The sequence below is a fragment of the Ovis aries genome, chromosome 3, assembly GCF_016772045.2.
Source record: "Ovis aries strain OAR_USU_Benz2616 breed Rambouillet chromosome 3, ARS-UI_Ramb_v3.0, whole genome shotgun sequence".
Lineage (NCBI taxonomy): Eukaryota > Metazoa > Chordata > Mammalia > Artiodactyla > Bovidae > Ovis > Ovis aries.
The window spans coordinates 140,975,598-141,552,313 of NC_056056.1; the positions used below are offsets into that span (position 1 = coordinate 140,975,598).

The 576,716-nt window shown below is 39.8% G+C and overlaps 1 protein-coding gene, 1 long non-coding RNA gene, 4 other non-coding genes and 1 pseudogene across 7 annotated transcripts; 3 read left to right on the forward strand and 4 right to left on the reverse strand.

Moving 5' to 3' along the window:
* The first annotated feature begins 97,905 nt into the window (after positions 1-97,905).
* On the forward strand, positions 97,906-98,012 carry LOC114112705 (U6 spliceosomal RNA). The gene has a single exon (XR_003587983.2). It is a non-coding gene; the product is annotated as a U6 spliceosomal RNA (small nuclear RNA).
* Positions 98,013-178,434: 80,422 nt separating this feature from the next.
* Positions 178,435-409,904, reverse strand: ANO6 (anoctamin 6). Of its 2 annotated transcripts, XM_015094718.4 has the most exons (21): positions 409,665-409,904; positions 353,551-353,610; positions 310,153-310,232; positions 271,144-271,272; positions 255,066-255,131; positions 253,998-254,285; positions 253,664-253,777; positions 250,535-250,650; positions 242,753-242,887; positions 231,196-231,301; positions 227,252-227,312; positions 218,853-218,995; positions 215,781-215,858; positions 209,262-209,487; positions 208,057-208,226; positions 207,748-207,845; positions 201,193-201,323; positions 193,781-193,986; positions 189,313-189,512; positions 187,488-187,593; positions 178,435-181,551 (listed from the first exon to the last, which is right to left on the reverse strand). In XM_015094718.4, the coding sequence occupies exons 1-21, from the start codon at positions 409,735-409,737 to the stop codon at positions 181,342-181,344; spliced, it is 2,796 nt and encodes a 931-aa protein (XP_014950204.3). In that variant the 5' UTR covers positions 409,738-409,904; the 3' UTR covers positions 178,435-181,341. The 2 variants fall into 2 exon arrangements, with proteins under 2 accessions (XP_014950204.3, XP_042102764.1); XM_042246830.2 differs by lacking the exon at positions 353,551-353,610.
* TRNAS-GGA (transfer RNA serine (anticodon GGA)) lies at positions 250,056-250,127 on the reverse strand. Its single transcript has one exon. It is a non-coding gene; the product is annotated as a tRNA-Ser (tRNA).
* On the forward strand, positions 259,716-259,789 carry TRNAH-AUG (transfer RNA histidin (anticodon AUG)). Its single transcript has one exon. It is a non-coding gene; the product is annotated as a tRNA-His (tRNA).
* LOC114113996 (mitochondrial fission factor-like) lies at positions 271,751-289,938 on the reverse strand (annotated as a pseudogene).
* Positions 409,905-410,018: 114 nt separating the features above from the next.
* Positions 410,019-457,173, forward strand: LOC132659442 (uncharacterized). The gene is made up of 2 exons (XR_009599919.1): positions 410,019-410,907; positions 447,539-457,173. It is a non-coding gene; the product is annotated as an uncharacterized LOC132659442 (long non-coding RNA).
* Positions 451,343-451,449, reverse strand: LOC114114297 (U6 spliceosomal RNA). Its single transcript, XR_003589119.1, has one exon. It is a non-coding gene; the product is annotated as a U6 spliceosomal RNA (small nuclear RNA).
* Positions 457,174-576,716: the final 119,543 nt, after the last annotated feature.

The window sequence follows — 576,716 nt, forward strand, 5'->3', positions numbered from 1 at the left end:
TTGGTACCTGTGTCCTTCTCCTGTCTGTTTTGTGTCAAGCGTGGAGGTGAGCTAGAAATAATTTCTGGAAGGTTCCAGGAACATCATACAGATTTAGAAAAAACTATCTCAGAGGAGAATTGGGCCACAGTCTGTCTCTTCCTGGCACACTTCTGGAGAACTAAGAATCTGTCATTCCTGGAAACAGGATTTCAAAGGCTGCTATGAGGAGTGAGGTGGCCGTGAGGGTGGAGGGCAAGGACCAACAAGTACTGACCAGCTACGCTTGCTGGGAGCTTTATATGTTTTGATTTGAACATTTTTCAGGGTACCCAGACAAGGCAATGGATATCATTTTATTTTACAGATGGTGAACGTGAAACTCAGAAAGATTGAGTAAACCAGCATGCTATGGGATCAGGATTCAGACCTGCATATTCTCTCTTCTGCACTTGTCCTTCAATTATGTATTTCTTGAAGTGCAGGCTCTTACTTTTCTGGCCATAGGAAATGATATATTGAATATCTTTCTCGGGAAGTGGTAGAAAAGTGTTTTTCCTGACGTTTTGAGTTAGGGAAAAAAGAAAAGAGCTCTGATCACACTCTGGAAAAGTACCTTTTTAGATGTACCAGGAGATTTTAGTAGTACAAAGAGCTAGCATTTGAGTTTGACACAAAGGAGAGGAGAGGAGAAGGCATTTTGTCTCAGAATCATTATGAAGTATGAGAAAACAACTGTACCATCTCTACTTTCTTACCTGGGAGGAGGGAGTGCCTAGTGTAAACTGTCTATGGCCCTGTCTTGTGAAACAACTCAGCGCATGATCTTCAATCACAAAGGCAGCTTTGTTGCTTTCGCATGTGCCCTGCTGCCCCCTATCGAGCCTGCCATGATGTGTGCAGTGTGTTCTCATAGGTGCCTGTGCAGGGGCTTGCTGCCAGCAGTGGCAGGTGTGACCCACACCGAGGCCTCCCAGGGCCGGCCGTATGTCATCGCAGGTTGTCTGCTCTGAATTGATGAACCTTCAGTGAAGGCAGATGTGTGGCTTTTTCCAGGCCTTTCCAGAAGAGAAAAAAAAAACAAAACAAAAACAAAGCCTTCTATTGATTACCGTAAAGTCAAAATGTGTTTCACCTGGAGACAGTGGTTTGTACTGAGCTTGTAATGAACATGATCTTCTAATCCAGTGTTTTTTTTTAAACCTTTCTCAGATTCCATATATTTTTGAAAAGCTGATAAAAGTGATTGAGCTTTTACTCTAGGAAAAAAATAAACATGTGTCCCTCCAAACAAAATTTTATGTACTTTCAAAGCATATATGAAGTCCCAGGGGTATGAGGACCCAGATTACCCCCTCCCTCTAGTATATATCTGGAGAAGGCAATGGCACCCCACTCCAGTACTCCTGCCTGGAAAATCCCATGGACGGAGGAGCCTGGAAGGCTGCAGTCCATGGGGTCACTGAGGGTTGGACACGACTGAGCGACTTCATTATCACTTTTCACTTTCATGCATTGGAGAAGGAAATGGCAACCCACTCCAGTGTTCTTGCCTGGAGAATCCCAGGGATGGGGGAGCCTGGTGGGCTGCCGTCTATGGGGTCACACAGAGTTGGACACGACTGAAGTGACTTAGCAGCAGCAGCAGCTAATATATATCTATTCTAGTTTTCTTTCATTTGTGAGAACATGATGCCTTCCTGAGTTTGTGGTCATATACAGCTTTATATTTATTTTGGCATTCATAAAGATGAAGCCAATCTGGGATACCTCTTACAGTTTCAGACTCTACTGCATAAAATTCACTAATTAGGTTGAACAACTGATCATGTTTTCAACAATTGAGGCTTAGTTATTATAGGTTCCTCCCAGATGCATTTTGCTGTTGTCACCACCAACTCTTGGTCCAGTGGTTCGGGAGTGGTAGGAGAGGGAGAGAGGAGTCTGTATCTGAATCAGTTGGAGAGATTTTCAAACGATGACCTTGTTCATCCTCCCAACACAGGACTCAGAGTTGCAGGCCAATCAGCCATCTTTGTGATGCCTTGTGGAAAGATGAAGATTTTCTAGCAGGAGGTACTAGCTCTATTATAAGTTGTGCTCCTTATTACAATTTTGTGCCCTAAGATAGGGCAAATGGTTCAGAAGAATCACAAAATCAGAGAACATTACACTTGGGGAGAACAAGATAAAAGCTGTGATTGGGACTGGTAGCAAAAGACACATTGTCCATCGTCTTTTTTTTTTTTAAGGGGGTGATGTTTTTATTCAACAAAAACATTTTTATTCACTACAAAAATGACCAGGATACATTTGGCAGCAGAATCTGGAAAGACCTCCACCTAGCTTCTGTGTGAGCCAGCAGTCCCTCCCACACAACCCTTGTGACTTAGGGTAAGGTAGCAGGCACAGCTCTGCATAAGATGTCTGACCTAAGGGTGGGAGTGTGGACTTGGCTAGCCCTGACCACACTGAACCTCCCCTCCTCCCTTTAAACAGCATGCTCAGGTCAGGTTTTCCAACATCCAGCATCTCCACCCCTGCCCCACCATTGAGGTCCTCAGCAGGACCAAATGTTCTGGTGACTTCTAGGGGAAAGTTGGCCTGGAAAACAGTGAAAACACATACACACACTATGTAAATATGAGTTGTGCAAACTAATTTAATGGATTGCTTTCTATTTTTTCTATTCTCTCCTCTATTTTAGTACCATTAAGTAAATGAGTTATGACCATAATTCAGAAAACAATTATGCAGGCTAAAGATTTTTGGAATACATTCTTGCAGTTCCCTGATGAAATGTCTCAAGGCTGCCTGTGGTGGGGGTGAGGGTGAGGAGGTGAAGGAAAATAAGAGATGATAGTGCGTTAAACTCCTAGTACCTCATCCACTCCCAATCAGAGGAACTCCATTAAGCTTTTTAAAAGTTGTACTGGGATTCTGTATAATATTTTATTCTAAAAATGTTGAAAAGCACTGACTTAGCCCATTTTACAAATGAGAAATTTAAATCCAAGATGAGGTCACGTGTTCAAGTCACGCCAGTACAAAGTGACAGAGCCATACTGTGATTATTTTTCAATTTTTTGTCCCATAATTCTTTTAATATGTGTATGTATTTGGTAAAATATCAGATGGTTTAGCATAACTTATGAAGAAAATTAAGAATCTCCCACCCCTCGGTCTGCTTCCATTTTTAGACTTTCCTCTCTATTTCCGTAACTCACGTATCATGTTTGTCTCTCTCTTCCTTTCTTTATCACTTTTGGATGACCCTATTGACTCCCCACTATGAAAGGATGGTGGTTTAGCTCAATTTTCCTATCACCCATCTCCTCTTTTCTTCTCCCTTCACTTATGTTTTCAAGTTATGTTATTATTTTTAGTTCTATAGTTGATTACCTCTGTTGTTTTAAGTAAAAACCATAGCCCTCAAATTTTATTAAAAAATTTATTTTAATTGGAGGATAATTACTTTGCAATATTATAAAGTAAGGTATATGTGGTTTTTGCCATATATCACCATGAATCGGCCATAGGCATATATGTGTCCCCTCCCTCCTGAACCCCTCAACCCTCTATTTCTTATCACACCCTGATCTTCTCACCTCCGTTCTATTGCTTTTTCTAATGCACCACTTGCAGTACCACTAAAAATAACACCAATACTGAGACATTTTCGTTGACGGTAAGATGAATTAAAGTGCGATGTGCCTTCCTCCAGAAGCTGGAGAAAATTTACACTGTACTATTAGAGATAAAAAGTCAATGAGCATAAAGTTTGAAATAGGTGAATCCAGGAGAATTTCTATAACTCTCTCACACACAATTAGTATCTGGCCCCTAGGAATGAAGAACAGATATTCTGCCTCTTTCTACCCTCTATCACGTCTGGCTTTGTACCTTCTGTTCAGCCACAAGGGTAAAACTCAAACTAGTGAATGAAAATTTGGACATGCCAGGTCTAGGTTCAAATTAAGTAAAAGCTTTCTAATAAACAGCCCTTCAAATATGGTTGGTGCTGCCATGTGAGCCAGTGAGCTCCCTGTGGTGCTCCCTTATGGTGATAATAGTAGAAGCACAAGAGAGAGGATCACTTGTCAACGCTTTTGCAGAAAGGGAAATGACCTTAGGTTATTTTCATCCCTGAGATTTTGTGATTCTGTGAAATTAATGATACATCTCACAAGGTGAGTGAAGTTACCCTGGATCATACGTTCTCAGGCAGGCAATATCGTCACCAATAGGACAAACGTTGGTTTGGGGGATGTGTGAAAATAGCTTCAATATTACAGTGATTTGTGGCCACATAAACAGGTATACACTGTATCTGTGGTAGTAAAAGTTTATGAAAGGTGGGAATCAGCAATAAGAAGTCTACAAAATCTTGTGGACAGGGACAGAGAGTGGCTGAGCTGAAAATACTGAAAAATAGGTTAAGGAACACTGCTAGGCTCCACATTCCATTGGCAAGACAATGTTGGTTATGTCCCCTCCCTTGGGATGTCTTCTCTGAACCTCACGCCCTTTTGTCACGGTGTATAACAAGTAGCCCTCCTGGTCCCATAGCCTGTCCTGCAAGTTGTCTTAAGAGAGGCAGTTTGGGGAGGATTGGTTAAGAAACTAGGCATTGCCTAATTCATATGACCACTGATGAATTTATGTAATCTCACCAAGTCTGAGTGTCCTTCTCTTTAATGAAAGTAATGATAGTTCTTCGCATATGGGGTTGCTGGAATGTATAAATTCTTAAAACTCAGAAGTGCGGTTCTAGAACCATTGGTTTAGCATCACCTGGAAGCTTGTTTGAAAGGCAGACTCTCAGGCTCCACCCCAGGTTTACTGAATCAGGATCTGTATTTTAACAAAATTCCCAGATGATGGCAGGTACATTAACATTTGAGAAGGAATTAGTTTAAATAAAGTAATGCTTGTAAAAGAGTTCATCCAAATACCTGGTGTTGAATGTTATTACCACGAATCTCTCCCTCCCGCACTACACTATCAGCTCCATGTCAGGACTTTGTCCTATTCATCTTTATGTCCCCAGCACTCAAAGCAACACATAGCAAGTTTATATATTGATTCAAAGTCTGTTAGATGAATAGATGAATGAGAAGCAGAGTGGGAGAAAAGACAATGCTTTCTTCCTGAATATGGCTGGAGATGGTTTTCCTGCCCATGCGTCCTGTTATCTGACTCACAGCTACTTCCCCCTTCCGTCTGTAAAGAAAGACCTCCGCTGGAGACTTTCTTCTTTTTGGTTTCCAGGGCATGCACATTTAATTAAGAAACTTTTACTGAGTGCCTTCTTTGTGTAAGTCTTGTGCTGTGTTGAAGAAAACAAAGATGAATAAGACACATGCCCGCCCTCTGCCACTGTGTGTATATTTGTGTATTCTATCACAAATCTCTTGCAATATACTCATTTCAACCTTATCTTGGCTTGAAAGATAAGGAGAGAACCGAAACATATGGGGTTTGTTGGCACACTGGGGCTGAATTATGAATACTGTCACAGACACAGGAACCAAAAGATTCAGACAAGAAAAACAAGCTTTAATAAAAGGTTCTGGAATTGAGACACCTTTTTCTGCACCCTACCCCCACCCTTGATGAACCCCTCTGCCTCCAAAATAAGCTTTCCTGCTGCAAATAGCCTTCAAGTTGTGGGAAACATCCTCCAAGTCACATTTCTTTTTTGTCGGTTTGGATGATTCAACACATTTGCTTCTTTTGTATTTGCTGTTTGCAGATAATTCTTTCTTAGAATAGGTAAGCCATCTGTTAACGAGCTATCCTTAGCCCTCTGTGCAAACCACACACCTCCTTCGTAACAGTATCCACTGCAGTGGGAGAAAACAGGCTTTCCTGCTCTCCTTTTCACTCCCTGTTGGAAGGTTTGCATCACTGGAAACCATCCAAGTTTTGTTTTTTTTCCGTATAAAAGAACTTTCTGTTGACTAATTTATTTGAAGTGATGTTTTCTTCTCAGGTACAGAATTATACCCAAATTTTACTGCTAATTGTGTATGATTGATTCCCTTTCTGAGGGCATTTTAGATCTCACTTTAGGGAGGGGCTGGGTCAACTAGTGAAGAGGAACATGGAAAGAGACACCCAGATGCCCTGGTGAGAGCCACAGGAGTTCAGGGCACTGGTGATTCGGGGTGCCAGCCTTCCCTCCGAGTCAGTGAGATTCACTTTGTGGTTCTGTACCACCTTTCATCTAGGAAGCTGAGGGCTTGCCACATATGAGATCAACTGCTAAGACATTAGTCTTATGATAATAGTGCACACTATTCTTTGCACTTGGAGACAGGTTAGAGGACACAGGTTAGAGGATCAGGTTACTGCCCAGGTGTGCACAGTGGCTTAGAGCTCCCAGGAAGCCCTGCAGCTTTGCCTCTGAGTGTGGCTCCTGCATGGTGGAGAGACGTGGATTTTGGAATCACTTCCAGCTTACGATCTGGATCTAAGTTTGTATGTCCCATTAGTCTCCAGTTCAACGAGTGTCATGAGTTCTCCTGTTCCTTCTCCGGATTTCCTGTCTCAGTCGCTAGCATCACCGTACACCCAGTTGCTAAAGCCACCTGGATTTTTAACTCCTAGTACAGTACCTGGCATGTTGTTGTTTAGTAACTAAGTCGTATCTGACTATTTGTGACCATCAGGCTCCTCTGTCCATGAAATTTCTCAGGCAAGAATATTGGAGTGAGTTGCCATTTCCTTTTCCAGGGGATATTCCTGATGCAGGGATCAAACCTGTGTCTCCTGCATGGGCAGGAGTATTCTTTACCATTGAGCCACCAGGGAAGCCCCACAGTACCTGGCATATTTGGGGCCTACTCACATTATCTTGGGACTCCCTGGTAGCTCAGACAGTAAAGAGCCTGCCTGCAGTGCGGGAGACCTGGATTTGATCCCTGGGTGGGGAAGATCCCCTGGAGAAGGAAATGGCAACCCACTCCAATATTCTTGCCTGGAAAATCCCATGGACGGAGGAGCCTGGCAGGTTACAGTCTATGGGGTCCCAAAGAGTGGGACATGACTGAACGACTTCACTTTCACTTTTTTCACAATATCTTTCCTCTTCTCCCATTTGTACCTTCCTATAAAAATTTCTTGATGCTCATGTTTAACAAGATTCTATAAATACAATACCTTAGATAACCCAACTTCATTGATAAATGCACAATTATGCCTTATCAACATAATGATAAGCACCACACATGAGCAACATAATTTTGAAATCTATACAAATATGGACATAATATGGAATATTAAACATTTATTGTATAAAGTAAAACAAATGTCCAAATGAAATGTAATATGCTACCCCTGAGACAGATATTATAATTTTTGTGACCTTTCTATACTGTTGCTCAAATCTGAAGAGTTTATGAGATCAAATCAGCATTCAAGACTGGCATTGCCCAATAGTTCTATTGCCCAAAAGAGCTTTCTGCAATTAAGAAGATGTCCTACAAATCCATGTGGTCCAAGTTATTTGTGACTATTGAGTACCTGAGCCTGGGCTAGTACTCTTATTTATTTCAATCAATTTAAATTTAAATGACTACATGTGACTGGTGGCTGTGGTAATTGGCAGTGCAGCTCTAGAAAGCCATGTAACTCTAGATAACCAAGGTGAATTCTGACGACCAACTTTGAGAAAGTAAAGGAAAAATTTCCCTTCACTTTGCCTATAAGAATCCCCAGAACGCCAGTCTATGTCTGACGCAGGATACAGCATGCTTGGGGCTGGTGCATGGGATGACCCACAGAGATGTTATGGGGAGGGAGGTGGGAGGGGGGTTCATGTTTGGGAACGCATGTAAGAATTAAATATATTAAAATTAAAACTAAAAAACTAAAAAAGAAAAAAGAATCCCCAGAATATGCCCCTAAACTCTCACATTTTGTAGATTGTAATGCACCATTAATTCCAAAATGCATTATTATTTTATGTACTATTAAGGAAAAAATGCTGTCAGTTATCATTGTAAAATACCTTTGACTGTCAGATATATCCTAATTTCAGAGAGTTTAAAGTCCTGGGAAAACTTAATCTTAGAATCAATGAAAAATGGTGCCTTAGTTATTTTGATGATTTCTGGGAAATTTCTTGGATGATTTTCAAATGTCAAAAATTTTTCCTATTAACTTTGAGTGTAATTTAGATCAATATTATAGAGAGATGAGATTGGGCAGTATTATTTCTATCTCAGTTTAATTTTTAAGGTCAAAATATCTTATAGTAGGAGATGAAATAATAACCCCAAACATTAACAAATTGTTCCTAAAATGTTCATTCATTTCAAGAAACGATATATGTATGTTAATACTATGGGGGGATTTGATATGTTGGCACTTATTATTTTTTCACTTATTTCTCCCTGACATTTTTTAACTTACTTTCACTGTTTCCTTTGTTGAATATATTATACACCTTGCTAAGTGCTAGAGTGTGTGGTATGGTTAATATAGAATTCAGGTGACCTCAGATCTAAGTTATTATATATTGTTTTACTTGTGACATTGCGGTATCATCTTAAAAGAATCCTAAGTCTTTATCTTTTAGCTCAAGACGGTTTGAGGGGAATTTGTATATTCATCTCACCTTTTTCTCTAACCTTTGTTAGATTCTCTGTGGTTCCACCTTCCATCTTGGTTGTTGTTCAGTCACTCAGCTGAGTTCAACTCTTTGCGACCGCATGGACTTCAGCATGCCAGGCTTCCCTGTCCTTCATTATCTCCTAGAGTTTGCTCAAACTCATGCCCATTGAATCGGTGATGCCATCCAATCATCTCATCCTCTGTCAGCCCCTTCTCCTCCTGCCCTCAGTCTTTCCCAACATCAGGGTCTTTTCCAGTGAGTTGTCTCTGTGAATCAGATGGCCAGGATATTGGAGCTTCAGCTTCAGCATCAGTCCTTCCAGTGAATATTGAGGATTAATTTCCTTTAGGATTCACCTTCCATTTTGAAGACATCTTGAAAACCAAGGCAAAAATCTGGCTTCCATCATTAGAACCATCTTTGACTTTGAAGTGATTTAAACCCAAATGGCACGTCTTTTAATATTTAGAGCATTAAATCCTAATCCATTCTGTTTAATGCTTTCACTGTATTTCTTAAGATGCAAAGAAAATGCCCTATCCTTCACCCAGCTGCAACAAATTAATATGTAATTTCAACCAAATAAAATCATTTTTCTCCTGAAACTCACTCCAAATTCTCCAGTGCCTTGGATTTTTTTTAAAAAAATTGTTAAAATGTGTGTGAGGTTTAAATAATATCTGAGGTTTTGCATTAAAGATGACCCATGACATCTCTTGGTGGCATTTTAAAACTTCTGGTCAACAAAAGTATTCTTTCATCCAAGAGAAAATTAAACTTTAGAACAAACAGCGCAATGTTTGGGAATGATTACTCAAATCCCAGAATAAGGTGCGAGTGCTAGAAAGAGGCCGCCGATGCGGCAAAATTGGAAACGTTTTGAATATGAGTCATAGCGCTTTTGAAAACAGAATTTGAAGAAGGGAAACAAGATGAAACAAAACAACCCAGAGAGCCTGGAATGCTTTATTATGAAGGCAGAGAGCCAGTTCTTCACCCACTCCGACAGGACTGATGACAGTGAAAACAATACCTCCATACAGACACACACACCCCACACTAGTTAAGCGCTGCTAATAGTGTCAGTTGTCTTCATTACCGCACACCTGACGAGGCGTCTTGAAACCCTCAGTGGTGCTGGTCCCTGCAAACGACCTCAGCAATCCATAGGCAGCCTATTTTAGTCCCTCAGAGAGAGTGGATGCCTGGCATATGCTAAGTAACCCTGTTTCATCCTATAATTAACAGAACCACAGTAAATATCACTTCCAAGTACCTCAGGAAGAAAGACAATTTTGAAGCAATTTCTCTCCCCCCATACCTTACCATTTTCTTTTAGGAAAGGACTACTGTATTATACCTTGCCTTTTCTTTCTAATGTAGCAAGTGCTAATTACACCCCTTGGGTCCACCTTGGCTGCTGTGTTAAACACATCTAGAGTTGTTTTCTTATTACCATGAAAAAAATATTTGACATGAAAGATGACTTGGGAAGGCTCTGAGGGGCATCGGGATAAACCTCCATAATTTACAGGCTAAGAAATTCAAGGAGGTTGAAAGATGGGATTGTGCTCAGAAAGAGATGCAGTAAAGTCCCTATTGTGTGAATTTGTTTAAATGAGGAGATGAAATCAATATGATGTAAAGAAAAATGCCTCTGAAAGTAAGAGCATGTGAGTCTGTGTGTTGTGTGTAGGGGAGGTGGAGACCAGGGCCTTCCCAATCCAGACTTCTCCAGCTCCTTTGACAATTAACCCACATTCCACTGTGTTACTACTTAAGTGGGCTAGATTTTCAGTCCACTCACTCAGGTGTATAAAAATAACCTCTCATCATTTTTCTATAACCCAGTCATTGAAGTTTAATCTTAACAACTCAGCCCCTTTCCCTGGGCAGACTTTGGGGTGTTGCTGTATTGGCAGCTAAGGGCCATTTGGCCTTTGCCAGCTGTAGCCCCAGGCATGCAGGCTGGTGTCCTTGTTCCTTTAGAGCTGAGCTCGTATGGGTCCATTCGGGTCACTGCTGCCGCTCCACCGGCCATGAATGCACTGCTCTTGGGCACCTGAGAGGCATTCTCGGACTGTCCTGGTGCTCCCGCTTAGCTTCCCCTTCAGGACTTTCCTCTGCCCCCATCAGGCTGGCTTACAACAATTCTGGGTTCTACCTTGGAAAGAAGTGCATGGGGTCTCAGAACCTGTCTGGAGCTGGTAGCATTGCCACGTGCCTCAGCTCTACCCCCACATCCCGATATATGGGTTCAGGAAAGTGGCAGAAGATGGACCATGCATGGGCCCAGGGTTCAAGGCCTCTTTCTAGGAACAGAATTATTTTAACTTCCCTACAGCCCCCATCTCTGTTGCTCCTCCAAACCCCCCACCCACCTCAGCTTTACTTGAAGATCATTACATATTTTTCTGATCTTTCGTCTTGTGCCCTGAGTTTACTTGGGGCTTAGGTATATAAATTTAAAAAACAAATCATCTAAAATGCAAAAGCTTCAGCTTTTGGCTGAATCTTCTTGTCCCTGAGGGAATAATGCTGCTCATCCAATGCGTGAAAAAAAGTGAGGGGTACTAGGAGATGACGGAGAAGGAAATGGCAACCCACTCCAATATTCTTGCCTAGGAGAGCCCATGGACAGAGGAGCCCAGAGGGCTACAATCCATGGGGTCGCAAAAGAGTTGGACATGACTTAGCAACTAAACACCACAATGGAGTGACACTAATTGAAAGACTTGTGTGTGTGTGTGTGTGTGTGTGTGTGCACGCATGTGCTCAGTCATGTCTGATTCTTTGTGGCCCTTGGACTGTAGCCTGCCAGGCTCTTCTGGCCATGGAATTTTCCAGGCAAGATTATTGGAGTGGGTTGCCATTTCCTTCTTCAAGAAATCTTCCTGACCCAGGGATGGAACCTATATCTCCAGTACTGGCAGGCAGATTCTTTACCACTGACACCACCTGGGAGGCTGTGATGGAGGAACTTGTTTCAGAGATATGTTTCAAACCCTAATTTCTCTTGTGTGATCTTGGGCCACTTGATATATAATTTTCTGGGAATTATGGAAGTTGAGAACGTTTACTGGTAAAAGAGGAAATTGGGTGCTAAGCTTAGTGTGAGGATATTTTTGGTACATAAGGGAAAAAATGGTCTTCCCTGGTGGCTCAGTGGTAAAGAACCTGCCTGCCAATGCAGGAGGTGCAGGAGATGCGAGTTTCATCCCTGGGTTGGGAAAATCCCCTGGAGCAGGAAATGACAACCCACTCGAGTATTCCTGCCTGGGAAATCCCATGGACAGAGAGCCTGGTGAGCTACAGTCCAAGGGGTCACAAGAGTCGTGTATGACTGAGTGACTAAACCAGCACCACTAGGAAATGAAGCAGATTGGTAATAAGAATCAGAAAAATCTCCAAACGTCATCCCATCATATTTTCCTTCTAAAACCATATCCTTTCCTCTCTACACAGAGTGAAATTCACGGAAGGCGTAATGCAGCACATGCGGTTGGAACATATGCTCTCTTGTGGAGAGGAAATATTTTGACTCTGTAGTTCTGGGCAGGCTCAACCACTTGCCTCACCACTCACAGACAGCAACTTCCCCTTTCTAAGAACATAATTACCAAGCCCTCTTTGTTCAAATCTCTGCTTGTGTTTTATTCTTCATGGAGTCTTTCTGGACTGAAGTCACCCAGTTTCACCCCAGAAAGCTCACTACTCCCTCCTGCTGTTCGCCTTCCCTTCCTGGGGACAAGTTTAGTGCTGTGTCTGTGTCCCTTTGTTCTCTTCTGAGCGCCAGTTTCTCTTTGGAGAACTGGGCTACTAACAAGGACATGTGCATCACACTTTACAGTTTATAAGCCTCTTGTGCCTGGATAACGATCTCACAGGACAATGGTCCTGTGAAGCAAGGATCATTATTTTAAGTGTGATTCAGTGGAAGCTTTGGGGGTTATTAACTGGGTCTTTGTACTTAAGGAGGCAGGGGCTGGGCCCAGGCCTTAGCACTCAGGCCTCTTGACATGGGGTCCTCCTGTTTTCACTTGTATCAACCAAGGCTGATGTGAACTTAAATGAGATCATTCATTCATCCAACAAACATCCACGGAGTGTTTCTGTCAGACCTGTATGAAGCATGGGGTTATAAATGGTGATCAAAATAATTTCAGACTTTGCCCTCATGGAGCTTATAATTAGAAAGAGACATTAAAAATAACCACACATATGTATGTGCATGCTAAATCACTTCAGTCATCTCCAACTCTTTGTAACCATAGGGACTGCAGCCTGCCAGGCTCCTCTGTCCATGAGGTTCTCCAGGCAAGAATACTGGAGTGGGTAGCCATTCCCTTCTCCAGGGAATCTTTCTGACTCAGAGATGTAACCTGCATCTCCTACATCTCCTGCATTGACAGGCGGGTTCTTTACCACTAGCACCACCTGGGAAGCCCAATCACATATATTGTTTTAAAATGTATAAGGGCCTGGAAGGAAAATCATAGAGTTATGATTTTCACAAAGAGTCACACATAACTGAGCAACTGAGCACATAACAAGTGGGCCTGATCTAGTTAGGGATAAGAACTAGATCCCTACACAGGGGAAGATGGGAGATGTTGAGAAGGGTGAGAATTTTCTGAGGAAGGGATGTTTAAGATGAGGTCAGTAGGCACTAGCTAGGCAAAAAGAGTTTGCAGCTAGGATTCCAGCATTTGAAAAAAGATCCTGAGGTGGGAGAGAACCTGTTCCTTGAAGGATGTGATCAGGCTGGCAAAGAAGGGTCAGTCTCTGAGACTTTGAAGAATATCTGGATTTTATTCTGAGTGCTATGGGAAGCCAAAGATGGGTTTTTAAACAGAAGGGAGTGTCTTGTGGGTGGAGAATGGGTTGAGAGGGGGAACCGGTGGGTGTGAACTGTCACTTGGGAGGCCACTGCAGGAGTCCAGGCGAGCTTGAATTCAAAAGGTTAAAAAAAGATTTGGAAGCTACAAAGAGCTGCTGCTATCATTATGAGTGTATTTATCTGTCAGAGTCTTGGGCAGGAAAGAGAGTGCGCAATCAAGTGGTGTAATGTGTTTGGTAAAGGGACTAGTTCTGAAGCTATGGTTGGAGCTAGGGAAATGCACTGGGACTCAGTGCCCGGGCTTTTGGTTGCACCACTAGGACTGCAGGGGCTGGTGAGGGGACGGTTCCAGAAGGTCAGAGGCACCGCAGGACACAAGTTGTGGCCTTCAGCAGAGGGATGCCGCCAAGCCACGGCACCCTGCAGGAATAAACACCTTCCTGTGCACCCGTCCTCCAGCACCTGGCAGTGTTCTTCACCGGCTTTACCCAACTGGGGAGGAGGCTGTTGATGCAGCCCATGAGGGCTGGCTCCAGGGGGCATAGGGTGAGGGGCAGGAGGGTAGAGAGTAGGAGCTAGGGGCAAATAAGTCTTGCAACCACCATGCAGATCATGCATTTTTTCCTTTCCTCTCACACTTCCTCCTCTGCAAACACCAACAAAATGATAGATTCTTTGTAGACGGAGATTATTTTCTCTTTCTTTCTTAATGCATGAGTGTGTCTATTGATAGTACTCACCTTTGAAACAATAGGAAATATTTCCTTTGATTTTTTTCTTCTTTTTAAGTATAATCATATTTAGTTTAATAGAATCCTGTGAAAACCTATTTTTCACAAAGCCACAAGCCCCTGGCAAGGGTTTAAAGAAAGTTCTTACAAGGTGGGAGTTGGGTTCCTCTGCCATTCGGATTTCCACTGGAGGCCGTTCCACTAGAGCAGCCCTCTGTGTCCCCTTGCTCACCTCTCCTTGCATAGAATGGGTGCCTCATCTGATACTGGACCACAGTCTCAGATCCATGACTCACAGTGGGAAAAACTAATGTATTAAAAGGCTGAGAGAGAGAGAGATTTGATTCTTCCTCCTCTTTGCCCTGGACCAGCCCAAGGCTGCCACCCCAAGTAAGTACACCTGCCCTGTAGTCCCAAGCCTTGCTTTGGCCTTGGGTCCTAACATCTAGGGGTGAGAGGGGGACACTGGGTGCAGAGAGCTTGAGTGAGCCTGTTTGGTTATGTTCCTTAGTTTTGTCCTCTCGTGAGGTCCTTGTGGTAGTAGAGCTGACTTTCCTATCTTCACCAATTCCTGAGTCGGTCTTGTTAATTAGTTCTAAATCTGAGTGGGGAAGGGGGGTATTTTTAATTAGACCCTCTAAAACCTCAGTGCTGGGCCCTGTCAGCCAGGAAGAAGAAGGAACACTGTGGCGGGTCCAGATCTTTCGCAGATAGCATAGAGAGAGCTCAGAGGCTGGCTGAGACCTCAGGCTCTTGGAAACTGCAGGCATCACTTGGAGATAAGTAATATCTGGGTTGTAAAACATCAATCCCTATGGCTTGGAGACGTGCTGGGATTTGGGGCTTTTAAGTCAGACAGACTAGTGCTTGAGTTTTGGCTCTAACCTGCCGTGGCTGTGGGTCTTTGGCAAATTCCTTAAGCTTTTTGGACCTTAATTATCTCACCTGTAAAATTGGAATAATTACTAATATCTCTGTGGGAGAGTTGTTGTTAGGATTAACAATGACAATGTCTATGAAGTTCCTGGAACATAATAATAGCTCAATACATTTTTGGTCTTAATTTTTTATTATTGTCACAATTTAAGTAGTTTTCCTAAAACAAGCATAAGGTCCCTCTCAAAAAGGCTAAAACGGCCCAGTATTCTCTCTCATGTTGCTAAAAGTTCAGGGTAGGAAGTTCTCTGACACAAGGAAAGAATATTCTGGAAGACATACCTAAGATTTCTAGGACTTTTACCTCTGGTAATGAGATTTCTGACCACAAGTTCAAATAATTGAAATACATCTCCTTTGTTATTAGGGGAGTTACTGGAATCGATACACTCTCTATTGTGCTGCACAACTTTTGATATATGTTATGCAATTAATAGCTTCTATGATTTCCACATGTATGTGTCTCAGATGGAACTTTGAACAAACCTTTTATGCATTGCCTAATTTAGCTGCTGTCTCAATTATGTGTCTTGTTATGCCTAGATGTGCACCCAGGTATAAATAAATGAGAGGACTCTACTGCAGGGTTTGATCTATTTATTTGGAAACTTAACCTTTTGTAACTGTTTACTTTTACAACAGTTACTTTACTACATTTGGTAAAAGTTACTAAACTGTGAAATAATTAGAAAGCAGCTCTCTAGAACTAAGAGAATAAAAAGCACTGGCAAAATCATTTATTCAGTTGTTTAATCAGTTATAAGCAAGATTTTATTCTATTCAGCAATTGATTGCAATTTATGATTTATATGCTGATGAAGGAAAAGTTAATGGAGATTTTAATTAAAACAAATTGGCAAATAACAGAATGGGGTGTCTAAGGAGTTACTTTCTGAGTTTCTGGGATTTCCAAACCAGAGGATAGTTAGAAAAAATCTGTAAAATGAAAAAAAGCTTATAGAACATAAAATCAGAAATAAGACATATAGGAGAAGTAAATGAATGAATTGTGTTGGGGAGGAGACATAATTGGCAACTGAACCATCCCTTTTATTGGTCCTATAAAGGCCATGTGGAAGGCCTGTCCTTACCCCCTAGAATATGGGTACTTTTGTCATTTGAAAATTTTCTTTTATCAAGCTCACGGAGCCTAGATAATTTACACAGACTAGCCATCAAGTAAATACTTGTTAATTTGGTAGATCCAAGTGTGTTCTTGGGGAGGCTGATCTTTTGCTACTACAGAAATAAGAATGGTGTTTGAAAGTAGGTCAGACCTGACCTGCTCATGTTCTCTTAGCTATAGTTTCACTTTTTATATATTTAGTCAGTTAACACAGTGATCCAATATATGTATTTGGATATCTTGCTTGGTCCCAATTCTTTTGGAACCACACAAAATTTCAGAGAAACTTCATAGTGGTACTGGAGAATTTGCATCACTGGCTACCTGTAGGGTCAATCAGTACCTAAAGAGGATGATTACAAAGTCATTAAAAGTGCTACCTGAAATTACGCTTGGTGAAATCTTACCAATTATCTGTGGAAGGGTTTGCTTTTGGTGGACTGACTGCTAGTTAGTCTTCAAGATTCAGTAAAAATATCTCCTTTCTGAAGGTCTACCAAACTCTCCCCAAGGTTTTTGTTTGTTTGTTTTGTTTTTAATATTGTGCCATTATTATCTGCTTAGACATTGTCATATTCTTTTGAACTTATTTATCATCTGACTCAAGCTCCTTGATTTTAGCAATCACTGGTCCTCAGCTTCATGGCTGGTAACCAACCAGGAATCCATCAGTCCTGGCAGGTGCTCTGTAGGGACTAGACAAATAAGTGAATAACAACAGACACAAACTCAATTCTTCTTAAAGATTCACTGTAGTTATACAATACTCCACTGTGTGCAACTGAGAAACAGTTCACTGGAATGAATGACTACCGCCTGAGTTCTGTTTGGAAAACCATATCCAAGTGACTATTCTGGTTTTACAGGCTCAGGTATGTTAATAAGCACTAATTTCCTTAAACTGTGGGTGGACCTGAGCTGTAAGGAGGTGTGGAGTTTAGTAAACTCCCCCTGCCCTCAGATTGGGCATTTGAATTTTGGAAGTGAAAAATAGAACCATACCGTTTATGCACCAGTCCTGCAACTCCATCCTCCTTTTTTTGGGTAGTTTAAGATTTTAATTAGAAAATATATTTGCTCCCTTCTTGCTCTCTATACACATCTCTGTTTAAAGCAATCACCCTGCATACAGTTAATTATTTGCCTCTGTGTCTTTAGGCCAGATGAGACTGTGAAATACTTGAGTGTGAGGCCTCTGTCTCATTTATTTTGATTTTTCTATAGTCGATGCAAGGCTTGATATACAGTATATAACCAAGAAACAGTTTTTGATGGAAATGAATAAGAGCAAAGAGATTGAGAATAACTCTCTTTCTTTGTCACTGATCTCAATTGTGTTTTCCATATTCACCTAGAATTTGAAGTTCTGGATCTCAGTCTTTCATCCAGAGTCAGGCTTTTACAGACAAACATTTAAAATTCCACACAAAAAAACCATTCAGCCTTTTGATAAATATTTATTGAGTGCTTAGTAGATGCCAGGTGCTTTGAATACAAATATGGATGAGGCATGGCCCTGACCTTGATGAGTTCACCATGTCATTAAAGAGCATATAATAGCAGTTATTAGTTAATGGTCATCCAGGCTAATGGCTTACTCAGAATTCAGCTATCACTAAGCTCTTGGGCACTCTGAGAAATTACTGGGATGGAGCATATACTTGTGTAAATCATGGCTTAAGGGGAATAAAGTGCCATAACCTTTTCCCATAATGGAATTGTTTTCCAGAAAAGTATCAAATCTCAGAGTTATGAATATTGGAAGTTTTACCAATACAAACACTTTGGGAAACAAAAAGAAAAAGGAAACGTATAGTTCTTAGTGTTATTCAGGCTTAAAAAGAGGTTTTTTTTTTTTTTTTTTTTTCAGTTTTTTAAGGAATCTCCTCACTGTTCTCCACAGTGGCTTTACTAGTTTGCATTCCCACCAACAGTGTAAGAGGGTTCCCTTTCTCCACACCCTCTCCAGCATTTATTGCTTGTAGACTTTTGGATTGCGGCCATTCTGACTGGTGTGAAATGGTACCTCATTGTGGTTTTGATTTGCATTTCTCTGATAATGAGTGATGTTGAGCATCTTTTCATGTGTTTGTTAGCCATCTGTATGTCTTCTTTGGAGAAATGACTATTTAGTTCTTTGGCCCATTTCTTGATTGGGTCGTTTATTTTTGTGGAATTGAGCTGCAGGAGTTGCTTGTATATTTTCGAGATTAGTTGTTTGTCAGTTGCTTCATTTGCTATTATTTTCTCCCATTCTGAAGGCTGTCTTTTCACCTTGCTTATAGTTTCCTTTGTTGTGCAGAAGCTTTTAATTTTAATTATATCCTATTTGTTTATTTTTGCTTTTATTTCCAGTATTCTGGGAGGTGGGTCATAGAGGATCCTGCTGTGACTTATGTCGGAGAGTGTTTTGCCTATGTTCTCCTCTAGGAGTTTAATAGTTTCTGGTCTTACGTTTAGATCTTTAATCCACTTTGAGTTTATTTTTGTGTATGGTGTTAGAAAGTGTTCTAGTTTCATTCTTTTACAAGTGGTTGACCAGTTTTCCCAGCACCACTTGTTGAAGAGATTGTCTTTAATCCATTGTATATTCTTGCCTCCTTTGTTGAAGATAAGGTGTCCATAGGTGTGTGGATTTATCTCTGGGCTTTCTATTTTGTTCCATTGATCTATATTTCTGTCTTTGTGCCAGTACTGTACTGTCTTGATGACCATCGCTTTGTAGTAGAGCCTGAAGTCAGGCAGGTTGATTCCTCCAGTTCCATTCTTCTTTCTCAAGATTGCTTTGGCTATTTGAGGTTTTTTGTATTTCCATACAAATTGTGAAATTATTTGTTGTAGCTCTGTGAAAAATACCGCTGGTGGCTTGATAGGGATTGCACTGAATCTGTAGATTACTTTGGGTAGTATACTCATTTTCACTATATTGATTCTTCCAATCCATGAACATGGTATATTTCTCCATCTATTAGTGTCCTCTTTGATTTCTTTCACCAGTGTTTTATAATTTTCTATATATAGGTCTTTAGTTTCTTTAGGTAGAAATATTCTCAAGTATTTTATTCTTTTTGTTGCAATGGTGAAAGGAATTGTTTCCTTAATTTATTTTTCTACTTTCTCATTATTAGTGTATAGGAATGCAAGGGATTTCTGTGTGTTGATTTTATATCCTGCAACTTTACTATATTCATTGATTAGCTCTAGTAATTTTCTGGTGGAGTCTTTAGGGTTTTCTATGTAGAGGATCATGTCATCTGCAAACAGTGAGAGTTTTACTTCTTCTTTTCCAATTTGGATTCCTTTTATTTCTTTTTCTGCTCTGATTGCTGTGGCCAAAACTTCCAGAACTATGTTGAATAGTAGTGGTGAAAGTGGGCACCCTTGTCTTGTTCCTGACTTAAGGGGAAATGCTTTCAATTCTTCACCATTGAGGATAATGTTTGCTGTGGGTTTGTCACGTATAGCTTTTATTATGTTGAGGTATGTTCCTTCTATTCCTGCTTTCTGGAGAGTTTTTTTTTTTAATCATAAAAGGATGTTGAATTTTGTCAAAGGACCCAGCAATCCCACTTCTGGGCATACACACTGAGGAAACCAGAATTGAAAGAGACACGTGTACCCCAGTGTTCATTGCAGCACTGTTTATAATAGCCAGGACATGGAAGCAACCTAGATGTCCATCAGCAGATGAATGGATAAGAAAGCTGTGGTACATATACACAATGGAGTATTACTCAGCCATTAAAAAGAATACATTTGAATCAGTTCTAATGAGGTGGATGAAACTGGAGCCAATTATATAGAGTGAAGTAAGCCAGAAAGAAAAACACCAATACAGTATACTAACACATATATATGGAATTTAGAAAGATGGTAACAATAACGCTGTATGTGAGACAGCAAAAGAGACACAGATGTATAGAATAGTCTTTTGGACTCTGTGGGAGAGGGAGAGGATGGGATGATTTGGGAGAATGGCACTGAAACATGTATAATATCATATAAGAAACAAATCGCCAGTCTATGTTCAATGCAGGATACAGGATGCTTAGGGCTGGTGCACTGGGATGACCCAGAGAGATGGTATGGAAAGGGAGGTGGGAGGGGGTTCAGGATTGGGAACACGTGTACACCCATGGTGGATTCATGTTGATGTATGGCAAAAGCAATACAGTCTTGCAAAGTAAAATAAAAAAAATTAATTTTAAAAAAGTGTTTTTTTGTGTAACAAATGTCAGGTTGATAGATCAATGGCAACAAATAAGAGCTTTTCAAGTTATGTTTTAAAAAGCACAACACATATGGAAAAAAGTTTATATTTAAAAATAACTTTTCAAACACTGAGGCTCTCTGGGAAGAATGATGACAACATCATATTGTAGACTCAATTGTATTCTCAGTAGGGAGACCATAATTGCCTTAATGATAGAAGAGAGGGAAAGCATGTCCCAGCCATAATGTTGTAGCCTAAGTGCACAGCAGATTTCCCACTGATAACATTAGTGCGCATCACTCTGATTAGTGGAGTTATGTCTTAACAAGGGGTATGTCTAAAGACGGCAGGCAAGGTAAGCATTTCATCAGCATCATCCTTGGAAATTCCTTAGAAGCTTAGTGTTGGAGACATGTATCAGTTCTGCTAAACTGAAACTACTTTTCCTAGAATTCCTGTCCATGTCTGCTTCTGGATTAGGGTTGGCCATTGTGGTTGCCTTGCATGTGATTTGAAAGGCAGATGGGAAGTGGCAGCCATGATGCTTGCGAGGGTGAGTTGAGGCCCTGCCATAGCAGATTATGCTTGCTGTTGCTATCTACATCTAATCTTGTTGGCAGTGGGGCTGCAGCTGGGCCTGTGGCCCCTTTGATTTCATTCAGATCTCCGTTAGCTTCCCTCGGTCCTGGACCAAGTGATCCACAGTGAAGGGCACCATCTGCTTCTATGGATCACCAGCCTCATCAAGTCTAGAGATGGTAAGAGATAGATAACAGGTTCCATCTTGTTCTTTGGGTTCCTGTTTACCCTTGTAAGTTCCAGATTATCCTTGCCCTCCCTCACTTCACATCCAGTTTTCCTTCTCACTGCCAGTCTTCCTGACCTACAGCAACTTCAGGCCCATTTCCCAATGCCTGGACAACAGCTTTCCATAAACCTTTTACCAACTTCCATAATTGTATAAGGTCTAATGCTTATGTCCCTTATTTTGTCCCACAGATGGTGGTTCTGCTTATATGCCTGCATCCTATCCAATACAGAGACTAACATACATCTTTTAATTAATCCACTAATAGGATTTCCCTTTTTCCTTCATGTCCTTGAGCTCCATCACATTGGGCATCTGGTGAAGTAGTTGGCTTGAATATGATAAACTATGTTGTTTTAAAAAATACATATCTTTAAACCCTAGATTCATATTCTGTGCAGTCAGATGCATACTGACTTCATTTCATTTCATTTTGAATCTGCCTGTAATGAAGGAGACCTGGGTTTGATACCTGGGTTGGGAAGATCCCCTGGAGAAAGGAATGGAAACCCATTCCAGTATACCTGCTTGAAGAATTCCATGGACAGAGGAGCCTAGCAGGCTATGGTCCATGAGATCACAAAGAGTCAGACACAGCTGAAGGACTGACACAGATGCACCCACACTGAGAGACACTTACAAACTCAGGGAAAACCAGACTCCTGTTGCCTGTCTTGGTCTCACTGCAGAGCATGGTTCATTGAGCTGGAAGAGTGTGCAAAATCAGCTATACCTACATAAGTTGTTTCTCCCTCTTTCCCTTTATCTATGTGGTTTCCTTTATTGCATGTGGTTGAACTTCAATAAGTTAAACGCGGATATAAGGCAATTCCACTGTAAGCACACTGACTTCTGCATCAGACATTTGCTTCACTCCATTTCTCGTTTGAGTATGGGTGACTTTTGTCTTTTTGCCCTCAGTTATTTCACCCTTGGGCGCCCTTGCTCCACAGAAAACTGCATTCCACTCCTCTTTTCTTCAGTCTCCTCAGTCCCCCTCTCACCTTTTTTGGTTTAACATCTACAATTTGAGATTTGTGCTATTGCTGCGTCAATGTTGAAAACTGAGCAAATTATAGCTGTGAATTTTGTTCCTGAAGAGACATGAGCATGTCCAGGCCATTTGCAGACTTCGTGGGAAACACTGGCAATCCTAAAGGTATTATAGGAGGATCATGGTTTATCCTATTGTTTAGTAAGAAGAGCAGAGTTTCTTGGGAAGAGGATGTATTTCCATAGTGTCACTTAAGAATTGTGTAAATCTTATACTGGGCTGTGAGTTTTAATTAACCTACTGCTTTCATTCAGGTTGGAATTCCTGATTTATTGAGGTTCTGTTTCACCTGCATTCCACTTAACTAAACCTATAAGCTTCAAGCTTGATTTACTGTCTCGTTTCCACTGAAAACACACTTCTCTTACAATATTTATAACTTTCTTAATAGGATAGTTATTGAAAAACAACCCTTTGTTCACTCTGATGATACTCAAAAATTGTAAAAATTCAAAATCTTCTTTTCATCTCTTCACTTCCCTGCATGAAAGCCCACAGAGGTTCCCCGTTGCCTAGAAGAGAATGTCTCAAATGTTTTTCACCTGATACATGTGCCAGCAATTTCCACTTGGCAGACAAACTCCCACAGAGCCTCTGGTCCTGAGGAGGTATATTCTCTGGATTGTTTGTAACCCATATCCCTCTGGCTTCACCAGTGCAAATGAGGTCATGGTTTAACCTACTGCCTCCTGATTGATAGTCTCCACCTGCGTGAGGGCAGGTTGCCCTTCTCAGGTTCCTTCTAATTTCTTCCAGGGAGTCTTCAGGAGTGCTTTACATGGGCTCCCAGCCCTCTGCTTGTCCTCGGCTGTCCTTCAGTTGCAACCCGTTGATCCCTGTCCTGGACACAGATTGATACCACCTCTGCCATGCTGACTTCAAGGTGAGTTACTCCTTTATTACCGCATGAAGCACAGACACAGACCTTTTCCTTAATTCCTCCTAGTCACACTGAAACCAGATTTCTGCTTGTTTTCTGTTTTTTCTTTTGATTGGAGGATAATTGTTTCACAGTGTTGTGTTGGTTCCCACTGTACAGCAATGTGAATCAGCCACAAGTGGACATATACCCCTCCCTCTTGAACTTTCCTCCCTCTCCACCCAACCTACCCCTCTAGGTTGTCACAGAGCACTGGGTTGAGCTCCTTGTGTTATCAACTTCCCACTAGTTATCCATTTGACATATGGTTAATGTAAATGTTTCAATGCTCTTCTCTCAGTTCATCCCACCCTCTTCTTTCCCTGTTGTGTCCATAAGTCTGTTCTCCATGTCTGTGTCTCCATTCTTTCCCTGAAAGTAGGTTCACCAATACCATTTTCCTAGATTCCATATATAGCTGTTAATAGATGATATTGTTTTCTCTTTCTCACTTTACTCTATATAACAGGCTCTAGTTTCATCTACCTTAGTTCAACTGACTCAAATCTGTTCCTTTTCAATGTTGAGCAATATTCTATTGTGTATATGTACCACAACTTCTTTATTCATTCACCTATCGATGGATATTTAGGTTGCTTCCATATCCTGGCTATTGTAAGTAGGACTGCAATGAACACTGGGGTACATGTGTCTTTTGAATTATGGTTTTCTCAGGGTATATGCCCAGTAGTGGGATTTCTGGGAAACCAGGTTTTGATGTTAACCACAACTTTTACTAGAAGGCCAGGAAATAGGAAATGAAAGCAAAGAAATGTTATTAAATACAGAGGCTCTTGGAGCCATCTATTGCAGCCTACCATCATTTGGGGATGTCTTACTTAATGATTCCTTGGCTGTAGGGTTTCTTTTCCAACTAGCTGCCAGCCAGCTACCCTGCCAAGGGTGCTAGCTGCTCTCACTCCCATGCAGTCTGGATATACAGGTCTCCACGCCTGAGAGTAAAGCCCTAAGAAGGAGATTCCCCTTCATCTCCAACTTAGGGTCTGCCTTCCCTGTTGTCACTTTCAGTTCCTGGATCTCCCTTTTCCCAGGATGACTGAGTGGTTACATCCTCTGCTAACAGGAGAGACCTCATTGCCTACCACAGCTGGAGCTTTGCCTTCAAGGAAACCATAGCAGAACCCAGCTGTCCCGCTTTGTGCAACAGACACAAAGAGGGTCACTTCCTTATGTTTCTATCTTCTGAACCATAGAGAAAAGAACAGTTTCCTCTTTTCTAATTTCTCAAAGTTTGTGTTGAGTAGTTTTAAACATGAGGTAAGTTGAATTGTGCCAAACCTCGTCAATCTTCTCTTCATGCTTTTCCCATTATGAAGTAAAAATCGGGCCTACAAGTTTTTCCTGTGGTCTCAGATTCTAATGTTCTAGTAGCAACTCCTCAGTCACAAGCCTACGTGTCACTATAAGACAAACAGCTTCTTGATTTTATTTAAAAACTTTTTTTAAACTGAAATATAGTTTATTTACAATGCTGTGTTAGTTTCAGGTCTATAGCAAAGCGATTCAGCCATATATATATATATATATATATATATATATATATATATATATATGTATACATACATATCGGAGAAGGCAATGGCACCCCACTCCAGTACTCTTGCCTGGAAAATCCCATGGACAGAGGAGCCTGATGGGTTGCAGTCCATGGGGTCGCTAAGAGTCAGACATGACTGAGTGACTTCACTTTCAATTTTCACTTTCATGCATTAGAGAAGGAAATGGCAACCCACGCCAGTGTTCTTGCCTTGAGAATCCCAGAGATGGGGGAGCCTGGTGGGCTGCCATCTATGGGGTCGCACAGAGTTGGACATGACTGAAGAGACTTAGCAGCAGTAGCAGCATACATACATATATATAAATATATTATTTTCAAGATTCTTTTCCATTATTGGTTCTTACAAGGTATTGAATATAGTTCCTTGTGCTATATAATAAGTCCTTGTTTATCCACTGTATACATAGTAATGTGTATATATTAATTCTTGTTGTTTATCCATTGTATATATAGTAATGTGTACATATTAATCCCAAACTCCTAATTTATCCCTACTCCACTTTCCCCTTTGGTAACCATAAGTTTGTTTTCTAAATCTGTGAGTCTGTTTCTGTTTTGTAAATAAGTTCATTTATAACATTTTTTAAGATTCCACATATAAGCGATATCATATATTTGTCTATCTGACTTCACTTAGAGTAATAATCTCTATGTCCATTTAAAATGTTGCTGCAAATGGCATTATTACATTCCTTTTCATGGCTGAATAATATTCTATTGTATATATATCACATCTTTACTCATTCATCTGTTAATGGACACTTATTTTGCTTCTACATCTTGGCTATTTTAAATAGTGCAAGCAGCTTTTTCTTTAGATTGCAAAGCATAGTCTAGATCCATACATAGAAGGAAACCCATCTCCAGAGGAAGTAATGTGCAGAATATAAATCTGCTTTAAACATACAAAATCTTTTACTTAGACTCACAGCTTCTCAATATTTGCATGTCATTTTCATAATAAAATAGCTCATTGATGTGTCAGTCAGTACAGACTAGGTTATGCTGTAATAACAGACAGTCCTGAAACACTGACTTAAAGATTTATTTCTCACTTATGCTACATATCTGCATGGAGGCTTTTTTGTTGTAATTATTCAGGGACCTTGGAGGGAGTCATTTTCTTCTCAAACATTATCAGCCCCTCTATGCCCCAGGGCAAGAGATTCTTGCACTGCCTATTTATTAATAAGTACTCCAACTTAGTTACATGTCCCCCCTCAAACACAAGGAAGCTCTATCCTACAATGACCCTACTCTTTTCCTGACATTTGAAGCAATACATTCAGCTGTTTAACATCTCAAAGTCACATAATAGTTCCAAATAAAGCCCAGGTGTTGTACTAAAACAGCTCCACATGTGCAACTAATTTTAATCTTAATAATAATTGTATGAAGGAGGTACTATCATTATCACCATTTTATCGATGAAGAAACTGAGATCCAGAGAGGATGAATAACTTATTGTGGTCATACAGCTGTAATGGTAGTGCTGGGATAGATAGTTTGACTTCATGGGCCATACTCTTAACCACTACACATCCCATTCAACTCTCCCCAACTGAGCTTATCATCTGCCTACCACCTTCCCATAATCCTACATTTATTCTTTTTGAATTTTCCTAATTTAGGTAAAGGGCACACTACCAGCTGTCTTGTTGTAGACGTCACCAATCTGGAACTTGTGCTTGGTTCCTTTCTTTCTGTCAAGTTCCACGTCCACTTCAAACTAGCTCTTAAGGAAGGCTGACCTTTGCCACCCTCTTCTCTCTTCTAGTACTGCAGTCCTTCTCTCAATGATCTCTGGCATGCTGCCCCGAAGGTCTATTCTTCACCAAGCAATCAGAATGAATTTTTAAGACTCTATATCTGAAGAATTTGATGTGTTATTCCTTTGCTAAAAATGCTACAAGAATTTCCCAAGACATAAGGTATGATGTTTTATCATTGTTCCTTCTGCTGCTGGAACAGCGCCTCACCCAACACACATGCGCGCGTACACACACACATTTAGCTAATTACTGCAAATTTCAGCTTAACGGTAACTTCTTTACAAAGGCCTCCAGATAGGGTTATGTCCCTCTGCCCTCCCTTTTTAAATTAAAGTATAATTAGTTTATAATGTTGCCTTAGTTTCTGGTGTACAGTAAAGTGATTCAGTCATATATGTGCTGTGTGTGTGCTTAGTTACTAGTTGTGTCCAACTCGTTGTGACCCCATGGAAGACTGTAGCCCGACAGGTTCCTCTGTCTGTGGGATTCTCCAGGCAAGAATACTGGGGTGGGCCATGCCCTTTTCTAGGTGATCTTCCCAAGCCAGGGATAGAACCCTGGTATCCCACATTTCAGGCAGATTCTTTACTGTCTGAGCCACCAGGGAAACTCAAAAATACTGGAGTGGGTATTCTACTGGAAAGGATAGAAGCCTATCCCTTCTCCACGGGATCTTCCCAACCCAGGAATCAAAGCAGGGTCTCCTACACTGCAGGCAGATTCTTTACCAGCTGAGCTGCCATATATACATATGTATATATATTCTTTCTCCAATTATTTTCCATTATAGTTTATTAAAGGACATTGAATATAGTTCCCTGTGCTACACAATAGGTCCTTTTAAAAATATATTTTATATACAATAGTGCATATATGTTAATCCCAAACTCCTAATTTATCCCCTCCTTGCCCCTTTGGTAATCATAAATTTGTTTTCTATGTCTGTGAGTCTATTTCCATTTTGTAGATAAGGTCATTTGTATCCTTTTTTTAGATTCCACATAAAAGTGATATTATATGACATTTGTGTTTATCTGACTTACTTCTTGTAAGGAAAGAGCAAATTAGCCAAGATGATGTTGTCAAGCTCTCTCGCCCCATGCCCTCTTGCTCTCACTATGTTTTGTTTAGTTCAGTTCAGTTGCTCAGTCGTGTCTGACTCTTTGCAGCCCCATGGAATGCAGTACACCAGGCTTCACTGTTCATCACAAACACCCGGAATTACTCAAACTGATGTCCATTGAGTGGGTGATGCCATCCAACTATCATTCTCATCCTCTGTCATCCCCTTCTCCTCCTGCCTTCAATCTTTCCCAGCATCAGGGTCTTTTCAAATGAGTCAGTTCTTGGTATCAGATGGTCAAAGTATTGGAGTTTTGCTTCAGCATCAGTCCCTCCAATGAATCTTTAGGACTGATTTCCTTTAGGATGGACTAGTTGGATTTTCTTGCTGTCTAAGGGACTCTCAAGAGTCTTTTCCAATACCACAGTTCAAAAGCATCAATTCTTTGGCTGTCAGCTTTCTTTATAGTCCACTTCTCACATCCATACATGACTACTGAAAAAACCATAGCTTTGACTAGATGGACCTTTGTCGGCAAAATAATGTCTCTGCTTTTTAATATGCTGTCTAGATTGATCATAGCTTTTCTTCCAAGGAGTGTCTTTTAATTCCATGGCTGCGTTCACCACCTGCAGTGATTTTGGAGCCCCCCAAAATAAAATCTGTCACTGTTTCCATTGTTTTCCCATCTATTTGCCATGAAGTGATGGGACCAGATGCCATGATCTTAGTTGTCTGAATGTTGAGTTTTAAGCTAAATTTTTCACTCTCCTCTTTCACTTTCAGCACGAGGCTCTTTAGTTCCTCTTCGCTTTCTGCCATAAAGGTGGTGTCATCTGTATATCTGAGTTTATTGTTATTTCTCTTGGCAATCAAAGCACAAGATTCCAGCTTGTGCTTCATCCAGCCTGGAATTTCTCATGATGTACTCTGGATATAGGTTAAATAAGCAGGGTGACAATATACAGCCTTGACATACTCCTTTCCCAATTTGGAACCAGTCTGTTGTTCCATGTCCAGTTCTAACTGTTGCTTCTTGACCTGCATACAGATTTCTCAGGAGGCAGGTCAGGTAGTATGGTATTCCCATCTGTAAAAATTAAGAATTTTCCACAGTTTGTTGTGATTCACACAGTCAAAGGCTTTGGCATAGTCAATAAAGGAGAAGTAGATGTTTCTCTGGAACTCTTGCTTTTTCGATTATCCAGCGGATGTTGGCAATTTGATCTCTGGTTCCTCTGCCTTTTCTAAAATCAACTTGAACACCTGGAAGTTCACAGTGCACATACTGTTGAAGCCTGGCTTGGAGAATTTTGAGCATTACTTTGCTAGCGTGTGAGATGAGTGCAATTGTGTGGTAGTTTGAGCATTCTTTGGCATCGTCTTTCTTTGGGACTGGAATGAAAACTAATCTTTTCCAGTCCTGTGGCCACTGCTGAGTTTTCCAAATTTGCTGGCATATTGATTGAAGCACTTTCACGATATCATCTTTTAGGATTTGAAATAGCTTAGCCGGAATTCCATTACCTCTAGCTTTGTTCTCAGTGATGGTTTCTAAGGTCCACTTGACTTCACATTCCAGGATGTCTGGCTCTAGTTGAGTGATCACACCATGATGGTTATCTGGGTCATGAAGGTCTTGTATAGTTCTTCTGTGTGTTCTTGCCACTTCTTCTGAATATCTTCTGCTTCTGTTAGGTCCATACCATTTCTGTCCTTTATTGTGCCCATCTTTGCATGAAATGTTCCCTTGACATCTCTAATTTTCTTGAAGAGATCTCTAGCCTTTTCCTCTCTATTGTTTTCCTCCATTTCTTTGCACTGATCCCTGAGGAAGGCTTTCTCACCTCCCCTTGCTGTTCTTTAAAACTCTGCATTCAGATGCTTATCTTTCATTTTCTCCTTTGCCTTACTTCTCTTCTTGTCTCGGCTATTTGTAAGGCCTCCTCAGACAACCATTTTGCCTTTTTGCATTTCTTTTTCTTGGGGATGGTCTTGATCACTGCCTCCTGTACAATGTCACAAACCTCCATCCATAGTTCTTCAGGCACTCTGTCTATCAGATGTAATCCCTTGAATCTATGTGTCACTTCCACTGTATAATCCTAAGGGATTTTATTTAGGTCATACCTCAATGGTCTAGAGGTTTTCGCTACTTTCCTCAATGTAAGTCCAAATTTGTCAATAAGGAGTTCATGATCTGAGCCACAGACATCTCCCTGTCTTGTTTTTGCTGACTGTATAGAGCTTCTCCATCATGGCTGCAAAGAATATAATCAATCTGATTTCAGCATTGGTCATCTGGTGATGTCCATGTGTAGAGTCTTCTCTTGTGTTGTTGGAAGAGGGTGTTTGCTATGACCAGTGTGTTCTTTTAGCAAAACTCTATTAGCCTTTGCCCTGCTTCATTCTGTACTCAAAGGCCAAATTTGCCTGTTACTCCAGGTGTTTCTTGACTTCCTACTTTTGCATTTCAGTCCCCTATAATGAAGAAGATGTCTTTTTTGGGTGTTAGTTCTAGAAGGTCTTCTATATTCAACTTCAACTTCTTCAGCATTACTGTTCAGGGCATAGACTTGGATTACTGTGATAATGAATAGCTTGCCTTGGAAACGAACACAGATCATTCTGTCATTTTTGAGATTGCATCCAAATACTCCATTTCAGACTCTTTTGTTGACTATGATGGCTACTCTATTTCTTTTAAGGGACTCTTGCCCACATTAGTAGATATAATGGTCACCTGAGTTAAATTCATCCATTTTAGTTCCCCGATTCCTAAAATGTTGACGTTCACTCTTGCCATCTCCTGTTTGACCACTTCTAGTTTACCTTGATTCATGGACCTAACATTCCAGGGTCCTATGCACTATTGCTCTTTATGGCATCAAACCCTATTCCATCACCAGTCACATCCACAGCTGGATATTGTTGCTTTGGCTGCATCTCTTCATTCTTTCTGGAGTAATTTCCCACTCTTCTCCAGTAGCATATCGGGCACCAACCAACCTGGTGAGTTCATCTTTCAGTCTCCTATCCTTTATGATTTGTGAATAATGACTGTGTAACAGCTGAAGTCTCTTACAGCACTGTGCATGTGTGTCACGAGGTACTTGCTTGGTTACGGTCTACTTTTATTCTGTAAGCACCTACAAGCTCCACCTGAAAAAGCCTCTGGGGCTCTGTTATGGCTGCATGATTGTTGAATTTTGGTGGTGTGGTGGTATAGGCGTGCTACAGCTGTGTCTGCTGGGTTGAGAACAAGAGGAGAGAATGCTTCGTGTCTGCTGCTATGGCTGTCATGCTGATAAGAGAATAAAAGTGTTTGCAGTTCCTAGGACTCCTTGAGTTTTCCTCCAGTTCTCTGCTTGTGCCTTGCCTACCCTGGGTTCAGTGAACAGTGAGAAACAGCAAGACTATTGGCATAGTTGGCAGAATTGGCACTTCTCTTAATATGATGATCTCTAGGTCCATTCATGTTGCTGCAAATGGCATTGTTTCATTCTTTTTTTATGGTTGGGTAATATTTCATTGTATTATATATACATACCACATTTTTTCCCATTTACTTACTGATGGACATTTAGGTTTCTTCAATGTCTTGGCTATTGTGTATAGTGCTGCTATGAACATGGGGTGCATGTATCTTTTTGATTTAGAGTTTTGCCTGGTTATATGCCCAGGAATGGGATTGCTGGATCATACGGCATCTCTATTTTTAGTTTCTTGAGGAATCTCTATACTGTTTTCCACAGTGACTGTGCCAATTTATATTCCTACCAACAGTGTAGGAGGGTTCCCTTTTCTCTACACTGTCTCCAAAATTTGTTATTTGTAGACTTTTTAATCATGGCCATCCTGACTGGTGTGAGATGATACATCATTGTAATCTTGATTTGCATTTCTTTAACAATTAGAGATGCTGAGTATTTTTTCAAGTGCCTATTGTTATCTTTTTTGTCTTCTTTGGAAAAATGTCTTTTTAGGTCTTCTGCCCTTTTATTGATTGTATTAATTTGGTTTTATGTTATTGAATTGTATAAACTCTTTGTATATTTTGGAAAGTAATCTCTTATTGGTTGCATCGATTGTAAATATTTTCCCCAGTTCATACGTTGTATTTTATTTTTGTTTGTTGTTTCCTTTTCTATGCAAAAGCTTTTCAGTTTGATTGGGTCCCACTTGTTTATTTTTGCTTTTATTTCTCTTGCTTTGAGAGACTGACTTTGGTAAGCATTGCTACAATTTATGTCAGAGAATTGTTTTGCCTATGTTCTCATCTAGGAGTTTTATGGTATCATGTCTTATATGTAAGTCTTTAAGCAATTTTGAGTTTATTTTTGTGCACAATGTAAGGGAGTATTCTGACTTCACTGATTTACATATGGATGTCCAGCTTTCCTAACACCACTTGCTGAAGAGACGTTCTTTTCTGCATTGTATATTCTTGTCAGATATATACCCTTTTTAATGCTTCCACACGGTGATGTTCTTCTTTCTAAACAGGTCTCAAGTACACATATATTGACTTTTTCAGTGCTTATTTTCATCACTAGAAAATAAGCTTCATGATGATAGGATGAATGTTTGCTGCTGAATCTGTGGCAACTTAACACAGTGCTGGCAAAAAGCAAAGCATTCAATGCATATTTATTGAATGAGTGGATGAATGCATATTACTAGCAACCAATTGCTTGCAGTTCACTTCACAGTAGATGCTAACACTGCAGTGGAGAACCTCTGGTTGGGCATTGCTGAACTTCTTTAGCTTGCAAAAAAGAGAAGTCTGATTCTGATCTTAGATCTGAGTTCAGATGGCAAGTTACCATTGACATGGGTGACTGTGGGAAAGTTGTTTAAATGCTCTGTTAATACTTTCATCGGGAAACTGAGAAGAAGAATGACCTCAAAGAATTGGCCTGGGAATTTAGCCATGTGAGTTGGTTCTCTTCCTTAGACTATTGCCCTAGAACTCTCTGCAGCAATTCACTCCTTGTACTTTTCCAACGTCATCTTTTGCTGAAGACCTGAAAATGCTGGTTCAATCTGTGTCCCTCTGCCTACCAGAAACATCATCTCTATTATTTCTTGCCAATATTTGTCCATTTTTTGAAAATCCAGTTCAAAACTCACCTTTTAAAATAAAATTTCCAGTATGCTCCTTTCTGCTTCTTCAGCATTTCAAGAGAAACTTCACTCTATATTGATTTGTACTTGATCATACCTGGTTTTACGGATATATCCAGTAGATTACCTGGATAGATTGCAACTCCCTGGTGGTGGCTTCTTTGCTTTGTATGCTGCAAAGTGCTTTGTATGAAGCAGAAAAGCAAAGTGTTAATCCGTTATTGTTGAATTAATTCACCTAGGAAGTAAAAGTTGTTCTAATCATATTTGTTTCAGGCCAGATAAGTTGTAAGTTTCAGCCAGAACCATCTTAAACAGAAAAAAGGGGCTCATGTTGACAGGTTATGATGCAGTGACTTTTAGTCTTTATCTTCTTTGACATATATATTAACCCTGGGGTGTTTTTTTTTTTTTTAAAGCTCAGATTTCTCAAAGAAGTTTTTCCAGTGAGACAGAATAATCAATCTTCTTTAGTCCGTGTGTTAAAGCTGAACATACTTAAAAAACAAACCAAAAAAACTTTGAAAAATACAAACTAATAGCAGGAAAAAAAGGAAAAAAAAAGTCAACAAAAAAATAAGGGAATGGAATAGTCCTATAAACTGACTCTACATTTAGAGTCTCCCTAAAAAATCCTCCAAGTCAGATTACTTTACTGGTGAATACTACTTAACATATTCTGCTCAAAAGTCTTTCGGAAAGTTGGAGAGGAGCTAATACTTCCTAACACATTTGTGAAACCAACATTATCTTGATAGTGCTCCAATATGCCTCATAAACACATATCTGAAAGACTTTAACAAAGTATTCACAAATTGAGTCCAGCAATATAGAAAAAGTCTAATAAAACCTGATCAACTGAGGTTTATCCCAAAAAGGTAAGGCTGGTTCAACATTTGAAAAATCAATGTAATTCGTTACATGGACAGTCGAAAAGAGAGAAAACTTATTATCATTTCAATAGATGTAAATAAGATTGATAAAATTCAAGATCTATTCATCAAATAAATAAGTAAGTGAACTCTTAGCAAACTAGGAATAGAAGGGAATTCTCCAGCCTGATAGAGTGCATCTACCAAAGAAATCTACAAAAACAAACAATGGTGATTAACTTTTAGATCTTCCCACTAAGATCAGAAACAAAGAATTTGTATTGCACTGGAGTTCTAAAAAGGTATAATAAGGCGAGAAAGGCAAATAAAAGATGTGTGTTTTGGAAAGAAAAAGTTAACACTGTTTATACTCTCAGATGACATGATTGTATACATAAAAGATCCCAGAGAATCTAATAAAAGGCTGTTAGACCTTATGAGCAAATTTAGTGAATTCTCAGAATACAAGAGCAATACATTTAAAAACTCAGCTGTATTTCTATACACTAGGAAGGAACAATTGGAAACAGAAATTTTTTGAAAGTACATTCAATTTACATGTAAAATAGGTATGTTTAAAATAACATCCAGTACAGAGAATACTTGGAGAAGGAAATGGCAACCCACTCCAGTATTCTTGCCTGGAGAATCCCATGGATGGAGGAGCTTGGTGGGCCACAGTCCATGGATCCAGAGAATACTTAAAGATAAACCTAACAGCAGACGTAGAGAATAGACGTGAATACAGTGGGGGGAAGGAGAAAGTGGGATGGGTTGAGAGAGTAGCGTTGGCATATATACACTACATGTGTGAAATAGATAGCTAGTGGGAAGCTTTTGTATAGTACAGGGAGTCCAGCTCAGTGCACTGTGATGACCTAGAAGGGTGGGAGGCAGGCTCAAGAAGAAGGGGATATATGTAGACATATAGCTGATTCTCATTGTTATACAGCAGAAACTAACACAACATTGTAGAGAAATTACACTCCAATTGCAGCACTGTTTATAATAGCCAGGACATGGAAACAACCTAGATGTCCATCAGCAGATGAGTGGATAAGAAAGCTGTGGTACATATACACAATGGAGTATTACTCAGCCATTAAAAAGAATACATTTGAATCAGTTCTAATGAGGTGGATGAAACTGGAGCCTATTATACAGAGTGAAGTAAGCCAGAAAGAAAAACACCAATACAGTATACTAACACATATATATGGAATTAAGAAAGATGGCAATGATGACCCTGTATGCAAGACAGCAAAAGAGACACAGATGTGTAGAGTGGACTTTTGGACTCTGAGGGAGAGGGAGAGGGTGGGATGATTTGGGAGAATGGCATTGAAACATGTATACTATCATGTAAGAAACAAATCACCAGTCTATGTCCGATGCAGGATACAGGGTGCTTGGGGCTGGTGCATGGGGATGATCCAGAGAGATGATATGGGGTGGGAGGTGGGAGGGGAGTTCAGGATTGGGAACACGTGTACACCTGTGGTGGATTCATGTTGATGTATGGCAAAACAATACAGTATTGTAAAGCAAAATAAAGTAAAAAAAATTAAAAATTAAAGGAATAAAAAAAATTTAAAAAGACAAACCTAACAAAACAGATGCAAAATTTGTATGCTAAAGACTAAAAATCATTGATGACAATAATAGTACAAATCTAAATAAAGTGCTGTCCTATGGACCAGAAAACTCAGTTTTGTGAAAATGTCAGTTTCTCCCAAATTGTTACATAAACTAGGTATAATTCCAATCAAAATCCCAGGAGAATTTTTGTAGAAAGTAATCAACTGATCTTAAAAATTATATGGAAGGGCAAAGGATCTACAATAGCCAAAACAATTTTGAAAAAGAAAAAAAGCTGGGGACTAACTGTACCTGATTTTAAGACTTACTCTAAAGCTACAGCAACCAGGACAGCATGATATTGGCAAAAGGATAGGCATGTAAAGCAATTGAATAGAGTAGACAGCACAGAAACAGACACAAATATTAGCTGATTTTCAGCAAATATGCCAAGGCAATACAATAGAAAGGATGGCATTTTCAGTGAATGGTGCTGGGATATTTGAACATCCATTTGTAGAAAATGTCATCCATATTGATAGTGCCTCATATTGTATTCAAATGTTACCTAGAAATGGATCAAAAACCTAAGTTTAAGCTTAAAACTCGGAGAAGGCAATGGCACCCCACTCCAATACTCTGGCCTGGAAAATCCCATGGATGGAGGAGCCTGGAAGGCTGCAGTCCATGGGGTTGCTGAGGGTCGGGCATGACTGAGCGACTTCACTTTCACTTTTCACTTTCATGCATTGGAGAAGGAAATGGCAACCCACTCCAGTGTTCTTGCCTGGAGAATCCCAGGGACGGGGGAGCTGGTGGGCTGCCATCTATGGGGTCGCACAGAGTTGGACACGACTGAAGTGACTTAGCAGCAAGCTTAAAACTATAAAATCTCTAGAATAAAACATAGGGAAAAATTTTTCCTGACACTCACTTAGGCAAAGATTTCTTAGAAAGGACACCAAAAAAATCCATTTAAAAAGTTGACAAACTAGATTTTATCAAAATTTAAAACTTCTGTTCTTAAAATGACATCACGAAGAGAGAAAAAGGGCAAACCACAGGACAGGTAGGGGACTGGTAACCAGAATACACAGGACCCTCAAAACTCAAGGAAACCAACAAACCATTAATGTGGGTAAAAGGTTTGAGGAGATACATCATCAAAGAAGAGGTACACATAGCAAATAAGCACATGAAAAGATGTCAGTGTCATTAGGGGCAGTAGCATTAGTGGCTGGAGAAATGTAGTTTAGAAGCACAGTGTGGTACCACTACACATGTGCTGTAACGGCTCAAATAACAACAACTGAAAATGCAAAATGCTGGTGAAGGTACTGAGTAACTGGAACTCTGGTACATATACTGGTGGAAATGCAAAATAGTGCAGCCTCTTAGGGGAAGAGTTTGACAGTTTCTTATAGATCCACAGAGAAACCTTTTCTCTCTCTTTTTTTAAACAGTTCTATTCGTAATAACCCCAACTAAAAACAACCAAGCAGCCAATTACTGTATGGATAAATGAATTTTGGTACATTCTTATAATTATAATGGAATATTATTCAGCAACAATAAGGAATGAACTCATAATACACACACAACATCACTGAATTACTTATTTATGTTTTATTATTTTTGACTGTGCTGGGTCTTCATTGCTGCACACGTTTTCTCTAGTGGCAGTGTGCAGGCTTCTCATTGTGGAGCACAGACCCTAAGTGCACATGGGCTCTAGCAGTTGTGGCTGGTGGGCTCTGTAGTGGCTGTTCCCAGGCTCCAAGATGAGGGCTCAATAGTTGTGACACACGGGCTTAGTTGCTCCCGTGGCATGTAGGATCTTCCCTGACCAGGGATGTGATCAGTGTCCCTTGCATTGCAAGGCAGATTCTTAACCACTGGACCACCAGGGAAGCCTGAAAGTGAAAGTGAAGTCCCTCAGTCGTGTCCGACTCTTTGCAACCCGTGGACTGTAGCCCACCGAGCTCCTCCGTCCATGGGATTCTCCAGGCAAGAATACTGGAGTGGATTGCCATTCCCTTCTCCAGGGGATCTTCCCAATCCAGGGATTGAACCCAGGTCTCCCACATTGCAGGCAGATGCTTTAACCTCTGCGCCACCAGGGAAGCCTAACATTATTGAATTTAAAAGCAATTTGATAAGTAAAAGAAGTCAGATTCAAAAGGTTTCAAACTGTATGATTCCATTTATCAACCTATGACATTCTGGAAAAGGCAGAAATAGAAATTAGATCTTTGGTTGCCAGGGGCTAGGGTAGGACTGGGGATTGATTGCAAAGGAGCATGAAGGATCTTTTTAAGATGATGAAAGCATTCTCTACCTTGATTGCAGGATTGGTTACATGATTGCATAAACTGTCAAAATACAGAGTACAATCTGAAAGATGAATTGTATTGTCTGTTAATGGCACTTCAATTAAAAAAAATCAGCATTTTACAGGCTTCCTAAAGAAAGCCAATGTGAACGAAATGATAAGAGAATTAAAACCAGCTCAGTGTGACCATTCCAATGTCTCTTCTGCTTCAGTTGCTGCTCTAAACACCTTCCCGCCTGGAGCTGGGCTTATGGTCATGAGCAGGTGGATTCAGGGGGGAAGGAGGAAACTCTGCTTTCCGAGCATTAGCTTAACATTGTTTGGCTGGAAATGCCTTGCTTCATCCAGGGAAGACAGCACCAAAATGTTAAAAAGTCCCAAATAAACAAAAAACCCACCCCAAACCCAGCCAAACACAGAACAACTACTCTGCTTAAAAAGAGTAATTAAATAAAGAAGTTTTCATCACATTTAGAGGGATCTGTCTGACTTTAATACTTCTTAATTAACCCAGTTTGCTAATGAGTTAAAGCCATCTTCAGAAGGGATGTATCTCTTTTCCAATTTTCACATTTCATTAAACCCATAAATTCTGCATCTTGGATGTTTTCTTCCCCACCTCTCAATGTGTGCATTTCAAAAGAAATAGTCTCATCCTTGAGGTACGAGGAAAACTTCCAGCATGTTTTGCCAAAAAACCCATTTGTTGGGGTAGAGAGCAATTGCACAACAATGAAAAATTGTGAGGTAGTACTCAAGAGATTCTTGCAGCTCGCTAAACTAGTGCAACAGCTGCAAAGGCGTTCTAAGTAAAAGAGTGCAGGTCAAATAGTATCTTGAATTTTACATTTTGGAAGACTTAGTTTTTTTCCCCTCTAACATTTTCAGTACAAGATCTCATCAAGCGTACTGCATATACATATTGCCAAACACATCTGAAAATTCAAAGAACAGCACCAAGGTGTTTTATTTCAAATGTTGGGCCCCACCATTTCCCATCACAGTTGATTATTCTCCCTTCTGTGCTTGAGGAACTGAGTGGAAATTTGGGTGATACCCAAAATATATACCCATATATATATACCCATATATAAAAATATATGACAGCCATATTTCTGAGATTTAAAAAAAAATTATTTTCACAATTAATAACTCTTTCCCTGTTGTCAAGTCTTTTTTTCCCATACTTTGACAGAGAAATACAATTGTTCTATTTAGAAGGGTACAGAAAATTGGTATAATCAGATCTCCCCAAGTCCTTGCTCGTTTTCAACAAATTATACCTTCCCTGTACCAGATCCATTATTTTCTTATTTTTGTGAGATTAGTATGATGGTATTTAGTGGCATGAAAATTCTGGGAGAAATGTGATTGTATGAAAAATAAGTCTTGAAAATAGCTACTGGACAGAATTAGTTCCAGACACCCCCAGAGACTGAGCTAGACCTGTGTTTGAGTGTCTCCTGTGGAGGTATGGGTCAGAAGTGGGCTGCCACAGGTGCAGGGGCTCTAGGTGCAGCAGACCGGGGTGTGACATAAGCCCTCTTGGAGGAGGTCGCCATTAACCCCACCACAGAACTGAAAGAACTTATATTGGACTGGGGAAACATATTCTTGGGGGACACAAACAAAACCTTGTGTGCACCAGGAGAAAGGAGCAGTGACCCCAAATGTGACTGAGCCAGATATGCCTGTGAGTGTTCAGGAGTGTTCAGCAGAGACATGGGTCGGGAGTGGCCTGCTCCAGGGTTGGGGGCACTCAGTGTAGTAGTGCATGCTTGGGACCTTTGGAAGGAGGTCACCATTATTTTCATTACCTCCACCATAGTTTGGCCTCAGGTCAAACAACAGGGAGGGAACACAGCACAAACCATCAACAGATAATTGGATTAAAGATTTACTGAGCATGAAGCAAGGCAAAGACTAATAGAGTTTTGCCAAGAAAATGCACTGGTCATAGCAAACACCCTCTTTCAACAACACAAGAGAAGACTCTACACATGGACATCACCAGATGGTCAACACTGAAATCAGATTGATTATATTCTTTGCAGCCAAAGATGGAGAAGCTCTATACAGTCATCAAAAACAAGACCAGGAGCTGACTGTGGCTCAGATCATGAACTCCTTATTACCAAATTCAGACTGAAATTGAAGAAAGTAGGGAAAACCGCTAGACCATTCAGGTATGACCTAAATAAAATCCCTTATGATTATACAGTGGAAGTGAGAAATAGATTTAAGGGCCTAGATCTGATAGATAGAGTGCCTGATGAACTATGGAATGAGGTTCGTGACATTGTACAGGAGACAGGGATCAAGACCATCCCCATGGAAAAGAAATTCAATAAAGCAAAATGGCTGTCTGGGGAGGGCTTACAAATAGCTGTGAAAAGAAGAGAGGTGAAAAGCAAAGGAGAAAAGGAAAGATATAAGCATCTGAATGCAGAGTTCCAAAAGAATAGCAAGGAGAGATGAGTAAGCATTCTTCAGTGATCAGGGCAAAAAATAGAGGAAAACAATAGAAAGGGAAAGGCTAGAGATCTCTTCAAGAAAATTAGAGATTTTCTTGGGAAATATTTCATGCAAGGATGGGCACATAAAGGACAGAAATGGTATGGACCTAACAGAAGCTATTAAGAAGAGGTGGCAAGAATACACAGAAGAACTATACAAAAAAGATCTTCATGACCTAGATAACCACGATGGTGTGATCACTCATCTAGAGCCAGACATACTGGCGTGCAAAGTCAAGTGGGTCTTAGAAAGCATCACTACTAACAAAGCTAGTGGAGGTAATGGACTTCCAGTGAAACTATTTCAAATCCTGGAAGATGATGCTGTGAAAGTGCTGCATTCAATATGCCAGCAAATTTGGAAAACTCAGCAGTGACAACAGGACTGGAAAAGCTTAGTTTTCATTCTAATCCCAAAGAAAGGCAATGCCAAAGAATGCTCAAACTACCATACAGTTATACTCATCTCACACGCTAGCAAAGTAATGCTCAAAAATCTCCAAGCCAGTCTTCAACAGTACGCCAACCTTGAACTTCCAGATGTTCAGGCTGGATTTAGAAAAGGTGGTGGAACCAGAGATCAAATTGCCAACATCCATTGGATCTTCGAAAAAGCAAGAGAGTTCCAGAAAAACATCTACTTCTGATTTACTGACCATGTCAAAGCCTTTGACTGTGTAGATCACAACAAACTGTGGAAAATTCTTAATTTTTATACATGGGAATACCATACTACCTGACCTGCCTCCTGAGAAATCTGTATGCAGGTCAGGAAGCAACAGTTAGAACTGGACATGGAACAACAGACTGGTTCCAAATAGGAAAAGGAGTACGTCAAGGCTGTATATTGTCACCCTGCTTATTTAACCTATGGGACTCTCAAGAGTCTTCTCCAACACCACAGTTCAAAAGCATCAATTCTTCGGCACTCAGCCTTCTTCACAGTCCAACTCTCACATCCATACATGACCAGAGGGAAAACCATAGCCTTGACTAGACGGACCTTAGTTGGCAAAGTAATGTCTCTGCTTTTGAATATACTATCTAGGTTGCTCATTACTTTTCTTCCAAGGAGTAAGCGTCTTTTAATTTCATGGCTGCAGTCACCATCTGCAGTGATTTTGGAGCCCCCAAAAATAAACTGACACTGTTTCTACTGTTTCCCCATCTATTTCCCATGAAGTGATGGACTGGATGCCATGATCTTCGTTTTCTGAATGTTGAGCTTTAAGCCAACTTTTGCTCTCCTCTTTCACTTTCATCAAGAGGCTTTTTTAGTTCCTCTTCACTTTCTGCCATAAGAGTGGTGTCATCTGCATATCTGAGGTTATTGATATTTCTCCCGGCAATCTTGATTCCAGCTTGTGTTTCTTTCAGCCCAGCGTTTCTCATGATGTACTCTGCATATAAGTTAAATAAGCAGGGTGACAATATACAGCCTTGACCTACTCCTTTTCCTATTTGGAACCAGTCTGTTGTTCCATGTCCTGTTCTAACGGTTGCTTCCTGACCTGCATACAGATTTCTCAAGAGGCAGGTTAGGTGGTCTGGTATTCCCATCTCTTTCAGAATTTTCCACAGTTTATTGTGATCCACACAGTCAAAGGCTTTGGCATAGTCAAGAAAGCAGAAATAGATGTTTTTCTGGAACTCTCTTGCTTTTTCCATGATCCAGCGGATGTTGGCAATTTGATCTCTGGTTCCTCTGCCTTTTCTAAAACCAGCTTGAACATCAGGGAGTTCATGGTTCATGTATTGCTGAAGCCTGGCTTGGAGAATTTTGAGCATTACTTTACTAGCATGTGAGATGAGTGCAATTGTGCAGTAGTTTGAGCATTCTTTGGCATTGCCTTTCTTTGGAATTGGAATGAAAACTGACATGCGAAGAGTTGACTCATTGGAAAAGACTCTGATGCTGCGAAGGATTGCGGGCAGGAGGAGAAGGGGACGACAGAGGATGAGATGGCTGGATGGCATCACGGACTCGATAGATGTGAGTCTGAGTGAACTCCGGGAGATGGTGATGGACAGGGAGGCCTGGCATGCTGCGATTCATGGGGTCGCAAAGAGTCGGACATGACTGAGCGACTGAACTGAACTGAACTGAGAGTACATCATGAGAAATGCCAAGGTGGATGAAGCACAAGCTATAATCAAGATTTCTGGGAGAAATATCAATAACCTCAGATATGCAGATGACACCACCCTTATGGCAGAAAGCAAAGAGGAACTAAAGGGCCTTGCGATGAAAGTGAAAGAGGAGAGTGAAGAAGTTGGCTTAAAACTCAGCATTCAGAAAACTAAGATCATGGCATATGGTCCCATCAGTTTATGGCAAAGAGATGGGGAAATAATGGAAACAGTGACACACTTTATTTCTGGGGGCTCCAAAATCACTGCAGATGGTGATTGCAGCCATGAAATTAAAAGATGCTGTTCCTTTGAAGAAAAGCTATGACCAACCTTTACCAACAATGGCCCGTCTAGTCAAAACTATGGTTTTTCCAGTAGTCATGTATGGATGTGAGAGTTGGACTGTGAAGAAAGCTGAGCGCCTAAGGACTGATTCTTTTGAACTGTCGTTTGGAGAAGACTCTTGAGAGTCCCTCCAAAGGAAATCAGTCCTGAATATTCATTGGAAGGACTGATGCTGAAGCTGAAGCTCCAAAACTTTGGCCACCTGATATGAAGAACTGACTTGTTGGAAAAGACTCTGATGCTTGGATATATTGAAGACAGGAGGAGAAGAGAACAGAGGAAGAGATGGCTGGATGGCATCACTTACTCAATAGACATGAGTTTGAGTAAACTCCGGGAGTTGGTAATGGACAGGAAAGCCTGGTGTGCTGCAGTTCATGGGGTCACAGATTTGGACATGACTGAGAAACTGAACTAAACTGAACTGATTACTGGACACGAGTTTGAGTAAATTCTGGGAGATGGTAATGGACAAGGAGCCCTGGCGTGCTGCGATTCATGGGGTCGCAAAGTGTCAGACATGACTGAGCGACTGAACTGAACTAAAGGAAGACTTCAAAACTGATTCAAAGTTGAAAAAATTTTACCATAGAAAAAGAATGTGAATAACAGTGGTACCTGGACCTATATAAATGTTTTTATTTTTAACAAATTTCACACTTGTGCTTAATTTTCTAGGTCTTTATTTGCTGTAACAGTTTTCAAAGTTCAGGAAAAAGGCATTTAGAGGGGCAAAATCCAAACTTCTAACAATTGTTTGATGTTTTTGGCTTTTGCTTCTGCAGAGATTTTCAAACAACACTATGCTGGAATGGCTTTACTAATAGATGCATTTTCAGCCAGCATTATTTTCTTTGGAAACACCTTATTATGAAATTATAATATATAAATATTTTAGCAGTAATAACATGGGTAATAGTCCTTAATGGCCTGATCTGCCTATGAGCTTCTAGTTCAAGGTATGGTGTTATTTTCAGGCAACACTATAAAATTCTGATTTTATGTTGTCCCGCTGTGAACATCTTCAAGTCAAATAGCAGAAGTGATGCTCTTCCCTTATTTAATTTTTTAATAGCTCCCTAACCTACATTCAAGAGAATCTTTATATAAAATGTTACCAAAAGATAGCAAATCTTCTGCTGTCTGTTTTCCTTTTAGTGCAAGCTTTTTTTTTTTTTTTTTTTCGGTTCTGGTTCAGTTTAGAAAAGTGAAAATTAGATTTTCCTGAGGTATTAAAGAACAGGAGCAAATGTGGTTTTAAGAGCAAGGTATAGTATTAAGAATTTTACAGTGCTTAATAGCACTTGAGAATTTGTTATCTGGAAAACTGAAATCTTTTCACAAATATCAGTCTCTTGGTCAGTGTCCTGGAGCCATTGACCTGCTCAGCTCCCTGACCCCTTTTCCTGGTGAGTGCTCCCTGACTCTCTTTTGGGGAACCACCTCTCCCATTGTGTGCAGATGTGGCAGGGTTGGTAGGACTCAAGCTAGCCCTTGGGGCCCTGTTGTAAGATTCTGCATCACATCTTCTGTGGTTGGGGTTCATTTTTCAAACCACTGTCACCAAACGAGACCACTCAGAGGCTGCCCTGCTTCCTGTCTTTCGATGACATGACTCTCCAATGTCCCTTCGATTCTGTGAGCTGGTCCACATCCTTCCAACAAATTCCTTTTCTGTTGACTCCAGTGGTTGCAACTGCAAAGCCCTATTAATACAATCCACTAAACTGGAATATAAACTCCATGACCAGGGGCTGTGGTGGAGACTGCTAGAGAATTATCCAGTGCCCTTTCTTCTTTACCAGCAGATTTCCAGTTTTATTTGGTGTGGAAATATGTCCAGCAAAAATGTTCACCCTGACATTGGTTTCTGGTCAATGACATGAGCAGAAGTCTGTTCGAGATTTCTGGGAAGCCTTCACTTTTCTAACACAGGCATTGCTACATCCTTCTCCCTTCCTCCTGCTTGATTGGAATGTAGATATAAATCCTGGCAGCATGATCATGATCATGAGACAGCAAGCAGGCGTATAAAGCAGCCTGATGAGGAGCTGAGCAGAAAGGTGGAAAGAACCTGGGTCCCTGAGGGCCTCACAGCACATCCTACAGTTCTGGCTGCCGCGCTCGTGATTTCTTAAGTGAAAATCATGGAACACTCTTTGGAAGTCACTGGAGTGGACTTTCCATTCCTTAGAGTTTTTCTGGTTCCGAACTGTTAGGGGTGCTTTGTGTACTTCATCCAGTGTTTTAACCTCTGCCCCTGAAACAATATCTGGCATAGGGTAGTTGTTAAAATACATTTGTTGGATGAATGAATGATAATCACTAATGAGAACCCTCATTTCTGTGGATTAATCATCCCAGTTCACAGATGGGGAAAATGGTACATACATTTAATAGACTTGCAGTTAGTGGCTGTATCACTAATTTGTCCATCCTTATGCATGTAAATTGCAGAAAATAAAGCTGTCTGAAGAGAAAGAAGATATTTAAAGAAGAGAATAAATCACTACTTATTAATAACTTCTGAGCCAGGAAATATGGAAAAGTGAGATATTTCAGAATTTGAGGCTCTATGTTGGTCCTTCATCCCATGGCCCTGGTATGTTTCTGTCAATAGCTGTGCTTACTAACTTAAGCTTCATGTTCAGTTGAATGTACAATACCTTGTTCTTCAGAGATAAGATAGAACACCTGGTCTGCAATCTGTGAGACATAAACTCTGAATTATTTTCCCAACAGCCATAAGACTTCAGGGCAGAGCCACCTTTGGTACCTTGTCCAATCCTTCTTGTCATCATATTTGTTATGAACCTGTGTTTCTCAGCTCTACCCTTTGACTCTTGGCTCTATGATGCTGGGGTTGGGACTCTGTGCACCACCTTTTTTCTCCACCAGCTGGCTCCTGTTGAGTCCCACCAACAGGAGACAGGAGAGGAGACTGGCAGGCAGGAGGAGGAAGGGGGGACTTGGTCCTTCTTTTTTTGTTGTTGTTGCTACCACCAGGGTCACCCCACCTTCATCCTCTCAATGGCAATTTGTTCCAGTCCCTAACTTTGTCATTGGCTCCCCCAGAACTTGCCTCATCATCCCACATCAGAGGTACTAGGATCGTCAGAGCAGAGTCCCCTTCCCTGAGATCTGAGTACCAGCTTGGTGGGGTGCTTCTTCCAACATCAGAGGATTTAAACACTCCCACGTTCTCCCTTTGTTTCCTGAGCCCTAAGGGAGAGAAGTTAACCTCTCTTGTGTTACCTTGGATTCCCTTTTGCCTTTGAGTGCTCCAACACCATCAAACCAGGTCCTTATATCTTATTTTCTCAGCTAAAATAATGAAGTACTTTCTCTTTTCCTAGCTTGACATAAAGTGATATGTGTATCTTGTCTAACATAGCAGAATGGTGGCTGGTAGGCCTTGCCTTGTGTGAACAACTCCCTTTACACGGGTCTTTAATCACCTGTATCCAACCTTCTTCTACCAAAATAGCTCCTCTTTATATGGTATTTGGCTTCCACATAAGATTCTTGGGCCACAGGCTCAAAAAGGTTGGAAATCATGGAACTGAGCTAATTGATCCTTGATAACTGAAAAGTGATTTAAGTAAAGAACTTAAGATAAGTGTGGTTCATAAAACCTTTAAGTGGAAGTTGCTCAGTTGTGTCCGACTCTTTGCGACCTCATGGGCTGTAGTCTGCCAGGCTCCTCTGTCCATGGAATTCTTCAGGCCAGAGTAATAGAGTGGATAGTCGTTCCCTTCTCCAGGGGATCTTCCCAACCCAGGTCTCCCACATTGCAGGTGGAGCCTTAACTGTCTGAGCCACCAGGGAAGGAGTGAGTAGCCTATCCCTTTTCCGGGGGAACTTCCTGACCCAGGAATTGAAGCGGGGTCTTCTGCCTGGCAGGTGGATTCTTAACCAGCTGAGCTACCCACTGTAGTAAATAAAACTGAAAGCACATTAAAGAATATTAAATAGTTAATAAAAAACCTGTTAGGTTTTTGAAATCCAAAGCTGTTATCTCCTCAACGTCCTCTTAATTGGTTGTAGTGATTTTGCCCATGAAAATACTCACCATCCTTCAAGACTCAGCTTCACTCCTATTCCTGTCTAGAGAGCCTCCCCTAACCTCCCTAAGCCGGCATTCATCACTCTCTCTGTAAGCTTTGTGACACAGAGGCAATTCACTCCATTAAGTATGGCACTTGATTTTGCTCCACAATGAGATTATGAGTCCTTAAGGCAGAGAACAAGGACTTTTCACTGGCATTTCCTGTTAGAGGCGGTTCTTGGTCCTGTCTAACTAGATAGCAGGAAGTAGGGGAAAGAGCAGAGAATTGAGAATTAGAATATTTGATCTGATGTCAGGTATGTTGTTTATTCACCAGTGTTCATGGAGCACCTTCCTAATGTTAAATACTTTTTTGGATTTCAGTTGCATCATCTGTGAAGTAGAAAATATATGCTCATCCTGTAGGTTATGTTGGGATGTTTATGAGATAATTCATGTAAAACTTCTCTGTAACTGTTAACTGTTATATCATAGTAAATGTTCTAAATGTACCTGTTGGATAAAATGTTATATGGTCAATACTCTCAAGGCAATTACTCAAACAGATCTGAGTATTTTTCTTGGTCACTTGATCTCTTTAGGGCTTTATGATATTTTAATTTTTTTGTGTCATTCACAATTGTTAAGGGACTTAAATGTTCTCAAGAATGCTGGCTATTACCACCATATGATTGGACATGCAGTCAAATACCTGTGATATGGCCAGTACAAACAGTCCATCAGCTTCTGGAACTTTGCCAGGACCCTATTCAGCCAAAAAGCTCAGGCTTGAATTGATCAGACATCCAAGAAGTTACATAGAAAATTCCCTTAAAGGTCTGCAACAGAAAGAATTGAACAGGGATCAGTGATGACCTGACTCATCAATGCTGAATATGGGAATAATGATCCAGGTTGCTGAAAGCCTTGGCTTTTCTCTCTCTTTTGTCTCTTCTCTCCTAATTTTAAGCATAGTTATTTCCTACATGTTTTTTAGGGGTTCCCAGAATATAATATAATGAACATTATTCTTTTATAAAATGTCCTATCTGAAAATGTTCTCTCCTTCCATTTAAAATATTTTTTAAAGTAGAATAAGGATAATCTGATTTTGTTTTGCATCAGAGACCACCCATCTAAAGCAGTTCCAGTTTATATATCTGGTTATTACCTAGAGCTAGAGAGTGGAATGCCTTGATTTGGGTTGCCTTACAGCAGAGCCTGAGATAAGGACTTGGATGCAGGTGGTTTGTTTAGGGGGTGATCCTAGGAAGCAGGAGTGAGGGAGTTGGGCCTGAGTCAGGAGAGGAGGAGTAGTTTGCTGGGAACATCGTGAGGAGGGCAATTCTACTGAGGTCACCTGAACAGCTAACAGAATGCCACCCAGAATTGTCCTCCTGAAAGAGAGTGGTTCTTTCTCCCTATCAGTTGAGGGTTTCCCCATAAGCTCTGCATGTTCAGGCTGTATTCCTCATGCCCAGACAAATAAGCTCCAAAGTATAGTGCAGAATGCTGAATGCAGAGTCCCATTTGAGATGGAATACTTGTAGCATGAGGTGGGAGAGCAGGCATGTAACCCTCCATAGCTGACATCAGAGGTGGATGGAGAACACGGTGCAAGGACACAGAAGGACCCAGAAGTTACTTTTATGGCTACAGATTATCCTGATTATGAAACATCCACATGTAATTGGTAGTTGTTACTTTCAAAAACAACAATAATAATATCATCTAAAATGTATTGAGTATTCTGAGTGCTAGGCTCCTCAACAAACATTTAAAAATATTTCCTCCAGGTAAATGGCAACCCACTCCAGTCTTCTTGCCTGGAGAATCCCAGGGACGTGGAAGCCTGCTGGGCTGCCGTCTATGGGGTCGCATAGAGTCGGACACGACTGAAGCAACTTAGCAGTAGCAGCAGCAGCAAATATCATTTTTATGGTTATTATTAAAATAACTACAGTTGTATGAAATTAAATGTAACTATAATAATTTTGGCTATTTTTGTCATTATTTCTAGTAACAAAATAGGTCCATGTCAAATACAGTCAAAGCCTGATTGCTGAGTCAGGTTTTACTTTTAAATATCTAGATATTATCCCAATTATGATTTTAGTAGTGGTAGAAGAGAAGGAAGGGTGGAGTTATATCCAGAAACCACATTCTGTGCAGAAACTTGTAACCCATTGTAACATTACACATGGGACATGTGTTGGAAAAAAATTAGGAATTTTTACTTTAGCCTACACCTGCTTTTCTTCTTCCTAATTGTTTTAAACCTTATACTTAAAAACAGCCTCAATAAATGTTCTTTTTAATATCATGTATTTTTAATTTGCTAGTAGGAAGCATATAATTTCTGGTCATTTTGAATATTTTCACTCGACTCTATGGACTAAACCTATGGACTAAGCTTACGGACTGGCAGTCTACACAACTGAAAGGCAAATGGCATGCGCAGAGATGTTCTGTCTTTCTAATTATTCAGCAAATGTTTCCTCCATCTTCAAAGCTGGTAGCATAACATCTTCAAATCTCTCTCTGACTCTGATTCTCCTGTCTTCATCTTTCAGTTTTAAAGACTTGTGATTACACTGGATCCACCAGTATATAATCCAGGTTAATCCCCCATCCCACGATTCTTAGTTTTATCACATTTGCGAATTCCTTTCTGCCATGTAGGAAAGTGTATTTACCTGATCTGGTGATTAGGATGTTGACATCTTGTGGGATGGAGGTATTGTTCATTCACACCATGTAACCTATAGGACACAGAGAGTCCTTGTACAGGTGTACAGGTGGCAGCCCAATTGCTAAAAATTTCCCTGTTGGTGACCTGGTGAATAGGAACACCCTTGATGTGTCAGCTGTTTAAAATGCAAATAAGGGCATTGGCTTTGGTTGATGTTTAGAGGTTGTGTTAATGCTCTGCAGAGATATGAGAGACTGAGGGTTGTTGAAACTCTAAAAGCTAAATGCGAGAGCTTGAGGGCCTCTCTGTAGAAGCTTTTTGGGGGTGTTGAGAGGCCAGTGTAAGTGGAGATGAGAAGCAAGTGCAGAACTTGCTAGTTAAAATCAAGGAGCTTGGGAAACCTTTCGACACTCAACAAGCCAGGTGTGTAGCGCTAAGGGCAGGGTTGGGAATGTTTAGGACTCTGATATGTGTGACAAGGACATCTAGGTGGAGGTTCACAAGGATTCTGGCTCTGTAGACTCCTTTGAACCCACGAAAGTTTCTGCCCGCCCCTCTCTATGAAGGGGGCAAGCCCTTCCCCATGTGGGAAGACGCTGCAGAGACTCGCCTCAATAAGGCAGCACGTGCCTCTCCTAGGAGCAGCCCTGCTGCTCTCCTGAATGCCAGTGTGATAATGAGGTGAATTCCCAGCAGAAACTCCCTGGGGTTGTGCTAGGCCTGATAAGGAAGGAAACATTACTCCTCCAAGGAACTGGCTAGCACACGCTGGCAGGAGCCAGGGCAGTCTGCCTGGGAATAAATTTTGATGGGAGGTAATCAAGGAGGCAGAACATAAAACTGAATAAACAAGAATTCACTGGCCTTAGGAAACTCTCTCAGTACATGGCATTTAACCCTGGCAAGGACCTCAGGGGATGGCACAAATTTGCTGCTTAGAGTGGTTGTTAGAAATCTGGGCTGTGGCCGGTGGCCTAAATGGCTGGTCAGGGGCCTGGAAAGAAAAGAATGAACATAGTTCCTCAAGAAGACTACCAGCGCCTTGGTGGCAATTCAACTACACTGGGTTCCTTTCCTCCTGGAAGAGCCAGTGATTTGTCCTCATAGATACAGATGCCATGTTCTCAGTATGGGTTTGCCTTTCCTATCTGCAAAGCTGCAGCCAAAACTTATCTAGGAACTTACAAAATGCCTGATCCCCAGGCACGAAACCAAGGACAGCGTAGCATCTGACCATAGGACCCACTTTAGAGAAGTGTATATATATGATCCCATCTGTTTTTGAAAAACAGATGACAACTGCATGTCGTATATGTATTTGTTTGTTCATGTTTCTAGCAGCACGTAAGTGTCATGAAATGATACAAAGCAGTTCATTAACACTGGTTACATGGGAGTTGAGATGAAGCAGACGGATGTCTAATAGAGAGGGAGGGACTGAAGGAGGGGGAAGTTTAAAAAAAAGATGTTTGTTGTTCAGTTGCTCAGTGGTGTCCGACTGTTTACAACCACATGGACTGTAGCAAGCCAGGTTTCCCTGTCCTTCACCATCTCCTGGAGTTTGCTCCAACTCATCACCATTGAGTTGGTGATGCCATCCAACCATCTCATCCTCTATTGTCCCCTTCTCTTCCTACCTTCAACATTTCCCAGCATCAGGTTCTTTTCTGATGGGTTGGCCCTTCACATCAGATGGCCAAAGTATTGGAGCTTCAGCTTCAGCATCAGTCCTTCCAATCTATATTCTAGGTTGTTTTCTTTAGGATGACTGGTTTGATATATTTGCAGTCCAAGGGACTCTCAGGAGTCTTCTCCAATACCACAGTTCAAAGCATCAGTTCTTCAATGCTCAGCCTTCTTTATGGTCCAACTCTCATATCTGTACATGACTAGTTTATGAAAAGACTGCAACTTTATAAATATTACATATTATCCTATTTGTGTAAATTGCATGAAAGATGGCCACTTATGAACAGTGGTTATCTTAAAGTGAAGGAATTCCAACATATACCAGCTTCTGTTGGCATCTGTTGCTTTTTGTTGATCACTCAGTCCTACATGGAAACTTGTGTCCCTTAGGCCACACTGGTTTTCAGGTTTTCATCTGTGAAATAAGAGAACTGAACCAAACCTTTTGTAATATGCCAAGGCAGTAATAGGGTTCCTATCTATCTATCTATCACAGTTTAATTCAGCAAAAAAGTATCGAATGTATACTATATGCCAGCTAAGTTGAGAGGGTATGGAGATGAGTAAGACACAGTTTGATGGTACAGAAGGTGTCTTGGTCCAATTCGGGCTATTCTAACAAAAAATATCATAAACTGGGTCACTCATAGACAATATACATTTATTTGTCACAGTTATTGTTGCTCAGTCACCCAGTCGGGTCCGACTCTTTGTGACTCCATGGACTACAGCACACCAGGCCTCTCTGTCCCTCACCATCTCCCAAAGTTTGCTCAAGTTCACATTCATTGCATTGGTGATGCCATACCACCATCTCATCCTCTGATGCCCTTTTCTCCTTCTGCTCTCATTCTTTCCCAGCATCAGGGACTTTTCCAGTGAGTCAGCTGTACACATCAGACGACCAAAATACCGGAATTTCAGCGTCACCATCAGTCATTCCAGTGAGTTTTCAGCATTGATTTCCCTTAAGATTGACTGGCTTGATCTTGTTGTCCAAGGGACTCTCAGGAGTCTTCTCCAGCACCACAGTTATAAAGTCTGATAAATCCAAGATAGAGGTGCTGGCAGATTCCATGTCTGGTGAGGGCCCACTTCTTGATTCAGAGATGCTACCTTTTTGCTGTAACCTAACTTGATGATGGGGCAAAGGATTTTTCTGAGGTTTCTCTTATAAGAAGAGCTCTAATCCCATTTGTGAGGACCCCACTGTCATGATCTGTTCACCTCCCAAAGAGTCCATATCCAAATTCCATCACTTTGGGGGTTAGGTTTCAACATATGAATATTGGGTAGACACATTCAGACCATAGCAGAGGGAAAATTACATCTAGTAATAGATTAACTTAGTACATTGTTGGAGGTGCTATGATAAGGGTATTGCAGGGTGGTACAGAGTGTCAGAGTGTGCTGAGGGGACAGTTTGGGAAGGGCAAATGGTACCCAATTGCTCTTCACCTGTACCTAGAGAAATGTCCATTTTATTTGCCTTAGGAATATACAATATGATCTCAATTACTTTAAGAAAAACAATGCCTAAAATAAAGATCGAAAGGAAATGTGTCAAAATCTTACAGTGGTGATTGAATTAAGGGTGGCATTCCCATTCCTTTACTCTTTTCTCTATTTTCCTATTTTTCTCCAATAAGTGTGTTATGGTAAATTTTTATTTTGTTTTGTTGCATTATACAGCTCAGGATGGTAACACTTGCATCTAACATTCATGAAATGCTCTCCAATGAGTCACAATAGAGAATTTATTTTTATTTAATATATTCAACATGGTAGCTTTAAAAACATGGAGTTCTTGATGGATAAGTAGGAAAAGGTGTTCTTAGTAGTGAGAGCTTTGGAAGCCACCAGACAAGAACCCCATTTCCTGGATCTGGGACACTATAGCGAACACTCCTGGTGTTGCTCTGTGTGTTCTGCTTTGACAAATTCACTTCTTAGAAAAGGTGTTTGGTGATCTGACAGTTATCCACTGATCTCACTGCCAGGTTTCATGCCTCTGCAAGATTCTTCACAAAAAATGGAATCTTGCATAGCAATTTTAATTCTTTCCTAGAGCAACCTTAAGGAGAGTGGCATTTTTATTTTTTTTTTTTTGTATCAAGAAATGGAATCCCAAAGGTCAATTGATTTGGCCAGAGAATTTCAGAGTTAGCATTAGCTATTACTATTCTTAGAGTCGTCTCCATCCATAAAGCTTGAAAATACCTTCAGAGATATTGACGAGAATCCCTTTCTGGAGATGCTGATGTTTGCTGATGTCCAGTCTGGGCTCTGGCATTACCCATCACTTACCTGGTACTAACCTCTCTCCTCTGTGAGCTGCATGGCATCCACTTACAAGGATTACATAATCTCTTTCCTAACAAAATATAAGATCTTTGACATAGCTTTCCCCCAGTGCCTAAGACTGTGCTGACACAGGCGGTGATTAAGTAATTGATGCATGTGTGTGCATGCGTGCATGCTCAGCCACTTCAGTCATGTCCAACTCTTTGCGACCCTATGGACTGTACCTTGCCAGACTTCTCTGTCCATGGGATCCTCCAAGGCAAGAATACTGGAGTGGGTAGCTATGGCCCCTCCAGGGGATCTTCCTGATCCAGAGGTCAAACCCACCTCTCTTTACTTCAGTTCAGTTGCTCAGCCATGTCTGACTCTTTGTGACCCCATGGACTGCAGCACACCAGGCTTCCCTGTCCATCACCAATTCCCAGAGCTTGCTCAAACTCAAGTCCATCAAGTTGCTGATGCCACCCAACCATCTCATCCTCTGTTGTCCCCTTCTCCTTCTGCCTTCAATCTTTCCCAGCATCAGAGTCTTTTCCAATGAGTAAGCTCTTTGCATCAGGTGGCCAAAGTATTGGAGCTTCAGCTTCAGCCTCAATCCTACCAATGTATATTCAGGACTGACCTCCTTTACGATCGACTGATTTGATCTCCTTGCAGTTCAAGGGACTCTCAAGAGTCTTCTCCAACACCACAGTTCAAAAGCATCAATTCTTCAGTGTTCAGCTTTCTTTATAGTCCAAATCTCACATCCATACATGACCACAGGAAAAACCATAGCTTTGACTAGACGGACCTTTGTTGGCAAAGTAGTGTCTCTGCTTTTTAATATGCTGTCTAGGTTGGTCACAGCTTTTCTTCCAAGGAGCAAGCATCTTTTAATTTCATGTTTGCAGTCACCATCTGCAGTGATTTTGGAGCCCAAGAAAATAGAGCCTGTTACAGTTTCCATTGTTTCATTTGCTATAAACTGATGGGACTGGATGCCATGATTTTAATTTTTTGAATGTTGAGTTTTAAGCCAGCTTTTTCACTCTCCTCTTTCACTGTCATCAAGAGACTCTTTAGTTCCTCTTCACTTTCTGTCATAAGGGTGGTGTCATCTGTGTATCTGAGGTTGTTGATATTTCTCCTGGCAATCTTGATTCCAGCTAATACTTCATCCAGCCTGGCATTTCACATGATATATATGCATATAAGTACTCTGCATATAAGTTAAATTAGCAGGGTGACAATATATAGCCTTGACAAACTCCTTTCCCATTTGGGAACCAGTCTTTTGTTTCATGTCCAGTTCTTACTGTTGCTTCTTGACCTGCACACAGATTTCTCAGGAGGCAGGTCAAGTAGTATGGTATTCCCATCTCTTGAAGAATTTCCCATAGTTTGTTGTGATCCACACAGTCAAAGGCTTTGACATAGTCAGTAAATCAGAAGTAGATGTTTTTCTGGAACTCTCTTGCTTTTCGATGATCCAGTAGATGTTGGCAATTGGATCTCTGGTTCCTCTGCCTTTTCTAAAACCAGCTTGGGGACTTCCTTGGTGGTCCAGTGGCTAAGATTCCATACTTCCAATGCAGGGGGCTCAGGTTCGATCCCTGGTCAGGGAACTAGATCCCACATGCCACAACCAAGACCCATAGCAGGCAAATAAATAAATAAATAAAATAAAATTTAAAAAAAAAAAACCAGCTTCAGTATCTGGAAGTTCACAGCTCACATACTATTGAAGTCTAGCTTGGAGAATTTTGAGCAGTACTTTGCTAGTGTGTGAGATGAGTGCAATTGTGCAGTAGTTTGAGCATTCTTGGTATTGCCTTTCTTTGGGATTGGAATGAAAACTGACCTTTTCCAGTCCTGTGGCCACTCTTGAGTTTTCCAAATTTGCTGGCATATTGAATGCAGCACTTTAGCAGCAGCATCTTTTAGGATTTGAAATAGCTCAACTGGAATTTCATCACATCCACTAGCTTTGTTCGTAGTGATGCTTCCTAAGGCCCACTTGACTTCACATTCCAGGATGTCTGGCTCTAGGTGAGTGATCACACCATCGTGATTATCTGGGTCGTGAAGATCGTTTTTGTACAGTTCTTCTGTGTATTCTTGCCACCTCTTATGAATATCATCTGCTTCTGTTAGGTCCATACCATTTCTGTCCTTTATTGAGCCCATCTTTGCATGAAATGTTCCCTTGGTATCTCTAATTTTCTTGAAGAGATCTCTAGTCTTTCTCATTCTATTGTTTTCCTCTATTTCTTTACATTGATCACTGAGGAATGCTTTCTTATCTCTCCTTGCTGTTCTTTGGAACTCTGCATTCAAATGGATATATCTTTCCTTTTCTCCTTTGCCTTTCTTTTCTTTTCTCAGCTATTTGTAAAGCCTCCTCAGACAGCCATTTTACCTTTTTGCATTTCTTTTTCTTGGGGATGGTCTTGATCGTTGCCTCCTGTACAATGTCACAAACCTCCACCCATAGCTCTTCAGACACTCTGTCTATCAGAGGTAATCCCTTGAATCTCTTTGTATTATATTGTATTGTACTGCCCATATTGGCTGGCAGGTGCTTTCCTACTAGCACCACCTGAGAAGCCAACTGAGGTATAAATCAATAAAAATAAGCATGTGATGTTGGGTCATGTAGTGGCTAACACACTTATGACGTGCTTACAGTGTGCAAAACAGAATGCCTGTTTTGCATTCTTCCAACAATCCAGGGAGGTAGGTATTATTATTAATCTTCATTTACACATGAGGAAAATAAAGAACAGAGGGTTGCTTAACTTTCTAAGGCCACAAAACTAGCGAGTGGTAGAGTTGAGACTTGAACCTAGTTAGATTCTGCAATCTGTGCTCTTAACCACTATTCTGGACTACTTTTAAAGTCATTTAACCCTCTAGATTTTAATTTTTAACAGAAATTTATTAAATATTAATATACCAACCAATGAATGGTTGGAAGAATTAACAAACAGAAGTATGCATAAAGTTTGTATACATTAGGTATTATTACTTTCATTGTTATCATTAATATCACTGAAACTGTCAACCATTAAATATCACTTGGATACCAAGAAAAATAAAATATTGTAGTTACAAAAACACATTGCTGGGTAATTGATAATGTTAGCTGTGACTTTTAAATCATTACTTTTTTTAGACTTTATGAATGACTTTGGGAAAATGATTTCTTGTCACGTTTTTGAACTTCATTCTCTCATCCTACAAGTGGTGTTTGTTGCCTGTCCAACTCTATTCACCAATTATAGAACTTGGTATTATTCAAGAGATGTTCAGAGGGCTCTGGGGTGGTGATGGTGCAAGCAGATTTACAAGCCTTTTTCAGCTGAGGAGGGACAGAGTCTCCCCCTGGTGTTGGTCTTTGTGCAAAAGTATCCAAATCCCACTTCAGATTCTTCGTGTTCACTTGTGTCCAACTCTTTGTGAACCCGTGGGCTGCAGCCCACCAGGCTCCTCCATCCATGTAATTTTCCAGGCAAGAATACTGGAGTGGGTTGCCATTTCCTACTCCATCAGACTTTTCACCAGGCTTTTCATTTTCATCTGATTCTCACAACTGACGTGTGACTTTTGGGAGTAAGTTCAGAGTCCCAATTCTATAGCATCATAGGCAGGGATTTATCTAGCATATTAAGTGTTTTATATGAGCTATGGATGAATGTGGCCACACATTGTCAAATAGCTATATATTCACACACATGTTCTGCCCACTTTTCTTTTAACCATTTCATTTGAAGATGTTTGATCTTTCATCAGTTCAAGATTAATAGTAATTACAATCCAGGAAAGGATTGACTTGAACAACACTGGATAAGAAAGGAAATTAGTTTTCAATGGGTACCTACTAAGTGACAAGTTCCTTAGCAATCATCATCTTTTCAGTCCACATAATGAGTTTTAGGGCATGTACATGTAGGTATGAGGACTAAGGTTCATAGAGCTTTAGGGGCTTACCCAGTTATGACACAACAAATACATGATAGCCGTAGCCTTCAAGCTCAACTCCAAGGCTGTATCCTGTCCTTTACATCTGCTGCCCTCTATCTCTCAGGAGGCCCAATATGGCATCTCAGCTGTTCAAGCCTTCACCAAGTAGAGGCTGATACCTTATGTTTCTCTGAACTTTTTCTTTCCTTCAGTTAACTACCAGTTCTAGCTTTGGGGGCTCAGTTCTTTTATATTTAACTGATAAATTGCCAGTGTTACTATTTATAGATAGTATTTTGGTTTATGAATAATATATTTTTTGATTCACATGCATTTTAAAGACATAATTATTATTGTGCTGAATGGTGATTGGTCATATATGGTAAACAGTTGACATATATGACTAATAGATATGAATTTCCAGAGCCTAATAAGGTTTCTGATTTTGCTTTCTACATATTTGGCCACTTACAATAAACATCTATAGAATTTCCAGGTTCCAATTCCTATCATTTTTTAAATTTACATTTTTATTTTTTTGACAATCTCTGCTATACAGTAAAGTGACTCAGTTATACACATGTAGACATTCTTTTTTTATATTCTTTTCCATTATGGTTTATCATAAGACATTGAATATAGTTCCCTGTGCTATACAGTACCTTGTTGTTTATCCATCCTATATTTAATAGTTTACATCTGCTAACCCCACACTCCCACTCCTTCCCTCCCCCAGCACCCTCCCACTTGGCAATCACAAGTCTATTATCTATGTCTGTGTGTCTGTTTCATAGATACGTTCCTTTGTGCCATATTTAAGATTCCACATATAAGTGATATCACATGGTATTTGTCTTTCTTACTTTACTTAATATGACAATTGCTAGTTGCATACATGTTGCTGCAAATGGTATTATTTCATTATTTTTTATGGCTGAGTAGTATTCTATTGTATACATGTATGGTATGTAAATAATATTCTTAGTATCTTCATCTAAAAGGGTGATGCCATAGATAGAACTGTAGGGAATTAGAGCTGGATGGGGCATTATTTGAAACATTCTTGTTTTAAATAACCTTAGTATGTGGAGATCAAATCTTTTGAAACCTGGGTTTGTGATGGCAAGATAATGAAAGCGATGCTTACTGGTAAAAAAAGAAGTAGTCTTGCTATGTCATAAATCACGGCTTTTCCATTGTATACGTAGAGCCTGCTCAGCCAAGATTTATGATGTGTCTATGTATTATCTTGTATTTTCCTATAATTTAGTATTTAACTGGCAGTAGGGGAGTGAGGGGAAAGGGAAGAGGGGAGATGTTTGGCAATTGGCCAATTCTGTGAGCAGGTTTTGGTTTTTGTGGTTCTGTATTTCAGTGAATAAAATATCCCATTCATGTAGCCTGGACTGTTATAAGCTGGCATTGAGTGATGGCCAATTACAAGTTATTCACATTTGGATCGATATCCCAGACATGAGCTCATTAACCCCCAATCCCATTATCTCACACATGTGGAGCAGATTGTTTTTAATGTGATGACATTTTCACTGTCTACAAACCTGACTTCTGATGTAGTAAAAAGCCCCAGCAGATAGGAGCAGAAATAAGCAGCTGTGTTGATATCTACACAATGAGTGAAATAACATGTACAAATTAATAGGTGCCTGCTTGTACTACCTAGGGGTTCAACTTGAAAGTTAGTGACCTTGGCCTCATCTTTTTCCCCAGCACCTTAAGATTCCAGCTCATCCTGGCATCTAGAAACCTCTCTTCTTTTAATATCTGCAGATTATGAGTCCCAGTCTCCGGGAAGTTTCTTTATTTTCCAAGACATTGGTTTTAGGCCCGCTGATACTGTGGCTTTTAGCTATTTTAATCTTCTTTGTACATCTCCATAACAATTTTAATTAATGGACAGACTTTCTTTAGAGATAGAATGCTCATACCTCCTAAAGATAAATCATCCCAGCTATTAGAATCATTTATTCACATGCTATCCCATTTTCCATCTCTGCAGGAACAGGCAAATTTTTCTTCAAACCATTATCTTTACAGCTAATGAATTGAATCCAAAATTAACTCTAAATTACATGGCTGCATCTCATACTTGTCCTTTGTTTAGGGGGTCCTCTTTAAGGTTGGCTGCCTGATCATCCCTTTTGTAGTTCTCAAGAAAGGGGGGAAGCTTAGTATTTTTACTAAAAATACTTAATTAAAATAATCAGACTGTTGTCTTCCAGTCTCTCCCATGATACCATCTCCAGTGGTTCAAAATTTAAATTTGAATGTCACAACATTTAGTAATACAGGATTATGTTTCCCCTGTCTATAAAATGGAGGAGAATATATATCCAGCCTACTCACATAACTATTGTGAATATTAAATGCATTTGCAAAGTGTAAAATGCTAAGCAAAACATATATGCATTTATCAGTGGTTCTCACCTTAGGGTGCTTTGCCCCCAGTAGAACCTTTAGCAATGTCTGGAGACATTTTAGGATGTCAAAACTTGGTAGAGGGAGATGCTGCTGGTATCTAGTGGGTAGAGGACAGGGATGCTGCTAAACATCATATAATACACAGAACAGCTCCCACAACAAAGAATTACCTGGTCCCAAATGGCAGTAGTACCAAGGTTGAAAAACCCTGAATTAAAAGACTCTGATATAAAAAGCACAAATTGAAGCTTGCTCAGTAGTCATCCTCTCTCTCCCACGTGCAGTGGTGCTTGTCAATACTTTCCTAAATAGTTTTCTCTCTTGTGGGCAAGCTGAATGAGGGGACAAAATGCTAATTGAAAGCACGACTGCTTCACAAGGTTAGTAGGCAGAGGGAGCAAATTTGACAAACATACTTTTAATATTATTAATTAACAAGTATCAGGTAGATAATTTTTGGTTGCTGGAAGGGTCAGGATGAGCAGTTATTCTATGTTTTGACTTCCATGTTCTGGTTTATCTTTGTTAGAATACCAAGATCTTAAAGAAAACATCCTCAAATCCAGGGTGGTGGTCAGAGGAATCTGTTTCACCTTCTATAGGTCAGTGACTAACTCATCAAGACAAACAGTGTCTAATCTCTTTCCCTGTTAGTTGCTATTTTAATAGCAATGATAGCATCTATTGAGCAATCATATGGTTCAGGCACTTCGCATACATTATTTTGTCTTCACAATAACCTGAAAAAGAGTTATATCATATTAGTCAAAATTTTAGATAAATTTAGAAATAAAACTTTCTGCAGTTGAAGCTCACTTCTGCTGCTTGTTCAGTTCTCCTGAAATGGTCAATCAGTCAATCAATATTTGCTTAGAAGTTTCTATCTGCAGAGCATTTTTAAAATTCAGAGAGACTTCTTTCAAGAAACATGAGCTTTGGCTTGAACACTACAGCCCAGATTTTTTAACTGTGTAGTGAGACCTCCCTGGTGGTCCGGGGCTAAGATTCTGCGCTCCCAATGCAGGGGACTTGTGTTCGATCCCTGGTCAGGGAACATGATCCCACATGCCACAACATGCTTCAGTTAAAGATCCTGTATTATGCAATTAAGATCAAAGATCCTGCATGCTGCAACTAAGATACAGCCCAGCCAAATAAATACATAAATATTTTTTAGAAACTGCCTAGCTAATACATTCTCTCTCTGCATATTTTATAATGATCCTGTAACATTTCAAAGAGCAATAAAATTATTTCTGTTTAAAATACACAATAGAAATTAATAATAGCTCAAGAAAGCCATGTAAAATACAACTTATTACAAAGTGGCAATAATAAACCAAATAATAGCTCATATTAATTGAATACCTCTGTGTATCTGGTATGGTTCTAAGCCTTTTACAAAAATGAGCTTATTTAATGATCACAACAGCTCTATGAGATTAATCCAATCTTTAGTCCTGTTTTGCAAATGAGGAAACTGAGGCACAGAAAAACCAAGTAGTCTAATGTCACAGAGCTAGTATTTGGTTTAGTCAGGACTTGACTTTCAAATATTCTAAGATCAATAATTTTTCTGGGTATGATTAGAATCCATTTCCATTGCATTTTGTAGACAAACTCTTCATGTGGAAAAAAGGTTTTTCTCTTTTGTGTATGATCAGAGAAGAGAGGGTGTAAGAGGTTAGAATAGATGAGCATTTCATTGGTCATTCAGCGTGCATTCTCAAACACCTGCCACATTCAGGCAGTGTTCTGGGGACACAAGACACACAACATCTTGGCTTCCATAGAGTTTACATCTCAGTGGTGGAAGTCATCAGAAGCAAATAAAGTGGGACAATGTGGGGAACACAGCATTTGACCCTTAGGGATATAACAAACTGGGGGTTTAGAGAGTTGTATGAAATGTATATTTTGTAATCAAGTAAAGTGTTACTTTGATAGATAACAGGAAGAAAAGTGTTCTAATGTCAAACCCATCCCTGATGCTGTATTATTAAAAGAAGGAAATTAAACTTAATGGCACCAAAGGGAAAATGGTAAAAACGATTTTCTGGTCACGTGTTATTAGCCATAATAAAATAAATAGAGGGATGGTAAGTGGGGGAAAGGACTGGGTTATTCATATCCTCAAGGCATAGCAGTTTGCAGGAGATGAAAGCTGCTTCTTCTTACCAGCTTAACTCTTTCCTGGGCTTTACGTAACACCCAAAAATGTATTTGTGGGTTTGGTATTCCTGGGGGCATAAAGTCCACCTTAAATGATTCTCATACAAGCCTCAGAGTTATTTTCTGTTGTCCTTGGAGACAGAAAATAAGCTTTTACCTCTCTTCTGGATGCATTTTCAAAAATGATTCTTGGAAATGAGTTTTCCTTAGGCACATTTATATATAATGACAGGCTAATATCTTATACACCATTACTGTATGTAATAACAGTGTGACAAAACCGACAAGAATTAGACTATAGATGTAAGGCACTTAGCTGTGGAGGGAGAGTTATCCAGCAGAAAGGATGAGCATCCTCATGCTGTGTGGTGTCTTAATGGTTACCAAGTGATGAATGTGGACATCTCCTGAGGCAAAACTTCAAATAATTGAAATTTGTCCTTATGGCCCTACTTTTCTTCTCTGACACATGCTTTCTCACTGCCGTGCCCTCCCTGACATGGAGAAAAGTCCTAGTGCAGAGACTCGTTCCCTGTAGGGGATAAGGAGCTTTCATATCACCTGTTTAAGTTTGGGACAGTGCTTATGGCAGGAGTGAAGTGTTAATAATGGGATTTTAGGGATTAGGAAGTGGATGATTTCAAATGGAAAGGACTTCTTCCCAGTACCCTTCAGCTCCTTGTGCAGCGTAGCTCTGGGGAGGAGAGGTCGAGTGAGCAGACTGAAGCTGGGCTGTCTTGGATTGCATCCCAGGCTCACTTCCTAGCTATGCTGTCTGGTGCATTTTCCTCGGTTGTGATATGGGGCTCATCAACCTATCTACCTCATAGGGTTGTCTTGCGGATCAAATGAGTTAATTCCTATAGAGCCTGCCGTATAGTTAGAGCTTGGCTCATATTGCCTCCTCAGTTGCATTGTATGTCAAGAGGATTCATGGATGATGAAGGTTCCAAAGAGAGTGAGCAGTGAAGAGGGCGCTCTTCCTACCTGCAACTAGCACAGGACTTGTGCTGTACCCTCTCTCCCTCCCCTTCTTGTAAGAGCCCAATTACACAGCAAGTCCTTTTCTCCCCACTGGAAAGAATAAGGACCATCTCCTCTTACTTGTCCCTTGCTCATGCTGCTCCACTCACACTGCTTCCTTCTTTTCCTCAAACACACCATACACGAGCCCCAGCTCTGCCACACCCCAAAGCTGGGCCTCATACTAGCTATTTCCTCTGCCAGGAATGCGTTTCCCAAGACATCCCTGGGGCTGATTCCCTCACACCTTCAGGTTTGTGCTCCAACATCACCTTCTGCTTGAGTCTTACTCTGACCCCCCTGTAACAGCTGTACCCCCTCTTACCCTCACTGTTCCTAATACCATTTACCCTGCTTTTTAAATAATTTTATTTTTTATAGTTGATTTAAAATGTTGTGTTGTGTTAATTTCTGCTGTACATCAAAGTGATTCAGTTATACATATATATTATATATATATACATACATTCTTTTTCATATTTGTTTCCATTATAGTTTATTACAGGATATTGAATATAGTTCCTTGTGCTATACAGTAGTACCTATATTATTTATTATGCTTATTGCGTATGTATTAGGAAGTAGGAAGTAAGCTCCTACAGGGCAGGGGTTTTTGCATTTTGGGTACATGATGTATCCCAGGTGCTGTGACAACAATCAGCCATATAATAGGCACTGGACAAATGTTTGGTGAATAAATGAATGAATGAATTACAAAACAGTTGCAAGTCAATAAAAATATAAAGTAAAAGGAGAGCCCTTGCAATCACCTAAGCTAGGAAATCTGGGGTTCATCTTTGAATCCTTCCTTTTATTTCCATATCCAGCTAATCATGAAGCTCTGAGATGTCTGCCTCTGAAACATCCTTCAATTCACATGCTTCGCTCCATTTCACAACCTGCTGCTTCATTCATTCTTACCAGCTTCTCTAATCCCAATATTCTATCTTCTCTTTTAGTTCTTTGCTACATTCTGACTCAAGGATTTTTTACGTAAAATGCAGATTTGTTTATGTCACTGTGGTGCTTAAAAACTTTCAATGCCTCCCTTCCAACACAGGATAAAACCCAAATGGACTCTAACCTAACAACTCTGCCACTAACCGGCCCTGTGAGGAAGGCAGAATAATCACCCTCCATGTACCACACACAGAAAGATGTCCATGCTGTAATCTCTAGAACCTGAAAATATGTTAGGCTGCATGGCAAAGGGGAATTAAGATTATAGATTGAACTAAGATTGCTAATTAATTGACGTTAAAATAAGGAGATTATCCTTATCTGGGTGGGCCTAATATAATCACAAGAGTCTTTAAAAAGTGGAAGCGTGAGAGGGAAATATGACTACAGATAAAGGTCGAGTGATGTAATAGGGACTTTACTGGTGGTCTAGTGGTTAGGAGTCTGCCTGCCAGTGCAGGAGACACAGGTGCAATCCCTGGTCTGGGAGGATCCCAGATGCTGCAGAGCAACTAAGCCCATGCACCACAAGTACTGAGCCCGGGTGCCACAACTACTGAAGTCAGCTCGCCTGAAGCCTGCGCTCCAGAAACCAATGAGAAGCCAGCACACCACAGTGAAGACTAGCCCCCGCTGACCACAACTAGAGAAAAACCCACACACAGCAATAAAGACCCAGCACATCCAAAATAAAGAGTGATGCAATATGAGAAGTTGACCGTCTAGCTTTAATGATGGAGGCCACCACCCAGAAGCTGAAAGGCAAGGAAATAGATTCACCCATGGAGCCTCCAGTAAGGTATGCTGCCCTACTGACACCTTGATTTTAATGGAGTGAGATCTGTATCAGAATTCTGACCTCTAGAACTGTAAGATAGTAAGTTGTATTGTTTTAAGCAACCAAATTTTGGGCAATTTGTTATAGCATGAATGGAACATACTGTAACTTTTTTTTTTCTTGGCTCTTTGGGCTTAGCTCTTTGAGGCTATACTGTAAACCTTTTAAGGCTATTGTGAGCGTTAAAGATGATGCCATTAACCCCAGAACAGTGTGGGAGTTGAGGCAACAATCCTCTAAGAAACTGAAAATCTATGTGTAATTTTATAGTCAGCCCTCTGTATCTGAGTTTCCACACCCACAGATTCAACCAACCACGGATCATGTAATGCTATGATACATATCATTGGAAAAACTTCTGTATAAGTGGATCCTCACCATTCAAACACATGTTATTCAAGGGTCAACTGTATTTGCAAAATACCTAACCATGCCCTACACATAGCAAGTGCTGAGTAAATGATAGCTTTTAACTCTCATCATCATTTCCTTCCAAGCCACATTGCCATTTTCCAACCCATCATTCACTCCATGATATACCTACAGGAAATGCTTTCCTAGTGAACTTCTCATCCTTTAGGACTCAGCTTAATAATTCCCTCGTTGGACAAGTCTTTTCACATCCCACTTCCATACCAGGCAAATATGATCTGCTCTCTGCTTCCTCAACTCCATGATGGTACACCAACCATGTGCGGTATGTTTTACTATTCCTAGAGGCTTGGATGAAGGTGAGGCAAGCAAAGTGCCTAGGGTGCAAAATTTAAGGAGACACTCATTCTCCAGTTTCTGCCAGTGTCTGTGTACCTCACCCTAGTCCTCCTGGTTAGTTTCATTTTATTGAGGAGGAAACCCAGGTGCAGGAGACGAAGTGTCTTGCTGTCACGTGGTAAAGGAGACAAGGTCTATGTTCTGTCTTTACTACACACAAGCTCTTAGAATAGATCCTGGAACACAGATGACGCTCAAGAATGAACTAAGGTGGTATTAATAAGATGGGTAGCAAGTTGACCTGATATTTGATGTTGTAAAAATGATGATGATGATGATGATGATATTAGTAAATATCCAACCTCTACTGCATGTACTCTAAGTGCCCTGCATACAACTCTCCTTACAGCAACTGAATGAGTTAGTCACTATTGAATATTTGTCTCACTCAGGATAAGAAAAGGCTAGTCATCCACCTAACACTTAGCTGTAAAGTTTCAAGGGTCTAAGTGTGTTTCAAAAATCTCTCTAAGGAGGACAGGACTGTCTGATGTCAGCAGGGCTGAAGCAGGAATGAAATATTTGAGGAGGCATTGAAGCTGAAGGAGACAAACTCAGCATAGCAGACCTGTCAGCCGCGTTCTCGTGAAGTGTGTTTACTCATCTGTTAGGAGTTCACTCTAATGCAACTTTACTTTTGGTGTAATAAACTGTATTAACTTTATGCTTGAGTGAGTTATCTCTCAAAATAGAAAAATGTGTATTTCCAGGAGTCTACTTTCATTTACACATAGAAGTCTATGTGAGTTTAAAAAATGGATTTTAAGAGCCTCAGTGATGGCTAAGAAATTGCTATTTCAGTCTTGAAAATTGCCTTTTCTACCAGAAACACCAAGCAAGAAATCATACCATCTGATTTTGCTAGGTTGGAAAAACTCACTCAGACACTGAGATAGCCTCTGAAGTTTGATCCTCTTTCCTCTTGATGGTATGATAAAAATTAAATCTCAAGTTTCGTCATCAGAATACCTAATACAGAGAGTAACACTAGAACCCAAATTGTATCATTACTTTAAAAGAAAGAAGGCACCCAAGGTTCTTATTTCCTTTGTTGTGGTGAGATTCAGATAATTCTATTGAAGAGTGTGGTGGAAACGAGGCCTAAATAAGCTCATGAGTTTAATATTAGCTTCCTGTATGCAAAGAGGTTAATCTCCTATCTTTAGACCACAGATATGTTACTTAGGTTTGATGACAAACAGCTACAATGATTTGTCTATATCCCTGTAATTTGATTAGCCCAAGTTCTCCAACAATGCCCAATTATTCTTCCTCTTAAACAGCGCAACTGTGGAAAGTCAAAGATACTTCCCATCAGATTCTCTCCAGTTTGGGAAGAAGTATATTTTTCCAATGATTGTCTTTCACCCGTGATTGCATATACTTGCTGTCAACATAATTTTTGATCACCTTGTGGTCATCTGCCCCCTACTGGCCCTGCTTCTACTGCTTCATCCAAAGCATGTTTCTTTTTCCTTCTTTTTAAAAGCCCCTCTGACAATGCTATAGGATATAATGGACTTTTACTGAAAGGCAGGGACTCAGTGAGAAATTAAAGCATGGGACAGAATGTAATCCAAATATGAATATTAGAATTTATGATTTCCAAATAGGATGTGGAAAGCTGGAAAGGATATTGCTTCCATTCTACAAGAAGAGCTTTAATAATTGACAAAACCAAAACTTTTCTTGAATCTGTCAGAAAAATTGAGTTCACAGAAGTCAAAGGAAAGCCAGGGTTCTCCAAGGAAAAGCAGGGTGCAGTCCTGGCACATATCAGGACCCACTGTGCCAGCAGGTAAGAAGAATTAAGTTAAATGTTGTAATGATCTGCTAGCAGCTAAGGATGGGTTAGTGTGACAATACAGAGCGCCCAGGCGCCACATGAGCAAGGAAAATCTATGTCTACTCATAAGCCCTTCTTTACCAATGCTCACAAGAAAGATTAAGTGTAGGTGGAAACCTAGAGAAAGGCAACATCTGTGATGCAGGATTAGAGGAGGAAAACAGTTCCTTCTATGGAAAAGCCAGGAAGCTCTGCCTGGATCCTTTTTTATTTGGAAGGATGAAGTCATTAAGGCCCTGGAGGGAGAGCCTGAAACGCTTTAAGACATTGTGAACACCTCTGTGGTTGAGGGGTTAGTAGGAGGGGAAAAAGCCCTCCATTTCAAGGGAAGGGACAAGAAACCAACTGACCTAGGCCTTTAGAGGTCTCTTATGCCTCATACCTGGGTAAGAAGTAGGATTATTAAAAAAAGTCTCACCTCTGAGATGTGGGGACATAGAGTTTGCTTAAGAGTGAGGCTGGATGAGGAGAAGGCGATGGCACCCCACTCCAGTAACTCTTGCCTGGAAAATCCTACGATGGAGGAGCTTGGTAGGCTGCAGTCCATGTGGTCTCTAAGAGTCGGACACAACTGAGGGACTTCACTTTCACTTTTCACTTTCACGCATTGGAGAAGGAAATGGCAACCCACTCCGCTGTTCTTGCCTGGAGAATTCCAGGGACGGAGGAGCCTGGTGGGCTGCCATCTATGGGGTCGCACAGAGTCAGACACGACTGAAGCGACTTAGCAGTAGCAATAGCAGAGGCTGGATGAAGACAACAGTCTCCTTCCTCTTTCCCCCACCACCCACTCCCAAAAAGGTGAAAAGCACCAAGAAATAAGCAACAGCAGTCTTCTTGGGGATGGGCAGGCCCTTTCTAAGGTACAGGTCCAGAGGTAAGACGTAAAGCTGAACATGAAGTTTTAGGAATGCTGAGAAAACCCCTCTGCCAAGCCAGTCTCCACATAAGTACAGGTGATGCTAGAGGAGTTTGAAAAGAGTGGCACATTGAAGATAATCAAAACAGAGATAACATCTAAACCTGGCTCAACCCCTGACTAGATTGACTATCTCCCTCTTAGCACCATGTCCACCTCCCCTACCATGCACGTGTGCGCGCACACACACACACACACACACACACACACCCCGAAGGCTGAGAAGGAGTAAAACTGTACTCATGTTCAAATTCCAGGCACAAATACTATTTACCTCAGTCTCTACTTTGTTATATATGATGTCCAGCATTCAGTGAAAAATTATAAACATGCAAGAAAGAGAACTCATTCTAAAGAGATAAAATTATCAACACAGTCAAACTCATAAATGACTCAGATGTTGGAACTATTGAACAGAGAATTTAAAGCAATTGTGACTAATATGGTAAAGGTTCTTTTGGAAATAATGCACAATATACACAACCAGATAGGGAGATCAGCAAACACATGGAAACTATAAGAAATAGCCAAATGGAAAAAGAACTTGAAGGTAGATCTATAGAATTTACCTAAACTGAATATAAAGAAAGAGAAGTGGGGAAAAAAGAAAACTGTAAGAACTATCTAAGATCTCTGGAACAATATTAAACAATCTAAGATATGTAGGGTTTTTGGAGTCCAAGGAGAAGAGAGTGAGGATGAGATGGAAGAAATCTTTGAAGAGATAATGGCTGAGAATTTTCCAAAAACAGTGAAACAATTAAACAAAGAAACCCAGAGAATGACCAAAGGGATAAATTCATATCTAGACCATCATATTCAAGCAACTAAAAATCAAAGATGAGAAGAAATCTCAAAGGCACCCAGAGAAATAAAATGCATTGCATAGAGAAGAAAAAAATAAAAATTCACACGTTTTAGCTTTTTAGGGATGCCATAACAAAATATCACAGACTAGGTGGCTTAAAAATCAGAAGTTAATGGTCTCAATTCTGGAGGCTGTAAGACCAAGATCAAAGGGCTGGTACAATTTCTTGCCTCCAAGATCTCTTGCCTTGGCTTTTACATAGTCACCTTCTTGCTGTGTCTCACATGGTCTCTCCTCTAAGCATTTGCATCTCTGGGGTTTCTATGTCCACATTTCCTGTCATTTTAAGGGTGCCAGTAGAATTGGATTACAGTCCACACCAATGGCCTGATTTTAACTTTATTTTCAAATACAGTCACATTCTGAGATAATGGAGATTAGAGCTGCAACATATGAATTTTGGAGGGACATAATTCAGCCCACAACAATTGACTTCTCATCAGAAACTAGAAGACAATTGAGCCTTTAAAGTGCTGAAAGAAAAATAGTCAATCCAGAATTCAATGAAAGTAGCAAAAAAACAGAGAAGAAATAATGAAGCAAAGTGTTTTGGTGAACAAAAAAAAGCTGAGAGATTTCTTTGCTGGAAACCCTGCATTACAGTAAATGTTAAAGGGAGCTCTTGAAGTTGAAGGAAGATGATATCAGATAGAAACCCGGATCTACATGGAGAGGTGAAGATCTTAGGAAATGGTTAAAATGAAAGTAAATATGAAATATATTTTTCTCATTTTTAATTGCTCTAACAGGCAAATAGTGTCTGTAAAAATGTAGCAATATAGTTTGGTTTAAAAGTAAGATATAGGAAAACTTCTTTAAAAAGATGGGAGGAAAATTATGGGGGTATCCTGTTTCAAGGTTAGGTTCTGATACTAAACATGAAGCAATCTTATTTAGAGTTGTATACATTATAAGCCCTAGGGTAACCACTAAAAATTTTCCAAAAATGCCAACTGTGGAGATATAAAGCAAGAAGAAAAATGCAGGAAAAAAGGAACCCAGAATAGACAAAGCGAATAGAAAGCAGCTAGCAAAATGGTTGACTATGGTCCAATCATATCATTAATTACATTAAATGTAAATGATCTGAATACACCAATGAAAAAAACAAAGATTGGCAGAATGGATTTAAACAATGACCCAACTGTCTATAAGAAACTCACTTCAATAATAATGACATGGGTAGATTGAAAATGAAAGGGTAGAAAAAGACAAACCATGCAAACACTGATCAAAAGAAAGCTGCAGTGGTTATATTAATCTCATACAAAGTGAAATTCAGAACAAGGACTGTTTCTAGGGATAAAGAAGATTACATGATGATAAGGGGGTCAGTGCATCAAGAAGGTAAAAAAATGAAAGTGTTAGTTGCCCTGTCATGTCTGATTCTTTACAATCCCATGAACTGTAGCCTGCCAGGCTCCTCTGTCCATGGAATTCTCCAGGCAAGAATACTGGAGTTACCAGGGATAAAGAAGAACATTACGTGATGATAAGGGATCAGTGCATCAAGAAGATGTAACAATCCTAAATGTGTATACACGTAACAATAGAGCCTTGAAAATTGTTACAGCTAGAAGGAAAAATAGGGAAATTTACAATTATAGTTGGAGGTTTTAGTACTCCTCTCTCATCTATAATTGGTAGACCAAGGCAGCATAAAATTATTAAGGATATAGAATACTGAAAGAACTCTATCAACTATGACCTAATTGGCATTTATCATACAGTAAACCCAATAACCTTCCCTGGTGGCTCAAGACAGTAAAGAATCTGCGTGCATTGTGGGAGACCTGGGTTCCATCCCTGGGTTGGGAAGATCCCCTGGAAGAGGGCATGGCAACCCACTCCAGTATTCTTGCCTGGAGAATTCCATGGACAGAGGAGCTTGGCAGGCTGCAGTCCATGGGGTCGTGAAGAGTAGGACATGACTGAGTGAGGAAGCACAGCACAAACCCAACAGCAGCAGAATACATGCTTTTCAATTGCATAGTCTGGGCCATAAAGCAAACAGTTAAAACTTTAAAATAATTGAAATCGTACAAAGTAAATTTTCTGATCATAATGGAATTAAATGAGAAATCAACAATAGAAAAATATCTGGAAAATCCCCAAATATTTGCAATAAATCAACACACCTCTAAGGAATCCATGTATGGATCAAGGGGAAGGTCATGAGGAAAATTAGAAAATATTTTTATTTGAATAAAAGTGAAAATAAAGTGTATAGCAGTTTGTGCAATGCACCCACAGCAGTATGTAAAGGGAAATATATATCATGTAATTATCAATAAACACATTTTCCCTGTTTTTCTTTCCCTATCATTTTGGCCATGACCTCCGATACTGTATCCAGTAGCAGGTAACACTGGTGTCTTTACCTTGTTCCTAATCGTAAAAAGTATGACTCTAAAACTCCTTCATTAAGTATGACATTGTGGGTTTTGGTGTAAAATTTTTACCAAGATGTTTTTTACTATTCATAGCTTGTTATCATTATTATTTTTTTATCTTAGTGGGCATTAACTTCATCAAATATTTTTCTGTATCAATTGAAAGTGAAAGTCACTGTCATGTCCAACTCTTTGTGACCCCATGGACTGTAGCCTTCCAGGCTCCTCTGCAAGGAATTCTCCAGGCAAGAATACTGGAGTGAATAGCCATTCCCTTCCCCAGGGCATCTTCCCAATCCCAGCGATCAAACCCAGGTCTCCCACATTGCAGGCAGATTCTTTACTTCCAAGTCACCAGGGAAGCCCAAATTGAGATAATCCCATTATTTCCCCTTTATTAATGTCACAAATTACAATAATATATTTTTTATATTGATTTTCTGATGGTGTTCCTTACATTCTTGGCTATGATATATTGTTTTGATGTATTTTATTGTTTATTCTATAATTTTATTACACAATGAATTAATCCATTTTATGTATTAGATACATTTAACATTGTAGAATTTGTGACTAATATTTTATTTAGGGTTTTTGTACCTACATGCAGAGGTAAAGTGGAACCATAAACTTATTTTTGTATTTTCCTTTCTGTCTTCCTCTTTAGCTGTCACCATCTTGTCATACTCATTTTCTCCAACAAACTTGCTTCTCTGTCTTCTTTCTTCCTCAAATCTAAAAATCTTTCTTCTGGGAATTTTGGTACAAGCAGAATATTTTTCTTAGTTATTATGCTGAGAAATTTAGTTTCCTTAACCTCAAGTCTCATTCCAAGACAAACCCAATGTGTTGTCATTCACAGTCAAAATCCCATTAATGTGTTTCCCTAGGTTTCTTTTTTAAGCTCTCCAAAGAACCAGTGGAAGCTTTGAAATGACAGCTTGTCTTTAAATACTTCAAAATTCAAGATCATATTTAAGAACAGGCTCAGGTTGGAGAACTTTTGCTTTTCTTTCCATTTACAGTCACTGTAAGTGGAAGGGACACCAGATTTTATCCATTTCCAGAGCAAATACTTGGAGGTGTGCCCCGACCATTACATCACAAACAAGTTGGTCATTTAAGTGAAAAAAGGATATAATGAGGAAAGCAGTCAAATGGCTGAGTTGAAACACTAGTGTTTCCATTTCTTTAAAAGAAAAAAAAATTTTTGTCTTTCATTTCTTGAATGGAGTGCATTTATTCATTCTTCCATTCAACAAGTATTTTAGGGCCTACTATGTGTCAGACATTTTTCTAAGGCTGATGCTAAAAAGCAGAGAACAAAACAATAAAGGAACTGGCTTCATGGAGTTTACCATGGAGTGAAAGAGACAGACTCCAACATATACATACATAGTTTAAAACAAGGTAGTCGTAAATGCTAGTGAGGAAAAAATGGTAAAGAAACAAAAAAAGTGGCATCAAATGTGTTTATGAATTATGGTTTAGAAAGGGCTCTCTGAGGCCTTCTTTTTTAGTCCTATTCTACTCCTTATTACATATCTTTCCTTCATCTCTAAGGAATTGACATTTGAGCCAATACCTGAATGAAGTAGGTAGCTCGCCATACAGATGTCTGATTGAAGAGTTGTCTAGGTAGAAGAAAAGGAGATGTACCCTGATGCGAATGTATACTTGACTCTTGTGAGGAACAGGAACATAGGAAGTGTGGCAGGAGCAACGTGGGAGAGGAGAGATGCAGGGTAATTGGGTCTGACACACAGGCTGGGGCCAGATGGTGTAGGACCTTGTAGGCTCTAACAAGAGGTTTTGACGGTGCCCGTTTTCTCTGAAATGTCTTGGGGGACTATTCCTGGACATTTACAAACAGGAACATGCTTAAATGTAGTCTCCAGTGGAGTCTTTGGGTTTGGGGGATGTTGTTTTTTGTGTGTTTTATTGTTATAAGAACGCTTTTGTGCAGGTACAAGGGGCAATTATATGACCCTCTGGATAAATGCTCAGATTCATTGCTGGCCCTGCAAGTACCCCAGGAAGGCAGAGGCCTGGGATCAATGTAGGTAAGGGCTGCTTCAGGGGGATTTGGATGAATATTATGTGCTTTAGTTCTAGGTGCTGTAAACGGGGTCACTCTGGAATTAAAAAAACACGTAATTTTTTTCATCCACATTACTACTGGTTTCCCTCTTTTAGCAAAAGAGACATCTGTTTCTATGTGTAGAAAAAGGCTTAAGGCTCTGAATTATAGTGTGGTAATTCATACTTAACTGTTTGAATGGCTGCATAGCCCTCAGCCCTGAATCTACGAATGCATAAGATAGTAATTACTAGACTATAGTTCACACTGTGTGAGTTCTTATTGCTTATACTTCTTGTAGGATACAGATAGCTGGGAACATATAGTGCCTTTGAATGACCAGCGTACTCACTCAAATAACATTAGGTAAGCAGTTCTGCACTGAAGAAGAGAGAGTAAAGAGAAATAACAAAATGGCCTTTGAGACACAGGGATTCTTTCCCACAAAGTGCGTTAACTAATTGACAGGGGTGGCAAAGGTACACGGCCCACTCGTATGAGAATTCTCTATAGAAACTTTAGTTCCTCTAGTAAGGAAAAGGCCTTGTAAACAGAACATATAATCTTTAAAAGAGGTTATAAAAAGCATTGACATTTGCCTGTGAATTCACCTATAGATCTGTCAGGCCTTTTGTGATGGATTTGGGAAACCTATTATTTTGTCTTAGCTTAAGGAAAAAACTGTGGTATCTTTTGATGGTTCAAAAACTAGAACTTGTGAAACCATGGGAATAATACGAATTGGTAGAAAACAATAACATTCTCACAGCTGGACCATCTGGTAGATTATTCAGACACAACCATGTACATCACTGAATGGCTCTCATAAAACACCAGATGAAGATAAGAGCTGGCATCTACTTCTAATTGTCCAAGGCTTAAATTGTCTTTAGTTCCTAAGTTCTGGAAATAAGGCCTTCATTTGCACTGGTCTCAGCATCTTCCAAAACGTAATCTTTTAAAACAAATTATGAGGCTAGTAAACTTTAGGATGAGAACTTTACATCATTGTCAGTAAAATGTGTTCTTCATATAAATGTCATGTACTCTCTTATACACTGTATTAAGAACACCTTCTGCTTTTATTTATCTTGTTTTTTAAAGCTCTTCTTTCTTTAGCAACTCCTTTGTTGTGCTACTATTATATAGAAGTTACTGTTCTGGATGTTTCGTATAGTCAACAAACAGGTATTTATGAAGGGTCTCCTGGATGACGAAGGGCTTGGGGATGCAGCTGTGCACCAAACAGACTAGATCCCTGCCCTATGAAGTAGTTATTTTTAGCATTATTTTGTAGGTGAAGAAGCAGAAGCCCCATGCATTTAAGTAATTTGCTTTCAGTGGGAGAGTCCTGAGGAGCTAAGCTGTCTGCTTTGAAAACCCATGTTCTATCCATTATGTTTTGTTCTCTTGCTTGGTTTAATGCCTACAGTCTTTGAGATTCAATAGTATAATTCACCTTTGGGACAGTCTGAACACCATAAAGCATACTGTTTGTGAAAGTGTCAGTCGTTCAGTCATGTCTGATTCTTATTGACCCCACAGAACTGCAGCCCACTGGGCTTCTCTGTCCATGAAATTCCCAAGGCAAGAATACTGGAGTTGGGAGTCATTCCCTTCTCCTAGAGGGAAAACATAGGCAGAAAGCTGTCATTAAATGCAGCAATATTTGGGGGGATTTGTCTCCTAGAGGAATGGAAATAAAAACAAAAATAAATTGGACCTAATTAGATGTAAAAGCTTTTTGCACAGCAAAGGAAACCATGAACAAAATTAAAAGACAACCTGCAGACTGGAAGAATATATTTGCAAATGTACTGCAGACGAGATTTATTTCTAAAATACACAGACAGCTCATACAGCTTAATAACAAAAAAACAAACATCCAATCAAAAAATGAGCAGAAGACTTAAACAGGCATTTCTCCAAAGAAAATATACAGATGGCCAACAGGCAGATGAAAAGGTGCTCAATAATGTTAATTACTAGGGAAATACAAGTCAAAGCTAAATTGAGGTATCACCTTGCACCAGTCTGAATGGCCATCATTAGAAAGTCTACAAATACTAAGTGCTGAAGAAAGTGTGAGTAAAGAACTCTTCTACACTGTTGGTGGGAATGTAAATTGGTACAGCCACTGTGGAGAGAACAGTATGGAGATTCCTTAGAAAACTAAAAATAAAGCTACCATATGATCCTGCAGTCCCACTCTTGGGCATATATCCAGAGAAAACTCTTAATTCAAAAAGACCCATGTACCCCAATGTTCATAGCAGCACTGTTTACAATAGCCAAGACAGAGAAGCAACCTAAATGTCCACTGACAGATAAAGAAGGATAAATGGATAAAGAAGATGTGAGATATATGTATATACTCCATTCCATTGTATATATATTCATAATGGAATATTATTAGGCCATATATATATATACATACATGTTTATAATGGAATATTATTTGGCCATTAAAAGGGTGAAATAATGCCATTTGCAGGAACATGGATGGACCTACAGATTATCATGCTAAGTGAAGTATGCCAGACAAGGAAAGGCAAATATTATGTGATATCACTTATATGTGAAATCTTTAAAAAATGATACAAGTGAAGTTATTTATAAAACAGACTCACAGACATGGAAAACAAATTTATGGTTACCAGAGAGAATAGCAGGAACAGAGTTAAATTAGGAGTTTGGGGATTAATATACGCACACTATTGTATCTAAAATAAGCAACAAGGACCTACTGTATGGTACAGGGAACTATATTCAATATCTTACTCTATATATATATATACACACACACATATATTTACATATATATGACATATATATACATATATGTCAAGTGGGAGAATATAATAATATTGGATTATATTTCTTTAATGTGGGATTATGAAGGAGACTATTTTATTCTTAAGATAAACTTGCTGAAGTATCTAGGGTTATGTGCCATGACTTCTGCAATTTAATTTTAAATTGATTTTGATTAAGCTCAAAATGTGTGTCTGTGTTTGGAGAGAGAGCGGATTAAGCAAGCAAATATGACAAAACATCAATAATCTAGGTAAAGGGTGTAAAGATTTTTGTATATTATTCTTTCCAATTTTCTGTGTGTTTGAAAATTTTCAAGAGTAGAAGTTGAGAGGAAAATAAAAACACTGGAGTTTTAAACAGATGGAGTAAAGCAGCAATGTAATGCTTCTGGTAGCAAATCTAAGCAAAGATTGGATTCCTTCCTTTTGTTCAAGAAGGTGCCTACTCCAAAGTCCCTAAATAGGCATGTCTTCACTTCTACTGATGAACAAAGTTTAATTAATGTCTCTGACTCCAAATCTCTAGGAAGTAGAACCTAGTTAATCTAATTTTGGTTCCAATTTCAGTTTAGTTCTGGATGAATCACTGGTAATCAAGGTGTTTGGATCTTTTTTTAGTTAGCAGAATCACGTGGTGGGGCGTGTCCCTGAACATGAGAGGGAGATTGAAGGTACTTGCTGGTCAGTCTCCATGGAAGGGGCCCTGTGTGACAGAAGGGGGACTCCTGAATTTCACTGGCATAAAAGATGAGTACAAGTTTGCCGGTTCAGTTCAGTTTAGTTCGGTCGCTCAGTCGTGTCCGACTCCTTGCGACCCCATGAATCACATCATGCCAGGCCTCTCTGTCCATCACCAACTCACGGAGTTCACTCAAACTCCTGTCCATCAAGTTGGTGATGCCATCCAGCCATCTCATCCTCTGTCGTCCCCTTCTCCTCTTGCCCCCAATCCCTCCCAGCGTCAGAGTCTTTTCCAATGAGTCAACTCTTCACATGAGGTGGCCAAAATACTGGAGTTTCAGCATTAGCATCATTCCTTCCAATGAACACCCAGGGCTGATCTCCTTTAGAATGGACTGGTTGGATCTCCTTGCAGTCCAAGGGACTCTCAAGAGTCTTCTCCAACACCACAGCTCAAAAGCATCAATTCTTCAGCGCTCAGCATTCTTCACAGTCCAACTCTCACATCCATGTATGACCACTGCAAAAACCATAGCCTTGATTAGACAGACCTTTGTTGGCAAAGTAATGTCTCTACTTTTGAATATGCTATTTAGGTTGGTCATAACTTTCATTCCAAGGATTAAGCGTCTTTTAATTTCATGGATGCAATCAACATCTGCAGTGATTTTGGAGCCTCCAAAAATAAAGTCTGACACTGTTTCCACTGCTTTCCCATCTATTTCCCATGAAGTGATGGGACCAGATGCCATGATCTTTGTTTTCTGAATGTTGAGCTTTAGGCCAACTCTTTCACTCTCCTCTTTCACTTTCATCGAGAGCCTTTTTAGTTCCTCTTCACTTTCTGCCATAAGGGTGGTGTCATCTGCATATCTGAGGTTATTGATATTTCTCCTGGCAATCTTGATTACAACTTGTGCTTCTTCCAGCCCAGCATTTCTCATGATGTACTCTGCATATAAGTTAAATAAGCAAGGTGACAATATACAGCCTTGACATACTCCTTTTCCTATTTGGAATCAGTCTGTTGTTCTATGTCCAGTTCTAACTGTTGCTTCCTGACTTTCATACAGGTTTCTCAAGAGGCAGGTCAGGTGGTCTGGTATTCCCATCTCTCTCAGAATTTTCCACAGTTTGTTGTGATCCACACAGTCAAAGGCTTTGGCATAGTCAATAAAGCAGAAATAGATGTTTTTCTGGAACTCCCTTGCTTTTCTGATGATCCAGCAGGTGTTGGCAATTTGATCTCTGGCTCCTCTGCCTTTTCTAAAACCAGCTTGAATATCAGGGAGTTCACTGTTCACGTATTGCTAAAGCCTGGCTTGGAGAATTTTGAGCATTACTTTACTAGCATGTCAGATGAGTGCAATAGTTGGTAGTTTGAGCATTCTTTGGCATTGCCCTTCTTTGGGATTGGAATGAAAACTGACCTTTTCCAGTCCTGTGGCCACTGCTGAGTTTTCCAAATTTGCTGGCATATTGAGTGCAGCACTTTCACAGCATCACCTTTCAGGATTTGAAATAGCTCAACTGGAATTCTGTTGCCTCTACTAGCTTTGTTTGTAGTGATGCTTCTTAAGGCCCACTTGACTTCACATTCTAGGATGTCTAGCTCTAGGTGAGTGGTCACACCATCGTGATTATCTGGGTCGTGAAGATCTTTTTTGTATAGTTCTTCTGTGTATTCTTGCCACCTCTTCTTAATATCTTCTTCTTCTGTTAGGTCCATACCATTCCTGTCCTTTATTGAGCCCGTCTTTGCATGAAATGTTCCTTGGTATCTCTAATTTTCTTGAAGAGATCTCTAGTCTTTTCCATTCTGTTGTTTTCCTGTATTTCTTTGCATTGATCACTGAGGAAGGCTTTCTTATCTCTTCTTGCTATTCTTTGGAACTCTCCATTCTCCAGATGCTTCTATCTTTTCTTTTCTCCTTTGCTTTTCGCTTCTCTTCTTTTCACAGCTATTTGTAAGGCCTCCCCAGACAGCCATTTTGCTTTTTCGCATTTCTTTTCCATGGGGATGGTCTTGATCCCTGTCTCCTGTACAATGTCATGAACCTCATTCCATAGTTCATCAGGCACTCTGTCTATCAGATCTAGTCCCTTAAATCTATTTCTCACTTCCACTGTATAATCATAAGGGATTTGATTTAGGTCATACCTGAATGGTCTAGTGGTTTTCCCTACTTTCTTCAATTTAAGTCTGAATTTGGCAATAAGGAGTTCATGATCTGAGCCACAGTCAGCTCCCAGTCTTGTTTTTGCTGACTGTATAGAGCTTCTCCATCTTTGGCTGCAAAGAATATAATCAATCTGATTTTGGTGTTGACCATCTGGTGATGTCCATGTGTAGAGTCTTCTCTTGCGTTGTTGAAAGAGGGTGTTTGCTATGACCAGTGCGTTCTCTTGGCAAAACTCTATTAGTCTTTGCCCTATTTCATTTCGTATTCCAAGGCCAAATTTTCCTGTTACCCCAGGTGTTTACTGACTTCCTACTTTTGCATTCCAGTCCCCTATATTGAAAAGGACATCTCTTTTGGGTGTTAGTTCTAAAGGGTCTTGTAGGTCTTCATAGAACCGTTCAACTTCCCCTTCTTCAGTGTTACTGTTTGGGACATAGGCTGGATTACTTGATATTGAATGGTTTGCCTTGGAAACGAGTTTGCCAAGAAAAGAAAATTTATTGAATAGCATACTCGGATACAAATAGACTGTACTTAGGCATCATTCTCTATATATTTTAGAGGATACTGATCATAATTCATTTAATTTCTAGGTTATTGAAACTTCCCATTGACCAGTCATTGCTAAAAGAGTGGTACAATTACATATTAATAAGATGTAACTCTCATAAAAGAAAACAAAGAATACCCATCCAAAATATGTGCATGTTTGTTTATTAATGTTTCCCATTTATTGTTTTCTACTGATATTTTGTGATATGAAACACTCACAAAGATAGAAATTAACATGCATGAGATAAAATTAATTATAAATTAAATCATATTTCCTTCTCTCACTCAATTGTTTTATTATGTACGCGACTTTGCAACCACGTTCAGCGCTTGATGCTTAACAGTGAGACTCATGTATGGGTATATAGATATATATTTCTTTAGCAACACCTGAAAAAGCTTTGTTTGTGTGTATATTTAGATAATACATTTTTATTTTATTTATTCATGTTTGTATTCTTAAGTGAAAAATACTGCAAAAGTCTCAGTTTTGAAGACAACTCTGTGCTTTTGATAACTCTGTCAAACTGTGGTGCTGGAGAAGACTCTTGAGAGTCCCTTGGGCAGCAAGGAGACCAAATCAGTCAATCCTAAAGGAAATCAACCCTGAATATTCATTGGAAGGACTGATGCTGAAGTTGCAGCTCTAGTTACTTTGGCTGCCTGATGCAAAGAGCTGACTCATTGGAAAAGACCCTGATGCTGGGAAAGATTGAGGGCAGGAGGATAAGGGGGCGACAGAGAATGAAATGTTTGGATGCCTTCGCTGGCTCAGTGGGCATGAGTTTGAGCCAACTCCAAGACACAGTGAAGGACAAGGAAGCCTGACATGCTGCAGTCCATGGGATTGGTCACAGCTCAGTGACAGAACAACTTTATCCTGACTAGGATTATATTACAGAAATTCTGAGATGATTTGGGGTGAGCATTCTCAGCTCAGACTTCAGGAACATCTGTACGCTCAGCAGCTGCACAGTTATGTGTCTTCACTCGTGTTATTCATGTCTACAATTTTCTCACCATTTTCTTTTTGTATACAAAAGTCCCACCCAAGCCAAAGGGCCTATCTCTATAGTTCATCTCCTCATAGAGTTCTTTTCCTGTCTGCAAAATATCTGTTAACTTTCTCCTCCACTAAAATTTTGCCAGTAAGCCCTCAATTTTGCAAGATGTTATGTTGTTCTCTTAAGGTGTTTAATTCATATGAATCTTCAAAAAGTTCTTTCTTTTTACTTTAAATATATTATAATCTGAAGAAGCTTTTAGTTTTGTTTTATAAAGCAGAAATGGAAACTTTTAAATTCATGAATTAATACTTCAGAATAAATTATGTGTATTATTTTCCCCTATCAATATCTTAAGATCATCAGTATCTGTGAAAGTGTTAGTTGGTAAGTTGTGTCCAACTCTGTGACCCCATGGACTGCAGCCCACCAGACTCCTCTATCCATGAAATTCTCCAGGCAAGAATATTGGAATGGGTAACCATTCCCTTTGGAGAAGGCGATAATACCCCACTCCAGTACTCTTGCCTGGAAAATCCCATGGACAGAGGAGCCTGGTGGGCTGCAGTCCATGGGGTCTCTAAGAGTCGTACACGACTGAGCGACTTCATGTTCACTTTTCACTTTCATGCATTGGAGAAGGAAATGGCAATCCCACTCCAGTGTTCTTGCCTGGAGAATCCCAGGGATGGCGGAGCCTGGTGGGCTGCCATCTATGGGGTCGCACAGAGTCGGACATGACTGAAGCAACTTAGCAGCAGTAGCAACCATTCCCTTCTCTGGTGGAATCTTCCCGACCTCTTTCCTCAAAATACAATAGGTACTTTAGCTTGCTTTCCTTTCCATTGTTTTCTGCTTCTCTCTCCTACCTCCCCTCCATTTTGGTATACGCTATAGTATAGTTTTCATTGAGTTTTCCTCATAGCTCAGTCAGTTAAAAAAATCTGCCTGCAATGCAGGAGACCCAGGTTCAATTCCTAGGTCTGGAAAATCCCCTGGAGAAGGAAATGGCAATGCAGTCCAGTATTCTTGCCTGGAGAATTCTATGGATGGAGAAGCCTGGCAGGCTACAGTCCATTGTGTTGTAAGAGTTGGACATGACATAGCAACTAATTCACCATAGTTTTCATTATGTACTTTCAAGGGTATATTACTTAGTTATTTAGTTAGTGAAGTGCAGATTTTTTGTACTGGATCTTAGTCAAAAGACCAAGAAGCGATTGTCAACTTTTTGATCATGTGCCTATATTAGTAAACAAACAAACAAAAAATTCCAACTGTGACCATTTGCATGTACACACAATTTTAAATTGTTACCCTATATTAATAGATTGTGCACATTATAATAGCTTCACTAAGATGGGATTTTTTAGAAAGGATATTAAAAATAAATGTAAGTAAATGTTTTAATATCTTCTTATAGCACATCACCTGTATCCATCAAGGTATTGGCATACACTATTGTGGAGACTGGTTGGTCCAGAAGCTATAAGGAAGCGGTCAAGCTAAAGACTCAGGGAACAACTGATGTTATAGTTCAAGTTCAAAGGCAATCTTCTGGCAGAATTTCTTTTTCCTCAAAAATGTCAGTCTTTTTTCTTAAAACCTTCAACTGATTGCATGCGGTCTACCCACATCACGGAGGGTAATCTGCTTTATTTGGTATCTACTGATACCATTGTTAAATTGAAAAATATCTTCAAACCAACATTCAGACATGTTTGACTGAGGATCTGTATACTGTGGCCTAGCCAGGCTGACACATAAAATTAACCACCATACCGTCCTAACCTCTTGAGTTTCATTTGTCACTTTGAAGTTCATTGATTTGACAAACAATAGTGTTTACTTATTTATGCTATTTCTTTCCCTCTCCAGTTTTACTTTCTCATTGGATTGCTTTCCCTAAGTGTACTTTCTAAGTGATTCACATAGTAAACTTACTGACTATGCTGGGTGATATTTTTATTATGCCCTCACATTCAAAAAGTACATTATCTGGACGTAGAATTGTAGCTTCAGTGAATGCTGCTTTCTACACAACTTTGAGAACATTACTCCATTATCATCCTGTATTGAGTGTTGTTGTTTTGGAGAAATCTAACAGCAATCTGATTCTTGTCTGTATGCATGGATTGCTTTTCTCACTAGCAGTCCTTTAGAATGTTCTCTTTGTCCCTGATGTTCTTAAATTTCACTGTGATGAATCTAGTTGTAAGCTTTTTTTTTTTTCTGGTGTTTTCTATGAGTTCTAGAATCTGTGAGTTCTTTAAAGTTGGGGTCTTACATTTCTCTTTCATCCTTGATCATTATTTCTTCTCATAGTTCCTGCCCTGCCTTCCTACTCCAATCTACTTTTATCTCCTACTATGGCTTCTATTACATAGATCTTGACATTTTTATTACTTTCCTCCATATCTTTAAATTGTTTTTTATGCTTTCTCTCTTTTAGTCCTTTATGATGTTTTTCAACCTAGAGTTTCGGCTAACCGATTGTCTTTGGTTCTATTTATTCTGCCACTCAGTTTATTGAGTTGTTTCTTATATCAAGTGTCTTCAGTTGGTTTTTCCTTCAAATTGCTTCTCCTGCTTCATGTTTTATCTGTTCTCTGAGGATTTTTATTTTACATATTTTAAAATTCTTGTTCTATCTTGATATTTATCGAGATAATTCTTGTTCTAACCAATAAAAAGCAATTCTGCTTTCTCTTACACAAGTTGTATGATTTGTCATTTTTCTTTTACAGGACTTGTGCTCCTTAGGTGTCTTATTTAATCCTCTTTGGAGTTCATGTTCACTGTGGTCTACCATTTACCTTGGCTGATGCTGTGTATGTGGGGACCGACGAGCAGAAAGCACAGGGTTGAGCTTGAACCCCCCTAAATGCAAGGGGGAAGAGCAGGAATTAGGAGGTAGGATCTCTGATATTGCAATCATTCTTTTTTCTTAATTGCTCAGCCATGTCTGACTCTTTGCGACCCCATGGACTGTAGCCTGCCAGGCTCCTCTGTCCAAGGAATTCTCCAGGCAAAAATACTATAGTGTATAGCCATGCCCTTCTCCGGGGCATCTTCCCAATTCAGGGATCAAACCCGGGTCTCCTGTTTTCCCAGGCAGATTCTTTACCTTCTTAGCCACCAGGGTTCATTCTCTTTTATTTCCCCCTAAACACACACACACACACACACACACACACACACACACACACACACATACAGGCACACGTGCATGAGCACACATACATATACACCAAGTGTTCTGTTCCTCAGGGAACCTCCCAGTAAAATCTTGCCACCGCTCTTTTGCCAAGGCTATCTCCTCATATTTTAATTGTCTGACCCATAGTGGGGATCAGAGAAGATGCACAGGGGCCAGCTAGGCTGCCTGTACCTGTTGCCATCACATCCCAACCAGGATCTACTGCTCCCCTGATTTTACTCCATCCTCTGGCTAGAGTTGGGCTGATGTTGCCATTTTCAACTTCCGCAGTGGCCATAGGACAAGCCTAGAAGAATGTGGGGCCTACAAAAGAATTATGGGGCCTATCAATCTCTGTAGCCACTGCTGCTCAAAATCTAGTCTCTAACTGAGAGCATTCAATTGTTTTCACTTTTTCTGGTTCAAGGGTTTTTGTCCTGATCTTTGTATAGGCTGTGAATATTCTAAAGTTATACATAAAATTTGAGACTATGTGGATGAGGTTTGTAACCTTCATCTTATATTGAAAGGAACCTTCATACTTTGAAAAGATAAGCTTTAATACCCCAGTTATTTCCACTCCTATTTGCTGCTTCACAAATGGATTTGCCGGAACCCCTGGGGGTGTGACTCTTCTCTACAAAATATGGGGCCAGATTACCTGTAGGAGGAGAAGGAGGAGAGAAATGCAGTCAACACAGACCAGTAGTCTAGCGGTAAAGAGCATGGATTTGGTGACTAGATTCCCTGGGTTTCCCTGGCAGCTCAGATGGTAAAGCGTCTGCCTACAATTCAGGAGACCTGGGTTTGATCCCTGGGTCAGGAAGATCCCCTGGAGAAGGAAAGGGCAACCCACTCCGGTATTCATGCCTGGAAAATCCCATGGACCAAGGAGCCTGGTGGGCTACAGTCCATGGGGTTACAAAGAGTCGGACACAACTGAGCGACTTCACTTCACTTCTTCCCTGGATTTTGAATCCTGCTTTGGCCATTTACTCTGTACCTATTCACAAATTACTTAGCCTCAGTTGTTGTAAAATGGGCATGGAAATGATGATCTTTAATATATCATAAGGTTGCCTTGAAATAAAAGAAAATTAGAAAATAAAAACATAGCCCAATGCTGGCATCAAGTATGTAATTGCAATCAGTTTTATTACTACTAAAGCTCTGAAGTTTCTAATTTAGGGGAATGAGAGGACTACGGTGCCATAAGTATTCATCTTTGTATTTTGTATAGGCCCACTCCAGTGCCTTCCACATCGGAGGAATTCCTAGAATCTTTGTTGAGTGGGACACAATTAAACCTCTGGGTTGAATTCTGAAAGCCTATGCCCATCCTCTGATTCAGTTGACAAATCTTTTTCCAACTCCCTCCACTTTAGGATACTCCATTAGACTACTACAAACCAGAAAGTCTGGGAACCAAGCTGGGGGCATGATAGGACAGGAAGAGAAAAACTAGGGAGGTCTATGTTTATGCATTAGTCAAACTACTCTTTTAAAAACACCTAAAGGGTGAGAGGGAGTGAAAATGTGTTAGTCGCTCAGACATGTCTGACTCTTTGTGATCCCATGGACTGTAGCCTGCCAATCTTCTGTGTCCATGGGATTCTCCAGGCAAGATACTGGAGTGGGTAGCCATTCCCTTCTCCAGGGGATCTTCCTGACCCAGGGTTTGAACCCAGGTCTCCTGTATTGCAGGCAGATTCTTTACTATCTGAGCCACAGGGAAGCATCAGCAAAAGGCAAATCATGAATGTTTTAAGTAGCCTAAGATAAAATGTATTTTAAAAAATATTTTCTAAATGTAAGTCTATGAACAAGCATTTTGAATACTTCTTGTATTCAGAGATTGCTATGGGAAAAAAGGGTTAAAGCAGCTAATACCAAAGACATTGAGAATTTGGTTTCTGTCTGTATGAATCAGGATGTGTTGGTGAGAAACAAGACCAGTGGGATGTGTGTATATTTAGAAAGAGATTTATTTTAAGGAATTGACTCAAGTGATTGTGGAGACTGGCAAGTCTAAAACCTGCAGAGTGAACTGGCAGGCTGGAGGAGCAGGGAAGGGTTCATGCTGTGGTGAAAGTCTGAAGGCCATTGGACTAAAGACCCAGGAAAGAGTCAATATTCAAGGTCAGTTTCCTTTTCCTCAGAAAAAGTCGATCTTTTGTTTTATTCATGCCTTTAACTGATTCGATGAGGCCCACCCACACTATAGAGGACAATCTGCTTCACTCAAAGTCCACTGATTTAAATACTAATCTTATTATCCAGAATATTATCCCTCAACACCCAGAAAAATGTTGGCCCACATATCTGGGCACCATGGCCCAGCCACGTTACACAGGAAATTAACTGTCACACTGTCTTAAAGTAGTTAAAGAGAAAAGCTTGTGTTCACACACAGAGCAATAAAGAAGAGTGAATAAGGGCAGGTTTTGGATTCTAAAGACTTGAGTTCAAATCCTGCTTCCACCCTTCATTAACACGGTGGGGACCTTGGGGGAAATACAGACACTCAAATCAGGAAAATTTGAAATTATGGTGAATTTTCACTTTTCCAATGAGAGGGCCTCAAAAATATGTTTTTGGTCAACTTAAATATATAAACATAAGGAAAAAAAGATTCAATTTGAAGATGTAACTTATAATATTTATATCTTTAGTTATACATGTTTAAATTCTGTTACATATGAAATAATGTTAATTTAGAGATATTGCTTTTTTTTCAGTCTCATATTTCATGAAATACTTAGACTCAGACTCTTCCCAAGTATCTTAGTCATTCCTTTGGCCACTGTCTGAGTTGCTGTACACCATCTTTTGGAGTATATCTTCCCATCAATCCAAGTGTGAAAAAATGAAAGCTTCCTGAATCTGGTTGATACTGTCACTAGAAAATGTATCCCACTCTGTAAGTATAAATTTGCATAACATTGGGAGAGTGGATTTTAAATTCGTTAAGTGAACCATAATTATGTTTCAATATAACCTCCTAGAATGATTAAAAATACTTGAGTCATGAATTTTATTAGTGGTCCCACAGGAGTGATGAATAAATCTGGGTTAAATATCTTTGACCCTTAAAAAAACAATCCTATTAGATTACTTCTGCAAGCATCTAAAACCAGCACCAGTTATGATCATTTCAGGAAAATATGTCTTTCTCATACTGTTCTGATGTTCAAAATTCAGTAACTAAAACAGTGCCCTATAATATGGGAGAACTTTCTATGGAATTGAATATGAAGGGACTTTTTTGGATTGACAGTTTGGGGAGAATATATTATTTGACATATATAGTATTTATTTTTATTTTATGGGGATAATGGCAATAATTACCTCATTGAGTTGTAATGAAATTCAAATTAGATACTTTAAGTAAATTCATGATAAAATGCCTAGTGCATTGTAACTGCTCTAAAAGATTATTATTATTTAGAATAGCAAGTAGAAAGGGAAAAAGTGGAAGCAGTGACAGATTTTATTTTCTTGAGCTCCAAAATCACTGCGGATGGTGACTGCAGCCATGAATTTAAGACGTGCTTGCTCCTTGGAAGGAAAGCTGTGACAAACCTAAATAGTGTATTAAAAAGCAGAGACATCACTTTGCCAACAAAGATCCATATAGTCAAAGCTATGGTTTTTCCAGTAGTCGTGTACAGATGTGAGAGTTGGACCATAAAGAAGGCTGAGCACCAAAGAGAAGAACTGATACCTTCAAATCGTGGTCCTGGAGAAGACTCTTGAGAGGCCCTTGGACCAACTCAATGGACATGAATTTGAGCAAACTCTGGGAAATAGTGAAGGCCAGGGAAGCCTGGGGTCCATGGAGTTGCAGAGTCGAGCATGACTTAGAGACTCAGCAACAACAATAAAGTGACAGTATATTATAGATGTTCCCTGCTTATTCCATAGTGAGTGAGAAACAAGATAAAATAGACTTGGAATTCTTTTCTTCTTTCTCCGGTATAGATTAGTTTCCAGGCTTGGCTTGACTCTGCAGTCTTCCTCAGATCTGTCAGATTTCACCAATGTCTGTATGGCATCATGGATGTGATCACCAGTGCCACCCTCCTGCTTGTATCTCACTAAGAAACTATAAGAACTGGTTACACCCTTACTTATCTTGCTGTATTCAGACAATTTCCTAAGTAACAGCTGGCTACTTGTAGGCAGTTTAGACTTATACAATCCAAGATCAGAATTCTGGGAGTAAGACTATTTTGTGTGCTCAGTTGCGTCCGACCCTTTGTGATTCCATGGACTGTAACCTGCCAGGCTCCTCCGTCCATGGGATTTTCTAGGCAAGTATACTGAAGCAGGTTGCCATTTCCTACCTTAGAGGATCTTCCTGACCCAGGGATTGAACTCTTGTATCTTGTATCTCCCGCGTGGGTAGGTGGATTCTTTACCACTGTGCCACCAGGGAGTATGACTAGTTACCATGAAAATAGTTCTCCTCCCCTGAAAGGGTGTAGATTTCTTTCTTTTCCTCAACTCCAGAGGCAAAATTAAGCTAGATAACAACAACTTTAGAAATCCTTTTGTTAAAAAACTCTCAAAATACAGATAAAGAGAGGAAAAAAATCCCTGAAACAACACTGGTAAAAGGAATAGTGGCAAAGTCATTATTTTAGCACCTCTTCTGTTCCAGTTTCAAAGGGAGGGGGAATCACTCCTATCACCCTGTTGGTCTATTTTTATCCTGAAACTATGAAAAGACCAGCCAATTACAAGAATGACAGCCAACTTGGAATTTTTCCCGTAACTGTTATCTTCTTCATCCCATAAATTTAAAGATCAATCTGAGAACAACTTGTGTTGCAGTGTGATTCAAGTAAGTGCAATTATTAGGGTGAATCAGGAGAATCTGACAATGTGATTTCTTGTCACATTAAAGGAAGAACTATCCTTATGGTTCATAGAATGAAAGGTACTTTCAGGCAATTTGGCTCAAGTTGGAGAATATTTCACTATGAGAATGGATTTTAGTTTCACGTGGATAGCAGGCAGACAGATGTGTATCAAATAGCATCTACGACATGTCAAAATTAATTTTTCACCACCAGTAAGATATAAATATAGTAATATTTCCAATTTAAAATGTCATTTACATCAACCAGAAATGTGATATATTAGGGGAAAAATTCAGTCTGTAAATAGTATTGCCTTGAGTCCTCATCTGTGGGTAGACGACAAGAGTGGTTGGGATTCCTTTCTCTGAATATAAGGTTAAGTTGACTGTCCCTGCAACATTTACATTTGGTTGTCTTGGAAGCACACTTTTTAATTGAAGAATGGTTGATTTACAGTATTATGTTAATTTCTGCTATATAGCAAAGTAACTCAGTTATACACACAGATGCATTCTTTTTTACATTCTTTTCCATGTTGGTTTATCCCAGGAGACGGGATGTAGCTCCCTGTGCTATATGGCAGGATCTTGCTTATCCATTCTAAATGTAATAGTTTACATCTGCTATCCCCAAACTCCCGGTCCATCCCTCCCTCTCCCTCTTCTTGGCCACCACACGTCTGTTCTCTGTGTCTGTGAGTCTGTTTCTGTCTTATAGTTAGGTTCATTTGTGCCCTGTTTTGGATTTCATGTATAAGTGACATCATAAGGTATCAGAATTTTTGTTTCTGACTTACTTCACTTAGTATGATAATCTTTGTTACATGCATGTTGCTGCAAATGGCGTCAGCTCATTCTTTTTATGGCTAAGCAGTATTCCATTGTATGTGTATTGCACACACATACACAGGCACACCACATCTTTATCCATTCATCCATCAACGTACATTGAGGTGGTTTCTCTGTTTTGGCTACTGTGATTAGTGCTGCTATGAACATAGAGGTGCATGTATCTTTCTGAATTATAGTTTCGTCTGGATATATGCCTAGAAGTGGGATTGCTGGATCAAATGGTTACTCTATTTTTAGTTTTTGGAGGAAACTTCATACTGTTTTCCATAGTGACTATACCAACATACATTCCCAACAATGTAGGAGGGCTCCCTTTTCTTCACACATTTTCCAGCATTTATAATTTGTAAACTTTTGAATGATGTCCATTCTGACTGGTGTGAGATGGTCTCTCATTATAGTTTCAACTTGAATTTCTCTAATAATTAGTGATGTTGAGCATCTTTTCATGTGGTTTTTGGCCATCTGTATCTCTTCTTTGGAGAAATGTCTATTTAAGCCTTCTGCCCATTTTGAAAGCATATTTTATTCATCATCCTCTCTCCCAAACTCAGTCCTTTTCCTTCATGTTTCCCTTTGTACATGGTACCTTTATCCATTTAGTTGAACATCGAATAAACTCAGGAGTCAACTTAGATACCTCACTCTTTCTCACCTCCTAATCCAATCCATCTTAACTTTTCTGTAACTGTGCTTTTTTCTCCATCTCCACTGTGACCAACTTTAGTTGAAACACTATCAGAAGTCACTTGTCTTACTGCCCCGGCCTTGTGTTTTAAAATGTACCCAGCATTTGTTTTAATTGGGTGTGGTAAGACCTGCTGATAGAGATGACTGTCGTGAAGAGTCTATAGGCACAGGTCTCTAGAAACAGGAAGCATGACATGCCATGCAGGGGGCCCACATGGGGAAGCACCAGGACTGGTCGGGAGCAGAGGTTGTGAGGGGAAATTGTGGGCAAGAGCCTTTCCTGTGGTTTCCATGGGAAGAAATGGGTGAGGCAGGGTAAACAGGCATGGGAAGTGCTGCTTTGAATAATTCCAGTGGGCTTTGAGGCATAGCAGATGTCCCTGGTTGTCTGTCACCTGTCCCTCGGGTGACTGGGGCAGGTGGACAGTGGCCAGGAGTGTAAGAGCTGGTAAAGGTGGTTGGGGATTGGGCTTTGGACTGGTTGGTTTGCATGTGAGAGGAACACTGGCAAGGGAGTCCTTTACTGTCTTTAGAAATTATCTTGAATTTCTAGATAATTCTAGAAATTATCTCTTCCTGGGAAGAGCAGTATTTCCAGGGTCAGCAAAGTGGACATTTGACTCAAATGTCAAAACCTCATAGACACCTGGTTAATACACCTTGTAACTAGTCTCCTAGTATCTCCTCTCCCTATCCAGAATGAGAGATCCTTTAATAATACAAGTATGAAAACATTTGCTTCTTAGTCCCAAATCCATCAACACTCCCCATTGTTCTTCCTAAGAATTGATAATGATATGGTCCCTACTTACTTATTAAGCTTCATTTTGTACTCTCTTCCTTTTATGAACCTTAGTCATGCTAGCTTGCTTTCAGCTCTTTAAATGTGCCATATTCCCTCCCCAGCCCTTGATATGTACAGTTCTGTCTGAGTGGAACATCCTATCTCACTTCTTCCCTATGTTGCCACCTAACCTTTCTGGAGCTATCAGCTTCAGCATCACTTCCTCCATGAAGACTTCCCCCCATCCCCGGATTAGGTAATGACACATTCCCTGTTTTAGACTCTCACTGCATTTCTTGATCCTCCTTCAGTGTACTTGTACTTACCAAGCTTGTGATTATATGATGATTTGTCTGATTAATATCTGATTCCTTGGATCCATGAAGGCAGGATTGTGCCCATCTGATTCACATTTTGTTCCTGATTCTTAGCAGAGTGCCTTCATAAATGTAGAAGCCTTTAATAAATACATGTTGAATGACTGAATAAATGTCAATTTTAGTTTAGGATATAGACAATATATTCAACTTAAAGACCGAGTTGGAAAAACAGAAAAGGTCTTCCTGAGACTGCTTTGTAAAAAGCACGTGGAGCCGATATATAATTGCTCTGAGTGATGTGTTATCGGAAGTGATGTGAGCCACATCGAACTGTCTCTACCGGGCATCATGTGTTGTGGCAATAAGACGTCTGACATGATTTTGAACATGAAGGAAATAGATTGTGAAAAGTCATAAATATATGGAAGGCTTTCCCCTTCTCATGAGGATCATCTGAAAATTGCTCTTAGTGGTCAGTGACACGTTTTATGGCTCACTCTTCAGGGAAGATAAGAAAACATGGTCTATGGGAAGATCTTTTTAGATCATATAGAGAAGAGAAACTTTCACTTGCCTTTCTTTTCATTGTGCTTTATAAAAATTTATGAGAATGCTACACAATGTTAACCACTTCCCAGATGTTTATTATGAGGAAAGAATCCTAAAAAAATAAGACAAAAAACAACAAAAGCAAGCAAGCATCTATACACTGGATTAGTTAAAATTAGACTTGAGCTCTGGATACTCTAGAAAGAGTGATAGGATTTCAAATTTTAAAAAATATAGAGATTGTCAAACGTGTAACCTAGAATAACTAAAGTGCCACAGAACAGAGCAGACAATTCCCTGTCAAGAAGGCTCTACTATTCTAGCAGGAGATGTCAAAGCTTTTTCTTTTTTTTTAAAAAATATCATTTCAGAAGGCACAGTGGAATTTTAAAATCTTTTTTTATAGAACGACTTTCCACTTCCTCACATATCCACTTCTTCCTCTCCAGGGCTTATCTTCTCTTTGCATAGGGGAAGTAATACAACATTTTGATCAGATGAAGTAGAGAATTGAAGTAATAAACCAGGTTGGATGTTGCAACTGGATGATCATGATGGCTGTGGTGTATATTTGACCTGCAGAATTCTTCTGTGTGTCCTGCAAAGGGTGTGAAGTTTTGTGAATCATTTGCAACACTTGAAATTAAAAGACTACACATTACCATTTATACTTTAATTGAAAATTGGGACACCCTAGGAGTCCTGAGCTTGTGTTTCTACAGCAGCCCTGCTGCTGTTGCTGAGTGGAGCCTTTAAACAGTGCGCATGCTTGCCAGCGTGCCAGTATCCTTGCACAGCCCTTGTCACATGTTTGTATTAACTGTCTGGCCTTGCAGGCACTGTACTTTGTGATTCTTAAAATATACGATACAAGCAGTTACGTTAATTCTCCATTTGCTCTGACTGTAGTGAAAGTGAAAATGTCAGTCGCTCAGTCGTGTCTGACTTTTTGTGACCCTATGGACTGTAGCCCACCAGGCTTCTCTGTCCATGGGATTCTCCAGGCAAGAATACTGGAGTGGGTTGCCATTCCCTTCTCCAGGGGATCTTCCCAACCCAGGAATCGAACCCAGGTCTCTCGCATTGCAGGCAGATTCTTTATCATCTGAGCCACCAGGGAAGATCTGACGGTAGAAAGGATCTTTTTTTTTTTTTTTTTTTAAGATCTTTTTTGAAGTGGACCATTTTTAAACTGTGTACTTAATTTGTCACAATATTGTTTGTTTTATGTTTTGGTTTTTTTTGGCTGCCAAGCATATGAGATCTTAGCTCCCTGACCAGGGACTGAACCTGCACCCCATGCATTGGAAGGCGAAGTCTTAAGCCACTAGACCATCAGGGAGTCCCTAGAGAGGGTCTTTTTATAGCTGAATTCACATGAAGAGCTCCCTCCTGAAATCCAGGAGACTAGCACAATTTGCAGTGAGCAGAGTACAGCGACTTATCTTGTGGATCACTTCTCTGTGAAACTTTAAATACCTAATTCCCTAAGATCTTATTTTCTTAAAGATTTTTAAAAACTTAACTTCTTACAAAATTGTCAGATGTTTGTCTTCCTATTTGTGGCAAAAGAAGAAAAATTACTGGATTACTTAATTCCTAAGACATAAAAGATGACACGGTGGTTTAGTCACTAAGCCATGTCTGACTCTTGCAACCCCATGGACTGTTGCCCGCCAGGCTCCTCGGTCTATGGTTTTCCTAGGAGAGAATACTGAAGTGCACTGCCATTTCCTTCTCCAGGGGATCTTCCCAGGAATCAAACCTGGGTCTCCTGCATTGCAGGCGCATTCTTTACCTACTGAGTCCCTAGGGAAGCCAAAAGATGGCATGCAGTGGCTATTTATAATGTCAGAGGACCACTGCCCTATTTTTTGAATACCCTAAGTAACTTAGCTTGTGACTACTCTAAGAATATAAGAAAAATCACAAATGGGCAAAATGATTACCTCAAAGCTAGTTCATGACTGTTTGTTTTACCTTTCATTTCTACATTCACTTTCAAACAACTGGCATTAAAGTTAGAATAATTAGGCAACCTAGAACAACAAGGAAGTAGAACCAAACTATGTACCAGGAGAAAATATATATAAATAAATCAAGAAATACACCATATTTGTTGCTTGTATTCCATGCGATGAAACCTTTCAAATGCTATTGCTTCCCTACTGTTTTTACTTATTTACATAGGGATGAGAAGTTGAATTCATGAAAGCAGAAATTAGATTATTTTTCCATTGTATCTTTAGCACAGAGAAACTAGAACTTGATAAACATTCAGTATAAACATATACACACACTCAAGTGAGTTATAGTCATTCTTGTGATGGAAAGATCAAGGTTATTGAAATAAACTTAGAGACAAACTTAGAGGTAACTTAGAATATTTTAAAAACCCTGAATTTAATAATTGGATAAATTGACTTGGTTTATGTCCCCAAACCCTTAAGGTCCAAAAAGGGACATCTATCCACCCTCATCCATGGACCTTTGATTCTATGAAAAAAGCATCTCTTCTTCTTGTGCCATTCTTTACATTTAAAGTTAGAACATTCCTCTGTATTCAGTAGTATCTTTTATCTCAATAATTGCTTACTGGCAAATTATTCTCAGCCTCATCCAATAATACTGTCAGCAAAAAACTTGTGTGCGGGGCTACTGATTTGGTTTGGTGTTGCACAAGGCCGTCTGGCCAAAAGAACTTGAAATATAGCGTCTTGGTGGTTGTAGAAAACCTTACTATCTGATCTGTCTTTCTAATTGATCACCTTCCTACTCCTCTTGTTACTTATCTTGTGCTTTGGCCAGTGTGGCTGCCTCAGCCTATTTCTAGAAATTCTTTGCTTAGGTGTCTACACAGACTTGAGCTTTCTTCTGTTTCTTTGTTCAAAAACATAACAAAGACTTTCAGTTTCTAATTCTACATGGAAGGAGGTTAGACGTCATTGCTTCATTCTAACACTAAGTAAAAAACTTAACCGATTGGAAAATCAGCAACTCTTCTAGGATCTGTTAGAAAACAGAAGATACAAGGCAAAACTGCTACCTCCAAGTTTGGAGAGACAAACAGACTAATTTAAGCAGACACGGCTTACTGAAGCAGAACCTCACAAGCAGAAACTGCTATAGGAACCAGTGCCAGCTCTAGAAATCCTGAACTGTAATAGGTAGATATTAATCAAACTATATTAATAATTACTTTGAACAGCAATGTACTAAATGCATTAATTGAAAGTGAGTGATTGCCAGAATCATCTGGCAACGTCTAGATATATATTGTCTACAAGAAACTACCTTTAAACATAAAGACTCATGTAGATTAAAATAAATGGATGGAGGGACTTCTCTGGTGGTCTAGTGGTTGAGGATCCGCCTTGGAATGCAGGGGACACAGGTTCTATCCCTGGTGGGGGACCTACGATCCCACATGCCACAGAGCAACCAAACCCATGCATGCTCCACACCTACTGAGCCTATGTGCTCTGGAGCCCACAAGTCACAACTGAGAGCCCAGGTGCTACAACTACTGAGCCGCACACCGCAACTAGAGTGCCCACACCCCACAGTGAAAGATCCCACACAATGCAGCAAAGATCCTGCATGCTGCAACTAGGATCTGAGGCAGCCGAATAAATAAAGGAACGTTGTGAAAAGTAAAGGGATGGAGAAGAATATGCCATGCTAATACTAGTCAAAGGGAAGCAAGCATAGGCATATTAATTTCAAGCAAGAAAAATTATGAATAAAGGGTTAATGCTCTAAGAAGATATAACAATTATCAACATGCATGCACATAAACTATATGAGTAAAAACTGATAAAACTGAAAGAAGAAATAGATGACTCCACTGTTATAGTCAAAGACTTCACTACTCCCTTACCAGAAATACACCAGCAGAAAACCAGTAAGAAGACAGCTGAACTCAACTGTATCTTCAGGCAACACCATATAATTGAGAACTATAGTCTACTCGTTCCAACAACAGCAGAATGCACGTTATTCTCAAGCTCACATGGAACATCAGCAAGGTAGACCACATTCTGGAAGACAAAATACACCTTAGCAAGTAAAAATTATAACATCTGGTTTCAAATCACAAAAGAATCAACCCAGAAATCAATAATGGAAATATACCTGGAAAATCCCCCAAATAAGTAGAGATTAAATAAAATAATTCTAAATAACACAGGGATCAAAGAAGAAACTTCAAGATAAAACTTGAAATATATTGGACTAAATGAAAATGAAAACACAACTTATAAGAATTTGGAGTATGCAGCGAAAGCAGTGGTTAGAGCAGACTTCGTAGAAGTCAATGTGTGTACTAGGAAAGAAGATCTAAAATTGGTCATCTAACTTTCCACCTTAGGAAACTGAAAATAAGAAGACCAAATTGAATCCAAAGTAAGCAGAAGAAAGTAAATAATAAGAATCATAGGAGAAAACAATAAACTTGAAAACAGGAAATCAGTAGAGAAAAATCAATGAAACCAAAAGCTGGTTCTTAAAAAGATCAGTAAAACTGATATGCCTCAGACCAGGGTGGCTAAAGAGAGAGAGAGAAGACATAAATCAATAACATCAGAAGTGGAAGAGGGACCATCACTACAGATCCCATGAACATTAAAAGAATAACAAAACAAATACTATGAACTATGCCCATAAATATTATATTTTAGATGAAATGGGCCAGTTTTTAAAGGGCAATCTGTTAAAGCTTACTAAAGAAGAAATAGACAATCTGACTAGGCCAACATCTATTAAATTTAATGAATAAACAGCAACAAGCCCAGGTGTGTTCAGTGGTGAATTCTACCAAATATGAAAGGAAGAAATTATCACATATATGCACCAGGCTTCACTGGTGGCTCAGATGGTGAAGAATTCGCCTGCAACACGTGAGATCTGGGTTTGATCTTTGGTTTAGGAAGATCCCCTGGAGGAGGGCACGGCAACCCACACCAGTATTGTTGCCTGGAGAATCCCATGGACAGAGGAGCCTGGTGGGCTACAGAGTCAGACACGACTGAGTGACTAAGCACAGCATATACACCACTATGTATGCAATTAATAACTGAGAATCTACTCTATAGCACGGAGAACTCTGCTCAGTGTCCTGTGGTGACCAAAATGGGAAGGAAATCCCCAAAACAGGGGATATGTATACGGCTGATTCACTTTGCTGTGCAGCAGAAACAGACACAGCAGTGCAGAGCAACTGTATTCCATTAAAGAAAAAAAAAAAAACTGAGCAGGAGGATGGGCTTCCCTGGTGGCTCAGCTGATAAACAATCCACTTGCAATGAGGGAGACCAGGGTTCGATCCCTGGGTTGGGAAGATCCCCTGAAGAAGGGAACGCTACCGACTCCAGTATTCTGGCTTGGAGAATTCCATGGACTGTACAGTCCATGGGGTCGCAAAGAGTCGAACATGACTGAGGGAGTTTCACTTCAGGCTTATGTGTGGCTGTATATATTTACATTAAATATAAATATACTGATACTTTAATGAAAACAATGAGACTGTCAGGCTGAATAAAATATTTGTGCTTTATAAGAAAAAATATTTTAAATGTAAAGAAACAGGTTGAAAATAAAAAGGTGAAAAAGTTATGCAAACACAAAACACACACACCAAAGAAATTATATAGGTTCAGGGCCTAATTCTTTTAAAAAAATTGAAGGAACAAACAGAAAACAGCAAGTCCAGATGTGTTCAATGGTGAATTGCACCAAATAGGTAAGGAGGAAATTATACCAGTTCTCTAAAATCTCTTTCAGAGAATAGAAACAGAGGGAATACTTCTGACTCATCAAATGAGGGCAGCATTATGCTAATACTAAATGGAAAGACATTACAAGAGATGAAAACTATAGACCAGTGCTCGCTTCGGCAGCACATATACTAAAATTGGAACGATACAGAGAAGATTAGCATGGCCCCTGCGCTAGGATGACACGCAAATTCGTGAAGCGTTCCATATTTTTAACCATATGATTATCTCAATAGATGCAGAGAAGGCCTTTGACAAAATTCAACATCCATTTATGATAAAAACTCTCCAGAAAGCAGGAATAGAAGGAACATACCTCAACATAATAAAAGCTATCTATGACAAACCCACAGCAAACATTATCCTCAATGGTGAAAAATTGAAAGCATTTCCCTAAAGTCAGGAACAAGACAAGGGTGTCCACTTTCACCGCTACTATTCAACATAGTTCTGGAAGTTTTGGCCACAGCAATCAGAGCAGAAAAAGAAATAAAAGTAATCCAAATTGGAAAAGAAGAAGTAAAACTCTCACTGTTTGCAGATGACATGATCCTCTACATGGAAAACCCTAAAGACTCCACCAAAAAATTACTAGAGCTCATCAATGAATATAGTAAAGTTGCAGGATATAAAATCAACACACAGAAATCACTTGCATTCCTATACACTAATAATGAGAAAGTAGAAAAAGAAATTAAGGAAACAATTCCATTCACCATTGCAACGAAAAGAATAAAATACTTAGGAATATATCTTCCTAAAGAAACTAAAGACCTATATATGGAAAACTATAAAACACTGATGAAAGAAATCAAAGAGGACACTAATAGATGGAGAAATATACCATGTTCATGGATTGGAAGAATCAATATAGTGAAAATGAGTATACTACCCAAAGCAATTTACAAATTCAATGCAATCCCTATCAAGCTACCAGCCACATTTTCACAGAACTAGAACAAATAATTTCAAGATTTGTATGGAAATACAAAAACCTCGAATAGCCAAAGCAATCTTGAGAAAGAAGAATGGAACTGGAGGAATCAACTTGCCTGACTTCAGGCTCTACTACAAAGCCACAGTCATCAAGACAGTATGGTACTGGCACAAAGACAGACATATAGATCAATGGAACAAAATAGAAAGCCCAGAGATAAATCCACACACATATGGACACCTTATCTTTGACAAAGGAGGCAAGAATATACAATGGAGTAAAGACAATCTCTTTAACAAGTGGTGCTGGGAAAACTGGTCAACCACTTGTAAAAGAATGAAACTAGATCACTTTCTAACACCGCACACAAAAATAAACTCAAAATGGATTAAAGATCTAAATGTAAGATCAGAAACTATAAAACTCCTAGAGGAGAACATAGGCAAAACACTCTCAGACATAAATCACAGCAGGATCCTCTATGATCCACCTCCCAGAATTCTGGAAATAAAAGCAAAAATAAACAAATGGGATCTAATTAAAATTAAAAACTTCTGCACAACAAAGGAAAATATAAGCAAGGTGAAAAGACAGCCTTCTGAATGGGAGAAAATAATAGCAAATGAAGCAACTGACAAACAACTAATCTCAAAAATATACAAGCAACTTCTGCAGCTCAACTCCAGAAAAATAAACGACCCAATCAAAAAATGGGCCAAAGAACTAAATAGACATTTCTCCAAAGAAGACATACGGATGGCTAACAAACACATGAAAAGATGCTCAACATCACTCATTATTAGAGAAATGCAAATCAAAACCACAATGAGGTACCACTTCACACCAGTCAGAATGGCTGCGATCCAAAAATCTGCAAGCAATAAATGCTGGAGGGGTGTGGAGAAAAGGAACCCTCCTACACTGTTGGTGGGAATGCAAACTAGTACAGCCACTATGGAGAACAGTGTGGAGATTCCTTAAAAATTGCAAATAGAACTACCTTATGACCCAGCAATCCCACTGCTGGGCATACACACCGAGGAAACCAGAATTGAAAGAGACACATGTACCCCAATGTTCATCGCAGCACTGTTTATAATAGCCAGGACATGGAAACAACCTAGATGTCCATCAGCAGATGAATGGATAAGAAAGCTGTGGTACATATACACAATGGAGTATTACTCAGCCGTTAAAAAGAATTCATTTGAATCAGTTCTGTTGAGATGGATGAAACTGGAGCCGATTATACAGAGTGAAGTAAGCCAGAAAGAAAAACACCAATACAGTATACTAACACATATATATGGAATTTAGGAAGATGGCAATGACGACCCTGTATGCAAGACAGGGAAAGAGACACAGATGTGTATAACGGACTTTTGGACTCAGAGGGAGAGGGAGAGGGTGGGATGATTTGGGAGAATGACATTCTAACATGTATACTATCATGTGAATTGAATTGCCAGTCTATGTCTGACGCAGGATGCAGCATGCTTGGGGCTGGTGCATGGGGATGACCCAGAAAGATGTTATGGGGAGGGAGGTGGGAGGGGGGTTCATGTTTGAGAATGCATGTAAGAATTAAAGATTTTAAAATTTTAAAAATAAAAAAAAAAGGGAAAAAATAAAATAAAATAGAGACTGTTACAATAGACAATGATAAATTTTACAACATGAGGAATATAGCCAATACTTTATAATAAGTAGAAATGGACTATAACTTTTAAAATTGTGAATCACAACGTTGTACACCTAAAATTTCTGTAATAATGTACATCAAATATATCTCAAGAAAAAATATACAAAGGACTGTGAAAAAAAAAAAGAAAACTATAGACCAATATCTCTCACAGACAGATATAAAAATTCCTCAACAAAATATTAGCAAATTAAATCAAAAATGTATAAAAAGAATTATATACTATGACTGGTGGATTTATCACAGGTATGCAAGGCTGATTCAACATTTGAAAATCAGTAAATATAATCTATTACATTAACAGGTTAAAAAGAAAAAAAAACAAAAACAAAACCATGTGATCATATCAATAGATGCAGCAAAAGCATTCGACAAAATGCAACACCCATCCACAATAAAAACTTTCAGTAATGTAAGAATAGAGGGGAACTTTCTCGAGTTGATAAAGACTATTTACAGAAAGCCTACAGGTAACATCATACAATGGTGAAAGTCTCAAAGCTCTCCCCCTCAAATCAGGTACAAGGCAAGGATTGGCTCACATTGGTTTTTTTTTGAATCCTCTTTTTTGGGGGTCAGATACTCACTTCTTACCCATTCAGTTGTAAAGATAAGATGTGTAGAGTGCACTCGTCAGCAGGAGTTATGGGTAAGGCAGGATATAATGGTGTCATAGTCTATCTGGACTGAGACTAGGCAGCTTCCAAACAACAGAAATTTAATTCTGACATTTCTGGAGGCTAGAACTCTGAGATCAGGGTACCAGCACAGTTAGATGAGAGTCCTCTTCTGGGCTGCAAACTTCTCATTGTATCTTCAAATGGCAGAACGGGGTAGAGTATTCTGTAGGGTCTCTTTTATAAGAACATTAATCCCATTTATGAAAGCTCTGCCTCATGACCTAGTCACCCAAAGGACCCACCCCAAAGGACCCACCTCCTAATGCCATCACTTTGGGGGTTAAGTTTCAACGACGAATTTTGGGGAGACAAAACATTCATACCATAGCAGATAATGTAGGTGAAAGTTTGAGCTAGGTGACTGCTCTGAATCTAGCTGGAACTAAAAGACGACAGCTACTTCTCCCTCCAAGAATATAATTGATGGAGAACACTACTAATCTAACCCTGTATGGGACTTGAGGAGCAATGCAATTCAAGAATGCAACAATCAAATTTGAACAAAGTTTCCATTCACTACTGGCAGACAGAACTATAATATTCAAACTGAGGTGATGAATAATGGCAGCATCATGACAAGTCAGACCATTAGCACTCAAAGAAGTGAGAATCATTGTGGATAGCGGAAAGTCTCCTCTGCTGTAGCAAAATCAATAGTGACTGACGAGATGGAAATTTGAAACTGGGCAATTCAGATGCTCTTAATGTGACTTAAAGCAGTGCCACTCAAGTGTGATTTGTGAACTGGTTTGAAGTGCACATTCTCAGTCATAAAGTTTGACCTAGTGAGTCAAAATCTCTGGTGATGAGCGATGGATTCTCCAGGTGATTTGGGTGCACACTCAAGTTTGAGAATTACTGGTTTAGAGGATAGAGGCTTCCCTACCTGATGGAAGAATTCTTAGAAGATAGGGCTGGGAGGAACCTGGGAGGGAGGTGAGGGGGCTTGAAGAGACAGAGATCTTCAGAGCAAATAGCAATTTAAAAGTGGCACTCAGGATTTGTAAGTGGAAGCCCATTTACTCTTAAGAGGATGTTGGTATAAAGAAAGAGCTGAGCTTCTGGGAAAAGAAAAACTTCTGGAAAAACACCTCTTTCTTTCTACCCCAGGAGACTCTGAACTGACTCACAAGGTCAGAAATAATGATGTCCTCCAGTCACGCCCACCTGTGTGGGATCAAGGACATGACTCGGGGGTTCATGGACTTCTAGACACAGATAGTGGACTTACCGGTTAATGTTCTGTGGGGGCCCCCAGCAGGATCTGCCAGCTGTAGCAAATGCTCAAGAATTTCCTCTGTAACATGAATTTTTATGAAAGGTGTAGAATGTAAGGCTGTATTTCTCTTTATAGGGGATGATTATTATAAAAATCTTTCTAATTTTCTCTGAGGGTCTGGGAATATTTAGATAAATAATTGTTTAATACTCAGAGTAGATGTTGTTTTACATCTGCACAAGGTTTTTGTGTAGAATGAGATGATGTCTATGAACCAGGCTGGGCACTCTCCTTTGAAGCCAGGCTACTTCACAGAATTTTTAAAAGCTACAGGTCACTGCCATTCTTTACTTGTATTTCCTGATCTACCTAACTCCCAAAATAAATTCAGAGGACATCAGATAATATCCAGTTGCCCTTAATACCATGAAAATAAACAAGATGACCCAAAGGCTTCCTACTTTGTATGATTCCATAAACATCAAACTGAATCAGAGCTTTGCTGTTTCTACCAGTTACAATTATTCTATCTTCATCAGTTCTTCAATAACATTCTATCCTGGCTTGGCTAATAAAATTGATGGACTTTGACATGTAATATTCACAAATGCTAATAAAGCTATGATGATAGCTATGGTTATGATAAATTATTTTTGAAGATGCATATTTGGGAAGATGCTCTATTGTAAAAATGCTACTCTTTAAGGCCATGTCTACAACTGCCTGCAGCTCAGTCTCAGAAAATATTGATTTTAAATTAAGTGTGACATTTAATCTTTTCTATCAAAACAGAAGACCATATGGAGACAAAAAGGGAGACAGAGGTTGGACTTTTGAAAAGAAATGAAAAGGATGTGACAGTAGCTCTATATAAAACTGGGTGGTATTTTAAAAGTAACCCATTCAAGACATAGTGGATTTAGATGACTTATCTTTTTAAAAATTAGCTTATAAATCTAACTTTTAAATTTTGTGAACAATTTTAGTTGATGAGAGAGAATATGAAGAGAATCAAATTGCATTTATAATTTATCATTTGAGTTTCACTATCTTTAGACAGTGCTGTATATGAGAAGACATAGAAGCTTTTAAACAACTAATCTCAAAAATATACAAGCAACTTTTGCAGCTCAACTCCAGAAAAATAAACGACCCAATCAAAAAATGGGCCAAAGAACTAAATAGACATTTCTCCAAAGAAGACATATGGATGGCTAACAAACACATGAAAAGATGCTCAACATCACTCATTATTAGAGAAATGCAAATCAAAACCACAATGAGGTACCACTTCACACCAGTCAGAATGGCTGCGATCCAAAAATCTGCAAGCAATAAATGCTGGCGAGGGTGTGGAGAAAAGGGAACCCTCCTACACTGTTGGTGGGAATGCAAACTAGTACAGCCACTATGGAAAACAGTGTGGAGATTCCTTAAAAAATTGCAAATAGAACTACCTTATGACCCAGCAATCCCACTTCTGGGCATACACACCGAGGAAACCAGAATTGAAAGAGACACATGTACCCCAATGTTCATCGCAGCACTGTTTATAATAGCCAGGACATGGAAACAACTTAGATGTCCATCAGCAGATGAATGGATAAGAAAGCTGTGGTACATATACACAATGGAGTATTACTCAGCCGTTAAAAAGAATTCATTTGAATCAGTTCTGATGAGATGGATGAAACTGGAGCCGATTATACTGAGTGAAGTAGGCCAGAAAGAAAAACACCAATACAGTATACTAACACATATATATGGAATTTAGGAAGATGGCAATGACGACCCTGTATGCAAGACAGGGAAGGTGACACAGATGTGTATAACGGACTTTTGGACTCAGAGGGAGAGGGAGAGGGTGGGATGGTTTGGGAGAATGACATTCTAACATGTATACTATCATGTGAATTGAATCACCAGTCTATGTCTGACGCAGGATGCAGCATGCTTGGGGCTGGTGCATGGGGATGACCCAGAAGGATGTTATGGGGAGGGAGGTGGGAGGGGGGTTCATGTTTGGGAATGCATGTAAGAATTAAAGATTTTAAAATTTAAAAAATAAAAAACTAAAAAAAAAAAAAAAAAAAGAGAAGACATAGAATTCTACTATCGTTTCTCTAACATCCAAGTAATGGGATCTCAGGCCACAGACATGGCCAGTGGGTAGATTCAGTAGGTCAATTACCTCCCCAAATCTACTTGATGGAAACCCAAACAAATACATTATTTTACGTAAATAAAACCTTTAAGAACCATATGAAAAATTTTATTCTTCCAGTCAGGCCCACCCAAAAACTTTGCTTTGGACAAAATGATCACTCTTTAAAGCCCTAATGCTGGACTATGAGTGACCATCATTAATAATTTGATGGTTCAATGAAGTTACCTGCAACATATTTGAGGGTGCAAGACCCAGATATATCGTGCTTTAGGCCAGAATCCTTTGTATCAGACTGAGGGAAGCTGGAGCTGGCCATTTTCTCTTCCTGATAAAGGACATCTGAATATGAATTAGAGAACCATGGTACCAATATCTAATGATCAATCCATCTGTACTTGCCAAACAGCTCTATCTGGTGTATGGCCACATTGGTTATACTTTCTGAAATTTGATCAAAAAAGTTATTGAATCTATACTAAGTGCCGTGTGCTATGCAGGAATCAAATACAATAAAATACGCAATAAGGTTTGATATAATCATGACAAGTTGCTGTTAGGTCCTCATTGTTTTCAAAGTACTGGCACATTCGTTATCTCATTTGATCTTCTCAACAATCTTACCCCTCACAGTTGAGGATACTGAGGCCTGTGAGGGGTGGAATGGCTTGCAGTGCTCATTGGTGACCAGTCTTCGATGACCGAACACAGACTAGAACTAACTCACATACGTTCTTGCCATCATTCTTATTTCTGCCCAACTTGCCATTGATTTGTTGCCATCCACTCTTTACTGATGATCACCAAGTGGTGGAAAACATCACCGACACAGGATATCCTGGTGGCTGAGCCACTCTTCACCGTGGACATGAAAGATGCTGCCTGCCAAGTGGAACTGCCCTGGAAGGCGAGAGGTTTGCAGTATTAACAGGAGCTTGTCATATCGTCGTCAATCATGGTCACGGCACTGCTCTCGCGCTTTTAACCTTGCTCCAAAGCGTGATGCCTTTGTTAAGACTTGATATTGAATGGAAGAGAAAGAATGCCTCTCCTGAAGAGAAGCTCGCTTTATCAAATGCATTTTAGGACAGGACAAAATCTACTTCCTGACTTTGTGTGAAGTCTTCTCCCTAGAGCAGACTGGACATTCTTACCAAAGTCCATCAAACATTAAAAATTGTCTTCTTATTAACATTTAACCCCAAACCTAGGAAAACTCTATGATACTCTCTCTTTTATTTTGTTCCTTTTGCTTTTACTTCCTTTTTTTTTCTTTGGCTGCACTTTGTGGCATGTGAAATCTTAGACCCTGATCGGGGATGGAACCCATGTCCCCTACATTGGGAGTGAGGAGTCTTGACCACTGAACCGCCAAGGAAGTCCGTCTTTACTTCCCTATCTAAGCCATTAATCAGAGAAGGCAATGGCACCCCATTCCAGTACTCTTGCCTGGGAAATCCCATGGATGGAGGAGCCTGGTAGGCTACAGTCCATGGGGTCGCGAAGAGTTGGACACAACTGAGCGACTTCACTTTCACTTTTCACTTTCATGCACTGGAGAAGGAAACAGTAACCCACTCCAGTATTCTTGCCTGGTGAATCCCAGGGATAGGAGCCTGGTGGACTGCCATCTATGGGGTCGCACAGAGTCGGACACGACTGATGTGACTTAGCAGCAGCAGCTAAGCCATTAATAAGTCCTTATGGCTCATTCTCCAAAATCTACCCCCTCTGTTTGACCTTGTCCCCTCCTCTCTCATGACCCTGTAAATTCAAGCTACCAATGCCTCAGCCTGCTGTTCTCTGTCAGGGTCCATGGCTCTCACAGTCCTTCTCCCTTCATCTGAGGCCCTTCTAATGTCTAGCTTCCAAAAAAGGGACCACAGAAATGCTTTTAATAATGTAAACCTTGTCACTCCCTATTTCCTGTTTAAACTCTTTCACTGACTACCCATTGACAATGAACTTAAAACCTGAATCCCTTATCTTGACTCACCCCAGGCCCTGACTACCCATCAGCCCTAATGGTCCCCACACCTTTCTCTGTGCTGACACCACAGCTATTAGAAGGCTGAAAACACTCCCTGCCAAACGGCATGTCCTAATCACTGAAACGTGTGAATGTTACCTTCAGTTCAGTTCAGTCACTCAGTCGTGTCCAACTCTTTGCAACCCTACGGAATGCAGTACGCCAGGCTTCCCTGTTCATCACTAACTCCCAGAGATTACTTAAACTCATGTCCGTTGAGTAGGTGATGCCATCCAACCATCTCATCCTGTTGTCCCCTTCTCTTCCCGCCTTCAATCTTTCCCAGCATTAGGGTCTTTTCAAATGAGTAAGTTCATCACATCAGGTGGCCAAAGTCTGGAGTTTCAGCTTCAGCTTCAGTCCTTCCAATGATTCAGGACTGATCTCCTTTAGGATGGACCGATTGGACCTCCTTGCCGTCCAAGGGACTCTCAAGAGTCTTCTCCAACACCACAGTTCAAAAGTATCAATGCTTCAGCACTCAGCTTTCTTTATAGTCCAACTTTCAAATCCATACATGACTTCTGGAAAAACCATAGCCTTGACTAGACAGACCTTTGTTGGCAAAGTAATGTCTCTGCTTTTGAATATGCTGTCTAAGTTGGTCACAGTTTTTCTTTCAAGGAGCAAACATTTTTTAATTTCATGGCTGCAGTCACCATCTGCAGGGATTTTGGAGCCCCTCAAAATAAAGTCTGTAACTGTTTACATTGTTTCCCTGTCTATTTGCCATGAAGTGATTGGGGCTGGATGCCATGATCTTAGTTTTCTGAATGTTGAGTTTTAAGCCAACTTTTTAACTCTCCTCTTTCACTTTAATCAAGAGGCTCTTTAATTCTCCTTCACTTTCTGCCATAAGGGTGGTGTCATCTGCATATCTGAGATTATTGATATTTCTCCTGACAATCTTGATTCCAACTTGTGCTTCATCCAGCCTGGCATTTCACATGATGTATGTACTCTGCCTATAAGTTAAATAAGCAGGGTGACAATATATAGCCTTGACATACTCCTTTCCCAATTTGGAACCAGTCTGTTGTTCCATGTCTAGTTCTAACTGTTGCTTCCTGACCTGCATACAGATTTCTCAGGAGGCAGGTCAGGTGGTCTGATATTCCCATCTCTATAAAGTAATGTTACCTTATATGGAAAAAAAGATGTAATTTTTTTGCAGATATGATTGTGTCTTCAGATGGAGAGGTTGATTATCCTGGATTATCTAGTGGGCTCTAAGTCCCATCATGATGTCCTTCTAAGACGGAGATTCATCAGACAGACACCGAGGAGAATATTTGAAGATGCTGGTCTTGAAGATTAGAGTAATTCAGACACAAACCAAGAAAATCTGGCACAACCAGAAGCTGGGAGAGGCAAGGAATAGACTGTCCCCAGTGCCTCCAGAGAAAGCATGGCTCTGCACACATGTTGTTTTCAGATTTGTAGCCTCTGGAACTGGGAGAGAATGAATTTCTGTTTTTTCAAATCATCAAGTGTGTGATAGTTTTTTACAACAGCTGGTAAAGAACCCACTTGCCAATGCAGGACACTTGGGTTTGATCCCTGGGTCGGGAAGTTTCTCTGGAGGAGGGCATGGCAACCCACTCCAGTATTCTTGCTTGGAGAATCCCACGGACAGAGAAGCCTGGCAGGCTATGGTCCACAGGACTACAGAGTTGGACACGACTGAGCAACTTTGCACGTAGGAAACTGATACACCATCTTAAGGCTTTTATGGTTCCTTCTGCCTGCAACTTATCCTATGAAACCTTCTGCCTCTCTCTTGTTCCTGAGGACTCAGCTGAAATACTAGCTCTTCAGAGAGGACTTCAACCCAGATATTCTTTATCATATCACCTGTTTTATTTTCTTCATCATTATTTGGAAATTATGTTTATTTATTCTTTGACTTGCTTATTATGTTACTCTAGCACATAAAACAGTATCTGACATGTAATAGATGCTTACTAAATATTTGTTAAAGGAAAGAAAAAAGGAAGGAAAGAATACTACTAACTGATAATAAAGAAAATGCTATTTAATATATCTAGGCTTTCAAAAAATTTTAGGCTACTATGGTGAATGTTAGGTGGTCTGATATTCCCATCTTTTTCAGAATTTTCCAAAGTTTATTGTGATCCACACAGTCAAAGGCTTTGGCATAGTCAATAAAACAGAAATAGATGTTTTTCTGGAACTCCCTTGCTTTTTCCATAATTCAACGATGTTGGCAATTTGATCTCTGGTTCCTCTGCCTTTTCTAAAACCAGCTTGTATATCTGGAAGTTCACGGTTCACGTATTGCTGAACCCTGGCTTGGAGAATTTTGAACCTTACTTTACTAACGACATGAGTTTGAGTGAACTCTGGGAGTTGGTGATGGACAGGGAGGCCTGAAGTGCTGCAATTAGTGGGATCATGAAGAGTCAGACACGACTGAGCAACTGAACTGAACTGAACTGATGGTGAATGTCTTCTACTAGATAAGGTTGCCCATATACAGTCTTACAAATAAAATACAGGGCACTCCATTAAGTAGGAATTTCAGATATGCACAAATAATTTTTGTTTTAAGTATGTCCACCTAAATATTGCATGGGGCATACTTACATTGAAAATTATTTAAATTTAAAATTAAAATTTACCTAGGCATTTGTTTTGTTTGTCTTATTTTTGCTACATCTGGCACTCTAACTATAAGCTACTAGAGCTCTCTGTTACAGACAGAGATTGTTATCCTGTCTAAGAGCTGAAAGGATAAAACTAAAAAGAAACAGAAACCCTCCCTTTAAAATCTTGTCTCATGCAATTATTCTTCAACATCTTAAAAGTACACAGATATCAATGTTTATTCTTCTCTTTTTGAAGGAAAACTAAACAAGTTGTGCTTGTTTACTCCCACCATCCAGAGAAAGACAAACACTCGTTCTGCTAGTGGAAAGCCCTTACGGTTTCACGTATGAATCTGCATGTGTAACCCAGAACTGGGCACAGACCAATTCTACAGAGTGGATCTGTTTCCATATGTGAAGGCAATGTGAGTAGCTAGAATGTTTTCATTTCCCGTATAAAGGGCTTCGGGGGAAGTTTGTGATGAGATTTTGTGCATTCATCTGTTACTCGCCATCCACTCCAATTTCATTCCGCAGGATCCTGGCTGATAAATGATAAAAGATGGGTTGCTAGAGGGGGTGATATATTTCTAGGACTTTCTGATCATGTCCACCTTAGAGACTAGGGCTCCCTGACCACCCATCCCAATGCAAGACAGCAGAACTGTAGAGCATACTCCCACTTGTCCAGGCTGAAAGGGAGAGTGGACACCTGGCGGCCCTGCCAAGGGCAGCTCCCGTGGCCTGTACTGACCCAGAGAGACTAGAGGAGCAACCCTGTGCCACGAGAGTGGAGAACACACATCACATGTGCAGCGGTCTGGGCACACCAGGTCCACTCAGTGGAGAGTGTGACCTGATAACCGCAATCAGATAAGCCAAACTCTTCCCATGGAGAGAAGAGGTCAGAGGAAGATGGGGTGGATGCTCCCTCTCTAGCACCTCCTTGTCACAGAGAAGTGTTTGTGGACACTCCCTTCCAGGAATATGAGAAGAGGAACACGAATACTTCTCCCTAAAGAGAGGGGAAACTGCTTCAGGGGAAGGAGGTATTTATAGGACTAGCTTGTCAGTATTACTGATGAATGTGACCAGCCTTTCAGCCTGCTAACATAAGAGATTCACTGTGAGAACCAAAAGGTTTACACTGGGAAACAGACCTATCTGAACATCCCCCAAAACATACTCCAGTAGCTGTGTTCACCTTGAATTTCCTTGCAAATCTAAAAATAAGAAGTTCAGTGGTGAAAAGTTGTCCATCAATACAAAAACAGGGGATGTCAGCCATTCAAATGAAGAGCTCCAAACTACCTGCCTCAGTTTACCTACTGTTATACAGCAGAGGCTCACTTCTGCTCAGCTTATCTCAATGAATTCAACCATCACAATTTAGAAAACCATTCTAGAAGAAGAGGTTCTAACAATGACTAAAAATATAAATCCGTCACTAGGGGCAATCTTGTTTTCTTTTTAATTCACAAACAACATTCTTCTGAACCATTTCAGGAGAAAGGAAAATGAAAGTGTCTTAATAAGGACCCACCCCCATCTTTCACAGATTTCCTTGGACTCTTGTTTTAAAGAAGACCAGAGACCATCACTGAGACAGTCTCTTTTCAGCTCAGCACCAACTCAGAATAGGTTTTGTGATCTTTCTGTTTTCTAAAACACATTAACTTCACATTTTAAAGAAGATACTGAGCCCTAGTGGTTAGAAATAGAATTAGGCATATCATCAAATATTCAGACTTCAAGAACTGAGCCTGAGGTAAATTCATTCTTTTGGATCATTGCTTAATATTTCCAGTGGATAATTTGTCTAACTCTATTCATATTCCTCAAAGTAGTAAATGTAAATCTGCTGGATGAACCAGTGCAATTGGATTATTTTATTTAATTTTAAAAGCCATAATATCTGGATCGAGGTATGGACAGGAAGTTCCTCAAGGTTAGCTTCAAAATACATTTTATATTATTTTTCTTCTAGAAATTTTAGGCAATATTTGAGATTCCTTAAAGTTTTACACATTGGAAAACTTTCTATAATGTTGCTGATCAGTCTCTCAGTCATGTTGGACTCTTTGTGACCCCATGGACTACAGCACTCCAGGCTTCCCTGTTCTTTACAATTTCCCAGAGTTTGCTCATGTCCATCGAGTCGATAATGCCGTATAACCATCTCATCCTCTGTCGTCCCCTTCTCCTCCTGTTCTCAGTCTTTCCCAGCATCATGGTCTTTTCTAATGAGCTGGCTCTTCACATCAGGTGGCCAAAATATCGGAGCTTCAGCTTCAGCATCAGTTCTTCCAAAGGACATTCAGAATTGATTTCCTTTAGGATTGACTGATTTGATCTCCTTCCAGTCCAAGGGACTCTCAAGAGTTTTCTCCAACAACACAGTTCAAAAGCATCAATTTTCATCATTTATCCTTCTTTCTGGTCCAACTCTCACATCCATATGAAAAAACCACAGCTTTGACTGTATGGAACTTTGCTGGCAAAGTAATGTCTGCTTTTTAATATGCTGTCTAGTTTTGTCATAGCTTTTCTTCCAAGGCGCAAGTGTCTTTTAATTTCATGGCTACAGTCATCATCTGCAGTGATTTTGGAGCCCAGGAAAATAAAATCTGTCACTGTTTCCATTGTTTCCCCATCTATTTGCCATGAAGTGATGGGACTGGATGCAATGATCTTTGTTTTTTGAATGTTGAGTTTTAAGCCAACTTTTTCACTCTCCTCTTACACCTTCATCAAAAGGGTCTTTAGCTCTTCTTCACTTTCTGCCTTAAGGGTGGGGTAACAGGCAAGTTTGGTTTTGGAGTACAAAATGAAGCTGGGCAAAGGCTAACAGAATTTGCTAAGAGAATACACTGATCATAGCAAACACTCTCTTCCAACAACACAAGAGGTGGCTCTACACATGGACATCACCAGATGGTCAACACCGAAATCAGATTGATTATGTTCTTTGCTGCCGAAGATAGAGAAGCTCTATACAGTCAGCAAAAACAAGACCAGAAGCTGACTGTGGTTCAGATCATGAACTTGTTATTGCAAAATTCATACTTAAATTGAAGAAAGTAGGAAAACCACTAGACCATTCAGCTATGACCTAAATAAAATTCCTTATGATTTTACAGTGGAGATGACAACTAGATTCAAGGGATTAGATCTGATAGACAGAGTGCCTGAAGAACTATGGACGAAGGTTTGTAACATTGTACAGGAGGTGGTGATCAAAACCATCCCCAAGAAAAAGAAATTCAAAAAGGCAAAATGGTTGTCTAAGGAGGCCTTACAAATAGCTGAGAAAAGAAGAGAAGTGAAAAGAAAAGGAGAAAAAGAAAGATACATCCATCTGAATGCAGAGTTCCAAAGAATAGCAAGGAGAGATAAGAAAGCCTTCCTCAGTGATCAGTGCAAAGAAATAGAGGAAAACAATAGAATGGGAAAGACTAGAGATCTCTTCAAAAAGATTAGAGATACCAAGGGAACATTTCATGCAAAGATGGGCACAATGAAGGACAGAAACGGTATGGACCTAAAGAAGCAGAAGATATTAAGAAGAGGTGGCAAGAATACACAGAAGAATTGTATACAAAAGATCTTCGTGATCCAGATAATCACAGTGGTGTGATCACTCATGTAGAGCCAGACATCCTGGAGTGTGAAGTCAAGTGGGCCTTAGGAAGCATCACTACAAACAAAGCTATTGGAGGTGATGGAATTCCAGCTGAGCTATTTAAAATCCTAAAAGATGATGCTGTGAAAGTGCTGCCTTAAATATGACAACAAATTTGGAAATCTCAGAAGTGGCCCCAGGACTGGAAAAGGTCAGTTTTCATTCCAATCCCAAAGAAAGGCAATGTCAAAGAATGTTCAAACTACTGCGCAATTGCACTCATTTCTATAAATTATAATCAACTAATTGAAAGGATTAATTATAGGGGGTTTCCTTGTGGTCCAGTGGCTAAGACTCTGCTTCCATTCCAGGGGACCTAGGTTGGATCCTTAGCTAGGGAACTAGATCCCACATGCTGCAACCTAAGATCCCATGTGATGCAACTAAAATCCTGTGCAGAAAAGTAAATTGATAATAAAAAGGTTAATTATAAAAATAAATTATAAATTTTAAATTTTCTTTGTTTCTTTCTAATTAAAAATAATATGTATGTTCATTGTAAAAATCTCAAAGTTTTTAAAGTAAAAAATATAAATTTACCTTCCTTCTACTCCAACTCTACACTCCAGAGATACCATGGTTAATAGTTTGACATGTATCTTTTCAGATTTTGTTTTCCTATTCCCATAGAAATGCATATGCAAATATATTTTAGTTTACTTTAATATGTATTATGAAAAAATTTAAAGTTGAAGAAAGTGGTAGCTCAGACGGTAAAGCATCTGCCTGCAATGCGGGAGACCTGGGTTCAATCCCTGGGTCAGGAAGATCCCCTGGAGAAGGAAATGGCAACCCACTCCAGTACTCTTGCCTAAAAAATCCCATGGACGGAGGAGCCTGGTAGGCTACAGTCCATGGGGTCGCAAAGGGTCAGACATGACTGAGCGACTTCACTTTCACTTTAATAAGCCAACGTATACCTATCACCCAACTTCAATCATTTTCAATTTTTCGTCAATCTTGTTTTATCCATTTTCCCACTTACTTTTTCCCATCCCTCACTGGATTATTTGTAAGCAAATCTAAGACATAATATTTTATTAACAAAAACCTCAGTATTTATGTCTAAAAGACAGGGACTTTTATTATTTTTATTTTATTTTTTATTATTTTTTAAATTTAAATTTATTTATTTTAATTGGAGGCTAATTACTTTACAATATTGTATTGGTTTTGCCACACATCAACATGAATCTGCCACGGGTGCACACGTGTTCCCAATCCTGAACCCTCCTCCCACCTTCCTGCCCGTACCATCCCTCTGGGTCATCTCAGTGCACCAACCTCAAGCATCCTGTATCCTGCATCGAACCTGGACTGGCGATTTGTTTCATATATGATATTATACATGTTTCAGTGCCATTCTCTCAAATCATCCCACCCTCTCCCTCTCCCACAGAGTCCAAAAGACTGTTCTATACATCTGTGTCTCTTATGCTGTCTCGCATACAGGGTTATCGTTACCATCTTTCTAAATTCCATATATATGCGTTAGTATACTGTATTGGTGTTTTTTTTTTGCTGGCTTACTTTACTCTGTATAATCGGCTCCAGTTTCATCCACCTCATTAGAACTGATTCAAATGTATTCTTTTTAATGGCTGAGTAATACTCCATTGTGTATATGTACCACAGCTTTCTTATCCATTCATCTGCTGATGGACATCTAGGTTGCTTCCATGTCCTGGCTATTATAAACAGTGCTGCAATGAACATTGGGGTACATGTTAAGACAGGGACTTTTAAAAAAACATTACCACACCTAAAATTTACTAAATAAATAATTCTTAAATAACATGGACTACTTTGTGTTCAAATATCCTAAATATTTGAAAAATATAATGATATGTATAACCATATGTATATAACTATATGTATGTCTAGTATATTTAGCACACATGAGACATAGTGCTATATTTCTGCAGAAAAAGTTAAACTTGAGGAATAAATAATATATCAGTGTTGTTGAGATCCGCTGGAAATTTTGAGCTTATATCTTATACTCTTACCTATAAATATCTAGAATTCTATGATCTGAATCAGGCTTAAGACTCACTTCCTCCATAAATCACAAGTAACATCAAATATCTTTTCATATACATATTTTCCATTCATATATCCTTAGTGAAATGTCTCTTAATGTCTTTGGCCTATTTTTGAATTGAATTATCTTTTTTTTTTTTTTTTACTGTAGATTTTTGAGTGTTCTTTATATCTTAAGATATGAATCCTTTGTCAGATGTATGGCTTGCAAATATTTTATTCCATGCTCTAGCTAGTATTTTTGTCCTAACAGGCCCTTTCACATAGCAAAAGTTTTCCATTTTGATGTTGTCTAATAGGGATCATGCTTTTGGTATCAAGTTTAAGCCTTGGATCATCACAGTTACTCCTATGTTGTCATCTAAAAGTTGTATAGTCTATGTTTTGCATTAAGGTCTACGATTAATTTCAAGTTAATTTTTGCGTATGTATGAGGCGTAGGTCAAAATTCACTTTTTCTATGTATATTCAATTGCCACAGTATCACTGGTTGAGAAGACTACCTTTTCAAAAATCGTTTCTTGCATCTTTATCAAAAATCAGTTGACTGTTCTTGTGTGAGGTTATTTCTGGGTTTTCTATTTCATTCCGTTGATCTCTATGCCTTTGATTAATATAAATTTTGTATAATGTTTCTAAATATTTCCCACTATATGACCTAGTCACCTGCCCACTATAGTTCATTGCTCAGCCACAGCCTCTTAATCATTGTGTTCCTGCGGTAAGTTTATTTCATTTGTGAAGAAGATACAGAGAATCCTGAATATTATTCTGTTCTAATGGTACTGTGTGAATTTCCTTGTGAGAATATCTAATCTGTTTATTAAAAATTTTTTGAAGCTATTAAAAACAAGAAAATTTTGAGTTTATCTTCATGTCACTTCTTATCTGATGTTTACAAAATCCAAATATCTCACATTTCATTTCCCTTTAATGCCCAACTTTCAACAGTCTGAAGCTCCATTCCACTTGCCTATAGACATTCAATTCTTTCTCTCATCTCTGAGAACACTCTCTCCTGCTTACCTGTCCCACCAGTGTACCCCTGCTATGTCACTTTAGCTGGTCATCCGGTCCTGACCTCTGTTTAGCTTTTCTATAGGCCCTTCTCACTGCCTTGAGATGGGTCTTCTGCCATAGTTCTCTCTATACTGCTTTGCTTCAGGTATAGGAACAGATGTGCAGGCCAGTCCGTATATTTCCAACATGGTAGCTGGGACCAGGCTGCCTATTTAACAAGACTTTATTAAAACCTGAGGTGTCATGCAGAGGATTGTGGCATAGACCATTGAAACACATGAAAATGCCCTTCCACAGGCCCCTACCAGACACGCTCACCAGTCCCTGGCCTGCCCTGAAGCTGTGAAGGCTCCCTGCTCTCACCCCAAGAAGGGTGCCCTTGGGCATCTCCCCTTCTATAATTCAAGTTTCCAAACTCCTTGCAGCTCCAGAAAAGAAACTTTATTTTAGAGCACAGTTTAAGGCCCATCTTGAAGTAATTTTTTTCCTGGGCAAGGTTAACATCTTGAAACACCCTACCTTTCTAAATTTTTTTTCTTTTTTCAAAAATAATTGGAGGATAATTGCTTTACACTGTGGTGTTAATTTCTACCATACATCAACATGAATCAGCCATGGATATGTATATACATATATATATGTCCCCTCCGTCTTGAACTTCTTTCCCATCTCCTGCTCCATCCCATTGCTCTAAGTTGTCACAAAGCACCGAGTTTGAGCTCCATGCATCATACCGCAAATTTCCACTGGCCATCTATTTTACATATGAGAAAATATGTGTTTCATTTGTTACTCTTTCAATTTGTCTCTCTCTCTCTCCTTTCCCCTCTGTATCCACTAGTCTGTCTTCCCAAATATTTTAAGAAATTAATTACTTTGTTTGGTTGCGCCGGTCTTAGCTGCAGCATGTGGGGTCTTTAGTTGTAACATGTGAACTCTTTGTTGCATGCAGCATGTGGGATCTGGTTCTCTGACTAGGGATCCAACCCAGGCCCCCTGCATTGGGAGTGCAGAGTCTTGGCCACTGGACCATCAAGGAAGTCCCAAAACAACATATTTTTATAAGGAGAACTTATTTTTATTCAAAGGAGTTGGCCCTAAAGGTCCCACAAAAGCTACCTATAGTTCAGAATGTATAATAAGTAGCCTGATTCTACTGATATTTGCGGTACATAGTCTTAAGCCTCATTCTTCCTTCTTCTCACATCCCACATCTGGGAAAAAGATGGAGCAAGTCCAGTTGCTCCTTCCTTCAGGATGGTAGGTGGTTCAGAAGATGAGAGCCTTTGCCTGTGCAGGGACAGCCTCACCCCAGATCCATCCCCTAACCACAGTAACTGCTCAAAGTCAGTCCCATTTTCTTGCTCTTTTGAGCCATTTTGGGCATGCCTGGGACACCTGCCCTGCTTGCCCCAGGAAGCCTGCAGTTACGTAATAATAAATCTCTTCATACCCTTTTGGTGTTCTTGTGACAACATCAGTCTTCACAGACAAACTACATTTTGGATGGGGGTCCATCCTGCTGTGGCTGATTTGGATATCATGACAACATCAGAATATGTCTTAAAAACACACCAGAGAATAGCTTGGGTTAAGTTTTTGGCAGTTCTTGCTCTTTTGGCAGTCCGGTGCTTTAGGGTTCCTTCATAATCAAGAGGTAAAGATAAGATTTCACACCTTGTGTTGGTTATGCAAGACACACAAACATTTCTAAGAACAAAAATTAAATTTCAGAGCTTGTAGAGTCTACATTTCTATTTAGCATGCACCAATCTTCCTAAGGGCTTCCCGGGTGACTTAGATGGCAAAGAATCTGTCTTCAGTGTGGGAGTTTGATCCCTGGGTTGGGAAGTCCCCTGGAGGAGGGCATGGCAAACCACTCCAGTATTCTTGCCTGGAGAATCCCATGGACAGAGGAGCATGACGGGCTGCCATCCATGGGGCTGCAAAGAGTCGAACATGTCTCTCTGTGAGAGACTAAACACAGTCTTCCTAAAGGACACAGTAGATGGGAATCAACTCTACTCACAAAGAAATGACCTTTTGTGTTTTTATACAGATCAGAAACCCTGCCTCCTCTGGAATGTCAACTTTACCTTTTCATAATCTACAGTCTTATTAAAAGTTCCCCCTGCCATCCAATCCCTAAAAAATAAAAAAGAAAACAAAAACAGAAGTACAAAGTTAAATCAAATCTTTGCCTGCAAAGAAAAAGAAAAACACTTTGAAATTTTAAAATAGCAGGTCTGGACTTCTCTGGTGGTCCACTGGTTAAGAATCCACCTGCCAATGCAGGGGACCTGGATGGGGAAGATCCCTCACGCCACAGAGTAACTGAACCCGAGTTCTAGGGCCCAGGTGCTGCAGCTACTGAAGCCTGCGTGCCTACGGCCTGTGCGCCGCCACAGGAGGAACCACCACAATGAGAAGCTCAAGCACCGCAGCAAAGAGTAGCCTCTGCTCTCCGCAGCTAGAGAAAGCCTGCGTGCAGCAATGAAGACCAAGTACAGCCAAAAATAAATAAATTTGTAAACTTAAAAAAAAATTGTAAAATGAAATAGAATAGCAGGTCTTACTCTGCTTGTGGGTTTCCTCACCATCAGAGTAACAAGTAGGATAAAACCACCTCCTTCAAAACCTAACCCAAATTCCTTTATCCCTTGACCTTTCATGAAGAAGTACAGAACTAGCACATTTAACAAAAAACGTTATCCTCTTCAGCGAATGCATTCTTAATTTCTCACCTTGTGAGTTTCCTTAAATGATTAATCAAGGCTTATTTAAAGCTGATCTGGATAAGATTGAATTTTTTCAAAAGCAAGAGGCATATAATTTAGGCATTAATATATACAGAAATTCCAGAAGCATGAATATTCTCCAACAAAGTTGGCCTCTAATAGGTACTGTACCTTGAAGTCTGTCTGTAGAACTTGACTTACAATGTCATTTTGCTAGGAAAGCTAATGCCCAAACTAGGTAAGACATGAGAACATGGAGTTTAAGAGCTTTGCCCTTAACTGCCATAATCAAGATGCAATTAATAGAAGTAGTAGCCACAAAGAGGATAGTAGGGAGTCTCAGTCACAAAGATGAATACACACAACTAAAAATCATTAACCACATAAGGAAAGTAACACCTTGAAAGAGATTTAGCAAATAAACTTAAAAGTCAATACCTGAGAGTTAATAGAGTACACAAATATATTTTAAAATGCCAAGATTAATACCTTCAGAGAAGATATTATACCCACAAAACAAGAAGACCCTACAATTAAAAAGAGCCAATTGGGGATACTATAAATATAAAAATTGTCATGAAGATAAATAAACGTATAAATTGTCAGCAGAAGAACGAGATGATTAAAGAACCAATTAGAAAGTGGGAATATTGAAAATTATTAAGGAATTCTTCCAGATTATCAAGCAAGAGAGTAAAGAGATAATATATGAGAGAAAAATAGAGACATGGAAAATAAGTCCATAAATTCCAGTATCAGTATGATGCATGTTACAGAATAGCAAGTGTTACAGAAGAGGAGAAGAAGAATTGAGGAGAGGAAATAATCAAAAGAATAATAGAATATTCCCACCTAGACAGAAATCTTCAGTTTGAGAGTGTCCACCGGAGGCTGGGCAGATGACACATCACAGTAAAATTTTCCATGTCAAACACAACCTCATAAAAGTTTTCAGTGAATAGTGAAAACAAAACAAACAAATGAAATGAACAAAATATCAGGCTCTCTAGAAAGGAATAAGAATCAGGATGTTATGCCATAAAAAACATACCTCTTTCAGAGAACTAATTTTTTCTCCCCTTTCATCAAAAGAGTTATGAAACCCATCATGTTATTTGCTTTTTTGCCCTGGATGACAGGAAACTATACATAATGATTAAACACTGGAGCCATGTTAACCTAATGTGCTAGAATATTTTAATTTTCTTTTTTGTTTGTTTCTGGTTGTCAGTAGCTTTGTCTATTTTACTAAGCTTTTTTTTATGTCTTAAATTTTTAACAAATTGTAATGAAATATATGAATACATAAAATTTACCACCTTAGCCATTTTAAGCATACAGTTCAGTTTTGTTAAGGATATTCACATCATTGTGCAACAAATCTAAAGAATTTGTTTCATTTTAAAAAACTAAAACTGTGTACCCATAAAAAATGCATTCTCTCCTCAGTCTCTAGTAACCACTGTTCTACTTTCTGTCCCTATGATTTTGACTACTCTAGGTACCTCATTCACTGCTTCCACTTTTCCCGCTCCTGTTTACCATGAAGTGACTGGATGCCAAGATCTTCGTTTTTTGTTGTTGTTCTTTAATGTTGAAACCCATTAGATCTATGACAAACCTAGACAGAGTATTAGAAAAGGCAGAGACATCATTTTGGCAACAAAGGCCTGTATAGTCAAAGCTATCTATGTTTTTTCCAGAAGTCATGTATGAATGTGAAAGTTGGACCGTGAAGAAGGCTGATGGCCGAATAATTGATGCTTTTAAATTTTGGTGCTGAAGGAGACTCTTGAGAGTCCCTTGGACAGCAAGGAGACCAACGAGTCAAACCTAAAAGAAATCAATCCTGAATAATTCATCAGAAGGACTGTTGCTGAAGCTGAAGCTTCAGTATTTTGGCCACCTGAGGCAAAGAGCTGACTCAATGGAAAAGACCCCAATGTTGGGAAAGATTGAAGGCAAAAGGAGAAGGGGGCAGCAGAGAATGAGATGGTTGGGCAGTAGAGATGAGATGGTTAGACAGCATCACCGAATCTAGACAGCATCACCGACCCAATGGACATGAATTTGAGCAATCTCCTGGAGATGGTAGAATACAGAGGAGCCTGGTGTACTGCTGTTTATGGGGTCACAAACAGTTAGACACAACTTAGCGAATAAACAGCAATCAGGTACCTCACATAAATTCACACAGTATTTGTACTTTTTTTCATGACTACCTTATTTCACTTATCATAATGTCTTCAAAGTTCATGCATATTTCACTGTGTGTCAGAGTTTCCTTGCTCATAGAGGAAGAATTGTGGATACAGCAGGGGAAGGAGAGGGTGAGATGAATTAAGAAAGTACCATTGACATATATACACTGCTGCTGCTGCTGCTGCTGCTAAGTCGCTTCAGTCGTGTCCAACTCTTAGCGACGCCATGGACTGCAGCCTACCAGGCTCCTCCGCCCATGGGATTTTCCAGCCAAGAGTACTAGAGTGGGGTGTCATTGCCTTCTCCGACTTATATACACTACTATGTGTCAAATAGATAACTAGTGGGAAGATAATGTGTAAAATAGATAGAAATAGATACAGGGAGCCCAGCCTGGTGCTCTGTGATGACCTAGATGGGTGGGATGCGGAGTGGGTAGGAGGGAGGCTAAAGAGGGAGTGTATATATATAGACAGTTATGACTGATTCTTGTTGTTATACAGAAGAAATCAACCCAACATTGTAAAGCAATTATCCTCCAATTTAAAAAAGATTTTTTTGCTTTTTAAGGCTGAATAATATTCTATTATATGCATATACTACATCTTGTGTATCCATTCAGCTGTCGAAAACTTGAGTTGTTTCAACCTTTTGGCTATTTTGAATAAAGCTACTATGAACTTGAGTATACAACTCTCCAAGACCCTACTCTCAATTCTTTGAGATATACCAGGAGTTTGGATTGTTGGATCATATGGAAATTTTGTTTTCTAATTTCAAGGAGCTCCCATACTGTTTTCCATAGTGCCTAACCATTTTAGATTCCTACCAACAGTGTGCAAGAGTTCCAGTTTCTCTATATTCTCACCAAAATTGTATGTTTCTTTACTAGTAACCATCCTATTGGGTACGAGGTTTTATCTCATTGTGAGTGTGATTTATATTTCTCTAACAATTAGCGATATAGAGCATATTTTTTATTTTTATTTTTTGGTCAATTGTATATCATCTCTGGAGAACAGTCACGTTTGTATATCTCCTTTGGAGAAATGTCAAATGTCTTTTGCCATTTTAAAAAATTGAAGTATAGTTGATATACAATGTTGTTCCAATCTCTGCTGTATAGCAAAGTGACTCAGTTACATAGACATAGACATTCTTTTTTAAAAATGCTCTTTCAGTATGGTTTACTACAGGATATATAGTTCCCTGTAATATACAGTAGTACCTTGTTATTTATCCATCCTATATATAATAGTTTGCAGCTGCTAATTCCAAACTCTCAGTCCTTCCCTCTCCCTCCTCCTTCCCCCTTGGCAATTACAAGTCTGCTCTTTATGTTTGTGAGCCTGTTTTGTAGATAATTGCACTTGTGCCATATTTTAGATTCCACATGTGTTATTATGTGATATTTGTCTCTTTGTGACTTCACTTAATATGATAATCTTTAGTTACATCCATGTTGCTGCAAATGGCATTATTTCATTCTTTTCTATGGTTGAGTAATATTCCATTATGTGTATCTCTATGTATACAGAGACACACACACACCACAGTTTCCTCATCCACTCGTCTCCTGATGGACATTTAGGTTGTTTCCATGTTGCTATTGTGAACAGTGCTGCTATGAACATAGGGGTACATGTGTCCTTTTGAATTATAGTTTTGTCTGTGTATATGCCCAGGATGGGATTGCTCGATCTTATGCTAATTCTATTTTTAGTTTTCTGAGGGATCTCCACACTGTTTTCCATAGTGGCTGCATCAACTTACATTTCTACCCACAGTGTAGGAGGGTTGCCTTTTCTCCACACCCTCTGCCTTGATGCCTTTTCTTTCTCTTTCTTACCTAATTGCTCTGGCTAGGACTGCCAGTACTGCTGCTGCTGCTGCTAAGGCGACCCCACAGACAGCACAGCCCACCAGGCTCCTCCGTCCCTCCAGGCAAGAATACTGGAGTAGGTTGCCATTTCTTTCTCCAGAGCATGAAAGTGAAAAGTGAAAGTGAAGTCGCTCAGTCGTGTCCGACTCCTTGTTACCCCATGGACAGTAGCCCACCAGGCTCCTCCATCCATGGGATTTCCCAGGCAAGAGTACTGGAATGGGTTGCCATTGCCTTCTCCAACTGCCAGTACTATGTTGAATCAGAGTCATGAAAGTAAACACTCCTATCCTATTCCTGATCTTAGAGGTAAAGCTCTCAGCTTTTCACCATTAAGTATGTTATTAGCTCTGGGCTTTTCATATATGTCATTTATTATGTTACTTTAATTCCTAGTTTGTTACATCTTTCTATCATGAAAAGGTGTCAAATTTTGTCAAATGCTTTTTCTGCATTAATTGAAATGATCATGGGTTCCTCCCTTCTTTATTCTGTTAATGTGGTATATTCAACTGATGAATATTTGTATGATGAACCCTTCTTGCATTCAAGGAGTAAATCCACCTGGTCATAGTGTGTAAGGCTTTAAAATGTACTGTTAAATTCTGTCTGTTGATATTTTCTTGAGGATTTTAGCAGCAGTATTCATCAAAGATATTGGTCTGTAATTTTTCCTCCTAGTGTTTTTGTCAGGATTAGGTGTCAGTGTAATGCTGACATCATAAAATGAGTGTGGTATTGATCCCTCCTCTTCAGTTTTTAGGAAGAGTTTGTGTTTAGAGAATTAGTATTAATTCTTCTTTAACTGTTTGGAGGACTTCACAAGTGAAGTTTTCTGGGCCTGGACATTTCTTTTTTGGAAGTGTTTTGATTACTGATTCAATCTCCTAACTAGTTTTGGGTATTCAGACTTTTTATTTCTTCATAATTCAGTCTTGGTAGGTTTTATGATTCTAAGAACTTGTCCATTTCACTTGGAGTGTTCAGTTTGTTGGTATGCAATTGTTTATACTATTCTCTTATAATAATTTTTATTTCTGTAAAATTTATTTTAGTATCCCTTCATTCATTTACAATTCCAACTGAGTCTACAGTTCTGCAGTCTTCTTGCAGCTCTCAGGCCCCACCACTGCTTCCAGAGACATCCAACATAATACCGAAACTAAGCCAGCATTCCCATCTGTGCTCCAAGTAATATGAGAAAGAAACCAGAACTCTGGGCATCTCCTACACAATCCAGAACATTGCAAGCAAGCTCCACTCTTTCCTTGCTGTCCCAAGGGAGCAGCCAGGAATTGGTCACCTTCCTCCCAACACACCACATTGCCATGAGCAGGAGGTGGGGCAAGAGTGAGCAGAAGTGCCATAAAATTTCCTGCCATTTTTAGTGTGCCATTTTCTTGGTTAGGCATTTGCTTGTTGCAACTTTTTAACTGGTTTCTAGAATTCTTGCAAAGCTGCTTTGGTTTGTAAGTTGTTTGTTTAATATTGTGGGAGAAAGAGGGTGTAGCGCTTACAATTCTTCCATCTTATTGATGTCACTCTCCTGTATAAATCTTTTAAAAAGTAAATAGCCTTGTATCTTTTTTAGAAATATGTCATAAATAAACTGAATAAATAAAATTAAATTCACATCATTTAAGAGGAAACAACTGCAGAATGTTAATAATTTTGTGCTTCAGATTGTTGAGTAGAAGAAATTAAGGTTTTCTTGAGAGTTTAATGCTCAGAGAAAGGGCAAAGAGGTGCCAAAAAACCCAGTAAATATCGATGGTTTAAATAGCTATAGGCCCAGAGGGCCAGAAGTTTTAAAAGAAACCTTCCAAATAATCTTCAGTTAAATGGAAAGTAATAAGATACTGTTTAATGACTGTGTTGTATGCTGCAGTTCATGGGGTTGCAAAGAGTCAGACATGACTGAGCGACTGAACTGAACTGTAACATTTGGAGATTACTGAATTGGTGCTTACAAATTTTTATTTTGTAAAGTAGGTTTTGTACCAGTTAGGCATATGTTCATTTGCAAGAAAAAATAATATCCATCAATGGTTTAATAAGTCTGGTTACATTTTCTAATATAAGAAGCCTGGAAGCAGAAAGATTCAGGCTTCAGTTCATCAGTTCAATGATGTCAGAACAAGCATTGCAATTCTTCTAGTCTTACCCTCATGGGTGCTAATAATTTCCCACTACTCCACATTCAAAGCAGGAAGAAGAGGGAAAGTTGGTGCCAGTTATCAGACTCTTTGTCAGGAACACACATAAATTTCCCAGGAACCCCTGGGAGACTTGAGGTTACAGCTCATTGGCCATAACATGGTGATATGGCCTTCTTTGCTACAGAGAATACTGAGAAAGTGTATTCCCACATTTTTCAGTTTATGCTGTGAAAGATGGCAACAGAGGAGAGAAGTGGGGTGGGACTTACCCTATTGGGTAAGCAGATCCAGCAGTGTTTCCCCAGGGGGTACTTAATGAGTAAAATCCCACTTGGTCCTCAGGTAAATACGCAAGTAATTCTATGCCTTTATCTTATCACAGACTTCCTTACTCTCCAGAGTATTCTTACAGAGAGATGCATTCACAAAGTATATTCCTCAGTGTCAATTTTAAGATGAGGCTTCCTAATTTGGAACAAAAGCATATATTCCTTTTTCCACGTACTAACAATTTTAATAATATAATGACATTTTTATGAACTCATTTAACCAACATTTATGAAGTATTAAATATGTGATAGTAATTATGGTAGACACTGATAATTCAGAGATGAATAAGATAAGATCTGTAGCCTCAAGTAGTTCATAGTCCAGAAGTTAAACACTTTGAGTAGATAATTATATACATATAAATTATAATTTATTTATAAAAAGATGATTAATGACCATATATGATAGCATGTTTATCCAGCTTGATGATAACATATTCTAAGTCTGTGGACAGGGCTTCCCAGATAGTTCTAATGGTAAAGAACCAGCCTGCCAATGCAGGAGACATAAGAGATGCATGTTCGCTCCCTGGCTTGGGAAGATCCCCTGGAGCTGGAAATGGCAACCCACTGCAGTATTCTTGACTGGAAAATCCCATAGACAGAGGAACCTGACAGACTATAGTCCACAGGGTTGCAGAGAGTCGGACACAACTGAAGCAACTTAGCACACACGAATGCAGTCTGTGGAAAGCCTTTAGAGTTTGACCGTTTTGCTAGGAGATCTAGGGAGAATTAGACACAACTCAAGGTTCCTTAAGCAAGTGTCTTTTTGTAATGACAGCACCTTTCTTTAATCTTCGTATTGTCCCTGATGTCATTGAAGTCTGTCAGTCTTTAATAAGGCTAGCTTACCCAACTTGATGGTAATGCAGAGGTTTGAATTTAGGTACCATGGTGAGGGACAGGGAGGCCTGGTGTTCTGCAGTCCATGCGGTCGCAAAGAGTTGGACACGACAGGGTGACTGAATGACAACAACCAGTGATATACATGGAAACTAAGAATGTGATCAGTATTTAGCTTTATATCTTAAAAGAACTGATGAGTTACTAGGTCTGGTTCACTTGATGTACCTGGGTTCTGAGTAGGAAAAAGAATATGAGTCAGAACCGCACCTGTCAGCCTAAGGCACTCCCTAGTAGAGCCACTGAGATCTGCTGCTAACAAACAGACAAAAGGGAATGGTTCCACCTTTCCTTCTCTTCTTTCGGCAGCTCACAACTGCCTGGAATCGTGAGAAACTTCCATTTCTTTTTGGGGCTAGGAATATTTCCCCCTTTGCCCCATTGCGTTACAAGAGATCACCATGCAGCATTAAACCTGCTGTCCTTTACCTATATTTGTAACTCTGTATCTCTATGGATAAGTCCTTTGTTTAGAGTAGAAATCCATGAACTTCAGTCCATGGGACAAATCCTGTAGTTGTACACCCTGTGAACTAAGAAAAGCTTCTGTATTTTTAGTTAGTTGAAAAACTCAAAAGGAGGATTTTTTTGTGATATGTGAAAATTATATGAAATTCACAACTCTCTGTCCACCAATTCATATTGAAGCGCAGCCATGTTCACTTTTTTACACATTGTCTGTGGCTGCTTTTGAGGTATTATGGCTGAGTTAAAGAGTTCCAACCGAGATTATATCATTTACAAAGTATGAAGTGTTTACTAAATGTTTACTAAAACTAAAATGTTTATAAAATGTTTACCTTTATAGGAAAATTTATAGGAACATTTTGCCAGCCTCTGATTGGGAAGAAAAATCTCCACTTCTGCATATAGAGTAGAAATCTATAATCACATTGCTATACTTCACTGAGCAAACTGGGATTGTATATCACTATCAGTCTACCAGGTGTAGGGGCATTGGCATCATGGCACAGCACAGCAGTAATCAAACATTTTTAGCAACAGAACTGTCTTTTGGAAGGGTCTCTAAGGTCCCTCCGGTGGCCTGTAGGTTCTGTAGCTGTATGTTTGCCTGAGTCTCAGCCTCCTACCGTCTGTGTGTTAATTAGGACTCTGTGCCATTGCTAGGAGGAGCTATTCAACACCCAGAAATTTCATTGTTTCCATCTCAGTAAATGCCACTGATGATAAAATGAGTCAAAAACTACATGTCACCCATGACTACCTTTTCTCTCCTTTATCTACACATTCAATCCACCACCAAGTTCTATCAGGACCATCTCCTAAACGTCTTTCTCAAGTGTCCTTATCTTGCCCTTCATATGCTACCTCGTTACCCTAAGGTTACTAGCATCTGGACTCCTGGAGAATCCTCCCAGTGATATTATTATTCACTCCCACTCACCAGAGCAGGAGAAGTCACAAGCAACCAGTTGTTGTTGTTTAGTTGATAAATTATGTCTGATTCTTTGCGACCCCATGGACTGTAGCCCACCAGGCTCCTCTGCCCATGGGATGTTCCAGGCAAGAATACTTGAGTGGGTAGCCATTTCCTCCCCCAGGGATCTTCCTGACTCAGGGATCAAACCTGCATCTTCTGCTTGGCAGGCAGATTCTTTACATCTGAGCCGCTTGGGAAGCCCAAGCAACCAATATGGTCTTTTAAAAACATAAATTTGGTGCAAGATTCCCTGGTTTCATACCCCTTCAGTGTTTTCCCATTGACTGCCCCTTCAGGCCTCTCTTCTCTCTCTCTGCCTAGAACCCAACCCCAGCGGTCCCCATGTAGCTCCTTATTGAGTGCTCTGTTTTCCCTCAGGGCCCATGCCGAATGTTCCTTGCCTTCTCATTCCTTTTGCCTAACTATTCCATTTTATCTTTTAGTTCTTGCTTTTCATTTATAAAGAAAAATAATGAATACTTATTATGTTCCAGCCACTGTGTTAAGAACTCACACTATAGGTATAGAAAAGACACAAGTGTCCCACAGACCTTATAATCTAATAGGGGATTCATATGTGAAGCAAATTATCCTCAAATAATGCATTAATTACCAGTGTGATAATGTTGTTTAGTTACTAAGTTGTGTTCAACTCTTTGCAACTCCATGGATTGTAGCCCACCAGGCTCTTCTGCTCATGGGATTTTCCAGGTGAGAATACTAGAGTGAGTTGCCATTTCCTCCTCCAGGAGATCTTCCTGACTCAGGAATCAAACACGTATCTCTTGTGTCCCCTGCATTGGCAGGCAGATTCTTTATACCACTGAGCCCTGCGGGCTTAGCAAACTGAAACACAGGAAGATTCTAGAGAGTAAAACAGGGACCATAGTCTAATCTTGGGGGCACAGAAAAACCTTTATGGAAGTGATATTTAAGCTAAACCTCGTAGAATAATTCCTGAGATGAGAGAGAAGAAAATTCCAAGCCAAGAGAAAAGCATGTACAAAGGTCCTGAGGCTAACAAGAATTGAAAGAGGTTCAGCTGCAGAGCGTGAAGAGTAAGAGAAACAATAGCTTGTCATAAGCTGAAAATAGAGGAGGGTCCAGAACATGCAGGATCTCGTGGGCCCTGTTAAGCATTTTGGCCAATTCAGGTAATTTACACTTAAGTGTTTCCTTCCTCCAGAAACTTTCCTTCACTCTCCAGTCTGGGGAAGGCAACCAGCCCCATCTACAGCGCTGACATTTACATACATTGTCCATAGTTTATTTTCTTTGCTGGCCTCACTGCCATGCCTTGTCTTCCCTGCTAGTCCAAGAGTTTCATGAAGGTAAAAACCTTGTCTGTCTCATTCATTGCTATTTCCTCTGTGCCTGGCACAGTGCTTGGAATATAACAAGAGCTCAATGCATACATGTTGAATGAATGACCCTCCTTCTTTTCCGTCTCTCTACAATCATGGGCTTTCGCAGTGCTTCCCAGAAATATGATGGTCACCAGCTGTTCTGGCAGCGGCCCTATTGATGGATCATTCTTCTTCATCATTGGGGTGACCTCTTGCCTCCTCTCCTGATTTCCACCCTCTTGCCTCTCTAGTCCATCCTCCTCACTGCTACCTAAACTACTATCCTAGAGGAAAATTTGGACCATGTCTTTAAAAAAATTTTTTTAATCCCTAAACACCCTCCCTCAATCCTTCTGGATGCAGAATAAAATTCAAACTCCTTTGCTGCTGTCCTTAGATGCTCCATGAATTGGCCCTGACCCATTTTTCCAGTCTTATCTGTTCCTTCTTTCACATGTCCTGAACTCCAGTCATAGCAGGCTTTCCACAGACCTTCAGGTATGCTCCATACTGATTACTGTGTCAACCAGAACTTCTCTCTCTCTCGTCTCTGCCTTTCAACATTTGACTCATCCTTTGCCACCCACCTGAATTCTAGCATTCTGTTCTTTTGAATCTATTTCCATAGCCCAGTGGTTCTCAAAGTGTGATTCCTGAGACCAGCAGCAAAGGGAATTCTCAAGTTCCACTACAGACTTACTGGAAAATGCGAAGGTTGGGGCAGTCTGTGGCTAAACAAGTCTTCCAGCTGATTCTACTCTCCACTAACATTTGAGAGTCACCACCCTGAACATATTGTTGTATTTCTAGTTTAGGGTTTTATTTCTATTTTATTATGTTTATTTCATAGATATGAAAACTGAGACTTAGAAAAGTTAAGTACTTTTGCTTAAAATAACCCAGTTAGGAATAGAATTTTAACCCAGTCCAGGGGATCTGGACTCCATTTAGTTTAGGAGTTTAGATCACACTGAGTTCTGGTTAGTTGTTCATTTGTCAGCATCACTTATTAGAATAAGTAGCCGAAAGGCAAGGACCACATCTTACCTATTTTATCTCCACCACAATGAAATAAAGTGGTAACAAAGTACCACTCTGTTGGAAGCTGAACAGTCCTTCTACTCCTTACACAATTTGGGGGTTCCTCCACTGCAAATCTCCCAGATTGCTGGAAAAAATATCAATGACCTCAGATATGCAGATGCTACCACTTTTATGGCAGAAAGCAAAGAATAACTAAAGAACCTCTTGATGAAAGTGAAAGAGGAGGGTGAAAAAGTTGGCTTAAAGCTCAACATTCAGAAAACAAACATCATGGCATCCAGTCCCATCACTTCATGGTAAATAGATGGAGAAACAGTGGAAACAGTGGCAGACTATTTTTTGGGCTCCCAAATCACTGCAGATGGTGACATGAAATAAAAAGACCCTTACTCCTTGGAAGAAAAGTTATGAAGAACCTAGACAGCATATTAAAAACAAGAGACATTACTTTGCCAACAAAGGTCTGTCTAGTCAAGGCTATGGTTTTTCCAGTTGTCATGTATGGATATAAGAGTTGGATTATAAAGAAAGCTGAGTGCCAAAGAATCAATGTTTTTGAACTGTGGTGTTGGAGAAGGTTCTTGAGAGTCCCTTGGACAGGAAGGAGTTCCAACCAGTTCATCCTAAAGGAGATCAGTCCTGAATGTTCAGTGGAAGGACTGATGTTGAAGCTGAAACTCCAATACTTTGGCCACCTGATGCAAAGAGCTGACTCATTTGAAAAGACCCTGGTGCTGGGAAAGATTGAAGGTGAGAGGAGGAGGGGATGACAGAGGATGAGATGGTTGGATGGCATCACTGACTCAATAGACATGAGTTTGAGTAAACTCTGGGAGTTGGTGATTGTCAAGGAGGCCTGGCATGCTTCAGTCCATGGGGTCACAAAGAATCAGACATGACTGAGTGACTGAAGTGAACTGAACTGAACCTCTGCAAATAAATTTATCTGGAAAGGGAGAATATATTTACTACATTTTATTATATTATTATAGGGGAAGTCCCTATAATGTGGCTCAGGGGTATAGAATCCACCTGCAATTCAGGAGACACAGGAGATGCTGGTTTGGTCCTTGGGTCAGGATGAGCCGCCAAAGGAGGAAATGTCAACCCACTTCAATATTCTTGCCAGGAAAATCCCAAGGACAGAGACGCCTGGTGGGCTACAGTCCATGGGGTCACAAAGAGTCAGACACAACTGAGCAATTGAACATATTATCAGTATACTACTTTATAATCACGATGGTGTGATCACTCATCTAGACATCCTGGAATGTGAAATCAAGTGGGCCTTAGAAAGTATCACTACAAACAAAGCTAGTGGAGGTGATGGAATTCCAGTTGAGCTATTTCAAATCCTGAAAGATGATGCTGTGAAAGTGCTGCACTCAATATGCCAGCAAATTTGGAAAACTCAGCAGTGGCCACAGAACTGGAAAAGGTCAGTTTTCATTCCAATACCAAAGAAAGGCAATGCCAAAGAATGCTCAAACTACCGCACAATTGCACTCATCTCACATGCTAGTAAAGTAATGCTCAAAATTCTCCAAGCCAGGCTTCAGCAATACCTGAACCGTGAACTTCCTGATGTTCAAGCTGGTTTTAGAAACGGGAGAGGAACGAGAGATCAAATTGCCAACATCCGCTGGATCATGGAAAAGCAAGAGAGTTCCAGAACAACATCTATTTCTGCTTTATTGACTATGCCAAAGCCTTTGACTGTGTGGATCACAATAAACTGTGGAAATTCTGAAAGAGGTGGGAATACCAGACCACCTGACCTGCCTCCTCTTGAGAAATCTGTATGCAGGTCATGAAGCAACAGTTAGAACTGGACATGGAACAACAGACTGGTTCCAAATAGGAAAAGGAGTACGTCAAGGCTGTCTATTTTCACTCTGCTTATTTAACTTATATGCAGAGTACATCATGAGAAACGCTGGACTGGAAGAAACACAAGCTGGAATCAAGATTGCCGGGAGAAACATCAATAACCTCAGATATGCAGATGACACCACCCTTATGGCAGAAAGTGAAGAGGAACTAAAAAGCCTCTTGATGAAAGTGAAAGAGGAGAGTGAAAAGTTGGCTTAAAACTCAACATTCAGAAAACGAAGATCATGGCATCTGGTCCCATCACTTCATGGGAAATAGATGGGGAAACAGTGGAAACAGTGTCAGACTTTATTTTTGGGGGCTCCAAAATCACTGCAGATGGTGATTGCAGCCATGAAATTAAAAGATGCTTACTCCTTGGAAGGAAAGTTATGACCAACCTAGATATCATATTCAAAAGCAGAGACATTACTTTGCTGACTAAGGTCTGTGTAGTCAAAGCTATGGTTTTTCCTGTGGTCATGTATGGATGTGAGAGTTGGACCGTGAAGAAGGCTGAGCACCAAAGAATTGATGCTTTTGAACTGTGGTGCTGGAGAAGACTCTTAAGAGTCCCTTGGACTGCAAGGAGATCCAACCAACCCATTCTGAAGGAGATCAACCCTGGGATTTCTTTGGAAGGAATGATGCTAAAGCTGAAACTCCAGTACTTTGGCCACCTCCTGTGAAGAGTTGACTCATTGGAAAAGACTCTGATGCTGGGAGGGATTGGGGGCAGGAGGAGAAGGGGACGACAGAGGATGAGATGGCTGGATGGCATCACCGACTTGATGGACGTGAGTCTAAGTGAACTCCAGGCATTGGTGATGGACAGGGAGGCCTGGTGTGCTGTGATTCATGGGGTCGCAAAGAGTCGGACATGACTGAGCGACTGAACTGAACTGATACTGTATTACATACATATCTCACTATAGCAATTCATTCACCTATAGTATTCTTGATGATGAATCCTGGACTTGAATTTTAAGAACTTGATAAAAAGAAAATTGTTCTATAGGGAAACTGATTTGTTTTGCCTAATTAGACTTTAGGATTTTCAGTAGTGCTTTGTGGACTTTAATGTGAATATGAACAACCTGGAGATCTTTTAAACTATAATTTCTTGACTTAGTAGGTCTGTAGGAGGCCCGAGAGCCTGCATTTCTCACAAGCTCCCAGACGATGCTACTGGTCTGAGTGGACTGCAGAGGAAATTTTACAGACTATCTTCTTGCAAACTAGCTCTGTAGTTCTTCTGGCAGAAGGAGATTTAGTGTGTGGTACAACTTCTTTGTGGTATTTTTAATCAAGTGTGGGTCAAAGGCTCCAGCCAATGGTTTTCAACCATAGCTGCACTTTTGGGTCACCTGGTGGTGCTTTTAAAAAACACTAGTGCCTAGGTTCTGCTCTCTGAGAACTAGATTTAATGAAGCACTGCCCTAGGCAATGAAGTAAAACAGATGGATAAACTGCTCTTACGTTTTACACAGCAGATCTATGACAAGTCTGCCCTTGAGAAGTTTTTCAAAATGATAAGATGGTACAATGCATATTATGAAGGACTTAACATTTAAATTATTAAAAGGAAAAATAAAAGGCAAACCTTGTTTTGCTATAAAATGTGATAGACTACCTGCTTCTTAAGATGAAAACCAAGCTGTAGGCCTGCTATTATGTGCATCTGTCTCGGCAGACACTTCTAAGGAAATTGTTATTAAGAAGAATAGAATTCTTGATTACTTGCCTGGATAATGAGGTAGGTCATCATTATTTGTGTAGCATGGTGAGTTTTCAGATATTAAGCTGTAGATTGGATTATGTTCCAATCCTTTATTCCCTTCCTTGTTATAGAATTCAAGACACCCAGGCAGTGCCTCCCACAAGAGTAGGGAGAGCATATTTTTGTGTCTCATTGATGTTGGGCAGGACCAATGAAAGGTCAGGACACAGAGACTTGAAATGTTCTTAAGTGGTTTTGGTTGGCTTCTTGTACTCCTGCCATTCCACAGGATCACACTCAAGATAGCTGAAGTTCTGACCCCTAAAAGATCTGGAGTACAGGTCAGACATCTGCATTTGTTAGCTATTACAAACAGGTAATTCACTGACCTCTGGTTTTGAAGGACTAGAAAGTAAAACAGGTAATGTAAATGCATTTTGTCCAGTACACTTCAGATCTCAGTCCATTAAACTTCTGAAATACACTTCATCTGATGATTTTCTATGATGAAGTTGTCACTGTTTAATTGTCAAATAAGGTGGTTAGGGTTCCATGAAGTCTAAGTATTTAATATGAAGGTTTATTTTGAGAATGTGATCCTTTTGTTTAAATTGTCCTTTCATTTATGAAATGATGGAGATGGTTGGTTAGCTATTTTTTTGTTACTTAGAAAAATTAGAAGTTGGAAATTGAAAGTTGAAAAGGTTACATACATTCCTAATTTTGGTGGGATTCAGGGGTGAGTGCAGACATTTTATGGTATAAGAATCCAAAAGCTAGGGAGCATCTTTACAAACTATTAGCTTGACTCAGTGTGGATAAATCAAATGGAAGCAGAGGATTAGGCCATTCTGTACTTGAGGGTCCCTCCCAGTGGCTAATGGGATAGGCAAAATATGCCCTAAAAGAAACCCATACCAATTAGGTGCTATCCCTTAGGAGCCTATTTTGTCATTTCTGTGTGTGTGAACTTTGTGTTAAGATCTTAAGTGGGTGAGGCATCTCTGCAGAAATCAAGGATGGATAGACTTTAGCTAAGCAAATGCAGTATTTACAATAAACCATAGCTAATCATATAAAAGTGTCAAAATCACTCTTCCTAATAGTTAGTGTTATGAAGTGTTATAAAAATTATAAGCTGTTAATTCCTCTTTCTGGGCTTTCTAGCTGATTGTCAAAAAATAGTACTATCACCTGATGTATTTTGAGTATTAAAAAGGTTGGCAACATCTACACAAATGTGCAGGACTGTAGAACTGAGACAAATTGTACTGGTTGGCTATGAAAGCTTCCCCTGTTTACTTTTTGGAGTGGCATGGCCTCATTTAAAGCCAGGAGGCAGACGCGGTATGGCAGAAGCCCACTGCACATGGCCAGGCAAGACCTGGCCACCTCTGTGTCCTTGGACATGTCACTGAATCTCTCTGAGACTCAGTGTATCTATAAAAGGAAGGGTTTAGACAGGTGGTTTTTAAGATTTACCAGATATGAAATTCTATGATTCCGTTTCACATTTGTATAGTAACGTCTCCAAGTGAAGAAAAAGAAATGAGGTTGTTATTGTTGTTCAGTTGCCCACTCTCTGCGACCCCATGGACTGCAGCACACCAGGCCTCCCTGTCCCTTACCATCTTCCGGAGTTTACCCAAGTTCATATTCATTGCATCGGTGATGCCGTCCAGCCACCTCATCCTCTGACGCCCTCTTCTTCTTCTGCCCTTAATCTTTCCCAGCATTAGGGACTTTTCCAATGAGTCATCTGTTCACATCAGATGACAAAATATTGGAGCTTCAGCATCAGTCCTTCCAGTGAATGTTCAGGGTTGATCTCCCTTAAGATTGACTGGTTTGATCTCCTTGCCTAAGTTTGGCCAAATTATTCCTCCCCACTTTCTTGGTGAAGGCAATATTTTTGCAAATGAGGAAACAGAGCCACAGAAGGGTTAATTAATATGCCCCAAATCACACGGAAACTTTATACTTGGTCTTTTGAATCTAGAACTTTGAAATATATATAGATCTATTTTTCTAGAGGAGCATCTCCAAAAAAATGCCCATTATCTAGATTTTACTTTGGGCAGATATTAAAATTATTTTTACCATTTTCACATGGCTTATTAGATCTGGGGGAAATTTTCTGTTTTATAATTAAAATAAACTATTTCTAAATATTAAGTATCCTGACTTTAAAAAGTCTTTACATCTTCTCTTTAAAAGATGAAAAACCAATTCAATAAGCTAAGCAACGACTTCTTGTTTTTTTTTTCCCCAGTTGTTATTACAAGTACATGTATGTATATGTGACAGAGGGGAAGAGGTAAGCTTGTTTAAGATAATCTTGTTTCTCCCATCACTTTTTACTTAAAGTCATTATAATATAGGAATTACCTGAGATCTATAAACATTGCCCAGGTGAAACCCTGCTGCCCTCAGTGTTTGGATAAAAGGATTGAAGCACAGAGGTATTAACTGTGCTTCTCAAGGTTAGCTGACTTTCTCAAGGTCACACAGAAAATTACAGTCAAGGCTGGGATTAGGATCTAACTGACTGAGCAACTTCACATTCCTGACCCAGATGCTTTAATTCCATTAGGCTGTTGTTCTTTCCCAGAGGCAGTTTAGATTCCCAATTCTTTGTAGAAGTTAGAGACTCTGAGGAAATGCACCCTTAATAATCACAGAGGCACAAGTGGCATTTCCAGGAACAGATGATAGGTTTTGAACAGGAAGTTTAGAGCATAAATTCACAGGAAAATAAACATGGAAGGAGAGCATGGATTTTCACTAAGAATCAAGCCAGAACTTTCACACTGATTCAATTTTTCCCCCCCTGGGATGACCATTCCACTTCCACCAAGCATTTGTTTTTAACCTGGTACTCATCCTGGGACTAATTCAATGGCATAAAGACCTTGTTTCTTCTGGGTTTTGGAGTTTTTTTGTTTTTGTTTGTTTGGCTTAGTAAAAGCAGATTTCTGCATATTTCATAAAAACTCCTTTGACAGTACCACACAAATAGTATTCAGTTTCCCAACCCTAATTAGAATATTGTTTTATTACACTGCACATTTCCTAAATCTCACACTAATTAAATGTATATTGTACTTTCCTATTACCAACAACTATCTGTGCTCAAGATTTATGGTCGTGTACCGTGGTGGTTGACGACTGTATCAGCATTTCAATTTCAAATATGTTTCAGAGGTTCAGGGCTTATCTGGAAAATTAATTGCAGCTGAAAACCTGGCACAGCCTATTCTTCCACAGACCAGCCTGGGGCTCTCCTCCAGCTCCTGACTTCTTTTTCTGGAACAGCTGCAGGGGAAGTGGAGTGAGGAGTGGGAGAGAGGGGAGAGGAAGAGAGACGATGGGGGAGCGTGGAATGCCATCCCATTCTCAGAGCGTTCCTTCCGATCTCTGGAATCTGTCTGCAGGGGAAATGAACATTCTTGTCTGCCTAATGCACACAGTAAGTGGACAGAGGCCCTGATTCCCAGCGCTCCATTAGCAGGAAGGCCATGTGTTGGCTGCTGAAAACACTGGTGGCTTTTCCCGTTTATTATTTTTTAAGCAAGGATTTCAGCTTTTTGTTTGTTTTTTGTTGAGCTCAGCTGTGGGCATTCAAGATATGGATATATTTATTGGCTTAGAGTCACACAGATGACCCTTGAAGGCAATTGGACTTTTCCTGCCAGTTTGTCTCTCGACTTTTCCAAAGGGACAGCAGGGAACAATAACACCCTGGCTAGTGGACTTGCCACCCAAGTATTCGACATTTCTGCTTTATGAGTTGTTTCGTTCTTGTTGTTGTTTATGGGTTTTTTTGGCTGCACCATGTGACTTGCAGGATCTTAGTTCCCCCTTGACCAGGGATCAAACCCAGGTCCCCAGCAGTGGAAAGGTGGAGTCCTAACCTCTGGACAGTTGGGGAAGTCCCTGCTTTGTGAATTTAATTATACTCTATGAGTATAAAAGAGCAGTTTGAAAAACGGGACAGTTCACATATTTTTGTTTTCTTACTAATTCACCAGGAAGGTCCTGGTAGCAGACTAGGAACCATCTTAGCTTGCCATGAACATTGAAAAGCAAAGAATTCCTGTTTAATTCAGGGGGCATTTGGTTACAAGCAGCAGAGACTAATGGACAACAGTTTAAGCAAATGGAATCTGAGACCTGAAAGGACAGCTGAGACTAATGAGAGTCTGGAATTGGAAGCTAGAAGGCGTTCATGAAACAAGATTCCAGTTCTTTTCATCTGTCTCGATGCTTAGCTTCTCTTTCTCTCCATAGTGTATTTCATTTCCTCTCTTCCAGGACATCTGCTTTACCTTCTGCTTCTTCCTATGGTCTGGCTCTCTTGATTTACTCATGCATCCACATCATCCCCAAACTCCCAGCCTTGAGGGTCTCCGCTTCCACTCTCTGCTCCAAACTATCACTAATTACTACAGTTTTACATTCTCAGTTTAAATTATTGAGAGGCTTTGATTAACTCAGTTTGAGTCAGATGTACAGCTGATGCTGAATCAGTTTTGATGACAGTGGTGGCATCACGACCACTTAAATACATTACATTGCTTACTTTTGTAGAATCTGTGAGGGCAGCACTGCCAAGGAAGAGAAAGTTGGCTGGGAACCTAGCCGTCCATCCCAATTGTAACACAATAGGATCCAGTGTTTCTTTCTGTCTGTCTCTCTCACACACAGAAAATTGCTCAGTGACAAGTAGGTGGCATCTCGTCTGAAATATGGCTAAAACAAAACACTTGAGTTCAATTGTTCTTAGTCATTTCTCTCTTAAAATTAAACAGCATACATACCCTAGGAGGGCCTATTAAAAATGCAGATACCAGGGCTTGCTTCAGAGATCCTGATTGAAACACGTATCAGAGCTTTCTAATAAGCTCTTCAGGAGAGCCCACTAAGAGTGGTTCACACACCTCATTTTGAGGAAGCCCTGGTTTTTCACTGATTCTTATCATGTGCTCAGGTGTAACAGTGATAGTGGTGAGGGAATTTTTGGACACTTAGCTATGGTAGGGCATAAGGACTTCTGACTCACTCATAATGACTGTAACAGATTAAGTAGTGAAAATGAATTGCATCGTACATCTAAGCTTCAACTGGGATTTAGTGACGTAGGTGTATCAACAGTTCGGGGGTCTAGTCAAAGAAACCCCAAGTGCTCTCATTTCACTAGATGTAGTTCCTGTCTGTACAACAAAAGGTAAGTTAATTATGAAATAACATGATCGTATTAATAATGCCATTCCAGTCAGCACTACAGTGAAACATACCAGAATTGATTTCATTAGCTTACCTGAGAGGATTGACACTAAACTGAGGGTTGATACTAAACTGTCAGGAGTGACACGGGAGAAATGGCAGGGGCATTATTCCAACCTCACAGGAGCATCATCAGGAAGGATAATTTAATTTCTCTCACCCTTTTTTCTAGGGTTTCATACCTGCCTGAAAATGCTAATTTTGAAGAGGACAGATTTATAATTTTTTATTCCCAAAGTTAAAAATACTCTTCACATTGGCAAGCTTACTGCTTCATGTGTGGCTTTGGGGTTTGCTGTTGGGCCAAATATCTACCTTACAACACCCAGGGTTCAGCATGCTTTATTGGATGGAAAAAGCAAAGCTGTAGAGGAAGAATGAAATTAAAAAGAAATTAAGATATGAGGTGTATACCGCCAAGTACATCATCTTTTTTCCACATGAAGCACAGAGGGTGGTTTTTCCAGGCACTCACAGGCACGTGGCACCTGTGTTCATTTAAATGATTACACATTCAACAAAATTTGAATGTGTGATGTGCAATCATTTGAATCACTCATTATACATTAAAATAAACCAACACAAACACAACTCATTCTCTGCTGCTTTTGAGAAACTAAGTCAATTAAATGAAAGAACAAAATGAAGCTGATGCCAGGCTGAAGATCATTTCTTGACCATGATCAAACTTTTAGTGGTGGTGTGGGGTTAGAAGAGGAATAAAAGAGAGTGTTTCCTCCTGCCCAGAGCCACCATGCTCCCAGACCACTTCTCCTCACTTTGCCCTAGCCCAGAGGACCACATAGCACAAAGGGAAACAGTAGGAAAAAAGGCAAGTGGAAAGAATATAGTCTTTTGGGGAAGTGCAGGTGTTTTCCCCAGCTCTCCCATTATAACTGTCTATGGTTGCTGTGTCTTCTTTTTTTATGTTTAATGATTTCTACAACCTACTTGAATGGGGCTTCTGTCTACATAAATGCACAGAAACTGTTTCAAAGTTTATCATCTTGCCAAATACAAATGTCCCTTTCTTATTTTTCTTGACCTGTCAGCATTTGAATGAATGAGCCCCTGGCTCCTATCTGAAACATGCTCTCCTACCTTCCACAGTCAACATGATTCTAGTTTTCCTTGTGATAGTTCCAAATCTCTTCCTCCCCCTTCCATGATCACTGTTTAAATGATTGACAAGTGCCAGACTTTGGTTTGCAGTGGTCTTCTTTTCTCCTCCTGGGGGATCATGTTCAGTCTTACACAAGCATTCAGATGAATCCAGACTTACATATCTAAGTTGAAAGTCATCCCTGAACACAGTCATCCCTGAACCACCACAAACATATATCCAATGTTTCCTTGATATCCTCCCTCAGAAGTCTTATTAAGATCTGAAACTTAAAACCTGGTGAAAACAGAACTCTTAATTTTGTGCTGACCTCTCTAACCAATTGGGCTTCCCTGCTGGTTCAGTGATAAAGAATCTGCCTGCCAATGTGGGAGATGCAATTTTGATCCCTGGTCCAGGAAGATCCCTTGGAAAAGGAAATGGCAACCTGCTTCATTATTCTTGCCTGGAGAACCCCATGGACGGAGGAGCCTGGTGTGTTGCAGTCCATGGGGTCACAGAGTTGGACACAACTTAGCTCCTGAACCACAGCTCTAGACAGTATCTTCTTCATCTACCCCGTTGCTCTGGCAAAAAAAAAAAGGTAAGAGTTTTTCTCAACTCCTGTTTCTCCTTCTATTCATCCTACATCTCATTAATTAGCAAGTGCATTCAAGACTACTTCCAAAATGTTTCCCAAAGCCAGTAAGCTCCATTCACTCTGATGACTATGTTAGCAGTCTAACAGGTTTCTCTCCTTCCAGGAGTAGACAGAATATTCTTATTCCTCAATTTTCTCTATCTTTTCTGAAATCCTTCTTGTCAATCCACCATCATATTTTCCCTGACTAATATCCTAACTCTGCAAGAGGTCCTCTAAAAATATAGGTAAGTTTTGGTGTTTCCTATAGTAGCTTCCTATTACATTTAGGCTAAGATTTGAGATTATCATAGCATACAAAGTCTTGAAAGATATATTTCCAAATTCTATGACCACATTTTCTACAATTCTAATTTCACAGAATGTTCTTTGAAAAACTTAAATCAGATTTTGTCATTCCCCAGATTAAGAAACTTCAAAGTTTGGTAATCTTTGCCGCATTGTACAATGCTATATCTGTTAAGAATCTTTTTGGCTCCAAGTGGTGGAAAAACTGATTAATGATTACTTAAGCAAAAAGGGATTAATTTACCTCCCAGAACAAGTAATCCTGAGTGGGAAGTTGGTGCTATTGGTGCAGCTGTTTAATGATTCCACAAAGTACTTAGTTTCTCTCTTTTTTCTCTGCCATCCTTATTACGTTAGCGTTTGACCTTATTGCCTATTGTCTCATGTACCCAAGATGGCTCTTATAGTTTCAAACATCACATGTACCACGTCCATGTTCAAGGTAAGAAAAATGTAGGAGAGACAGGATTAGTACCAGCAAACTCATTCCTGATACAGGGCCTCTGCACTTATTATTTCTTCCAGTTGGAATGAGTTTTGCTGATTTTCATACAGTTTACACCTTATAACCATTAAAGTTACAACACAAACATCATCTCAGGGAGTTGAGTTATTAATCCAATGTAGTTGTTCTTGTTTAGTTGCTAAGTCATGTCTGACTCTTTATGATCCCATGGACTGTAGCCCACCAGGCTCCTCTGTCCATGGGATTTTCCCAGGCAAGAATGCAGGAGTGGGTTGCCATTTCCCTCTCCAGATGATCTTCCTGGCCCAGGGATAAAACCTGTGTTTACTGCACTGGCATATGGATTCGTTTTCCTCTGAGCCACCAGGGAAGCCCCAATCCAAAATAGGACATCCTGATATTTCATCATAACTATCTGTTTGTTTGTTTTCTTATTGAAATTTTATTAGTTTGGTAGAGCTGCTGTAACAAAGTATCACAGACTGGTGACTTAATGTCTTAGTTCAGGCTGCTGTAACAAAAAATACCACAGATGGTAGTTTACGAGACAGAGGTTTGTTTCTCGGAGTTATGGAGGCTGGGGAGTCCAAGATCAATGTGCCTGCTGATTTGATTCCTGGTGAGGACCCCTTTCATGGTTTGCAGACGGACACCTTTATGCTATGTCCTCACAAACCAAGGAGACAGAGAGGAAGAAAACTCTCCTGTGTTTCTTTTTATAAAGACCTTAATCCCCTCATGGGGGGTATACTCCCATGATCTAATTACCTCCCAAAAGCCCCGCCTCCAAATGTCATCACACTGGGGACTAGGGTTTCAACGTAGGAATTTAGGGGTCATTCAGTCCATAGCACTTAACCAACAAAAATTTATTAACTTGTAGTTCTGGAGACCAGAAATCTGAGATTAAGGATTTGGCAGGGCTGGTACCTTCTGAGTGCTGTGAGGGAAGGAGCTGTTCAGGTCTCTCCCCCTGGTTTGTAGACAGCCATCTTCTCCCTGGGCTTTCAAGTCATCTTCTTTTTGTCAGTGATTGTACCCAAATTTCCCATTCTTATAAGGACATCAGTCATGTTGAATTAAGTTTCATCCTAAATGACTGCATTTTAACTTGATGACCTCAGTAAAGACTATCTCCTAATAAGGTCATATTCTGAAGGACTGGGCTTAGTAATTCAACATATAAATTTGGGGAGAGGGCACAACTCAACTATAACCAACTCAATAAATAGGTGCTGAATGGGTAGATTTTGATCATAGCCACCACTTGTTGAATGTTTGTAATGTGCCATGTCCTACATGAAGTACTTTATCCTATCTTCTTTAATTTGCACAGTGATCCAATGAACAGAGTACTACAGGTGTTCTTTTAGACATGCAAAAACCATAGTAAGAGAGAGAGTGAGTACTATAGCAGGAGTGTGGAGGCAAGGAAGAAAACAAAGGCTGGGATGTCACCAGCAAAATGGTAAGGAAACATCCTTTGAGACCTCTTCATTACCTTTGATTGGTCACATTGGATCATAAGTAGACAAGGAGTCTAAAATAGAGAGTTTATATAGGGGTCAGCAAATTTTTTTCCTTAAAGTACGTATTTTAGCTTTCCAAGTCACATGGTTTCTGTCACAGCCACTCTGCCATTGTAGTAGGAAGCAGCCACAAATAATACATAAACAAATGACTGTGGTTGTGTTCCAATAAAACTTTATTTATAAAAGCCAGTGGCTGCCCAGATTTTGCCTGTGGATCATGCTGCTACTGCTAAGTCACTTCAGTCGTGTCCGACTCTATGTGACCCCATAGACGGCAGCCCACCAGGCTCCCTCGTCCCTGGGATTCTCCAGGCAAGAACACTGGAGTGGGTTGCCATTTCCTTCTCCAATGTATGAAAGTAAAAAGTGAAAGTGAAGTCGCTCAGTCGTGTCCGACCCTTAGCGACCCCATGGACTGCAGCCCACCAGGCTCCCCCGTCCATGGGATTTTCCAGGCAAGAGTACTGGAGTGGGGTGCCATTGCCTTCTCTGCTGTGGGATCATAGTTTACTAAATCTTCAGAAAAGGAAATTTTCACTTGATTTGCTTTCCTTTGGTTTTCCGCAATGTAATGTAAATCTTATGAATTTAGAAAAACGGGGTTGACTTGATGTCTTTGAGATGCCCAGCATTTGCTTCTATTTTTCAGAGAACATTATACTAAACCATACAAAATCTGTGAGGAACCTTCAAGCCATAAATGCCCTCCTTAAAGTTCTCTTCTCTGGGAAATTCTTCATCACCTCCTGTTACAGTGTGAACTTATGTCCTCAGTGGTGGTGGAAAAGAGGTGTGCAGACAGAGGAGAGGTCAGAAGACAGAGGTACAAAGCCTATCAATCTGGAGTTTCATTCCTGGCTGAGGGAGGAATGAACATGTGGTTTGGGTGCCGCATTTCAATTCACCATGAGTTGTCTTCTTTCCTGATGAAATCAGAAAACAGGTTTTACATATCTGAGGATTAGATAGGGAGTAGTATAGCAGGAGTGCGGAGGCAAGGAAGAAAACAAAGGCTGGGATGTCACCAGCAAAATGGTAAGGAAACATCCTTTGAGACCTCTTCATTATCTTTGATTGGTCACAGTGGATCATAAGTAGACAAGGAGTCTAAAATAGAGAGTTTATATAGGGGTCAGCAAATTTGTTGCCTTAAAGTACATATTAAATCTTAGAGATCATCTGGATAAATACACTTGATAAAAGGGCAGTGTAAGAATACTCTGATTTAGGGGTGCTGAAGAATTCTCCCCAACACCTGAATATTTATATGTTTTGAACTTGTGATTCCCTGTGCCCTTCATCAGCCTAATTTTTCCCTTGTTTCCATGATCTACCCTGCCCCACTCTAGTCTTTAGAGTTCTTCCTTTTTCCTATCTAGACTCATAACAAGATGAAGTTTCCATCTGCTTTACCCTCCACTCCACCATAGCAGTGTCCTTAAGGACCCAGGCCTATCTCATTTTGAGTAGTTTACCACTAAAACAACCAGGGAAACAGAGAAAAAATAATAAAAGTGAACATGGGGGTTAGATGTCTGATAAAGATCTTACAATAGTGGACCCTGATCAGACTCTGCCATGTTTTCATTCTCTTATTCTAAGGGGGAAAAAAACTTCATTTTTTCCTTATTACAACAGTAACTTGTGGGCCCATAATTCTGGCAATATGGTAGGCTAAATATCCTGAAAAAACCACCCAGTACAAAATCCTTCAATACGCTAGATAAAATACAGCAAATATTCTTTAAACACAGAGCTGAAATCATAAGAATATGAGAGAACTCTCCAGGAGCCAAAAACAAAGAAGGAGCTAGAAACCTGTGTGGCAAGCTCATCCTGAAGCACTGGCTTTCCAGGGAACATTTGCCAATTCTAATAACCAAGAGGCTTTCATTTTAACAGTTGAACAGGGGATAAAAAATGAAGCTTTAGACCCATGCCAGATGGGGAACTGGAGCTTAGAGACTCCTTCAAAATCAAGACCTCAAGAAATACATTAAGAGTGGACTAGAAAAAAAATCACCTGCTGGCAAAGAGAAATGACAAGGACATTTATTTGTCATCGTCTAAGCTCCAGGTTGAAAAAATTTTTTCCTGATATAATCAAGGCCTTTCCATGTGAGGGCTTGGGAATTGAATTTATATTACCTGAATGACTAGAGAACTCTAGACTGAGGAATTTAAGTGGTTCTTGTTTCAGAGGACCCTGGGGCACCTAGCAAAAGCAAATGAACATTACCCAAGAAGGCTTGTCTCCTTACTCAGGCTCTGCAGGATTCTTATAGATGAAACCCAAATATGACTTCACATTTCAAAACATATAGCAAATACACCTGGAGAAGGAAATGGCAACCCACTCCAGTGTTCTTGCCTTGAGAATCCCAGGGACGGGGGAGCCTGGTGGGCTACCGTCCCTGGGGTCTCACAGAGTTGGACACGACTGAAGTGACTTAGCAGCAGCAGCAGCAAATACACCATTTTGTGTGATAATGTTAGCAGAAACAGCACAAAGCTAATTATATACCCCAAAGCTGATATTGAATGATTGGACACAGGATATCATTTAAGTAGATATAATATGTCCTTTTGCCAGTACTGCACTGATTACTACACCTTTATAGTTATAGTTTCTTGTTTGAAATCAAGAAGTATGAAGCCTCTAACTTTGTTCTTCATTTTTGAGATGTTGTGAATATTTAGGATTCCCTGAAATTCTATATGAATTTTAAGATGGATTTTTCTAATTCTACAAAAAAAAAGTTTTTGGGATTTTGACAGGGATTATATTGAATCTAAAGATCACTCTGGGTAGTATTGACATATTAACAACTTTATATCTTTGAATCTATTAACATGGGATGTCTTTCAATTTATTGATGTCTTTAATTTCATTCAGCAATAAATTCTGGTTTTCAGTGTACAAGTCTTTCATCTCCTTAGTTAAGTTTTTTCCTGAGTATTTCATTTTGATGCTATTATAAATAGAATTATTTTCTTAATTTTTTCTGATTTTTCATTGTTAATGCTGCTGCTGCTAAGTTGCTTCAGTCGTGTCTGACTCTGTGCAACCCCATAGATGGCAGCCCACCAGGTTCCACCGTCCCTGCTATTCTCCAGGCAAGAACAATGCATAGACAGGCAACTGATTTTTGTTTGTTAATTTTGAATGTTGTAACTTTGCTGAATTCATCTATTAGTTTTAATAGTTTCTTTGTGGAGTCTTTAGGGTTTTCTGTATAAGATAGTGTCATCTGTAACCAGAGACAATTTTACTTCTTTTCTAATTTGAATGCCTTTTGTTTCTTTTTCTTGTCTAATTGCTTGGGCTGGGACTTTTAGTATTATGTTGAATGGAAATGAGAAAAGTTGTAACTCTTGTTTTGCTGCTGATCCTATAGAGAAAGCTTTCAGTCTTTCACCATTGAGTATGATGTTAGTGCTGGGCTTTTCATATGTGTCATTTATTATGTTGAGTTAGTTACCTTTTATTCCTGGTTGTTGAGTATTTACATCATGAAAAAGTGTTAAATTTTGTCAAATGCTTTTTTTTCCATTGATTGAAATGATTATGGATCCCCTACTCTCCCTCCTTTTGCTAATGTGGTGTATTATTTTGATTAATTTTTGCAGGTTGAACTATCTTTGTACTCCAGAAATAAATCCCATTTGGCCACAGTGCATAATCCAGTTAATGTGTTGCCAATTCCGTCAGCTAATTACTTTCTTCAGGACTTTAACAGCAATATTTATCTGGTCTGATATTGGTCTGAAATTTTCTTGCAGTGTGTTTGTCAGGATTTGGTATCAATGTAATGCTGATCTCACACAGTGAGTTAGTATAAAAAATATTCCCTCCTCTTTGGTTTTTTGGTTTGTTGGTTTTTTGGGAAAAGTTTGAGGATGATTGGTTTAATTTTTTTTGTGTGTGTGTTTCTAGTAATTTTTCTATTTCATCTGAGGTATCTAATTTGATGTACAATTGTTCATAGTACTCTCTTATAGTGCTTTTTATTTATATAAAATCTATTATAATATCCTCTCTTTCATTTCTGATATTAATTGAGTTCTTTCCCTTTTTTCATCACTTTAGCTAAGGTTTTGTCAGTTTTGTTGATCTTTTTGAACAACCAACTCTTGGTTTCATTGATTTTCTCTATTTTATTTATTTCCCGTTTTTGTTGATCTCTCTTCTAATCTTCACTCTTTATTTCCTTCTGCTAGCTCTGGGCTCAGTTCTTCCTCTTTTTTAGTTCTTTAAGGTAAAAAATTGGCTTTGGCTTGATATTGTTCTTATTTATTAACATAAGCATTTACTACTATGAATTTCCTGCTTAGCACTATATTTGCTGAATCCCACAAGATTTGGTATGTTGTGTGTTTTCATTTTTACTTGAGTCAGGATATTTCTAATTTTCCTTGTGGTTTCTCCATTAACCCAAACATTTAACTGTGCTGTTTAATTTCTACATATTTTTAGATTTTCCATTTTCCTTCTGCTATTGATTTCAAATTTCATTCCTGTGTTATTAGAAAAGATTTTTAGTCTAATTTCAATCTTTTAAAATTCTTTTAAGGCTGTTTCACCTGACTTATGGTTTATTCTAGAAATTGTTCCATGTAAAAAAATTCAATTGTTCCATTAAAAAAATTATTGAAAAATAGCTGATTTACAATGTCATATTTCAGGTGCACAGCAAAGTGATTCAGATGTGAATATATATATATATATATATATATATATATATAGTGTACAGTTCCCTGTGCTATACAGTAGGTCCTTCCTGGTTATCTATTTCATATATAGTAGTGCATAAATGTTAATCCCAAGCTCCTAAGAGTTCCACATATATTTTAGGAAAACATGTATTCTGCACCTGTTGAGTGAAGTTTTATATACATGTCTTTTAGGTTCAGTTAGTCTATAATGCTGTTCAGGTCCACTATTTCTTTATTGATCTTCTGTCTGATTGTTTTATTATTCAAAGTGGGATACTGAAATTTCCCACTCTTATTGTAGATCTGTCTACTTCTCCTTTCTAACCTGTTACTGTTTGCTTCATAAATTTTGGAACACTTTTGTTATTATACAATGTCCTTCTTTATTTCTTATAATAGTTTTTTGCTTCAAGTTTATTTTGTCTGATATTAGAATGGCATCCCCTGTTATCTTCTGGTTACTATTTGTATGGAATATCCTTTCCATCATCTTATTTTTAGCCTGCATAAGCTCATAGATGTAAAGTTGGTCTCTTATAGACATCACATAGTTGGATCCTCTTTTAAAGTCATTCTGCCTATCTATGTTTTCTGATGGGATAATTCAGTCAATTTTGGTTTTAAGTAGCTGCTGGTAGTGAAGGACTTATTATTGCCATTTTCTTATTTGTTTTCCAAATGTCTTACAACTTTTTTTTTTTTTTTTTTGGTTGCTTACTGCCTTCCTTTTATGGTATTTGATTTTTTTAAGTAGTTACACATTTTGATTCCCTTCTTATATTCTTTTGTTTTGGCTGTGCCATGCAGCATGTGGGATTCTAATTCCCTTACCAGGGGTCAAACCTGTAACCCCTGCAGTGGACGTGTGGAATCGTAAGCATTGAATCACGAGGGAAATCCTAGATATTCTCTTTACGGTGACCATGGGGATTATATATAACATCCTAAAGATATAATGGACTTCTCAGGTGACACTAGTGGTAAAGAACCTGCCTGCCAATGCAGGAGACTTACAAGACACCAGTTCAATCCCTGGATCTGAAAGATCCCTTGGAGGAAGTCATGGCAACCCACACAAGTATTCTTGCCTGGAGAACCCCGTGGACAGAGGAAACTGGTGGACTATAGCCCACAGGGTCACAAAGAGTCGGACAGGACTGAAGCAACTTGTCATGCACAAAGATAACTATCTTGTTTTCATTGAATTATAATTACCATACAATGTTATATTTGTTTCTTGTGTATAACACTGTGGTTTGATATTTTTTATAAATTATTAAATAATCATATAACTATTTGAAACTGTTACCAACTTAAAATTAGATACATACAAAATCTACTCCTTTATCTCTCTGTTCCTGTTATTTTTCACAAACTAAATCTTTATATAATGTATTTCTATATATGTATAATATATAAATATATGTATAATATATACATATTATATGTATGTGTCTATAATATATATATATATATTATATGTATTCAGTTCAGTTCAGTCGCTCAGTCATGTCCGACTCTTTGAGACCCCACGAATCGCAGCACGCCAAGTGAAAGTGGAGAGTGAAAAAGTTGGCTTAAAGCTCAACATTCAAAAAATGAAAATCATGGTATCTGGTCCCATCACTTCATGGGACATAGATGGGGAAACAGTGGAAACAGTGTCAGACTTTATTTTTTGGGGGCTCCAAAATCACTGCAGATGGTGACTGCAGCACTGAAATAAAAAGACACTTACCCCATGGAGGGAAAGTTATGACCAACCTAGATAGCATATTGAAAAGCAGAGACATTACTTGCCAACAAAGGTCCGTCTAGTCAAGGCTATGGTTTTTCCAGTGGTCATGTATTATTATTATTATATGTATGATTTATGTTAAAGCTTTATGTAATATGTATATTGAAATAGATTTGTGACTTTTTTGTGTATTTTCTTTTAAATCTGTAGAATAAAAAAAGGTACAGTTATAAAATAAGATTATGCTAATACTACTTTTTATATTTGTCCATGTATTTACCTTTTGGCAGGTCTAAACCAAATGGTAGGCAGACAAAGAAAAATGGCCATCAAAAATCACAACACAGAACACAGAGTTAAACCACACACATATAAACCTGGCAGTCCTCATCAGTTCAGTTCAGTTCAGTCACTCAGTCATGTCCAACTCTTTGCGACCCCATGAATCACAGCACGCCAGGCCTCCCTGTCCACCACCATCTCCCGGAGTTCACTCAGACTCACATCCATCGAGTCCGTGATGCCATCCAGCCATCTCATCCTCTGTCGTCCCCTTCTCCTCCTGCCCCCAATCCCTCCCAGCATCAGAGTCTTTTCCAATGAGTCAACTCTTCACATGAGGTGGCCAAAGTAGTGGAGCTTCAGCTTTAGCATCATTCCTTCCAAAGAAATCCCAGGGCTGATCTCCTTCAGAAAGGATTGGTTGGATCTCCTTGCAGTCCAAGGGACTCGCAAGAGTCTTCTCCAGCACCACAGTTCAAAAGCATCAATTCTTCGGTGCTCAGCCTTCTTCACAGTCCAACTCTCACATCCATACATGACTACAGGAAAAACCATAGCCTTGACTAGACAGACCTTAGTCGGCAAAGTAATGTCTCTACTTTTGAATATACTATCTAGGTTGGTCATAACTTTTCTTCCAAGGAGTAAGCGTCTTTTAATTTCATGGCTACAGGCACCATCTGCAGTGATTTTAGAGCCCCCCAAAATAAAGTCTGACACTGTTTCCACTGTTTCCCCATCTATTTCCCATGACATGATGGGACCAGATGCCATGATCTTCGTTTTCTGAATGTTGAGCTTTAAGCCAACTTTTCACTCTCCTCTTTCACTTTCATCAAGAGGCTTTTTAGTTCCTCTTCACTTTCTGCCATAGGGGTGGTGTCATCTGCATATCTGAGGTTATTGATATTTCTCCCGGCAATCTTGACTCCAGCTTGTGTTTCTTCCAGTCCAGCGTTTCATGATGTATTCTGCATACAAGTTAAATAAGCAGGGTGACAATAGACAGCCTTGACGTACTCCTTTTCCTATTTGGAACCAGTCTGTTGTTCCATGTCCAGTTCTAACTGTTGCTTCATGACCTGCATACAGATTTCTCCAGAGGCAGGTCAGGTGGTCTGGTATTCCCATCTCTCTCAGAATTTTCCACAGTTTATTGTGATCCATACAGTCAAAGGCTTTGGCATAGCCAATAAAGCAGAAATAGATGTTGTTCTGGAACTCTCTTGCTTTTTCCATGACCCAGCAGATGTTGGCAATTTGATCTCTGGTTCCTCTTCCTTTTCTAAAACCAGCTTGAACATTAGGAAGTTCACGGTTCAGGTATTGCTGAAGCCTGGCTTGGAGAATTTTGAGCATTACTTTACTAGCATGTGAGATGAGTGCAATTGTGCGGTATTTTGAGCATTCTTTTGCATTGCCCTTCTTTGGTATTGGAATGAAAACTGACCTTTTCCAGTTCTGTGGCCACTGCTGAGTTTTCCAAATTTGCTGGCATATTGAGCACAGCACTTTCACAGCATCATCTTTCAGGATTTGAAACAGCTCAACTGGAATTCCATCACCTCCACTAGCTTTATTTGTAGTGATGCTTTCTAAGGCCCACTTGACCTCACATTTCAAGATGTCTGGCTCTAGCTGAGTGATCACATCATCATGATTATCTGGGTCGTGAAGATCTTTTTGGTACAGTTCTTCTGTGTATTCTTGCCACCTCTTCTTAATATCTTCTGCTTCTGTTAGGTCCATACCATTTCTGTCCTTTATCGAGCCCATCTTTGCATGAAATGTTCCCTTGGTATCTCTAATTTTCTTGACGAGATCTCTAGTCTTTCCCATTCTGTTGTTTTCCTCTATTTCTTTGCATTGATCACTGAAGAAGTCTTTCTTATCTCTTCTTGCTATTCTTTGGAACTCTGCATTCAGATGCTTATATCTTTCCTTTTCTCCTTTGCTTTTCACCTCTCTTCTATTCTCAGCTATTTGTAAGGCCTCCCCAGTCAGCCATTTTGCTTTTTTGCATTTCTTTTCCATGGGGATGGTCTTGATCCCTGTCTCCTGTACAATGTCACAAACCTCATTCCATAGTTCATCATGCACTCTATCTATCAAATCTAGGCCCTTAAATCTATTTCTCACTTCCACTGTATAATCATAAGGGATTTGATTTAGGTCATACCTGAATGGTCTAGCGGTTTTCCCTTATTTCTTCAATTTGAGTCTGAATTTGGTAATAAGGAGTTCATGATCTGAGCCACAGTCAGCTCCTGGTCTTGTTTTTGATGACTGTATAGAGCTTCTCCATCTTTGGCTGCAAAGAATATAATCAATCTGAGTTCGGTGTTGACCATCTGGTGATGTCCATGTGTAGAGTCTTCTCGTGTTGTTGTAAGAGGGTGTTTTCTATGACCAGTGCATTTTCTTGGCAAAACTCTATTAGTCTTTGCCCTGCTTCATTCTGCATTCCAAGGCCAAATTTGCCTGTTACTCCAGGTGTTTCTTGACTTCCTACTTTTGCATTCCAGTCCCGTATAAGGAAAAGGACATCTTTTTTGGGTGTTAGTTCTAAAAGTTATTGTAGGTCTTCATAAAACCGTTCAACTTCAGTTTCTTCAGCATTACTGGTTGGGGCATAGACTTAGATAACTGTGATATTGAATGGTTTGCCTTGGAGACGAACAGAGATCATTCTGTCATTTTTGAGATTGCATCCAAGTACTGCATTTCGGACTCTTTTGTTGACCATGATGGCTACTCCATTTCTTCTGAGGGATTCCTGCCCGCAGTAGTAGATATAATGGTCATCTGAGTTAAATTCACCCATTCCAGTCCATTTTAGTTCGCTGATTCCTAGAATGCCGATGTTCACCCTTGCCATCTCTTGTTTGACCACTTCCAATTTGTCTTGATTCATGGACCTGACATTCCAGGTTCCTATGCAATATTGCTCTTTACAGCATCGGATCTTGCTTCTATCACCAGTCACATCCACAACTGGGTATTGTTTTTGCTTTGGCTCCATCCCTTCATTCTTTCTGGACTTATTTCTCCACTGATCCTCAGTAGCAAATTGGGCACCTAATGACATGGGGAGTTCCTCTTTTGGTATGCTATCATTTTGCCTTTTCATACTGTTCATGGAGTTCTCAAGGCAAGAATACTGAAATGGCTTGCGATTCCCTTCTCCAGTGGACCACATTCTGTCAGACCTCTCCACCATGACCCCTCGTCCAAGGTAAGGAGCAGCGGCTGTGCTTTGCTTGAGCAGCCATGAAGAAATACCATATGCCCAAGGTAGAGAAACCCAAGTAAGATGGTAGGTGTTGAAGGAGGACATCAGAGGGCAGACACACTGAAACCATACTCACAGAAAACTAGTCCTCATCAGACACTCCCTTAAATACAAGAATACAGTCTCTCAGAAAACCTTCTATAGAGACATAGAACTTCAGATCCAAGTACTAACATCAAAGATTTCAAAGGGAGGAAAGGAAGCCAGGTTGAAAGAAGAAGGGGGAGGAGGCAGGAGAGGAGTGTGAAAGGGGTGGCCTTACAGACATCTCCTGCCACCTGCAGATTTTGCTTTGTCTGGCCACCATTTGGTTTAGACCTGCCGCCATTTTGTTAGAACTTGATTTTCTTTCCCTGTGCCTTGAGACCAGGGCTCTCAGGAACAGTTATCTAGATCATCTCTAACTCCTGAGACTGAGGGAAAAGGGGAAAAAGACTTTTAAAATGTTAATTTCAACTGTTTTTTAAAAATAAACTAGTAAATTTTATATTGTAATATCTAAATCATGACTAAACTTAGAAAATGAAGCTAGATCTTGCACTGTGTCTGTCTAAATATGTCTTGGTATGTCTTTGTCTCTGGGTAATATTTTTGAGGTTAATTTGTAAATGAGCTCTATTTATTTGGCTTAAAAAAAGGTAAGCCCTTACAAATCAAATAATTCTAAATTAAACAATAAATTCCAGGTTCATGTGAACTGGGAAATATTCAGTATTAAATACCTGATATTAATGTTTGCTTGTTGACATGTCTAATATAGACATGTCTTAGAGTAATTAACATTAAGTAGAATATTTTCATTGTACCTAGGTTTAATAACATTGGAGAAGGAAATGGCAACCCACTCCAGTGTTCTTGCCTTGAGAATCCCAGGGACTGGAGCCTGGTGGGCTGCTGTCTATGGGCTCGCACAGAGGTGGACACAACTGAAGTGATTTAGCAGCAGTAGCAGCTTACCTTTAACAGAAAAGTTTATATTTTTGTGTGGCTCCTTTGTTTGAACTCAAAGAGCTCCTTTTAGCTTTTCTTATAGGGCAGGCTTGTTGTTGTTTAGCCACTCAGTCGTGTCTGACTCTTTGGGACCCCCACTGAGTGCAGCACACCAGGCTTCCTTGTCCTTCACTGTCTTCTGGAGTTTACTCAAATTCATGTCCCTTGAATTGGTGATGCCATCCAGCCATCATATCCTCTGTTGACCCCTTTTCCTGTTGCCCTCAATCTTTCTCAGCATCAGGGTCTTTTTCAGTGAGTCAGCTCTTCACATCAAATGGCCAGAGTATTAGAGTTTCAGCTTAAGTATCAGTCCTTCCAATAAATATTCAGGGTTGATTTCCTTTAAGACTGACTGGTTTGATCTCCTTGCTGTCCAAGGGACTCTCAAGAGTCTTCTCCAGCACCACAGTCTGAAATCATCAGTTCTATGCTCTGCCTTCTTTATGGTACAGCTCTCACATCCACACAAGACTACTGGAAAAGCCATAGCTTTGACTACACGAACCTTTGTCAGCAAAGTGATGTCTTTGCTTTTTAATACACTGTCTAGATTTGTCATAGATTTCCTTCCAAGAAGCAAGTGTCTTTTAATTTCATGCCTAGGGTCACCATCTTTAGTGTTTTTGGAGCCCGAGAAAATAAAATCTGTCACTGTTGCCACTCTGTACCCTTCTATTTGCCATGAAGTGATGGGACCAGATGCCATGATCTGTTTTCTAAATGGTGAGTTTTAAGACAGCATTTTCACTCTTCTCTTTCACCTTCATCAAGAGGCTCTTTAGTTCCTCTTCATTTTTTTGTCGTTAGGGTGGTATCATCTGCACATCTGAGGTTGTTGACATTTCTTCAAGCAGCCTTGATTCCAGCTTGTGCTTCATCCTGTCCAGCATTCTGCGTGATGTACTCTGCATAGAAGTTGAATAAACAGGGTGACAAGATACAGCCTTGTACTCCTTTCCCAATTTTGAACCAGTCAGTTGTTCCATGTAAGGTTCTAACTGTTGTTGTTCTAACTTGACCCACATATAGGTTTCTCAGGAGACAGGTAAGGTGGTCTGGTATTCCCATCTCTTTTGAAAAAATATTTATTTACTTATTTTAATTGGAGGCCACCTCTTTAAGAATTTTCCATAGTTCATTGTGATTTACATAGCCAAATGCTGCAACATAGTCATGAAACAGAAGTAGATGTTTTTCTGGAATTCTCTTGCTTTCTCTATGATCCAATGAATATTGTCAATTTGATCTCTGGTTCCTGTGCCTCTCCTAAACCCAGCTTGTACATCTGGAAGTTATCAATTCTTGTACTGTTGAAGCCTAGCTTGAAGAATTTGAGCATAACCTCATTTGCATGGGAAATTAGTGCAATTGTGTGGTAGTTTGAAAGTTCTTTGACACTGCCCTTCTTTGGCATTGGAATGAAAACTGACTTTTTCCAGTCCTATGGCCACTGTTGAGTTTTCCAAATTTGCTGGCATATTGAGTGCAGCACTTTATCAGTATCATTTTTTAGGATTTGAAATAGTTCAGCTGGAATTCCATCACCTCCACTAGCTTTGTTGCTGGTAATGCTTCTTGCTGTTCTCTGGAACTTCACATTCAGGTGGGTTTATCTTTCCCTTTCTCCCTTCCTTTTTGCTTCTCTTCTTTCCTCAGCTATTTGTAAAGCCTCCTAACACAGCCACTTTGCCTTCTTGCATTTCTTTTTCATTAGAATGATTTTGGTCACTTCCTCCTGTACAATGTTATGAACCTCTGTCCATAGTTCTTCAGGCATTCTGTCTACCAGATCTAATCCCTTGAATGTATTCATCACCTTCACTGTATAACCATAAGGGATTTGATTAAGGTCAGACCTGAGTGGCCTAGTGGTTTTCCCTATTTTCTTCAATTTCAGTCTGCATTTTGCAATAAGGAGTGGATGATTTGATCCACAGTTAGCTCCAGGTCTTATTTTTGCTGACTTTATGGAGCTTCTACACCTTCAGCTGCAAAGAATATGATCAATCTGATTTCAGTATGACTTCCCTGGTGGCTCAGACGGTTAAGTGTCTGTCTACAATGCGGGAGACCTGGGTTCAATCCCTGGGTCGGGAAGATCTTCTGGAGAAGGAAATGGCAACCCACTCCAGTATTCTTGCCTGGAAAATCCCATGGATGGAGGAGCCTGGTAGGCTACAGTCCATGGTGTCACAAAGAGTATTTGGTGATATCCATGTGTAGAATCACATCTTGTGTTGGTGGAAAAGGGTGATTGCTATCACCAGTATGTTCTCTTAACAAAACTCTGTTAGCCTTTGCCCTGTTTCATTTTTGTACTCCAAGGCCAAACCTGCCTGTTATTCCAGGTATCTCTTAACTTCTTACTTTTGCATTCAAATCCCCTGTGAAAAAAGGATATCTTTTTTGGTGTTAGTTCTAGAAGGTCTTGTATGTCTTCATAGAACCAGTCTACTTCAGCTTCTTTGGCATCAGTGGTTGGGCCTAGACTTGGATTACTGGGATGTTGAATGGTTTGCTTTGGAAATAAACCAAGATCATTCTTTTGTTTTTGACACTGTACCCAAGTACTACATTTCAAGCTCTTTTGTTTGAAAGGCTATTCTTTCAAATAGCCTAGAGGGCTATTTGACTATGAGGGCTATTCCCTTTCTTCTAAGGGATTCTTGCCCAAAGAGGTAGATATAATGGTTATCTGAATTAAATTCATGTATTCCAGTCCATTTTAGTTCATCAATTGCTAAAATGTCAATGTTCTCTCTTACCATCTCCTGCTTGACCACCTCCAATTTACCTTGATTCATGAACCTAATATTTGAGGTTCCTATGCAATACTCTTCTTTACAGCATCAGATTATACTTTCACCACCAGATACATCCACTGAGCATCTTTTCTGCTTTTGCCCAGCCACTTCATTCTTTCTGGAGCTATTAGTAATTGCCCTCAACTCTTCCCCAGTAGCATATTGAACACCTTATGATCTGAGGGGACTCATCTTCCAGTGTCATATCTTTTTGCCTTTTCATGCTGTTCATGTTCATAGGGTTCTTGCGCAAGAATACTGGAGTGGTTTGCCATTCCCTCTTCTAGCAGACCACATTTCATCAGAACTCTTGACTATGACCCATCCATCTTCAGTGGCCCTGCACGGCGTGGCTCATATCTTCATTGAATTATGCAAGCCCCTTCGCCATGACATGGCTGTGATCCACGAAGGGGTTCCCTTATTACATCTTTTCTCTTTAATCACTTTGCTACATGACTTATAGAATGGTTAGCATATGCAGTTAGAGAAATATACAGAATAAATGGAACTCCAGACATTTTTTTATTTTAATTTTTTTACTTTATTGAGATATAATTGACAATAACACTGTATAAGTTTAAGGTATATAACATGTTGATTTGATATGCTATATATTGCAAAATCATTATCACCATAGTGTTTGCTAGCATCTCCATCATGTTATGTAATTACCATTTCTTCTTGTGTGTGTGTGTGTGTGTGTGTGTGTGTGATGAGAACATTTAAGACATATTTTCCTTAGCAACTTTCAAGTATACAATACAGTACTATTAACTATAATCACTGTACTGTACATTAGATCCCCAGAAACTATTCATCTTACAACAGGAAGTTTGTACTCTTTGACTAACATCTTTCTGCTTCCCCCATCCCCAGTCCCCAGTCCCCACTATTCTAACTTTCAGTTTCTATGTATTTGGCAATTTTCAGGTTCCACAGATAAGTGATATCATATAGTATTTATCTTTCTCTGTCTGACTTATTTCACTTAGCATAATGCCCTCAAATTTCATCCAAGTTGTCACAAATGATAGGATCTCCTTCCTTCTCATGGCTGAATAATATTCCTTTGTACCATACCTTCTTTATTCATTAATCTGAGGAAAGACAGTTATGTTGTTTCCGTATTTTAGGTACTGTGAATAATGCTACAGTAAACATGGGAGTTCAGATATCTCTTTGAGATCTCGTTTTAATTTCTTTGGGATGTATAACCAGAAATTGGGCTGCTGGATCATATGATTTTCAATCTTTTGAGGATTATCTATACTGTTTCCTGTAGTAGATTCACCAGCTTCCCACCAACAGTACCTGAGGATCACCTTTTTTCCATATTTATTATTGCCAACATTTATTATTTATTTCTTCCTTCCTTCCTGTCTTTTTTTTTTTTTTTGATGAAAGCCATTTAACAAGTGTGAAGTAATATCTCATTCAGTTTTGACTTGCATTTCCATGATGATTAGTGATGTGGTAAATTTCATGTCCCCGTTGGCCATTTGGATGTCCTCTTGGGAAAAATGCCTATTCAGATCCTTTGCCCATTTAAAAAAATTTCAGTATACTTGATTTACAATGTTGTTTTAGTTTCTGGTATACAGAAAATTGATTCAATTATGTACATGTGTACACACACACACACACACACACACACACACATATATGTGCTTAATTGCTCAGTTGTATCTGACTCTTTGCAACCCCATGGACTGTAGCCTGCCAGGCTCCTCTGTCCATGAGATTCTCCAGGCAAGAATACTGGAATCGGTTGCCATGCCCTCCTCCAGGGGATCTTCCCAATCCCTGGCATCGAACCCAGTTCTCCTGCATTGTAGGTGGGTTCTTTACCATCTGAACCACCAGGGAAGCCATATACATATTGTTGTTTTTCAGTCGCCAAGTCATGTCCAGCTCCTCATGACCCCGTGGACTGCAGCATGCCAGGCTTCCCTGTTAAATGTAGGTGTATATATATGTGTGTGTATGTGTGTGTGTGTGTGTGTATATATATATATATATATATATATATATATATATATATATATATATGCCCTGCTATATGTATATTCACACAGACATATATGTTTTTTACATATTCCTTACATTATAGCTTATTAGAAGAGGTTGAATATTGTTCCCTGTGCTATACAGTAGGTCCTTGTTTTTTATCTGTTTTATATATAGTAGTGAGTATCTGTTAATCCCAAACTCCTGACTTATCGCTCCTCCTCATTTTCCCTCTGGTAACTCTGTTTTCTTCTATATCTACCAGTCTAGTTCCACCCATGTTGCTGCAAATAGCATTATTTCATTCTTTTTTATGGCTAATATTCCATTATATATTATATCTATAAATATATATATGCATATTGCATACACACACACACACACACCATGTCTTCTTTATCCACTCAGCTGATGATGGACATTCAGGTTGATTCCATGTGTTGGCTACTGTAGTGCTGCTATGAACATTGGGGTGCATGTATCTTTTTCAATTAAGTTTTCATTTTCCCAGATATTTTCCCAGGAGTGGGATTTCAGGATCATATGGTAACTCTTATTTTTAGTATTTTAAGGAACTTCCATATTATTCTCAATAGTGATTGCACCAATTTACATTCCCACCAATGGTGTAGAAGGATTTCCTTTTCTCTAAACTCTCTCCAGCATTTATTGTCTATAGACTTTTTGATGATGGCCATTCTGACTGGTGTGAGGTACGATGTGATTCTTCATTGTAGTTTTCATTTGCATTTCTCTAGTAATCGGTGTTGTTGAGCATCTTTTCATGTGATTTGGGGCCATCTGTATCCCTTCTTTGGAGAAATGTACATTTAGGTCTGCCCATTTTTTGATGATTTTCTTTTATTTTCATGTTTTTCTTCTGACTATATTTTTGTTATTTTAAAATATATATATATTTAAATATTTATTGGAGTATAGTTGATTTACAATGTTGTGTTGGTTTCAGCTGTACAGTAGTGTGAATCGGTTTTCAGTTCAGTTCAGTCACTCAGTCATGTCCGACTCTTTGTGACCCCGTGAATTGCAGCACACCAGGCCTCCCTGTCCATCACCATCTCCCAGAGTTCACTCAGACTCATGCCCATCAAGTCAGTGATGCCATCCAGCCATCTCATCCTCTGTTGTCCCCTTTCCCTCCTGCCCTCAATCCCTCCTAGCCTCAGAGTCTTTTCCAATGAATCAACTCTTCGCATGAGGTGGCCAAAGTACTGGAGTTTCAGCTTTAGCATCATTCCTTCCAAAGAAATCCCAGGGCTGGTCTTCAGAATGGACTGGTTGGATCTCCTTGCAGTCCAAGGGACTCTCAAGAGTCTTCTCCAACACCACAGTTCAAAAGCATCAATTCTTCAGTGCTCAGCTTTCTTCACAGTCCAACTCTCACATCCATACATGACTACTGGAAAAACCATAGCCTTGACTAGACGGACCTTAGTCGGCAAAGTAATGTCTCTGCTTTTGAATATGCTGTCTAGGTTGCTCATAACTTTTCTTTCAAGGAGTAAGCGTCTTTTAATTTCATGGCTGCAGTCACCATCTGCAGTGATTCTGGAGCCCCCAAAAATAAAGTCTGACACTGTTTCCACTGTTTCCCCAGCTATTTCTCATGAAGTGATGGGACCGGATGCCATGATCTTCGTTTTCTGAATGTTGAGCTTTAAGCTTACTTTTTCACTCTCCTCTTTCACTTTCATCAAGAGGCTTTTTAGTTCCTCTTCACTTTCTGCCATAAGGGTGGTGTCATCTGCACATCTGAGGTTATTGATATTTCTCCCGGCAATCTTGATTCCAGCTTGTGTTTCATCCAGTCCAGCGTTTCTCATGATGTACTCTGCATATAAGTTAAATAAGCAGAGTGAAAATATACAGCCTTGACATACTCCTTTTCCTATTTGGAACCAGTCTGTTGTTCCATGTCCAGTTCTAACTGTTGCTTCCTGATCTGCATACAGATTTCTCAAGAGGCAGGTCAGGTGGTCTGGTATTCCCATCTCTCTCAGAATTTTCCACAGTTTATTGTGATCCACACAGTCAAAGGCTTTGGCATAGTCAATAAAGCAGAAATAGATGTTGTTCTGGAACTCTCTTGCTTTTTCCATGATCCAGCAGATGTTGACAATTTGATCTCTGGTTCCTCTGCCTTTTCTAAAACCAGCTTGAACATCAAGAAGTTCACGGTTCACATGTAGCTGAAGCCTGGCTTAGAGAATTTTGAGCATTACTTTACTAGCATGTGAGATGAGTGCAGTTGTGCAGTAGTTTGAGCAGTTATACATATACCCATAAATCCACTCTCTTTTTTGGATTCTTTTCCCATATAGGCCACTACAGCATATTGAGTAGAGTTCCCTGTGTAAGAACATAGGTTCTTACTAGTTATCTATTTTAAATGTAGTACTGTGTATATGTCAATCTCAGTCTATTTTGATTTTTTTTCTTGAGCTGTGTAAGCTGTTCATATATTTTAGAAATTAGTCCCTTGTTGGTCACATCATTTGCAAATATTTTCTCCCATTTCATAAGTTGCCTTTGGTTTTCCTTATGGTTATTTTTGCTATGCAGAAACTTTTAAGTTTAATTAAGTTCCATTTATTTATTTTTGCTTTTATTTCCACTACTCTAGAAGATGGATCCAAAAAAATACTGTGACAGTTCATGTCAAAGAGTGTCCTGCCTAAGTTTTCCTTTAGGGGTTTATAGTATCCAGGCTTATGTTTAAGTCTATAATTCATTTTGGTTTATTTTTCCGTATAGTGTTAGTGAATGTTCTAGTTTCATTTTTTTATATATTATTGTCCATTTTCCCCAGCACAACTTATTGAAGAGACCATCTTTCTTCTACTGTATATTTTTTCCTCTTTTGTTTTAAATTAATTATTTAATCATAATGGTATTGATTTATTTCTGGGCTTTCTGTTCCGTTCCATTGATCTATATTTTGTTTTTGTACAAGTATCATGCTGTTTTGATTATTGTAGCTTTGTTGTATACTCTGAAGTCAGGGAAAATAATTCATCCAGCTCTGTTCTTCTTCATCAAGATTGCTTTAACTATTCAGGGTCTTTTGTGTTTCTATGCAAATTTAAAAAGTATTTGTTCTAGTTCTGTGAAAAATATCACTGGCATTTTGATAAAGATTGCATTGAATCTGTAGATTGCCTTGGTTAGTTTTTTTGTTTTAACAATATTGATTTTTTTTTTCCAGTCCAAGAATGTGGTATATCTTTCTGTTTGTGTCATCTTATTTTTTTCATCAGTGTCTTACAGTTTTTGGAGTACTGCTCTTTTGCTGCTTGAGGTAGGTTTGTTTTTATTCTTTTGGATGTGATGGTAAGTGAGATTTTTTTCATAATTTCTCTTTCTGATATTTCATTGTTAGTATATAGAAATGCAACAGATGTCTGTGTATTAATTTCACAACCTGCAACATTACTGAATTTCTTCTGGGGGTGTCATTAGGATTTACTATGTATAGTATGTTATCATCTGCAAACAATGACAGTTTTACTTATTTGTTTCTAATTTGGATTCTTTTTGTTTGCTTTTCTTTTCTGATTGCTATGGCTAGGATTTCCAGAACTATGTTAAATGAAAGTGGCAAGAGTGGGCATCCTTATCTCGTTCTTGATCTTAGAGGAAAGGCATTCAGCTTTTTACTATTGTGTATGATGGAGAATTTTAAAAATCATAAATGGAAGGCAAATTACGTCAAAAGTTTTTTCTGCATGTATAGAGATTATCATGTAGTTTTCTTCAGTTTGTTAATGTGATGCATTTCATTTATTGGTTTGTAGATATTGAAAAATCCTGGCCTCTCTGAGAAAATTCCATTTGATCATAGTGTATGATCCTTTTAAGGTGTTGGATTTGTTTATCTGGCTTCCTAGTATTTTGTTGAGGATTTTTGCACCTATTTTGTTGTTGTTCAGTTGCTCAGTCATGTCTGACTCTTTGCAACTCCATGGACTGCAGCCTGCCAGGCTTCCCTGTCCTTCAGTGATATTGACCTGTAATTTTCTTTATTTCTCTTTTTGATTGTCTGGTTTTGGTTTCAGAGTGGTAGTAGCCTCATAGAATGAGTTTAGAAGTGTTCCTCTGTCTGCAATTTTTTGTAATAGTTTCAGAAGAATAGGTGTTAATCCTTCTCTAAATTTTTGGTAGAATTGACCTGTGAAGCCATCTGGTCCCAGACCTTTGTTAGGAGTGTTTAAATTACTGATTTAAATTCAATACTGGTAATTGATCTGTTCATACTTTCTATTCCTTCCTGGGTCAGTCTTGAGAGGTTGTACTTTCTAAGAATTTGTCCATTTCTTCTGGTTTGTATATTTTGTTGGTATAGAGTTGCACATAGTAGTCTCTTACAATCCTTTGAATTTATATGGTGTTGGTGGTAACTTCTCCTTTTCCATTTCTGGTTTTATTGTTTTGGGCTCTTTCCTTTTTTTTCTTGATGAATCTGGCTAAAGTTTTATCAATTTTGTCTGTGTTTTCAAAGAGCCAGTTTTTAATTTAATTGTTCTTTTCTGTCAACTTTTTCTATTTCATTTTATTCCTACTCTGATCTTTATGATTTATTTTCTTCTACTAACTTGGGGTCTTGTTTGTTCCTCTTTCTCTAGTCTCTTTACATGTAAAGTTAAGTTGCTTATTTGGTATTTTATTGTTTCCTAAATTAGACTGTGTCACTATAAACTTCCCTCTTGGAACTGTTTTGCTGACTCCTATAGGTTTTGGATCATTGCGTTTTTGTTTTTATTTGTCTCTGTGCTGGGAGCCAGCTCGGGAGATCCCACCCATGACAAGGTCATGCAGGACTTGAGGCACTCCCTGGGCCATCCCACCCATGACAAGGTCATGCGGAAGAGTCCTGATAAGCAAGGCCTCAGGACTTGATGGACCTCCTGGACCTGCTTGAGCATCTACCCCAAAACCAGAATATGTCTGTCTTACTATTTTATGCCTTTCACCAACTCTTCTGACATTAACAGGGGGCTATCCCCGACCACCTTTCTCTGGAAAAAAATCAACTTAGGGCTCTAGTTGATAAATCTCCTGGGCATGAAAGGAGTGTTTCAAACCCCTGTTAGCATTCTAGCTTACTTGGCAGGTTTATCCAGACTCTTGCAACATTGTTGAGCCAATGCTTGCTGCCAAGTTCTCACATCCCTATCCATTGTGTTCCTGGGAGTGCATATAATCAGGATGTAGAAAAAACAAGCAGCAGCTTTAGCATTAGCAACATTAGACTTTGAGTTAATAAGTACTTTCTTGCTGTAACCCGCTAAATCTTTGGTCCATAAAAATGTAACTCTGTACTTTAAGGGTGACGCAGGCTAGGAATTTAAGAAGAAACACTTTAAGGGAAAATTATTGTTCTGGCTGACCAACCTATATCAAAAAGGGGTCATAAAATATCAACAGGCCTCCGGGCCAGAAGATAATGTACAAAAAATAAGACTCTTGCAGGAAAGAACCTGGTATCGATAAAAGTTAATACTGATGGAATGTTGAGTTGACTCTGCATTTTTCACCTTGCTGTATGTACAAATCAGGATATAAAAGCCCTCTCTAAAAATAAAGTGACGGGCCTCACTCACTGAAGCTTGCTCACCCCCTGTCATTCTTTCCTTATCTCTATATCTCTAAATTTGAGTCACCAACACCGTCACCCTGAAGATACCCTGGATCCAACTGGGGATAGATCCCGACATCTCTGGGTATTTTTTACTTCCTCTTTGGTTTCCTCAGTGATTCATTGGCTGTTTCCTAGTATACTGTTTAGCCCCCACGTGTTTGTGGGATTTTTTTTTTTTTGCAATTTTTTTCTTATAGTTCATTTCTAGTCTTGTAGCACTGTGCTTGGAGAAGATACTTTGATATGGTTTCAATCTTCTTAAATTAACTGAGACTTGTTTTGTGTCCTAGCATGTGATTTATCTTGGGGAATGTTCCATGTGCACTTGCAAAGAATGTATATTCTATTTCTTTCAGATGAAATGCTCTATATATCAATTATGGCCATTTGATCCAATGTGTTATTTAAAGCATAGATTTACTTATGGATTTTCAGTCTGTATGATCTGTCCATTGATATAAGTGGTGTGTTAAAGACTCCTACTATTATTGTGTTACTGCCAATTTCTCATTTAATGTCTGTTAATATTTGTCTCATATACTGAGGTGCTCCTGTGTTGGATGCATCTATATTTACAATTTTCATATCTTCTCACATTGACTCCTCAATCATAACGTAGTGTCTGTGTCCTTCTTTGTCTCTTGAAATAGTGTTTATTCAAAAGCCTATTTTGTCTGATATAAGTAGTGATACTCTGATTTTCTTTTGATTTCCATTTACATGGAGTAGTTTTTTCCATCATCTCACTTTCAGTCTTTATGTGTCTCTAGGTCTGAAGTTTATGGCATCTGGTCCCATCACTTCATGGGAAATAGATGGCAAAACAGTGGAAATAGTGTCAGACTTTATTTTTTGGGGCTCCAAAATCACTACAGATGGTGATTGCAGCCATGAAATTAAGAGACGCTTATTCCTTGGAAGAAAAGTTATGACCAACCTAGATAGCATATTGAAAAGGAGAGACACTACTTTGCCAACAAAGGTCCGTCTAGTCAAGGCTATGGTTTTTCCAGTGGTCATATATGGATGTGAAAGTTGGACTGTGAAGAAAGCTGAATGCCAAAGAATTGATGCTTTTGAACTGTGGTGTTGGAGAATACTCTTGAGAGTCCCTTGGACTGCAAGGAGATCCAACCAGTTCATTCTAAAGGAGACCAGTCCTGGGTGTTCTTTGGAAGGAATGATGCTGAGGCTGAAACTCCAGTACTTTGGCCACCTCATGCGAAGAGTTGGCTCATTGGAAAAGACTCTGATGCTGGGAGGGATTGGGGGCAGGAGGGAAAGGGGATGGCAGAAGATGAGATGGCTTGATGGCATCACTGACTCGATAGACCTGAGTCTTAGTGAACTTCAGGAGTTGGTGATGGACAGGGAGGCCTGGCGTGCTGCAATTCATGGGGTTGCAAAGAGTCAGGCATGACTGAATGACAGAACTGAACTGAACTGTGGTCTGAAGTCAATCTCTTGTAGGCAGCCTATGTAGGTGTCTTGCTTTGTATCTATTCAGCCACTCTATGTCTTTTGGGTGAAACATTTAGTCTGTTTACATTTAAGGTAATTAATGATATGTATGCTCTTATTGGAAAAGGAGTACATCAAGGCTATATATTGTCCCCCTGCTTATTTAACTTTTATGCAGAGTACATCATGAGAAACTTGGCTAGATAAAACACAAGCTGGAATCAAGATTGCTGGGAGAAATATCAATAACCTCAGACACGCAGATGACACCACCCTTATAGGAGAAAGTGAAGAGGAACTAACAAGCCTCTTGATGAAAATGAAAGTGGAGAGTGAAAAAGTTGGCTTAAAGCTCAACATTCAGACAACGAAGATCATGGTATCTGGTCCCATCACTTCATGAAACAGCAGCAGACTTTATATTTGGGGGCTCCAGAATCACTGCAGATGGTGATTGCAGCCATGAAATTAAAAGATGCTTACTCCTTAGAAGGAAAGTTATGACCAAGCTAGATAGCATATTCAAAAGCAGAGACATTACTTTGCCAACAAAGGGCCGTCTAGTCAAGGCTATGGTTTTCCAATAGTCATGTATGGATGTGAGTTGGACTGTGAAGAAAGCTGAGCGCCAAAGAATTGATGCTTTTGAACTGTGGTATTGGAGAAGACTCTTGAGAGTCCCTTGGACTGCAAGGAGATCCAACCAGTCCATTCTAAAGGAGATCGGTTCTGGGTGTTCATTGGAAGCACTGATGCTGAAGCTGAAAGTCCAATACTTTGGCCACCTCATGTGAAAAGTTGATTCATTGGAAAAGACCCTGATGCTGGGAGGGATTGGGGGCAGGAGGAGAAGGGGATGACAGAGGATGAGATGGCTGGATGGCATCACGTACTCGATGGGCGTGAGTCTGAGTGAACTCCGGGAGATGGTGATGGGCACGGAAGCCTGGCGTGCTGCAATTCATGGGATTGCAAACAGTCGGACACTAGTGAGCGACTGAACTGAACTGAACTGATGCTCTTATTGCCATCTTGTTAATTGTTTTGGATTTATTTTTGTAGATCTCCCCCCACCCCACCCCACCCCCGGCCTTTTTCATTTCTTTTCTTGTGATTTGATGACTGTCTTCAGAGCTGTCTTAGAATTCCTTTTTCTTTTTTGAGGGTATATCTATTATAAATTTTTGTTTTGCAGTTACCCTGAGGGTTTTATAGGAGTATATGGTTGTTTAATGTTGCTGATTTTTAATTTTTGAACGTCTTTTTAAAAATCTTGTACTTATATTTTCTTCTGCTCATATATTGTTTTTTATATCATATTTTACATCTATTTGTTCTGTGTATCCCTTAACTGCTTATTGTGGATATAGATGATTTTAGGACATCTGACTTTTAACTTCCTTGTAGTTTTGAGTGTGAATGATTTCTTACCTTCACTGTATGTTTGCCTTTACTGGTAAGCTTTTTCATTTTGCAATGTTCTTATTTCTAGTAGTAGACTTTTCTTTTCCACCTAGAGAACTTCCTTTAGCATTTGTTGTAAAGTTCGTTGGATGGCTCTGAATTCTTCCAACTTCTGCTTGTTTGTAAAGCTATTGATTTTCCCACCAAATCAGTATGAGAGACTTGCTTGCTTGAGTATTCCTGGTTGTTAGGTTTTCCCCTTTCATCACTTTAAATATATCATGCCACTCCCTTCTGACCTGCAGGCTTATCACATTTATCAATTTGTGTATACTGAACCATATTTGCATCCTAGGATATATTCCACTTGATCATGGTGTATGATTCTTTTAGTGTGTTGTTGAATTCAATTTGCTAAGATTTTGTTGAGAATTTTTGCATCTTTATTTATCAGGAATTTGGTCTGCAGTTTCTTTTTCTTGTAATGTCTTTAATTGGTTGTGGTATGAAGTAAATCTGACTTTGTAAAACTAATTAGGTAGTGTTCGCTCCTCTTCTGTTTTTTTGGAAGAGTTCGGGAGGTGGATACATGTTAATTCTTTTAAGTATTTAGTAGAATTTACCATTAAAACCATCTGGTGCTAGATTTTTCCTTTGTTGATAAATTTTAAATTATTCAGTCTTTTTAGTTATTATTGGATTTTTCATATTTTGTATTTCTTTATGATTCAGGTTTGGTAAATTATATGTTTATAGGGATGCATCCATTTCTTTTTGGCTATCCAGTGTGTTGGCATAAAATTATCCATTGTAGTCTCTTGTTCTTTAAGAGACATTAGTTGTAATGTCTCCTCTTTCATTTCTTGCTTTACATTTTTTGGTGTTCTTTTTTCATAGTTTACCTGGAGGTTGTCAACTTTATCTTTTCAATAAATAGCTCTTAGTTGTGTGGGTTTCTTTTTCTTGTCTCTGTTTCATTTATTTCTGCTCTGAGCTTTGTTGTTTTCTTCCTCTGATAATTTTGGGCTTCTTTTTTTTTATTTTTCTAGTTTCTTAAGGTGTAAAGTTAGTTTGTTTGAGATCTTCTTCCTCCTTACCTCCCTTCTCCTTCCCTCTTTTTCCCTTCTTCTTTCCATTCTCCCTCCATCCTCCTCTTTCTCTCTCTCTCTCTCTCTTTCTCTATTATAGATATTTATCACTATATACTTTCTTCTTGGAATTGCTTTGCAGTATCCAATAGGTTTTGATATGCTATATTTCTATTTTTGTTCGTTTCAAGATACTTCTGGATTTAAAAACATTTCTTCTTTGACCCAGTGGCTGTTCAGTAGTGTTGTTTAATTTTCATATATTTGTGAATTTTCCAGCTTTCCTCTTACCACTGTTTGCTTAGCTTCATACCATTGTTGTTAGAACAGATACCTAGCATGACTTCAGTCTTAAATTTTGTAAGCCTTGTTTTGTGACCTCTCATATGATCTATATGAGAATGTTCCATGTACACTTGAGAAGGACATATTTTCAGCTGATGTTGGATGAAATGTTCTGTGTATGTCTCAGATTCATTTGGTCTAAAGTGTGGTTCAAGTCCAATGTTTCCTTCATGATTTTCTGTTTAGATGATCTATCCCATTATTGAATGTGGGGTATTGAACTCTTTTACTATTTGTTTATTTTTCTTATTTCTCCCTTTAGATCTATTAGCATTTGCTTAATATATTTAGGTGCTCCAATGCTGTGTACACACACACACACACACACACACACACACACACACACACACACACACACACAATTATTATATCTTCTTGATGAATTGATCCCTTTATCATTACATAATTACTTTGTCTCATTACTGCTTTTGGCTTAGTTTCTATTTTGTATGATATAAGTATAGCAACCTGTGCTCTCTTTTTGCTTCCACTTGTACTGAACGTCTTTTACCATCCCTTCTCTTTGAGCCTATGTTTGTTCTTAAGGCTAAAGTGAGTCTCTCTTAAGTGATATATACTTGGGTCTTGATTTTTAAAAAATATATCCAGCCACTCTATGACTTTTGATTGGAGAATTCAATCCATTTCTATTTAATTATTGATAGATAAGGGCTTTCTAATCCCATCTTGTTTTCTGGCTGTCTTATAGGTTATGTGTCCAAGATTTCCAACACTACTTTCTGAAGTTACCTTTTGCCGTTGTATATTCTTGCCTCTTTTGTCAAAGGTTAATTGATGATAGGTGAGTGGGTTTACTTCTGGACTCTCTGTTCCATTGATCCATATGTCTGATTTTGTGTCAATACGCTTTGCAGTATTATATGAAGTTAGAGAGGGTTATCCTTTGTTCTTTTTCCTCAGGATTTCTTTGGTGATTCTGGGTCTTTTATGGTTCCATATAGATTTTAGGATTATTTGTTTTAGTTCTGTGAAAAATGTGTCATGGGTAATTTGATAGAGATTGCATGAAATCTTGAGAGAGTCAATTCCTAGGCAGGTTGATAAGAAGTCTGGGGGTCACTGAGGAAAGAGGGGTCTGGGGTTCTCAAGGAGGAGGTAGGGGTCTGGAATTCTCAAGGAGGAGGAAAGGACACATTTTTAATTTTTCTCTACATTCCCTAGTCTTCAGTTCAGTTCAGTTCAGTTCAGTCACTCAGTTGTGTCTGACTCTTTGCAACCCCATGAATCACAGCACGCCAGGCCTCCCTGTCCATCACCAACTCCCGGAGTTCACCCAGACTCACATCCATTAAATCAGTGATGCCATCCAGCCATCTCATCCTCTGTCGTCCCCTTCTCCTCCTGCCCCCAGTCCCTCCCAGCATCAGAGTCTTTTACAATGAGTCAACTCTTTGCATGAGGTGGCCAAAGTACTGGAGTTTCAGCTTTAGCATCATTCCTTCCAAAGAAATCCCAGGGCTGATCTCCTTCAGAATGGACTGGTTGGATCTCCTTGCAGTCCAAGGGACTCGCAAGAGTCTTCTCCAACACCACAGTTCAAAAGCATCAGTTCTTTGGTGCTCAGCCTTCTTCACAGTCCAACTCTCACATCCATACATGACCACAGGAAAAACCATAGACTTGACTAGATGGACCTTAGTCAGCAAAGTAATGTCTCTGCTTTTGAATATACTATCTAGATTGGTCATAACTTTTCTTCCAAGGAGTAAGCGTCTTTTAATTTCTTAGTCACATAGAATGGTCTTTTTCTTTTATTTTTCCTGGAACTGATGACTACACAACAAACAACTCAGTTTAAACTCTTTACTAGGGATTATATGGGCTTCCCTGGTGGTTCAGATGGTAAAGCGTTTGCCTGCAATGTGGGAGACCTGGGTTTGATCCCTGGGTCGGGAAGATCCTCTGGAGGAGGAAATGGTAACCCGCTTTAGTACTCTTGCCTGGAAAATTCCATGGATGGAGGAGCCTAGTAGGGTACAGCCCATGGGGTCACAAAGAGTTGGACGCAACTGAGCAACTTTACTGGTTTAGGGATTATATAATAACAATGTTTCCTACTTGAGGACAGTTTCTCCTTCCTGAAAACCTTCTGACTAATACTGATATCTTAGAATGTATATTATGGGAGTGGGTCTGGTAGGATCTTTCTCTTGTTAAGTTCTAATCCTGTTATCCTAAAATGTAAATTGTGGGAGTGGGTCTGGTAAACCTTTTACAACCTTGAGACATTCTTTTGATTTATTGTAATAACTAATTAAAAAGTATATAATTCCCTTGCTAAAGATTAGTGAGGGGGCACTTTCCACCCCCTTTCTGATGTCTGTGTCAGAAGCTTTCTCTGTCCCTTTTCTTACTTTAATAAAACTGCTACACAAAAGCTCTTGAGTGATCAAGCCTGGTGTCTGGTCCCGAAGCTAAATCTTCTTCTTCAGAGATCACGAATCTGACATTATTCACAATAAGCTATCAATCTGTAGATTGCTTTGAGTAGTATGACCATTTTAACAATATTAATTCTTCCAATCCAAGAGCATGGGATATTTTTCTCTTTCTTGGAATCATCTTCAGCTTTTCCTTTATTAATGTTTTATAGTTCTCAGCATATAAGTTTTTCACCTTCTTGGTCAGGTTTATTTCCAAGAATTTTATTTATTTTAAAAGGTTTTTTTTTTTTTTTACCATCTCACTACTAATATTTCATTTTTAATATAAATAATATAACCAATTTCTGTATGTTAATCTTGTATTCTGCTACCTTGCTGAATTCATTTACCAGTTTGGGTAGTTTTTGTGTGGAGTCTTTAGGGTTTTCCATACGCAGTGCCAATTGTGATTTCCATTTTAACCTTATTCTACATTCTGGGGTATTCTTCCTAAATTTCTTGAATGGAAAAACTTGGTATCAGGGAAGGTAAGGCATTCAATCATTTATTTATTGATTCATTCAACAAGTATTTATTGAAATTCTACTGCCACATCTGCTTAGAAACAATGAGTAAATACACTATCCTCCTTTTTAAAAATATTAAAAGATTATTTTTAATGGCAATTCTCCTTGCATATGGTTTATAGGATCAGTATTCAATCATGTTTTTCCAATGGGCCTCTAAATGGCACCAGGATATGTAGTTCTGACTACTTTTGGCATCTAGCCCACTAATATTGTTGGTCACACTTCTTCCTCTGGGACCCCTGGATTTCCAAAACAGTCTGGAATCCAAAATATATACAGAGATATGTGCTGAATGTGGCAGATACACAAAAGAAATTGCAGCAGTTCTCATCAAACTGTGCAGCCCAGGACAGACATCTGGGAAACAAGATCAAGAGTTCTGCAGGTTTCAGGCAAAGATAAAAGTTTGTCAGAGCAGAAGTACCAATGCAGTCTTGTGCTGGAGCTGGGCTTTAATAGAAGTCATTGATAGTGACCACAAGATGCATTTTACATGCATTGAGAGTTGAAAGGGCACACTGTTTTTTGTTTTTGTTTTTTTTTTTCTGACACTGTCACACTTTGGAGTTTTACTGTCCAAATCCAACATGAACGTGATGGTTGGTTCTGATTCATATTTTTTATTAGTATAAAGCAGTAGTTCTCATCCTTGTTGGTCATCAAGACTCTTCACAATCTTAAAGTATTATAAAGCAGTTTTTGGAGCTCCAAAAAGCTTTTATGTAAATAACATCTATTAATATTTAATATATTAGAAACTAAAACTGAGAAATTTAAAAAATTTGCTTAATTTAAAAATAACCCTAGTGCATGTTATACATAAAATGTTTAAATGAAAAATAACTATTTTTCTAAACGGGAGAATCTCTCTCTCTTTCTTTAGTCACTAAGTTGTGTTTGACTCTTGCAACCCCATGTACTCTAGCCCGCCAGGCTCCTCTGTCCATGGGATTCTCCAGGCAAGAATACTGGAGTGGGTTGCCATTTCCTTCTCCAGGGATCTTCTTGATTCAGGGATCGAACCCAGGTCTCCTGCATCACGGGCAGATTCTTTACTGACTGAGCTATGAAGGAAGCCCTAAAATGAGAGAATAGTACCTTGTTTTATAGTTTTCATGTCTGGCTTACAGCTGGATGCTCATAACTGCTTCTGTGTTCAATCTGTGGCCAAATCCCATGTTCTGTAGCCTCTGGAAACTCCACTGTACACTTGTAAGAAAGTGAGAGTGAAAAAGGTTAAAACTGTTTTCATATAATTATGAAAATAGCTTTGTAGACTTCATGAAAAAGTCTCAGACTCTCCTAAAGGAATCTAGACCACACTTTGAGAACCATTCTCAAATATTATGGCTGACAAGGTACTTTCAAAATATGTCAATATTTCATAGATATTTCCAGCCAAGTTCCCATGAAGAAAGGAAAGTATAGGTATGACCTAAGGGCCTAGATGAAGCAGCTCACCATAAACATATAATTCCTTTGAAGATTGCTATTTTAAATTAAAAATGCACTCATACTTTGCATTCAATGCCATAGCATATGTGTGATTATTTTAATACAATAATTTCTCCCCTGATCATTGAAACACTCACCTCCAAGAAGATGCCTTGTATTCATTCTGTGGTTCTTTTATACTTCCTGGCACACTGAATCCAGTGTGACACACTAGGGACTTCAAAATGACACTGACTGGTGGAACTATTTAGGCCCATTTCATGGTAGGAAGCTAGAGCTTAGGTTAAATAACTTAGTATCAATAAAGACCACTCAAGAGGGAGAGGACATATGTATACCTCTGGCTGATTCATGTTGATGTATGGCAGAAACCAATACAACATTGTAAAGCAATTATCCTCCACTAAAAAAATAAAGAAAAGAAAGAGACCAACTAAATGAGAAAAAGCAAAGCCTATTGATTCTGAGCTTGCTGTAGCAAAGGAATTAGGACTGTCACATGTGTTTTGGCAGAGACTCAAAGGCAGGCAGAGGAGTGGGATAGGTTATAGTGGAAAAACGGGAAGACTGCAGGTGCGCTCTGATCGGAGGCAATTTGTATGGGGAAACCGGAGGTGGGTAATAGCAGAGGGCATCCTGCATGATCGGTGAGAGGTGCATATTTGGCTTTCTCTGGTTGGTCCTAAGAGAGAAGTAGGGATAAAAATTAGGGAAGCTGTCAGTTATTAATCAAGTCCTGGATATTGGGGGCTGATTATTTCAGAGGCTATTGTTTGGCATCCTGGCCTGTCACTAGAAAGAAAATAGTCTGACTTCCTACAAGTCTGGTTGGCTTCCTAGTCCGATTATTATAGATAAAGGGTTGGTTTCCTAGGCAGGCTGCTGCAGGTTGTGGGTCAGTGTTATATTTTTATGTATGGTCTGGCCATTGTCTGCTTGTACCTTCAGTCTCCCAGTAATGAGGGGTCACACGGGAGAACGTGGGTTTGTGAAAGGAATCCTCTAAAGAGATGAGTAGGAGAAGGAAGACTTTGCAGTTCCCCCACTTATGATTTCTTGGTCATGGTTGTAAAACTGTAGTACTTAGAAAGGAAACAGACTGAACTAATAACTGTTATTTCAGATACTTAAAAGCATTTCACTAAGTTTGCAAATGGAGCCAAACATTCAGAAGTCTTTTTAAAACTGGTAAAATTTGCTAAATTTATGAAAAGAATAGGATTTGGGCTCAACTTCAAAGTTTAAAGGAAAGAACTAGCTTTTATGATCTGAAAACACACTGACTATACTTTGAAAAACAACAACAACAACAACAACAACAACAAAAACCCAAAGAACATCTCTGAAGTCTCTTTTGGGCAAACAGACTGCCCTTGGTGGACTTAACTCATACTTCCTGGGACCTCTGGGGTGTGGCCTGGCCTGAGCTAGGGTAACAGCAGGACTTAAGTTTCCTGTTTAGCCACCTTGTATAACTTGAGATTTTCTTCTTTTAACATGTGTATTTCTTTTTTTGTTTTAAATTTATTTTTTTTATTGAAGGATAATTTCTCTATAGAATTTTGTTTTCTGTCAAACCTCAACCTGAATCGGCCATAGGTATACATATATCCCCTCCCTTTTGAACTTCTCTCCCATCCTCTGCCCATCCCACCCCTCTAAGTTGATAACAGAGCCCCTCTTTGAGTTTCTTGGCCATACAGCAAATTTCCATTGGCTATCTATTTTACATATGATAATGTAAGTTTCCATGTTACTCTCTCCATACATCTCACCCTCTCCTCCCCTCTCCCCATGTCCATAAATCTATTCTCCATGTCTGTTTCTCCATTGCTGCCCTGTAAGTATATTCTTCAGTACTATTTTTCTAGATTCTATTTATATGCATTAGAATATGATATTTATCTTTCTCTTTCTGACTTATTTCACTCTGTATAATAGGTTCTAGGTTCATCCACCTCATTAGAACTGGCTCAAATGCATTCCTTTTAATGGCTGAGTAATATTCCATTGTATATATGTACCACTTCTTTATCCATTCATCTGTTGATGGACATCTAGGTCGCTTCCATGGTCTAGCTATTGTAAATAGTGCTGCAATGAATAATGGGATACATGTGACTTTTTCAATTTTGGTTTCCTCAGAGTATATGCCTAGGAGTGGGATTGCTGAGTCATACAGTGGTTTTATTCCTAGTTTTTTTTTTTTTAAGGAATCTCCATACTTTCTTCCATAGTGGTTGTATCAATTTACATTGCCACCAAAAGTACAAGAGCATTCTCTTTTCTCCACACCCTCTCCAGCATTTATTGTTTGTAGACTTTTTGATGATGGATGGCCATTCTGACCGGAGTCAAGTGGGCCTTAGGAAGCATCACTACAAACAAAGCTAGTGGAAGTGATGGAATTCCAGTTGAGCTATTTCAAATCCTAAAAGATGATGCTGTGAAAGTGCTGCACTCAACATGCCAGCAAATTTGGAAAACTCAAAAGAAGTCACAGGACAGGAAAAGGTCCATTTTCATTTCAATCCCAAAGAAAGGCAATGCCAAAGAATGCTCAAACTACTGCACAATTGCACTCATCTCACACGCTAGCAAAGTAATGTTCAAAATTCTCCAAGCCAGGCTTCAGCAATACGTGAACCGTGAACTTCCAGATGTTCAAGCTGGATTTAGAAAAAGCAGAGGAACCAGAGGTCAAATTGCTGACATCCATTGGATCACTGAAAAAGAGAGAGAGTTCCAGAAAAACATCTACTTCTGCTTTATTGACTATGCCAAGGCCTTTGATTGTGTGGATCACAGAAAACTGTGGAAAATTCTGAGAGAGATGGGAATACCAGACCACATGACCTGCCTCTTGAGAAATCTGTATGCAGGTCAAGAAGCAACAGTTAGAAATGGACATGGAACAACAGGCTGGTTCCATATTGGGAAAGGAGTACATCACGGCAGTATATTGTCACCCTGCTTATTTAACTTATATGCAGAGTACACCATGTGGAATGCTGGTCTCGATGAAGCACAAGTTGGAATCAAGATTGCCAGGAGAAATATCAATAACCTCAGATATGCAGATGACACCATCCTTATGGCAAAAAGCAAAGAAGAACTAAACAGCCTCTTGATGAAAGTGAAAGAGATTGAAAAAGTTGGCTTAAAACTCAACATTCAGAAAACCAAGATCATGGCATCTGGTCCTATCACTTCATGGCAAATATATGGGGAAACACTGGCTACCTTTATTTTGGGGGGCTACACAATCACTGCAGATGGTGACTGCAGCCATGAAATTAAAAGATGCTTGCTCCTTGGAAGAAAAGTTATGACCAACCTAGACATCTTATTAAAAAGCAGAGACATTACTTTGCCACTAAAGGTCAGTCTAGTCAAAGTCATGGTTTTTCCAGTGGTCATGTATGGATGTGAGAGTCGGAATATAAAGAAAGCTGACTTTGAACTGTGGTGTTGGAGAAGACTCTTGAGGGTCCCTTGGACAGCAAGGAGATCCAACCAGTCCATCCTAAAGGAAATCAGTCCTGAATATTCATTGGAAGGACTGATGCTGAAACTCCAATACTTTGGCCACCTGATGTGAAGAACTGAGTCATTGCAAGAGACCCTGATGCTGGGAAAGATTGAAGGCAGGAAGAGAAGGGGATGACAAAGGATGAGATGGCTGGATCGCATACCGACTCGATGGACAGAGTTTGTTTGGGTAAACTCCAGGAGTTGGTGATGGACAGGGTGGCCTGGTGTGCTGCAGTCCATGGGGTTGCAGAGTCTACTGAACTGAACTCTGACTGGTGTGAGGTGATAGCTCATTGTAGTTTTGATTTGCATTTCTCTAATAATGAGCAATGTTGAGCATCTTTTCATGTGTTGTTAGCCATCTGTATGTCTTCTTTGGAGAAATGTCTGTTTAGGTCTTTTTCCCACTTTTTGATTGGGGTCTTTTGTTTTTCTGGTATCAAGTTGTATGAGCTGCTTATATATTTTGGAAATTAATCCTATGTCAGTTGTTTCATTTGGTATTATTTTCTCCCATTCTGAGGGTTGACTTTCCACCTGGCCTTTAGTTTCCTTTGCTGTGCAAAAGCTGTTAAGTTTAATCAGGTTCCTATTTGTTTACTTTGAACATGTGTATTTCTTTTTAAATCAAGTAGTCATAATTTTTTAAACAATTACTTAAAATTTCCTTATAAAATCATGTTGGCAGTAAGATCATGTGTAAGTAAACATCTGGCAGAGTACCTGATGGGCTCAGATAGATACCAGTTATTGAAGACTTCACCATTTCCCCCAAATAAGAAGGAGGTGCTGCTGAAGAATTTCTAGTTGCTCCTTTACTGGACTTAAAATATTTGAAGGGAAGAAGAACATCATCAGTACCTGTCCCAAGAGCATCATTTAAGAATCAGAGAAAACACTTTACCCTGATTGTCCAGTTATGGACACTTTTTGACTTAGTTTTATTGGAAGCCTAATGAGATTTAAGCTGGTCAAAAAAAAAAAAAAAAAAAAAAAAGGATGGAATGAGTTAAAATCTGGATTTTATGTTGTATTATAGGATTAAAAAAAAAAAGGTTCTATAATGAAAAATTCCTTTATATTCTTTTCCATAATTTTCCCTTCTGTACTCAAAGGCCACAGCAGGTCCAAACAGAACATTTCTGAGCCTTATTAGAGATGTGTCCTGTCTGGGTGACACTGCCTCATGTCAGGTGACATGCCCCAGGTTTACAATGCTGCTGCTGCTGCAAAGTCGCTTCAGTTGAGTCCGACTCTGCGCGACCCCACAGATTGCAGCCCACCAGGGTCCCCAGTCCCTGGGATTCTTCAGGCAAGAACACTGGAGTGGGTTGCCATTTCCTTCTCCAGTGCATGAAAGTGAAAAGTGAAAGTGAAGTCACTCAGTCATGTCCAACCTTCGAGACCCCATGGACTTGCAGCCTACCAGGCTGCTCCATCCATGGGATTTTCCAGGCAAGAGTACTGGAGTGCGGTGCCATTGCCTTCTCTGGGTTTAGCATGCAGAAGCATCTTTATACCATTAACGGGAAGCACCTCTTCCTACTAGCTGATGCAGTGCAACACTGCCATACCTGGTTTCCAGTTGGTGCCCTGTGCAGGCTCAGTCCCAACAACTTCTGCAGCAGCCCCGACTGAAATCCTACCCCTCCATTTTCCCCAGAAAAATCATGTTTTAAGTAAGTATAGGTTATGAAAAACATAATTTTAGGTATAATCCATATAAAAGTGCACATGCTATCTGAGTGACATATAACCGGTAAACAGATGTACGTCTGCTTTCTTAAAAACATTATGACAGTTGCATACAGAGTAGGTCACAGTATTGTTTTTAAAAATGAATTTATTAAAATGCTCATAATTATAAAAAGAATATTAAAATGCACAGAAATTTGCAAAATATTACAAACTTTACATCTTATGCCACAGTGTATGAAAAGCATCATGAATATTTCAGTTTTACTTAAGCTGTTCATACGTTTTAACTTTTCAAACATCTTAAAATATAATATGGACACAAGAAAATGGTACAAGAAGTGTTTCAACAAAGAGCACGTCCTGCTCCCCTATTGTGAATGAATGTTTCCTGAAATTCAAGATGCACGTGCAATTATAAGGGAAGACTTTCAGTGATAAACAGTTTGCAAGATGGTTTAGTTTTCAAACAAAAACCAAAGCTTTCCCATCCTATTGACGAAACTAAAATATCAGGGATATTTAGAGAAAAATCTCCTGAGTATTTTGGTCTAATGCTTTGATCTGTTAAAATTCACAGGCATCACAAAAGGATACAAAGTAAAATTTCTCTAGTGGTTAACCAGGCAGGTCTAGGGCCAGATTTTCCCTCATGGGTCCACTGCCACACCCATCCATTTTGCCAGGGGGCTGCCTCTGCTCGCATTTACAGATCCAGCCCGCAAGTGCCTGCAGACACAGCCCCACATGTTCATCACCCACAAGTCAGCACTAGACTTACATGAACAATGGCGGTGTCACAGATGACCCTAGGTCTCCATTACAACCTGGCCATCTGGGGAGTATTGGCAGCGTCATGTATCATATTTGCTGCCTTTAAAAACGCAGAGGTTTTCTTCCCTCCTGTCCACAGAAGCACATTTTGAACTATGAAGACGATTTATGAAAACAGAAATGCACAATTCAAGTTCTATTTTATATACAAGGAGATAAGGCAAGAACATTTCCTTGTTTATAGTTCCACAAACAGTGAGTAACTGCCAAATCCAACGCTAGGAGACAGTCCTACGCTTCAGAGAAGAGAAGAGGTAATAGAGCGGAGGAGGCACCACTTTCAGGAGCAGTGTCCCAGGTGAGTGGGGGAAGGGGCGAGAATGCTTCCCCACTGGGAAGAATGCATTTCTCGCTCCCTCTGTGACCAGACCTCACGTGGCCTGTCATGAGCACTCTTTGATCACACATACCCTTAACATTATCAAGAAAGTTAGTGAAATGATCCTGATTCACTGGGACAATTCAGAAGTCCAGAACACTGTTTCGCTGAATCCTACATTAATACTCCACCCTCCCCCCCAACCCCCCAACCAACCTGGTTTGTTAACATTCATGGCAGGCATTTAGAACTATGACCTGGAGTGAAGCTGTTATATTATAGCAAGCCTGTCAATTTGCTCACTGGAAACTGTTTCCTTTCTCTTCGCTGCTGGGATTCTAAGTGCCTCGGCTCCTGTGGCACCTGGGCATTGAGCAGCATCTTAATGGGTGGCGAGTGGCCCATTTAGAGAGAGTGAGGTGCCAGACACTCTCTCTGCACCCAGCCCTGCCCTGTCACCAGTAACGGGTGAGAGGTACGGGCCCTGTGTCTTCTCTAGAGCCTATCAGAAGGCTAGGCATCCAAAAGGCAGTAAAGTGCAGTAAAGAATGCTGAACTGAATAAACCGAGGGCAAGATGTACACGGTGGGACAGGAGTTCACCAGGAAGTTACCTCCAGCTGACAGCAGGGTTTGTGACCAAACCAAATTTTTTTTTTTTTTTTTTGACCCTTAATTGCCTGATTGGCTTGATAGGAGGCTGAAAATTCAAATCAAATCCAGTCTCTTTTCTTGTTTGGGAATAATCTGGGTATCCTCCTGTTTCTCCGTCTCCCTCCCTAAAAACACTCCCCGGGTGCAAACATGCAATTACAAACAAGTTCCTGGGCAGAAAGTAAGAGAAGGGAGGATGTGCTGAGCTACCTTCACTATGGCAGATGCTTTGGTAGGCTGATCACTAGGACGTGCAGAACCCCTCTTAGGAACACAGTGAGGTCACACTGAGGAGACCTGCTGTTCTCTTGACGTGCGCAGCACTGTGCTGATACAATGGCTGTGAGCCAATCACAAGGGTCCTTGCAATACTATACTTCCTAGATCTAACAGATAAAGGGCAACTAACTGGTGGGGACTTGATAGGCTCATCTTTTCCAAACCATTATGTTGATAAATATGTAATTTTAATCACTTTATTTCATTTTTTTCAAGATATGACGTATCTTTAGAAGATATAAATTAATTATCCTGATCAATAGCACAAATATGCTCAGAAATGCTATCTTCATTTCAATCCATTAAGAGTCTTTCTCCGAGATGGAAAGATAGGCCAAGAAGAAGACTGAAACTATTTCCTCTTACTACCTGAGGTTTCCTTTTCTATAGGAACGTGATAATACACCTAAATATTGTAAAGTCTTGGGTCTATCTGCAACTTAATACAGCATTCAAACTGAATTCTGTGTTAGATATTTTTAATCACACAAGAGCTTTAATGATGGTACTGTAATGGAAGGATAACTCTGGAACAGGTCTAGCAAAAGTGAAGAAACAAAACAGTGCCTAAAAATAAAAAAAAGATCATGTGCTTGAGAACAGAAAGGAATGAAAATAATCAAATGAGGAAAAAAAATCCACTCTGCTTTGGTAGATGTTGTTTCTTTAAGCACATGAAGAGAATTCCTGTGTGTGATTAAAATTCCAATTTATCCAAAAAAGTAACATTTTTGGTCTTTCTGGTGATTAGTTTTATGCCCTTCTTGAACTCAATTTTACATTTTCCAGTTCCTGCATCACTAGCTGAAACTGAAAAACAATCTGCATGAAAATGGCGATAGTTAAGACTCCTATTTGCCAAAGTGATTTGACTTAAACATTCTCATTAGTGATTCATAATAACTTTTGACAGAGCTAAATTCTTTAAAGTGCTTCTCAGAACATTACGCTCTTAGTCGGATTTTGGTCGTAAACTGTTCTCTACTGCTGCTCCTATCATCTTCTCAGCGATGACTCCTATATTTTTGGTCATGTCCTTGAGGTGATTCTCATGAAGAAGCTTCTGGGTTAGGTATTTTTCTCTCTTGATCTTGCTCTTCGTGCTTTTCGATACATCTGGAATTGCATATGAAATGAAAAACTTCACAGAATAGATGATATGCTGCGGGAGAGAAAAAAAAAAAAAGTCAGTCACAGAGAGATGGAGGGGAACACAGAGTCTCTTCCATTTATTTTTGCCGGTCGTTACAGCAGTGTATCAGGACAGGGTGGTAGGTGCTTAAGCTCCGCCTCCATGGCATGGTTCTGCACGGATCTACATTTTGTTACTTCCTAAATTCAACCATACTATTTGCTATGTAGAGAAGAATCTATCTCCCTAACATCTAGAACATTCACCATGGCACTGATGATGTTATGACATTTTTATGTGTGTTCCCTTCCTGTCTTATTCCCAGGCCTCATCCCCAAAGGTAAACACTAACCTATCTATCTGAGTATATGTAGATCATTTTCATTTATTTTTGAATAGTTTAACAAAGTATGTATATATCCCCAAAAGAATATGTTGTTTAGTTTTACTCACTTTAAGCCTTATAAAAACAATATGGTGCAATCTTTTGAAAATTGCTTTTTTCCATTCAAAGTTAATTTTTAAGATTCATCAATGTTACTGTGTATAACTGTAGTCCATTTTCACTTCTTTATAACATTCCACTGTGTAAACATACTTTATTTGTTCCCCTATCAAAAGGTGTTGGGCTAGTTCCTAGGTTTTGGATTAGAAACAATGATGTTGGGAATATTCATACACTTGGATTCTGGAGAATACCTGTGAGAGTTTCTCAAGAGCGGCACCTGGGGTGGAACTGCTGAGACCCTGCTGCTGCTGCTGCTGCTGCTAAGTTGCTTCAGTCGTGTCCAACTCTGTGCGACCCCATAGACGGCAGCCCAACAGGCTCCCCCGTCCCTGGGATTCTCCAGGCAAGAACACTGGAGTGGGTTGTCATTTCCTTCTCCAATGCATGAAAGTGAAAAGTGAAAGTGAAGTTGCTCAGTCATGTCCAACTCTTAGTGACCCCATGGACTGCAGCCTACTAGGCTCCTCCATCCATGCTATGTTACATGAATGTTCAAATTTACAAGATGGTACCAAACATTTCCAAAACAGCTGGCACTACCACCAGCAGTGTGTGATGATTTCAGTTACTCTTTATTGTTGTCTGCACTTATTATCATCACTTGTTTTTTTTTTTTTAAATGAACATGATGACTATGAAATGGACTTTATTTCACTTTGAGCTTTCCTCACATTCCCCTAATGACTAATGAGCTTGAAAACCTTTTTATTTATGCACCATTCAAAAACCCTAACCTAGCAAGAGGATAGAGATAACACAGAATAGACTTATTAAGAGTGTTATGGTGGGAGATAAAATTTATATAGATTTTATGTAGATCAGTTTAGACATGACTCACTGAGCAAAGACTTTAAGGAAGTAAGGAAGTGAAACATCAGGAGAAAGGACATTTTAGGCAGAGGGAACACCTAGCACAGAGTCCACATGGCGGGCGGAAGCCTACTGGGTGTATTCCAGGGAGGCTGAGTGAGTAACATCAGGGAAGTAACAGAGCGTGGCTGGATTGTGCTGGGCTTTGAATGCTATTATAAGGACTCTGGGTTTTACTTGAAGTGAGCTGTGAAGACAACAGGGAGTCCAATTAGTAGACTGCTGCCCTAATTTGAGCAAGAAATGACGGTGGCTCCAACTTCGGGGCAGCTGCACAGCTGGTAAGAAGTGGTCAGATTTGTGACATATTTTCAAAGCAAAAGCTAACAGGATTGGATGTGAAATAAGTGACAGAGAGAAAACAAGGGGGGCTTCAAGAATTCTGGCCTGAGCAACTGTTCAGATGAACTGCCATAATTGAAGGGAGAGGCAGAAACTGTGGACAGAACAGATTTAGGGCAGGGTAGGGGGAGAATATTGAGTGGATTTAAGAAAATATGGGAATCTAGGGCAGTAGATTTGAGGTATCTGTTAGACATCCATGCAGAAAGGTCAAGTATGCAGTTGGATTGATGGGTTGAGCTCAGTAGAGAGGTTTTCTGGGGATATCCATTAATGAGTCACAGGCATACAGATAGCACTTAAAGTCTCCAGACTGCATGAAATCACCAAGGCTGTGAGTAAAGAGAAAAGACAACCAAGGAATGAGCGCCAGGATCATTAAGAAGAAAAGGCAGGGCTGGCAAAGAAGCTAAAAATGGGACTGCCTAGTGAGGTAGGAGGAAAGGCAAAATATGTGTGTTCCTGGGAGCCAAGTGAGAAAGAGTGTCAAGGAGGAGTGATCAGTTGTGTCAAATGTTTCTTTAAGTTAGGTGGTGTGAAAAATGGAGAATATTTTGAGATGAGAGAGATATTAGTGAGTGTGAATGATGGAAATCACACAGTAGTAAAAAGGCAAAAACTGAGGTCAGAAAGAGATTTAGTTTAGGTTTTTTCCCCCCATTTATTTCTGAGGTAGGTAATATTTATAGATATGAGTATTTTCTATTAAACCACCCTTGCATTTCTGGGACAAAGCCAATGTGGTATGATGTTATCTTTTGAAAATATGTTGCTAGATTCAGTCTGCACATTTTAAAAAGACCTTTGCACCTTATGTATTGAGTAAGACTAACTTATAATTTCCCTTTCTCATTCTCTTCTTCTCTGATTTTAGGATCTAAAAGGAGATGGAGAGTATTTCCTCTAACGTTCCACCTGATCTCTGGAGGACTTTATATAAGATTGAAATAAAGTATTGTAGAACGTTTGGTATCATTCTCCTAGAAAGTCTGGCCTGGTGTTTTCACTGTGGTCCAATTTTCCAGTTACTCAAAGTTTTGCTATCACTGGAGTTTATGTTACCATCTTTAGCATTTTGAAGATATTAGACCCCTCTCTTCTAGCTTCTATGCTGTTGTTAAAAAGTCTACTCTCATTCTAACCTTAATGTTCTTGGTTATCTTTTTTTCTCTGGTTACATAAGATCTTCTCATTGGTGTGATGCATTTTCCTTACAGTGCTTGCAAAATAAATGTGGGCTTCTTCAGTACTACTTCTTCTCCATTATCCTTCTTTTTTTTTTTTAACTTTTTTTGAAAGTTAGTTTTTCTCCTTCTGTCTTCCATATCACTTAACTTCTTTTTTTTTTGTATTTTCCATATCTTTCTGTGATGTGCTAGTGATAATTTTTTTCAGATCGGTCTTTCATTTCACTAATTCTCTCTTCAGATTTGTCTAAACTTCTGTTTTATCTGTATGTGAATATTTTCATTTCAACAACTATCTATATTTCTAAAAGTTCTATTTAATTACTTTCCAAAATTGCCTTGTAATTTTTTATAGTTTCTTATTGTTCATTTTGGCTTGGTCATTTATTTAAACATTTTCATATATAGTTAATATATATTCCTTATCTGATAATTCAAACTCTTATTTAGAGTTACTGAGAGTCCAAATCAGTGTTCTCAGGTTTTACTGGCTAAATCTCATTCATTTTATTATTTTAAATTTCCCCTTTGTCATTGTTAATCCTTGATAATTAGTTCATATTTGCTTATCCCAACCTCGGGAAAAAAACTGAGGTCTAAATTAAGGATACTTTTCTTCAGAGATGATGTACACTTCCATCTGCTCTGAGACAAATCTAGCCTTTTGTGTGGTCCCTGGCTGAATCTAAGGGTCTAAAGTTCAGCTCGTCTGCCTCACTCTGACCCAAGGCTTGGTCTCTTTGAACCTTTAGTTGGAGGCCTAATAACAAGAACTTGTTCTCAGAGCACTCCTGAACTTCAAAGGTGCTCACTACTCTATCTTAAGCCATTATCTTTTTCCCCTCTTTTTATATTCTCTTTCCTTCTAGTAAGCTTAAAACTGCAAAGAAAATCATGTTTCTAGCTGGTTCTAAATGTTTTATAGTGAGATGGCCCCTCACAGTATCCAGTTCATAATGATATCAAATGGAGCCATCTAAACACTGGCAACTACATATTTGAATATAAACTAGTAACTCTTGTCAATATACCAGATACTGTACTCTACTCATGATACAGTGAACTAATGAACTACTTTCCTCAGTTAATTTTTGATAACTATTTAGTTGGCTTAAAGCTCAACATTCAGAAAACGAAGATCATAGCATCTGGGCCCATCACTTCATGGGAAATAGATGGGGAAACAGTGGAAACAGTGTCAGACTTTATCTTTTGGGGCTCTAAAATCACTGCAGATGGTGACTGCAGCCATGAAATTAAAAGACGCTTACTCCTTGGAAGAAAAGTTATGACTAACCTAGATAGCATATTCAAAAGCAGAGACATTACTTTGCCAACAAAGGTCCGTCTAGTCAAGGCTATGGTTTTTCCAGTGGTCGTGTATGAATATGAGAGTTGGACCTTGAAGAAAGCTGAGTACCGAAGAATTGATGCTTTTGAACTGTGGTGTTGGAGAAGACTCTTGAGAGTCCCTTGGACTGCAAGGAGATCCAACCAGTCCATTCTGAAGGAGATCAGCCCTGGGATTTCTTTGGAAGGAATGATGCTAAAGCTGAAACTCCAGTACTTTGGCCAGCTCATGCGAAGAGTTGACTCATTGTAAAAGATCCTGATGCTGGGAGGGATTAAAGGCAGGAGGAGTAGGGGATGACAGAGGATGAGATGGCTGGATGGCGTCACTGACTCGATGGACATGAGTTTAAATGAACTCCGGGAGTTGGTGATGGACAGGGAGGTGCTGTGATTCATAGGGTCGCAAAGAGTCGGGCATGACTGAGCAACTGAACTGAACTGAATACTAGAAAAATTATCTAAGCCAAGTAGCCTGTCCCCAAACCAAATACCTCCTGTTTCAGCCTGCTTAGCTGCTAAGAGGAACCATGTCCTTAGTTCTAGTCAGTGAGATGCAGGTGAAGGTCTGCTCCAGGGGCTTCTGGCAAAACTTTTTCTTTCCTAACATAGGAACAGGTATGGCTAGCATCACCCTTTTTCAGCTTCTTCCTGCCTAGAACATAAACATGTTATTTGGAGTTGTGGTAGTCATATTACAACCATAGAGTGACATGTAATGAAAGTAAACCTACAGAAGACAGATACATTCCTTACACCAGGGATTCGGAATTGATCCAGGAGTACCCCCCTGCTTCCAGTGAAATCTGTTAAGTGGGAAAAATCAACTCTTACTTGTTTAAGCCACTGTAGATGGGTTTTTTGTTTCTTGCAGTTAAATGTGATCCTAACTGACCACACCAATCAAGTAACTTTTGAACCTTTAGAATTTAGTAGTAGTTATTCACTCAGTATAAGAAGTAAAGTTGACTAGATCAATTTCAAACTGATAGCCACCTTAGTATTTTTCAGAGCTGGTAAATTTCAGGGATGTAAAAAATTATTATAAGAAGGTATAATGTGAAAATGCAATACAAATAAACTATTACAGCAATAAAAGTTTCTTCAGGAAGATATCTTACTTATCTTGAATAAACCTCTTCATAGCCTAATATGGAGCCCAGTTCCCCAAACAAAAAGGCCTTCAATTAATACTGAACTGAAAGGAATTGAATCTCCCTAAGCCCACATGCCAGAGAAGGCAATGGCACCCTACTTCAGTACTCTTGCTTGGCAAATACTATGGATGGAGGAGCCTGGTAGGTTGCAGCCCATGGGGTCGCTAAGAGTCGGACTTGACTAAGTGACTTCACTTTCACGCATTGGAGAAGGAAATGGCAACCCACTCCAGTGTTCTTGCCTGGAGAATCCCAGGGATGGGGGAGCCTGGTGGGCTGTCGGCTATGGGGTCACACAGAGTCGGACACGACTGGAGCGACTTAGCAGCAGCAGCAAGCCCACATGCTTTCAACTTTACAGCAGACAACCAACTTCATTTAATTACTGAGAGCATTATGGGTATTCTCAGGTCAAATTTAACAAATGTTATAGAAATAATTATTAACAAGAGATAAGACATATTGTGTATTTTAAGTGGCAACACTTAAAAGTTAATAAATGATCTGCAAATACACTGTCTTATAAACTATTTCAAAGTGAACTTTTCTTACCTCCATGACAATGATAAAAGCCAGCTTGGCTGCAATCACATGCCAATAATAGATGTTGTGTTTATACTCTTGTTGGTGTCCAGGAGGGTACCGGAAATCACGATACCTGGAAAAGAGATGGGGGCATTTCAGGAGATCATTCTTTCTAATCAAATGTAAACAAGGGCCCATTAAAAAGTCATACTTAATGCAACACTCTTTTAAATTGGTCATCTCATAAATTTTCTCCAAGCGTTTCTGGGGGTTTTTTTTTTTTTTTGGCCGTGCCATGTGGGGTCTCAGATCCCTGGCCAGAGACTGAACCTGGGACCACGGCAATGAAAGCCCAGAATCAGGACCATGAGGCTACCAGGGAATGCCTGGAGTTTCTCCGGGAGTTTAATTTGATGACAAAACCCTGAAATAACTACTGCAGTAATACTTCATGTATCATATACCATACGTGTCATATACCATACAAGATGTCATATACATGTCATATACTATACAAGATGGTAATGATGGTTTCCATCTTTGTAAAAAAAGAACAAAAATATCAAAATTTATCCCTGCTTCCTGAAAAGAGTGTAACTAAAACAAATTACCATATTTTCAGAAACATGCTACAGAGAATATTACCTATTTTTTTTTAATAGTTTTCTTACCTAATTTCCTTGTTGTCAGACATCATATGCTATTGCTTGAGTGTATCTCCCTTAGGTAGCAAATCTCTAACTGTCCACCTGTAACCTATTAGACCTGGAAGTCTAATTACTCTTTAGAATTATGTAAAGTAAAAGTAAGTGGATGCAATGTGTGATTCTGAAGAGGCTTTGCTATGTGTAATTTAGAGACATTTATTTGGGGCTTATTTATGGTTTTTTCATTGTGTTGTTGAGAATGTGAATAGGAGACAGCTTTGAGGAGTTTAAACTTGAAAGTCTCTTTAGGTTTTAGACTTTGATTGAAAAAAAACAAAACTACAATACCATGCAGTCAACAAACTTATCAATTAGTAACTTAGTTGATGTACACTGTTCACAGTTGATCTTATCAGCCATTAAAATCAACGCAAAGAGCTCTGGAATACTTTTAGAGAACACTGCTAGGCTGGGCCGAGGTATCAACCGTTTTTGTCTCTGTATTGCTCTGTTAAGTGATGGTACTAGTTTGTCATCATTCAGTACCGTCAGGTTGTGCTTGAATAAAATATTAGTTGTAACAACTGAATTATCTTGCTTTTTGGAACTCTCCGAGTTTCTTAATTTCTAAGATGTAGGGCTTTCCCCCGAATAAGTCTTTTTGTTATCGTTTGAAACTCTCATTTTAACATCGTGCCTTATGGGGGCTTCCCTGGTGGTACTGTGGTTAAGACTCTGCCTGCCAATGCAGGAGACACGGGTTCAATCCCTGGTCCAGAAAGATCCCACTTGCCGTGGAGCAACTAAGTCCCTGCACCACTACTTCTGAGACGGTGCTCCGCAGTGAGACAAGCCACCACAAGGAGAAGCCTGCACACCACAGCAGAGAGTAGCCACCACTTGCCACAACTAGAGGAAGTCCAGCAGCAGCAATGAGGATCCAGCACAGCCAAAAATAAACAAACACATCTTTTAAAAAGTGATAGAAATACTTTACAATTTGTGAAAAATAAAATGCAATCCTGCCTTATGGTTTGGCTTGGAAGTTCTAATCTTAATCTGTAGTAACTTTTATATTTTATACTTTTTAAAGTCTGATGGAAAAGAAAGCGAGAAAAAAAATATCTAGCAACTTCATTTAAATACCAAATAGAATGAAATTACAATGAAAGTCCTTTAAAAGAAGAACTGTAAGCAGAACTTGCCTGCACGTGTCATATTTAGACCCAGCGTATGGACTTTCCTTGACTCTGCTTTTAAAGTCGGCAGTATTGAAGATGGAGAGACTTATGTTGATGTATCCTTCCATTGTGTAGTCTTGGTGGTCCCCATATGGCGGGATGGAGAAGGACCAGTAATAGACCAGCCGGGGGATCATGTCTGATGTGAATGCAATGATCATGGCCTGTGTTGGAAGAAAATGGTAGAGAGGGTATTAATTTAGAGCCTTTATAGCTAGGGTTAACAGACATGCCAAAGTTACATTTTCATCAGTTGAGTTTTTAAAATTAAAGATTCAGGAATTGTCAAATGGATATAAGTAGTGAATGTCCTAAAACTTTTGAGCAGCTGCTTTAAAGTAGTTTGTTTGCTTTTGGTCTTTGAAGGGAATGTCCAGCAGTTCACCTGCAGTTAAAAAGCAAGGCCCTGATAGTTGCCTATTATGTATCTTAAGTACAGTAAGAATAGTTGTAGACTAGGGTATTGTGGATAACTTGAGAGCCACTTGCATATGTTACATGTAACATATTTAAAAAAACCAGAATATAATAAAATTCAATCAACCCTGGAGCACTACTTGATATAATTTAATCTTTATGACTTAGAAGGTCCTTCTGCATGTGAAAGGACTAAGATCAATATTATGAAAATAAGCTGGCTTTATATGATTCCTTTGTAGATAAATAATTGATAAAATTGCTTTTTTAATCACTGTCTCTTAAAAATAGAATACTAACTGATAACAAATATTTTCCTTCAAAGTTGTACTTTTTCCCCTATAGTATCTTGACTTGTTGAGATAACTCAACCCCACAGTCTGATTTAAACTTTCAGTATATATTTATGTCTGTTGCTTTATTAGAGAGCAAGAATTCTTTATTATTCAATAAAATATAGTAGCAAGAAACTGTGTTGGGATTGTTCTATTCACATAATCAAGCAATGATATCTATTTTGTTAGACTTAGTGTCTAAGCCTTTCAACTTCCAAAAGGTTAAATGGATAAAGTCAGAAAGATTATAGTTATCAAAAAACTTTAAGAGAGTTTAGTGTGTTTCCACATTAAAGGAATAAATATGGATCAGTCTTAAATCTGAATCTGTGTCAGGGAGACTTTCAATAGGATCTAAAGCTATTATTAATTACATGAATTTCTCCAGAGTTCAAATTTGGGCTTTAAACTCTCCAACATGTAAAACTGGTGTCACGGAAGGAGAAAGTAATGAATATACTTCAATCCAAATTCTATGTGAATAAACATAGCTAGATGTTTCAGCCATTTCTGAAGCAGAAGAACAGACATGTTTTGCACAACATGATTTTAACAGTATTCATCTGAACATATGGTTTAGACGCAGTGAGACCACAAGCCAACAAAGATCCCATGCAAAGCAAGAACAACAACTGAGGGGCCTTTCTATTGCAAAATTTCCCCTGCCAGAACCAGCTCTGTCATTGCCTCTGATGTAAAGCCTCTCTGGGTGTGTATTCTTGCCTGTCGGTGGTGGTGGTGGTGGTGTAAGGCAAGACTATTTTACTTTTCCCAGATTTCAACAGATTAAAGTTTCCTGTTATCATTTAATTCAACTAGATCTTTTTACAGAATCACCTGCAGATGTACTTCAAGAAGCTACACAAATTCCAATACGGAAGATAATTCTATTGTCTTTTGACAAGATATTCTTTCCTCCGGAATTCAGCTGCTCTAAGACACATCACAGGAGCACAGATAAATGCAGTGTGCTTCATTTCCCATGCTGTTCCAAACACAATTTTCCATTGATAGCAAAATAAATTAAAATTGGTCTTCAATAGCAGATGCTCTGGCATGACACAGCAACGTCAATTCAGCTTATTTATTGAACCAGTAGCTTTAAAATGAATGATTTTATACCAAACTCTGGCCTGATGCCCTTTCAAATCTTGAGGAGCTGTTCTCTTCTTCCTCCTTCCTAAAAGTTCCCCTATTATGGAAAGCTAGCTGTTACTGAGCATGTGAGGCTGGGAAGGCACAAATTAGGTATGCGAGGGGATAAAATACATGTTTAATTCTTATAGAATTATGTACAAGAGGACCTGCAGCTTGGAATCTCTAACACCTTAATATGGAAAAAAGGACTGTCCATAGTTTAACTGGGCTTCCCTGGTAGCTCAGATGGTTAAGAATCTGCCTGTAATGCGGGAGACCTGGGTTCAACCCCTGAGTCAGGAAGATCCCCTGAAGAAGGGAATGGCAACCCATTCCAGTATTCTTGCCTGGAGAATTCCATGGGCAGAGGAGCCTAGTGGGCTACAGTCCATGGGGTCGCAAAGAGTTGGACACGACTGACCAACTAACACTAGTCACTACAGTTTAATTGATAACTGAATAAGCAATTTCTCTAGTGGATAATAAGCCAGCACCTGAACTATAAGAACAAATAACTACTGGACGAGAACCAGTAGCACCAATCAGTGGGTACGTGTGCGCCTGTGTGCACACACGCATGCAGGTAGAGCAGCCTTGAAGATACAGCCAACGTTTCATCTGCATTAATGGTGAGGAGCCATGCTGGGGTGACGAGGAGAAGGTGCCTCATACAATTAAGACAGGATGCTCGAGTAGTGGGGAGTAGGAGTCAATTGAATTTTCTGGTTAGCTGAAGGTCAAACAAAAACATTTTAGTTCCAAACCCTGTTGCTAAAAATTTCCTTAAAGCATGTAACTCCACGTTCCAGCCTGGCTTCATGTCATATAGTATATTGAACATGACAGATTCATACTTTTATGACTGTGGAGCTTGAAAGGCCTCACTGTTGTATTTCTGAACATCAGCCTATGTTTTGCAGCACAGTGGATGCTGAAGGTGGGGGCTACCTGGGTGAATGGAAATGGATATAACCTCACAGTTGTTTTTGTGTGTGTGATTTACCAACTTTCTCCAAAAAGGAGAGACAGTAAGTGATCCAAATAAACTGAGGGTTCTTGGGGGTGAAAGCTGGGCTCCAGATAACTTATTGTGTAAAACTGTGATCATGGTCTAGACAATGACATATTGTAAGATTCTCGTGCCTCTAGTTTCGACACCTGGCAAAGCTTACAGAGTTGCTGTAAATGCTGCTGTGTGATAAAGATGATAACAAAGTGAATGCATGCACGCATGCTCAGCCACTTCAGTTGTGTCTGCCTCTTTGCGACCCTATGGACTGTAGCCCACTAGGCTCCTCTGTCCATGGGATTCTCCAGGCAAGAATACTGGAGTGGCTTGTTGTGCCCTCCTCTAGGAGTGATAACAGAGTAGCTGCTAATATCCCCACAAGGACCAGGCTCTGTGCATCCCCTGCACTGACTCATTGAATTCCCCATACACCCTCTGTGGTATATAATAGTCTGAAAATATGTGACAGGGAATTATTCACTCTACAAATGATAAAATGAAGCTTGGAAGTGTTAAGGTCTGGGTGGACGCCCCTCAGCTGGGAGCCTGACCCACAGGCACTGCCAGATTATTTTCTGTTTCTACAAGGGCTCGTGGGAAAAGGCAGGGGACTCAAGGCAAGTGGGACTTGATTAAGAAGTTAAAACTGGAATATTATTTTGTTAACCTGGGAGTGAAATTGGCAGTGGAATAAGGGAGGAAATAACTTTGAGTGTCTGGATACCTCTGCGTAAGGAGGTTCCCCGATGGGCTGGCATTGGGAACTGCTTTGCTTGACAGCTCCCTGCCAACCCATGGGGGCAGCAGTAGGGAAGCAGACAGACTGTTCAGACTGGTCCATAATCAATACAGACTGCAACAAGTGAGTTCTGTTCCCTCATCACTCAGACACATGCAGGACACGAAGGTGCTTAGCTAATGACTAACACTGGAGAGCAAAGACCAAGGGTGGGGCGAGGAGGAGAGTTGGGACCTGCCCTAAATCCACCTCCTTGAAGAACCTCTGTCCCATGACACAAGGAAGGTAAGGAATGATGGGGAATACACAAAGCACATAGTTCTTCACCAAGTAGTTACTAGTTTAAATTGATAGTTTGGAATATACAGTAAAATATGCTCTTATTTTAGGGTCTACAAACTCTAAATGGATAGATTTCTATTTCCATTATAAAAGTACTATTTGATAATTCCTTTTATAGTCATGTGAGGACTAAAAGAGTTAGTACTTACTGTTAATATTATTACCACGTTTCTATTGAATAAAACTAATAAATGAGCAACAAAAGCATAATAGTCACTATTCTTAGCAACTGCCTCTGTAAGAGGTCTTGTAAGTCACCAATAATAATTATAAACAAAATATATTAAAAATAACAACAATTACATTTACAGCAACTATGTTGTTTATGTGATGGAAAGTATTAGCATCTTTCTCCCACATTATGAAATACCAAACACTGGATTCCTTAGGGAGCAACACGCATGCAGTTTTGGATGTTTCAAGGTCTTTACCCTGCAAAGCCTATTTACTCACATTGGTCACCACAGCCAGAATTGCTATTCCTTGCATGATGGGCTGCCATGCTCCGATGTCCTGGGCTTTTTCTGGCACCATGCGTCTATACTGGGTAGTCAGTTTCCACGCGTCCACTCTTATTTCCAATATATTGTTCACCAGAGCCAACAGAGGGGCCAGTGGAAAAGAGGCCACAAATAAGGTGACGAACCCAAACTGAATAACTGTCAATGGAACGGACACACATCATGGAGTGGTGGATGGATGGAGGGACGACCCGCATTCCTTTACTCTTATAAAGAGAAAGGCAAGCAGTGAACTAAATCCCAAAGAGAAAAGACAGTCATGGTAATAATAATGTTCAACAGTGAAAGAATCAAAACAAAAGACATACAAAGTCTCTGGAAAGAAGTCTAAATATAGCCTGTTTACTTCACAAATATACACAATAGGAATAACACATTTAAAAATCTTTAATCAACCTCAATTACTTGCTGGCAATACACTTGGGGCACTTTAAGTAAAATGATTCATTCCCAGTGTAGAAATAATAGAATGTTGGGAGAGGATTTGTGATTTAAGATTAAAAAAAAAAAAAAGAAAGAAAAGGGATATTGTGGAAATATCTAAAGTTAAAAAGAAATAAGAAATGTACCTTTGGGAGAATGTTTAGAGAAAATATACGGAAAACAGGCAAATGAGCAAGCTCCCCTGAGTCTATGAATGCAAGGGAAGCACATTCTGAGAATTTGTGATACTGCTACAAATCATGGAAATGTATGCAATAAGTGTCTTAATAAGTCAAAATATAATCCTTCAGGAGCTTTTAATTTTGATATTGTGGCAGTGTGTGTGGTCACAGTAAGTTAAAATTGTGCTGGTGGCTTGATTCTTTTCTCTTTGTCTGAAATTTATGTGGCTTTGCTATAGATGGGCAGCACAGACTTGGGGGGGGTGGGGGACTGGACCACAGGCAGGGAGCAGTGAGCTGTGATAAGGCCAGGGATCTAACTGGCAGACCTTTGAAGTAAACTACCATAGGTATTTGTAACTGAGACAGTGGATGAGAGGAAAATTTACAGCCCCTTTAGGACTACTGCTCAGCCAAGAGGCAGGGACCACTCTGGCCAAGAAGGGCAAGACTGTGGAGGTATAGCTGTGTAGGAGGAGCTGACATTTGCTTCTGATCTGAGAGGCCAGAATGTATTGCAGGAAAGCAGTCAGGGTTGGAAAGACTTGGCCGATCTACAGGCCAGGCAGGTGCCACTGTATTCAGGGAAATCAGACAGGCAAGGACCACAGCTAATGACATCACAGAGTGTGGCACCAACAGTGATGTCAACATCCATGACTCACCCAACCCTAAAAGAACTCATCTGCCTCCAGGGGCCTGGCAAGTAACAGAAATGTGTGGCACAGGTACAGTAGCTGGCAAAGTGGCAAGTGGATGTCCTAATGAAAGGTGCCATATTGGAATGAGGGCCCCATGCTGCCAGGTCCCCTTAATACTCAAGTCAGAAGGGGGAGCCTGGTGGGCTGCCGTCTCTGGGGTGGCACAGAGTCGAACACGACTGAAGTGACTTAGCAGCAGCAGCAGCAATAAATCCAGTTAAAAATCCAAATGAGAAAAGACATAGTTGATAATGAGAACACAGGCACAGACTACTTAGAAATAAATTAGTGAGAAATGTTAAGATGGTTATGATAACTGACTTAAAAATAGAGAAAAACAAGTAATGATGAATGAATGGTATGATACACCATACTCTTAATTGGGAAGATTCAAGTTTGGGGACATATTAAATTCCTTCTCCAAAAATAAAATTTAGAATTTGAATGCAAATTTAGTTAATACTTCCAAGTGGATTTAAGGAAAAAAAGCTGGAAGTTGAGGCTAAAGTTCTTCAAAAAATGTATATAACTACACAAGTAAAACAATGAGGTGGGACATTTAAATAACAGTGTTAGGGATATTTCTGCAAAAGGATAAAATGGGACCACCTCTAAGAGATATTAATGTATACTATAATGCTATGGTAATTGAAACAATTCAGAACTAGTGCATTAATAGACAGTATGAATTAAATAGAATAAATTTCAAGAACAGATGGAGATATTCATGGGATTTCAGTATATTATAAAAATGGATGTTTCAAATCAGTAGATTCAAGTATTGAAGTAATTAGCTAAATCATCAGAAGAGCTGGTATGGAGTCTTCACTTTTGATATCAAAAGAAATTCCAGATGGTTTAAACATTTTTAATTAAAAAAAAAAGCAGAAAAAACCAAGATGGTTTAATCTCTTCTGATATTCAGGTGAGAGGAACTTTCTAAACAACTTCTGAAACCAAGAACAGCCAAGGCCTATCAACAGAGCAAGGCAAAAAACATCCATTGTAAAAACAAAAATAACCCTTGCCTGAAACTTGCTCCTGATCCTGAATTGCTCTCTGATATGCTTTTTTTATTAATAAGTCACGCTTCTTGAAGCAGCCCCAACATTGATTATTTCTCTGCCATTCAAAGCTCTCCGTCTTCTGCGGCCCTCACCACGGCACTGAAACTCGTCTTGCTCACTCTGTTGGTGGCTGCACGTGCCGAAGCCAATGTACATTTTCAGTCCTTGTTTATCTGATTACTAGGCAGTTCTCTCCCACCCCAGGCAGCTTTTGACATGGCCAAATATTTTCTTCTCTGTGGAATGTTTTTCCCTGTTGATTTTTGTTTACTTAAATAATTTTTAAAAACCAAGGTAGAAGTGGGTGTGTACATACATACATACATACACACACACACGCACACACACACATTTCACTTTTAACTGCTGGATAATTACTTTACAATGCTGTGATGGCTTTTTGCATACGTCAACATGCATCGGCCATGGGTATGCATTTGCCCCCTCCCTTCTGTACCCCTCCTCCCACCACACATATTTTTAAAGGCTGTCTAACTATCGTGCTTCCTGTATTTTTCCCCATAGTCCTAGCAGCTATGGGGACCCGAGCTCTTGTTTTTTTGCCTCCCTGTCCCTTTACATTATGCTCCCTTTAGTCAACGTTCACATCCCTCTCAAGCAAGGTGATAGATGTCTCTCCGTCGCCGCCAGTATTCTCCCAACTGTTCTGCTGTTCTTCTCCTTGTGGATTTCTTCCCCACACTCTACCCTTTAAATGCCCCCTTTCCCCAGGGCCTCCTCATCCATTCTCCACTTGGCAGGCCTGAATCATCCCCATGGCCTCAGCAATAGCTTCTCTTAGCTCCTGACTGGTGAATCCAACTTAATAATGGACCTCACCTCTCTGATGTCTCACAGACAACCTCACGGTCAAAATATCCACCTTACAACCGTTTCCTCAAAATCAGCTCCTCTCCTTGTATTCCATCCAGGAGACTTGTATTCAGTCTCCTGGAAGTTAGCTCAACAATTCTATTCCTCACCTGCCACACTAGTCATCTCTTTAACACCTATCAAATCTGTCTTCCTTACCTAAGCCCATAGACTCCACTTAGGTGCTTTTGTCTGGTTACCTGGTGTGGCCCCCTATACATCCTCTTCCCACCAAATATGGGCACAAACCTAAAATATTATCTTTCATTCTGCTGCCAGAATAATTGGATTTTCTTCAATATACACATTATGCAATTTTCTTGCTTACAAATATTCAGAAGTGTCTGTATTTCTTTAAGGATAAGTTCAGGTGTCCTGGCTAAGCACACAAGACCCATCGGGGTATAGCCCTTGCTCACCTGATATTTCTTCCTATGGCTCCTTTGTTCTAGCCATACCTTGTTTACTTGCCGTTCTCTGAACTGGCCAGGCTGTTTCATGTCTTTGTACTTGTGACTGCATCCATCTCTCTGCATGAAATGTCCATTATCTCTATCACACTTTTGATAGCTACCTTCCAATCACCCTTCCAAAATCTAGTTTATCACCTGTTCTAGGAAGTCTGATTTGTGCTCACCTGCTTAGCAATCCACCAAGTACTTGCTATCCCTCGCTTGGCCCTGGGAGGCCAGATACCAAGTTTTGCTTGGCTTGGTATCCTCAGCAACTGATACAATGTTTGGCACAGTAGTTGCTCAATGTTTGTGAGATGGATGGATGGATGAATGAATGAATAAGTGATTAAGACATGAGAGGCCTACAAATCCTTCCCAATTGTCCAGCTGCCATTTTGTAATGTTCATCCTGCAAAGATGAGGAAGCATCAGTGCAGGTGGTAGGCAGAAACAGCAGAGATGGGGGAGTGGGGGAAGACAGGCCTGGTCCTGGACAGTGTAGGGGACGCTTGGGTGGGTGTAGCACCGTAGAGGGAAAGAAAGGAGTAGGTACAAGGAGATGTTGAAGAACCAGTGATATTAATTACAGTAAATTAAATGGAGAAAATAATACATGAGGGTAAGATCAAGTGAACATGCAAGGATGGAAGAGGCAGTACCAGAGACGAACAGAGCCCACTTCATCACTTCCCTGCATTTCATTTATCGCACCTGCACACTGGGAAGGTACCACTAAGTAATCAAGAGACTGGTGTTTATGCTGTATAGTGTTCTAAGTACAAAACAGTACCCTATGGCTTTTAGATTTTAAATTTGACAGACAATTCTTTCTTCTATGTCCTGTGTCTGAGTTCTCAGAAGTCAGGACCATATACTTAGGGAAGCAGTTTTGGTTAACAACCCAGGATTACTCTAATAATCTCAAAGGATGGTGGGGAATTCACTACCAAAATAAAAGAATTTCACTCAAAAAAACACAGGCCATACAGAACCTGGTGGGGGCTGCTGGGGCAATGCTACTATTCACTTAATTAACAGCTGTATTTGTGTGTGTTGAACTCCAAGTTCAAGTCCCTTAAATAAATATTCATGAGGGTCCAGGCAGCAGTGCTCCAACTGAGGACTGGAAGATGCAGAGGCCTGAGCGCTGCTTTCAACAGGATCAGTCCAGCTTGGGAGAGAGGCATGCGCACAACCACACGCCGTCAGGACAAGAGTCAAATGCTACTGATGCCCAGAGGGGAGAGCAGGGAATCTGTGTGAAAAGTTGAGGGCTCCTGCTGAGGCTTGGGAGGGAGGGAGCCTTTCAGGCAGAAAAGGGAAAAGTTTGTCCAGGCGGAGGGGAGTTCTAGGTCCCTTCATGGGGACTAGAGCTGGTAGCTGCTCGCGAGTCCTAACCAAGCATGAGGGGACGCCTCCAGGGTTGTCTGTCAGAAGATGATCCCCTTCAGCATCTAAAAGGGTAGATGGTGCTATCATTAATGAGTAAACTGTGGGGATGAGCTCACCACCGCAGGCACTCTGTGTTAACTTTAGAGCAACAAAAATAATTCGAAAGGCATCTGGAAATTCTATCTCCCATAAACCCAAAGAACAAAACATAGATTTCACTTTGGTTTCGAATACAGAATAACAGAAGGCCTATGCTTGGAAACTGATTAATTTTCTAATTCATTAGGAGTTATGTGAATAATAGGAAAGCAACTTAATCTGAAAAAAAATTGGGAGAGGGATAAATTAGGAGTTTGAAATTAGTAGATAACTATTATATATAAAATAGATAAATGACAAGGTCCTACTGTATAGCACAGGGAACTATATTCAATATCCGGTAATAAATCATAATGGGAAAGAAAAAAAATTAAAAATCTCTCTATAACCCCTGTTATTCCATCTTGTCTTATGCAGGAGGGTGAGGCTGAATTATTATCTTTATTATTATTTTAAAATATAGTTTCCTGCATGAAAACAGCAAGACCTTGTTGTTTATTTTATATAAAGTAGTATGTATCTGTTACTCCCAAACTCGTAATTTATCCCTTTCCCTTTCCTCCCTTGGTAACCGTACGTTTCTTTTCTGCGTCTGTGAGTCTGTCTCTGTTCTGTAAATAAGTTCACTGTATCATCTTTTTAGATTTCACATATAAGTGATATATTTGTCTTTCTCTGACTTACTTCACTTGGTATGATAATCTCTAAGTCCATCCATGAGAGCCCAAGTTATTTAGCTGGTAATTTTTTAATGAGACTATGAAATTCTAAAAGTCCTATCAATTTCTCCCCAAAGCATGATCATGTAACTTTTGCTTTCTATACCATTTATTTGACTAACTACAGAAAAATAAATTTTTTCCAAGTTTTTTTTGTGTTAAAATAACAAATGGTATTCTGCCCCATACTATTATTGTTATTAATGCTGATAATGGCTCCAGTAAGAAATATTTACAATTATGACTCATTTTGGAATACAGATAATTGTCTTGTAGTCCTTTTGAAAATAAACAGAATAAAGATAGCTTCTACATTATGGACTGCGGCTACACCCTTAATTGAACCTGGTCATGAAACATAACAAAAGCAGAAGAGAAATTCAAATCAGACTTCTTGCTGCAAAGCATTGTTGACTAAAGAAACTACAAGAGGAACCATTCAGAAGCAGATGGGTTTCCACATATAATGTATATTTTTAAAAGCAATTATTTTATATATAGAATGTGACTTAATAAAAACCTCCCTCTATCTGCAGACTTATAAAGGAACCACAAAGGGGTGTCTCTGCAAACACACAAACCCACATGCATAAATGCAAAACCTGTCAAAATCCTTTCCTGTTTTCCTAAGCTTAAAAAACTGTAATTCAATGCAATGGTGAGCTGAAAGGGCACAGATACAAAACATGTCCATTGTTAGCCTTCTATTAGATAAAAGTGTGTCATGCATAATAGAAAAGATGGTGTTTCCAATGGAAATCTATTTTGAGATGCATTCATTTAAAGGCAACCAACAGCTCAAAATCAAGTGAGGAGAAAGAGAGCCCAAGCAAATACTACAGAAACAGACAGAGACATCCAAGAAGGAGGGAGCCTGTATTAAATCTTAATTCCAGACCAGCAAAACAGTTTCAAATTCAAGCCAGTGATTTGCCATGAGGTCACTCAAGGAATTAGGAAGAAACCACCAACCAGAAGCAATAGATACAATGTCGAAGGCAAGTGTGAGATGGGGAGGGGGTTGGGGAGACCCTGTGACCCTTGTTCCCATGGGCTTATCTGTTCAGAAGGCATCAGCCAACAGCTGTGCTGCAGGAACTCCAGCCAGGGCTGAGTCACGGCTAATAATAGCTCTGAGTTCATCTTTAGACAACATGGTAAGTATCCTCAGAATTAATGGTGAAGATGTACCTCAATGAATATTCCATTTCATTGCTGTGTAATAAATTTTCAGCTTTGTGTAACACAAATATTGACAAAGATACACACAGTCACCGTATTTGAAAGCCTGGTTGTATAATTTTACCTAGTGGAGAAAAACGGACTCCATTTCAATAGGCTAGATAATAATTTGGCTCTATAATCGATGCTTTGGGGATCCAAAGCATGTTCTAATATATTTCACGCAAACCAAAATTTCACTAGTGACTTACTCATTTCAAGATATTCATAAAATAATCCCAGTTTGCCCATGGGCTGCAGATGGTAGTCTTGTTCCCATCGTGGGATTATCTTTTCTGCTCCTGAAACGGTGTGACACCGTCCAAACACGTTCATGACCCAGCTGCCAAAAAGATCAAATTATCAGTCAGAATACTGTCAGACCAAGAGCATAAAAGTATTACTGATATTTTGAGCTGAACACATCATCTTTCCAAGAATTCAATTTCTTGTTTTCATGCTAAATTTATTTTTATTTCTGCCTCTCTATCCCAAAATATTTTGAAGAATAATACTGACTACATACCTGGTTTTATCACAACTGTAACTATGATTTGTCCTCCTACCTCCTATTCTTGCGGGCATTTTAGTTTTTTAAAAATACTTTTCCTCATTTGATTAACTTTAGCTCCGCACCACCTGCCCCAGCCCCCACCATTTTCCTGCTCTTATCCAAAGTGATCTTTCCAGACTGAAAATTACCAGAGAAGATAAACAAAGCATAGAGGCCAGTGTGCATGTATGCGCACTTCTGACTCTCTGCCTGACAAGAATACTGGAGTGGGTTGCCGTGCCCTCCTTCAGGGGATCTTCCTGATCCAGGGATCAAACCTGCAATCTCTTGTGTAGCAGGCAGATTATTCATGTGCTGAGCCATCACGGAAGCCTGGAGGCCCGTGTGGTCCAGGGCAAAGAGAAAAGTAAGTCTCTTGATTGTGGGGGTTGGAGCCTAAGAGACCACAGTGAGGATTTGGGCATTTTTTTACACTGAAGGAAGTGGGGAATCATTAAGGGCACTGTGCAGAAAAGTGACATCCTTTGACTTTGGATAAGATAGATCCAAGGCCCTATTTTCAGCTGAACAAATTAAAAGACCAAAGATGTGACACATTTCCTTCAAGTCAGTGCAGAGCTCGGAGGAATCCTGGCTCAGTGCTCTGCCCCCAATGCTGGAAGCTGCCCCCAGAGCAGTCCTGTGTTTTCTCTTGGGTTATGTGTTTTTCTTTCTCAGAAGATTCTGGGCCAGCTGAATCCACCCCCTCCACCCCTCCGCCACCGCTTTTTAATAGCAATTTCTCTTGAAATTAGAAACAGTTGGCGTTGAAACAAGGTGTGCAGCTCTAGCTTGTAGGACTGTTGTCCCCTGAAATAACAGCTGGCTTGTGGTTTACTTGTCGAGTTCATCAGAAGATGCACCACAACAGCAAAAAACGTAGCATCTGGTTAAGCTCTGGCTGATTACACAGCACATTTATAAGGATTTCACTTAAAGACCACTGTATGTGTTGCACGTGAACACCTGTATGTACACACATACCCACCCATATACACAAACTGTAAGATGTGAATTACAAATAGCTGACCATGCTGGATTTCCCACTGATCCTGATCTCAGTGTTAACTGCTCACTGACACTTCCCCAGGCTTGCTGAGGGGAGATTTCTCTACAAGCAACGGTGCCCTTGGCTTCACAATCTTTCCCCACTTCTTTCTTCTTTGACATTAGGGGAAGAGCAGGAGGCTGTGGAAGTGGAGGGGATATGGGTTCAGACATATCCCTGGATCTGAATCCACACTTCATCTCTTATTCATTATAACTTTAGTCAAATTTACGTAAAATGGGGTGATAAAACCTACACTGCCCAGGGTTGTTGTCAGAATGAAATGACTCAGAACAGATGCGGATTTAGCAAACTTCCTAACATATCAAAACCCCCTGTGTGAGATTTTCTTTTGACAAACAGAGGCTAATTGGCTGAGGCCAACAGTAAATGAGGGCTAAGTTACTTAGAGTCTTGGCTTGCATCTCACTTCAGCACTTACAAGAATGACGTGGAGCACTTGTTGCTGGTGTTACTTCCGAGGCCACAACCCAGAGCTCTGTAATCATTCAAGTCTGAGGTTTGGCTGGGAATGTGCCGTTCTTCAGACATTCCAAGGGCCCTTGTGGTACACGTGGCAACAAAGACCACACGCATCCGTCTCCCTTCGTGACACCCAAACTCAAGATCACTGGGTTCTATTGGCTTAGTTTCTGCTCTGCCCTCATACTTTCAGCCTCAGCCTCTCGCAAAGTCCTCTCCAGGCTCCAGAGAAGCAGGTCTTTCACAGTTAGCAACCCAAATCCATCATGACTTGGATTCAGGATGAAACTTCTGTCCCGGCAGTCACTTGCATGACTACCTCATCTGGCGCTTGTTCCTTGTACTGTACTGCCTCCCACCACCAATCATATTAGGTCAATCAGAAGTCCTAACTAGCTTGCTTTTCTGAGCTTCACACTCTGAGCCTCTTGCTCAGTCTGAGTTGAATGACTCATCTGTAGCAGGAAATCTTGGTTTGAAGTTCATCTGTTATTGTTCGTGGTCTTTTGGGTTTTTCTATTGGGTTATTATTCTAGTACAGGAATAGCAATTTAATTACCCATGAGAATCAGCTATAAAACTTTAAAAAAGTATAGACACACTAGATACTTCTTCCCCTGGTCAAGGCTGGGGAAAAAGATTCTTCCTCTAAGCATGGGTTACAAAGTAATTTTCTTAGGAATGGACCATGCATATTAGTTTAACACTATCATTAAAAAATTGTCCTTTATTATTTACTACATGTAAAGTGTCGTGTGAAACACTTTACACCTCATTTTGTCTTTGTCTCTTTATTACCACATTTTATCCATATATTATAGATCATTACCATTTCTGTTTAGGATATTTCCACTTGCTAATTTTGAATACAAGCATCCTTCACTATCTGAATCGATTTGACTCCTGAGTTTACTGTCCCTGAATTTTAAGACTGAGTGTGTAGAGTGAAGAATACCTGTACTTAGGATTCTCTTATTGTATGTCTCTGATTCATTCCCTAGTCAAATTATATCTTGACAAGAGATATTTCCTCCTGTAAAAAGTCTGCTTTTTCTCATTATCTAAATAGTGAATGTTCACTGTGGAAAATACAGAAAACATATAAAAGAAGAGAATTACAGACATCCATTGTCTAAACACCAAAGGACAATGCTAAGACATTTTGGATGTTTAACTCTGTTTTTTTTTTTTTTTTTTTTTAACATTTTATCATAAAATTTCTTCAGTGAGTAGCTTAATGCAGAACTGTACTAGTTTTTTGTCAAGTACAGAATAGAATTCCCAGGAATGCTCCAATTATCAAAAAAGGAAGTGAGGTTGGGAAGGCCAAAAGGTCTAGGCTTGTTCTCTGGGTCCAATGAACAATTCCATTAATTTACTGACATTTGTATTTGAAGCACATGAGTCACTCATTCACTCAGCTGGCTCTATTGAGGACCTACTAAATGCCACATGCTGATGCACGTGCTCGAGAGATCTCCCCAACCCCCTAAAGGGAGCCTAGATCACAGCATCATATGGCCTTCATCTGCTCTGAGAACCCTAGGCAAGCACCCCAAGTGGAGCTGAGGATGGAAGCAGGTGAATTTATGATGAAATTCATTTCATGGGTCACTCAGACAGTAAAGAATCCGCCTGCAATGCAGGAGACACAGAAGAGATGTGGATTTCATCTCTGGGTGGGGAAGATCCCCTGGAGGAGGGCATGGCAACCCACTCCAGTATTCTTGCCTAGAGAATCCCCATGGACAGAGGAGCCTGGCGGGCTGCAGTCCATGGGGTTGTAAAGAGCTGGACACGACTAAGCACCTAAGTATGCATGTTCCTTTTGACATATTTAAATGGTGTGAAAATAGCGACTACCTTTTGTAAGTTTTCTTTCCCCTTTCTATATGTTTTTGGAATAGGTGTAGTTCTGATAGCAAAAGTAACTGATATATCTCTGTTATGTTAGAATGTTGTATGAAAAGGAAGGAAGGAAACTGGCACCTTTATAAAGAGCAGAAGCTATTCTCTAAATTGCCTAATTAAAAAAAAAAAAAACTATTTATTTGGCTATGCTTAGTATTAGTTGAAGCATACAGGATCTTTGATCTTCACTGTGTCATTCAGGACCTTTAGTGGCAGCATGTGGGATTTAGTTCCCTGACTGAGGATCAAACCCTGGCCCTCTGTATTGGAAGCATGGAATCTTAGCCACTGGACCACCAGAGAAGTCCCTAACTTGCCTAACATTTAGCACTCCCAGTTTTCAAAGAAGGCAAACATAATTCAAAACACATTACCTAAATATTCTAGGTGAGCAATAAAAATAACTGAAGGTAAAGTTTAGCTCACAAGAATTTACAATAATGTGTTTCCTTGAAGTGAAGGTATAAACAAACCACTTATACTATAATGTATCCTTTATTTTTATTTTTAACTATTTCACATGAACAAATTCCATTTTGTATGAATTTCTCAGTACCGGTTTAGGAAATATACCCTTCTTGACTGTTTAAATCAGAAAGTAGCTCACTGATGAGTTATTCACTAACACTCAGTGTTAGGTAACTAACCTATTTCCTTCAGAAAATGCTTTTTTTTTTTTTTGGTAATCTGAGTTAAGCTTTTCCTCTATTTGATACATTCATTTTCATATGGAAACATAGTATTATTTGCACACAACCTACTTTTACTCATCTGGAAAAAAATGTAACTGTGAGCCCAAGGTAAGGGTTGTCTACTGCACAGTAGGGCAAAAAAGTATTCATTGCACAGCTAAGATCAGAATCTGTTTTTGAGGGGGATGGATGGAACTAGAGAAAAGAGAATGTCCTTATTTACAGACAGACCCTGATAATTCACATTGAAGATAGAAGATAAAGCTCCAGTGAAGAAATGTGGAACGACATGCTGAAACCCACAAGGTTTTGCTCTTCAAAAACAAATAAACAAACAAAAAGACAAGAAATTAACTGCTCTACAAAGAGAATAAACAGAAACTTGGTAATGAGGGAGAGAGAAGAAAGGTTAGGAGAGGGAGAAGGAAGGATGAGAAGGAAGCTGGCTGTGGTGGCAGGGAGACATGGCAGAATGCCCGTATTCTGGAGCCTACAGAGAAGGGTGGTAAGTAAACAACAGCAACAGGATTCTCAGTAATACAGCGGGATGAAAGACTAAAGAGATGGAGTCTGCATTTCGAGATTCAAGTTGCCTGTTTCTCCTCTATGTCCCAAACATCAATAAGGCCTGCTTGTGTGAGTGGTTTTGGAGGACACTGAGAAGGTTGCATTTGGCATTCAGGCTGGCAGGAGCAGAGTACCGATGTGGGAGCAAGACAAGAGAGGGGTCAACAGTTTTGTGACAACAGAAACTCAGAGCCAGAAATCACCTTGATAAGGGCAGTGTGGCAGGCAGGGAAATTCTTCCCAAAGATGTCCACATCTTAATCCCTGAAACATATGAAAATTATGGGTGCAGATGCAGGTAAGGGTGCTAATCAGCTGACTGTATGAGACAAGACTTGATTATCCAGGTGGGCCCAGTGTACTCAAAGGGGCATTAAAAGTGCAAGATGGAGGCAGAAGAGAAGGTAGAGACGGGTGTGGGAGGAAGATGTAACCACAGAAAAGAGTCAGAGACAGGCAACCTTGCTGGCTATGAGATGGAGAAAAGAAGTCACAGGTCAAGGGATGCAAGTAGCCTCTAGGAGCTAGAAAAGGCAAACATACAGATTACGCTAGAGCCTGGAGGAAACAGCCCTGCTAGCACCTTGATGTTAGCCCAGTGAGACCTCTGCAGACTTCTGAGTTTCGGGACCCACAGGATATTAATATTCAATTTATTATTTTGTGGGGCTCCCCTCCCCCATTTTCTTCCAATAACCATTAACTGTGGGGTATTTGTTAAAGCAGCAATAGAATATTAAGACAATAAGCTGAAATATGCAGAAGTTACAGATGGCATTGGACTTGTCCATTCTGATATAGGACTGGGTTTCGTTGAAAAAGACAAAGTGACCTTAGCTAACATCTGTTCTCATTTCCAGGGAAAAAACTGTAAGTCAAAACCTTTGTAGTTATTTTTGACAACTGTATCATAAACTGCTACATAGCCTGGTGCTTTAAGACCATAAGTGAACCTCTGTTCTTAAAAGCATATGGATTTGGAGCCATGGGGTTTTACATTTGAACCCACAGTAGCCTCTTACTGGCTGTGTGAACTTGGGCAAATCATTTAACCTAATTAAGACATGGATTCTTCATCTGCAGAAGGGAAATAAAAATAAGCATTGTTTGGATGATTAAATGAGAGAGTACATAAAGCACTTAATACACTGACTGGCACATACTTAGAACTCAACAAATTACTATTACTGATTTTTAAATGCATGTACAAAAGGTGGACAAAGCTGTAACAAGCTGTGAAAACACGTAGTCTGAAGCTCCAACAAGGGCCATCTCTCAGAGGGCTATGATCCATCAGCCCCCAAGGATGGGCTAATAGGCAGAAACTATAGCAGATGGGGATTTATGTTTAATAGAAAGGCTTTAAAACATCATTATTAAACACTGTTGGTTGGATAATAAGCAGAGAGTCTCCTCCATGTTAGAGGTGGGCGTGCAGCAATGTGGACATGCAGGGAAGTGAGTGTGATGGGTGGGCCGTTCTATTCTCAAGATGACACAACTCGGTACTCACGGAAGTAACACCTCTTGTATGTTATTCCAGATTGCTTTTCCTCCCATGATGATTATCAGCTGTGTTGTCAGTTCAAACAGACACCCACCTGGGTCACACTGAAATATTAAAAAGTCCCAATTAAATTTTAGATGGATCTAACATGAAATAGTCATTAATTTTATTTATTTTGCTAAAATTCTAGTTTAGGCTAAAAAAAACTGTAAGGAATATAGAATGAAAATGTAAGGAATATACTTTTCATTGGGTAACTAAGAGAAAACACGCAACAGCTTAAATTGCCAAGAGAACGTAACTCTATATTCACACCTCTTCATTTCTGTATTTTCCCAGCCAATAAACTGGATCTCCTGGATAACCCACAAATTTGCCCTTAAAGAATGCGATGTAGAAACACGAAGAATAGTAGTTGACAAACTGGAATAAGAACATCTTCATGGTTAAGCTGTTCTCATAATCCGTCTGGGTCCTAGGGAGTTCTGTAGTTAAAAGAAACGTTAAAATTTTAAAATTGCAAACAGCTTTGAGACTCTAATCAAAATCATACTGATACATGAGTTAACATGATTAAAAAAATACAATTCACAGTTTCCATTTCAGCTGTTCTGAATTTCTTAATGTAGCTACAATGTTAATTCCAAGTTTACACATTGTTGAATTTCCCCTCAGGAGAAACAACATCCCAAAGGGCAGAAAAGTAGTCAGCTGCTCCTTAAAATTTATAACCACATGATATAAAATAGGTAAGAACTATCCTCTTTCAATATAAGACAGAAAATTAATGTTGAACAGTATGCTAAATGATATTCTCTTGTCTTCCTGAACTGCAATAAGGCAGGTCTGTTGGAAAGGGAAACTCTGTTAGAAGCATTTGGGGGAAGACAAAATGGGTTGTCCTCCGAGTTTAGAATTTAAACCAGTCTTATCATTTTCAGAAGATGACCACTGAACATCACATTTTGGAGAACGACCCAGCCACAGGCAGTGTGTAGGAAGCACTTAACTCTGGCTACTAAGCAGCTGCCTGGGATACAAGCCAGAAAGAAGAAACATTTACAACAATCGCCAGGGCTGATGAGAGTGGAGCTATATTGATATGAACAGCGTGGGGGGAAGACACATAACAATCTTAACGGTTTGTCCTCTCGGCAGTGCAGGAGCAGATTTACCACTGGCCTCATGACCCTCTTCCACTTATTTGCAATAAAGAGACTATTTACTTTCAACAATAGGGTACATAATGCAATGTAATTGAAAATATTATTCAGCACTGATCTGTTTACACAGAGCTTGGACATCATAAAGACTGTCTTTGCTTTGTCCCTTTTACTAATGCAAACCTGGAGATAATTCATTTCTTGGACAGGCTGGAGAATATATGTTTACATTTGAAATTTTCTAAAAATTGTAACATACTGGAATTAGAATGCCTAAAATATACAGTCCCTGTTTTTACTTGGTTCTAAAAATGGCTTAGAAAAGACCCACGTTATAGATATACAGCAGGACCTTACCAAAGTTAGTAATCATGATTGCCACTTTCTCATATATAGTGTTCAGAATCATGATGATGATAAAGCTGATGAGGGAAGCAGTGATGGACGTGGCCATCTGTGGAGTTACATACTTCTGGATTGGGTCTGTTCCATTAGAGATCTTGCGAAGGTTTACAGAAAATATAACAAACACGGAGAGCCTGTAGACAATGATCCCAATAACGGAAGCAATGATCAACAGGATCTGAAAACACAATATATTAACACAGCAGTGTGAGACTCGTCAATAATCATACTTTCACACTTAAAAACCGGCCCCATGCTGAAATGGACAACGTGCATTGCAAAGTGATGTTAAATCTCACGTAAGTGCCACAAGAGGGGTGAAAATCAGACATGTTAAATTTCAAAGAAAGCAGAGGGAATAATACCAGTCAAAAGAACTGGCGCCCCCGCTAACGGATGATGCTAACAGCAGGAGCCACTGTGAGCGGGAAGGAGGGGTCTGTGGAAGCTCTGCACTTTCTGTGACTTCTTCTGTAAACCTGAAACAGCTCTAAAAAAGAAGCCCTAATAAAAAGAAACAGAGAGAGGGAATCTTTACAGTATCTTCAAAATGGAGTGCCTGGTAGCATGTTCTGGTAGAAGAAAAAAAATCTGTGATCGCAGAACCAGTGAAAATATCCCTTCTGGGTATGGAATTACTTAGGTTATAAATGAGCGTTTTTTGCTTAGTTGTAGTCCATGGCAACCCACTCTAGTACTCTTGCCTGGAGAATCCCCATGAACAGAGGAGCCCGGTGGGCTGCAGTCCATGGGGGTCACAGAGAGCCAGACACCACGGAGCAACTAAGCACAGCACAGCATAGTCCATGAAAAGGATGCGTTTCCTTCCAACAGAGAAGCTCTCACTGACTCGAGGGGCTGGGTGAGCAGGTGCTGGCTGCTGTCTTCATTCCCACAGCTGAGCAGACCCTGAGGAGAACCAGTGAAGCTGCAGAGGTGCCCTGAGGTCACTACCGGAAACGGCAGCAGGCAGCTCTCTGCTGACAAACGCTTCACACGCGTTTTATACTTGGATCTTGAGATCTTAAACCGGCAGTTATTTATACCTCACCTGCACAAGATTCATTTCCCTAAGCCACTGTAGTTTTGACTGCGCAGACCCAGGATCAGTGCAGGTGTCAAACACGGCAGACACTTCCTCACTAGGTGGGTTTTCTCTGGCCTCTGAACGGGGCATGCTGAAGGTCCCATTTTTAAACGTCATTCCCTGTATCTACCTTCTTGGACACATTCCAGAAGCAGGTATTCAGTGTCTCTGATGGCCTGTGATGACTGCCATGATAGAGAACGCTACAGTGAATGTGAATTACGGGGCCAAGCAAATGATGGCATGTTGTTTACAGTTACAGAGGGCAGCTGGTTTCTACCAGCTGGGGGCAGTAGAGCCTGGCCGCACTCCAGAGTTCGAATCCCAGCTCCTCCACCTAGTGCAAATTACTTAGCCTTTGGGGCATTCAATTTCCTCACCCATATAATGGGGGGATAATAACAGCAACTAATCTTTAGGATTATTGTGAGACTTCAATGAGTTACTACAGGTAAAAACAGAGCATTAAGCCCAGGCACATGAAAACCACTGTCTAAATTTTAGCTATGATTATGGTGCCCTAAAGAGTTAAAAAGATGTTTTCCTTACTTTTGAAGCCATCAGTTTGTGGGTGAAGCATTATACTTCCTCCTCTAATCTCTCTCATTATCTCCTTTTCTTCACAGTTAAGGCTTCACACTTGTGAAAGGAAATAATACTGTGTGTGTATGTGTGAAAATTAGTTAAGGTGGAGAGAAATGTATAACACATACATGCCATTGAAATAGCTGGTTTTTTTTAAGTCTGCTAGTAATTTTTAAAATTCAGTAATCATTAATAGTTGAGATTCTTTAAATGCTTACTATTGCTTCAGCATCCACATATTTTTAAAAATCCTCACAACTGTCCTGTGAGGTAGGTAGTATTGTATTTCTTTTTATAAATGAGGAAATAGAGCCACAAAGAGATGAAGCAATATGCCCCCCGTTAAGCAACTAGTGAGAGAACTGAGATTCTCAGAGTCCAAGAAACAGGAAATTCTATATGGCACTGCCTCCTACATGGTTGGATTCTAATTCATTTCAGAACTTTTAGAAACTTGACATGTTTCCATTTTTCTTCAGAGCACTTAATGGGTTCAGTACTTCTTAAAGAGACAGGGAAACTTTTCATCCTCCTTCCTCCAGTTTCTTACATTTCATTTTTTCTGATCATGACTTTAATGTATGTTTTTAGAGCAAATTGGAAAGTACCCTGGTTGTGGACACTGGACACTGGTTGCTTCTGCTGCCTGGGATCTGTTCCCTGTCTTAGAAGAGCGCCTAGTTTTGTTTTAGGGTAAACAACCTCCTCTCTGTTTATTCCAGTGGTTTGGGCTCTACTGCCCACCCTCCCTGGGCTCTACACGTAGATCCCAGTTGGTTTGAGACAAGGAAGTGTCTCATCCTATTGGCTCAGCACCTGATTCCAGGATGGGCAAATAATCTACTAAGAGCCACAGAGATGTGAGGAGATAGTGCTAGTGCCCACTCGACAGATGAGCCTCCTCTGTCGACGGGGGAAACTGCTAAGCAGACCTTTCCTGGCTTGGACGTGATGTGAGATCTGGAAAACTGCAGCCGCCTTGTGCCCATGAGGGATGCCTAGACGCACTGTACCGGGATGCCACTGGACACAGAGTGGTCAGAACAAAACCAGCCTTGACATCATCTGGGCTACAATACCCTTGACCGAAGTCACACCTCAGACATGAGATTTTTCAGTTATAAGAACCAAGAAATCTCACCCATTCCCATTTTTTGATTCTTGTTTAAACCAACTGGAGACTGATCTTCTGTCACCTATAATTGAAAGACTTCAAATATCAAAATGAATAAAAGATAAAAATAGGAAAGAATGCATCTATATATAGGCATAATTCCTTCAGAACTATTTACTCTTTGCATATAAAAATTATTTTACATATTAACTTTGTTCCTAAGCCCATCATAATCATAACATTTTCATAGGTCATAAAATATTTTTGTGGACATACTTTTTCATGGCTAATATTCTACTGTATGAAGGGTGGAAGGAGGACACTTTTGGCAGAGATTTTATATATGTATATATAATATTTATATATCAACACAAATAATATATATGTATATAAAATGTCTGATTAAATCCATGCTGACTTTTATCATTTTGAAATACTTCCTGATTAAAAGTTTTTAAAAGCTGAATTAGTAGATTAAAGCATAAGAATATTTTTGGCTTTTGATGTGTACTGCCAAACTGCTTCCTAAGAAGGCTATCTGCTGCTGCTAAGTCGCTTCAGTCATGTCCGACTCTGCGACCCCACAGACAGCAGCCCACCAGGCTCCCCTGTCCCTGGGATTCTCCAGGCAAGAACACTGGAGCAGGTTGCCATTTGAGCAGCGTATAAATCCAGTAGTCTAGGTATGAGAGTAGGTGATCACTTGGTACTTCATCCTTAGAGTCTTATCATTTGAGAGGTGAAAAACTGTATTTCATTTCCATGTGCACTAATTTTATTACCACTGAGGTTTGACATCTGCCATTGTATTTTTTTCCTTTCTGAATGCATATTCATCTCCTCTGCATTCTTAACTCCCGAGATTTTTGGTGTTATCTTAGAAGTGCTCTGAAGTCTTTATGTATTGAATAGCCCTTTGTCCTATTTGTTGACAAATATTTCCTCTGGATGTCCTGTTTAAATTTAGGATGCTTTTGATGCATAGAAACTGGATAATACTTTCCTCTGAAACTTCTTCCACATCTAGAAATCGTGTGTGTGTGTGTGTGTGTGTGTGTGTGTGTGTGTATATCAATATTTACTTCTGATTTTTTTATGATGTTACTTTTTAAAAGTTTCTTTTCTGGAATTTATCACAGAATGTGGTTTAGAGTATGATTTCAATCTTTCCCTTTTTTTCCCAAATAGCTAACAACTGTTTCATTGCCATTTACTGAATAATCTTTACTGATCTCCTTGATTTGTAATGCCTTCCTTTTCATATGTTAAATTATTATTGAGCTCATATCTGGGCTTCATGTCCTATTCTCTAACCTAGATATCTTTAAGCTAATGTTGCGCCATGTGCTCAGTTGTATCCGATTCTTTGTGACGCCATGGATGGTAGCTTGCCAGGCTCCTCTGTTCATGGAATCTTCCAGGCAAGAATACTGGAATGGGTTGCCATTTTCTTCTCCAGGGGTTCTTCCCCACCCAGGGATTGAACCTGTGTCTCCTGTGCCTTCTGCATTGCAGGCAGATTCTTTACTGCTGAGCCAGGAGGTAAGTCTCTTGAGCTAATAAAACTCATTATGTTACTAATATGATTTTATTAATAATAAGCCCCCCAAAGATGGACAGAAACAGCAAGGACCTAACAGAAGCAGAAGAGACTGAGAAGAGGTAGCAAGAATACACAGATGAACTGTGTAGAAAAGGTCTCAATGACCTGGATAACCATGATGGTGTGGTCACTCACCTAGAGCCAGACATCCTCGAATGTGAAGTCAAGTGGATCTTAGGAAGCATTACCAGCAACAAAGCTAGTGGAGGTGATGGAATTCCATTTGAGCTATTTCAAATCCTAAAAGATGATGCTGTGAAAGTATTGCACTCAATATGCCAGAAAATCTGGAAAACTCAGCAGTGGCCACAGGACTGGAAAAGGTCAGTTTTCATTCCAATCCCAAAGAAAGGCAATGCCAAAGAATGTTCAAACTATTGCACAATTGCACCAATTTCACATGTTAGTAAGGAAATGCTCAAAACCCTTCAAGCTAGGCTTTAGCAGTAAGTGAACCAAGAAATTCCAGATGTACAAGCTGAGTTTAGAAAAGGAAGAGGAACCAGAGAACAAATTGCCAACATCCGCTGGGTCATAGAAAAAGCAAGAGAATTCCAGAAAAACATCTACTTTTGCTTCACTGAGTTGGCTAAAGCCTTTGACTATGTGGATCACAATAAACTGTGGAAAATTCTTAAATAGATGGGAATACCAGACCACCTTACTTGTCTCCTGAGAAACCTATTTGCAGATCAAGAAGCAACAGTTAGATCTGGACATGGAACAATGGAATGATACAAAATTGGGAAAGGAGTATGTCAAGGCTATACATTGTCCTTCTACTTATTTAACTTATATGCAGAGTACATCATGCAAAATGCTGGGCTGGATGAGTCACAAGCTGGAATCAAGACTGTCAGGAGAGATAGCAACAGCCTCAGATATGCAGATGATACCCCTCTGATGGCAGAAAGCAAAGAACTAAAGAGCCTCTTGATGAGGGTGAAAGAGGAGAGTGGAAAAGCTAGCTTAAAACTCAACATTCATAAAACTGAGATCATGGCATCTGGTCCCATCACTTCATGGCAAATAGATGGGGAAATGTGGAAACTGTGACAGATTTCATTTTCTCGGGCTCCAAAATCACTGCAGACAGTGACTGCAGCCATGAAATTAAAAGACACTCATGCCTTGGAAGAAAAGCTATGATAAACCTAGACAGCGTATTTAAAAAGCAGAGACATCACACTGCCAACAAAGGTCCATACAGTCACAGCTACAGTTTCTCCAGTAGTCATGTATGAATGTGAGAGGTGGACCATAAAGAAGGCTGAGGGCCATTAAACTGATGCTTTTGAACGGAGAAGACTCTTGACAGTCCCTTGGACTTCAAGGAGATCAAACCAGTCAATCCTAAAGGAAATCAACCCTGAATATTCATTGGAAGGACTGATACTGAAGCAGAATCTCCAATACTTTGGCCACCTGATGGAAAGAGTTGACTCACTGGAAAAGATCCTAATACTGAGAAAGACCGAGGGTAGGAGAAGCGGGCGACAGAGGATGAGATGGTTGAATGGCATCACTGACTCAGTGGACAGGAGTTTAAGCAACTCTAGGAGATAGTGAAGGACAGGGAAGCCTGGTGTGGTGTAGTCCATGGGGTCACAAAGAGTCGGACACAACTTAGTGACTGAAGAGCAACAATATGATTTTATTAATAATAAACACAAAATTGCTTTAAGTTCTGATATTTTACAAGCACTGTCTTTTTTATCTAGAATTATTTAAGACTTCTTTTATGTCTTTCAGAAGTTTTCATTTTTTGATAGTTCCTATTATCTTTTTATTAAGGCTACTCTTGGAAAATTTTAGAATACTTGATGCCTCCCATCTGGTCTCTCGATTAGAAACTGGAAAACCTGAACCATGGATCTGATTTAAAGAATAGAGGTAAAAAAAAAAGCTGGAAGAGTCATGGGTAGCTGGAGTTACTGTGAAACCTTGAGAGCCACTCCATGTGGTGGCTTAATTGTCCTCTGGAATCAATCTTTTTTATGAGACTGCAGTTTCCAGCTCGACTTTTCAGTTTTCTCAACATTTAAAATTAGATACTGAAAAAAACCTGTTGCAGATTCTTACCCAGAAAAAGACAGCACTGGCACAGAGGGTTACACGTATACACTTTCCCCAGGTGGTGAAGGGAACACGCTCTTCTTCCTAATTAAAGAAGAAAAAAAAAAGTCAATCAAGGATTTCTCCAACAAAATTATTTTTCTCCTAATTGGTTGCTGTATCCTAGGTTTAATTTTTATATGTAAATGTTCACAGAAATTTATTCATAATAACACAAACTAGAAAAATCCCAATTGCCCATCATCAATCTATTCAAAGGATAAACAAACTGTACTATATGCATATAATGATAAGTTACTTACTAAAAGGAGAACTATGAATACACCAAACAGTCTGGGTGAATCTCACAAGGACTGTGATAATTAAAAGAAACTAGACACAGAAGACTACATCCTAGGCATTTTCATTTATATAAAAATTCCAGAAAAAAAAAAAGACTAGGAAAAATCACTTTTTCCTACAGCTATAGGAAAAAAATGATCAGTGCTTGTCAAGGTGAGGATTTCGGGGAGGATCTACAATCCAAAATTATTAATATACAAGGGGACATTTGGCATAAAAGAATTGTTCTGTGTTTATGTTTGTGGTGGTGGTTGCCTTCCTGTATATATATATATATATATATGTTTCAAAATTTATCATATTGTACATTTAAAGTTGATAAACACACATACAAACACACACACACACACACAGAGTTTAAAGATAAAATCATTAACTTATCCCAGCCTCTATACAAAATTAACATTTGATTTCCAGGAAAAATGCATTCTTGGGTGCTCTTAAAAAACACATGGTCTCAAAAGCCTAGGCTTAATTTTTTAAAAAAATTAGTTTTCAGACTCAGCCTCCTTATTCAAAATTGCATGCTTTTTTTTTTTTTGGTTAACAATTTCAAACATACACACAACAAAACCAGTGCAGTGTTTATTTTACTAACAGTTTCTGAAAAGGCAAGTGTGAATAACATACTGTTTATCTGCTATGATTTGAGCTCAACAGTCTGGGTATCTGACAGCGCTATTTCTGAGCTTGTCTCAGATTTCATAAGTCACTGCAGTGATAGCAAAGAGCCTGTGCAGGACAGAAAGTTTCACAGATATCTGCAAGTACCAGGTATCCGCTGTAAGTTTCCTGACTGAACTTTTGTATTAACAAAGTGTAACTCTTGAGTTTTTAGCATTTCTGTTTTATAGTTTATATAAATATATTGAGATTTTTTTTGAGAGGCCCAATCAACCATGTGGTCATAGCTGTAAACATATACATGGCATTTCCTTTGTTCCAGGTCTTAGCTATTCCAAGTAGGTTCTACTCATTAACTCCATCAGCTTACCACAGTCATATGAGCAAACACCTCTCGTATTTCTGTTTTACAGCTGGCCACACTATGGCACAGAGAAGTTAACAAATTTCGAATACCACTTAGCTAGTAAGTTGTTGTGTTTGGATATGAATTCCGTATGTTTTATTCCCAGGGCCTCACCGTAACACTGCTGGCCTCTCTATACAATGGAGGATATGTTTGCGATAAAAGCAAAGTGAGGAGGAATAAGAAGGAAAAAAATGAACCTTCATCTTCCATTTTTTACCAAGCAATGCTACAATGGAAATTTAACTTATTAGCTGGCAATTTTAAATTTAAAATGGGTAGGTTTAAATTTCCAAAATATCTTTTCCTCAGTATTTTTTCATACGTTGCCAATAACACAGGCATTTGTTTTTCAGTACTCAAAAACATTATGCACATCTGATTTTGTCTAAGTTTCAGCCTTCTTTTCTGAATGTACAATCTTTCATAAACACATGCTTTGACCCCCGTCTTTCATTGAAAACAAGAGAACTATTCATGATGGAAATTATTTGGAGCCTGTTACATTATAAAAGACAACTGTCACCTTCTCTTGGGTAACTGAACCTCATTTTTTTTCCATTTATAAAATGAGGAGGTTGAACTGCTCTCTCCAGACCCTTTTAGTGCCAACATTCTGTAAATCTGTGATTCAATTTATAAAATCTATAGCTGGAGCCATTTTCAGATGCTCTTGGTAAAAAGCATTTTCTTTCCAAGAGTTATTCGTATTCAAAGCCTACTGTCCTTGGACCTACTGTCCAACCTATACTGATGACTGCAAATACAATCGGCTCTAAATTTTATATGTTGATGGAAAGGAGCAATAATGCAGATGATTTTAAAAAATCATCTTTCACTGACTTTGAAATGTTTATACAAAGAGATAGAGAGTTTTATTTTTAAATTCTGAAGCAACAATAAAAGCAGCATATTTACCTGTCTAGTTATAAAAATGCCTAATATGGGGCCTGAATACAGCCGCATCTCAACAAACATTTCCCCTTTTATCCACTCTCCGATTTTAGGATAACAGTCACACTACTCTGTGCACATTCCAGACAGAAGGGGGAGCAGTGGCTGAGGCCTAGTGCAAGACAGCTAGTCTATGACGAAAAGTGAGCTGTAGGGACTTCCCTGGCAGTCCAGTGGTTAAGACTTTGCCTTCCAATACAGGCTGTGTGGGTTCAATCCCTGGTCAAGGAGCAAAGATCCTACATGCCTTGTGGCTAAAAAACTAAAATATGAAACAGAAGCAATACTGTATCAAAAAAAAAAAAAAAAAAAAGAGAGGGCTGTAATAATGAGGGTGCATGTGAAAAATTGAGAATCAACTATGAAAATCAATGTCTTTCCTTCTATGTCACTATTTTTTTTTTTTTACTGGTATGAAAAGATACAAATCAATACATCTTTTATACATTTCTTTCAGAGTTTATGTATTTTTCATTTTACTGTTAATAAGAGAGAAAGGACCACAGTTGTCTCCTGTGTCCACAATTCTAAACAGTGCTTCTTCACTTTGGCTGTATATTAAAAATCACCAAAGAAGCTTTAAAAAAATTTTGTGCCAGAATGTACCCTATTCCACTGAGTACCATGAGTGTACATAGACAGAAGCTGGGCATCAACATTTTATAAGCTCCTCGGTGATTCCAGTGTGCAACCAAGTTTGAGAACCCCAGCAATATATAGATTGAATTGCATGTAGACGACATCCTATTTACCTGAGTGATCTCATTTATCACCACGTGAGTACACCGTGCCTCGTATTCTGGTCGGGCTTGCTCTTCCTGCTGTAACTCAACAGTGTCCCATTCGTATTCAAGTTCTGCCTGGCGCCGCTTCCAAAACTCCAAAAACAAGGTTACTAACAAAGAGAAAGAAAAGCGTCATGTGCATCTTCAAGGATCAGTGATGCTTCAGAAATCTGTACTGAATAATATTAATTACTCACAACACTTTTGTACATGGTCAATAAAATCCAATTTTAATTATCGATGACACTAATACTTAAAACAGAAAAGTGAGCTAATGTTTATTTTTTAAGGAAAATGATAATTTATCCAACTTGTGAAACCAGGCTACATCATGGCAAGGGTAGTAGTGTGATGGTCAGAAGGAATGTGATCCTGTCTACCACTAAGGCATCTGCTACTAGCACATTACTGCCAATAAAAAACACAGGTAACTATAATTCAAAGCCGTCCATGGTCCATCTTTCAGTCTGCTTCCCCTTGCATCCCTCTCCCTCGTTCCCTCCAAAGGGCCTGGGGGATGAGAACGCTTTAGTGGTCCCCAAATCTTTATTTTCTACTTCCCAAGTTGCCCCAATTAAAATAATATTCTTAAATATGGAAATATATTTTTCAAATTAGTATAAAGTATGAGTAAAATAATTTTAAGAAATCTTTATTATTTTTCAACACTTGACACTTCAAATATTAGACAGAAACAACACTAAGTGTTCATTGAAAATATGGTTTCAGGGTAAATCCCCTAGGCACTTCTTCTAATCAGACTGTTACCCATTAGCCCTTTCTACACAGAAATTCTGGAATAACCAGTTACACCCACAAATATTTCTGAGTCTCTACTGAGTACTGAGAATGAAGAGAAAAAAAGATATGGTCTCTGCTTCAAGGAGCTTCTAAGTATACAGGAATGACAGTGCAGTGCTACTTACAGTGGACGATTAAGAGGGCTGTGATCTAGGTAAGTGCTGGGTGGTCTGGGCACACAGAGTCACAATGTATTGATAACAAGTCTGTCCTGGAGAAGAGGGCCTCTGGGGTGAGTTCTGAGATGCCACAGAGCTGATCAGGTGAAGGCAGAATGTTAAGGCCATTTCCCCCAGGGAGCTGTGTGTGCAAAGGCAAGATGCTAAAGAGACACATGGGGAACTACTTTCCAGGAAGTTCAAATAGTCTGGAATAGAGCCCAGAGTGTGGTGAGATGGGTGGGGCCGCCAGGTGGACAGATGGCAGGCGAATATCACAAAGGACTCTGTGTGCCTTAAAGATGGAGGAGACATCAAAGGCGGTCAAGAAGGAGTAGAGGCAGCTAGACCTAAGGGCGGGTCCAGGATGCTTCAGCTAGGAGGTGGGAGAAGATGGCATTTTAGGAGGTAGACAGATTGGACACAGGTGTGATGAAAGGGGAAGATCAAGGATGCTTGCCAGGTTTCTGGCTTTGGCAGTGTCCTGAATTCTAGTGTCATTCCCTGAAATAAGAAGGGCAGGAAAGGGAGGAAGTCTGAGAGAGAAGACAACTGATTCGGTTCTGATCAGCTGCCTGTGGGCCCCAGAAGAGATGTCTGGTAGGCAGATAAACGTCTAGAACTCAAGAGAAAGACCCAGACTGAGCAGAGAATTTGTCCTGTTTGCAGCGGCAACTGGGGCAAGAGTGGATGAGCTCTGCATGGACTATGGAGGGGCAGTTCTCACCCTGGCTGCACTGAGAAGCACTGAGGGCTCTTAAAATGGTCTCAACCTGGGCACCACCCTCAAGGTGCTGATTTCATCAGTCTGACATTGTTTTGTCTTTGGAAAGCTCGACGGGGCAGTCAGGGTTAAGAATCAACCTGCAGAGAACAGGGAGCCTTTGGGTAGAGGGCAAACAGAGGTTGTCTTGAAATCCTGCAGACCCTGCCACGGGCAGCTGGACATGCAGGGGAAACCTCAAGATGCGCCATGAGGAAGGTGAAAGCAATGCTTCCCAACGGCGAGGACAGCGGGAATGCTCAAAATACCCACCTCCGGCAGTGTTTGTTGTGACTTCACTGATGTTCCAACAACAGTGAGTGAGAGCAGAGATAATCTGGACATTGGAATCAAGTCTGAATCCTGGTTGTGACAATCACTAGATGTTTGACTACTGGTTACAATGCTTCCACAGCCTGAGTCCCCGCTTCCCTCTATGGAAAATGGGGGAAATAGGAACCAGCTTACAGGCTGTCCTGAGCTAAATGACCTAACATTTATAAAGACCCTCATGACCCACTGAGGTAACTGCTATTACCACCCCCATTTTGGACATCAGGAAACAGAGGCACAGAAAACTTCAAATACTTGCCTGAGATAAGGAGTCAGGTATCGAAGCAAGGCATGCTTGGCTTCAGAGCCCAAGCCCTTCTTACAACTAAGCCTAACTGCCCAAGCTGCCTGCTCCATAACCCGCCTCCTGCTGGCTCTGTTCCAGCACCCACTCTACTGAGACGTCATCACTGCTTGCCTGCCCAGTGTCTGATTCTCCTCCTCTAGGACATAAAGCTAGTAACTGCCCTCTGTCCCAACACTGCCTCTGTGGATACACTAACCCTCACGATGCCACTGCTGTGATTACCTGATGTTCACAAGCATATATGGGTGGCAGCCTGGCTTTTTGCCACAGACGCTGCTGTCAAAGGAGGCAAAGAGCACAGTTAGTGGGGGAGGCCACTAATCATCTCCTGTGTGGTTGGGAAGCTAGAAAGATTTCAACCAGTCCCCAGAGCAGCTCCTGCTTTCAGGGTAGGCCCTTCTCCTTCTACATGCCCTTCCCAGAATGAAAGAGTTTGTCGCTCATTTACGGGTAAGACAGCACTTGTGACTCCTTGACCAGAACCTTCAAACAGACCACTTTCCTGGAACGGAAGTGTGGTACCACAGCTGAGCTACTCTACAGCCTCATCTGGCTCAGCCCAGTCAGTGCAAGGGATGCACAGTGGTGAGTGTTCCGTACAGAGAGTAATGCCTCCACCACTGAGAACCTGCCCAGCCATTCGCGCTCTTCCCCTGTTCGGGGGAAATGAAGTATCCATGGGGTGAAAGCCTTGAGGGCACCAGCTAACTGTGGACTAGGCTGTGACTGACTGGTCCTGCTCCCCATCTGACCCATGCTCGTCTCACATGCAGATACTCCAAAAAGATCCCAGCTTTAGGGAAGAGCCAACTTTCCTCGGGCTGCACATGAAGCAGAACCACCACCCACTTACTAAAGACCCCTGGGCTCATACCACCACACACCTTATCTAACAGAAGACCCCTCCTTTTTAATTTGAGAATTCTATTGCCAACACTGCATTACACTTTACACCCATGATGTTCTTTCTACTCTGTCTTCCCCTCTGCAGCTATGAAATCAGTCCAGAGCTAGTGTACACTCTGCAAAAAAGGCACACACTCTATTCCCTACTCTGATCTCCGCTTGTGCATGCACTCACACATCCTGACCTTTCTTTGCTTCTGCATTTATCATTTACGATGTCCGTGAGGGCAGGGATTTGGTTTTGTCCATGGCTGAAACACTAGCAAACAGCAGGCACTGGGTAAGTAGTAGCTAAACGAATGTACTGTGGGAAGTCATTCCAAAAACTGGAGGACGGCCACTGCCTGGTTCAGCTGAAGGATGTAATCGTCTACTTGGTGGGCCAAGCTCGCTCGAGCCGCTCCCTGCTATGCCTGACCGTCCACTGTCTACCACTCTCTGCTTTGCCCATCTTGAGGGCTTGGAGGAGCTGAGAGGAGGATGCAACTGTTGATGGGTGAGGTTGTGGTGGCTTCGGCCCTTTGAGTGCTGGGAGTTATTCAGGAGAGAGAGACTGAGAAAATATCATATGTACCATCCTGTCCCATGGTTCACCTGACCCAGGACCACTCACCAGGCGACATGCTGGCCCTTTCCAACCTCAAGAAAGGGACTGTGGGTGGGTGAGAAGATGGTATCTTTCCTTTAATAGCCTCTTTATAAGGCTAGCCTGGAAAAAGCTCTCTAAAGCCACTTTGGATACTTTCCCTGTGTTTATGGACTCTCTCTAAATTTTGTCACTTTAATTGAAATATGAGAAATACAGCTATTTTTGAAATTTTTATTGATTTTCAATGAAGAAAATTCTTATTTTCTTCTGCTAAGTAAAGAAAATTACTTTTCACTTCATTTGAAAGAGCAGCTTTCATGAATTTATATCTTCAAACATAACTATTTGAAAAAAATTTGTGATGCAGGACATGAAAGTCCTACTGTGTTTTGGCATCTACAAGCAAGTGGATGAAACGAACAGGACTGATCTTGTGAGGCTGGGCTTTCTTACTCCTGATCCAGAAAGAAGGGCCCATACCTGCATAGGTGAGGTAGGATCAAGATTGTAGAACCATTATTTTCTAGCCCATTTCTCAGATTCCCAGATAAGATAGTGCAATTATATCAAATAAATATTTCTGCATCCTTTTAAAAGTCTGTTGCAACTTTATTACTATTCCCTGCATCCTGTCACTGATTTAAGGGCTGGTGACAACCAAGTACCTAAGAGCCCTTGTTCTGATTGTCACTTTTTGTCTTTGGGGCCTCTAGTAATTTGCTGCATCTGCCTGAGTGTCATTTTCCTCATCTCTAGAATGGGAGCATAACAGCCATTCATTTGCTCAGTAATAATCTAACAACAGTATTAGCAGGAAATGAGTTATGAAAATAAAACTTACAAAAAGCAAGAGAAGCAGTTTAATCAGTTGCTATAAGGAAAGGACAGTGGATACCCTTCCCTTTCCTTCCTGAACTTGAACATAAAATGGATGCTTTTACCAAATCCTGAAGTGGACGCATTCTGAGTGGGAAGTGATAGGACTGCTGTGCAAGCCAGAAATGGCCTGATGAAAAATAATGAGTGGGTAGCAAATCCTCAAAACCCTGGAGGGCTGCAGGAATGGGTGGGAGTTTCTTAGTTCCTTGTTTCATAGAGCCAAGAACTCAGCAGGGTCCATGACAGACTCCATAGCCCAGTATAACCACTCAATGCTTGGAGTGTCCTGGGCCACGTGGCTGCTTGCTCATGGTGCTGCATGTCCCAGAGTGACAGCACGGGGACTTGGGGCGACTCTGCATGATGCCAGACAGGGACTTCCTGTTCTCTATCTTTTGTACTCTCTCTTCCTGCAATAAAACAACTGGTTGGACTCCAGAGGGGAGCACGGCACTTACATTCTCTGGCAAACCATGTACCAGGTAGCTCTAGCTGACTGAGGGAGACACAGAATAATAAAATGAACATAGAATATGAAACATGGAATACATTCCATAAGAACATAGAATGAACATAGAATAAGAAAAGAGAGAAGGCTGCCCAGGACCATGGGAACCAAAACCAGCTGGTCCTCTTAATCAGGATATTATAAAGAAAATAGCCATCTGATGAAGATTCCAATACACAGTGTAGGTGGTTTTATCCAGCAATGTCTAAGGACAAGGCACACTCTGTAGCTGGGATCGCTCTGGTTGCTTTAACAGTTTGCTGCTAAAGGCCTGGCGGGTTTTATTGGGTCTGGAAACCATTCAGACTTCTGTAATCACTCAGAAAGGCAGATGAGTCTGCTTAGCCTAGATTCCTACTTCCTAACTGAAAGACTACAAGGCTGAAGATACATTTCTCGGGATAAATAACAAGGTCATACTGTATTGTACAGGGAACTATATTCAATATACTGTGATAAACCATACTGGGAAAAATACGAAAAATTCCTGTGTATGTATAATTGAGAAACTGTGCTGTACAGCAGAAATTAACACAATGTGGTTAATCAACTATATTTGAATAAATTTTAAAAATCGTAATTCTAAAAAAAATTACATCTCTCAGACTCTCCTGCAGCTAGGATTCCAGATGTGGTTTTTAACATGCCCATCAGATGCACCTGTGTGTCACTGACATCAGAAATGCAGCTGAAGGCAGACAGAGGTGGTTACAGGAGTTGCATCATTTTGCTAGTGTGGATGCGGCCACAGAAGCAAAGACCTGAAACGAACAGTTGTAACAGTCATTTTCTGATCTCCAAGTGCAGCTAGTTAGGGTGACGGCTCCCTGAAATCCCCCTTCTTATGAGCTAGGTTTCTGAGTTTTTCTAGAAATCACTAGGACCACCCTAGAACTCAAAGGTGAAAATTAAAAATGGCAGTCATGCAGCCAAGAGGCTGGTGGGGAGAAGAGAGGTAGGTAAGAAACGACAAGGAATAGAGAGGGGAGAAGGCTTTCAGAACCTCTGCTTCCACCGGGAGTGGTTGGTGTTTAGCACTCGAGGAGTCAGTAGCAGCAGATGGACTGGCTTGGCCTAAAAGAGGGCTATTTTTCAAAGAAGTACATGATTTACGCTAAATTTATTATACAAGGTTTTCTACTTTCAACTTTTATAGTTTCCAGGGAGAAGAAAAATACTCTGCAACATACATCTGGGCACAAGAGATGGTACAGGAATATGATGATGGTGATATGAAAAACTTCAGTTTTGCAATTGCAGGCTTTCTGTAATGAGGTTCCCAGCAGTAGTTCTCATCAGGCAGAGGTAACAAGAAAAGCAATAAGGCATTTAAAATAAAAACTTCATCATACACACACATATCCTTAAAGATACACATATGGTGCCATGAGCAGGGCTGAAATGTTTTCTGCATTCTAAAATCTGATGAAATAAAATCAGCAGTTCAATATGCCTGTCACTTCTATAAACATGGTGTAGTTTAATGATCACAGAAAGCAGAGCTGGTTAGGAAATTTGAAGCTTTTCTTTTGTGTCAAAGTTAGTAATTTTTGCTTCATTTAAGAAATCTCTTTTAATTAGGGCTATCAGCTCTATTAACATACGGAGTTCAATAGATGTGTTTGAATTTTATAGATTATGAATTAGTGTTGAGACTGAGGTTTGGGCAATTTAGTTAAAACTGCCCCTGCCCACATGTTCAGCACTCACCCTCTTACCAGGATGAAAAAAATGAAAGGTGTATTTCACAGTGAAGGAGTACAGAGAATCTTAATATATGAACTTGATCTTTATTCTTCCATGTAGCAAATATTAGCTACTGTTTGGTCTCCAGCCAAAACACGCTAAATGTCTGAATGACAATGTGACTCATTAGGTACATTTGGCTATCTTACAGTTTATTCTATGCAGGAGTGGCAACTAACATCTTTTAAAAGTGTCCCAAGTAATTGGCCTGTCTGTTTTGTGATTCATTTGGGGACCCTTTATAGGCACAACCACTGCAAAAGAGAAATACCGCCAGGAACACCTATAAACAATGGTATCTGTATGTTAGTAGCATGTGTTGACAGGCTGTCTTCTCCAAAATAAGAAACTTGGTTCTGTTTCCTCCCCCACCTGTCTACATCCTGAACTGTTTTACCCCAGACTCACACAATGAAATTGGAAATGCATTTATCTTCAAAAATGAACAATTTTTTTCTCCTATGGTAGAACATTTACATCAATTAAACATGTCAAAGTCTGTATAAAATGATAATTGCCTCATTACATTAATGATGCTCTTGAAGATAAATAATATATAGTGTTAAAGCTTCTATATACAAATTATATTTTTTAGGGTCACATCTGTCCTATTTTTTAAACAGAATGTTATTATGATAAGAGTAGCAGCATGTATTTATTAACTAGTCACTCATACAGAAGTATATAAACAAGAAAGCTTACCTGGAATCCCCATGTGGCTGCTTTTCCTGAACCCCAACCCCATGAAAATTAGGTTGGATCACAGCCAGGGATGCTAATACAGCAATAGCTGCCCGTGGACCATGCCTCCCTGTATTATCTAAGCCCTTGAGCTGTCCTCCCGTCTCTTCACATTGTTGTTGGGTTGACCATGACATGCTTTGGCTGATGGAACATTTGTAAACTAGATGCAAATGCAGGCTTAACAAATGCCTGATGTGTACTTTTCCTTTCCTGCGTCTCTTTGGAGCTCTGAACTGCCATGTGAAGAATGCTGGTCCAGCTCCTGGAGGTTGAGAAACCATGCACACCAGGACGAGGTGGCCCAGTTGAGCCCCGTACACCAACCCTGGTGGCGAATTTCCCACCTGACACGGAGAACCATGAGAAACAATACACGTGGGTTTTAAGCCACTACATCTGGGGTATTTTTATATGCAGCAATTGATACAATGGCCTTAAGAATGATAAATGTGGAGTTCTAGGCGAGCTGAAGCTTGGGCAATCCAAGAGACTAAAACTGGGTTGTTTTGATAAGTCTCTCTATATAAAACCGTATAAAGATATTAAGTTCAGTACTTACGTGATTTTAGGGTTTTTGTTTGATTCCAGTTAAAAGGCAAAAGGAAACTGAAAAATATATATATATAACTTACCCCACACCCCCATAAATACTGCAAAGACTAGGGTTCCAAAACTGTCAAAGATGCACAATTTCTGTAAAATACAATAATGACATTTACATGAATTATGTTCTTCACCTACTAGAATTCATCAAATATGCGCTGCTTTGTATATCTTACCGTCTGGAAATTTCTTTTAAATCTGTTGCCTAGTTTGACAATCACCACATCTACTACATACTTACAGATGAGATTTCTCATTCTCCTGAAAGCACACAGCTTTTACCAGACTACATTTTCCAAAGGAATCTTTCTGTGTCTTGATAAAGAAATAAGCACAGCTGCTAAGATTCCATTTTGTTGAAAGCCTCTAACATACTTTTGAATAACAGCCTCTTTTTATGGACGATCAGAGTGAATTCGAGGAAACAGAATGGCCCTAAGAGGACAATGAACTCCAAACAACTTGGAGATTTATGATTTGCATCTTATCATCCCACCCTGGTCAGGGGGCAAGTTCCCGAATTCCTGGTTTTCTTAAGAGAAGCACAAAGCTGGGGTTTACTTTAATGGCTCGCCTCCAGAGCTTGTTTTCCTCAAATCCAGTGATGACTTTTCTATCATGGCTGACAGAAGCTTTCATCAGGATAAAGATGCAAAGTGCTTTTGCGGACATTAAAAGGGCACAGTGATCATGAATGAATACACTACATACTCTATTTACTAGCTTACTAACTTTCAAATTTTTGCTAATTTTCTCCCTCTATTAATTCCTGAAAAAATTTCCAATTAGCTACCAATTTTTCATCAGTGAGCATTTTTATATCTCCTAAAAAGGTCTATAAAATTAGTAGAAAAAGTGGCAAACACAATATCAACTTTATGAAAGATCTTATGAAAAGTAAAGAAGACATGCTAGAAAAGGAAGCTATAGGCTAAAAATAAATAAATAAAAAGCAAACTCTTCAGGGCTAAGGAAAATTCAAAGCTGCTTCTAAGTAAAAAACTTGACTTTTTAAAAGTTCTTTCTGGGTTGCCCTTATACTGATGCAAAATGAATAAACTTCCATCTAAATAAAATATAAGTTAAGGTTATTTTTGTAAAATAATATCCACCTACCCATCTTCTTATATATCCTTTTCCAAATCATGTAGATGCGCCTCAATCACACATTTATTTCCTGAGCAGAAAGAATAGTCCCAAACTGTCATTCAGTTACTCCTCTCAAAAATCCAGCTCAAGGAAGACAGAACTAACAAATGAGTGATCAATCTGGGGAACAGTGCTCCCTACCTACTCTAGTCCTGGGATTACACAGAACCCAGATGTCAACTCTTTCAGCTCTGACTCTCTTGAACCATCTTTTCCAAGCTCTCTGTTAATGTCATGTCTTATCCTTTATTGAAAAATTATTATAGGAAAAGTCCCATGAAATACGGTTCTGCGTGTTATACTGTTATTATTGAAGATTCTGTCCAGTGTCACTTCTCTTCTAGGAATCAGTGCAAACCTCTCTCTATGTGATACCTCCCTATTTGCCCTGATGCCTCTATCCTCCTGCTCCAGAAAGAGAAAATCCTATTGTGCTGAGAAAAAGCCACTGGAAGCACATCTGTCAATACCAGAGGAGTGGGAGGGAAAGGAACAGCAAGAAAAGGCAGGTGTACTGCTAAGGCCAAGCTCACCGCAGCTGCTGAGCTCAAAACATCTTGCAAAGCAAGATGTGCCTTGCACTCCTATGAGAGACAGTTAGGTGGCTTGGAGGAAGTTACCATTTTTGCCATATGGGTAAGAATCGAGAAACTGAAAGTATAAGATGGTTGGCCTCTCTGCTCTACATGCCCCAGAAACAACATGGAAGCAGGAAGTACGGGGGAAGATAAGCAAAGCGTTTTCTTGGTAAGAAGCTTAGCTTAGCTTGCTTGGCAGGATGGCAGAGAGGGAAAGCTGGCTGTGCTAACAGTGGCCCCGAGTCAGCACACTGCGTTAGTCATGTGGAGCAGGAAGGCAGAGAGAGCTGCACATGCAGGCATGATGATTTTAAGTGGAGGAGAGAAATCTAGAAAAGTTAGAATCTAGAAAAGTGACAATTTGCTATGCTTTCTTCCTGCAAAGGAACAAAATCAAAATTATGTAACAATGCATTTCAAAGACCTAAACATTATAACTTAAACCATATTTCCTCTTTATCTTGCCAGCTAAAAAGCTAAGAACTTTATTTAATGCTCAGTCACAAAACCAGTATCAATCCTGATTATTTCCATAACTGTTTCTTCATTTCATTGATCCTGATTATCTATTTCTAATTTATTAATAATTCTGGCATACATATCAACTAGTGAATATTCCATCACTTTCCAAAAGGAAAGAAATGACTATAAAATGTATAAATGAAGAAATGACTGAATTAACCAATAAACAGGAAAGGTGCTTCTCTTTTTTCCTTTTTTATGTTATTTTTTTATTTCATTCTTTTATATTCTTTTATACACTTCCCTCCCTTTGTAAATCAGTCTGAAAAGCCTCAAAGCATTTTTTTTTTTGAAACTGGAAGAGAATGATTCACTTTTTTTCCCCCAAAACATCTCTGTGGAGTACCGTTTGCCTCTGGTATTATCCTTTGCACTTGCCTTAAATCCTGTGGCCTGGAGATACATACTATGGACCTTTATGAGTCAACGGTGCTGGAAGGCAGCTTCTCTCTTGCTACCTCCAAGTCTTTCACTTTGAGTGATCTATGATGGGTATTTATAGTCTAGAACTTGTGTTAGTTGAAGGGGAGTGGGCGATGAAATCTAATTTAACTCATAAAGTATAAAAATACATGTGTTGACAATATCCTGCGATCCTCTTAATTAAGTGGTGGAGCAATTTTTCAAACTGAGTTCCATTCAAGAGTGAAGTGCATGGTCCTACAGGCAGCCAGTGAGGAACGTGGTAATAGCAAGGAAGGCAGATGTGCTGTCATTTCCTGGCTTGCCTGTTACCAGGCGGGTGGTTGAGCACATTATTTAAGCCCGAAGATTCAGTGTTTTAATCTGTAAAATAGAGGGAACACCTGTTCTGCCTGCCTCACAGCACTCTTTCGTGTGTCAAGTGATAATCCAGGTATAAGTTTGCGAAGTCTAAACTATAAAGTAGCATCACTATATTAGCTGTGTACATGGAACAGATCAGAATATTCTGAGATGACAGAAATATTCCTAAACTTTCATAGCAGAGTGAGGGGACAGAGAGATCAAGAGAGGGAAGAATTCTAAGAAGGTCAAAGTTGCCAGGAAAACCTTCAGAAGCAAGCCAACCATCTTTCTTCCTGTCTAGTCTTTCTGGTATGCCTTTCAGAAAGCTCCCTCCAGTCTCAATGCTTTTGCTAAACCTCCTGGATTTTAAGAAGTCATATAGCTCAAGACCATCTATCTGCATGTGTAAGGGGAACCAGATGTGTTTGGTAGGAATGTTTAGAGACAAAGTGAATGTCTGTTACCATTTGAAGACAAAACCTTTCTTATGCATTTTTATAAATACAGTCTAAATCTGATCTGCAAAGTCTTTAAAAATCCAAGGAGAGTTTTAGCATACTTTCAAAGTGGAAAAACAAGTACAGATTTCAGGTTTCCATACTTGAATTAAGGAAAATACTTATAACAGTAAACCTGTTAAATAGTATTTATGAGATAAGCCAGATAAGCAGGTTTGAGAAATCTGTTTTGATTACTTGAAATATTCAAGCAGTTTCAATTCTACAGTTCTTCACTGACCTTTCAGGAGATTATTGACAAGGCTTTTAATGTCAATGTATTATTTATAAACAAGGAATAACACATGTATTTTATATCTATCTTTGAAAATGAAGGCTTAGCTGAAAATTACCTTTCTAAATTCCTCAAGAGGAAAAAAAATTTAAGTACTATGTTGTATTAAAATTATTAGAAGGCAAAAAAAGCTTTCATTACTTGTGAATGTTTGAAAAAAATACCTTTGAGGACTCGCAAGTAACATTGAGTGACCAGAATGGACACTCATTATCACATTGAGGACACATTATGATCTGGCCGCCAATGTCAGGATCACAAACTTCTTTGCTAAAGAAAAGAGAAAAATAAAGTTTAACTTTTAAAAATTTAATGAACAAGACTTTTTACCAGAATGATAAGATCCAACATCCATTCATGATAAAAAAACTAACTAAATTCTTATAAAACTAGGAGTGGAAATGAACTTCATTAACCTGATAAAATCTCGCTGTATAAAACCTATAAAAAAACATTATACTTAACAGTTAAAGGCTGAAAGTATTTCCTTTACATCAGAAACAAGATAATATGTTCCACTATCACCGCTTCTTTTCACTGGTTGTGATACCACTGCCAACATAGTTAGTAAAAAACAAACAAACAAAAAAACAATGACAAGGGGAATGGCAAGGAAAAAAACCCTCCTATCCCTAATAAATTACATAATTGTTTATATGGACAACTCAGTAAAACTTGCAGATAAATTATGAGAATAAATGAGTTTAGTAAGTTTGCTGGACACAAAATCGGTATATATGTGTAGGGTCACAAAAAGAAACTGTGTCTCTAAAGACCTGCCACAGTTAAGAATTTTAATTTTTTATAACTGTTTTCAACAACTTAAAAATATGAAGAGTCCAGGAACAAAAATCTAATTCAAAATGTACAAAATTTATATGGAGAAAATGTTAAAACTGTTGTAAAAGAGTGAAGAACCTATATAAATAGGTAAATTATCATGTTCATCATTTGGAAGAATCAATACTTGAAGATGTCATTTCTCCCTTATTTGAGCTATAAATTTAATAGAAAAGCAAAGCCTTAGAACAGTCAAGACATCTCCTAAAGGACAAGGTGCTACTGGGGTTGTTTAGTTGCTAAGTCCTGTCTGACTCTTGTGACCCCACTGACTATAGCCCACCAACATCTGTTCATGAGATTTTCCAGACAAGAATACTGGAGTGGGTTGCCATTTCCTTCTCCAGGGGATCTTCTCAACCCAGGGATCAAACCCACATCTCCTGAATTGACAAGCAGATTCTTTACCAGTGAACCACCTGGGAAGCCCTTTAAGTTAAGAAAAACTGAGCAAAAGAGAAAAATAAAGAGTTCAGCAAGAGACCTCTGTGTACACCAAAACTGATATATAACAGGCAGCATCGACCCAGCAAACCAGTAAGGTAAAAACTGATGTTTGAATAAACAGGGCTGCTGCAGTAGAATATCCATACAGAACAAGGTGAAAGTGAACCCCTAAATCCTATCACATATAAATCAGTTCCAGGTAGAAAATAAAACTGCAACAGTACCAACTTACTGAATAGTATCTAGATAACCTTGGGGTAAAGGAAAATACTACTAAAGAAAAACAAAAGAGCATAAATCATAAAGAAAAATATTAATACATTCAAAATCTTTTAAAAGTAAGAACCTCATTAAAGCACTACAAAGAGAGGGGAAAAAAATAGCCACAGACTGGCAGAAGTTTTGCAATATACAGGAATGACAAAGGACTACTCACAAGAGTATTTTAAAAACTCCAACAAGTTAATAAGAAAAACCCAGCAAATTATTAATAACAACAGGTTGCACACTGCTCACTCTAGAAGAAACTATGCAGATTGACTCCAATGTGAATAGGATTAGAACTGCAGAATTAGCACTGCAAATAACTCAGTAAAAAATAACTGGGCATGAGAAACACTTCAAGAATATCTGAGTGAAGATCTTGGAAAACATGCCCCTCCACAAAGCAAAGAACTTGACAAAATCTGTCAAAATTAACCTCTGCAGAAACTAAACAAAGGTTTCCAATAGCATGAGAAGTGTTTGAGAAAAAACAACTAAATCTTTTCCATAAAATAGTGAGTTTTTTTTTAATTTTTATTTTTACTTTATTTTACTTTGCAATACTGTATTGGTTTTGCCATACATTGACATGAATCCACTACGGGTGTACATGCGATCCCAAACATGAACCTCCTCCCACCTCCCTCCCCACAACATCCCTCTGGGTCATCCCCATGCACCAGCCCCAAGCACGCTGTATCCTGCATCGGACATAGACTGGCGATTCGATTCTTACATGATAGTATACATGTTTCAATGCCATTCTCCCAAATCATCCCAACCTCTGCCTCTCCCTCTCCCTCTGAGTCCAAGAGTCTGCTATACACATCTGTGTCTTTTTTGCTGTCTTGCACACAGGGTCATCATTGCCATCTTTCTAAATTCCATATATATGTGTTAGTATACAGTATTGGTGTTTTTCTTTCTGGCTTACTTCACTCTGTATAATCGGCTCCAGTTTCATCCATCTCATCAGAACTGATTCAAATGTATTCTTTTTAACGGCTGAGTAATACTCCATTGTGTATATGTACCATAGCTTTCTTATCCATTCATCTGCTGATGGACATCTAGGTTGTTTCCATGTCCTGGCTATTATAAACAGTGCTGCAATGAACACTGAAAGAGAACATGTGTCTCTTTCAATTCTGGTTTCCTCAGTGTGTATGCCCAGAGTGGGATTGCTGGGTCATAAGGTAGTTCTATTTGCAATTTTTTAAGGAATCTCTACACTGTTCTCCATAGTGGTTGTACTAGTTTGCATTCCCACCAACAGTGTAGGAGGGTTCCCTTTTCTCCACACCCTCTCCAGCGAGTTTTGTGGCATTTTAACTTGGCTTATCCCCATCCCCATAACCTCAGCTTCATGTTCCCCTTTAAAACCAACAGTCTCACAACCGGTAGCCTCAGTTCAGTCCAGTCCAGTTGCTCAGTCACGTCTGACTCTGTGACCTCATGGACTGCAGCACGCCAGGCTTCCTCGTCCATCACCAACTCCCAGAGTTCACTCAAACTCCATGTCCATTGAGTCAGTGATGCCATCTAACCATCTCATCCTTGTCATCGCCTTCTCCTCCCGCCTTCAATCTTTCCCAGCATCAGGGTCTTTTCCAATGAGTCAGTTCTTTGCATCAGATGGCCAAATTATTGGAGTTTCAGCTTCAGCATCGGTCCTTCCAATGAATATTCAGGACTGATTTCCTTTAGGATGGACTGGTCAGATCTCCTTGCCGTCCAAGGGACTCTCAAGAGTCTTCTCTAACAGCACAGTTCAAAAGCATCAATTCTTCGGCACTCAGCTTTCTTTACAGTTCAACTCACATCTGTACATGACTACTGGAAAAACCATAGCTTTGACTAGACGGACCTTTGTTGGCAAAGTAATGTCTCTACTTTTAAATATGCTGTTTAGGTTGGTCATATCTTTTCTCCCAAGGAGCAAGCATCTTTTAATTTCATGGCTGCACTCACCATCTGCAGAGATTTTGGAGCCCAAGAAAATAAAGTCAGCCACTGATTCCATTGTTACCCCATCTATTTGCCATGAAGAGATGGGACGGGATGCAGTGAACATTTTTTTTTGAATGTTGAGTTTAAAGCCAGCTTTTTCACTCTCCTCTTTCACTTTCATTAAGAGGCTCTTTAGTTCTTCTTTGCTTTCTGCCATAAGGGTGGTATCATCTGCATATGTGAGGTTATTGATATTTCTTCCAGCAATCTTGATTCCAGCTTGTGCTTCATCCAGTCCAGCATTACTCATGATGTACTCTTTGGCTTTAGAGATCCAGATAAAACTGATAGTGAATATAACAACTGCCTGATGGAGTGCTGAAGGCATTCCCGAACATGCAAACACAGAGCCACCTGGCAAAGGCTCAATAAAATGACTGATTCCAGGCATTTAAAGAAATCACTGTCCAATCATTAACAGATAACTAAGCTTTTGTATACAGATCTCGTGGCCATGCATGATAAAGAATATAACTTTACAGAATTTGTTCAGGAAACTAACTAAATAAATCCTATCATCAGCAGCAATGACAACAGAAGCAACGATAAGCTCTGAGGAGGGGTAAAATCTGGTTTTCAGATTGGCCACATTATAATTAAAATGCCCAGTTTTCAACAAAAAATTACAAGATAGATAAAGAAACAGAAAAGTTTGGCCATGACACAGGGTGAAAAAGAAGCCAATAGAAACTCCCTGAGGATGTCCAGACATTGGACATACTAAATGAAGACACAAATAAGCAATCATACATATGTTCAAAGAACTAATAGAAATCATACCTAAAGAAATAAAGTATGTGAGCATCTCACTGTACAGAGAATATGAACAGTTAAAAATTACTTGAAGACCAACTAGAAATTCTAGAGATATAAATATAATGAGTAAAACAAAAAATTCACTAGAGAGGTTCCTCTGCAGAATGAACTGGATGAAGAAAAAGTCAGCTAACTTAATATTAGGTCTATTGAGATTATCTCGTCTGAGAATCACAAAGAATAAGGAATGAAAAAGATGAATGTAGCCTCAGAGAGGAGTGGGGCACCATCAAAAATACACATAATAGGAGAGCCAGAAGGAATGAAAGAAAGATAGAGGCAGAAAGAATATGTGAAGAAATAATGGCTGAAGAACTTTCAAAATTTGATGAAAGCGTTAATTTGTACATCCAAGAAGTTCAACAGGCTCAAAGTAGAATAAGCTTAGAGAAATCCAAACATAAGCACATCAGACTCAGTGTATCAAAAGTCAAGAACAAAGACAGAATTCTGAAAGTCGAAAGAGAAGTCATTCCACATATACAAAGACTTTTCAGTAAGATAAGCAGTTAATTTCTAATCAGAAACCATGGAAACCAGAAGGCAGTTGGATCATACTGTCAAAATGCTAAAAAGGAAAAGACTGTCAACCAAGTGTTCTATATGCTGCAAAACTATTCTTCAAAAAACAGAGGAGACATGATGACACTCCTACAAAAATAAAATCTGAAAGACTCCTTTGCTAGCAGACCTGCCCTACAAGAAATACTAAGAATCCTTCAGGCTTAAATGAAAGTACAGTAGGCAGTACTGTACTTGAAACTCACTTGAAAACTCACTTGAAAAACTAAAGATCACTGGTAGAGGTAACTACATAGGTTAAAAAACATATATAATATATATAAATACATTTTTATATAATATATATTTATATATATTAAGTGCAACAAGGTGCAGGTACCCAAATAACACAATCAGCTATATATTACTGTATTGTAATAGGTTTATAATACTTTCACACAAATAAGACATAAAAAACAAACACAAAAATAAAACATTTTTAATCTCACAGTAGTACAGTACAACAGGGGCTGGCATCGAGTAAGGATATAAAAATACTGTACTACTGTACTTACTGTACTCTATACAGCACTGTAAAGTACACAAAAGCACCATCATTTCTAGACAGTGCATGCGTGTGACAATGTATCCCAGACATGTTAACTAACTTACATGACTGGATATGCAAATGCACGTTTGCATCTTTGAAAGCTCCCAATTTGAATGTTCCTATGTAGGGGACTTACTGTAGTAAAATGACAGATGTAACTCCAGTGTGACGCCAACTTAATCAGAAAGTGAAGTGAAGTGAAGTGAAAGTCACTCAGCTGTGTCCGACTCTTTGCGACCCCATGGACTATACAGTCCATGGAATTCTCCAGGCCAGGATACTAGAATGCCTTTCCCTTCTCTAGGGGATCTTCCCAACCCAGGGATCAAACCCAGCATCTCCCACATTGTGGCCAGATTTTTTACCAGCTGAGCCACAAGGGAAGCCCTAATCAGAAAGTACTTTAACGTAAATAAATTAAATATTCCAATCAAAAGACAAAAGGCAAAAATAAATGGAATACAGAATAGATAGGCAACAGAGAAAAATCAACAGTTGGTTCTTTGAAAAGATCAATAAAACTGACAACTTTTTAGCTAGACTATTCAAGAAAAAAAGAAAGAAGATTTAAATTTCTAAAATCAGAAATGAAAAGAAGAACATTACTACTGACATTACAAAAATAAAGAAGGAATATAGGGGATTACTGTCAATAATTATATGCCAACATATGGAATAACCTAGGTGAAATGGATAAGTTCCTAGAAAAACATAAATGATTGAACTTGACTCACGAAGAAATAGAAAACCTGAATAGATCTACAATGAGTTAAGAGACTAAATTAATAATCAAAGAAATGTCAAGGCCAATATAGCTTAACTGGTGAATTCTATCAGCCACTGAAAGAAATCTGATACCAATGCTTCACCAACTCTTCTAAAAATAAAGAGATAGAAACATATCGCAATTTATTCCATGAAACCAGTATTACACCAATACCAAAACCAGACAAAGGCATCACTAAAAGACTACAGACTACTATTTCTTATGAATATAAATGCAAACATCTTCGACAAAATATTAGCAAATCAAATCCAGTAAATCAAATCAAGTGGGATGTATCCAGGAATGCAAGGATTGTTCAATGAACAAAAACCAATTTATATAATACGCCATACTGATAGAATAATGGATCAAAAACAATGAACAGAAGAGAATGTTCTCTGCTTGATAAGGGGAATAAAACACACATAGCAAAGATTATACTTAATGGTGAAACTCTGAACAGATTCCTCCCAAGTTCAACATTGATACAACTGAAGTGACTTAGCAGCAGCAGAGGTTCTAGTCAGGGCAATCAGATAAGGAAAATAAATTAAAAATCTCCAGATTAGAAAGAAATAAGGAAAATCATTTCTATTCCAGATGACATGATATTGCACATTAAAACCAAAGACATATACCAAAAATCTGCTAGAATTAATAAGTCAGTTCATCGAGGTTATAAGACAAATCAATATAGTAAAAGTAATTATATTTCTATACATTAATGAATAATCTAAAAATAAAATGAAGGGAATTATTTCATTTACAGTAGCATCAAAAATAATAAAATACTTAAGATTAAATTAGAGAAAAATGTGAAATATATATACTGAAAAATACAAAATATTGATAGAAATTAAAGATGACCTAAATAAATGGAAAGCTATTGTGTGTTCGTGAATTAGAAGCCTTAATATTGTTAAGATGGTAATAGCTCTCAAAGTGACCTACAGATTCAATGCAATTTTGGCTTTTTTTCAGAAATGAGAAAGCTGATTCTAAAATTATAGAAATGCAAGGTACCCAGAAAAATCAAAGCAATTGTGAACTTAGTAAAAAGCTATAACAATCAATAGAGTGTGGGACTTGCATGAAAGACAGACATATGTATTGGCAGAAAAGAGCTGACAGTCCCTAATAAACTCTTACGTTTATGGCCAATTATTTTTGCACTTTATTAATACTTCATACTAGTAATTAGTAATTAATACTTTGGCCACCTGATGTGAATAGCTGACTCATTAGAAAAGACTCTGATGCTGGGAAAGATTGAAGGCAAAAGGAGAAGAGGGAAGCAGAGGATGAGACAGATAGACAGCATCACTGATTCAGTGGACATGAGTTTGAGCAAACTCTGGGGGATAGTGGAGGATAAGGAAGCCTGGTGTGTTGCAGTTCATGGGGTTGCAAAGAGTCGGACATGACTTAATGACTGAATGACAATAACAATTTTTGACAAGGGTGCTAATGGGAAAGATTATGTTTACAAAAATGGTGCTGGAACACTAGAATACACACCTGCCAAGAAAGAAAGTTGAATCTCTATTTTATACTGTTTACAAAAATGAAATCATAGACCTAAAACTAAAAACAAAACAAAACAAAACAAAAAAAACACAACCTTTTAGAAGATAAACACTGAGAAAATCTTCATGCTTTGGCTTACCAATGCTTTTTTTCAGATATTACAGTAAAAGTACAAACAACAAAAGAAAAATCTCAGTAAACTGTACTTCATTAAAATGAAAAGCTTTTGTGTTTCAAAGGACAACATCAAGAAAGTGAAAAAGTCCATGGAATACAAGAAAATATTTGATAAGGGGATTTTATCATAGTAGCTCAGTTGGTAAAGAATCCACTTGCAACGTAGGAAACCCTGGTTCAATTCCTGGGCGGGGAAGATCCCCTGGAGAAGGGAATAGGCTACCCACTCCAGTATTCTTGGGCTTCTCTTGTGGCTCAGCTGGTAAAGAACCCACTTGCAATGCGGGAGACCTGGGTTTGATCCCTGGGTTGGGAAGATGCCCTGGAGAAGGGAAAGGCTGACCACTCTAGTATTCTGGCCTGGAGAATTCCATGGACTATACAGTCCATGGGGTCTCAAAGAGTTGGATGTGACTTTCACTTTCACTTTTTTAATCACAAAATATATAAAGAACACTTAAAACTCAACAGTTGTACTGAACACTTGTAAGAGATACAAGTGGCAAAATAAACACATGAAGAGATGCCCAACATCACTGGGAATTAGGGAAACACAAAGCAATGCCCATAATGACACACCATTTCACACCCATTAGAATGATACACACACACACACATTTACTTGTTTGCTTATCTATTCAAAATTCAGCAATAACAAGTGTTGATGAAGATGTGGAGAAGTCAGAATCCTCATTTATAGCTACTGGGAAAGTAAAATGGTGCAGTCACAAAAAAAAATGTTTCGCAGGTCCTCAAAATGTTAAATCTAGAGTTATAATAAATCCTAGCAATTCCATTTTTTTATATATTCTCAAAAGAATTGAGAAAATATATTCACACAAAACTTGTACATACTTGTCGTAGCTATTTATCATAGCCAAGAAATGGAAACAACCCAAACATCAGTTGATGGTTGGATAGACAATGTGGTATATCCACACAATGGCATATTAAAGTAAAGTAAAGTGAAGTCGCTCAGTCGTGTCCGACTCTTACTGACCCCATGGACTGTAGCCTGTCAGGCTCCTCTGTCCATGGGGTTTTCCAGGCCAGAATACTGGAGTGGGTTACCATTTCCTTCTCCACAATGGTGTATTATTTGACCACAAAAGGGAACAGAGTACTGATTCATGCTATACCATGAATGAATCTTGAGAACACTGTGTTTATGCATGCAAAGCTGCTTCAGTTCAGTTCATTTCAGTCGCTGAGTCATGTCCGACTCCTTGCGACCCCATGAATTGCAGCACGCCAGGCCTCCCTGTCCATCACCAACTCCCAGAGTTCACTCAAACTCATGTCCATCGAGTCGGTGATGCCATCTAGCCATCTCATCCTCTGTCATCCCTTGCTCCTCCTGCCCCCAATCCCTCCCAGCATCAGAGTCTTTTCCAATGAGTCAACTCTGCTTCAGTAGTGTCCAATTCTTTGAGACACTATGAACTGTAGCTGGCCAGGCTCCTCTGTTCATGAGCTTCTCCAGGCAAGAATATTGGAGACAGTTGCCATGCCCTCCTCTGAGGATCTTCCTGACCTAGGGATCGAACTCACATCTCTTACATCTCCAGCACTGGCAGGTGGGTTCCTTACCACTAGCACCATCTGGGAAGCCCCCTTTGAAAACATGCTAAGTGAAAGATGACAAAGATGGCACCACATACTGCACACATGGTATGGTTCACTTATAATGAAATGTCCATAATAGGCAAATATGTAGAGACAGAAAGCAAATTAGTAACTGCCAGTGGCCAAGGGAAACAGAAGTTAGGGAATGACTTCTGAAGGATACTGGTTCCTTATGGGGTGATGAAAACGTTCTAAAATTAGATAGTGGTGAGGGTTACAGAACTCTGTGGAAGTACGTCAAACCACAAATTGTACACTTTCAAAGGCTGTCTTTTATGGTATATGAATTATATCTCAAAAAAGTTGATATTTTAAAGTGTGTATAAGCTTTAAATAGGCGGTTTATGGAAGAGGAAATACCTACAGTATCTTCCACTTATGCACAGATATTTTCAAAAGCACACAAAATTATATTTTATAGTGGTACAAGTACATATGAAAAAGAACATACAGTGTATGTCAAAAATAAAAATTTAGTATAGTTGTTATTTCCAAAGTGGAAAGTGAGGGGATGCAACTGAGCAAAGAACTTCCTGGGTAACAGTTATGTTTTCTTCTTAAACTGGGTAATGGATCATTCTTCCTTACATCTTAAATCCATCTTCTAATCTTATCTATCTTCTATTCTTGTGAATCTACTCAATTTGTAATAAAATTAACTGTAAACACATATAGGAAGTATGTGGAGTGACTGTACGGTGACTTTATAAAATAAATTATGAGAACCACCACCATGCAAGAACCATATAAAAATGCTAATTTTTCACTCTGAAAGCATATTTTTGAGATACCTTTTTTTGGTTGGAACAATATACAAAACAATGGAGAAGCCAAAGACAAAATTAGGGAAAAAAATATAAACATTCAGCCTTCAGCCCTAAACTCTTTTTCAGTGAAGAGAGCAAGTATTTCAAGGACCATCTGCAGCTTTCAAGCTAACAGCCATAATGGGCACAAACACTCAGAATCCTTTGTTAAACAGAATGGATAATTACGCCTATACATCAGAACTGCCATGTACACTTCCTGCCTCTGGAGTCAGGCTCATCTGCTGCAGGCTAGAAAAATTTGGTCATCAGCTTGTCACTGTTGCCCAGAAATTCTGATCTGGCTGTCACACCTGGATAGAGGCCAGATGAACAAGAGAAAAGGCCTGGTTCAGTGCCGTACCCCTTTTGGAGGTTGAGGTCACCAAAAGCAAAGGATCAGGAACACACTTCAGATCAGAGATGGTAAAGTCAGTGTTTTGGGACCCAGGTATTTCTCTTCACACAGTGTAGCTGGTATTTTAATTTCAACATCAAGCACAAACTCATTCTTTATTACTTTTTTAGCCCTCTAACACTGTGGTTTGTTTTTTTTTTTTTAAGTAAAACAAACAAAAAGTATCATTTACTTGAGTTTTATGATATATACTTAATATATATAACAAAGGCATAGACTTCCCTGTGGTTCAGTGGTTAAGAATCTGGCTGCCAATGCAAGGGACATGGGTTGCATCCCTGGTCAGGGGAGGTTCCACATGCCAAGGGGCAACAAAGCCCGTGCGCCACAACTAATGAAGTGTCCACACCCTAGAGTCCGTGTTCCATGGCAAGAGAAGCCGAAGCAATGAGAAGCCTCCACTTGCTGCGACTAATTAGAGAAAGCCCACATGCAGCAACGAAGACCCAGAGCAGCCAAAAACAAGCGAAGTGAATAAATCTATGAGAAAAAGGAAGTAACTTCTAAAAAACAGAGCAACATTGGTTTGGCCAGTTTTGCCATTGAAACCCTGATGCAACCAGAGCTGCTCTAGGTTCACATCTGCAGGGCTGAATGAAGCATTCCTCAGGGGGCCAAAAGTTCAAAGATGTTCCATTCTTCAAACCTCCTTTCTTTTTCAAAGTATTGCCTTAAAATACTGGAGTGTTTCCTAAGGGTAACAGTCTGGTCAGAGGCTGGGCTGCATTATCTAAGAAAAAAAATTTTTTCCCATTTCACTTAGTTATTATGCTTATGACAAAAGAGATGAATCATCCGAAGCAGTAAGTGTTCTGTAATGAGTCTTCTTTCACTAAAACAGTTTAAGACCCAGAAAATAATCTTATGTCTAAGCAGCTTTTCAGCACGGTAACAAGGAATAGGGAGAGGTTACCTCCATGTACAGTTATTCTGAGTGAAATATCCATAGAGAAAGCAAGCCACTCCCACGATGGCTGCCAGGAGAAGCATCTGAGTGTAATAGCCCAGCCAGGCAAAATAGATCCCAATCTTCTCTCCATAATATTTCCTGAAAGAAGACAGAAGTTATTTTCAGAGGAGACATATGATCAGTCTGCAGCTTTATCCTCATATTAATTTCTGATTATAAATAAAGGGGGCTTTAAACTTACACCTCTGACTCAATGCACATTTAAAAACATATCCATTTTCATAGCAGGCCCCCAGTTCTACTGTGAAATAAGACGTAGTTTACATATTCCAGAAGTACTGACCACTGGTTAACCTGCTGCAGCAAACTAAACTAGAATAACACCAAGAGGGGAAATTGCTGAATATGGAGCAGATAGAGGATATTATCATCACGCTTCATAAAGACCGGCAGATCTGGTAAGTTTCCCCAAAGATTATTCTTGACATTTATGAAAAGAATGAACATGAACCATTTGTTCAATTATCTGTTTTTGCTTTATTCTGAGAACTTTCTTGGAGCACATGTAATGTAAAATCACAAATAATAAGAAAATGCCAATAATAATAACTATGAGCGGAATGTCTCTCTAACCGAACTATTTATAAAACTCCTTTCGAGAATGGGAAAGGGCAGGATGGATATGACTGAGTAATCTACTGTCCCGTATTCTTTGTATGCAGCATTTCTACTTTTCCTAAGTTTTAAAAACTCTTCAATGTTTGTAAATTAATCTGGAGTAAATGGAAGAGAACAGGTAGTCAAAATTAAAAAAGAGGCAGGGCATGAAACAGGGCCAGATTGTTCCTGAAAGGGAGAGAAAGGGTTTAGGGATGAGGACCAAGCAGTAAGATGGCTGTTTAGGCAACTCTGGCATATACCTTTCCTTGGCTCACGTTTCACTTCTGGCTCAGTACAGCCTGTAGACTGGTACAGCCTGTAGATTGCCTTAGCTCTGAGGCCTCTAGGAGACTTCTGGCTCAGTCTGACACTGAGCTGAGCTCGGTGGGCTTAGCCCACTGGGGACTGAGCTCTGAGAGCAGCCTGGAGTCTGGAAGACTTCCCAGAGGAACATCCCTGAGCTGGACCAGCCCTCACAGGGTAGTTCTGAGACCAGCTCCCTGGTCAGAGGCCTGGGCGTGGGCTACACCCATGGGGAAAAGGAAGGGCTGAGACCGAGATGGAATCACCAGCTGGGGGGAATGCAGTGTGTCCATTCTCCTGTGACTGGGCTTTGTGGTCTGGCTCATGGGTGGCAGGCGAATGACAGTTCAGGAGATGGTGTCTGGGAGAGAAAAGCCTGGCAGTGGGTTTGGGACATTTTGGACTCTTGGCTGTTAGGCTCTTTGTAATACATTTCTATCAAACATCTGCCCTGGAAATGCCACAGTTAAAATTGGAAAGAATGCTAGAAGTTGCCCATTCCAACCGCCCAGTAGTAAAAACACCCTGCAAGAGGGCTGGTCACTCCACTTGGATATTTACGGTGACAGGGGGTTCAGTACTTCCCAAGGCACCTTTGTTACACTGCTTAGACAAGAAGCTGAGAAAGAATTTTTGAATCCTAAACAGAAAGCCTGTCTCCTGGTTCTTGTTGAAAGGCTGGGGAAAATGAGGATCCCTTCAAATGTAATATCCTCTGATCATTATCTTTCTCTGCCCCAAACATCCCAATTCTTAATACCAATTTTTAAAAATTCAGCTTTGGTTTTAAAAAAATCAAAGCTATAACTATATAGTCAATAAAGAGTCAGTTCTAGAACACTAGGTATAAAAAGAAGCCACCCTCAAGAACCGCTCCCATTTCCTGGCGAGAAGTAACCACTTTCACTTCTTATAGCTGACTCTAGGAATATTTACCTCCACTTCTGTAAATAATATACTTGTACTGTAGTTCACTGACCTCTCAGTTTTACATATCACCTCCTGATGCTTTACTTTGGAAGACTAGAATTAACCTCTCTTTCAACCCCCGTCTCATCTATACACCCATAACTCCTTTCCTGCATCCTCTCGACATAGTTACAATATAATTTTGGTTAGAGTAATAGCCTTGCTTTGCATTATTAAGATACCATAAAGACTGTTCACAGCTGCATCAAATCATCTGCTGTGCTTACTTTTTCTTTTCTGGGCAATATTTTGTTTTCTCTGGAGTTAATAATCGTCTTGGTGGTTCACTGTTTAGTTTTCTGTGTCAGTTCAGTTCAGTCACTCAGTCATGTCCGACTCTTTGTGACCCCATGAATCACAGCACGCCAGGCCTCCCTGTCCATCACCAACTCCCAGAGTTCACCCAGACTCACGTCCACCAAGTCAGTGATGCCATCCAGCCATCTCATCCTCGGTCGTCCCCTTCTCCTCCTGCCCCTAATCCCTCCCAGCATCAGACTCTCTTCCAATGAGTCAACTCTTCGCATGAGGTGGCCAAAGTACTGGAGTTTCAGCTTTAGCATCATTCCTTCCAAAGAAATCCCAGGGTTGATCTCTTTCAGAATGGACTGGTTGGATCTCCTTGCAGTCCAAGGGACTCGCAAGAGTCTTCTCCAACACCACAGTTCAAATGCATCAATTCTTCGTTGCTCAGCCTTCTTCACAGTCCAACTCACATCCATACATGACCACTGGAAAAACCATAGCCTTGACTAGACGGACCTTAGTCGGCAAAGTAATGTCTCTGCTTTTGAATATACTATCTAGGTTGGTCATAACTTTTCTTCCAAGGAGTAAGTGTCTTTTAATTTCATGGCTGCAATCACCATCTGCAGTGATTCTGGAGCCCAGAAAAATAAAGTCTGACACTGTTTCCACTGTTTCCCCATCTATGTCCCATGAAGTGATGGGACCGGATGCCATGATCTTTGTTTTTTGAATGTTGAGCTTTAAGCCAACTTTTTCACTCTCCTCTTTCACTTTCATCAAGAGGCTTTTTAGTTCCTCTTCCCTTGCTGCCATAAGGGTGGTGTCATCTGCATATCTGAGGTTATTGATATTTCTCTCGGCAATCTTGATTCCAGCTTGTGTTTCTTCCAGTACTTAGCAACAATTCAACCCCAGACTTCCCTTTCAGGTGTAACTTTCTCACTGCTTTCTGACACATGAGTCAGTCTATCAATTTCATCTCCTGGAATCAATCTCTTCAGTCTCTTTCCTGCCACCTGGATTAATGACTTGCTAGGAGTCCTGCCAAGAGCTGTTACCTGGGCTCTCCATGCCCCTCTTTTAGGCTGGGAACCCCCATTTATTGAACCCATGTATTTTTCTTTCTGAGTGGAGTACCTCTGTACTTCCTCCATTACTTTGCACATTTAAATTATGAAAATTTCCTCACACCAAATGAAGAATTTGGCCATATATGGGACAGTGAGTTAAAAAAAAAACACCTTCCTTGGCAATATGAAACTGTTGCTCTCTTTTCTTGTACCTTCAAGCGTTGATGTTGAGAAATGCAAAGCTATTCTGAGTCTTGCTCCTTCGTATGAAGCCTGGTTTTCTTTCTGGAAGCTTGCAGGACCTTCTGTCTGCTCCAGTGTTTGAGAGGCCACATTTCAGCGACCTGATGGCTCCCTGTCCATCCTCCAAGCTGCGTGCTCTGCATGCTTGTCCACACAGAGCCTCAGGGTGCTCAGTTCTTCAATAGTTCCGATACTTGTGTTGAAATATTTCTCTCATTCCCTCCTTACATTTTCTCTGGCCTTATTTTTAGCATTCCTATTATTTGTTCATTGTGCATCCTGGACTGATTTTTAAGTTTTTATCTTTCCCCCTGTGTCTTCATATTTTGACTCCATGTTTGGTACAACTTCTTCAACATCATTTTTTAATACTGCTGTTCCCTCCTCCCCCCCGCCATTCTGCTCATTTTTAATTCCTAAGAGCTACATGTTACTCTCAGAATGATCCTTTCTTTACTTTTCTTTAAACTAGAACCCTGTTTTTGTATTGTGGATATCATGTATTCTCTTGGCACTCTGAGCGAGTGTTACAGGAAACTTGCCCTTTTTTTTTTTTTTTTCCTGTGCAAGGTCTGTTTCTTCCAGGTGTTTTTTTTTCCTGCTTGCTTGACTTGCTTTTTGGGAAAGAGTTAATTTTCCCTCTGCTAATCCCTGGGAACCAGAGAGGAAGGTTTAACATCCTGAGTGCTGAAGGGGTTACTAATGGGCCGTGTCAACTACAGACTGACACTTGCCGTTGGCACTTGCCATCCACCTGTACAAGGATTGAATCATGCAGCTGCTGATGGTCAACATCCCCTGAAAGGTGCTCAGGGTAAAGAGCAGAAATGAGGCACGCTGTGCTCTGAGGAAAACTGGCAGAACAGGTCTTCAGATAGTTAAATCTTTTCAGAAGCTGTTTTTATGAGCTCAATTCTTATATCTCCTCATATCTAGAAAAACACTAAAATTCTTCAGTGCTTCAGTGAAGATGGTTCCTCACGACTAGCAGAAACCTTCTGCAAAAACAAAATATGTGCTTGATTGCATGTGTCCCCCTTCATCAAAATCACATATATAGTGACCTCTCCCTCTGCCTCTCTGGAGCAGTTTCTCAGAGCGGAGATGCTGTCTCTGGGCTCATTTTGTCCCAAATAAAACTTAACCCACAACTCTCACGTTGTACATTTCTTTTTAAAGTTGACAGAAGCATCAAGGGGGACAGGTGGACCAGGGGCAGGGAATAGTTAATTGTATTTTCCTCAGCAAAAGATACTTAAAATCCTGGGGAAACCCCGGCCCCCAAACAAAAACCCATAAAGAATGATTAAAAAGCCATCAAACCAATCACTCTGCCAACAGATGCTATAGGTTTAGTACAAAAAGAAAATAATGGAAGAGAACCCTCATATAAATATCAGCTTCAAATACTGACATGTATATAAACATCCTTTTTCAAAATTTTATTCTCCAGGGTATCTGAGTTAATGAGAGAAACTGTCTCTTTATGATTCTAATCCAACTAGTAAATAAAGGAAGAAATCATACTCTAGTACCTTGGCCACCTGATGTGAAGAGCTGACTCACTGGAAAAGACCCTGATGCTGGGAAAGATTGAGGGCAGGAAGAGAAGGGGGCGACAGGATGAGATGGTTGGAATCACTGACTCCATGGACAGGAATCTGAGCAAACTCTGAGTGATGGTGCATAGGGTAGCCTGGCATGCTAAGGTCCATGGGGTTGGAAGGAGTCGGACACAACTTAATGACTGAGCAACGACAAATGGCCAAATAAACAAAATCCCTGAGGAAATGACAAATCTAGACAACATTCATTAGTGGCTGCTATCATCACAGAAAAGATAGACAACTGGACATTATATATCCACTGACAGAAATATGAAACTCACACAAGTGTTCTTGTGCAAAGTTCAATCTCAATCAGATCAAGCCTTTAGATGAGGATCAAATCACTTTGCTAAAGCAAATACACAGGACAGAGAAACAAGTAACACCTCAGGGGAGAATGAAATCAGCCAGATAGAAAACAGAGAAACAATTATGAGGAAAACAAGAAAGAAACTGGAAAATTGTAGATTAGCAGCTATTTGAGAGATGTTACTTGCAACATCTGGACCTTGTTTGGATACTGATTATAACCAAAAAACTGTTAAAAAATGTATTTTTGTGACAGGAAAACATGAATACTGATTATTTTACAACTTTAAACAAAAGGAGTATTCTGGTTATATTTAGAAGAAATCTTGTCATTCTATTAATGAAATATTATGCTATTTGGAGTTGTCTTCAAAATGACCCAGTAGGAAGTAGAGAAAAAGCTGAAACAACGGTGACTATGAGTTTATAATGTTTGGAGATGGGTGACAGACATAGGCAAACTTGCCGTATTATTTATTTTCTCTACTCTTGTATATGTTTAAGATTTCCCTTGTGCTCAGTCATGTCCGACTCATTGTGGCCCCGTGGACTGCAGCTTGCCAGGAAAGAAATTTCCCAGGCAAGAATACTGGAGCGGGTTGCCACTTCCTACTCCCGGGGATCTTCCTGACCCAGGGTTCAAACCCATATCTCTTTCATCTCCCGCAGTGGTAGGTGTATTCTTTACCACTAACGCCACCTGGGAGGCCCAAAATTTCCCTTAATAAAACGTAAAACAAAATGAAAATTCTTCAGTGTTTTAAAATTCTCACTTTTAAGATTAAGAGGTTTTCCCCAAGTTCAGGTGGACAGGCAATGAGACATCATAGGAAGAACAGGCACATGCTTCTGGGTCCACCTTGACCCTCCTCTTCTTCTCATCCCACATATCTAATCCATAACCATGTCCTGTCAACCTGACTCCCCAAACACATTCCATATTTGCCCCCAGGACTTCTCATCTGGTTTGTGCTAATAGCCTCTTACCAGCTTTCCCTGTTTCCTGCCTCCCCCATCACTTAGTTTCCACAGTATCTTTGCAAAATGTGAGTGAGATAAAATTACTCGAATGGTTGAAATATTGCAGCAGCTTTTCACTGCACTTGTCTACACTCCTTTCCATGTTCCCAATACCCTTCTAACCTTGTGTGTCATCTTTCTCTTTCCCCTTAGCACTGGTTTTCACTATTTCCTCAAGCTTAACAAGTGCTTTTGTGCCTTGAGGCCACTGTACCAGTGGCCTCTCTTCCTGATATGACTTTTTCCCAGATCCTTAAAATACTGGGCATTTTTTTTTTCCAACTAGACAAATCTCAGCTCACATGCTCACTTACTCAAAGATAACTTTCTTGACTCACTTTCCTCCCCACTTCCTAGTTCCTCTCCATCTCATCACTGTGTCATTTTCTTCATTTCACTCAGAAATGTTGTTTACTTATTTATGTCCTTAGTTGTTCTTGATCTATTTTTCTCCAACAGCTTTGCCCAAACAATGTAAGTTTCTGGAGAGCAGCTGACACCGGTGCTTTGAGAAGACGCATGCTGGACATTATGTTCACATACTGTTGGAAATGGTACCCAATAGAAGATGCAGGAAAACAGTGAAAACTGGCATCTCTTATCATGGCTCAGGTTGTAAAGAATCCACTTGCAACGCAGGAGACCCAGGTTCAATCTCTGGATCAGGAAGAATCCCCTGGAGAAGGAAATGGCTACCCACTCCAGAATTCTTGCCTGGGAAATCCCATGGACAGAGGAGCCTGGCAGCCTACAGTCCATGGGGTCACAAGTCAGACACAATTTAGCAACTAAACCACCACCATCATACAATTTAAGCTAAATCTAACATTTACTCCTGTTTAATGAAGAATTAAACATTTCCTTCTCCAGGGGATCTTCCCAACCCAGGGATCGAACCTGGGTCTCCTGCCTTCCAGGCAGACACTTTAACCTCTGAGCCACCAGGGAAGCTAATGAAGAATTTGGTGGGTCTTTGATCTCCAGTTGCGTAGTCTCATATGCCTTGGAATTTCCCAAGATAAGATTGACTTCGTTATTCACGGTAGACTCTAAATAGTTTGTGCAAATGAGATGATTCAGGATGTGGACTGGCCAGGCCAGAAAGACCAATCACATGATTGGAACCATGTGATACTGCAGGACCACTGGGAGAAAAGGGGGTTGGAGATCGAGCCATGTGAGCAGTGACTCAATCAATCATGCCTAGTAATGAGCCCCCAATAAAAATTCTGGGCAACAAAGCTCAGAGCTGCAGTGAGCTTCCCTGGTTGGCAATACTCTTAGAGGACTGTCACACTTAGAAACCACAAGGGCAACCCTGAGCCCTTCCCAGTGGAGTGCTCACTACAACTCACCTGATAAGATCCAAGGGCTGCTTTTTGTATATGCTTCGAGGATGAGCCCATTCCCTGTACAGAAGGTACCGCTCATTGGGGCAGCTGAGGTCCTCCGATGGGCTGCTGAAGTTGCACTGGGAAGAAGCAGCAAAGAAACGAGCATCACAATCAGTATGTGTTTGTGTTTGAGTGTTCTGTTGGCTAAATGCGGCCCTAACATATCACAGTCATTTGTAAATAAGGGGTCTCATTTGCTGGAAGGAAATACCATGTAGTTCTTAGGAATTCTCAACTGGGAGTAATACTAATGCCTGGAGGGCCATTTGTGAATGTGGGTGGAAAGGAATGCTTGGATGTTACAATCCCAGGGACCACCGCTGGATACTCATGTACTATAAATGGACCAGCTCTAAATAAAGAAAACCTGGGCTGCTCAAGGGCTCAAACTCTCATGGCGGAGGAACGCCTGACAGCCCAGTCCCCTCCTTAGACACCCAGAGCAACCAGCTGGTTAGTTACAGGGTCAGTTCTAAAACCCAGGCTTTTTTGTCCTTCAATTCAGCAGTTATTCTGTGAAAATACAGAATATAAACAACAAAAAAAAAGCCTGATGTGATGTTATACATTTAGCTTATTCAAGAAACCAAACTTCCTGCCTCTGCTTAAATGCAATCTCTCTTCTTCCCACCTGACTCACCTTCCTTCCCTCATACTAGAACCAGAATCACCTGGCTCCACCACTTGCTAGTTGGATGACCTTCTGGAAGTCAGTCAGCCTCTCCATTCATCAATTTCCTCATCAATAAAATGGGGATAATAATACTACCCACCTCAAAGAGTTGTTAAGATGATCAATTCATCCACAGCAATATTCAAAGTTCCTGGCATATAATAACTACTGACAGATGTTATTATCAACCAGAAAATTATTAATATTAAAGCTTTAACATGAGTCCTGACCTCTACTTGCCTGCCTTCTAAATACCTCATGAGATCATCCCTTAGCCTGGACGTGGGACCAGTGCAATTACAGGAAGATTTAGTGGAAAAGAACTGGGCATGGGCAGATGTCCAGTGAGTACTACAGAGCCTTGACATCCCATACTGATAATCACGACAGCTATTTGCAAGTGTACCCAAGTTCATATCATGCTCACTGCTAGTCTTGTCGGTGCACAAATATAAAACACAGGGACTGTCAGGTTGGACTGCTCTGTTGGGTCTTTTAGCCAGGAAACTCAGCATCTGCTTCCCTATCCAGCTCCCAGTTCTCTGTGCATGTGTATCAAGGAGCATACATACTATTCTAGTTTCTTACACAGTACATTTCAATATTGTCTTCATCCACAAATACATGTACTTCACAGTAGCAGTTATCAATCAGTCTTTGCTTTGTTTGGCCTTTCAGTTCAGTTCAGTCGCTCACACATGTCTGACTCTTTGTGACCCCATGGACTGCAGCACGCCAGGCCTCCTCCATCACCAACACCCAATGTTTACTCAAACTCACGACCATTGAGTCAGTGATGCCATCCAACCATCTCATCCTCTGTCGCCCCCTTCTCCTCCTTCAATCTTTTCCAGCATCAGGGTCTTTACATCTTTTCCTGCCCTTCGCATTAGATGGCCAAAGTATCGAAGTTTCAGCTTCAGCATCAGTCCTCCCAATGGATATTCAGGACTGATTTCCTTTAGGATGGACTAGCTGGATCTCCTTACTGTCCAAGGAACCCTCAAGAGTTTTCTCCAACACCACAGTTCAAAAGCATCAATTCTTCAGCACTCAGCTTTCTTTACAGTTCAACTCTCACATTCATACATGACTACTAGAAAAACCATAGCTTTGACCAGATGGACCTTTGTTGGCAAAGTAATGTCTGCTTTTTAATATGCTGTCTAGGTTGGTCATAACTTTTCTTCCAAGGAGTAAGCGTTTTTTTAATTTCATGGCTGCAGTCACCATCTGCAGTGATTTTGGAGCTCCCAAAAATAAAGTCTGACACTGTTTCCACTGTTTCCCAATCTATGTCCCATGAAGTGATGGGACCAGATGCCATGATCTTCGTTTTCTGAATGCTGAGCTTTAAGCCAACTTTTTCACTCTCCTCTTTCACTTTCATTAAGAGGTTCTTTAGTTCTTCTTCACTTTCTGCCATAAGGGTGGTGTCATCTGCATATGTGAGGTCATTGATATTTCTCCTGGCAGTCTTGATTCTAGCCTGTGCTTCATCCAGTCCAGCATTACTCATGATGTACTCTTTGGCCTTAGAGATCCAGATAAACTGATAGTGAATATAACAAAGTAAAAGAGCAATATAAAACAGGATTTTATTTATTTTAATGACAGAACTTTAAAACCTTAGGTAAAACATCCTTGGATTTATAGAATCATTAAGCTTCTACAGCACATTTTAAATTTTCATTTCATGAGTGATCTTATCAGCTAGAGGAGTGCTCTTGAATTTGAGGAGTTGCTGTCATCTCAGTATGCTGTCCTTAAGAAATGTCAACACTCTGCTGTATTGCCATCCTGACAAGAACCCTGACAGATGCCTTTTTAGAAGCCCTGTGATATCCCAGGACACAGTTTGAAAATGGTTATTTCAGAGGAGAAAATGCCTGCCTGAATAAGTGAAATGATCTAACATATTTTTCTTACAAAGAACCAATACTTTTCCGGCTGATAATAATATGTCAGTAATTATGAAAACAGCTGACAGATATATAGTACTTATTATATGCCAAGAACTGTTCTAACATCCATGTGGGTGAACTGATCCTCAGAACAACTCTATGAGATAGGTACTATTATTATCCCCATTTTACTGATGAGGAAATTGATGAATAGAGAGGTTAAGTGACTTTCACAAGATCCTCCAGCTAGGAAGGTGTTAGAGTTTGAGTCCACACATTAACTCTGGGAAATGCTGTCTATTCATTCGTTCACTCATTTTAACTAAGGGGTTTTCCCTCTGCCTGGGATTCAGCAGTAAAAATACAACATGACTCCTGCCCTAAATGAATTTACAATCTTGCAATATGTCCTCTTCATTTTACTAAGGAAGAAACCAGTTCAAGAAGATTAGCCTTTCCCTAACATTAGAATACATTTTAGATATTTTATTTCATTTTTGCCATTTGACTTACATCATGGAGAGGGAAAGCTGCTTTGTAGATTCCAGAGCTTACAAGTTTGTTAATTCCAAACTTTTTAACATTGTCCCTTACTTGGTACATTATCCGAGAAAGAATGAAGTAAACCTAAAAAAGATTCCAAAATAGAGTGTGTAGTTTATACAGTGTAACTAGCCAATCGTTGCTTACTATCCTAACAGGAATCTGTAGGTGTATTACTTTTCTTTCTTTCTTTTTTTTGGCAGCTTTTAAAACCCAAACCAAACCAACCAAATTAGACCATGAATTCTTCAACAGTAGGTTCTAAATCACCCCAAGACAGCAGCTAAATTGGGTTTAGACTTACAATGCGGCTTCTGGTGGCTGGATTGAAGAATGTGTCTCTGTCTTGAATGTAAAAGTCATTCATGCGGTTCTTCTCAAATGGGGCAGTGAAAAACTCTTGCTCTGGCTTGATGATACTTTCATCCACTTGGAGGAGTTTGGTAAACCAATTGAAATTATCAAAGGCTGAGGACCGGGTTTTCAGATCATTGGGTTTCAGAGGCAATTTGATGTGCATTATCTCTGCATAGGTACATAGCACCTCCCACGGGGCATGTACTTTTACAAATACGAGCTTGTCATCCACAAGCTATATTGAAAGAATAAGCATACAAACCAGGAAAGCAAATCAACTATTGATATTTTCACAAATTTAAAACAGATTATTCTTATGTTTTAGTTCTTTCATAAAAGCACCAATATTTTAGATGAAGAAAAGCAAATGTGTTAATTATTAGCCCAAATTAGTAACTAAACATAAAAACACTATATTGTAGTATTACTGTAATGACAAGTTTTAAAATTTCTTAAACCGAGCAGAAGGCTATTTATTATATATCTGTTCAATGTCATTATGTGATCATTAAAAAGGATTTAAAAGAACTATATTTATTAATATAGAAATGCATTCACTATATGATAAAGAGAGAAAAGCAAACTTTAAAACTGTGAACTGATAATTTCCTTTTAAGGGAAAAATGTATATATTTGAGCAAAAGAAAATATTTAGAAGGACAAGATTATTTATGGATAAAGTAGAGATGATTTTCAATTCCATGATTCTTACATTTTCTAATTTTTGGGGGGTAAACTATCATTTGTATTATATAAAAATCTTCAAAAAGGTTCTTGAATAAATACATTCATACGTAGCTTTATATTAGATTCTTTGGCTATCAAGAAAGATCCACGGTTTTTATCAGTAACAAACATATATTCTATAATGCAGATTCTGACTGACTCCTGTCCCAGCCTGCAGTTGAGGCGTGGCTGGGGTTACATGTTTCAAATGCCTTTCCAGGACTCCGAGTGACAGGCTAGTTCCCAGGAGCAACAGTCAGCTGACATCTGGAAAGGGTCTGACACTTACGGATCTGGTGGCTTCTAGCTGCAGACCATCACAGATGAGGTTAGATTCATATGCTTGTCTTTTTCTCTGCCAAAAGAAATTGGAAATGTGTCAGGCCTTCAGTTTTACCAAGGGGGGGAGAAAAAAAGCTATGTGTTTTTATAATTTAAAAAAAAAAATCAAACCAATTTGAACTGAATGAAGAGACACATTTGCTCAAAACAGCACAGAAGCAACGGAGACGTGTGGGTTGAGATTCCTCAGAGGCGATGCTGTGGAGAATAACTGGATTCTCTCGGGACTCTGGAGGACCCTTGGTTGTCCTGTAGGTTTCTGGCCACTTGAGGTACATAAAAGTCTCCAGCTTTGGCACAATTTCAAAGACTTTTTTTGGCTTATGAGAGATTGTGTACGTAAGTGGAGTTTTTGGAGTTCCGCTCACCCACAGAATATACCAGAGTTACAGTCCAGATCTGACATTCTAGATTCTTATAATTTTGTTTCTACATCAGACACTGAAATAGTTTGGTTTGGGATGTATATATTTCATCTTTGCCTGCCTTGACCACTTTTAATAAAACAACACACAATTTTGGTAAAATGTAAGAAAGTTTTCCTTTTGTAAGATTGAAATGTTAGTGAAGCTATAAAACAAACACCTAAATCTACAAAATGAGCTGATAATATATCTGACCATGTTACAGAGCCATTTATATGAACTACGTGGTTAAACATATCTCAACTAAGATGTTAAAAACAGAGGAAGTAAAGGAAGAATATATTTCTGAAAAACAAAAACAAAACCACATAAAATATAAACTAGAATTTCCATCTTTCGTAATCACAGGAGATGAACTGGACCAATTCTCCCACTGAAGACAACTAAAAATGCTGCATTAAAATCAGTTTTTAGCTTCAGCAGTTAACAGGATAGAGAGGAATTACTGGGCCAATGCCCTGTATCTAGTGGGTTGGGCAGTCAGGCGACTGTGCCCATGGAGCACGGGTCATGCTTTGCCCACTGTGGACGGGCAGAGAGGAAGCTCAGCTGCTGTGCCACACAGTGCCTGGAACATAGAAAGCACCTAATAAATGTAAAGTGGACGCTGCATGTAAAAAGGTCCGAGGTGAACAAATACACCTGGCATTTGACTTAATGTGAGTGCCAGTGGAAACCCTAATATATTTTGTGGAAGTATGAGGAACAGAATATTGCTTTATTTTCATATATTTCATAAAATTATATAGTATTAATACTTACTGTGCCAGACACTGTTCTAAGAGCTTTACAAATATAACACGTTTGTTACAACCTGAGCACAAAATAGTCACTCAGAGAAAAACAGCAAGTGCTATAAACAAATAAGCCAAACTTCCGCCAAACTTACCTAGGAAAGTCCAGTGAGATGAGAGCTAGGGGGTGAGATGGGGGTGTGGAGGTACAGCTTTCCCATTGTTCCCAGCAGGCGGCTGCTCCCTCTGCCCGCCTCCCACCCCCTATCTTTGCAATGCACTTTGCTAGGATTTTCAGTTTTCTCTACTCCTCATTCACCATCTGCCCACTTCAACTGGGAAGGTGGTTCAGATCCACTCTGCTTGGTACCCAAGCAGTATTTCTTTACCTTAGACTCAAACCCTCATACTTCAATTCCTGCATGGCAGCCCAAGCATTGTTCCAGATGGAGTCTTTCTTTACTATTGTATGAAAGCATTTCTGATCTTTCCAGCCACACCTGACAAGAGTACTCAGCAGGAGTACATGCCCAATACATGTTTGTTGAAAGAATACACTCAACAAACATTAATTTGTTCTACAAACATTTCCTGAGAGCACTCTTCAAAGTGACGAAGATTCAAAGAGCAATTTGAAAGGGTCTGCTGCAGAGGATCTACAAACTCAGCATCCAGGGATGTAGGACTCTGTCCAATACGAAAGGACCGGGACACTCATTCATGGGCCTAAAGCACTGTAATGGACACTTGTCATTCTATATGGCCACTCAGCATTTCCACTCCCGCCAGAGCCCACGTCCCCTACAGCAAGTAAAAACAGACACACCTATTCCTTGTCTCCCCTGAGTTTAGCTGCCGGCAAGTGAGTAGCTATTAAGCAGACCACTTAAGACTCTAATCAGAAGCTGGAGATGCAAAGAAGTCAGGCCAAGCAGAACTCCTCCTGGGGCAGCTGGGAGAGTGGGAGCCAGTGACAGAAGTGGCAGAGGTCTCAGCAGGAGCTTTCAGGGAGCACTGCTGGTCAGAAGTGACCAGAGGCAGTTCTGGACCCTGGGGAGCAACCTTGCTGTGAAATGGAATTTGGAGCACTGCCTCTGGCTGCCTCATTTCCAGGTTTTGTTTGTCCGAGTCTTCCAGTGAATCTGCGAGCCCCCTAAAATTCTTTACTAATAGACTCTTTGTTTCTCTGTCTGCTTAAATTAGAGCTAATTTCTGTTACTTGCCAGCAAGAATTCTCATAGAGTAATAACGATGAACTAGGGAAAACCTGTTAGCTTAAAACCAAAATCACTGTGCAGTATAGGGAGGGGTGTTCTGTGCAGACCGGACACTGACTCTTTCTGGGGAGATGCCTCAACCTGAGGTTGTACAAATGGTGACCCAGTTTGTCCCACTAGAGGTCATAAGTAGAATTCAACTGTCTTCTGTCTCCTCAAGGAGTCAGGCAGCAATAATTTCAGTTAGGACGTGAAAGCTCAGACTCAAGACTTTTAGCTCACATGGACAAATGTCCTTCTAGTTAGATGACTAGGTTGTTGTTCAGTCGCTCAGCCGTGTCCGACTCTTTGTGACCCCATGGACTGCAGCACTCCAGGCTTCCCTGTTCTTCACAATCTCCCAGAGTTTGCTCTGACTCATGTCCATTGAGTCAATGATGCCATCCAACCACCTCATCCTCTGTGGTCCCTTCTCCTCCTGTCCTCAATCTTTCCCAGCTTTTCCAGTGAGTCAGCTCTTCCCATCAGGTGGCTAAAGTATTGGAGCTTCAGCATCAGTCCTTCCAATGAATATTCAGGACTGATTTTCTTTAGGATTGACTGGTTTGATCTCCTTGCAGTCCAAGGGTTCTCAAGACTCTTCTCCAGCAACACAGCTTCTAGAAGGCTAGGACAATCAGTTAAAACGGCAGCTTCTCCCATGGCTTAATGGGTGTGTGACCAATGAAGAGATGGTAATAAGAAACCAAATATCTGTGTTAACTGGTCTCATAAAATTCCACGGTTCCCATCAAAAGCATACCGTGATGCACAACTGTCTCCTTCCTGGCCCCCTCCTCCCCTGGGGAGTGGCTCCAAACTTTGCAGGTGCTCCTTGCATTTGACACTTCACTCTCGGACTTTTCAAGTGCTGTGGTCTCCTTCCTCAGACAAATGCAGCCGCTCACAAAAGGTCCTGTGCATGCCGCCTCTCTTAGGAGGACACCATCTTTCTCCTGGCTATCAGCAGATCACGTCTTTTTCCTGTTTCTCCTGAGTTTGCTTTGGCAATACCTTCTCTTCTTTTCAGTCCTTTATCTTCATTGCTCTTATTCAGCAAACAAATACCTTAAATGTCTCCTTTCTTAAAGAATATGAAATCCTGCCTCAGGCCTAGCTGCTCTTTGGTTATCATTCCTGTCCCTCGGGATGTCTGTCTTTTAATCTTGATATCCTTAGCACCTAGAATGGGCCTAATGTGGAAGAAACAAGCAGTAGATGTCTGATGAAAGAAGGAATGAGTGGATGGTGCGTGGACGGCTGCCGGTTTTGTGGGAATTGACTGAGGAATGTAGTGTAGCAACGAGGCGCCTCTTTCCTGAGCTCCCCTTCCCCCACAGTGCTCCAAGGACTTTACTTATGCGCATAACAGGACATGATGGAGAAAGAGAGATATAGTTTAATTCTGGAACATGCTAGCAACAAATAGCTCCAGGGTACCCAGAGCAGGAAGACATCTCTTGATCCCCTGGGAGTCTAAATTACCCAGATGACAAAAGGGGGCCACTTCAGAGAACCTGCAAAGAACTAGCCCCACGAGAGGGCAGTTGCATCATCACACGTAGCAAACACAAACTACTCCTGCCTTAGCTGTATCCGCTGGATCAGCCATGACCGTGACAAGTGGCATGGTGCAAACTAGACATGGTTAGATTCCAAGTCAAAATTTAAATCCTGGGCCTGCCATTTGCTAGCTCTGTGACACTGGGCAAATAAACTCTGCAAGTATCTGTGGCTTCATCTCAAAGGTGGTGTAAGAAATAGCTTCATAAGTATAAAGTCCTCAGCATAAGGCCTGACACATAATAAGCCCATAATAAGACATGTTAACCATTGTTATCATCTTTCTCTGTCTTCAAATATGCTCAGCCTCCTTTATTCCTTAGAAAAAATAAAAAAGTCCTCTCTACCTTGTAAGCCTCAGAGCCTCACCTCTTTTATTTAATGTCAAACATCATAACAAAAATAAGCAACCCTAATCATTTAGCCTCCACAATGTGCACCCAGTGACATCTAATCCCTCCAACGGGATACCAATGACATTATTTTACCAGAACTCCAGGAACTGGATCTTAAACCTGAGTCATTTAGCTCACTTTCCTCTTGACTCTTTATACACTATGTTGTCCTGGTCCTCAGGACCTTCTTTGATGTATAATGGATGGATACATCCTTCTGGACTTCCCTGGTGGCTCAGTTGGTAAGAGCGTCTGCCTATGATGCGGGAGACCCAGGTTCAATCCCTGGGTCAGGAAGATCCCCCTGGAGAAGGAAATGGCAACCCACTCCAGTACTTTTGCCTGGAAAATCTCATGAATGGACAGAGGAGCCTGCTAGGCTACAGTCCATGGAGTCGCAAAAAGTCAAACACGACTTAGTGACTTCACTTTCATATATCCTTTTCATTCTCTGAAGAAAGAATTAATATTGTTAAAATGGTCATACTACTTAAAGTAACCTACAGATTGAATGCACTCTCTATCAAAATACCCATGACATTTTTCACAGAACAAATAATTCTGAAATTTATATGGAAGCACAAATGACCCAGAGTCGCCAAAGCAATCCTGGGAGAAAAGAACAAGACTGGAGGTATAACCCTTCTAGACTTCAAACTATACTACAAAACTACACGTATAAAAAAACAAACAAACAAACAAAAAACAAGGTATTGGCTCAGAACAGACACACATATCAATGGAACAGAATAGACAGCCCAGAAATAAACCCACTCATTTATGGTCAATTAATCTATGATAAAGGAGGCAGAAATATACAATGGAGAACAGAGTGTCTTCAATAAGTGGTGCTGGAGAAGCTGGACAGCTACATGCAAAACAATGAAATTAGAACATTCCTTCATACCATATACAAAAATAAAAACTTAAAATGGTTTAAAGACTAATTTAAAGGCCTAAATATAAGATATGACATCATAAAACTCCTAAAAGAAAATACAAGCAAAACATTCTCAGACATAAATTATAGCAATATTTTCTTAGCTAAGTCTCCCAAGGAAAAAGAAATAAAAGCAAAAATAAACCAATAGGACCTAATCAAACTTTTCTGAACAGCAAAGGACACCATTAATGAAAAGACAACAAAAAGAAAATGGGAAAAGAGATTTGCAAATGATGAGGCCAAAAAGGGGCTAATAACTAAAATATGTAAACAGTTCAGATAACTCAAAATATTTTTTTAAAATGCTGATTTAAAAATGGGCAGACATTTTTGCAAAAAAGAAGACATACAGATGACTAACAGGCACATGAAAAGATGCTCAACACCATTAATTATTAGACAAATGCAAATCAAAACCATAATGAGAAGGTCTCCCTGGTGGTTCAGGGCTAAGGCTCCACATTCCCGATAGAGGGGGCGCAGGCTCAATCCCTGGTTGGGGAACTAGATCCCACGTGCCACAGCGAAGAGGCTGCATGCCACGACTAAAGAGCCTGCAGGCCACAACAAAGATTGGAGATCCCACGTGCCATAACTAAGAGCTGGCACAGCCAAATAAACAAATAAAAATATTTAAAACACACACAATGATACAGCCCCACGTGTGGCTAATATTAAAAAGTCAACAAATAACAAATGCTGTCAAGAATGTGGAGAGAAGGAAATTCCTGTACACTGCTGATTGGAATGTAAACTGGTGCAGCCACTAGTGAGGCCAGTACGGAGTTTCCTCAAAAACTAAAATACAATTACCATGTTATCCAGCAATTCCACTCCTGGGTATATACTGGAAAAAACAAAAACTCTCATTTGAAAAGATACATGCATCCCAATGTTCACAGCAGTACTATATACAAGAGCCAAGATGTGGACACAATCCAGTGATTGTCTTAATAAGATGTGATACACACACACTTGTGAGCTCAGGTGCACACACACACACACGCTCACAGTGGAATGCTACTCAGGTGTAAAAAGAAAGACATGTTTCCATTTGCAACAACTAGGACAGACCCAGAGATTATTCAGTTCAGTTCAGTCGCTCAGTCGTGTCTGACTCTTTGCGACCCCATGAATCACAGCACGCCAGGCCTCCCTGTCCATCACCAACTCCCGGAGTTCACTCAGACTCACATCCATTGAGTGGGTGATGCCATCTAGCCATCTCATCCTCTGTCGTCCCCTTCTCCTCCTGCCCCCAATCCCTCCCAGCATCAGAGTCTTTTCCAATGAGTCAACTCTTCGCATGAGGTGGCCAAAGTACTGGAGTTTCAGCTTTAGCATCATTCCCTCCAAAGAAATCCCAGGGCTAATTTCCTTTGAACGTTTTAGTTGTTTCTAATTTTTCACAACTATGAAAATTCTTGTAGAATAAGTTTTGTGTATCCTTCTCAGAATAAAGTCCTAGATGCAGAATTGTTGAAAAGTGCATGCAGCTTTAACTTTAATAGATATTGCTCTACTGCCATTGAGAAACAGTTATACTATAGCATATCCAATTCTAGTTCTTATTTAGTTCTTTACAAAGACCTTCTAAGATATTTACCTGATATCTCTTGATAATTGGCAGATCTTGGAGTTGGTTTATAATGCCCTCTGTTTTATTACTAACTATAAATACTTAAATACTTGAACCAAGGAAAGGGCATTTTTATTTGCTTAAACATGTTAATATATCACCTTGGTGTTACTTTAATAAGACAGTTCTTGTTATTTCCCTTTGGCATGGCAGTTCACAAAGAACTAGTGGAATATGTTAAAAATTGATCAAACCAGTTTTCTTGGTTTGTCAGGTAGCTAAAGTAAATTAGCATATGTGCTATATTTGTCAAACAGGAATATATCAGGAAAAGACTGCTTACTTAAGAAAAGATTGCTTAAATCTATTTAATATGAGATCATCAGCTTTACTGCTATGTAGAATTTACACTTGGATAAGTAACCGTGTTCCTGACATTTAAAAAATATTAGGGTAGAGCTGTCTTCCATGTTAAAAATGAAAGAAAATTAATATTGCATATTGAATGACATACTCATTGCTCAATAAATATTTGCTGAATAAATGAGTATCTGAGGCCACACAATTTTTAACTAAAAATTATCTAGGTACCTTATTGGAAACCTTACAGGTAAGAACCTAAACCTATGTTTATAGTCTCTGATGTGTATTCGGCAGCACAAAATGACTCAACCAGACTCACTGGCTCTGAAAAAAGCCCAGTCATATACTAGATTATGTTGTAAGTTCCTCTATCTCTAGGAGAATAAATTCACTGGCACTGTAACCTGGATCTCTCTCTTTCTTTTCAACCTACTTCTAGCAAAGCCAAAGAGACTATAATCATTGAGGATCTATGGACATCACAAAAAGAGGCAGACGATTCTGCTACTGTCAGTGGAGAATGGTACTTGGGGTTCAGAGTAGAGAAGGACAAGAACACTTATCCCACCCCAGAAACTGAAATTTTATTCATACCTCTTATGGGAGGTTAATAAAGCTGTCAGAGAAATAAAGAATAAAGCAATCAAAATCACAAAGGACAGACTGGCGTAATTAAGGCAGCTTTCTGTCCCCTAAGCACCTGAGATTGCACATCTCATTGGCTTAATAAAGTCACTGTTGGGAAGGACTTGCTTGTGAATTATACAGTAATAAAACTGATTTTAAACACCAATTTCTACCATTTCCTTTATGTTGCTCTGCTTTTATGCATAAAAAGCAGGGGTTGCAATGTCTAAGAAGATTGCTAAATACACTCTGATGATAATATATCAGCATAAATCAGTTGAGATTAATGAAATAGATTACTTCAAATATTCTTCCAGCTTTGTTAGGCAAAATACTGACACTGCTCTCACTGTACTTGTCAACTTGCCAATCTTAGTTATGTCTATGAAGTTGGGTAAGAAGTAAACCAAAGATACTTAATTTGTGCAAAAATATTTCTTTCTAATTACTCAAAGTGCTTCTTACTTGGTAAGGTCTGGTAAGCAGGAATAAATTATTTAATTGGGACTTAAATTCACGTGTTGTTGATAAATATTGAATGTTAGAGGACTGATTTAGTAGGTGACATATGTTCATGAGAAGACAGAAAACAGACCAGCATCCTAAATGATAAGCATAGAAAGGAACTGAATATGTAGCTGACGCTTATTTCCAACTTTTCTTTTTAAATTAGCATTTTTGGTGTAATTATGAAAATAAATAAATGGTAACATAAATTTTTCAAGAAGGAAAAAAAACCACCTGTTATCAATCCACTGCTAGAATAACTACTATAAACACTTCAGGGCAGTGTTTTCTTCCTGCTTATATGAACAACCTAAAGTGCCCTAGTTAAAATGCAGATTCTAGGCCCTCTCTTCTCTACATTTTGGCTCAGTACATACAGGATGGGCCTGGATAATCTAGTTTTAATATACAAAGCAAACTATTCTTATCATCGGGCAAGTTTAAGATTTACTATTTTCTTTTTTTCCCCAAACTTTAAACTTTTTATTGTGTATTGAGGTTTAGCCCATTAACAATGTTGTAGTTTTGGGTGAACAGTGAAGGAACTCAGCCATACATATACATGTATCCATTCTCTCCCAAACCCCATCCCATCCAGGCTGGCACGTAACAATGAACAGAGTTCCATGTGCTATACAATAGGTCCTTGTTGGTTATCCATTTTAAATACAGCAGTGTGTATGTCACCTTCCCAAAGTCCTTAACTATCCCTTCCCTCCCACCAACCGTAAGTTTTTTAGGGAATACTATTTTCTTAGAGCATATCTTTCCTGTGCACATAAGCAAGCTTTTCTTTTATGATTATTTATTTTCTTCATGCCTGTTCTGTTTGAGAATTTGGCATAGTTGATGTTGCCCAGCTGTTTATCCTTTTACAGAAAGTGAGACACAAGTACCTGTTGGTCCAGGGCAAATGACAGCTTCTTCATTCAAAACTAACTCAGAAGGACTAATCTGGAAAAGGATTTTTCTCTTCTCCACCTCTTTCTGAGATGAAGTGGAATAAACAGATTTTACTTTTCAGAATTTCACTGTCCTCTGAACTTGTCTGTTTTTAAGGATTGAGCCCAAGGACACGTCCCATTTTGGAAATACGAAGCAAGATTTGGATTCACTTCTCTTGTGCTGAGTACGCAAAAATAAAACCAAATACGCTTATACCAGCAACACATCTTGTAGTTTTAATTTGAAACTGCTGATTCTAACTTAATTTATTCCTTTTAACCTACAATCTTAGTTTAAGCAAGTAGAGTGTAAAGGAAGGAGATAAAAATATAAAGAACTTCCTGCTTTAGTTTAAAATATTAAGGAGTTAAAGCCAAACCTGATTTCAAATCCAAAAACAAAAGACAGAACACCTGCCAAAAGTTCTCTGAGGAGGTGAAACCACCCAACAGGAGTTGTCACCATCACTTCACCCAGCGTAATATTTTTCATGGACTATTTGTGGCAAAAATGTCATTTTTAGGAAATTTTTAATACTATTCTTCATAATCCCCTTCTGCCATCCCTTCATTTCTTCAATTTGGAGAATACAAGTCAATGTTAAGTCAACTCAATCACACCTTCTCCTTTAGGAGAATCTACGGGATAAATTTCTTTCTGGGGGATCTTTAGACCAGAAAGATTATATTTCTTTTGAAAAACCAGTTTGGTTTTTATTGTGCTGAAACTTTAAACCATGGTGTTGATAACATCCTCTATTTTCTTTGGCTACTAGGAAACTCAAGAGGCAAATTTGCAGCTGAACTCTAATTTCTGAACAGGACTTTATGGTTAATAATAGGTAATTTTGCTTATTACTTTGATATATAGCTTCATTTTATTTTTCTGGCTTTTACATTTTTGTCACCATGATCAGTTCAGTTCAGTTCAGTCACTCAGTTGTGTCCGATCTTTGTGACCAGGCTTCCCTGTCCATCACCAACTCCCAGAGTTTACTCAAACTCATGTCCATTGAATCAGTGATGTTATCCAACCATCTCATCCTCTGTTGTTCCCTTCTCCTCCTGCCTTCAATCTTACTCAACATCAGGGTCTTTTCAAATGAATCAGTTCTTCGAATCAGGTGGCCAAAGTATTGGGAGTTTAAGCTTCAGCATCAGTCCTTCCAATGAATATTTAGGACTGATTTCCTTTAGGATTGACTGGCTGGATTTCCTTGCAGTCCAAGGGACTCTCAGGAGTCTTCTCCAACATCACAGTTCAAAAGCATCAATTCTTTGGTGCTCAACTTTCTTTATGGTCCACTGGAAAAACCATAGCTTTGATATCCTTATCTAATTACTTTTATTTATGTTATATTCTGTATGTGACCTCAAGTACTTTTTAATGAATTATAAATAAACTATGTTATAACATAGTATTAACATAAGTAGAAAGCTAGTGACTATAAAAATGATACATTGCATGTTAAAACCAATAATGAATGATGTTTGAATATTCTATACTGTTAGCTATCATCTTATGAGCTACAAATAATCATATACTTTATGCACATAAGACTTACTGATACAGCAATGATACAAAGAAAGCACATTTGATAAATTTTAAAATCCAATTATAAAAGCTCATAGCAATATCAACTAGAAGAGAACTCCTAACTTTTTAAAAGAAAACTACCAAAAATTTATAGCAAATGTGTATCTAATGGTGAAATTTTAGAAACACTTGCACCAAACTCAGGAACAATACAGTGGTGACTACTATGTGCTGCAGGTTTTATTCAAGAGGTCTTAGCCATACCATTTGGACAAGATAACAAATGAAGTATAAGAAAGGTATGGTGAAGCTGTCAGTTGGAGACAATATGGTTTTCCTTTGAATAAACTTAAAACAAGCATTAGAAACTACTGGAAATAAAAAGTTTCTCAATGTAACTAGATCTTATAAAAAAATTAATAGACTTCTTTCTTAACACAAAATACTAAATCACAAGCAAAAAAAAATTTTTTTTAATTAAATGTGTCCGACAACAGCAACAAAAATGTAATATAATAGTTAATAAAAATGTATAAGACCCTCAGACATTATTATAAAACTTTACTAAAGTATGTAAAATCTTAATAAATGGAATGGTACACTGTGTTCATTTTATTAGGATTTTCTGGTGAACTTTTAACCATTTCCAAAGGGATTTCATCTAGCTCCTTTGTAAACCGTTCCAGCCTCATGATAACTCATATAAAACAATGGATAACAGTTTTAAAAGCTCAAGGGATCTATAACCAATTAGTCAGTTGTTTCACATTATTTGAAGGTTTGGATGTAATTTAACTTAAACACTTATTTTTTTGGAAAATTTCTTACTCTGTACTCTCTACTGGCCAGATCCACCAAAGAATTCTTAAGGTCTGATATACAAGATATAAACTTATACTTCCATAACTTTTCATCAACTTCCAGGAAATATTTTTTCTATCAACTTTCAGGGATGGATTCTGCTGATAAAAAAGCATTACATTCAGGATGACATATACTGTTCTTGTGCTATCTAGACTTTTCTATTCTCTTTATCATCATCTGCATTATATCATTACTTAGTCATAAACACATCTGTTTAGAAGGGAGGCCAAGTGTTAGACAAAACGAAATTCAGAACAGGTCAGTTATGTCACCCACTAGGAGTTCTAGATAAGCGAAATGGAAGAAAGAAGAATGACGAACAAAACTGAGCAGAAGAGTTGGAGGAATATATGGAAACATGTTTCATTTAAAACACTTTTGCTCTTCACAATATGGTGCAAACTTATTTAGATATATTTTAACCATGAGATGTGCCAGGCATTGCTGGCTGCCTATTCAACAGTCATCTTCCCCTTCTTCATTACCAAGAAAAGCCGATGGTTTTTCAGATACTAAGTGATCAGATGATTTAGGAAAAGAAACGCTAGTCTTGATTAGTCTGTGCTAATGCTGGTAGTTTCATTCATCTTGCCAGTGGTTGACAATCAACAGTGAAAGGAAGTCTGCCATTCGAGGGGAGATTTCTTCCCCTTTCTGAAAGAGGGCTGAAAGAAAGGGCATTCCTTATTACTGCCACTGATGTGGCAACAAACACGAAATGAAGTGAAGACAGTTTAAGAACAGCCAACATTTGAGGATGGCAGGGTGGAAGGATATAATGAAGCTCAAGTCCTGATGATCCCATTAAGCCAAAAAATTATCTAACTCAGAACTGCACCTATCTCTGCACTATTTCTTAAATGAGAGAATTATTATTTCCTTTCAGCACTTGAATCATTATGAGTTTGGTTTCCCTGTTATTTCCAGTAAAAGACATTTGAACTGATTCCACGCCATGGACAGCAGTATGGCCTAAACAAACACTTATTCTTGGAACAACTTATAATCAACCCCATTGGTAATATAGATGGTTTATGCTTTTTCAAGGGAGGTGTGAGATTCTGAGGTATTTTCACTAATACAAGTGGACAAAGTTATATGGTATTTGGAGGTTTGGCTAGAAAAATAATTTTTCTTTTGCTCATATGCAGACGTAGACTTTCACTCCTGTATGTTTTTGATGCTCATGGCACTATCAGTTTTATCTTTCTCTACCTCTAAACAAGAATTTAACAACACTTTTTAGATCAGCCCCTGGCAAAGCCAACCTTGGGGCTGTTTTAGGAAATCAATGTGATTTAGACATAATTTTTTTTTTTCCCCTCTCAAAGAAAAGAGAATTTTGAAATTGCCTTTCCTTGGCATTGTCCTAAATTCTAAATACGGCTTGACAGAGAGTGTGATGGAACTTGCAAATGATTTTCCAATTAATAAAACTGATTCCCAAGCTGAGCTTCAAATTCTACTAGAATCTAAATTAAGTAACATGTATAAATAGTCTCAAAACACTTAAAAGCATAGCTTATAAATAAACACCAACATCATGGTACATCAATCCATGAGTTCATATACAAAAATTAATGATTTTTTTTTCCTCTTGATTTATGAAAGTTACTTCAGCACCTTTGTTTCTGTATAACTCAAATGCAGATCTTGTTAATAATGTAATTAGCTCTAGGCTCCTTTACCATGGGAGAGAAGCCCTTGTATAAAACTAAAACTGTTTCCTCTATACTGTAATGGATTAGGTTTGTTTAACTTACTTTATATAGTGCTCAATTCAGTTCCATCAGCTTGAAGGTGAAGGTGAAGTCGCTCAGTCGTGTCCAACTCTTTGTAACCCTGTTGACTGTAACCTACTAGACTTCTCCATCCATGGGATTCTCCAGGCAAGAATACTGGAGTGGATTGCCATTTCCTTCTCCAGGGGATCTTCCCAACCCAGGGATCGAACCCGGGTCTCCCGCATTGGAGGCAGATGCTTTAACCTCTGAGCCACCAGGGAAGCCATCAGCATATGGATGCCTAATAAATATTTGATGATGACCCTGACTGCACAGAAGATATCTTAGTGTTCACAGGAAAATGATAAAATACTCTAAGCTAGTTTAGTGACAAAATTATATAATAACCAGAGAGTGATGCCTTTTCATACCAGTGTATACCCCAAATAAAAGAGAAGGTACAAAAATTAACATCTATTATCTAACATGTGCTACAAATTTATGTAGCATTTCTATACTATTTTATTCAATCCTAAACATAATTATCTGGACTAGGTATTGAGATTCCTACTTTCCAGAATTTAAGATGCCTCTGGTTGTATGGTGAGCCAATACTTAATGTGCCAATAAAAATTCATCCAATGAAATTATGATACACTTTTTTAAAGATGTACCCTGATTTCAGAGATGTCAAAATGTAAAAATAAAAGGCATCTCCAAATAATAATAAAATATGGGACTGATAAGAAAATTCATCCAGCTCACACAGTTAGCTGGAAACTGTGGTAAAGACAAGCCGCTGATGCCCAAAAGTTAATGCTCCCCGTCCATAGCATGGAATTCCTACTGAGAAATGTCTGTCCAGCCAGAAACTATACTTTCCACCTTCCAGAGTTCTGGCCAAAAGAATGTGAAACCAACTGATGATGTCAGTTCCAACCCAGACAGGTAAAGAAGCATGAGTGCAGTCTTCATCCTCTCCCTTATTCTGTCTACCATTTACTGATGCCCAGAGTGATCTCAGAAATGACCTGCTGAATATGGCAAAGCCTTTGTGTCAGCCTGGGTTCCTCAATGACTGCAAGCAACAAAGCTCTGCCCATACCTCCAAGACACTGTGCCAAACAGGGATGCCATGACTGACTCGAGCCATAAGTGAACTTTTATTTTATTAAGCCACAGTAATTCTAGGCTGGTGTTGCCTCAACTAGAATTACTCCAAACACTACAGTGGCGGAATCAGAATCTGAATATCAGGTTCCAAAAGCTGGGCTCATTCTATGACACTATGCAAATACAAGCCTCCCTCCAAAATTACCCTTTCCCAAACAAACAAAAAACATAATAAAAAGGACTGTTTCCTCATTTCAAGTAGGTTTCATCCTTGGTTTGAAAAATTAGACAGAAATCAGTAGATTTAAGGATGACATATTTTAGAGAGAAAGCCCAGAGAGGGACAGATTAAAGTTGTGTATTTGTAACAGCACAAATGTGAGAAAAAGCAAAAAACAGAACAAAGAAGCGATTTTCAAAGTGGGTAAAAGTGACACACGTGTATACTTTCTTTTTTGTCTTGTTTTAGTCTGATGCAGTTTGATAAAGAAGTTCCAGGAAGTTGTTATATATTTAGCAGGTTAAATGGCTTAATATCTTGAGATAAAGATGGCCACATTACCTGAAAGAGCCTGATGCAAAGGAAGGGTAAAGTCTGACTGGCAATGAATGAAAGGGAAAGGATGGGAAGAAAGTGGGAGATGTCAAGAGCATGCGTTCGTGATTCAAGACCATAGTTTGAATTGTTCTTATGTTAGAGTCCATGAACTTGGGCAACTGTTTAATCTAAGGGCCAATTTTGTTATCCAGAATGGTATGAAAATAAAAGGCACCTTATAGGTTGTTCTGGAAAAGACCCTGATGTTGGGAAAGACTGAAGGCAAAAGGAGAAGAGGGTTGCAGAAGATGAGATGGTTGGGATGGCATCACCAACTCAATGGACATGAATTTGAGCAAACTCTGGAAGACAGTGGAGGAGGGAAGCCTGGCGTGCTTCAGTCCATGGGGTTTCAAAGAGTCAGACACGACTCAGCGACTGAACCACCACCACCACCACAAGGGTATTCTGAGAATTAAATGAGAACATGCATGCAAAATACACAGACCACCCATGAGTTAGCATGCCCTGACACTGGTTGGTTGTTATTATCCTTGTTGCCATTATTTATTATTAGCTTCCTGTCATATCTAGTTGCAAATAGCCAAGTGTGCTTTTAGTATAAATCTCTTTTACAGATAGAAAGGGCAATTCCTTGGAAGAAAATCTGCCTTCAGCTTAAGAGCCTGAGGAAGTTTCTGTTTAAAACTCAAAAAAAAAAAATTTTTTTTTAAATGTTTTTTGTTACCATGCCTTGAGGGAAGGATGAACAGAGAAAATATGAAGCGATGCCTGACTCGATATTGCAAACACCAGTTTCACTTCATTGCTTACACAAAAACAGCAGTTTATTTTTTTCATTTTATAATATGATAAAGAATAAAAATAAAAGAAAATAGGACAATAAACTTACTCTTTGTTTTTCATTTGAACCCTTTTTATTGGTCTCTTTTCTACTTTCATCTTCATACACTAGAACAAAGTCAATTCTTCGCTGACCATCATTGAAATAGAGGGAGTCAGGTTTTCCATTAAATTCTTCCTGTGTGGAAAAGAAAGATAAATTTTAATATAGTTTCTTGAAAAGTGTCAGTTCATAAGCGCTTATTTTGTAGCTTTAATAGGTACATCAGCATGTTTACAGAAAATGAGAAATACATCCTTTACTAGTTACTTTACCAAGAGGGACATAGGTAGGATGCAGGCATTCCCTCAGTCGCGTCCAGCTCTTTGGTACCCCATGGGCTGTAGCCTGCAAGGCTTCTCTGTCTGTGAAATTCTCCAGGCAAGGATGCTGGAGTGGGGAGTCATTCCTTTCTCCAGGGGATCTTCCCAACTTAGGGATCAAACCTGAGTCTCCCACATTGCAGGCAGATTCTTTACCATTTGAGCCACCGGGGAAGCCCTGAGATTTTCATAAACAGTGCTATGCCTTAGATATTTTTTCTCTTGTTTCGAGAACTTTAGTCCTTCAGATAGGCATCTCTGGTTACTGTGTTTATTTCCAAACTTGAAACTCCTTTTCTTGTTGTTGTGGGAATAATTCTGGGATAATCCAGAATGCTGATATTTCCCCACATATTTGTAGAATAACGCTGCTGCTGCTGCTGCTGCTAAATCGCTTCAATCGTGTCCGACTCTTCATGACCCCATGGACTGCAGCCTACCAGGCTCCTCCGTCCATGGGATTTGCCAGGCAAGGGTACTGGAGTGGGGTGCCACTGCCTTAACTACTGCTGCTCCTAAGTCGCTTCAGTCGTGTCTGACTCTGTGCGAACCCATAGATGGCAGCCCACCAGGCTCCCCCATCCCTGGGATTCTCCAGGCAAGAACACTGGAGTGGGTTGTCATTTCCTTCTCCAAAGCATGAAAGTGAAAAGTGAAAATGAAGTCACTGAGTCGTGTCCAACTCTCAGCCACCCCATGGACTGAAGCCTACCAGGCTCCTCCATCCATGGGATTTTCCAGGCAAGAGTACTGGAGTGGGGTGCCATTGCCTTCTCCAGCCTTAATTACTAAGTGTGATTAATTCTCTGCACTCAGCATCATTTAGTACATAAATCACCTTATTTTACCACAACCACTTTCTCATTTTTGTCACACTTTGGATACGATGTGTTTTTCTGCTAAATGTATACAATTCAATGGGAAAGCCCCAAGTGGCTCAGTGGTATAGAATCCACCTGCCAAGCAAGAGACATGTGTTTGATCCCTGGGTCGAGAAGATCCCCTGGAGAAGGAAATGGCAACCCACTCCAGTATTCTTGCCTGGAAAATCCCATAGACAGAGGAGCCTGGCAGGCTACAGTCTATGGGGTTGCAGAGTTGGATACAACTTAGCAGCTAAACAACAACAATAAATACCACCTGCTACTTGTCTTTCCTTTCTTCTTTCTTACCACAGAGCATCTGAAGACTGTTAACAGTATTTGCAGTTCCTTTCATTCAGCAAGATATTTCACCAGCAGAATGCACTCTGGCAATGCAAGCCAACTCGCAGCCCTTCACCGAGGTTGCATTTGACTAGGGACCTTCACTCTGGACAGTGTGACCTGGCCTGAGACCTTGCCCAGCCAGGGCACCGAGGGATCACGGAAATAGACACATCAATGACCAAGGCTGAAGCCCCTACTCAAGTCTTTTATTTGCAATTTCAGCTCTTTAAAATTGGTAAACTTTGAGAGTATTTAAAGTTATACAAGACACAGAAAACAAGATTATGGTCACCAAAGGGGAAAGGGTCGGGGGATAAATTAGGAGTTTGGGATTGACATATATACACTACTATATTTGAAACAGATAACCAACAAGGAGCTACTATTATATACTTGGAACTATACTCAATGTTTTGTAATAACCTGTAGGGGAAAAGAATCTGAAAAGAATACACACACATATGCATAACACGGAATCACTGTGCTGTACACCTGGAACTAACGCAACATTGTAAATCAAGCATACTGAATTAAAAGCATAAGCTAAAACTGTATTTTTAAAAACCTGTACAAACATGCCAAGGCCTGTCTTTTTTCATTTCAGCAATGGAGTCCTTGAGGCCCCTATCTTCAATTTCTCTTTCTTTCACTGAACATGTTACTACTGGTAACAACCTGGGCAGTTACTAGAGGAAAACTGTGTGTAGAGGGAAAAACTATGAGGCCAAGGGGAAGTGGGGTAGGGTGGAACACATTCACAAAAACCTGGCCATCATTACAGACGTCTGAAACGTGTACAAAAGCAGCTCGTGCTCTGGAGCCCACGTTCTGCTGCCTCCCCTTGGTGGCATCCGCAGGACCTCACTGAAGTCAGGTTGTTAAGAATGACACATGGAAAGAGAACTATGTCTGCACGGGGCCCCTGGCATTCCTCCCTGCGCGGCCCTCGCTCAGCCACACATGTTGGCAGCCTGCTACCAGATAATCTGGTCTGCAGGCATGTCTCTTCTGTGTGATAGAAGACCAGGGCCCTTTGTTGGAGGAAAACCCCACTGGCTTGGCAAAAGCTGCCTGTGTGAAATAACTAGGTCAGACTCTGATATGGTATTATTAGGATGCAAGGCTGGGGGAAAGGTGCCAACTCTGTACTGCTATGAAATCCAGGTTTCCCATCTCTCGGCAGAAAACAACTGGGAAGAAGGGAGAAACAAAACGCTGGGCTGGAAAGCATTCCTAACAAAGAAGAAAACTGTCCCACATCAAAGAGGCTGACCTATGAACACATCTGTGCTGTTTAAAAAAAAAAGGCTGGATTGTTTTAAGTTATAAGTTCCACTATAGGCCTGACTCATCCAACAGGTATTAAAATGACAGAAAACTAAAAACCAAAACAACCCTCTTCTAAAGTTTTGAAGTAAAGTTTCAATAGTTTCCTAGGATAAATACTGATCATCTTAAACAACTGATTAATTAGAAATGGATTATTCTAGTCCTGACTCTCGAGGTCAACTCAAAATTTGATCTTTAGTTTCTCTCTACCAAGTCAAATGGCATCAAGGTGAAATACAAAAAAAAAAACCCCAAAACCCTGAAACAATCTTTCCAGTTCAGCAGCTTCAGTTTAAAAACACTTTAGCAGATGGTTTAAAATTTATCAGGTCAAATTATCTTAGAGATCAGAGCTTATGTATGGGTACTGATTTCTCTACCAGTTCAGTCAGTCACTCAGTTGTGTCCAACTCTTTGCAACCCTGTGGTCTGCAGCACGCCAAGCTTCTTTTTCCATCACCAACTCCTGGAGCTTGCCCAAACTCATGTGATCGAGTCGGTGATGCCATCCAACCATCTCATCCTTGGTCGGCCCCTTCTCCTCCCACCTTCAATCTTTTCCAGCATCAGGGTCTTTTCTAAAGAGTCGGCTCTTCGCATCAGATAGCCAAAGTATTGGAGTTTCAGCTTCAGCATCAGACCTTTCAATGAATATTCAGAGTTGGTTCCTTTAGGATTGGTTGGTTTGATCTCCTTGCAGTTCAAGGGACTGCAAGGGTGTTGTCTTCTCCAACACCACAGTTCAAAAGCATCAATTCTTTGGCACTCAGACATCTTTATGGTCCAATTCTCACATTCAAACATTACTACTGGAAAAACCTTAGCCTTGACTAGAGAGACTTTGTTGGCAAAGTAATGTCTCTGCTTTTTAATATGTTGTCTTGGTTGGTCACAGCTTTTCTTCCAAGGAACAAATGTCTTTTAAGTTCATGGTGGCAGTCACCACCTGCAGTGATTTTGGAGTCTGAGAAAATAAAGTCTGTCACTGTTTCCCCATCTATTTCCCATGAACTGATGGTACCAGATGCCATGATCTTCAAGTTTTGAGTGTTGAGCTTCAAGCCAACTTTTTCACTCTCCTCTTTCACTTTCCTCAAGAGGCTCTTTAGTTCTTCTTCACTTTCTGCCATAAGGGTGGTGTCATCTGTATATCTGAGGTTATTGATATTTCTGCCTGTGATCTTGATTCCAGCATGTGCTTCATCCAGCCCCACAGTTTGCATGATGTACTCTGCATATAAGTTAAATAAGCAAGGTAACAATATACAGCCTTGACGTACTCCTTTCTCTATTTTGAACCAGTCTTTTGTATCATGTCTGGTTCCAACTGTTGCTTCTCTACCAGGAAGCTTATTAATTCTTACGTTCATCAGAGCAACTTACTGTTACCCTAAGGGTCTTAGGCAAACGTCTTCAATGTCAAAAAAGTCAAGAGTCTCTAGTTGTTGCCACTTCTTTTGTCCTGGAAAAATAACAAATAAACTTCTGATTACAGTTTGGGGTCTATAATATGCTTTATCTGTTCATAGCCATTGCCTTCTCTGGTCCCAAGGATACTAGATTCCCCCAATTTAGGATTCATTTACTCATGTGCAGCAATCTGGCCCAAAGCTGTAAAGACTGCAATGGTTACAAATATTAGCCATGTTCATTTGTCATTATATCAAAATAAACAAAAAGCCAACCAGCCAACCATTGCAGAAGAATGCCCCGATCACCTCTGTCTTAGGCTGTTAGCACTCATAATTTATGCTTGGGAAGAAGAAAAGACATGCTTGTTCTGAGCAAGGGGTGAGCTAAGAAATAAGGTCCTGGAAAACCAATGTAGGAGAGGAGGGATAAGAAAGGTCAGGTATGATGTACCCAAGTGATTCTTTCCAGGTGTCCCTGCTCTCAGCTGGCTTCTTTCCTCCTTTTTATTTGCAGGGCATCTCCTAGTGGTTCAGACAGTAAAGAATCTGCCTACAGTGCAGGAGACCCAGCTTTAATTCCCAGGTTGGGAAGATCCCCTGGAGAAGGGAATGGGAACCCACTACAGTATTCTTGCCTGGGAAATCCCTGGACAGAGGAGCCTGCCAGGCTACAGTCCATGGGGGTCACAAAGAGTCTGACCCAACAGAGTGACTAACACTTTCACTACTTTCACTTTCCTTCACTGGAAGAGCCTTTGGGCCCTTTAACCAAATCGGGATATAAATGTAAGCAGCAAAACTACTCTACCAAAATCTGTGGATTCAACCAAACTCAGGCTAAAAAATATTAAAAGAAAATTCCAGAAAGTTCCAAAAAGCAAAGCTTGAATTTGCCATGTGCTAGCAACTGTTCACATGCTATGTAGATTGTATCCACAGCTACTGACAAGGCCTTTACATTGTACTAGTATTATAAATAATCTAGAGACGATAAAAAGACATAGGAGGATGTGCACATGCTATATGCAAATACTATGCCGTTATATATGAGGGACTTGAGCGTCCAAAGATTTCGGTATCCACAGGGGTCAAACCAGTCCCCTGTGAATACCAAGAAACAACTGAAATTACTTGGTAGGAAAACTTCTCAAGTAATCTCAGAATCCAATAAGGCACTGGACTTCTTGAACAGGACACTTCCGGTACACGAAGGGTCACATGATGCTTACATGGTGGAAAAAGAAAGGCTGGGGACGGGGAGAACTTTGGGAGACAGCTGCCTGGGTGACACTGCTCCATGGCTTTTATGCCAGTTAGAGATAAGCAGCTGATCTCACAAAGCACCCTCCTGGAACCCTTGGCATCAGCACTTGGTGAGTCCAGGACTTGCTCCTCAACATGTGTCCAACCTCACACTTCTCAAGTGTCTTTAAATAAAAAAAGTGAAAGTGTGAGTTGTGTCTCACTCTTTGCGACTCCATGGACTGTAGCCCACCAGACTCCTCCAACCATGGAATTCTCCAGGCAAGAATACTGGAGCGGGTTGCCATTCCCTTCTCCAGGCAATCTTCCTGACCCAGGGATTGAACCCAGGTCTCCTGCACTACAGGCAGATTCTTCACCATGTGAGCCACTAAATAAGTAAACAAAATGTTTCCGCAAATAAACCCTGCAAAACCCAAATTGGAAGTCCTATTTCACAATAGAGGCATCTACTCCTAGAGTTTAAAATGCAAATGTTAAATGATTTGCCCAAGATCTGGATACAAAGCAATCAGATTGTTATCTTTGCTCAAACTCTTGTTTACGTATAATGATGCTAGAAACTTGTCTTATAGCAAGTGATATTATCTGACTGTATGGGATTAAAAAATTCTAGAGAATTTCCATACCCTCTATTCCTGCCCTGACAGGGTTGTTGTTTACTATGAGATCAGAGAGTATTCCAGGTTTATTGGCATTAATGGTCTCAACCGTTACAGAAAGCAGGACACAAAAAGCCTTACTGTCTAACAATGATAGTTGAGGAATTACATTATGAAAAATAAAAAATATTAAAACACTCATATAATTAAAGAGCAACTGATATGTGAATGTGGAAAACACATGTGGCTCTCTATATTCCTTAAGACTAGCAAAAGAAAGTAGTTAATTCCAAGAAGAACACAAAAGACAAAACAAACTTAATCATAGCAGAAAACTAAAATGAAAATACAGGATTTTCTATTTTTCAGTAAACCTTGGATCCTTGCCCATAGCAAGTTGTAGGGAAACAAAAATTTAGAAGCAAAAGCCTTTATGTGAATATTTAGATCCCATGAAATCTAGAACATAGCGAAAATTTATTTATATGCCATGTAGTTATAAATGAGGTATCAATATATTCTGGTGTTTTCCCTAACTGTAGCAGAGTCCAGGCAGATTCAAGGCATAAGAATTCGTGGAACATTTTTTTCTCTCTAAACAATTGTGCAAAATTAGTGCAAAGGATAGCAGAGACTTGATTAATTTTTATTCCTTTTATTCAGGCCACCTCCTTGGCCCAAAAGAATACTTGACAGTGAGAAAACACAACGTACAAAGAAAACTGCCAAGAACTGCAGGCGTGGAAGGCTGAATGCTGAAGGTGGAAGATTAGTATTATGAGAAGCAGGGATGGGAGTAACACATTCGTCCCAGGGGTTACTTCCACTTTCACTACCAGGAGTATGGAGAAGTAAACACATGGATGGACAAGGGAGCCAAAAGGAAGTCAGTCAAGTCAACGGCATGTTACGGGGATTAGTGAACATGTTTTTGATGAGACATTCAAGAATGTGTGGGCTTCCCTAGTGACTCAGATGGTAAAGAATTCGCCTGCAAGGCAGGAGCTACTACTGCTAAGTCACTTCAGTTGTGTCCAACTCTGTGCAACCCCATAGACAGCAGCCCGTCAGGCTCCCCCATCCCTGGGATTCTCCAGGCAAGAACTCTGGAGTGGGCTGCCATTTCCTTCTCTAAGACTCAGGTTTAATTCCTGGGTTGGGAAGATCCCCTATAGAAGGGAATGCCTACCTCTTCCAGTATTCTTGCCTGGAGAATTCCATGAACAGAGGAGCCTGGCAGACAAACAGTCTGTGAGTTACAAATGCAAGTTGGACTTGACTGAGCGACTAACACTTTGACTTCACTTTTCAAGAACGTGTTGAGGGGAAAGAAGTGCAGTGGAAAAGTTACTCATTCAAGGAGGAGGTCCCTGTGACTACAATTCTGTTAGAGTCTAAGAATATCCCGTGTTAGTGACTCCATGACAATCAGGGGAAACTCAACTCAGGAGTGACCCAGAATGACATCTGTGCAAATTACACTGTCTCCTTCTCCACTCAAACACACTATCAACTTCTGAAGGCTGGTGGCCAGTTCTTGTTCACCCTGAGTTCTCTGCTGAGTCTTCGCATTTAGCAGGAGCTCGGTTTGCTTTTCTCCTAGGAAAAAATACCTTTCTTTTCTTCCTGATGATAAAAGTAATATATACTCAATAACAAAAACATTCTGAACATACAGAGAAGTATAAAGGAATAAATAAAAGTCATATGTAATCCCATCTCCCAAAGAGGAGCCAAGCTTGTCAATATTTTGGATCTCTCTCTCACACATACACACAAACACACATGCACATTCACTAAGAGAATACCATACTATATACACTGTTCTAAAAACACTCATCACAACCATTTATTTAGCTTGATATAAAGGTCTACACCATCATGTTTAATAGCTGCAATACCATCTAAACAGTTCCTCCACTGATGAACATGTACAAGTTGCTTCCAATTTGTTGCTTTCATAAACTGCTGCAAGGAGCATCTTTGTACATACGTATCTGTGTACATGTTCAATGACTATTTCCTTAGGCTAAATTCTACAATATTTTAAGTTTTGGAAGTTTTCTGAGATATATGTTGCCAAAACATCATCCAAAATATTTATAAAAATGAACACTTCCACCAGCAGAGAATGAAGTGCCTTTCCCTCACTGGATTTTATTCTTTCTCACTTTCCCCATGATAGCAAAAAAAATTTTTTTTTCATTTTCACCTTTTAATTAGAGAGCACTAGTACTTTGGCAACCTCATGCGAAGAGTTGACTCATTGGAAAAGACTCTGATGCTGGGAGGGATTGGGGGCAGGAGGAGAAGAGGATGACAGAGGATGAGATGGCTGGATGGCATCACTGACTTGATGGACGTGAGTCTGGGTGAACTCTGGGAGTTGGTGATGGGCAGGGAGGCCTGGGGTGCTGCGATTCATGGGGTCACAAAGAGTCGGACACAACTGAGCGACTGAACTTAACTGAACATTTTTATGGGTACTGCCCAGCTGAATTACTGCTTTTCTGAAATGTCAATTACTATTCTCAGCTTGGCCTTCCTAGGTGGTGCAGCGGTAAAGAATCTGCCTGCCAATGCAGAAGACACAAGAAATGTGGGTTTGATCCCTGGGTTGGGAAGATCCCGTGGAGTAGGAAATGGCAACCCACTCCAGTATTCTTGCCTGGAAAATTCCATGGACAGAGGAGCGTGGTGGCCTACAGTCCATGGGGTTGCAAAGAGTCACACGACTGAGTGCGCGCACACACACACACACACACACACACACACACACACATTCTTGACCTAAGTGAACTATCTTATTATTTATTATACATTCTTGACCTAACTATCTTATTATTTAATCCCTTTCCAGTAGGTTCTCTTGGTTTTTACTCATGAGATTCTAAAGACCACACTGTAAGTAAATGCTAATACCGAAGCAGACCATACAGTTACTTCCCAAAAGAAGAAGAGAGAAAGACTCTAGGGCACTGTCTACCAACTCTGTCCTCAACAGTGCTGATGTGTTTTCTGAAATGTAGACATTTAACTGGAATGTGTGAGAGTAGTTTGCGAAGGTCACTGCCTCCTGGATATACTTTCCATTACAGTTTATATGCCTCCTATGCAACTACCAAATATTAGTATATATTTTGATTCATATTCTTTAGACTATAGAACTTACTGCTTATTTAGTTTACAAATGATTTCTCTTGCTGGTTAAAAACTGATGTACAAATTCTTAAAAACAAAAAAAGACTTGCGATTTTATATCTGTAAATGACTATAAATAGTTTCCAAACAGTGCAATTGACTACTTTCAGTGATTTCCCCTCAGAAATATATGTAGTTCATTTATAAATAATATTAGATTGTGCCATGAAAATGCTGCTACTGCTGCTGTTTCTTTTTGTGTTGTTATATTGATAAAGGAATGTTCATATGCCAATGGCTCCCTAGTTTGGTCTATGTATTTTGCCTTTGTTTGCCTGTGTTAAAATAAACTCTGGAGTTCTATTATTAGAACATCACGTTTCAAACACAGGATGAGGGTGGAGGCATAATCCCTCAGGCATAACTGTGGTTCAATATTTCCCTCTAGCCTCTGCCAAGGAAGCAGTAGTTTTAGCAAACAGAGTTCCCTATGTTTTTAAATATTACATTCTTAAAATTTATGAACCAGGCTAGAGGAAATATGAAAATAGAACTATGACATGACATTTACAATAAAGCTTCCTTAAAAGGAGTTAAGCAACCAAAGCAGATAATAAGCTTTCCACAGTGGGAAGATGCTTATTAGTTTAGGAGCCTTCCCAGAGCGGAGGGACTCTGAGTGAACTTTTCCTTATACCCACAGTTGCAGTTGGGGTTGGGATTTGCATTAGCCCAATTTCAAAGTTGTTTTGCTTTCCTGTTTCCCCACAGGCAATCCACCATTTTTACAACTTTTGCTTAGCCATCCTTAAAAGTGATCTGCAGAAAACAAGAGGAAAAAGTAAAGGAAAAGGAAGAAAAGGAAAAGAAGAGGGAAAATGTGGAAAAGTCTGGAGTGGCTGTTTTCATACTTCCCCTTTTCCAGAAGAAACCATCATCTGCTTGCACTGTTCTCATCCGGTAGTGGTAACATTAGAGAAACAAATGTGCGTGAGATTAAGCTGTAAGATAGTCCCAAAGGAAATGGCAACCCACTCCAGTACTCTTGCCTGGAGAATCCCATGGAGGGAGGAGCCTGGTAGGCTACAAAGAGTCGGACACGACTGAGTGACTTCACTTTCACTTTCATGATGAAACAAGACAAGTGTGCAATAGGACGTTTTTAAGAGAATGATTATCTTCCTGGAGGCTGACGTCTAAAGGTTTCGATATCCCCTAAGTTTTACTATTCCATTATAGACTTAACAGCATTCCGATTATCTTAAACTTTTTTGAACCTACTAACATTTTCAGTTTGTGTCACCTCTCAAGGAAGACTATGCAATAGATTTTCCATGCAGGCAAAATGGCTGTCCTAAATAACATTTTTTGATCTTTAAGAAATAGCTCCCAATCTCATATTCTGGAATCAGTTAGAACAAAAATAATATCGCTGTAACCAAATCCTTCATGACTTAATGGACTAGCATACTATCCCATCTATAATTTTAAGATCCTTAGACTTAACAATAATTTTAGCTTGACTTTATTACCATAGGTTTTCCTCCACCTACTCTCTAGTTCCTCTTAATTAATCTGATTTCAATAGCATACTTAGTTTCAGTTTTTGGAAAATTAAGTGGTTATGACTCAGAAATATTAACTGTTAGGCTAATTAATACACCAAATCCACAGTTGTGAACTGCCCCCTCTTTTCCCAGTCACCTGAATTGCATGGGGCCTGATATTTCATGCTTTTGAATGAAAGCCAATCTCATAAAACATGAATATGATCTGAGAATAAACAGAAAAGGGAGTTTCAAGATACTGCTCTTCAGATTTTTGAGCTGAAGAAGACACATAAGGTATAACTGAGGGTGTAACTAAGGCAACAGGTGTTCACCTCTTCACCAGGTTCCCATGAAATTCTTCTGCAGACTCCCTCAAAATGACAATCCATCATTCCCAGAGAGCTCTTTCTCTTCCACAGGAGGTTTCCCTGTGCCGTCTAAGAACGGCCCTGAGTTATTTTTGGCTGCTTAGGGTTTGCAGCACAAGCGTCCTGTCATCCACTGTGACTCTCCTATTGGACTGTTATATCCCCATGTCACAACATGTGCCTTGGGCATAATCTTCTCGGACCATGTCTCTGGGAATTGATGTTTGCAACCTCATTCATAGCAAGAGGAAGAAAAACAAACCAGAGCATCTGGTGCCCAGCAAAGCAAGGATTGTGCCAACTCCTGTCAGTTGGTTAATGCTTTATAAAGATAGTATTTTTCCTGTTGTAACTCAAGACGCAGTTTACAAGAATGGCTGCTCTTGGTGCATCAAAATGAGGATGCAGAGATGTTTCTAAAACAAAGTTAAAAAACTCAAGTGACTCATTTAAAACAATGGCACAAAAATCTATTAATTGACTACAGATAATAAATAACATCTTAAAAAATCCTCCTCCCAATCAATTATTGGGATGTCTTAAGAAATAAAGTGTTCTGAGGAAATGAGTAATCAGATGAACTTTACATCAATTCAAAGGTTACTTTAACCCTTTTGTGCTCAAAATTTCCCCCAATATAGTACATAACATATCTGATCTTTAGAGAGGATACTGAACACAACTACTATTACTACGACTATATTATTATTAAGGAGGTAAAAATGAAGAGAGAGCTTCAATTAAAAATAAAAAACATGGGTTGTGGTATCTGGCAAGGCTGGGTTCAAATCGCAACTCAGCTATATACAACTAGCTGTGTGCCTCTGTGTATACATTTTATCTCTTTAAACTGAATTTATTTACCTGTAAAAAGGGGGGAAATCATAGAAAGAAATTCAGGGTTCTTAGGAAGATTAAGTGAGATGTGCATGTAAAGCAACAAAACAGAGCCCAGAACATAGTAAAAGCTCAATAAATGTGGGATCTTGGTGTTCTTTACTTAACATGAAACAGTTCTTCATTGACTACTTAATTGATTATGTTAAGTGCATTCACATACTCTACAGTCATTATGAACTTTCACCTGCATCTTGCTGTTTCTCTCTGCTTCCACTCAGATTACATAGTCTCTTCTTTTGTTATGAATTTACCAGTTTTTAATAGGTATTCCACTACTCTTTTATGATAGTGATATACAGCTATCATAGATATACTGCTTATATCTGCTTTGGGCAACCAGATTAACCAAATTTGTTGACTTTCTTTGAAATGGTCGTGGTGCTTTGGTTTTGGATGTCAGAGGCTTTTTAGCTTTCTTCAGATTCTGAGTAAACTGTGACTGAGGCAAAGGGCTCCATCCCAGAAACGAGTAAAATATGGTAAGAGTTAACATATTAATTCCCTTATCCCAGTCTCTTTCAAAAGAGGTTCTATGATATCTGGCATCAAACAGAATGAAAATAGTAAGATTAATGAATTGTAAATAGAGACAGAGGTGGAAAAAAAATGAAATTCTGCCATTTACAACAACATGGATGAACTGAAGAGAGCATTATGCTAAGTGAGACAAGTCAGACAGAAGAAGACCAACACTGTACGATATCACTTATATGTGGACTCTAAAAGTAAAACAAGACCAAACTGCCAACATCCACTGGATCATAGAAAAGCAAGAGAATTCCAGTAAAATGTCTACTTCTGCTTTATTGACTATGCTAAAGCCTTTGACTGTGGGAATCACAGCAAACTGTGGAAAATTCTTAAAGAGATGAGAATACTAGACCACCTTACCTGTCTACTGAGAAACCTATATGCAGGTCAAAAAACAACAGTTAGAACCAGATATGCAACAACTGACTGGTTCAAAATTGGGAAAGGAGTATGTCACGCTGTATAATGTCACCCCTTTATTTAATTTATGCAGAGTACATTATGCAAAATGCTGGGCTGGATGAATCACAAGTTGGAATCAAGACTGCTGGGAGAAATATCAGCAACCTCAGATACACAGATGATATCACCATATTGGCAGAAAGCAAAGAGGAACTAAAGAGCCTCTTGATGGGGGTGAAAAGAGGAGTGTGAAAAAGTTGGCTTAAAATTCAACATTCAAAAAACTAAGATCATCCCTATCTGGTCCCATCACTTCATGGCAAATAAATGGGGAAACAATGGAAACAGTGGCAGATTGTATTTTCTTGGGGTCCAAAATCACTGCAGACAGTGACTGCAGCCATGAAGTTAAAAGACGCTTGCTCCTTGGAAGAAAAGCTATGACAAACCTAGAGAGCATATTAAAAAGCAAAGACATCACTTTGCCGACAAAGGTTCATATAGTCAAAGAAACAACTGATGCTTTCAAACTGGAGAAGACTATTGAGAGTCCCTCGGACAGCAAAGAGATCAAACCAGTCAATCCTAAAGGAAATCAACCCTGAATATTCATTGGAAGGACTGATGCTGAAGCTGTACCTCCAATCCTTTGGCCACCTGACACATAGAACTGACTCACTGGAAAAAAATCCTGATGCTGGAAAAGATTGAGGGTAGAAAGAGAAATGGGCAACAGAAGATGAGATAGTTGATGGCAGCACCAACTCAATGGACATGAATTTGAGCAAATTCTGGGAAATAGTAAAGGGGACAGGGATGCCTGGCATGCTGCAGTCCATGGGGTCGCAAAGAGTCAGACACGACTTGACAACTGAACACAACCGTGAATACAACAAAATAGAAAGTCATTCACAGAGAACAAACTAAATGGCTACCACTGGGGAGAAGGAAGGGAGGGAGGCAAGACAGAGGTAGGGGATTAAGAGGTACAAACTATTATGTATAAAATAAATAAGCTACAAGGAAATACTGTAAACACAGGGAATATAGCCAGTATCTGTAAATGGAGTAAAACCTTTAAAAATTATGAATCACTGTGTTGCATACCTCTAATATATAGTATTATACATCAACTATATCTTAATAAAAAACAAATAAACATAGATGGAGAATCAGGGCTATCGAACATAGGAGGAAAAAATGTGCTAACCACAGGAACAATTTTAATTGTGATTTTAACAGGACATTGGCACAAGGCCTCCTGGCAGCAGAGCAAGAAGGAAGTGTGTTCAGTGATACAGTCCTTGTTATCAGAAAAAAGGAAGCATCTGATTTTTCAGGGAGGAGAAAGCTTCATGTATGATCTTACACAGAAACACCCACTTTTTATCCATTTTCCTAACAATGTCCTTGGCAAGGAACTGGGATTATAAAATACAATATACTGGTAACCTTTTGACTTTTTTGTCTTTAGTTCTCATATTGCTTCTACTTTTGAAGCCATTAGTCTGCACTTCACTTAGTTTCTTCTATTACCATCACCCTAGCCCATGCTCAGGACCTTCGCTAACTAGATCACAATTAATATCCCAATTCATCTCCTAGTATCCAGTTGTCTTGTCTGCCAATTCAGTTTATACACTGTCACTATATGGATGTTCCTGAATCAACACATTCAAACACAGATTCAAAAACCTTGTTACCCACAATGTCCTCTGGAGAAAGTGCGAACTTTTCAGATAGGTATTCAGATCTCTCCTAATCTGATTCATCTCACACTGTATTTACTGTCACTCTCCATTCCTAACCCTCCACCCAACCATGCTTTCTCATCAGACTTTGACTGTATCAGGCTGCTTTCTGTCTCTCCTCCTTTGCTCACATGATTTCCCCTCTGGAAACCCCTTCCGTGCTTCTTTCCACTGATCCAAATCCTAACTTTCCTCGAAGGTCTAGCTCAGTTCTTCTCTCACAAAGCCTTCCTAACAACTGGCTTCATGTTTCTTTCTCCAGCACCAGACTACTGTTCGTGCCAATGGATGTGGGTTCTGTGGACCTCTGGGGATTCCTGAGACCCTCTGAGGGGGCCCATGAGGTCACAAGCATTTTTATATAATACTAAAATGTTATTTCTTTTTCTCATTGTGTTAACATCTACAATGACGGTACAGAAACCAGCACCATAGCACCACTCAGCAGCGGCACCAAACCGTGCAAGTCATCGTGCTCTTCACCACCACCAACTCACAGTCTGCAGGACAGACTCTACCTCTCACCTCTATATTGGCCATCCTCCCTTCTCTCTCCCCACTGGTACCCACTAGTTTGTTCTCTATATTTGTGAATCACTTCACCCAGGAATGTTCTTCATGAAGCTGAAACAATTACTAACTTTATGAAACCTTGATCCTTGAGCACCTGGGTTTTTAATATTCTGTAAAGAAATGGAGGTACTCATCAAGCACTCCTGCTGTGCATCAAAGGATGACGGTGGTCTTCAGGAAAATCACCGAGCAATTTTTGAGTTGTCGGGTTTTTCCACCGACCCCATTTTCACTTGACAGACAATTGACACAAAATGCAGTTATCAAGCCTGAGTGTTTGGCAGATATTTTCCCCAAAATGAACAAAGTGAAACTGTCATTTCAAGGAAAACAGCTGACAATATTTGTTGCTAATGATAAAATACACGCTTTTGAGCAATTAACATATTAGAATTTAAGACAACTTGTATTTGCCACTAGGAACTTGACAGGTTCCCAATATTTAATGGATTTTCTGATGAGATTGATGAAATGGAGATTGGAGATATATATATTTTTATATTTTATCATGAAATGGATCACAATTTGTAAAAGTTAGTTAATTCAATGAACCAATATTTTCCAACTGCCCTATGCACAATGATAAAATCATGCTTGGATAAAGATTCAATCAAAATGCAAGACAGACTTCACCTCCCACCCCTATGTTAGCCATCCTCCCTTCTCTCACCACTGGTAACCACTAGTTTGTACTATTTATGAATCTGCTTTTTTCTTTTATTCCCCGCATTTGTATTCCTTTTTTTTTTTTTTTTTTTGATGACAGCCATTCTGACAGGTGTGAGGTGATTTCACTGAAGTTTTGATTTGCATTTCCCCGATGAATAGTGATGTTCAGCATCTTTTTCTATGCCTAGACAGCTACTCGTAAACTAATGAAATTAGAACATTCTTTAACCCCATACACAAAAATTACTCAATCTGGATTAAAGACCTAAATGTAAGCCTGGATACTATCAAACTCCTAGAGGAAAATACAGTCAGAATACTCTTTAAAATAAGTTGCAGCAATATCTTTTTGGACCCATATCCTAAAGCAAAGGAAACAAAAGCAAAAATAAACAAATGGGGCTGAGTTACACTTAAAAGGTTTTCCCAAGGACAACCTACTGAACAGAAGATATTTGCAATTGATATGACTGATAAGGCATTAATAATCAATATATATAAACGCTCATACAACTCAACATCAAAAAACAAACAATCCAATTTAAAAAATGGGCAGAAGAAAAGAACAAACATTTTTCCAAACAGGTAATGCAAAGGACAACAGGCACATAAATAAGATGCAAGACAGGCTTTTAACACACAAAAGCTCATTGAAATGGTTTTGCATTCCGTATCACATGCGATGTTTAAGAACTAATACTTGTTGAATTTTAATGTGGCATCAAAGAAGAATATTGACATTGACCTAAAAAGGCTTTAAAATACTCTTTTCTGTAAGGCTGCATCTATGTCATATACTTCAATCAAAACAACATACTGCAACTTTTAAATAAAGTTAAAAGACTCAAATAGAAGAAACAGCTGTCTTCTCTTAAAGAGATCTGTAAAATATATAAAATAATGCCACTCTTCTTACTTATTTTTGTTTTAGAAAAGTCACATTTCATAAAATATTTTCATATGTAAAAAATTTTCATATTTTGAGTTACTTATGGATTGTTTAATTATTTTTTCAGTTCTAATACTATCAATTATTTAATACAGATAGATATATCCATGTTAAAGATGCTCTTGGGGGTCAATATTTTATTAAGAGCATAAAGTATAAGAATATAAAAAGTTTAGAACTGCTGTTCTATAACATTCATTCTGGCTCTTAATTTTACATTATATAAATTGCAATCGTATGATACCATATAGAGTATGTGAAGTCACTCAGTCATGTCCGACTTGGCGACCCCATGGACTATACAGTCCATGGAATTCTCCAGGCCAGAGTACTGGAGTGGATAGGCTTTCCTTTCTCCAGGGGATCTTCCCAACCAAGGGACCGAACCCAGGTCTCCCGCATTGCAGGTGGATTCTTTACCAGCTGAGCCACAAGGGAAGCCCATATAGAGTATAATGCCACCTATTTTTATGTATACATACTATAATTTTAATTGGATTATAATGTGAAGGAAAAGAACTGTTTTTAACCTGTAACAACTAGTAAAGTAGGCCAACAGATACTTGCTGAATTGCCTTGAGATAATATAGTCAAGTCAAAGTGTTTAACAGACAAGGCTCATGCCTTGTCAGTTTCCAAAGGCTGTTCCAGGTGGTCTGGAAAATTTAAGATTATGCTCTATCCCAATGCAGTTGTCAGCTACTATATTCCATTAACATGTTTTTGTTTGTTTGTTTTTGGCCTTACCATGTCGCTTGTGCAATCTTAGTTCCCCAACCAGGGACTGAAACTGTGTCCCTGTGGCAATCAAAGTGCAGAGTCCTAACCACTGGATCTCCAGGAAATTCTCACTAACATTAACCCTCACTGACATTTGTTTGTTAAGTTTGCAAATTCTTTATATTTCCAGCTGTTGAGACAATATTTCTGAGAGCTGAGGTTACCTCTAGTGGCAAAACCAGAGCCAGCTATTAAGCAGCCAGAATGCTACAGTAATTGAACACATGACCCGTTCTTTTAGCCCGTTTTTTGTTCTCTTCCAGAAGTTGTAGACGTCTATTTAGCTTGATTATCTGTAGTCTTAATGAAGCTGCATCTGCAACGTCATGTCTTCTGAAGTTCCTTCAATCACTGCATCTATATTTGAAATGCCATACCTGACGCTGTCAAGATGAGGATTAGAAGTGGCAGCAGCAGACCCACCACGCAACACAGGTATGGAGTCAGTTTTGACCAGCTGTTCATTTTGGCAAACAGCATTTTCACTCATAGAGCGTTCTCTTTTTAGCCTGCCAACTGCACGGATTTCTTCATTTTGAGGGGCTGGAGCAGGTCTTTCTAAATCCAGAAAATCTAGCAGTCTTTCACTCAGAGTAAGCACAGGAGGCGGTGTTTTTAGAGCCAGAGGCTTAAAGGGAGTTGACTGTATAAAGTCAAGATCTGCTGGTCTTGAAAATGGAATGTCTTCATTATTTCCTGCTACCACAATTCTCTCTGGAACTTGCATAATCACACTAGCATTTGAAACTCCTTGAAATCCTTGTTCCAGGTCAGCATTTGGTGGTGCTACGTTTAATTTTTCTGGGACCCTCATTCGCTGACTAATACCTTCGGTGTGTTCCATTTCATACTGAATTCGACTCATTTCCGCCATCTCAGCAGCAGTGGGAGAAGGAAAGACTGCCCCGCTCACTAAATGTGTACCAGTTACTGCTTGCTCTTTGGCACTATCTGCTTCTGTGCTTCATAGTAAATCCATTAACTTGCCTCAGTATGCACGTGCTGGATTTAGAGCCACTTTTGCCCCGCTGGGCCCGCTGGAGGGTCCCCGGCCAGGGCTGCCGCCCACCGGCTCCTGGGGTACTCCGGTGGCCGGTCTCAGAAGCCGTTGGCCGAGCACACGGAGGCCCCCCGGTGAAATCACCGGCCGGAGTTGCCCACAGCCGGTGGGGAGAGAAAACCCTCATTGACATTCTGAATGACTATGTTGTTCCATCCAAGTATTTTCCCCTATCTCTACACCTGTAGTTTCCACCTCCTAAATTTCCTTGACTCCCTCTCCATGATTCCTGACTCTTCATGGAGCCCTTTCCTGACCTTCCTTGTAGCTTGAGTCTCTCTCTGACTTTCTCTCTGAGCACCTTATACTCATCTTTAAATGTCATCTCTCACAATTTTAATTGTGTAATTATTTGATTAATGTCTGTCTCTCTCACTGGAATATATGCCCCAAGGGATATTTCAGTGAAATTTCTCAACTGTATCTATTTTACAGGGTTATAGAAATATTAAATGCATAAATATTATTAATTAAATCAACTGAAATTAATTAACCCTTTATCCTATGGCATTTAGTAATATAGCTAAAGCATCAGGAGGAAAATTTTATTACACATCACAGAAGAAACAAATTGATGTGTTTTCTCTTTTTAGACAAACTGCTCAGAAAGTAGATCATGGATGGCAGAAGTGTGCACAGGGGACTGTGTGAGTCCCGGAAAGAGAGGTGGCAATGCTTCTGTGAGGGGCAAGAAGACAGGGACAGGCTGAATCTGCATGTCAGACGTAAGCGGCTGGGAAGATTCTGAGGTTTCCAGCCCAAGTAGCTGAAAGGATGGAGATTACTTTTACCAAAATTCAAAAAGCTGGAAGAGAAATACAATTAGAGGGGAAAGATTATGAATCAGTAAGATTTCCAAGTGGAGATGCCAGGGGTCTGGGGTTGAGAGGAGAGAGCTGAGGCTGCAAGTATAAACTCGGGAGGTGTTAACACAGAGCTTTGCACCGAATCTGAGGAAGTGAGTGAGAAGAGTGGGTGAGTCTGGGTGAGCTCTGAGGACATGGGACAGATAGGCGGGGCTTGGGTGAGAGAGGAGCAGATAGTGGGAAGGCAGAGAAGTGGTGGGAAAGATGGAAAGAGGGGCAACCACACGGTAAACTGACTCCCTTCTCCCCCTTCCCACTTCCTCTGTCCCCCCACCCACCCCCGCACAGGGACTGCCAGGGGAGGCTGCTCACTGGACAGCTTATGTTCTGTTTTTCCTTCTCATGCCCCATACATACTCATGCCACACTGATCTCTCTCCAGCTACACTGTTCAATACAGCAGCTACTAGCTGCATGGGGTTCTTTAATTTACCTGAATTAAAATGAGACGGAATTACATATGCAGTTCCTCTCTCACTAGCCACTTCCAAGTGTCTCTCCCATGACGTGTGACTAACTGGACAGCACAGACACAGAACAGATGGAGAGCGGGTCAGTGCTGCCCCTAGACACAGCTCTGTCTCCTCAGTTCAGAAGTCCAGACCCTCAGCTGGAGACTGCCACAGTCTACCCTAAACTACCTTTTTAATTTTTTTTTAACTTTTGATTTTATACTGGGGTATAGCCGATTAACAACGTTGTGACAGTTTCAGGTGGACAGCAAAGGAACTCGGCCATATGTACACATGTAACCATTCTCCCCCAAACTCTCCTCCCATCCAGGCTGCTGCATGACATTAAGCAGAATTCCCTGTGCTATACAGTAGGTCCTTGTTGGTTATCCATTCTAAATACAGCAGTGTGTACCTATCAATTCCAAACTCCCTAACTATCCTTTCTCCCCACTCTCCCTCCCTGGCAACTATAAGCTCACAGAACTAACTTTCTAACTTCATTTTCTTCCACTTCCCTAGATCAACCTTGTGCTGGATACAAGCTGAGCATACCTCACTCTCTTCCACGTTCATTTCTTGACTTAGGCCATACTATTTGGATACCCTCCAGTAATATATCTACCCAGATGGTTAGGTTTATGGATCACCTTGCCTGGGTTCTGTGCCGCTGTGCTTAGTGGCCCAGTCGTGTAGGACTCTTTTTGACCCTATGGACTGTGGCCCACCAGTCCTCTGTCCATAGGGATTCTCCAGGCAAGAATATTGGAGAGGGTTGCCATGCCCTCCTCCAGGGGATCTTCCCAACCCAGGGATCGAACCCAGGTCTACCACGTTGCAGGTGGATTCTTTACCATCTTGAGACACCAGGGAACTTAAGCAATCAAACACAAATCTAAGAGTTGCTATGAACTTATTTTGTAGATGTGGTTAACTGATGTGGTAATCAGATTACTTTAGGGAATAGAAATTATTCTCAATGATCTAAGTAGGACTCAAGGCAGGCCTGGCTGGCCTTAAGAAAAAAACAGAGGCTTCTCTGAGAAAAAGAAATTCCGTCTCTAGACTGCAGTGTCTGCCCCTACCCAAGGGTTTCCAGCCTGCCCTTCCTGCCTCTGTGCCCCACAGATTAGAACCCACAGCTGTGGAAGCAGCTTCCTTGAGATAAGTCTCTGTAATAAATATTTCTCTGTATGTGTGTATTAATATAGATACATGCATGTACATTTGTGTATATACATGTATGTGTATGTGTGTGTGCTAAATTGCTTCAGTTGTGTCCAACTCTTTGCTACCCTATGGACTGTAGTCCACCAGGCTCCTCTATCTATGGGATTCTCTGGGCAGGAATACTGGAGTGCGTTGCCATTCCTTTCTCCAGGGGATCTTCCCAATCCGGGAATAAACCTGTGTCTCTCATGCCTCCTGCGTTGGCAGGCAGGTTCTGTACCACTAGCACTGCCTGGGAAGCCCATACACCCATACAGATATAGCCAAACACATACATACATACGTATGATTACACGTGTGTGTTTGTGTCTTGATATTCTATGAGTTCTGCGTTATGGTAAAACCTTGACTGGTACAGATTTTAGTACCTGATAAAATGTACTCTTCAAGGTTGCAATGCATACCACCTTCTTCAAAAAGACAAAACTGATTTTTCAAAGACAATGATTCTAGACCTGGCTGCACATTTGAGTCAACTTTGTAAACTTTATATAAACATACTCAGGTTCTGTATATAAACATAGACAAGAGCAAGATGAGTACATGAAGGGGGAGCTTGGGCGTTCTTTTTTTTTTTTTGCGTTCATGTTTTAAAAGAGTTTCTCCAGCAAGTCTGACACACAGCCAAGGTTGAGAACTACAGTCCAAGCTGAACTCCTCTGGCACCTTTGCTATAAGTGCCACTGAAAATCATCAAACACAGCACACCGTCTTACATTCTTTTAACCACCCAACCAACCAGCATCAGTTACATGATTTAACATCTGTCAGATAATAATACAGTGTGCAGGGCATACAGGCAACAGTATACCCACTCTTGGTCTTAAGGGCAAACACTGAGATATACAGCTTAATATTATTCTTTGAAGCACACTGATTAATGAATTATTATGTGATGGAATAAATAAAAATTTTACTGCAATATTTAGAGAAGCTGATAGTGGTTATTCAAAACAGTGCATAATTTAAGTAGCTCTTATTTCAACTGAAAACTCTATCAGCAAGTGTTAATAAATGCTCTCTATATGTATTTATTAACAGACTGTACTGTTGGTATTTGTGATACTGCCAGGCATGATTAATTCTCAACCCAGAGATCGTTTGGTAGGCTCCGAAGTGTCTGTGACTACTTTCTTAACAGCAAAAGCTACAAATGCTCCTGTGAGCTCGCTTTAAGGAGAGCAAAACCAATTCCTGAGATCAACACAGTCTGATTTAATCTGCAAGAGCAGGAGGAGGGTTTGGCTGGGCTGAAGAATGTGGGTTGGGGCCACTGCAAGATGCTTTGCCAATTCTAAGTCAATCCATAAATGTTAGATAAGACTTCTCACTGTATTATTATTTTATGAACACACTTTTCAGATAGCTAAAATGCTTTTCAACCCCTGTGCAGTCACTGAACGACACTCTTGTGAGAAAACCTACTGCTGATTTTTCTTTTATACATTCAGAAAACTAAGATCATGGCATTCAGTCCCATCACTTCATGGCAAATGGATGGGGAAACAGTGGAAACAGTGGCTGACTTTATTTTTCCGTGCTCCAAAATCACTGCAGATGGTGACTGCAGCCATGAAATTTAAAGACGCTTACTCCTTGGAAGGAAAGCTATGACCAACCTAGACAGCATATTAAAAAGCACAGGTATTACTTTGGCAACAAAGGTCCGTCTAGTCAAGGCTATGGTTTTTCCAGTGGTCATGTATGGATGTGAGAGTTGGACTGTGAAGAAAGCAGAGCACCAAAGAATTGATGCTTTTGAACTACGGTGTTGGAGGACTCTTGAGAGTCCCTTGGACTGCAAAGAGATCCAACCAGTCCCTCCTTAAGGAAATCACTCCTGGGTGTTCATTGGTAGGACTGATGTTGAAGCTGAAACTCCAATACTTTGGCCACTTGATGCGAAGATCTGACTCATTTGAAAAGACCCTGATGCTGGGAAAGATTGAGAACAGGAGGAGAAGAGGACGACAGAGGATGAGATAGTTGGATGGCATCACCGATTCAATGGACATGGGTTTGGGTGGACTCTGGGTGTTGGTGATGGACAGAGAAGCTTGGCATGCTGCAGTTCATGGGGTCACAAAGAACCAGACACGACTGAGCAACTGAACTGAACTGAACTTATACTTGAGGAGACTGAGCTTCTAAAAGGAAAATCAACTTTTCCCCCAAGGGCCTGACAGCAGAGCTGTGAAGGGATGGAGGGCTTCCAATCTCCTGGAATTCCATCATGCTTAGTTTCCTAGGGGTGATTTTAGGACTTTCTTTTACAAAAAAGAAAAAGAGTTTCAAAAAAAACCACTTTTCAAAGTTACACAAGTGCCTCCTCTCATTCACCTCTCTCAACTTTCTTACTTCCTCTTTCACAAGACAGTTTATTTAGTTTACTTGTTAAAAACACTTGAGGCTCATGGAAGTTCATGAAAGGGTGGTGATACCATTAGCATCACTAAAGGATCTGTCAAAACTTTCACCGTGTGTTTTTATTCTAATGGATCTGGACGTCACAGTCAAATTTTACTCCGGCTTCAAGTATGGCCTTGACTTGATTTGTTTTAATTCATATTAACATTGTAAAGATCCATATTATTGGTTTGTCCATTATAATTAATGAAAATTCTCTTCAGTAGCCATTACAATCTGTCAGATCGAATTAATCTACATTTCAAAAAGTGACTTGGGAGAAGGAACTGTAAATACATTTTCCTTTTTTGAAGGAGCCATTAGGGTTTTCAGGGTAAAAGCATATTTATAGTTGTTGTGTTTTTTTTTTTTTTCCTCAAACCAGAGACAGACTTAAGGAATATATTTGAGACTTAAGAGTAAAAATGCACTTTTTATTATTATTGTTGAAATAAGAAAAACTAGTTAAGTATTAAGACTTCAGGAATGAAAGAATTTTAAATCCTCTTTCCAAAGCCCTTAAGCCTTCCAAATTAATGAAGAGTTCAAAATGCAGGAGGGTCAGCTACAGCTGAAATCTCACCGAGCTCCTCTTTTCAATTTTCTAGGAATCCTGTGAATTCCTATTGTGTTTACATTTCCACCAAGTTCTGTGTTTCTCTTTAAATTTTTATTACAACTTTTTTACATTAGTGCTGTTTTTTAGGTCATGGCACGGTCAGGTCATTTACTGGCAGACTTTTCAGCTTTAACTCAATTCTTTTGCTTTTGTGGGCTTTTCTGGCCATTACTGCGATCTGCTTCTAGATGACTTATAATCAAATGAGTTCCATGGTAAATACTGCTATCACATCTTTGTTCAGAATGCCCAGGGCTCCCTGCTTTCCTCATGCATGTTTTTGTCAAATTAATTTTGACATTCCCCAGATAACAGATAGCTTGCTGAATTTCAAATGGGATGCACTGTGGGAGAGCAATTCACAAAGCATTTTACAGTCAAGGGCTTCTGAAAATGGGACTAAAACCAGGTAGAATGAACACTGTTCTGTGAAGGAAAGGGTTTTAATTAATTATGTAATTTGGCTGCTGATGACAATAGGTTGAATTAAGGAAATAAAAAAGAGAACAACAGTGACTCAGATGCATCCATGAGCCAAATGTAACTGGCTAAATGGTAAGTTCCCAGAAACATCCTCTTTCCCTCCTTCCCCACTTTCCATCAGCTACCAAGTCCTGCAGCACATAAACCACGCATGCCCTTCCTTTCCTTCCCTGCTGGCTTGGCCAAGGATTCATCATCTGCCGAGACCATCATCCAGTCTGTCCGTTTGTGAACAACTCCAAGGTAGCTCAATTACGAGACCATCTTTCTCCTGAGATGAAATCTGTCTGCCTATGTATACCTTTTATCCCTAGGTTTTCATACCATATTTTGCACCATCATCCACCTATTACCACTGTCAAAATAGGTACCTGCTGTCATCTTCTTGCCTGGGTCAGGATCCACCACCAGGCTCATCTTTCTCCTCTCAATACATTTTCCCTTCAAATGGAGCACCCAGATGGGGAGGTGGCTTCACCAACATTGAACAGAAGAAGTCTAGTAATTTCTTGGTTTTGGACAGATAGGTATGAATGCAACCCAGATTCACATAAAATTTCTGACATCGTTATTACATGCTCAATTCATACTGAGTTTAATTACAGCCTCTTCATGGGATCAGTTATTGGCCTCAGCTCTTGTGATCTTTCCTTAGGCAACTGGTACTTACGAATTAGGAGCTGGAGCTGACTTTAATTCATATTGATTTTTGTCTCCTCTAGAAATTGATTTCCATCCTTATTCCGCAGTCTTGGCAAGATCAATTGCCCAGATAAGCACACTCTCACTAGGCCCACATTTCTTCAATCTGTATTTAAAAATGATTATTTTCCCACACACCTTGCTAAACTCAAGACACAAAATGTCTGCAGCCTTCTCCTATTCTAAAAGCCTAATAACGCCCATGAAAAAAAAGAAAAAAAAAAGCAAAGAAAAGGAACATGCTGTCAGTTTGACATGATTCATTTTTATGACTTATTTTTACTGTTTTACTGAACTCAAGTTGGTTCCTGATGACCTTTTCTTTTAACAGTCACAACCCATCTGCTAAAAAAAAAAAAAAAAAAAAACCTCAGCTGTAATATGCCTGGAGATAAATGCTCCAGCTTCAGTGTTTCCACTTATCAGATATAGTCCACCATGCCCAACTTCCACCCAACCCCATCCCTTTCTGACGACTGTCACATTTGTCCCTCTTTCTATTCTGGCACCTGTCCTGGTCCCCATATGACCCCAAGATTATCAGCTGTGGTTCCATGAAAAAATTTATAAGCTCTTTTAATGCCCTGATAGATACATAATTTTTCTAGTCAGGAAGCTTAAACTGCTTTGGAATAATTGTATTCCTTTCTAAAACTGTCTAGTGCGGTGTGGGCTTCTATAGCCCCATACTAGAACTTGAGCCATTTCAATCAAAAGATGACCTTCATTAGCAGAAAAGACAAAAGTTGTCATTTAGAAGCTGATGAGCTCTTTTTTTCTGTGTCATCGTGTACCATTAAATTTTCTTCCTCAGGTGCGGGACTCCTCACTGCTTCTTGAGGGTTTAACATAACTCAAAGTCTGTCCTCTCTTTCATGATGCTAAGCATTTGTTCACAGGCCTCAACTCACTCACTCACTCACTCTGCATCTTAGTTTTATTTGCCCTGCTTTAATAATAATGGAAAAAAATAAGGCTGGAGTATTCCAGAGGATCAGTGCTAATGCACAGAATGAACACTTCTTAGCACTCTGTGTTCAGCTGCGTTTAGCAAGTCTGGCCTGGCTGGGTATAGAAGCCCACTCACGATTGATGACTGTTTCTCTGGGAAAATACACTCTGCATTCCAAAGAAGTGACTCGGAAAGAAATTTCTCAGATGTTTGTGTCTTGGACTGCCTTTTGCTCCTAGGCCCCAGCTTCTGAATCAATCACATAAAACATATGAGTAGATCCTCTTCCTCCAGATTCAGGAAAAATACCATCACTTTTTTTCTCTTGAATGCACAAAAAGCTTTCAACACCGAAATGCCCTGTGAATTTCTACCACAGCAAATGGACCAATTTAGGAAATCTTACTAGTCTATTTACCGTTGATCTCCTTTTCCATTTTGACCATCCTTAGACCAAATTAACATTCCTCTGTTTGGGGGATATCCCCTCTTTTTAAACGGTTTTTTATTTGAGTAGAGTTGACATACAATGTTGTGTTAGTTTCAAATATATGGCAAAGTGAATTAGTTGTGTGTGTGTGTGTGTGTGTGTGTGTGTGTGTGTGTGTGTGTCTGGCTTCCAAGATGGTGCTAGTGGTAAAGAACCTGCCTGCCAATGCAGGAGACACAGGAGACCCAGGCTCAATCCTTGAGTCAGGAAGATCCCTGGGAAGAGGGCATGGCAACCCACTCTAGTATTCTTCCCTGGAGAATGCCAAGATCAGAAGAGCCTGGAGGGCTACTGTCCATGGGGTCACAAAGAGTCAGACACGATTGAAGTGACTTAGCAGGCACATATGCATATATATATATATATACACATACATATACACATATATACACACCTTCTTTTTCAGCTTCATATAGGTTATCACAAAATTGTGAGCAGAGTTCCCTGTGCTATACAGTAGGCTCTTGTACTGTGTGCTAAGTCACTTCACTTGTGTCTGACTCTTTGCGACCCTATGCACTGTAGCCCACCAGGCTCCTCTGTCCATGGGATTCTCCAGGGAAGAATACTGGAGTGGATTGCATTGCCCTCCTCCAGGGGATCTTCCTGACCCAGGGATTGAACCTGTGTCTCTCGCATTTCCTGCATTGGAAAGTGGATTCTTTAACACTAACACCAGCTGGGAAGCCCACAGTAAGTCCTTATTAGTTATCTATTTCATATATATTAATGAATATATGTTAATCCCAATCTCCTAATTTGTCACTCTCTGCCCCATCCCACCCCAATATCCCCTTTAGTAACCATAAATTTGCTTTCAATATTTCTATTTCTGTTTTATAAATAAGTCCATTCGTATTATTTTTTATTAGATTCCACATGTAAGTGATACCATAAGGTATTTATCTTTCTCTGACTTACTTCACTTAGAATGATAATCTCTAGGTCCATCCATATTGTTGCAAATGGCATTATTTCATCCCTTCTTTATGGCTGATACGCCATTGTATATACGTACCCCATCTTCTTTATTCATTCCTCTGTCAATGGACATTCAAGCTGCTCCCAAGTCCTGGCTATTGTAAACAGTGTTACAACAAACACTGGAGTACATATATCTTTTCAACTTACAGTTTTTTCCTGGATATATGCCCAGGAGTAGGATTCCAGGATCATATGGTAGCTCTATGTTTAGTTTTTTAAGGAACCCTCCATACCGTTCTCCATAATGGGGATATCAATTTACATTCCCAACAACAGTGTAGGAAGGTTCCTTTTTCTCCATACCCTCTTAGCATTTATTGTCTGTAGACTTTTCAATGATGGCCATTCTGACCTGCGTGGGGTGATACTTCACTGTAGTTTTGATTTGCATTTCTCTAAGAATTAGTGCTGTTGAACATCTCTTCATGTGATTTTTGGCCATCTGCATGTCTTCTTTGGAGAAATGCTTTTTTAGTTGTGCTTTTTTTTTCTCCTTTAGTTTAGTGAACTTAGTGCCATAAAGCTACAAGGCAAAGCCAATCTGTTTCTTCATTTGCAGAAGGCACAAGAGAATAGAAATACTTGAATGGAAGCTTTATTCCCAGTCTTCCCAATCCTGAAGATCTTGGAGTCTGAGGCAGTCTTTGGGACTTAAGTTGGGTTTCTCGGGATTTCCAAGGAAGACTTTGGATTGACCATAAAATAAACCATATTCTCTCAATAGACCTAGCACCAATTCAGTTGCCTCAGGGTCATTTAGACCAGAAAAAAACCAAAATGAAGTCTGGATTTGGGGGGAGAGTGCAGGAAATAAAGATGAAAATTGATCCTTGAGCCTACTTTGAAACAAAACTTGACCAACCATTTTGAATCACAACATGGAAACAAAACTCTGTAGACTCAGCTGACTCTGATTTTTCCCCTCACAGCATTCACACCTCAGGGACAGAAACACTGAGTTTCCTGGTTCTCTGTTTCACTTCGAGATCATCACTCTCTAGTGTTCTCGGGGGAAAAAATAGCTCCTTTTAGGTCCATGCAAGTAGAATATACCCCCAGGCTTTCCTAGAGTCTGGCATTCCCTACTTCTTAGCTAACTAGTTCAGAGCAAATCTGGCCCCAGCTCACATTGCCCCTCTCTGTTCCAGGCCCCCCATCAGACCAGAAGCACATCTGCATCCACAGATAAGACCAGCACACAGCGGCCTCTCAGTAACTGGACTCTTCATCTCCAACGTCCTTCTCCCTTTCATGTATTCTCCGCCAAGGTCCCACCCTGGGCCTTGTCATCATTTGAAACATTTTCTGTTCCAAAGTCACCTACTCAAGAGCCCCTCTTTCTGAAGACAACAACATCTTCTCATTTCACAGTGACCACAGAGGTCCCATGACTTTTTCTAATTAATCTGCTGATCTTCTTTTTCTTCAGGTTCCATAACCAGGTCATCCTTTCAGTAACACTCTTACCAGAAGTCTTTCCATTAAGGTCACTGAGCAAAGTTCCGACTCTGGCTAAAGCTGGTTATGTGCTTTCTCGGTGTCTGAGTGATGCTGGAGAGAAGTCGTAGCAGGGCAGCTTGGCATCATCATAAATTGAGGGTCCTCGGCCCCACATGGGTCTTCAGAAAGCCTAGCACTTTTTCCTCAGTTTCTCCAGGTCAGCTTGGTCCCCAGTTCTCCACAAGTACTTCAAAATGCTGACTCCTCACACTTAGTGTTCTCTTCACTCTCAGCAGCTGAGAATTGAAACAGTCAGATGGGAACCCCCTCAGCTTCTCCCCAGCAAAGCCATAAACCAGCATCAGCCCACCGCCCCTGTGCCTCAGGAGACAATGCCCTTCCTGTGGAATGCCGACTCCTTTACATCTACAAACCATCCACGGCCATCTTCAAAGTTGTGCTTTCCTCTAGAGTCAAAAGTTCCTCACACGTGGATCCTTCCTATCAACATTAAAACCTGTTCAAGTTTCTCCTTTTGACAGAAAAAAAAAAAAAAAAAAATCCCTGGCCTTCATATTCTCCTCTAGTTCTCTGAGCCCTTCAGAGTCAAACCCCTTCCTTGAAAGAGAGCTCGGTATTTTCTACCTCCTTTTCTCCTTCTCGTTCCATGATCCGCCCTAACATGGATTATAGGAGCATCCCCACACTCCCGAGAAGCAGCTCTATCCGAGGACACCAGTGACCTCAATGCCTTTTCCGTATTCATTTCACTCAGTTCAGTTCAGTCGCTCAGTTGTGTCTGACTCTTTGTGACCCCATGAAGCGCAGCAGACCAGACCTCCCCGTCCATCACCAACTCCCAGAGTCCATCCAAACCCATGTCCATTGAGTCGGTGATGCCATCCAACCATCTCATCCTCTGAGGTCCCCTTCTCCTCCTGCCCTCAATCTTTCCCAGCATCAGGGTCTTTTCAAATGAGTCAGCTCTTCGCATCAGGTGGCCAAAGTATTGGAGTTTCAGCTTCAACATCAGTCCTACCAATGAACACCCAGGACTGATTTCCTTTAGGAGGGACTGGTTGGATCTCCTTGCAGTCCAAGAGACTCTCAAGAGTCTTCTCCAACACCACAGTACAAAAGCATCAATTCTTCGGTGCTCAGCTTTCTTTATAGTCCAACTCTCACATCCACATAGGACCACTGGAAAAACCATAACCTTGACTAGACAGACCTTTGTTGACAAAGTAATGTCTCTGCTTTTTAATATGCTGTCTAGGTTGGTCATTTCACTCAGTGGCTCTCAAATGGGAACAGTTTTGTTTCCAGGGGACACTGAGCAATGTCTGGAGCTATCTGGCTGGGGAGAGGGTCCTTTGCATCTTGTGGGCAGAGGCCAAGGATGCTGTTAAGCATTCTATAATGCACAGCACAGCCTCCACAACAAAGAGAAATCCAGACCAAAATGTCAGTGGTGTTGAGGTTGAGAAATCCTGAGATGACGACCCCTACACAGCACCTTAAACGACTCACCACTTCATCTGTTTCTTAGCTTCCCTCTGGCCACTCTCCAGACTTCCTTTAGCCTCTCCAGTGCTCTCCTTTTGCAGCCATCTATTGATTCTCGAGTCACTGCCCCTTATTCCTTGGAGACTTAAGCCCTGGCTCACTGTTACTTCTCCAACACACTACTCCGGACATAATTCTTAGGGATTTCTCTCTCCACAAATGTAATCCTTCCCACACCCTTTCCCTGTGGCTCTACCCTTCCTCAGCCATGCATTCCTGAGCTCACAGCCCAGACCTGTTCTGTACCACTTACTGCAACTCCTCCTTCAATTATATACATCTGACTCTCCAACTCCAGCCTCCTATCTTTCCAGTTCACTCTTCAATACCACAAATTCTGAAAATTACCAAACCCCACTACAGACTAAATCTATTGATCCTACTGTCTCTTCTTCCTCATGTGTGGTCCTCTACTGTTACAAAGACCCTGCAGCTCTCTCATCCTGGTCTTGCTTTGCAGAACTGACCCCCAAATAAGTTAAATCAAATTCTACCTACTCCACACCTGCTCCCCCCAAGCTGGACTTGAATAGGAAAAACAACTGACCTCAAGTGGGCTCTTAGGGCCGCCAGGCAATCATGTTCCATTACCCAGTGCATTCACTCTCGGATGACTGTCTCATAACTTCTCTCTCTTCAGACCTCTTCATCTCTTTTCTTCCTCAACCTTAGCTAGGCTTTGTTTCCCATTTCATTGGTAAATGGGAAGCAATCAAGTAAAAACTTCAACAAGCTCCTACTAGTAAATCTACTGAACTGTTCCACCTGGGCCCCAACAGGCTGGCCTCCCTCCTGTCCCTAAGAATAAACTGTCTCTACAGCTATGGGGGGACACCCACCCCACCACCCCTTCTTGCCCTCTCAAGGTCATCATTCCAGAAATTCTTCCTCCTCACTCCTGTCTGATTCACCAGGGAAGCTCTCCCAAGGGTTACTCCTGAGAACTCAAATGTTGACTGCCATATCAGTAAACAAAGGATGTTCCATCACATGGCAGCCTCCTGGACAGTGAGCCCTGAGGGAACTCGGGATGGAGACAAACTGCCCACTGCCAAGCCCATCAGACAGGCAGCTGCTGCAGATACCCCTGATGGTGTACCTGAGGAGACGCAGGATGAGAAAACAGAGGATACAGGCCCCAGGGAGCTAAGGTGCATATCAAAGGGGTAATTTCAGTGAGCCCAGACTTACCTTCTCTTACATAAAAAAGCACTTTGTTGCAGAAACTTCTGTATATCTTTGCTTGCCCCCTTGCCTCTTCGGAGCAATAAGAGTTATTTGAGTTGCTGTCTCCTGGGCTTGAAGTCTTAAGAAAGTCCACTGAATAAAATATAACTCTCAACTGATAGGTTGTGCTTTTTTTTTTCTCCAGACAACATCCTCAAATAAGTTCCCAACTCAGAGTAAAACCAAAGTGTTTGGAATCACCTGGAAAGTCCCCGCTAGCTACTATTCTCACCACCCCTCACTCTACTCCGGTCACACTGACCTCCTCCCATTTCCTCAAACATTTCACCAACTCCCACATCAAGACCTTTGTTCATGTACTTCTGTCTGCCTGGGATGCTCTTCATCTAGATTTCCAAAGAGTCTGTTCCAGCACCCCTGCTTCAGGTCTTTCCACTCATCACCTTCTCAGTGAGATATGCTGTATACCTTGCTGAAAACCATAACCAACTCCCTCCACAACACACACAAATAATCCTTCTTTCTCTGAAGGATTTGGTATCATGGGACATGCTATGTATTTTATTCATTTTGTGTTTTATACCTGCACTACCAAAACGCAAGCTCCACACATGCAGGATGCTTTCTGTTTGTCCACCATAGTCCTTAAAATAGTAGATATTAAATATATATCTGTTTAATGAATTAATATCTTAACTCTTCAGGGTCACATCTATCTTCACCTAGTTAAAGACAATCAAATTTGAATTTCAGGAAATCAATTATATTTTCTATTAAGTAGTGGCATGCACAGTCATGGTCGAATCTTTGCAACTCCATGGACAGTAGCCCATCAGGCTCCTCTGTCTGTGGAATTCTCCAGGCAAGAATGCTGGAGAATGGGTTGCCATTTCCTTCTCAAGGGAATCTTCCCGACCCAGGGATCGAACCTGTGTCTCCTGCATTGCAGCTGTATTCTTTAACCACTGAGCCTCCAGGGAAGCCCTAGTAGTAGTATCCGCTCTCAAAAAGAGAATGCAGTTAAACAAGACTCCAAATGGCATAAGTGCTCTTCCCACATCCTTCTCTCTGCATAATCATGAGTGCTGAACTAAGGGAACATATCTGCTCCACTTTAATTCTCATCTTCCTGAGACTCTTTGTCTTTTCCAAATTCTGTGGTTTCTCATCATCTTCCCTGATTTATCCTGTTATAATCCTATACTCTTTTGCCAGTCTAAACTTTTTTGTATTACTTATGCCAAATCTGACAGAAGCTAAACAAAGGAAACATCATCAACTGACATGAGATAAAGGATAAGAAGAAGCCTGAAAGTGAAAATCCTTCAGTTGTGTCTGACTTTTTGTGACCCCATGGACTATACAGCCCATGGAATTCTCCAGGCCAGAATACTGGAGTGGGTGACCTTTCCCTTCTCTGAGGGATCTTGCCAACCCAGGGACTGAACCCAGGTCTCCCACATTGCGGGTATATTCTTTACCAGCTGAGCTGTCAGAGAAGTCCTGCCTCTAAAACATCCAGAGAGTCAGACATAAATCTCAGGTTCTGGAAAATCTTGAACTATTTGAAACTTGAAAACTTGAAAAACTCAAAAAAGCGGCTCTTATTCTCAAGACTTAAATCTTAAAATGTAACTTTTTAACCCTGTTATTTCTTTCCACGTGCTTCCATACTGACTGCAGCCTGGTTTCTACCCAGCTTGCTGCTGGATAGATCCATGATTGCTAGATGAGAATTCTTCTCCATACCCTATCCTTCACCCTATGTGTACTCAAGCAATCAGGCCCATGTGAGTTCCTGGGATAGTGCCAATAGAGGCAGGGTTTCTACAAAGAGCCTGGACCACTACCCAAACTTTCCGCCTATTAGCTCCCAACCCCCAGGTTTTTTCCTACTCCTTGGGGTTTGGAATCAACCTGGGGTCTGCTGGGCAGTCATGCCTGCTGCGTCCCTGCACCGACACGTCATATCACCTTTGCTCTTGACTATATCTGGGATTGGGGACACTAGCGGGAGCCTGGGACGCCCCATGTCTGCGCTGCCATTCCTCAGGGCCATCTTTATCTGCTCCATCACCATGTGAGTGGCTCCCCATCCTCGGTTCTAACCAGACTGCCTAGTGCTGTAGTCTCCACAGTTCCCAGCCTCACTTTGGTTGATCCCCTTCTTCAGAGCCTGATACCTGTTATCTTGCACCCCATCTACTTTCAGGGTCTGAGTCCCAAAATGATAGTCACCAATCAGATGGTCACAGAGCATCCAACCATGCCCCCATTTACTCCATGAGATTCCTCTTGAACTAACTGCTTTGAAAATTCTAATGTGATGAATTTCCGTTTTTTGGCACAGGGAGCAGAAAATGTCAGCGAAGACATCAATGTCAGAGACGAACACCAGCATGGAGCTTACAGCTCAAATGTACACTGTGCTACATGTCGATTACAGCGCCATGAGAACTGGGGAAAGAACAGAACGGGAAAATGTTTGGGATAAAATATCAAGTTAACAAAGCAGTCATACGGCAGATTTTCATTGTGCTTGCACAAGAAGCCGAACCACAACTGAGGTGGTTTTCCACCACAGTGAGATCACCAAGGGACTCTCGGAAAGGTCAGTCTTTAGCCAAGGCTCTTTCACTTTGACCCTCATCCACACATGCATCTCCCCTCAGAGCGGCTCGATGTCCAGTTTCCACATGTTCCCAGCTCCTCACAAGTTTGGGGTGGCAACAACTCATGCGCCAGTGTTCCCATCTCCACTTACCCCTTAACATGTCAGCATGGTTTGGCTAACCTCACCCACTTCAACCTGCAGAGTGGAGTGGGAGGTAGGGACGAGCAACACGAGATCACGAGACAACACGTGATCACGAGATCAAGGCCCTACAAGGTGGCTGCTGTCTGCAGGCACAGGAGGGGTTTAGGAGAGCATTTCTGACCCACGATTTACATAGACAATACAATGGTACTTTGTTCGACTAGTCGCAGTACAGACACCTGGGCTGGGAAGGAAACCTTTAATGTACTTTTCATGCCCCAAGGAGCACTGTTTTTAGGACTTGTTCAAATGAAAGAAAGACAACAGCTGAAGCAAACAAAGTAATAACAATAAGAATTCTGTGCTCCTCCCCTTGGTCAAACGATATAAACACACTCCATTGTATAAAAACACTAGGCGCTGGAGCCTTCTAAAATCTGAACTATTTGAGGATAAGGCCTGAGTAAACACTGTCTAAGACTTGCATAATTTCAGTTCAACTCAGCAAACTGCGGCTGGACCTTCCAAAATGCCACCCAAAGAACAGAATAAGGGTTCTTCAGCTCCTTTTATTCTGCTCTGTCTTTTCTGCTTTCAGTTTTGCTTTGTCTTTGGGCTCATTTTGCTCCCAGGTTTGCACTGTTCTCACTGGCGTAATTTAAGATTTGGGTTTGGGTCAACTTACCTGACTCTGTCCTGGCGTGTGCCCAATCCGCCTCCCTATCCAACGGGAGCCACCCATTCTTACCGATGCTGTAACTTTCTGTCTACAAAACAGGTTTCCCTTAAATATCATACCAGGTTCCCCTGAGAACCCTATTCTCAAGGTGACTTCTACACCTCCTGTTTGTTTACCATGGAGACTGCAGTTTGGGGAATGGATGTTCACGGTGGAACTGGGAGAACATGGGCTAGACTGATGCTGAGGAGAAAACACAAACAGCTATACACATGCTACACAAAGACGCAGCAGACAATGAGTATCAGACATGCGAAAGGCTATCAGTTCAGTTCAGTTCAGTTGCTCAGTCGTATTGGACTCTTTGTGACCCCATGGACTGCAGCACGCCAGGCCTCCCTGTCCATCACCAACTCCTGGAGCTTATTCAAACTCATGTCCATCGAGTCAGTGATGCCATCCAACCATCTCATCCTCTGTCGTCCCCTTCTCCTCTTGCCTTCAATCTTTCCCAGCATCAGGGTCTTTGCAAGTTAGTTCTTCACATTAGGTGGTCAAATTATTGGAGTTTCAGCTTCGGCATCAGTCCTTCCAATGAATATTCAGGACTGATCTCCTTTAGAATGGACTGGTTGGATCTCCTTGCAGTCCAAAGGACTCTCAAGAGTCTTCTCCAACACCACAGTTCAAAAGCATCAATTCTTTGGTGCTCAGCTTTCTTTATAGTCCAGTTCTCACATCCATACATGACTACTGGAAAACCATAGCTTTGACTAGACAGACCTTTGTTGGCAAAGTGATGTCTCTGCTTTTTAATATGCTATCTAGGTTGGTCATAACTTTTCTTTCAAGGAGTAAGCATCTTTTAATCCCATGGCTGCAGTCACCATCTGCAGTGATTTTAAAGCCCAAGAAAATAAAGTCTGTCACTGTTTCCACTGTTTCCCCATCTATTTCCCATGAAGTGATGGGACCGGATGCCATGATCTTCGTTTTCTAAATGTTGAGCTTTAAGCCCATTTTTTCACTCTCCTCTTTCACTTTCATCAAGAGGTTTTTTAGTTCTTCTTCAATTTCTGCCATAAGTGTGATGTCATCTGCATATCTAAGGTTATTGATACTTCTTCCAGCAATCTTGATTCCAGCTTGTGCTTCATCCAGTCCAGCGTTTCTCATGATGTACTCTGCATATAAGTTAAATAAGCAGGGTGACAATATACAGCCTTGACGAACTCCTTTCCCTATTTGGAACCAGTCTGTTGTTCCACGTCCAATTCTAACTTGCTTCCTGACCTGCATGCAGATTTCTCAAGAGGCAGGTCAAGTGGTCTGGTATTCCCTCTCTTGAAGAATTTTCTACCGTTTGCTGTGATCGACACAGTCAAAGGCTTTGGCATAGTCAATAAAACAGAAGTACATGTGAAAGTCTATAAAATGCAAGAAAATCACAGATTCCTCCCTGAATACAATATAAACACACAATTAGAGAAAAATACTAGCCAGGACATAGAGATCTGATATCAGCCACTCAAATAAGGAAATTCTTGATTAACAATTTCAGCACCATCATGTGGTCTACAGAAATGACTCTACATATTCTTTAAGGCATGACAGTGGAAAACTGTATGTGTTTACCAGGCATTGTCCACACCAATCCCTCGTGTGAAAATAAAGCAGATTTCAGTATGTAATAATGATGTTTGAAATTGGCAGGCCTCAGCAGTGTCTTTGCTACAGTCTACTGGGAATTACACTGGTAATCTTCCACTTCAATGCTAACCCACCACTTTTCCCTTATCAAAGGGTGAAGACTGGTGAGACTAGCCTAGAATGACCAGGGGTGCAACTCGAGGATCATAGGCTATGCTTCCTTTTGGGGATCCTTGTCTTAACAATGAGTCTTAGAAAACCCATGCTGAAAAGAGATTTTTAGGTTGTCTCCGTATTTTTGTTTTCCACTGTCATGCCTTAAAGAATATGTAGAGTCATTACTGCACACAGCTCTTTTTAGAGCTGCACACATGTTGCTTAAAGATTATCAGTAAAAAGCAGTTAAGAAAATAACAAAACAGAAAAAGACCAGCTTCATGAGGCTGTGCCAGTATCATACTCAAACATGAAAAGAAAAATCTGTGTCAATTCTCCTTTGGGGCTGTAATAGCAGAAATCGGAAAAACCAAAAACTGCTCTGCTACTTTAAGATGTGGGAATATTGGTGAGTAGTCACAATTTTGCCTCACTGAAAATCTCACTGAATATAATCGGGAAGTCATTGAATACTATGTCTTTCTATTATATCCAAGTGATTTTCACAGTAGGCAATCTGCGAGTACACCACAGGAGCCCCACACTTTAAAATAAAATGGCACCATGAATAGAGTCTCATATGCGATCCTTTTTCAGTCCAGAGCCCTGCCTGGTTGCCTTACTCTTGGCTGAATGGCAGGGGCGATTCTTAAAGAATCAATGAGAAGAAGGAAACCACATCATGAGGTGGGGTGGGGTTTTTTTCGTTTTGTTTTTTGTTTTGTCACTATCAATAATAACTGTGCTCTGCCAATTACTGGAGAGGTGATTATATATCATATTTTGAAAATATATTTGAAAAACAGATTTTTTCCATTGCTAATGTGGTGGACAAGCCATTTGCAGCAGGGGGCAAAAAGTAAATCTAGGTGCATCCCGGCATGCTCTCCTCACACATCTGGTGCAATAACATGGTACATGAGTCACAGAAACACTTCTTCTCATCCCCCTCTTCAAAGAGCCCAACATAAAATCCAGTCAGCAAGGACATTCTGCACCAGGCATCCTATGTGCTTAATTTTCTTTAAACAAGGCATTAATACAATCACAGTAGTATCTAATAAGATTTTTAATTCCTTGAGGGTAGGAACCATGGCTGATTTTTAATGAGTCTAATTTAGTGAGAGCATTTAGTCCCCTTCTTAGCAGAAATAACCGATAGAATAGCCCTACAAGCCGTACCCATACAGGCTGTGTGACTGAAAACTCCAGAATGAAACATGAAGCGGACTGGTCAATGTCCTGGATGTGCTCAGTGAAGACTGGTTTCCAGGGTTACTGACAGCAGAAAGCGTAGTAAGGGTGCCAATGAATAAAGGGGGAGTTTTAGAAACATGAAGCCATTTTACTGCAGAGTTCTCATTCGTCATTATAAGCAGCATGAAGAGCGAGCTTACAGTGCACGATGCCAAGACACTACCTCCGGAACCTGCTCCCCAGAGGACCAGAGCTTGGCACACACATTCCTACCAGCCAGACCTGTGCCAGACCTAGAGCCCCTGAAAGCAGGAACTCAGTTTAAAACAAACCAACCCTCTTTCTCTAGGTAAACTGATATAAATTTAAGATAGAGTAGTAGTACTCACAAACTCCGGGGTTCGGAAGTCCTGCTGACTTTCCAATGATCCAAAACCAGAGACAATTGTCTGTTCAAGGTTTTCCAAGGCTGAAAAGAAACAAAGGGAAAAATAAATGAGCATGAACTTTCAGTGACTTACATACATTTTTTTTTTTTGCTTTTAAGTCAGCAGCATCAGATTAATTACCGTGCCTGTGGCACACTTACAAACTGACATTATTTAATGCTTTCAGGTACCAGGACACTCAAAATCTTCAGCAGCTGTTTCATCTATTGGACAATGCCATGTTTATAGGATATTAGGTCTTAAAATGCTCTGGGCTAGATCTACCATGGAAAATCATTTAGCTTCTACATGTAAGGACACAGCAACTAAATGTTATACAATTCTAGTTCAGGAACACTTTAGCCTACTGATGTCCTTTTTCCCTCTACTATGTCTCAGGAAACTGATGTGAAATCATTTTAGGGTAGTAATTTCAAAATCTGCTGAAAAGCACTATCTAATAGAAATACACTGGGAGCCAAACAAAATGTTCTAGTAGCTACATTAAGAAAAATAAATAGGTAAAATTATTTTTAGCAATAAGATTTATTTAACCTGATATACTTAGATTATCATTTCAATGTGTATATTCAATATAAAAATTATTAGTTAAATATTTTACATTTGTGGGTATTAGTCTTATACTCACAACATCTCAGTGTGAACTAGCCACATTTCAAAACCTCAATAACTTCATGGGACCAGTGGTTACTACATTGGACAGTACAGTGTTAGAGAGATAAAGAAGCCAAATTCAGAGAGTGGGTCATTTTGCAAGACACTAGTCTCCTCTTGTAAACAAGTTCCCGATGTGAATAAAAGGGACTGTTCCAGATTAAGCCACATTAAGAGAACAAAACAATCATCTGAAGAGTGTGGTTCTGGGCTGGATCCTGCTTTAAACAATCTAGATATGAAAGATTTCCAAACAAAATCAGGAAAATTTGATTATTGATTAAGCACTGGATTATATTAATATCAATAAGTGTGATATTGCAATTTTGGCCATATAGGAAAATGTTCTTAGTTAAATAAACTAACATAAATGATCTTAAATATTATTAAGTATTTAAATAATCTCATGTATCAACAGATCCAGCCTCTTCAACAAATCAATGACATGAAATATGCTGAGTATTAAGAGATCTGAAGAACCCTAAGGAGCTTCACACAGTGTCCCGTGACCACCTAGAGGGGTAGGATGAGCTGGGAGCTGAGACAGGGACATATGAATACCTATGGCTGATTCACGTTGATGTATGGCAAAAACCAATACAATATTGTGAAGCAATTATCCTTCAATTAAAAATAAATAAATAAAGAGCCCTAAGGAACAGAACTCCAGTGTGTGTTTTTTCCCATACCACCAAACAATTAATTCAGTTCTGACACGATCTACCTGAACGTAGCATCAGACTGCACAGCATATGTACGGCCTCAAGACTGCCCCCATTGCAAATGCCAACTGGAAGTCCAGGTTGCCACCTGTGCTTCTGACTAACCAGCTATATAAATCAGAGGTTCCCACCACCCTCTCCTTAGGTTCAACTAATTTGTTAAGAGTGGCTCACAAAATTCAGAGACACATTTACTCACACTTACCAGTGTGTTACAAAGGATGTTATAAAGGCCAGAGATGCACAGCCAGATGCAGAGGTACAGGGGAAGGGGGTGTGGGGACAGGGGCAGAGCTTCCACACCTTTCCAGGTGCACCGCTCTCCCCGCATCTCCACGTGTTCCCCAACCTGAAGCTCTCCAAATCTGGTCCTTTGAGGTTTTTATATGTGTACACATGAAGTCACTCAGTTGTTTTTGACTCTGCGAACCTGCAGACTATACAGTCCATGGAATTCTCCAGTCCAGAATACTGGAGTGGGTAACCTTTCCCTTCTCCAGGCGATCTTCCCAACACAGGGATCGAACCTTCCCCTACACTGCAGGCAGATTCTTTACCATCTGAGCAACAAGGCAAGCCCAATGGAGGCTTCATTACAGAAGCATGACTGATTGATGATCAGTGGCCATTGGCAACTGATTCAACTTGTCCTCTCCCCTACCCAGGGGCCAGGGAGGTGGAACTGAAAATTTCTATTGTCAAATCACTTTGTGGGTTCCCCAGGTAGCCAGCACCCCCCTCCTTTGGTTACCTAGGGGCTATCAGAGCATCTTATTAACATAATAAAAGGCATCTTTATCCCTCTCATCACTTAGGAAATTCCGAGTGTTTTTTAAAAAGGAGCTCCATGAGAATTCCCCAGAGTCTAGTGGCTTGAGTTCCAGGCTCTCACTGCTTCCATCCCTGGTCAGGGAACTAAAATCCTACAAGCCACAAGGTACGGTCAAAAATAAATAAATAAATAAATGTAAATAAATAAATAAGTCACCCTTGGGACTTCCCTGGTGGTCCAGTGGTTAAGACTCTATGCTTCTAATGCAGGGGATGAGGGTTCAATCCCTGATTAGGGAAATAAGATCCCACATGCTGCACAGCATGACCAAAAAATTAAAAATTTAAAAAAAAAATGAGCTCTGTGCCAAGAACCAAGGAATAGTAAATATACACTTATTACAAATCACAATATCTCAACAACCACTAGCTACATGTGGTACTCAACTGGATCCTAACTTCAAGAAACTAGCTGTAAAGGTTTTTGTTTATCAAAACTAGGGAGACTGAGCATGGAATAAGCATTAAGTTATGTTAAATTACTTTTAATGTTATGAAATGCAGTGACTTTTAATTGCATATTAATTTTTTAAAAATCCATTAGAGGATTTTGTGAACAAAATGCTAGGTTCCTATAGAACCAGAATAATTCCCTTCAATGGCCCAAAGGACAGCTGGGTATGTATAGGTGAAGGTCACTAAGAGACTTCTAAGTGACTGTTTAACAAAACCAAACTATTAGTCAACAATTCAGCTACTTAGCTTTGGCACTTCACCACCAAAAATATTGGGATTAGATCCTAGGTTCACTCAGAATCTTGCCCACTATAATCCTATGAATTGTAATCCTATGGATTGCAAGAAAATGCCAGTAGAAAAGGACACAAATGATTCTAATGCTTCTGAAAAACTGAGTTCATCACAGTGAACCAAAGCAGAAACAAGAAACAGATGAGGGGAGCCAAGCAAGGCTTACAGAGCTGAGACCTGAGCCAAAAGTAAGGTGCTCCTGAGAACTCTGGTGGACGACAGAAAGTACCGCACAGTCTGTTACGCTCAGGCGCCGGGCTCCAGCCTTGGTGGATCCAGGGTGATTCAAAGGTGAGATGGAGTAGGCGAGGAAAAAACTTATTTATTTATTAATATAAGATTAGATTAGGAAGAAACAGTGTAGTAGTAAAATTAAGTGGAGAAAAGAGGCTGAATAACTTGGTTTATGTGGAAAGCCAATAAAGTTCTAGACAAGGAGCTTGCACCATCTATGATAGGCCAAAAGCGTCTGTTTGAATATCGGAGAGTGCCCCGCCTTGGGCTCTCTCTCTTACGGATCTTAGAAGCCGGCACAAGTAAGTAGACACAGCGAGCCTCCACGCCCCAGATGGGAATTCAGCCTGAAATCAGAGTAAAGAGGAGACACGGGGGAAACTGGTCCTTCCAATGACTGGCCCCACCTCCATTGTCCTTCAAGGCCTTTTATACTTTTGATTATACATAGAGATCAGTGAGTAATACAAAGTTATGCAGCGTTAGCAACCCAGACTCTTATCAAAACCAGGCTTTTCTCTCTCTTAGGTGATTTACATCATCTTCCGGCCAAAAGGACCAATTAACATTTTACAGCCTTTTTTCTGATAAGGGTTTGTCAACTGTAAGACTTATTTGTGGCGTTCTTCCCAAAGTCTGGTGCCACTCTCAGAAAGCACTAAATAAAGTTACATTCTTACATAGCAAAGACACAGCAATTTATAACAAGTAAAAGGAGTACAGTGATTATAATAAAAGTAATTAACTCAAAAGTCTAGTGTTGTTAACATCAAAATATTATATATCCTTTTCCATATCCCGTTTACATTGATTAACATCCTCCCAGGTGCCTATAAGATAAACAATATGGAGGCCTGGCAGCAATCATTGAGTCAACAGTGAAATCTTTGTCACCAATATGATTTTTGGCTCTTCAGAAAAGGCTCTGTATCTTTAAGATGTTTTTAAGCTTTGTTCCTCTGAAGGATGGGAGGCTGCAAGCAATTCACAAGCTGTAAGAGGTCCGGGGGAACCTGTTAGGCAAGCTAGAGAGTTATCAGAGGGGGTTTTAAGCCAAGACATTCTTTTGCAGGAGACTGAAGCCCTGAATTGACTTTTTCCAGAGAGTGTCAGAAAAGTAGGATACAATAAGGCAGGCATATTCTTGGGGGGTACATGCTCAGGAAATATCAGGGGGAGGCCTGATTCACCTTGCCCATCAAGGCCTCTGCCGCATGACCTTGTCACAGGTGGGATTCCTCACACTGGCTCCCGGCACTCAGGGAACTGGAATAAACTGGTTATTTCAACATCAGACCAAGAGTTGTCCAACATAATTACATGCTTGCAGATCACCTTTAAAAGTTGTCAAAATATATGTTTAGACTAGTGGCTATGAGGATGGGTTATCAACTGGTGTTTTGTAGTTTGGTTTAGAGGAAAAAGAAAAGATCTAACCTTTTCACAGAAGTAAGATAGATATTGAATAAATTATACCTGTGGTATTTATGATTCATCTTTTTTTTCTGTCAGAACTACCAAGTCAATGAAACATAATACTGCAGGTATTTTTTTAAATGATTACCATCAATCTGAAGGGATGACTTGATTTTGCATCTTATCTGTATTCTTTTATAAATAGATGCTCAGTTTATCCATTATGTACCTGGGGTCAGCAGATGGGACAGAGCTGCTATCAGTGATTTTTTCTTTTAAATGAAAGGATAAGCTTAAGAAAGTACACATTTTGCCTATACACAGAGAAGAAAGCAGATGTATTACCCAGATGCTCTATCAAATTAAAGGCATCTATGCAGCTTGACAGTATTTGAGAGAGAAAATATAGAACTATTTATAGTTTCAGTTACTCTGCTGGTAATGGAAACTAATAGATTCACTAGTTAATGTCAATGCAAAGGAGAAACTGTAAATTTAAGTGAATAAAACAGAAATGGCTTTATTGAAACATCATCTAGGTAGAATAAAGCTGCAGCTGTTGCTCTCATGACCTAATGTAGTACTGAGAAGCAAATGATTTATGATGCTAATATGATAATTATACTTCCCTACTAAGGGGCCCTGGTTACTCTGACATTCTCATTTCTGGTAATCTAACACAGTTGAAAAACTTCATTTCTCAGCAAAAATAAAATAGTCAAAATCAAGGTGACACTTTGAGGGCTTTTTATCAAAATAGGTGCAGAATCAGAGGGAAAAAATTCTAAAAAGGCAAAAATGTTCATTTTGTTTTCTTCTTGATGTAAGTCATTTTAAAATGTAATATTTGGGAATGCATTTTTAGCATTGCCATAATGCTTCACTTTGTACTACAGAAGTACCTCCTTGAATGGCGTCATGATTAGCTTATTTAGTTCTGGCACTTGGAATATAAAAAGCATGTGGGACTTCTATGTTATCTGTTCATCAGAGCTGCTGAGAAAACTGGTTATTCTATGAAAAGTCTTTGCCTTGACATGTCAATAACATTTTGTATGGATGTGAAATTAAAGTTCAATTGGAAATCAGGTTCAACAAACATTCATTGCCCAGTTTATACATATTTTGCACAGTCATTGTCTTCTTAGGCCCTGGGGATACCAAGAAGAACCAAAGTTGCCTCTTCTTGAGTAAAGGAATTTGAAGCATGATAAATGCTATTTTTAGGATAATTAGTTAAGTGCTAGGCTAGACAGACTAATGGAGTATTGTAGGACTACCAAAGAAAACACAGTATACACAGATATCAACTGATTTATTATTAGAAAAACTCAAATAATTGAGGATTTGATCAAAAGAAATCCAGTATTTAGTTTTCCTAACTTTATGAATCACATAACAGTTAGTTTAAAATTAAAACAAACAAACAAACAAACAAAAAAGTTTTAAAACTTTATCAATGCAGTTACTACAGAAAGATTAAAGGAATAAAGTCATTGGTGGTAATAGTTGTGACATTCATGAAGGGCCCAATAGAAATGTGTAGAAGTCCACTCACAATAATGGGTTAACAAGAAAACAGTAGAAACCTCAGCAGAAAGTTGCAGTTCACCTGATTACTTGTCCATCAATCAGAAATGGAAATCATTCCAATTGCAAAATGAAGAGAAAACTTCTACAGCAAAGATGAGTAAGATTTACTTAAAATGTGTAATAAAAAGATCCATTATCTACATTTTATAACTTTGATAATCTATCATCCATCAGAAAACACAAAATGACCTCATGAGAACCTCATGGGTAAGACCCAGAGTGCCTGCTAAGCAGTGTCCCCACAATAAAAGTAATCAGAATTAGGCATACACAAAGCATCAGCACAGCAGGCCATTGGGTTCAAATGACATGTTCTTTACGGTGACTGGTTGTGACCGAAATCATCAGAGGAATAGCAAGTATATGAGAGACCGCAGAGAAAAACAGACCATGGCCAGGTGCAAAGGGCATGAATTAAAGGAGACTGACTGGGTTGATCTGCAATTTAGCTGCATGATCTTGGGCAATGACTTATTCTCAGTTTATCTGAAACTAGTGATAAAATTACTTCCCCTGGTTATCTCACAGGTTGCGCAAGGAACACGAATGACAATTCAAAAGCATGTTGTAAAAAAATAAAACATTATCTAAACATAAATTATGTTTTTGTACACAGAACCTAATCATATCATGTTATGATATGATTATATCATATAAAATCATAATATCATATATAATATACATCTTTATATCATGATATAGAGAAATGTAAACAGAAACTTCCTGGGTGTATTATAAAATGTCTGGCACTTCTAAAGGTTTGATCTTACTTCATCTTCTTTTTATCCTTGCTTTCACAGATGATGAAAAACTGCAGGTTATTAGTTGCCTGAAATCAACCACTAGAAGTGATATAACGAGAACCTAATTCCAAAACTGTACATCTTTTTTAATATACTAATGTCCCCTAAACTGCTCTAAATAATTCCAAGAAGCCCTCTAATGCTAAATATTAGTTGATAAGAAATTAAATTAGCACTGTGAGTATGTCAGAAAAGTTTCTTGAAAAGCAAATAATGAAAAAAATGCAGTGGAATTTATTGATATAGCATTCACAATTAGAAAAATTAATAGAAAAGCTCCACAAAATAAACAAATACAATATCCTGACAAGTAATTAAAGATATTCATGTGCCAAGGATGGAGGTAAGCGACATGAGTACAAATATCAGGATGAAGATGGCATAGAAACTGTCCTCAGGAATCCCATGATTTAGTGAATGTACAATTAAAGAAATGTTAAAAGAATGGCCCATATTACCTTAGGATATGAAGATACATTCACATATTCAGATTGGGCAGGATGCCTAGTGATCTACTAGGTAGTCCGATACCTGAAACTCTCTTTGCCCACTGGACTACAAGTCTATGAAAACTGGATATCACACTGGTATTTAATATGTGACCTGAATACCAACACCCAACAGCCACTATTTTTAAAGCAACCACACACTTGGATTGGACCACCATTTCCTGTCACTCCATAATATCCAGATATAATGCAGGCTTGCCCAGTCTCCATCCCCACACCACCTAAGGCTAAGCCTACACCCTACGTCTATCATCCTATGGTATCATACTTGGTCTCCAGGTTCCAGCGTCTCTTCCTCTGGCCTCAGTTTTACAGGATCTACTGAATTTTGATGACAGGTAAGCGAAAATCTCTTTTCCCTATTTCCAGAGGCTGTAAATTTACAGATTATAGGCCTCAAAATATTAACTGCGATTCTAAAATGGGGCCAAAGAGTCATTATCAATGAAAAGAAAGTTAATAATGAAATATAAAACACAAAGACAGGAGAATTTCTTTCCAGGCTAAGATGGCTGTGTTCTACTACCCAGGGCAATGGGCTTGATTCATAAAACCTCTATGCAGTATAACCCTGTGGCTTCAGGCACATCCATCAACCCATCAACCTTAAGTCTCAGTTTCCTCACCATTAAAATGTAGATTATAATACCTACAGGCTTCTCTGGTGGCTCAGATAGTTAAGAATCTGTGTGCAATGCAGGAGACCCAGGTTCCATCCCTGTGTTGTGAAGACCCCTGGAGAACGGAATGGCTACCTACTCTAGTATTCCTGCCTGGAGAACTCCATGGACAGAGGATCCTAGCAGGCTGCAGTTCATGGGGTCGCAAATAGTTGGACATCACTAAGTGACTAACATTTTCACTTTCTATAATACCTACATCAGAAAGTGAAAAATAAACTAACTGATACAAATATAAAAGTGACTTGAAGACTGTTAAATATTAATACTACATAACTACTTTTTTTAAACTTCATTCTTTAATAAATTTTGTCATCCTTTACCGTGTTAGGCATCCATTTTTCCTTTTGACTTTTTAGGTTGATTATCCCTACCAATCATTCTCTTTTTTAACATAATAAAAGAAGTTTAAACATAGAAAAAGATAACACTAATTCAGCAAATATTTTTGAATGACCTCAACATCTTAAAGACTGTTGGTTATTCCTTTCAATGAAAAGAAATGTTAATCAGGAAATGTTTCCCCACTTTCCTGAATCTGGATGGATCAGTCTCTTACCACAGCTTTTACAGCATATAAACTCAATGACAATACTATTTAAATGAAAAAAACTGTGGCATTTTCCTCTAATCATTCCTGGAATGCAAATTCCAAATCGAATTTCATGGAGTCACTTAGAGTTCTGTTTTTCCCATCCTCAGAAAGATAAAAGTGTGCACCCCCACCTCTCAGATAATTCTGGAAGTGAAAAAAAATAGCTAAAGTGAGAAGAAGGCAACAAACAAACAAAAAAAAACCACTCATGGATATGTCAAATTTGTTAGGGCAAGAACTTTCTCTTTTTTTCTGGAGTTTTTTTGGAGTCATGACTGGGACCTAGTACTATTAATACCTACCCATCAAGTAATTTAGAAAATTAATAAATAAACTCCCTACATTATGGTAAAAACTGCCTTGTTTCAGAGTTCCCCATGTTGTATCTGCCTTCTTGATTAATGTATTATCATCAATTTAACCAACCAAACTAGAGCTGAGCTGCTTTTTACTTTTCTTTTCCCCATTTTTGATATTTAATCAGTCATCAAGTTTTATCCTTTTTATATTCAAACTTATCTTAAGTACATTTGGTCTAGAATGCCTTCCTCTCAACTCCATTTTACCCTTTGTTTAAATTTTTATTTCAATGTCACCATTGATGTTAAGGTTAAATTAGTTGTCTCAACCTCATGGTCTTACACACTTTGCAGGTCTCAGTTCAGTTCAGTCACTCAGTCGTGTCTGACTCTTTGCGACCCCACGGACTCCAGCACGCCAGGCTTCGCTGTCCATCATCATATTCCAGAGCTTGCTCAAACTCATGGCCATCGAGCCGCCGAGGCCATCCAACCATCTCATCCTCTGTCATTCCCTCCTCCTCCCACCCTCAATCTTTCCCAGCATCAGGGTCTTTGCAAATGAGACAGCTCTTCACATCAGGTGGCCAAAGTATTGGAGTTTCAGCTTCAGCATCAGTCCTTCCAAAGAATATTCAGGACTGATTTCCTTTAGGATGGACTGGCTGGATATTCTTGCAGTTCAAGGGACTCTCAAGAGTCTTCTTCAACACCACAGTTCAAAAGCATCAATTCTTTGGCACTCAGCTATCTTTATAATCCAACTCTCACATCATTACATGACTACTGGAAAAACCATAGCTTTGACTAGAAGGACCTTTGTTGGCAAAGTAATGTCTCTGCTTCTTAATATACTGTCTAGGTTGGTCATAACTTTTCTACCAAGGAGCAAGTATCTTTTAATCTCATGGCTGCAGTCACCATCTGCAGTGATTTTGAAGCCCAAGAAAATAAAGTCTGTCACTGTTTCCACTGTTTCCCCATCTATTTGCCACGAAGTGATGGGATTGGATGCCATGATCTTTGTTTTTCGAATGCTGAGTTTTAAGTCAACTTTTTCACTCTCCTCTTTCACTTTCATCAAGAGGCTCTTTAGTATCTGAGGTTATTGATATTTCTCCCAGCAATCTTGATTCCAGCTTATGCTTCATCCATCCCAGCATTTTGCATAATGTCCTCTGCATATAACTTAAATAAGCAGAGTGACAATATACAGCCTTGATGTACTCCTTTACTGATTTGGAACCAGTCTTTTGTTCCACATCCAGTTCTAACTGTTGCTTCTTGAACTGCATACAGATTTCTCAGGAGGCAGATCAGGTGGTCTGGTATTCCCATCTCCTTAAGAATTTTCGACAATTTGTTGTGATCCACACAAAGGCTTTGGCATAATCAATAAAGCAGTAGATATTTTTTCTGGAACCCTCTTGCTATTTTGATGATCCAAGGGATGTTGGCAATTTGATCTCTGGTTCCTCTGACTTTTCTAGATCCAGCTTAAAGATCTGGAATTTCATGATTCATGAACTGTTGAAGGCTGGCTTGGAGAATTTTGAGCATTACTTTACTAGCATGTGAGATGAGTGCAATTGTGTGGTATTTTGAGCATTCTTTGGCATTGCCTTTCTTTGGGATTGGAATGAAAACTGACCTTTTCCAGTCCTGTGGCCATAGCTGAGTTTGCAAATTTGCTGACATATTGAGTGCAACATTTTCACAGCATCTTCTTTTAGGATTTGAAATAGCTCAACTGGAATTCCATCGCCTCCACTGGCTTTGTTCATAGTGATGCTTCTTAAGGCCCACTTGACTTCACATTCCAGGATATCTGGCTCTAGGTGAGTGATCACACCATTGTGGTTATCTAGGTCATGAATATTTTTTTTGTATAGTTCTTCTGTGTAGTCTTGCCACCTCTTCTTAATACCTTCTGCTTCTGTTAGGTCCATATCATTTGTGTCCTTTATTGTGCCTATCTTTGCATGAAATATTCCCTTGGTAACAAAATCACTAAACTTTGCAAGTCTAGTATTAATAAAATCCATTGTGTTGCTATGGAATCAAAAACTGAATTACTGTATTATAGCTATTAATATTAAAATATGGTATTTTTCAGTTGGTCTTCTCATTAAAGTATAGAAAAGGAATATAAAATTGAGTGATTATTTTAAATAAATTAATTTGCAGCTTATACTGAACAGCATCTCAATCACAGAGTAATGTGTGTGCATGCTAAGTCACTTCAGTTGTGTCCGACTCTTTGTGACCCCATGGACTGTAGCCCTCCAGGCTTCTCTGTCCATGGGATTCCCCAAACAAGAGCACTGCAGTAGGTTGCCATGCCTACTTTCTCACAAACTGGCTACCTCCAAGAAGAGAAAATCTGGGTGAAAAACAGAGAGAGAAAGGCTATCCATCTCATTATCACACTGTATGATCATGACTTGATTTTGTTCTCCACTTGGTCTATGAGCTCTTAGAGGGCAAGCCACTGTCTTAAGCTTCTTTACTTCCTTAGAACCTGGAACAACACTTAGCATATTAAGGATGCTCCATTGGGCAATGAACAAATGATGGAATGAATTATAAACGTTTGTCAGTCTACAAAAGTTACGAGTGTTCAGTTCCTCAAAATGAACTTAATTATCTATGTAATAATAAATAAAGGTATTTTCTATTTCCCGAAATATATTGCATTGATCCACACTGAGATATATCCACATACAAAACAGGCCAACAGGAGAATGTTCCTTCAAGACAGCAGTCTTCTAGTGTTTGGACAATATTCATAAAAAGAAGGGACTCTGCCTCTCCTCCACCCTACCCACTGATCCAACAAAATATCAGCCAGAAACATTTCCTACCTGCAACACAGAAGACACCATGGAAGAAGGAAATGGACAATTTGGTGAGTCCCTTGGGCATCTCATCCTCCCAGCCCTACCCCAAGTGGCAACTCTAAGGATTTCCTCCATGCACAAATAACAATACTGTTCCTGAGAAGAGCTCCAGGAAATATAATTTCTCCATCTTGTTACATTCCCAGTGATGCTTAGTGTTGTTTCAGTTCCTCTCAATAGCCTCTCCCTATTCCCACAACCCTCTCCCAATAAGTCAGCTCCAAAGATATTCCTGGAAGTTAAACATGTCTCTTTTTGAACTCACATTATTCATTCTCACATCCCAACCAGATGAGCTAATGCTTTTCTAGGAAAGCCCAATATATATCACAAACCTATCAGATTCTAATTGAGTTTATCAGTTTCTTCATCATCTAAAAAAGTTTTATTGTAGTAACATAATATACATCACAAAAAATTGCCATAGAAATCATTCTTAAGTGTACAATTTGGTGGCATTAACTCTGTTCACAATGTTGTGCAATCATAACCACTGTTTCCAAAATTTCTTCTTTTTTAAAAATCACCCCAGAGACTCTGGGAATCATTAAGCAACAACTCCATACTTCCTCCTTCCTCTAGTTCACAGTAACCTCTAATCTCCTTTGTCTCTCCGAATTTGCCTATTCTAGATGTTTCATATAAGTGGAATCATGATATTTGTCCTTTTGTTCACTTAGCATAATCACGTCAAGGTTCATCTATGTTGCATTATGTATCAAAACTTGTTTCTTTTTTTGGGGTTGAATAACATTCCATTGTAGGTATATACTGCATTTTGTTTATCCATTCATCTGTTGATGAACACTTGAGTTGTTTCCACCTTTCAGCTATCGTGAATAATACTGCAGTGAAACAATAGTGTATACCTATTTGTTTAGATCTCCTGTTTTCAATTCTTCTGTGTATATACCTAGTAGCGGAATTGCTGAGTCATGCAGTAATTTTATTTCTAGCTTCCCAAGGAACCACCAAATTGTTTTCTGTGGTGGCTGCACCATTTTATGTTCCCATCAGCAATGCAGGAGGGTGTCAACTTCCCCGTATCCTTGTCAATACTTATAATTTTCTTTTTTTTTTAAAAATTAGCCATTCTAGCATATGTGAAATGATGTTGTGATTTTGACTTGCATTTCCCTAATGACAAATGATGCTAAGCATCTTTTCATGCACAACTGACCATTTGAAGATCTTTTTTGGAGAAAGATCTACTCAAGTCCTTTGCTCATTTTTTACTTGGATTGTCTTTTTGTAAAGCTGTAAGAGTTTTTTATGTATTCTGGATATTAAAGGCTTATCAGATATATTATTTCCAAATGTTTTTCCCACCATTATTTTTTTTTAATTTTCTTGATAATATCCTCTGTTGCACTGAAGTTTTCATTTTCAAACGTCCAATTTATCTGTTTTGCTGTTGTTGTCCATACTCTTGGTGTTCTATCTAAGAATCCACTACCAAATCCAAGGTCATAAAGGTTTCCCTCTATCTTCTCCTAACAGTTTTATTGTTTTGGCTCTTATATTTAAGTTTTTGATCCATTTTGAATTAACTTATATATGTGATGTGAGGTTGGGGGCCAACTGCATTCTTTTGGCATACGGAATCCAGTTATCACAAAAACATTTGTTTAAAAAAAGACTCTTTTTTCAACATTGAGTGTATTTGGCACCATTTTAAAAAATCAATTGGTCATTTCTGGGCAATTTTGTAACTCTCAATTCTGTGCTGTTGGTCTATATATTTATTCCATATGCACGTTATCTCACTGTTTTGATTACTGCAGTAGATCTCTAGTAAGTTTTGAACTCAGTAGGTGTGAGTCCTCCAATTTTATTCTTCTTTTTTCAAAATCGTTTTGGCTATTTGGGGCCCCTTGCAATTCCACATGACTATGAGTCAGCTTTTTCATTTCTGCATCCTTTATCATTTGAACAAACGTATTTTTAAAATTTTAGATTTAATAACATAAACAACAGTCAATCTTAAAATTGAACTAATTTTTATTTAATTTTACCAATTTGGTATTATTTTTTAAAACACTGGCTAAGATGGCGGATGCTCTGTAAAGGACAAGTGGTATCAATTATAGAGGTATGTTCCAACAACATCTTGGAAAGTTATCACTATCACTCCACAGTCCAACTGCTTCAAGTCTCTTAAGACCCCCAGGGTTCCCAATGGAACACCACCCTGAGTGTGCAGTCGGCTGTGGTTCAGCTGAAACTTGGTTCTAGTCATTGATCTGTCAGTTCCCAGATTACAGTGATTATACATGTCCTGGGGATGAAAGAAGACACCACACATACATTTCTATTGTCTTTAAACTCAAAGCACATGTGAGTCATAACTCCATGCTTAACCTACCACAGTAGGCCTGATTTCAAAATCAGTTTTTAAGCCTAGGAGAGATGAGAACACAGAAATACAAGGAAAACAAAACTAAACACTTTAGGTCCACATTCCCTTATCTAAAACTTTTGATGCCAAAGTTCAGAATTTTTCAGAATTCAGAAAGAAAATAACTCCTCTCTGTATATATTGTATATTACTATGCAACCTCAGCGGGGCCTGGGACAGCATCTCTTACTCAACCACGATCATGTTTTGCAGCCAAAAATGTGAACACTCTAATGGGATGAGTAAAAAACATAAGGAGTCGCATGTTGGCTGTGGTCAGGTTTTTTCCATCAGATCTGACAGGTTTTGTAACATGAATTACCAGAAAAATTTTTTTCTAGCACTTTTTGGATTTTTGAATTGTGAGTAAGGATTTATGCAAGTTTAACTACTAAGAGTATATTTAGAACACAATAACAGAAAAGCTTTATTACAGCAGCTTGTCAGATACAGAGCAAAAAACTTGCAACTACCTTACAATGAAAGACTAAGAAGGAAAGATTCCTGGACTTTCATCACTTCTCAGCATCTCACAAACCGGCTGTGGTAGTGGTTTAGTCCCTAGAAGTTGTGTTCAACTCTCTGCGACCCCATGGACTGTAGCCTGCCAGGCTCCCTTCTCCACTGGATTTCCCAGGCAAGAATACAGGAATGGGTTGCCATTTCCTTCTTCAATCTCACAAGCTGAGTGATTAGCAAATCAAAATTTCCCCCAGTAATCAGCTACAAATAAACTCTAACCCCAAAAATTGAACACTAAATTTGCATAAAAGGAAAATCAGAATTGATGTATCATTTCTAATTATGAAATTGACAGAAAATAGTTATTAATACCAAACATTAGCAAAGATGCAAGGACAGATATTGCCACTGTTGGATTGTTTAAGTTGCTCAGTAGCAATCTGACAAATGCAGCAACAGTTCCAATACAAGTCATACCCTTTGAATTTATAATTCTATTTCTATGAAACAATATTTGCTTTCTTAAATAGGAGACAGCTCTATGATGATACATAATGCAATTATTTAATTTTGGAGGAAAATACTCATGACATGGAAAATTTTAACAATGTATTTAACGTGAAAAAGATTATGAAATGAGATTTCAGTTCATACCCAAAATAATTGAAAGCAGGAACTCAAATACTTGTACACTAATGTTCATGGCAGTGTTATTCACAGCAGCCAAGAGGTAGAAGCAATATGTGTTCATCCATGGATAAATGGATAAACAAAACATACAATGGAACACTGTTTAGCCTTAAAAGCTAGTTCTGTCACATGTAACAACATGGATGAATCCTAACGATATTATAAGTGAAATCAGCCAATGATAAAAGGCCAAATACTCTATGATTCCACCTACATGAGGTCCCTGAATAGTCAAATACAGAGGGAAAGAATGTAAATGCTGGATACCAGAGGCTGGTGGGAGGGAAGAACGGGGAGCCATTGTTTAATGGGTACAGAGTTTCACTTCTGCAAGATGAACAAGCTCTGGAGATGGATGGTGGGGATGGTTACACAACACGAACTTGTTTTATGCCACTGAACCATACACTTCAAAACGGTTACAACGGTAAACTTTACGTTATATATATTTTACTACAATGAGAGGGAAAAAAAGGGTAGTTTAAGTTTGCCAACAATTGTGGATAAGGTTGTAAGGCAGTAGGGACTGGGAGTTCTTAGATGAGCAGAAATAAGATCTGTGTCATGCTCTACCCTCCTTAGCAGAAACCTCTCTAAAGGGACCTCTCTGGTGGTCTACTGCTTAAGAATTTGCCTTCCAATGCAGGGATGTGGGTTCAATCCTTGTTTGGGGAATCAAGATACCACATGCCATAGGGCAACTAAGCCTACAGACCTCAAGCTCTAGAGCCTGCAAGCTGCAATCACTGAGCCCATGCACTACAACTAAAGAAGCCCATGAGCCCATGTGCCACAACCAAGACCCAGTGTAGACAAAAAACTGAAAAAAAAAAAAAAAAAAAAACCAAAAAACCTCTCTCAAGTTCATAATCTATGTTAGTGGTGGTGGGTATAGAGGGCTCTCACAGTGCTCTTATCACCTGGCTTGTATTTTAACTCTCCCTTTTGCCATGAATCATTTTCCAATTAACTGAAGAGGGTACTAAGAAAAAAAAAAAAAAACTCCTACATACACTATGATATTTAAAATTTATGTGGAGGTAAAAATAAACTTAAGCAAAAGATAATAGGTAGCAGAATATCAGGTGTTTTTTCAGTTCAGTTCAGTTCAGTCGCTCAGTCATGTCCAACTCTTTGTGACCCCATGAATAGCAGCATGCCAGGCCTCCCTGTCCATCACCAACTCCTGGAGTTTACCCAAACTCATGTCCGTCGAGTCGGTGATGCCATCCAGCCATCTCATCCTCTGTTGTTCCCTTCTCCTCCTGCCCCCCAGCCCTCCCAGCATCAGAGTCTTTTCCAATGAGTCAACTCTTCACATGAGGTGGCCAAAGTACTGGAGTTTCAGCTTCAACATCAGTCCTTCCAATGAATACCCAAGTCTGATCTCCTTTAGGATGGACTGGTTGCAGTCCACAACTGCAAGGTCTGAGTCCCTTGCAGTCCAAGGGACTCTCAAGAGTCTTCTCCAACACCACAGTTCAAAAGCATCAATTCTTTGGCGCTCAGCTTTCTTTATAGTCCAACTCTCACATCCATGCATGACCACTGGAAAAACCATAGCCTTGACTAGATGGACCTTTGTTGACAAAGTAATGTCTCAGCTTTTTAATATGCTATCTAGGTCAGGGTCAGTGGCCGAGAGGAGCAACCCCACGCCCGAGGTCAGGGGCGGTGGCCGAGAGGAGCTACCCCACGCCCGAGGTCAGGGGCGGCGGCCGAGAGGAGAAACTCCATGTTCAAGGAGTGGCAGTTATGCGGGCACAGGAGGGCCAAGAGGAGCTACTCCACATTCAAGGTCAGGCGGGGTGGACGTGAGGAGTACCCCATGTCCAAGGTAAGAGAAACCCAAGTAAGATGACAGGTGTTGTGAGAGGGCATCAGAGGGCAGATACACTGAAACCATAGGAACAGAAAACCAGCCAATCTGATCACACGGACCACAGCCTTGTCTAACTCAATGAAACTAAGCCATGCCGTGTGGGGCCACCCAAGACAGACGGGTCATGGTGGAGAGGTCTGACAGAATGTGGTCCACTGGAGAAGGGAATGCCAGACCACTTCAGTATTCTTGCCTTGAGAACCCCATGAACAGTATGAAAAGGCAAAATGACAGGATACTGAAAGAGGAACTCCCCAGGTTGATAGGTGCCCAATATGCTACTGGAGATCAGTGGAGAAATAACTCCAGAAAGAATGAAGGGATGGAGCCATAGCAAAAACAATACCCAGTTGTGGATGTGACTGGTGGTAGAAGCAAGGTCTGATGCTATAAAGAGCAATACTGCACAGGTGTTTTTTACTTGTCTATATTTTTCAAATTTTTCACAGTGAACATAATATAAATGTGAACATGTCAAGAAGCAGCTCAGCCGTAACATGCTCAAACCAAAGCTGTTGATTTCTGCCCTGCACTCTGCCTTCACTCTATAAAAGACTTGTGAATAGTGAATTATCACTAACCATAGAGAACAGTAAACAGCGTTAGTTGCTCAGTCATGTCTGACTCTTTGGGGCCCCATGGATTCAGCCTGCCAGGCTCCTCTGTCTATGAGATTTCCCAGGCAAGAATGTTGGAGTAGGTTGCCATTCATTTCTCCAGGGGATCTTCCCAACCCAAGGCTTGATCCTTGGTCCCAACCTAACAGGCAGATTCTTAACCATCTGAGCCACCAGAAAAGCCCTCTACAAAAGACTTGCTATATCCCAAATCTCCCCCATCTCAGTAATTTCATCAAATTAATCAGACCAAAACTGTTGGAATCATCCCTGACCCCCAACGCTCCTACCCTCACATTTGGCTCCTCAATAAATCACATCAGTTGAATTTTCACAATCTACCCAGAAACCAGCTACATGTTACCATTCCCATTGGGCCTAGACAACAGAGACTAACACTTGGAAAGTGCTTACTATGCTCCAGCGCCTGTTTTATGCTAAGTCCCTTTTATATACGAACCCATTTCCTCCTCACAACTGCCCTAAAAAGGTAAAGATAAGTACTATATAATAGTTTGTTCTATACTGATGAGGGGATTTTTCCCAAGATTACACAGCTCATAAGCAGGAGAATCCTAATTTGAACCCAGGAGCCCACAGGCTGTGCTTGTACTTATTATATTATACTAGCCTTGGATAGCTTGCTTTCCTGCATTATTCAAGTCTCTGTAAAATATCCCTGCCTCCAAGACACTGTCCCTCAAATCCTAAATTACACGGCCCCAGAGCAGAGCCCTTGCTCACCTTAACTTTAGTACTTAATAATCACTCATTACAGATTGTAAGTGAGGGCTTCCCTCATAGCTCAGTTAGTAAAGAATCTGCCTGTAATTCAGGAGATCCCAGTTCAACTCCTGGGTCAGGAAGATCCACTGGAGAAGGGATAAGTTACTCACTCCAGTATGCTTGGGCTTCCCTTGTAGCTCAGCTGGTAAAGAATTTGCCTGCAATGTGGGAGACCTGGGTTCAATCCCTGAGTTGGGAAGATCCCATGGAGAAGGGAAAGGCCACCCACTTCAGTATTCTGGCCTAGAGAATTCCATGGACTGTATAGTCCATGGGGTCGCAAAGAGTCGGACACAACTGAGCGACTTTCACTTCACTTCATTACAGATTATGTGAGTTCCACGAGGGCAGAGATTGTGCCCTGTTTGTAGCTGAATCCCAAGCACCTAGGATAGTGTCTGGGTCACAGCAGACACTCCACAATTCCCCACTGAATGACTGGCCAAACGGATACCTGACTTCTCCAAGACTAGCTGCCTGCTGGAGTCAGACAGACCCAAATTTAAATCCAGACCCATCACTTCCTAACTCTATGACTTTCGGCAGCTTAACCAACCTTTCTATGCTTCAGAGTCTACACTGACTAATGGGGCTAATAGTATTGATACTTTCTCTTAAGGCTGTGTGGCAAAAGAAGTGAGCTGTAAAATGTTTAGCATGGCGCCTGCACAGAGTAAACATTAGATAAATATTAGCTACATGTATTATATAATCAGAGAGGGGGAAAATGTTACCTTTGAACCTTCCTGTAGATCTTTTCAATTTTTAAAAAGGAGTACAGCCTTTGGAATATGTCACAGAATAAGAATGCTGACACCAGTTTATTAAATCTTTCATTGTATCAAAAACTAAGGAAGGTGTTTGTAAATTCGGTCTAATACTGAAAATGAAGAAATGTAAATCCAATTTTCATGCATTCTCTACTATATTAATATTTAGATACTTCTGTCCATTATTTAAAGTTGAATATATACACACATTGTTCAAGCCACCAGTTGAATAGCAGGTTGAGACAACAAAAATTTCTTCCAAATGAATCAGTTTTTAATAGTTCAGGACATTATTTTAGGCTAAATAGAACTGAAGGTCCATGCCATGAAGGTGACTGAATTCCCATCTAAACAGCCTCTAGTGCTGCCACCACTCCAGGAAAACGGGATAAGAAAATAAAGGACAGCTGCAACAACACAAGCCTCATCCTCTTCCTCGTTCACCCTTTAACAGCCAGTAGCCTCAGGGGACTGCTCAAAGGTGGGACCTAGACCTGGGCCCTTCTGTCGAAGGAGTGGCGAGGGCCATGACCGTCCTAACTTAGGACCTGGAAACTGTACTATTAATAGGTGGCTGTTTGAAGGAAGCTCCGGTTTTGGATGCGAAGGGAGGAATCATAGCAAGAAGTATCTGCCCGAGTCCCAGGGTGCTGAGCTCTTTCTGCAGGACTGCAGCCCTAGCGACAAGGACTGCTCCAGATGGGCCTAGGGACGTGGATGATTCCCAATCCTCACTCTCAGTCTTCTGAGCGCAGTGCTTCTTAGCTAGGAATGTAATGCTTTAGAAGGTTTGAACCTGTGCTCTTTGCTCCATAGAAGAATAACCAACTCCTCATGTCTCTTCGTTCATTAAGCTCTGATTGTGTAGCTTGAAATACTAGTTCAGTTGCCAGCTGGTACAGACCTCCTACTTCTCTCCCTGGCAGCTGGGGGTGGGGCATGGTGACAGGGGAGGCAGGCAGATCCAGACAGGAACATTCCACCCCAATTTAGGAGCTCTTTTAATGAGCTGGAAAGCTGTATCTTTTAGAATCCCATTAGGGACTTCAGCTTTGTGATTATCCTCCAGCTGGCCAGAGGCAGCTAAGATGGTCCAGGCGTTTCTACTCCAGAAAATATCACCAAGTAGTTCTTTAATGAGACGTCTAAAATAAAAAGATCACCTGAACCTAGGGAAATCACCTTAGAGAAGACAATATTTAAATTTTCTCAATCTATGTATTTAATGTGCTAATAACCGAAATCATAATACAAATGACTGCCTCTCCCCAAGCAGTGAGTAATAATCCTAAGACTTGTTCCAGGATCAAATGTCTTATGTTACTGGTGTTCTGTGAGCTTATCTCACGCCGTTTTTTTTTTTTTTCCTGGTCCTTCCTGTCCCTGTAGCAAGTTTATATAAGCATACTTATTTCACACAAAATAATACCTATCATTTATTTAGCATGCAATGTGAACTAAGCACTACAGCTTAGTAAAAACAGCCATTAAGACATTGGCATGTGGGCTTTAGGTAAATAAACACACAAGTGACATCCAGAGAGAACAGATGCCTGCACACGGCTGGGGAACAGAAGAGATTCCTGAGCCAGCGTGGCCGGGCTGGAAGAGGCTGCCTCTAACGTGAGCCCTGAGGAAACAGGAGACCATCTAAGAGTCAGCTATGACAACAAAATCCACACTGAAACTAAACTGGGAAGGTGAAAAAGCTCGATAAGTGGGCGCCTCGTGAGCTGACCACAAATCAAAAAAGTCAATGTTTTTAAGTGTTGTCTTCTCTTATTCTACACAACAATGAACCATTTCTCAATTGAACTGTGACATGCGATGGAGAGTGAATTTTATATGATGACTGGTGACAACCAGCTCAATGGCTGGATGGAGAAGAAGCTCCAAAGCACTTCCCAAAGTCAAGCTTACACCAAAAAAAGGTCGTGGTCACTGTTTGGTGCCCTGCTGCCCATCTGATCCACTATAGTTTCTGAATCCCAGCAGTGAAACCATTACATCTGAGAAGTATCCTCAGTAAATCAATGAGATAGACCGAAAACTGCAATGCCTGCATCTGGCACAGTTCAACAGAAAGGACCCAACGCTTCTCTATGACAATGCCTGACAGCACGTCGATACTTCAGAAGCTGAGCAAATTGGACTACGAAGTTTTGCCTTATCACCTGACCTCTCACCAACCAACTACCACTTCTTCAAGCACCTTGACAATTTTTTTTCAAGGAAAATGCTTCCACAACCAGCAGGAGGCAGAAAATACTTTCCAAGAGTTCATCGAATCCCAAAGTGCAGATTTTTATGTTATAGGAATAAACGAACTTATTTCTTGTTGGCAAAAATGTGTTGATTGTAATGGTTCCTATTTTGATTAATAAAGGTGTGTTTCAGTCTAGTTATAATCATTTAAAATTCATGGTCCAAAACTGCAATTACTTTTTCATCAATCTAAATAACATAATGATGGTAGTAGTGGGAATAAACAGAATTAGATGAAGTCCAGTGATATTAAGGCCTTAGAATCAACAGGCTGATTGGAGAAAAAGATAAGAGATGCCTAGACAAGGAGTCCTGACCGACCTGGGCATCTGGGGTCACTAAGCTAGAAGGCCCTTTAAGCTCTTCAGCTCCTTTTTCACCAATTTCAGTAGGAAATCTTAACCTTCTATTTGGGAGAGACAGTGGAAAACTAGATGCTTCCAAATGAAAACATCATTGAGTTCTGTTGCCCCATAAACCAAACTACATTCATTTGTTCATTTAAACAGCAAGTTATCTGTTGCTTGTCTGCCACACGCCAGCACAGGGCAAAGCCCTAGGGATGAGAGTGGCTGCAGACCCTGCCCTCCGCCCCTCTTCACTGTGCCCACCCTCCCCAGCCTAGCACCTCTCTCACGGCTTGGTTTCCATTCCCACTCAGCCACTCATGAGTGAACATCCAGCCATTCAGCACTTTTGCCTGTGATTTCAATCTACTTGTATTTGCCCCTTATGGACATCTTTCATGCTCAAAATTCTTCCATCTTAAAAAAGAAAAAAACAACCAACCTTTTTTCCTTGGCAATGTAGCAGGATCAAAATGTCAAATGTGCATGCCCTCTGTCTCCACTTTATGAATTTTTAAAATGGAAATTTGTGTACACATATGAAAAAATACACAAGGAATATGTACAAGTATGTTCTGAGGAGCATTATGTCAGGGAGCAAAAATGTCTAAATAAAACTCAAATATCCAGAGAATGCTACAGCACAATAGAATACTATATACCTGCTGCATGCAGCCAGACGTCTAAAATATACAGACTGTACACCTGAAACTGCGGCCATGAGACTGAAAGACGCTCACTCCTTGGAAGGACAGTCATGGCCAACCTAGACAGTATATTCAAAAGCAGAGACATTACTTTGCCGACTAAGGTCTGCTAGTCAAGGCTATGGATTTTCCTGTGGTCATGTATGGATGTGAGAGTTGGACGGTGAAGAAAGCTGAGGGCCGAAGAATTGATGCTTTTGAACTGTGGTGTTGGAGAAGACTCTTGAGAGTCCCTTGGACTGCAAGGAGATCCAACCAGTCCATTCTGAAGGAGATCCGCCCTGGGATTTCTTTGGAAGGAATGATGCTAAAGCTGAAGCTCCAGTACTTTGGCTACCTCATGCGAAGAGTTGATTCATTGGAAAAGACTCTGATGCTGGGAAAGATTGGGGGCAGGAGGAGAAGGGGACGACAGAGGATGAGATGGCTGGATGGCATCACGGACTCGATGGACGTGAGTCTGAGTGAACTCTAGGAGATGGTGATGGACAGGGAGGCCTGGCGTGCTGCGATTCATGGGGTTGCAAAGAGTCGGACACGACTGAGCGACTGAACTGAACTGAACTGAACTGAACACCTGAAACTATCACAAGATTGCTAATCAGCTATACTCCAGTATGGTAAAACCAATACAGTATTGTAAAGTAAAATTTAAAAAAAATATAAAATAAAATAAAAAGTTTAATAAATAAATAAATAAAAACAGAAAAAGAATATATGGATAAGAATCTAAGAATACAAGCATCAGCAGACTATATAGCAACAAACCCAATTTTTAAAAAGTGTATGTATGTGGTAACACATGGACCGAAAATTCTGAAGGATGTGCCTCAAATTATTAACAGTGGTTATAAATGTGATTATGTGAGAGAAATGAGAGAATGTGATTATGGAGGTGAGTCTCGGTCCTATTTTTTTAATTTAAAACTTTATAGTGAGTATATACTGTTTTAGTAAGCAGAATAAAACAATAAAGATAAGACGCTACCATAAAAAGGAAACACAAGTTCATCAACCTTTCCCACTGCACCTACTGCATTATAACACAGTCCAAAACCCTTACTTACTCCCACGAGGACACTGGGTGAGTTGGTGGGCCTCCAATGGGGATCAGCCTCTACTACCTGGCACCTGGCTCTAGCTAAAGTCATGTATGAGGTGCACACAGATAAACTTAATGTGCTTTTTCCCCCCTTACCTTAGTGACATCTCAACAGTCATTAACATAACTGACCGTGTGACCATGACCTCTTGGGAAGATTCTCTTCCCTTGCTTTCCTTTGCTTGGAGATTCCTACATCTCACTGGTCTCTTCTGTTGGTGGCTCCTCCCTAACTGAACGTTCACTTCTAAAAATATCCAGGGCTCTATCTGAGGCCCATTCCTCTGTAATGTGCCAGTAGCATCTGTTAACACCTCTAGGCCAAAGCTTCCAAGTGCATCACTCTATTTCCAATGTCTTTTTTGAACACCAGGTTTATACATCCAACTGCCTATGTGATGCCTTGACTGAGAAACCTCCCAGGTGTCTCAGATGCAGTGTTCATACAGAACTTCTGTTTACACATGTGTGCAAACACACACAGAGCTATTCTTTCTCCATTACTTCTTGTTTCAGTAAATGGCACCACCACCTATTCAGCTCATCCAGTCAGACGCCTGCATGTTCTCCTGGGCTCCCTTCTCCCCCTCATCCCCACGGCCAACATTCACCAGCGTATAGAGCTCTGTGTTTCTTGGTGTTGTCTTCCTCTCTCTTCTTACCCTGCAAGCCTCCAGAAGCCCTTATTTGGACTATAGCACTAATCTCCTGACTTGCCAGCAACTTTTTCCCCTCCCAATCCTTTCTCCCTAGAGCAGCCAGAGACCTTTGAAAATACAATTCTGACCAAGTACTCTTCTACTTTAAACCCTTTAGTGACTTCCCATTAAGAAGAGATTTTCAAATTTATGACAACAGGCATGTGTTATTTCTGCAATGGAGGAAAATAAGAACAATAATTTTTAAAAGTGTAGTTAAAAAGAGACTGTAAGTACAATGAGAGCAGGGGTCATGTCTATTTAATCTGATGCAGACCCTCAGTGCCTAGTCAAGGTCTCTGCATACAACTGACCCTAATAAATACTGTCTGACTGAACACGGAATAAATGAATAAGGTACAGCAGAACTTAGAATGGCCGTAGAGTTGAGGAAGGTATATTTTTGTTTGTTGTGCTTTGTTTTGTAAGATGAAATATATATTCACACGGTATATATTATGTATTCATATACACACACGTTGATAGGCAAGAGTGAAAGAAAAACACATAGAAGGGAGCAGTGATGAAGAGAGAGGGGTTAACCTCAATCAGAGAAGCAAAGATGAGTGTAAATAAAAATTTACATGCACATTACACACACACACACACACACACACACACACACACACACATATTTATATATGGAAAAGAAAGAAAGGCAGTTGAGAGCATCTCCTGAAGGTTTCCACTTCCTCTCTGATTTATGGAGATGCTCTACTCAGCACGAGGGGAAAGGGTGTGGATAAGGACATGAAGAAAGCAGTGAGAAGTAGAACTCATATCTGTGATTGATGAGAGCCATTAGGTGTAAATGGTTCAGTTTCTTTTCTGCTGGCTTTGCCCTGAACTCTTCCAATGCTCAAGACTGTTTTCCTTTTTGACCTTTTGCTCCTGAGAAACAGTTCCCCAGAGTCAGTACTAGAAACAAGTGTTTCATAATAACCTGGAGGACTTTGATGAAATAATTCCTACACCCCACTCCATGAAGATCCTCTCTTAGCTAGTGGGGCAGGGGTGGCTCTCATCGTTCTAAGGAAGTTTGGTCTCTTGACCCACAAGTCACTGGCCTCATGCACCGCATTTTCTCCCTAGTCACTGTACTGACCACTGCTGAGCACACTGGGTTAGCGATCACACCCGTCAGTCAAAACCATACTGACGTGAAATGTCCACTCTGTCTTTCCATCTAACTGAGAAACAGCAACATGGAGCAGAGAGGAAATATAGATGGGCTATTATCTACTCACACATGGCTTGGATGGGAAGGGCACATTTCCTGGTGGGTTACAATCAAGACAGTCACCCCTGCCACAAGATAAAAGGGGAAAAATAGACTTCTTTCTTTTTTATCTTTCTTGTCCTCCTGGCTCAAAACTAATACTTTATCTACTTATGAGAACTTGAATCCAAGTATGCTTTGGAGTTGAACTGCTATCGCCTGAAAACAGCACAGAGGGGGAAAAAAAAATCAGAATTTTTAACCTTTTAATAGTTTCTTGTTCATGAAATATGGGCTGCAATTTTACTTGAGACTTCAAAGATGTCAGAGTTACAGAAACTGACAAATACAAAGAGAAGCTTACATTCTGGATTTTTTTCAGCTGGCTGCTGCAATTTTGTTACTAAATCTAGTGCTCAGTTACACATAAGTATCTATTTAGAGATAAAACAAATCTATGGGTACAAAGAGACCTGACAATTATCTATTTCAATTCCTTGGTCTTCTAGATGAGGAAATAATGATGACAGAGAATGCTCACAGTTAAATGCATGCATGCGTGCTCAGTCGTGTCTGTCTCTACCAGCCCATGGACCTGCTAAGCTTCTCTGTCCATGGGATTTCCCAGGTAAGAATACTGGAGGGGGTTGCCATTTCCTCCTCCAGGGGATCTTCCCTACCCAAGGATCAAACTCACCTCTCCTGAGTCTCCTGCACTGCAGGAGGATTATTTTATCACTTGAGCCATTGCAGCAGACCCAAAATTAAATGGTTTGCGGCAAATCTGGGGATAGACTCCAAGTCTCCTAAATCCCAGCCCAGAGAACATTTCACCACACACCAGCCCCCAACTCTTGACTGCAAGGAAAGAAGTGAATTTGGTGAAACTGGAGATTCAGAGTATATGTAGAAATCTGTTTCACAAGTATGATCAAATGCCTCATTAACAATTATTTAAAGAAGTACTAAACATATGCATTTAGTTCTGTTCCCTCCTCAAATACAAGAACATAAAAGAGATAAAGACAGAGAATAGAACTAGAAAGAGTAACACAATTGTGAAAGATGGAGAGCAAACAGACAAATGGCAACTGGCTGAATAGACTACAGAAAGCTCAGTCAGTCCCAAACTGGGACCACTTAGAAGCAGCCCCATTTAAACGATAAATCCCTAAGACTCTGAGGGTGGTGGCACCAGGTTCCTCTGGAAATGGTGGCAGAGGTGGGGCAGGGTAACGGCTGAAAGTCTGCTTAAGAAGTTTAAGGCCCTCAGTACTCCCCCTCAATCCCTGAAGACAAGGGATTGTTCACCCCCCAGGTGCCACCTAGGAGAACACTAGAAATGTATCTCCTGAAAACAGCCAATAAAGGGTCTTTGGACTAGAGGAGTCTAGGCATAGCTGGGAAGGGGATTCCATACTGAAGAGATTAAACGAAAAATTACTGCTCAACAGAGAGGCCACCAGCCTTCAGCCTGGCTTTCTGACTAGTCATATTTTCACCGGGAATCTGATTAGGCTCATTTTTCAAAAAAAGACATAACTATACTAACAGCAGAATTTCCAAAATAAAACAAACAGCATAGCTTGGTCCCCATAGAATGAAGCTCCAAACTGCCAAACCCCATTCACTTTCAAAGCTAATCTAAAACAGGAGGAAACAGAAAGACTTCCCAGATATTAAGGTAAGCACATAGCAGAGAAACACCAAAGCAACTTAGAGGAAAGAGAAAGTCACAAAAAGATGAAATCTAGAAATAAAACTAAAGACAAGACTCAAGCATCTTCAGAGATCTGAGAAAAGTATATTCATGAAATAAGGACAGGATGTTATTACAGAGAGAGAAACAGAGAATGAAAAAGAGCTCACAGACATTAAAATGAAGGCAGATTAAAAATTCAATAGATGGCCTGAAAGAGAATTCAGGAATGTCCAAGAAAGTTGAATAGGATGACAGAGATGAAACACAGGAAAGATAGAGAGTTTAGGGGCCAAATCAGGACAGCTAATATCCAAATAACAGTGTTCATAGTCAAAGAAAAGAAGTAATTGTGATTTCCAAAATCAAAGGACATTTTCTCCCAGAATTAAAGGACATTGTTTTTCCTTTACAGAAAGGACAGAAGTAGAGTGTGGGAGAATGGGGTTTCCATAGTAAAAAGGCAAACTGAGTTTCCAGCATATAAAGTGCAGACAGACCTACACCAAAGTATGTGCCTGAGTGGGTGATTCGTTGTGTCCAACTCTTTGCAACCCCATGGGCTGTAGCCTGCTAGGCTGGTCTGTCCATGGAATTTCCCAGGCAAGAATACTGGAGTGGGTTGCTATTTCCTTCTCCAGGGGATCTTTCTGACCCAGGGACTGAACTGGTGTCTTTTGCATTGGCAGGTGGGTGCTTTAACACTGAGCCACCTGTAAGCGCACCCAGGGTACATCATAGTAATTCCCAGAGAAACAGCTTTCATATGAAGGCTTTTAAGTCAGAATGACAGGAATTTCTCAAATGTAACTATGGATGGCAGAAACTTCAAAATTCTGAGAACAGGTGATTTCTACCTTAGAATTATAAACTTAGTCAAGCCATCGATTAAATGCCAGTGGAGAACACGGGCACTGTCAGATCTACAGGTCTCAAAAAGTTACCTTTCACATCCACTTTTTCATAAAAACTGGAGAATGTGCTCCACCAAAATGAAGTCATACACAAACAGAGAATAAGTCATAAGTTCTAGAGACTGACAGCTCCAAAACAGTAGAGTCAAAAGGAGACCTCAGAAGGGCGGCAAAGGGGAAGCCCTAGCTGTTTTATGACTGAGAAAGCAACTGAGACAGATCAGAGGCTCTGGGAGGAACTTCCCCCAAAGATGAATCTGGTAGATCCTCTATGCTGGCTAATTTGGGGAGAAGATTTACAACTGGGGTAGAGTCTGAGGTTGAATATTCATAAGTCCATAAAAAGTTAAGAGATTGAAAAAGTCAGTATCTGCTGGGCCGTCTTGAGAGGAAAAGTAATCAAACGACATTACAGGGCTCTTCTGTAGGAAGTATCATGAGCTATAACAAACACTGCTTATTGATCTCACCAAAATTATAATACAAAATTACAATATAACACAGCTAAGAGGGTGGGGGCTGGAAGAGTGTGTGAGGAAAGGAGGGGGCAAGGGTAGATGAAGGAAGCTAAATACTGACTTTTTCGGCAATCGATAACTCCTCAAAATAAAATAGATAAGTAACAACACAAATATCTTAATTAAAGATACCGAAGTAATTACTAAAATAATCAGCTAAAGTTGAAAACACGTGCCTCTGGGGAATAGAAAATGAAAGAGGAGATGCTGCTACTTCTCATAACAAATCTTGAAGTATTAATTTTCTAATTATGTAAAATGCTATAAACTAATTATACAAAACTTTGACAAAAATAAAAGCTTAATTCTTTTCCTTTAAAAAAGGGGGGGGGCGGCGAGAGCTCATGTTAAACATCTCATGACAGACACATATCAACACAAGAATCCATGTTCCAGCACCTACTATGCATCAGTGTTGTGAGAGAGGCAGAAGATGCAACAGCTAATAAAGCAGAAGTCTCTTTTCAGGGAAGTTATATTCCATAACAACTAAACATAAATCCTTTAAAAGTAATTGATTCTGCTTCAGTTCAGTCGCTCAGTCATGTCCAACTCTTTGCGATCCCATGGATCGCAGCACGCCAGGCCTCCCTGTCCATCACCATCTCCTGGAGTTCACTCAGACTCACGTCCATCGAGTCCGTGATGCCATCCAGCCATCTCATGCTCTGTCATCCCCTTCTCCTCCTGCCCCCAATCCCTCCCAGCATCAGAGTCTTTTCCAATGAGTCAACTCTTCGCATAAGGCGGCCAAAGTACTGGAGTTTCAGCTTTAGCATAGTTCCTTCCAAAGAACACCCAGGGCTGATCTCCTTCAGAATGGACTGGGTGGATCTCCTTGCAGTCCAGGGGACTCTCAAGAGTCTTCTCCAACACCACAGTTCAAGCGCATCAATTCTTCAGTGCTCAGCTTTCTTCACAGTCCAACTCTCACATCCATACATGACCACAGGAAAACCATAGCCTTGACTAGACGGACCTTAGTCGGCAAAGTAATGTCTCTGCTTTTGAATATGCTATCTAGGTTGGTCATAACTTTTCTTCCAAGCTGCTTAGGGATAAGGAAATACAGTGATCATGGTGGAGAATAATAGAGAAAATAAGAATTTTTGAGTAGTGCGGTCAGAGGTTCCCTGAGGAGTGATATTTGAGACCTGAGGGATGAGACAGAGTTGGTCATGCAGGACTAAAGAAAGAACACTCAGAAAGAAAGAGCATTCAGGACTGGGGTGGAAGGGGGAGGGGAGGGCGGGTGGGGAAGCAAGCCCAGGGTTCTGAATCGGAAGCCTTGTTGTGTTGAAGGATATGACTAAAAGCAGTCAGTGTAACTGGAGGCTGAAGGAGTCAGAGGCTGAGGAATAAAGTGAGGCTAAAGAGGAGGTGGGGGGAGGGACATACACACTGACAGGTGAGCATAGAATGGCATCCCAGTGTTTCTGAGTGCCCTGCCGATCTCTGAGCTGGGAACGGTCTCCTGGAGAAGGGAATAGCAACCCACTCCAGTATTCCTGCCTGGAGAAACCCATGGACAGAGGCGCTTGGTAGGCTACAGTCCATGAAGTCGCAGAGTTGAACATGACTGAAGCCACCAAGCATGCATGCACACGCCGTGGCAAGAGGAGACACAACAGACCAGGTGCTAGACACTGTCAGCCGTGAGTCAGGCTGTCGCTGGCACCAGCCGCTTCCTGAAGATGCCACTTGCTGCACAGATCAGCGGTAAGCACTGGTCCTGAGAAGGGCTTGTGCCCCAAACAGCTCCCATAGGGCAGCCTGAGGCCTCACCTCATTGCCCGTGTGGCTCCCTTTCAAGCAGCAGCTTGTGGAGGGCAAGAAGCTTTTCATTAGGCAAATCCAGTGTTGGTGCAAAGACTCATGAAGTAATGCCAGTGAAGCGTCACACTGTGGCAGAGCAGACACAAACCTGTGTGACCTCGGGCACATGTGTAATTTCTCTGAGCCTCCGTTTCCTCACCATATTGTGACAGTGAAACAGGAGGACAAGTCTTTGCTCAAACGATCATACAACTGAACTCATTTCACATGCTAGCAAGATAATGCTCACAATCCTTTAAGCTAGGCTTCAACAGTATATGAACTGAGAATTTTCAGAAGTACAAGCTGGATTTAGAAAAGGCAGAGGAACTAGAGATCAAATGCCAACATCCATCTATGATCAAATCCCAGATCATAGAAACAGCAAGGGAATTCCAGAAAAACATCTACTTCTGCTTCACTGACTATGTTAAAGTCTTTGGCTGTATAGATCAAAACAAACTGGAAAATTCTTAAAGATGGGAATACCAGACCACCTGACCTGCCTCCTGAGAAACTTGGATGCAGATCAAGAAGCAACAGTTAGAACTGGACATGGAACAATGGACTGATTCCAAACTGGGAAAAGAGTACATCGAGGCTGTGTACAGTCAGCCTGCTTATTTAACTTCTATGCAGAGTACATAACACAAAATGCTGCTAATGGCGAAAGTGAAGAGAAACCAAAGAGCCTCTGACGTAGGTTAAAAAAAAGAAAGTGAAAAAGCTGGCCTGAACCTCAACAGTCAAAAAATTAAGATCATGGCATCCAGTCCCATCATTCATGTTGCTTGCTAAGTCACTTTAGTTGTGTCTGACTCTTTGGGACCCCACGGACTGTAGCCCACCAGTCCATGGGATTGGACTGTGGATGGGATTCTGTCCTCTGTCCATGGGATTCTCCAAGCAAGAATACTGGAGTCGGTTGCCATGACCTCCTCCAGGGTATCTTCCCGACTCAGGGATCGAACTCACATCTCTTATGTCTCCTGCATTGGCAGATAGGTTCTTTACCACTGAGCCACCAGGGGAAGCCCTTTGGTCCTATCACTTCATGGCAAATAGATGGGAAAAAGTGGAAGCAGTGACAGATTTATTTTCTTGGGCTCCAAAATCACTGCAGACAGTGACTACAGTCACAAAATAAAAAGCGCCTGTTCCTTGGAAGAAAAGCTATGATAAACCCAGAGAGCATATTAAAAAGCACAGACATCACTTGGCTGACAAAGGTACATATAGTCAAAGCGATGGTTTTTCCAGTAGTCATGCACAGATGTGTGAGTTGGACCACAAAGAAGGCTGAGCACTGAAAAATTGATGCTTTCATACTGTGGAGCTGAAGAAGACTCCTGAGAGTTCCTTGGACAGCAAGGAGATTAAACCAATCATTCCTAAAGGTAATCAACCCTGAAAATTCATTGGAAGGACTGATGCTGAAGCTGAAGCTCCAGTACTTTGGCCACCTGATGCCAAGAGCCATCTCACTGGAAAAGACCCTGATGCTGGGAAAGACCGTGAGCAAGAGGAGAAGAGATGGCAGAGGACGAGATGGTTAGATAGCATCACTGACTCAAACTCCAGGAGATAGTGAAGGACAGGGAAGCCTGGTGTGCTACAGCCAATGCAGTTGCAAAGAGTCGGACATGACTTACCAGCTGAACAACAACAAAGGTATCGGAGCAAAGGAGGACAGTGAAGTAGAAACCCAGGATGATACCCAAGTTTCTGACTTTTTGCAAATGGAGAGGATGATGCTATCAAGATGGGATGTGGAAAGGCAGGTTCAGGGAGATATGCTCTGGAAGTGAATCGAGAGTTCTCCTTGAGCATGAGGCATCCAAAAGTGTCCAGGAAGCAGTCAGATGTGGGGCCTGGAGGTCAGAAGAGGTCAGTACTGGACACATACGTACAATGGGGAGTCATCAGCTAATTGATGGTATGTAAAGCCCTGGGATGGAGAGGGCAATGGCACCCCACTCCAGTACTCTTGCCTGGAAAATCCCATAGATGGAGGAGCCTGGTAGGCTGCAGTTCATGGGGTCGCTGAGAGTTGGACACGACTCAGTGACTTCACTTTCACTTTTCACTTTCATGCGTTGGAGAAGGAAATGGCAACCCACTCCAGTGTTCTTGCCTGGAGAATCCCAGGGACGGCAGAGCCTGGTGGGCTGCCGTCTATGAGGTCACACAGAGTCGGACACGACGGAAGCAACTTAGCAAAGCCCTGGGAACCAATAAGCATGCAGAGTGAGAAGCAGGCCTAAGGCACAACTTGAAGAATTCTCCACATTCAGAGGTCCCCAAAAGGAGATGCCAGCAAAGGACCAACAAATGGCTAGTAGGTAGAAGGGAATTTCAAGAATAGAATGGAAAACTGTGCTGAAAGCTACTCAGAGATCTAGTAAGACAGGATGGGAATGTACTTACTGGAGGCAGAGACACACGGAACTTGAATGACCCTGAGAAACCACACAAGAGTGATTAGAAAAGGTATCAGACCATCAAGGGTAAAGGTAACATGAGTAATAAAGAGCCATAGTGTATCTAGGCATTTTAGAAATTCTAAAAGGGTACAGAGAAAATGGGGGGGGAGAGACAGGGATATTAGGGTATAAGAAGATATCTGGCTCTTTGATTTTTAATATAGGGGTACCAAAGAACTAGGGGGCTTCCCAGGGGGCTCAGCACTAAAGAATCCACCTGACAATGCTGGAGATGCCAGAGATGCAAGTTTGATCCCTGGGTCAAGAAGATTTTCTGCAGTAGGAAATGGCAACCCACTCCAGTATTCTTGCCCGGAGAATCCCATGGACAGAGGAACCTGGAGGCTACAGTCCATAGGGTCACAAAGAGTCAGACACGACTGTCATGACTGAGCACACACACCAGAGCATTAATTCCCTATTCCTTCAGTTGTTCAGAAACTGTGTATTAAACACCAGAACATCATCCTTAGGGAGCTTTCACTATGCCAGAGGACAGAGGTAATAAACAAATACCCATTCGCATATTTCGGGTGGGGAGAAATGCTTTGAAAACAAGTAAAGCATGTGAAGGGGACACAGAGTAACAGTGATATTTCAAATGAGTCAGAGGGCCAGCTCAGAGTGGGTGGCTTTGAGAGAGAACTAAATGAAGCGCAAGAAAAGGAATTCTAGACAGGAGGGGGTTGGGAGGTGAGAGGGGATGAGGACAACGTTCTGGGGTAGGGCTAGGGCATGCAGCTTGCCAGGGAACAGAGAGAGTCTGGTGTGTCTAGGGCACTTAAAAGAGACAGGCCAGGCAGGAAGAGACAGAGTGGGAGCAGGGGCCTTAAGTACAACATGGCTGAGAGTTCGAACTGTACACTATTTGGAGGGAATCCACTGAAGATCTTATAAAAGTCTAACACAGAAGGATCGCTGTGACTGTTGTCTGAATTTGGAGCGAAAGGTACCCAGCTGAGGCTCACTTAGACAGTGGCTGCAGAATTCCCACAAGATTTGGGGGCAGTCTGCACTTGGATTTAGGAGTGTGGGTGGGAGGTTAGGAGCACTTGCATTCGGAATGGATGCTAATGGCTCACATACGAGATGGGAGAGAAACGCAGGGATCAAAGATGACTTCAGTTTCGTGGCTGGGCAACTGAGATGAGCAACATCAGGCATGCAGGGTTAGAAAAGAAATCAAGAACTGGGTTTTGGACGTGTCAAAATTGAGATGTCTGTTAGACAAACAAGTAAAGACGTAAAACAGACAAAGCAAGGGAGAGATAGGAATTGAAGATAACTCTGTGAAGTCATCAACGTGTCAACTTAAGGAGTAAGTTAAGATGGGGAATAGGACAGAGAACAAAGCCCTCGAGGCTGCAAAGTTTAAGGACCAGGAATGGGGAAAGACAGATCCAGCAGAGGATACGGAAGAATCGAGGGAGTTGTGAGCAGAATCAAGATGGAGGAGCATCATGGAAGCCAAGGAAAGAAAGAATTTCAGGAAGGAGGGAGTGGTCGGCCAAGCTCAGGGCTGCTGAGATAAGCACAAGCTCCAGAATAAAGTGCAGGGGCTTCTGTGACTCATGAAGGATGCTCTGAGATAACATTCCTGGAATAGGGACACTTTCTGAGCACTAACTGTATCAAAGTTGTAAGCAGATACACAGTAATCAAGCTGTTACTGTTCTTGTCTTACTGATGAGGAAACTAAGGCATAGAGGTCAGGTCTCTTGCCCTCCATCACACAGCATTTAGTAGAGCCAGGCTTCTCCAGCTCAGGAACTGCAGGGCAAAGCATAAACTATCAATCATTTTGCTTTGCTGCCTCCCTCAAATCAAAGGCATGATGTTCTGAGCGAGACCACAAAATTCTGACACTGTATGTCTTGTGGCTATAAATAGCCACTGCTGACCATTTCTTTCCTCCCTTTAAAATCATGACAATGAATACACTGGAACTCTTGAGGGTCACTACGATAACAACATGTCATTTTAAAATCAGAACTTTATAAGACATTGTGAGGACGTGCTTTTAACTGTGTCACATAAGTCTGTAAATGTTAACTGACTGGTGTTTAATAACAACTCTAGGGGAAACTAAGGCCAGCCTTCTTCCACCAGCACAGCAAATGCTCAGAGTTAATAACCAGGCTCTTTCGGAGGTATCTTCATTCTCATGAAAGGCCGTGTTAAGGAAAAAGTACTAGGACTCTGGAATCAAGACAGACAGGATTCAGATTCTGGCTTTGCTCCCTAGTGGAGAGGTGAGTACAGACCTCTTCACATGCAAAAATCAATGTGAATAATTCCTAATTTGCTGAGCAGTCATATTTGATGGCACAATATGGGTGAAAACATGGTGTCTTACATATTTAGTAGACTCTTCCTTTCCCTCTTTCCCCTTGGAAGTACTCCTGAGCCTTCAAAATTGGTGAGACAGAAGTTGGTTACTTAGCAAAAACCTTCATTGGTTTAATTTTTCATCCAAGTAGCAGCAAAGAAGAGCCTGGAAAAAGTGGTTCTTTAAAATTTCAAAGAAATTTAAAATGCTTCTTTAAAATTTCTTACCTTAAAAAGTTACACAAATGTTGACTTTTATTCCACAATATAATGAAATTATAATATAAAATGTTGTATATTTACCTCCAGCTAAGTAACTTAGCTTTCTCCAGAAAATTTTAAGGACATTAGTTTGAGGAAGATTTCCCAATGAACAGTGGCTTCCCTTATACTCTGCTATACTGTCGCTTACGTGGAGTATGAAAACTCTGAACCTATGAAATCTTAGTAAGACTTCAGAAAGATTTCATACACATGGGTCATTACTGGCTACTGACTGCAACCTCTTTACATCCATCTTAACATCTACCCAACAATGTAGCCCAGTTGGTAGACTTGACTCCAAAAGCTTTTAACTTTGAATTCTCCAAATGAGAAAAACAGCAACTTTCTGCTACCCTGTATGGAGCCTCCAGGCCACCTGTAAGGTAAAGAGATACTGACTATATTCTAAGACAAATTTCTGTAATGGCTATAATAGTAAACATAAATAATGAAAATCTGGAACCAATTTTCAAATAACAAGGTAATAGGATAAACATGACCTTAAGCAACTGAGATGACAGAAGAGTGATACTTTTTCATTGTTATTTTCATTTTTTATTTTTCAGGTACATATATATATGTTCAGATTATTTTCACTATGGTTTATTATAAGATATTAAATATAATTCCACTGATTTTTATGTCCATTTCTGTGCCAATACCATTCTGTTTTGATTATTATAGCTTTGTAGCACTGTCTAACGTGTGGAAGGGTTATGCCTCCAGTTGTGTTTTTCTTCAGTACTGCTTTGGCAACTCTGGTTTTTTTGTGGCTCAATATAAGTTTTAGAATTATTCATTCTAGTTCTGTGAAAAATGTCCTGGGAATTTTGACAGAGGTCACATTAAATCTGTAGAGTGCTATAGGTATTAAGAGCATTTTAACAATGTTATATCCTCTTCCAATCCAAGAGCATGGTATTCCCCTCATTTCTTTGAATCACCTTCAATGTCCTTTATCAATCTTTTATAGTTTGCAGCATAGAGGTCCTTCGACTGCTTTGTTAAGTTTACACCTACATTCTTCTCTCTGTGTGAATATGTATGTGTTTGGTGTGATTATAAATGAGATCTTTACTTTTGCTTTCTGATATTTCATTGTAGGGCAAAGAAATGCTACAGGTTTCTATATATTAATTTTGGATCCTGTTTCCTTGCTTAATTTATCAGTTCTAATAGTTTCCATGTGGCATATTTAGGTTTCTCTATAAAATACCATGTTATCTGCAAATAATGATACTTTTACCTCTCTGTTTTCAATTTGGATACTTTTATTTCTTTTGCTTGTCTGATTGCTGTGGCTAGGACTTCCAATACTATGTTGAATAGAAATGGTGAGAAGTGGGTGTCTTTGCCTTATTCATGAATTTGGTTTAAAAAAAAAAAAAAAAGCTTTCAGCTTTCAGCTTTCACCTTAAGTATTATGTTCATTGTGGGTTTGTAATAAATGGCTTTTATTATGTTGAGAAATGTTCCCTCTATACCCACTTTGGTGAGAGATTTTTATCATGAATGGATGTTGAATTTTACAAAAATTTTTGGCCTCTACTGAGATGATGATATGATTTTTGTCTTTTCTTTTGTTAATGTGGTATATCACATTGGTTTGTGTATGCTGAACCATCCTTGCTACCTTGGAATGAATCCAACTTGATTATGGTGTATGATCGTTTTTTTGTTGTTATTGTTGTTGTTGTTGTTGGATTTGGTTTGGTGATATTTTGTCGAGAATTTTCTCATCTATATTCAAAGGTATTTACCTGTCATCATTTTCTTTTCTCATGGAATCTTTGTATGGCTTTGGTATAAGGGTGATGGTGGCTTCACAGATGAATTTGGGAGTATTCCCTTCTCCTTAATCTTCTGGAATAGTTTAAGAAGGACTTCTTTATATGTTTGGTAGAATTCCCCAGTGAATCATTCTGGTCTTGACTTTTGTTTGTACGGAGCTTTATTATTACTATTATTATTATAGATTCTGTTTCACTTTTAGTGATTCGTCTGTTCAAAATACCTTTTTTCTTGATTCAGTTTTGACAGGGTATATATTTTTAGAAACTCATTCACTTCTTATAGGTTGCCAAATTGTTCACAGAATTTTCTTTGGATTTTTTGTATTTCGGTGGTATCAGCTGTCTTTCCCAGTGAGTCAGTTCTTCACACGAGGTGGCCAAAGCATTGGAGCTTCAGTTTCAGCATCAGTCCTTTCAAAGAATACTCAAGATTGATTTCCTTTCAGATTGACTGGTTTCATCTCTGTGTAGTCCAATGGACTCTCAAGAGCCTTCTCCAACACCATAGCTCAAAAGCATCAATTCTTTGGCACTCAGACTTCTTTACGGTCAAACTCTCACATCCATACATTACTGGAAAAACCATAAATTTGACTATACAGACCTTGTCAGTAAAGTAATGTCTCTGCTTTTTAATATGCTGTCTAGGCTGGTCATAGCTTTTCTTCCAAGGAGCAAGCGTCTTTCAATTCATGGCTGCAGTCACCATGTGCAGTGATTTTGGAGCCCAAGAAAATAAAGTGTTGCTGTTTCCATTGTTTCCTCATCTATTTGCCATGAAGTGATGGGACTGGATGCCATGATCTTCATTTTTTGAAAGCTGAATATCAAGCCAGCTTTTTCACTCTCCTCTTTCACTTTCATCAAGAGACTCTTTAGTTCCTCTCTGCTTTCTGCCATAAGGGTGGTGTCATCTGCATATCTTAGGTTATTGATATTTCTCCTGGAAATCTTGATTCCAGCTTGGGCTTCATCCAGCCTGGCATTTTGCATGATGTGCTCTGCATATAAGTTAAAAAAGCAGGGTGACAATATACAGCCTGGACGTACTCCTTTCACAGTTTTGAACCAGTCTGTTGTTCCATGTCCAGTTCTAACTCTTGAACTGCTTCTGCTACACCCTACAGATTTTTGTAAGGTTGTGTTTTCATTGTCACTGAACTTGAAGAATTTTCTGATGTTTTCTTTAACTTCACCATTGATCCACTGGTTTTACTGAAAAATGTTGTTTGGTCTCGATGCCTTTTGTTTTTCCTGTTTTTCTTTCTGTGGTTGATTTCTAGTTCCATTCTGTTGTGCTCAAAAATGTCTGAAATAATTTCTACTCCCTTAAATTTGTTGAGGCTTGTTTTGTGTTCTAATTTGTGGTCAATCATACAGAATGTTTCAGGCACACTTGAAAAGAATGTGTATTCAGTATTTTTTGGATATAGTGTCCTGCATATTAAGTTAAATTGTGTCATTTGATATCTCCATTGACTTATTAATTTTGTCTGGTTGATCTGTCCAGGGGTGTCAGAGTGGTATTAAAGTCTCCAACTCTAACTGTATTTCTGTCAATTTCTCCCTCTATGTCTGTTAGTATTTGTTTTACATATTTAGGTGCTTCTATGTGCTCTGCTTAAGTCACTCAGTTGTATCTGACTCTTTGTGACCCCATGGACTATAGCCCATGAGGCTCCTCTGTCCATGGGGATTCTCCAGGCAAGAATCCTGGAGTGGATTGCCATCACTCTTCCAGGGGATCTTCCCAACCCAGGGATCAAATCTACATCTCCTGCACTACAGGCAGATTCTTTACCATCTGAGCCACCAGGGAAGCCCAAGAATACTGGAGTGGGTAATCTATGCCTTCTCCAGGGGAACGTCCCAACCCAGGAATTGAACCGGGGTCTCCTGCAATGGAGGCAGATTCTGTACCACCTGAGCTACCAGGGAAGCCCAGGTGTTTCTAAACTGGGTGTACATATGTTAATGAGTGTAAAATTCTCTTCTTGTCTTAATCCTTATCATTATGTAGTATCTTTTTTTGGTCTTTCTTTTTAAATTATTTATTTTAATTAGAGGCTAATTACTTTACAATATTGTGCTGGTTTTTGCCATACATTGACATGAATCAGTCACAGGTATAAATGTGTCCCCCCCCCCCCATCCCATTTTTGTCTTTCTTTATGGACTTTGCTTTGAAGCCTACTTTGTCTGATATAAGTATTGCTAACCCTATTTTCCTGCAGATTCTATTTGCATGAAATATCTCTTTCCATCCCCCCACTTTCAATCTATGTGTGTCTTTCAGCCTAAAATGAGTCCCTCATAGGCAGTATATTGTAGGTTCTTGTTGTTTTTTTTAATCCAATATGTAACTCTATGTCTTTTGTTCAGAGCATTTCGTCCAAAGACATTTGAAGTAATTCTTGATAAATATATATTAATTGCCATTTTAAACCTTATTTTCTAGTTAACTTTGTAATTCTTCTTGTTCATTTCCTCTTTTTGTTTGTCCTTTTGTGATTTGATGGTTTCCTCCTGAATTATTCTTGAGTTCCTTTGTTATTTATTTTTGTGAATCTACTATATAATTTTGATTCATGGTTACCCTGGTTTTTAAGTGCGGTGATCTGTAACTATAATGACTGGCTTTAGACTATTAGTCATACAAGTTCAAACACATTCTAAAAGATATTTTTTTTACCCCCCTCCCTCCACATTTTGTGATTTTGAGGTCCTATTTGACATCTTGTTTATCTTTTCTATTAATTGTAGTTATAACTACTTTCACATACACACAAAAAAAATTCTGATTTTTCGTTTTAATCTATGTCCTGGCTTAGTTAAATGATCTTCAATCATTTTATATATTTGCCTTTCCTATTATGATTTTTCCCTTTCCTATAGATTCTTGCCTCTTTTCTATGCAGGAGATGCTGGAGAATTGGGTTTGATCCCTGGATCAGGAAGATCCCCTGGAGGAGAAAATGGCAACCAGCTCCAGTATTCTTGCCAGGAAAATCCCATGGACAGAGGAGCCTGGCAGGCTATAATCCATGGGGTTGCAAAGAATCAGACATGACTGAGGGACTGAGTACATCCATTCCTGCGCAGGGTGTCCAATATTTTTGGTGCTGGGGCTATTTCTGTAGAAATGCCTGCCACATCTTTCCTCAGAGTGTGCTGGGCATCATCCCCTTGATAGGGGGTGTGACTGACATTCTGGTGTCCAGTTCCTGCACTGGGTGTTGGGCAGTGCCTCCTCTTTGCGCCACAGCTGTCACAGCCCTCTCAGTTGTGAGGTCTGCTCCACAGCTATTGGAGCAGAAATCCTGAGGGTCAGGTTCAATAAAGCTCCATTGTCCTTAAATATATAAGGACAATATATAAGTCTCACTCTGAAGCAAGTGAGACTAATGTGGTCACAGTGAACCTATGTGCTTCCCACCCAGGTATCCAAGATTTTGCCCAAATTAGCCCAAAGTCACATTCCGTTCTCTGGTATATTCATCTCAGACCTAGTGCTAAGCTGGTGGAGGGTCCGGAGCACTGTGGCTCCAAAAACTAAGGTGACTGAACTGCGGCCTGGGACCTACGTTGCGCCTCTGTGTCAGGTCTCTTCCTAGACCTGTCCACCCCAGATCTAGCTCCAAGCTTTGGTGTGAGGTGGGTGAAACACCCCTACTGAGGAGGAAACTGCTACACACTCCTGCCTGGGACTGTCCACCAAGGACATGGGATTCTGTGATGCCATCAGCCATGTCACATGCACTTGAACAAAGTCGACTGCTGTTCCAACCTGCCCCCACTCTCGGACAGCTAATATGCTCAGATGTCAGCCCTAACCCCACCCTGTACATGCTTACAAGAGCATAAATCACCAGAGCCGAGCCCTGCTATGAGGTAGCTATCAATAACAATGGAGCTCCCCTGGAGGACCCATATCCTGCCCTACTCACACGAACAATGGACCACACTTCAAGTCCTCCAGGCTGTCACCATGAAGCTAGACCAAGTCTTCTCCCAGGGTGCCTTCGCTGGAGTTTTAGGACTTTCACTTTTCACTTTCATTCATTGGAGAAGGAAATGGCAACCCATTCCAGTGTTCTTGCCTGGAGAATCCCAGGGACTGGGGAGCCTGATGGGCTGCCGTCTATGGGGTCGCACAGAGTCAGACACGACTGAAGTGACTTAGCAGCAGCAGCAGCAGCAGCAGCACATACTAGCTGCCCCACCTATCATGCATTTCAGGCTTGGAAATGCACCGAGGTGGCAGTCCTCAGGGTCAGTGCTGGACTCACTCTGTCCTGACTGCTAGCAAGCCAGCACGTGCATGTTCCTCAAGAGCAGAGTCCAGGCCCCTCCAGCTCCCTATCCGTCCTGGCAGGCGTCCCAGCAGACACAGGAGTTTCACAAAGCAACCTGCCTGTGCAGACACTCTCTCCTTTATAGATCCCTGCCAGGGGAGCTGGTCTCGTTATTTTCAGTCCTACTCAGTTCCACGGGGATCTTTCTTGAGCAGCTCTGTCCATTTAAGAGATCTTCCCCAAGTGTCTGGTTGGTTTTTTTTGTGAGAATTATTCTATTTGTAGATATAATTTTTTCTACGCTTATGTGAGGAGTGAGTTTTGTATCCTTCTATGCTGCCATCTTGATCTCCCCAGTAGTCTTTTAATCAGTTGAACAGACTTTAAAATACTAACCCAGAGAAGCCAAAGGATTTAATTCAGCTATGCTAGTGGATGTGGTTAATCAGTTACATACACAACATGATAAGGGAAATTAAAAAAAAAAATTTTTATTAAAGAGTATTATTTTCAATTTATCTTACGGTAACACTAGGTGCTTCCTTTCACTGATGCTACACACACTTGTGTATAGGGCTTCCCTTGTAGCTCAGTCAGTAAAGAATCTGCCTGCAGTGCAGGAGACCCGGGTTCGATTCCTGGGTTGAGAAGATCCCCTGGAGAAGGAAATGGCAACCCACTCCAGTATTTTTGCCTGGAGAATCCCATGGACAGAGGAGCCTGGTAGGTTCCTAGTCCATGGGGGTCGCAAGAGTCAGACATGACTTAGCAACTACACCACCAACACCACACACACTTATGTTATTTGGAAGTCCCTAGGTGTTATACACACGCTTTACCCTGAGCAACAGGTAAAGTCATAGAAATCTTGCTTTCATTACTTTGTCATCAAAATCTCCTTGATAAAGTCTCCCCCTCCCAACTCTCTCCTTGCAAGGCAAAGGTGGGCAGTCTTTGTGTTTGAGATCCTGACCCACAGCACAGTGGGCGGTTGGAGAGGAGACAATAACATTTGCTCTAACAACTCATGAGGGCTAACTGGCAAATAAAGAGTTAGGGAATTTCAATTCACCAAATATCGCCCTCAGACTGTCAGCTCTAGAAGGACAAGGCCGCTGTCTTTCTTGTCCTTTCGTCAACTTGCTAGCGTGTAAAGACACTACTGAGCATGCACTTCTTCATCCTATGCCAGCAAATTACCAAAAGGACAAGAAAGACATGGATCTTGTCCTTCTAGAGCTGACAGTCTGAGGGGAATGGTAAGGAGAGTGCTGTTAAATATAAAGGATGGACATCTTACCCAGGCTGGATGGGAGAGTGGGAGGAGCCATTAAAGGCCTCTTGGAGGCAGGAACATTACCTAAAGAATGAGGAGGCATCAATAAATACAACAAACAAATATACCTGGGCCAGGCTAGGCAGTAGACAAACCAGTCAAAGGTGTCAGACATGAATTCCAGACCTGCTTGCACAACAACCAGGATCCGACCTTGAGCAAGCCATCTGACCTTTCCAGCTCTCCTTTTCCTCATCTAGGATATGGAACGGTTAGACTGTGTCAGTTGACTTTAACCCTTGCAGTGCATCAGAAATCGTCTGGGAGCTTTCTAAAATTCCTGGATCCTGGATCCCCCACAAAATGTGGTTTTAACTGGTGGGGCAGTAGTTTTTTTGTTTTTGTTTTTGTTTTTTGCAACAGCTTTCCAGGTGATCCTTACCTGCAGTCTGGGCTGAGAACCCCTGGGTGAGATGAGCCCTCAAGCCTGTGGTTCTCAACTCTTAGTGCACCATCACATCCTCCCAGTGTAGCCTGCATTCCCAGAAATTAAGCAAGACTCTCTGGGGTGGGACCCTGACATCAGTATTTTTGAAGATTCCCAGGCTGATTCCCTGATGCAGCTCAGGCTGAGAACCACTGTTCTAGGCCCTCTCACAACTTCAGTTTCCAATATGGCCAATGAAAGATGGGAAAGGGAAGGACAGAAAAGCCCATTTCTCCCATAAGAATGAGAATTTTTGTGTCAAATTAAAGAAAGAACTGAGTGGCAAAAGCTAGCCATAGATTTTATACAGAGTTGTACCACACAGTAAGGTTGATTTTTGGATATGTGTATAATTCATGTTGATGCATGACAGGTAGAAAACGTCCATCCCAAAATGCTCTCAGTTCTAAATTCAAAATTCCATGAACTGCGTCTATAAAATGACTCCATGGTGTGTTCTCTGCAATACTCTGAATCTGATTTGCATGGTTGACTGTAATATGAACATTACATTCCCTACCCCCAAGGTTACTTAAATCCACTTATTAGGCAATGCTGAACTAAACAAACAGTAATTAGAAACACTCCAGACTACCTTTTAAATCTGTTGCTAAATTATATTTTGCCTGCACCAAGCTCATACACACAGCATGTCTACAAGCGTCATGAAACCAAAGTCTCAGAAATATTTACATTAATAAGAGCATAAGCTACCTCTGGGACCTCACATGAAATTCTTCAGGGATGTAAGAGCTGCTTCAGATGAAGGCTGTTCATTACTGTTATTTCCCACATCTGGGTAAATAAAGCACTGCCCACATGTGGTTAGAAATCCCAGGAGAAAATGAACTCTCTGGAGGTCTGGAAATGAAGAACACCTCTGATAGACTGCCTCATTTCCTGAAATGAGTTAGAAATGAAAGTAATCCTTCAGAAAAGAACATCTGCATGGTGGCACAGCTTATAAAATAACACCAGATGATACCTGTGGCTAAGAGGCTGGGTCTGGGGACAGAGAGAGGGCCTAGAGAACAGGGCTGGGGCCCCTGCTCTGCACTTAATCTTGGAGCTGCTGCTGTTAGCTTGGAGGGTCTGCAAATCCAATGAGCGGCTGGGCATCCTGGTCTCAGCTCTAAATCTTGATTAGCAGTAAGACTGTTCACATTCCATTAGAAAGCTGGCCCCTCTCCAAAGGGTAGGAGCAGCCAGAAAGGATTCATGTGTCATTGTGGACACGGAAACAGCAATTCTTGCAAGAAAAATGGTTTTGCTTAACTAGAAATAGCCTATGGCTGTTGAGTTGGGAGAGCCTTTTCCCCTGAGGAGGAAGGACCACTAGACAAAGATGGCCTAAGGCTGCCCAGGGAAGGTCCTCCCCTCACATTATGCAGGAAGAGGTACTAGCATAGGGTCAGGGACTGGAGGGGGAGAAAGACACGCACCTTTCACAACAACAATCCCCATAAGAACCAAGAAACAGGAAGGTGATAAACACTGGCTGTTGTCACCAAAATCAGGTGCCAGTTATTTTTATTAGGTGACCTGTTACTATACTTTCCAAGATGGGTATTTAAAAGAACTCCATTGTTTATAAAGGCGGCGGTGGGGGGGGGGGGGGCATGGTGGCTGGGGAGGTTGGAAACAACCTGAGTGCCTATTAATAACTGACCAGTTAAATTAAAATCTGGTACACACACAACGAAATATTGGATAGCCATTTAAAAGAAGGTGAGTTCAGAGCATGTGCAGACATAATATGTACTCTGGATGATACATTAGGGCCCGAGAAAAAAATGCTCCTGGACTCCGTATAGTAAACACATATTGGTGTAAATGTTTTTAAAGAAGCTGCCTTATAGTAGGAGGAGGGGGCAAGGAGGGTGTCATTCTTCCTTTTACAACCTCAATACAGTCTGAGTTATCTTTTCATGTGCCTACCACCTCACTGCTTTTAAATAACAGGCATTAACAAGGAAGGCTATTTTTGGTTTTTATGAATGCTATTTTAAATAGATATCATGGGCTGAACTGTGTCTCCTCAAAATTCATCTGTAGAAGCTCTAATTCCTGATACCTCAGAATGTGACTCTATTTGGAGACAGGCCTCTAAAGAGATGATAAAGTTAAAACGACATTGTTAGAGTGGGCCCTAGTCCAATCTGATCGGTGTCCTTAAAAAAAGAGGAAATATGGATATGGAAAGACCTTGGGGGTGTTCACACAGAGAGGAGGGACCATGTGAGGACACAGTGACAAGGTGAGGTCTGCAGGCCAAGGAGAGAGGCTCCAGAAGAAACCAAATCTGCTGACACCCTGACCTTGGACTTCACAGGCTACAGAACTGTGAGAAAATCAATGCTAGTGCTCAGCCCTCCCAGTCTGGCATTTTGTAGGGAAGTCCTAGTACACTAACACAGCACAAACAGACCTTATTTTATTGTAGTGCACTTACTGCACTTTGCAGATACTGCCTTTTTTTTTTTTTTTTTTTTAACAAATTGAAGGTCTGGGGGAATCCTGTATCAAGCAAGTTTATTGGTACCATTTTTCCAAAATAGCATTTGGTACTTCATGTCTCTGGGTCACATTTTGCTAATTCTCACAACATTTCAGACTTTTTCACTGTTGTTATATTTGTTACAGCAATCTGGGATCAGCGATCTTCGACATTATTATTGTAATTGTTTTGGGGTGCCATGAACTGCACCTACATAAGACAACAAATAATACATATTGTGTATGTTCTGCTCCATTGACTGCTCCCCATCCTGCTCCTTTGCCCTGGGTCTCCCTATTCCCTGAGATACTTACCAGAATATCGAAACTAGGCTAATTAATAACCTTACAAGGGCCTCTCAAGTATTCAAGTGAAAGGAAGAGTCAAGGAATGTGACAAACTCCATTGTTGGGTTATTTTAAGAAACTGCCACAGAAACCACCACCCTGATCAAAAGCAACCACCTTCCATCAGCAAAAAGATGCTAACTTTCTGATAATGAAAGTCAGATGACTTTCTGACTTTCAGGTAATGGTTAGTATTTTTTAGCAATAAAATAGTTTTAAATGAAGTTATACACATTGTTTATATGAAATAATGCTATTATATACTTAATAGACTACAGAATAGTGTAAACTTTTATATGCAGTGGGAAATAAAAATTTTGACTTGCTTTATCACAGTATTCACTTTACTGAGACGCTTGCTTTGCTGCATTCTTTGCTTCATCATGGTGGTCTGGAATCGAGCCCACAATATCTCCCAGGAACACTTGTATATACACGAACAGATGGATGCAATTCAAGCTAACATAACATGGAGAGAGGTACCCACAAGTCTTCAGTGGTCAAAACCCCACCATGTCTGCAATGATGTAGATGGCCTCATCTGACATGAGAAGAAATTGAGGCTCATTGTGCTTCTGACTAAATCAGGGTGACCCCAGTTAGTGACTTGAGCCAGGACTAGAACAGGGTTCCCACCTCAGTCAGGACTCAGTCCATTCATGTCATTTATCTTTTATGATATTTTTAACAACTCTCATAACTCAAAGTTCAAGATATTTTATTAGTGTCTTTTAAAGGCTTCACTTATATTCAAAAGGCTTTCTTCTTGTGCTGGTAACTAATGGAGAAGAAAGTGTAACTATAATACTATTAATCAATTTTAAAAATAAAAGATTTGGTATCTGGGTTTCTTAAAAAATAGTCCAGAGAAACAGCCATATGATATATTTATTCACCCATCTGATTTTTTATACTTTAATACATCTGGTCTCAGGTCACAATGCAATATATTTTACTAAAAGTGTGATAGTCCAAGGCTAAAATTTATGAAATTTTATATATTTTTATAGATTAATCAATCTTCCCTTTAAAAAGTAGAGTATAGTAATCAAAGATAAACTGAAACAGACTTTACTTATAGATTCCATAACCTAGAAGTAGGCTGAGATTCAGGCACATGAGAAGAAGATCAAATCTTGAAGACAGATATCTGGTACAGGCAGTGTAGGTCCCATTCAGAGGAAGCCAAACTCACTGCTGCTTTGACTGGTTAGGGAAAGCTTCACCAAGGGCAAGAGTTGGAAACCAATTTGGATTAGACATGTGGAGGCTAAGGAGAGGTAATGTGTCCAGGTCTGCCTGGGCACTGAGTATAAAATTTTGAACCAAGAACTGTGTACCTAAGATCCTAACCAAGTGCTTGGCACACAGGTGTTTGCCTGTGCTGGGGCAGTGGGGAAAAGACACAGTATGCTCACCCTGGGGTCTGCGGGGCAGGTCCTGTGTAAGGAGGTTATGGGATATAAAGGAAAAGAAGTTGGGGCCAACCTGTAGACTGATTAAAGTCTGGGGAGGTTTTAAAGGTGTTTCTAAAAGAGAATATTAAAGAACACAGATGGGACCAGCCCTGACGTGCAGACTGGACCAGAGGTGGTAGGGTGCCGGAGTCCAGCTCCAGCAGCCAGGGATTCAGCCTGAAGGGGTGGGCGGTGTCGGCGAGAGAAACTGAGGCAGCCTCTCAGTTTTCTTGGACTGCCTGTTTATTTCAAGCTTATGATTCTCTTTTATACCTTTACAAAATCATTAGGTCAGAGGTTTGATATCTTTAGTTCCCACTGACCCAGATTTATTTTTCTCCAAAAATCACTGTTGCCCCTCAAAAGGAGTTCCTTCCTCAGCGATTCTCTTATCTACTTCTTCTCATGTGTCCTTGTGAATACACTGTAACTCATGCTAATGTCTGGGCTGCATACCACATTCCTCAGTTTCTTTCTTATCTTTCTAAGTCCTGTTTGCCCCTAGTAGCCTAAGTTCACTATTTCTTAGAAAGGGCTTCTAGCTAATAACATCTCTAAAGTCCCTAATTTTTATAAGCTATAGTAGAATATTGTAACATTACAGCAATCCTTAAATCTTTAGCTTCTAACTATTTTAATTATTCCTAAGCCCTAAATTCAGCAAACTCCTTTGCCATAAACACTTTTCTCACAAATAGGCTTCAGATAGGAATCCCTCCCACAGTCTCAAGCTGCAGCCTCTGTGCTCACCCTGGAACACTTTTTTGTAGAAGTCCTTGAACAAATGTCAGTGATTAACTTTATGAATTATTCTTTGAGCACAGCTGCAGAAGGCTTTATGCCTTCTCCTGCTCCTCTCAAAAACAATAAGCACCTTAACAGTCTCTTCAGTCAGCTCAGCCGAGGAAAGGAAAAAACAAGTCAGAATCACAAAACCTAACTCCTTCATTCCGGGTCCGTGCCTATGGAACAAAGGGAGGGGGTTTAGGGCTGTGCCTCTATTTTGTCAGTAATGCCTAACTCGGCACCTGACAGTAGGGAAATGACAAGAATCAATCAATCAATGGGTCACTCAAAGGAGATAATCAGGTGACCTACTGGACAAAGTCTGCTTCCTAATCTATAAAATGGGCATCACACTACCCTATCTCCATACCTATGCCTGTGAACACTAAAGTGGGCAGAACATATGGCCTGACAATAAGCACTTAAGAAAATGTAACTGCTATTATCATCATGAGTATTCCATGCTGGAAGCTAGACAAAGAAATGAGTGAGAGAAAAGTGTGAGGTGCAGAAGCAAGGCGTGTCTCCTTGGACTCTCAAGTCCCTTAAACAGAGGATGGATATGGCTGTTTTGGAAGTGCATTCCTTCCTTATCTCCAGAACTTAATATATCAAATACAGGAGACCTAACACAGGAAAATCAGATGTCTGAAATGATCTTTAAAAGTCAAGATACTCCAAAATCAATTTTTAAGTTGATTTTGTATAAAAGTAACTATACAGGTTAAAGGCTAATCAGTTTTAAAACACTAAATTAACAGTTCAGTTCAGTTGCTCAGTTGTGTCCAACTCTTCGTGACCCCATGAATGGCAGCACGCCAGGCCTCTCTGTCCATCATCAACTCCTGGAGTCCACCCAAACTCATGTCCATTGAGTCAGTGATGCCATCCAACCATCTCATCCTGTATCATCCCTTTCTCCTCCTGCCTTCAATCCTTCCCAACAACAGGGTCTTTTCGAATGAGTCAGCTCTTCACATCAGGTGGCCAAAATACTGGAGTTTCAGCTTCAACATCGGTCCTTCCAATGAACACCCAGGACTGATTTACTTTAGGATGGACTAGTTGGATTTCCTTGCAGTCCAAGGGACTCTCAAGAGTCTTCTCCAACACCACAGTTCAAAAGCATCAATTCTTCTGCGCTCAGCTTTCTTTATAGTTCAACTCTCACATCCATACATGACTACTGGAAAAATGATAGCCTTGACTAGATGGACCTTTGTTGACAAACTAGTGTCTCTGCTTTTTAATAAGCTGTCTAGGTTGGTCATACCTTTCCTTCTACGGAGTAAGCGTCTTTTAATTTCATGGCTGCAGTCACCATCTGCAGTGATTTTCAAGCCTCCCAAAATAAAGTCAGCCACTGTTTCCACTGTTTCCCCATCTATTTGCCATGAAATGATGGGATCGGATGCTATGATCTTTGTTTTCTGAATGTTGAGCTCTAAGCCAACTTTTTCATTCTCCTCTTTCACTTTTCTCAAGAGGCTATTTCACTTTCATCAAGAGGCTCTTTAGTTCATTTTCACTTTCTGCCATAACGGTGGTGTTATCTGCATATCTGAGGTTATTGATATTTCTCCCGGCAATCTTCATTCCAGCTTGTGCTTCATCCAGCCCAGCGTTTCTCATGATGTACTCTGCATAGAAGTTAAATAAGCAGGGTGACAATATACAGCCTTGACGTACTCCTTTTCCTATTTGAAACCAGTCTGTTGTTCCATGTCCAGTTCTAACTGCTGATTCCTGACCTGCATACAGGTTTCTCAAGGGGCAGGTCAGGTGGTCTGGTATTCCCACCTCTTTCAGAATTTTCCAGTTATTGTGATCCACACAGTCAAAGGCTTTGGCATAGTCAATAAAGCAGAAATAGATGTTTTTCTGGAACTCTCTTGCTTTTTCAATGATCCAGTGAACGTTGGCAATTTGATCTCTGGTTCCTCTGCCTTCCCTAAAACCAGCTTGAACATCTGGAAGTTCACGGTTCACATATTGTTGAAGCCTGGCTTGGAGAATTTTGAGCACTACTTTAGTAGCATATGAGATGAGTGCAATTGTGTGGCAGTTTGAGCATTCTTTGGCATTGCCTTTCGTTGGGATTGGAATGAAAAATTAACAGACTTAGCTATAAATCCAGGACAACTATTTTCATAATAAAAATGCCAACGCCTTTTTAATTAAGGATGGACTAGACAACATAAAGACTTTAGATAAATGAGGAATTGTTCCTTTCTCTCATAAATGAAAAGACCTGATAACTAAATTATTTTGAGATACTGATTACCAGAAATTGTTTAGAATCTAAACTACAGAATTTTCCAACTGCATAATAATTTTCACCTCATAGTGGGGTTGACAGCCTCAGACCAAATTTGGTGCTCTGGCTTTTTAAGATCGTTTTCTGGACCACAGCTCTATAGTCCATGGAGTAGCAAAGAGTCGGACATGACAGTGACCTTCACTTTCACAGCTCTATATTTAGAGTCAATAGGTAGATGAAGTTCTACTGAAGATAGTAGCATGTAGCCCAACACAACACGTTAACTTCTTTTTTTTTTTTTTTTTGGTCAAGTTGACCTTAGAAGGAAGAGTTACTACACATAAAAAAAGGAGACCCACATTTACATAAATTTGCTTCCCTGGTGGCTCAGGCAACGGTAAAGAATCTGCCTGCAATGCAGGAGACCCAGGTTCTATCCCTGGGCTGGGAAGATCCCCTGAAGAAGGGCATGGTAATCCACAGAAGTATTCTTGTCTGCAGAATTTCATGGACAGAGGAGTCTGGTGGGCTACAGTCCATGGGGTGGCAAAGAATCTGACACAACTGAGCGACTGACACACACACAAATACATGTGTATTCACAGTAAAAGGTTTACCAACTAACCTTTATGTATCAGATGAAATCAATACATCAGAGAATGTATTAATCTGTGCTAATCTTACTATTATCAACATACATGATCTATTTAAAAACTGCTTACTCTTTGGCCCTGAACCAGGTTTCCACATTCACTATCTCATTGGAATATATGTTACTTCTTAAAATTAATTTAAAAAAGAGAACTAACAAAAACCCCCCACAAAACCCAACAAAATTACCAAAGGGACTAACACAAAGGGAGTAAGGAAAAAAATAAAGAATAACTGATTAGCTTTGCCAGAGCCAAGAGAAACTTTCCAATAAACAACAAGGCCAAAATGAAGAGAGAGTTAGCGGCCAAAGAAATTAGCCAACCAAAGGAATGCAAACACACCAGCATCCTGTGATGACTCAAGATAGGTATTAGCCAGCCCATATATATATTCAATGAGCTTCCCTGGAGACTCAGAGTTAAAGAATCCACCTGCCAAGCAGGAGAAATGGGTTCCACCCCAGAGTCAGGAAGATCCCCTGGAGACGGAAATAGCTACCACTCCAGTATTCTTACCTGGGAAATCTCATGGACAGAGGAACCTGGTGGGCTACAGCCATAGGGTTGCAAAAAAGTTGGACACAATTTAGCAACTAAATAACAACATACATATTCAATACTAAAAATGAGTAAAATCTTGGAAGAAAACAGCAGAGAACAAAATCAGGAATTTAGGAGGGGAAGAAGAAAGGGTTCTTAGAAAAACAAAAGCTTAGACAACATGGTCAGGTAATGGGGTGACCACCAGATAAATCAAGAGAAACGAGTTGAATTTCTCTTCTTTGTCCACCCAACCGATCTCCTTTAGAATGCGAAACTTCTCTAAGCCCTTGACTCTTCATCTGTGTCTGAACAGGGCAATACTGCACCATATCCAAAAGTCTCTTGTAGCTTGGATAACAGACCAGAAGTTTTCTGTCCAGATGATAAACAGATGCTTTTTTTAATAGGCTGTTTTTATTGCACAGTGGGTTTCCAGTGCACTCATCTAGAGTTTCACAGAAGAGAGCCAAGCTTGTCAGCATATACACAGAGCACAGCCCTGAAGCCTGATCCAAACCAAAGCCTGTGAAATGAGTACAAACAGCCAGACAGTCCAAATGTTCCCTGTGCGATGTCCACCTCGGCCACGATCCCTCTGCCTCTGCGCTCCCACGTTCCTCCCAGTGAGGCAACACTCTTCACTCAACCCCAATGCCTCACACAATCCTGCCGAGTGCAATAAGACACGAATTCATTAAAAAGCTGGTAGAGTTCATCAGGTGCAATAGGCAGTGAAAATGTTAGGTCACCATTCTCTACCTTGAGAATGGCACAGTGATTGACACCAACCAGAGATCGAACAGAACATGCTTATGGCCCTGTCACAAGCAGCAGTCCAGGAATGCTCCTCTGCAGAATTTTCATAAGATAATCTGAACCGTGAACAAATATTTATACCTACAATTATCTCACAGCATTACTCATAACAGTAAAACAATCTGCCACACCTTAGAGATACAATAATCAAGGGATGACTGTGTAAATGGTACCTCAACTTACCACTGAAAGAGGAGAGTGAAAAAGTTAAAGCTCAACATTCAGAAAACAAAGATCATGGCAAATAGATGGAGAAAACTGTGGAAACAAGGGCTGACTTTATTTTGGGGGGCTCCAAAATCACTGCAGATGGTGACTGCAGCCATGAAATTAAAAGACACTTGCTCCTTGGAGGGAAAGCTATGACCAACCTAGACAGCATATTTGTCAACAAAGTTCCATCTAGTCAAGGCTATGGTTTTTCCAGTAGTCATGTATGGATGTGAGAGCTGAACTATAAAGAAAGCTGAGTGCAGAAGAATTGATGCTTTTGAACTGTGGTGTTGGAGAAGACTCTTGAGAGTCCCTTGGACAGCAAGGAGATCCAACCAGTCCATCCCAAAGGAAATCAGGAGTGTTCATTGGAAGGACTGATGTTGAAGCTGAAATTCCAATACTTTGGCCACCTGATGAGAAGAGCTGACTCATTGAAAAGATCCTGATGCTGGGAAAGATTGAAGGCGGAAGGAGAAGGGAATGACAGAGAATGAGATGGTTGGTGGCGTCACCAACTCAACAGGCATGAGTCAGTAAACTCTGGGAGTTGGTGATGGACAGGGAGGCCTGGCATGCTGTAGTCCATGGGGTCACAAAGAGTCAGATACAACTGAGCGACTGAACTGAACTGAACCTCCACTTAAATTCTCCTCCACAGACCCGTGCTTACCCTCTACAATAATCAAACTGCTGGCTGGTAGACAACCTCTTCAGTTGACTTAAGATCCAGGAGGCAAAAATTGTTTTGTTCACAGCTTCACCCATAAAGTCTCTGACAGTGAGCACAGTAACTATTTGAGACATGTTTGCTAGCAAAGGTTTCCACAGCAATTCTGCCTTGTGGCGTATCATGCAGCTATTAAAAGTGGTTAGGGAAGCATTTTTTAATATAAGGAATGCTGCTGATGAAAAGATCCTAAACACAAGAGCAGTGAATGTATACAATGCCACTGAATCACACATCTGAAATTGGATATGCGTGCTCAGTCGCTAAGTCTTGTCCGACTCTTTGCGACCCCATGGACTGTAGCCCACCAGGCTCCATTGTTCATCAGATTTTCCAGGCAAGAATACTGGAGTGGGTAGCCCATTCCCTCATCCAGGGGATCTTCCTGACCCAGAGACCGAACCTGCGTCTCCTCCATTGGCAGGCGGGTTCTTTACGAGCCTGAAATTGGATTAAAATGTCAATTTTATGTATTGTATACTTTGCCACAGTGAAAAATAAAAATTAGGAAATGCTTATGAGGCAAGTTAAGTGAAAAGATAGGATACTGTGTGTCTAAACTCTATATAAAATTCTGTGTTTTAAAAAAACTGGAGAGAAGTACACTAAGGTGCTCATGTTTGGTTTATCTTTGAGCAGTAGCACTATGGGTGATTTTTATTTACAATTTTCTGTTTTTTCCCCAAAATATCTACAATGGCTCACTTACAGTTGCCCCCTGGTCTCTGCGGGTGACTGGTTCCAGAATCCCCTGAAGTTACCCAAATCCAGGATTCCCAAGTCCCTCATATAAAATGGTGAAGTATTCACATATAACCTCCACATATCCTCCTATATGCTGTAAGTCATCTCTAGATTACTTATAATACCTAATGCAGTGTAGATACTAAGTAAATAGTTGTTGGCTTGTGGCAAATTCAAGTTCTGCTTTCTGGAACTTTCTAGAAATGTTTTTTGGTATATTTTTGATCCACGGTTGATTGAATTTGTGGATGCAGAGCCTGTGGATATAGAGGGCTGACTGTATAACACTCACAGTCAGAAAAATATGTGGTACGGCAGCTGTTGGGGATAGGAAGGTTTGTCTATCAACAGGTTTAATCTGGATGGGAATCATTCACCTTGCTATGATCCTTGATGTGCTTGTATACTGCATACCATCTGTGCTTGCCTACACTGTGAAGACAACCCAAAAGGCATGCAAAATTAAAAGGCACGCAGGATAAAAATTTTTAACTTTATTACACTGAAATGTCTTTTTCTTCTTGCTATGCTAGAAAGCACATATTACAAATTTTCTTCTCCTTAAGTATGTTTTGTCCTGGCTGAGAAATAGCAACAGATGACTGTTTTTGGACATTCAAGTGCCAAACTGGATCAAATGCACGGTTGTTCTCAGAGGTGAAAGCTTTCCGGACCTGGGATGGGCCCATCTGGAACGCCTCATAGAGAATGAGGCATCCAGAAGACCTCAGTAAACATGAGATTCATCACATTTACGGATAAATGAGAAGCAAGGCCTCTAGAGTTGCACAAACTCAGGACTGAAGTTAACATATAACAAAGACCTAGGACTGCCACCTATGATTGTCATCTTGAGTGTTCCTGGCCTCAAATAAATAGCCATAATAATACCTACCCCTTGAGTATTAAATGGGATGATATCAGCAAATCCAAGACATAGGAAACCCAGAGCAGAGCCTGCGGTCAGTAGGTCTCAATCCGTATCATTGGTTTTCTCTGTTTCCTTCTTTCGATCAAGAGTCTAATCTGGCAAAGGAACAGTATAAATGAAATAATCAACTGTCTATAACTCATCGAGTTAACATGACTGGAGTACAGGAAGATAGTTTCAACAATCTTTTAGTTTATCCCATTAATTCAGAAGCCCTCATGATATAGTTCAAAACAATTTTCTATTCTCTGTTCCTTAGTAATGCGTGCTGCTGCTGCTGCTAAGTCGCTTCAGTCGTGTCCGACTCTGTGCGACCCCACAGACGGCAGCCCATTAGGCTCCCCCATCCCTGGGATTCTCCAGGCAAGAACACTGGAGTGGATTGCCATTTCCTTCTCCAATGCATGAAAGTGAAGAGTGAAAGTGAAGTCGCTCAGTCGTGTCCGACTCTTAGCGACCCCATGGACTGCAGCCCACCAGGCTCCTCCGTCCATGGGATTTTCCAGGCAAGAGTGCTGGAGTGGGGTGCCATTGCCTTCTCAAGTCGTTTCAATTGTGTCCAACTCTGTGTGACTCTATGGACTATAGCCTGCCAGGTTCCTCTGCCCATGGAATTTTCTAGGCAAGAATATTGGAATGGGGTTGCCATTTTCTACTCCAGAGGATCTTCCCAACCCAGGCATCAGACCCACGTCTCTTGCAGTGGCAGTCAGGGGAGGCAGGGGTGGGAGGAGTTCCTTTACCACTAGTGCCACCTGGGCAGCCTTCTTTAGTAACAGGAAAATACTAATCACTATACTCTGTGTACTTCATACACCTGAGATCATGAAGCCACCCTTCAATTCCGTCTTCAGTGTTCCCATCTTAAAACTTTTCATTGCTTTAAACATGCTGTGGCTCCTCTGAGCCCTCTGCGAATTCTTCCCACACTGTAAGGAATCCTCTGAATTCTTTCACACAAGGCAGTCACCTGTTCTATGCATCCCAGTGTTGCCCTTGGAAAATACAACCAATTATTATGTTTCTGAAGGTCATTTGACTTGGGGTAACTGATGGGGGCGTGTGGGTACGCCCGAGACAGAGCCAAGTGTGACCAAGAGTGCCCTCCACGTCTGCTTCCATTGTAACCTTTGTCCCTTCCTTTGCGTCATCATTATCAACAGTGTTCAGCAAGCTGATAGCTTCTGAGATTGCATCAGATTCAACAATGCATCAAATCCCTTCCTTCAAAAGAGCAGCCTTATCTATGCAGAAGATCTGCTCCCTTTCTTATTAGCTCTTTCTCTTCAGTGCCTCACAGGGCAAAGGAGGAAAGGAATCAAGCAAAGATAATGGAAATCTTCAGTTGTTCAGGCTGCCCTTTGTGCAGGCCAAACTCTGTAGCCCACAACCTTCAGGCTAGAAAGCTCAAGTGCATTCTTTCAATAAACATGTCCTGGGCCTAGCACTAAAACCTGGACATTCAAAAAGAAGCTAGTCTTGACTTGTGGAAGAAAAGAGTACTACCAAGTTCACCACAGCGCGACATGCTCTACAACAGAGGTATGCCCAGGTGTTACTATAGCTGAAAGGAGCAGGAGCGGAGGACACTGGGCCTGCCCCGACAGGATTCTAGGAGTCAGGCAATTCACACGCCTCTTTACTGGCTGCTGAGCAATGAATGAGCTGACCCTACAGTGTCTCTGGGGGGTTAATCAGTTAATGCAGTCTGTTTAATACCACTGTCACTGAATTGCTATGGTTACTGTATATACATTCATATTCTCCTCACATATTCACCTCTTTATTTTCAGAATAAAACATATGGTGCTTCCATTCCCTTCCGAGGCTTTCAACCTCATCGTGCTTCCTGCCCTGGAGAGTTGCTTTGACTATCAGGAAAAGAACACAGTTATGACTTGGATGGAGCAAACAAAAAGGCAGGAATGGCCTGCTTGCTGAAAGGAACTAGAAAAGCAGGTGTGGAGCCACTACCAGAAGTGCCAGTGGTGACCAGGCCCTCGGTGGTCCCAGCCGGCAAGTGACTGCCCTGTGGGTGCCCACATGCATCCCCTTCAGCTGCAGCTAGGTACAGTTTATCTTCGGATCATTTTTTATCCCCCATCCCTGGCCTCACCCATTTCTAGTGGTAGAATATTCATCAAGAATGGTTTTTAACCTTTCACAGGCCATGCAACTCTTTGGGAAAATGGTGAATTTCAAGGATCCCGTCTCCAGAAAATTTCTCAGAAGCACATAAACATAAAACATTATACACACCTTTTGGAGAGTCACAAACTCCTGAAGCCCATACATGGATTACGGGGAGGGGCATACTGTTCAGTTTGAATGTTTTTGAATTTCTATCTTGTTCCAAGCACCTTGGAGAACCCACCTCAGACTCAACTTGTCCCCATTCTCAGTGTCGAACTCTTTTCCATGCCCAGCTACGCTACGGCAACCAGAGGGTGCGTACGGGTTGTAACTTAAATCATCTTTTATTTCCAGCTTCTAGTAAGACCTTATTCTGGAGAAAAAGAGTCCACTGAGTGAAACAGACACAAATTCAGATAGTTTTATCACTGATATCCTAATGGTCAACCTTATGGGATGAGTGACTTTAAGATACATCTCAGAGGAGGGACAGCAGTAAATGAGAAAAGTTAGAGGTGGACATTACAGGCAGAGGGGCACACAGACAGGAAATAGCATGTACAAGGAATGAAGTAATTCAGTATTCACGGTGACTAAAAACACAGGCAGGAGGAACCTGTAAGAGTAAAGTAAAGAAAGCTGAGGTTATGGAAGGTACTGGAGGAGGTGTAAGGGAGCCCAGATTTATTTTGTAAAGGTAGGAAGTCACTGAAAGACATTTTTTTCTTTTCCACTTGAAAGTAATAGATGATAGTTGTAGAAAATGGGGAAAAGTCATAAACATTTAGAACCCTACCATGCTGAGAAAACCACGAATACTATTCTTTCATCATATATACGTATGGTTGCCTAGTGGTTAGATCACTGGCCTTCACTACCATGGTGGTAGGTTTAGTCCCTAAGTCATGTCCAACTCTTGCGACCCCATGGACTGCAGCCTGCAAGGCTCCTCCAGAGATGGAATTCTCCAGGCAAGAATACTGGAGTGGGTTGCTATTTCCTTCTTCAGGGGATCTTCCTGACCCAGGGATTGAACCTGATCTCCTGCGTTGCAGAAAGATTCTTTACCAACTGAGCTACCAGAGAAGCCAGCGACCCAGATTAAATCCCTGGTTGGGGAACTGAGATCCAGCAAGTTGTGCAACCAGAGGGGAAAAAAGAAAGAAAAAATATATATACAGAGAGTAAGAACAAAAGTGAACCCAGATTGATATTTTAAGTAACACCAGGATTTCAAGTTGAGCCAAAGAAGCAGGAGACCAAGAAGGAAGAAACAGGCAGACACAGAGCAGAAAGAATACTGAGACTATCCTGCCCTGGAACTTCTTAGGAAAAAAAAAAAATTTTTTTTTTCAATTTGAAGGTCGTTCAGTCAACTTCAATGATTAAACAAAATCAGATTAAAAAATCCATGATGAGGATAAGAATTTACATCTCCTGGCTGCCTCTCCAGGCTTTATCCACCAGCCATATGGAGTTGACAATTAATATTCAGTAGGAAGTAGATTTATAATCATGTGCCTGCCATTCAAATGTGAGAAGAAATGTTTTCTTCTCAGTACACCCAATAATACATTAATACATCTCCAGTTTAAAATACATTTATGAATAACATTATACATTTTATAAGTTTCCTGGCAAGAATGATAATAGAACAATCTATTTTCACTGCTATGTGAAACAAAAAAAGAAGAATGAAAGGTTCAGTTAATCAAGGAATTTAATATGCTTTATAATAAATATCAAACAGTCATTACTTGGCCTATACAAAAGGTGGTGGAGGTCAAAAGATGATTATAACAGCAAGAGTTTGTGTCCATATTTATTCTCTGTCAGTTGCTTACATTTGCATAAAAAGTCTCCTCTACTCATGAATTTTTTACCACATTAGAATGCTAGAAATCAAATTTGTTTCTTCTGATTTATATATGGGCAATAATAACAAGATTTTGTAATGATTAACAGTAGGAACAATCAAATAAATGGAAAACACCAGCCCTTCCAAGGTACCAACGCAACGACCAAAAGACAGATATGAAAATAAATTACCTTCACTGCCTTAGGTAAAGACTGGAAGGCTTAGAAAGCCAGGAAAGGGACAGAATTTGAAAGAATTACTGTGTCGGTTTTTTGATACAGCCAGGAAAGGCCAAACACTGTGAATTCTTAATCTTCTGTCATTTTTGTCAATAGTATATATGTATACACAACATATGCACACTCAACTTGATGGCAGTGTAATCACAAAAAGAGAGGCAACAACTTCAAGATTATAGTGGCAAGATGTGGGCTAGAAGGAGATGCAAGCACTATCCAGGAACTGATGGAGTCATAATTTCCTCTCTTGATAATCACCCGAACTGGGGTCACATCTAGTAGATATCAAAATTTAATAAAATGACTTGTACAAGTGAGCTTATTTACAAAGCAGAAATAGAGCCACAGATGCAAAAAATAAACTTATGGTTACCAAGGGGTACTAAAGAGTCAGGCAGGACTGAATGACTAACACACAACGGGGGTAGGCAGAGGGATAAATTGGGAGATTGGGCTTGATATATGGACACTACCATATTTAAAATGCTGTTGTGTTGTTATTTAGTTGCTAAGTTGTGTCTGACTCTTTGCAACCTCACTGACTGGAGCCCACCAGGCTCTTCTGTCCATGGGTTTCTTTCCCAGGTGAGAATATTGGAGTGGGTGCCCTTTCCTTCTTCAGAGGATCTTCCAAATCCAGGGATCAAACCCGTGTCTCCTGCATTGGCAGGCAGATTCTTACCACTGAGCCACCAGGGAAGTGCCCCCATATATAAAATAGATAACTAACAAGAACCTACTATATAGCACAAGGAACTCTACTCAATACTCTTTAATGACCTATAAGAAACAGAATGTAGAAAAGAGTGGATATATGTGTATGTATAACTGATTCACTTTGCTGAACAAACTAACATCTTAAATCAACTACACTCCAATAAAAATTAACTTTAAAATAAATAACTTTAGGGCGATCTTCCTAAATTGAGAATCCTATGATTTCATGATGATTGCTTTAGGAATAACATCTGTCACAATTACCTCCAGCAACATTTCTGCTTTTAATGAAGGAGAGAATTCCAAGAAGAGGGAAAATATGGCAATGATGGCTAATCATCTCTAAGTGTTCAAAGGTGAGCAAGATTAAGGGCTTGCAATATATCAAATTCTCAAAAAATACCAGAATAATAAAATCAGGGAAGGAAGGAGAGAGGAAAGAATAAACAACTAAATGATGGGGGGGAAAGAAAAGGTACTATAAAATTAAGAACACTCTAGTAAACAGGAATAAAGTTTTATTGAGTTTGATGATCTGGACAGGCAACTTAATTTTTACTGTCTACAGTGTAAGAAACATTTATCATGGCAAGTTTAAGTAAAAAACGAACTTACTCTAAACTATAAAGTATGTAAAGGAGTTACTAGTTTGATAACAAATCTTGACAGGGTTATAAAATATCATTATCTCATGGCATAAAAATATAAAAATATACACTAGATAAAAATATACACTAAAATCACAGAACTAGGAAACTTTATGCATTCAAATATATTGAGTTTATCTGTTTACAGAAGAACTTGGTCATAGTGGAATTTCAACTTCATTTTCAACTGATAACTGGGTTTCATTGCTTATATTTATAATTTTGAGAAATATCCACAATTCATTTAATCATAAGTATAGCTACTGAAGGAAGGAAGGAGAAGGAAATGGCAACCCACTCCAGTATTCTTGCCTGCAGAATCCCAGGAACGGGGGAGCCTGGTGAGCTGCTGTCTATGGGGTTGCACAGAGTCAGACACAACTGAAGCGACTTAGCTGCAGCAGCAGCAGCATAGTTACTGAAAAGAGTTAAATGTCACCATTTTATGTCCACTTCAAAGTGTGATAAACACTTGATTAGTCAAACTAAAAAAAAAAAAAAACCACACAAATTACTGATACTAAACTACACATATTTTCAAAATAAAAAAACGTAAAATGTGACAAGAGTTAGTTCTTTAAGTACAAGTAGTTTTAGCATTTTCATGCCTTCAACAATCCTGCCCAGTCTTGTGCAGCCCAGTCTTCCGGGAAAGAGGCTGCAACCATGGTCAAAGAAATGGCCTCTGGAGCCAGGTGGCCTGGGTTCAATACCCAGCTCAACCACCCGCTGATATTATGACCTTGACAAGTTACCTCATCCTTCTGTGTCTCAGTTTCTTCACCTATAAAAATGGAATCATAAGAACACCTAACCAACCAAAGCTGTTGTGAGGAATAAATGCCTTAATATGAAGGACATAAAAGAGCTCCTGCCACACAGCTGTTCTTCAGTCGCTCAGTCGGGTCTGACTCTCTTTGTGACTCCATGGATTGCAGCACGCCAGGCTTCCCTGTCCTTCACTGTCGCCCAGAGTTTGCTCAAACTCATGTCCACTGAGTCGGTGACTCACGTCATCTAACCACCTTATCCTCTGTCACCTTCTCATCTTGCCCTCAATCTTTCCCAGGCATCAAGGTCTCTTCAAATGAGTCAGCTCTTTGTATCAGGTGGCCAAAGGATTGGAGCTTCAGCTTCGGCATCAGTCCCTACAACGAATATTCAGGGTTGATTTCTTTTATGACTGGTTGGATCTCCTTGCTGTCCAAGGAACTCTCAAGTCTTCTCCAAAACCACAGTTCAAAAACATCAGTTCTTCGGCATTCAACCTTACGGTCTAACTCTCACATCAGGACATGACTACTGGAAAAACTATACCTTTGACTTATATGGACCTTTGTCAGCAAAGTGATGTCTCTGCTTCTTATCATGCTGTCTAGGTCTGTCATAGCTTTTCTTCCAAGAAGCAAGCATCTTTTAATTTCATGGCTGCCATCACTATCCACAGTGATTTTGGAGCCCAAGAAAATAAACTCTGTCACTGTTTTCATTGTTTCCCCATCTATTTGCCACGAAGCGATGGGACCGGATGCTATGATCTTCATTTTTTGTATACTGAGTTTTAAGCCAGCTTTTTCACCTTTATCAGGAGGCTCACAGTATATACTCAATAAAGATTGGCTTATCATTATAGTTTATTATAATTATTGTTATCATCATCATTATTAAAACTATTACCTATTTTGTGGGCTTTCATGAAACAAAAATCAACTCAGGTCTGAGTACTCTGGTCTAACTGATAAGCAGTTCTCACAGAATACCATATGTCCACCATAGCGTAATTAGTGTCTAGGATCTGTGCATGCTTTGGTGAACTGTAAGACACTTATTAGTCAAAGGCTAGTGAGGGGTAGATACAGGTCTGGACCGGGTATTCTGACTCCTGATGATGCTCCTATTTCTCATGGTGGTTTCTAATCTTGGTAGGCTTTCAGTAAACCACAGCTATAGGCTCAAAAATAAAGCTGTAAGTAAATAAATAACCCACCAACATATATATTTCCCCACAGATCACAATAAAAGCAAGGGAGATATACTGAAAATATCCAATTGCAAGTTTTACGGCCTCAATTCTTTGGCCATGTGTGTTCTCCATGAGAAAGTAAAACAGGAAAAGTAGTCATCACTCAGGCAAAGCCACGTTCTAGCACGTACTGCCTGCAGGCAATCACCAGTAACACCCCACGCTTTCACTCCTACTTGGCCTACTTCCAAGAGGTGTGGACAACTGTGTTACAAATCTGAGTTTCCAGAATCTTGGAGTAACCTTCCCCAACTCTTCAACTAGAACTCATAAGTCTTTCCCTACTCACTTCTTTCTGTACCATCCAGCATGCATCAACCCCCTCATTCATAAGATAGGTGAGTGTTCTGGAATAATAACATGCAGAGTTCTGAAGTGCTTTTGAAAATCTAAGGTGTAAACCAAATATGACTAGCCTCATTATAGGAGTTATTAATGTACAATTATGCAATCAGCAAGCTGGGGCAGGGTGGGGGTGGGGGGTCAGGTATTATCTAAACTCCTTATTGTATAGGTAAGGAAACTATGATACTGCTCACCTACAGCCAAAATAACAACTCATTCAAAGCAACTTAATGTGTTCATATAACTTTAAAGGCACTCATTAAGGAAAAACTTATTTACACATTTTGACATTTTAATGTTGTGAGAGGCTAATCATCTAAATCTAAGTTGTTAATAATACTGTATACCTTCTAACTTGTAATCACGTACAAATTTAGAATAATACTTTCTAAATCCTGGGCTTCTTCCATGGACCCACATTTCACATTTTGTCATTACTAATGGCATCAATGTACTTCTCAAAAATTATTTTCAAACAATGAATAACTATGTGTTTAAGCTTTCTGAATTTTATCTTCTCTTCTCTGCAACTGGATCAGGGCAGGATCTTGGACAGACGTGAGATGCACAGTCTGGACTCCTGACTTCAACCAAGAAAGCCCAGCGGGGACACAGCAGGGTGAGGACATTCTACAAGATGGTAAAAGAATCTGCCTGCAATGCAAAAGACCTGGGTTTGGTCCATGGCTTGGGAAGATCCCCTGGAGAAGGGGACGGCTACCCACTCCAGTATTCTTGCCTGGAGAATTTCATGGACAGACGAGCCTGGAAGGCTACAGTCCATGGTGTGGCAGAGTTGGACATGACTGAGTGATTTTCACTTTCACACATCTTTTCCTAAGATGTTCTCTGCCTTTAACAAGATGTACATATCCTCTTACATTTACTAAAGGGAACTCTTTCATTATTATGTTTGGCAACCTAAACGCACAGGCTAAGTCGCTTCAGTCATGTCCGACTCTTTGCAACCCTATGGACTGTAGCCCTCCAGGCTCCTCCATCCATGGGATTCTCCGAGGCAAGACTACTGGAGTAGACTGCCATGCCCTCCTCCAGGGGATCTTTCTGACCCAGGGATCGAACCTGTGTCTCTTATGTCTTCTACACTGGCAGGTGGGTTCTTTAGTGCCACTCGAGAACCCCAAGGTAAGTCAAAAGTAAATTCATAGACAAATAAACAAGGAAAAAATTTATTTTTCAATTCTGTATTTCTTAGACACAAATTGAAGTTGGTAGAATCAGACTATGAAAACATTCAAACACTTTTAAGGGGCAGAAGTAAGAAAGCTAATTGTTTAAAATATACAGCATGCCTACATATACATGGGGAAATATCCAGAGAGACATAACTCAAGACCAATTTTAACCAGACAATATAGATCATGAAAGATCAATCCACTCTGATTAGCTGGGGCCTGTGCCATACGGCTCTTATGTATTTTTTATTTAATTTATATTTTATTAAACATAAATGTTTAACTCCTGATATAAAGAAAATGTTGGTAAACATTCTTAGCTGCTATCATTTTGTGTTTTCCTCTGTGTTTTCTCATCTTCTTCCAGTGACAATGTAATTTTTATGCCATTAAACAAATGTGATGTTAAATAACCCACACTATAGAATGTTCTCTACTCTCTGAAAGGATCTTAATTTATGTTATGCTCATCTATAGACCATCTCACTATAATAAAGCAAAGAAATTTTTTTGACAGAACAAGGAAGGGTGGCCACTTTTAAAAATAGACACAAAGAGCTTTTCATAAAAAGCTAATTACTAAAAGACAATAAGTGTTAATAAAAGGTTAATCAATAAAAGGCTAATAAAGGTGTTGATATCTTCAATATCTGCAGAGAATAAAGCAAGAACAATACAATGGTAACTTTTTTCCCTGAGCAAGTTTTAAGAGAAAGACATCAGCATCTGAATGAGCCAGAAATCCCGTTATGTGAAGTTTCCACAAATCCCCAAAGCTAATTTAGAGAAAGAGATTATAAAGACCAGGTCCTTACTGTAATTTGTCCCCTCAGGGACAAAATTTTTATTTATATTTAGGTGCATCAATGAACAAACCATTATCTATAAAGTGTAATGAAATAAGACAACATAACATTTTTAAAAATAAAGTAAATGTTTCCCCCACTATTTCCTTGGACAGAAGAGCTGGCAGCCTACAAATTTATAGGGTTGGCAGAGTCGGACGTGATTTACCAACCACCACCATCACCACCACCATCTCCTAGCTCACTTTGAGCCCCAGTAAAAATGTGAGCGCTCTTTGGGCTCACAGTGGGTGAATGAATGCCCTGCTGTGGTGGCTGGTGCAAGTGCCCTGCTCTCAGGTTTTTGGGCCTGGGTAACAAAATCCCTTCACAGCAGCAAAATGAGTATCTAATGAGGACACTGACTGTCAGAAAATTTCAGCATGTGCCTCTGTCCAGGAAGCAAAGGAGAGATGTCATTTCTTTTATACATTATAGCTAATAAAAACAGTAGCTTAAAAAAATAACCAAAATATAAGATTAAAATTTAAAAAATCACCTTGACTTCTAAAAAAATGAGTAAGCATCTTTGGAGATACAGATAGGTTTGTGTTTAGAAATTTCTGACCACTTTCCTATAATATCTAGCTATTAATTTCTTTAAACCCTTTACGTCACCTGTTATGTTCAGAATAAATACAGGTCTCCAGGAGAGATGAGTTCAAAGTGTTTCAGTTAACTTGAATATTACAGAAACATGATGCATCAGATCAGCCAGTTTGGCTGTTGAACGACAAATTACCCTCAGTTTTCCAATTGCTGAAATAATCTCTTCATGGTTACTTGTGTGCTTAGCCAGATAAAGCCAGCACTTGCCCCAGGTTCTCCACTTCAATTAACCACACAGAAACAAGAAGGCTGGATCCTTAACTATTAGAGAAATGCAAATCGAAACTACAATGAGGCACCACACCACACAGGTGAGAATGACCTGCATTAAACACTCTAAATAACAAATGCTGGAGAGTGGAGAAAAAGGAGCAAACCCTCCTACACTGTTGACAGGAATATAAACTGGTGCAGCCACTATGGAAAACAACAGTATGGAGGTTCCTCAAAAAACTAAAATGATTTACCATACGCTCCATCAATCCCATTCCTGGGCATATATTCAGACAAAGGTATAATTCTGAAAGACAGACGCAGCCCGATGTTCACAGCAGCACTGCTCGCAATAGCCAAGACATGGAAACAACCTGCATGTTCATCAACAGATGAATGGATAAAGATGTGGGACATATAGACAATAGACTAGCACTTAGCCATAAAGAGAATGAAATAATGCATTTTCAGCCACATGGTTGGACACAGAGATTATTATCCTAAGAGAAGTAAGTCAGAAAAGAAAGACAATACCATAGGATACCACCTACATATGGAATCTTATTGTGATACAAATGAATTTATCTATGAAAGAGAAACAGACTCACAGACATAGAGAACAGACTTACCAAGGCAGAGGGGGCGGGAGAGAGATGGATTCAGAGTTTGGGATTGGCAGACACAAGTTACATACAGGATGGATAACAACAAGATCTTAGTGCATAGCACAGGGAAGTATATTCAATATCCTGTTAATAAGCCATACTGAAAAATATGGAAAAGAAGTATATATGTATAACTGAATCACTTTGCTGTACAGCAGAAATTAACACAACATTGTAAATCAAATACACATCAATAAATTTTTTTAAAAAAGACTAAGTTTGGGAAACACTTTGTTCATTTCACCCCATTTCAAACCTTTGGAAATATGCTCTCAAGCTCCACTTTTCAAGATCTTAGTACTCTTGATATTGTATAATAATAATAGTAAAGCTTAAACAGTGGTTGAGGGACCTTGAGATGTAAACTGAACAAATAAAAGTTTATAAAAATTAAATGAACAACATTTCCAGAGAATGGTCAAGAAAAAATGAATGGAGAACAGGGTATTAATTTTGGTCATCAGCATTCTCTCCTAGGGCATAAGGATGATTTTTCTATCCTGCCAAGATTTTGAGAAGGCTAAATTTAAAACAGCAAGTTTTACCACAGGTGAACAAACTTTACCACCCATGGTGAATGGGACTATAGCAACTTTAAAATATGGCCATTAATTCTCTGAAACTTCTCTCATTAGGTGATGGAGGCTGTGTCCCCTACCCTTGAATCTGGGTAGAATGGTGACTGCTTCCTCCAAATCGAGTATGATGGAAATGGTGCTTGTGAATTCAAAGGTCACGCAGGTCCCTTCTCATCCACGGGAACATGGGGCTCTGAGCCCTGAGTACCCTATCATAAACGCCACCACCCTGAGGCTGCCAAGCTGATGGACAGCTCCAGCTGAGCTCAGCCTTCCAGACTCCCTGCCAAGGTTAGACAAACATGAATGAAGCCGTCTGGGGCATGACTATCTGCCAGCTGGGCACTACTCACCGAGCCGTGGCTGAATGTCTGTGTAAAGTCACATGGCTATTGTTCTAAGTCACTGAGCTTTAGGAGAGTTTGTTATGTAGCAACTATGCAGAGAATCACAGAATTTGGAAGGTGCTTTGATGATCTCCAGGTGAAACACTCTGTTTGCTATTTGCTTTTGAGGAAACAGATCCAGATTAGTTAAGTGTCCAAGGTCTCCTGTTAGCAATTGGGTTAAAGCTAAAAAACCGGTTTGGGGGCTCCCAGGTCTGTTCTTTCAAAGAGCCCACCTTGGTTTCAACACATCCCATCTCCACATTTTTATTCTGTTATTGTGGGAACTCAGAGTAGTATTAGGGCATGTCCTTAGAAATTGTATCTTCCATTAAAAATTAAGGACAATCTGACATATCTTCTTTCTCGTGCCTTTATCTTAAACATTTTCCTTGGGTGAAAATGGGAAGAATTACTATTTGGAGAGTCTGAAATAAAATTTCTAACCAGAATTTGCTTCAGTAATGTGGATAGTAGTGTTAGCTTCAAAAGGTATGCCTAACATTTCACCTCTATTCTAGTTTCATGTGAAGTATCTTCAGGGTAAAACTTGGTGGCACTTTTCATAAAAGAAATTTTCACATATTGCGATACAGGGAGGACATTCTTGCTTCTTCATGAGTTAACTTGAATTTGATACTAATTAGAACAGCCTGTTTGTGGCCTATCGAACACACATTGTACATCTGCTATAATTATTAAAGAAAAGGCACAATGACCAGAAGTAAACCAACAAAGGTCCGTCTAGTCAAGGCTATGGTTTTTCCTGTGGTCATGTATGGATGTGAAAGTTGGACTGTGAAGAAAGCTGAGCGCCGAAGAATTGGTGCTTTTGAACTGTGGTGTTGGAGAAGACTCTTGAGAGTCCCTTGGACTGCAAGGAGATCCAACCAGTCCATTCTAAAGGAGATCAGTCCTGGGTGTTCTTTGGAAGGAATGATGCTGAAGCTGAAACTCCAATACTTTGGCCAACTCATGCAAAGAGTTGACTCGTTGGAAAAGACTCTGATGCTGGGAGCGATTGGGGGCAGGAGGAGAAGGGGACAACAGAGGATGAGATGGCTGGATGGCATCACCGACTCGATGGACCTGAGTTTGAGTGAACTCCAGGAGTTGGTAATGGACAGGGAGGCCTGGCGTGCTGCAATTCATGGGGTCACAAAGAGTTGGACACGACTGAGCGACTGAACTGAACTGAACTGAACTGAAAGAATGTCCATGTCCAAAATACAGACTAAATGCCTCCCTTCCTGGGATGCAATGTTGGTCCACCTTTGATGATAAGACTCCCTTCCCAGGTGCCAAAGCCATACTGATCCACTGTGTATATGATAATCTGTTTTTTTGTTGAAACCTTGAAGGAAGGTATCCTGGACTTGTTTAATGTTCTTTGCTCTGACAAGATACAAAGCAGGGCTGAAAACCATGCATCTTCAGAGCAGTCTTTCATAGTTATCTGAGAAGCTGTCTTCTAGGCTGTAGTCCTCGGTTTGGCCCCAGTAAAAATCTTTCCTACTTCTATTATAGATAGATCATCTTCACTGACATTTTCTTCTAGTATTTATATAGTCAATGTTTAGCTCCAACTTGTTAAGATAATCAATGACCTGTGATAGCACTAGTAACCCAGTTCTTGAGCTTTACTTATATCTTTTCAGTTAGCAGAACGAGATGTTAAAAATCAACAGTAAGCTTCACAAGGTTGGCCTTTTGTGTGGCATTTTCACAAGTTTCTTCAGGCTCCATATGAACCTAAAGGTACAGGTCAACAATCTGCTCAATCAGAAGATTTCTCATTAAGTACTTCAGTCTTTTGGATGCTATGGTTCATTAAACTGTTAATTAGCAGGAAAAGAAGACAACACAAAGATGAAGAAACAGGTGCTGGCAGCCATCTAAAAGGGAAAGCAGACAAGATACTGGCGTGTAGGTAACAGGCACTCTGTACGTATCTAAAGGTCATTGCAAGTATCAAAAGGTCAGAGGGTCAAAAACAACTGAATTATCTGGCGGATCCTCAGTATCATTTTCCTCCAGAAGAAATTTACTCTAAAATTCCATGAAATATCATCCAAGTTTTTGAAAATCAAGTTTAATATCTGACAGAGTGCCTCTTCTTTCCTTAACAAACCTATATCCTCCATGCCCTATCCCAAACACAAAAAAAAGAGATCCCTAAAATGCTTCAAAACAAGAATATCTTGCCCTGCCAATGCATTTGTCCTGAGGTGGCGGGTTGGGGGTGGGGGTGGGGGGATGGGGGGGGTGGAAACTTCTGATTTTGCAAACCTTTATAAACTGGCAGAATACTTAATAAATCAAATTCAAATTGTCAGACTGTTACAGTTACTTACTCTTGGCCCAGGATATTACAACAGTTGGGATAATGCTCTGTATTAGCTTCAAATTCAGTATTTTCTGAAGCAGTTTCACACCTACTCTATCAATTCATTCCTACAAAAAGTCCTATGTGGTACCACCAGTAAGTATTATTAGAGTTTTAAGACAACCTAAAGCTCAGTGAGGCTGAGCTCCATCACCAGACTAACAATCCTGACCTCAGAGTACCAGCTTCCATTTCCACAACAGACTCATTCTCAAGAAAGCACGTGTTATAAACGGCAGGTCTTACTTTTGGCTTAAGGCTAGCCCAACGAGCCCAGACTGGGTATCCTTGGAGTAGCATCAGTCAACAAAAAAATATTGCCTGCCATATCAATAAACAAAGAGTGTTGCAGCCATCAAGCCATCACATTATCGCTGCCCTATGATGAGCCCTGAGGAGCCTCAGGATAGAAACCGGATGTCCATCATCAAGCCATCAGTCAGTGATGTACCCCAAGGAGATTCAAGATGAGAAACCACTGGATGCTGGCCACAGATAGGTGAGGTATATATCAAAGGAGCGATTTCAGTAAGCCCAGACTCTTGCATCTTCCATACATAACTAGTAGAAGTGATGGAATTCCCATTAAGCTATTTCAAATCCTAAAAGATGATGTCGTGAAAGTGCTGCACTCAATATGCCAGCAAATTTGGAAAACTCAGTAGTGGCCACAGGACTGGAAAAGGTCCGTTTTCATTCCAATCCCAAAGAAAGGCAACGTCAAAGAATGCTCAAACTCCTGCACAATTGCACTCATCTCACACACTAGCAAAGTAATGCTCAAAATTCTCCAAGCCAGGCTTCAGCAATACGTGAACCGTGAACTTCCAGAGGCTCAAGCTGGATTTAGAAAAGGCAGAGGAATCAGAGATCAAACTGCCGACATCTGCTGGATCATCAAAAAAGCAAGAGAATTCCAGAAAAACATCTATTTCTGCTTTACTGACTATGCCAAAGCCTTTGACTGTGTGGATCACAACAAACTGGAAAATTCTGAAAGAGATGGGAATACCAGACCACCTGACCTGCCTCTTGAGAAATCTGTATGCAGGTCAGGAAGCAACAGTTAGAAGTGGACATGGAACAACAGACTGGTTTCAAATAGGAAAAGGAGTACGTCAAGGCTGTATATTGTCACCCTGCTTATTTAACTTCTATGCAGAGTACATCATGAAAAACGCTGGGCTGGATGAAGCACAAGCTGGAATCAAGATTGCCGGGAGAAATATCAATAACCTCAGATATGCAGATGATACCACCCTTATGGCAGAAAGTGAAGAAGAACTAAAAAGCCTCTTGATGAAAGTGAAAGAGGAGAGTGAAAAGGTTGGCTTAAAGCTCAATATTCAGAAAACAAAGATCATGGCACCTGGTCCCATCACTTCATGGCAAATAGATGGAGAAACAGTGGAGACAGTGGCTGACTTTATTTTTGGGGCTCCAAAATCACTGCCCATGGTGACTACAGCCATGAAATTAAAAGACACTTACTCCTTGGAAGAACAGTTATGCCCAACCTAGACAGCATATTAAAAAGCAGAGATTACTTTGCCAACAAATGGCTATCTAGTCAAGGCTATGGTTTTTCCAGTGGTCATGTATGGATGTGAGAGTTGAACTGTAAGAAAGCTGAGCACCAAAGAATTGATGCTTTTGAACTGTGGTGTTGGAGAAGACTCTTGAGAGTCCCTTGGACTGCAAGGAGATCCAACCAGTCCATCCTAAAGGAGATGAGTCCTGGGTGTTCACTGGAAGGACTGATGTTGAAGCTAAAACTGCAATACTTTGGCCACCTGATGCAAAGAACTGACTCACTGTAAAAGACCCTGATGCTGGGAAAGATTGAGGGCAGGAGGAGAAGGGGATGACACAGGATGAGATGGTTGGATGGCATCACTGACTCAATGGACATGAGTTTGGCTAAAATCCAGGAGTTGGTGATTACAAGGATGCCTGGCATGCTACAGTTCATGGGGTCGCAAAGAGCTGGACATGACTAAGTGACTGAACTGAACTGATACATAGAAAAACATTAAATTCCTCAACTTGAGATATCTGGCTTTCTTTTTTTTTTATTAGAGGATAGTTGATTTACATTGTCAAGTCAGTTTCAGGTGTACAGCAAAATGAATCAGTCATACATATACATATGTCTACTCTTTTTTAGATTCTCTTCCCATATAGGCCATTACAGAATATTGAGGAGAGTCCCCTGTGCTATACAGTAGGTTTTTATCAGGTATCTATTTTATACACGGTAGTATATATATGTCAATACCAATCTCTCCATTTATTCCTCCCTACCCACCTTAACCCCTGGTAACCGTAAGTTGTTTTCCACATCTGTAACTCTATTTCTGTTTTTTAGATAAGTTCACCTATTCCCTTTTATTAGACTCCACAAATAAGCTATATAGATTGTCATACTGAGTGAAGTAAATCAGACAGGGAATAACGCACAACTTTAAATGCTGAGATTAACTAATTATAGCAGTCAATGCTGGAATCATCAAAATCCTCCAAGATAACGTTACAGGCCATGACTAACACATTTTTTTTTTTTTAAATTGGAGCATAATTGCTTTACAATGTTGTACGGGTTTTCTCTAACAGCAATCTTTTGATGTTCCAACTACCTAGTCTTTTTTGCAATAACTCCCATAAACACTGGCTCCTGCCTTACCTCTTTGGAGCAGTCTCTCAGAGTGACCTGAGGGGTTATCTTCTGGGCTTATGTCCTCAGTTTTGTCCACCAAGTAAATTATAATTCTCAACTTTCAGGGTGTGCTTTTTTTTTTCTTTCCAGTTGACACATTCTAAGACTGACTCAGTGGGGACCCATAATACCAGCTATTGGTATAACCGTTTGCTTAAATGCCTTTTGCCAATGTCTTCTTCCGTATTCTTTCAGGTCAGTTCAGTTCAGTTCAGTCACTCAGTCGTGTCCGACTCTTTGCGACCCCATAAATCGCAGCACGCCAGGCCTCCCTGTCCATCACCAACTTTCAGAGTTCACTCAGATTCCCGTTCATCGAGGCATCTTGACTCCAAATTCTTATTTTTCTTTCCTAAAAAGTCTACTTACATGAAACACATTTTCTTTACTATCTCATGTATATTCCCTATAAACACACACACACACAAATGCAGCCACACTATCTGGCAAAAGGTTTCTAAACTGAGCAACACAATAGTGTAGTGACAAGTTCAGCGTAACATGGCAGATGGGTTTCATCATCCATAAAACAGATGTCCTGCCAACACTACAGGATTGTTGTAAGAATCAAGTGAGACTCAAGTGCTGTGTTAACTGTGAGTGCCACAGTTACACAAAGGGAAGTTATAACCACTACATATGCTTGCCAAGGGGGGGGAAGGTAACTTTATACCAGTATTTATCAAACTCTTTCCTTCATTAACTCCAAGGACTCACTATTATATCCAGATCAGCCTTCTACCTAGGGAAAAATTAGCAGGGTTTTCAAGCAGAAGAAACAAAATTAATGGCAATGAGATTCCTTATGAAATAAGATCCATAGTCCTCCAGTACATTAGCTAATCAAACATGTGTACTGTTCTTATTTCATTTCCATTTTGGTATCCATAACTAGACTGTCTAGGAATCAGCATAATGATTGAGCCTAAGTTCCAATTCTGCTTTCTTCATTTACTTGCTGTGTCACTTTAGTGAATTACTTAACTTTCCTGACCCTCTTTTTTCATCCATAAAAAGCGTATTATAATAACAGCACTTATCTACCAGTGGAACAAAGCAGAACTCTGTGGGCCCTCCACCCCCCAGTACAAAGGCCCATCCATGTCTCCTGCCCCTTGTTTGTAGAGAATCTGAAGTCTTCCAGGCCTCCCTGAGTCACAAAGGACCAGGCTCAAGCAACTAATGATTAGGTCAATAGAATCACAGTATCTGATGCACATACTTGAGTTGTTTTACAAGTACTTTAACCGACATCAGAGGAAAAGAGCTGACTGTGTGATGACCAGACCACAGCCATAACATAAGCTTCCCCATCTTGAGCAATACTGTCAGTGGCTAGCACAATTCCTAGAACTGGCCTTAAGAGAATGGGATTAACACTACTGCCCATAATAATTTATGTTTTTGTGGACATCAAAATAATCATAGCTTGTCCTGCCTGTATATGGTACAGCCCTATGTCAATATTTCCCATTGAAAGAATATGGTATCCTATGTCAGCAGGAAGAAGTTACTGAAGACAGACCTTTGTCCATTATCCCATGGAAATGGAATGATATTCTGACAAGTGGGGGTTTGTAAGCAACTTCAGGCAGGAAAGAGCTTTTTGCAGAAAAGAGCTTCTCTGCAGGAGGCTTCTTTGTCTTGTCACTAAACCCTAAACCAGACACTGCCAGGCTCTACTCATCTCAGGTCCCAGCACAACTTTCAAATCTTTCAGTCACACAATACTTTGCCTAACTTGTTAGGTCTTTCCACAGACCAAAGAAGTAGAAATGAAAAATAAGTAATTAACAGGTCACCAGATCTCTTCCCCAGTTCCCCCTTCAGTAGCCTTGAGAACAAACCGTGTGAATAAGATAGAATCTAAAGAAAAATCACAAGGCTCCACACAGTGGGGAATGGAGATGACTTGACCCCCTCTTCAACGATTAACTGAGATTACTTTCCTTTTTCTTTTTAAAACCTTTTATAGCTGAGGGACTTTCCTGGTGGTCCAGTGGCTAAGACTCTGTGTTCCCAACGCAGGAAGCCTGATTTGATCCCTGGTCAGGGAACTAGGTCCTGCACACCGCAACTAAAGATTCCTCATGCCGCAACTAAGACCTGGCAGAGTCAAATTAATAAATAGATATATATTTTTCTTAAAAAAGCTTTCATGGACTAGCAGAATCTTTGAAGGTGGTTTTAAGGGAACATTAAGTCCACTATCTCCCCAGATGGTCAGCATTTTGATTAAAAGCAACCTTCCTTTCTATCAACATTTCTCTCTCCCTCCCTCTCCCTCTCCCGTATTGCCTTTCAAGCAGCTAGCAGCCACACTTGATTTGGTAACAGTAGCATTATTATAACCAGTAAATGTATTAATACATATAAAATATGTATAATTATACATGGTGCTTAATATATGTTCCTCTTTTTATACAACTGCTTAGTGTTTAACACTGATAGGCATACAGCAGACAATTAAATTCTGGTTGATGGATTTCATTAGAAAGTGGGATGGAACAAACCCACATGCAATCATCTGGTATACCATCACAGGCAGCAAGGCTGTAACAATCACACCAACCCAACCCGTGCTTGGTCTACTTTTAAACATTCTTAGGGGAAAATCTATATTTGGAACACGTTAAGTGTTTAACAATCTATACCAGTATCTTAATTACAGGAATGAATTCCCTGAATCTGCTAGGATTCCCTCTATATGCATTTTCCATAGCTGGCCTCTCTACATTATTACAGGCTACTGGTCAGCTTTCTTTTTAAAGTCCAACAACCTCAGCCCCATTACTCTGGCCTCAGGGTTAGCAATGTTTATTTTGTTTGAATTCCCAAGTGTAGAAATGTTTCAGGCACTATACTGACCCAGGTTAAAAAAATCCTGAAAAACTCAAAGAGGATTACACTGGAAAGTGCAAGAAACCCAAAAGCCACAAAGTAAACTTCCAATAGGTTTCAGTCTTGTATTCACTGGCACCACAGAATGTCGCTGATACAAGAATTCTGATCAAAACTATTTACTGCAGAAGGTAAATGAATATATTCATTTTTATTCACCCCTATTACAATATTATGAAAAGTAAGCCCTAGTACAAACTGAATCAAGTCCCCCGAGGAATAAAATCAATTACAGACGTACTGTGTACTTACACTCAGACTTGGAAATTCAGCACTTTAAGCTAATTTCCCTCTTGATATTTTCAGATTTAATTCAATAGCCAAGTACTGCTTATTAGTAATATTAATGCACCATATGCTATCTCTATCATCTTAACAATCTTCTTGGCTTTTTTTTTTTCTTACTAAAATGTCAATCTAACTTCTGGAATCCTACCCAAGAGAATCTATGCAAAATTACAATGAACATATTCATTCTATAGACATAATAATTAGCCATGAACCCATGCATGAACGCCTATAATTAATTTCTTGTATACATTATAATAATTTTACTTGAAATTATAAAATTTGCATAATTTGGCTAATATAAACAGCTACTAGTCCGGGGCACCGTACAAAGTCCTTTAAGTACATTTTCTCATTTTATCTTTACAAAGAGAGAAAATAGCTCAGGGAATCACCAACTTACTTAAGTTTGCACAACCAGTAAGCATCAGAGTAAAGATTTTAATTCAGTCATCCTAATATCAGAAAACCTTCCCAACAAGACTTTTCTGCTGCTTTACACTAGAGAGGTATTTGAAAAACATTTGTGGTACCACAGTAAAAAAATCTCATTAAGCCAGGGAAATATCTTTTCTATAAAGAGCTGTCAACACCACCAACACAAGGAAAGAGAGGAGGGCTCTAATGAGCCTCCTCCCTCAAAGAAAAATCAGTTTTAATGTTTTGTTTGTTTTTAAGACAGAACAATAGAAAAGATATTATGACTCCAATTTTTATATTAAGAAAAAGCAAACAGAAAACTATTAAGTTACTGTGACTATTAAAAACTACACTTCAGTACTGTGAACTAACTGATTATTTCCCCTCAGTTTTAGTTTCAGAATTTAACGATACAAAAGTTCAAAAGAAAATGTGCTTTATGTGGCGTAAATAACTCCACTCTTGGGGGCTCACCAACAGACCCTGTGACTCATGACCACAATGGTAGTTACAGAGGTGCTTATATAATCTTATCAGTGTTATCTGGTGGGATTTCTAAGGCTAAGAAGTTACCCAAATGCTTTCTTTCTGTGGATGATGTAGTAAAAGGTGGGAAACCACTCCTGTCCTCAGCTACAATGAGAGCTGGTGCAGCTGAGAGTCCCTTCCATAAGACCCGAGGGCAAGGTTGGCTCCTGGAACTAAAACCACCCCTGAGCCTTTCACTTCTTGTACGAATAAATTCCCTTGATTATTCAGGCCATTTGATTAGCCTTTCTGTCCCCTGTGACCAAAGATTCCTAATTAAAACAGAAGGTCAAAAGTCAAGAAACATAAAAAACACACATATAATAAGAACATTCTCTGTTCCTTCCCTAGTCTTCCCCCAGTACAGCCATACAAGGGAAGCCACTGTCATGAACACATTTTAAACCAGGTGGACCTTAGGATTGCCAGTGTGGGAGCAGATGATGACAAAAGGCAGCGCTGTTAGTGAGCTTACAGCCTGTGCAGCTGACAAACCTTAACGCAGGAGTTCTCTGTCATAGCCCTGCCAGTCTCACTGAATTGGCAATTCAGTCCTTTTGGATCAACAAGTCCCTTAAGAGTCTGATGAAACCACAATGAGGCACCATCTCACGCCGGTCAGATGGCTGCCACCAAAAAGTCTACAAACAATAAATGCTGGAGAGGGTGTGGATAAAAGGGAACCCTCTTACACTGTTGGTGGAAACGCAAGCTAGTACAGCCACTATGAACAGTGTGGAGATTCCTTAAAGAACTGGAAATAGAACTGCAATACGACCCAGCAATCCCACTGCTTGGCATACACACAAAGGAAACCAGAATTAAAAGTCACACATGTACCCCAATATTCATCGCAGCCCTGTTTACAATAGCTAGGACATGGAAGCAACCTAGATGTCCATTGGCAGACAAATGGGTAAGGAAGCTGTGGTACATATACACAAAGGAATATTACTCAATTGCAAAAAAAAAACATTTGAGTCAGTTCTAATGAAGTGGATGAAACTGGAGCCTATTATACAGAGTGAAGTAAGCCAGAAAGAGAAATACCAATATAGTGTATTAACAAATATATATGAAATTTAGAAAGACAGTAATGACAATCCTATACTCAAGGCAGCAAAAGAGACACAGATGTAAAGAACAGACTTTTGGACTCTGTGGGCGAAGGCGAGGGTGGGGTGATTTGAGAGAATAGCACTGAAACATGCGTAATACCATATGTAAAACAGATGACCAGTGCAAGTTCGATGCATGAAATGGCACTCAAAGTCGGTGCTCTGGGACAACCCAGAGGGATCGGGTAGGGAGGGAGGTGGGAGTGGTTTCAGGTTGGTGAGATTCATGTCGATGTATGGCAAAAACCATCACAATATTCTACAGTAATTAGCCTCCAATTAAAATAAAACAATAAATTTAAAAAAAGAGTCTGATGAAACTTATGGATTCCTTTCACCAGAGACCTGTAAATATGCAAATAAACCCTCTTCTCATACAGTTTAGGGGATCCAAGAGTCTTCTTACTCCCAAGCCCACCCATGTCAATCTACTGACCCAAGTCAAGAACCTAATTAGTAGCTCGAGCAATATGAACAGAAACAGGGCAGCAGCAAGCATCTTTCTGCTCAGTTTCTCAAAAAGTTCATCCTCAGAAATGCCCTGGTGACCCAGTAGTTAAGAATCTGCACTTCCATTGCAGAGGGTACAGGTTTGATCCCTGGTCAGAAAACAAAGATCTCACATGTCACAGAGCATGGCCAAAAAAGAAGAAAAGAGAGGCCACCCTCCATGCCAGAGACTCCCACAAGCCTCTCCAAAGATGCCTCACAGACACTGTCCTTTCAAGAGCCTTCTGCAAACCCATCCACTCGCACAGTCTTCCACTCACTCATCCTCTAATGACTACAATAAAAATACGGCAGGAGTCATGAAGAACATGAACAGAAGCTTTCCTATTGTCTTAAAAAATCAAGTGTGATTTTATACGGTTACTGGATTTCCCTGACCAACCAATTTTTAAGTTACAGGAAAAGCTTTGTACAGCACTTATACTGGATTCAAGTATTTTGTGATTATTTCTATAAAACACAGGACAAAAAAAAAAAAAAAAACACACAAACCCTCGGTATAATCTTCCTTTAAATACTATTCCTACACGAAAATAAGCTTCCAATTTAAGTTATTTAAAGATTTCTTTACAACACACTCTTCCAGGAGATTAAATGAAAGTGTACTATGTCTGAATCTCTCTTATTTAACTGCAGTAATGAATTATACCAAAAAGTGCATCTATAATCACTCTAATAAAAACAGAAAGCAGGTAGATTCAATCACTCTTTTATATCTGAGGAGAGAGATTCATAGAAAAATAAAATGCTTTATTCCAGGTTGTCATGAGCAGATAACATTAAGAAAGTGGTGCTTTTAAAAGTTTAGAATGTGGGACTTTCCTGATGGTCCAGTGGTTAAGAGTCCACACTTCCACTATAAGGGCACAGGTTTGATTCCTGGTCAGGGAACTAGATTCCACATGCTATATGTCCTGGCCAAAGTAAAAAAAGGACAAAAACAAAAAATGAATGCACGGATGGACAAGGTGACTCCAATGTGCAATAAATTCACTTAGACTTCAGAAAGTTACAAAGCAATTTGTCACCATATTTTATTATCCAAATAATCTCTTACTACTTGTGGGCAAATAAAGTCACAGATTATGGATTTTCTACGTGTTTACAAAATATTAATATATACATTTCTATTCCAGTAGCAATTAAAACTCAGCAGTCACATCAGCTTTTTTCAAAGGCATGTGAAACACTGTAACCTCAGATACTGTATAAAACCTTAAATTCTGAAGGGAATCTTTCTCAATCTCTCTTCAGCTTCACACGTAAAAGCTTAATGAAATGAATGACAAGGACACACACTAGTGTCATCCGAAGTCTGATAATAAACCTTCAATAGTCTGCCTATTCACAGCATTTATCACTTTTCTAAAATAATTAAAATGTGACTTGATGTCTTCTAGCCTCTGTCCCAACAGGGTCAGGGCTGTCTTGCCTGTGTGTTCACCTTAGCTACTTTCCCTCACCAAATACAGGTTAAGAACCCTCTTTCCATCATATATAGGGTTCCCTGGTGGCTCAGAGGATAAAGCGTCTGCCTGCAATGCAGGAGACCCGGGGATAGCCTCTGCCATTTCCAAAGACAGTCAGCCTGGCCCAGGGAGATTCAGGATGAGGCTGTGGAGGCGGCCTGGGAGGAAGGAGGCCTGAGAGCAAGTGCCTGGCTAAGCACAGTGCAGGAACCAGGAGGCAGGCCACCTGCCAGAGGATGTGATGACCAAGGAATGTGAAGGCAGAGGCACACTGGCTCAGAAATGCCATCAGCATCAGCAAGGGAAGGGGGAAGCTCAGAGTGCTTCTCTACTTTTTAGATTTTCAGTACATTTTCAAATACTGGAAATTTTGACCGGGGACTCTTCTTAAAAGCGTACATGCACAAGACAAAAAATATCCACTTTCCATATCGAAGAACAGGGAAAGAAGGTTTCTAGCCCCAGCTATCACACTCTCAGCTGAGTACCAGCTCAGCTCAGGTACCCTGATGCTCAACCTGGTCCCTCCTCAGCTGTGGGAACTGTTTTTGAATAACACTGTTTACTGCCAGGCACAGACTTCTACCAGACCCAGAAGGTGGTATGCCCACATTCCAGTAAACACTTGATTTCTTTCTTAGGTGCTGGGCTGAAATTACATCTCCTATCTCTTATTGCAGCAAACTGTATCCCACTCTTACTCACAGTCAGCATGCATGACTAATGAAATGGAGGGAAAAGAAATACATTTTGATGTAAAATTGCCAAGATTTAAGGTACCACTGGTAAAACAGCTCGAGAAAGGGACAGAGATACAGCTCATGTTATCAAATCTGGGGACACAGGCCGGCCTATGGGGGCCTGGCAAGGGGCAGGGGGGACCACACAGGAACAGGAAGGCCTTCACTTCCCACGAATGGGAGAAACGAGGAGACGCTGATGAGACTAAGACAGGACCGGAACAGCTAGAGAGACTGGCGTTCTAGGCGTGCTTCTGAGAAGAGTTTAGGCAACTAGGGTTAAAAGACCGAACCGAAACCCAAGCACAAGCTGACACTGCACTGATACTAAAAGTTCAGTTATAAAATCCTGCTTGCCTGGAGTCAGAATTGGTTCCAGACTGCTGAGTGGCTGAGCCAGGAGGTGGGAATCAAGGGCGTGGGAGCAGGGGCGGGTTGGGGAGAGGGGGGGATTGGTATACTGTGAAGGTTGGAATCCGGCGGAATCTAACAGCCTGCTTTAATCCAAGCAGTGCAGATGACTAACAGTGGAAACCAGACTCAAGAAATCATGAGTCACCCTTAAGAGGAACCAACGTCAGTGTCAATAACTTCTCTGGGAACTTGGAACACATGTGCTAGAACAAATATTTTGGAACTGAATATCTTGCACCAACATTGAATCACTCCTTCATTTTGGACAGATCACTATAAACATCCTTGTTTTCAGAGCTCTTCAATTACCAAATGAAGCTAATAATATCTGTTTAGATATTTTTACTAGTCAAAAAAAAAGTCAATAACAACTGACCTTTTAGAAAAATGAATTATTGTTACACTTGAACTTCTTACCCTGGAGAAAAGTGCCCACAAACAGTCCACTCTGGAGTGTAAAATTGTTAGTGGGCTAATGCTCAGAATGAACATGCTGTTTGTTTTCAACCACAGCAGGGCAATTAAACTCTGAATTTCTATAAAATGAGATATGAGTTCATTTTCCTCACACATTCTCTCCCAACTTAAAGAAAACATTCGCTAATTTCCTATTACAGGCAAGGCATTGTATGAGCTAAAAAGATTACAAAAGTACAAAAATAACTAAGATCAAAAAATACTTGACCTTAAAGACAGAATCAAAAGGTTAAGCATTGTTAGTTTGCTGTTTATCAGAGATGTAATACGTTAAGACTCAAATCAAAATATTTTTCCAGATATTCTTACAGTTAAAATATACTAGACATTCATCCCGGAGAAGGCAATAGCAACCCACTCCAGTACTCTTGCCTGGAAAGTACCATGGATGGAGGAGCCTGGTGGGCTGCAGTCCATGGAGTCGCAAAGAGTCGGACACGACTGAGAGACTTCACTTTCACTTTTCACTTTCATGCATTGGAGAAGGAAACGGCAGCCCACTCCAGTGTTCTTGCCTGGAGAATCCCAGGACGGAGGAGCCTGGTGGGCTGCCCTCTCTGGGGTTGCACAGAGTTGGACACGACTGAAGCGACTTAGCAGCAGGAGCAGTAGCAGCCATTCATCCACAACACGGATGGACTTCGAAAAGTACTATGCTAAGTGAAAGAAGTCAGCTACACAAAAGACTAAATTCTCTATGATTCTGTTTACATGGAGTTTAAGAACAGGTGAAACCAATTTATGTAGTAGATATCCTTAAGCGTTTGCCTGGATTGTGGGAGGGGGTGGTGACAGCTTGAATTGAAAGGGTGATGAAAATGTCCTCTGTCTTATTTTGGGTGGCTGGTTATGCAATGGTCAAAACTTACCAAACTGAGCATTTAACTACATCTTACAGGATGTGAAATATGTCTTTTACATGTTAAAAAAAAAAAAAAAAACTACTGAACTAAGTAAACATGACCAGGAGTGGAGCGTTCAGATAAAAAGCATGGCAAAAGGTTAATGGCATCTCCAGATCTCTAGATCTCAATGGCATTTATAAGAAAACAGTCTCCATCTGAAAGGAACTAGTTGTAATGGATATAACAGTAAGTTTAACAATACAACCATACTGCCTATTAGATTTCAATCATGTATGAAAGATTCTAACACAGAAAAACAACAGGATGTTTTAAGAGCAAATGGAAACAATTTGCATCTGTTTCTTTCTGCCCTATCAATTGAAAACACAAAAGTAGTTTTAATTTGCATCTTCCATACTACTCCAGTAACTCAGCTGGTAAAGAATCTGCCTGCAATGCAGGAGACTGGGGTTTGATTCCTGGATCAGGAAGATACCCTAGGGAAGGAAATGGCAACCCACTCCAGTATTCTTGCCTGGAGAATTCTAAGGACATTCCTGGCAGGCTACAGCCCATGGGGTAGCAAGAGTCACACATGACTTAGCAACTAAACCACCACCACATAATACTCTAATACCAGGGTGCTATTCACAGGGAAGGAATTCTAGGGAATGTTTCTTTTTTGTATTTATTTTAGGTTCAGTATTTTTTTTAATTGATGTGTAGTTGATTTACAATGTTGCATTAATTTCTGCTGTACAGCAAGGTGATTTTTTTAATATTCCTTTCCATGGTTTAACATAGGATATTGAATGTAGTTCTCTGTGTTATACAGTAGGACCCTATTTATTAGAAAATATTATAGGAGACCTCCTGCAGTGCAGGAAATCCAGGTTCAATTCCTGGTTTGGGAAGATTCCTTGGAGAAGGAAATGGCAACCCACTCCAGTATTCCTGCCTGGGGAATTCCATGGACAGAGGAGCCTGGCAGGCTGCAGTTCCTGGGGTCACAAGTGTTGGACACAACTTAGTGACTAAACTGCCACCACTACCACACTCGTTATAGGGTTTGTCAAGGGCAGAAATTCTTGAATATGTACCTCAGAGTCTCTGCGGGGCTTTTCCACCATCATACAAATTCTGATTCATGCCTCAGGGGCTTGGTTATGACTCCCAGCTAACATTGGTCACTTCCAAACAGGAATGAGTCACACCCCTCAGCTGGTGGGGCAGGAAGACAAGAGAACCAGCTTCTGGCTGAGAATCTAGAAAAGGAACTCTTGCTAGCTCCCCGCCCCTCCAAGTCAGGAGAGGAAAGGGTGGGGCACGGAGAACAAGAGGTATGTGCCCCATCTTCCTCCTCTGGAAGCGCAAGGAAAATACACAGAACTGGTTGGGGCATACCTCACCTTCTCCTTCAACTTCCATCAGAACACTATGCTAAACTGAGCTACAAAGAAAGAGAAATAAGTTTTGCTCCTTTCCAATCCAGTGCTTGGGCTTCCCTTGTGGTTCAGCTGGTAAAGAATCTGCCTGCAATGTTGGAGACCTGGATTTGATCCCTGGGTTGGGAAGATCCCCTGGAGAAGGGAAAGGCTACCCACTCCAGTTTTCTGGCCTGGAGAATTCCATGCACTGTGTAGTCCATGTGGTCACAAGGAGTCGACACAACTGAGCAACTTTCACTTGACTTCTCTGGTGGCTCAGATGGTAAAGAGTCTGCCTGCAATGCAATGCAGGAGACCCAGGTTCGATCCCTGAATTGGGAAGATCCCCTAGAGGAGGAAATGGCAACATCCTCTAGTATTCTTGCCTGGAAAACCCCATGGATGGAGAAGCCTGGAGGGCTACAGTTCATGGGGGTCGCAAAGAGTCGAAGATGACTCAGTGACTAACACTTCCACTTTCAATCCAGTGGTAACATTCTAGCCAATCTACCCAGGGGTACACAGACACAGGCCCACTGGCACAGCAGCAATGCTACTTGCTCACTTTTGCAAGGCGCATTAACAGCTACTGAAAGCAATACCAACAAAGCTCCCATATGGAGGATCCCCCCGTACAACTGGAGTTGTGAGCCTGAAACCACGTGTGGTGTTGTACACATTAATCTAGTGTACATCTTGAACCTTCTCGAAGACGACGTGCCTTTTAAAGACTGTAGTCTAAGGTCGTGCTATTTTTAGAATTATGAGAATAACAGCTGCACTTGTCAGCCATCCCCCAGGGAGGGCCCAGTCCTCTGACCGGGCTTCGGATATGCCCCACTTCTGTTCTTGGCTGTGCTGTCCTGGTTCTGCCTCTTTTTTCACAATCTTTAAATATAAATTTGCTGGTGACTGGTTGGCATGTTTGTCTTCCCTGCCAGTGGGCCTACTCATTGAGGGCAGAGGCTGTTTCTTCTGTCTTGTATATTGAATTCCTAGTGCCCAGCACAACACCTGGCAGAGAGAGCATGCTGAATAGACATCAAGTAAATAAATGGATTTCCATGTGCGTGTGTGGGGGGGTGGTATTTGATTATTTATTAGACTATAAGCTTCACCAGAGATGGGGTCTTCTGGTGCCCTCAGACCTTAAGCAGCACATGACCTGTAGGAGGTCTTCAGAAAATATTTACCGAATTAATAAAACTCGTGAGATGAGATCAAGCCAGCTCAGAGCTAAATGAAATCTCTGCGCATGACTTTTTAAAAAAGCAACAAACCAGATCTGATCTTTGAAGGCCACTGCTAGCAATACTATGATCAGCTTTCAAAGGGATTTTTGTGTATGGGCCAAATAAGTTAGTCAAGATTGTGATTGAACTCTTCAAAATAAACGTTTTGAAGTACAAAACAAGCCACTCGCCACAGTTGAGGCAACTGTAAGCCTCAAGAAAACCATGATTACCCCATTGCTCAAAAGCCATCTGCTGTGCTGCTCACCATTAACAGTGAATGGCAAGGCCTGTTAGAAATGTTCCCGTCTCCTCTGTGACTTGGAAGCTGCAATATGCCTGTTATAGAAGCATGTACCCTGTGAGCACCAAACATTATCTAAATTTAAATGGAGGCAGGAAATACGAGCCAGTCAGGCATCTTGTGGATGGAGCATAGGCTGAAACCCAGGGGACAAGAAACCTAGTTCTAAGTGTAGTAACTGAAGGATGGAACTCTGGGTTTTATTGAAAAGTCACTTCTGGGAAGACTTACATATAACGCAAACAACAGTAAACTCTGTTTGGGGATCAAAGCAGCCTTCCCCCTTTTCCTTTGCTCTCGCCTACCCAAAAGGAATGGAATGTCTAACTTTTCTTAGGTCTGATGCTGCCGGAGGGGGACCTGGCAGTGTTCCATTTCTAACAAACCAATATGGGCTGACTCATTCCCAAACGTCAAGCTTATAAAATGAGAAACCTTATTTCATATACCTATTTTGCAAATTATGTATGGTCTATTTCCGTATTTTATATCACTAAATGTAAAGCAATTCACCCCATTAGGGTAAAAATTTCTTTACGTGTTTATGTTTTGTCATTTTGAGCTGTGCCACATCCATCTCTTTTAACAGGTTTTTTTATGTGACTTCAAACTTTTCAATAAAACTCAACTAACAGAAATTTTAGTCTTGTGGGAAAATTAAACATTTTAGAATTTCACCATTAAAAATAACTGATCATTCCTATAAGTAAAATTACATATTTATTTAAAACTCCTATCTTATTAAATGTTTATTTTATCAAAAGTTCACATGATCAATATCAACAATCACCTTTTAGGCCTTGATGAAAGAAAATCTTAAATTTTAGATTAAGAGACATTCCTATTTCTTACACATTTTTTTAGTGTAAAGCTTATCAAAGTATCACTTAAATTTCATTATGAATTTTTATCCTATATTCTCTTACCTTTCTTACTAAAATTATATATATCCATGATATAATTCTACTGTGAAATGCATCTACTGGAAAATCCAACTTAAGTTATGGGCTAGTCACTTATATTTCTTCCAGTGGCTCAGTAGTAAAGAATCAGCCTGCAATGTAAGAGACCCAGGATTGATGCCTGGGTTGGGAAGATCTCCTGAAGAAGGGAATGGCAACCCACTCCAGTCTTCTTGCCTGGGGAATTTCATGGAAAGAGGAACCTGGAGAGCTACGTACAGTTCAGAGGGTCACAAAGAGTCAGACACAACTGAGAGACTAACACACGTTTTATATTTCTCCCTTTTAATTGTTTTATAATGAACGCCACTATTATTTATTGGCCTATTATGTGCCTGGAACTGTCCCTCATCCTTTTATATGTTTTAAACTTTATAAAAATCTTATAAAGTATATATCATTACCCCTTCTGTATTATTATTATCTCTACTCATTTTTCTGATCTGGAAACCAAGGGTCCAAAGTTACATGAACCTATCCAAGGGTAGATCTGTATCCAACATTCCACCTTTCCAATTATACCATACCACTCTTCAATAATCAATATCTTTCATTCATTACCTAACTCATTCACCAAGATTGTATTGATCATAGTGCCTGTGCCAGGCATTATGCTGCTCACTGAGATAATAGCTCTCAAGATGCCCTTAGTTTAATGAAAAAGACAAAAAGAACAATGAGCTGTATAAATGAAAGAGTAGTAAAATCTCTAATAAAAAGAAAAAGAGATATACCTGAGTTCAAATACAGGAAAAAACATCTATCCACAATACTAACATTATCTCCTAATTATGGAGGGCTTTATTCTATTAGACACCACAATCCTGCAAAGTAAGCTTTTTAAAATTATGTCATTTTTTACATAATCACCCTTGAATAGGTTCTAATATTAACTTCATTTTACAGGTGAGGAAAAAGTTACATTAATCACTCAAGGTCACTCAGCTAGTGAATTTATAGGTTAGAATTTGAACTTCTATCTGCATAAAACCTTAGCAGTGGTGGCCTCCATCTCTGCAGACCCAGGCTAAGGGCCTGATGAAAATACTGGGACAGGGGCAAGACAACAGACCCTGAGGAGATTAGAGTGACATCAGGAGAAGCTGGTGTGGGATAAATTAAAAGGACCACAAACCAACAGAGTGGCCCTTCTCTCCTTCATTACAGACATTCACAGTCCAAGAGGAAGCAGGTCCATAGCCTTGGCCAAGGTCAGGCCATCTGTAAAAGATGGTGGGAATAACCTTTCAACACAGGGAAGAGTCATCCTCTTATACCTCCAACATAAGTACCTCTGATGAAAGTGAAGTTTTCATCTGCAAATCCAAGCCTCAAGTAAAGACCACTTTTACCTGATCCCTAATATCTACACTTATCCAGGGCTTTGTTGGTGGTTAGGGATCCTGGGGCCTCGTCTCTCCTCCCCTCTGGATCAAAGTAGATGTCGATTCCCAAGGCATCCCCCAACCCTGTGAGAGTGGGTTTAAGAATGCCGGGCCAACAAAGGCCGAGAAGGTCCTCTCTCAGAGACCCAGGGGTAATCTCTGAAGATATTAAGAGAATGTGGGGCCAAGACTGACAGTGCCTGCAAACACAATGGTCAGAAATTGGGAGGGGGCTGGTGGGAAGAATGTCAAAGGGGTTTGTTTTTTTTGTTTTTTTTTTTTTAGTTGTGCTAGGCCTTCTTTGTTGCACTCAGGCTCTCTCTAGTTGCCATGAACAGGGACTACTCTTCATTGTGGTGCAGGGCCTTCCCACTGTGGTGCCTTCTCTTGCTGCCGAACACAGGCTCAAATGCATTCAGGCTTCAGTATTTGCAGCACATGGGTTCAGCAGTTGTGGCACACAGGCTAAGTCGCTCCGCGGCATGTGAAGTCTTCCCAGGCCAGGGACTGAACCCGTGTTCCTTGCGTTGCAAGGAAAATTCTTAACCACTGGACCATCAGGGAAGCCCTCACAGAAGTTGTTAACATCAGGTCAATAAGCGTTCCTTCCCTGCCTTGTGACTGCCCTTTCTCCATGGAATGCTGAACTCTCTGAAATGCTCCAGTATCCACCATTCAGTACAGACAAAGGAATCCCGGAGAACACTGAGCACCGATAATCTCACCATCAATCATTCCCTCCTCAGTCCTCCTGTGATCTTCTAAAAGCTCAATTTGTAATAAAAGCTATTCACCTCTTACTTAAAAGTCTTCTTCCTCTCTTCTTATGCATACAATTACATGATGACACACGGGGGCTGACAGCAATTGGGAGAACGGGAAAAGCCACAGGTGCTACCGATGAAAATACCGTCTTACATTTATGAGTCATTTATCGGGAGCCCACAAAGTGTCAGCTGTTGGAATCTTTTGCTAAGATTCCCTGAAAGAGATTCCCCCTGAAATAGGTTTCCTGGAATCTGAAGGACATTATCATCCCGTCTGAAGATCAGTAAGAATATAGGAAAACACATAGTAATTATCTCTTTGCAGAAACCACATGCTATTCTTCAACTCTTTTATCTCTAAGTACATGTGTCTGCAGCACAGCCACGGTCACGATCTCCCTCAACCTGACACTTAGTGGGCAGTTCCTGCGCGCATAATGTGACACAGAGCAGCACAAGACAGACAGCGGGGAAGGACTTAGGGCTCTCCGAGGTTAAGAGCAGCCGTTCCTATGACTGCTGTTTAGTAAAAGAATTCGTTATGATGGTGATATTGTAACTGCCACTCAGGTAGTATGAGTGAAAATGCCCCATACCCAGCACTGCTGGGGCTTCCCAGGTGGAACCAGTGGTAAAGAACCCGCATGCCAATGCAGAAGGCATAAGAGACGTGGGGTAGACCCCCGGGAGGAGGGGCTGGCAATCCACTCCAGTATTCTTGCCTGGAGAATCCCAAGGACAGAGGGCCTGGCTGGCTGCAATCCATAGAGTCGCAAATAGTCGGACACAACTGAAGCAACTCAGCACACCAGCACTATACCAGCCTCCTTGCCTGTTCTTAGCAATCCCCCAAAGGCCGAAAACACAGGCTGTGAAGTCAAGAAACTTGCTCCAGTTGATAGATTCTAAGGGCCCAAAGCCAACCACTAATTCTTCCGACTACAGGCCTGTCTTCCCTCCTCACAACTCTGTATTAGCACAGGCTTCATAGGCTCTTCCTTCCTTTTGCTTTAAACTGTCCTCTTTAGGGAATAACTCACCGCAGTGAATGCAAGAGGCTCTGTCTTTAAAATCTTCTACTTTCCCTGCTGCTGCTAAGTTGCTTCAGTCGTGTCCGACTCTGTGATCAGTGAGCTCACACTCTTTCTTCACTATCTGTATTACTTAGAAACAAAGGTGGGTTTGATTTGTTGGGTTTTCTTTTTTTGCTTGTTGGCTTTAGAAAAATAAAAGTATCTTATGTTTTACACAGATTGAGCATTCAGGACTTGTTTAATAAGTAACAGTAGAAAGAGATAATACAACAAATGAATGCAATTGTTTAAAATCATAATGTAAATTATAACAAAACATTTAAAATAATGTTAAGGGTTTATATGTGGGGAGGTTATATTATTTTTGTTTTAAATTTAGTGGGGAATAACTTATTAGAAACCGCACAAATCAGAAAAAAGTAAAAATAAATAGTGATGCCAGAAGAAAAATTTCACCATCATCTTGTCTGTGCCAAGCCAAAGATTATTTTTCAAACATCTAGATAGAATGTCTGAAGAAATCATAAAAAAATAAATTATGTAAACACAATGTTAGTTTATATAAAACAAGCTTTATAAACAAACCTATAATTTGCATAATTGCACTCTGTGAAAGAACATCGATTTACATGACTTTGACCTCTGGCTCGAGTTCTGCCAAAGTTAAAATAAAAATTATAGAAAAGAGAATTTTAATGACTAATATCCTCTTTTCCCCCAATTTCAAGTATTTGTATTTTCAAATAATGTGGGAAACAGTAGAGTTTCAATGCTCTAGATTGAAAGCATTAAATATAAAAGCAACATCTGGACTTCACAAAAGAATACATTTTCTTCCATTTGTATTTTTGGCTGCTGAACAACTTACTGTATCAAGTTCTTTCAATTAATATTCAGACATGTAGCCAGGGCAGTAATAAGTACCATGGCAGAGAAAGTTGCCTATTAACCCTTCAACTTGTCTTCTTTGCAAACATTCCGTCTGATTTGGGGCTGAATAGTATTTGGATTGCTCTTTGGCACATGTCCAAAATATTCTATTGTTGACATTTTCATCAAGCAATCTTTAAACTGGCTACTTCTTTTAAGATGGGTGCTAAATAATTTTAGTTGCATTTTAAAAGGCAAGACAAAACTAAAGGAAAAGCAATATTAACATAAAACAATGACTACCCTGTATTAAATTCTCACAATCTCTACATTTACATATGAGTTACCAATCAGTCAAGAAGTACATTTCCTTGGTTGAAGGTGACTGGAAATATATTTTTCTGTTCTAAAACTAGTGATTTTTGCATAGATCCAAACCCTGAATAATTTGTATAAAAAGCAGATCAACCAGCTTATAACTTGTAACAAAAAAAGCTTCGCATTACAATCTAAAATACCATCTCTTAACAAATACTTGGACTCTGGGAAAAGCATTATAATACTTAGGTTGCAGGGTACAAAGGAAATAAGAGAGCACTTCTCCTTCTAAGGCTATAGAGTTTGCTAAAATGTGCTAAAGTAACTGGAATGCAAAACACAAAGTGATGTGTATGATAAAAGAAGAAAACCTAAAGAATTAGCTAGAGTGGAAACTTCTATAAAATACAATGATTTTAATCTAACTTGCTACAAATAACACTGAGAGTGCAAGATCATCCTTTAACTAAACATTAGACTGGGACTTCCCTGGTGGTCCAGTGGTCAAGACTCCATGCTTTCACTGCAGAAGGAACGGGTTGGATCCCTGGTCAGAGAACTAAGATCTCACATGCTGCTTAGCATGGCCAAAAAATATAAATAAAGCTAGTCTGTGGAGATCTTAACAACATACTATAATCTTCCTCCAAAGAATGTCAGAATTTAAATAGCATCTCTGAGGGTAATCTTTACAGGAGTCTAAATTTCTTGGTTTCTAAAAGAAAGAAAAAAAAAGAAACCCATGGCAATCAACATATGTGATTGTTGCAACCTCTTGAGAAAAAAATAGGGCTAGGGTATGTGTGTAGAACTCTTTCCCTTTTTTAGAGCTGCTTGTGTCAGATCCAAAGAACAAGGAGACAGCTAAGAGAAGACTGGGGAATCTTTTGGAAAGTAATTATTAGACTTGCGAGTTAGAACATGGAAGATACATTGTGGATTTGAAACTGAAAATAACAAAAGGTTTATGCAACAGGGTAAGACTGACTATGCCCAAACAGAAGGACTTTAAGAATAGTTTGCTTTTTAGCCATCATACCCTGGTAGAGAATACACACATATACACGCACACCATATACATAAGAGCTGCTTATCAGAGCAAATAGGGCAAGGACAGCATCAAGGATGATTTGCTGAGAAATCAGGCAACATTTAGGAATGCTCAGAACACTCCACATCCCCTCACCTATCTGGCCATTCCTTGAGGGCCAGCACTGCCTCTGTAAAGCCATCCTGGATTCTCCTAAGCAAGGTCACATATTTTGTCCTTGGTGCCACCATGACACTGGTACACACCTTGATCACAGTCTAGCATTAATCACAGATGACTGTGATTATCTATTCACATATCTGCCTCCTTCCCAGATAGTGAGGAACTGGAAGGTCAGAGACCACAGAACCCAGCAGAGAGCCTGGACAAACATGTACAATCTGCACTTTTATAATAGATGACTGTGCGTATCTCCAAGTGCCAGAGAAAAGAACTCCCCAGGGCCATAAAAACCACTAACCATTATGCTTATTATTTAATTAAATTTACTTAACTTACATTAATTAATTATTTTAATTGTTCAGAGTAATTCATTTCTTCTTCCTTTCAACAATGATTTACTTGGTTTCCACTGAAGATATCAAGCATCATTCTAGGCACTGAAAGTAACCCAGTCATGTCTGACTCTTAGAGACCCCATGAACCATACAGTCCATGGAATTCTCCAGGCCAGAATACTGGAGTAGGTAGCCGTTCCCTTCTCCAGGAGATCTTTCCAACCCAGGGATTGAACCCAGGTCTCCTGCATTGCAGGAGGATTCTTTACCAGCTGTGCCACCAGGGAAGCCCAAGAATACTGGAGTGGGTAGCCTATCCATTCTCCAGTGGATCTTCCTGACCCGGGGTCTCCTGCATTGCAGGTGAATTCTTTACCAGCAGAGCTACCAGGGGACTAACTTAGAACAGAAAACACACAAAACATTGCAGAAAGTTTATTACATTTTAGAGGAGGGTGAGGAAGAGAGAATTTTCTTAAATTACAGGAGTGGATTGTCTATAATATTTGGGATATTTTACATGACCTAGTCTCAGCCCTCAAGAAATTTACATTATAGTTGGTGGAATTAATGCAAAGATAATGAATAACAAAAATACAAGGTGAGTGCTAATTGTGTGGAATAGGAGTGTGAACATCCACTGGTGGCCACTTTGGGCTTAGAGAGATCAACAATAGCTTTCTGGGATTGTGATGGGTTTGGAACGGGAGGGAGCTGCTGAGAAAGAGAAGGAGAGTCTAGTATTGCTGGGAAGGGGAATGGTCTGAGCTACAGCAGAAGAGAAAAGTGTAAGGCTTGCAGAACAATGCAAAATTCTCCCCTCCTGCACATCTGTTCTCCTCCTCCTGCTATTACTTTCCACCTAATCTCTCGGCTCCCACCTTGGACTCCTCTGTTTGCTGGAAGCCTTCAGTCTCCCAGACCTTAAAGGTGCTGCCCCGCTCACAAGCTCTCAGTTCCATTTCTCTCTATTCCCATGACCACCGCTGGCCATTTCTGAACCCGACTACCAGAAAGGCTTACAGACCATCTCCTCTCTCCAACCCATTTCCCACTGCACTGACAGGGAGACCTTTCCAAAAGCAAATTTGATTCAATCACTCCTTTCCTAATCATCTTTCATGAGCTCCAGATCACCTACGGCTGGGGTCCCCAACCCCCGGGCTACAGACCTTCCCTTGCATTACTGCCTGAGTTCTGCATCCTGTCAGATCAGCAGCAACATTAGATTCTCAAAGGAGCATGAACCCTATTGTGGTGAACTGCACAGGCTTCACTGATCCAGGCTTCATTCTTCTTATGAGAATCATCCTAACTATCATCCCCCACCCCATCCATGGAAAACCTGTCTTCCACGAAACCAGTCCCTGATGCCAGCTGGGGACCACTGACCTACAGGGTAAAATCCAAAACCCTTAAAATGTTTGGAGGATTCTTCATGATGCCACACTTTGCTGGCTTCCCAGAACTCGTCACTGCTCTCCTCCACCACAGGCAATATTTGGAACTCCAAACTTTCTGCCTGCCTGCTTCTTCAACAGCTGGCCCAGCAATCTCCTCTGTGCAGCCGTCTCCTGTCCTCCTCCATGGTTGTGGACATACTTCAATAACAGCACTTACTGCAAATGGCTGGTTCCGTGGAAACTACTCTCTACGGCCAGGACATGCATCTTACTCTCCCCACAACAAGCTCGGCACTTAATCCTACAACTAGCACAGGTTTGCTCAATTAATGGTTACAAAGAAAAACTGGTACAAGAATCAGATTTGCAAGTGATTAAAGGTAAAGTTTGTAGTGAGGGGACAGAGATAGTGCAGAAGATATGCCTATATAAAAATGCAACAGTAAAAAGAAAGCTAACAAAGATACTTGAGAGGTATAGCTGGACTATCGCCTCTCGAAGCTAATAGGCCTCTTCCCACCCATCCCTCACTCCAGTGAAGGACTATTAACTGTGGGCTCAGAGAGTAAACTCTACCATAGGTAGTCTGGAATCCAAAGTAGTCAAAAAATGTCACCAGCCCTTTCAGTAAATGAAGATGTTACTGCCATAAACTCATCAACCACTGCAGCCACCCCATGATGAACTCTGACAGGAATTCAGGATGGAGGGAAAATAGGATACTAGGTCCTAGATAATAGTTAAGATGAATATCAAAGGAATGATTTCAATAAGCCCAGATTCTGGCATTCTCCCATACAAAGAAAAATACTAAAACCTCTAACTTGAGATGTCTGGTTTTGTGATTAGCAGGAATCTTTTGATGTTCAACTAACTACATGTTTCTTGTTCTTCATGCTTTTAAAGCAAAAAAACTCCTATATATCCTGGGTCCTTCCTTGCCTCTTTGAAACAGTCCCTCAAAGCTACCTGAGAGGCTGTCATCCCAGGCTATGATCCTCAATAAGGTCCCGAACAAAACATAATTCTCAACTTTCAGGTCATGCTTTTTTTTCTAGTTGACACAACCAACCATCTAAACAAAAACCTTTTGCCTGAACTATCTGAAGTGATCCTGATAAGCCTTCTTTTTGGAGAACAATTTTCTTCCCTCAGCTAAGTTTGAACAATGGAAATGCGAGAAACAAAACAGCATACTAAATATCTACATTCTGATTATAAAAGATATTTCTATCACTTTCTACACCAACAGGAAGAGATGTTAATTTAATTCAATGATCAGTGAGTGCAGGATGTGGGGGTAGTGTTTCTGGAGACAAGGCAGCTAAGGACCTTCTGCACACCAGGCACACAGAACCTACCTCAACTGTGATCTCTATCATGGGAATAAAGGCCATGAGCCAAATATCTCCTGCCATCACTGCCCGGATGTAACATCTGTGATTCGTTGTTAGAAATGATTTAGAAAATAAGTGGCATTTTGCAAAAATGCTCCCATGCCATTAGGCTCTTCCACAGACCTCTGGCAATTATTTCATGCTAAACAAGGAAGCAAGCCTTACCCTTACGGCACTCAACAATGCTTTGGAAGTAAGCAGAAACCCACACATCTAAAAAAGGGCAAGGGGCAGTGCAAATCCCAGCCTACTAGAAGGCACACTTCTAGTAGAAGTATCTAGTTTAAATAGTTTTTTTTTCTGTCTCTTGCCAATTAATTGATGATAGAGGTTTTACCCAGGAAATTGCGTCAAAATAACTCTTATGCTCTGAAGTACAAAGTTAATATCTATAGACAAGTTTGATAGAAACCTTCAGTAACTGCGTGAGTTTTAAATTATTACACAACTCTCAGTAGTGACAAGTGCTGGGAGAAATATGTTAGTCAACAGGTTTAGCACAGCCCTGCATTACAAAACTAGAGGTAGAGGTTAAAATTATAATCTTCATATCACCAGAGTCTTCTCTCCCATAGTTGGCAATTATAATTATTTCATAAAAGGTTATATACCATTAGCGTACTTCTGGTAAGCTCTAAAAAAGCTTATTTTACAAAGACAAACTTTCCACTGGTATGGTAAACATCTCCTGATATAAAATCACTGCAACCCACATTAAATTTGTATAACAACAAATTGTTGAAATCTGGTATTTGTTGACTGACACAAAATATGTTGACTTGACCCCTATATACAATAAAGTATTAATATCAGTAGACTCTGAAGGGTGGGATGAAAGAAGAATAGAGATATTTATTTTCTTAAATACACCTACACTGCTTGACTTGATACAGCCATCAGGTAAATACAGACTACCCCAAGTTAGGTTTTTTTCCCCTAAAGTGAAATCTCTTGATGGCATGGTTAACAAAGCTCAGTCTTGCTTACTTTTTATTTGGGTTTTCACCCTTCTTTATTTACAACTGTCAATGTAAACAGTGACACCTCACCATAACAGGCAAAACTGTTTTCCTATGAAACAGATTGTGCTAATTTTATTACAACTTTTTAAAGTTTTCTCCTATGATTTATATTTGTATGTAATAAGAATTTAGGCTTCCCTGGTGGCTCAATGAAAGAATCCACCTGCCAATGCAGGAGATCCAAGCTCAGTCCCTGGTTCTGGAAGATCCCCTGGCAAAGGAAATGCCAACCCACTCGAGTATTCTTGCCTGGAGAATCCCATGAACAGAGAAGCCTGGTGGGCTACAGTTCACAGAGTCGCAAGAGTCAGACACGACTTGGTGACTAAACAATCAGTATTCGTATACTGAGGAAATTGGGTCAAGCTGGAGTAGAGGGATATGTGCTCATCTTCTCCTGCCTGAGCACCAAATCACAACTAGCTGGTGAACAACCATTGACAGGAAGACACTGGAACCCACCAAAAAAAAGATACCCCACATCCAAGGACAAAGAAGAAGACACAACTAAATGGCAGGCGAGGCACAACCATGATAAAATCAAGTCCTATATCTGCAGGTGGGCAACCCACAAGCTGGAGAACAGTAATACCAAAGATTTCACACTGTTGTAAAGGTCCTAGGCCCCACATCAGGCTCTCCAGCCTGGGGATCCAGGCAAGAGGCTGGAAATCCCCAGGGCATCTGATTTTGAAGGCCTGCAGGGTTTGATTACAGGACCTCTACAGGACTGCAGGAAACAGGATTTACAGGTTACAGCCTGCTAAACAGTAGTATAACACCCTGACAGCTGGAGCAACAAGGTGGAAGGGCATCAATCCGCACAGGTCTTGCAAGTCAGAAAACCTGGGTTTGAATCTTAATAAGCTGTGTGAGAAGTTAGGCAAATCAACCTGTGAGCTTCAGTTTTCTCTCCCATAAAAATGAACACTACTATTTGCTCCCTCCATATGGATGAATACCTAATTAATTATTCTCAAGTAAATGAAAGTATGGAGTATATAATACCTTCTATTCAATTTGGCTTTGGATTTAAATGAGCAGTGCCTACAATAGCTAAGATATGGAAAGACAATAATTATCTGTCCACAGGTGAATGAACAGAGATGATGTGATGTGTATAAGTATACGTACATGCATATAACATGGGATATTAGAGCCATGAGAAACAAGGAAATCCTGTCATTTGCAACAACACAGATGGAACTTGAAGGCATTATGCTAAGTGAAATAAGACAGAAAGAGAAATACTGTGTAACTTACATGTGAAATATTTTTAAAAGGTGAACTCACAGAAACACTAAAATGAGGGGGTGAGTGGGGAGATATTAGTCAAGGGTACACTTCCAATTATAAAATGAGTAAGTTCCAGGTATCTAAGCATAGTGCTTAGAGTTAATAACACTGTATCTTTTGAGGTTAGATCTTAAATGTTCTCACCACACACAAAAAAAGACATGGTAATTAAGTGACATGCTGGAGGGGTTAGCTGTCTGGTGGTGATCATTTTGCAATATATAAATTGTCAAACATGTTTTACGTTAAACTTACACTGTTAAATGTCAATTATATCTCAAGAGAGTTGAAAACAACAGAAAAATAAATACATGAGCAGTACCCAAATGTGAACGAAAAACCACACCTAACTCCTAAAGTTACTACTAAAGTTATTACAGAAGAATATATTAGAATATGTTAGAGAAGAGTGTTAGTACGTAAGCAGGAACTGTTACGTTATTGAAACTGATTTGGCGTCCAGGAAACTGAGTCGGAGTCGGCCTGGTAATTTAATTGCCAGTCTTCCGGATGCGCTCTATCTGTCTTCATTAGCTGACAGTGCTCTCTTTAGGGACCTTTCTCTCCACTCCTCCAACTGCTATCCCCTTCCTCACTTCCTCCCACCCCTTTCGGTTAACTCTTAAACAGCTCTCCCTCTCCGTGCACCACTTCTACAGAATTTTTAACCAGAAATAGAGCACGCAGGGCTTCCCCTTGAGCTCCGGGGACCCCTGGACGAGTAGGAAATGCCCAGCGGTCCACCCTGCCTCAGGGCTTCCTCCACTGCATCACTTCCCCCGCCCGCGCCGCGGAAAAAGGATCCCGGCCCACGCCCAGCGGACTCAAATCAGTCCCGGGCCGCCCCACCCAGCCCCACCCAGCCCCAGCCCACCGTACGAGGGCCGCGCGTCTGCTTTCACCTAGAGGTGGCTTCAGGCGAGTCACACCCCTTCTCTCCTTACCAGGGCGCGCTCCTTGAACCCCGCCCTCGGGCTCGCAGCCCGCGCTGGCTCCCCGGAATCCCCAGCTCCAATTCCAGCCGGAGAAAATAACCCAAAGTTGTTGTCCAAAGTCAAGACTTCCTGCGAGCGGGGGCTTCCCCGAATCTACGATGCCCGATCAGGGCCCTCGTCCCTCGCCCGTCCCGACACTGACCCGCGCCTCCCCGGCCTTCCCCGGGGCCACCCGCTCGCCCGCCCGCCGCGAGCTGAGCCGGGAGACGGCAGGTCAGCGGCTGGAAGCGACCGCATTGCGGCCGCCGGCGGGCGGCGCGGGCTTCCTTCTCCCGGTTCCTCTGCCCGCGACCTGCCGCGGGTCCCAACAACCTCCCTCGCCGAGAAGGGTGCGGCGCCCACGCGCAGTCCCCGAGTCCTTCCTGCGTGGGCTGAGGATTTCGGGGCCGGGCGCCCGGCCCCGCGCCACACCGCTCCCCGCCCCGGCCCCCGGAAACCCCTCGCTCACCGATATCCCCGTCTTCTTCGTCGTCCTCCTCCAGCTCCATTTCTAGCAGAACGTCCCTGGTCATCATGGGCATGTCTCCCCCCGCAGCTCGGAACTTGGCGCAAAGTTGGGGGCTCCTTGGAGTCCGGAACTTCGGCTCTCTGACGGGGCGGGCGCCCGGGCAGGGACGGCAAGGCGCGTCTCACTCCGGGCTCAGGGGCCGCTGTGCTCAGCCCGCGCTCGGTGAATCAGGACCCGAGTGGTGCGTCCAAGACAACCTCTGGCCGCCGGAGCCGGGCCGGGCCACTGAGCATGCCCAGTGAGCGCCGGGGCTCGCTGCGGAGTGATTGAACTGCCGCGGGTTTATGAGCTCCCAGAAGGAAGTCAGGCGAAGAGAGAAGGGAGTCGCTGGTATTCGCGCTGTGCCCGCCAGTGAACTCGCCGAAGGGGGGAGGCGAGAGCGTCAACTCCGAACGAGGTAGCTCTGTTTCAGGTTCATATATGGGCACGTCCTGGGCTCGCTTTCTTTGATATCTGCTACGCGAGAAGGGAGAGACGCTGCTGCAGCCCCCAGGAAAGACCCTTTAGGCGAGCAAGTCTGGATGGTGTTTAAAAGGGAAGTGGAGCCCATGGCGGATCTTAAAGTATCAATTACTCTGACTCCAAGTGGGGAAACATGTATTCTGTTGGAGAATGGGGAGGTGGCAATTACAGAGAAGAGGCCAAACTCGTAGATGAGAAACAACAGAAGAAAACAAGACCAAGAGAGCGAGATCCAAAGACACGTTCACAAGAGGCAGGATTTCCGCATCAAGTGAGGTTAGGTTAGGGAAGGGAGAAGCGCCCCCTACTCCCGCCCGGAGGGGCGCATGCAGGGAGTGGTCGGAAGATGATTGCCAAGAGATCGTCTTGAAAGCTTCATCCTCCGTGTCACAAGGGCAAAGGAAGCGAAGACCTCCATTATGGTTAGGTGTGAATTCTACTCTGGAGCAATGGTTAGGTGTGAATTGAACTCTTGAGCAGTGTGAAAAACCATCATAACCAGAGGAAACGAGGTACTGAAATAAAGTTGAGGCAGAGAGTATAAGAATGCATTCCTGGTGACCAGAGGGAGCAGTAAGACAAATACAAAGGGATTTCTGCTTTCAGACAGATGGGGTAACTTGAACTGCGGGTTCCTGGGGTTGTACATCAGCAGAACTTTTTTCCAGAGAAGCTGGTGTGTTCCCATGGATCCATTGTGATGTCTCCAAAGGGCTAGAAGGTACATTTGAAACCCTTGTTATATTCATTGTTTCCCTGAAACTTATTGAAACTTTTTGTATTTTTCCAATCAAGTCCAAAAGTGTTATGATAATGAGAATGACTGTTCAGATGACAGAAGTGCCTTTTATTTTCCTATATACTTATTTCTCATGTTTTCTTATGAAAGAAATAAAGCATTGAAATCAACTGTCAGTGGGAGTGGGAAAACAGCTATGAATATGCATTATAAGACAGGAGGAAGTTACTTTTAAGGAAATATCCAGGAAACATATTTGCTTCTTAAGGAAACTTTTAGTGGAAAATTAGTTTTAATATAAAGAGAAACCAATACAGCATTTTAAAGATAGGAGGCTGAAGAAAAAAAATGAGGAGAAAAGATTATTTTCTTTTAGTAAACTTTGCCCCTAATGCTTATAATATTGTTCCTACTAAAATAGAAATTCCAGAAGTATTTTGGTTACATGTGAATGTGATTAACATTCACAGTTTTCATTTAAAAAATGCATATGGTAGTTTTTATGTGCTAGGCACAGTTCTCAATGTTCTGCTGTGCTTGCTTGCTTGCTCAGCTGTATCTGACTCTGCGATCAGATGGACTGTAGACCCCTGGCCTCCTCCGTCCATGGAATTCTCTAGGCAAGAATACTAGGGTGGGTTGCCATTTTCTACTCCAAAGGATCTTCCTCACCTAGGAATCAAACCCAGTCTCTTGCATCTCCTGTATTGGGAGGCAGATTTGTTACTCCTGTGGCACCTAGGAATCGCTCTAAATGTTTTACCTTCAGTTATTTACTCTTCATAATAACCCTAGGATTCACCACTCCTTCACTCAAGCACAGAGCCATTAGCTTGTCCAAAATCACACAGGGATTAAGTGGTTGAGCTGGGAGTCAACAAGCAGTTTATTCCAGAATCTGTGTTCTTAAGTCACTTTGTAAACCCCTACAGAGATATTTTTAAGCCATTTTTTAAAATCACTTTTTTTCCCACCAATTTTTTTAAAAATATTTAGCTATTTATTTCTTTGGATGCATCAGGTCTTAGTTGCAACATGCAGTATCTTTAGCTGCTCCATGTGAACTCCTAGTTATGGCATGTAATATCTAGTTCCTTGACCATGAATCGAACCTGGGCCCCCAGCACTGGCAACATGGACCATGAATCAAACCTGGGCCCCTTGCATTGGGAGCATGGAGTCTTAGCCACTGGACTACCAGGGAAGTCCCTCCCCACCAATTCTAAACCTTTAAAATTCTCATCAACTCCCTGCTATCATTCTTTCACCAAATAGTCTAGTTCTTTGGGCCTAGGATTTTGTTCAGTATTAATCAGTAGTTAGAAAACTCTTGTGATTGATTTTCCATCAGGTTTCACTGAGTCATTTGAAACTCTCCACAGATTTAAAGTTTACATTTTTCTTGCCTGATAAATGTTGCAGAGACATTGCTAGACTTATATATAAAGGTGACTATTGCTAGAAGGGAAATGAATTATTTACTTTGGTTAGCTGTAAATTTATTATTAGTAGTCAGTTATTTCATTTAATCCATTTTATTTCCTACAGCTTCTTTCATGCATTGTTTTTTTCAACTGAGTAATATATGTTTCAAAAATAATCAAGGTAACAGGCCTGGATAAGAACCACACCTTTGACTCTGAAAAATTATCATCTATATCATGAATACTTTATGAAATAAAATGTGCCTAACAGTCCGTGGCCAAGTGATAGGACTGGCAAAGCTTTTCCAAGTCAGAGATCATAGACCAAGTATCTTCCCCTTCATTGGTCTTCTGATTAATTGTAAGCTTTGTTTGACCACAGAATGACCCATCTTTCTCTGCCCATGCCTTAAATGTTGGTACTTTTCTGGCTCCCATCCTCAGACCTCTTTTCTTCTCATCTTTCCCTGCTGAACTCATTCAGTCTTATAACTGTATTATCTTTTCCGAGCAGGGCTAGTTTCATGGCCATACCAACAGTTCATTCACACAGGGCCCTGCACTCAGAAGGGCTTAATATACTTGAAGTCTTGAGGTCTTAATGCTCTGTGGTTGTCAGCTTGAAGATCTTATTAACAGTATCTTTGGGTTTTTGTTTTGTAAGTGAAGTCCATTGACAGAGTGGAGCATGCCTCCTGCCACCTCTTTGCCTCCCTGGGATAGGTTCAGCTGCCAGCTCCTCTCATTTTCTAGCATTTCACTCCTATGCACTCTCCCCATCACCTCATCCAGGACCAAGGAGAGGTTTGGGCACAGGCGCAGGGAAGGTCAGTTTCATTTGTGTGCAGGGCATTGTGGCAGCTGTCCTGGACTGTCAATGCCACAGTGTACCTAGGGGTGACTTGTTAGGAATGAGCCTCTGACCCATACGCAAGTGCATCCTAGCCTGGAAATTGTAGTCTCTTGGAGGTGTGTGTCTGCTGTGGTTTAGAGATTAGGGGCCATAGGAAGGGGCTCAACTTCTCTACCCCCATCCAGAGCATTCAGTTCTACAGATTTTTGGGAGGAGGACCAAGCAGCTCATGGATCTCAAAGGCTCTTTGAACAAGGGACCCTGAATTTGCATTTTGCATTGGGCCCTCCAAATTGTAGAGTTGGCCTTGATTTCAGGATATTTATTTCCAGCTCAGCTTTCTGTGTTGCACATGGTGTATCTGCCTACTTGCTTGAACATCTTCACTTGGATATTTGTTAAGACATTTCAGATCCAGCAGGTTTAAAACTAAATTTATAACCTCTGCCCCATATCTGTTTCCCTAAACTAAGAATGGCACCACTAGTTATACAAGCCAATGATTTGAGCCTCACTTTGACTCCTTCCTCCCTCTCTTTTCCCTCCTATTCAATCAGTTGCTAAATCCCATGGCATCCACCCTATTTTCAGAATATCTCAAGTACATCTCGTGTTTGTTGCCTATTGTTACATTGTTGCATAACCACACAGCTTGACATTTTAGCAGAGACTTGAAGGAAGTAAGAGATCAAGACATAAAACTGTCTGAGGGAGTAGAGTTTTAGGCAGAAGAGAAACCAAATATAAAAGTTCCAAGTCAGTTCAGTTCAGTCACTCAGTCATGTCCAACACTTTGCAACTCCATGGACTGTAGCACATCATGCTTCCCTGTCCATCACCAACTCCCAGAGCTTACTCAAACTCATGTCCGTTGAGTTGGTGATGCCATCCAACCATCTCATCCTCTGTCATCCTCTTCTCCTCCTGCCTTCAATCTTTTCCAGCATCAGGGTCTTTTCCAGTGAGTCAGTTCTTCACATCAGGTGGCCAAAGTTATGGAGTTTCAGCTTCAGCATCAGTCCTTCCAATGAATATTCAGGACTGATTTCCTTTAGGATGGACTGATTGGATCTGTTTGCAGTCCAAGGGACTCTCAAGAGTCTTCTCCAACACCACAGTTCAAAAGCATCAATTCTTTGGTGCTCAGCTTTCTTTATAGTCCAACTCTCACATCCATACATGACTACTGGAAAAACCATAGCTTTGACTAAACGGACCTTTGTTGGCAAAGTAATGGCTCTGCTTTTTAATATGCTGCCTAGGTTGGTCATAGCTTTTCTTCCAAGGAGCAAGCGTCTTTTAATTTAATGGCTGCAAGTCACCACCTGCAGTGATTTTAGAGCCCAAGAAAATAAAGTCTTTTACTGTTTCCATTGTTTTCCCATCTATTTGCCATGAAGTGATGGGATGGGATGCCATGACCTTTGTTTTTTGAACGTTGAGTTTTAAGCCAGCTTTTTCACTCTCTTCTTTCACTTTCATCAAGAGGCTCTTTAGTTCTTCTTCACCTTCTACCATAAGGGTGGTGTCATCTGCATATTTGAGGGTATTGATTTTTATCCTGGCAATCTTGATTCCAGCTTGTAAAATTCCATGGAGAAGCACAAAGAGGTCATAGCAATGGTGGCATAAAAGATTAGCCTCAAATGTAGTGACTTAGAGTGAGGTAGAAGCTACAACATCTTTCATAAATCATTCATTATCATTTCTGCTGTTGGTCATACAGATCAGTCAGCTCTAATCATTGAGGGAGCTTATACAGAGAATGAAGACCAGAGGTGGAGATCTTCAGGAGCCATCTTGGAAGCTGGTTGCCACCCATCTCTCTTGTCACTGTTCTGATATATACCCACCATTCTCCATTCTTAGTTCCTGAGAACTAACTATTTGCTGGCCACTTTCCTGGATTTTGGGGATTTAATAGAAAAAAAAAAAACAAAACAAAACAAAACAAAAAACAAAGACAGGTGACATCACTGCCCTCATGACCTTCCGTTCCGGTGGATGAAGACAAATAAGACAAATGTACTTATTTATTTGTCTGTTTCAGGAAGCAGCAGTTATAACCCTGTGTGGAACAACTGATAGGTTCAGGTCTGAGAAAGAGTATGACAAGGCTGTCTGCTGTCACCCTGTTTATTTAACCTATACTCCAAGCATGTCATGAGAAATGCCGGGCTGGATGAGTTACAAGCTGGGATTGAGATAGGCTGGAACTATTTACAACTGCTAGACATGGAAGCAACCTAGATGGCCATTGGCAGATGACTGGATAAGGAAGTTGTGGTAGGTATATATACAGAATGGAAGATTCCTCAGCTATGAAAAGGAAACGCATTTGAGTCAATTCGAATGAGGTAGATTAAATTGGAGCCTATTATACGGAATGAAGTAAGTCAGAAAGAGAAAGATAAATACTGTATATTAACACATATATATGGAATTTAGAAAGAAGGTAACGATGATCCTACATGCAGGTCAGCAAAAGAGACACAGATGTAAAGAACAGACGTTTGGAGTCAGTGGGAGAAGGCGAGAGTGGGATGATTTGAGAGAATAACACTGAAACGTGTGTTACCATATGTGAAAAAGATGACCAGTGCAAGTTTGATGCATGAAGCAGGGCACCCAAAGCCAGGGCTCTGGAAGAACCCAGAAGGATGGGGTGGGGAGGGAGTTCAGAATGGGGGGACACATGTATACCTGTGGCTGATTCATGTTGATGTATGGCAAAAACCATCACAATATTGTAAAGTAATTATCCTCCAGTTAAATTACTTAATTTCAAAAATAGATAGACTGGAGAAACAGCCTCAGGTATGAGGATTATACTACTCTAATGGCAGAAAGCGAAGAGGAACTAAAGAACTCTTGGTGAGGGTGAAGAAGGAGAGTGAAAGAGCTGGCCTAAAACTAAATATTATTTAAAAAAAAAAAAAAAACAACTCTAAGATATGGCATCCAGCTCCATTACTTCTTGGAAAATAGGAGGGGAAAATGTGGAAGTAGTGACAGATTTCCTCTTCTTGGGCTCTGAAATCACTTTGGATGGTGACTGCCACCACGAAATTGGAAGATGGTTGCTTCTTGTCAGGAAGGCTATGACAAACCTAAACAGTGTGTTGAAAAGCAGAGACATTACTCTGCTGACAAAGGTCCATATAATCAAGGCTGTGGTCTTCCCAGTGGTCACATACAGTTATGAGACCTGGACCATAAAGAAGGCAGAGTGCCAAGAATTAATGCCTTCAAACTGTGGTGCTGGAGAAGACTCCTGAGAGTCCCTTGGACAGTAAGGAGATCAAACCAGTATCTTAGGGAAATCAATCCTGAATACTCATTGGAAGGCCTGATGCTGAAGCTGAAGCTCCAGTATTTTGGTCACCTGATACAAACACCTGACTCACTGGAAAAGTCCTTCATGCTGGGAAAGATTGAGGGCAGAAGAAGAAGAAGGTGTCAGAGGAAGAGATGGTTAGATGACATCACCAATGCAATAAACATGAACTTGAGCAAACTTCGGGAGATTGTGAGGGATAGGGAGGTCTGGTGTCCTACAGACCACGGGGTCACAAAGAATCGGACACAACTGAGCGACTGAACAGCATCCACTGGAATTCCCAAAAAAGTTCATTTTTCTTATTTGCCTGGGCAAGAGTAATAGGGAATGATGGTTAGGGGATGGATTTACAGAGTGGTTAAGGAAAACCTCTGCTAAAGGTGACATTTTTAGCAGAGATCTGAAGAAAGTGAGGGAGTAAGACATGCACGTATCTGAAAGAACTGTTTTAAGGAGAGGTGAATGCAAGTGCAAAAGCCTTGATGACAAGTATGTTTAGTGTCTTCAAGAAAAACGGAGAGGCCATGGTGACTGTAGTGTCAGTGATGGAGGAGGAGAGAGGTAGGAGGTCAAGCTTGGTGGGGAAGGGGGAGTGTTGCAAATCACTTTTGCCATCAGAAGACTTGGGCATTTACTATGAATAATGTGGAAAAACTTTGGAAAGTTTTGAACAAATGGATGGGATAATTGGACTTATATTTAAAAGGATCCTTCTGACTTTATCAAACTATGCAAGAGGAAGTGTAAAAGAAAGAAGACAGTTAAGAGACAAAGTTCTTTAATTTTGACAAGGGGTAATAGTCTTGAACCAAAGTGGAAGTGGTAGATATGGATTATAGATATATTTTAAGGTAGATCTTAAAAGAGTTTCTGATATAGTGAATATGAATATTAGAACAAAAGGGAGTTAAGAATGACTCCAAAGTTTTGATGCGAGTAACTAGGGGAATGGAGTTGTTGTTTTGAGATGTGGAAGGACTAGAGGGCAGTAAGGGATAAGGGAGTTTGAGTTTGGATCCATAAATCTGAAGTCAATATTAGATATCCATGTGGAGATGTTCAGTAATCATGGGTCTGGAGCTTGGAGGAGAAATCTGCACTGGAGATATAAACTTAGGTCTGGAAAAGACTGCTTGGAAAATTAATCTATATAAAGAGATAAGTCCATGGGATTGAGCTCTAGGACTCTCCACTCCAACACTTGCATTGTGAAAATAAGGAAAAACCAGCAAAGGAAACAGAGGAAATCAGAGTCCAGTGAGAAATGCGGAACAACAGAAAAGGGTGAGGTTCACTTAAAACTTTTTTTCAAAAAAAAAGATATGGGGAACCTGATGCTAAACCATTCATAGACAATCTGCTTCTGGATAGGGGTTTCGTATGTAGCAGAGCAGCTCCCTCACTGCAGTCTATTGAAAGTCAGCTCTTGACACAAGGGTTTGAAGAAAAATAATTTTTTAATAAAATAAAAATGAGAAAAAATTTTTAAAGTAAAAAAAAATTTTTAATGAGATAATAAAATTAGAAAAAAAATTTTTTTAAAGGATAAAATGACCTCCTGTGTCAAATAAACCTGATAAGGTGACTTTGTAAAGACTTCCAACTTTTCTGTAGCTGGAATAGTTTTCTTTGGGTATGAAGAGAACTGATCATTGGATTTAACAATAGGAGGTCAGCAGTGACCTCAGTTGCAAATAAGTGGTAGGGGACAAAAGTCTGAAACTAGTTCTCCAATATGCTTTGTCCAAACCACAAGTAAGTCTGAAGTTCTCAACAGGTACTTGACTATGTGTCCTACAATTTACTCAATTTGACTGTGTGGATCACAATAAACTGTGGTAAATTCTGAGAGAGATGGGAATACCAGACCACCTAACCTGCCTCTTGAGAAATCTATATGCAGGTCAGGAAGCAACAGTTAGAACTGGACATGGAACAACAGACTGGTTCCAAATAGGAAAAGGAGTACGTCAAGGCTGAATATTGTCACCCTGTTTATTTAACTTCTATGCAGTGTACATCATGAGAAATGCTGGACTGGAAGAAACACAAGCTGGAATCAAGATTGTCGGGAGAAATATCAGTAACCTCAGATATGCAGATGACACCACCTTTATGGCAGAAAGTCAAGAGGAGCTAAAAAGCCTCTTGATTAAAGTAAAAGAGGAGAGCTAAAAAGTTGGCTTAAAGCTCAACATTCAGAAAACGAAGATCATGGCATCTGGTCCCATCACTTCATGGGAAATAGATGGGGAAACAGTGGAAACAGACTTTATTTTTCTGGGCTCCAAAATCACTGCAGATGGTGATTGCAGCCATGAAATTAAAAGACGCTTACTCCTTGGAAGAAAAATTATGACCAACCTAGATAGTATATTCAAAAGCAGAGACATTACTCTGCCGACTAAGGTCCATCTAGTCAAGGCTATGGTTTTTCCTGTGGTCATGTATGGATGTGAGAGTTGGACTGTGAAGAAGGCTGAGGGCCGAAGAATTGATGCTTTTGAACTGTGGTGTTGGAGAAGACTCTTGAGAGTCCCTTGGACTGCAAGGAGATCCAACCAGTCCATTCTGAAGATCAGCCCTGGGATTTCTTTGGAAGGAACGATGCTAAAGCTGAAGCACCAGTACTTTGGCCACCTCATGAGAAGAGTTGACTCATTGGAAAGACCCTGATGCTGGGAGAGATTGGGGGCAGGAGGAGAAGGGGACAACAGAGGATGAGATGGCTGGATGGCATCACGGACTCAATGGGTGAGAGTCTGAGTGAACTCCAGGAGATGGTGATAAACAGGAAGGCCTGGCGTGCTGTGATTCATGGGGCTGCAAAGAGTCGGACATGACTGAGCGACTGAACTGAACTGAACTGACACTATTTACCTAGAGAGAACATCAGGTCACATAAGTTAAGTGTTTAGTCCCACAAAATCGCATCCTCTCCTCCATTTCAGATGTCAATCACAGCTCCAGGTTGTCACCTAAGCTTCTGGCCAACCTGCTACGGACTGGAGGTCCCCACGCCCCCAACTTGGATTTGATTAATTTGCTAGAACTGCTCACAGAACCCAGAGAAACATTTATTTACATTTACCAGTTTATCAAAAGAATTTCTAGAGGAAACAGATAAACAATCAGTTGAACAGGTGCACAAGGCAAGATCCAGAAGCATCCCAAGTGCAGGAGCTTTTGTCCCCATAGAACCCAGAAACTCATCAAATCTTGTTTTCAAGGGTTTTTATAGAGCTTAATCTGCAGCACTTTCCTTCACCTCCTCAAAGGTTGGTTGTTGGGGATGGAAGTTCTAACTCTAATCACGTGAGTGACTAGCCCCATCCTAAAGCTACCCAGGAGTATCACCCTAAGTCACCTCATTAGCATAAGCTCAAAAGGGGATCCTCAGGAAGTACAAAAGACACTCTTATCACTCAGAAAATTCCAAAAGGGACTTCCTGGTCATCCAGTGGCTAAGATTCCACATTCCCAAGGCAGAGGGCCCAGGTTCAATTCCTGGTCAGGGAACTAGATCTCACATGCCACAACTAAGACCTCAGTTCAATTTAGTCGCTCAGTCATGTCCGACTCTTTGTGACCCCATGAATCGCAGCACACTAGGCCTCCCTGTCCATCACCACCTCCCGCAGTTCACTCAGACTCACGTCCATTGAGTCAGTGATGCCATTGAGTCAGTGATGCCATCCAGCCATCTCATCCTCTGTTGTCCCCTTCTCCTCCTGCCCCCAATCTCTCCCAGCATCAGAGTCTTTTCCAATGAGTCAACTCTTTGCGTGAGGTGGCCAAACTACTGGTGCTTCAGCTTTAGCATCATTCCTTCCAAAGAAATCCCAGGACTGATCTCCTTCAGAATGGACTGGTTGGATCTCCTTGCAGTCCAAGGGACTCTCAAGAGTCTTCTCCAACACCACAGTTCAAAAGCATCAATTCTTCGGCCCTCAGCCTTCTTCACAGTCCAACTCTCACATCCATACATGACCACTGGAAAAACCATAGCCTTGACTAGACGGACCTTAGTCGGCAGAGTAATGTCTCTGCTTTTGAATATACTATCTAGGTTGGTCATAATTTTTCTTCCAAGGAGTAAGCGTCTTTTAATTTCATGGCTGCAATCACCATCTGCAGTGATTTTGGAGCCCAGAAAAATAAAGTCTGACACTGTTTCCACTGTTTCCCATCTATTTCCCATGAAGTGATGGGACCAGATGCCATGATCTTCGTTTTCTGAATGTTGAGCTTTAAGCCAACTTTTTCACTCTCCTCTTTCACTTTAATCAAGAGGCTTTTAAACTCATCTTCACTTTCTGCCATAAGGGTGGTGTCATCTGCATATCTGAGGTTATTGATATTTCTCCCAGCAATCTTGATTCCAGCTTGTGTTTCTTCCAGTCCAGCGTTTCTCATCATGTACACTGAATAGAAGTTAAACAAGCAGGGTGACAATATACAGCCTTGATGTACTCCTTTTCCTATTTGGAACCAGTCTGTTGTTCCATGTCCAGTTCTAACTGTTGCTTCCTGACCTGCATACAGATTTCTCAAGAGGCAGATTAGGTGGTCTGGTATTCCCATCTCTTTCAGGATTTTCCACAGTTTATTGTGATCCACACAATCAAAGGCTTTGGCATAGTCAAGAAAGCAGAAATAGATGTTTTTCTGGAATTCTCCTGCTTTTTCCATGATCCAGCGGATGTTGGCAATTTGATCTCTGGTTCCTCTGCCTTTTCTAAAACCAGCTTGAACATCAGAAAGTTCACGGTTCATGTATTGCTGAAGCCTGGCTTGAAGAATTTTGAGCATTACTTTACTAGCATATGAGATGAGTGCAATTGTGTGGTAGTTTGAGCATTCATTGGCATTGCCTTTCTTTGGAATTGGAATGAAAACTGAACTTTTCCAGTCCTGTAGCCACTGTTGAGTTTTCCAAATTTGCTGGCATATTGAGTGCAGCAGTTTCACAGCATCATCTTTCAGGATTTGGAACAGCTCAACTGGAATTCCATCACCTCCACTAGGTTTGTTCATAGTGATGCTTTCTAAGGCCCACTTGACTTCACATTCCAGGATGTCTGGCTCTAGCTGAGTGATCACATCATCGTGATTATCTGGGTCATGAAGATCTTTTTTGTACAGTTCTTCTGTGTATCCTTGCCACCTCTTCTTAACATCTTCTGCTTCTGTTAAGTCCAGACCATTTCTGTCCTTTATTGAGCCCATCTTTGCATGAAATGTTCCCTTGGTATCTCTAAGTTTCTTGAAGAGATCTCTAGTCTTTCCCATTCTGTTGTTTTCCTCTATTTCTTTGCATTGATCGCTGAAGAAGGCTTTCTTATCTCTTCTTGCTACTCTTTGAAACCCTGCATTCAGATGCTTATATCTTTCCTTTTCTCCTTTGCTTTTCGCCTCTCTTCTTTTCACAGCTATTTGTAAGGCCCCCCCAGACAGCCATTTTGCTTTTTTGCATTACTTTTCCATGAGACTTAGTGCAGCCAAATAAAGAAAAAAAATTTTTTTTAAAAAGGAAAGTTCCAAGTATTTGAGGTTTGTGCTAGAAACTAGGGACAAAAACAAAGTGCATTTCTTAACATACCACAAGTGCACAGGGGAAGGAAGAAAGAGGAAGTGATAATGATGACTGCAGATAATCCTCTTGAGGAGACATGAAACTTTCTGAGACACATGAACTCTAGACTTCTATTTCCACCTCCACTTGGATTCTAACAAGCAGCGAAAATTTCGTATCCAGTGTGAAACTTCTGATCTTCTTCCAAACTCTGGTCTATACATAATCTCCATCTCAAATAATCAATTCATCCTCTGATTGCTCAGGCCCCAAACCCTGGAGTCATTTTCAATTCCTCTCTTTCTGGTATACCATACATCCATGCCATCACATTCTTTTAAGTCTATTAAAATATACATCTAGAATTGAACCACTAAACACCACCTTTACCACAAACATCTCCTCTGATATCATCCTCTCTTCCTTGAATTATTTTTCTACCTGGTTTCCCTGCTTCCACCTTTGTCTCCCTGAAGTCTATTCTCAACACAGTAGTCAAAGTGATGCTGGAAGCATCACCAGAGTCAGATCATATTGCTCTCTGCTCAACAACGGCTCTTCATTCTAACACTAGGAAAACAGAAGGTATTTACAAAGCCACTGTATTTAAATTGCAAAAGCTCCAGAGTCACTCCACAAGGTTGTGCAGGATGTTTATTCTATACAGGTGTCTTGTCAAGGGAAATAAAGTGAAGCCTGAATTCTAGCTGAGGCTCTGCTTGGCAAGTCATGTGCCTTGGTATAAGGCTCTGTCTGTACGATGTTTTATACAGGTTGTTAGCACACCTGGATACATCTACATACGTACACCCTCTTTCTTACTTTGCTCTATTTTCTCTTTAGTTCCTAGTCTCCTCTCATACATCATTTGTTTACTTATTTTGTTTATTATCTGTGTTCACCAACTAAAAGATGAGTTCCACTAGAGTGGTGGTTTTGTCTTTTGTTCATTACTATATCCTCAGCACATAGTAGGTATTCAGTAAACATTTATGAAATTGAATTGGAGTTTTTTGTAAAAGGTAGTGGGGAAATGCATCAGTAGATAGAAAGGTATGTGGGCCAAAAGAGGGAAAATTTTTCATGTGGGAGAGAAAAGGAAAGATTGCTGACATAATGTCCTCAGGTAAGTGAAAGTGATAAGCTCTGCGAAATCATGAAGACAATGACTGTACAAAGCAAAATAAAACTTCCATCACAAAAACCACAGGAAAGACATAGTATATGAATGCTGATGCAGGTGTGTTGGTAAATGTTTAGGTAGGAGCTGTAGAAGCTATCATTTTCCCCTCAAATGTTTATTTGGAAAGCTTTCAGACATACAGAAAAGTTGAAAGAATAATGTAACAGACATCTATACATTCATTACCAAGTCTCAGCAATTGCAAATATTCTGTTTTACATGTTTTATCTGTTTGTCTCTTTGCATATATTTCACTGAATCATGTTATTCCTGGAGACCTCATAACATACCAGCCCTACAGAAATAATATATTCACAAAGAAGATACTTCTCTCATACCAACTAATACCTAATCCATATTTAAACCTCAGAGATTTTAATGGTCAAGGCTTTTATACATCTTATACATTTCACACATGCAACTGATTATATTCCTTGATGTTTTCAAGAGAAGAGAATGTGAATGATTTTTTTCCCCTAATGCTGTTCAATGTCTAGCATTTGTTGTAAACTGGACATTAAGTGAGAGGTTACTAGATTCAAGCAAAATATTTTTGGCACGAATCTGTCATAAGAGATGCTCTTGTTTCCTTGTGGCATTACAATAGGAGATATACACTTGCAGATTATTCTACCATTATTGGTGCTAAGTTAGAGCACCAAGCTACATAACAAATGACGGATCTTTCCATTAGATCAAGGTTTGAACCCAAACAGTGTGACTCCAGAGTCTTTGCCTCTAACCACCCTACTATAGGGCCTCTCTAGGTAAGATCACATTCACAAGTAGCAAGGCTAGGGTGCAAAATTGATGGCTCCACCCACTCTATGTGGAAATGACCTGTCAGTTTATAATCTTAAAAAAGGGCCCTGAGAACTTGTACCTCCCAGTAAAAGTAAACTCCTTCTTCACGTGTTCTCTATTTATTGAAGAAAAGACAAATGAATGTGTCAGCTTCCGAGCTAGTACCAAGGATTGGGTTGATTTGCTCCAGGGAAGAGAGAACTCAGATTGTAACTGATTTTCTAGATTCTATATTGATTTATTATCATTCCCCAAGATCCATCTTTCTTATGTACAGAAAAATGAGTAAATGAAGTGGGAAAGTGGTCTTTGATAAGGGTATTAATCTCTTTGATTATGTGATAACCTGAGTTCTGAGGAAAGAGTGTTCTAATATTGGCAAAGCAGAAATTTGGGATTAGAATTGTTTTCCTTAGGGCAATTTAGGCCAGATTACCTGTAGCCCTGCTTAAAAGCAATGAATTAATCCAAATAATTTTTAAAAATATTTATTTATTTGAGCTTCCCTTGTGGCTCAGTGGTAAAGAACTTGCCTGCCAATACAGAAGATAAGGGTTTGATCTCTGGGTCAGGAAGATCCCCTGAGAAGAAAATGACAACCCACTCCAGGATTTTTGCCTGGGAATCCCATGGACAGAGGAGCCTGGCAGGTGGACTACAGTCCGTGGAGTCACAAAGAGTCAAACACAATTTAGTGACTAAGCAACAACAATAAATTTATTTATTTATTTATTTACTATTCTGGGGTGTATGGACTTCTCATTGTGGGGCTTCTCTTATTGCAGAGCATGGACTCTAGGCACATGGGGTTCAGTAGTTGTTGACTGTGGGCTCAGTAGTTGTGGTGCACAGGCTTAGTTGTCCTGGGGCATGTGGGATCTTCCCAGACCAGGGGTCAAACCCATGTCCCTTGCATTGAGAAATGAATTCTTAACCACTGTTCAGTTCAGCCACCAGCAAAGTCTCAGATGGCTCTTTGGTTACTAAATTTTCAGAGGTAGATATTTTTGGTTTTATTTTGCTAGGGAAGATTGACAAACAAACTTCACTTAAAGAGGTTGGAACAAAGTAAGTAAAGTGCCTCCCCTCTGGCAGTCTCCAAAGCCCCAACTCAGGGCTGCTTCACTTTCCTGCAGTGGCAGAAGGATTACAGCAACAATTAGAATAAGGATTACCTACAATACTGGCTTAGATTGGAATCACAGTGTCAGGACAGGTAGATTAGAGGTGGGCAGGACGCTTTCTTAAAAAAGAAACTTTCCGACTTGGCTTTTGTTCTGTTTGTTTTGTTTATGTTCTTTGCTATGAAACTGAGTGGAGGCTTCAGCTTGGCCTATAGCTGGTCCTCAGCTGCGGTACAGGATGGAAAATATCAAATATCCCTACATGTTCACACAGCCAGTTTGATACTACAGAATCTAAGTCATTGCTGGTGAGGAGGGGGATTTCTATAACAAAACTTTAAAGTTATTTTGATTTGAATCCCATTTTTCATGTTTGTTTGTTTGTTGGGGGCAGTGCTGGGTCTTCGTTGCTGCACACTGGCTTCCTTAGTTGTAGCAAGTGAGGGCTACTCTTTAGTTGTGGGGCACTGGCTTCTCATTGTGGTGGTTTCTCCTGTTGCGGAGCCTGGGTTCTAGGGCTGGAGGGCTTCAGTAGTTGCAGCTCACAGGCTCTAGTGCATGGACTTAGCAGTGTGGTACATGGGCTTAGTTGCCCCATGGTATGTGGAATTTTCCCAGACCAGGGATCCAAACTGTGTCCCCTGCATCGGCAAACAGGTTCTTAACCATTGGACTACCAGAGAAGTCCTTAACCCCATTTTAAAATATATAATACTCTGCTAAGCTAGGTGTGTGCTAAGTCACTTCAGTTGTGTCTGACTTTTTGTGACCTTATGGGCTGTACCTGCCAGGCTCTTCTGTCGATGGGATTCTCCAGGCAAGAATACTGGAGTGGGTTGCCATGCCCTTCTCCAGGAGATCTTCCCCACTTAGGGATGGAACCTGAGTCTCCTGCATTGGCAGGTGGGTTCTTTACTACTAGAGCCACCAGGGACCCAAGCTAGGTGAGGCATCAGGAAAAAATGATACGAGGGTCTCACACTTCTAAAAATTAGAAATAACTTTCTATAACAACTAGAGTAATGGTTTAGGGAAGTGGACAAACCACACGAAGGCATGATTCCCCATGGCCCGTTGACCTGCCTTATAATCTTCATTTTCACTAGCATTTAATTCACAAATCACTTTGTGAGTGAATGTGAGGTAAAATTCCTTTTTCTAGAACTTTTCTAGATATTTTTGCAATTCACAAGAAGGAACCTGTTGTATGAGTATAGTCAACTCTCAGAATTATATAAGCCTTCTTGGAATCATTTACTGAGCCAAATGGCCTGCACATCTGAAAATATTCACCTTTACAGAACGTTTGCCCACCCTGGTTTATATTCTCCTGTCTTTTGACTCAACATTTGGAAGGGTCTGAGACAGCTCTGAGACAAGGCTGTTTCAGCAGGTAAACAATCTGCACTAATGGCTATCTATAAAGAAACATTTATTTATGTGTTGATTTTCATGTGTTATTTTCAGCAATTACACATTTTTGCCCTGTAGATTATCATGGAAGAAATCACAAAAGATGTCCTAGAATTAGTAGCCAAGTTAAATAAGTGCTCCACTGGGACGTTTTTGACAAGCGCTAAATGTCATTCTGGTTGCATAGTAAAGGCAACAAATACCCGCCCAAGAATGGAGTGGTGAGCCCAGCTCAACATTAAATTCCCCCCCAAAACTAGACTTGAAGCCCCTCAAAATTCTTGAATTAAAAAAAATGAAAAGAGCCAGATACTTGGGTCTTGGCTCTATCCTCCAGGCATTGGGGGAAGTCAGTTCTCACCCACCCTGAGCAGCACACACGTCCCCTTTCCTCCACTCCCTGAGTTCCTTGGCATAGTAATTGTTGGTAATGCTAAAATTTGTTACTCGCTGTGCTGTCCTGGCCAGTCCTCCTTCACCTACATTCCGTTCTTAGTATCTTCCTCAGACTTCTTCAGGGGTCCCAACACCCTCTTCTTTCTGACAGGCTCATAAGGCGACTTCCTCTGTAGTCTGGGCTGCAGCCTGAAAGTTCTGAGACTTTCCGCTAGACATCTTCACGTTTCTTTCTGTATTGGCAGGGTTTTCTTGTGGCAGTAGCTCTGCACAGATATCTCTGTTTTGTTTTCATTGGCACCTCTGCTTGAATGTGGAAGTGCCTGAGACCAGATGGTAAGGGAGGCAGTAGCCAGGGACAGGAAACCTGGGGTGAACACCATGCACTGGACTGAGAGTGGATTGCATTGCAGACTGAGAGTGGATTGCATTGCAGACTGAAAGATTTTTTTTTTCCCCTTTAATTGTGATAAAGACCATGTAAGGTAAAATTTATCATCCTAAGCATTTCTAGGAGAAGGCAATGGCAACCCAGTCCAGTACTCTTGCCTAGAAAATCCCATGGATGGAGGAGCCTGGTAGGCTGCAGTCCATGGGGTCACTAGGAGTTGGGCACGACTGAGTGACTTCACTTTCACTTTTCATTTTCATGCATTGGAGAAGGAAATGGCAACCCACTCCAGTGTTCTTGCCTGGAGAATTCCAGGGACGGGGGAGCCTGATGGGCTGCTGTCTATGGGGTTGCACAGAGGTGGACACGACTGAAGCAACTTAGCAGCAGCAGCAGCAGCAGCATTTCTAAGTGTCGGATCCTTAGGGTTACATATATTCACGTTGTACAACAGATCTCTAGAATGTCTTCTTGCAAAACTGAAACTCTATGCTCATTGAAAAACTCCCATTTCCCCTCCCCCCAGCCCTGCAAGCACCATAGAACAGAAAGTTTTATGAGTTGAGTTACTTTACACACCTCATGTACATAGGATTATATAGTGTTTGTCTTTTTGTGATTGATGTAATACAATGTGCTCAAGATCTGAAAACTATCAAATAATTTCTATTTGCTTGTGGATGCTGCATGCTAGCATGCTCAGTTGCTTCAGTAGTGTCCTGCTCTTTGCTACCTTATGGACTGTAGCCCACCAGGCTCCTCAGTGCATGGGATTCTCCAGGTAAGACTACTGGAGTGGGTTGCCATGCTCTCCTCCAGGGGAGCTTTCTGACCCAGGGATTGAACCCTCATCTCCTGCATTGCAGGTGGATTCCTTACCCATTGAGTAACATGGAAACACCTAAAATAGAAAACACAGGTCAGTAGCAAGCATGAGAATGTGGAAGGATGTTTAAGCAAGGAGAAGGTTTGGAATACTATCTAAGAGAGCTGGAAAGTAAATGTACTAGTGAAACAGCATAGGATCATACTAGAGACACATATGAAGTCAAGAATATAAAATAAAACCTGTTAGCATGCTCATATTTTTTTTCCAGGCACATTCTGATACTCAGGTCCATGTATCAAATAGGTGGACAGTTTGATATAACTAGGATGGGATTTTGGAAGATAAGTTCAACAGAGGGAAAGAAGGGGTGGAAATTGATGGTATAATCAAAGGAATGCTTCTTCATTCCTCTATTTTTCTCCCATCCATATCCTATCTATTCAATAGATCTGATTCATTCTACTTCCAAAATGCATTAAGCATTTTGTTATCTCCCATAATGCCCCTGATCCAAGTAACCATCATAGCTGACTAAAGCAGTCAGCAAAATTTTATCCGATCTTCTTAATTTCCCTCTTTGCTACCCTACAACCCATTCTTCATTCAGTGACTAAAGAGATTCTTTGAAAATCTCTAGATGAATATATTATGTTCCTGCTTAAAACCCTCCACAACTGAGGAAACTGGAACACTCCCTAGATATTTAATGATATTAAGACATAATTATAGAGGTAACACCTATCCTACTCAAACTCTTCCAGAAAATTGCAGAGAAAGGTAAACTTCCAAACTCATTCTATGAGGCCACCATCACCCTAATACCAAAACCTGACAAAGATGCCACAAAAAAAGAAAACTACAGGCCAATATCACTGATGAACATAGGTGCAAAAAACCTTAACAAAATTCTAGCAATCAGAATCTAACAACACATTAAAAAGATCATACACCATGACCAAGTGGGCTTTATCCCAGGGATGCAAGGATTCTTCAATATCCACAAATCAATCAATGTAATTCACCACATTAACAAACTGAAAAATAAAAGCCAATAGATGCAGAGAAGGCCTTTGACAAAATTCAACATCCATTTATGATTAAAAAAACTCTCCAGAAAGCAGGAATAGCAGGAACATACCTCAACATAATAAAAGCTATATATGACAAACCCACAGCAAACATTATCCTCAATGGTGAAAAATTGAAAGCATTTCCCCTAAAGTCAGGAACAAGACAGGGGGTGCCCACTCTCACCACTACTATTGAACATAGTTCTGGAAGTTTTGGCCACAGCAATCAGAGCAGAAAAAGAAATAAAAGCAGTCCAAATTGGAAAAGAAGTAAAACTCTCACTGTTTGCAGATGACATGATCCTCTACATCAGTTCGGTTTAGTCGTTCAGTCGTGTCCGACTCTTTGCGACCCCATGAATTGCAGCACGCCAGGCCTCCCTGTCCATCACCAACTCCCGGAGTTCACTCAGACTCATGTCCATCGAGTCAGTGATGCCATCCAGCCATCTCATCCTCTGTCGTCCCCTTCTCCTCTTGCCACCAAACCCTCCCAGCATCAAAGTCTTTTCCAATGAGTCAACTCTTCTCATGAGGTGGCCAAAGTACTGGAGTTTCAGCTTTAGCATCATTCCTTCCAAAGAACACCCAGGGATGATCTCCTTCAGAATGGACTGGTTGGATCTCTTTGCAGTCCAAGGGACTCTCAAGAGTCTCCTCCAACACCACAGTTCAAAAGCACCGATTCTTCAGCACTCAGCCTTCTTCACAGTCCAACTCTCACATCCATACATGACTATTGGAAAAACCATAGCCTTCACTAGACGGACCTTATTTGGCAAACTAATGTCTCTGCTTTTGAATATGCTATCTAGGTTGATCATAGCTTTTCTTCCAAGGAGTAAGCGTCTTTTAATTTCATGGCTGAAATCACCATCTGCAGTGATTTTGGATCTGCTACATAGAAAACCCTAAAGACTCCACCAGAAAATTACTAGAGCTAATCAATGAATATAGTAAAGTTGCAGGATATAAAATCAACACACAGAAATCCCTTACATTCTTGTACACTAATAATGAAAAAGTAGAAAAATAAAGTAAGGAAACAATTCCATTCACCATTGCAACGAAAAGAATAAAATACTTAGGGGTATATCTACCTAAAGAAACTAAAGGCCCATATACAGAAAACTATAAAACACTGGTGAAAGAAATCAAAGAGGACACTAATAGATGGAGAAATATACCATGTTCATGGATCAGAAGAATCAATATAGTGAAAATGAGTATACTACCCAAAGCAATCTACAGATTCAATGCAATCCCTAACAAGCTACCAGTGGCATTTTTCATAGAGCTAGAACAAATAATTTCACAATTTGTATGGAAATACAAAAAACCTCAAATAGCCAAAGCAATCTTGAGAAAGAAGAATGGAACTGGAGGAATCAACCTACCTGACTTCAGGCTCTACTACAAAGCCACAGTCATCAAGACAATATGGTACTGGCACAAAGACAGAAATATAGATCAATGGAACAAAATAGGAAGCCCAGAGATAAACCCACACACCTATGGACACCTTATCTTTGACAAAGGAGGCAAGAACATACAATGGATTAAAGACAATTTCTTTAAGTGGTGCTGGGAAAACTGGTCAACCACTTGTAAAAGAATGAAACTAGAACACTTTCTAACACTATACACAAAAGTAAACTCAAAATGGATTAAAGATCTAAACATAAGACCAGAAACTATAAAACTCCTAGAGGAGAACATAGGCAAAACCCTCTCCAACATAAATCACAGCAGGATCCTCTATGACCCACCTCCCAGAATACTGGAAATAAAAGCAAAAATAAACAAATGGGACCTAGTTAAAATTAAAAGCTTCTGTACAACAAAGGGAACTATAAACAAGGTGAAAAGACAGCCTTCTGAAAGGGGGAAAATAATAGCAAACGAAGCAACTGACAAACAACTAATCTCAAAAATATACAAGCAACTCCTACAGCTCAGTTCCCACCATTACCAACTCCATTAGTGGTGGATACTCCTTTAGAGCATGGAATTGTCATAGTATATTCAAAAGCAGAGACATTACTTTGCCGACTAAGGTCCATCTAGTCAAGGCTATGGTTTTTCCTGTGGTCAGGTATGGATGTGAGAGTTGGACTGCAAAGAAGGCTGAGTGCCGAAGAATTGATGCTTTTGAACCGTGGTGTTGGAGAAGACTCTTGAAAGTCCCTTCGACTGCAAGGAGATCCAACCAGTCCATTCTGAAGGAGATCAGCCCTGGGATTTCTTTGGAAGGAATGATGCTAAAGCTGAAACTCCAGTACTTTGGCCACCTCATGAGAAGAGTTGACTCATTGGAAAAGACTTTGATGCTGGGAGGGATTGGGGGCAGGAGGAGAAGGGGACGACCGAGGATGAGATGGCTGGATGGCATCACTGACTCGATGCATGTGAGTCTGAGTGAACTCCAGGAGATGGTGATGGACAGGGAGGCCTGGCGTGCTGCGATTCATGGGGTCACAAAGAGTCAGACATGACTGAGCGACTGAACTGAACTGAATCAAAATCAGTGTTATAGGAATGAGACAAATTAATGTCATGCACTCTCTTACATGTTGGCTGAGAAGAATACAGCACAACTTGTGTGAATTTCCTACCAAAAAAGCATAATGTGAATCTAATTTTGAAGAAACCTCAGAGAAACCCAAACTGAGGGGCATTCTGCAGAATAGTTGGCCTGCAACCTTTCAAAATGTCTAGGTCTTAGAAGACAAGGAAAGACAGAGGAACTATTCCAGGTTGAAGTAGATTAGAGAGATATGACAATTAAATTCAACCCATGGTTTTAGATTGAATCTTCTACCTAAAGATGACAATTTTCTATAAAGTATATTATTAGGAATATTATAGAAATTAAATGGGGCCTCTTAGCTTATAGGTTTGTATCAATTTCTTAATTTCAATAGTTATGCTATGGTTTTGAGGGGCACATAGGTGGAAGGTATACGGTAGTTCTTTGTATATTCTTGCATCTTCTCTGAATTTTGAAAGTAGTTCAAGATAAAAAATGAAAAAATGATAACAAATTAACAACTCCCAAGCAAGAGGGTCCAGTGTCTTATTGCCACATTTAGCTGGAAAAATATATTCCCTTACTTGGCCCTGCTGGTCACTGCCTTTATCTCCCTTCACTTTACTCTTGTTGGAACCACTCCAGCCACTTTTTCTTCTTTCACTTCTACAAACATCAGTCAAATGGGTTTCCATGTCAAGGTTTTTATACTTGTTGCTCTTCCTTCCTCAAAGTATTCCTTCCAGTCTTCACATGGAAGACTTCTTTTTCATTCAGCTCTCAGTTCAAATGGATCCCATAAGGCTCTTTTATCTTCTGCACTGCACTTGTGAAGCTTCCTTGTTTATTTGTTTGTTACCTATCTCTGCTCAGTAAATGTAAGTTCTCTGAGGGCAAATACTTTGTCTATTTTAATCCCCTGGGCTTCTTGGATGGTGCTAGTGGTAAAGAGCCTGCCTGCCAATGCAGGAGATGTAACAGACGCAGGTTCAATCCTTGGGTCAAGAAGATCCCCTGGAGGCAGGCTTGGCAACCCATCCCAGTATTCTTGCCTACAGAACCCATGAACGGAGGAGCCTGGCTGGCTATGGCCCATAGAGTCACAAAGAATCAGACATAACTGAAGTGAGTTAGCACGCACGAACCCACCCACCCAACAGCTAGGATAATGCCTGATGAATAGTAGCTGCTTATTCTTCATCATTGTGTCTGACTGATTCTGAAAGGTCTGTTGAACCATTGACATACAGAGACTTTAAAACAGTCTTTCAGTTTAGTATTCCAGTCCTTTGACATGTCCTGGTTAAAAGAGAAAAAAATTAAAAGCTGAAAAGAAGAAAAGATACTTTGGTGATTAAAGACGTGATGGAAATGCCCCACTCTGTGCCTCCCTTAGAAACTCACAGAAGCCCTACTGAAATGAATTATGCTTCCCTTTATTTACCAAAACATGTCTTAATTGTATTTGAGCATCAGATCCTTTTTTTTCAATTTGGTATGAGAATATAAAACACTGTGCTGGAATCTTTCTGTACTCCATTTAATATGCTCCAGTAATGGAGGTAAAATCTATGGTGTATACATATGTGAAGTGAGGTGTTAATCTCTCAGTCAAGTCCAACTCTTTGTGTTACCATGGACTGTAGCCTGCCAGGCTCCTCTGTCCATGGGATTTTTCAGGCAAGAATACTGGAGTGGGTAGACATTTCATTCACCAGGGGATCTTCGTGACCCAGGGATTGAACCTGGTTCTCCTGCATTGCAGACAGATTCTTTACTGTCTGAACCATCAGGGAAGCCCATGGTGAAAAAAATGAAAAAAAAAAAAACTGAACATATTAGAAGATGTCTCCTGTTTGACCTTAGAGTGAAGCCATGGATGCCACACTGTGTTCACTGCAAACTGGGGCTGCCTCTTTGACAATCAGAAGTACTATGTCCCTCCCTCTTCCAGCAGCTCTCCCCAATAAATCTGTCACTAGACGCTGTGCCAAAAGGTCATGAGAGCAAGCTGGGAATCCCAACCCAACTGCCGGGACCAGTGGAAGAAGTGTGCAGGCAATAAGGAATTATTGTTTATCTCCTGGATTCCAGAAAAAAGAACTCAGCAAAGCAACATAATTAAAATGAATTTTGTAACCAATAATAAAGTTTTTTCTTAGTAATTTATGAAAGGTGTAGTGTTCCTAAACAATCATAACTGTATTACATATTTTATACATTTTTTGGAATGAATTTTGAGAGTATTCATTCTCTTCCTACATGCAGATTGCAAGTGTGGATTGCTAAGAAAGTTTATTTTATATCCAACTAGTACCACATTTGGCATGGTTTGGTTTTACTAGCTGTTTGGTACTTTCATATCTCCTCCAAGTAGAAAACTGACTACATTTTAGAAATGAGGTGTTAAAAGGAGACATTACATAGCTTCTTCTTCATGAGGAATTTTTCTAATCTAAATCTGCTTCCCTTTACTCTTCTGTCCTTGGGCTATACCCAAGCTGTCCTATCCACTCTTCCTCTGCCCCACTCCTGTCTCCCATAACAACAGTAAGAAAATAGAAAAGAGGCTTAGTGTTTGCTACCAAATGCCTACAAGTTGCAAGATCATTGCTTTCATAAATTTTTTTTCCCTTTTTCACTAAGTCAACAATTTAAAGTCCCTCCTCCCCAAGGTCTCCCCTCCCCAAATACATTTCTGTTCCCTTATTATCTTTCCATATATGTTCTAATTTGAGAAAAACATTTTTTCTATCAAGATATAATAAACATCTTAAAAGACCCAGAGTTCAGGAGAGGGAAGGTTGTGTAGGGTAGGAGCTTCCTTGCCCATGTATTTCATTACCACTGGGGTAGCTGTGGGGTAGACTTGATTTCTATGTGAGTGCAAAACTATTCAGGTACAATCATTGCTCCAGAAAAGCAAATGGGATTGAAGGCAAATTCTACCACTGTTCTTTGCAGCTACAATGTCTCACAAAAGAGTGTTCACCAGTTAAGACTCATGATGGCAAAATCTAAGAATATTTTTCTATCCCCACATCCAGGGGCAAAAATTGGAAGGGAACTGAGATGGTTTCCAAACACTCACTCTGAACAGAGTCCACCGTTGTGATTCAGGTTAGAGAAAAAAAGGAGAGAGTGGTAAGAGAAGTAAGGGGTTAAAATGAAAGAATGAAGACAGAAAGAAAAAAGTATTAAGCCCTTATGATCATGAATATCTGAGACCCAGTACAATATTTACAGATAATACTTGAGGAACCTTGTGAACCTGGGCATACATACAATATTAAATACAAATAAATATTAATTTAGTTTATTTGAGTTGAGTGGATCCTAAGAAGAAATACAGAAGGATGCTCAATTACAAGTTTATGTCTTTCAAGTTAGTAATTCAGAGATAGCGTGGAGAAAGCGCTTCTGAATCGAAACAGAGAAAAAAAATTTCATCTGGAATTTTTCATTCTCACCTGATTTTTTAATATGTAAATATCACTGCGTAAACATCCAACTGTAATGTACTTAAGCCAATATCTTTCATATCAGTTGCAAAAACAACATGCCTCTAAAAATATCAATGGCTTATAAAAGTAGAGACTTTGGGAGGGAAAGTATGTTGGGAAGAAAAACTCTGTCCCCTTCTGAATTCTGAGTCTTGAGTCAGTTATAACCAGCTCTTTATAATCAAAACCTCAGTAGCTATCAGCCCAGAGAAACAAATTCCGCTTATCCCCTCGCTGAAGAGCAGCAACTTATCTTGTCGAGGATCAGTGACTCTTCTGTTGCTCTGATACTCATGATGACAGTATAAGGGGTGTTGCAAATGAACTCCAGTTAGAACATGATAGCTCTGCTGGTGGTTTCTCTCTTTTTTCTTTCCTCTCTAGTGTAAATACCACCCAGGGTTGAAGGCTGGAGATTTGCTAGTCTGGCTATTTAACAAAGATCTTTTTGGAAAAATTCTATAAACTTTTTTTTCCATAGGGATCCCCAAAGTTCAAATTATACTATAAGATCATTAGAATAAGATGGGAGGGGTGCTTTAGAATAGTTTATAGTCTCTAAAAGTAATGAGTAGGAAAAGTGACCACTGCTGTAGGGTTATATAGTACCTAGACAAGTTTGTAAAATGTACAAAAATGCTTGAAATGCTTTCTCCTTAAGGTTGTTTTTCTTCATCTATTAGTGCTCAAATATATTTCTTGTCTCAAAGTCTGCTCTCGAAAAAAGTATTTATCTAGATTGAAAGTGGAAAGATCTTAAAATGTGGAGCCACTAAAGTCCAGGTTTGGGGCAAATATTGACTCTGCTACTTAAAAACCGAGCCAGCTTGGAAAAGTTGCTTAACTTTGCATGTCATTTTGCTCCTTCCTTGGGTTGGGGGGAGGGAAGAGAAGTGATGAAGATAAAAATAGCTAACTCATTTTATAATGTATCAATGTTCTCTACACTCAAGAAATATTGAGTCTTACTGTGTGCTATGCACTTGGGATTCACTGGAAAAAAGACACAGTACTGGCCCTCAAGAAGCATATCGTCTTGCTCCTCAACAACCAAGGTCTGAGATGATATCTGGACTTGAAAAATAATGACATCAGGCTCAATGGCATACCGCTCTTGCCATTAAGCCATTAAGAAACAGAAATGGAAAGCCAAGGTCATGCTGGAAAAGAAACACAGCAATGGTGTGGATATGATGAAAAGGCTGGAGGGCTGGTGGTGAAAAATGAAATTTTGAAGACAGTTTGGACTAGAATTTTGATTGCTGTGATGGGACATCATGGATGAATTGACCTGGTGACCCCCTAGATCATTTTTTTCCTGATGAAAAATTAGGAGATGGTTGCCTATTTTGTGGACCATTCTGAGTCTAGAATGGTTCAGTTAGTTCTGGGAAATTGTGGAGGGCATGACATCCAAACAGCTACCTTGGAGATATTAAGGGTCACATGTTATACATAGATTAGTCACTGAATTGTAAGCACCACAGTAAGGAGAATTCCAGCTCAGCTGTACACTTAGCTTCTAGATGTCTTTGAATATGCCATGTTAATGTTGTCTCTGGAATATATCTTACCTACCTACTGGGGTATTGGGAAAATTTAATTTAAAATGTTCATGAATGCAAAAAAAAAAAGTTGGGGGCAGGGAGCTTACAGTGTGATGAAAACTTCTGAGTGCTTTTTAAAAGTTTTTTGATTTGCTAGGGACTTTCACACATACGGAGAAGGTGATGGCACCCCACTCCAGTACTCTTGCCTGGAAAATCCCATGGATGGAGAAGCCTGGTGGGCTGCAGCCCATGGGATTTCGAAGAGTCAGACGCGACTGAGTGACTTCACTTTCACTTTCACAACATCAACCCACCCTCACAACTGTAGAGCTATCACTAGAGATTCCTGAGCACTCACAGCTTGGAATTTATCTAGGGCCTATCAGGGGCCAGTGTTGTGCTAAACACTGGAGATTTAACAGGGAACCTTGTTGCTGGACCAACTGGACTTCATCTGATTAACTCAATGATTTCCTGAGTTTATTCAAACAACACTTGGAGTGTCTTAGACTGGAGTGTATTTTGTACTGTGCAAAATATACAGCTGTATGATTCAGCTGTATCATTAACCCTGACATTCAGTCTCTATACTTTAGATTCATTGAAAAAGTACAAAAAACATGTTTTCCTAAGTTGTTGAACAGAAGACAACAAATATTTATCATGCTCCTTTCATTTGCCAGGCTCCAGTCCTCCTGTGTATTTCTCACTTAGGCTTCACAACAAAGATGAGATGTAGGTATTATTCTGTTTACACAAGAATTGTTGAAGTTACAGTCTGAACTGCTGTAATGAAGAAACCAGAAAATATAGTGGCCTAATTAATTAGTGAGTGAGTCAAATTTGCTCAGTTGTGTCCGACTCTTTGCAACACTGTGAATTGTAGCCCACCAAGCTCCTTTGTTCATGAAATTTTCCAGGCAAGAATACTGGAGTGGTTTGTCATTCCATTCTCCAGGGAATCTTCCTGACCCAGGGATTGAACCCAGGTCTTCTGCATTGCAGGCAGATTCTTTATCATCTGAACCACCAGGGAAGCCCTTATTTCTGTTTATTTCTTAACAGCCCCAGTGTGAGCGTTCCAGGTTGCTGGAGCAACTCTATCCTATAGGGTTATTCTGGGGCCCAGATTCCCTTTCTATTGCTACTGCCATCTCCTGCATGGCCAAAGCTCAGTCACCAACATACACATGTTCCAGGTTGTGGGAAAGGAAAGAAAATAATGTGTTGGCTAATGAGTTTGTTGGTTTTTTTCATAAAATGGCTCTAGGAGCACTTAGTTTTCTTTAACTTCATTCAAAACAATTGTTAGATTGTATTGTGACAGTTGCCACATCAGCATACATTTAAAAAATTATCAAAATTGGTGAATTTTTGTGTAGCCATTTTAATATTGGTGATGGAAGAAAAAAAATTTAAAGCATATTATGTCTTACTATTTCAAGAAAGGTAAAAATGCAACTGAAATGCAGAAAAGGTTTGTGCAGTTTATGGAAAATGTTCTGTGACTGATCAAATGTGTCAAAAGCGATTTGCAAAGTTCTGTGCTGTAGATTTCTCACTGGACCAATCTCTACCATCAGGTAGACCAGTTGGAAGTTGATAGCTCTCAAATTAAGACATTAACTGAGAGCAATCAACATTATACCATGTGGGAAATAGCCAACATACTCAAAATATCCAGATCAAGTGTTGAAAATCTTTTGTACCAGCTTGGTTATGTTAATCACTTTGATGTTTGGGTTCCACATAAGTTAAGCAAGAAAAGCCTTTTGACTGTATTAAACCTTCTTGACTGTATTTCTGCATGTGACTCTCTACCTAAAGATAACAACAGTGTACCATTTTTAAAGCAAATTGTGACAGATAATGAAAAGTGGATACTGTACAATAATGTTGGATGGAAAAGATCATGGGGCAAGCAAAATGAATGACCACACCAAAAGTCGGTCTTCATCCGAAAAAGGTGATGTTGTATATATGATGGGGGTGGCAAGGAGTCCTTTATAATGTGAGTCTTCCGGAAAACCAAAGGATTAACTCCAATAAGTACTGTTTCCAATTAGACCAACTGAAAGCAGCATTCGCCAAAAAGTATCTGGAATTAGTCAACAGAAAACACATAATCTTCCATCAGGATAACATAAGACCACATGTTTCTTTGATGACCAGGCAAAAACTGTTACAGCTTGGCTGGGAAGTTCTGATTCATCCACCATATTCACCAGACATGGTACTTTAGGGTTTCCATTTATTTCTGTCTTTACAAAATTCTCATAGTGGAAAAAATTTTCAATTCCTGGGAGACTGCAAAAGGCACCTGGGACAGTTGTTTGCTCAAAAAGATGAAAAGTTCCAGGAAGATGAAACTGTGAAGTTGCCTGAAAAATGACAGAAGGTCGTGAAACAAAATGGTGAATACATTGTTCAATAAAGTTCTAGGGGAAAATGAAAAATGTGTCTGTTATTTTTACTTTAAAACTGAAGGAAACTTTGCCCAACCCAATATATTGCACAAGTGGCTTTGTCCTGAAGGAGATAACCCAGAAACTGGAGCTATCTTTTCTGCTCATATCCTTCCAATCTTAATTTAGATGCATGGCCACATCTAGTTGCAAAGGAGGCTGAGAAATGTAATCTACAGATGTGTAGCCTTGGACTCTGCTAAAACACAGTGTGTTCTACTTTATATAAGATAGTTAGTGGGAAGTTGCTTTATAACACAGAGAGCCCAACCTGGAGCTCTGTGATGACCTAGAGCAGGGTGATGGGAGAGGAGAGAGGCTCAGGAGCAGGAGAATAAATAAATAATTATGACTGATTCACGTTGTGGTATGGCAGAAACTAACACAATGTTATAAAGCAATTTTCCATCAATTAAAAAAATTTTAAAAATAAAGTGTTTTATGTTCAATTAAAATAAATTGTCAATGAACATTTAGAGTAGTTAGTAGACTTTGGCATAGGTAGTAGGTAATGAAACAGGATTTCAAGCTTAGATTTACTTGAATCCAGTACCTTGCCACTCTCTCTTAAACACAAGAGCTAAAGAAGTCTGCCTCACCATCCATTTATTTGCAGAGGAGAATAATAATGTTTTACTATTATAGTTTATGAATGAGCAATTAAAATTAGGTGTCAACTCTTCAGAAACATAGGAGCATTTTTCTATAATATTAATTTGTCTTCCTATAGATGCCAATATCACCCTCTCCCACCCCTTCAGTTTTCTTGGAAATATCTCAAATTTTAAGCAACCTGGCCTTGTGACTCATGTGAACTACTTGTTGAATAAGTTACAGAAGAAAGAAAGAAAAACGCAGTAACTTCAAAAAACTTCCATTTCTTTGCCAAATCTATCAGAGGAGATGCTTTAAAGATTGTCCAGTGTAGCAAAGTATCGGTTTGGTCAAAACTGGATAATGTGTAAAACGTCAATAAGTGAACTGCCTTTCTTTAAAAAATGGTTTCTTTGCTCCCATCACACTTACAAACAGAGATCCCTGAAACTACTTCTGAGGATAAAAAAGGAATAAACCATGTTTTCATATTCTTGGCAAAGAAAGAAACAGTTTGTTTTTTTTTTAAAGGGAAGAAAAACTGTCTGTAGTTCAGAATGAAAAAAGGATGCCATGTTCATTGTAAAGTATTGTTTCTATAATTGAGAAACCATTGTTTGTTTTTACTTATTTTTTTTATCTTTATAAGTAAATTAAATTCTCATATAGAATGTATAGGGTGAACAAATAGCAACCTTTACTGCTGGCCTTCTCATCGTAAAACATGTACTTGTTTCCCTTTCCCTCTGCACTTGATGGGTAATCACTAAGTATAAGGTTGTTGTCTGGATCACAGTCACCACAAATCCTTTTTCCTTCTTTTACTTGTTTATAGTCCCTGAAATTTTGGACCTCTGTCTTTGATCCAATCATTCTAGAATGCTTTCTATAATCTTGTGAAAGAGCTTCTAATTGGCAAATGTAACATTTATACAATCCTACTACACTTTGTTTCCTTGGTGGCTTAGATGCTAAAGCATCTGCCCACAATGTGGAAGACCTGGGTTCGGGTTCGATCCCTAGGTAGGAAAGATCCCCTGGAGAAGGAAATGGCAGCCCACTCCAGTATTCTTGCCTGGAAAATCCCATGGACAGAAGAGCCTGGTAGGCTACAGTCCATGGGATCACAGAATTGGACATGACTGAATGACTTCACTACACTTTGCAGCTTTGATTCTACAGACCACACTTTTTCTTTTTGCAACTTTCATTTTTTCAGACTTTGACTTCTAAAATATTTTGCCCTTGACCTTCAGTTCTCTCTTTCTCTCCAACAGCCCATTACCATCTGATCTCACCTCTCTTATTGCTTCAACCGGCAGCTTTATGTTGTGGTTTAGGATTCAACATCTAGTTCCTGGACCACGGAAATAATGAATTTGCTAACACATTTCCTGTGTCAGATCTCTTTCCTTTTCCTGCACTTTGCTTCTGCCTGAATCTATTCTGCACTGTATTCCCACTTGAATCTTCTTAAAGCCCTACCTTCATTCAATCAATTACCCTCAAGAAATCTTCAGTAACTCCCTGATGACTGAAGTCCCAATACCTTACTTTACTTTTAATTTCAGCATATGCCAGACATGCTTTTAACTTTAGGTGAAGGTATCTTTCTCATCCCATACCAAAGTTCATGAACTTCTTTTTACATTCACAGCTACCACTATAGTCAAGCAAGCATCAGCCCTTACCAGGATATTTCTAGTAACTCCTGTTTCCATTTTTGTCTTACTGTACTGCATTCTTCACAGTCAGAAGGGTCCTTTAAAAAGTGAATGGCTTGTGCAATAACTGGCCTATGTGCTGACAGTTTTGTTTGTTTGTTTGTTTTTTTAAATTACTGATTCAACCTCCTTACTGGTAATTGGTTTATTCATGTTTTCTATTTCTTTCTCCTTCAGTCTTGGAGCTTGTAATTTGTATACATTTGCCCATTTCTTGAACGTTGTTCATTTTATTGATATATAATTGTTGTAGTAATCTCATGATCTTTCCTATTTCTGTGGTGTTGGTAGTAACTGCTCCTTTTTTATTTCTGGTTTTACTGATTTGGGCCTTCTCTCTTTTTCTCTTGGTGACTCTGGCTAAAGAGTTATCAATTTTGCTCATCTTTTCAAATAACAGCTCTTAATTTCACCAATCTTTTCTATTTTTAAGTTCCCTTTGTTTTTTCAGTTCTGATCTTTATGAATTCTCTCCTACTTACTTGGGTTTTATTTGTTCTTCTAGTTCCTTTAGGTGTAAGTTTAGGTTGTTTGAGATTTTTTTTTTTTCTCCTGACGTAGCCTTGTATCATTATAAATTTCCCTTTTAGAACCAGTTTTGCTGAGTTCCAAAGATTTTGGATCATTATATTTTCATTTTTACTTATCTCTAGTTATTTTTAAATTTTTTTCATTTGATTGTTTTTAGTGATTCACTGACTGTCTAGTAGCATATTGTTTAGCCTCCATGTGTTTGTGTGTTTTGAAGCGGTTTTTTTCTTGTAGTTGGTTTTTAGTCTTGCAGTATATGGTTGGAAAAGATGCCTGATATAATTTCAATCTTCTTAAATTTACTGAGATTTATTTTATGGCCTAGCATGTGATTTCTCCTGGAGAATGTTCCATGTGCACTTGAAAAGAATGTGTATTTTGCTTTTGTTTGGAATGTTCTACATATCCTATTAAGTACATCTGATATAACGTATCACTTAAAGTCAGTGTTTTGTTATTGATTTTCTGACTGGGTTGGTCCATGATGTCAGTTGGGTTTTAAAGTCTCCTACTATTACTGTGTTATCTTCAGTTTCTCCCTTTTTGTTTGTTAATATTTGCTTTATGAATTTAGTTGCTCCTATGTTGGGTGCATATATATTTACAGTTGTTTTATTTTCTTCTTGTATTTACCCTTTGGACATTATGTAATGTCTTTTTCTCTCTTATTACAGTCTTTGTTTTAAAGCCTATTTTGTCTGATATAAGTATTACTGCCCTGGCTTTCTTTTAATTTCCCTTTACATGGAATACCTTTTCCCATCCCCTTACTTTCCGTCTATATGTGTCTTTACATCTGGAGGTGGTGTGTAAGCCTGCTGGGGTAGGGTCAGGGATTCCTGGGGCTGATGCCTGCCCACTGGCAGGTGAGGCTGGTTTGAGTGCTAGTGCTCGTGCACTGGTGGGTGGATATAGTTCCATGATCTCTGGCTGCAGGGTCCTGCAGTTCCTAGAATAGGTTATCAGGGCCAGGTCCTGGTCCCTCTGGCAGGTATAGTTAGGTCCTGGGGCAGCTGTGGTCTCAGGTGGTCTTAAGGCATCAGGCCTGTTGGTGGGTGGGGCTGTGTCCCTGCCTGGCTAGCAATTTGGCCTGAAGTGTCCCAGGATTGGTGTCAACAAACTGGTAGGTAAGGCTAGGTTCTGGAGCTAATAAAGTTAGAGGGAGCAATCCAAACTGGCAATTACCAGCACCAGTGTCCTTGTGGTGGAATGAGCTCCCCAAATTGGCTGCCACTCAAGTCTATGTCCCCAGGGTGAGCTTCAGCTGCCTCCTGTCTCTCTGGGAGCCTCCTCAAGATGAACATGTGGGTCTGATCCAGGTTCCCTTCAAATTATTGTGTCTACCCTGGGTCCCGAAGCATGACATTTTGTTTGTGCTATTCAAGAGTGTAGTCTATATTTTCCACAGCACTCTGAGTCTCCTGAAAGTAATTTCTGCTGGAATTTAAGCCAAATGTTTTAGGGGCTTATCTTCCCAATGCAAGACCCTTAGTCTTGGGAGCTCAAAGTGACACTTGGACCCCTTACTCTTTGGGAAGAATCTTTGCAAATGTAATTATCCTCCCATTTGTGGCTCACCTGACCAGGAGCATGGGTCTTGGCGATAATGTGTCTTAGCCCTCCTATCTGTCCTGTTATGGTTGGTTCTTCCTTTACATCTTTTGTTGTTGAAGATATTTTCTGCTAGTTCTCTGGTCTTTCTCGTCAGTAATTGCTCCATAATGCCTATAATTTTGTTGTGCCTATAAGAGGAGGTGAGCTCAGGGTCTTCCAGCTTGGCCATTTTGGCCACTCTCTCCTTATATTTAATTTGGTGTTTGTTATTTTGTACTCTTTTTCTTAAAGAAGGATCTTCAAATTGTTTGAACTTCAAGCCCCATACAATCTAGCTCCACCTTTGTTAACTACTGTTTCTTTGGGACCTGGAATTGTTTGCATCTTATAATAAACACTCAGTAAATGAAAGAAAGATGCCTCGCATTTTATAGGAATAACTAATGTGTCTTCCCATTCCAGGGAGGTAATTTCCATTCCTCTCACATCTATTCTGTACTTTGCTTCTGCATTAAACATCTTAAAATACCACCTTCATCCTGCTACTTTCCTATTCTAAACATCTCCAATAACTCCAACATCAATGGAGAACAAAATTTAAATCTCAGCCTGCCATTCAAGACTTGAGACAACCTGAGTTACCTCCTACTTCTTGTCTTCATGAATACCACATTATAGGCAGACAGATCTATTTACCACTTCAGGAACATCTTTACTCCTTCTATTTCTAAGCCTTCATATTAGCCATTTATGTTATCTGGAGGAACTTTCCTCTAATCTTAGTGATCTGGAAACCTTATTCTTGTGCAAGACACTTTTCCATGAAGTCTGCCCAGCTGCCAGCAGATCCAGTGTTCTCTCCCTTTCCTGAACTCTGGCCAAACATGCCATTCTATTACTCAGAACTGTCTTTTATTACTAGTTATCATGTCTTGTCTCTGGTTCTATCTACACATTTGGATTATTCAAGCACTTTTCTCAGGGACCATAATCTCATTGGATCTGTCCCCAGCTTAGAAGCCTCAGTGGAGACTGAAGAGGTCATAGGGAGGCTTGTTGGGTTGCACATTTGCAGCCAGGGCTACCCAGATGGTGCTACTGGTAAAGAGCCTGCCTGCTAGTGCAGGAGACACAAAATATGCAGGTTCAGTCCCTGGGTTGGGAAGATCCCCTGGAGAAGGAAATGGCAACCCACTCCAATATTCTTGCAGAGAATCCCATGGACAGAGGAGCCTACTGGGCTATAGTCCGTCCATGGAGTCACAAGGAGTCAGACACAACTGAAGTGAGTTAGCACACAGCACAGCACTGGAAGAAATAATAGAATTTTACAGCTTCCTTAGAACCAAATAAAATCACCAAAAATATAAACAGAAAAGAAATAAAGTCTTGTAAGAATGGCAATATAATACTTTAATCTAAGTTCCTAAATCATAAACTCTTCATGGGCAGCAATAAACCTGAAAAGTAACTGGAGCAGGCTGCAAAATTACACTTCCAAAGATATTACAGTATAGCAGTTGGTAATGTGATGATCATGGTGGTGGTGATGATAATAGCAATGTGAAGAAAGCTCTTGTTCTTTAAGCTGTATGAGGCATTGGCATTGCTTAATGGGGTCCTGCATGAGAAGAATTTACTCTTTTATTGCTTTCTATGTTAGACACCAAAGGAAGCAAACTTTTTCCAAAAGAAAGAACACTTTATATGTCATTTTTAAGAAAATGGCTAAATTTTCCCTGAGGCATAATGGAAGACTCTTCTCCAAACAATACATTTCTAGAAAAGAAAGTACTTTCAGGAAATGAAGGGCTTTTGTTTCCTGTTAACATCAGGCTTCTTTGTATTCTTTTATGTGTGTTTCAATGATAGGCAAAACAACGGTACCTTAGTAGAAGTTAAAATTATAACTTAAAAAAATCTACTCAAACATTATACTTTATTTCAGTTTAGACTCATTTCCAATTGTGCTTAATCTTTTCCAGCTTTGTCATTGCTTTCTCTTAGAGTTTCCACTGTGAAATGACATTTTTGGTCTCTTTTGCCCTCTACTGAATTGCCCTGGTAATAACAGTAACTAGCAAAATGCTAGTTCTGTAGCACGTGGGGGAAGACATAAATATTTGATCTCAGATCAGTGGTGTGTGTAATTGTTACTACAGAGAAAATTTTTGATTGCTGTCCAAAACTGGAATCCTATTAAAACTTGATTTCTGGGTCTTCTTCATATATATAAAGTACAGAACATTTCATAGCATATAAGTTAACCCTTGGCTGGTCCTGTGACAAACTATTTTCTATTTCTACAGGGATGGAACAAGAAGAAACACAACTCATGTGCAGGAATACTATTTAGATATTAGAGAGTAATATTATCTTTAATTTTTTTAGGGTTCCTTCAATGAATCCTAAAAGTCAAGATTTAAACATCAAAGGAAACTGTAGATCGTCTACTCTATATATAATTATAGACTCTCAATTTTTTGCATATCTTTCTGTTACTAATATTGCTATTTTCTACAAAATCAAAGAAAAGCAAGATAATAGAAAAAATAGATATTTTAAAGCTTGGGTTTGTATTAGCTTGGGTTTATAATCACTTTAAAAAGTTGAATCAATACTACAAAACTAGGAAAGCTATCATTTAACAGCAATTTAATCATAATTCATAAATCATATTTACAGAATTTCATTCTTAAAAAAGAAACATAAAGTGAATGATCTTAGGGCAAAATGGCAGAAATATATGAAGTTTTACCCCCAATATTTAACATCACAGTTGTAAGTGGGATTTGGCTAATGGCTAAGTCATCTCATTAGATTCAGATGAATGAAGGACTAAAGAATTAGATAATCCTGAAGCTTAATTTTGTACTTTAGTTCCTAATTCTCTCAGCTGTATCCAAAGCTGTTATGAAAACACAATTAAGTGATCTATTTTCCACCTCTTCTAGGTCCCCTTCTTTGATAGCTGTGCTTAGTCATTCAGTCATGTCTGACTCTTTGCGACCCCATGAACTGCAGCCTGCCAGGCTCCTCTGTCCGTGGGGACTCTCCAGGCAAGAATACCAGAGTGGGTTACCATGTCCTCCTCCAAGGGATCTTCCCAGCCCAGGGACTGAACCCAGGTCTCCTGCATGGCAGACAGATTCTTCACCAGCTTAGCTACCAGGGAAGCCCCTTCTCTGATAGGGTGGGATATAAATCCTAAAGGAATAAAAAGGTTAGCAGAGCATAAATATTGGTGAGCTAGAAATACATATATACTTATGACTATACATACATATCTGCCTAAGATAAGTCAAGATTGACCAAAGGGGATGGATATCTAAGAAGAAATCTAATGAGATTTTTAGAAATCTAAGCTTCCCTTGTGGCTCAGACGGTAAAGAATCTGCCTGCAATGTGGGAGACCCGGGTTTGATCCTTGGGTCAGGAAGATCCCCTGGAAAAAGGAATGGCTAATCCACTTCAGTATTCTTGCCTGGAGAATTCCATGGACAGAAGGGCCTGGTGGGGTACAGTCCATGGAGTTGCAAAAGATTGGACGTGACTGGAGTGGCTTAACACACGCACAAGATTCTCTAGTTAGCATGTATCATGCAACTAATTTTCCTACTGAGATTTAAGATAAGAAAGCCCTAAACTACTTGTTTAAGAAACCAAGCTCTGGAGTCAATCCAAAATTCCAATACTGATTATGCACCTTAATTGCTGTATGATTGTAAGCAAGTTTTGCTTTTTCTTTTTTATCTTCCAGGTCTCAATTTTCTCATCTATATAATGAGAAGGATAAGACTTCACAAAATTGGGGGGCGGTCCTAAGATGGCGGAGGAGACCACTTTTTCCCCCACAAATTCATCAAAAGAACATTTGAATGCTGAGTAAATTCCTCAAAACAAATTCTGAATGCTGGCAGAGGACATCAGGCACCCAGAAAAGCAGCCCATTGTCTTCGAAAGGAGGTAGGAAAAAATATAAAAGATAAAAGGAGAGACAAAAGAGGTAGGGATGGAGATCCAAATGGGGAAGGGAGTCTTAAAAAAGAGAGACATTTCCGAACACCAGGAAACACTCTCACTGGTGAGTCTGTGGTGAGCCTTGGAACCTCAGAGGGCAACATAACCAGGAGGCAAAATAAATAAATAAAACCCACAGATTATGTGCCCAACAGTAACTCACAGTGGAGAAGCAGCACAGACTCCCTCATCCACCACTAGCAAGTGGGGTCTGGGCAGGGAGGTGCTGGGCTGCATTGCTTAGGGTAAGGACCAGGCCTGAAGGCCCCGAGGGCAATCTGATGGGACTAACTTGAGATAGCAACCCATACTGTGGGATAGCTATCCCACAGAAAGCCCTAATCTAAGACACTGCCAGGCTTGCTCACAGAACAAAGGAGCGAGCAGAGCTAGCCAGCTGCGGACCGGCCCATCCCCTGCTGAAGACAGGCAGGCGAGGGCAGCAAGAGCTGAAAGGGGGCAATCGCAGCCCCAGAGAGGCATCATCTACCAAACTGCAATCAGACTTTGTTGCTAACCAAGACTTCTTAGGATTCTGGATAATCAACATCCGTCAGGAGTGTTGCAACCAGAGATCAGCTCCCCAGACGAGACACACGGCACATCTGAGAAGGTGCACTGGTTGTACACCCAGAAAACCAAGCGGCAGGGATGGGGGAGGTGTAAGTCGCAGCAACCGCAATCGCCAAGCACCTGGTCACCTGAGCTGCTCGAACCGGGGAAGGGCACAAAATGCAGGCCCATTCAAGTGTGCCTTTGTGGAGTACCTGGGAACCTGAACCTGAACAGCTTAGAACTGGGAAATGCACTCAACCCAGGGTCCACCTCAGACAGTTCCCAGCAGAGCAACCTAGAGCCTGAGCAGTGTAGACTGGGAAAGCACACATGCCGTGAGCAAGGGAGGGGTATGGGGGGAGGTGGTGCAAACCCAGTGTGGCTGAGACAGTGGGAGGACACGCCAGTGTTATTTGTTTGCAGTGTTCCTCCCTCCCCACAGTGCAGCTGAGCCTAAAAATGTGTCCACCACCACCCCCTTGTGTCAGGGCAGAAATTACACGCTGAAGAGACCAGCAAACAGAAGAAGCTAAAACAAACAGAGGGAACCGCCTTGGAAGTGACAGGTGCAATAGATTAAAACCCTGCAGTTAGCACCAACTACATAGGAAGGGGCCTATAGATCTTGAGAAGTATAATCAGGATCGAGGAACTATCTGAAAATGAACTGACTCCACACTGTCCACATCAGAGAAAGTCCTAGATATATTTTTACTATCATCATTTTTTTTTAATTTATTTTTTTAATTTTAAAATCTTTAATTCTTACATGCATTCCCAAACATGACCCCCCCTCCGACCTCCCTCCCCACAACATCTCTCTGGGTCATCCCCATGCACCAGCCCCAAGCATGCTGCACCCTTCGTCAGACATGGACTGGCGATTCAATTCTTACATGATAGTATACATGTTAGAATGCCATTCTCCCAAATCATCCCACCCTCTCCCTCTCCCTCTGAGTCCAAAAGTCCATTATACACATCTGTGTCTTTTTTCCTGACTTGCATACAGGGTCGTCATTGCCATCTTCCTAAATTCCATATATATGTGTTAGTATACTGTATTGGTGTTTTTCTTTCTGGCTTACTTCACTCTGTATAATAGGCTCCAGTTTCATCCATCTCATCAGAACTGATTCAAATGAATTCTTTTTAACGGCTGAGTAATACTCCATTGTGTATATGTACCACAGCTTTCTTATCCATTCATCTGCTGATGGACATCTAGGTTGTTTCCATGTCCTGGCTATTATAAACAGTGCTGCGATGAACATTGGGGTACATGTGTCTCTTTCCATTCTGGTTTCCTCGGTGTGTATGCCCAGAAGTGGGATTGCTGGGTCATACGGTAGTTCTATTTGCAATTTTTAAGGAATCTCCACACTGTTCTCCATAGTGGCTGTACTAGTTTGCATTCCCACCAACAGTGTAGGAGGGTTCCCTTTTCTCCACACCCTCTCCAGCATTTATTGCTTGCAGATTTTTGGATCGCAGCCATTCTGACTGGTGTGAAGTGGTACCTCATTGTGGTTTTGATTTGCATTTCTCTAATAATGAGTGATGTTGAGCATCTTTTCATGTGTTTGTTAGCCATCCGTATGTCTTCTTTGGAGAAATGTCTATTTAGTTCTTTGGCCCATTTTTTGATTGGGTCGTTTGTTTTTCTGGAATTGAGCTGCATAAGTTGCTTGTATATTTTTGAGATTAGTTGTTTGTCAGTTGCTTCATTTGCTATTATTTTCTCCCATTCAGAAGGCTGTCTTTTCACCTTGCTTATAGTTTCCTTTGTTGTGCAGAAGCTTTTAATTTTAATTAGATCCCATTTGTTTATTTTTGCTTTTATTTCCAGAATTCTGGGAGGTGGATCATAGAGGATCCTGCTGTGATTTATTTCTGAGAGTGTTTTGCCTATATTCTCCTCTAGGAGTTTTATAGTTTCTGATCTTACATTTAGATCTTTAATCCATTTTGAGTTTATTTTTGTGTACGGTGTTAGAAAGTGATCTAGTTTCATTCTTTTACAAGTGGTTGACCAGTTTCCCCAGCACCACTTGTTAAAGAGATTGTCTTTACTCCATTGTATATTCTTGCCTCCTTTGTCAAAGATAAGGTGTCCATATGTGTGTGGATTTATCTCTGGGCTTTCTATTTTGTTCCATTGATCTATATGTCTGTCTTTGTGCCAGTACCATACTGTCTTGATAACTGTGGCTTTGTAGTAGAGCCTGAAGTCAGGCAAGTTGATTCCTCCAATTCCATTCTTCTTTCTCAAGATTGCTTTGGCTATTCGAGGTTTTTGTATTTCCATACAAATCTTGAAATTATTTGTTCTAGTTCTGTGAAAAATGTGGCTGGTAGCTTGACAGGGATTGCATTGAATTTGTAAATTGCTTTGGGTAGTATACTCATTTTCACTATATTGATTCTTCCAATCCATGAACATGGTATATTTCTCCATCTATTAGTGTCCTCTTTGATTTCTTTCATCAGTGTTTTATAGTTTTCTATATATAGGTCTTTAGTTTCTTTAGGTAGATCTATTCCTAAGTATTTTATTCTTTTCGTTGCAATGGTAAATGGAATTGTTTCCTTAATTTCTTTTTCTACTTTCTCATTATTCGTGTATAGGAATGCAAGGGATTTCTGTGTGTTGATTTTATATCCTGCAACTTTGCTATATTCATTGATGAGCTCTAGTAATTTTCTGGTGGAGTCTTTAGGGTTTTCCATGTAGAGGATCATGTCATCTGCAAACAGTGATAGTTTTACTTCTTCTTTTCCAATTTGGATTCCTTTTATTTCTTTTTCTGCTCTGATTGCTGTGGCCAAAACTTCCAGAACTATGTTGAATAGTAGCGGTGAAAGTGGACACCCTTGTCTTGTTCCTGACTTTAGGGGAAATGCTTTCAATTTTTCACCATTGAGGATAATGTTTGCTGTGGGTTTGTCATAGATAGCTTTTATTATGTTGAGGTATGTTCCTTCTATTAAAAATATGGAACGCTTCACGAATTTGCGTGTCATCCTTGCGCAGGGGCCATGCTAATCTTCTCTGTATCGTTCCAATTTTAGTATATGTGCTGCCGAAGCGAGCACCTATCATCATTTTTTAAATTAAATTTTTTTTAAAATTTTTAAGTCCTCTATTACTCCTTTAATTTTCATTTTTATAACCCATTACTTTGCAAAAAAAGACCCTATTTTTTAAAGCAAACTTCATATATATATTTTATAATTTTTGTGACTTTGTTTTTTTCTTTAATATTGTATTTTTGAGACTCCAACCTCTACTCTAGATTTTTAATCTTTGCTTTTTGGTATTTGTTATCAATTTTGTACCTTTAGGAACCCAATCTTCAGTACCCATTTTTACTTGGGAGTGAGATTACTGGTTTGACTGCTCTCTCCTGCTTTGGACTCTCCTTTTTCTCCACCAGGTCACCGCTATCTCCTCCTTCCTCCTTCTCTTCTCTACCCAACGCTGTGAATCTCTTTGTGTGTTCCGGACTGTGGAGAACACCTAGGGAACTGATTACTGCCTGGATCTGTCTCTCTCCTTTTGATTCCCCCCTTTATCCTCCTGGCCACCTCTGTCTCCTTCCTCCCTCTTCTCTTCTCTGTATAACTCTGTGAACATCTCTGAGTGGACCAGACTGTGGAGAGCACATAAGGAAGTGATTACTGGCTAGCTTGCTCTCACCTGTTTTGATTCTCCCTCTTCTCCTCCTGGTCACCTCTATCTCCCTCCTCCCTCTTCTCTTCTCTGTGTAACTCTGTGAACCTCTCTGGGCGTCCCTCACTGTGGAGAAACTTTTCACCTTTAACCTAGATGTTTTATCATAGGTACTGTATAGATGGAGAAGTGTTGAGGTTACTGTAAGAATAAGACTGAAAACCAGAGGCAGGAGGCTTAAGTCCAAATTCTGAGAATATCAGAGAACTCCTAACTCCAGGGAACATTAATTGATAGGAGCTCATCAAACACCTCCATACCTACACTGAAACCAAACACCACCCAAGGGCCAACAAGTTCCAGAGCAAGACAAAACATGCAAATTCTCCAGCAACACAGGAACACAGCCCTGAGCTTCAATATACAGGCTGCCCAAAGTCACTCCAAATCCAGGACATCTCATAACTCATTACTGGACACTTCATTGCACTCCAGAGAGAAGAAATCCAGCTCCACCCACCAGAACACTGACACAAGCCTCCCTAACCAGGAAACCTTGACAAGCTGCCTGTCCAACTCCACCCACAGTGAGGAATCTCCACAATAAAGAGAACTCCACAGACTGCCAGAATACAGAAAGGCCACCCCAAACACAGCAATATAAACAAGATGAAAAGGCAGAGGAATACCCAGCAGGTAAAGGAACAGGATAAATGCCCACCAAACCAAACAAAAGAGGAAGAGATAGGGAATCTACCTGACAAAGAATTCCGAATAACGATAGTGAAAATGATCCAAAATCTTGAAAACAAAATGGAGTTACAGATAAATAGCCTGAGGACAAGGATTGAGAAGATGCAAGAAAGGTTTAATAAGGACCTAGAAGAAATAAAAAGAGTCAATATATAATGAATAATGCAATAAATGAGATAAAAAACACTCTGGAGGGAACCAACAGTAGAATAATGGAGGCAGAAGATAGGATAATTGAGGTAGAAGAACGCTGGAAATAAATGAAACAGAGAGGAAAAAGGAAAAAAGAATTAAAAGAAATGAGGGCAATCTCAGAGACATCTGGGACAATGTTAAACACCCCAACATTCAAATCATAGAAGTCCTAGAAGAAGAAGACAAAAAGAAAGACCATGAGAAAATACTTGAGGATATAATAGTTGAAAACTTCCCTAAAATGGGGAAGGAAATAATCACCCAAGTCCAAGACACCCAGAGAGTCCCAAACAGGATAAACCCAAGGCAAAATACCCCAAGACACATATTAATCAAGTTAACAAAGGTCAAACACAAAGAACAAATATTAAAAGCAGCAAGGGGAAAACAACAAATAACACACAAGGGGATACCCATAAGGATAACAGCTGATCTTTCAATAGAAACTCTTCAGGCCAGGAGGGAATGGAAGGAGATACTTAAAGTGATGAAAGAAAATAACATACAGCACAGATTACTGTACCCAGCAAGGATCTCATTCAAATATGAAGGAGAAATCAAAAGCTTTACAGACAAGCAAAAGCTGAGAGAATTCAGCACCACCAAACCAGCTCTCCAACAAATGCTAAAGGATCTTCTCTAGACAGGAAACACAGAAAGGGTGTATAAACTCAAACCCAAAACAATAAAGTAAATGGCAACGGGATCATACTTATCAATAATTACCTTAAATGTAAATGGATTGAATGCCCAACCAAAAGACAAAGACTAGCTGAATGGATACAAAAACAAGACCCCTATATATATTGTCTACAAGAGACCTACCTCGAAACAAGGGACACATACAGACTGAAAGTGAAGGGCTGGAAAAGATATTCCATGCAAATAGAGACCAAAAGAAAGCAGGAGTGGCTATACTCATATCAGATAAAATAGACTTTTAAACAAAGGCTGTGAAAAGAGACAAAGAAGGACACTACATAATGATCAAAAAGATCAAGAAGAAGCTATAACGATTATAAATATATATGCACCCAACATAGGAATACTGCAATATGTAAGACAAATGCTAACAAGTATGAAAGGGGAAATTAACGATAACACAATAATAATGGGAGACTTTAATATCCCACTCACACATATGGATAGATCAACTAAACAGAAAATTAACAAGGTTACACAAACTTTAAATGATTCAATAGACTAGTTAGACCTAATTGATATTTATAGGACATTTCATCCCAAAACAACGAATTTCACCTTTTCCTCAACTGCATACAGAACTTTCTCCAGGATAGATCACATCCTGGGCCATAAATCTAGCCTTGGTAAGTTCAAAAAAATTGAAATCATTCCAACCATCTTTTCTGACCAGAATGCAGTAAGATTATATCTCAATTAGATGAGAAAAACTATTAAAAATTCAAACATATGGAGGCTGAACAACACGCTGCTGAATAACCAGCAAATCACAGAAGAAATCAAAATATGCATAGAAATGAATGAAAATGAAAACACAACAACCCAAAACCTGTGGGACACTATGAAAGCAGTGCTAAGGTTCACAGCAATACAGGCATACCTCAAGAAACAAGAAAAAAGTCAAATAAATAACCTAACTGTACACCTAAAGCAACTAGAAAAGGAAGAAATGAAGAACCCCAGGGTTAGTAGAAGGAAAGAAATCTTAAAAATTAGGGCAGAAATAAATGCAAAAGAAACAAAAGAGACCATAGCAAAAATCAACAAAGCCAAAAGCTGGTTCTTTGAGGAGATAAATAAAATTGACAAACCATTAGCCAGACTCATCAAGAAACAAAGGGAGAAAAATCAAATCAATAAAATTAGAAATGAAATTAGAGAGATCACAACAGACAACACAGAAATACAAAGGATCATAAGAGACTACTATCAGCAACTATATGTCAATAAAACGGACAACTTGGAAGAAATGGACAAATTCTTAGAAAAGTACAACTTTCCAAAACTAAACTAGGAAGAAATAGAAAATCTTAACAGACCCATCACAAGCACGGAAATTGAAACTGTAATCAGAAATCTTCCAGCAAACAAAAGCCCAGGTCCAGACGGCTTCACAGCTGAATTCTACCAAAAATTTCGAGAAGAGCTAACACCTATCCTACTCAAACTCTTCCAGAAAATTGCAGAGGAAGGTAAACTTCCAAACTTATTCTATGAGGCCACCATCATCCTAATATCGAAACCTGACAAAGATGCCACAAAAAAAGGCCAATATCACTGATGAACATGGATGCAAAAATCCTTAACAAAATTCTGGCAAACAGAATCCAACAACACATTAAAAAGATCGTACATCATGATCAAGTGGGCTTTATCCCAGGGATGCAAGGATTCTTCAATATCTGCGAATCAATCAATGTAATACACCACATTCACAAATTGAAAAATAAAAGCCATATGATTATCTCAATTGATGCTGAGAAAGCCTTTGACAAAATTCAACATTCATTTATGATAAAAAACCCTCCAGAAAGCAGGAATAGAAGAAACATACCTCAACATAATAAAAGCTATATATGACAAACCCACAGCAAACATTATCCTCAATGGTGAAAAACTGAAAGTATTTTCCCTAAAGTCAGGAAGAAGACAAGGGTGCCCACTCTCATCACTACTATTCAACATAGCTTTGGAAGTTTTGGCCACAGCAATCAGAGCAGAAAAAGAAATAAAAGGAATCCAAATTGGAAAAGAAGAAACAAAACTCTCACTGTTTGCAGATGACATGATCCTCTACACAGAAAACCCTAAAGACTCTACCAGAAAATTACTAGAGCTAATCAATGAATATAGCAAAGTTGCAGGATATAAAATCAACACACAGAAATCCCTTGCATTCCTATACACTAATAATGAGAAAATAGAGAAATTAAGGAAACAATTCCATTCACCATTGCAATGAAAAGAACAAAATACTTAGTAATATATCTACCTAAAGAAACAAAAGACCTATCTATAGAAAACTATAAAACACTGGTGAAACAAATCAAAGAGGACACTGATAGATGGAGAAATGTACCGTGTTCATGGGTCAGAAGAATCAATATCGTGAAAATGAGCATACTACCCAAGGCAATCTATAGATTCAATGCAATTCTTATCAAGCTACCAACGGTAATTTTCACAGAGCTAGAACAAATAATTTCACAATTTGTATGGAAACACAAAAAACCTCGAATAGCCAAAGCAATCTTGAGAAAGAAGAATGGAATTGGAGGAATCAACCTGCCTGACTTCAGGCTCTACTACAAAGCCACAGTCATCAAGACAGTATAGTACTGGCACAAAGACAGAAATATAGATCAATGGAACAAAATAGAAAGCCCAGAGATAATTCCACACACCTGTGGACACCTTATCTTTGACAAAGGAGGCAAGACTATACAATGGATTAGAGAAAATCTCTTTAACAAGTGATGCTGGGAAAACTGGTCAACCACTTGTAAAAGAATGAAACTAGAACACCTTCTAATACCATACACAAAAATAAACTCAAAATGGATTAAAGATCTAAACATAAGACCAGAAACTATAAAACTCCTAGAGGAAAACATAGGCAAAACCCTCTCTGACATAAATCACAGCAGGATCCTCTATGACCCATCTCCCAGAATTCTGGAAATAAAAGCAAAAATAAACAAATGGGACCCAATTAAAATTAAAAGCCATTAAAAAGAATACATTTGAGTCAGTTCTAATGAGGTGGATGAAACTAGAGCTTTTATACAGAGTGAAGTAGGCCAGAAAGAAAAATACCAATACAGTATACTAACGCATATATATGGAATTTAGAAAGATGGTAACAATAACCCTGTATGAGAGACAGCAAAAAAGATGCAGATGTATAGAATAGTTTTTGGATTCTGTGGGAGAGGGCGAGGGTGGGATGATTTGGGAGAATGGCATTGAAACATGTATATTATCATATGTGAAATGAATCACCAGTGTAGGTTTGATGCATGATACAGGATGCTCAGGGCTGGTGCAATGGGATGACCCAGAGAGATGGGGTGGGGAGGGAGGTGGGAGGGGGGTTCAGGATAGGAAACACATGTACACCCATGGCGGATTCATGTCAATGTATGGCAAAACCAATACAATATTGTAAAGTAATTAGCCTCCAATTAAAATAAATAAATTTATATTTTAAAAAAAGACTTCACAAAGTTGTTCTGAAAGTTAAATGTAACAATATCTATAAAATAATAGGGAAGATTTGGCCAGAAGGGACTTTTGATTAGTGTTAGTCATTAGTATCATCACAATGATTATAATTCTCAACATTGTCATTATTGTTTTTAGCATTAATAACAAAAATAATAGTGATAGCCTTAACAGGGAAAATTGCCCTGGACATTTGCTGGAAAAGAAAGCTGAGAGGAAGTTTGACTTATTTGCATGCTTCTTCGCAACTCAATATTGTGTTTGAGGCTGTGACCCAGAATAGGATCTACAGGATTCCTTGGCATCACGCAGGGGACACCATCTGGTCCTATGGACTCTGTACATTTTCTAAGCAGGACTTAGAGCTATTTAGGTATTGATCAGTCAGGAGCCACAGAGGCCTTGAGCTGTCAGTTAAGCAATTCTTTATTTCTGATATGCACAGTCCTGGTTTGGGCCAAGAAGTAGAATAAGAGAATTATTTGACTTAAAAAATTTTTTCACATGGAAAAATATTGCACAACCCTAGGCCCCAAAAGTCAAACAGGATGAGATTTGCACTGTCAACACACATGCATAATTCTGTAGTAACAAGCAGCATCTTACTTCAAATATAAAAATTTATTAATTGGAAATGAAGGATTTTTTCCCTTTTCTTTTTTTTTTCTTTTCTTGTTGAAGATACCAGCCATCCGTCAATTACTTACCATTGCCTTTTTTCTTTTAGGGGGTCAGGAGAGGGAGATGTGTGGAAATGTATTGTCTTCTCCATGGAGCATTAGCTGTTCTTTCAGATGCTCTTTGTGGATGATATATTCAAGTAAAGAGGAAGACTCTGAATTTGGAAGGGATTTTCTCCGAGAACAAAGAAACTGTTATTAATATGTACCTGGAGACACCTGGGGAGTCTGAGCAAGGTGATTAGGGTTGAGTCTCTAATGCCAGTTATTATGTAATCTCTCTAAAGAAAGACTAATTTATAAAGGGAAATGAAGGCTGAAAACCAAGGAGGCTAAAATAATCAATGCATTTTCTTTTTCTCAAGAGACAAAATGGAATCTGAAATACTAGTATGACTAGTATTAACTAGGATATAAAAGGAATATTTTTCTAAGGAGGTGGGATGGAATATCAAGCTTTTATAATTTGAAATAATCTCTTCCTTAGTCTTACTCCCTTACTCTCTTTCCTTCTTTTTTTCCCCCTTGTTTTCAAAAATTTAGTTAATACCTATTGAATGGCTGCTATGTGCAAAAGAGCACATAGGCACCTTGGTCACACAATGTGACACCATCCCTGGTCAGCTTGGATATTATAGTAACAGGAAAGAATACATGTTTTTTTCACTGCAATCTAATTAACTAGGATTTTGATTTATGCATCAATCACGGATGATTTGGTTAATGTGAGTGCCAAAGAGGCTGATTATCTAAACACATTGACCAAATTGAGCTTCTGAACCTACAGAGCAGAAGCTCAAAGCAGAGAACCAACAAAGTAGCGAACCAAACCTGGCCCCTGGAGACCCACTGAGGCACTGTGACCCATGGTGCTGCCTCTGGTTGTGCAGTGGCATCCTTCTGTCTGAAAACTCTAGCTCGTTCTCATTAATTTCTCCATGAGGGAGTTCCTATGCCAATTCACGCATATCACCATTCAGATACCCTTGTTGAAAAAGAGGGAAAATGGACTTGATTTTCGTTTTAGTTTTTAGTGGCAGTATATGTTGACCTGCCCCTCATGGTATGTATGTACAATTCTAGAAGGATAAAATAATGGGTAGAATGTACTAGAAACAAAGGAAAGTGAGGGGAATTTTTCAAATTATAAAAATTGGCATTGAGGCACTGGATATAATCCAATGGGTAGAATGTACTAGAAACAAAGGAAAGTGAGGGGAATTTTTCAAATTATAAAAATTGGCATTGAGGCACTGGATATAATCCAACAACCAAAGAAAGTATTATTAAAACAATGATTTCACAGCATCAATCAAGCTCTTTAGATCCCACATTTTCAATAATTTGTTCTATAATATTTTTATTATTTTATATTCTGAAATTACCCAAGTCATGGGTCTAAATCTAACCATGTGATTATAAATTTCTTGAAAAGTCAGGAAGTCCTTCACGAATTATTCATTTACTCAAGATTAAGTGTTACATTGGCTATTATATTCTGAAATAAATCCTAATATTGATTATTTGTACAAATGAGTTACACATTTAACTACAGTTTAGCTTGCTGTTTGTTAAGTCTTAAACCCTTAAAAGGAGAGAAAAAAATTGCTTAGGATAATGTATTTTACATGGATCAAATGATTTAAAAATAATTTTAAAAGAAGTAAAGCCAATTGTATCTACTAAGAATAGCAAAGTAATGCTCACAATTCTCCAAGCCAGGCTTCAACAGTACGTGAACCATGAACTTCAAGATGTTCAAGCTGGATTTAGAAAAGGCAGAGGAATCAGAGATCAAGTTGCCAATATCTGTTGGATCACCAAAAAGGGAAAAGAATTCCGGAAAAACATCTACTTCTGCTTTATTAGCTATGCCAAAGCCTTTGTGTGGACCACAACAAACTCTGGAAAATTCTTCAAGAGATGGGAATATCAGACCTTCTGAACTGCCTCTTGAGAAATCTGCACGCAGGTCAGGAAGCAACAGTTAGAACTGGACATTAAACAACAGACTGGTTCCAAATAAAGAAAGGAGTATGTCAAGGCTGTATATTGTCACCGTGCTTCTTTAACTTATATGCAGAGTATATCATGACAAATGCTGGAATGGATGAAGCAGAAGCTGGAATCAAGATTGCTGGGAGAAATATCAATAACCTCAGATATGCAGATGACACCACCCTTATGGCAGAAAGCGAAGAAGAACTAAAGGGCCTCTTGATGAAAGTGAAAGAGGAGAGTGAAAAGGTTGGCTTAAAGCTCAACATTCATAAAACAAAGATCATGGCATCTGGTCCCATCACTTCTTGGCAAATATATGAGGAAACAATGGAAACAGTGAGAGACTTTAGTTTTGGTGGGCTCCAAAATCACTGCAGATGGTGACTGCAGACATGAAATTAAAAGACGCTTACTCCTTGGAAGAAAAGCTATAACCAACCCAGACAGCACATTAGAAAGCAGAGACGTTACCTGGCCAACAAAGGTCCGCTTAATCAGTTCGGTTCGGTCGCTCAGTCGTGTCTGACTCTTTGCGACCCCATGGGCTGCAGCATGCCAGGCCTCCCTGTCCATCACCAACTCCTGCAGTTTACTGAAACTCATGTCCACTGAGTCGGTGATCTCATCCAATGATCTCACCCTCTGTCATACACTTCTCCTGCCTTCAATCTTTCCCAGCATCAGGGTCTTTTCAAATGAGGCAGTTTTTCATATCAGGTGGCCAAATTATTGGAGTTTCAGTTTCAGCATCAGTCCTTCCAATGAATATTCAGGAGTGATTTCCTTTAGGATTGACTTATTGGATCTCCTTGCAGTCCAAAGGACTCTCAAGTCTTCTCCAACACCATAGTTCAAAAGCATCAATTCTTTGGTGTTTGGCATTCTTTATAGTCCAACTCTCCATGTATAGTCATCCATACATGACTACTGGATAAACAATAGTCTTGACTATCTGGATCTTTGTTGGCAAAGTAATGTCTCTGTTTTTTAATATGCTGTCTAGGTTGATCTTAACTTTTCTCCCAAGGACTAAGCATCTTTTAATTGGTGGCTGCAGTCACCATCTGCAGTGATTTTGGAGCCCCCCAAAATAAAGTCTGACACTGTTTTCACTGTTTCCCCATCTATTTCCTATGAAGTGATGGGACCAGATGCCATGATCTTTCTTTTATGAATGTTAAGCTTTAAGCCAAACTTTTCACTCTCCTGTTTCACTTTCATCAAGAGGCCCTTTAGTTCTTCACTTTCTGCCATAAGGGTGGTGTCATCTGCATATCTGAGGTTATTGATACTTCTTCTGGCAATCTTGATTCCAGCTTGTGCTTCATCCAGCCCAGTGTTTCTCATGATGTACTCTGCATATAAGTTAAATAAACAGGGTGACAATATACAGCCTTGATGTACTCCTTTCTTTATTTGGAACCAGTCTGTTGTTTCATGTCCAGTTCTAACTGTTGCTTCCTGACCTGCATATAGGTTTCTCAAGAGGCAGGTAACGTGGTCTGGTATTCCCACCTCTTTCAGAATTTTCCGCAGTTTATTGTGATGCACACAGTCAAAGGATTTGGCATAGTCAATAAAGCAGAAATATATGTTTTTCTGGAACTCCCTTGCTCTTTCAATGATCCAGCAGATGTTGGCAATTTGATCTCTGGTTCCTCTGCCTGTTCTAAATCCAGCTTGACCATCTGGAAGTTCATGGTTCACATATTGTTAAATCCTGGCTTGGAGAATTTTGAGCATTACTTTACTATTGTGTGAGATGAATGCATTGTGCAGCAGTTTGAGCATTCTTTGACATTGCCTTTCTTTGGGATTGGAATGAAAACTGAACTTTTCCAGTCCTGTGGTCACTGCTGAGTTTTCCAAATTTGCTGGCATATTGAGTGCAGCACTTTCACAGCATCATGCTTTAGGATTTGAAATAGCTTAACTGGAATTCTATCACCTCTGCTAGCTTTGTTCGTAGTGATGCTTCTTCAGGCCCACTTGACTTCACATTCCAGGATGTCTGGCTCTAGGTGAGTGATCACACCATCGTGATTATCTGGGTCATGAAGATCTTTTTTGTACAGTTCTTTCTATTCTTGCCACCTCTTCTTAATATCTTCTGCTTCTGTTAGGTCCATACCATTTCTGTCCTTTATTGAGCCCATTTTTGCATGAAATGTTCCCTTGGTATCTTTAATGTTCTTGAAGAGATCTCTAGTCTTTCCCATTCTGTTGTTTTCATCTATTTCTTTGCATTGATCACTGAGAAAGGCTTTCTTACCTCTCCTTGCTATTCTTTGGAACTCTGCATTCAAATGGGTATATCTTTCCTTTTCTCCTTTGCCTTTTGCTTCTCTTCTTTTCATAGCTATTTGTAAGCCCTCCTGAGACAGCCATTTTGCTTTTTTGAATTTCTTTTTCTTGGGGATGGTCTTGCTCCCTGTCTCCTGTACAATGCCATGAACCTCCTCAGGCACTCTGTCTATCAGATATAGTCCCTTCAATCTATTTCTCACTTCCACTGTATAATTGTAAGGGATTTGATTTAGGTCATACTTGAATGGTCTAGTGGTTTTCCCTACTTTCTTCATTTTAAGTCTTAATTTGGCAATAAGGAGTTCATGATCTGAGCCGCAGTCAGCTCCTGGTCTTGTTTTTGCTGACTGTATAGAGCTTCTCTATTTTTGGCTGCAAAGAATATAATCAATCTGATTTTGGTGTTGACCATCTGGTGATGTCCATGTGTAGAGTCTTCTCTTGTGTTGTTGGAGGAGGATGTTTGCTATGACCAGTGCGTTCTCTTGGCAAAACTCTATTAGCCTTTGTTCTGCTTCATTCCGTATTCCAAGGCCAAATTTGCCTGTTACTCCAGGTGTTTCTTGACTTCCTACTTTGCATTCTAGTCCTGTATAATGAAAAGGACATCTTTTTTGGGTGTTAGTTCTAGAAGGTCTTGTAAGTTTTAGAAGGTCTTCATAGAACCATTCAACTTCAGCTTCTTCAGCATTACTGGTAGGGGCATAGACTTGGGTTACTGTAATATTGAATGGTTTGCCTTGGAAATGAACAGACGTCATTCTATCATTTTTGAGATTGCATCCAATTATTGCATTTTGGACTCTTTTGTTGACCATGATGGCTACTCCATTTCTTCTAAGGGATTCTTGCCCACAGTAGTAGACATAATGGTCATCTGAGTTAAATTCACCCATTCCAGTCCATTTTAACTCTCTGATTCCTAAAATGTCGATGTTCACTGTTGCCATCTCCTGTTTGAACACTTCCAATTTGCCTAGATTCATTGACCTAACATTCCAGGTTCCTATGCAATATTGCTCTTTACAGCATCAGACCTTGCTTCAGTCACCAGTCACATCCACAACTGGATGTTGTTTTTGCTTTGGTTCCGTCTCTTCATTCTTTCTGGAGTTATCTTTCCACTGATCTCCAGTAGCATATTGGGCACCTACTGACCTGGGGAGTTCATCTTTCAGTGTTCTATCTTTTTGCCTTTTCATGGGGTTCTCGGGGCAATAATACTGAAGTGGTTTGCCATTCCCTTCTGCTGTGAACCATATTTTGTCAGAACTCTCCACCACGACCCGTCCATCTTGGGTGGCCCTACACAGCATGGCTCATACTTTCACTGAGTTAGACAAGGCTGTGGTCCATGTAATTAGATTGATTAGTTTAGTCAAGGCTATGGTTTTTCCAGTACTCATGTATGGATATGAGAGTTGAACTATAAAGAAAGCTAAGCACCGAAGAATTGATGCTTTTGAACTGTGGTATTAGAGAAAACTCTTAAGAGTCCCTTGGACCACAAGGAAATCCAACCAGTCCAATCCTAAAGGAAATCAGTCCTGAATATTCATTGGAAGGAATGAATCAGCTTCACTGATACTGAAGCTGAAACTCCAATACTTTGGCCACCTGATGTGAAGAAATGACCATTTGAAAAGACCCTGATGCTGAGTAAGATTGAAGGCAGGAGGAGAAGGGCATAACAGAGGATGAGATCGTTGGATGGCACCAATGACTCAATGGACATGAGTCTGAGTATCTGTGGGAGTTGGTGATGGACAGGGAGGCCTCAAGTGCAGCAGTCCATGGGATTGCAAAGAGTCAGATGCAACTGAGTGACTGAACTGAAGAATTGCAAAATGAGTTCCATCTATGTGGTTTAAAGCTCTTCTCTTGTTATTTGACAACTTTTATCCTGTACTTAGGAATGATTAGTTTTCCTTAATTACTCTGACCCTACAGTGGGAATAGGAATAAGATAGCACAAACAAACCCTGACATATTTCTGTAGAAAGCTCACCTTGGACTTGGTTAATGCATGCAAAAGAGACTTCAAGGGCTTCCTTTTTTCTGGTCTCTTTTTCTCTCTGGCACAATTCTGGAAGTGATCAATAGACTGTCTCCCTTAGAAGGCCATGGCTCTAGTTGAAAAAGACTTCAGCCAGGAGTAGCTATCTATTTTCTCTGTGCCTAAGGAATACATGCTTTTTAATTTAAAAAGAAGTTTTATTTTAGTGCTGCTAAGTTGCTTCAGTCATGCCCAATTCTTTGTGACTGTATGAACTATAGCCTGCCAGGCTTCTCTGTCCAAGGGATTCTCCAAGCAAGAATATTGGAATGGGTTACCATGCCCTCCTCCAGGGGATCTTGCCCACCCAGGGATCAAACTCACGTCGCTTTATATCTCCTTTCATTTGCCACTAGCACCACTTGGGAAGTGCACAGTGCTAATAGTAATATAAATATTACCGTTAAAAAATTAACTATATCAACCAGGTAATCAGCTTGAAAGTGAAAGTCACTCAGTCGTGTCCCACTCTTTGCAACCCCTTGGACTACACAGTCCACGGAATTCTCTAGGCCAGAATACTGGAGTGGGTAGCCTTTCCCTTCTCCAGGGGATCTTCCCAATCCAAGGATCAAACCCGGGTCCCCCACATTGCAGGGGGATTATTTACCAGCTGAGCCACAAGGGAAGCCTTATAGATATAAAATACTTCCTACTAAAAAACTGGCTATGTCAACTGATTAATCAGCATGTGAATATTAAGACTAGATTGTGTTATAGCACACCTTGTTTTGAAATACAGTCTAAATTTTAGACTCATTAAGTCCACAAAAAAAATTACAAAGAAAACAGGTAAGTGCAATCTCAAAAGAGTTAAAATTGAGGGACACGCTATGTGGCTGGCACTATGTCAAATGTTTCATGTGTTAACTCATCTAATCTTGATGACAATTTTGGAACATAGATACTATTATTCTTCCCATTTTAGAGATGAAGAAGGTGGAGTCACAGAGATATTAAGTAATTTAACCAGCCGGTATAGCAAGCCACAGCAGCAAGATCTGACGCCAGGCAGTTGGCCAGAACTTGTTCACCACTCAGCTGTGCTAAGTTTTGGTGATATCACAAACTCACAAATACTAATCCAGAAGGGAAGTCAGGGATCATTAATTCAGATTCTTTTTAAGACACGTAATTACTGTTTTCCGAGGCCTGTGGGAAAAAGTAATGTCAAAAAACAGCACTTGTGGGCAGTGTGTACGCCATACCAAGAGCAGAAATTGGGCTTTAGCTATCAGACGTCAAATGTACTGGTCCCACCAAGTCTGTTTGTGGAAGACAGATGCATCATACCCAGATGCTGTGGAACAGTTGTCACCTTATAATCTTCTGGTTGCTGCTTGCTTTTCCTGTCAGCCTGCCTAAAGGGAGAGAGTGCTTTGACCACAGAGATATGAGTGTTTTGATCCCTGAGATGTCCAAGTCTTCTTGTAAATTATCAGATTGATAGTTATTTGCACATGCCCTGCAGATAAAATTGGCGACATATCCCGGTTTAGATGTAAGGGAAAGTAGCACACCCTTGGGTGTACTCAAAGTCCTTCCCTTTGACCATCTTCCCAATGTCCTTGGACCCAGACACTGAGCCTGGGAATGGAGCCTCCTCAGGAGCTTCCATCTCTCCTCAAATATACACTGGTGTATATCCCAGCCCATGTCCCCCAGCATGTCAGGCTCTCCAAGTGGATCACTGTCTCAACAACATCCTAAAACAACAATGCTGCTGCTGCTAAGTCGCTTCAGTCGTGTCCAACTCTGTGCGACCCCATAGACGGCAGCCCACCATGCTCCCCAGTCCCTGGGATTCTCCAGGCAAGAATCCTGGAGTTGGTTGCCATTTCCTCCTCCAATGAATGAAAGTGAAAAGCGAAAGTGAAGTCGCTCAGTTGTGTCCGACTCTTAGCGACCCCATGGACTGCAGCCTACCAGGCACCTCCATCCATGGGATTTTGCAGGCAAGAGGACTGGGGTGGGATGCCATTGCCTTTTCTGAAAACAACAATCGATACATAAAAATTCTGGCATGGCTCTGATAAGGAAAGGGGAGCTCCTTGTTTAGATGAGGATTAAGGAGCAGTGATGAGTTAATGAAGAGCAGGACCAAACCCAGGGGTCCTGATTCCCAGTTCCGTGCTGCCTCCTAGTGGTCTAATGTTCAGTTCAGTTCAGTAGCTCAGTCGTGTCAGACTCTTTGTGACCCCATGAATTGCAGCACGCCAGGCCTCCCTGTCCATCACCAGCTCCCGGAGTTCACTCAGACTCACGTCCATCGAGTCAGTGATGTCATCCAGCCATCTCATCCTCTGTCGTCCCCTTCTCCTCCTGCCCTCAATCCCTCCCAGCATCAGAGTCTTTTCCAGTGAGTCAACTCTTCTCATGAGGTGGCCAAAGTACTGGAGTTTCAGCGTTAGCATCATTCCTTCCAAAGAACACCCAGGGCTGATCTCCTTCAGAATGGACTGGTTGGATCTCCTTGTAGTCCAAGGGACTCTCAAGAGTTTTCTCCAACACCACAGTTCAAATGTTAATAGCCCTCTTACCCAAGGTAGAGAACAGCAGTGTTCTTCCCTTCTGCTTTTCCTTTCCCTCAGAACTAGAATAAACGAACCGATTCACAGAACAGTACAGGAGTTGGATCAGAAAGAAATGTTCTAATTTTAATAGGAATGACGACCCTATCAAAAATTCTTCTGATTTAACTAAAATGGCACGACTGCTTTACAAATAAATTTAAAAGGTTCATTTGAGGATTATTTGGTGCTTTAAAAGGTTAGAACAGTTAGGATAGTAGCTTTTGAAATACATTGTGGTGTGTGCCCCCCACAAATTATTTTTCAGGGATAGGCTAGAATCTTAGAATTCTGCCTTTCTAGACTATATTGTTTGTGAATTTTTATCTACCTTCAAGTTTGTGAGAAGGAAGCAAATATTGATACATTAAACACCAAATAAAAATATTGTTTTTCTTTTAACTATTTCAAAGGAATGGACTGCATTTGGTAGTTGTTCTTTTCATTCTCTCCTGATATGTTCCTTATAATGTATGTACTTGCAAATACCGTGTGACAGTATGTTCAGTGGAATTGCCACTTTCAACCTGAAGTTTCAGTAATGTGTCCAAAATCTTACATATATCTATATATACACACATATTCACACGTATCTGTGTATGATGTATATCTGATTATATATTAATTACTGTATTCTACAAAACATTACACAGGTATGTGAGCGGAAAATTCTTCTGCTCAAAAGCAAATCCACATATTGTGATTCGGGTTAAAAACTTGAGTATAACCTTTCCAACTCCACAAGCCAAGAACAAATTATCAATGCCCTGTTTCTTCAGTTTATCCTAAGAGACAGAGGGTTCTGATCACTTAAAACTTGGCAAAACTGAGGTTTAAATCAAGTTTCACGAAACACTTGCTACAGCAATAAATTTGAACCCATGAGGAGATAGCAATTCTGTAAATGCCAACTCTTGATTGCAATCTACAATATGGTCTGGGATCAACTGTTGTTCACAACAGGTGCAACAGATGGTGTCACCCTCCGGCACGCCCCAAGATGCCTTTGTTCTGCTCTTTTACTGTTGTTACTGTTGGGTCACTAAGTAATGTCCGCCTCTTTTGTGACCCCCCCACCCCAGGCTCCTCTGTCCGTGGGATTTCCCAGGCAAGTATCTGGGTGTGGGTTGCCATTTCCTATCCGCTTTTAATCAGTGGGCAAAAAAGCCACCACTTAATTTGGTAAATTGTGTTCATCTTGGAGGTCAGAAGACTTTACTTTTGTCTCCATTTTCAATGGCTTGGTGGTCCACAGTGAAGCAGCCAGGAACTGTTTAGGTCATGCTGCTGTCTCTAGGCTAAGAGAAAAAAGAATACAGCAGTCTCTGCAGTGTCGATTTGGATCTGTTGAGATATGCTGGGGTGTTGTGTGTTTTTTTTTTTTTTATAAACTCGTTGGAATGTAATTTCCTCTGCTTTGGAAATATTGATGTCTGTCATATGGGACGAGAGACTTTCTACCTATTCAGTCATGGTGACGTTTGCAGAATGCTCTGAGCAAAAGCTGCTAAAAGGAGGAGTGCTGAAAATATATGATAAAGAAGCTCCAATTTAACATGATAGAAAAATTGAGGTCATTTGTCTAAATGGTCAAAATAATCTTGAGGAAAGTGAGTAGAGGCTTAAAAACAGGATTTATTTAAAAAGTGAGAATTTAGAATCCCTGATTTGAAGTCTGAATCACCACTCAAATGATTTTAAATACATGAATTATTTTAATAATTTCAAGATGTAGACAGTCACCTATTTTGCATACCCATTACTTACAGATTATAGCAGGGAGGCTTCAGGATATGAACTACACAAAGAAAATTATTCTTAACCATAAGCAGTACTACATTGATTTCCTAAAGAACAGGCAGTGCACGGACACAGCACAGAATTTTCGCATAGTTAAAATGCCTAGTGAGTTTGCAGGAATCCCTTATACAACTTGCTTCATGGACGTCAAATAGCTTTTCCTTAAATGCTTTCAGTAATAAGAAAATCACTGTCTCAAAGGGCAAGTCATTCTGTTTTCAAATAACTTGAATCATTAGGCTATTCTTTCTCATTGTAAGGTGAAATCTATCCCTGGAAACTTCCATTCCTTGGTATTCTCCCTGGAGCTATAAGAATAAGATTTGTTTCTCTTCTGTAAAATAATCCACTAGATACTCAAAGTTCACCATTATCAATATATTTAACCCAACTTTCTCCTCCTTCCTGGATAAACACCCTATTTTCTCAAAGCACCCATGATTTAATCAATAATTTTTGTTTCTTACCCATCCTCTCCTGATTGCACTCAAACTTAATGTTTTGAAATCTCTACTGTATTTGCCTTTCCATACTGTTCATAGGGTTCTTAAGGCAAGAATACTGAAGTGTTTTGCCATTCCCTTCTCCAGTGGACAACATTGTGTCCATGTGTCACCATGACATGCCCATCTAGAGTGGCCTCACACGGCATGGCTTAGTTTCACTGAGTTAGACAAGGCTGTGGTCCATGTGATCAGACTGGCTAGTTTTCTGTGACTATGGTTTCAGTGTGTCTGCCCTCTGATGCTTTCTCATAACACCTACCATCTCACTTGGGTTTCTCTTACCTTGGACATGGGGTATCTCTTCATGGCTACTTCAGTATTCGTGCCTTGAGAACCCCATGAACAGTAGGAAAAGGCAAAATGATAGGATACTGAAAGAGGAACTCCCCAGGTAGGTAGGTGCCCAATATGCTACAGGAGATCAGTGGAGAAATTACTCCAGAAAAAATGAAGGGAAGGAGCCAAAGAAAAAACAATACCCAGTTGTGGATGTGACTGGTGACTTAAGCAAGGTCCAATGCTGTAAAGAGCAATATTGCATAGGAACCTGGAATGTTAGGTCCATGAATCAAGGCAAATTGGAAGTGGTCAAACAGGAGATGGCAAGAGTGAACGTCGACATTTTAGGAATCAGAGATCTAAAATGGACTGGAATGGAGGAATTTAACTCAGATGACCATTATATCTACTACTGTGGGCAGGAATCCCTTAGAAGAAATGGAGTAGCCATCATGGTCAACAAAAGAGTCTGAAATGCAGTACTTGGATGCAATCTCAAAAACGACAGAATGATCTCTGTTCATTTCCAAGGCAAACCATTCAATATCACGGTGATCCAAGCCTATGCCCCAACCAGTAATGCTGAAGAAGCTGAAGTTGAATGGTTCTATGAAGACCTACAAGACCTTTTAGAACTAACACCCAAAAAAGATGTCCTTTTCATTATACGGGACTAGAATGCAAAAGTAGGAAGTCAAGAAACATCTGGAGTAACAGGCAAATTTGGCCTTGGAATACGGAATGAAGCAGGACAAAGGCTAATAAAGTTTTGCCAAAAGAATGCACTGGTCATAGCAAACACCCTCTTCCAACAACACAAGAGAAGACTCTACACATGGACATCACCAGATAGTCAACACTGAAATCAGATTGATTATATTCCTTACAGCCAAAGATGGAGAAGCTCTATACAGTCAGCAAAAACAAGACTGGGAGCTGACTGTGGCTCAGATCATGAACTCTTTATTGCCAAATTCAGACTGAAACTGAAGAAAGTAGGGAAAACCACTAGACCATTCAGGTATGACCTAAATCAAATCCCTTACAATTATACGGTGGAAGTGAGAAATAGATTTAAGGGACTAGATCTGGTAGATAGAATACCGATGAACTATGGACGGAGGTTCGTGACATTGTACAGGAGACAGGGATCAAGACCATCCCCACGGACAAGAAATTCAAAAAAGCAAAATGGCTGTCTAAGGAGGCCTTACAAATAGCTGTGGAAAGAAGAGAAGCAAAAAGCAAAGGAGAAAAGGAAAGATATAACCATTTGAATGCAGAGTTCCAAAGAACAGCAAGGAGAGATAAGTAAGCCTTCCTCAGTGATCAATGCAAAGAAATAGAGGAAAACAATAAAATGGAAAAGACTGGAGAACTCTTCAAGAAAATTAGAGATATCAAGGAAACATTTCATACAAAGATGGGCTCAATAAAGGACAGAAATGGTATGGACTTAACAGAAGCAGAAGATATTAAGAAGAGATGGCAAGAATACACGGAAGAACTGTACAAAAAAGATCTTCATGACCCAGATTATCACGATGGTGTGATCACTCACCTAGAGCCAGACATCCTGGTATATGAAGTCAAGTGGGCCTTAGAAAGCATCACTATGAACAAAGCTAGTGGAGGTGATGGAATTCCAGTTGAGCTATTTCAAGATGATGCTGTGAAAGTGCTGCACTCAATATGTCAGCAAATTTGGAAAACTCAGCAGTGACCACAGGACTGGAAAAGTTCAGTTTTCATTCTAATTCCAAAGAAAGGCAATGACAAAGAATGCTCAAACTACTGCACAATCGCAGCCATCTCACACGCTAGCTAGCAAAGTAATGCTCAAAATTCTCCAAGCCAGTCTTCAGCAATACGTGAACTTTCAACTTCCAGATATTCAAGCTGGTTTTAGAAAAGGCAGAGGAACCAGAGATCAAATTGCCAACATCCGCTGGATCATGGAAAAAGCAAGGGAGTTCCAGAAAACATCTATTTCTGCTTTATTGACTATGCCAAATCATTTGACTGTGTGGATCACAATAAACTGTGGAAAATTCTGAAAGAGATGGGAATACAGACCACCTGACCTGCCTCTTGAGAAACCTATATGCAGTTCAGGAAGCAGCAGTTAGAACTGGACATGGAGCAACAGACCAGTTCCAAATCAGGAAAGGAGTGAATCAAGGCTGTATATTGTCACCCGCTTATTTAACTTATATGCAGAGTACATCATGAGAAACACTGGGCTGGATGAAGCACAAGCTGGAATCAAGATTGCCAGGAGAAATATCAATAACATCAGATATGCAGATGACACCATCCTTATGGCAAAAAGCGAAGAAGAACTGAAGAGCATCTTGATGAAATTGAAAGAGGAGAGTGAAAAAGTAAGCTTAAGGCTCACTCAGTTCAGTTCAGTCAGTTCAGTTCAGTCAGCTCAGTCACTCAGTCATGTCCGACTCATTGCGACCCCATGAATAACAGCACACCAGGCCTCCCTGTCCATCACCAACTCCCGGAGTTCACTCATACTCACATCCATCGAGTCAGTGATGCCATCCAGCCATCTCATCCTCTGTCGTCCCCTTCTCCTCCTGCCCTCAATCCCTCCCAGCATCAGAGTCTTTTCCAATGAGTCAACTCTTCACATGAGGGGGACAGAGTACTGGAGTTTCAGCTTCAGCATCATTCCCTCCAAAGAAATCCCAGGGCTGATGTCCTTCAGAATGGACTGGTTGGATCTCCTTGCAGTCCAAGGGACTCTCAAGAGTTTTCTCCAACACCACAGTTCAAAAGCATCAATTCTTAGGTGCTCAGCTTTCTTCACAGTCTGACTCTCGCATCCATACATGACCACTGGAAAACCATAGCCTTGACTAGATGGAACTTTGTTGGCAAAGTAATGTCTCTGCTTTGGAATATACTATCTAGGTTGGTCATAACTTTTCTTCCAAGGAGTAAGCATCTTTTAATTTCATGGCTATATTCAGACAACTAAGATCATGGCATCTTGTCCCATCACTTCATGGCAAATAGATGAGGAAACAATGGAAATAGTGAGAGACTTTATTTTGGCGGGGCTCCAAAATCCCTGCAGATGGTGACTGAAGCCATGCAAAGACACTTGCTCCTTGGAAGAAAAGCTATGACCAACCTAGATGGCATATTAAAAAGCAGAGACATTACTTTGCCAACTAAGATCCATCTAGTCAAAGCTATGGTTTTTCCAGTAGTCATGTATGGATGTGAGAGTTGGACTATAAAGAAAGCTGAGCACCGAAGAATTGATGCTTTTGAACTGTGGTGTTGGAGAAGACCCTTGAAAGTCCCTTGGACTGCAAGGAGATCCAACCAGTCCATCCTAAAGGAGATCAGTCCTGAGTGTTCATTGGAAGGACTGAAGCTTAAGCTGAAGCTCCAATACTCTGGCCACCTGATGCGAAGAACTGACTCATTTGAAAATCCCCTGATGCTGGGAAAGATTGAAGGCAGGAGCAGAAGGGGATGACAGAAGATGAGATGGTTGGATGGCCTCACTGACTCAGTGGATGAGTTTGAGTAAGCTCTGGGAGTTGATGATGGACAGGGAGGTCTGGTGTGCTGTAGTCCTTGGAGTCTCAAAGAGTTGGATACGACTGAGCAACTGAACTGAACTGAATCATTTCGATGTCTTGAAGCTCTCATTTTGTTTTCTCTGTTTTTTTCTTTTAAAAATAAGCAAGCCCATGCTCAGTCTCTATTACCTTCTAGCTTTCTATTTCTCTTCTTTATTCAAGTTTTTGAAAAAATATTTGCACTCATTTTCCCTACTTTCTCACTTCCAAAGCCCCTGCAGGCTGGCTTCTGTCTTGATATCCTGCTGAAATTGTTTGATTATATCACTGATGACCCTTGAAGTGAGTTGGTAAAGTGGTCTGAGAATGGGCTATGGTGTCAGACAGATGTGGTTTCTCAGATCTACCACTTGCTGGTTGTATGACCTTGGCTATGTATTTAACGTCTCTCAGTCCCAGTTTCTTCACTGATAAAATGGATTGTTGTGAGGACCAAATGAAATGATGTAAGAAGTGTCCAGTGGCACAGCCCACGGTTGATGATCAGCTTCTGTGGTCGCCATCATGAGGTTCCTATAATTGCTTACATCAGTGGGTGTCAGATTGCAGTGCATATCAGAATCTCAGGATAGCTTTCTTTTTATTTTTATTTGCAAGGAATACCCTTTTCCATTCCCTCACTTTCAGTCTGTATGTGTCCCTAGGTCTGAGGTCGGTCTGTTGTAGACAGCATATATACGGATCTTGTTTCTGTATCCGTTCAGCTAATCTATGTCTTTTGTTTGGAGCATTTAATCCATTTACATTTATGGTGATTATTGATATGTCTTTTCCTATTGCCATTTTCTTAATTATTTTGGATTTATGTAGGTCTTTTTTCTTCCATTCCACATTTGTTCTCTTCTCTTGTGGTTTGATGACCATCTTTAGAATTGAGTTTGGGTTGCTTTTCTTTTGTGTGTGTATCTACTGTGGTTTTTTGGTTTGCATTTCCCTTGATGCTTATATGTGGCATCTAAAAGATATGGTACAAATGAACCTATTTACAAAACAGAAATAGAGTCTCAGATGTAGAAAACTAACTTCTGGTTACCAAAGGGGAAAGAGGGAGGGGAGGGATAAATTGGGAGATTGGGACTGACATATACACACGACTATAAATGAAATAGACAACCAATAAGGACCTACTATAGCACAGGTGAGTCCACTCAATACTCTAATGACTTATATGGGGGAAGAATCTAAAAAAGTGGATATGTGTGTATATAAATATATAACTAATTCAGTTAGCTCTGCAGCTGAAACTAATACATCATTGTAAATCCACTACATAATCCAATAAAAGATTTTTTTAAAAAGAATTGCATGGTAGGTTTGTTAAAACAGATGTCTGTGTCCCACCCATAGGGTTTCTGATTCAGGAGGTCTGGGATGTGGGGTAAGAAAGTGCATTTTAAACAAGTTACCTGGTAATGATGATGCTTCTGGTTCAAGAAGTACACTTTGAGAAGCATTCTGGCCTCAATCTTTGCCTTTCAAGTGTACCATCAGCATTGACACTACCCAGGGGCTTTTTAGAAGTGCCCCACCCCAATCAGATTCTGCATGTTAACAAGACACTAAGTGATTCCTTCACATGTTAAAATTGGAGAAGCACAGACCTACCATGTGATATTTCTTGGTTCTTACAACAGTTGATCAGGTAATACCTAGTGCATTGTTTCTCCCTTCTTTTAGTTATTTCTTTAGCTTTTCAGATAAAATTTTCTCCTGGTTTTCTTCCTATCTCTTTGATTATTCATTCTCAGTCTGATTCCCCCACCTCTGTAGCTAAAATCCTCTCTTGGGTTCTGCTGCTGCTGCTGCTGCTAAGTCGCTGCTTGTCTTCTATTTCCACTCTCTGTTCTTATATTGTTTAAGATTAGATTCAACAGCAAGTAATAGTAATGCCCCCCCTTCCCCCACCCAAAGACAGTGGTTTAGACAAGATAAAATACCACTTCTTTCTTATGTTTAAGTCCAGATATGAGCAGTTCACTGTTGTGTGATGTCTCTGCTCCACCAAGCTTTTGATTACTCACTCCTTTTACTCTGGTTCTTCATCCCTCATGGCAGCAACTCCTGATGTTACTCTTGGCTTAAATATACTCATCACATCTGCATTTCAGACACCAGATAGCAGGAAAGAATGCAGAAAAAAGGGGGGCAAAGGACAGCTCTAGGCTGTCTATTAAGGAGTACCACTGGAAGCTGCCACCAGATACATCTGATTATGGCTCATTGGCCAGAACTTAGTGACCTGGCCAAATGTAGCTGCATCGGAGAGTGAGAAATGTACATTTGGCTCGGCTAAAAAGTGAGGATATGTTTAATATGAAATAGATCAACTAGCAGCCTGCCACAGGTGCCACAATTCACCTGTATATTCTCCATCCTACTGCACATAGAATACACTCAACTTCTCCCCAGGGGAGATGTATTAGTTTGTGAGGGCTGTCATAAAAACGTGCCACAGGCTGGGCAGTTTAAACACTAAAAGTATGTTGTCTAGCAATTCTGGAGGCTGGAAGTCTAAGCTCAAGGTGTTGGTAGGGTTGGTTCCTTCGGAAAGTTATGAGGGAAAGAGCTATCCAGGTCTCTCTGCATGGTCTGTAGGTGATCATTTTCATGTTCACATGGTGTTCTCCCTGAATGCCTATCTATGTCCAAATTTGCCCCTTTTGTAAGGATATCAGTCATATTGGATTAGGGGCCCAACCTACTCCAATAGGACCTCATCTTAGCTTATTACATCTTCAATGATCCTATTTTCAAATAAGGTCACATTCTGAGGTATTAGGTGTTAGGGCCTCAGCAAATGAACCTGGAGGGGGACACAGTTCAATCCATAGCAAGATATAGTTGCTATTTTCTATGCAGTTTTTGAAATCAACCCCAAATCTAGGATACCTTGGGTCAAATGTCCATACCTGGTCCACATGTTGAGGCTGGCATGCTGGAAGAGGAGGTAGGAGATATCGCCATCATGACTGCCTATATCTTCCAGATGGCCAGTGATTATGTTCAAGGCAGTTCCCTTGGAAGAGATGGGGTTGGACCCATCTACACCACTGATGTGATGGCTAAAGCTATCAGTCCTGCCATCTGCCTAACGTCTCCCCTCTCTTTCACACAAACATATTTGCAGTACTTGCTGCTTTCTCTTCTTTTCTTTTTTAAATTATTGAGCCATTTGTTTTATTTATTTATTTTTATTGAAGCATGATTTATAGCATTATATTAGTTTCAGGTGTACAACATAGTAAGTCAATATTTTTATAGATTATGTTCTATTTAAAGTTTAAATATGGGCTATATTCCTTGTGCTCTATAATACAAACTGTAACATTTATTTTATACATAAGAGTTTTTTAAAAATTGAATTAGAGTTGATTTATAATGCTGTATTAGTTTCTGGTATATAGCAAAGCTGTTCAATTATATACATATATTCTTTTTCATATTATTTCCCATTATAGTTTTTTTTATAGAATATTGTATGCAGTTCCCTATGGTACACAGTAGTACCTTGTTGTTTATTTTATAAATAAAATAGCTTGTACCTGCTAATCTAAAACTCCTAATTTATCCCTCTGCCACCCTCTTTCCCTTCTGATAACCATAAGTTTGTTTTCTTTGCCCGTGAGTCTCTTTCTGCTTCATAAATAAGTTCATCACATTTTAGATTCTATGATATAGTGATATTCTATGGCAGTTGTCTTTTTGCTCCTTACTTACTTCACTTAGTGTGATAATCTCCAGATATATCCATGATACTGCAAATAACATTATTTCACTCTTTTTATGGCTGAGGAGCGAGAAGTTGACTCATTGGAAAAGACTCTGATGCTGGGAGGGATTGGGGGCAGGAGGGAAAGGGGACGACAGAGGATGAGATGGCTGGATGGCATCACTGACTCAATGGACGTGAGTTTGGGTGAACTCCGGGAGATGGTGATGGACAGGGAGGTCTGGCATGCTGCGATTCATGGGGTCAAAAAGAGTTGGACATGACTGAGTGACTGAACTGAACTGAACTGAACTGAGTATTCTATTGTGTGTGTGTGTGTGTGTGTGTGTGTGTGTGTACCACATCTTTATTCATTTCTCTGTTGATGGATATGTAGGTTGCCTCCATGTCTTGGCTATTATAAATAGTGCTGCTATGAACATTTAGGTGTATGTATCTTTTCAAATTATAGTTTTCTTCAGATTTATGCCCTGGAGTGGGACTGTAGGATCATATGACAACTCTAATTTTAGTGTTTTGAGGAACCTCCATTCCGTTTTTCGTAGTGGCTTCACCAATTTGCATTCCTACCAACAATGTAGGAATGTTTCCTTTTCTCCACACTCTCTCCAACATTTATTATTTGCAGACTTTTTAGTGATGGCCATTCTGGCTGTGTGAGTTGGTAGCTCATTGCAGTTTTATTTGCATATCACTAGTAACAATGTTGAGCCCCTTTCAGATGACCTATTGGCCATCTGTATATAGAGTAATTTGTACCTGTCAGTCACTTCCCCTATCTTGCCCCTCCCCTTTTCCTCTCCCTGCTGGTAAACCACTGGTTTGTTCTCCGTATCTGTGAGTCTGTTTCTGTTTCTGTTCATGTTTGTTTCATTTTTAAGACTCCTCATGAAAGTGAGAACATGCAGTATTGACCTTTCTCTGTCTGACTTATTTCACTAAGCACAATGCCTTCTTGATACATCTTTACAGAGAAGACTTTAGGGACCACCCTGTCTGCAACAGCCCTTTCCTCTTCACCACCCCTTCAGTTCAGTTCAGTTCAGTTGCTCAGTCATGTCCGACTCTTTGCGACCCCATCACCAACTCCCGGAGTTCACTCAGACTCACGTCCCTCAGGTCAGTGATGCCATCCAGCCATCTCATCCTCGGTCGTCCCCTTCTCCTCATGCCCCCAATCCCTCCTAGCATCAGAGTCTTTTCCAATGAGTTAGCTTTTCACATGAGGTGGCCAAAGTACTGGAGTTTCAGCTTTAGCATCATTCCTTCCAAAGTATGTTTCATTTTTCTTTTGAAAAATTTATCACTGCCTGACATTGTATTTCATTTATCTGTTTTTTTTCTCTATATCCTCACTAGAAGGTAAATTCTATGAGGGCAGGAATTTTGTATATTTATTCACTTCTGTAGTGCAAGCATCTAGAATGCAGTGCTCAGGAAATCACTGAAGGAATGAACAAATCCTTCAAGATTTTGTTTCCCTTACCTAATGCAGATTTTGTAATCTGTAGACGAATAATATTCTAGAGTGAGAGAATGAGTACCCTAAATTTTGCCTCTGGGCTAAAATTTCTATAAGTTTATACTTTTGTATAAATTAAATAGGTATGTAGGTATAATGGCCATTTGACACTTCACCTGGTTTGCAAATTCCTCTGTTTTCCTATCTTATTTGATAAGCATGCACTAAATCACGGGTTCTCATTAGAACAATGTTTTCAAACTATGAGTCATGACCCATTAGGGGGTCATGAAATTGATTTAATGTATCACAACCATTATTAATAAAATGAAAAGAAAACAGATTAGATGTCAGAGTTTGTCACGTGTTTCAAGAATAAATATTGTTTTGTGAAATTTCTCCTTTGGTTTTATGTATCTATGTACATGTGTACTGTATTACAAAGTCTAATGCATTTCTTACTTTGGGTAATGGTCAAAAAACAGTCACAGCTTCTGTCCTTGAGTGACAGAAATGCAAGCTTATCTTAATGTAATCTTTAGTGGTTGAATTTTAACTCATATCTTCAATTCAGTTCTTTTGAGGCAAGAACAATGGATTTGGTTACTACTTATTGTTTTTCAAAACAATCTTTGCCCTTGAAAATCTAAAATTGTAGCAAAGAAATCTCACATTGTACCATACACAGTATGAGAGATTCAACATGAAGCAAAATTTTAAAGGAATCCAGAGCAAAAAGAGCATTGAATTTTGCCAAGAGAGTTCCCTAAGAAATATCTTCACAGTTCACAAAGATGTAAAGTGCTATGATATATATGTGATATGTGATAAAGATATGTGATATAGCATATGATATATATACATGCATGTGATACATGATATATAATATCTCGCACTCATGACAAAAACATGGGAAACAAGTTTTGTCTCTTTCACGCTTTTGATTAACTCCATCCTAGGTGAAGGAATGGTCTTGGACGACCAGCTGTACATGCGTACTCCGTCATTCAGTCGTGTCTGACTCTTTGTGACCTCATGGACTGTAGCCCACCAGGCTCCTCTGTCCATAGAATTCTTCAGGCAAGAATACTGGAGTGGGTTGCCATTTCCTTCTCCAGGGGATCTTCCCAACTCAGGGCTAGACCCTGTGTCTCCTGCTTTGGCAGGCAGATTCTTTACCGCTGAGCCACCTAATCTATTTTGCTTAGAGCTTGATAGCATTTGGATGCATTTTAATATCATAAATATATACTCTTTTCATAGTGTTGTATACAAAATTCTCCATAGGAATAGTCAGATAATATATTTGTTCTGGTACCCATAGGAATATAATAACAATCTTAATGTAGATTTTAAGCGTTGCAGTTTAACTCATTCTTTTCCAATTAAGAATTATTTTCATTTATGGAGGAGAAGTCCAATTATGTGTTTTTGCATATGATATCTATTGCTTTCAGCACCCGAGATTAGGGCATCCATACTTCCTGGATATTTCCAGGAAGGTTATCCTCACCACCATACAATTGCATTATTTTGTAAAACAATGACAGATTAAATATTTGACAAAGTATCACTAAGCATTTACACATTTGTAAGAATTTGATATAGAAGAATCCCAAACATGAGAAATCCTTTATCAGGCTAAGTCTTGATTTGGGATCTCTCAATCACGGTTAATACACTCAACAGTACAATTCATCATGTGTTGAATTGTTACTTGATGTCAGTGTATATGAGCCAGAGCTTTGGATTGCAAGTTACAGAAGCTGGGACTCCAGCTGGTTTTAGAGTGATGGGAACATGGACTTGGCAGCCACTAGTTTGTTCTGTCTTCTTTCTGTTCTTCTCTGCATATTGCTGGCTTTCATGACACAGTGGGAAACATGTCAGTAGCTTTTCTCCTTATTCCTTGCCAATGTACCATTAAGGTGGGGCCAAGATGCTCTCTAGTCCCAAGTTAATAAACAAACAAACAAAAACTGTAGCCTAAGGAAAAGTTTGAATGATCTTAACAGATATCATTTTCCCTATCCTAGACCAGTAAATTGCATCCAGGGTGTGGGATACACTTTCTGTCTGATAAGCATCTGTCAGTCAATCAATGGTGCTGACTAGTTGGGGTTTGTAAGAAAATGGCAATTTCTCTTTTAATCTTGTGCCTAATTCCAGAAAGAGGTGTTATTTTGAGTGGATCTGAACGTCATTTCTTACTTAGATGTAGTGCTAAGTATCTTACGCATATTACTTCAGAGAATCCAATCACTTATGCAAACAATCCTTAGGATTCAACTCAGCTTATTATCAAATCGTTTTTGTCTTCAGGTATCAAAATGCAGGTGCTTTGGGGCCCCTCTATGTGGGTCATTCTGGAAGAGAAGTCTGATAAAATCTACCCTACCTGGTCTTGTTTGCTAAGTGGTTTACAGTGATGGGAAAACAGATTTTAGATGATATAGCAAGTACTATCAAAAAACACTGTGAGAAGGTTTACCTTGAAATTTTCTGTGCAAAAATGCTGATTTGACCTTTTTTTCCTGTATGGGCTGACCCATTCTCTGCTGTTCTTAGCAACTGCTCTGAAGGTTACAGAGTCTGTTGCTTACAGTTGCTTTAGCAGAGAGTGGCCAGACTGAGCTCCAGCCTTCAGACAGTTTGTTAACTCCTTGTCAGTTAGTTAGAAGCCTAATAAGAGTTACTTATTTTATAGACAGGCATTTCTGTTCCAGTTCAGTTTTGACCAGAGGAGCTGATGAAAAGGAAAATTCTTATTTCCTTCCTTTTTCCTTCCCCTTGTTTCCTTCTTTGCCTCCTTTCACTTCCCATTCCTCCCCTTCTTTTCTTGCAATTACCATTTATTGCAAATATGGGATAATAGGTTGATTTTTTTTTAGAAAATGCTACCTGGTATGCCTCTTCCTCCCCTATCATGATTATAGACTCAAGATATTTTCACTTTCCTTTTCTCCCTTAGCAGCATTTTAATTAAAAAATGTCTTTAACATAAAAAAAAATAAGCTCTGGTGTGTTGTGACTTCTTTTAATATTTTATGTACTTATGGGAAATCATAACTCAAGTTGTCAAATGTTATTGCTAGAAATACAAAAAGGAAAAGGCAGATTGTTAACTATCATTTCAGACTTGTGACATCTTTAGATGTATTGTAGTGACAAGAATAGGATAAGTAAACTGAATTCTTGAAAGACATGAAAATTGTCTATTTGAGCAAAATAACCTGCAATTGAAGGGCTTTAAAGTACAACTTTATTGACTTCATTTGATAAATAAATACTGTGTAACTACTCTTTTAGTCTTCTCTAATCAAAGAACTGTGAGTGGCTCAAGTTGTCTATTCAAGTATTTACCATATTTGTCATGTACTAGTCATGAAGGACGGAGAGGGCGATGGCAACCCACTCTGGTACTCTTGCCTGGAAAATCCCATGGATGGAGGAGCCTGGTGGGCTGCAGTTCATGGGGTCACGAAGGGTCGGACATGACTGAGCGTATTTCACTTTCACGCATTGGAGAAGGAAATGGCAACCCACTAAGTGTTCTTGCCTGGAGAATCCCAGGGACGGCGGAGCCTGGTGGGCTGCCGTCTATGGAGTCGCACAGAGTCAGACACGACTGAAGTGACTTAGCAGCAGCAGCAGCAGTCATGAAGGAACAGAAGTAAATAAGACTGACATTGTCCTTGATATGATGGAGTTATTTAGTGTAAGAGACATTAAATAAGCATTCCCCAAAGTAACAAATTACAGTTTGTATGAATGTCATGAAAGAAATGCACGATGTGAAGTGGAAATAGTCAGGTGTTTGAATGAGGAAGCATTTTAGGCCTGGCTTCTCTGAGGCAGGGACATGTAAGGATAGACTGAAGGTAAGTAGAGGTTGGCTAGAGCAAGAAAGAGAAACAATAGCCCATCCAAGAGAACAACTCGTGTAGAGACTCCAGGTTGGAAAAGGGGTTTGGTAGATTTGAAGAACTGACAGAGTGATTACAGCATAGTGTGGGAAGGAAAAAGAGGGAGCATGGTATAAGGGCGTATTAAAATGTTTAAGTTGATTTTACAGGTAGCTGTATTAGTTAGCTATTGCTGCATAACAAACAACCATTGAATCTCAGGAGCTTGAGACAGGAAGTGTTTATTTCTTGTTTACATGTCATTTGAGTTACTTTGGTTTGGCTAGAGGCTGCAGGTCTGATGGTCAGCTAAGAGGCTCTGCTTCATATGGATTGTTCTAGAGCAGCAGTCTAAGGGTAAGCGGCTGAGGAAGTTCTCTTCATGGTGATGGCAGAAGCCCAAAAGAGCAAGCCTGGCAGCAAACAATAGGCAAAAATTTGGCTGTCACACGACTAATATCTCACGGGTTAAAGTAAACCACATGGTCATGCTCAACATCAAGGGGGCACAAAGTGTAATCTTCTAAAGGAGATGATAGGAGAGGGAGTAAGGATTTTTTTTTAAGAATAATATAATCTCCTATAGAGGACACAACAACTATAACCTGGAAGTGGAGTAAACAGATTTGTTTTTAAAATGAGCATATTAGGGAGTGTGGAGAATGGATTAGAGGGTTCAAGAATAACTGTAAGAAAACAAATTAGGAGATTATCAAGTTATTATAAGAGACATACAATGGTGACTTGAGCTAAGTGGTGCTAATGGAGATGGATGTGATAGATTCACATGATATATGGATATAGATTATAGTTATAATAAGATGGGCTTAGAGTAAAGGAAATGTCAAGACCAACACTCTTGTTTTTGTCATAAACTCCTGGGTGGATGGACATACTTCTCACTGTGATAGAAAATAAAATCTTTCTGGGGCAAGATGATGAGCTTAGTTTTGTACATATTTAATTTCAGTAGGACAGTTTGATATCTAAGTCAAACATCATCTATGTCCTCATTGTGAATCACATCTTAATCACCCCATGTTTATTTTCATAATTTCTCCAATAATAGTACATGTTGTACTTATATTTGCTAGTAACTAGAATAAATTGCAAGTGGATATTCCAACAGATACATTTAACAAATAGCAAATAATTTTATGGTTTTGAGATAACTTAGTCTAACTCCTTCACTTGACAAATACATAAAAATAACTTAGAGAAGTATTTTATTCTCTCTTATTAGATTCATTATTTATGAAATCATAGCCTACATGGGTCAATCACTAAACAAAAATTTTTGTTGGACATTTATGGAACATTTGTATTTTATTCATTGATTTGTGGTATGAAAATAATTTTGATAACAATTATGGGCATTAGCAATATAAAATATTTCTTAAGTGCTACATGCAAAGCATTTAAAATGTATTTTTCAAGAATTATCTCACTTATTATTTATTAAAAGAGTGCATTTGTTAAGAAACTGAGACTTTAATTGGTTAGTAAGTTGTTCAATGCCCATGTTCTTAACAATTATATTATTTTGGTCCCTGACTTACAGCAGTCAACAACATGATGAGAGGGACAAGTAATGCACAAACAGAGTAAACTGTAGAAAAAATATAAAGTACTATTTATTAAATAGTAAGTTTGGAGGTTACCAACTAATAACTGCTATAAAATTGCATAGATTAGAGAATTAAATTTAGAGGAATAATAATGTAGGCTTTATGTGAAGTTCATTCACTTTGGAATTAGGATGGATATGACAGAATTTATTGTTGAACATGATAGAACTGCAGTCGCCCAGAGAATGGAAGCATAAGGGAGTGGGATTCTTTTACTATAAACCTTTGAGACAGGAGACAGATCAATTCCCCCTCTTTTTGCTCTCCCATGAGCTACTCTAAAGTATGGTTTCTCACTGTTACCCTTCCAGAGAGTTTGCATGTGCTAAGCAGATCTATCCAATAACCTCTTTAAGATTAACATCCTGATTTTGAGATAATGCTTTGCGCCTTACTGGACTTTCCCTTTTCCATCACCTTCGTGGCTCATGGCTTGTTCCTCTCGTATAAAATATTAGCATCTTAATCTTTGCTTTAGATTCTGGTTTCCTAGAAGATGTGGGTGAAGACAATGTTTAAGGTTCCAACTCCTTGAGAGTGACACAAAGTTTTCATTGCATGCACTGATTTTTAATTTTGTCAAGGCAAGAGAATAAAGCATAAGCTTCTCAAGGGTGGTGAGCTTCTCAAAGATGGTGGGCTTCTCAAAGGTGATGGATGGGATCAAGTCATTTAGAAGTGAGTGAACACTAAGAAGTACCAATAATCCATATCCCAGTGACACTTGATTAGTTTATATTTTTTCCTTAGCACATTTGGGGGCTATAAGTCACCTACTACATTGTTTTTATAAAGTATGAAGATATATCATGCCCACAATAATGCAAATGACTTTGTAATGTGAGGTGTATATAACTTGGGGATCCCCAAAACTCCAAAGTCTTTAGGATGCCCCAGTCATTTTAATTATCTTGGGATGATGAAATTCTGTATTTTATATCATAGAATTTTGTGGGTCCCACTTAGAGCACTATGGCTGGGTTTTAATGTATTTCATTCAGCTGTGACATACTGAAATAAATGGGCATGTTATGAAGTGGAATGCAAAAGTATATGTGAGTTTTAGAAGACAAAATTCAAGACCCCAAAGAAATAATATGCTTGGCATAGGCTGCTTTGAGATAATATGCCCAGTTCCTCCTGGAATTCTTGCTTGTTAGGAATAATTACTTTGGAAATTTGAGAAATGCTGTGTGGGTGTATATATAACTTTCTCCCCATCATATATATTTGTACATCTATAAAGCGAATACAAATGTTATTTCAAAAACTGCCCTCATGTCTGGGGATGTAGCAGAATTATCTTTCAAAGGAAGATTACTTTTTAATTTGGGAGAAATTGTTGCAGTGGGCCTCTTGGTTTGCTAAGTTAAGTAAATCCCAGGGGCCAGTCTGGAAGGGAAAGGCTGAAACACAGAGGGTTAAACTCCTTCCTCTAGGAGTGCAAATACCTGCTGTCATTCCATGTAGGTTGGCAACTTTTACAGATTATTATGGGGCTCCCTGGTGTAGCCCCTACTGGTTGGGCTTAAGGGAAAGGAATGTTTGGGCTGTGGACATGGAGGGAGAGGTTGGGCAAGAGCCAGACTCTCATTTGAACTGACATTGGTTCCAGCAACACAGCAGCTGGCTGGGGGCTATGGAGAGACTGCCAAGAGAGGACCCTACTTCCAGGATATGATAACAGTGAGAGTTGATAACCCAGTTGAAGCTCTGTCTCTCTCCCCTGCAAATCTCTGTTTTTGAATCCTCAGTTGTGCTTTGTGGAATAAAGGGAGTCTGCGTTTGGGGGCAATGTGCACCTGTGAACTGTTGGGTAGGCATATACAAGTGATACTGCTGCTGCCAGAAATGATTAGAGAAATTAGGGGAGCAGAAGTTTACATAAGAGGACAACCACAGCGGAGTGTGAGCATTTTCTGGGTGTTCTCAGAATTATGCAGAGGAGTTTAAGTTGGCTTGTTTGGATACAATAGGTATCGAGTCATTTCTGTTTGTGTTCGCTGTTAGATGCAGCTCTATGGCAGAGAACATATCTGTCTCATTTACCATTTTATATCCCAGCACATGGTATTGAGCATGGAACACTATAGATGCTTAGCAAATATTTGTCAAGTGAATGAACAGTATAGAAGCTGGAGATTCACTGGGGCTCATCGTGTCTGTAAGCTGCAGATCTTAAAACACCTTGATGGATAGTTTTAACACAGTCAATGGCATGCAATAATTTATCAAACTTGGAAAGCTACAAAACTTGCTGGGAATTATGACTGATGTAAAAAGGTAGCTTGACCTGATAGGGGAATACATTTCAGGTTTTTTAAGCCAAATATTGATTTTAAATGTTTTAGGAGGATTTGATGTAAGGAGAGTAGGAGGGCTCAAGAGCAAAAGCACATGGCCCCAGTGACTTGTCAGCGCCTTGGCGGGCCTCCACAAATGCTTACTGTAGGAAGCATTTTTTAAAAATCTTATGCTTGTTTGAGGGAAATCTATAGTTGTAGGATGTTTAGAATTTTTATCTCTTTTCTCTCTGTATCTTTTGGCATGAGAGAATAGAACTATATGGGAAAACTAATTTTGCTTTCAAAAATGGATTAAAATACATTCAAGATTAACACACACACCACTACTATATTTAAGACATATAGCCAATAAGGATATAGTGTGTAGCACAGGGAATTCTACTCAATTTTCTGTTATAACCTATATGAGAAAAGAATCTGAATATGAAGGAATATATGATAAGTGAATCACTTTGTGGTACACCTGAAAACAGCACATTATAAACCAACTATACTGCAGTAAAATTAAGAAATAAATGTATTTGTTTGAAAATTAGTTTTCAACTACAAATAAATACTGGTTCTGAATGAGAAGTTTGAAAGAATAAAATAACTAATTCTAGACAATAAATTCCTTGAGGACAGGACATACCTTGAGTATGAGGAAATACTCATCTTTAAGTTCTCAGTACTGAGCATTCAGGACTTCCCAGGTGGCGCTAGTGGTAAAGAGCTTGCCTGCCAATGCAGGAGACTTAAGAGAAGTAGGGGCTTCCCTGGTGGCTCAGAGGTTAAAGCGTCTCCCTCTAATGCAGGAGACCCGGGTTCGATCCCTGGATTGGGAAAATCCCCTGGAGAAGGAAATGGTAACCCACTCCAGTATTCTTACCTGGAGAATCCCATGGATGGAGAAGCCTGGTAGACTACAGTCCATGGGGTCGCAGACAGTTGGGCACGACTGAGCAACTTCACTTCACTTCACTTAAGAGAAGTAGATTTGATCCCTGGGTTGGAAAGATCCCCTGGAGAGGGGAATGGGCACACAGTCCAGTATTCTTGCCTAGGGAGTCCCAAGGAGAGAAGAATGTGGTGGCCTATGGTCCACAGGGTCACAAAGAGTTGGACACGACTAAAGTGACTTAGCAGACACGCACACACTGAGCCTTCAACCTTGGCAATGATAAGTTATTCAGAGGTATTGCTTTCTCTTTTCATGAATAAAGAAAGACAGTATCTTGAAAAATTAGTCAAATTGCTTATTTTGGTTAGCATAGAGACCAAAAATTTTTATAATTGATAGATTATTTTGATGTTGTAGATAGAGCCAGAAGAAGTTAATCAAAATCAGTCAAATATTTCAATTAGATTGCATTATGATGTTTATTTCCAGCCTACCTACCTCCATAAGAAAACCATAAATGCAATGATGCAAAACATACAAAACAAAAGCCAAACAAAGAGAACCTGGAGAGGAAAATTACACTAAGAAAACGGTTTTGAAAAAAGTCATAGCAGTTAAGCAAGACCCTTAGCTCTGAGTTTCCTGTCAGCCAGCGCCAAGAGGAAGACATGACAGAATATATACGTTTCCTTGTCCAACAGAAGGAAACAGCTTATTTCATCAGGAGTGACAAAGATTTTCCTGCTCCTGATATAATTTATAATATGGGTCTTTGTAAAAAAAGACACAGAAAAAGCAGGGACAAGATCTTTAATGCCAATATTACAAATAAATATGAAAAATCAAGAACATAATTAAATCATGGTTCTATAAAAGCTATTGCTGAGGGTGAGATGAGTAGATTTATGTTTCTAAGGAACAACGTGGCATAAAACTTGGAGAGGAGTAAGAACTGAGTATTTTCGATCACCCTTAGCTCTGAGTATCTAAGAGTTCTAGGGTCAATAGCAACACGTCAGAAGTCAATGGTGGGAGGACCCTGTGTGACTTCGGGGGCCCAGGAGGACCAGGCAATGTGGGAGAATTCTGAGCCTTCATCCCAACTCTGCTTCAACCAGCGATGGTCCTCAAATCCAGGTTTTACATTTTAAGTTTTTTTTTTTTTTTTTTAAATAAATTTGCCTCTGAAAGTTCTGCTAAAGTGAAAGTGAAGTCGCTCAGTCGTGTCCGACTCTTTGCGACCCCATGGACTGCAGCTTATCAGGCTCCTCCGTCCATGGGATTTTCCAGGCAAGAGTGCTGGAGTGGATTGCCATTTCCTTCTCCAGGGATCTTCCTGACCCAGGAATGGAACCTGGGTCTCCTGCATTGCAGGCAGACGCTTTACCGTCTGAGCCACCAGGGAAGCCAAAGTTCTGCTAGGAGGTATGCAAATAGATTACATACTTTTACTGATGAAGCCTGTTCTGAATACAGGATTTAAGAAGCACCCACTTGCCCTAACCCACTACACCTTCTCAACTTTCCCTGCTTTGTTTTTACCAACAGCACTTACCAACATTTGAATTACTATATAGTCTGTTTCTTTGGGTTTTTTTTGTGTGTTGGTTATAACAGGAAACAATCCCCTTGAACTTGGTGATCCAAGGACAGGCTAATAAAGGGAATATTAAGCAAAGTGTGGGCAAGGTTTAGAGAAGCCTGTGAGGGTTGGTGTAGTGCCGTGGGGCCGTAACGGTGGCCGTGAGGGTGGGGAGCCGCTGCTGCTCCTAGGAGTGGAGAGGCCAAGGGAAGGAGCGATCTCTAGAATGGAGAGAGGAGTGTAGAGAGGATGGAGGTGGGAGGAGGGCTGCCTTTGAGAGGACGATGTGGCCATTCCATGATGAATAAATGCCCCAACTTTACTCTCACTTTTTGTCACAAGTGCCTCCCTTTGGCCAAATGCAACCAGAGGTCAGAGGGCGAGTGTGTTGTGTGGTCTGTACAGACTCATAGATTGGGATGGAGAAGGTTAGAGAGTTGGTCAGGTGATGTGTACAGAAAATAGACACTGTATATTTTTTGTCATCTTTCTCCTCTAACTAGGACCTAAGTTCTGTGAGAGCTGGAATTAAAAAAAAAAATTATTGGAGTATAGTTGATTTACAATGTGTTGGTTTCTGCTGTACAGCAAAGTGAATCAGCTATATATATATAGCTGATGTATATATCAGCTCTCTGATATATCTCCACTCTTTTTTTAGATTCTGTTCCCATATAGGTCATTACATTATATTTAGTTCCCTGTGCTATATAGTAGGTCCTTATTATGAAAGTCACTCAGTCATGCCTGACTCTTTGGGACCGCATGGACTGTAGCCTACCAGGCTCCTCAGTTCATGGAATTCTCCAGGCAAGAATACTGAAGTGGTTAGCCATTCCCTTCTCCAGAAGATCTTCCCGACACAGGGATGGAACCCAGGTTTCCTGTGTTGCAGGCAGATCTTTACCATCTGAGCCACCAGGGAAGCCTAGGACCTCATTAGTTATCTATTTTATATATAGTACTGTGTATATGTCAATCCCAGTCTCCCAATTCACCCCTCCCCTCTTTTCCTCCCTAGTAAGTTTTTTTCTTACATCTGTGACTCTATTTTTGTTTTATAAATAGGTTCATTTGTACCAGTTTTGCTTAGATTCCACATTTAAGTGATACCATATGGTACTTGTCTTTGTCTGACTTCACTCAGTATGACAAACTCTAGGTCCATCCATGTTGCTGCAAATGAGCTACTTCCTTTTTTATGGCTGAGTAATATTCCACTGTATATATGTACTACATTTTCTTTATCCAGTCCTCTGTTGATGGACATTTATATTGCCTCCATGTCCTGGCTATTGTAAATAGCGCTGTAGCGAACATTTGAAAGCATGCATCTAAGGCTGGAATTTTTATCTGCTTTCTTCTCACTGTATCCCTGGTGCCCAGAACAGTGCCTGATTCGTGATTGGTGCTGAGTAAAGATTTCTTGAATGAAGCAATATCAGTTGTTTTTAATGTGAGTTTAAAAACAACTACAATAGTCCAGCAGTTTTGAGGCTGTGCTGTCTATGGGGTCGCAAAGAGTTGGACACAACTGAAGTGATTTAGCAGCAGCAGCAGCAGCGGCATAATATATCACTATGCTTTTGCTGCTGCTGCTAAGTTGCATCAGTCATGTCCGACTCTCTGTGACCCCATAGACAGCAGCCTACCAGGCTACTCCGTCAGTGGGATTTTCCAGGCAAGAGTACTGGAGTGGGTCGCCAGTGCCTTCTCTGATATCACCATGGGAGATACTTTTTGAGTGAATTTTCTTTGTCTCCCTGATTTATATGAATTATAAATGCATGATGCTCAATAAACTATACATATGTGTACATATAATTTATGTGAATGGTATCCCAAATGGTATATTTAAAATTATTATATTATTAACATTTTGAAATGGTTTTAAACTAGTAAATTTTGAATAATCATATTTAGAGAAAGAATTTTTTGCACGAGCATTTTCTGTATATTAACATAATTCAAATCATTAAATCATCTTTATTTCATATGTGCCTGATGTTGCTGAGGGCTGCCTTATCTTCTTAAGTCCTTTACATTTTAATGCAGAAATAATCATAGCATAAAACGTCAAGCTCAACAACATTTATACTACTAAACTGGTAAAGATTTATCACGGAGACAACTGTTTTGAACACCCTTCTACTTGGGCAAAAAAAAGAGAAAGGTCAGTGATTTATTTGAATGGACAGATGGGTCATAATGTATTCCTTCAAAGTGATCTAATTTGGTCTCTGTCAGGCTGTAAAAAGAAGTGAGTCAGAGTGCAGTGTCCTTCACTGGCACAAATGTGGCCTCTGGTGGAGGAATTTCTCTAGCCACTCTGACTCAAGGGCTGGGCAAGGGTTGAGATCTGCTTTAGGTACTAGGATCTTACACAACCTAGGAATTACAAAGACCAGGAGCAACACCTTGACTCACCTCAGGGAGTCTCTAAGAAAGTGCCATCTGTCAGTGTCAGAGGCGCTGAACTCAACTTGGCCAGAGTGACTGAGAAGGAGCAGGTCTCTGCTGTCCTGGCAGAATCTCGTGATGTCCTGAGACTGGGGCTTCACAGGTGATGCTTCTTCCAAGGGAACTTGGTGATGTAACACCAGGTCACCATCGCAGTGAGGGTGGCAAATTGTGTTAATGCTCATAACGTTTGCTGCCCCTCTATGGGATGCTGCACCCTGAAGGAGGGTTTCATGTTCCCTAGCTATTGGTATCCCCTGAAGGAGGGCAAGGCAACCCACTCTAGCATCTTGCCTAGAGAATCCCATCGACAGAGGAGTCTGGAGGGCTATAGTATATAGGGTCGCACAGATTCAGACATGACTGAAGCAACTTAGCATGCATGCACACACGCTCTGTTGGTATCGGAAGTGGCCACATGATTGCTTTGTTGATGAAGTGGGAACAGAAGCTTTAAGAATGAGCTTGCGCTCTGTCATGCTTCATTTGCCTTGCCACAGACTCAATATTCCCCAGAGAGACTGCTCCGTTCACTTGGGTCCTAGAGTGAAGAGGACATGGTGCAGAGATGAAGCCAACGCACGGTGAACATATAACACAGATGAGACCTTTGTTGTTGTAAGCTGCTGAGATTTGGGGTCATTTGTTACCCAGCTTAATCACACCTCTCACTGTCCCTATTTGCCCAGCGTATGGCAAGAAATGGCTGTTATTGTGGGCAGTCAGCTTGTAGGGCTCACCCAGCTGATGAAGGTAAAGCAAGAACTGTTGGACAAATGGATAGTAAGCAGTACACAATGCTTTGCTTCCTGAGAAACAATTTGAACTTGGAAGTTGCCCGAGCAAAGATGTGCTGGTTTGTTCCAGAGGCTGACTGCTCATGCTGGTCTCTTTGGGCTTCCTAGATGATGCATTGGAAGGGGGCCAACCAGGGAACTGTTCCAGCAAGACTAAACCACTGGCACATTTGGGCTGTTAAGCGCTGCCACGATGCAACAGTAACACCTGGAATTGGCGTTCCTGAAGAACAAGTATTGGAAGCAGCAGGAGGCAGGAGCATTAATAACTGTCAAGAGCAGGGCAGACTGGCTAACTTAATGGGTGAGCTCAGTCCACTCGGGGCCTGACGTGCCCCATCACTCTCCCTTCCACAGTCACTCCCCTAGGAGACATATAAATCATCCGATGACCTAATAAAATAATAAGGTTTGTCTGAGTTTTGACAACAGAAAATAATAGAGGACCTCAGATTCAGAGGGAGAAATATAGGAGGCATTTAAAAATTGCTTTCTCACTGGAATAGAGGAAGTCTAGAGAGGGACAAAAAGTTATGCTCTGTTCACACAGAATTGTCAGTTTTCTGAAAATGCCCACAAATCTACAACGCTTTACAGGGCTATAGAAAAGAGTAAGGTTAAGTGACACTTTTCTGCTGGATATTGTCTCTGTTAGGTATTGATACCTGAACGGTCTCTTTCTGGCATGCAATTAATTTACTGGAGGTTAAACTTTTTTCTTCATTGTTGCATTGTCATATGTGCGAAGAGTGGGTTTTTAAGTGAAGCGGGGCTGAGTTTGAATTCCAGCTCTGCTTTCTAGATCCATAATTTTGGCAAAGCACTTAATTTCTCTGAGTCACTTTCTTCCATAGTGTTGTTGTGAGGAATTAAATGAAACTGCAGTGTATTAGGGTATTTGGCATAGAGCCTGACACTTAAGAGCTCAGTCCTTGTTAATTTACTTTAACCTTTTGGAAATATTTAAAGGTGGGAGGGAAGGCATTTGTGCTTCTGGTGCAGGTTAGCCCTGGAATGTTCATTACTGTGATGCATTTGGTAATCATCATATTTAAAGTAATGGGCAACTACTGAGTGTCCCATTTGCTCTATTAGGTGAACTCATGGCTGATCCAGCCCAGTGTTCTGTTCTAATATCTATTGATATATTACATTTCCCTGTAGCTGATTCCTGGATATTCTGTTTCAATGACACTTTCTTATTCACTAGGAGCTGGTAGTTTGTGTCACTAGTTAACAGCTACATGTGTGCTAAGTCACTTCAGTTGTGTCTGACTCTTTGTGACTCTATGGACTGTAGCCCTCCAGGCTCCTTTGTCCATGGGATTCTCCAGGCAAGAATACTGGAGTGGGTTGCATGCCCTCCTCCAGAGGGTCTTCCTGATCCAGGGGTTCTTATGAACCTGTATCAGCAAACGGGTTCTTTACCACTAGCGCCACCTGGGAAGCCCAGTTAACCTCTACTGAATTCAATCAGTATTTGAGTTCCTATTACACCCAAGGTACTGTGATCTTTTCTCTAAGGCTCTCCTTGCCCCCTGCTTTCCTCACTTCTCTCCTCTTAACAGAAGAAAAAATGATGCTATTCCTATTCTATCTGTGTTCTCAATTCTATTTTTTTCTAGACCTTCAGGGAACTTGCTTTGTCAAATTATTTCTTCCTTTGTTTACTGTCATTCACCTTTTTTTCTGCTGCTTCCTCCTCTGCTAGGGCAGCTAAGAGAAGAAAAAACACCACCCAAAATACCCATAAGGAGCATCTTCCTACAACTCAGTCTCCTTCCTCAGGAAGCCTTGGACAAGCTCCAGGAAAGGTCCAGACACTACGAAGAGTGCGAAGGGTGTTGAGGGCAATGATCAGGATAATTAATTGTGACTGGTGGAGCTGACCCCTTTTCTCTCCCCCATACTGCGTAGTTGGCAGCAAGCCAACTCATGACCTCCACATTAAAGTTCCGACCACTTCTTAAATAAAGGGAGTATAATTCTTGGTGCTGGTCTAGCATGAGCTGTGGATGCAGAGAAAGAGTTGCAGTTGTCTGGAACTCACAGTTAGGGGGAGGAAGGAGGGAAGGGAACAAGAGACTTTGGCACGTTCTCATGGCATAAAACCTTAATAGAGTTCAGTAGGCTTTCTGACAGAGGGGACATTCAGCCGGATGTCAGCACCAAACAAGCAGGGAACTCCCTCTTCCAGTGGACTACCACCGGTACTCCCTGCTTTACTGAAAGCTGGACCCCTCTTCCTTTCAGGAGGTGAAGAGTTGCAGCATTTGGGTGTTGAGTTTTTAAACAGATCCAGTATTGTCATTGTCTTTTTTGGACAGCTGAAGAAAATGTTCAAGCAAGGAGATCCAACCAGTCCATTCTGAAGGAGATCAGCCCTGGGATTTCTTTGGAGGGAATGATGCTGAAGCTGAAACTCCAGTACTTTGGCCATCTCAAGTGAAGAGTTGACTCATTGGAAAAGACTCTAATGCTGGGAGGGACTGGGGGAGGAGGAGAAGGGGACGACAGAGGATGAGATGGCTGGATGGCATCACTGACTTGATGGACATGACTCTGAGTGAACTCCGGGAGATGGTGATGGACAGGGAGGCCTGGCGTGCTGCGATTCATGGGGTGGCAAAGAGTCGGACACGACTGAGCGACTGAACTGAACTGAACTGAATGGGGAAGAGTCCAATGCACCACAATTTTGTGCTATTTGTTTTGTCATATTAAAAATTCTGACATCTTCACTTCTGATGTCTTATTTAAAATTCTGGTATGTGAATCTAAACTATAGAAATGAACCTATCTGCACAACAGAAGGAGACTCAGAGAACAGACTTGTGGTTGCCAAGGGGGAGGCGGGAGGGAGAGGGATGGACTGGGAGCTTGGGGTTGGTAAATGCAAACTACTACATTTAGAATGGAAAAGCAACAAGGTCCTAATGTATAGCACAGGAAACTATATTGAATATTCTGTGATAAATCATGATGGAAAATAATTTTTAAAAGAATATATATACCTGTATATATGAGTCACTTTGCTGTACAGCAGAGATTGGCACATTGTAAATCAACTATACTTCAATAAATTTTTAAAAAATTCTGATATCTTTTTTCTCTTTTAAATTAACTTTTATTGGAATGTAGTTGCTTTACAATGTGTTAGTTTCTACTGTCCGAAATCTTATTTTCTACATATTTCAGTCCTAAAATGTCAGGTTCAAGCTATTCAAGAAATATACCTATACTGTACCAATCATTCAAATCATAAAAATATTTTGAAATTAATAAAATAAATCCTATTCTTTACTGAGACAGTTTTGACTTCTGAAGATTGTTTGTATTTCCATGCACATCTTTGAATCAGCTTGTCAATTACTGTCTTAACCCTCTTACCCCTTAATCTAATACTCTTGACCCACTGATCCATTTTGTTGAACTTGAGTTCTAAAGAAAAAAACAAAATGCAAATATGCCAAATGTAAAGAGCATGCAAATAATGCAAATATGCTAATGATGCACCAATGATGTGGGAAAACGCTAGCTTCCGCAAGTAGAGCACACAGAGAAAACAGGTAGATGATGTCATGACTTTAGAGGCAGACGGGCTTCCTACCAGCTGCTGAGTACGGGGGAGAAAAATGGGGTCTAACTTGTCCAGCTCCTTTGGATTACGTCTTTTAATTAATGAAAATGTGCAAATATGCAATTAATATGAAAATGAGTTAACAGAGAAGAATTTCATACTATTATTACCTGAGGCAATCTGACATGACCTTTTAAAAAACACAACAGTTTCTAGATAGTGATAGGATTTCTGTAAAAATCATTATTAAATCTATATTTCAAAGTGGGGAAATGTATGTGAACAAAATAGTTTCATTATTTTTCTCATCTAAAATTGTCAAGATCCTGGAACATAATTTGATAGACCGCTGGAGACCACCAGTTATCATGAGCCACACTGTAAGAAATATTAAAAGTCGAGATGACAGTGGAGTTCCAGACAAGGTGGAATTTAAGGTTGAGAAATACTGTACTGGAAGAATAAAGATGTGTAATTTTCAGCTAATTAGAGGAAATGAAATGATTAAAGAGCACTATTTCATAAGCATTTTCTCATGTCATAAAAATTCCTTTAGACCCTACTCTTTCATTGGCTGTTTAATTTTCTATTGTGCTGTTGGGCCAGCAAACATAATTCAACAGTATAGAAAAAGATTTTTACACCACAAGAATGCAGCAATGATTTGTTATTAGAATTTTTATTAACACTATAAATCAGATCAATAGACTCAGAGAAAATAACATCAATGGATAGTGAAAAGGTACTTGATGCAATTCAACAAAAATTTCATGTTTTCCTATATTCTTAATAGTTTTCTGTGCACAAGAGACTTATATTTCCTTGAAAGTTGAAAAGAACTAGTAGGGAAAATCCTGAAAGTTTTCTATTTTTAAAAATAATGATTTGATTACCCTCAATTTCTTTGTTATAGATGATTATTCCTCTATGCAGATTTTGGTGATTTTCTTAAATTTATATTTTCACAGAAAATTGTCTGTTTTTTAAGATTAAATTTTATGGGCAAGGAATTAGAAATGGACCTCTACCATCATTAATTACTCTTTTTCTAGCTGTTATAATAGCTTTTTTTGTCCCTAGTTTTGTTTCATTGTGGTTTTCAACTTTTCTTAATTAGATTTACTAGAAGTTTATCCATTATATTTTTTCACCAAGAGATTCTTCATTTAACTGTTCAACCTACTTTTCAAAATTCATTAATTACTGTTTACTTTTATTATTTTTCTCTTCTTTACTTAGATATTTTATTAGATAATTGAGTATAATTTATCTCTTTCAATAAGTTGGGATTATTTATTTTCATTCATGGTTTTAATAATAATAATTAAAATTATGCATTTGCCTTCAGAGAAATTATTAATTCATTCAACAATTTTATTGAAAGTCTACTGTGAGCCAGGCAATATTTCAAGGGCTGGGAATTTAATACTGAATAAAACAGACAAAAATCTCTGGCTTTGTGACGTTTACATTTTAGTAGGAGAAGGTGGAACTTAAGTAAAAGATAGAGTAGGTTATGTAGTATATGAGAAAGTGATAAATTTTATGGAAAAAAGAAAGCAGAAAGGGTAGAAAAAGAATTCTAGGGAGTAGAATTGGTAATTTATTATATTTTGAGAATTCTCAATTTAGTACCTTAATTTTATTTTAGTCCCAGTATTTATTTGCATGCTTATTTCCTGCTTTGCCAGTCATCATTGAGAAGAATACTCTAAATTTTATAACTGATCTAAAAACTCTTATTTATTTCTAGTTTTCTTGAATTTAGTTAAAGACTGTGTACAGAAAGGTTTTGTGTTGGTGTGCTGCTGCTGCTGCTGCTGCTAAGTCGCTTCAGTCGTGTCCGACTCTGTGCAACCCTGTAGACGGCAGCCCACCAGGCTCCGCAGTCCCTGGGATTCTCCAGGCAAGAACACTGGAGTGGGTTGCCATTTCCTTCTCCAACGCATGAAAGTGAAAAGTGAAAGTGAAGTCACTCAGTTGTGTCCAACTCTTTGTGACCCCATGGACTGCAGCCCACCAGGCTTCTCCATCCATGGGATTTTCCAGGCAAGAGTACTGGAGTGGGGTGCCATTGCCTTCTCCATTGCGTTGGTGTATTTGTTGATATTTCCTTTGTAGCCATTTAAGTTAGTGTTATACCTAGCAGCAAGTACCAGAAAACACACTCAAGGAAGAGGTTGACTTATGTCCCAGAACAAGGGGCTGACTTATGTCCTGGAACAGTAGGAAGTTCAGGACAACCATGAAGGACAAAGCTCTCTCTTTTCCTGCTCTCCTGATCTGCAGAGATGGCGTGGCCATCTTGAGTATTCCATGTATGGGCTAGACAGACAGGAGGAGTGAGGCAATGAGGCAGCCCTAGGAGATTCATGTTGCTGTGTCTTTGGCCAGAACAGAGCCACGTGGGCACCCCCAGCCACAGGGAGAATACAGCTGTTTAGTTTCTGGTCTCAAGGAATAAAATTCAGAATGACTGGTGGGCCAACCTAGTGAATATAGTAAACTATCAATTTTTATAAACATATTTAAACAGAAAACTATATATTTTTTCCAATTAAAATTTTTTAAAAAAATGGAAATATAGATAATTTACCATGTTGTGTTAGATTCAGGTATATAGGAAAGTGATTCAGTTATATATATATAAAATATATGTATATACACTAAGGGACTTAACAACGACAATTATATCTATATATATATTGTTGTTTTCAGTCCCTTAGTCATGTCTGACTCTTTGCAATCCCATGTGCTGCAGCATGCAAGGCTTCCCTGTCCTTCACGATCTCCTGGATCATGCTCAAACTCATGTCCACTGAGTCAGTGATGCATCCAACTCTCTCATCCTCTGTTGTCCTCATCTCCTCCTGCTTTCAATCATTTGCAGCAACAGGGTTTTTTCAGTAAGTCAGCTCTTTGCATCAGGTGGCCAATGTATTGGAGCTTCAGCTTCAGCATCAGTCCTTCCAATGAATATTCAGGACTGATTTCCTTTAGGATTGACTTATTGGATCTCCTTACAGTCCAGGGGACTCTCAAGAGTCTTCTCCAACACCACAGTTCAAAAGCATCAATTCTTCAGCACTCAGTTTTCTTTATGGTCCAGCTGTCACATCCATACATGAACACTGGAAAAGCCATAGCTTTGACTGGACGGACCTTTGTTGGCAAAGTAATGTCTCTACTTTTTAATATGCTGTCTAGGTTGGTCATAGCTTTTCTTCCAAGGAGCAAGCGTCTTTTAATTTCATGGCTGCAGTCACTATCTGCAGTGATTTTGGAGCACAAGAAAATAAAGTCTGCCACTGTTTCCATTGTTTCCCCCTCTATTTGACATGAAGGGATGGGACTGGATGCCATGATCTTCGTTTTCTGAATGTTGAAGTTTAAGTCAGCTTTTTCAATTTCCTCTTTCATCTTCATCAAGAGGCTCTTTAGTTCTTCTTTGCTTTCTACCATAAGGGTGGTGTCATCTGCATATCTGAGGTTATTGATATTTCTCCCGGCAATCTTGATTCCAGCTTATGCTTCATCCATCCTGGCATTTCACATGATGTAGTCTGCATATAAATTAAATAAGCAGGGTGACAATATACAGCCTTGAAGTACTCCTCTCCCAGTTTTGAACCAGTCAGTTGTTCCATGTGTGATTCTAACTGTTGCTTCTTGACCTACATATAGGTTTCTTAGGAGGCAGGTGAGGTCGTCTGGTATTCCCATATCTTTAAGAAGTTTCCATGGTTTGTTGTGATCCACACAATCAAAGGCTTTAGTATAATCAATGAAGCAGAATAGATGTTTTTCTGGAATTCTCTTGCTTTTTCTATGATCCAACGAATGTTGACAATTTGATCTCTGGTTTCTCTGTCTTTTCTTTTTTTTTTTTTTTCAGTTTTTAAGCATCTTTGTTGAGGTATAATTACACAACATAAAGTCATCTGTGTTAAATTTACAATTTCATGAATTTTAGCTTGTTAATGGAGTTGCACAAATGTCACTATAGTCAACTTTTAAAATATTTCCATCACCCCTAAAAGATCCCTTGTGTCCATGTACATTCAAACTCAAGAAAAACATCATTTTCTCTCCCTCTAGATTTGCCTTTTAGGGGGAGTAGTCCTCTGCCTTTTCTAAATCCAGCTGGAACATCTGGAAGTTCTCAGTTTAAGAACTGGTGAAGCCTGTCTTGGAGAATTTTGAGCATTACTTTGCTAGTGTGTGAGATGAGTGCAATTGTGTGGTAGTTTGAACATTCTTTGGCATTGCCTTTCTTTGAAACTGGAATGAAAACTGACCTTTTCCAGTCCTGTGGGCACTGCTGAGTTTTCTAAATTTGCTGTTGTATTGAGTACAGCACTTTCACAGCATCATTTTTTAGGATTTGAAATAGCTTAGCTGGAATTCCCTCATCTCCACTAGCTTTGTTCACAGTGATGCTTCCTAAGACCCACTTGACTTCACATTCCAGGATGTCTGGCTCTAGGTGAGTGATCACACAATCGTGATTATCTGGGTCGTGAAGATTTTTTGGACAGCTCTTCTGTGTATTCTTGCCACCTCTTCTTAATATCTTCTGCTTCTGTTTGGTCAATACCATTTCTGTCCTTTATTGTGCCCATCTTTGCATGAAATGTTCCCTTGGTATTTCTAATTTTCTTGAAGAGATCTCTAGTCTTTCCCATTCTATTGTTTTCCTCTATTTCTTGGCATTGTACACTTAAGAAAGTTTTCTTATCACTCCTTACTATTCTTTAGAGCTCTGCATTCAGATCTTTCCTTTTCTCCTTTGTTTTTGCTTCTCTTCTTTTCTCAGCTATTTGTAAGGGCTCCTCCAACAGCCATATGCCTTTTTGCGTTTCTTTTTCTTGGGGATGATTTTGATCACTGCTTCCTATACAATGTTATGAACCTCCATCCATAGTTCTTCAGGCATGCTGTCTATCAGATCTAAACCCTTTAATCTATTTGTCACTTCCACTTAATAATTGTAAGGGATTTGATTTAGTCATACCCAAATGGCCCAGTGATTTTCCCTACTTTTTTCAACTTACGCCCAAATTTTGCAATAAGGAGTTCATGATCTGAGCCACAGTTAGCTCCAAGACTTGTTTTTGCTGACTGTATAGAGCCTCTTCATCTTCAGCTGCAAAGAATATAATCATTCTGATCTTAGTATTGACCATCTGGTAATGTTCATGTGTAGAGTTGTCTCTTGTGTTGTTGGAAGAGGGTGTTTGCTATGACCAGTATGCTCTCTTGGCAAAACTCTGTTAGCCTTTTCCCTGCTTCATTTTTGTACTCCAAGGCCAAGTTTGCCTGTTACTCCAGGTATCTCTTGACTTCCTATTTTACATTCCAAAATGACATTTTTTTTGGTGTTAGCTTTCTAAAGGTCTTGTAGGTCTTCATAGAACCTTTCAACTTCAGCTTCTTCAGCATAAGTAGTTAGGGCATAGACTTGGATTATTGTGATATCGAATGATTTGCCTTGGAAATGAACATAGACCTTTCTGCTGTTTTTGAGACTGTACCCAAGTACTACATTTCAGACTCTTGTTAACTATGAGGGCTACTCCATTTCTTCTAAGGGATTATTGCCCACAGTAGTAGATATAATGGTCATCTGAATTAAATTTGCCCATTCCAGTCCATTTTAGTTCACTGATTCCGAAAATGTCTATGTTCATTCTTGCCATTTCCTTTTTGACCACTTCCAATTTACCTTGATTCATGGACCTAATATTCCAGGTTCCTGTGCAATATTGTTCTTTACAGGATTGGACTTACTTTCACCACCAGATACACCCACAATTGGGCATTGTTTCTGCTTTGGCTCAACTTCTTCATTCCTTCTGGAGGTATTTCTCCATGCTTCTCCACTAGCATACTGGGGACCTACTGACCTGGGGAGTTCATTTTTCAGTGTCTTATCTTGTTGCCTTTTCATGCTGTTCATGGGGTTCTGAAGGCAAGAATGCTGAAGTGATTTGCCATTTCTTTCTCCAGTGAGCCACATTTTTTTCAGAACTCTCCACCATGACCCATCTGTCTTGGGTAGCCTTACGTGACATGGCTCATAGTTTCATTCTGTTAGACAAGACTGTGGTCCATGTGATAAGTTTTGGTTAGTTTTCTGTGATTGTGATTTTCATTCTGTCTGCCCTCTGGTGGATGAGGATAAGATACTTGTGGAAGTTTCCTGATGGGAGGGCCTGGCTGTAGGGAAAACTGGGTCTTGCTCTGGTGGGCAGGGCCATGCTAAATAAATCTTTAATTCAATTTTATGCTGAAGGGTAGGGCTGCATTCCCTCTCTGTAATTTGGCCTGAGGCCAAACTATGGTAGGGTTAATGGTATAATCACAAACTCCTTCAGAAGGACTTATGCTAGTACTTACGCTCCCAGGACTGTTGTACTCAGTGCCCCTGACCCAAAGGCAGGCTGCTATCAACCCATGCCTCTGTTGGAAACTCCTGGACGCTCACAAGCACCTCTGGTTCACTCTCTTGTGAAGCCACTGTTCCTTTCTCCTGGGTCCTGGTGGGCACAAGGGTTTGTTTGTTCCCTCCAAGAGTCTGTTTCCCCACTCCTGTGGAAATTCTGTAATCAAATCCCACTGGCCTTCAAAGTCAAATTCCCTGGGGGTTCTCAGCCCCTTTGCCAGATCTCCAGGCTGGGAATATCTAATATATATATATATATATATATATATATATAATATCTTAAATGTGGAATCTAAAAAAATTAAATGAATCTATTTACAAAACAGAAAGTCACAGATGTAGAAAACAAACTTATGGTTACCAAGGAAGAGTGGGATAAACTGGGAGATTGGAATCGACATATACTCACTCATTTCAGCTCAGTCACTCAGTTGTGTCTGACTCTTTGTGACCTCATGAACTGCAGCATGCTAGGCCTCCCTGTCCATCACCAACTCCAGTTGTCCACCCAAAGCCATGTCCATTGAGTCGGTGATACCATCCAACCATCTCATCCTCTGTTGTCCCCTTCTTCTCCTGCCCTCAATCTTTCCCAGCATCAGGGTCTTTTCAAACGAGTCAGCTCTTCGCATCAGATGGCCAAAGTATTGGAGTTTCAGCTTCAACATTAGTCCTTACAATGAACACCCAGGACTGATCTGCTTTAGGATGGACTGGTTGGATCTCCTTACAATCCAAGAGATTCTCAAGAGTCTTCTCCAACACCACAGTTCAAAAGATCAATTCTTTGGCGCTCAGCTTTTTTTATAGTCCAACTCTCACATCCATACATGACCACTGGAAAAATCATAGCCTTGACTAGACAGACCTTTGTCGACAAAGTAATATACTCACTGCTGCTGCTGCTAAGTTGCCTCAGTTGTGTCTGACTCTGTGCGACCCCACAGATGGCAGCCCACCAGGCTCTCCTGTCCCCGGGATTCTCAAGGCAAGGACACTGGAGTGGGTTGTTATTTCCTTCTCCAATGCATGAAAGTGAAAAGTGAAAGTGAAGTTGCTCGGTCATGTCCGACTCCTAGCGACCCCATGGACTGCAGCCCACCAGGCTCCCCAGTCCATGGGATTTTCCAAGCAAGAGTACTGTAGTGGGTTGCCATTGCCTTCTCCAAATATACTCACTACTATATATTAAATAGATAAATAATAAGAACAGGAAACTCTGCTCAATACTCTATAATGACCTACACGGGCATGCATGTGTGCCAAGTTGCCTTAGTCCTGTCTGACTCTTGATGACCTTATGGATTGTAGCCTGTCAGGCTCCTCTGTCCATGGGATTCTCCAGGCAAGCCTTGACCTATACGGGAATACAGTCTTAAAAGGAGTGTATATATGTATATATATGGGCTTCTCTAGTGGAGCAGTAAAGAATCCACCTGCCAATGCAGGAGACATGGGTTTGATCCCTGGGTTGGGAAGATTCCCTGGGGAAGGAAATGGCAATCCAGAGGAGACTGGTGGGTTACAGTCTATGGGGCTGAAAAGATTCAGACATGACTTAGCAACTGAACAACAGCAAATGCTTATGTATAACTGATTCACTTTGTCATATAGCAGCAACTAACACAACATTGGGAGAAGGAAATGGCAACCTACTCCAGTATTCTTTCCTAGAGAATTACATGGACAGAGGAGCCTGGTGGGCTGCTGTCCATAGGGTCACACAGAGTCAGACACAACTGAAGCAACTTAGCACCAGCAGCAGCAACACAACATTGTAAACTAACTATACACCAATAAAAATTGATTTAAAAATAAAAATTTCAGATTCTTTTCCATTATAAGTTATTGGAAGATATGAGTATAGTTCCCTGTGCTATACAGTAGCTCTTTGCTGTTTACCTGTTTTATATATAGTAGTGTGTATATGTTAATCCCAAACTCCTAATTTACCCTCTACCTTGCCCTCTTGGAAACCATAAGTTTGTTTTGCACTGCTGTGAGTCTATTTCCGTTTTGTAAATAGTTCATTTGGATCATTATTTTAGATTCCATAAGTGATATCATATGATATATTCTTTCTCTGCTTAACTTATTTTACTTAGTATGATTATTTCTAGGTCCATTCATGTTGCTGCAAAGGCAACAATGAACTACATATTTTTTATAGGCCTCCTTTCCCCCTTGTATTGCAAATGCTATATGTCATTGTTTACTTTTTTGTACTTGATCTGTCAAAGGTTAAAAATGATCTTCTAGAATAACATGTTTTTTGTTTCTGCTTTTATTTTTAATAATCATTATTTTATTTCTTCTTCATTTTTATTTTTTTTGGCCCTGCCTTGTAGCTTGCAGTTCCCTGACCAGGGATTGAAAACATACCCTGTGCAGTGAAAGCACTGAGTCCTAATCATGGGATTGCAAAGGAATTCCCCTCATTACTTTCTATATTTCAAAGCTATTTTATTTACAGCTTAAAGGTTAATGATACTTTTTTATTGTGAACTGATGCCTTTTATGTTATTTCTTTCTTTTTTACTTGAACTCTGCAAAATTTATCCTGCTTCTTCTGCTTTATTTTATTTTATTTATTTATTTTTTCTTCTGCTTTATTTTAATTTCCCCTTGGCTGGAATATCTTGGTCCACCCTTGTATTTTAACCTTTGTCATTTTGCTTTAGGGCATCTCTTATTTGCATCATATACTTCCTCGTTTATCACAACTATTTGCCCTGTTCCTATGATGGGCTTGGCAGTTCTTGATACTGGAGAGATAATAGGAAAGAAAACAAAGGGTGCAATTGTGGAACAATTACGTGCATTGGACAAGTATAACCCTTGGAATGTAATCATTGAGCAACTTTATTTTTATTTATTGGCATTCCTTCAAATTTACTCACGGAGTTAATTCATCTTTATGCTGATTTCCTTTCCTCCTCTAAGTTTCAATAAAATTGAGCTCAAAAGAAAAACTACATTAGAAGATGGGAAGGATCAGTAACAGTGCCCAAACAGATTTTCTCAGAGGGTTAATTTGTAAAAGGTCTGAGTTGGGGAAGGGGGTTGTCTTTAAATAGTGTTTAACTTTTAATTATTACCTGACATATTAATTATTACCTGAAGGTAATGAGGAGAATCATAGAATTTGCATTAAATTTCATGTCAGGAAGAAGGAAGAGCCAGACCCATATGCATACACTTGTCTCTCCTTTTCACATCCACCTATATTGTTAATATAATCTGGGGTCCAGATTGCATTTATTATTAAATTGTAATTTTTACAAACCTTTTCTTTTGAATTATTCTTACCATATCAATTTGATTTTGTAACCATATTTTCAATGATTATTTAGAATAAGTTTTATTTTTAATATCTTTTTAAGTTGCAACTACATTTTTTATATCACATATTTTCTCTTCTAAATTTTGATTTTTTATCTGTAGGTTAGAACATAAGTTTTTACATATCTGAGATAACGTATCTATGGCCTAAGTAAATTATCAGAAATTTATCAGGTTATTATATTCTTGAGCCTCACAGTCTCTTCCTTGTAACTTGTGATCTTTGATTCAGTGTTTTTTGGCACTTAGTGGTACATGAGATTTGAAGTGAAGCTGGCTTTGTTCCTCAATAGGAAACTGAATAGTTTGTGTGAAAGGCTACAGAAATTTTTCATTATCCCTGATGTTCAGGGAACTTGCCAGAATAGTTGATGGTTAATTTCATTTATTTTATCTGGGATGTAATGTGCCTTTTAAATCTGCATACTTAGCACATTAATGAAATTTTCCTTAGTTTTGGTACCAATTTTTACTTTATTGTTCCTGTAGATTTACAAGTAGATTGAAGAAGAGTCTCCATCAAATTTAAACTCAAATCTATACTGCATAATTTTTCCACATTCATTTATTTTTGTATAGAAATATTTGAGTAATGAGAGTGATTTAATAATTCAGGTAAGTATTTTTTACATACAAAGCCAAATTTTAAAAGGTATCTAACAACCTTTAATGAAGTCTAAAATTCTAGATAGTATTATCAGGACAATTCAAGATAAGGGTGTGGTAGGAGAGACAAAAGGACAGTTAGAGTATGTTGCAGTACTTGTCTTATTCAGGGAAAAATGGATCATAAGTTTAAGAAATTTACAGAAAAAGAAATCTAAGAATGAGTACTCACCAGAAAAATAAAAACAGAATGCATAATTTTCACATCAGACAAAATTTTACTTACTAATGGAAGACAGAATATCAGAAATAAAGTACAGTAAAGTATAAAATAAGATAGCAGAGTAAGTTTGAACACAGCACAATTAAAATGAATATAAATGTGTTGAACCGATGATAGTTCAGATACTCTCAGATGGGATAAACAACAACTAAGATCTGGCAACATTTGCTCCATATGTTACTGGGGACTTGTGCCAGACTCATTGTGTGTAACAGGAAATAGGGACTGTGGCAGGTTCCCTAGACTGTACAGATAAGCTGAAGAAAAAGCTATGACATCTACCAGAGCTTTATAATTTATGGAAGGTGGTTTATATGGGGAGATAAGGGAAGATGAGAAGAAGAGAATGGCAATCCACTCCAGCATTCTTTCCTGGAGAATTCACGGACAGAGGAGCCTGGCGGGTTATAGTCCATGGGGTCTCAGAGAGGCAGACACGAGTGAGCAGCTAACACACACACGAGGGAGGATGAAGTGTTCCTTGCTCAGTAAGGAATACATGGGTGAAAGTGAAAGTGTTAACCGCTCAGTCATGTCTGACTTTTTGTGACCCTTTGGACTGTAACTCACCAGGCTCCTCTGTCCATGGAATTCTCTGGGAAGGAATACAGGAGTTGGGTAGCCGTTCTCTTCTTCAGGTTCAGTCCACACCCAGGGACTGAACCTGGGTCTCCTGCACTGCAGGCAAATTCCTTACCATCTGAGCCACGAGGGAAGCCCCATGGAATATGTGGGTAATTCTGTCTAATCCTGGATTTCAGTATTGGAAAGCCTGTTTTTGTCTGGACCCATGTTATATTTACCCAGTGTAAATATAAGCAGTCCAGAATTCCTGCTCTTGGCTGTCAGGCAGATGCTAAAGGGAAAGGAAGAGGAATGGGCTATTTTTTGTTTGTCCAGTGCCACCAAGCAGATAGATACCTTCTCCATCCGTCTGGTGGGGGAGTTATGTGAGAGGGCAAGGAGAGGCCTGGAGTGTCCCTTTAGAAAACTCTCTCCACAGGACAGGAAACACTGGGAGTAAAAAGAGGTTTTCCTTATATTAGTCTCCTTTTTAAAATGCATTTAAAAATTGTGGTAAAATTCACATAATATCAAACATACTATTTTAACCATATTTAACTGTACAGTTCAGTGGCACTAAGTACATTCAGATTGCGGTGTAACTCTCACCATTATCCATCTCTCCAATTTTTCACCTTTCTAAACTGAAACTCTGTTCCTGTTAAACGCCAAGTCCTCTTTTCCTTTCCCTCCTCGGACGCTGGCATCTACCAATGTCGTTTCTGACTCTGAATTTGACTGTTTAAGTATCTTATGTAAGTGGAATCAAACAGTATTTGTCTGCACCTACTCCAGTACTCCTGCCTGGAAAATCACATGGACGGAGGAGCCTGGTAGGCTGCAGTCTATGGGGTCGCTAAGGGTCGGACACAACTGAACGACTTCACTGTCACTTTCCACTTTCATGCATTGGAGAAGGAAATGGCAGCCCACTCCAGTGTTCTTGCCTGGAGAATCCCAGGGATGGGGGAGCCTGGTGGGCTGCCGTCTATGGGGCTGCACAGAGTTGAACACGACTGAAGTGACAGCAGCAGCAGCAATGTATCTTGGAACACATGTTTAAGCTTAACAACATAGGTCCTACAGATTGTACCTTCTTCCCCCACCCCCTGTGCTACACAGTAGGCTCTCATTAGACATCTTGTTTATTCACAGTAGTGTATATATGTCAATCCCAATTTCCCAATTCATCTACCTCCTCTTCTTGCTCTTATTCTCCTTTCGAAGTCATTTCCCATACTTTCCTACTTCTCTCTCAATCTTCTGGCTTGCTCTATCTTGTCTGCCACCTGGGGGACCCCAAACAGGGTCTTCTGCTTTTCCTATCATTCACATGCGGCTTTCATCTCATGTCTGGTTGGGTCTCTATTGAACGATCATTTGCAATCTTGTGTGTTTATCCTCCTCTTCTTGGACTTGAGGCCTTGTGAGGTGCATGCAAGGGAAGTCAGAGGAGATAGTACCTACAGTGCAAATTATGACCACAAGCAAGCACTTCAAAAATCACTTCACTACACAATCTATTCCTTACAGCAGACTTGTGAGGTTATTGTATGTATGTGTGTGTACGTGCTCAGTTGTGTCCAGCTCCTTGCAACCCCATGGACTAAAGCCCCTCAGGCTCCTCTGTCTATGGAATTTTCCAGGCAAGAAATACTGGAGTGGATTTCCATTTCCTATTCAAGGGGATCTTCCCATCTCAGGGATCGAACCTGAGTCTCTTGCATCTCCTGCACTGGCAGGTGGATTCTTTACCACTTGTGCCACCTGTGGAGTTATTAGCACCCTTATTTTATAGAAGCAAAAACTGAATTTTAGAAAAATTAAATATCTTATCCTCAACCACTCTCCAAGGTGGAAGAACCAGAATTTTAAGCTAATTTTTCTTATTTTTAGTCCTTTGCTCTGCCTGCTATAACATGGTTGTTCATTTCAAAAAATGTTTCTATTTCAGCATTTCTTGACTTGCTAGTCTCTTTCTCTTTAGGCTGCAGATAAGAGAATGCCATAATAATTCTAGAAAACAGACATATGTGAGAACATCTTTTCTTATATATTTGAGAGAATCCATACAAAAGTACTTTAACAATTAAACATGTACACATTCCGTCCAAGTGTGCACAGATTCCGTGTTAGTTGGTGCTGTTATCTTCCCAATGCCCAGTCCCTGACAACCCACATTTGACTGAATATCTCTTTAATCCCCACTTGTCAAATTTGGAAAGTGGGTTGGAGCAAGTGAAACAGTCCTTTCCTAAAGATTCTTCTTTTAACTGGTAAATCTCTCTGGGAGTACAGACATTATTTCCATCACACTTTAGGTAGAATGGGCTTCCCTGGTGGCTCAGAGGGTAAAGTGTCTGCCTGCAAAGCAGGAGACCTGGGTTTGATCCCTGGGTCAGGAAGATCCCCTAGAGAAGGAAATGGCAACCCACTCCAGTATTCTTGCCTGGAAAACCCCATGGACAGAGAAGCCTAGTAGACTACAGTCCATGGGATCGCATAGAGTTGGACACGACTGAGCGACTTCACTTTCTTTAGGTAGAATAAATTGGTCAACAGTGCTCTTTCCAGCTGGAGATCTTAGTGCTAACATCAGCTTCACTTTCTCCTCATCTACATTCTCATCTGGACCCAACTCCCTTAGTTTCAGGTTCCATATTGCCCAGTCCCAGAATTATCTTTTCAAACCATCAATTGACCTTTTAAGAAAAAGGTGTCATAGAACATTTCAAACATACACAAAGGCAGAATAGTAAAATAAATCCCTCTATATCCATCATTCAGAACTAATAGTTATCAAAATTATACAACATTGTTATATATATTGTTTTTCTTTGCTGAAATATGTAAAAGAATACCCCAGACTTCATGTCATTTCACTCCTACATACTTCAGAATGAGTTGAGCTCAAGTTTTTAAACATCATCAACACTCCTCTAAGAAGTATGGATCTTATTCTCTAGGTTCATGATTCACCAAATTATTTCATAAACACTCCATGCATTTGGTGTTCAAATGTCCAACTCAACTTTATAAAATAAATGAATTCATCGGTTGTGTTTACTTCAATATCTATGAGGAAAAAAGTCTGCATAATTTAAAACAGTGGATCAGTGGCCAACAGTTACGTAGAGTAATGGCTCAGCTGGATGGAGGGGTAGGGAAATCTAGCTGGAATAGCTGCTCCCCAGCCGACTCCTGCAGAGCAGGAGGCCATGACCTCCTTTCCCCAGCCTTGCCTCCAGAATGACTGCCATCGGCTCTGCTTCCTCCTGCACGATTGGCTCAGCTGTGCAGCAACAGGCAGCCAGCCACAATGAAGGCATTCTTTAAGGTCAGCTGGAGTCCCACCTGCTCAAGGAAGGCTTTCACAGTTTCCAGTTTTTACAGTTTCCAGTTGGTACTCTCTTTTCTTTTTTAAAACTTGGCCACGTTGGGTCTTAGTTGCAGCACGCAGGACCTCCATTGCAGTGTGCCTGCTTCTTTAGTTGCAACATGGGAGCTTTTCTTTAGTTGCGGCAATTTGGCTCAGTGGTTGCAGTGCTTGGGCTTAGTTGCCTTGAGGTGTGTGGGATCTTATTTCCCTGACCAGAGACTGAACCCTTGTCGCCTGCACTGGAAGGGATTCTTAACCACTGGATCACCAGGGAAGCCCCCCAGTTGGTAGTCTCTTTAGCATACAATTTAGCCACTACTGTTTCATACATACATCTTGTTTTCTTAGGTAGACTGCAGCTGCATCAAGATAGAAACCATGTTTTGTTTTCTGCCATGTAACTACCTATACTCAATAATGATGGCAAGCAGGTGCTCAATAAATATTTATTAAGGAGCAAACGAAGCTCAATTTGAGTTTTCATTTGGGCTGAAGTTTTCAGTGGCCATTTTTCTGCTCAGCATCAAGGCATAAAAAGAGAGAGATAGAAAAAAACCTGCAGAGGCCCTTCTGTCTTGAGAACATAGATAAAAGCCAAGTTGAGTTGGCCCTCACCCACCTACTTGTTCAGCTTGCCCTACAAGTCCTCTTAAATCCTGCCCATTCTCTGCTTGAGAGAATGCTCTTTTCTTTTTCTTCCCTTGCGCAAATGACTAGGGCAATTTTCTGTTGTTGGCACACATTGTGGTATGACCACATGTTTAAGAATCATGAAACCCTACATAAGAGATTAGTCCCTAAATGAACCTTTATCCAAATCAACAGGCTCATTCCTGCGGCAGCACCATGGTGCCACCAAGTGGACTGTTTTCGAACAACTCAACTCATCATGAACTGGCAAGTCAATCTGGAGTTGGCGCACGGGTGGCCAGCACATTCAGGGAACTGCAGCTTTTATTCTCTGCATTCTTATGCCTTGAATGATGAATTCTGATAATTGCTTCACTTAAACTTCTTGGAATTTTATTGTCTTTAACTTCTTCTTGATTTCTTTAAGAAAATTCCTAAGGAAAGTGTCATGGCATACAATATCATGTGTGCTTACCATTTATTTTACTATACTTTTGGGAAAAAAAATCAGATCCTTATGATTTTGGGGAGAACTTTTAAACACTAACTCTATCTCCTAGAGAGGTCTATTTAAAGGGTATGACCACATGTTTAAGAATCATGAAACCCTACATAAGGAATCAGTCCCTAACTGATGCACATTGCCTATGTACAGTGTTGATATTTAAGATTTTCTGGAATTAGACTATCTTATTATTCAGAACAGCAAAGAAATGGTGCAGGAAGAACTGGACACCTGTATGCAAAAAAACTGAATCTCAAGTTGTACCCTGCAGCACATACAAAAATTAACTTGAAATGGATATGATTGTCACAGATATCTCAAGCCTCAGCTGACTGCCCAATTTGAGAAAAATCCTTAAAGAAATTAGATAACTGTAAGATGCCTTACTCTCTCCAACTCTCCAGAGGCTAAAAATCTCTCACCTGTATTTTTTCCAGTAGAGCCCCAAATAATGAGTTTTCTTTCTTTAAAAAAGTATTTGGTTGATTTAATATTTAATTTTTCTAAAAGTGCCTCTTTACAGTAGTGTAGTAGGGAAGTGTATTGGACAAGAAACCAGAAGCCTTGTATTTCAGGCCTCTAAGCACCTGATTATGGAGAAAATCACTTAATGTGTCTGAGTCACTGTTGCATTATCTGCAAAATAATAATAGTCAATTACCTGAATATGTTTAGTTATTCTAAGGTTCAAGTGAAATAAGGTTCGAAGTTGTTATTGTTCAGTCCCTCAGTCATGTCCAACTCTTTGCAACCCCATGGACTGCAGCATACCAGGCTTCCCTGTCCTTCACTATCTCCCGGGGTTTGCTCAAACTCATATCCATTGAGTCAGTGATGCCATCCAGTCATCTCATCCTCTGTCACTCCCTTCTCCTCCCGCCCTCAATCTTTCCCAGCATCAGGATCTTTTCCAGTGAGTCAGTTCTTCACATCAGGTGGCCAGAGGATTGGAGCTTCAGCTTCTGCATCAGTCCTTCCAATGAATATTCAGGGTTGATTTCCTTTAGGATTGACTGTTTTGATCTCCTTGAGGGACTGTCAAGAGTCTTCTTCAGCACCACAGTTCAAAAGCATCAATTCTTTGGCACTATTTAATTCTCCTGAAATCATTCTGAAAAAATGTTATAAATAGGTAATCTGTGTGAAAGGTATATGTATATTCTCTGTGCTATTCTTATTTGTACAACTTTTCTGTAAGTTTGAATTTATTTCCAAATACCAACAAGTTTTAAAAAGTGAGACAAATATTTTAATGAAGTCTTCTATTCATTCTCATCATTATTTTTAGTTATAATATTATTACAACTAAATATTATTAATATTAACTATAATATAACATTAATTATAATATAAATTATAATAATATAATGTTTTATTCACATTATTTTATATAATAATAATATAATATTATTTGTATTCTTTTATATTATTTATATTATATATTTATAATATTTTATATTATTTATATTATATTATATAATAATACTATTATAATAATTATTATGGTTTTATATTATAATATAATATTAATATTAATATAATATTGATATTATTTAGTTATAATAATGTTATTTTTAGTTATGATAAAAGAATAACATTTTTAGTTATAATAATAAAAACATCTGCATTGCTCCTAACCATTTACAGAGTACTTTCACACATTTTATTTATTTAATCCTCATTAGGAAAAGACTCTGATGCTGGAGGGATTGGGGGCAGGAGGAGAAGGGGGCGACAGAGGACGAAATGGCTGGATGGCATCACTGGCTCGATGGATGTGAGTCTGAGTGAACTCCAGGAGTTGGTGATGGACAGGGAGGCCTGGCGTGCTGTGATTCATGGGGTCGCAAAGAGTCAGACATGACTGAGTGACTGAAGTGAACTGAAGAAAGTGTCATTTTAAATGCTATTTGGAGTAACATGGAGGCAACTACAAATTGTCATTCTAAGTGAAGTAAGTTAGAAAGAAAAAGACAAATATATATGATATCACTTACATGTGGAATCTAAAATATGATACAAATGAACATATCTATGAAACAGTAACCTCAGACTCACAGACACAGAGAACAGACTTGTGGTTGTCAAGGTGGAGGTAGGGAGAAGATATGTATTGGGAGTTAGGGGTTGGCAGATGCGAACTATTACATACAGAATGGATAAAGACAAGGCCCTACTGTATAGCATAGGGAACTATATTCACTACTCTGTGATAAACCATAATGAAAAAGAATGTGTGTATATATATAAATATATATGTATATATATATGTGAATAACTGTATCACTTTTCTGTGACAACAGAAATTAAAACATCTTCCATAAGATCTTAAGAAAAAAACTGAATGAACATTTTGGCCAACTCAATAAATCTATTGTACTTCAATAAAATAAAAATTTTAAAAGCCTGGTTTAATAGATAAAGAAACAGTCAGAGCCTTCTTGTGAAGTCTTTATTAAGTCATCTTTGTATTTTCAGTGCCTTGCCCAGTGAATGAACGAAGGGAGGAAGGCAGAGATCGTGAACTGACTTGCCCCAAATTATAAACCTAGAGTTGCATGAACAGGACTGAGACTCAGAGCCTGGTATCCTCTTGCTATTTTGTGGCTATCAGACATCATTTATGATGTGTTTTAACATACTCAAATCTTAGGCCAGGATTAGCCATTGTTTAATTAGTCTTTGATGATTCACAAGTCATATAGTCTTACTGTGCCCTAGGCTAACTTTTATATATGCCATTTATCATCCTGTAGCTAAGGGAAATAACAGTTGGAAGAAATGTTAATCAAATCGTGGAAGAGTGAAAACTACCCTGTAGTAAATTCCAGTATATTGCCTTTATCAGTGATGCTGCTTAACCTAACAGGAAAACAAACAAAAAAATCTTATATAGACATTTTCTTAAACATGAGAATAAAGAAGATGCTATCAAGATACCTACACTGCTTATTTTGATGGCAAAGCTCACTCCTAATATGAAATTTTGTATACTCTTACTTGGAGCTCTTGAAATTTTAAAAATATTTTTCGTATTTTCCCCCCTGCATTTAAGGTGAAAATCCTGGAGAGCTAAAGGAAATTTGCTCTAACAGGTGAAGAAGAGACATGTTACCAGCAGTAGAAATAGTTTCTGGGAACAGGTTCTTAATCTTCTTGGTTTTAATCCCTGTGAAATATTTTTGACATTGGCTGAATTCAGTTTTTTTCTTTTTTTTAAGTGTGAGACGTTATACTAATTAAAAGCAACACCAGCACAAGAATAAAGAAAAACAGAAATGTTAAGAAAATGAAGGGAATAGGTTGCTGGTGCTGCAAAGGATTTCCTGGTCTAAATGTACCTATCTGGTAATGAAGAAAATTTGGTATCAGTGGCAGTTGTGGGAATACATCATGACCCGACCTCCTTTCATGACTGGGCCTTCAGTCAACCTGTATTGATTTCTCTTTTGTTATGTGAGTAATGAATCTAAATCTGGATATTCATGTATGGAGAGGTGTTATGGTTGGGAGATGACAAGGGTGTCATCTAGGGAGGATAGTTGTCCACTTGACCCAGCCTGAAAGGTGATTAGACAACTGATTATGGCTTATTAATCACCCCTCCCTTATCGGTCCTTTGGGACAAATAGACATGGCCTATGACCCCTCAGTCTGCATTCAGCTCTCCATCTCCTTTCCATGTTGTATCATCCTGCTCATCAGTGAACTGAAAATCAGATGCAAGTTGATTCTTAATGCTAAGGCAAAAGAAAATGGTTTGTCAGTTGTCCTCATTCAGATTTCTATTTGCATAATTCATAGCAAGAGAATCTCCTCCTGTGAGTTATCCATCTTCCATGAATGCTCAGTTTGGTAGATTATGTGAGCAGATTATGTGATTATGTGAGCAGACAAGCCTATCATTGTCATTCTAGGGACAACAAATTTACTCCTCAATTCCTTAGTCAGTATATTGTTATTAAGCACATTTATGGACTGATGGTTCAATGATGAATAAAGCTGTCTCTCTGCTTTGGGGGAAACATGATCACCAAAAAAATGATGTGCACTAAGATAGAATGGGGGTGAGCACAAAGTTCTACAGTACAATTTTTGACGTGAAGTCGCTGTCGTGTCCGACTCTTTGCAACCCCATGGACTGTGGCCCACCAGGCTCCTTGGTCCATGGGATTTTCCAGACATGAATACTGGAGTGGTTTGCCATTTTCTTCTCCAGGGGATCTTTCTGACCCAGGGATCAAACCCAGGTCTCCTGCATTGTAGGTAGATGATTTACCATCTGAGCTACCAGGGAAGCCCAACAGTACAATTTTTAGTAAGCTCCTAATCTATTCTGTGATAGTTACTTGACTCCTTTATGGATCAGAAAAACTTCTGGAGAAGAAGATAACTAAGCAGAGCATTGAAGGACTCATAAAGGAAAGCCACAATAAGGAAACCCAAGGGAAGAAGGGAATCCTAGTGAAGGGGCTAAAATATGCAAAGGACACAAAAGAGTACAGGATAGATTAAGGAAACAGCAAGAAGTTGGTACAGCTGGAGTTAAGAAAGGGTCAGATTATGAAGTTAAGGAAGAGTCAGATCCTTACATGTCACTTCAAGAAGTTTGGATTTTATACTGATGGTTTTAAGACCACACTGAAGAGTTTTAAATAGATATAAGATGATCGAGTATACAGAGAATGGATTGACATGCAGGTGAGTCCGGAAGCAACAATTCTAGCTAAGAAGCTATTGTGCAAATGCAGACTAGGAAGCATGGTGGCCTGGCCCCAACTCCAAACCCAACATGGCACACCTTCTTACAGCTGTGTGCTGTGAATTGAATGTTTACCGAGAAAGAAGAAATGGGGGTGGAGTAATCTGGAACCCATTTGTGCTCTCCATGCTTTTAAGAATTGTTAAATCATGTCATATTCATTTTTAAAGAATCACATACTCAGAATGCTGTGGTCTCAATAACGTAATCTGATAGAGGGTAAAAGTCTTGCTATTCAACACTGAAACACTGAGTACTGACCCGTGATACCTAAAAGATGGATGAAACCAGGTAGGAAAATTATTAGAAAATTATGGTGTCATATTTCACCAAAACTTGTTATTATATCTTCTCATGGTTATGTTATGAATTCTCCATGGAGTATCTTCATGAAGTACATGTATTCATCAGTTTAGTTCAGTCACTCATTTGTGTCTGACTGTTTGCAACCCCATGAACTGCAGCATGCCAGGCTTCCTTGTTCATCACCAACTCCTGGAGCTTGCTCAAACTCATGTCCATTGAATCAGTGATGTCATCCAACCATCTCATCCTCCATCATCCCCTTCTCCTCCTGCCTTCAATCTTTCCCAGCATCAGGGTCTTTTCAAATCAGTCAGTTCTTCGCATCAGGTGGCCAAAGTATTGGGGTTTCAGCTTCAGCATTAGTCCTTCCAGTGAATATTCAGGACTGATTTCCTTTAGGATTGATTGGTGTGATCTCCTTGCAGTCCAAGGGACTCTCAAGAGTTTTCTCCAACACCAGAGTTCAAAAGCATCAAATTCATATATTCATAGGTTAGAGCTGAAAATTATTCCTTTATTAATTCTTAGTTTTGAACCAAGAAGACTGCATCATGTTCATTTTAGCACACGCAGAACCTCAAAAAGTAACTGCTACATATAAAGTGCTTAACAGGTGGTTGAAAATCAAGAATTAAAAACACATTGACTAGAACTGATTTTCTAGGACCTGTGATGATCTCCATGAAAATTCTAAAAAACTTATTTAACACCAAATAAAATATTAATTGGAAGTAAAATAAATAAATACCATATTCATTGGTGATAAATACAGCTTTTGAAGTGTTTAATACAGTTTACAAAAAAGCAGTGGGAATCGTGTGGGTGTAACTGAGTGAAGAATTTGGTCTTTTGTAATTCTGAGCTATTTGAAATGAGAAGGGTTGAATAGTTTAAAAAACTGGATGGGAGGAGCTGGGGGTTTAATTGCATCCTGCGATTTTCTTCTCATAACTGTGACTACAGCAAGAATACTTTCTAATTTTTTTCTAATGTTCACAAAGATGATTCTAGATCAAGGACCATGAGAACCTGTGAATATAAGAGCTAAAAAAGCTTAAATGGATTCATGCACCTACCTCTTCATTGCATCCAAATTTTAAATATAATCAAATAATAATCAATATATATCACTATGTAACTGTAATTTATAATTATATAAATCTTTCAGCTTTAAGAAAAAAATCACATTATATACTTTTAAAATACTAATATTTCATTTCCCTTGGTCATTTTGAGTGATGCTTTTGTAACATGAAGCCTCTATTTTTGCAATAAAAGCAAAACTTTTCAGCAAGTAGAGTGCAAATTACACATCTGTACCCTTACACCATAGTACAGGCATGAAATTTATATTATACCAACCAAATTATTTACTAAATGCATGCTAGTACTTTCTTTGTCTTTTTCTTTGTATGTTAGTCATGCAGAGAAGGGAGAATATTTTCACAGAGGTTCCTTACTAAATACTTGTTAATAATAGTGACCAGTCACTACCAGCGAAGTCCATACTGCGCCTATACCCAGAGCATATGCCTTTGTGTCTATTATCCCAGGAGGCCTCCTCTTTTCTTCTTTTCGCTATTACAAGATGCAGTTTTAATTATTTTTTAACTTAAGTTTCATTCATCTAAGGAGCTCTCTTCCATTTTTTTCTGTTGCCCATATTGTGCTTTAGTTTATTTCCTAAGAAGTGTATGTAGAAGAAATGGAGAATTTTGGTTTAAGTGGAGGCACGGGGACTTGCATTTTCCTGTTGGTGGCAGCACTGCCTTTGTTTTCTTTGTCCATACAAGGAGGGCTTGCACTGAAAACAATCATACTAAACATGAAGGGGAGCTTTGAGTACAGAGTGTTTTGAACGAATCAGAAGAACAAAAATGAAACGACCTTATATGTACAGTAAAGCAACTTCATTTTAAGAAAACCAAATGAATTAAATCCAAAAAAAACAAATTTACATTACAAAAACATTGCAAAATCTTCAACTAGTGAGCTTTTCTATCAAATATACATTTTGATATTGATACAATTTTTACTTAGTCATTCCACAGAGTACTGTATGATAATAAAATATTTTGTGACAATAGAATATTTTGCATTTGATAGGATTTTTTGAGTTCTCAAAGCTTGTGACTGGTTCTTGTCTCACATCTTCTACCGACAATGTGTAATATTCTATAGCACAGGAAACACAGCATAGTATCGAACGTGTAACTTCTAATTCAGCACCCCTTTCACAAAACTCCATTTATATGAGGTGATTTTTGTTTTTAGTCTGTTGGGGATTTTTTTAGTAAAGGTACATGTCTATTAAAAATAACATAAAATTGCTTTGAACCCCTGGCTATATTAAAATACTGTGCATTTAGCAGAATACTGAGATATATCATTTAAACTCTTAAATAATGGACATATTGTAACTTATTTTAAAGTTACTTCCCTTTTATTTGAATATGTTTTAAGCAAATATATAACACGCTGTATGGTAAATTTAGGAGATAACCAATCTTCTTAGTATGTTAATGAATATTTTACTGATATTTTATTTTATATTCTGGAGTAATAATTTGACATTACTTGTCAATTTTTATGACATTACTTCTCATAAATTACATCAATTTATGCCAGGCCCCTGGATTTTTTTTTTTTTTTGAGGAAATAGTATAAGCATGTCTTTGATCCAATAGTTTAAAAAAATAAGCATAACACACAAAAAGAATGAGTAGAAAATTTGCCCTCAGCATCACCACTTTGATTTTATAAGAGGGACAGCATCTAATTTTATTCTGTTGAGAACAAAAAGGGGGTGGAAGTGTGCAAAAGCACCAAACACTTTGGTGATGTGCATCCAAGATCAGTCATTAAACTGAGTGCTTTAAACAAATCTGATGTAACTGATCTGATTTTCCTGTAGCTGGTGCTCAATAGTACTGACTGATTAGTTAATTGACTTTAATAAGTTATTAATTTGGCTGGTTTAGTTCATAATTTGTTTTCCTATTTGCTGCCTGATTGGTCCGTTTCTTATCAATTAGCTTTAGACTAGGTTTTTTCCTTGAAACTAACCTTCTTCTGTTTTTCCATACACATATATTTTTGAAATGTCTTTCTTTTTGAAAAAGGGCTTTGTTTTTGAGCAGCAGAATTGGAACTGTGACCAGCTTTCCTGTTAGAAAAATAGTGCCCGCTCTGGGACTAGGAGGCCTATCAGTGCCATTGATGCAGGGAGGCAGCCAGCCAGTTTCTCTCAGGTAATTTGCTTCCTTTGTCAGCTGGTGTCTGGGTGTGTGCTCAGTCACTCAGTTGAGTCCAACTCTGTGGCCTCACAGACTGTAACCCATCACAGACTGTTCCTTTGCCCGTGGAATTTTCTAGGCAAGAACAGTGGAGTAGAGTGTCGTTTTCTACTGCAGGGGATCTTCCTGACCCAGAGATGGAACCTGTGTCTCTTGTGTCTCCTGCATTGGCAGGCAGATTCTTTACCATTAGTGCCACCTGGGAAGCTCTCTGGGTAGTAGTTCTTAACCCAAAGGAAAGTGTGGAGTATCTACATGGCCCCTTGCCTCTTGCTCTGCCCTGTCTCCCATTTCTTGGGTCTTTTGGCACTATTTGCTTTTCAATCTAGGAGAAGGCACTGGCAACCTACTCCAGTACTCTTGCCTGGAAACTCCCATGGACGGAGGAGCCTGCTGGGCTGCAGTCCGTGGGGTCACTAAGAGTCAGACACAGCTGAGCAACTTCATTTTCACTTTAAACTTTCATGCATTGGAGAAGGAAATGGTAACCCACTCCAGTGTTCTTGCCTGGAGAATCCCAGGGACGGGAGAGCCTGATGGGCTGCTGTCTATGGGGTCGCACAGAGTCGGACACGACTGAAGCGATTTAGCAGCAGCAGCTTTTCAATCTGTCCACCTTTCTAAATTACTCCTGGCCTCTAATGCTCTACTTAACCTTGGCTGCTCCGAGGTGGTGTCCCATTTTCCGAAACCATCTCCATATCTTTGTCTCAAGATCAAAAATTTATTTCGATAGAGATTTTGCTACCTGGTTGTTCAAAGAGTAGCAATTAAATCACTTCATAGCAAGTGCAGTAATCTTTATGAGCATTAACATTTTAGAAGAGTAAGTTTTTAAACCAAAAAATAAAGCTGTAATGACAGAAGTTCATATCAGTAAAGATGTGTTTAAGCCAGGAATCTCCAGGTGCTTATTAAGTGGAGTTTTAGTCTCATTCTATCTAGATCTTTTAAAGAATGAGAAACAGTTTGTTGCGAAATAAGCTAACAGCTTGCCTATAAACCGGCGCCAAACTTGGTCAAGCTCTACTTGGGCCTGACAGCCTTGTAAATGGTTAAGCAGACTTGTAGTTTACTCAGGAGAACCTCAGTAATTTAATTTATCACCTTCCTTCTCTGATATGAACAAAAGAGGTAACTAATGTTGTAGAATTCGCGCTATATATTAAGGGCAGTTTCTGTCTTTTGCTGACTGTATGGCCTTGGGCAAGTTTCAGAAACTTTCTAACCTACAGCTTTCAGATTCACCTCATATAGTTGATATGTGTGATTCCTGGGCAGGGAAAATCGCTAAACTTCTCAAGTATGTGTTTAAATTTCAAGTAATTTGAATCAGAGTGTCATTATTGTTATTGTTGTTTTTAACTCATCAAAATAATTCTCAAGTTAATATGGAAGAGAAAGTGTACAAATATTCTCAAGAAAATTAAGAAAGATACAAATAGTGAAGGGGAACCTGTCATACCAGCCAGCAAAACTTCCTATATGACTAATACAATCAGAAATTATGAATATTGGCTCAGGAATGAAACTGACCTATGAGACAGAGAGTGCAGAAACGGATTCAAGTATTCTTTAAAGTAAAAACTTAGTGTATGGTGATGCTAACATTTTAATTTAGTGAGAAGAGGGAGAATTACCTTATAAACAGCGTTAAAGTAAAGGAATATTCACCTGGAAGGGAAACAAAATATATTTGTATCTTACAACAAGTATAGGAGAATATTAGAATATAATGAAGGGTAGTGTTGAGGGATTTATGGGCAAGACAAAAATTCATAAATCATAAAAAATGGACAGCCTTGACTCCACAAAAACCTAAAATTTCTGAATGGTAAAAGGTACTATTACAAAGTTGAGAGGCAAATGATAGACTAGAAAATAATATTTGCAGCATTTATAACAAGGTATTAATTTCCCTGTATATAAGAACTCCTGTGAATGGATAAAAAACAAGAAATATAACTTAAAAATAGGTCCTCAAGATGATCTAGCACATCTCAAAAGAAGGATACAAATAGCCAATAAATATTCTGAAAAGGTACTGTACCTCAATGGTAGTTAAGGATATTAATATTAAATAAATAAAAGATACATTATTTTTTAGGTATCAGAGAGATAGAATTAAAGAAAAAAACTTCAAATCAGCTTTGGCAAAAGGATGGAGAAAACCGATATCTCTTAGGCACTCTTGGTGAATGTGTGAATTGTTAAAACATTTTTGAAAATCATCTGGTAACATGAATTTAAATGTGCTTATCTTTGACCTAGAAATGCATTTCTAGGAAGCTAACTTACATAAATCAAAGCAGCAGTTTTAACGAAAAAGCTGAGTGAAACTTCATATTGCTGCTTTTAAAAATGGACATCTCCAAACCCTGGGAATACCCTGAATATTCACCAATATTGACAAGTGTTTGCATAGATTATTATTCATACATACTATAGAATATTGTGCAAATATTTACAAACGTTTATAGTTTAGAAAAATGTCCATGATTTATTACAAAATGAAAAAAGCAAGGGGCTCAGCAGTATGTGTAGTATGATTGGATTTTTATAACAGAAAAAGTCTATATATGTGTGTGTCTAAGTATAAGATGAATATGTGGTATGTGTATGAGCATGTGTGAGTGAGTGTGAGTATATGCATGTGTGTGTAGACATTGAAAAACTTATGTAAGGATACATTACAAATGTTAAAAGTAGAGGAACGGAACCGGATTACAGGGAGAGAGCATTAATTTGTTTTTTATTTCCATGTTGCTTGAGTGGTTACACATGACTTTTGAGTTGAATTGTGTCCCCACTGCAAATTCATAAGTTGAAGTCATAACTCCCAGTACCTCAGAGTGTGATATTATTTGGAATTAGTTACAGATGTAAATTGGTTAAGCTAAGATGAGATCATATTTGAATAGGTGTCCTTATAAAAAGGGGAAATTTAGATACAGAAACAGCCAGGCATAAGAGAAAAGATAATGTGAAGAGATACAGGGAGAAGATGGTTATCTATATGCCAAAGAGAAAGGCTTGAAGCATCTTTTCTTCACAGCCTCAGCAAGAGCCAACTGTTGCTGCCAACACCTTGATCTTGAACTTCTAGCCTCTAGATTCATGAGACAACAAATTTCTGTTGTTTAAGCCACATTGTCATGGTAGCCCTCGCAAATGAAAATAATTGCTGTGGAAATTAAAAATTAAAAATACAGTAGGACTTCTCTGGTGGTCCAATGGTTAAGAATCTGTAGGAAACATGGGTGCAATCTCTGGTCCAGGAAGATTTCACGTGCCGTGGAACAACTAAGCCCAGTGTGCCACAGCTACTGAGCCTGTGCTCCGGGGCCCTCAAGCCGCAACTCCTGAGCCCACGTGTGCATCTGCTGAGACCTGCGTGCCTGGAGCCTGTGCTCTGCAACAAGAGCAGCCGCAGCAATGAGAAGCCTGCGCACTGCAGTGAAGAGTAGCCCCCTCTCTCCACAACCAGAGAAAGTCCAGAGCGGCCAAAAAGAAATTAAAATTAAAATTAAAAATCCGTTGAAAAGAATCTGCCTGCCAATGCAAGGGATATGGGTCTGACCGCTGGTCCGGTAAGGTTCCGCATGTTGCAGGGCAGCTAAACCTGTGCACCACAACTACTAAAGCCTGCACGCCTCGAGCTCGTGTTCCACAAGGCACCGCAGTTAGAGAGTAGACCCTGCTTGCCACAACTAGAGAAAGCCCGTGCACAGCAGCAAAGACCCAGCACAGCCAAAGATAAAATAAATAAATAAACAAAAAAGCACAGAAGCTTAAAAAACCCCCAATATAACATTTTTGAAAAGGCAAGGAATAAAAAGTTTATTCATTTAAGAAACACTCATTAAAGATATTCCATGTTAATTCTTTTACTTAATTTTCCAGAAATGTTGAAGGAGAAGAATTAGTGACCACATTTTACAGAAGCTCAGTAACTTTTTCAGAGTCACACAGTGAATAAATTTGTGGGTAGGAGTCCAGCTGACTTCAAGTGCCTGGGGAACAGCTGCTTTTCTGTGCTGAATCTCACTGCTGAGTGTTTGATCTCTTCATTGTCCATTTCAAATCTGAGGTGAGCGTTCAGGGGAAAATTAGTTCTCTCCTTCGCATCTCTATAATGTCAACATGAGGTGCAGAATAAAAATGTCAGAATGACATTGCCCATAATAAATGATACCCAAGTGTAATGATTTTAGGGCATCTTGCTTTATTGTATCGTCTTGAAGGGAAAGACAGTGAACAATGGTTATAGGCTTTTCTTGGTTGTTCTCAACATTTCATGTTCATTTTTATCTTGCTAGTTATATAAACTGGAGAGCTTAAAATCCAGGAGGCTGGAAGAAAGGAATATTTCACAAATCGTAAGACTTAATCACAGATATATGTTTGGCTCAATGACATATTTCAGAGTTTTATCAAGGATAAATCAAGGAGAAAACATCCATGACCATGTAATGCAGATGTTATACTTTCCATAACTTTTAGTGTAGGATTTCTTTGTTGCTCTAATTGCTTGGGAAGGGAACTTTGATTACCTTATCTGTCAGTTCTAGTGATAGTACTTATCCATGTTTAGATGCTTATTGTTTTGTTGTATCATTTATAGAGAAACATTTAATTCATCCTTGACATCTAGCTCAATTATCACTTTCTGTCATACTCTCTCTGGTCAATTCGTTGTACCCTCCTCTTTGCACAAGAAACACATTTTTAGATATAGAGTATATAATGTGTTCTCAATGTATTCTCTTATATTATTTATATATCAGAATCTCTTGCTAAATTACAAATTCATTAGGGTTTGAGGCCCCTCAATCTCTATGTTTATTAGCGTCTCAAAAACTGTCATGCAAGAAGTGGCCACGAGAGCAGAGGGAATTAAAGGTACAGGATGGGTCAGGAATGAGACGGTGGACAAGCGTCTTCACCATCGGGGCCTGAGACCACGTCATTGTTCATTTTTCACATGTACTTCGCCTTCAGTTGGCATGATCACAGCTCAGTAGTTTGCATTCCCTCCTCAGAATGTACTTTTTCCTTCCTTCTTTTGTCTCCTTTCTCTGGCAAAAAACAGTTATTAGTAGTAATATCAGTACCATTACTAATACTGGTAATACTAACACTTAGCATGCATTGTGTCTGGCACTGTCCTAGGTGGTTTCAGCTCAGTTCAGTTGCTCATTCGTGTCCGACTCTTTGTGACACCATGAACTGCAGCACACCAGGCCTCCTTGTCCATCACCAACTCCTGGAGTCCACCCAAAGTGATGTTCATTGAGCTGGTGATGCTATGCAACCATCTTTTCTTCTGTCGCCCCCTTCTCCTCCTGCCCTCAATCTTTCCCAGCATCAGGGTCTTTTCAAATGAGTCAGCTCTTTGCGGCAGATGGCCAAAGTATTGGAGTTTCGGCTTCAACGTTAGTCCTTCCAATGAACACCCAGGACTGATCTCCTTTAGGATGAACTGGTTGGATCTCCTTGCAGTCCAAGGGACTCTCAAGAGTCTTGTTCAACGCCACAGTTCAAAAGCATCAATTCTTCGGCACTCAGCTTTCTTTATAGTCCAACTCTCACACCCATACATGACTACTGGAAAAACCATAGCCTTGACTGGACGGACCTTTGTTGGCAAAGTAATGTCTCTGCTCTTGAATATGCTATCTAACTTTCCTTCCAAGGAGAAAGCGTTTTTTAATTTCATGGCTGCAATCACCATCTGCAGTGATTTTGGAGCCCAGAAAAATAAAGTCTGACACTGTTTCCACTGTTTCCACTGTTTCCTCATCTATTTGCCATGAAGTGATGGGACCAGATGCCATGATCTTAGTTTTCTGACTGTTGAACTTGAAGCCAACTTTTTCACTCTCCTCTTTCACTTTCATCACGAGGCTTTTTAGTTCCTCTTCACTTTCTGCCACAAGGGTGGTGTCATCTGCATATCTGAGGTGATTGCTATTTCTCCTGGCAATCTTGATTCCAGCTTGCGCTTCTTCCAGCCCAGCATTTCTCATGATGTACTTTGCATATAAGTTAAATAAGCAGGGTGACAATAGACAGCCTTGACGTACTCCTTTTCCTATTTGGAACCAGTCTGTTGTTCCATGTCCAGTTCTAACTGCTGCTTTCCTGACCTGCATACAGGTTTCTCAAGAGGCAGGTCAGGTGGTCTGGTATTCCCATCTCTTTCACAGTTCAGTTTTCCACAGTTACTTGTGATCCACACAGTCAAAGGCTTTGGCATAGTCAACAAAGCAGAAATAGATGTTTTTCTGGAATTCTCTTGCTTTTCGATGATCCAGCAGATGTTGGCAATTTGATCTCTGGTTCCTCTGCCTTTTCTAAAACCAGCCTGAACATCTAGAAGTTCAAGGTTCACGTATTGCTGAAGCCTGGCTTGGAGAATTTTGAGCATTACTTTACTAGCGTATGAGATGAGTGCAATTGTGCGGTAGTTTGAGCATTCTTCGGCATTGCCTTTCCTAGGTGGTTTACCTGTGCTAAATAAGTTAACTCTTAGAAAAAATCTCTTTGGTAGGCACTATTATTAGCCTCATTAAAAACAGATGATAAAACAAAAGTATCAATACTTGCCTGATTAACTTGCCTGAGGTCATAACTCCTAAATGACAAACCTATACTTTAACTCAATCAATCTGGTTCCAGAATCTGTGCTCTAAATCACTATGTCTTTACCAGGAATATCATACCTAATGTAGTAGAAAACAGATTCTTTTTTCTATCTATCTGTGCTCAGTCATATCCGACTGTTTGCGGCCCCATGGTCTGCAGCTCACCAGACCAGTAGCTCACAGCTACTCTGTACATGGAATTCCTCAGGCAAGAATACTGAAATGGGTTGCCATTTCCTACCCCAGGGGATCTTCCTGACCCAGGGACTGAATCCGTGTCTCCCCCTTCTCCTATCTACCTATCTATCTATAGCTGTTTATGTTAAAACATATAAATGCCTCATTTAGTTGCCAAACTTTAGTACAGGGCCAAGATTTTTTCTTTGAGAATGATGCTGCTGATTCAAGTTTCTGCTGGTTCATCTTGCATTTTCTTTGTTCTTTCTGCATTGTTCTATAATTTCTAGTTTTGGTTTCATTAAACAGGAAGAGAAATTTAAGCGCATTTGCAAAGGAATCTAGGCTTAAAATCCATCTAGATGTTTAGAATGTTCTTCCAGTGATCTATAGGTGTCTTACCTACACCTAATGCAACACCAATTTCATTTTTTATAGGGACTAATTTATGAAGCCTTTCCAAAGCAATCATTTTTATAGACAAATCATTCTCTTATCATACAAAAATAGAATGTTTAACTAATATTTAATTCAATTCAGTAATTACAGTAACAAGTATAATTGGCATAAACACTGGGGAATAAATGCCCCTGACTCTTGATAAGCACGTAAGTCATCAAGTGAGAGGGGAAGGCTGGCACATTCTAGAGGGTGGTTACTGCCACCAGCAACCTGTAGCCATGATATCAGGAAGTATGTTTACAAAGGGAATGGGAGGGAGTGTCAGTAAATCTGGGGTTGAGTGGAGTTGGTTGAGCAAGTGCTAATGTGTTCTGTATCTTTTGAAGCCTCACTCAACTATTTCCTCCTCTGCAAGCCTTCTCTGGGCATCTCTCCAGCACACACAGAGGTGATCACTTCTTCTGTGACTACAGTACATTGTTTATGTTTCTATTATATACTTATAATTTAAAATATACTTTTCTCAATTGTTTATGGTGATAAAATACATGCAGTATAAATTTACCATTTAATTAGGTTTTAGTCTACAGTCTGTGGCATTATGTTCACTTTGCTGTGCAACCATCATTACCATCTATCAGTTCAGTTCAGTTCAGTCGCTCAGTCGTGTCCAACTCTTTGCGATCCCATGAACCACAGCATGCCAGGCCTCCCCGTCCATCACCAACTCCCAGAGTTTACCTAAATTCATGTCCATTGAGTTGGTGATGCCATCCAACCATCTCATCCTCTGTCGTCCCCTTCTCCTCCTGCCCCCAATCTTTCCCAACATCAGGGTCTTTTCAAATGAGTCAGCTCTTTGCATTAAGTGGCCAAAATACTGGAGTTTCAGCTTCAACATCAGCCCTTCCAGTGAACACCCAGGACTGATCTTCTTTAGGATGGACTGGTTGGATCTCCTTGCAGTCCAAGGGACTCTCAAGAGTCTTCTCCAACACCACAGTTCAAAAGCATCAATTCTTCGGCACTCAGCTTTCTTTATAGTCCAACTCTCACATTCATACATGACTACTGGAAAAATCATAGCTTTGACTAGATGACCTTTGTTGACAAAGCAATGTCTCTGCTTTTTAATATGCTGTCTAGGTTGGTCATAACTTTCCTTCCAAGGAGTAAGCTTCTTTTAATTTCATGGCTGCAGTCACCATCTGCAGTGATTTTGGAGCCCAAAAAATAAAGTCAGCCACTGTTACCATCCATATCCAGAACTTTTTCCCATCTTGCAAACCCAAAACTCTGTGCCTATTCAACAATAACTCCCATTTCCTCTTTTCCCAGACCATGGCAACCATCATCCTACTTTCTGCCTCTAGGATTTTGAGTGTTTTAGATACCTCATGCAATAGGCTCACACAGTATTAGTTTCCTTGGTGTGATTGATGTATTTTAATTAGTACAATGTATTCAAGCTTCATTCATGCTGTAGGATGTGCTGTAGAATCTCCTTCCTTTTTGAGCCTCAATATATGCATTGTATGTATATACCACATTTTGCTCTTCCATTCATCTGCCCACGGACGTCCGAGTTGCTTCCACGTTTTAGTTCTTGTGAATATTGCTGCTATGGGCATGGGTGGACAGCCATCTCTTTGAGACCCTGCTTTCAATTCTTTGGGGCGTTAAATGTATCTTTCTTAAAGGTAGCTCTTCCCCAGTAGAATGTGAACCAAATTTTCCCTCGTCAGTGGATATCACATTTCCTGACATGTAGTACTTTAATAAAGGCTTATTAAGTAAAACAGAGTCCACACACAAGTGGAGGTTGTATCTAAGACAGATCTAGAGCTATGATTACTAGCTGTACACAATTTTGTGCCTTGAGAACTATTCAAACTTGAAGTGAAATTGCTTTGTGAACTTCACATAATTTGTGTCCTAAATCCTAAGGTTTGCTTTCCTCCTTTCTTCTTTTCTCCACAGGTAACAGTGTATAGACTTGAACAATGTGTTTTCCTTCTAAAACTAGGTCTACTTAATTTTTCTAACTGTAGCTTCCTATATTTAAATTCAAGGTGACAGAATTTCCCCAGGAAGCCACAAAACGCTATTAATTCTTGATGTCTGTTTACAGAAGAGTCTAAGCCTTTAGAATACAACATGAAATCTCATATTTTTTTACTTAATGTTTGATGCAGACATTTTGGATAACTACCAATTGTTTATATCAGTTAACTGATCATCATTACTGCCAATCAAGGAGTCAATTTCCAACTGCTGAAAAGACTGTATGTAACTTCTATAGGGAAAGCATATATTTTAGAGTTTAAAAGGAAGAGAGAAATGCTTTGAAGCATAGGCATGCAAACAATTTAGTGGGGAAACATTTCAATAGAGAAAAGGAGCCAAACTTTGATGAAGCTGATCACTGTCAGGAGCTGTTTCAGCTAAACTGCTGACCTAGTGAGTCGATGATGTAAGTGAAGTGTAATTAATCATGCTTTTAATGGGATGAGTCCTGCATTTCTTCTCCTTTGCTGCTATTCTAAGGAAAGTATATATTTTTTACTTCAGTCATGGTATAGTTACTTTATTGTTACAATGACTTTCTGTATGTACATTTTTTACTGGTATAGTCTACAAGTAATTGTTTGAGATAAAGAGATTAAAGGAATGGAAAAGAAAAAGAACAAGAAAAAAAAAAAAGACCAGGAAACAGTAGTCTTATATTTATGAGAATTCTTCACCAACCAAACCATTTTCTTTTTGGTTTGTGTTTAGATTGTAGTTATCTAGCCAATTGTTTTTCCATTTCAGTCTTATTGGGCTAGAACAATAAACTTATCTTTAAAATTTTGTTTTATTATTTAGCAAATGGTATTTTTGTATAAATATAGTTGAAACTGTAAGGGCCTGATTTTAGTAATGTGCTTATATTCTCATTCAAGGAAACAAGCTGAGGTGGTGGACCACAGAAGGTGAAAAAGACCTTCAGAGGTTTCCCTCATGTTCTAATTACAGAAAACTGAAGAAAACTGTCAGCAAATACTTTTTATTTCTCTGCTCCCAAATTAAGATTCTATCAGATTTCCCTAGTTTTAGTATTTAATTTTAATATGTACATAAAAATCTGGAAAACACTTACACTTTGTGGTATTTGTCAGACATATCCCCAGGCAACAATAAATTGGTTAATTTTCCTGCAATCTCTGTATGTCCTTCTTTCTAGCCAATGCTCCCTTTCTCACCCCAGTACACACATCACACACTGCCCAGCAGTGACCCAGAGAAGAAAGGAGAAAGGGCTATTTATTTACAGAGCTTGCAATCTAGTTGGGGAGACAGGCAATAAAAAATTAATTTCTAACATATGTCAGGAAAGGATGAGTCTGCCAAAGAAAATTAAATCTGGAAGAGGAATTAGAGAATCATGAGCATCAAAATGTGTTCTTTTTAAAAACATTGATTTTATTATTATTTTCTAATAGTGATATCAGTAAAATTCCAAATTAAAGTATCTCTTATTTATCTTTAGATAAATATATATGCAAAACATTAAAAATGTAATCATCTCAGCCATGTTCACAGATAGGAAGATTCAATATTGTCAAAGTGTCAGTTTTTCCCAATGTGGTCTATAGATTCAGTGTAATCTCAATCAAAATCCCAACAAGTCATTTTGTGGATATTGATAAACTGATTCTAAAGTTTATATGGTGAAACAAAAGATTGAGAATAGACAACACAATGTGGAGGGCAAAAAAAAAAAAAAATTGGAGGACTAATGTTACCTGGTTTCAAGACTTACCATAAAATATAGTAATCAAGACAGCGTGGTACTGACAAAAGACAGATCAATGTAACAGAACAGACAGCCTAGAAATAGACCCACAGACATTTAGTCAACTGATATTTGATGACGGACTAACGAAAGTACAATGGAGAGAAGATAGCTTTTCAAGAAATGGTGCTAAAACAACTGGACATCCACATGCAAAAAAATGGATCTAGGCACAGACTTTAGATTCTTCAAAAAAAAGTAACTCAAAATGGAATGTAGAACTAAATACAAAGTACAAAACTGTACATCTCCTGGGAGATGGCATAGAAAAAATTCTAGATGGACTTGAGCAAGGTGATAAATTTTTAGATACAACGTCAGAGGCTCAATCTGTGAAGAAATAATCGACAGGCTAGATTTCATTAAAATTAAAAACATCTGCTTCGCAAAAAGCAATGTCAAAAGAGTGAGAAGTCAAGCCACAGATTAGGAGAAAATATTGGCAAAAGACGTACTAAGTAAAGAACGGATTGCTATCCAAAACATACAAAGAACCGTTGAGACTCAAGAGTAAGGAAACAAATAACCCGATTGAAAAATGGGCAGAAGACCTGAACTGATGCTTCACCAAAGATATATACATATATCTCAGATAAGTGCATGAAAAGATGCTCAACATCATATATCATTAGAGGAATGCATAATTAAAATAATAATGTGGTACCACTACACACCTACTAGACTGGTGAAAATCCAAATCATTGAAACACCAAATGCTGGTGAGGATGTAGAGCAACAGGAACTCTCATTCATTGTTGACAGAAATACAAAATGTTACAGCCACTTTGCGAGACAGTTTGGCAGTTTTTAACAACACTAAACATATTCTCACCATATGATCCAGCAATTGTGTTCTGTGATATTTATCCAAATGAACTGAAAACTTATGTTCACACAGAGACCTGCACATGGATATTTATAGCAGCTTTATTCATAATTGCCAAAACTTGGAATTAACCAAAACATCCTTTAGTAGGTGAATAGATAAATGAACTGTGGTACATCTCAACAATAGATTATAATTCAGTGCTAAGCAGTAATGCAAGGAGATCCAACCAGTCCATTCTAAAGGAGATCAGCCCTGGGTGTTCTTTGGAAGGAATGATGCTAAAGCTGAAACTCCAGTACTTTGGCCACCTTATGCGAAGAGTTGACTCATTGGAAAAGACTCTGATGCTGGGAGGGATTGGGGGTAGGAGGAGAAGGGGACGACAGAGGATGAGATGGCTGGATAGCATCACTGACTCAATGGACATGAGTTTGGGTGAACTCCGGGAGTTGGTGATGGACAGGGAGGCCTGGCGTGCTGTGATTCATGGGGTCGCAAAGAGCCGGACACGACTGAGCAACTGAACTGAACTGAAGCAGGAATGAGCTATCAAGTTATGAAAAGATATGGAGGAATCTTAAATGCATACTATTAAGTGAAAGAAGCCAACCTGAAAAAGCAACATAATTGCTTTTAAAAAGCAACATATTTCAACTGAATTGAAATATATGATGTGGAAAAACCATGGAGACAGTGAAAAATCATTGGTTTTCGGGGGTTAACAGGAAGGGAAAGAGGAATAGGCAGAGCATAGAAGAATCTAAGGTAGTGAAGCTGTTTTTTATGATACTACTCTGATGGATACATGTCTTTACACATGGGTTAAAACCCACAGAACGTACAACACCAAGAGTGAAAATATAAGCAGTGGACTTTGAGTGTTAGCTGATGTTAACCAACTAGCTAACCAACTGATGTAGGCTCATCAGCTGTAACAATCATACCACTCTGGGGTGGGATGTTGCTAGTGGGAGGCTGTGTGAATGGAGGAGGATGAGGATATATAGGAACTCTGTGCTTTCCACACAATTTTGCTGTGAACCTAAGACTAGTCTAAGAATAAAGTCTATTTTTGAAAAACTCATCGTTTTGAGCATCACTGTCCTTAAACTCCTAATGTTCAGTGTCTAGAAAAACACTGTTTCAATCATTTATATTTATGATGGGAGGGTAAATCTGGCCCCTGTTACTTCATCTTAGCTGGAAGTGGAAGTGTCTCTTTTCCAACATCTGTGTAGGTCTCACTTCTAAAATTAGATCAGAAGAAAAAATTACACTTACTTTTAGTGTAAAAATTATACTTTATATGTTTTAAGCCAGAAAGTATACATGCAAATTTCTTTAAGAGCCACTAATTTAAAGAAACATTAAAAAAACCACTTCACTAATAGACATAAGTAGGCTTTGTGCCCAGTTTCATAAAAGGCAGCCTTGAGCATCACCCCCGACCCCCCCCTCAAAGGTGCTTTATTTCTGTCTCTGTACAGTGCCTTAGGATGACCTGAATCTCCACAATTCCTTTCACATCCTACTTTACTCCAGTCTGCACTCTTTCAGTTCAGACAATCTGCTCTGGACTGTGTCCTGTGTTTTTTGACTAATATATACTGGAGAGAGAATGGGTATTATTGGGTACATATACTGTGTCTGCATCTTAATGGGCCTTCTGTGAATGTTTTATGCACAGCAATGACTCCAGTGATGGAAATTCTAGGTATTTTGGCAGGTTCGTGGAAGTGCTAGTTTTAGGTAGGTCAGAGTTTTGATGTTCCCGCATCACACACATTCGGCTGGCTTGTGCTATCCCTTCTTTAGGGTCAAACCCATAAACAGACACATGCTTCCAGCTTTCTCTTTATTAATAAATATTAGTTGGTTTCTACTTCTAAATTTCTATGCATTGCCTTTAAAAACAGCAACAAGTCACAGTAAAATGATTATGTCATTCTTTCCCTTCCTATTAGTTAAAGAAAACAGTCGAAGAGCTGTGACAGCAATTAACTATGTATCTTAAAGAGTCCAGGAGTATTTCCAGTCTATAAATGTCCATTCTTTATGGCCTTGAACATTGAAACTAGTTATCTGAAGCCTAAGAGGTTTTTTGTTTATTTGAACCTGGTCTGATTTTATAAATATGAAAGTGACATTCAAGTAACCTCTGAAAATTAGTGGATGGGGAAGAGGACTGACAATCAGATCAATAATGTAAAGTAAAATGAGGGGCCAGAGTTACTATCTGCTGAAAGTGACTTCCTTTGTGGTCCAGTGGTTAACAATCCACCTTTCGATGCAGCAGATGTGAGTTTGATCCTTGGTTGGGGAACTAAGACCCCACATGCCTCGAGGCCCTGTGCCCTGCTAGATATAAGTCTACATGCTGCAAGCAAGACCCAGCACAGCCAAAATCAAAATAAATAAATAATATGAAGTAAAAAGTAAAAAAATATATAAGCTGTTGAAAGTACATGATGGCATATGTGTCTTCTGATCTAGTTATCAATAGTTTGACAATATACTGCCTGAATCGGACATTACTGAGCGACTGAACTGAACTGATGCTGCCTGAACTTCCTGAATAAACACGATTTTCTACTTTTGTAGTAATCAAGTCATGGAAAAAAGAGGAGTTGGTAAGTAACGAGTTGTTTGTATCTACCAACAATAGTGTGGCTTTGTCTTTGGTGTTGGGAAGAGAAACATAAAGCAACAGAAGTAGTGCGTGTGTGTGTGTGTGTGTGTGTGTGTGTGTGTGTGTGTGTGTGTGTGTGTGCTCAGTCATGTCCGACTCTTTGTGACCCCCATGGACCATAGCCTACCAAGCTCCTCTGCCCATGAAATTTCCCAGGCAAGAACACTGGAGTGGGTTGCCATTTCCTAGTCCAAGGGATCTTCTCGACCCAGGGATCGAACTCACCATCTCTTGAGTCTCCTGCCTTGCCAGGCAGATTCTGTACCACTAGTGCCACCTTGGAGGCCCAAAGATAGAGTCCTTGTCTTCAAATAATTTATAGCCTGTGTGATTCAAAGAAAACTATTTTACCCCGCAGAAAATAAAAACATGGAAGGTGCATAAACACATAAATATTTTTACTGGCTCATACCCTCAGATCTTCCATTTTCACCCATGTGAGAGAGTGATGATGCTTTTAACTGTTAACTTAGGAACAAAACCATGGAGTGTGGTGCTCTTAGACCTCAGGTCTGTGGCTTACATTGCATCATTTGAACTGAAGTTCATTGTAATAACAGACCAGGATTATTGTGATGAGCCAGCAACTACATGGACCAACGAGTCTGCTTAAAGGGTCCTACATTTACACAAGTGATTCTCTTCATGACATCATACTCAGTGTGGTTACGTTTTACTTATTTCAAACCAAGGGACACTAGTCCTATCTTTAAGTAACCAGACCACTAGAGGAGAAAATATTTTCTGTTTCATTTAGAGAAAGTATATATTTAAGTGTATGAACTGTATAAGCAACACTAAAAGTAAGTACATTTTATTTCCATTCAATGAATATTAGATACTGAGAGTATCCTGTTTATTTCTATGGGCAAGAGGTTGTCAATGTCTAAAAATTATAGGTAGTCATTGAGGTCGCATAGTTCTCTATTCTAATGTTCTTTGTGGTTGGGAAGCAAATTCATGTATTGTAACCAACTTAAAGATGTGTTACAGGGTTATTTCATACATGGGAGATTTTCAAAGTCCTGCAATGATGACATTGATGTAGTGCTGCTACTCTGTTATAACCTTTGTATATTCTTTAAGTGTAACAAATACTTCATTCATTGCTTGCCCTAAACTTTGCATTTGGTGACATTCTTGCTGCTGTGTTAATATCAGGTCTATTAAGCTGGACCTCATGGTCCATTACCCTTTCTTTAGATTTGACCCCATGACGTTTAGGGGTCTTGAGCACAGTGTGAAAAAGCAAAGGGTTTCACTCTCACCCAAGGAGCTCATTAGGACTTTATAGAAACACAATAAATACTCACACAGTACTAACATTTGCACTGAGGGATGCTCACCAGACGCACAGCCTGGTGTCAGGAGGTGTCCATTGTTCCCTTTATCTAGGCCTGCACACTAATTTAGCCCACTAACTAAAGAGAGCACTCATTTGTAATCTGGCATTTTTTTCTTTGAAGGAAAGATTCACTTACTGATATCCTAGCTTTGTGGGATTTTTTTGGTACATTTCCCTGTCTTGGTTCCTTTCTTAAGGCTCTCACATACATTTTAGACTGCATAATTAAAATCAACTCCCGCAGTTCATGAAAGAATTCCACTGTGAACTGCTGACAGCAATATCTGGACTGGAGGCCTTCATTTGTTCATAAACTACATTGTAATACATTAATCCATTTGCCTTATTAAACACAGTTTAATCCAGGAAAATACTATTAGATCAGTTTAGGGGAGACCTGTCATCCACAGTACTAGTTTAGCTTTAATTTTAAGGTCAAGTTACATGAACTCTGATGTGCCTTCTAATATTTTTAATTTTATAGTAAAGAGTTATGTCATTACAGAGGCCAACATATGATTTCATCATATTATTATGCCCAACCACTGCCATAAGCAGGTTTCCCTCTTTGAAATGTATTTCAGTCTGAAAAATTCATGTCTTCCAGGGGCTTGCAGGCCGCACAAAATGGGATTTCTACCCAGAAGTAGAAGCAGCCTGTTAGTGTAAAGGGGGGCTTTGAGGAGGTATGATTGGAGGCTCCAACTCCACTATTCAAATTAATCAGATTTTCTTAGGCAGAATGCCTCTGGAATCCCCTACAAATACTCTTTTCCTCCCCACTACATTGCAAATTACTTAATGAAAACACTGGATTAAAGGAAACAAAAGGGTTTTTTCACTGATGTCAATCAAGCCATGATGGCTTTTTTTGTTTGTTTCTAAAACAAGGAAATGAAGGGACAATTTTGTTTCACAAAGTCTGGATGAATCATCTCACTGCATGACTTTCCAAGGAAATTTCACTGAAGACTTGAAAAAAATACTGGCAACTCAACAATTTCCAATTCAAGTTCATGTGATAAGATTCAAATATAAGCCAAAATGAATCATCTTCTTTTACCAACCAGCTACTCTTTTTTTTTTATGTTTTCTTATTATGGTAAAAGTCACATAATATAAAACATACTCTTTTAACCATTTTTAAGTCTACAGTTCAGTGGCATTAAGTACATTCCTACTGCTGTGCAACTTTCACCATCATCCGTCTCCTGAATCTTTCACCTTACTAAACTTTGTCCCCATTAAACACTAGCTCCCCATTCCCCCTCCTTCCTCCCCTCCCTCCAGCCTCTGGCATCCACCAAGATACTCTTTGACTCTTTAAATTTGACCGTTGTAGGTACCCAACCAACTCTTTAAAGAGGAAACTGATGTAGAAGATGGGGTATGCTTTGCTTTGGTATATGCCGAGAACACTCACTAATCCTTTGCTATGTGTTAGGGACTCAGTTATTCATATTATAGATACAAAAATGAATAAAACTACTCTAGGTTTCGACAGCCTGGTGGAACAGATTCAACTAATCATCATACAACGTAGCAACATGCATCAATAGTGGAGGCTGTGCGGGGGAGGGGAGAAGTAAGGAGATAAGGAGGACAGGAAGGAATTCATATTTCTATTGGTGACATTGAAAGATTTTAAGGATCCATTGATAGAGATGAGGGAAACCACTCATATGGTCAGATCAATGCTTCAGGAATATAATTGATGGCAAGGAGGAGAATGATTTGGAGAAGTGAGTAATTCATTACTGGCTAGATGTTATTGTAAGAATCCGATAGGCGGTCCCTAATGGTCCTACCTAGGAAGGTGGTAAAGGATAAGAGGTCACATATTTAAGAGACATTTAAGAAGTAGAATTAATGTAACTTAATGATCAAACTCTTATGGAAATGAGCAATGAGAGATAAGAAAAAGAGATAAGCCTAAAATCTCTAGGCTGGATGATTCCCAAGTAATTCCCAAGAGCAGGCTTTTGGAGAACATAATAAGTTTGATTTTGAACAAGCTGAGTTTGAAATACTAGGTGAACAAGGACTTTAGGTTATTGGAAATACAAAACTCAAACTCAGGAAAAATGTCAGGCAAAGTTTGGGAACCATCTTCATAGGTGTGAATGTTGAAGTTGTAGGAGGAGACAAAATCATTCAGGAGAGAGGTGAAAAGGAAGTAGATTTCCTGTTGCATATCATCCAAATGACAGAGCTTCCTGAGGTGTTGCATTGAGAAACAACTTGAGGTCACCTTCAGGTATGGTGGAAAGAGTGCCAAGAGTGCAGGATCTACCATTGGTTTTGGAGATGCGAGTGACTACCTGGGACAGATGTTAGCCATCCCCAGTAATTGAAGGAGACTCAAGAACAACTCACCAGAGGACACCAGTTTCTCAGGGATGGTGGGAAACTTGTGGTTGCAAAAGTAAGCAACATCTGTCAGAATTAGGAGAAAAATGAGCCAGTACACAGCACTGTACTTATCTCAGTGTCTCAGACATCATACTCAATAAATATTTATGGGAGGAATGAATGAGTTAATAAAGTGAAGTGTTGACAGCTATACTGCAATTGGAGCAACATAAAAAGTCAGCACATAATTCATAGCAACACTAGCAACATACCCAGGTGTTGCTGGTTAAGGATATTAATGTGTTGGTTAATTTCTCCATAAGAGCTTGATTTTATTCTACTTTTCACATTAAGATGGAACTTATTCTATTGCATAACCAATTGGAATATTTGGAATAATGATAAAATCATCAAAATAGTAACATGGAAAAGTTTGTATGATGTGATGTAGAGAATTAAATTGAGAAATTAAGTGTAGAAAAATAGTGGTTAATGAAAAAAAGGAATGAAGGGTATTCTTTGGGACATATCCAGGGAAGAGTGAGCTAAATTCTTTTATACCCTAAAAGACAAATTCTTTTAAGAAAAAAAAAAAAAAAAGACACTCTATCTACCTAGATAATACACAGATTCAATCAATCACTTGTAGCTTGCAGCAGGCAGGTAAATATCACTATTCTGCTATTCAAGTATTTTTAATTTGAAAAGACTTAGCTCGTGAAATTGGGGCCTAAAAATAATTAACCACTCACCCATTCAACACTGTACTTTTTCTAAAGTATTAAACCTATGTATGATACTGGTCAACTTGTTATGAGCATGTGGCAGAGAAAACAAAAGGATGCAGGCACTTAGAAACAAGTGGAATATAGTTGTTATCATGAAGAGACAACTTTTTGAAGTTGTATTATGTCTGCTGAATGGTGATAGTGTATGGGGAGCAAGTGCCAACACAAAACCACGAATAACTAGAATATTCAGCAGTTATAACACATGGGCTTCCCAGGTGGTGCTAATAGTAAAGAACCCACCTGCCAATGCAGGAGACATAGGAGACACGGGTTTGATTACTGAGTCGGGAAGATCCCCTGGAGGAGGGCATGGCAATCCACTCCAGTATTCTTTCTTGGAGAATCCCATGGACAGAAGAGCCTGGTGGGCTATGGTCCATAGGGTTGCAAAAAGACACAAAACCACGAATAACTAGAATATTCAACAATTGTAATACGTAGGGTGAGATAAAAGTCCAAAGAAGGAAGCCATCCTCTTAATTTTATCACAGGAAGGAAGATAATCTGAAAAGCTTCTTTGGAGAATGTAGGATCTACACTGAGTCTTAAGGAAAAACACACATAATTTTAGTCCATGGGCAGTAGACGTAAAGGCAAGGCAGGTAATTTGAGTGAGGGCAAAGGAAGAAAAGTCTGGTAAGTTCTGGAAGAGGGAATGAACCTGTTGAGTGAGAGAAGACACCTGGGAATCTTGAGTCTGACTGCTCTTAACCTCCCCATCTTACTCAGGTCACCTCTCTATTTCTCCTCTGGCCTTGGGTCAGGCTTTGGCTGTCTGGGGTCCTCCCAAAGCAGAGAGAAGTCTGGAGGTGCCTTCAAGTCTGCTTCCATTTCTCATGTTTCCTGATGCTCTGAGATGATGCCAGCACAAGGTTTTGTAAGCCAGCTTCCTCCAGCTGTTGGAACACGAATTTACTGATGTAGTCTCCAAACCTCAGAGGACCTAAAACAAAAGAACTCTGAGTAAACATGGGAAGGCAGGAGTTAGTTATCTCACATGTGTTGTGAGGAGGTACTAGAGGAAGGGCTCCAATATTTCTGAACTTTTGTAGCTTTCAGTGTTGGAAAATATGATTTGTCTTTGGATAAAGGTTTCATAAAGAGATTTTTTTGAAGCTGCTTAATCAGGCAGATGTGATGCACTCTACTTATTGTTTTAAGAGAAGCCCTGAATGGGTAATCTAAACGCGGCTGTTTCTGACTGAGAGGCAATGCAGGCTTGCTTTGATTAAATGCTGAACTTTTGACTTCCATTTCCCAGAATTTGGTATAAGTTTCTTGATGACAAGATCTTTATTTTATGCTTATTTATATCTGCCTCATTTTATTTTATGTCACTTACTACATGATTCTGTGTTGAATGAACATTGCCTGTCCATCTACTTGACTCAGAGTGATTTAAACACATCACATTGAGATAGAGGAAGCTCTGAGAAAGATTTTCATTATCCCTTAAGGCTTTTAATAGCTTTAATAAAACTTACTTTTTAAAGTATAAAATTAATTCATATGTCACAATAGTCCATAGGTAGATACAACCAATTTTTCCACTAACAAATAAATGGATAAACAAAATGTGGTGTGCACATATAATGGAACATTATTCAGCCATAAAAGGAATGACATTTTGATACATGCTCCAACATGGATGAACTTTGAAAACGTAAAAGACATCAGACACAAAAGGTCACATCTTGTGTGACTCCACTTACATGAAATGTCCAGAACAGGCAAGCCTATAGGGACAGAAATAAGATTAGTGACTTTCAGGCACTATGAAGAGTGGGGTGCAGGGAGCGAATGCTTAATATGTACAGAATTTTCCCTTTGAGGCAATGAGGAAGTTCTGAAACTGGGTAGTAGTAATGGTTGCTCAACACTGTGAATGAACTTCCTACCACTTAATTGTACACTTTAATATGGTTAAAATGTTAATTTTATGTTATATCTATTTTACTACAAAAAATAAGTTTGAAAAATTAATTCATGGTCTTTGTAGAACATTTATCCTCCGCTAAATTAAACTCCTTGAGAGTTAAAGTTGACAGATAAAATATTATATTTATACTAAAAAATTATTATTTGCTTAAAGTTCAATTTTAATTGGAGGTCCTGTGTTTTTTATTTGGCAACCCTGTTTGGAGCAGGAAATGGCAACCCACTCCAGTATTCTTGCCTGGAAAATTCCATGGACAGAGGAGCCTGGCAGGCTATAGCCCATGAGGTCACAAAGAGTCAGACATAACCGAGCAGCTGAGCAGATATTAATTTATATGCACTTATTATAGATCAGAGAGATGAATTCGTTACCTACCACTCTTTTAACAAATACTGTTTTCAGTTTATTGTTAAATTTTGGTTGTTCCTTTTGTGAGAGAGGCTTTACTCGAGAAGAAGACTGCTGGTTTATCTGTTACTGTATCTTATGATTTCCTGTGGCCTGAAATATAGTGGCAGGGTCAACATCACCTTAAGTTCTCTGTATTTGGGAAGAAGACAAAAAGAATAAATGCAGAGAAAAAGCAAGATAATTTGATTACTGGAGAGCAACATTAGCCAGCTGGCTTCCCTGTGCCTGCTAGGGTTTTGTTTGTTTCAACCATAGGCTGAAGCCTCTACCTGCTTCACTGTGTGTAGCCTTTCCTTACTGAAAAATAACAATTTTCTCAGTTTTTTATTTTTAAGAAAATTCACTTTACTTGTTTGATTCTGTGTCTCATTCAGTGTTTTGGGGAGCTACAGACAAAGTTTCATGGCACTTACACAATTGGAGAATTCATTTTAAGATATGGTTACCAAGAATGCCTTATACCTAAAGTTTAGAACTGTCCTTTAGGACACTCAAATTGATACACTAAGAACAACTCAGCTCAGACAAACTGACAGTCTTGTACGATAGGCTAGTGCACAAGGTGACCAGTGGGGTGTGGGAAGAAAATATAGCTTCTAGTTACATTCAGTATAGATTACATTTTAAAGGTTTTATTATTTATTAACCTTATAATATCTTTCAGTAAATAAATAAACATAAATTGGAAGAATGTACTAATTTTTTAAAGATTCTGCTGCTGCTAAGTCGCTTCAGTCATGTCCATCTCTGTGCGACCCATAGACGGCAGCCCACCAGGCTCCCCTGTCCCTGGGATTCTCCAGGCAAGAACACTGGAGTGGGTTGCCATTTCCTTCTCCAGTGCATGGAAGTGAAAATTGAAAGTAAAGTCGCTCAGTCGTGTCCGACTCTTAGCTACCACATGGACTGCAGCCTACCAGGCTCCTCCATCCGTGGGATTTTCCAGGTAAGATAAAATGAACAAAAACGCCTTGGAAATGACTGTAAGAGGTGAATGGAAAGTATAAGCATTGCATTAAAGAGGCATCAAAGAAAAGGGTAAGAATGAATGTAGAACTGAGTAGGGCTTCATTCACTTCTGCTGGTCCTCACAAAGCTGAATGGATCCAAAGGTTACTTTTTGTCAGATTATTTTCCACTTCTTTAGAGAGTATCTGAATAAAATCTGATTGCACTGAGGAAACTTACTGAGGTAGAAGGTCTGAACTCTGCCAATGGTGAATCTTTAGTAATTTTACAATAAAAAACCTTTATAAGCCCAAACAGAGTGATGTTATTTTAAACCAATTCAACTAAGTTTTATTTTTAACAGATATCCTGCTTAGCAATTAAGGCAGACAAATAAGTGAACAATTAGGCTTCTGGAATAAGGGTTTCGGATATTTACTGAAAAGTGAAAGTCCGACTCTTTGTGACCCCATGGACTATCTATATAGTCCATGGAATTCTCCAGGACAGAATACTGGAGTGGGTAGCCTTTCCCTTCTGCAGGGGATCTTCCCAACCCAGGGGTTGAACCCAGGTCTCCCTCATTGCAGGTGGATTCTTAACCGGCTGACCCACAGGGGAAGCCCTGATATTTGCTAAAGTGGAAGTAAAGTCGATCAGTTGTGTCTGACTCTTCGCGACCCGTGGACTGTAGCCTACCAGCTCCTCTCTCCATGGAATTTTCCAGGCAAGAATACTGGAGTGGGTTGCCATTTCCTTCTCCAGGAGATCTTCCCAACCCAGGGCTCCAATCCGGGTGTCCCGGATTGCAGGCAGAAGCTTTACTATCTGAGCCACCAGGGAAGCCAATATTTACTAAGTACATTGCATTTTGTGAATTATAATTTTTTTAAATCATTCTGCATGTTTTTATCACAAGTCTAACTTCAGCATGCAACAAGATATCCAATACTTCTCTCATTCCCTCTTCTGATTTTGTCACAGGCAAAACCTAGGGACATGGTGCTGTGTCTGCTCTGGCTCACAGTGACTGCTTCATTTTCCTCCTATCCTGCTGAGGCGGGATCCCTAGCAGCCATGTTGACTGCCTCACTTTCCTCCCATCCCACTGAGGCTGGGTCCCTGGCAGCCATGGTGAGAACTACAACCTTATCTTTCAAATAAAGCTTTAATTATCTTTACAGTGCTGATTGCAACATGGTGGAAAGCTATAGTCCTCATATTAAAGGAGCAGATGAAATGAATGACAAAAGAGGGGGAAAAATGATACAACACAGAGTGAAGGAGAGGTGGGGAGAGCAGGATGATGGATTTTCTCCAGATTCGCTTTTACAGTAGCTGGTAGCTTTGTCTTCCCTTGAATTCTGAGAATTCCCTTGAATTCCCCTGAATTCCCTTGAATCATTGCAATCTTGTAACACACTCCTCTTTATTTTTGTTTGTTAAAAGCCAGCTATGATTGGCTTCAGATGCCAGCAAGCAGAGTCCTAGGGAGCCTACTATGTATATCTTGGTCTTCACAACTGTAGAACATGGAACTATGCGCTGGCAGGGAGAAAGCTGTTCATTCTTCTGTCAGAAGTCACGCTGAAAACCCAAATGTGGCCTCTGTTTGGCTTAACTCAGCAGTCAGTTTCCCCACCGGGTCTTTCACATACCTGTTCATAATTTGTGTGATTGATAAAACTGTAGTTGCTAAAGGGCTGAAGTTGCTGACTTCATCCTGATGACAGTTACATTTTAGTGTATCACATGGCCAGACCCTTATTAAACAATTGTATTGCTTTGAATGTGTCTGTAGTTCTGTGGGAGTATTTTTCCAGTGAAACTGTGGGCTCTTGGGAGTATTTTTTTTTTTTTCTACAGAAGTTGAGGAATGGAGATTTGACAGTAGCCAGGCTTGATGAAAGTGAAAGTGGAGAGTGAAAAAGTTGGCTTAAAGCTCAACATTCAGAAAACGAAGATCATGGCATCTGGTCCCATCACTTCATGGGAAATAGATGGGAAAATAGTGGAAACAGTGTCAGACTTTATTTTTTTGGGCTCCAAAATCACTGCAGATGATGATTGCAGCCATGAAATTAAAAGACGCTTACTCCTTGGGAGAAAAGTTATGACCAACCTAGATAGCATATTCAAAAGCAGAGACATTACTTTGCCGACTAAGGTCCGCTAGTCAAGGCTATGGTTTTTCCAGTGGTCATGAATGGATGTGAGAGTTGGACTGTGAAGAAGGCTGAGCGCCAAAGAATTGATGCGTTTGAACTGTGGTGTTGGAGAAGACTCTTGAGAGTCCCTTGGACTGCAAGGAGATCCAACCAGTCCATTCTGAAGGAGATCAGCCCTGGGATTTCTTTTGGAAGGAATGATGCTAAAGCTGAAACTCCATAACTTTTGCCACCTCATGCGAAGAGCTGACTCATTGGAAAAGACTCTGATGCTAGGAGGGATTGGGGGCATGAGGAGAAGGGGATGACCGAGGATGAGATGGTTGGATGGCATCACTGACTTGATGGACGTGAGTCTGAGTGAACTCCGGGAGTTGGTGATGGACAGGGAGGCCTGGAGTGCTGCGATTCATGGGGTCGCAGAGTCGGACATGACTGAGCAACTGAATTGAACTGAACTGAGGCTTGAAGATCATAAGGGTTTCTTCTCTGATGAGGTCATGATCATAGATGATGATAGCACCCTTAGAGGAGCACCCTCAGAGGAGCAATAAGTTCCTTATGGGCAACTGGGAGATCAACTTAGGTGTGACTTGGATAATAGGAAATTACTTTGAAGTCAGAATGGTGAGGTCTGAACATACTGGTTACACTTCTGCAAATAAGAAACTCTGCTTAACTCATCAGCAGACAGCTGCTCACATAATTTTATTTGAAGAATACTGCAAAGTTTCTCTCTCCAAAAAAAAATTTCCTCAAGGAGGACATCGCCCACCCCTACAGGAAATTCCAACCCTCTTTGATCAGACAATTTAAGGAGAGCCAGGGTTTGTCCCCAGAAGGTTAGTGTTAAACTGCAGATGTTATCTGGGAGCAGAGGAGAATCCTGAGGGTTCTATTGATCTCATTGTACAATGGCAAGCATTGGTTTATTATTAGACTAACAAACTGTTGCCTAGGAAACTAGAAGAGAGAAGAGGTGGGGTGAAAAGTGCGGGTGAGGGATAAGGTGAGAGTATGTTATCAAATAGCTTGGGCTAGACATGCATCCTCAGGGCCAAGCATGAAAGGTTGGCACAAGCAGCGCCCACACAATGACCCCATTGTGGTTGGGATGCTAGAGAAACAATAAAAGAAACCAAGGGCAGTGTGAAAAAACGTCCTGGGTGAGGATACAAAAGCAGAATGTCTCAAAGACCTCAAAGGTTTCCCTTGGCTATCTTGTTGATCAGAACAACCAGCTATTTGAAGAATTTATATTAATACACGAAAATTTTCTCCTGGGTTCCTCAAATAGCCACTATAATTGTAAGACTATAAGACTCAAGCTATAAATTTGTTCTTCTGCTCTTTTTTTCTTCCAAAACATTACCTTCCCCTTAACACCAAGAGGATTCATGGTGGCTAAACACATATAGCCATGGGACTTCCCTCATAGCTCAGTCGGTAAAGAATCTGCCTGCAATGTAGGAGACCCGGGTTCGATTCCTGGGTTGGGAAGATCCCCTGGAGAAGGAAATGGCACTCACTCCAGTATTCTTGCCTGGGAAATCCCATGGACAGAGGAGCCTGGAGGGCTACCGTATATGAGGTCGCAAGAGTCAGACACGACTTAGAGACTAAACCACCACCACCATACACATATTGCTATAGCAGAATCAGATGTGAACAGATTCACACACACACTGATTCACTATTGCCCAGAGGTTAACACTGACAGTGGTGAAACTGTCATGTGTTTGGACTGGGGATGCCAGATTTAGCAAATGAAAATATAGGACCTTCAGTTAAACTAGAATTTTAAATTCAAATTTAACTGAATGTTCTCTATTTTACCTGGCAACTCTACTTTCGAACTAATTAGGACTGTCTTTTTCTCATAAACTTGTCATAATGGGTTGCCACTTCCTATTTCTGGGTCTGGAAGATCCCCTGGAGGAGGGCATGGCAACCCACTTCAGTATTTTTGCCTGAAGAATTCCATGGACAGAGGAGCCTGGTGGGTTACAGTCTATGGGGTCGCGAAGAGTTGGACATGATTGAGTGCGTGCACACACACACACACACACACACACACATTTATAGAAAGCAACTAAAACGGGTAATTAAAGATTCAATTCACAGAACAAATACTGAGCAGGCATTTCCTTTTACAAAGTATTTATTGTGTAGATAAGCTGTGGGGAAATCAAATGTGATTAAAATACAGTCACCGTTTCTCATATGCTTATAAGCATGAGTGTGAATAACCATCATTACAAGGCAGAAGGAAAGATGCCAAATAGAGTGTGTCTTAAGACTCCAGAGGAAGGAGTGATTTAAGTTTGATGGAAAGAATTTGGGTAGGATTTTGTGACCAGAGAAGCAAAGAAGGGTATTCTAGGCTCATGGAACAGTAAACATGAACAAAAACTTGGAGGAATAAATAGTCATAGTACATATTTGAGAAGTCGTGAGTAAACCGATGTCTAGAGTGCAGAATGTACAGAGAAATTAGATGAAGTTGATGCTGAGAAAGGTAGGTCAGGGTTGGGTGGAGAAGGGTCTCGGATGTGGTGTTACGAGTTTCATGTCAAAGATGTGGAGGTGTAGGAAGAGCCTAAGTACTTACTCTGAGAAGAGCATAATCCATCCTGTGTTTCAGGATGAAACATGTCTAGCAAAGTAATGATGGTTTGGTGAAGCAAGAAGTTAGAGGCAGAGAGCTAGCTTAGCAGGATGATTGCAATTATTAACAATTGATATCTTATGATTTTAGTAAAAGGTAATCACTCTCTCTTTAATGTACTGAAAAGCCTACTTTCTGCTTCTGAAGTGGCAAAAGAGTCCTTTCATTGCCACCTCTGTTGCTGGTCGTGGCCTCTGAGGCCTCACTCGATCTGTATCAGCATTTCTCTCCCTGTAGGGCTTCCCAGGTGGTGCACCCACCTGCCAATGCAGGAGATGCAAGAGATGTGGGTTCAATCTCCAGGTCAGAAAGATCCCCTGGAGAAGGAAATGGCAACCTGCTCCAGTATTATTCTTGCCTGAAAAATTCCATGGACAGAGGAGCTTGGCAGGCTGCAGTCCATAGGGTTGCAAAGATTTGGACACGACTAGGCACAGCACAACACAGCATAGCTGGCAGCTCTGTGGATCACAGGCCGCAACACTTCCCTACACGTCTAAGTGGTGCACAGGCCTGTTCCTGGGATAACATATTCCTGGACATTCATGGACTCACCACTCTGTTTCCAAGTAAACGGATGTTCTTGTGATGGTTACAGGGACCGGGAGAGTCATGGATAGATTACTATCCAAGAACATCTTCCTTCCATGAATTTATGATTTCAGGTTCTTTATAGAAGTGATTCTTTTATTTTACAATTAAGCATGTATCTTCAGAGTAATAATAATGTAATCTTAATTTGAGTTTTTGTATTGACCATATTTATATCTATAATAAGAGATAAAACAAATCAAAACACATCATTATAACTAAAACTCACTGGATACAACATTTTGGTGTATTAAGATATCATTAAAAAAGCCATTTAACTTATTAATTCTGTAAAGATTAAGAATAAATTAAACCAAATGCTGGTTTTGATATAGTCTTATGTACTACTAATAAGATGAAAATTGGTAAGACTTTTATGGAAGGCCATTTTTCAGTAACTGAAAGTTTCATGCTCCAGAATTTCTAAATTATAGGTGAGGGAATTCACGCCAAAGAAATAATTTTAAATATATATCAAAGATTATGGTATAATTATATTCATTACAATGCTAGTATTGGGAAATGAAAAAGACCTAATTGCTTAACAATAAGAGATTTGTGAATTGTTTTTTTTTTTTTTTTGAAATTTACTCTACAAGGATATTTGGTTAGGAGAATAAAATGTTACGACTTTCTTGTTCATTCTTTAAATTTCTTTGGAAAAGTTATCAAAACATTTAAAAATGTTCCCAATGTTAACTAAGACACTACTTAACTTATTTTTCTTTATATTCTATCCTAACAGTAGAAGAATAAACATGGTTAAATATTTAGCAGTTAATTTTTTGTTTCTTCAATTAGCAGTCATTATTCTTCAAAGCATAAAATTTAGGAACTATTATATAAGTATTTGTATTTATGTAATTAAGCCCATCAGATAAGTCTTATATTATTAATGATTTATTCTCTTGGAATCTTTTCCCATAGGTTTCGTTTAGGCTGCAGTGAGCCAGTTTTTTTTTTTTTAATCTTTTTTTCTTTAAAATGTGTTTTATTTTTGAATGAGAAAAGAGATTTGAGTATCTAGCCAACTCACTAAATTCTTTTTCCTTTGCTTAAAAGAAATACCAAGAAAATTTTTTCTTGAATTCTATTGCTGATTTAATTTTCTCCTATTGAGTCTTTAGCTTTTATTCCCCTCTCAACACACAAATTTGGTTTCATTTGGTCTTTTCGAGTCTAGTGGGCTCTCAGTCTAAATTTTTTTTTTATCTACCTGACAGTCAAAAGAACTCCTGGTTTCTATAAGGATTAAGTCAGGAAGCAGTTTCTAACTACAACAAATTGAAACGTTTGCACAAGGAAGTGTTGCTTTTATAAGTGATGGGAAACTTCAAATTTGATTACAAGCAACCTTTGGCTTCCTATCTGTTCAACAATAGGCCATGTTGTTAAGGGCAATTTCCATGCACAGCATGTGGGTCCCATTTTTTCATCCTTAGACATGGTTGTTTACTGTTCAGCACTGTTTATGCATTTTAATCAGGCTTTTTCAGTCTCCCTTAATAAATCACTACAAAGCGATTGTACCAAAACAAGAACTATTATGCAGTATTGGTTGCCCTTACACATTATTTGCTGCCCTGGAGTTTCACTCAGTACCCAAATTTAAAAAATAATGACCACAAGAACAAAATCCATAGCTAAGAGTATTATATTTGGAACTGCAACATTTCTGGCTAAATACCCTCTTAGAGCGCCATTCTTTAACAGTAGGAGCCTGACTTTAAAATTCAGTTCAAGCAAGAATGACTTAACAATTGGAACCTGCCATCAGTCTTGGGGACTGAAAGTCTTTCTGATGGGATGAAGCTGACAGCCTAGTTCCTGCCTGGCAGGCATTCACATGAAATGTGCCTGTATTAGTACAGATAAATGTTTAGACATTCAGGTATCTTGCTGTCTGAGAAGAGTATTACCAGTTAAGGCAATGGTAAGCAGAAGAAAAAGGAGTTTTCAGGCATTTATGCCTGAGTGAGAAAAAACAATGACGTGTTAGCATCATCTGGCAAGCAGGCAAAAGAAACAGTGTGGCCTATCTCTCTTCCCTCTTTAAAGCTAAACTTTCATTTGCTTCTAAACAAAGACAAAAGTACAAATTTTCCTCCAAGAATTTTTTGTTCTTGCTGAATTAAGTAGGTTTTCTTAACTTTGGTTTCCAGCATCAAAGACAGGTTATAATAAGCTATAATATTTTAAAGCCCAGGCCAGAGGTAAGAAAGCCTTAAAGGAAAAAGAAAGCAAGGAGCATTGTACAATGTAGATTTGCATCTTAAAACATAACAGCACTTAGAATTTAGATCCACTGATATATTTTAGAATAGTCACTGGAAATTTAACAGCATAAATATGTATTACAATTTCTTGGAGACTCAGGAGGAAAGTTGATAAAAAAAATAGGAATTCCCAGAAAATGTTTTAAATGAATAGATGGTCCCCAAACCAAGTAATTATTTGGAAATATGGATGCTAACCTACTTTACAAAATATCTTGTATTTCCCTTTGACATCACTGTGTAAAATCCACTGGAGTCCCATGGAATTCAGCAGAGGCAGGCGCTGTGCATAATTCCTTACAAACCCAGCCAGCTGAAGTGCTGTTTTGGACATGGCCTGGACAGAATATTTCATGAGTGAGAAATCGAACTGTCATGTGTTTAATTAAGAGGCAGAATAAAGTGTTTAAGGACCATTTCTGAAAGTATTCATCATGAAAGTGACAGCCACACTTTTAGAGGTGTTCTGACTTAACTTCCTGTGCATCCAATGGTATAGTACAAAAGTATTCCACCTGAAAACCAGAAATGTGGCATTTAATTGACAAGTTTTCTAAATTGTAGCAAAATCTCCAGAAATTCACTCTTTACCTCTATCTTTTTGACTATAAAGTTTTAGTCCTTTTTCTTTTCCCAAATAATTTTTTTTTTTTCTCTCTCTCTCCAGCCCAGGTCCTTAAGCATTGATTCCTTTCTTCAAGATGTCCCCCTGGCTGCTGGTTGCATTAGGGATAAAGTCACCTGGAAAATATCTTTTCACAACTCAATTTGTCTTTCAGGAAATTCATCACAACTCTCTTCATTTCTTTGTCCATAGAACTTGGAAGCACAGACTTTTAACTCATGACCCTGCTTCAGCCCCTTCTCTTTAGTGAATAAACGCAGTTATGCATGGGTAAAGGACTGCATTTCCCAGTCTTCTGTGGCTAGGGGTGATGATGTGACTATGTTCCAACCAATAAAAGACAAACAGGAGTATTGTGTAGACTCTCCAAGAAGTCTTCCTAAAAGGAAGGAGTTTCTTTACCTCCATGCTCACCCCAAAATCCAACTGCTTAGAATATACATGTGATATTGGAGCCCTAGCAGCCATATGGACCCTGAGGATTACAGTCATGTCCTATAGATGGCAGAGTGGTGAACTGCAAGGATTCTGAGTCTTGGATAACTTTATGGAACTATGATTCCAGTCATGAGCAGTGTTAGGTTTTTCTGTTATACACAACTGAAATAATCCTAACGGATACACCAACTGAAGTAGGGGGAAGTTTTTTTAAATGGTGATTTTGATATCATTAGAAGAAATTTAGTAAACTATTTTTTTAAAAAGGTCACAAAAAAAGACAGATTAACACAGATGGAATTTTTATGCTCAGGAATTTTCCTTTTGAGTATGTGTTTTTGATAGCTAAGTATCTGTGTGAACCTGTAAATGTTTATGATTTGGACAAATTCTGCCTCTGGCCTATGGTAAAGTCATTGATTGGCCAACTATATAGAATTATTGGCATAAGACTTTGAATCTAATGCCGCCAGACATCTGGGGAACATGTTGGAGATTTGGGGTTTATATCTGGTTTGGTAAGTACAAAGCATTTCTTTAAAGTTCTGCTTGCCTTAATAGTTCTGTCTTGGACTGCTCAGGGCTAAAAAGAAACACATTTTGCAAATACATTAATCAGAATGATGCTATGATTATTTTATTATTATTATTATTACAACATTTATTGAGCACTTACTACATATAAGTACTTTACTAAGCACTTTACCTGTGTAATTTTATTTAAAATTCTTTCATCTGTAAGATAGAGATATCATTGTTTTTATCATTTTACACCTGAGGAGATCAAAGCCCAGAAAGTAAGTCAGTAGTTTTAGGGACTGGAAGATAGGCAATTTAGACTTAGACAACTGGAAAAGTTGGGAGGAACCCCCAAAATGTTTACTTGAACATAACATTGCCGATACTGTTCATGGGGTTCTCAAGGCAAGAATACTGAAGTGGTTTGCCATTCCCTTCTCCAGTGGACCACATTCTGTCAGAACTCTCTACCAAACCCTTCTGACTTGGGTGGCCCTAAATGGCATGGCTCATAGTTTCACTGAGTTAGACAAGGCTGTGATTCATGTGATCAAATTGGTTAGTTTTCTGTGATTGTGGTTTTTAGTCTGTCGGCCCTCTGATGGAGAAGGATATACAAAAAAGATCTTCATGACCCAGATAATCACAATGGTATGATCACTCACCTAGAGCTAGACATCCTGGAATGCAAAGTCAAGTGGGCCTTAGGAAGCATCACTATGAACAAAGCTAGTGGAGGGGATGGAATTCCAGTTGAGCTATTTCACATCCTAAAAAATGACGCTCTGAAAGTGCTGCACTCAATATGCCAGCAAATTTGGAAAACTCAGCAGTGGCCACGGGATTTGAAAAAGTCAGTTTTCATTCCAATCCCAAAGAAAAGCAATGCCAAAGAATGCTCAAACTACCGCACAATTGCACTCGTCTCACACGCTAGTAAATTAATGCTCAAAATTCTCCAAGCCAGGCTTCAACAGTAGATGAACTGTGAACATCCAGATGTTCAAGCTGGATTTAGAAAAGACAGAGGAATCAGAGTTCAAATTGCCAATTTCCATTGGATTATCAGAAAAGCAAGAGTTCTAGAAAAACATCTACTTTTGCTTTATTGACTATGCCAAAGCCTTTGACTACGTAGATCACCACAAACTGAAAAATTCTTAAAGAGATGGAATACCAGACCACCTGACATGCCTCTTGAGAAATCTGTATGCAGGTCAGGAAGCAACAGTTAGAACTGGACATGGAACAACAGACTGGTTCCAAATAGGAAAAGGAGTATGTCAAGGTTGTATATTGTCACCCTGCTTATTTCACTTACCTGCAGAGTACATCATGAGAAACGTTGGGCTGGATGAAGCACAACCTGGAATCAAGATTGCTGGGAGAAATATCAATAACCTCAGATACGCAGATGACACCACCCTTATGGCAGAAAGTGAAGAAGAACTAAAGAGACTCTTGATGAAAGTGAAAGAGGAGAGTGAAAAAGTTGGCTTAAAACTCAACATTCAGAAAACTAAGATCACGGCATCCAGTCCCATCACTTCATGGAAAATAGATGGAGAAACAGTGGAAACAGTGACAGACTTTATTTTTGGGGGCTCCAAAATCACTGCAGATGGTGACTGTAGCCATGAAATTAAAAGATGCTTACTACTTGGGAGAAAAGATATGACTGATGTTGAAGTTAAAACGCCAATACTTTAGCCACCTGATACGAAGAACTGACTCATTGGAAAAGACCCTGATGCTGGGAAAGATTGAAGGCAGGAGGAGAAGGGAACAACAGATGAGATGGTTGGATGGCATCATTGACTCAACGGACATGAATTTGAGTAAACTCTGAGAGTTTGTGATGGACAGGGAGGCCTGGCGTGCTGCAGTCCATGGGATCAGAAAGAACTGGACATGACTGAGCGACTGAACTGAACTGAACTGAACATTGCTGATGAGGCAGTGAATAATTATAGCCCCCAATCCAGAAGAATATAGAAATAGAGAAATATGAGTTTAGTATTTGAGGAAAGGGTATACAAGAAGATGAGAACAGTTCCCCTGCTGGAGCTTGAAAGTTTGCAAAGGATGGCTGAGGAATACTTTTGATAGGTTCATAGGACTAGGGCAACAAAAGTTGGAGTCAAGGACCTGTTAATGTTGAGTGCTTATGTGAATACTTTGGCTTGGGACCCCGAAGGGCTACACTCTACTAACAAAAGTGAAACAAGCAATCCAGCCCTTCTGTGTGTCCTAGAGAATTTCAGTTCTTGACATTGATTAAAGGTAATTCTTGATTGCTAAAATCCTTAGATGCCTGGCAAAAGCAGATGGAAAATCCTCTCTGGAGAATGGTAACATTATCCCAGGTCTCAAAATCATTTCACAAACAAATGTTTATATACAATGTGTGGTACAAAATAAAAGAAAATATGACACAAAATGAGTTAGTTAGCATAAACAGAATTAGTAGAAACAGTAGACCAAAAAAAAAAAAAACCCAGAAAAAAACCCAGAACCCCAGAAGCTTCAGATATTAAATTAATAAGATACTGTTTTTAAAATAACTTCCTTACCAAGTTCAAAGATATAAAAAATAAAATTAAAAAATTCAGTTGAGAGCTAGAAACTACAAAAAATATTGACATTTGACCCCTACAAAATATCCTTATCCAAATAATTTTATAAGTAAAAAATACAGCAATTAAAATCAAGAAGTTGATGAATTGATTAAACAGTGTATTAGACACAAATGAAGAAAGAATTGGTGAACCGAAAAGAGAGTTCAGAAGAAAATATCCAAACTTCAGATGGAGAGATAAGGCAAAAGGTGATGAAAAGAAAAAGGAGAAAGAAAACACAAGGAAAGAATGTAAGGGTCTAATCTATATTTAAATGAAGTACCAGAAAGAGATAAGAAAATGGAAAGAAGCAATATTTGAAGAGAGAATGGCTGATTTTTTCCAAAAGTTGCTGCAAGACAACAAAGTTTTAAGAAAGAACAACAGGTTTAAGAAACTGGATATAACTGGATTCAGGATAAATAAAATGATATTCATATCTGGATATATCATAATAGAAATTAAAAAACAAACAATTAAAAAGAAGAAAAACAGCCAGGGGGTAAAAAGATAACCACTAAAGTAATAACAGTCTGAGATGTGATCTATCAACTGTAACAGTGAAAATCAGATGGCAATTGTATGAAACTGCTAATGTGCCAATCTAGAATAATTTACCCAATCAAAATATCCTTCCATAGTAAAGATAAAATTTTAAAAATGGAGAGAACTTATTACCAGCAGATTCATAGTATATGAAAGCTGACACTTCCTTTAGGAAGAGGGAAAATGATGGTAAATAAAGAGTCAGAGAGTAAGGAAGAGAAAAATGAGAATAGAAATGATAAAAATGTGGGTAAATAAAAGTAAATACTAACTGTATAAAATAATTATCATGACTCAAGTAATTAAAATATATATAATTCAACTATATATAGTTGAAACATGACAGTTTCATATATAGCATATATACTGGGAACAGAGTTAGTGGTGTTCAGTATTCCAAGATTGTTTCATTATCTCAGAAGGGAGTAAAAGCATCAACTAAGATTAGATTTTGATAAATTATGTATGAACATTGAAACCTCTGAAAAAGCATTATAGAATAACAAAAGACAGTAGAACTACTTTCCAAGCTAGTTGAGGAAAACTATGAAATAATAAAAATAATTGATCCAAAATAAAGGAAGAAAGGAGAGAAGGAACATAGAAGAGACAAGATGAATAGAAAAACTGAGTAAAATGGCATATTTTCATTTAAGTAAACCAATGCTTACTTTAAGTAGTAATGAATTGAACAACCCAATTAAAAGAAAAATATTGTCAGGCTGAATTAAAATATACAACTATGTATCTTTATAACAGATTCATCTAAAGCATGTATGCTATATAGTCAGAAAAATTAAAGGTAAAATAACAGAAAAGGCTCATTTTTACAGAAAGGTAAACGGTTATAAAAATGTATGAAATTAATAGTGGCCTCAGGAACTTCTCTGGCGGTCCAATGGTTAGGAGTCTGTGCTTCAAATGCAGGGTGTGCAGGTTCAGTGCCTGGTCAGGAAACTAGGATCCCATATGTTGTGCGGTGTGGCTAAAAAAAAGTGACTTCAAAATATACAAAGAAAAAAATTGACAAAACTACTGGAAAAAAAAACCCCCATGATTATAATGAGTAACTGTTATAGAGAGCAAGCAAAACATAAAATAAAATGAAGCAAGGATACAGAAGAATTGAACAACACAATTAACAATATAGACATGATGGAAATAGACGTAACACTCTACCCAACAACTGCAGAATGCATATTATTTTTAATCATGTATAGAATATTCACAAAGATTGATCATACACAAGCAAATTTCAAAAAATTTCAAAGGACGTTTTCACACCAAAATTGAGTAAGCTAAAAAATATGATGAAAAGATAATTTGAAAATCCCAGCATATTAGGCAACTAAAAATACACTTGTAAGTAATCAATATGTCAAAGGAGAAATTATAATACATTGGAAATTAGAAAATATTTTTAAACTTAAAACTTTCGGTAAAAGCAGTGCTTAGAAAATATGTAGTCTTAAAATGCAAAATACTTGGAAAAAATTCTGAAATTCATTACCTAAGTATCTATCTTAAGAAGTCAGAAAATGAAGAGCAAAATTAACTCAAAGAAATTAACAGTAGGAAATAAAATAGAAGCAGAAACTAATGAAGCAGAAAGCAAAAAGATTAAGAAAAAATGTAAAAGACTTGACTAATATGCTAAGAATTAAAAGAGCACAGTTTTGCAAATCATGCAGATATTAAAAAAAATAGTAAAAGGGTGTTAAAAATAATTTTATATCAGTAGAATAACAAATGAGGGGAAATAGGTATCAACACATTTCTGAAAAACATATTTAGTCCAACACTGACCCAAAAAGAAAATTTGAATATTCTTACAATTGTTTAAAAAGTTAATTTTAAACTCAAAATTTTCCTACAAACAAAGTTCCAGGCCCACATAGCATAAGTGGCAAATTCTAAAATATATTTAAAGAAGAAATAGTTTCAGTTTTGTAAAACTCTCCCAGAAAAGTAGAAAAACACTTTTGTGAACTCATTTCAACAAGTTAGTATAACTTCAATCCAAAAGTCTGACAAGGACATTATGAGAAAGGAAGATTAAAGTCAATCTTATTTATAAACATGGATGGACATAACAAATCAAATTCAACAATAATATCCAAAATATATAATAGATTAATTATGTCATAAACTGGTTGGGTCTTCAAAAATTCTAGATTAGATACAATTTGCTAATGAATTAGTATAATTTGTCATATTAATGAAGTAAAGGAGAAAAATATCATTGCAATTGATGCAAAAAAATGCAGCTTCTATTATAATTTAAAATTCTTTTAGTAAACTAGGAGTGGTTTATTGATAGAGGGTTTCTAAAAACCCTTAGAGATATCATCAAATTTGATGATGGTTAAATGTTGAAAGCTTTCTCTTAAAATGAAAAACAAGACAAGGGTATCTGCTTACCATTGTATCTGTCTAATATTGAACTGGAGAGTATACTAGGGAAACTCACAGAAGGCCCTATAAAATATGGGTTAAATCATGAGAAAAAATTTTAATTTAACATAACAGTTCAGTTCAATTCAGTCGCTCAGTCATGTCCAACTCTTTGCGACCCCATGGACTGCAGCACACCAGGCTTCCCTGTCCATCACCAACTCCCACATTTTATTCAAAGTCATGTCCATTGAGTCGGTGATGCCATCCAACCCTCTCATCCTCTGTCATCGCCTTCTCCTTCCGCCTTCAATCTTTCCCAGCATCAGCGTCTTTTCCAATGAGTCAGTTCTTCTCATCAGGTGGCCAAAGTTTTGGAGTTTCAGCTTCAGCATCAGTCCTTCCAATGAATATTCAGGACTGATTTCCTTTAGAATGGACTGGTTGGATCTCCTTGCAGTCCAAGGGACTCTCAAGAGTTTTCTCCAACACCACAGCTCAAAAGCATCAATTTTTCGATGCTCAGTTTTCTTTAACAAAACAGGAACTCTGCTAAACAGTGCCTGGATTTCCCCAGAGGCTTAGTAATGTCATAAAGGATCCAAACTCTTTCTCCTCTGTTCTCCTCAGGTTGGTTCTTTGGCTTACCCTTTCATATTTTTCAAGATGGCTGCCACAACTTCAGGCATCAGAGACAGAACAATATCTGGTCAAAGAAAAACTGCATTGCATTCATTACCTCCTATTCTCTATTTAACAGCGAGGGAAACCTGTCCTAGGATATCTCTAGCAGGCTTTCTTTACCGCCCATTGGATAGCATTGGATCACAGGCCAATACCTAACCTCAAGGGAAGTCACAAGAATCATTGGTATTTTTGGCCTCTATAGGGATGTGAAGGCTCTGTCAACCAGAAAAAGGCAAAGGAGAATAGGCAGAGAATGTCTTTTGTATAGTGAACAATAATGTCTGCCAGACAGCTTAAGTAACTCACCCAAGGCCACATTTCTAGTAAGTGGCAGAGCTGGGATTTGAACTGAAGCAGCCTGACACACTCTGAAAGCCTATACATTCTTGGCCTAGTATATGACTTTGAAAACAGTGTACTTTAACTTAATTCTCCATCCAGAACCCATAACATCATCTGAATACATTGACTCTCAGTGCCACCATCAAAGTCTTTACAGTACTCTATTACAGTATTCACAGAAATTAACTGACAGTCATTGAAAAGCTTAAATAAGCTAAAATTCATCTGTTTTTCACAGAAACGTTTTAATTTCACAGAGAACTTTTTTAGAAATAATTATTTATAACATTTGGGAATTTTAAAATCAATCTATTATGTGTTTGAAAGAATGTGAGAACAGCTCATCAGCTTTGAAAAGCAGTAATATGCATACAAATCACATAAAAGGTTTATAACAAGATTAAGTATCACAAAGCAGAAAAAGAAACACAAAATACAAGCACACATTTAAAAATAAAATGGGTATATCTTAAAATAAATCTTTTCAGCAAAGTTAAAGTAGTAAAAGATGCTTATGTAGGAAAAAAAGTTTTAACATTGTGAAATCACATTTTCACTTTATGGAACATAAAATTATATGAATACTATTAAAGTTACATTATAACAGAACAATTGTACCTATTTATCACCTGTTGTAATAAAAGCAGATACAGCTAATTGATTTAAAATGCTCTCAAGTAGTTTTAATTATATAAACAAAAATTAGCTTCTATAAACATGTGTGTGTGTATATTTAAAATTGGTAAGCAAAATAACTTCATGAAATTAAGTTACTCTTGGCCCTAATCATTACTATGAGGCCAGCGTCTTTTAGTTTCCATACTCTATAGTTGTATTTTTATATTGAAACAAGACCACATATTGCAAGAAATAATTTTTTTTTGTCAATTTCCAGTACAACTTGGGCGGTATTTTATGTTCACATCTTTGCAGGTAATTCCATGGTTTACAAATCAAAAACGACTATTCAGCTCTATGCTCTCTATCCCCAAAGGCACTGGCCAGTCTTGCTTGAGATGAGGGAGAATGGGGTAGAGACAGGAGGACTACCTCTACCTGGGTCCCTGCAGGTTATTTACTACCATCATAGGTACAGTGCTGAAGTCTGGAGGCCCCAGGGTGAATAAAGGGGAGAATTCAATAAACAGGTCAGTACATTTCTATTGACCTTTGACAACAGTTCTAGGTTCTGTGGAGAATAGAAACCACCCTGTATCTGTGGTTCAGGGGCTCACAATCTATTGTGGGAGACATAATTATATATAAGTGAATAGGTAAGTGGCAGGTTACATTAGGCAATTATAATGATATGCGGAGAAATGAATCCTGACTTGGTAAGAAGATGGGGAAATTTCCTAGAAGCAGCAGGAGAGAGTAGTGATAAAGTCATACTGTGCAGTAGGATCAGTTTGAACCAACAAGTATATTGGTGTGTGGAAGGTTTTAAATTGAATGGGTAGAGGATTTCAGAGGAGTATGCTTGAGATCAGACTGGAAAGGTAGGAAACAAACTCCTTACTAAATCCCTGTTATTAATATGTCATATACCCCAATTGAAATCACCACAGGAAGTTTATGCTCTTAAGGTCTTCCTGTATTGCCTGAACACTTGCTGTCCCTGTACATCCAATAGTCTAACCCAAATCCCACCCATCCTTGATCTCCAAATCCTTCCATGATGCCCTTTGGAGCTTCTCATTGCCATCAGCAAAGTCCCCTCTATCCTCGATTTCTTTCTCGGAAGGCTCCATCCACATACTTCCTCTAACACAAATCTTGTACTTCTCTAAGAGCAGAGCATCACCCAAGCCTTCTCAAGTAATGGCTGCTCCCACCTCCATCTTGCAAATCACTGGAACTGAAAGTGAGATGGTTGCCCTTTTACTCCTTTTTGTTATTTCCCAACAACCGTTCTTACCTCCTTGCTTAAAAATTCCTCTTCTTTCGATGAATTATATTGGTTCATCACCCTTCATGCCACCACACTGCAGACATCCATGATCCTTCTGGTGACTTTTCCTTATTCACTGAAGATTTTAGCACATCCCTCACTGCTTTTTAAACGCCTGCACGTGACTCAATGAACTGTCATCATTTTTGGTCATTTCTGTTTCCACACGACTGTTTCAAGCCAAATCCTCCTGCCTGTGATCTTGTCTTCACTCCTCCTGGTACCTACTTCCATAGAACTTGTCATTATCATACAATGACAACCACCACCACCACCACCATCCAACCCATCTCGTTAATCAGTTCAGGTTTCTGTCACAGAATGCCATAGACTGTGTGGCTTAGACAAAAACATTTATTTCTCAGTCTGGAGGCTGTGAAGTTCAAAGTCAAGTCCTAGATCAAAGTAGATCCAGTGTTTGGTGAGGGCACTCTTACTGGTTTGCAGAAGCCATCTCCCTCTTGTATCCTCACATGGCTGAGAGAAAAACCATCTCTCTGGAATCTCTTCTTATAAGGATACTCATCCCATTCAAGAGGGCTCCATCTTCATGACCTAATTCATTTCTAAAGTCTCTACCTCCTAATACAATCATATTGGGAGTTGGGATTTCAAAGTATGGATTTTGAGGGGACAAAACATTCAGTCTGTAGCGCTCCCAACAGCAAGTGTCCTATTCTCTAGAGAGCACCACTTAATATCCTTTTAGTTCAGTTCTTCAAACACTAAGATTTTCACAATTCTTTGAGCCCATGGGAACTTTTTTGAGCCCATTGACCTCACCAACTTTTTCAGTTCATCACCCACCTGTGTACTCGCAACTCTTTTTACCCAGCTTAGGTTCCATTGTTAATTATTATAATAAGTCCCTTCAATCTAAACTCAGCTTCTTGCCCTTCTGTCCCCCTGCTGAATTCACTGGAATAAAACACAAACCATGTTTAAGTCCAATTCTCCATCTTCTCTGCTCCTGGTGCAGCTAAACCCAAAATCATACAGAATGCTCTCGCTTTAAATTTACAACCACAAATCTTAAGTGGGATCTCCAACATCTGCCAGTTCACTTCCTTATTTTCTGGGAATACTTTACAAAAAAAAAAAACCAAACACTGTTTCTTTTGTCCTCAAGTGTAAAATTGACTCCTGCTCCACTCATTCACTGTTGGTATCTTTATTTATTTCATTATATGGAAAAGTAATTGGTTAAGAACTTATTTTAAATCTACTAACCAATCACATCTGCACTTACAGCTTTTGTCTTTCGACCTGTTGAAATGGATAAATTGTCTAGACTCCTATGTAAGGCCAAGTAATCCGGTCATACATGGAACAGCAGCCCAGGTATGCAGATGAGGATCTTCTTACCTACCCTCAGACTTAGCTTCTGTCATTAGCCCTTTTTTCTGAATTATCACTTTTTCCTTAACACTTTTCTTATTCTTATTAGTGCCTTAGAAAATGAAGCAAAACAAAAAACCTTACACGTTCCCATTCAGATACGGCTCCATCACTCTGCTCCCCTTTATAATAAAATTCTTCAAGAGATTTCCTTAAATGCATTGCCACTTCTTCGTCTCCTATATTCTTTTTTTAAATTGAAGTATAGTTGATTTACAATGATGTGTTAGTTTCAGGTATACAGCAAAGTTATTCAGTCATATATATTCTTTTTCAGATTCTTTCCCATTATATGTTATTACAGGATATTGAATAGAGTTCACTGTGCTATGCAGTAGGTCCTTGTTGGTTATCTATTTTACATACAGCAGTGAATATCTGTTAATCCCAAACTCCTAATTTCTCCCTCATCTTTTCCACTTTGTTAAGCATTAGTTTGTTTTCTATCCCTGAGTCTACTTCTGTCTTGCAAATAAGTTCATTTGTATCATTTTTTAAATATTCCACATATAAGTGATATCATATGGTATTTGTCTTTCTCTTTCTTCACTAAATATGATAATCTCTGGGTCCATCCATGCTGCTGCAAATGGCATTACTTCATTCTTTTTTATGGCTGATTTATATTCATATATATATATATATATACCACATCTTTCTTATACATTCATTTATTGGTGGACATTTAGGTTGCTTTCATGTCTTGGCTACTATAAATAGACTTCTATATTCTTTGACCCATCCCAATCAGGCTTTAGTCTTCATGTCTAGGCTAAAATAATAAAGGTCCCTACAAACTCAGTTTTGTCAAATGTAGTCATTCCTTTTAAAAAGTGTGTTTCCAATTCAAAAAGTAAGGAGAACTCAGCAGCAGAGTTTGGTCGAGAAGAGCCTTGCTACTAAATATGATTCATGAACAAGCAACTTCTACATAACTTGGGATCCTACTAGAAGTACAGACTCTCATGTCCCATCCAAGACCTTGGGCTACCTCTCTGAGCCTCAGTTTATCTCTAAAATGGATAATAGTCAAGTCTCGAGCCCTGCCTTACTCAGTCCTGCTGCAGAAGCTGACTGGTTGGTTCTTCTTTCTTCTTCGATTGCTTTGTTTACTTGGCTTCTAGGATGACACATGGTCCTAGTTTGCCTCTAACCTTAACTGCAACTCTTAGTCAGACTCTTTTGAACTCTTTTACTTCTTGACCTGTAATTGTTGGAGTGCTCATGATATTCTTTTTCACAGTTGTCCTAACCATCATGAACACACAAACTATAAATATTTCCACGATGTGATTCCTGAAGTCTCCGGACCATCACTTGAAGCTTCAGACAATACTGTCTATTTGCTTCTTCATGTGTGTGAGTGTGTGTGTGTGTTTTCCATCACCCAGTTGTTTCCAGTTCTTTGCATCTCCCACCAGGCTCCTCTGTTCGTGGAATTTTCTAGGCAAGAATATTGGAACAGGGCTGTCATTTCCTCCTCCAGGGATCTTCCCAACCCAGGGACCAAACCTGCATCTCTTGCATCTCCTGCGTTGGCAGGTGGATATGTTACCACTGCTCTAGCTGGGGAGCTTGTATTTCAAGTGTACAAGTAGTATAATTTTTATGTGGGCCACTGCACGAAAATGATTAGAAAGTACTTTTAGGATGATCACACCCAATTGCTTGGTTTTAAATACCATTTATAGGGAACTCCCTGGCAGTCCAATTGTTAGGAGTGCCCACTTCCACTGCAGGGGGCAAGAGTTTGATTCCTCGTTGGGGGACTAAGATCCCCATGCCATGTGGCATGGCCAATATAAATAAATAAAAATAAGTAAATACTATTTATATATTGATGACTTTCAAATTTGTATTTCTAACCTCAACTTTCCCCTGAACTCCAAGCTCCTGTATCCAGTTTCCTAAGAAATAACTTCACTTGTATGTCTAATAGGCCATCCCTAACTAAAACTACCAAAACTGATCTCATCGCACCTCATGGAATCTCATGGGATTCAGGGAAAATGACAAAAGGAGGAATTCTTGACTCCCCAGTACAGAAGCAAATATGGGAACTAAATTCAAAACAGTCCTCAAATACGACCACTTCAGGGGTTTTCTCATAGCTCAGTGGGTAAAGAATCTGCCTGCAATACAGGAAACCCCAGTTTGATTCCTGGGTTGGAAGATCCCCTGGAGAAGGGAAAGGCTGCCCACTCCAGCATTCTGGTCTAGAGAATTCCATGGACTGTATAGTCCTTGGGGTCGCAAGGAGTCGGACATGACTGAGTGACTTTCAATTTCAGTTTCATGACGACTACTCTTTGCCTCTACTACCTCTCTACCCTATTCCACACCACCATTACCCTTACTTAAATGCATACGATTCCCTTCTAATTTCCCTACTTAGAGGATTGAGTGACTACTAGACAATGTAAACAAGTCACCTAATTGCCCTGCTCCTGACTTTTCATTGGTTGCCTATCACACTTAGAATAAAAAAGTCCTTTGGATGCTTATTAAGCTAAACATGATCTGGCTTCAGGTTCTCTTTCCAAGATCAATTCCTCTCTCTCCCTGGCCAACCACGTCCCATCCATACTGGTCTCCTTGCCTGTGTGTGTGCTCAGCTGCTTCAGTCATGTCCAATTCTTTGTGACCCTACAGACTGCAGGCCACCAGGCTCCTCTGTTCATGGGATTTTCCAGGCAAGAACAGTGGAGTGGGTAGCCATCCCTTCTCCAGGTGATCTTCCCGGCCCAGGGATTGACCCTGCATCTCCTGCACTGCAGGCAGATTATTTTACCCACAGAACCACCTGGGTAGCCCCACTATTCTCTTTACTGTTCTTCAAAACCAAGTGTGCACTCATCTCAGGCCCACATTCCTTAGCTGCTAATCCTTTGTCCTAGATATTTTCAAGATTTGTGTCCATTCAGAAATTTGTCAACATACTATTACCTTCTTAGATTGGCCTTTACAAAAGTCCCAACCAAAATAACTTGACACTCCTCCCCTCACTTTGCTTTATTTTCTTCAGTTCAGTTCAGTTCAGTCGCTCAGTCGTGTCCGACACTTTGTGATCCCATGAATCGCAGCACGCCAGGCCTCCCTGTCCATCACCAACTCCCGGAGTTCACTCAGACTCACGTCCATCGAGTCAGTGATGTCATCCAGCCATCTCATCCTCTGTCGTCCCCTTCTCCTCCTGCCCCCAATCCCTCCCAGCATCAGAGTCTTTTCCAATGAGTCAACTCTTCGCATGAGGTGGCCAAAGTACTGGAGTTTCAGCTTTAGCATCATTTCTTCCAGAGGAATCCCAGGGCTGATCTCCTTCAGAATGGACTGGTTGGATCTCCTTGCAATCCAAGGGACTCTCAAGAGTCTTCTCCAACACCACAGTTCAAAAGCATCAATTCTTTGGCACTCAGCCTTCTTCACAGTCCAACTCTCACATCCATACATGACCACTGGAAAAACCATAGCCTTGACTAGACGGACCTTAGTCGGCAAAGTAATATCTCTGCTTTTGAATATGCTATCTAGGTTGGTCATAACTTTCCTTCCAAGGAGTAAGCGTCTTTTAATTTCATGGGTGCAGTCACCATCTGCAGTGATTTTGGAGCCCCCCAAAATAAAGTCTGACACTGTTTCCACTATTTTCCCATCTATTTCCCATGAAGTGATGGGACCAGATGCCATGATCTTCGTTTTCTGAATGTTGAGTTTTAAGCCAACTTTTTCACTCTCCTCTTTCACTTTCATCAAGTGGCTTTTTAGTTCTTAGTAGCTGTCGATTTTACCTGCCAACACAATTTATATTTATTCTTTGTTTGTTGTCTGTTTTCACTTGAGAAAGTAAGTTCTATGAGACACAGGAAGCACTTGTTTTGTTCACTTCTGAGTTCTCAGTACCTAAAACAATACCATGGAGAAGTCAATGACACCCCACTCCAGTACTCTTGCCTGGAAAATCCCATGGATGGAGGAGCCTGGTGGGCTGCAGTCCATGCGGTGGCTAAGAGTTGGACATGACTGAGCAAGTTCCCTTTACTTTTCACTTTCATGCATTGGAGAAGGAAATGGCAACCCACTCCAGTGTTCTTGCCTGGAGAATCCCAGGGATGGCGGAGCCTGGTGGGCTGCCATCTCTGGGGTCACACAGAGTCGGACACGACTGAAGCGACTTAGCATCAGCAGCAGCAACAGAACAATACCAGGCTACCAATGTAGCTTAGTAGATGTTCATCTAGTTAATTCTGAGTGAAAAAATGTTGTATGATACATTGGCATGGAGGTGTGATAGGAGAAAATACAGGTAAGAAGCAAGGAATGTGGCTGGGATGCTTTTTGCAATAATTCAGGTCAGGGATAAGAACTGGTGCTAAAACAGCACATTGGAAATAGTTTTCAAAAGAAAGCAGGAAAAAATATACAAGCTTGAAAACCCAACAAGAGTCATTTTGATGCCCTCCTGGGATTAAGAAGTTGAATGAGGTTCAATCAGTCATGATGAAGTGACACTCAGGTAGCTGAACATTTTATTCAACATGTATTTATTACCATATATAATGTGGCACACATGGAGAGAATAATATGTTTCCTCTTTGAGAAAGAAAAAATATGAAATCAGAAATCTGAGTCTCCCTTTAAGAAGCAAATCAGCTTTTATTAAATGGAGGTGATGAAAGAATTGCTTGAATCAAAGAGTACGTTGTTTATTCAGATACTTTCTTGTAAAATGTGTATGTATTAAAGAGGCTAAATTTGGCTAGCTAACTAAACAACGTTAAGATTAAATTTGAATGCTCTGTGCTTTATCATAAGTGACATATTTCTTTGTTAAATTTCCTGCCATTCAATGTAAAGAAAAAGGAACTTTTTAATTAGATGTTATCATCATTATAACAGAGCTTGTCTTTTATAAACTGTTGTTCTTAGCTTTTTAATAGATGCCAAGATTTGAGAAATATAAATAGTAAAAAGGTAATAACAATGGCTTCTGCAGGCAATAGGAATAGTCTATAAATTATCCTTATTATTGGTTACTTCAGAAATAATCGAATTTAACATAAATTACTTTATAAAAATATTTTCCTGTCTAGAATTAAGCTCTTCAGTCTTCAGCACTCTAAAAACTTCCATATAATTCCTTGTATCTGAAACAGCAGTTTGATTTACTGATACAGCTTTTTGCAGCAAGTTTTTATTAAATAAAATGTTTGTCTGTTTCAAAACATTAAACACAATAGTAAGCTTTGTTTTCTTATTATTCAACATAAGCAACGTACCTACGAGTAGGAATGAGCAGAACGGACAGCCTGGCGTCATGCAGATGGAGCTGTATATTCACATGAACATAACTGATGACCAAGCCGCATTCACCTGGAGCTTAATAAGGTGCAGAGGACAGCCATTAGATGAAAAACAGATGATCTGGTTACACTTAAACACAAGCTTTGGGGTACTCTGAAAGTGGATAACATGAGTTTAACCTCAGCTGACTGTAAGATAGGGAACTTAGGGAAGGTTTCCTAAGGAAGGGACACTTAAACTCAGACCAAAAAGGCAAGTGGGCATTTTCCAGGTGAAGCTGAGAAAGAGGCTTTCTGGCAGCAGGAAGAGAATGTGAAAAGGCTCAGGGATAGGGAGGAAAAAAAAACCTTCAAAGGAACCAAAGAAAGAGCAGTAACCCAGGGGAAACTGAGATGCCAGGAGGCAGATCATCCAGGGCTTAGAAGAACATGTACCGTTCTGAAAAAGAGAAATGAAAACCATGAAGAGTTTTAAGCAGGTGAGTTATATAACTCGATTTATACTTTATAAAAAGATTAATCTGGTTCCTATTGAAAAACAAAGCATTTCCATTTTTGGTAATATGGTGTCTTAAAATCCCTACTGCTATAAAACAATTAAAAATTATGGGGTAAAATATGACCTGTTCATTTGAAATATATAGCTTGGGTTTCAGTTTCAATTGCTCAATTTGCATCTTCCCAAAGTCTCATCTTAGTCAGGCTGGAAAAATTGGGACAAGCAGCCACAAAGTATCTCTAGAGTGATACACATTAAAGTCAGATCATACTGGGGGCTCCCCTGGTGGCTCAGACGGTAAAGCATCTGCCTGCAGTGCGGGAGACTTGGGTTTGATCCCTGGGTCGGGAAGATCCCTTGGAGTAGGAAATGGCAACCCACTCCAGTACTCTTGCCTGGAAAATTCAATGGATGGAGGAACCTGGTATGCTACAGTCCATGGGATCGCAAAGAGTCGGACACTACTGAGCAACGTCACTGGTTGATAGTGGGTTTCTCTAAGATACAACTCCATTAAAAATGACCTCATGATCAAATGCTGGGATACATAAGGAAGCAATCTAGCAAAAGCAAATTTCATGTGACACATTAAAAACAGATATGGAACTTTAGGATCTTTAGATAACAGAATTATTAATAGAACCCATAAAATAAGTATTTTTAAATTGTTTAAAGACATTTAAAAGAATGAAAATATAAGAAAAGATCACTGCAGTATTACAAACAACCAAGAAGGTTTAAAAATAGAATTTTAAAAATTAAAGTTGAAAATATAACCAGTTAGGTAAAAATTTCACTAAATCAAATAGCAAATATTTAATTTGTTGAAATAGTGTCTAGAATATAGATATAAGGAAATTACCTAGAAGACTGAAGAAATGAAAGATGAAAATGTAGATAAGAGAACTGGAAAATCAAGCAAAAAATGTCTGGAATTGGTCCAATAGGATTTTAGAAAAGACAGATTAAAGAACAGTCTGAAGAGAAGCTACATTTAATGAGATAATAGCTGAGAATATTTTAGAATCGATCCACTATATGAATCATCATATTCAGGAAGCACTACCAGTTCTGAAAAGGATTTTTCAAAAAGGGTAAAAAGTAACCATTAGGTATATTACAGTGAAACCTTAAAAGCAAGCAAGAAAGAAAAGATAGATTATAAGCATACATTAGAGATATTACAGATTCCATTCCAGACCACTGCAATAAGCAAATATTTTAATCAAGGGAGTTCCACGAACTTTTTGGTTTCTAAGTGCCTATAAACAGTATGTTTACACTATACAAAATAGTATATGAAGTGTGCAACTATAAATTCAAGGTTTGTGGCAAGCTTGAATCAGGCACATCTATTGGTGCCATTTAAAAAATAGTATTTCCTCCCTTTGTGTCTCTGTCACATTTTGGCAAACTGCAATTTTTTAGACATAATGCTATTGTATACTTAATAGACTACAGTGTGGTATAAATGTAACTTTTATATTCACTGGGAAGCCAAAAAAATTATGTAACTTATTTTTTTGCCTATCCACTGTATTGTCACCACAATGAAACTGAATCCACAATATCTCCGAGGTATGCCTATAATCCTTTTAGTCTGGTAAAACAATCTATTTCTTCACTAAAAAGGCAGTCTGGCTATTTAAGAAAGACATAGAAAATTGTTTCCTTAATTAGGCATTATTAAGGCATTATTTCTTTACTTAGGCCTAGCTTTGAGAAATCGTCTAGTAAATATACTTTTACTTATATTTATTTGTCTCTGTTGGCCTTCCCTGGTGGCTCAGCTGATAAAGAATCCACCTGCAATGCGGGAGGCCTGGCTTTGATCCCTGGGTTGGGAAGATCCCCTGGAGGAGGGCATGGCAACCCACTCCAGTATTCTTGCCTGGAGAATCCCCATGGGGTCGCAAACAGTCGGACATAACTAAGCGCCTATGCACATTTGTCTCTTAGTTGTTTGATATCTTTGTCCAGAGTCTTAAATGTTTCTGTACTTCTAGACTGTCCAGTTTGTAGATGTATAACTGTTACAGTGTTTTTTCTGTGATATTGGTTGATATTCTATCTCATTTCTTACTTTGTTTATTTGGATCCTCTCTTTTTCCCTTAATGAGGCTGACTATAGGAATATTAATTTTATTTTTTAAAATTATTGCTTTCATTGATCTTTTCTATCATTTTTTTGTCTCTTTTATTTACTTTTTTCTGGTCTTTATTATTTCCTTCCTTCTGCTGACTTTGGGCTTTGTTTCTTCTTTTTTCTAATTTTTTAAAATTGTAGGTTAGATTGTTTATTTGCGATTTTCTTGTGTCTTGAGGCAGGACTGTATTGCTATAAAATTTTCTCTTAGAACTGCTGTATCCTATATAGAACTAACACCCCAGAAAGATTTCCTTTTCATTATAGGGGACTGGAGTGCAAAAGTAGGAAGTCAAGAATACCTGGAATAACAGGCAAATTTGGCCATGGAGTACAGAATGAAGCAGGGCAAAGGCTAATAGAGTTTTGCCAAGAGAACACACTGGTCATAGCAAACACCCTCTTCCAACAACACAAGAGAAGACTCTACACATGGACATCACCACATGGCCAACACCAAAATCAGATTGATTATATTCTTTGCAGCAAAAAATGGAGAAGCTGTATATAGTAAGCAAAAGCCAGACCCGGAGCCGACTGTGGCTCAGATCATCAAATTCAAACTTAAATTGAAGAAAGTGGGAAAACCACTAGACCATTCAGGTATGACCTAAATCAAATCCCTTATAATTATACAGTAGAAGTGAGAAATAGATTTGTGACTAGATCAGATAGAGTGCCTGATGAACTATGGACAGAGGTTCATGACATTGTACAGGAGGCAGGGATCAAGACCATCCCAAGAAAAAGAAATGCAAAAAAGCAAAATGGCTGTCTGAAGAGGCCTCATAAATAGCTGTGAAAAGAAGAGAAGTGAAAAGCAAAGGAGAAAAGGAAAGATATGCCCATTTGAATGCAGAGTTCCAAAGAACAGCAAGGAGAGATAAGAAAGCCTTCCTCAGTGATCAATGCAAAGAAATAGAGGGAAACAATAGAATGGGAAAGACTAGAGATCTCTTCAAGAAAATTAGAGATACCAAGGGAATATGTCATGCAAAGATGGGCTCGATAAAGGACAGAAATGGTATGGACCTGAAAGAAACAGAAGATATTAGGAAGAGGTGGAAAGACTACACAGAAGAACTGTACAAAAAAGATCTTCATGACCCAGATAATCATGATGGTGTGATCACTAACCTAGAGTCAGACATTTTGGAATGTGAAGTCAAGTGAGACTTAGGAAGCATCACTACGAACAAACCTAGTGGAGGTGATGGTATCCCAGTTGAGCTCTTTCAAATCCTAAAAGATGATGCTGTGAAAGTGCTGCACTCAATATGTCAGCCAATTTGGAAAACTCAACAGCGGCCACAGGACTTGAAAACGTCAGTTTTCATTCCAATCCCAAAGAAAGTCAATGCCAAAGAATGCTCAAACTACTGCACAATTACATTCATCTCACATGCTAGTAAAGGAATGCTCAAAATTCTCCAAGCTAGGCTTCAGCAATACATGAACCGTGAACTTCTGTTCAAGCTGGATTTAGAAAAGGCAGAGGAACCAGAGGTCAAATTGCCAACATTCACTGGATCATCGAAAAAGCAAGAGAATTCCAGAAAAACATCTATTTCTGCTTTATTGACTATGCCAAAGCCTTTGACTGTGTGGATCACAATAAACTGTGGAAAATCCTGAAAAAAATGGGAATACCAGATCACCTGACCTGCCTCTTGAGAAATCTGTATGCAGGTCAGGAAGCAACAGTTAGAACTGGACATGGAACAACAGACTGGTTCCAAATAGGAAAAGGAGTATGTCAAGGTTGTATATTGTCACCTTGCTTATTTCACTTACATGCAGAGTACATCATGAGAAACTCTGGTCTAGAAGAAGAACAAGCTGGAATCAAGATTGCTGGGAGAAATAGCAATAACCTCACATATGCAGATGACACCACCCTTATGGCAGAAAGTGAAGAAGAACTAAAGAGCCTCTTGATGAAAGTGAAAGAGGAGAGTGAAAAAGTTGGCTTAAAGCTCAACATTCAGAAAACTAAGATCGTGGCAGTTGATCCCATCACTTCATGGCAAATAGATGGGGAAACAGTGGAAACAGTGGCAGACTTTATTTTTGAGGGCTCCAAAATCACTGCAGATGGTGATTGCAGCCATGAAATTAAAAGATGCTTACTCCTTGGAAGGAAAGTTATGATCAACCTAGACAGCATATTAAAAAGCAGACACATTACTTTCTCAACAAAGGTCTATCTAGTCAAGACTATGGGTTTTCCAGTAGTCATGTATGGATGAGAGGGTTGGACTGTGAAGAAAGCTGAGTGCCAAAGAATTGATGCTTTTGAACTGTGATGTTGGAGAAAACTCTTGAGAGTCTCTTGGACTGCAAGGAGTTCCAACCAGTCCATCCTAAAGGAGATGAGTCCTGGGTGTCCATTGGAAGGACTGATGTTGAAGCTGAGCCTCCAATACTTTGGACACCTGATGCAAAGAGCTGACTCTTTTGAAAAGACCCTGATGCTGGAAAAGATTGATGGCAGGAGGAAAAGGGGACCACAGAGGATGAGATGTCTGGATGGCATCACCGACTCAATGGACATGAGTTTGGGTAAACTCCGGGAGTTGGTGATAGACAGGGAGGCCTGGCGTGCTGCAGTTCATGGGATTGAAAGAATTGGACACAACTGAGCAACTGAACTGAACTGAACTGATATAGATTTTGGAAAGTTGTGGTTTAATTTTAATTTTCTCAAAGTAGTTTCTGATTTTCTTTTCGGTTTCTTTGTTGACCCACTAGTTTTTTAGTAACATGTTCTTTAGTCTCATGTTTATTTTTTTCCTATTTTCCTTTCTGTAATTGATTTCTAGTTTCACATCAATGCAGATGTAAAAATCCTTGATATTATTTCTATTCTCTTAAATTGGTTGAGACTTGTTTTGTGACCAATCATTTGATTATCCTGGAGAAAGTTCTGTATGCATTTGAAAAGAACGTGTATTCTGCTGTTTTTGGATAGAATGTGTGATAGATATCTATTAAGCCCAATTGGTCTTATGTGTCATTTAAGACCACCGTTTCCTTACTGATTTTCTCTCTGGAGGATATATCCATTGATGTAAGTGGTATGTTAAAGTCCCTACTATCATTGTATTACTTTCAGTTTCTCCCTTTATGTCTACTAATATTTGCTGTATATATTTACATGCTCCTGGTGAATGTTATATGCTCTTCTTGTACTAACTCCTTTGCCATTATAAAACACTCTCTTTTGTCTTTTGTTACAGGTTTTGTTTAAAAGTATATTTTGTCTGACCTGAGTATTGCTATTCCAACTTTAATTTGTTTCCACTTGCATGAAACATTTTTTATATCTTCTCATTTTCAGCCTAAATTTGTCTTTAGCTCTAGTCTTTTGTAAGCAGCACACTGATGGGTCTTGTGTTTTCATCCAATCAATGACTATATGTCTTTTGATTGGGATATTTATTCCATTGATATTTAAAGTGATTGTTGATAGGTATGTACTTAGTGTCATTTTATTACTTGTTTTTTGGTTGTTTTTAATTTTTGTTTTTTTTTCTTCTTTTAGCTTTTTCCCTTGTAGTTTGATGACTTTCTTTAGTGGTATGCTTGTGTTCATTTCTTTCTATTTTTGTGTGTATTGTAGGTTTTTGACTTGTGATTACTATGGGATTCATATTCAATATTTCATTCAATATTTCATTCAATTTCATTCAATATTTCGGAGAAGGTAATGGCAACCCACTCCAGTACTCTTGCTTGGAAAATCCTATGGATGGAGGAGCCTGGTGGGCTGCAGTCCACGGGGTCGCTAAGAGTCGGGCACGACTGAATGACTTCGCTTTCACTTTTCACTTTCATGCATTGGAGAAGGAAATGGCAACCCACTCCAGTGTTCTTGCCTGGAGAATCCCAGGGATGGGGGAGCCTGGTGGGCTGCCATCTATGGGGTCACACAGAGTCGAACACGACTGAAGTGACTTAGCAGCAGCATAACAATATTTACTCGTTCTAAACTGATTTAAACTTCAAACACATTTGAAAAGATCTACCTTGTTTTTACTGCCCTCTCCTGCATTTTGTGTTTTTGATGTTATATTATACATATTCATATTTATCCTTTACTATTTATTATAGCTATGGTTGATTTTATAATTTTTATATCTTTGTCCTAGCTTTTCAAAGTGGTTGATTCACACCCCTTACTATATATTTATCTTTACTAGTGGGATATATTTTTACTATATATCTATCTTTCCTTGCTTATAAATTTTTCTTATTGCAACCTTTTCTTTTCCACTTGGGGAAGACTCTATAGCACTTCCTTATGGTTTGGTTTAGTACTGAGGAACTGTTTTAGTTTTTGCTTATCTGAGAAGTTCTTTCTCTCTCCTTCAATTATGAATGATAATCTTGCTGTATAGAATAGCCTAGGTTATCGGATTTTGTACCAAGTCTCTCACTTTCGTCCTGCAAAGTTCTTACAGAAAAATCAGCTGATAGTCTTATTAGAGTTCCCTTCTATGTGACTCTGTTTTTCTCTTGTTGCCTTTAGAAATCTCTCTTTAACTTTTGGTATTTTAATTATGTCTTGGTGTGGGTCTTTTTGGGTTCATCTTATTTGGGATTCTCTGTTTCCTGTACCTGGATATCTGTTTCCTTCTTCAGGATCAGGATGTTTTCAGTCATAATTTCATTGAATGCATTTTTGACCCTTTTCTCTCTTGCTTTTCTGGGAGTCCTATAATGCATAAGTTGGTATGCTTGTTGCTGTCCAAGGGGTCCCTTAAACTTTTCTCATTTTGTAAAAGTTGTTTTTCCTTTTGCTATTCTGATTGGGTGAGTTCCATAATTTTTTTAGATCACTTATGCATTCTTTTGTGTCACCTAATCTGATGTTAATTCTTTTAGCTTATTTCTCATTACAGCTATTTTACTCTTCAGGTCTGACTGGTTCATTTTTATATTGTCTAGTTATTTATTAAAATTCTCACTGTGTTCATATAAGTTCAGTTAGTATTCTTATTACTGCTTTGAACACTTTTTCTGATAAATTTTTTATCCCTCTTTCATTAGGGTTTTTTTTTTTTTCAGGTTTCCTTTCCTGTTCTTTCATTTAAGAATATTCTTCTGTCTTGATATTTTGTTTAACTTTCTCTGTCTAGTCTTAAAGAGGTGCCCCTGTATGGGAGCTTTCTATGCAGTGTATGTGTGCCCACTGGCTTTGGAGGAAAGCTAATTCTGAAGTGAGCACAGGTCACATCTTCCCCCAGGGTGTGTTGTCAGCTACCACCTTGGTGGGAGGCAGCAACAAAGATGGAGGGGCTACAGCTATAGTCAGGTGTGATCCAGGGCTTCTCTGATGCCCAGTGGTAGTCCCTATCTTATCAAGTATAAGGGCAGGGCTCAAGGTGCCGGAGCAAAATCCCTAAAGGAACTGGATTTCTCTTATGTTGGTCATGGCAGTCTCTACCTTGACTGGTTAAGTGGCGGTGGGCCTTAGGGCATGGGACTTCATTTCTGTGTTGGTTTCACTTTTTCCCTGTTGTGTGTGCTTTGCTTAGAGGTTGGGTCAGGACCACGGGGGTCGAGGTCATACTACTGTGCTGGTTTCACTCCTGCCAGCAATGTCAGTCTCTGTCCTGCTAGGTTCACTCCTCCTAAATGCAGGTAGGGATGTGTGTGCTGGCAATGGCTACCTTCTCTCTGATCAGAGATAGGGTCATGTCCAAGCTGGCTCTGTTCCTTCTAAGTTTACACACTGCCATTGGCAATGGCAGCCTCTGCCCTAATGGAGAGCAGCACTGGGAGCAAGATGGGCAGGATCATGTGCTTGCTTGGTACAGGCTTAGAGCCATGCTGGGGCAGTCCTGACGAGCCAGCCAGAGCACCAGCAGTTTTCAATTTGCTGCTTCTGCATTGTGACTGGGAGTAAGGAAGCACGTGTATGCTCTTCAAGAGCAGAGTCTCCATTTCTTATTACCTTCTGGTAAGCCCCACTAGTTTTCAGTCCAACTAAGGAGATTTGCCTTCCTCGTGTTGGACCTCAGTGCTGGGATGTCTTATATATGGCTTGAACCCCTTGCTCCCTGGAGAATATCCCTTAACCTGTAGTATCCCTCTCCTTTCCTGGGTCCTCCATCAGGTGTGCAGATTCCAAGCAGATTGCTTCTCCTCCCTTCCTACCAGATTCCATGTGAATCTTTCTGTAGGGCCTTGGTTAGAGAAGACCCTTTCTGCCAGTCTCTAGGTTGTTCCAACAAGAGCTGCTCTGCATGTTGCTGTATTTTTGATGAATTCATGGAGGGAAAGGAGGTCAGTGTCCTCCTAACTATCATCTGGCTGTCTACCTGCCCTGACATTAACCTAAATTAATAGGATTATTCCTGGTGGCTCAGAGGTAAAGAATCTGCCTGCAATGCAGGAGACTTGGGTTTGGTCCCTAGGTTGGAAAGATCCCATGGAGGAAATGGCAACCCATTCCAGTATTCTTGCCTGGGAAATCCCATGGACAGAGGAGCCTGGTGGGCTGCAGTTCAAGCAGTCACAAAGAATTAGACATGACTGAAGTTGGAGAAGACTCTTGAGAGTCCCTTGGACTGCAAGGAGATCCAACCAGTCCATTCTGAAGGAGATCAGCCCTGTGTGTTCTTTGGAAGGAATGATGCTAAAGCTGAAACTCCGGTACTTTGGCCACCTCATGCGAAGAGTTGACTCATTGGAAAAGACTCTGATGCTGGGAGGGATTGGGGGCAGGAGGAGAAGGGGACGACAGAGGATGAGATGGCTGGATGGCATCACTGACTCGATGGACATGAATCTGAGTGAACTCCGGGAGTTGGTGATGGACAGGGAGGCCTGGCATGCTGTGATTCATGGGGTCGCAAAGAGTCGGGCACAACTGAGTAACTAAACTGAACTGAACTGAACTGAAGCCAACAAAGGTCTGTCTAGTCAAGGTTATGGTTTTTCCAGTGGTCATGTATGGATGTGAGAGTTGGACTGTGAAGAAAGCTGAGCACCAAAGAATTGATGCTTTTGAACTGTGGTGCTGGAGAAGACTCTTGAGAGTCCCTTGGACTGCAAGGAGATCCAACCAGTCCATCCTAAAGGAGATCAGTCCTGGGTGTTCATTGGAAGGACTGATGCTGAGGCTGAAACTCCAATACTTTGGCCACCTCATGAGAAGAGTTGACTCATTGGAAAAGATCCTGATGCTGGGAGGGATTGGGGGTGGGAGGGATTGGGGGCAGGATGAAAAGGGGAGAACAGAGGATTCGATGGCTGGATGGCATCACCAACTTGATGCACATGAGTTTGGGTGAACTCCGGGAGTTGGTGATAGACAAGGAGGCCTGGTGTGCTGCGATTCATGGGGTCACAAAGAGTCGGACATGACTGAACGACTGAACTGAACTGAACTGAACTGAAGTGACTAAACACAATAACAACAATAAAATAGGGTCAAAATGTCAATTTAATATTTTATGAAAATTAATAAAAGTTACTAACCAACTTAGCAAGACTAATCAAGAGAAAATAAAACTAATAAATAATATTATGAATAAAAAAATACTTAGAAATTTCACAGAACATATACAGAAAAAAGTATATTATATTTTTTCCTATAAAATTGCAGTGAATACATTTCTAGGAAATACAACTTATTAAACGTGACTCAAGAAAAATATAGAAAACTAGTGTAATCCAGTAGTTAAAATCTCTCTCCTCCAAACATACACAAAAGCACCTGATCTACTGTTTACAG

Excerpts from the sequence above, each read along its gene's own strand:
- ANO6 (XM_015094718.4), bottom strand. The coding sequence starts at position 409,737 with ATGCCCATGATGACCAGGGACGTTCTGCTAGAAATGGAGCTGGAGGAG. Across the intron at positions 310,233-353,550 it reads CACTCTCCCATCCAGCCTGG|CCTTGGAAAACCTTGAACAG; the intron begins GTAAGATGTCCA and ends GTTTCTTTTCAG. Across the intron at positions 242,888-250,534 it reads CAGCCCTTGGATCTTATCAG|GAAATATTATGGAGAGAAGA; the intron begins GTGAGTTGTAGT and ends GTCTTCTTTCAG.